Source organism: Thalassophryne amazonica, chromosome 4 (genome assembly GCF_902500255.1).
Source record: "Thalassophryne amazonica chromosome 4, fThaAma1.1, whole genome shotgun sequence".
NCBI classification, from domain to species: domain Eukaryota; kingdom Metazoa; phylum Chordata; class Actinopteri; order Batrachoidiformes; family Batrachoididae; genus Thalassophryne; species Thalassophryne amazonica.
This window is the reverse complement of record NC_047106.1, coordinates 72,613,191-73,120,692: the sequence shown is the minus strand read 5'-3', so window position 1 is coordinate 73,120,692 and position 507,502 is coordinate 72,613,191. Positions and strand designations below refer to the sequence as shown.

The window sequence follows — 507,502 nt, the reverse complement described above, 5'->3', positions numbered from 1 at the left end:
AATATGGCAAGGTAAGCTGATTTTAAGTTTTTTGGTCAACTTAATTAACTTGCGGTTTCAGATAACTCGCGGCCAAATTTTGTGGACCCTAACTCATGCGAGTTGACGGGGCTCACCTGTGTGTTCATTTCTGGCCACTATGCAAAAATACAAGAAGAGTGAATGTGCCCCTTTTGGTTTGATGTATCAATATGGTGGCCTCCACCCATGTAAATATGAAGGCCTTATTCTAAAGCTATGAAAACAGATTGATTCATTATTACAGTTAGTTTTAGAGCCTAAAGATATTATGAAAACTATATTCCGTTTCTGTTGTTAAACGCTCCTAAATCCTGCCTACGATAGTTTTAACTCCTTACCTTCTTTGCTTTAGTTTGACTTTGAAAGCAGCTTGTTCACTTTCATTCATCCATAGTTATGTTCAAACATTTTTACAGGGCATTGTACTCTCCTTTGATTGTGAAATACTTTTTGTGGAAAAAGCTGCTTTGTATGAATCCATGATAGTCAACAGGGAAGTCGTACTGGGAATTACAAATCCACAGTATGCTTAGTATGGAGCAGTGAAACAAGGCTCATGATGTACTTTCAAAAATCATCAACCTGTTACCACAGAGGTGACCAATCTCTGATTCTACAACCCCTGGCAAAAATTATGGAATCACCGGCCTCAGAGGATGTTCATTCAGTTGTTTAATTTTGTAGAAAAAAAAGCAGATCACAGACATGACACAAAACTAAAGTCATTTCAAATGGCAACTTTCTGACTTTAAGAAACACTATAAGAAATCAAGAAAAAAAGATTGTGACAGTCAGTAACGGTTACTTTTTTAGACCAAGCAGAGGAAAAAAATATGGAATCACTCAATTCTGAGGAAAAAATTATGGAATCACCCTGTAATTTTCATCCCCCAAATTAACACCTGCATCAAATCAGATCTGCTCATTGACATTGACCCTATGCCATGACATTGACCCTATGTGTCTTTTTGCAAGGAATGTTTTTGCAGTTTTTGCTCTATGGCAAGATGCATTATCATCTTGAAAAATGATTTCATCATCCCCAAACATCCTTTCAATTGTCCAAAATATCAACATAAACTTGTGCATTTATTTATGATGTAATGACAGCCATCTCCCCAGTGCCTTTACCTGACATGCAGCCCCCATATCATCAATGACTGTGGAAATTTACATGTTCTCTTCAGGCAGTCATCTTTATAAATCTCATTGGAAAGGCACCAAACAAAAGTTCCAGCATCATCACCTTGCCCAATGCAGATTCGAGATTCACACTGACTATGACTTTTCTCCAGTCCATCCACAGTCCACAATGCTTTTCCTTAGCCCATTGTAACCTTGTTTTTTTTCTGTTTAGGTGTTAATGATTGCCTTTCGTTTAGCTTTTCTGTATGTAATCCCATTTCCTTTAGGCGGTTCTTACAGTTCGGTCACAAGACTTGACTCCAGTTTCCTCCCATTCGTTCCTTCATTTGTTTTGTTGTACATTTTTTGATTTTTGAGACCTCTTGCTTCTTAAGTTTCTGTCTGATGCTTTGATGTCCTTCCTTGGTCTACCAGTATGTTTGCCTTTAATCAACCTTCCCATGTTTGTATTTGGCCCAGAGTTTAGACACAGCTGACTGGAACAACCAACATCTTTTGCAAACATTGCGTGATGATTTACTCTCTTTTTAAGAGTTGATAATCCTCTCCTTGTTTCAATTGACATCTCTCATGTTGGAGCCATGATTCATGTCAGTCCACTTGGTGCAACATCTCTCCAAGGTGTGTTCACCTCCTTTTTAGATGCAGACTAACGAGCAGATCTGATATGATGCAGGTGTTAGTTTTGGGGATGAAAATTTACAGGGGATTCCATAATTTTTTCCTCAGAACTGAGTGATTCCATATTTTTTTCCTCTGCTTGGTCTAAAAAAGTAACCGTTACTGACTGCTACAATCTTTTTTTTCTTGATTTCTTATAGTGTTTCTTAAAGCCAGAAAGTTGCCATTTGAAATGGCTTTAGTTTTGTGTCATGTCTGTGATCTGCTTTTTTTCTACAAAATTAAACAACTGAATGAACATCCTCCGAGGCCGGTGATTCCATAATTTTTGCCAGGGGTTGTATTATTTCTATGATTCATAGCACCAGTCTTAAAAAATGTTTTATTTAGTTCAACACTGTCAGGAATTAACAAGAAGCTAAGATGGGAAGATTCCGCCCACTCATCTGATAGTTAGCAGAGGCCTTGGAAGTCAGTTGTCAGTTTTGTCAAAATTCTATTATGCCATCTCAAACAATGGAATCTAATTAATAAGCAAATCGGGTCACTGTTGGTAAGATAATCATTCCACCCCACTGAGACCCTCTTTTTAGAGGGCAGAGTTAAAGAGTGGCTGGATGATCAAGCTGAGATTCACAGTCATTTTGGCTTCAGAAGGTTCCATACCTAAATTAAGTGTGCAGCCCTTCCCCCAGCCACTGGGGTCAACACTAGTCATCGTCAGTCTCCCAAAGTAATAGTTATTCCACCGCTACCCAGCGAGTAGTCAGGCAACATTTAAAATCCACAGGCATCTTTGTGAATCAACCACGTTGGGCAAGTCAAATCTGGGAGCTTTGTCACGTCCACCATATCAGAGAATAACCCCATGTCCTGATTACCAGCTACCTAAACAGACAACCATCCGTCAGATGTTTCCTGTAGTTCTTGATCACGTTTGCACACACTGCAGCAAGGGATTTTGGTCCACTCCTCCATACTCTTTGCAGGTGGGAAAACTTGCAAGATAGACAGTGGATCAAATACTAATTGCCCCACTGTAAGTAGTGCGCCTCTCTGAGTAAGTAAGCAGTCATTTGAGAGTGTTCAAGTGGTAACCAAAGACCCTCAAGTGAACCCTGCACCAGTTGTATCAGGCATTGTTTTTGGTCACTGTTATCATTAAGGACTCATCATCATAGTCTTTTTTTTTTTTTTTTGAAGGAAGCACCTGGACCCAACAACACGGAGCTTCTTCGCCTGCAAAGCTATTAGTGTACCAAAGACATATCCATGACCTCATGACTCTGTACGTTCTTCCATGGCATCTACCACTCTCAAAGCCTGAGGACCCAGAGACATGAACATCCTTAAGAAAATATCTCAACTGACAGTCTTTTAGTGCTTACAGAAGCACTGATGGGAAATCCAGAAATTCACGGCAAGCCTAAGCCTTCTTTTTGATCCAGGCCAACAGCAAATGACTCCTCATTCAGCTTTAAGCCCTACAGTCACGTCATCCATACATTGATTCCACCTCCCGGAAAGTATTTTTCTGCAGCAGGACTGACACTATAGAAGTCTGTTTCAGCCACAAAAAAGTGAGAATTTTTTGTTGTCTAATTTTTGACTTATTAACCAATCAGACAGCTTATGCTCCTCCAGGGTTTGGAAACTTGTTTTTCCACCATGTGACTCAAAGTAAAATCAAGAGCTCATCAATGGTGAAACCACACCTGAAAAAGCTCTCTATAATTACATCCATTTTTATGTAAGGTAGTCAAAAGCTTTCAGGTTATATAGGCTACTGCAGAAGAGCATAAGCTGCTTGATTGGTTAAATAAGTCAAAATTGTGTTAATGAAATGGCGGAAGCTGGCTTCCATAAGATACCTTCAACTATAAATGTTATATAATTTTTTTTTGTATGAAATGGACATCAGTTGTGTGAAACCCTTCAACATCTTTATTCTGAACATATACTGATTGTTTCAGTACAATTAAAATCCCACTTTCTTGTTTTAAATATAACAAGTGGAAAAATTTACAAATTGTCATCATTCTTAATATACATTACACAGTAAGAATGTTGTTGGAAAAACTGCATTAGCTCTGAATACAATTTACATCATTTGACAGGAACAGAAATGTTCTACGGTATCCCGTTGAAATGTTATTTCTAAATGTAGAAACAGAGGTTTGTAAGAATGCAAAGGCACGTCAGCGTAACACTGAGCAAGAAAAAGGTCTTTGTAGCTGCAAAAATACAGACTAATGATTGTGTGTCAGATTTAAGAAGTTTACAAAACTATTGTAAGAAACTAATTCAGTCAAGAAGGTACATGAATTGTTGCATCTTTTGATTGTCAGTTATTACAACCAATAAATTAAAAAACCTGACTGATTGGAATGCACGTTTTTCCAGCCCATTTTAAACATGCTGTGGTTAGGCCTCTTCTTAAAAAGCCCAACCTAGATCCCTCAGTTTTATCTAATTTTAGACCAGTGTCAAATTTGTTTATCTAAGGTTTTAGAAAAAGTTGTTTTTAATCAGTTGCAATCGTTTTTAGAACACAACTCTGTTTTAGATAAATTTCAGTCGGGTTTTAGATCTCGACATAGCACTGAGTCAGCTCTTTTAAAAGTACAAAATTACATTCTTTTATCGTTGGACTCTAAAAAACCTGTGCTGCTGGTGATGTTGGATCTAACAGCTGCGTTTGATACTGTGGACCACTCAATCCTCCTCACACATCTGTCCCAGCAGGTTGGCCTCCGGGGGACTGTCTTGGAGTGGTTTCAGTCTTATTTGACCAACAGGACTTTCAGGGTGATGGTTAACGACTTCTCCTCCTCCACAGTTCCTCTGACCACTGGTGTGCCCCACGGCAGTATCCTCGGACCGCTCTTGTTCTCTTTGTACATGCTTCCACTGAGTTCAGTCATCACCAAACACAATCTTCAGTTTCATTTTTATGCCGATGACCTCCAGATTTATATGCCAGTTGTGCCTAATAATACAAGTGCTTTGGACTCCATACATAGCTTTTTTAAGGATATTAAGGACTGGCTGGCTCAGAATTTTCTGCACCTTAATGAAGCCAAAACAGAGTGTATTCTGTTTGGAGCTAAAACTAACTCTGATCCAGATCTTGGCTCCCTGGCTCCTTATCGTAGGGCTGTGGTAAGGAACCTTGGTGTGCGGTTTGACGACTGTTTAAAATTTGAGAAACAAATTGACAGTGTGGTAAGAGTCAGTTTTTTCCAGCTGAGACTCCTGGCAAAAGTCAAACCCTTTCTAAGCCAAAAGGACCTTGAAAAGGCTATGCATGCTTTTATCAGCTCCCGGATTGACTACTGCAATGCATTTTATGTTGGTATCACTCAAGGCTCTCTAAACCGACTCCAACTGGTCCAGAATGCTGCTGCTCGTCTGTTGACCAATACCAGGAAGCACAGCCACATCACTCCTGTACTTTACTCCCTGCATTGGCTTCCAGTCCGTTTTAGAGTTGATTTTAAACTGTTAATGTTTGTTTTTAAAGCTGTAAATGGCATTGCACCTTCTTATTTATGTGACGTGTTAAAAACACACAACCCTGTCAGAGCACTTCGGTCTGCTGACCAAAACTTTCTTGAGGTTCCCAGGTCCAGGTCCAAACAATGGGGTGACCGTTCTTTTGCAGTAGCAGGTCCTAAGTTGTGGAATGCATTACCTCCTGAACTGAGGTCCATTAATAGCTTACCTCTGTTTAAAGCTAAGTTAAAAACATACTTGTTCAGGGCAGCTTTTTGCACATAATTGCTTTGACACGTTTTGTCTATTTTATTCTATTTTGGATGCTCTTATTGTGTTTTGTGTTTTTCGTACTTTTCTTTTTATTTTATCTCTAGCTGGTGCTATTGGAAAGCACTTTGGTTCAGTGAAAACTGTTGTAAAGTGCTATAGAAATAAAACTTGATTGATTAAGTGAAATATTGACCACTACAACAAATAAAAATGCTTGCATAAAATGTATATAAAAGTCTGAAAATTAGAACAATTTATATTGCCTTCTTTACATGACAGAACATGATAAAAGTACATTCGTTTACTTGTCTGCTGCCAGACAAATAACCAGGCATATACACAATTAGACAAGATTAGCAATCAACGATAAACAAAAATAGTATAAATCCTGAATCCCCAGCGTCAGCCAAGGAGGTCCAAACCCACCGTGGTGGAACAACATACAAAAGCAAGGCATTTAACACACACACACACACTTAGCTGACAAGCAGAAGACAACTGTTCTCACTCCTTTGGTAAACAAGACAGAAATCCCGAAAGGCTCCACGAGCAGCCGAAAAGGCACTATAACCAAACGTTGTCTTCACTCTTACATCTCTGCTCTCTGATTAGTTCCTTTGCCCTTGAATTCTTTGTCTTTGACTTCCTCCTCTTCATAATTTTCTTCCTCATTATGCTCCTCTTCTTTTTGGTGATCATTTTTCTTCTGTCCTTCCTGTTTCTTTCCATCATCCTGCAGCACAGCACAAGCACACAGCAACCACACTTAACCATTTTACACACTTACATGAACGTCCGTCCACCTGCTCAAGGGAAAAACAATGTGTGTGCTTGGATTAAAGCAAAAAGAAATCTGACCGAATGTTTTTTCATGGCTAAATCATAAGCTGTTCACCATCTACTTTTTTGTAGAAACCCTTTTGTGATTGTGCCCTAGGTTTTAAGGTAAAACAAGGTGGAAACAGCTAAGAAAACAGTAAATTATTCTGCTGAAAAAGACTATTTTACTCACTAACCACTGCTGCTCTTTTTTAATGCAGCATCATATTATAGAAAGACTTTAACCTACACATTATTGAAATACTTCAGGATAAACATTTTAAAGGAACACCTTTTGTACAGCTTTTACTTCATTTAACACTAATTAAAATGTCAGGCTTGCAGCCAGAATCTGAAGTGTGTGTGTGTGTGTGTGTGTGTGTGTCTTTTTGGTGAAAGTGGGCCACTGTCAGCAGGGGGTCTGTGGCCGCTTAAGGCCTGATGCTCCCCAAAACACAATTTAGTTGTCCTGCTTAATGTGTGTTGCATTTGTATTTTCTTTGTCATATTTTCACCTTTTCTTTGCCTTTATCCAAAATTGATAACACAACCTACATGTTTGTTTGATAACATTAACCACAAGAGCTGTAATCATTTTCATATTTTTGGCTTCCTTCATCCTAGCTGACCCAATTTTAAAGCTAGAAGCCCAAACAGACTCAGTAATGCCAGAGCTTAGACATGACATAAAAAAATGATATTGCTTCACATCCCACTTTAGTTATGCAGAAAAGTTAAATTAACTAAACATATTTTTTATATGGCTCATCAATTAAACTTAGTCCAGAATTGTGGTAAAACTTAGACCCAGAGAAATAGTGATGTAAACATTTTAGTTGTTAAAATTTATTATCAGTATGATAAGCAGAAGTAGTATGAAAATGCCTTCAACAGTGGACCTTTAATCAAGGGTGTTATGGACGGCATTTTTCCCCACAACACACTCTTTCCACCTGGATCCACCCCTGGTTTGCAGTCTGTGAGCAGGAGCGATCAAGAATTTGTGTATTTATGTGGAAATCGTGACCTGATTGAGCAGTAAGAAGGTTTTATGAGCATATTTTACATCGTGCCATCCTCAGGAAGAAATTTTAGGTGGAATTTGGTAAAACAACAAAAACCGTTGTGGACATCAGTACTTTTCCCGGCACATTCCACCATTATAGGAGTTTTATTTTCATGGAAAAGAAGCCGAGGGACGTGCCACCGTGCCGCTCTTGACATGGCACAAAACCACCTCGGTGTTGGTCTCTCAGGATGGCCTTCAGACGGATTCCGGTTGCTTTTCTGTTGTGTGAATATCCGAGAAATTGAGCTTGAGCTGGACAAGCCCCAACATGTCCTGTGAGGCTTCATCACGGCGTTTCTTTCGCCGAGCGGCTGCACCACGACGCGCCGAACTCCTCCGCACGTCTGTCTTAATGTGCCGGAAAAAGTGCTGATGTCCACGTCTTTTCACAATTCCTGTGCTAGTCAGAGGACATACCAGATCAAGACAGCATCCAGTTTAGAATTGAACGGCACATTTCACTGTTACAGGAGTTTTTGTCATGGAAAGAGAAACAAAGGCGGATGAATTCCGCGTGTCGCGGCGGAGCTGCATGGCGAAAAGAAACGCCGTGATGAAGCCTCACAGGACATGTTCTGGCATGTTCAGCTCATGCACAATCACAATCGGATATTCACACGACTGGAAAGCAACCGGAATCCGTCTGAAATCCACCTTTAAGCCGTCCTGTGAGACCAACACCGAGGTGGTTTTGTCCCGTGTAATGAATGGCTCCGTGGCACGTCCCTCGGCTTCTTTATCCATGAAAAAAAACTCCTGTAACAGTGGAATGTGCCGGAAAAAGTGCTGATGTCCACATCTTCTGCCTTTTTGTGAAAGTCAGACGAGGTCCCGGATCAACAAAGCTTTCACGTTGGAAATGATCTGGTTGTTTGTGCGGGGTGTCAGCCTGTCCATCGCCGCTGGGAGCGCGCTGCGCTCTCAGCAGTTGTGGGCCGTCCTTGCGCACGAGGGTTCAAGCTTGGCTGACGCAATCACACGCGATTCAAATCCATATGGTTTTTGAAAAAAAAAATAAGGTCGGATACTTTTCTAACAGACCTCGTATATATTTAAAAGAGATGAAATATCACTTCTACAGGTCAACAAGAGTCATCGGGAGATGCCGCTTGTTGACCCCCCCACAAATCGGTAATACTGAGTGTCAGGGGATCACTGAAGTACACCCTTATACTAAATATGAATGAAATTGGTCAACTGGTTTTTGAGGTATCATGCTAACAAGCAGTGGTGGGCACACTTCCGATAATCCGATAACAGATAATTATCGAAGATAATGTTTTCTTTATCGGATTATCTTTTTAGATAACTTTAAAAACCATTATCGGACCAATTATCTTCCGATTAATCTTTGTCTGATAACTTTTAAACCGATAAACAAGCTGAACAGCGACAAGCGTTTTTAAAATTAGTTTAGCACTCACCTGTTAAAAGTTTTGTAACAGACGCACAGCTATAACCTTTGCAAACAGAAGAGAGCCGCTTGTATTAAAAGCATCTCAATCCTCTGCAGACAAAGAAGAAACAGCCGCAAAAGAAAAAATAACATGGCGATATCACCTAAGTCATCCAGAGGCATACATTTTTAACTTATGGTTCAAATTTTAACCAAACAAATTTTGGACAAGTTATTTAAAATTACTGTCATGTCTGAAGTTTTATTAAGTGAAAATATCAGATATACACTCAACAAAAATATAAATGCAACACTTTTGGTTTTGCTCCCATTTTGTATGAGATGAACTCAAAGATCTAAAACTTTTTCCACATACACAATATCACCATTTCCCTCAAATATTGTTCACAAACCAGTCTAAATCTGTGATAGTGAGCACTTCTCCTTTGCTGAGATAATCCATCCCACATCACAGGTGTGCCATATCAAGATGCTGATTAGACACCATGATTAGTGCATAGGTGTGCCTTAGACTGTCCACAATAAAAGGCCACTCTGAAAGGTGCAGTTTTATCACACAGCACAATGCCACAGATGTCGCAAGATTTGAGGGAGCGTGCAATTGGCATGCTGACAGCAGGAATGTCAACCAGAGCTGTTGCTCGTGTATTGAATGTTCATGTCTCTATCATAAGCCATCTCCAAAGGCGTTTCAGAGAATTTGGCAGTACATCCAACCAGCCTCACAACCGCAGACCACGTGTAACCACACCAGCCCAGGACCTCCACATCCAGCATGTTCACCTCCAAGATCGTCTGAGACCAGCCACTCGGACAGCTGCTGGAACAGTCGGTTTGCATAACCAAAGAATTTCTGCACAAACTGTCAGAAACCGTCTCAGGGAAGCTCATCTGCATGCTCGTCGTCCTCATCGGGGTCTCGACCTGACTCCAGTTCGTCGTCGTAACCGACTTGAGTGGGCAAATGCTCACATTTGCTGGCGTTTGGCACGTTGGAGAGGTGATGCGAAGGAGATGTGTTGCACTGCATGAGGCAAATGGTGGTCACACCAGATACTGACTGGTATCCCCCTCCCCAAAAAACAAACTGCACCACCTTGCCCAATGTAGATTCGAGATTCATCACTGAATATGACTTTCATCCAGTCATCCACAGTCCAAGATTGCTTTTCCTTAGCCCATTGTAACCTTGTTTTTTTCTGTTTAGGTGTTAATGATGGCTTTCGTTTAGCTTTTCTGTATGTAAATCCCATTTCCTTTATGCGGTTTCTTACAGTTCGGTCACAGATGTTGACTCCAGTTTCCTCCCATTCGTTCCTCATTGTGTTTGTTGTGCATTTTCGATTTTTGAGACATATTGCTTTAAGTTTTCTGTCTTGACGCTTTGATGTCTTCCTTGGTCTACCAGTATGTTTGCCTTTAACAACCTTCCCATGTTGTTTGTATTTGTTCCAGAGTTTAGACACAGCTGACTGTGAACAACCAACATCTTTTGCAACATTGCGTGATGATTTACCCTCTTTTAAGAGTTTGATAATCCTCTCCTTTGTTTCAATTGATATCTCTCGTGTTGGAGCCATGATTCATGTCAATCCACTTGGTGCAAAAGCTCTCCAAGGTGTGATCACTCCTTTTTAGATGCAGACTAACGAGCAGATCTGATTTGATGCAGGTGTTAGTTTTGGGGATGAAAATTTACAGGGTGATTCCATAATTTATTCCTCAGAATTGAGTGAGTCCATATTTTTTTCCCTCTGCTTGTTCTAAAAAAGTAACCGTTACTGACTGCCACAATTATTTTTCCTGATTTCTTATAGTGTTTCTTAAAGCCAGAAAGTTGCCATTTGAAATGACTTTAGTTTTGTGTCATGTCTGTGATCTGCTTTTTTTCTACAAAATTAAACAACTGAATGAACATCCTCCGAGGCCGGTGATTCCATAATTATTGCCAGGGGTTGTACAACCCCAATTCCAATGTAGTTGGGACGTTGTGTAAAATGTAAATAAAAACACAATACATTGATTTGCAAATCCTCTTCAACCTATATTCAACTGAATATGCCACAAAGGCAAGATACTTAATGTTCAAACTGATAAACTTTATTGTTTTTGTGCAAATATTTGCTCATTTTTGAAATGGATGCCTGCAACACATTTCAAAAAAGTTGGGACAGTGGTATGTTTACCACTGTGTTACCATCAATGCTAAAAGGTACATCCAGGTTTTGGAGCAACATATGCTGCCATCCAAGCAACATCTTTTTCAGGGACATCCCTGCTTATTTCAGCAAGACAATGCCAAGCCACATTCTGCACGTTACAACAGCGTGGCTTCATAGTAAAAGAGTATGAGACTGGCCTGCCTGCAGTCCAGACCTGTCGCCCATTGAAAATGTGTGGTGCATTATGAAGTACAAAATACAAAAATGGAGACCCCGGACTGTTGAACAACTGAAGTCACACATTAAGCAAGAATGGGAAAGAATTCCACCTACAAAGCTTCAACAATTACTCTCCTCAGTTCCCAAATGCTTACTGAGTGTTGTTAGAAGGAAAGGTGATGTAACACAGTGGTAAACATATCACTTGGAGTTGAGCCGGATACTCATTTCAGACGAGTATCCGGTATGGATAAAGCACTTTTGACGAGTACAAGCATGATACGAGTAAAACTCATCAATATCTGTGCTCGTGCTGAAGCAAAATTCTCATTGGCTAACTGACTGTCTTCACGCTCTGTGATTGGTCAGTCATACACAGCGCCCGCCCCTCCATACACAGACACGTCTCTCTGCAGCGAGATACAGACAGGATGTCTCTCTGTGCTTGGCTTGATTCGACCTCACATTGCTCTCTCAGTACTCCTTAGGTTTTCTTCAGCTCACCTCTTTTTCAGTTGTATGATAAAGTTAATACAGGTAAAGAGTGCAGAATAAGAGGGCTTCTTAAAGAAAAATGAACAGGTCTGTGTCAGCCAGAATTCTTGCTGGTTGGTAGGGGGTCAAATACTTATTTGCAGCAGTAACATACAAATAAATTATTTAAAAATTCATACATTGTGATTTCCGGATTTTTTTTCTTTTTTCTTCTTTTTTTTTTTGATTATATCTCTCACAGTGGACATGCACCTAAGTTGAAAATTTCAGACCCCTCCATGATTTCTAAGTGGGAGAACTTGCAAAACCACAGGGTGTTCAAATACTTATTTTCCCTCACTGTATATGTGTGTACTTGAAACATGCTATGTCTTATGTGCAAACCATGTCAGAATAGTATCTTTGTTTCTGCAAGTTTGTATTTTTAGCAGCATTGACTTGTTTACAACACCTGTTTCTTGTTTGTCACAGTCGGAATTTTCTGGGACTGCATTTGCCTGCATTTGTTGTTGTTGTTGTTGTTTTGGAGATTTTTGCAAATTCATAAAAAAAAACAAAACATAAAAAACATATGTCAATATGCCAGAAATTTTTCCATTATTACTGTGCGTGGGCATGCGCGCACGCAACTTCTCAACAGGAACCAAGTTTTGATTTTCCTCCAAATGTCAACTCTAACAGATGTGTTGCCATGTTTGGTGCTGGATCTGCAGCACGCTGCACATCTCTCACCATAGTAGCACATTTGCCTTATGAAACATTCAGTGTCCAGACTCCCCTGAGTCTGACTGACTGGATAATGACCCCTGTGCCCGATGCAGCAGGTCACAGACACACAAATGCACAACCCAGTCTCATGCCATTTCATGATGGCATCACAAAAAAATCTATGGTTCATGATACCATCAAAAAATGTGGTTTCGTGAAGGGAGCATGAAATACGAGGTGACGCGGTGGGGGGGGGGTGTCTGTGGGGGTTATGGTTCGGGGAAGGGGGAGGGTTAGAAATAGTAAAATGAAAAAAAAAAAACTTCATGAAAATGTGACTCGTGGTGATGAGAGCATGGAAAAAAGCATGAGACTGGGCTGCAAGTGCAATCAATCCTCTGCATCTTGCAAAACACTTTATATCAGCTACACATGCATGTCTGGTCCATATTTACATGTGAAAAGTAGCTTTTTCTCTGTGTTTTGGCCATTCATCCACATGAAAATACTGCTTTAGCTCACTGAAAACTGAGCTTTTGCAAAACTCCGGTCCTGGGAATTTCAGAAAAAGCCGGTTTCAGTGTTTACTTGTAGATAAGGGAGGGAAAAAAAAAAGAGTTTTTGTCTTTTTTTTCTTTTTTTTTAAAAAGGCTTTTGATTGGCTGGTATGGCTATACAGTAATGCTGCATTCAAATGCTGACTGTAGGAAAAGCCATCATGCCATTCGTCTCAGCAGAATTACCGTAGTCTACAGCAGCTTAAGGCGTGGTCATTTTTCATTGTAACCAACGCACAATGTTATTCTTCGTTGAAAGATACAAGTCTTGGTGGCATTTTGCAGAGTCTTCTATTAAAACAGATAGCAGAATAAACAGTAAATGTTTTGTGAGGTTATCCATTAATTTCTCTCTGTAATATCACACAAATTATTCATATTTACTTGACTGAAATGGGGTGAGTCTGTTTAAATAATAATCCATCCTTCACTCTTTTGCTGTCTGTCTTTTCTCCTTGTTCTGTCACTTATAGCCAGTGTGAATGCAGCATTAGATTGATTTGGCATGCTCTTGACAGCGCTTTCCAATGTATGTTCCATCTTCTATGGACAGAGATGTTTTTCAAACAAAGGGTAGAAAATCCCTGTTTAAAAAACAGTCTACTGGAGTGAGTAGTAAGTTGTTAACTCCTCCCTGTGCCATTCATCGACAGTAGCTGTTACTATATCTCATTAGTTCTCCTTTTATGCTACTCAAATGTGCAATAATAACATGATTGCAACTGCTTATATGTGCAAAAACTCTTCCACTCTCAGAATATGCAATAAATTGTTTCTATGTGCAATATTATGAATACTACTATGGGTAAATTTCACATTAAGTGCTAAAGAGATTTTTTAATGCTTATTTGGATATTTATCTTTTCATTTTCTTCTTTTTGGTTATTTTCATTATTCTCCTCCTCATTTCTCTATTTGACCAGTTGTAATATAAAGGAGTTTTCTTCAGGATTAATAAAGTTTTCTGATTGATTGATTGATTGACTGATTGTACTATCAGTTATCAAGTTGTTCACCAATGAATATGGCTTTATGAAAAATATTAACCGTCTGCAAAAAGGGTGTATTGCTATTTATTCTTTAGTGTTTTATCCAATCATATTGGCGTATCATTTATAGGTATATGATAATACTGCATGTCCTTTTGTAAACTGCTTTGATATGCATGCATGCATGTTGTCACCGTTCTTGCTGCACACTCTACCGCCCCCTCCTGTCAGTGGAGCTGGTTTAATTCATACACTGCAAGTGTGCCTTCTAAATGGTTTCAATTTCATCCTGCATCTGAAACACAAGCCCACTTTTCCATGCGATATTAGACAACAACACAGGTATGAACATCACACACACATGCTCATGCACCACAGCATAGACACACACACATCCAAACAAGATTCAAGCAGGCAATAATTCACCTACCAAGCATACGGCCAGTCACAAACTCCACCACCTTACATGCCTCATTGGAACCCATTTAAGTGTAGAATATTGTTTGTATGATTGCATGTTGTGTGTGTGTGTGTGGGGGGGGGGGGGCGGCGATAAAGTCTCCAGCTGATGAATGAGATACATTAGTGCTGCAGTGAAGTCGTGTGATAAGCTTCACTGGCTTCAATCAGCAGCCAAGGAAAGTCGAGGGCACACTTCTGTTAGCCACGATGCTATCGACAGTATGACATCTGCAAAAATATAGTGATAAAACAGGAGAAAATGTTGAGGCTGACCATCCCCCCCCCACCCCCAATTAGCTTACAAGTAACTCCTGCACCGGTCACAGACCGAATGGTCCGCCCCTAAAAATCGGTCCGCCTTTTGCATCTGCACATGCGTCATTTCAGACCACAGCAGCACATCTGAGACGGAGTCTCTTCACCCAAAGCAACCAAATGGATTAATGTGATTATTAACCATCAGATGATAAGGTAAAACCTCTTAAATCATTCAAAAGTCAATTTTAAGCAGAAACGAGGCCATTTTAAGAAACTCAACGAAATTCTGTGATGCTTTGAAATGCTCTGATCACTTCTGCTGCCTTTCATGATGAAATAATGGTGAATTTATTGGAAATGATTGTTGTACTAAAGCTTCAGATATCTGTCGCTGACATAGATGATGACTGGTGTGCAGTTTGACGCAGAAACGAGGTGTTAATCCGTGAACCGCATCATCAGGGGGGACCAATTTTTAGGGGGACCATTCGGTCGGTGACACCGGCTTTGAAGGGAAGGATTGGTAACAGCCGTCACCTATCTGCTAGTTAAAATTACTCACGGCTGCTAATTCAGCGGTGGCAGCTGTGAGGTGGAATGTGAGGGCATTATCTCGTCTGCCCGTCACTGTAAAAACTATTAGCACAGTAATGAGGCACCTGTTACTCTGCTCCAGCCTCCCACAATCCATCAGGGGAGATCAAAGCGTCAAAGCAGTGCAAAGATGATGACAGGAAGAGCTGGGGAGAAGTAGAGGGGGAAAAAATGGAGGGCAGGTGCAGGCATAACGATGAGGAGTGGATTAAAGGAGTCTTATAGAGGAGGAGGGATGATGTGATTGAGGATGTGTGGTGGGGACAAATGTTCATTAGAGGTAATAGCCTTCTGCAGAAGACCCTCTCGTGTTTGATTTTCCATTTCATCTTGATTTGTTGGTACTGGTAGCTTTGGCGCTGTCTGCAGGTGCTGTTGGAAAATGAAATCTGCTTCTCCATAAAGTTGGTCAGCAGCAGGAAGCATGAAGTGCTCTACAACTTTCTGGTAGATGGCTGCGTTGACCTTGAACCTCAGAAAACACAGTGGACCAACACCAGCAGATGACATGGCACCCCAAACCATCACTGACTGTGGAAACTTTACACTGGACCTCAAGCAACATGGATACTGTGCCTCTCCTCTCTTCCTCCAGACTCTGGGACCTTGATTTCCAAAGGAAATGCAAAATTGACTTTCATCAGAGAACATAACTTTGGACCACTCAGCAGCAGTCCAGCCCTTTTTGTCTTTAGACCAGGCAAGACGTCAAGTCAGCAGTCTTCCCATGATTGTGTAGCCAACAGAACTAGACTGGGACATCAGTTAAAGGCTGTTGCAGGTGTTTTGAGTTAATTAGCGTGCCACCAAGTGTCTTCAATATTGAACCTTTTCACAATATTCTAATTTTCTGATACTGAATTTGGGATTTTCATTAGTTGTCAGTTACAATCATCAAAATTAAAATAAACATTTGAAATATATCCGTCTGTGTGTAATGAATGGATATAATATACAAGTTTCACATTTTGAATGGAATTACTGAAATAAATCAACTTTGTCAGGATATTTTAATTATATGACCAGCACCTGTATGCTTCCTTGCCTTCTTTTGTAGTAAGCAATATGTACAAGTGAGTCCCGTTAACTCGCACATGCGTAAGTCTCAATTCAGCTTAATTCGTAGTCAAGACCCCAAAATTTTGACTTTAATCATTTTTGCAATTTGACTGTTTTTGCAAGGGATAGTCAGTGCAGATGATTCTGGACAATGATTTCTTCTTCCTCCTGCGGCTACTGCAGGTCAGTGATGAGGGCGAACGACTATGGAAGATTCCTGATGATTCAAAGTTTCTGGACGTGACTGTTTCACTCCTTACTGCCCGTTCAGATTGGGCTGGAATTTAAACATGTACCTGCCACACACATCCAAAAACTTCTGATGAAGCGCGCGCGCACACACACACACACACACACACACACACACACAGAGTGATAAAGCCCTTATCTCTCACCTGCAGCAGCCGGAGGAGGAAGAAAAAGATCCCAAACCCACACCAGATGAAGAATCATCATCACCATCCAGGAAGGAATCACGTTTGAAATGGTTAAAACTATTATAATATGGCAAGGTAAGCTGATTTTAAGTTTTTTGGTCAACTTAATTAACTTGCGGTTTCAGATAACTCGCGGCCAAATTTTGTGGACCCTAACTCATGCGAGTTGACGGGGCTCACCTGTGTGTTCATTTCTGGCCACTATGCAAAAATACAAGAAGAGTGAATGTGCCCCTTTTGGTTTGATGTATCAATATGGTGGCCTCCACCCATGTAAATATGAAGGCCTTATTCTAAAGCTATGAAAACAGATTGATTCATTATTACAGTTAGTTTTAGAGCCTAAAGATATTATGAAAACTATATTCCGTTTCTGTTGTTAAACGCTCCTAAATCCTGCCTACGATAGTTTTAACTCCTACCTTCTTTGCTTTAGTTTGACTTTGAAAGCAGCTTGTTCACTTTCATTCATCCATAGTTATGTTCAAACATTTTTACAGGGCATTGTACTCTCCTTTGATTGTGAAATACTTTTTGTGGAAAAAGCTGCTTTGTATGAATCCATGATAGTCAAAGGGAAGTCGTACTGGGAATTACAAATCCACAGTATGCTTAGTATGGAGCAGTGAAACAAGGCTCATGATGTACTTTCAAAATCATCAACCTGTACCACAGAGGTGACCAATCTCTGATTCTACAACCCCTGGCAAAAATTATGGAATCACCGGCCTCAGAGGATGTTCATTCAGTTGTTTAATTTTGTAGAAAAAAAAGCAGATCACAGACATGACACAAAACTAAAGTCATTTCAAATGGCAACTTTCTGACTTTAAGAAACACTATAAGAAATCAAGAAAAAAAGATTGTGACAGTCAGTAACGGTTACTTTTTTAGACCAAGCAGAGGAAAAAAATATGGAATCACTCAATTCTGAGGAAAAAATTATGGAATCACCCTGTAAATTTTCATCCCCCAAATTAACACCTGCATCAAATCAGATCTGCTCATTGACATTGACCCTATGCCATGACATTGACCCTATGTGTCTTTTTGCAAGGAATGTTTTTGCAGTTTTTGCTCTATGGCAAGATGCATTATCATCTTGAAAAATGATTTCATCATCCCCAAACATCCTTTCAATTGTCCAAAATATCAACATAAACTTGTGCATTTATTTATGATGTAATGACAGCCATCTCCCCAGTGCCTTTACCTGACATGCAGCCCCATATCATCAATGACTGTGGAAATTTACATGTTCTCTTCAGGCAGTCATCTTTATAAATCTCATTGGAAAGGCACCAAACAAAAGTTCCAGCATCATCACCTTGCCCAATGCAGATTCGAGATTCATCACTGAATATGACTTTCATCCAGTCATCCACAGTCCACAATTGCTTTTCCTTAGCCCATTGTAACCTTGTTTTTTTCTGTTTAGGTGTTAATGATGCCTTTCGTTTAGCTTTTCTGTATGTAAATCCCATTTCCTTTAGGCGGTTTCTTACAGTTCGGTCACAGACATTGACTCCAGTTTCCTCCCATTCGTTCCTCATTTGTTTTGTTGTACATTTTTTGATTTTTGAGACATATTGCTTTAAGTTTTCTGTCTTGATGCTTTGATGTCTTCCTTGGTCTACCAGTATGTTTGCCTTTATCAACCTTCCCATGTTTGTATTTGGCCCAGAGTTTAGACACAGCTGACTGTGAACAACCAACATCTTTTGCAACATTGCGTGATGATTTACTCTCTTTTAAGAGTTTGATAATCCTCTCCTTTGTTTCAATTGACATCTCTCATGTTGGAGCCATGATTCATGTCAGTCCACTTGGTGCAACATCTCTCCAAGGTGTGTTCACTCCTTTTTAGATGCAGACTAACGAGCAGATCTGATATGATGCAGGTGTTAGTTTTGGGGATGAAAATTTACAGGGTGATTCCATAATTTTTTCCTCAGAACTGAGTGATTCCATATTTTTTTCCTCTGCTTGGTCTAAAAAAGTAACCGTTACTGACTGCTACAATCTTTTTTTTCTTGATTTCTTATAGTGTTTCTTAAAGCCAGAAAGTTGCCATTTGAAATGGCTTTAGTTTTGTGTCATGTCTGTGATCTGCTTTTTTTCTACAAAATTAAACAACTGAATGAACATCCTCCGAGGCCGGTGATTCCATAATTTTTGCCAGGGGTTGTATTATTTCTATGATTCATAGCACCAGTCTTAAAAAAATGTTTTATTTAGTTCAACACTGTCAGAATTAACAAGAAGCTAAGAATTGGGAAGATTCCGCCACTCATCTGATAGTTAGCAGATGCCTTGGAGTCAGTTGTCAGTTTTGTCAAAATTCTATTATGCCCATCTCAAACAATGGAATCTAATTAATAAGCAAATCGGGTCACTGTTGGTAAGATAATCATTCCACCCCACTGAGACCCTCTTTTTAGAGGGCAGAGTTAAAGAGTGGCTGGATGATCAAGCTGAGATTCACAGTCATTTTGGCTTCAGAAGGTTCCATACCTAAATTAAGTGGCAGCCCTTCCCCAGCCACTGGGGTCAACACTAGTCATCTCAGTCTCCCAAAGTAATAGTTATTCCACCGCTACCCAGCGAGTAGTCAGGCAACATTTAAAATCCACAGGCATCTTTGTGAATCAACAACGTTGGGCAAGTCAAATCTGGGAGCTTTGTCACGTCCACCATATCAGAGAATAACCCCATGTCCTGATTACCAGCTACCTAAACAGACAACCATCCGTCAGATGTTTCCTGTAGTTCTTGATCACGTTTGCACACACTGCAGCAAGGATTTTGGTCCACTCCTCCATACTCTTTGCAGGTGGGAAAACTTGCAAGATAGACAGTGGATCAAATACTAATTTGCCCCACTGTAAGTAGTGCGCCTCCTCTGAGTAAGTAAGCAGTCATTTGAGAGTGTTCAAGTGGTAACCAAAGACCCTCAAGTGAAACCCTGCACCAGTTGTATCAGGCATTGTTTTTGGTCACTGGTTATCATTAAGGACTCATCATCATAGTCTTTTTTTTTTTTTTTTTTGAAGGAAGCACCTGGACCCAAACAACACGGAGCTTCATTCGCCTGCAAAGCTATTAGTGTAACCAAAGACATATCCATTGACCTCATGACTCTGTACGTTCTTCCATGGCATCTACCACTCTCAAAGCCTGAGGACCCAGAGACATGAACATCCTTAAGAAAATATCTCAACTGACAGTCTTTTAGTGCTTACAGAAGCACTGATGGGGAAATCCAGAAATTCACGGCAAGCCTAAGCCTTCTTTTTGATCCAGGCCAACAGCAAATGACTCCTCATTCAGCTTTAAGCCCTACAGTCACGTCATCCATACATTGATTCCACCTCCCGGAAAGTATTTTCTGCAGCAGGACTGACACTATAGAAGTCTGTTTCAGCCACAAAAAAGTGAGAATTTTTTGTTGTCTAATTTTTGACTTATTAACCAATCAGACAGCTTATGCTCCTCCAGGGTTTGGAAACTTGTTTTTCCACCATGTGACTCAAAGTAAAATCAAGAGCTCATCAATGGTGAAACCACACCTGAAAAAGCTCTCTATAATTACATCCATTTTATGTAAGGTAGTCAAAAGCTTTCAGGTTATATAGGCTACTGCAGAAGAGCATAAGCTGCTTGATTGGTTAAATAAGTCAAAATTGTGTTAATGAAATGGCGGAAGCTGGCTTCCATAAGATACCTTCAACTATAAATGTTATATAATTTTTTTTTGTATGAAATGGACATCAGTTGTGTGAAACCCTTCAACATCTTTATTCTGAACATATACTGATTGTTTCAGTACAATTAAAATCCCACTTTCTTGTTTTAAATATAACAAGTGGAAAAATTTACAAATTGTCATCATTTAATATACATTACACAGTAAGAATGTTGTTGGAAAAACTGCATTAGCTCTGAATACAATTTACATCATTTGACAGGAACAGAAATGTTCTACGGTATCCCGTTGAAATGTTATTTCTAAATGTAGAAACAGAGGTTTGTAAGAATGCAAAGGCACGTCAGCGTAACACTGAGCAAGAAAAAGGTCTTTGTAGCTGCAAAAATACAGACTAATGATTGTGTGTCAGATTTAAGAAGTTTAAAACTATTGTAAGAAACTAATTCAGTCAAGAAGGTACATGAATTGTTGCATCTTTTGATTGTCAGTTATTACAACCAATAAATTAAAAAACCTGACTGATTGGAATGCACGTTTTTCCAGCCCATTTTAAACATGCTGTGGTTAGGCCTCTTCTTAAAAAGCCCAACCTAGATCCCTCAGTTTTATCTAATTTTAGACCAGTGTTAAATTTATCGTTTTTATCTAAGGTTTTAGAAAAAGTTGTTTTTAATCAGTTGCAATTGTTTTTAGAACACAACTCTGTTTTAGATAAATTTCAGTCGGGTTTTAGATCTCGACATAGCACTGAGTCAGCTCTTTTAAAAGTACAAAATGACATTCTTTTATCGTTGGACTCTAAAAAACCTGTGCTGCTGGTGATGTTGGATCTAACAGCTGCGTTTGATACTGTGGACCACTCAATCCTCCTCACATCTGTCCCAGCAGGTTGGCCTCCGGGGGACTGTCTTGGAGTGGTTTCAGTCTTATTTGACCAACAGGACTTTCAGGGTGATGGTTAATGACTTCTCCTCCTCCACAGTTCCTCTGACCACTGGTGTGCCCCAGGGCAGTATCCTCGGACCGCTCTTGTTCTCTTTGTACATGCTTCCACTGAGTTCAGTCATCACCAAACACAATCTTCAGTTTCATTTTTATGCCGATGACCTCCAGATTTATATGCCAGTTGTGCCTAATAATACAAGTGCTTTGGACTCCATACATAGCTTTTTTAAGGATATTAAGGACTGGCTGGCTCAGAATTTTCTGCACCTTAATGAAGCCAAAACAGAGTGTATTCTGTTTGGAGCTAAAACTAACTCTGATCCAGATCTTGGCTCCCTGGCTCCTTATCGTAGGGCTGTGGTAAGGAACCTTGGTGTGCGGTTTGACGACTGTTTAAAATTTGAGAAACAAATTGACAGTGTGGTAAGAGCCAGTTTTTTCCAGCTGAGACTCCTGGCAAAAGTCAAACCCTTGCTATGCCAAAAGGACCTTGAAAAGGCTATGCATGCTTTTATCAGCTCCCGGATTGACTATTGCAATGCACTTTATGTTGGTATCACTCAAGGCTCTCTAAACCGACTCCAACTGGTCCAGAATGCTGCTGCGCCTGTTGACCAATACCAGGAAGCACAGCCACATCACTCCTGTACTTTACTCCCTGCACTGGCTTCCAGTCCGTTTTAGAGTTGATTTTAAACTGTTAATGTTTGTTTTTAAAGCTGTAAATGGCATTGCACCTTCTTATTTATGTGACCTGTTAAAAACACACAACCCTGTCAGAGCACTTCGGTCTGCTGACCAAAACTTTCTTGAGGTTCCCAGGTCCAGGTCCAAACAATGGGGTGACCGTTCTTTTGCAGTAGCAGGTCCTAAGTTGTGGAATGCATTACCTCCTGAACTGAGGTCCATTAATAGCTTGCCTCTGTTTAAAGCTAAGTTAAAAACATACTTGTTCAGGGCAGCTTTTTGCACATAATTGCTTTGACATTTTTTGTCTATTTTTATATTTTGGATGCTCTTATTGTGTTTTGTGTTTTCGTACTTTTCTTTTTATTTTATCTCTAGCTGGTGCTATTGGAAAGCACTTTGGTTCAGTGAAAACTGTTGTAAAGTGCTATAGAATAAAACTTGATTGATTAAGTGAAATATTGACCACTACAACAAATAAAAATGCTTGCATAAATGTATAAAAGTCTGAAAATTAGAACAATTTATATTGCCTTCTTTACATGACAGAACATGATAAAAGTACATTCGTTTACTTGTCTGCTGCCAGACAATAACCAGGCATATACACAATTAGACAAGATTAGCAATCAACGATAAACAAAAATAGTATAAATCCTGAATCCCCAGCGTCAGCCAAGGAGGTCCAACCCACCGTGGTGGAACAACATACAAAAGCAAGCATTTAACACACACACACACTTAGCTGACAAGCAGAAGACAACTGTTCTCACTCCTTTGGTAAACAAGACAGAAATCCCGAAAGGCTCCACGAGCAGCCGAAAAGGCACTATAACCAAACGTTGTCTTCACTCTTACATCTCTGCTCTCTGATTAGTTCCTTTGCCCTTGAATTCTTTGTCTTTGACTTCCTCCTCTTCATAATTTTCTTCCTCATTATGCTCCTCTTTTTTGGTGATCATTTTTCTTCTGTCCTTCCTGTTTCTTTCCATCATCCTGCAGCACAGCACAAGCACACAGCAACCACACTTAACCATTTTACACACTTACATGAACGTCCGTCCACCTGCTCAAGGGAAAAACAATGTGTGTGCTTGGATTAAAGCAAAAGAAATCTGACCGAATGTTTTTTCATGGCTAAATCATAAGCTGTTCACCATCTACTTTTTTGTAGAAACCCTTTTGTGATTGTGCCCTAGGTTTTAAGGTAAAACAAGGTGGAAACAGCTAAGAAAACAGTAAATTATTCTGCTGAAAAGACTATTTTACTCACTAACCACTGCTGCTCTTTTTAATGCAGCATATTATAGAAAGACTTTAACCTACACATTATTGAAATACTTCAGGATAAACATTTTAAAGGAACACCTTTTGTACAGCTTTTACTTCATTTAACACTAATTAAAATGTCAGGCTTGCAGCCAGAATCTGAAGTGTGTGTGTGTGTGTGTGTGTGTGTGTGTCTTTTTGGTGAAAGTGGGCCACTGTCAGCAGGGGGTCTGTGGCCGCTTAAGGCCTGATGCTCCCCAAAACACAATTTAGTTGTCCTGCTTAATGTGTGTTGCATTTGTATTTTCTTTGTCATATTTTCACCTTTTCTTTGCCTTTATCCAAAATTGATAACACAACCTACATGTTTGTTTGATAACATTAACCACAAGAGCTGTAATCATTTTCATATTTTTGGCTTCCTTCATCCTAGCTGACCCAATTTTAAAGCTAGAAGCCCAAACAGACTCAGTAATGCCAGAGCTTAGACATGACATAAAAAAATGATATTGCTTCACATCCCACTTTAGTTATGCAGAAAAGTTAAATTAACTAAACATATTTTTTATATGGCTCATCAATTAAACTTAGTCCAGAATTGTGGTAAAACTTAGACCCAGAGAAATAGTGATGTAAACATTTTAGTTGTTAAAATTATTATTATCAGTATGATAAGCAGAAGTAGTATGAAAAATGCCTTCAACAGTGGACCTTTAATCAAGGGGTGTTATGGACGGCATTTTTCCCCACAACACACTCTTTCCACCTGGATCCACCCCTGGTTTGCAGTCTGTGAGCAGGAGCGATCAAGAATTTGTGTATTTATGTGGAAATCGTGACCTGATTGAGCAGTAAGAAGGTTTTATGAGCATATTTTACATCGTGCCATCCTCAGGAAGAAATTTTAGGTGGAATTTGGTAAAACAACAAAAACCGTTGTGGACATCAGTACTTTTCCCGGCACATTCCACCATTATAGGAGTTTTATTTTCATGGAAAAAGAAGCCGAGGGACGTGCCACCGTGCCGCTCTTGACATGGCACAAAACCACCTCGGTGTTGGTCTCTCAGGATGGCCTTCAGACGGATTCCGGTTGCTTTTCTGTTGTGTGAATATCCGAGAAATTGAGCTTGAGCTGGACAAGCCCCAACATGTCCTGTGAGGCTTCATCACGGCGTTTCTTTGCGCCGAGCGGCTGCACCACGACGCGCCGAACTCCTCCGCACGTCTGTCTTAATGTGCCGGAAAAAGTGCTGATGTCCACGTCTTTTCACAATTCCTGTGCTAGTCAGAGGACATACCAGATCAAGACAGCATCCAGTTTAGAATTGAACGGCACATTTCACTGTTACAGGAGTTTTTGTCATGGAAAGAGAAACAAAGGCGGATGAATTCCGCGTGTCGCGGCGGAGCTGCATGGCGAAAAGAAACGCCGTGATGAAGCCTCACAGGACATGTTCTGGCATGTTCAGCTCATGCACAATCACAATCGGATATTCACACGACTGGAAAGCAACCGGAATCCGTCTGAAATCCACCTTTAAGCCGTCCTGTGAGACCAACACCGAGGTGGTTTTGTCCCGTGTAATGAATGGCTCCGTGGCACGTCCCTCGGCTTCTTTATCCATGAAAAAAAACTCCTGTAACAGTGGAATGTGCCGGAAAAAGTGCTGATGTCCACATCTTCTGCCTTTTTGTGAAAGTCAGACGAGGTCCCGGATCAACAAAGCTTTCACGTTGGAAATGATCTGGTTGTTTGTGCGGGGTGTCAGCCTGTCCATCGCCGCTGGGAGCGCGCTGCGCTCTCAGCAGTTGTGGGCCGTCCTTGCGCACGAGGGTTCAAGCTTGGCTGACGCAATCACACGCGATTCAAATCCATATGGTTTTTGAAAAAAAAAAATAAGGTCGGATACTTTTCTAACAGACCTCGTATATATTTAAAAGAGATGAAATATCACTTCTACAGGTCAACAAGAGTCATCGGGAGATGCCGCTTGTTGACCCCCCCACAAATCGGTAATACTGAGTGTCAGGGGATCACTGAAGTACACCCTTATACTAAATATGAATGAAATTGGTCAACTGGTTTTTGAGGTATCATGCTAACAAGCAGTGGTGGGCACACTTCCGATAATCCGATAACAGATAATTATCGAAGATAATGTTTTCTTTATCGGATTATCTTTTTAGATAACTTTAAAAACCATTATCGGACCAATTATCTTCCGATTAATCTTTGTCTGATAACTTTTAAACCGATAAACAAAGCTGAACAGCGACAAGCGTTTTTAAAATTAGTTTAGCACTCACCTGTTAAAAGTTTTGTAACAGACGCACAGCTAACCTTTGCAAACAGAAGAGAGCCGCTTGTATTAAAAGCATCTCAATCCTCTGCAGACAAAGAAGAAACAGCCGCAAAAGAAAAAATAACATGGCGATATCACCTAAGTCATCCAGAGGCATACATTTTTAACTTATGGTTCAAATTTTAACCAAACAAATTTTGGACAAGTTATTTAAAATTACTGTCATGTCTGAAGTTTTATTAAGTGAAAATATCAGATATACACTCAACAAAACATATAAATGCAAACACTTTTGGTTTTGCTCCACCATTTGTATGAGATGAACTCAAAGATCTAAAACTTTTCCACATACACAATATCACCATTTCCCTCAAAATTGTTCACAAACCAGTCTAAATCTGTGATAGTGAGCACTTCTCCTTTGCTGAGATAATCCATCCCACCTCACAGGTGTTGCCATATCAAGATGCTGATTAGACACCATGATTAGTGCATAGGTGTGCCTTAGACTGTCCACAATAAAGGCCACTCTGAAAGGTGCAGTTTTATCACACAGCACATGCCACAGATGTCGCAGATTTGAGGGAGCGTGCCAATGGCATGCTGACAGCAGGAATGTCAACCAGAGCTGTTGCTCGTGTATTGAATGTTCATGTCTCTATCATAAGCCATCTCCAAAGGCGTTTCAGAGACATTTGGCAGTACATCCAACCAGCCTCACAACCGCAAGACCACGTGTACCACACCAGCCCAGGACCTCCACATCCAGCATGTTCACCTCCAAGATCGTCTGAGACCCAGCCACTCGGACAGCTGCTGGAACAGTCGGTTTGCATAAACCAAAGAATTTCGCACAAACTGTCAGAAACCGTCTCAGGGAAGCTCATCTGCATGCTCGTTCCTCATCGGGTCTCGACCTGACTCCAGTTCGTCGTCGTAACCGACTTGAGTGGGCAAATGCTCACATTTGCTGGCGTTTGGCACGTTGGAGAGGTGATGCGAAGAGATGTGTTGCACTGCATGAGGCAAATGGTGGTCACACCAGATACTGACTGGTATCCCCTCCCCAATAAAACAAAACTGCACCTTTCAGAGGGCTTTTATTGTGGGCAGTCTAAGGCACACCTGTACACTAATCATGGTGTCTATCAGCATCTTGGTATGGCCACACCTGTGAGGTGGGATGGTTATCAGCAAAGGAGAAGTGCTCACTATCACAGATTTCAACTGGTTGTGAACAATATTTGAGGTAAATGGTGATATTGTGTATGTGGCAAAAGTTTTAGATCTTGAGTTCATCTCATACAAAATGGGAGCAAAACCAAAGTGTTGCGTTTATATTTTTGTTAAGTATATGTTTTAGTTTTAAAGTAATGTGCTAATTTTTAAGGTTTTGTGAGCACATCCTGTGACCCGCAATGCATTTTGGGTAGGATGATGTAACTCAGTACATCGACAGGACAATGCATTTCAGACACTCTGTTCAGGCTCCACGGACAACAGCATTAAACTCTGTGCCTACAAAAACTCTCTTGAAACTACTATTCTCAGCGTTTATAGATGTTGGTTTTATTTGCGTTTGTAAATTCCACGCATTTTTAAATGTAGCAAGACAGGGATTACTGTATCTGGAATTTGTTTTCAAGGCTCTAATGCCATCTACTGGTCAGTAGTGTTCTCTAAGCGTGTGGGAACCAGTAGATAGTGTTCTATTTATTTTGACCCCGGTTATGTCAGATGATTGTCAAATCAACTTTTGGCTTTGCAAATGGCTTTTTTGTTGTGGCAATGAATGTATATCATTATACAAGTTTCACTTTTTAACGGGAATTACAAACCTTATTTCTTTTTCAAATTCTCCCATTTTTGCATCCAGCCTTATTTCCTTAGAAAATTTCCTTGACCAATATAATCAGTCTATTAGGACGTCAGGTTATGTGTTACACATATATGTGTGTATATATTTTCCAACTTATTCGCATTGATGAAACTTTTCATTTTCTGCCTGAAAGCTTATTAGATGAGTGTGTTCAGGGCTCCGTTTGTTTACAAAATACACACATGTTCAGACCTTGAAATCCAACAGCAGGGATTGATATTATCCAAAGATTCATGACATACAAATTAACGCGCTTACACTTTATCATGATTTTCTCCATTGTGAGATATAAAGTGTCTTATCTATCGTTCGTATGATACGCCTTATAACGCAGCGCACGAGAGACGTACGATATTCTTCAGAACGACAACATACGCAACATGCATCCAGCAGCAGACACGTTGCTGTCAGACACTGCCTGTAAAGTTTTTGACAAGTTATAACTTTCTAAACCGCGTAATTTGTAACGAACGCCGCTTCATTTGTGCAGCTCTTTCGGCGCTATGTTTGTTTTTTCAGAGACAGCAGTAAGCTCCTCCACCCCTCCAAACGGAGGGATTTGTAGCCTTCGCCTTCCCCTCCGCCTCGCTCCAAAAGAGAGACTCAGCCGTGTTTAGCAGAGGCACTTTTACCCAGAATCCTTTGCGATCTGTTGTTACAAAAACCTCAGAATTAGTGCATTATTCAACATTAAAAGATATATGTTATATTTTAACTTTGTACAAATGACATAACTGACATTAATGGAGTTATTCTATCGGTATTAATGTATTCATAATCAAAACCCATAAGTCAGCATGACTTTATTTTTTCAAGACCTGCGCCTGACCGGAGCATTCGTAATTGACAAGTGACAAAGTTTTTTATTCGGCACACAAAATATTCAAAGAAAAAAAAATGAAACAATTCCACAAACAGACAAAACTAGTGAGTCCGAAAGGGTGTGGGCTGAAGCAAAGCTTATTAGCGCCCACCCCTGCTAGTACAAGTCAACAATTCTAATCAGTCATATTTACATAAATACAAATTCACTACTACATGTCGACACACAGACATACACATCAATATACTATTCACTTATAATTATATTATATAGTACCAGATCACAAGAAAGTCGAATCAAGGGACTTACGCCAGTAAGGACTAACCTTACCAACCCCAGAGCGAGCATAGGCAACTGTGGTGAGGAAAAACTCCCTATAAGGAAGAAACCTCAAGCAGACCAGGCTCTTGGGGGTGACCCTCTGCTTGGGCTGTGCCATATATACCTATATACATACGCATATACTTTACAAACATAATATATACATACATATACACAGTCACTTATATACATATACATATACACCTACCCATATCTATATATCTACATACGCATATACATACCCACACATTCAATATACAATAAGTCCCACTTATAAATTGAACATTCCATAAATCAAATTATATTGCTTCTTTATGATACTTAGACATGATGTTCTTTTTGAGTAGTTTCTTAAATCTTACTAAGGTAATACTCATTCTAACCTCTGTTGAACATTTGTTCCATTTCCTCACCCCAACCACAGACACACAAAAACCCTTTACATTTGTTCTTACTGGTGGTTTCATAAAAATTGCACAACCTCTTAAACTATATCTGGATTCCCTCAATCGGAACAGACTCTGGACATGTCTCGGTAAGGCTTGGTTTTCGCTCGAAAATAAAGTTTGAATTGTAATGTAATCGACCAAATCTATGAATTTTAATAAATTTAAAAGACACAAATAGAGAATGAGTTGGTTCACGATATTGTTTATGGCAGATGATTCGTATGGCTCGTTTTTGCAAAAGGAATAGTGGATTGGTATTTGATTTGTAAGTGTTTCCCCATGACTCAACACAATATGTCATATATGGTACCATCAGAGAATGATATAAAGTAAGTAACCCTCTTGTGGCAGTAGGTCTTTGGCTTTATACAAAATGGCTATAGTTTTGACAATTTGATTTCACATAATTATATGTGGTTTTCCAGCTAAGTTTATTATCAATTATAACACCTAAAAATTTATTCTCTGTTACTAACTCAATTTCCTTATTGTTTATAATTAAATTTTTACATTTGGGTGCCTGTTTATTTCCAAATATAATACATTTAGTTTTCCCAAGGTTGAGTGACAACTTATTAGCGTCAAACCAAACCTTAAATTTTTCCAGTTCTTTCTCCACTATGTCCAGAAGCTGTTCAGATTTTCACCGCTAGCAGAACACAGTTGTATCATCCGCAAAAAGGACACATCTCAGTGAACTCGACACCCAACTTATATCATTTATATAGATTATAAACAACAAAGGACCCAGCACTGAGCCCTGCGGCACCCCACATGTGACATCCCTGAGTCAGAATTTGTATTATTGAACTGAACATACTGAAATCTGCCTTGTAAATAACTAGCTATCCATTCATATGCCAGACCTCTGAGTCCATATTCTGCAGTTTAATTAATAGTATTCATGGTTAATTGTGTCAAACGCTTTCTGTAAATAAAAAAAAAACACCTATTGCGTATTGTTTATTGTCATTGCAGTTGCTATACTTTCCACAAAGTCCATCAAAGCATGTGATGTAGTTCGAGACCTTCTGAATCCATATTGTTCTTCACAAATGATGTTATGCTTCAGTAAATAATCATTTAATCTTTTAGCAATATTTTTCCAAAATTTGGAAAATTGTGGCAGGAGTGATATAGGTCTGTAATTAGAAAATGTGTGTTTGTCACCAGTTTTAAACAGAGGAATTACTTTGGCTATTTTCATTTGAGAAGGAATTTACCCGTACTTAGTGACATTGCAAATATACTTGAACGGTTTTACTATACAATCAATAACATTTTTAATAAAGCCATATCCAAATTATTAAAATCAGTCGATTTTTTATTTTGAACCATGAACCAGATCAAGTATTTCCCTTTCATGAGTACCACCAATGACATTGAAACAGATTTGTTAAACGTTGAATTATTTACCCAGAAGTTATTAGTTGATGAGTCAATTTTACTGGCAAGATTTTTACCCACATTAACGAAGTATTCATTAAAGTGTTCAGCAATAGACTCGTCGTTATCAATCGTGATGTAGTTGTTACTCTGAAAAAATGAAGGATAATCTCTAGTTACTCTATTCTTTTTTACTATTTCATTTAATATGTTCCATGTGTTTTTGATGTTATTTCTATTTTTGACAAGTAACTCATTACAATATATATTTTTTACTGAGTCTCATGATATTGATTAACTTATTCTTATATGTTTTATACTTACTTTCAGCTTCCTTAGTTTGTAGTTTTATGAAATGCTTATATAGTACGTTTTTCTTTTTACATGCCCTCTGAAGCCCCTTAGTTATCCATGGTTTGTTGCTATATTGATTTCTATATATTTTGTCAACAAGTGGACAGTGTTTATTATACAAACTGGAAAAAATGAAATGAAAGCATCATATGACCTGTCAACATCATCAACAAAAACATCTGACCAATTCTGACTTGATAAATCCTCCCTTAAATTATCAATTGTTTCAGGTGTTACTTTTCTACTCATGAATTTGATATTGCTTCGATACTTACAAACAGCCCCTCCAATGCAAAGACTGAGAAAACTGGCAAGTGATCACTGATATCACTGACCAGTAGTCCCCCACTAAGATTACCGGATATAACGTTAGTTAAACTATTGTCAATGAGAGTTGTTGTATCCATAGTTATTCTGCTAGGATGAATGATGGTTGGAAAACAGTCCTAAACAGTACAAGGTGTTTATAAATGAGGTAATTTGTGGATGATTGTGAGGGTTTAAAAAATCTATATTTGGAAATCTCCACAGACAAATAAATGCTTATTTCTGTTGATTTTGTTGTACATTCCTAAGATAATGTCTTCAAGGTGTCAATATTTGTCCCAGGAGCTCTTGTAAATGCAACTAACAACTATGTTTTTGGAGTTTATAGATGTAATTTCTATGGTAACACATTCCATGATGTTGTCCACTGTAAATGACATGTTTTTAATGAGTTTACAGTTATAATCTGACCTTACAAACAATGCAACGCCTCCGCCCCTTCTCGTCTGCCTATAACCAGGAACAATTCATAACCATCAAGATATACAGATCTTTATTATCCTCATTTAACCATGTTTCTGAAATTGCAATAACTGAAAACGTTTTTTGGATGTTATCAAACAATCATTAATAGTGGACAGATTACGAGAAAGACTTCTGCTGTTGAAATGTATAACTGAAAATCTCATCATTGATTTTATAATTTTGAATTGTTCTTCTGTAAAATATTTGCACTGTCTCACAATATTCTCACTGAAAAAGGTATCAGGATCATTTTCAGATTCGAAGGGGTGGTTAGCAGAGTTATTATAATTAAATGTATCTAGACAGAGCTCCTGGGCAGAAATAAAGGGATCATTATCCTTAGTCATTATGTCTCTCTTGTCTCCGGGTGTAGATGATGTGGATGAGTGGGTTGCTCCAGTCTGCATCATGGTGCTGTGATGTGTTTGAGTCCTCATACCTATTGTTCATATTTGTCCAGCTCCTCGATGTTCCTTATTGCCATAACCTTTGCTTGTTCTGGTGATCCGTTCAGTTTGATGAATATTTTACAGTTTGAAGTCCATGTGTGCTGGATTTTTCCCTGTTTCTTTAAGAAGCGTGCTTTCCTGGCGATGTCGGCATTCCGTTTGGTGAGATGTTCATTGATGAATACGTTTGTCCCTTTCAGTTTTCTTCCTCATGATGACGGTTCGTTTATCACCGCCATTTCTCCGGGGCAGAGAGTGGCACGCTTCAATGTTATTTAAATCCATTTCGATACCTTTAGATAGGAGGAAATCAACAACCTGTTTTTCCACAGAGCTGACCTCCTGTTCACTGGGATCCCCTCCGCTCTCATCTGTTACCGCCCGTGTGTAGGACCGTGGTTTGATGTGAAGACCTGTGATGATGACGTCGTTAATTCTGGTGTACTGCTCCAATTCAGCCACTCTATTTTCCAGCTGCACCAGATGCTGGTCTTTCTCGGCGTTTCTGGAGCCGTAATGCCTTCACCTCCCTCCACCAGATCCATGATTGATTTCTGTTGCTGCTTCACAACAGAAATCTCCTCTGATAGAAAGTCCAGAGATTTTTTTAATACCGTCACCTTCCTCCGCTGTCAGAACCTTCTTAGGCCCCATGGTCGGCTTATGGGCAGCTTGACGATCGCCGATGTTAACAGCCTGCGATGTTTGTCACCGGGATGGATCTGCACTGCGCTGGTGCTGCGCGGCCTCAGTGTTTCTGCGCTGATGGATCCGCGGTGGCTGCACAAGGCCTCGGGAAGCGGCACTCGTGACGCGCAGCTTTAATGACGCAGCGCGCGGCCTCAGTGAATTCACCACGTTAGGCGGGCCTCGGACGTTGTTGCTGTCCAGGCGCGGGGCTAAGTTGTCGGTTGAGGTGGTATTCCCACTGTCCGGGTTGGCAAACATCGGCGTGGCAGATGGCAACTACAAACACCACCTCTGAAAACTCAGGTACAAACTTTTTGCAGCTCGCTCTGACGACACGCAGCTCTCTAGTGACGATACTGATGATAGAGAGTTGGCTTTATGATGCTCTCGGGGTGCCTCTGTGCTGGGAGCGCTGTAGTTAGACAAGAGCTTCCAGCAGGTGCCAAATGTTGAAAGAAAGTGTGGACTCATTGTTGGGGTCAGTTGTTGTTTTAATATTATAACCTATTAAATTTGTTCTATTAGTAGTTGTAGATGTGTCAGAGGTAATATTGGAATTTATCTGCTATCGGTTATCTGTAACTTCCGATACATTTTTGGGTGGTTTATTGTTTTATCTTTATCGAAGATAACTTCTCAGTTATCTGATTATCTGTTATCGAAGTTAATTTTTTGGTTATCTGTGCCCACCACTGCTAACAAGGGTGGCAATGACAAAAAAAGTGTTTCGGGGGGGGGGGGGGGGGGGGGGGGGGTGGACAATAATTGTGTCTCTGTAAGAACGACAGAAGTCATGTTAAGTTCTGTAAAAGCAGGACTGAAGGTAAAAGGGAGTCTAGGACATGATCACACAGTGGACCACTGGCTGTCACACAATGTGTGCACTACTCAACTCTGAAGATAGCTTCTAAAAACACTACCAGCAAGGTTACAACAGACTTCTTTTTTTTTTGCAATACCAGTCATGCTGTGTAGGGTTTCACCTATCCAGTGACAATTTGGATGCAGAAAGATTTGGCTCTTTTTGTTACAAAATTTGAGTGACCCCCTTCATTCAAGTGGAAATTCCTTTGGGATAAATTAAATAAAAGTACGTAACCAGAAACCTCAAGAGCCTTGAAACCTGAACTCCTGCATTTCCCTGGACAACCAGCGGTCAGGTTCAATTTACAACACACACGCACACTTTGTACAATCAGTACATCAGGCTCAGTGGATATCATCATCATCATCCAAACAGAGAGAACATCAAACCATGTTTAACAGGCCACTTTCAGGCTTTTATGTGGAAGTTTGTCGACTGTTCTGTAGTCGGGTTTTTGTTGCATATCAAACATAAGATGCTTACATGTACACTGACTATAGTCAAGTGAGCAATACTCCAAAACCTCTCATCTTCTAAACACCTGCAGACACAAACTTGGTGAGGTAGTGAAAACTCTTTGGAACAGGTTTGCACTGGTTGATTCTAGATTTGTTACTGAGCAGCAGGTCTCCTCAGAGAGTCGTTTCATCTCATTTACCTCAATTTGAATTTCCTAAATGTGTCCAATGTTCAAGTCAGACATAAAGTTCATTCATAAAACTGTGGAACCACATAGGTTTTTCTACTCATGTGTTCTCATACTTTCCATTTTTGAAATTTAAATTTCAGCCAAAGCAGTTTTGTCTATCTGTGCCATGCTGGGCTTCTGCCTAAAAGGTATGGTGCTGTCATCAAACTCCTCAATGTTTCTTTAATCCTCACAGCAGTTTCTGTGGTGGCTTTTCCCAAAAGGAAACATCGCACAGATTTCAGCCGCTTTTGGAAGGTGAAAGGACTTAATTTAGTGAAGCGTCACACACCTGCACAACCACAGTGATCATTTTTACATAAGCTTTGAAAGCATCATCTCTTCACTTTGTGAAAATAAACCAAATACTGAATACTTGTATAAGATTCCTGGAAGTAACACAGACCAATGACTCTGGAGCTCTGCAGAACCATAGACCGTATACAGTATACACTGGATAAACCCTGTGTGATGTCATCCATAGGTTCTCTATGGAGACCCAGAACAGCTGGTATGAAGCCCATGTTGGTACCACTGACTTTGTCACAACAAACCCATAAATGGATAAAGAGGTGCAGCATGGGTGGCTCAGTGTGTGACAAAAGAAGCCTGCACATGCCCTCATCTTTGAGTCTGAATGAGCTAAGCTAACAAGCTAACCTCAGTTCAGGTGCATTTTTGAGGACTGTGCTGTGGTGCTCATAATGTTTTGCATTGGTGTGGGCTTTAAAAGTTATGTGTAGCTTATTTTCTCAGCAACGGTGCATTAATGGGGCTTAACGGGTGAAGATACAGATAGCTGCTAAAAGTGTTAATGCCGCTTGTATACAACATAAAAAACAAGAATTTCACTCAGCGGAAAAATTGCAGCAGGGACATCTTTGATTATCTGTTAGGTCATTTCACCACACAACAAGCCATATTACTCCAAGTATTACTCAGAAAATACTCAAAATGACAGACAGTCCTCCACAACAACAAAGTTATGGATGGTATGAGTGTCAAGATGCTGGGCTCAGCTGTCATTCAAAGTGACCACACCCCAAACTATGCACAACTCCCTTACAGTTGTCATGGAGAGGAAAACTATCTACAGAGACAAAAACAGTTTTGTTTTGTTTTTGTACCAGGTTGTAAACAATGTTAATTTCTGGGTGATTCTTTAACTACGGTCACTATTGGCCTTGTAAATGTCATTTCCACCACACCATTGCCTTACAATATAAAGCGCCTTGGGGCAACTGTTTGTTGTGATTTGGGGCTATATACATGTGCTCTGATGTCACTGTTTATCTCCATAGAAACTACCCAAACAATCTTTCATACAAACTGTTTAGGGACATTACAGTGTTGTGGTGGGAATTACGGCAATAGTGTGGGACAACTACATTTTGTTTAAAAAAAATCACAACAGTTGTATGACATTGAATACCCCAATTATGTTTTGATTATTTTACTGATATTTTATTCAGAGATATTTTAAAACATTAGAAAAAACATTTCTTTACCATTCATTTTTATCATTGAAGATCAAAAGTCTGGGTGTCGAACAAGCACAAAATGGCAATATTTGCATATAATGATGCTGGAAAAAGGTGAAAAAGTCATCACAGACTACTAGAACAAATTTCTTAACACACTTTCATTGTAAAGATAACTATAAAAGTGTGAAATTTCCCTTTTCTTCTGTTTTTCATACAATATGATCAAAGGACATAAGTGCCCGTAGTCTAAGAATCACCCTTCTGCTCTAAAGTTAGACATTTTAACATGGACTTAAATGGGAAACTGATTTTTTTTTTAGCCAGCCCCAAGCGGCCAGTCAAGGAACTACAACTTTTTTCTTGACCATCAAAGCTCACCACTTTGTGCAGAACCCACCTGTTCTATGTTGTCCTCATAAGGATCTTCCCCTTCTTCCACCTCCTCCCCACCTCTCTTCTGTCCACCGGGTATGTCCTCCTGAGCCTTCAGTGGACAGAAATCAAAGCCTGATTTTAAAAACACTAAGGAAAACATTAAAAAGGTAAAATAAGTATTGAACAGGTCACCATTTTTCACAGTAAATATATTTCTGAAGGTGCTATTGAGATGACATGTTCACCAGATGTCAGTACTAACCGAGGTAATCCACACATACAAAGAAATCACACCATAGATATCCATAAACTGTTATGCATAATAATATGAAATGACACAGGGAAAATGTATTTAACACCTGGTTAAAGGGAGGTGCGAAAAGCATGGAAAGCCAAAACACCATCTGAAATTTATCAGTAATTAGACAACAATCCTGCCCCTTGTCAGTGCAAAATAAAATATCAGCTAGTTTAGTCCTGAGTGATGGCCTATAAGAAGGTGTCTCATTACCTAAGTGTTACACAAGAATCATCTCATAACGGGTAAAAGGAAGTGCTCTTTCAAGATCTTCACAACCTTACTGTTGCAAAGCATACTGACGGCACTGGTTCCAGAAGGATTTGTAAACTTCTGAATGCTCCAGTGAGTACTGTTGAGGTCATAATACGGAAGTAAAAAAACAAAACAAAAAAACAATTTCACCATAAACCAGTTATGACCAGGTGCTCCTCACAAGATTTCTGACAGAGGAGTGAATAAATAAATAAGTACCTGGAATTAGCGGGTACAACTGTTTCAAAGAAAACAATAAGTAATGCACTCAACCGCCATGGCCTGAAAGCATGTTCACTACACAAGACTCCATTGCTGAAGAAAAAGCCTGTTGAAGCTCCTTTAAAGTTTCCTGAACAACATTTAGACAAACCTGTGAAATACTGGGAGAATATAGTCTGGTCAGATGAGACCAAAATTGAACGCTTTGGATGCTATAAAACACACCATGTTTGGAGGTCAAATGGCCTCAAAAACACCATACCAACAGTGAAGTTTGGAGGTGGGAACATCATGGTGTGTGGCTGTTTTTCAGCGTACGGCACTGGCAAACTTCATGTAACTGAAGAAAGGATGAATTAAAAAATGTACCAAGACATTCTTGATAAAAATCTACAAGGATGATGAAGATGAAACGAGGGTGGAGATTTCACAAAAACAATGAACCCAAACATACAGCCAAGGAAACGCTCAATTGGTTTCACGGAATGAAACCAATTGAGATTACCCAGCCAATCAGCTGACTTCAATTCAATAGAAAATCTATGGAAAGAACTAAAGATCAGAGTTCATAGAAGACGTCCACGGAACCTTCGAGATTTGAAGACTGCTTGTGTGGAAGAATGGGTCAAAATCACACCTGAGCAATACATGTGACTAGTTTCTCCATACAGGAGGTGTCTTGAAGCTGTTGTTACTAACAAAGGCTTTTGTACGAAGTATACATACATCTTCAACCGCTTATCAAGGATCGGGTAGAAGGGGCAACAACTCCAGAAGGGAACCCCAAACTTCCCTTTCCCAGGACACATTAATCAACTCTGACTGGGGGATCCCGAGGCATTCCCAGGCCAGTGTGGAGATATAATCTCTCCACCTAGTCCTGGATCTTTCCCGGGGTCTCATCCCAGCTGGATGTGCCTGGAACACCTCCCTAGTGGGCGACCAGGAGGCATCCTTACCAGATGCCCGAACCACGTCAGCTGGCTCCTGTCAATGCGAAAGAGCAGCAGCGCTACTCCGAGCTGCTCACTAATGGCCAAACTTCTCATATCAGCCACCCTCCAAGGAAGCCCATTTCAGCCGCTTGTACCCACGATCTAGTTCTTTCAGTCATGACCCAACCCTCATGACCATAGGTGAGAGTAGGGATGAAGACTGGACATTTTCACCTTTTGGCTCAGCTTCCTTTTCGTCACCACAGGACGGCAGAAGAAATGCAGCACCGTCCCTGCGGTGCCAATTCTCTGGCCTTTTGGTATGAAGTATTAATTTCAGCAGTTCAATACTTTTTACCCTGTGTATTACCTTTTATTACACTTAACTTCATTTTTGTACTTATTTCATGGTATGTGTGGCTGGACTTTTTCTGACAACATCATTGTCACTCGCACCTTTAGAAATATATTTATTGAGAATAATGGTGACATGTTCCATTACTTCTTAACCCAACATATCTGTCACCTGGAACTTATCTGCGTGTTTTTCTCGTCCACTTTTTGCATATAGTTCTGTGGACTGGCTCAGCTAAGGATGTAACTATGCTACACACTCATCCGGTTTCCTCCTGATACTGATCATCCACAGTGTATTCCTGTGATCAGGGTTTCCAGCCATCTGCACATACAGAAGAAACCCACAACTTACTGCGTTGCCTGCATGTCCAGCCAGACAGACAGTCATTTCCAAGCTATGCTGCATTCACAACTGGCAGAAAACCAGTCACACTTTTAATTTGTTACTTGACATTAGCTTGCAACATCTGACAATTGTGTAAGATGTTGTCATTTTTCTGTATTAACAAGACTGACAATTTGCTGGCGCTGACACATGACCACTTTCATCCTGGACTTTAATTATCTGGATACCTCTCATCATCAGATTGTTTATTTTTTCCTTCAGGTCTGTGTGCATTTACTTTTCATACTTTGTTCACACGTATTATATAACTGTCATGTTCCTTCCAAATTCTCTCCCTCCAACCCCACCCTTAGGCGAATCTCAATTCTAACCTTCGGCCCTTCCCGTTACCCCTTACCCTCAGTTTTGCGCGGGCACGAGAGAGAGAAGGGTGTCTCAATTCTCTTTTTGGAGAAAGGCGGAGGGGTAGGCAGAGGGCTACAAACCCCTCCAAATGGAGTGAATCTGGACGCACACTCCATTTGGAGGGGTAGGAGGAGCTTACCACTGGCTCCAAGGAAACAAACATGGTGACCAGAGCCGCACAAATGTAAGCAGCTTTCATTACAAATTACGCTGTTTAGAACGTTATAACTTGCCAAAAAACTTTACAGGGAGCCCTGAGCACACTTGTCTCCTAATAAGCTTCAGGCAGAAAATGAGACGTTTCATCAATGGGAGTAAGATGGAAAATATATACACACACATGTATATGTGTAACACATAACCTGATGTCCTAATAGACTGATATTATTTGTCAAGGAAATTTCTAAAGGAAATAGGGCTGGATGCAAAAAATGGGAGAATGTGAAAAAGAAATACAAGGTTAACAGAAATAGATGCAGCCCATAACATACATACAGGTGCTGGTCATATCATTAGAATATCATGAAAAAGTTTATTTATTTCAGTAATTCCATTCAAAAAGTGAAACTTGTATAATGTATACATTCATTCCACACAGACTGATATATTTCAAGTGTTACTTATTTTAATTACTAATTAATTCATTAATTAATTAATAATCATCAATTAATGGTTAATCAATTAATATTAATTACTATTATTAATGACTATCAGAATTAACACAAATTAATTACTAATTAATTATTAATAATATTAATTGTTATAAATTACAAATTAATTAAATTAATTATTAATACCACAAAATTCTCCAACATGATTGCGATGTGTCTAAGAAATCTGCAACTTCTTCTATTTCTTTGAATTTATGCAGAAAGTCGAGAAAATAAAAAGAGCGAACAGGCTACTGCAACAAGTTTCGCTTCGGGTTGCCATGCTGACAAACAGTGAAGACGGCAGTTTGAGACGGGCAGTTTTTTTTTCCCCCTAAGGCGGAGGGGTGTCTCAATTCATAGGGCTAGAGGCATACCCCTTCGCCTTACCCCTTGTTTTAAAGGGGTAGGGGTAGGGCCAAGGGGAAGGGGAACAAAAGAGAACTGAGATTGAGACTTTAAGTCTTCTTCCCTGCCTCATACTCCACACCGCTCCTCTTCACAGCAGGTTGTTCGGGCCTTTTGTGTGTGTCTGTGTGATGGGCTGGTACTACTGGCTCCTCTTCCTCCTCCACCACCACCTCCTCCTCCTCTGCAACCCTGTGTTGTGGCCGATCATCCTCCGCCTCTTCAAACTCATCCTCTCCCTGATTGTTGGGATCGTCCTCGGGGTCCAACTCACCGGTTACCTGGAGGGAGAGAAGATACTACATAATCACTGCAAGGAAGTTAGAGATGCAACAATGAAAAACAAAGTTATATTAATAAGGCAAAAAACACATCAAATCTCAACACCAGAACAAAACCTACGTATGAAAGCTTCAACAGTGGGAGAACTTGTTCATCTTTATACTCCAGGAAATGTACAGAACCAAACTGCTGTTCCTAAGTTTTAGTTCACTGTCCACAGCAGGGTGCCAAATTTTATAACCCCTAGTCAGAAAGATTTGGGTCATTATGCAAAATGAAAAACCTGTAGTGATTCATGCATTGCCTTTAACATGACAGCTTTTCCAAGGACATCCATGCATTTTTCAAAAAGACATTGCAAAACCACATTCTGCGCATGTTACAAAGAAGAAGGTACACCGCTGAAAGAAGTGGTACAGGTACTGGACTGGTCTGGCTGCAGTCCTGATCTGTCCCAGTATAGAATGTGTGTAGAATTTTGAAAAGAAAAATACAATGGTAACACACACAATATATAGACCGGGAGCTGAGATAGCCTACCATGCACCCCCCCACAACAACTGTCTTTGTGGTGTATTCAACTGAATATAGGTTGTAGAGGATTTGCAAATCACTGTATTTTGTTTTTAATTTACATTTTACACAACGTCCCAACTTCATTGGAATCGGGGTTGTATCTATATTACCATATGAATCATCATTCTAGAATTGTCTGAGTAAAACACTGCAAAACTTTATAGCTTTGGACAAATCACAGAGAAGGCAAATGCATTTTCTTAGTAAATTTCACTGCTTATGATATGTGCCGTGAACATGTTCAACACAATACTTCGCTTTCACCATAGCTTTGGTCTCAAATGAAAGCTAATGATTTGCAGTTATAATATTAGTGTTTAATCTAGGCCCTGATACTTCAGTTTTTATTACAAAAAACTATTCATAAAGGTTTTGGACATTTTTGGGTCCAGGTAAGGGTTGTGTATATGGGTGTACTGTAAGCCATATAGAGAAGTGCCATTTTATCTTACAGAAATGAGATGGGTATCATATTAAAGTAGAGAAAATGGGCTTTTTAGAAATATATAGATGGATATGGTTGATATTATATGTATAGGTATTTAAAGAAGGTGAAAAAGTGCAAAAATTCACCCCACATACAGCACTCACGAGTAGCTTTTAACCTTTAGCTGAATATTGCACCAAAAGGTACATCGGGGAATGACTTATTTTCCTGTTTCCACTCAAATCTCCACTAAGGACATTATAAAGGTTGGAAAAAAAATAAAATAAATCAAGTGGCATTTTGTTGTGTGTGTGTGTGTGTGGGGGGGGGGGGGGGGCATGGTAGGCTCTCTATCTATCTATCTATCTATCTATATATATATATATATACACACACACACACACACACACACACACACACGCACACACACACGTATGTAAAAGTTTGGGCGCCCCTGATAATTTCTATGATTTTCCTTTATAAATCATTGGTTACTTGGATCAGCAATTTCAGTTAAATATATCATATAGCAGACAAACACAGTGATATTTGAGAAGTGAAATGAAGCTTAGGGCCCTGTCCCACTGGCATTTAGGAGGATTTGCGTATGGATTGCACACAAAATTGGCCCATATTCGCCAAACATCCGCAATATCCGTGTAACATGCCTGTATGAGTCGGGCGTCATCCGAACATGCCCGTGATCATCCGTAGAGGCACGCATATCTGCAGCCAGGATTTTTGAGCTGTTCCAAAATCTGGATGTGGATAATATCCGCCTTACATACTCCATATATACTCAATTCATACACAATACATACTCACTCTATGCGCTGTATATCTGCCGTAAACCTCTGATATCCGCAACTGAGGGGGATTTGCGGTTTGATAGTGGACTGGGACAATGTGTAAAACAGATATATGTTGTGCCTATCATGTCCACATCACAAACTAAAATATGCTGTTGCGAATGCAAACAGATTGGTCACGAATAAAGCGTTTTTATTCCATCTGCTTTGCGGACAATCTGTGAATGCATAACAAACACGTCACGTAAACCCAAAGCATTATATGTGGCAGAAAACGACATACCTGCCAGTCAGTGCCGGTCTGGCTGTGTAAATCCACAAAGTAGTAATAGCTGCTGTAATCCAGGACTTTTATTTAACACCAACAAAAGGAAGAGTTGCTGTTTAGCCATAACTCATGCTGAAGTCTGTTTTCTGTGTCACTCTCAAAAAAAACAGTCTCACACCCCGAGCGGCTTCCCCCCTCCCACTCCCCAAACTCATCAACAGTTAACCCTCGCATGACAAAATGAACATCGACTCTGTGATCAACTTGTCCAAGTCCAGCAAATGCTCCAGAGGCTGTATTGTTGGTGTGAATAGTGATGCCAACGGCCCAAGTGCGCTTCTTTTATGATCGCAATGCAGATGCCGTGCACGTGATGCATTCATAATACACCCGTAATACTGCCGTGATAATCACAATGTGTCGGATCAGTTTCCTCACTACATGCGTTATATAACCGTGATTGTTCATCATATATTTGCTATATATTATTAATATATCCGTAATTCATACTGGGACATTTGTCACTTTTGGCCATTTTTGTTGCGGACGACAATGAACGCCCGCAATTTGTATACTCAATTCATGCGCAATTAATCCTCTCCCCAGTGGGACAGGGCCCTTATAGAATTTACAGAAAGTGTGCAATAATTCTTTAAACAAAATTAGGCAGGTGCATAGGTTTGGGCACCCCAACAGGAAAAAAATACTTCAATATTTAGTTCATCCTCCTTTTGCAGAAATAACAGCCTCTAAACACTTCTTATAGCTTCCAATGAGAGTCTGGATTCTGGTTGAATGTAAAACATCTCAGGTTTGTTGGTTTCTGAGCATGGACAGCCCGCTTAAAACCACACCACAGATTTTCAATAATTCCAGAATGTTGTCCTTGTTCCTCTGCATGAATGCCTTAGTAGATTTTGAGCAGTGTTTAGGGTCGTTGTCTTGTTGCTTGTTGAAAGATCCAGCCCTGGCGCAACTTCAAGTTTAAATGGACTGCATTTATATAGCACTTTTCCATCTGCATCAGACGCTCAATGCACTTTACACATCAATGCCTCGCATTCACTCCGATGTGAGGCTGCTGCCATGCAAGGTGCTCATTGCACACCGGGAGCAACTAGGGGATTAAGGACCTTGCCCAAGGGCCCTTGGTGATTTTCCGGTCAGGCTGGGATTTGAACCGAGGATCCTCTGGTCTGAAGCCCAACACTTAACCACTAGACCATCACCTCCCCTCACATACACACACATTGTATTTTCTATAGCTTCACAAGTTTTTCTGATTTGGGGTTGTAGTTAATAGTCGAGTTATTCTTTCTTCTATTTCTACCTCATTTTCTTATTTTATTGTATTGTTACAAGTATTATTATTATTATTGCTTATCCTTGTACACGCTGTTTGATGCATATTATCCTCTACTCGCACTCATCTTGTGTGTTTTTAAGAGCTGAAGTAATGTGAATTCTCCACTGTGAGATCAATAAAGTCTTATCTTATCTTGTCTTATTCAAGTTAAGGCTCCAACCCACCACTAATTGATATACCCCAGGAATAACATATTAAAAATAGAGAACAGAAGGGGTGGAAGGGCCCAAAAATGCCAATTCATGTTAATTAGGTATGAACATCAAAGGAACCAGTCAAACAACTGGAAATCTTGCATCTGTCATTAAAAGGAGGGCTGAAATGCTATACAAATTCACCTGTACTGTTGTAAGAAATACTAGAAACTGACATTTGGTGCCCTTTAAAAACCACATTTGTCTGAACCACCAGTTCTGTCATTTACAGGCTTTTACAAACCTACAAGTCACCCTTAAGAATGAAAACTGGAACAAATTGAGAATGTTAATGAGATCAAATGAAAGACAGATAAAGAAAATAAGATGTAAGGAGAGCAGAATGAGTGGATGGTGACCTGATGGTGTGGCACTCTTTGATCCACCTCCTGCCTCTCTTCATCCTCATGAAGCATGTGAGCATCTCTCTCTGTCAGCACACAAAGTAAATATAACCATCGATGTTCAGAGATATAAACTAGGATTTACCATTGACTCAAACATCATTTACATTTTGCATATTAAAGTACGAATAAAGAGCTGGAAGAACCAGCAGCAAGTAAAATGCTTTAATAGCTATTCTTCTGTCTCACCTTCATCAGCATGATGATCATCTTCACCCTGAACAATATTATTGTCCATGTTCTCATACTCTGTCCTCTTCCTAAAAAACATCAAGACAGCAGTCAGAAAGAGCGCACATTGTCTGGAAAATGTCAATAATGGTAATATGCAAACATGTTAAGAGCGTTGCACACGATTCGCTTTCCTTTGAGCAGAATGTACGAGTAACGAGACACCAATATAATGGGGCAATTTGTCCGCAGGTCCTTCTACACAGGTGGATCCATACAAGATCCACTTTAACACAGAAAATTTGGATTTGTTTAAAAAAAAAAGTAAGCATTTTCCAATACTTATATTTTTACAATAAATAAAATAAAAAATACAATATTTCTGTGTTAGCCTTTAGTAGCAAACATCAAAGCAGAAGTGATTTACCAGGTTCAAGTCAGAGAAAATGCAGTTTCCCCACAGTACATTGTGGTTTTACTGTGCAGGTTTCTGCACATATACAGTACAGCTAAAGAACAAAACATTCACAGCGGGTTTGGTGCAAGATTTCTGCAGCAGGGAGAATTTGCTATTTGTCTCAGCATCTTTTCTTGCAGTTAGTTACCATCTGAAGTCACAGAAATCTTTTAATGGGGGGGGGGGGGGGGGCATATTTTACTCCCAATCATATTTTCACGCAAATATGATATGAAATAATCTATATAATAGCCAAGTGGCCTCTGTATGTGTGTGTGCATACTGCTTTGAGCACGGAAAAAACCAGGGAAAGCTGACATTTGCGGTTTGGTATGCTGATGTATTTTCGGTCAAGGATGAATGCTGCCAAAACAGAACATTGACAGGACTAATATTTTTGGAAAAACTACAGATATTAGCCAACACTGAACAATAGCTGTTGATAATTACATTCTGGACTCATGCCATTCCAGCAGGGGGCGGTAAATCATCGATATATTAAAAGTGTGCATGCGCGCGTGTGCTTTTATTTAGTACGTTTAATGTAAGTACATAATATAATTGTAAATTCATGGATGACACAAGAAAGTGAAAACACCGATTTCCATTGTGGACCATTTAAAAATCAAAACAAAATAGAAGTAGTAGTAATATAATAATAATAATAATAATAATAATAATAATAATATGTGTATGTGATAAGAACAACCTAAACGATTTATAAATACTTTAATACAGTAAATTATCAATAAAAGTTACATAATTAACAGGAAATAAAAGGGTAAAGTTATTCTAAAAACAGCTGAGTATTATACCGTTGGGTAAACTAATTTTACCAAAGGGTATAATAATAAATTGAATCAATCTGAGGTCTAAGGTTCTAAAAACATTCTGGACTCACACGTCATTGCAACTCATTATAGAAACTGCATAATTTATTACCACCCTTGAAAAATGTCAGCTAACTACACTCAACAAAAATATAAATGCAACACTGTTGGTTTTGCTCCCATTTTGTATGAGATGAACTCAAAGATCTAAAACTTTTTCCACATACACAATATCACCATTTCCCTCAAATATTGTTCACAAACCAGTCTAAATCTGTGATAGTGAGCACTTCTTTGCTGAGATAATCCATCCCACCTCACAGGTGTGCCATATCAAGATGCTGATTAGACACCATGATTAGTGCACAGCTGTGCCTTAGACTGCCCACAATAAAAGGCCACTCTGAAAGGTGCAGTTTTATCAACCAGCACAATGCCACAGATGTCGCAAGATTTGAGGGAGCGTGCAATTGGCATGCTGACAGTAGGAATGTCAACCAGAGCTGTTGCTCGTGTATTGAATGTTCATTTCTCTACCATAAGCCGTCTCCAAAGGCGTTTCAAAGAATTTGGCAGTACATCCAACCAGCCTCACAACCGCAGACCACGTGTAACCACACCAGCCCAGGACCTCCTCATCCAGCATGTTCACCTCCAAGATCGTCTGAGACCAGCCACTCGGACAGCTGCTGAAACAATCGGTTTGCATAACCAAAGAATTTCTGCACAAACTGTCAGAAACCGTCTCAGGGAAGCTCATCTGCATGCTCGTCGTCCTCATCGGGGCCTCGACCTGACTCCAGTTCGTCGTCGTAACCGACTTGAGTGGGCAAATGCTCACATTCGCTGGCGTTTGGCATGTTGGAGAGGTGTTCTCTTCACGGATGAATCCCGGTTCACACTGTTCAGGGCAGATGGCAGACAGCGTGTGTGGCGTCGTGTGGGTGAGCGGTTTTCTGATGTCAATGTTGTGGATCGAGTGGCCCATGGTGGCGGTGGGGTTATGGTATGGGCAGGCGTCTGTTATGGACGAAGAACACAGGTGCATTTTATTGATGGCATTTTGAATGCACAGAGATACCGTGATGAGATCCTGAGGCCCATTGTTGTGCCATACATCCAACAACATCACCTCATGTTGCAGTAGGATAATGCACGGCCCCATGTTGCAAGGATCTGTACACAATTCTTGGAAGCTGAAAATGTCCCAGTTCTTGCATGGCCGGCATACTCACCGGACATGTCGCCCATTGAGCATGTTTGGGATGCTCTGGACCAGCGTATACGACAGCGTGTACCAGTTCCTGCCAATATCCAGCAACTTTGCACAGCCATTGAAGAGGAGTGGACCAACATTCCACAGGCCACAATTGACAACCTGATCAACTCTATGCAAAGGAGATGTGTTGCATTGCATGAGGCAAATGGTGGTCACACCAGATACTGACTGGTATCCCCGCCCCCAATAAAACAAAACTGCACCTTTCAGAGTGGCCTTTTTGTTGTGGACAGTCTAAGGCACACCTGTGCACTAATCATGGTGTCTAATCAGCATCTTGATATGGCACACCTGTGAGCTGGGATGGATTATCTCAGCAAAGGAGAAGTGCTCACTATCACAGATTTGGACTGGTTTGTGAACAATATTTGAGGGAAATAGTGATATTGTGTATGTGGAAAAAGTTTTAGATCTTTGAGTTCATCTCATACAAAATGGGAGCAAAACCAAAAGTGTTGCGTTTATATTTTTGTTGAGTGTATTTTATGAACACTACCCAATCTAGAGCCCGTGGATCCCCACGGGCAATATGCTAGTAATAACAATAAAAATAATAATAGAGCAAAAAGAATTAGACTTTGTATGTTCCGAGTCAAAGTATTGCAACCAGTACAAAAAAACAAAATATCAATAATAAACAAAATAATATCAATAATAAAAGTACAGATCTGTGATCAAACTCATAAAATGATAAACACACCCATTAAACAGGCCACTGCCATTCTTGTTGCATGCATAAATTGTATATAGGTGATATATTTAATGATGAAACAGCTTAATTAAACTTGTTGATCTCTGCACATCACTGACATATATGATGTATTTGTATAAAACCACAACAATATTTTCCCCTTGAAGAAGTCAGATTGGAGGACAGGGTAATTCATATATGTTTGCCCCACCTCATTATTTACAAAATTATTGCCTGTGACCTTTCCATTGACATTATGCTACAAGTCACGCAGGTGACCTTTCAGAGACAAATAATAGACTCACCCCGAATTGGTGAGACCACCACCACAGGACTTTGTCACAACACATTGGCGATTTAATGGACATTTTCTAATTAAGCCAATACCACATAAACCTTAATGTTTATTATGAACAGTGTCATGAGAAAAAAGTTTGAAACATAGATTTTATGTTAAAATGTTAGATTTTATTGTTTCATTTTGATGTCTAAAGAAAAAAAAAAACTGGCATGCAAGTTTACCCCTACAAAATTTTGTTATTCCCCATAGATACCATTAGTTCTTGACAGACTCTACATGTTGGGATTTTTTTTATTTTTATCAGAAAATGCTAGAATATAAAGGCTGAAACGTTAGCCATGCACGTTATGCCTTTTTTCTTGTTGCTAAACTAACTAATGATTCACTGACTACACAAAAAGTAATCAAATTGACCAATAAGCATAATTGTTAGTTGCAGCCATAATACAGTATCAGGGTATGTGTCTGCTTTACACAGAAGGCTATTTTTTAAACCAATTCGCATTGCTGTTTCACTCAAACAAATCCATTACGCACCTGACTTGAACTCTGATGTCCTAAAGGTTTTGTCACACTATAACAGATTGTGTAAAGTCATTAGTAAGGGCCCCTTCACATGTAACACGAGTAAAGACAACTGGAGTACAAAGGGGGAATCGCATGCCACTCGTGAAAAACTGGAGCTGCCTCGAACGTGTCATACAGCTGTTGCCACAACCATTCGCGTGCTGTTCGCCCCTGTAACCCATTCCAGTGGCGGGCAAGATGAAGTCGCATTGTCAGCTGATCGTGTTCGCAGCATTCGCGCGGCATATCGTACACAGGTTGGACATATCATGCTGAGACACGATATGCTGCACGAAATCATTGCCCATGTCGCACCATGGGTGAATGACACCATCAAGACAGCCTTCACACCAGTGGCCAAAAGACAGGCCAGAGTCCAGGTGCCACCCACGAACATCCAACACCACTTGCGGGGCACTTAGAAAAGGTGGTGCTATTCACGCAGCAGGCACAAGAGGAGAGGGCAGATAACTACAGTCGAGCTGTGCTGTGCCCCACAACTGTGCTCCCCCCAACAACACATATGTCATGCAAGTGTACCCCCTGCAACACATGGCGTGCACATGAACCAACATTGTCAGGTACTGTTGACGTGGCTGGAGTGTGAACGTTGTCCCGTGCAGCACGCATAAGGATGGCTGTAATGTGCAGCTGGAACAGCTGAGCGCTGTATACTCACAACTCAGCATATGTCATGCCATCAACAACATGAACCACACTCCGCGTATTGCGCGTGTGGGCGGGGTCTCGTGCTCTCATGACATGCTGATAATTATGTACAGAGAAGATCACATGGGGAGCGGCCAGCCACATCTGAGCGCGCACACATGGTAAGGCGCCTCTCAGCTGATCGCCAGCATCTGACTTACTGACAGCTGGAAATGACAGCTCAGTGCACACGTTACATTAAACAAACAAAGAACATAGGCAGGACAAGTATACAAATAAATACTACATTAGCTACATACATAATTACATAATAAATACATAAAATAAAAGCTCAAAGAACAAAGAAACCGAGAGTGACACTTTGTTCTGTGCGCTGATCACAAAAGTGGCCGTGTCGCTGCGAGCAGCAGCTGCTGGGATCTGTGGACCCGCAAGTCACAGCTGGAGAACATGTATCGTATAATGACGGACATGACCATACAACACTCCACCGTGAGGTGCGTGTATGTGCATTCTGTCTTCACATGGAAATACATACGTATCACTTTTGCACTGTGCAGCAGCGAACGTGCCAGCGCGCACAACATCAGGCGGCTACCCCATGTGACAAACTCCATGTGTAAACACTCAGCTGACAATTGGACTGTCATGTCCACCATGTGAGTTATGGGCCATACGACAATGTGTCCTTAGGTGCGCTGCTCGCTGGACACGCGGCGCCGGCTGATGTGTCGACGTTATAAGCGCATGGCTTCATTCATGTCACTCTATCAGCCTGTGTATGTGCATGACCATGTGGAACAGGAGGATGACCTGTATTGTCGCTCTTCATAACAGAAATGAATTATTGGGCTTCCATATATTTGTTAAATTATGTCCAGCATCAAACTACTCCTCTGTTGTGGGAGCGCAATGTGGTGCCACGTGCGCTCTCTGTTTATGCATGCGCCACAGTGTTGTGCACACCTGCCTGACCGTGTGTCCCTCCCAACAGCAGGTGGAATGTTTCGCGGTTCCCCGTTTAGATTTTTGGCTGGTTTCTGCTTCTTTTGCCCAGCTACGTGTGAAGGGGCCCTAACAGATGTAAATCATTTGGCTGGGTGCAAATTTTGCTTAATTCGTTGGTCTCCAGTGGATCTGGGGCTCTGATGAATGGATTACATGACATTTCCACTGGCAACACAAAGAATTGCATTCAACAGAATGATTTTCCCAAGTTCATACGTGTGCTGGGAGGAGCCGGATTTGAGCGGGATTCGCTGAGATCTGAATTCAAATGGGGCTAGAATCCAGCTAGCTAGGGGATCATGATGTCACACTTCCGCACCACATACTTGCACTAACACTCCACTGTGCTGGCTTTCACAGTGGCTTTAACAGTGAGGACAGCAAACAACCATCTCTCTCTATGGCGCCTTCTCAGCCAACAGAATCTGCAGGGTGCACTCTGACCTCTGGATAAAAACGCACACAGCTACACTGTCTTTTTCTTTAATTAAGTCTGGCCTTGGCTAAATGAACAACTGTGTTGCACTGGGAACTGTCCTCTCTCCCCTCATGCTGAATTCACACCCCACACCACAGAATTGGCCACTGGTGGTTGGCTCTCACTGCGGTATTGTATCACTTCCTGTTACGGAGCACAGCGGTGTTTTGCTGTATCTGTTAGCTGTTTAATCTGCGTAGTTAGATTGATCTAGATAACTAGATAACGATTTGTTTCACAGTGTAATCTTCACGTGCCTTAACTAAAGCACTCCCTCTGCTGAATTCACCTCTAAATTATTTACACATTATTCACTTTGTGTGTTTTTAGGAATCCGCTAGCTTAGCGCAGCTACTAGCTCTTAGCCGGTTTAGCATGGCAGCTTCTCCTGTCTCTCCCGCACTTCTCTGCTCTGGGTGTGAAATGTTTAGTTATTCCTCGGCCTCCGTTAGCAGTAATGGTACTTGTAATAAGTGTAACTTATTCGTAGCTTTGGAGGCCAGGCTGGGCGAATTGGAGACTCGGCTCCGCACCTTGGAAAATCCTACAGCTAGCCAGGCCCCTGCAGTCGGTGCGGAGCAAGGTAGCTTAGCCACCATTAGCTGCCCCCCAGCGGATCCCGAGCAGCCGGGAAAGCAGGCCGGCTGGGTGACTGTGAGGAGGAAGCGTAGTCCTAAACAGAAGCCCCCTGTACACCACCAACCCGTTCACATTTCTAACCATTTTTCCCACTCGGCGACACACCCGCCGAGGAACAAACTCTGGTTATTGGCTACTCTGTTTTGAGAAATGTGAAGTTAGCAACACCAGCAAACACAGTCAATTGGTGGTTGGCTCTCACTGCGGCACTGTATCACTTCCTGTTCCGGAGCACAGCGGTGTTTTGCTGTATCTGTTAGCTGTTTAATCTGCGCAGTTAGATTGATCTAGTTACCTAGATAAAGATTTGCTTCACAGTGTAATCTTCACGTGACTTAACTAAACCACTCCCTCTGCTGAATCACCTCTAAATTATTTACACATTATTCACTTTGTGTGTCTTTAGGAATCCGCTAGCTTAGCACAGCTACTAGCTCTTAGCCGGTTTAGCATGGCGGCTTCTCCTGTCTCTCCCGCACTTCTCTGCTCTGGGTGTGAAATGTTTAGTTATTCCTCTGCCTCCTTTAGCAATAATGGTACTTGTAATAAGTGTAGCTTATTCGTAGCTTCGGAGGCCAGGCTGGGCGAATTGGAGACTCGGCTCCGCACCGTGGAAAAGTCTACAGCTAGCCAGGCCCCTGTAGTCGGTGCGGACCAAGGTAGCTTAGCCGCCGTTAGTTTCCCTCTGGCAGATCCCGAGCAGCCGGGAAAGCAGGCCGACTGGGTGACTGTGAGGAGGAAGCGTAGTTCTAAACAGAAGCCCCGTGTACACCGCCAACCCGTTCACATTTCTAACCGTTTTTCCCCACTCGACGACACACCTGCCGAGGATCAAACTCTGGTTATTGGTGACTCTGTTTTGAGAAATGTGAAGTTAGAGACACGAGCAACCATAGTCAATTGTCTTCCGGGGGCCAGAGCAGGCGACACTGAAGGAAATTTGAAACTGCTGGCTAAGGCTAAGCGTAAATTTGGTAAGATTGTAATTCACGTCGGCAGTAATGACACCCGGTTACGCCAATCGGAGGTCACTAAAATCAACATTGAATCGGTGTGTAACTTTGCAAAAACAATGTCGGACTCTGTAGTTTTCTCTGGGCCCCTCCTCAATCGGACCGGGAGTGACATGTTTAGCCGCATGTTCTTCTTGAATTGCTGTCTGTCTGAGTGGTGTCCAAAAAATGAGGTGGGCTTCATAGATAATTGGCAAAGCTTCTGGGGAAAACCTGGTCTTGTTAGGAGAGACGGCATCCATCCCACTTTGGATGGAGCAGCTCTCATTTCTAGAAATCTGGCCAATTTTCTTAAATCCTCCAAACCGTGACAATCCAGGGTTGGGACTAGGAAGCAGAGTTGTAGTCTTACACACCTCTCTGCACCTTCTCTCCCCCTGCCATCCCCTCATTACCCCATCCCCATAGAGACGGTGCCTGCTCCCAGACCACCAATAACCAGCAAAAATCTATTTAAGCATAAAAAATAAAAAAAATAATAATATAGCACCTTCAACTGCACCACAGACTAAAACAGTTAAATGTGGTCTATTAAACATTAGGTCTCTCTCTTCTAAGTCCCTCTTAGTAAATGATATAATAATTGATCAACATATTGATTTATTCGGCCTTACAGAAACCTGGTTACAGCAGGATGAATATGTTAGTTTAAATGACTCAACACCCCCGAGTCACACTAACTGCCAGAATGCCCGTAGCACGGGCCGAGGCGGAGGATTAGCAGCAATCTTCCATTCCAGCTTATTAATTAATCAAAAACCCAGACAGAGCTTTAATTCATTTGAAAGCTTGACTCTTAGTCTTGTCCATCCAAATTGGATGTCTCAAAAACCAGTTTTATTTGTTATTATCTATCGTCCACCTGGTCATTACTGTGAGTTTCTCTGTGAATTTTCAGACCTTTTGTCTGACTTAGTGCTTAGCTCAGATAATTATAGTGGGCGATTTTAACATCCACACAGATGCTGAGAATGACAGCCTCAACACTGCATTTAATCTATTATTAGACTCAATTGACTTTGCTCAAAATGTAAATGAGTCCACCCACCACTTTAATCATATCTTAGATCTTGTTCTGACTTATGGTATGGAAATTGAAGACTTAACAGCATTCCCTGAAAACTCCCTTCTGTCTGATCATTTCTTAATAACATTTACATTTACTCTGATGGACTACCCAGCAGTGGGGAATAAGTTTCATTACAGTAGAAGTCTTTCAGAAAGCGCTGTAACTAGGTTTAAGGATATGATTCCTTCTTTATGTTTTCTAATGCCATATACCAACACAGTGCAGAGTAGCTACCTAAACTCTGTAAGTGAGATAGAGTATCTCATCAATAGTTTTACATCCTCATTGAAGACAACTTTGGATGCTGTAGCTCCTCTGAAAAAGAGCGCTTTAAATCAGAAGTGCCTGACTCCATGGTATAACTCACAAACTCGCAGCTTAAAGCAGATAACCCGTAAGTTGGAGAGGAAATGGTGTCTCACTAATTTAGAAGATCTTCACTTAGCCTGGAAAAAGAGTCTGTTGCTCTATAAAAAAAGCCCTCCGTAAAGCTAGGACATCTTACTACTCATCACTAATCGAAGAAAATAAGAACAACCCCAGGTTTCTTTTCAGCACTGTAGCCAGGCTGACAAAGAGTCAGAGCTCTATTGAGCCGAGTATTCCTTTAACTTTAACTAGTAATGACTTTATGACTTTCTTTGCTATTAACTATTAGAGAAAAAATTACTCATAACCATCACAAAGACATATCGTTATCTTTGGCTGCTTTCAGTGATGCTGGTATTTGGTTAGACTCTTTCTCTCAGATTGTTCTGTCTGAGTTATTTTCATTAGTTACTTCATCCAAACCATCAACATGTCTATTAGACCCCATTCCTACCAGGCTGCTCAAGGAAGCCCTACCATTATTTAATGCTTCGATCTTAAATATGATCAATCTATCTTTATTAGTTGGCTATGTACCACAGGCTTTTAAGGTGGAAGTAATTAAACCATTACTTAAAAAGCCATCACTTGACCAGCTATCTTAGCTAATTATAGGCCAATCTCCAACCTTCCTTTTCTCTCAAAAATTCTTGAAAGGGTAGTTGTAAAACAGCTAACTGATCATCTGCAGAGGAATGGTCTATTTGAAGAGTTTCAGTCAGGTTTTAGAATTCATCATAGTACAGAAACAGCATTAGTGAAGGTTACAAATGATCTTCTTATGGCCTCACACAGTGGACTCATCTCTGTGCTTGTTCTGTTAGACCTCAGTGCTGCTTTTGATACTGTTGACCATGAAATTTTATTACACAGATTAGAGCATGCCATAGGTATTAAAGGCACTGCGCTGCGGTGGTTTGAATCATATTTATCTAAGAGATTACAATTTGTTCATGTAAATGGGGAATTTTCTTCACAGACTAAGGTTAATTATGGAGTTCCACAAGGTTCTGTGCTAGGACCAATTTTATTCACTTTATACATGCTTCCCTTAGGCAGTATTATTAGACGGCATTGCTTAAATTTTCATTGTTACGCAGATGATACCCAGCTTTATCTATCCATGAAGCCAGAGAACACACACCAATTAGCTCAACTGCAGGACTGTCTTACAGACATAAAGACATGGATGACCTCTAATTTCCTGCTTTTAAACTCAGATAAAACTGAAGTTATTGTACTTGGCCCCACAAATCTTAGAAACATGGTGTCTAACCAGATCCTTACTCTGGATGGCATTACCCTGACCTCTAGTAATACTGTGAGAAATCTTGGAGTCATTTTTGATCAGGATATGTCATTCAAAACGCATATTAAACAAATATGTAGGACTGCTTTTTTGCATTTACGCAATATCTCTAAAATTAGAAAGGTCTTGTCTCAGAGTGATGCTGAAAAACTAATTCATGCATTTATTTCCTCTAGGCTGGACTATTGCAATTCATTATTATCAGGTTGTCCTAAAAGTTCCCTGAAAAGCCTTCAGTTAATTCAAAATGCTGCAGCTAGAGTACTAACGGGGACTAGAAGGAGAGAGCATATCTCACCCATATTGGCCTCTCTTCATTGGCTTCCTGTTAATTCTAGAATAGAATTTAAAATTCTTCTTCTTACTTGTAAGGTTTTGAATAATCAGGTCCCATCTTATCTTAGGGACCTCTTAGTACCATATCACCCCAATAGAGCGCTTCGCTCTCACACTGCAGGCTTACTTGTAGTTCCTAGGGTTTTTATGAGTAGAATTGGAGGCAGAGCCTTCAGCTTTCAGGCTCCTCTCCTGTGGAACCAGCTCCCAATTCAGATCAGGGAGACAGACACCCTCTCTACTTTTAAGATTAGGCTTAAAACTTTCCTTTTTGCTAAAGCTTATAGTTGGGGCTGGATCAGGTGACCCTGAACCATCCCTTAGTTATGCTACTATAGACTTAGACTGCTGGGGGGTTCCCATGATGCACTGAGTGTTTCTTTCTCGTTTTGCTCTGTATGCACCACTCTGCATTTAATCATTAGTGATTGATCTCTGCTCCCCTCCACAGCATGTCTTTTTCCTGGTTCTCTCCATCAGCCCCAACCAGTCCCAGCAGAAGACTGCCCCTCCCTGAGCCTGGTTCTACTGGAGGTTTCTTCCTGTTAAAGGAGTTTTTCCTTCCCACTGTCGCCAAGTGCTTGCTCACAGGGGGTCGTTTTGACCGTTGGGGTTTTTACGTAATTATTGTATGGCCTTGCCTTACAATATAAAGCGCCTTGGGGCAACTGTTTGTTGTGATTTGGCGCTATATAAATAAAATTGATTGATTGATTGAATTGTCTTCCGGGGGCCAGAGCAGGCGACATTGAAGGAAATTTGAAACTGCTGGCTAAGGCTAAGCGTAAATTTGGTAAGATTGTAATTCACGTCGGCAGTAATGACACCCGGTTACGCCAATTGGAGGTCACTAAAATTAACAATGAATCGGTGTGTAACTTTGCAAAAACAATGTCGGACTCAGTAGTTTTCTCTGGGCCCCTCCCCAATCGGACCGGGAGTGACATGTTTAGCCGCATGTTCTCCTTGAATTGCTGGCTGTCTGAGTGGTGTCCAAAAAATGAGGTGGGCTTCATAGATAATTGGCAAAGCTTCTGGGGAAAACCTGGTCTTGTTAGGAGAGACGGCATCCATCCCACTTTGGATGGAGCAGCTCTCATTTCTAGAAATCTGGCCAATTTTATTAAACCCTCCAAACCGTGACTATCCAGGGTTGGGACCAGGAAGCAGAGTTGTAGTCTTACACACCTCTCTGCAGCTCCCCCCCACCATCCCCCCATTACCCCATCCCCGTAGAGATATGTGCCTGCTCCTAGACTACCAATAACCAGCAAAAATCTATTTAAGCATAAAAATTCAAAAAGAAAAAATAATATAGCACCTTCAACTGCACCACAGACTAAAACAGTTAAATGTGGTCTATTAAACATTAGGTCTCTCTCTTCTAAGTCCCTGTTAGTAAATGATATAATAATTGATCAACATATTGATTTATTCTGCCTTACAGAAACCTGGTTACAGCAGGATGAATATGTTAGTTTAAATGAGTCAACACCCCCCGAGTCACACTAACTGTCAGAATGCTCGTAGCACGGGCCGAGGGGGAGGATTAGCAGCAATCTTCTACTCCAGCTTATTAATTAATCAAAAACCCAGACAGAGCTTTAATTCATTTGAAAGCTTGACTCTTAGTCTTGTCCATCCAAATTGGAAGTCCCAAAAACCAGTTTTATTTGTTATCTATCGTCCTCCTGGTCGTTACTGTGAGTTTCTCTGTGAATTTTCAGACCTTTTGTCTGACTTACTGCTTAGTTCAGATAAGATAATTATAGTGGGCGATTTTAACATCCACATAGATGCTGAGATTGACAGCCTCAACACTGCATTTAATCCATTATTAGACTCAATTGGCTTTGCTCAAAATGTAAATGAGTCCACCCACCACTTTAATCATACTTTAGATCTTGTTCTGACATATGGCATAGAAATTATAGACTTAACAGTATTCCCTGAAAACCCCCTGTTGTCTGATCATTTCTTAATAACATTTACTCTAATGGACTACCCAACAGTGGGGAATAAGTTTCATTACAGTAGAAGTCTTTCAGAAAGCGCTGTAACTAGGTTTAAGGATATGATTCCTTCTTTGTTATGTTCTCCAATGCCATTTACCAACACAGTGCAGAGTAGCTACCTAAACTCTGTGAGTGAGATAGATTATCTCGTCAATCGTTTTACATCCTCATTGAGCACAACCTTGGATGCTGTAGCTCCTCTGAAAAAGAGAGCCTTAAATCAGAAGTGCCTGACTCCGTGGTATAACTCACAAACTCATAGCTTAAAGCAGATAACCCGTAAGTTGGAGAGGAAATGGCGTCTCACTAATTTAGAAGATATTCACTTAGCCTGGAAAAAGAGTCTGTTGCTCTATAAAAAAAGCCCTCCGTAAAGCTAGGATATCTACTACTCATCACTAATTGAAGAAAATAAGAACAACCTATGCACCACTCTGCATTTAATCATTAGTGATTGATCTCTGCTGTCTTCCACAGCATGTCTTTTTCCTGATTCTCTCCCCTCAGCCCCAATCAGTCCCAGCAGAAGACTGCCCCTCCCTGAGCCTGGTTCTGCTGGAGGTTTCTTCCTTTTAAAAGGGAGTTTTTCCTTCCCACTGTCACCAAGGGCTTGCTCATAGGGGGTTGTTTTGACCGTTGGGGTTTTTCTGTGATTATTGTATGGCTTTTGCCTTGCAATATAAAGCGCCTTGGGGCAACTGTTGTTGTGATTTGGCGCTATATAAATAAAATTGATTTGATTTGATTTGGAGAACTGGCCAATGAGAAGCCCAGTCTGAAGCATCAGACAGCCACAGGATATCAATGCATGAGTATCGTAAAAGTAGCAAACAAGTACAGGACAAAACACTAAAACATGAAACCGCTGGCAAAGCTCTCTGTCGGATGTCTGCTCAAAGTTTTGAGCATGCACAAAACTTTGACGGACTCACCGTATATCAGCTGACATGGAACACATTTAAACGATGAGAAATGGACTTGCAGTGAACAAAAGTGGACATGAATGGACATCAAAATTTCGTATATGTCACTCATACATTTCCTCAATCAGTCATAAAGTGACAGACACTTAAAATCTAACCTAAGATGCTCCTCTCTCAGCAGCTGCTCCTGTCTGTCAGCCTCTCTGTGGTGTTGCTGCTCTTTCTCCAGCTCCTCTTTCAGCCTTTGCTCCCTCTCCTTTAGCTCCTTCTCTCTCTGGACACGGAGGACTTCCTGTTGTGTCCGGATCAATCTGCGCTCCTGGGCCCGCTGAGCTTCCAGGCGCTGCTGCTCCTGCTGCTGCTCATAGGGTGACTTTACATGCTCCAATTGGGCATGTGCCTCGTGCTGCAGTTGGCCCTCCTGGTGCAAGTCCATATGTGAACCCTGTCAGAAAATCAATTTAAAAAAACTTGAAAAACCACATCCTAAAACAATGTGCATAACACATAATGTAAAGCACATCATCACTGTGTATCTCACTTATAAACTGATACGTATCTAGATACATGGGCTACAATACAATTCAAGAACCATACTTTTTGTTAAAGATGTCCTGACTGAATTGATATGATTGGAATCGGGACAGATAAAGTCAGTTGTTGATTGATCGGTATCAGATAAAATAAACCAGAGTCACCAAATAAGTCGCAGACATACTTTTTTCCCTTCTGAAAAACAAGCCATAGAAATTACCTCAGGTTATATTAACACTGTGTGAACATAAGCATCTGTGTACAATAAAAGGAGTTTTCTGTCATTGTCTCAGGCGTGGAGGCTCATATAGATGCATTAAAAAACAAAAACGAAACAAAAATGTCTCTTAACTACTGTCGTACTGACGATTGTGGTAGGTGGGTTTACCCCTTAAGAAACAGCTTTGATTGAAGGCGTTTCTCTTTTTTTTTTTTTCCCTCAACACATGACAGATCTGTTAAACAGAATAGCATGTACATTAGTATGGTATCTCACTGGGCCACAACAGCGTGCAACCTGCATTTGCGAGGGGTTTCGCTTAACAGTTGCTGGGTGGTGCCATCACCTACCATGGGTCGCTGGCTGTCACTTGCGTATCGCTTGACTTTTGAAGAGTTCGAAGTTGGCGAGGCAACAAAGGTCCTCGCCAAATACTCATAGCCCACTGATTGTAGAGCTTGTGACTCAATGTGCGAGAATCGTGAGAGAACTTACTGAGGGGTTGATGATGGATGAGACTACATTTTGAGTGATCAGAGACCAAAATGAGGATATGACATTCCTCACGGGAGTCACACATGAGCTGCTTTGGCAGTATGCCGAAATAGCTGAGATGATCGGAGAGAGACCACGCTTATGGAAGCTGCCTCAGGAGTCCAGCAGCCACGGCTCAACTACTGACCCGTATGCATGCGTGTTCAGCGGGCTGAAAACACATGTCCACGGTAGCTGAAATAATCTATTTTTTTTCTTCTTCTAAATTACAGCCACAACAGGAAAAACTTTCATGCTGGCAGCCGTGTGGTGTGTGCCCGGATGGTCAGCCTGCACTCACAGAGGTGGGCTTTTGCACAGCAGTGTATGAATACTGGCCATTCCCGAGAACCAAGGAGGACATCTGTCCACAGGAGTGCTTCATGCACCATCCGTGCATGATGGTGCCACCCAGGTGCTCTTTGATGGCGTGGACTGCTGGACATTATAAGTTTAATTCTGCAGGAAATCATTCTACAAGTGGGTGAGTGCCCTGTTCAGTTTTCTTCCTGCTGTATTTTATTCTCCTCAGTGGAGGAAAAAAAAGGCTGTAAGGCTGTATTATTTATTTATTATATTTGATTATTATTTTGCTTTATTATTATTTACAGGGCTGTTACTGGATACAAACAGGGGAATATCTACACAGTCTATTCATATGAGTAATAGCTGGAAAATATCAGGTTAATGTCTGCAGTGTGTCATTTGTACCACTTCAGTGAGATACCAACTGTGAATCTGTTGAATCTCTCATTCGCGTGTTTGGTTGCAAATGTGCATCTCCAACCACTCTCCAACAGTCGGGCTCAGTGAGATACTGGCCTTAGGTTAACTTTAATGAGCGTGCATTTTGCTCTGTTCAAGTGTAACATCTTGGAAATTACAAGTACTGGACCAGGCCTCAGTTGGCCGATGCTCTATACTAAATGACTGAACAGAATAAAAAAAAAAAAAAAAAAAAAAAAAATCTGATCGGGACATCCCTACTTTTTATTATGTAATGATTCAATGTGATATGATATTAATGGTTTGACATTCATTTTCCATTATTACAATAAGCCAAAAGTGGTATTTCTGACCTTCAATTACAGATTTAATGAAAAATCAGGACTCTTTCGGGTTTTAACAGCCATTATTCACCACTAGAGGCAGCGTCACAAGCAACAGCAAAGAGTGCAGCATAGAAGAAGCCAAAAAGCCAGCTATTAGCATAGCATAATTTTCCCATTCTAATCTGGTATGACAACATTAATTTGTGAACTGAATGCAAGTTCAAATGGGTATATTTATACCATACTGATTTTGTTTTACTTCACAAAGTTACATGTTCATGTGACCAGTCTTGGAGGAGCCTTAAGCTGACCTTTGGCCAAAATTTGAAGATGCAGAAGTAGGACAGAATCAAGCTCAACTTAACAGATGTTTAAAGGACATGTTGCATGTTTAACGTCCCAGATAGCAACACAACATCGAAGTACTCATGATTGTAAGTCTCCCTGCACACATGCACTCATAATTAGTGGTTTCTGATGTTTTTTATTCCTCTCCCTAAGCAAGGTAACACATGCATTTCCGGAAAATGTCTCACTCGGCAATTCTCGATGACACACTTTACCCCAAAACTCAACTTTTTCAAAGTCTGTCGAATTTTGGAACCTAAAGTGTTGTGACGTTGCCATTTGTGTCACAGGATTCTGGTTTACTGCTGCTGTGATCATGGACATGCCTGGACAAGCAGATGTATGTCACGCATTGGAAAAACCCACCTATTTTCAGGAGAAAATGAACTATCTAATGTGCCACAATCATGACAGAATTTGAGTTGTAGGCAGAGCTGTAATCGGACATTACGCGCTCGTAGGATCAGAACCCGTGAGCAAGTGGACCTGGACTATTATTCTCTGGCCGAGTGGAACTTGAAAATGATCTCTGGCTGTGGATCCGAGTGAGGACAAGTGGACCGTTCCACTGTCCTCACTCGTGTGATGCGTGCGTGAGCACTTCTTTTTGTTGTGGACTAATTTGGAAATCTTTACACTGGGGTGAGTGGAATGTTAATTTTTTTTTCTTTTTCATCTTTTGCTTTGCGTTCTTTTCAATGGAGCTTTCAATGAAAGTAATTTTTGTTTACTCAGAAAGTCTGTGGATGTGGTGTGTGTGTGTGTGTGTGTGTGACAGCTGTTTTAACCCCCCAATTCAGATGAAGCTCTGGCTGAATTTGAACAATACATAATCAGTATTAATCTTGTAGACTCTCAAATGTCACAAAACTGTCAATCTCTATAAGGAACTTTTTAAAAGAGAATTAATGTTGAATAACCCCCTAAAAAAACAGCTGACATGCGGGTTAAAACAGCTGTTACACTGTTTTAACCTGCGTGTCAGCTGTTTATTGCTGTTTAATGGATGTGAAATGTCTCTGTGATGACAGATACATATAAATATATACATATATATACATATACACATATACATATATAAAAACGCCTCTTCAACCAGGGCGGGGCATCCCAAGAGCACTGCAGCCCACAGGGTGCAGTTCATTCAGGTGAAAGACTTCTCCATCTTTCTGCCAAGTCTCTGTAAGGAACATAAAATCCAGCCTTTCCCTGGTGAAGAGCTCATTAACAGAGAAAGTTTTATTTGTGATTGAGCGTGCGTTTAGCAAACACATTCGACATGATGTTGGTGTCGGCTCCAGCTCAGTAGAGTGCAGTGGGATTGGTTGCAGCCAGTTCCCACGATCACATGACGCCCAGCTGTTACACCAGGTCAGCTGTTGCTCTGTTGTTGGTGCCGGCGTCGGAGACCTGGAAGGATCCTGTCACCAAGTAGTAAGTCCACCCTGCCTCCAGCGCTGCTGCAGGGTTATGTTATTGGCCCTGAGGAGCGGCAGCGATGGAGTCGCGACATTATCTGCGCACCCCTGGAGCGGAACAATCCGCAGCCACCTGTGGCCTCGATGAAAGCGAGAGAAGCCGGCCAAACACGCACTACTCCTGAGCTTAACCTGGACCCCAGCCCTGCAGCCTCGTCTCTTGGCCCTCTTCCCAGGACCACCTGAAGACCTCAACAGAAACAGGTATTCTGAGGGAGTAAGCCAGCACCCGTATGGAGGGAGGAAAGTTTGTTTCTAACTTTCCCAGGTGCTGTATCGGCGCTCCGTTGACTCTTTGGTGTTAAAAAGAGCATTTCGATCATAAGCCCGGATGGCATAGGCACAATCACAGGGAACAAGGGCGAGCGAAGAGAACGGCATACAGTGTCAAGATTAACACAAGAAATTGGCAAAAAAGCAGACAAGCAGCGGCGTGGCCATACACAGGGCAATTTACAAATATTCCTTGATTTGTACACGTGTTTTGTGATCCACAAATCCAAAATTCCGATTTGTAACTAGTGTGTTGGTTTTTACATAAAAATGTGTATTGAAATATATCATTTTTTTCATTTGTTACAAAAAAGCATTTGCAAAACTGAAAATTCTGTTTGTGAAGTGTGATTCAGCATTTGTAGATCAATGATCACATGCATTTATCGTTTTGCTCACTTATGCAATATTGAGACATTCTGAACGCAAAACTGCTCAGTTTCACAAATATATGTTGCTATTCACATTTCCATCTAGTAGTTGGCAGTGTTGTTCTATGCATTTTGACAGGCGGGGGTTTGTTGCCCTGCCATGAAAAGCACCCCCTTTGCGGGAACGCACATTTGCAGCTTGTCGCCTTAAAGTCACATTTAACTGCACAGATACACAGTTTGCGCTGACAAAAATGTACACAAACGTACACAAATCAGTATGTGTTTAAATATATTTTTTTGTCTTAACTAGTTGCATATGGAAACAGCCTTTTGATGTAATTTGCAAGTTGCAATTTTAGGGGCTCTTCTAAAATAAGAAAAATAATAATAAAATAAAAAATGGTTGTTTGTGCAATATTTTGTGTGGGGTTTTGGTGGGGGGTTACACCTCGGGAGGAAATGACCACTGCTGTCCGCCTTCCCCCAATAAATCTGTTTCCATATGTAACTAGTTACACAAAAATATATTTAACACACACTTTTGAAAATACATATGCTTTCACTTTTCTTTTGTATTTGGAGATGAAGTAAGATGGAATGATAACCACTGATTTGTAAACATTTTTATCATAATAATAATACTACTAACAGTAGTCCACCGTTTAATCGGTGATCTACAAATGCTGAATCACACTTCACAAATAGAATTTTCAGTTTTGCAAATGCTTTTTTTAACAAATGAAAAAGTGATATATTTCCAAATACATGTGTTTTATTTATTTATTGTAAAAACAAACACACTATTTACACATTGGAAATGTGTGTTGGTGGATCCAAAAACGTGTACAAATCGAGGAATATTTATAAATCACCCTCTGTGAATTTGCGAGTATGACAGTGTTGCTTTGTGTGAATCGCCAGCTGTTTGTTTATGGATTAGTGCAGTTTTGCACTGAGAATGTCTCAATATTGCATAAGTGAGCAACATGATGAATGCGTGTGTTCGGTGATCCACAAATGCTGAATAACACTTCGCAAACATAATTTTCAGTTTTGCAAATGCCTTCTTTTTTTTTTTTTTTTTTTTACAAATGAAAAAAACTGTATATTTACAAATAAACATTTATTTGTAAAACCCAACACACAAGCTACAAATCAGAAATTTCTGTTTGTGGATCACAAAGCACGAGTACAATTCAAGGGATATTTGTAAATCACCCTCTGTGCATCTGCAAGTATTAATGAGACAAATTTAACTCCATACACAAAAATGTTCTCACAGCTGCTGCTTTTACAATGACTGCATCAAAATAAACAGTTATCACTTAAAAACGAGTCATCATAACAACCTCACACTTGTGTAAACTTTGGAATTAATCTGTGCCTCAGTTCTTAACGTTACTAGCTACATTCCATTAAAGCGCACGCTGGGACACTTCTAGTGACTACGTCACCTGTTGTAAACACTGGAGTACTCATGAGTACTTTGTTTTCATAAGTCTCTGTAGCTGTTTGCTGTGAATGCCGTATACTTTTTTAACCGGTCACAAAAGTGCACAAAGTAATCCCGGTGGATCATCGGATGGTCACTACCAGCCTAAATCTAAACTTATGATTTCAGTGCGACATCTCCTTAAAAGAAGAAAAAAGAGCCATCGGCTGGTTCTTAATACATTTACATCAATTCAGGGGTACGTACATTGATGTAGTTGCATCTACTACTTTAAAGTGGATTTTCAATTCATTTTGGTTAATTGCTTCCGCCTAGAAATAATCATATAAACCAGCTCTGACCTGTTGTGGAAGGCGTCTCTGTTGATCCAAGGCATTCTCATCTGGTTGTTCTGCCTCTTCTTCTTCCTCTTGATGCTCATCCTGCTGGTCATGTTCATCTTCTAGCTTCTGAGGCTGTCCTGCTTGTGCCATCTCCTCCTCTGCTAGCTCTCTTCTCCTCTCTGCTTCTCCCTCTCTATCTTCCTCTTTCTCAGATAAGGCATGGTGGGACACAGTTGAGTGATACTCAACCTTTGTATGTGTGTGCAGGTCCTCCTCTTGGTGCTCCAACTACAGAGGAAACAATAACACTGTGTTTTCTTATCTGTTACAGATTAAAGCAAAGTTATAGAATGCAACAAGAGATAATGACACGCTCCCACTTTACCCTGGACTGAGTGTCGTGTTTATCCCCCTCCGAGCTGGGCTTTTCTTTAAGAGGACTTTGCAACATTACTGCTTGCTGGGATTGATGGACCTGAGATTGTGCGACAACTACTCGTGGCTGCTGAGGGGCAGTGCTTTGCTCCATCTGCCTTAGCCCGGGCATCCTGTTCAGAGAATCCTTCAGCTGCTTGTACTCAGCAACTTGTAACTAGAAGATAAATACAAGCCACGCAAGAGGTAAGGAGATGATAAGGGGGAGAGCGGGGGGTGGGGGGTCCACAGAGGGGATTTCTAAACTAAGTCAAATGCCATTGTATTGAATTAATATACAAATCAAGCAGCCAGCAGTACTTACAAGTAATGTGAATGTTTAAGTACTGCACAAATTATTCACAATTGCCTATTTAAAACCAGGTGACTCTCCAGACTTAAACGATCTCTTGCTGTCTGTTTTTCCTCCTCATTAAAGATAAAACAACTTTCAGTTTGTCCGTGCCACTGTAAGCAGAAAAAGTTTACACTTTTGACAGTAAGTGCTGTCGCAGCACGTGGTTACTGTGGTTACAGATAGAGGTGGAATAATTTTTCCTCTCATTGAGAATAAAGGAACACCTAGTTTTCAGCCTGCCGATTACTGCTCACGAGAAAGTAGTATAAGAGCTTGGTGCATCTGTTAATTAGTGATTGCTAAAACCAAATCAGTTTCACTGCAAAATGTCACTTAAGTACAGGTATTAAAGCAAGTGACTTTAGTATGAAAAGTATTTAACAGGTATTTCACCTACATGTGTTGGTAAAACCCCCTTTACACAGGGACGGGGTCTGTCCAAGGGTCCTTGTGTGATCATGAAATCGCGTTTAACACTGCATGATGCCAAAGAGGGGTTCAGCTGCGCCCGGGACCTTACAAGGTCTGCTCGGTATCCTCTCACAAACCTCCGTCATCGCAATGGTCACCGTGAAGTATGAAGCTGCACCGGATTTCCGCAGAAGAGTCGTCAAGCCCTAAAAATGTACAAACACCTCACAGACCGCCCCATGACTGCCTGACAGGGGCGAAATACAGCGCCGTGTCAACAGCAGATTGTCCAGTGACACATGACCTGAGTGATGCGAGTTTGGACATGAACTCAAGGAAAAAAAAAAAGAGCAATATCATTTCAATATCACAGGCAATGGGCGCACAGTGATTGGGACTGTGTGCCGTGATTTTTATTAATAAACTTCCTTTTATGAAGTGCTGTTATAAAAGTCGAAATGAGTTCGTTGTCAGCTGATGTCAGGAGTTTATCACAAACTTTTGTGCGTGTCAAAAACTTTGAGGGGAAATCAGGCAGAGAGATCTGTCTTCTACATTTCCTGTCGCTGATGGTTCATTCTGAGCTTCTGAAAGCTCCGGGTGTCAATTCAGCACAAGCGGACATGCAGCTCAACTGTCACCAAAAGCACGCATCATGTCAAACACATCAGACAAGTAATCTGCACCCCGATGACTGTTATGATGACACTCTGTAGCATTTCCCAACTAAAAACCTGAAAGAAAACCTGAAGAAAAAATTAGATAAATATTAAATGCATCCTTTTTCCACATTTCTGCATGTGCAGTAGGGTGCATCATTTTCCCCCTTAGTCATAGATTTGTATGTCCCCCACCTTAAAAAATGTTCCATTCCAGAAAATAATACAGACGAACCCCGTGTCCCACGTATGCGTAACTCGCATTTCGGTTTTACCTACCACAATCCAGGAAAATTGTTGGGAAAGTAGTCGTTGCTGTACAGAGAAGGTGGATCGATCTGCAAGTAATCGGCATGAACACTGTAAATACAGATGCAGCTCACCTGTTGTCTCTACAAACCCACACCTGCTGCTGCTCTTCAGAATAAAACAAAGAGCAGCTATTTTATTATTTGAAATAGTTGTTGCATTTTATATTTTAATTTTAAGTGAATAATTAATTGAACATTCAGTCAATAAGACACTTGTGCCTGCACAGACAAAAGAAGCTACGCCCCTACTGTGTATAATTGCAAGGATTCACAAACCTTATAAATGGTCAAATCCATATTTTTGTAATTACTCTGTAGTGATAACATTAAAGGAAAAGAAAATCCACTGATAATTTATGATTGGGTTGGTAGATTATGATATTGAGAGCCCATATGAAAAGTTGTAGGCAGGTGTGATCATTTATGTTAAAGTTAAGAGCGTTTTTGTATGGCTGGTCTAAAGCCACCAGCAGGCGGCCATGCCGGCTGCTATAACAGCAATGTGTGACGTCACAAGGGTATAGAGTTTCCAACTCCACCAGTGTCGCTCTTCCGTATAGAAGGGGACAAGGCACGTAAGCGGCAATCAACATCCCAGATCGGTATCGGGTTCCGACACAGACGTAATTTGTGGATCGGAATTTACCGAACCAACCTGCGGGATTTTCCGACACTGGAGAGAAACCATGCCTGTGACATCTCTCTCGTGCTGCTTGCTCTCTGCTCTGTTTACTGCTGAACGGGAGGAGAGGAAGGGGAGTAGGATGTTTCTGCACTGAAGGGAATCTGTTTCTTCCTCGCACCGCAGCCGAGACGAGTTTTAATCCACCGGTAATGGCAAATTTCCGCCTGGCTCTCGGGTTCAAATAGTCTGTGCCGCAGAACACGGATTTTCCGAAAAAAGGAACTGAATTGTTACTCTTGTGAGCGCCAATGATGATACATTTAGAAATTTAGTTTATTTACAGTTAAAAGGCTTTGTGTTTGCTCAGCAGGAAAACAGCGAGCAAGGGAGAGAGCAAGGTAGAGAGAACGAGGTAGAGAGAGAGAGAGGACTTAGCTTTCTGTGCCCATGCCACGTTACAGCAGTGCCACAAGCGATCCGGGGGGTTTTTTCCTGCTTGGTTAAAATTGTGTCAATGGAAGCATTTATGAAATAACTGAATTCTGCTTAAATGTCAACTTTTGGAGGCAGATATTTCATTTGTAAGAGCTCCTTACTTTCACTGTTACACATCAATCTTTGGTTTATAGCACAGTCTATCTTCCCCGCTGTATTTTATCAGTTGGTTTTCTTTTCCTTTAAAAGCAATGACCGACTGAATAAGGACATATTTAAATGTTTGAATGACTAAATCAAAAAATTATTTCCTCGTGGGGTTTATGTCACATGACTTCATGTGCTGACAACCATGAAGAGTAAATGTAATGTGACTTCAGCAAATGTTTTAGCTGCCGTTGTTTGTTCACGGTCGCCACAGCGGATCCAGCACAGATCCACACTGGGATTTAGCAAAAGTTTTACACTGGGTGGTGACTGTATCAAATACACTCTGACATTTATTTTCTGTTGTGTTTTATAATAAATATTTATATACTGTGTCTTTTTATTACTGGTTGAAGTGCAGATATGAGTGAATTAATCTACCATGTTTAATAATGTACACATTACATTTCACGCTATTTTATCAGTCTAAAAATAAATGTCCAAGGTATATTATTGTTTTAATCAAAAAACAAACAAAAAAATCCTCTCTTCTGAAGCAACAACAATGGACAAGATATGATTTTAATTTACAGAGAAAAAGATGTCTAAAGTAAGAAATTTCTGCTTTTTAAATTCAAATGGTAAGTATTCATTACAAGTTTTCTAACAATTTTTTTTATTCAAAATGGAATCTAACCAAAAATGAATCTTGGTGGAAACAAAATATTTGAAAGTATTTTTTAATAGAAAACTGCTGTGTATAAAACAGGCTATAGGTGGGAAGCAGTCAGTGAAGACCACAGACTGCAGCTGGAAGGAAGTCTGCCATCACTTCCCTCCACCATCCTCTTTGCGATTTAATTTTCCAGTTTTAATTTTGATCATTCCTTTGCATGGCTGTTTGAAAACAAAAAAGCAACGTCCTTGTCGCTTTTAAGTGTGGCAACTTGTGCGCACTTGAAAATGAAAATTCAAATACAGTAGTGTTCAGAATAATAGTAGTGCTATGTGACTAAAAAGATTAATCCAGGTTTTGAGTATATTTCTTATTGTTACATGGGAAACAAGGTACCAGTAGATTCAGTAGATACTCACAAATCCAACAAGACCAAGCATTCATGATATGCACACTCTTAAGGCTATGAAATTGGGCTATTAGTAAGAGAAAAGTAGAAAAGGGGGTGTCACAATAATAGTAGCATCTGCTGTTGATGCTACAACCCCTGGCAATAATTATGGAATCACCGGCCTAATTTTGTAGAAAAAAAGCAGATCACAGACATGACACAAAACTAAAGTCATTTCAAATGGCAACTTTCTGGCTTTAAGAAACACTATAAGAAATCAGGAAAAATAATTGTGGCAGTCAGTAATGGTTACTTTTTTAGACCAAGCAGAGGGAAAAAATATGGAATCACTCAAGTCTGAGGAATAAATTATGGAATCACCCTGTAAATTTTCATCCCCAAAACTAACACCTGCATCAAATCAGATCTGCTCGTTAGTCTGCATCTAAAAAGGAGTGATCACACCTTGGAGAGCAGTTGCACCAAGTGGACTGACATGAATCATGGCTCCAACATGAGAGATGTCAATTGAAACAAAGGAGAGGATTATCAAACTCTTAAAAGAGGGTAAATCATCACGCAATGTTGCAAAAGATGTTGGTTGTTCACAGTCAGCTGTGTCTAAACTCTGGACCAAATACAAACAACATGGGAAGGTTGTTAAAGGCAAACATACTGGTAGATCAAGGAAGACATTAAAGCGTCAAGACAGAAAACGTAAGACAGAAACCGCCTAAAGGAAATGGGATTTACATATAGAAAAGCTAAACGAAAGCCATCATTAACACCTAAACAGAAAAAAACAAGGTTGCAATGGGCTAAGGAAAAGCAATCGTGGACTGTGGATGACTGGATGAAAGTCATATTCAGTGATGAATCTCGAATCTGCATTGGGCAAGGTGATGATGCTGGAACTTTTGTTTGGTGCTGTTCCAATGAGATTTATAAAGATGACTGCAGGAAGAGAACATGTAAATTTCCACAGTCATTGATGATATGGGGCTGCATGTCAGGTAAAGGCACTGGGGAGATAGCTGTCATTACATCATCAATAAATGCACAAGTTTACATTGATATTTTGGACACTTTTCTTATTCCATCAATTGAAAGGATGTTTGGGGATGATGAATCATTTTTCAAGATGATAATGCATCTTGCCATAGAGCGAAAACTGTGAAAACATTCCTTGCAAAAAGACACATAGGGTCAATGTCATGGCCTGCAAATAGTCCGGATCTTAATCCAATTGAAAATCTTTGGTGGAAGTTGAAGAAAATGGTCCATGACAAGGCTCCAACCTGCAAAGCTGATCTGGCAACAGCAATCAGAGAAAGTTGGAGCCAGATTGATGAAGAGTACTGTTTGTCACTCATTAAGTCCATGCCTCAGAGACTGCAAGCTGTTATAAAAGCCAGAGGTGGTGCAACAAAATACTAGTGATGTGTTGGAGCGTTCTTTTGTTTTTCATGACTCCATAATTTTAGTGTATATTTTTTTTCCCTCTGCTTGGTCTAAAAAAGTAACCGTTACTGACTGCCACAATTTTTTTTCCTGATTTCTTATAGTGTTTCTTAAAGCCAGAAAGTTGCCATCTGAAATAACTTTAGTTTTGTGTCATGTCTGTGATCTGCTTTTTTTCTACAAAATTAAACAACTGAAGGAACATCCTCCAAGGCCGGTGATTCCATAATTATTGCCAGGGGTTGTAATAGCCCACTTTCTTAGCCTTAAGAGTGTGCATATCATGAATGCTTGGTCTTGTTGGATTTGTGAGAATCTACTGAATCTACTGGTACCTTGTTTCTCATGTAACAATAAAAAGTATACTTAAAACCTGGATTAATCTTTTTAGTCACATAACACTATTATTCTGAACACTACTGTAGGTTGACTGAATTTTAAGTCATGTTTTTAAAATAAAAAAAATATGCTATTTTTTTTTTTTCTTTTGACTGTGCAAGAAGGAGAAGAGTGAGGAAAGCCACAAAGACACCCAGACAACCCAGAAGAAGTTACAGGCTTCTCTGGCTGTGATTGGAGAAATTGTGCACAGTGCATGCTTTGCATTTTGGATTGCATTCAGGATTTCACCAAAACTTCAAATCTAGGCTTGCTTCTCAGATGTAACTTCTGGCAAGTTGTAGCTGAACTTTCAGGTCTTCTTTTTACGAAGGTCCTCTTCTATACCACTTAATCATGACTGTCACTCAGTTTTTGAGTCTACTCCACACAGATTCACCACAGAGTGCCATACTGTTTGTATTTCTTCATAACTGATGTAAATAAAGTCCAAGGCATATTCACAATGTTCATGTATCCATCCTCTGACTTGTCTGAAGAAAACTGACAATAAAACTGATTATTTACAGGTGTTACACCAAAGCATTCCATTACTTATGCAACCCATCATCTTGACTATTATATTTTGAATTAATTTATATCATGTTGTAGAGATTTGCTTTGAGTTTGTGATTAAGAAAGATCATTTTTATAAATTTAAATTTTTTGTAATTTTTTTTTTCTATTTTTTAAATTTAATGTGACAAATTAAAATGTGTGAAATACCAAGTGTTCCAATACTTTTGGAGGGTACTGTGTATGTATGTATGAAAGAGAACCAAAATGGCTTTTATTGTTCATCTTTGATGACTGACTGCTGTGTTTTTTTTAAACACGTACAACTCTGACAGCGTAGGAATAAACCAAACTCCCTGCTGTAAAGGAAAGATGTGCATACATCAGTGTGCACAGAGGGCTTGAGCATGAAAGGATTTAACACAAATTAGCAAATGAAACTTTACATACAAAGGGAGAGAAACTGAATATTCAACCAAACAGAAAAAAAGACAAAACAGCAGCAGTGGCTTTGGTTGCCAGCAGGCCTAGACTCTGTCAATTAAAGAAGCAAAAAGTTGACTCAAAAGATTTAGCATTTTGCTCTATGTTATGCTAAAACTGGAGTTTTACTTTGATTGCTGCTTATACACTAATTTTTCCTAACACCACATCTCATTTAATTTCGCTCTGCAACATTAGAGAAATTATTCTTGTTCAATCTCTCGCTGTGTATTTCTATACTGTTAAAGGTAAAACATCCAGCTTCTTGGTGTTGTGGCAAGTGAGAAAAGAACCTTTTTTTGCTCTTGTTTTACTTTTGATACTCTGATACCTTTGACATGCTCCCCGCCAGTTGGCAGAATTTTCTGTCTCACCTGGTTTATGGTCTACCACATCCAGCCAATATGTGCAGAATTGTTTACTTCTTTGATTTAGTACATTTCTGTGCTGACACTCAACAACACATGCACCTAATCCATCACCCAAGTCAGCATACGCTAACAATTTTAGTACATCAATACTGTGCCCCACAACCCATAGTGTGATAGATAAGACTGAAGCACAAACAACAATACAGTAAGCCCATGTAGCGAATAACCCTGTTGTGTCTGATGATTTGCGGATGTTAATGCTGGATTTTACGGTCGCAAACTGAGTAAAAGGGTTAATTGCGACCGTAATATTAGCATTAACGTCCGTAAATCATCAGGCACAAGGGGGTTATTCCCATTCTAATCCAATTCCATCGTTTGCATGGTTTATTTTTCTGTAAGTAATTCGACCTGGATCCGTGTTTTCAGTGAAAAACCGCTTCACCCCTGAAGACTACATCTAAACCTGCATAATAATATAGTTCGATGAAACAGTTACGCAGACTGTAGTTTTAGAGAAATGTTGCTAGATTCCCGGTCCCGAGTCATCAAATAATCACCGCTAGCATTGTATTTATCGGTTATCACAGCAGTAACCGCAATATTTACATAGGTTGGCGAAGCCGTAGCAACAGCGTCTGCATGCCAAACCTGAAATTCTGTGAGCAGACCCACAGATTTCTCCATCTCGTCAATTGCATTGAGTAATTCTGTATCAGAATCCATATTAATACTTTTGTATGATCGATTAAATTCAGCCATTTCTGCATCGTCGTCGCTCCACCAGTTTCCTCTCTGTGTAGCAACGCGGTCAGGGCGTGGAGTAATACATCAAATGCGAAACGGTTGAATATTTTTTGCACCGTCAACACTATATTTTATGGTCAGAAATCTCACAGGATTAACCAATCAGATTTGCGGAACAAATGTAACGATTAGAATCCCAATTTCATTTATTCAAACTTTCTGTTCAGCTCCTGCTTAGCATTTAGTTAATTAGGTTGCATGTGGAGCATGATCAAAAGACATTAATGTAGGTTAGGAAGACCTGAAGAACAAGTCCAGAGACCACTGCTGTCAAAAGTGAAACGGTGCCATTGTACACACTTACGTGAGCTGCAGCTAGCGCACTCTTGTGGTCTTCCAGTGTTAGTGCAAGGTGGTCATGTGCCGCCTTCAAATCCTGATGCCGAATCTAAACAAATGGCAGGAATCAAACATTCATATTCAACTTCATCCAAGATTCAGCCATTGTACCTCAACTGTTTTCCACATTTTCTGATCCTTATTAGTAAATTAACAACATATGCTGAACACAGTTGATTATCTTTTTTTCCCCACTTTGTGTTTCAAATGTGTTCATTCTTTTTAAGCTGTGTAAGAGTTGTATATAGACATATTCTTACTTATAAGTATAAACAGAGGTCTTTTCTCACCTGTGCATCCTGTAGCTGTATGTGAATGTCATGATGGGCTTTCCTCAGTTGTTTATTTTCTTCTCTAAGGTTATAAACATTTTCTACAACATAAAAAGTATGAATATAACTAACAAAGGACACACAGATGTTAAGAATTTGCTAATCAGATCAATTTTATCTAATTATTTGTTTTTAATTCTTATATTATTAAACTGCTGTTATAATAAAGTATTATGTAACAAAAACTCGAGGGTAAGACAATTAGTGTGAGGTACAAATTTACAGCATTTTCTACACTATAATTGGAACATGTCAAACACAAAGTACACTGCAGATGTTTTACATATGCAGTACTCAACTACGACAGAAGATGGAGACAAAGTACTTAAACAAGAAGTTATTGACAATACCACTGTATGAAGTTACACGACAAGGACAAAATACAGTACAAGTCACTGAATTGTATTTGAAATGGCATATATTCCACACAAGCACATATACAGCACCACTAAACAGTTTGAAACAGAGGGAAGGACAACAAGAAACCAAGAATGCAGAAGAACAAACGACTCAAGCAAAGAGAAATTCATCCCTCTTATCATCTGTACCTTTGAGTTGAGACACTTCCACCTCTTTGGCTTGCTGAAGTTTTTCATAACGATTTCTGTGTTCATCCAAGAGTCTGTTGTGGTCATCTCCCTGCACCTGATGCTGCTCCTGCAGCTCATAATACTGCTTCTTTAAGTCATCATGCTGGTTCTAACAGAAGATTGAAACTGAAACTTTACACCACACACAAATATTGTACACCCCAGAGGAAGGGCACAGAGTACACACCACAGTAAGGTCAGGTAGAGGTTTGGTCTGTGTGTGTGTGTGTGTGTGGTGGGGGGTGACAAAAGCAAAAAAGACCACAACAACTGAAGAAAAGCTAAATCTGAGGTCATCTGTATTTTTGACATTTAAGAAAATTACAGCACAAACATACATGTGATTCAGTGTATAAGGACAAAAATACCTTCAGCATTTGATGTTGTACTTGTAGAGTATTTAACCTGCTGCTGGATTCTTGCTGTTTGAACACAGGTGTTTTACACACACACACACACACACACACACACACACACACACACACACACACACACACACACACACACACACACACACACACACACACACACACACACACACACACGATGAGGCATTAAAAACAACCAGCAAAAATTTCTTGCCCAGGTTTGCTTTGACAACAGGTAATGGAAATAAAAAAATACTAACTATAAGTGGCAGATGCATTTACACAGTTTGCACAATTATCCAAACAAAAGTCAGACACAAATCAGGAAGGAAGGTGATAAGCAATTACACAATCTACAAACAAGCTTTAAAATATGCATAAGCTGATATTTATGAAAACATACCTTCTCCTTGTTGAGTGTCTGTTGTGCTTCGAGTTTATAAACCAGATAATCTGGGAATAGTGTCCAAATAAATCCAAAACATTTCTCCAGTTAATCACACAACACCTTGACCAACATGCACTTTACAATCAACAGCCATTGGTTATTATTCTCACCTTCTTTAGCTTTTTTATGCTCCAACCGCTCCTTTTGAAGAGACTTCTCCAACCTGGAGCGATGCTCATACACAACTGAACAAATGAGACAGAGATGGAGAAGGAGGAGGAAACGATAGGACAGATGAAAGCAGAGAGAAAACACCCAGTTAGAGAACCGTCACTGAAAGAAACAGGTGGAAGGCTGGGCTGCATGATTAAGTACATTTTGAATGTTGTTGCAATAATTAGTAATTCAATAAAGTCATTGCCATGACCACAATAAATTGCAATAAAATTAATTAAAATCAAGTCATAGAAGAAGTGCACAAAACACTGAGAAGCCTCCCCGTGCTTGAGCAGGGTTTTGAATGTCAAGCAGCTGTTGAAATTGACCCCCCTCCACGGTGTGTTGACCAACTTTTACTAATAAACAAAAAACAATTATAAACTCATTTTAAAGTGAGTGCAGCAGTGATTATACTGACAAACAGGAAAAAATTTTCTAAAACGCTGCAATTCTGTCACTGATCCAATCAGACACCTGAGTCAGTATCACACCACTGAGCACAGTAATGTGGTCACTGTATGTGTTTGGAGTGGTAACATAGTGGATCATTCAAGCTGACATACTACTGCAATAAAACATTCATCTGTTCATTCAGAAGATTCAGACGGCTTTCGGTGACTTTTCAGTCGTGTTTGCTTTATAGTACAGAGGTGAGCATATCCCAGGAATAAACATCTAAGCCTGATAGTGTCATGTGATTGATTGATTAAATGTTACCAAGCAATTTGTAACTGCTTACAGAAAAGCTCTTTTCTGTGAGCAGTTCGTTCAGGATGAGTGATCTGTTTGCATTAGCTGACATGATGTCTCATAATATGCTGCAGAATGAAATCAAAGCTACCAGTAATCTGTGGAAAAGCTCAAGGAAAATTCATTCTTTAAAAGCCGAGTCCTGTGCTTTTCATTAGGATGCACGGTATTTACATATACATCTAATTCAGCTAAGACTACTCTTGGAGTATGTTTGGCAGCTGCCACAAAAACAAAAACTGATGTGCAAGGTGTCTTCAGAAGCTGAATATGGTAACAAATGTATTTATTCAAGTAAAATATTTTTTGAGTCAGCTAACAAAAGTGATTTATCCCCTCCATTAAAGTTGGGATTGAATTAATTTAAATAGAAGTTGTAGTGATGTATAATCACACTTTTATGGCATCTCAAAGAGTGCTGTCAAAGTGAGTAAAATAAATTGATTCTGCAAAGGCAGAAATGTTTGACTCGTTATGCAAGTTGTTGAGTAGCGGTAGAAGGCATGCTGTGAAGCGACTTTGCAAAAATTCAGCATGCAGGTGGGGTGCATTGAAGACCCGAGCAATCAGAAAAGGACATGCATGTGACAGATGACGGATAGGGTGGTGGGGATGAATTGGTTGTCTGCTTGGGTGGCTGCCACCCAAAACCCAGAGCAATTCTTCAGTGTGGTAGATGCAGTGAAGCATGCTCCCAGACGTGACCTATTCAAAGTGGACCACGCATAATACATTTAATACAATGCATGCACAACATAAAATTCAGAGTATGCATGTAACACAATATGAAACTATTATGCCGCGTTCACACCGGGCGCGACATGAGCGACAGGAGCAACAGGTTGCCATGTAATCCCTATGGAACGACGCGTTTTGGTGCCAAATCACAGCGCGACGCGATGGACGCGAATGAAGCGACGCGAGTGAAGTGATTTTGAGCGATTGGCGCGTTTGTGGCGCGATATTGCGTCACATCACGTTGCATTGCCCTCCTCACCAAGTTGAAAAATCTGAACTTTTTCATCTCGTCGCTCCGCAATGACCAATCAGGGACTGAACATGTAGTGACGTGAAAATGTCTGGAGTTTGACTGAAGATGTGAACATGCCCTGTATCTGGTAGCAGCCTGTGAACAGGACTTATGTCTCTTTTGTCCTTTATTTCACAATTATGACTTATGAGTTTTTGGAGCGAGCAGCAGCCCCACAGGAGTGGGAGCAGAGTTTCTTTTTCTTTTTATACTACGTGCGCGCGCGAGCGAATCATCTGTGGAGAATATTTTATTAATTAACTACACAGATGTATAATAAAGCAAATGGTGACTGGTTTCTAAACACAATTATGACAGTTTTTTGGGGGAAGAGCGAGGTGCAGCCCCGCAGCAAGCAGCGGAGTTTGTTTTTGTTTTTTTGTTTTTTAATTGTTTACATGTGCGCGCGTGAACGGGACAGGAGGTCCTCAAACTGGGTCCCACAGAGGCGGAAGGACCGCTGAAAGCGGCCGTCATCCAGACGCAGCTCCTGCAGCAAATAATGATACTCCCTGTATTGGGAGCTTTCCACAACTCGCTCCATGTGATGAAGGTCCGTCATGTTAACTTGACTGACAACCAGAGCTGGCGAGCGGAATGGAAGTTCCTCCTATTTGATGACGCACCGGGGCGAATTTTCGCAGCAAAAGCAGAGCGACACACCGGGCGAAGGAGGCGCGTCCGTCGCCACACAACCCCGGCAAATTTGTAGCGTCTGATCGCGCCCGGTGTAAACGCGGCATTATACGAGGTCTGTCAATAAAATAAGGTCTGTTACTACAGCTTTAAGGACCCCTTTAAGGACGCTCGGCTCACCGCACTCCAAGCTGCGACAACGTGGCACAAGCCACCGGACCATTTCTAAACGGGTGCGCGGAGGCTTCGCGCGTAAAGACCGATTCGCTTTGGAAGCGAGACAAAGGAACACCTCCGTTTCGGAGTGTCAGAGGACAAGTTTGGACATGTCCAGCTCTCCACAATTTCACTGATACTTACTGGACTGGTAAGCATTGAAAGCCAAGATAGACATGTCCAAACTTGTCCTCTGACACTCCAAAACGGAGATGTTCCTTTGTCTCGCTTCCAAAGCGAATCGGTCTTTACGCGCGAAGCCTCCGCGTGGCTTTCCATGACAAAATCTCTTGTTAAAAGTGAAATCTGCCGGAAAATGGCTGATGTCCAGCTCTTGTGATAACCAGAGAAAGAGCACACGACGGTCTCGTATCCACAGAGCCATCCGTTTAGAAATGGTCTGGTGGCTTGTGCCGCGTCGTCGCAGCTCGGAGCGTGGCACGCCAAGCGTGGCACGCCGAGCGTCCTTAAAGGGGTCCTTAAAGCTGTAGTAACAGTCCTTATTCTCTGTGAAGCCCGTAAAATTTTCACCGAAAGCCAGATCAATTTTTCGAATGGTTTCCAGGTGGCAGTCTAACAGCTTCTGAAAAAATTCTGATGGAAAAAAATTCCTTTTCATTCCGCCATTTCCAGACAATGAAAATCCGACGAGGGGGCGGGACCACTCCTTCCCAAGGCGTGCTCACAGGCGAATGACGTCACCGACAGGCATGGAAAAACTCACGCATGTGCACGAGGGTTCAAGCATGTCTGACGTAAAAACATATGAATGAAATCCATATAGTTTTTGAAAAAAATAAAAAGGACCGTTACTTTATTGACAGACCTCTAATTTTGAGACCATCTAGATCAATGGTGTCCAAACTATTCCAGAAAGGGCAGAGAGGGTGCAGGTTTTCTTTGCAGACACTGACTCCAGCAGGTGATTTCACTGATTAACATCACTTTGAGCAGGTGGGATCAGTTCCTCGGTGGTGAAATTGCACACGAAGCAGGAAATGCATGCAAGTTGTGTAAAATTGAAGCTGCCTCCAATGCCTTGTATATACCTGTTGCTACAACTACAACCCCTGGCAATAATTATGGAATCACCAGAAAAGCTAAACGAAAGCCATCATTAACACCTAAACAGAAAAAAAAAGGTTACAATGGGCTAAGGAAAAGCAATCGTGGACTGTGGATGACTGGATGAAAGTCATATTCAGTGATGAATCTCGAATCTGCATTGGGCAAGGTGATGATGCTGGAACTTTTGTTTGGTGCCGTTCCAATGAGATTTATAAAGATGACTGCCTGAAGAGAACATGTAAATTTCCACAGTCATTGATGATATGGGGCTGCATGTCAGGTAAAGGCACTGGGGAGATGGCTGTCATTACATCATCAATAAACGCACAAGTTTACGTTGATATTTTGGACACTTTTCTTATCCCATCAATTGAAAGGATGTTTGGGGATGATGAAATCATTTTTCAAGATGATAATGCATCTTGCCATAGAGCAAAAACTGTGAAAACATTCCTTGCAAAAAGACACATAGGGTCAATGTCATGGCCTGCAAATAGTCCGGATCTTAATCCAACTGAAAATCTTTGGTGGAAGTTGAAGAAAATGGTCCATGACAAGGCTCCAACCTGCAAAGCTGATCTGGCAACAGCAATCAGAGAAAGTTGGAGCCAGATTGATGAAGAGTACTGTTTGTCACTCATTAAGTCCATGCCTCAGAGACTGCAAGCTGTTATAAAAGCCAGAGGTGGTGCAACAAAATACTAGTGATGTGTTGGAGCGTTCTTTTGTTTTTCATGATTCCATAATTTTTTCCTCAGAATTGAGTGATTCCATATTTTTTTTCCCTCTGCTTGGTCTAAAAAAGTAACCGTTACTGACTGCCACAATTTTTTTTTCCTGATTTCTTATAGTGTTTCTTAAAGCCAGAAAGTTGCCATTTGAAATGACTTTAGTTTTGTGTCATGTCTGTGATCTGCTTTTTTTCTACAAAATTAAACAACTGAATGAACATCCTCCAAGGCCGGTAATTCCATAATTTTTGCCAGGGGTTGTATTTGCACATACCAGCGGCAGAAAGACAGAGTGTGCCCTGTGAGAGCCCATTCAATCCCTCTCGCGTCAGGTGTCGGTCAAATTCCAGGTGACACACACAAGCATCTAACACCGCTCGCTTGGCATTAAAAAAAATGTGTGGCCATTTGCGCTGTTAGCATGAAAATAGTGAGCAGACAATCACTTTCGACCTGGCTGTAAAATTTGTCTAAGTGCCCCATGAGTGTGGCGGCTCCTCCCCACCCAACACATGGCGTGCGTGTGAATCACGCGTGTGTTGCGCTCCCCCACCCCATCCGCAACACGTGGTGGATGTGTTGCGGATGGGGTAATAACTAAATAGCAGTAAAAATAACTAAAAAGAAATGATCACATAGACACAGAGTGACGGTGTGTGCGCTGAACTGATGGGGCGTGTCTGCCAACACCCGCAGCTGTTGATATCTCTGGTTCTGGACGTTCCAGTTGGAAAACACGTACCGTGTTTGGATGGACATGAACTTACAGTATCCACTGTGACACGCGTGTGTCTGCTTTAGGGCTGTCACGATTAGGAATTTCTAGAGACGATTACTTGTCAGACAAATAACTGCGACTGACGAATATATTGTCTATTTTTTTCCCCTTCTTTATATTCTACTATTGTAGTATAATTACACAACTCTGGAAGAACGTTTGGCTTCTGTGAGTGGAGAAACTGGGTATAGTGCAACATTTTTATTTTTATCTTCATTTTACTTACAATCCCAACTTTTTCTGAATTATTGTTTCTGTTGCATTTCTGAAATTGTTTCTCCTCATCAGTCACGTTTTGTGCTTAAACACTGCATTAAGCCCATATTGAACAAATAAATACCTTTGGAAAGTAACAGCTGTTAAAGTTCAGAGTTCTCACCTGCTTTTTGTGATCTGTGCATCTGAACATCACCACAGCTTCTCCATGTCAGGGTTTTTTTTTTTTTTTTGTGGCTCAGTTCATTCATATATTCTCATTTTTTAAATATGTTTTTAAAGCTATTTGACCGTTTATTTCATCTCATGATCTCATAAATTCAGCATACGACGCGCATATGGTGTGAACAGGATGCTAACGGCAGAATCACACCTTTAGAGAAAGTTCAAAGAGAAGTAGAAGCAGGTCCACGTTTTGTTTTTTTTTGTTTTTTTTAACTTGTTCACTCAGGTTAAAATCCTCTCTCTGCTCCGCGCTCGCTGCGCACTGATGGTTCTCAGACTGTAACGTGTCGCGCCTGCATTCAGGAATCTCCCTCACGCACCCCCTCCCTCGCAGTCTGCAGCCTCTTGACTCCGCGCGCGCACACACAGACACACACACCGACAGCTCCGCATTTTAGACGGCTTTTGAAGAAGACGGCCACTGTTTTAATCGGCCGTCTTATCCAAACGGCAGGACGGATCGCTCTTCAGCCTCCATGTTATTGTCCCGCCTTAAGACGAGAGCGAAGCTGCAGCACAATGACGTCAGATTCTGAGTCGTTTTATGCTTTGTGGATAAAATAAATAATTCACGGTAATCGCGAATATGAAAAATAATCGCGATTGACAATAATTGTGACAGCCCTAGTCTGCTTGTTGTCCTCACGTGGACATATATATATATAACATATATTGCTGTTGCAACAGACTGCAGCGAGCGCACGGCACGCACACTGACAAGCTGTCCCAGGTGAAATGGTCCAAAATAACATGCAGTGGGCGATCTGAATGTTACATCACCCATGTGAGCTCTGTTCCACATGACACGGTGTCTGTCCTGCAGTGCGCCGTGCACAGGACACGCACAGGCCTGCTGGACACATCAGGCCATTAGATGTGGACATGATTAAGAGCGCATTGCATCATTCATGTCATTACATGACTGTACATCTGTGACCATGGGTCAACTACAGAGGGATGGTTCATACTTGTATTGTTCGCTCGATAAGAGGGATTCAATAAAATGTGGTGTTTTTATGGAGTGTGTGGAAAAATTTCTGGCTGGTAATCAGAGCTTTTATAAATTGCAGGTTCAAATCCCATGGGTGGCATGTATTTTTGTTCACAGCAGTTGCACGATGTCGTTCCACATGCTAAAGAATGTACATTGCCTGTTGAAAAAGAAAAAAAAAGGGTAGTCGCCTACTTGTACAAACTATCACCCATTAGCAGTACCGTATTTTCCAGAGTATAAGTTGCATTTTTTGTTACTAGTTTGAGAGGTCCTGTGACTTATAGTCCAGTGCAACTTGTATACGGGGAGGAGATAAATCACGATTCACAACCATGAATTTTCTTTACATTTGAAATGAGGAACACACCATTATACTGCCTTTTCGTTTTAATAAAACAAGTGAGATGGAAACTTCCTAACAAGGCTTCATTACTTTCAGCATGTGCTTAAAACCAAGCCGGGTCACATTTAACATTCTTTAAAAAAAGGAGCGACCATGATGGCAATACTATTGAGCTACTTGTAGTAGCTCAATAGTAGCTACTACTGAGCTACTATTTGAGCTTCTCCTTGGCTGTCTGTAGCTGGGAAAATAGCGAAAAGGGAGAATCCACATACGAAGTGGTCCACCGGCCCACACCTTCAGCTGGCGGAAGAGGGGGAGGGCGACAGGGCATCTGCTCCCTGTGACACCGGCTTCTCACCCAAAGTTACGGTGTGGCAACAAATCTGTCCAGAGATGCTTTTCTTCAGGAAGAAGAAATCAAATATCAGGAGCCACCAAAATAAGATCCCGAGAGAAAGAAAGAAACCATTCTTTGTTCTGAAAAAATACCATAACATGTTCTGTGCTAGAAGATAACACTTTTGAATGAAGATGGACTCATTTTATTTATTTATTTATTTATTTTTCTAACTCAAAGAAACATTATTTGGACTTATTTGAAAGTCTACAGCTCTTTTAACTAGAAGAAGAAAATTAATGGTAAGCTTATTTTATAAATGGACTAAAGGAGTATAATTTACATTAAAATTACTTTGTACTTTCACCTCGCATATGATTATCTGTTCAGTGGTTTAAAGAAGCAGTTTGTGCTTGTAAAAAAACGTTAATTAGTTCTTAACTTCCAACGGCCAAAGCAGTGGTTGTGTTATGAACATATCAATGCTTTTCAGGTTTTCAGCTTCATTGCGTGGTATGTTCACATCACATATGATCGTCTGTTCAGTGGCTGAAAGCAGCAGTTTACTCACATTTGTGCCCTTATAGTGACATTAGTTTGTTAGCTGTGCTCTTTAACACCATGTGTGGCTTATAAATTAATAATACTTAACACCATGTGTGGCTTATAAATTAATAATACAGCGATTAAATCCATTTTGCTTCTTGCACGAAGTGATAAATGCAACTTATACTATGGTGCAACTTGTATGTTTTTTGTTCTCTTAAAGACACAATTTTGGACCAATGCAACTTATACTCCAGAAAATACAGTATATCTGTCGAAAATCCATACAACACCTTGTGAATGCTCCATCTTACTCTTCTTTTATTTTTTCCTGGTTTCCATTTTATCCATTTACACATATGAAAGTGTAATTAATCAAACATCCAGAGAAAAAAAAATCCTCAAACAGAGATTTGTGACTGATAGTGTTCCCAGTATACACAGGTGGCCAATAGACTTTGTCCACTTCTAAATAGTTAAAGGTCACCATCACACAGAGCCCTCTTGTTTAGACTTCACCAATGCACTTTACCCAAGTGGTAATGGAAATCTGTTACCAGCTTTCCAAGTGGAAACTGTGACAGTAAGACTTAATTCCCGTGCTGATTGACATTTCACTGAATTACAATAGGTATAAAATGTGTGTGCTTAACAAAAATGTTACATTACTAATTTCACAGAAGCAAAATCCATTACTTACAGGGGTGTGAGTAGCAAATCGGAGAAGAAAAAAAAAAAAAAAAGGAAGCTCAGGGGGTCCGTGGGTATGGTCCCCTAGAAAATGTTTCCAACTTAGGTCTTTTTTCCTTACATTTCAGCATACAAATTTGGGTAAAAAGAATGCATGATTTCAACAGAATAAACCGTTTAATCAAACACATTTCACAACTTATGTGTACAAAACAAAGTAAGAAAAGTAAGCTATAACAATTGATATTCAAGTAGTAAAACGTGAAACTTTGATCAAAGCGGTCAGTCAATTGTTAGACAACTGCACTATCACATCATATGACAGTACTTCACAGTACTTCATTCAATACCAATTAAAATCTCAAGCCTGTAGTTAGGATATGAAATGGGAGGGGGGAGAATGGTGAAGGTGGACTTTGCTGTCCGGGGGTCTGGGGGCCATTCAAACCCCTCCAGAAAATTTGGGTCTGGAGAGTTTTTTAATGACTATGACGCAACACGTGGTTTTGTGTAAACAGCCATACTGGACGGCAAGCTCTGTGTACACCACAGCATGGCCGATGCTGGATCATCCATGGACGGCCAAGCTAATTTGCCCGATATAGCTAAAGTGCTTGACCCTGAACATCAGAAGAGGTATTTAGAGAAAATACAGCGAATCAACATGGATCACTACAATATTTCCCTCAAGCTTCATTGTGGCTGTTTAGGTGCAAAATGTGGCCATCAGTCGGGTTACTGATGACATCTCTGTAATAAAAGCCAGAATAGTAAAGTTAGCAATGACTGTTGCAATTGTCAGACTACTTTACAAAATGTGACATTAACTTTTAGTTTGGAGTGACAGTGACATTTGCCTTCAGCCGCTTAAGGCTGAATGCAAGCATTGGCCTGCAAACCTTGCTGATCAATTGTATACAGGGCATCCAGAAAGTATTCACAGTGCTTCACTTTTTCCACATTTTGCTACAGACCTATTCCAAAATGCATGAAATTCACTTTTTTTACCCTCAGGATCCTGTTTCCACAGATTATCCTTCAGATATTTCTACAGCTTAATTGGAGTCCACCTGGGGTAAATTCAGTTGATTAGACATGATTTGGAAAGGCACACACCTGCCTACATATAAGGTCCCACAGTTGACAGTGCATGTCATACCACAAACCAAGCATGAAGTCAAAGGAATTGTCTGTAGACCTCCGAGACAGGATTGTCTCAAGGCACAAACCTGAGGAAGGGTACAGAAACATTTCTGTTGCTTTGAAGGTCCCAGTGAGCAGAGTGGCCTCCATCATCCATAAATGGAAGAAGCTCGGATCCACCAGAACTCTTCCAAGAGCTGGTTGCCCATCTAAACTGAGCAATAGGGGGAGAAGGGCCTCAGTCAGAGAAGTGACTGAGAACCCAATGGTCACACTGTCAGAGCTTCAGCATTCCTCTGTGGTAGAGGAGAACCTTCCAGAAGGATAACCACCTCTGCAGCAATCCACCAATCAGGTGAGCCGTCCTTAAAGGGGCAGTAACACCCCGTAATCTGTCTAATCCCCATAAAATCGTCCCTGAAAGCCATATTAATTTTTCGAACGGTGTCCACCTGGAGGTCTCTCACAGTTTCTGGAAAAAAATTGATGCAGCAAAGATCCAAATCGTTCAGACATTTATTCGCAATAAAAAATAGACAAGAGGGGTGGACCACACCTCACTCAAAGCCTGCTCACAGGCGAATGAAGCAACCGACAGCCATGAAAAAACTCACATGCGCACGAGGGTTCAAGCTTGGCTGATGCAATCACACGTGATTCAAATCCATATGGTTGTTGAAAAAAATAATAAGGTCGGATACTTTTCTAACAGACCTCGTATAGGGCAAAGGGTGCGAACACTTAGGTACATGTGATTTCTTAGTGTTTTATTTTTAATAAATTTGCAAAAATTTCACACAAAGTAAACTTTCCATGCTGTCATTGTGGGGTGTTGTGAGTAAAATTTTGAGGGAAAAAATTAATTTGCTCCATTTGGGTATAAGGCTGTAACAAATAAAATGTGGAAAAAAGTGAAGCACTGTGAATGCTTTCTGGATGTACTGCAGATATCAGCCCTTAAAAAAAATCCATGTCGGTCGACCCCCCCAATACAAGGTAGCCCAGGGCCTGACACCAGTTGGGTCAAGCGTGGAAATATTCACATCGAAATATCAGATCTCTGAGTGTGCACTGAGTCTTCATGCTGTCCTGTGGACTGGAATTACTGACTTGTAGTCGGAAGTCGACTAAATACAGCACCTCTGCAGGAATGCACTTACAGAAGAAAACTACTGGACATTACACAACCCCAATTCCAATGAAGTTGGGATGTTGTGTAAAATGTAAATAAAAACAGAATGATTTGCAAATCATCTTCAACCTATATTCAGTTGAATACACCACAAAGGCAAGATATTTAATGTTCAAACTGATACTTTATTGTTTTTGTGCAAATATTTGCTCATTTTGAAATGGATGCCTGCAACACGTTACAAGAAAGAAAAAAAAAAAAGCTGGGACAGTGGTATGTTTACCACTGTTACATCACCTTTCTTTCTAACAACACTCAATGAGCATTTGGGAACTGAGCACACTAATTGTTTCCCATTCTTGATGTACGACTTCAGTTGTTCAATAGTCCTGGGTCTCCGTTGTCGTGTTTTGCGCTTCATAATGCACCACACATTTTCAATGGGCGACAGGTCTGGACTGCAGGCAGGCCAGTCTAGTACCCGCACTCTTTTACTACAAAGCCACACTGTTGTAACACGTGCAGAATGTGGCTTGGCATTGTCTTGCTGAAATAAGCAGGTACGTCCCTGAAAAAGATGTTGCTTGGATGGCAACGTGTTGCTCCAAAACCTGGATGTACCTTTCAGCATTGATGATGTGAAAGTTGCCCTTGCCACGGGCACTAACACACCCCCATACCATCATAGATGCTGGTTTTTGAACTTTGCGCTGGTAATAATCTGGATGGTCTTTTTACTCTTTTGTCCGGAGGACACGACATCCATGATTTCCAAAAACTATTTGAAATGTGGACTCATGAGACCACAGCACACTTTTGCACTTTGCATCTGTCCATTTCAAATGAGCTCAGGCCCAGAGAAGGCGGCTACATTTCTGGATGTTGTTGATGTATGGCTTTTGGTTTGCATGGTGGAGTTTTAACTTGCACTTGTAGATGTAGCGATGAACTGTGTTAAGTGACAATGGTTTTCGGAAGTGTTCCTCAGCCCACGAAGTAAGATCCTTTACACAATGTCAGTTTTTAATGCAGTGCCACCGGAGGGATCGAAGGTCACGGGTATTCAATGTTGGTTTTCGGCCTTGCCGCTTACGTGTAGAAAGTCCTCCAGATTCTCTGAATCTTCTGATATATTATATATACCAGGTCTGTTAGAAAAGTATCCGACCTTTTTATTTTTTTCAAAAACCATATGGATTTGAAACACGTGTGATTGCACCAGCAAAGCTTGAACCTTCGTGCGCACGCAACTGGTGGTTGGCTCTCACTGTGGTATTGTATCACTTCCTGTTCCGGAGCACAGCGGTGTTTTTCTGTATCTGTTAGCTGTTTAATCTGCGCAGTTAGATTGATCTAGTTATCTAGATTACGATTTGTTTCCCAGTGTAATCTTTACGTGCCTTAACTAAAGCACTCCTTCTGCTGAATCACCTCTAAATTATTTACACATTATTCACTTTGCGTGTTTTTAGGAATCCGCTAGCTTAGCGTAGCTACTAGCTCTTAGCCAATTTAGCATGGTGACTTCTCCTGTCTCTCCCACACTTTTCTGCTCTGGGTGTGAAATGTTTAGTTATTCCTCGGCCTCCTTTAGCAGTATGTACACCGCCAACCCGTTCACATTTCTAACCGTTTTTCCCCACTCGGCGACACACCCGCCGAGGATCAAACTCTGGTTATTGGCGACTCTGTTTTGAGAAATGTGAAGTTAGCGACACCAGCAACCATAGTCAATTGTCTTCCGGGGGCCAGAGCAGGCGACATTGAAAGAAATTTGAAACTGCTGGCTAAGGCTAAGCGTAAATTTGGTAAGACTGTAATTCACGTCGGCAGTAATGACACCCGGTTACGCCAATCGGAGGTCACTAAAATTAACATTAAATCGGTGTGTAACTTTGCAAAAACAATGTCGGACTCTGTAGTTTTCTCTGGGCCCCTCCCCAATCAGACCGGGAGTGACATGTTTAGCCGCATGTTCTCCTTGAATTGCTGGCTGTCTGAGTGGTGTCCAAAAAATGAGGTGGGCTTCATAGATAATTGGCAAAGCTTCTGGGGAAAACCTGGTCTTGTTAGGAGAGACGGCATCCATCCCACTTTGGATGGAGCAGCTCTCATTTCTAGAAATTTGGCCAATTTTCTTAAATCCTCCAAACCGTGACTATCCAGGGTTGGGACCAGGAAGCAGAGTTGTAGTCTTACACACCTCTCTGCAGCTTCTCTCCCCCTGCCATCCCCTCATTACCCCATCCCCGTAGAGACAGTGCCTGCTCCTAGACCACCAATAACCAGCAAAAATCTATTTAAGCATAAAAATTCAAAAAGAAAAAATAATATAGCACCTTCAACTGCACCACAGACTAAAACAGTTAAATGTGGTCTATTAAACATTAGGTCTCTCTCTTCTAAGTCCCTGTTGGTAAATGATATAATAATTGATCAACATATTGATTTATTCTGCCTTACAGAAACCTGGTTACAGCAGGATGAATATGTTAGTTTAAATGAGTCAACACCCCCGAGTCACACTAACTGTCAGAATGCTCGTAGCACGGGCCGGGGCGGAGGATTAGCAGCAATCTTCCATTCCAGCTTATTAATTAATCAAAAACCCAGACAGAGCTTTAATTCATTTGAAAGCTTGACTCTTAGTCTTGTCCATCCAAATTGGAAGTCCCAAAAACCAGTTTTATTTGTTATTATCTATCTTCCACCTGGTCGTTACTGTGAGTTTCTCTGTGAATTTTCAGACCTTTTGTCTGACTTAGTGCTTAGCTCAGATAAGATAATTATAGTGGGCGATTTTAACATCCACACAGATGCTGAGAATGACAGCCTCAACACTGCATTTAATCTATTATTAGACTCTATTGGCTTTGCTCAAAAAGTAAATGAGTCCACCCACCACTTTAATCATATCTTAGATCTTGTTCTGACTTATGGTATGGAAATAGAAGACTTAACAGTATTCCCTGAAAACTCCCTTCTGTCTGATCATTTCTTAATAACATTTACATTTACTCTGATGGACTACCCAGCAGTGGGGAATAAGTTTCATTACACTAGAAGTCTTTCAGAAAGCGCTGTAACTAGGTTTAAGGATATGATTCCTTCTTTATGTTCTCTAATGCCATATACCAACACAGTGCAGAGTAGCTACCTAAACTCTGTAAGTGAGATAGAGTATCTCGTCAATAGTTTTACATCCTCATTGAAGACAACTTTGGATGCTGTAGCTCCTCTGAAAAAGAGAGCTTTAAATCAGAAGCGTCTGACTCCGTGGTATAACTCACAAACTCGTAGCTTAAAGCAGATAACCCGTAAGTTGGAGAGGAAATGGCGTCTCACTAATTTAGAAGATCTTCACTTAGCCTGGAAAAAGAGTCTGTTGCTCTATAAAAAAAGCCCTCCGTAAAGCTAGGACATCTTTCTACTCATCACTAATTGAAGAAAATAAGAACAACCCCAGGTTTCTTTTCAGCACTGTAGCCAGGCTGACAGAGTCAGAGCTCTATTGAGCTGAGTATTCCATTAACTTTAACTAGTAATGACTTCATGACTTTCTTTGCTAACAAAATTTTAACTATTAGAGAAAAAATTACTCATAACCATCCCAAAGACGTATCGTTATCTTTGGCTGCTTTCAGTGATGCCGGTATTTGGTTAGACTCTTTCTCTCCGATTGTTCTGTCTGAGTTATTTTCATTAGTTACTTCATCCAAACCATCAACATGTTTATTAGACCCCATTCCTACCAGGCTGCTCAAGGAAGCCCTACCATTATTTAATGCTTCGATCTTAAATATGATCAATTTATCTTTGTTAGTTGGCTATGTACCACAGGCTTTTAAGGTGGCAGTAATTAAACCATTACTTAAAAAGCCATCACTTGACCCAGCTATCTTAGCTAATTATAGGCCAATCTCCAACCTTCCTTTTCTCTCAAAAATTCTTGAAAGGGTAGTTGTAAAACAGCTAACTGATCATCTGCAGAGGAATGGTCTATTTGAAGAGTTTCAGTCAGGTTTTAGAATTCATCATAGTACAGAAACAGCATTAGTGAAGGTTACAAATGATCTTCTTATGGCCTCGGACAGTGGACTCATCTCTGTGCTTGTTCTGTTAGACCTCAGTGCTGCTTTTGATACTGTTGACCATAAAATTTTATTACAGAGATTAGAGCATGCCATAGGTATTAAAGGCACTGCGCTGCAGTGGTTTGAATCATATTTGTCTAATAGATTACAATTTGTTCATGTAAATGGGGAATCTTCTTCACAGACTAAAGTTAATTATGGAGTTCCACAAGGTTCTGTGCTAGGACCAATTTTATTCACTTTATACATGCTTCCCTTAGGCAGTATTATTAGAAAGCATTGCTTAAATTTTCATTGTTACGCAGATGATACCCAGCTTTATCTATCCATGAAGCCAGAGGACACACACCAATTAGCTAAACTGCAGGATTGTCTTACAGACATAAAGACATGGATGACCTCTAATTTCCTGCTTTTAAACTCAGATAAAACTGAAGTTATTGTACTTGGCCCCACAAATCTTAGAAACATGGTGTCTAACCAGATCCTTACTCTGGATGGCATTACCCTGACCTCTAGTAATACTGTGAGAAATCTTGGAGTCATTTTTGATCAGGATATGTCATTCAAAGCGCATATTAAACAAATATGTAGGACTGCTTTTTTGCATTTACGCAATATCTCTAAAATCAGAAAGGTCTTGTCTCAGAGTGATGCTGAAAAACTAATTCATGCATTTATTTCCTCTAGGCTGGACTATTGTAATTCATTATTATCAGGTTGTCCTAAAAGTTCCCTAAAAAGCCTTCAGTTAATTCAAAATGCTGCAGCTAGAGTACTGACGGGGACTAGAAGGAGAGAGCATATCTCACCCATATTAGCCTCTCTTCATTGGCTTCCTGTTAATTCTAGAATAGAATTTAAAATTCTTCTTCTTACTTATAAGGTTTTGAATAATCAGGTCCCATCTTATCTTAGGGACCTCGTAGTACCATATCACCCCAATAGAGCGCTTCGCTCTCAGACTGCAGGCTTACTTGTAGTTCCTAGGGTTTGTAAGAGTAGAATGGGAGGCAGAGCCTTCAGCTTTCAGGCTCCTCTCCTGTGGAACCAATTCAGATCAGGGAGACAGACACCCTCTCTACTTTTAAGATTAGGCTTAAAACTTTCCTTTTTGCTAAAGCTTATAGTTAGGGCTGGATCAGGTGACCCTGAACCATCCCTTAGTTATGCTGCTATAGACGTAGACTGCTGGGGGGTTCCCATGATGCACTGTTTCTCTTTTTGCTCTGTATGCACCACTCTGCATTTAATCATTAGTGATCGATCTCTGCTCCCCTCCACAGCATGTCTTTTTCCTGGTTCTCTCCCTCAGCCCCAACCAGTCCCAGCAGAAGACTGCCCCTCCCTGAGCCTGGTTCTGCTGGAGGTTTCTTCCTGTTAAAAGGGAGTTTTTCCTTCCCACTGTAGCCAAGTGCTTGCTCACAGGGGGTCGTTTTGACCGTTGGGGTTTTACATAATTATTGTATGGCCTTGCCTTACAATATAAAGCGCCTTGGGGCAACTGTTTGTTGTGATTTGGCGCTATATAAAAAAATTGATTGATTGATTGATTGATGCGTGAGTTTGTTCATGCCTGTCGGTTGTGTCATTCGCCTGTGAGCAGGCTTTGTGTGAGCAGTGGTCCACCCCTCTCGTTGGATTTTTATTGCGAATAGATGTCTGAACGATTTGGATCTTTGCTGCATCAATTTTTTCCAGAAACTGTGAGAGACCTCCAGGTGGTGCAGCAAAGCTCCAAATCGTTCAGACATTTTATTCGCAATAAAAATCCGACGAGAGGAGTGGACCACTGCTCACACAAAGCCTGCTCACAGGCGAATGACGCAATCGACAGGCGTGAAAAAACTCATGCATGCGCACGAAGGTTCAAGCTTGGCTGATGCAATCACATGTGATTCAAATCCATATGGTTTTTGAAAAAAATAAAAAGGTCGGATACTTTTCTAACAGACCTCGTATTATTGACTGTAGATGATGGAATTTCAATTTCAATTTATTTTCATTTATATAGCGCCAAATCACAACAGAGTTGCCTCAAGGCGCTTCACACAAGTAAGGTCTAACCTTATTAACTCTCAGAGCAACAGTGGTAAGGAAAAACTCCCTCTAAGGAAGAAACCTCAAGCAGACTAGACTCAAAGGGGTGACCCTCTGCTTGGGCCATGCTACAGACATAAATTACAGAACAATTCACAGAAACAATTCACAAAACGAACATACAGGAAATGCTGTTGGTGCACAGGACAGGAGGGAATCCCTAAACTCCTTGCAATTGAACATAGAGAAACATTGTTCATAAACTGTTGGACTATTTTTTCACACAGTTGTTCACAAAGTGGTGATCCTCGCCCCATCTTTGCTTGTGAATGGCTGAGCCTTTTGGGGATGCTCCTTTCATACCCAATCATGACACTCAGCTGTTTCCAATTAACCTGTTCACCTATGGAATGTTCCAAACAGGTGTTCTTTGGGCATTCATCAACTTTCCCAGTCTTTTGTTGCCCCTGTCCCAGCTTTTCTGAAATGTGCTGCAGGTATCCTTTTCAAAATGAACAAATATTTGCACAAAAACAAAAAAAAGTCTATCAGTTTGAACATTAAATATCTTGTCTTTGCGGTGTATTCAACTGAATATAGGTTGAAGAGGTTTGCAAATCATTGCATTCTGTTTTCATTTACATTTCACACAATGTCCCAATTTCTTTGGAATTGGGGTTGTATGACATGGCAAATCAGAAAAAGTACAGCGTTAAAACTTTGTAGCTGAATTATTAGCAATAATAAATTGGCCAAAATGAACATTAAGAGTCATTAGTTTTTAGATTTCACTCAGTCTTCATTGTTTAAATAAAATGCACCGATGTCAGATTTATTTGTACCCTTTGAGTGGAATAAAGCAGTTAAAAATTCTGATGTGTCACAGCAGTGATAAATAAGGTTGTTGTTCCACTAAACACGGCAGTGAAACTGTAAACCTAATAAGTGAGTTATCAGAAACCACTGATACAAGAGGCATGATGTGAATATTTGTGACAGCAATACCACGTACGAGAACCAAATCCAAGGTATTTCCACTAATGTGTGTTGAAACCTGAATGTATTGCTGTAATGCAAATGCATGCATAATTTCCATAAACGATTTGCAGAGGGGATCAGAAGACTTATTTACATGAATGTTGAAGTCACCAATAATCAGAATTTATCTGCACTAGTTGAAAGGTTAGACATAAACACACCAAAATCATCTAAGAATTCAGAGTATGGGCCAGGGGACCAATATACAGTGACAAAGTAATACAAAAAAAACAATACTATTGTATTTTTACTGACTACACAAGAAGTATCATGAAGTCGGTTGTTTCTTCCAGATAAAATAACTACACAGTATGTACTAGAAAGAAATTTAAGTAGTGTGTGGGACTGTAGTACCAGTGCTTAAGTTTTTTGGAGTTGTAGGAAAAAGCAGAACACTGAAAAAAGAGCAGAAGGCAATAAAAGTCACATTTCTGATCTGCTGATTACAGGAGGATGTATCAGGGTTTTTTCTAAACTAAACCAGGAAATAGGGACGCCGTGCCCCCTTGTTTTGGCTGCACGCCCCTTGCCAAAATGCCAATTTTTTGTAAGCATTATTCCTAGCATACAGCCTTCCCATTGGTGATCAATTCTTCTGTAAATACATAGCACTGATGCCAGGAAATAGCAAACCCATTTGTAATAAAGTGTATTTTGTTTCCTGAATACTAAATATGTGGCAAAATTACAGTAAGAATGCATAAACGTGTCCTATTTCTCTCAGCTCCCATGCTCTGTTGTTGTTCTAGTCATTCAAGAAGCCTCAGAATGCCCCATTTTGACCTCAAATTTTCAAAAGCTCTGCACTGTGGAAAGGAGGGCCACCCTTCCACACCTTTACAACACCACATATGATTCAAAGTTAATTCTTGTTACACACACACACACACACACATACAAAATCCACTCTGCTGTAAGCCGTATGGATGCATGAAGAGCTGTTCAAATGGAAAGCTGACATGATTTTTGGCTGGACTGAGGAACCACACAAAGTCTTTTTTTTTCTTTTTTTATGGAAGTCCGAAGTCAGTGCATAGCATCACAAGACTACACGTCACAATTTGGACTTTAGCAGCAGTGGAACACCAAAATGTAAGTCCCTTTTCTGGTGTTTATAAATTTCTAAAATATGAAATGACAAGGATCTATTTTAGCCGTTATATAAAACAAATAAATGTTTTTACATTCTTTCAATGGAACAAATATGTAATTAGGTGAAAGCTGGAACAAACCATTCAATGAGGCGAAGCTTTCACCTCATGAAATATTCGTATCATTGAATTCATAAACATTCATTATTTGAATAACAGTGAATCAATCAAGTTTGTGCAATGAGATTTCTGAGCTGTCCCAATATAAAGTTGATCCTTCTCATCCTCACTCCCCTTATGATAAGCCTCAAAATGTGTTACGTTCGGCTTGGAAGCGTAACAAATGCATGGCAAACAGACTGCTTTTCTGCAGCACTTTTACATCTGAAGCTCAAAACACATATATATTTATATACACATACATACATACATACATACACACACACACACATATATATTTATATACACATACATACATACATACATACACACACACACACATATATATTTATATACACATACATACATACATACATACACACACACACACATATATATTTACATACACATACATACATACATACATACACACACAAACACATATATATTTACATACACATACATACATACATACACACACAAACACATATATATTTACATACACATACATACATACATACACACACAAACACATATATTTACATACACATACATACATACATACATACACACACAAACACATATATATTTATATACACGTACATACATACATACACACACAAACACATATATATTTATATACACGTACATACATACATACGTACATACACACACACACACACATATATATTTATATACACATACATACATACATACATACATACATACACACACACACAAACATATATATTTATATACACATACATACATACATACATACATACATACACACACAAACACATATATATTTATATACACATACATATCAACATACTGTCACGCAAGGTTCTCCAAATGCACACCAGAGCAACTTGGGGGTTAAGGACCTTGACCTTAGTGATTTTCTGGTCTGATTGGGATTCAAACCAAGGAACCTCTGGTCCCACACCTACAGCTTTAACCCCTTGACCATGACCTCCTCATGAATAAATACAAGGTAGCATATTTAGGAAGCATTTATTTATAACTAAAATATAAAATAATAAAAACATTTTAGTTATCAAAGTGCTCAACCATTTTTGAGCTAAAACCTTTATTTTGTTAATTTCTTGCTAATTACAAAGAATGCAGGTATTATGACAAGTATGATCCATTGTGGTCCACTGTGGGCATACTGGTTTTGTTTGTATATGTTTCTATAGGTGGTTACTTAATTATTGTAAAGCCTTGAGAAGCCTGCTTCCTATTGTTAAAATTACTCACAGGCTGTTCCTCCACTTATTTCAAAAATTTCAGGAGAAATACGCTTGTGGTGACTGGGCCAGCGAGCCTTCACGGACCATGTTGTATCTGCCTCTAGGTCATGTCACTTTGCTCTTACATTAGGAAGATAAGAGGATCATTCCATATCAAATAAATAAATATCTCCCAACTCAGCGTCTTGGATGTGCTTCCAAAAGACTTGCTTTCAGGAAATGATACATTTGTGCCCAGTAATGAGGACAAAATTTTAGGCCTGCAGTTACACACTTTGTGAGATACTGGTAACAAAAACAAAAAAGAAACTACTTTTACAGTATGTCAGTTTCCATGGTCAGCATTTCCTGACTGAATTGAACAAGCTAGGAAACATTGCAAATCTGTTGATTTTACATGGAATGGCCTCGGACCCCTCCCGTCTAAGGATGCAACTTGGCTTGTAGTGCAGGCATTCAGTGATTCAGCTGGGGCCCGTGTCAATAATGCATTAAACATACGAAGTAAGTCATTTTTCTGGTCTCTAATGCATCCAAAAGCCACATCAACACATGAACATTTAAATCAGGCTTCAACATTTTTCCACAGTGTGAACCGCAGATTAATTGTAGATTACCTAAATGTGACTGTGTCATGGTGAATTGATTTTAAAATCTGTAAAAGTCACAGTCCTTTTGGAAGAATACGTCTCAGCTCAGTTCACACAGCCTGTTTAAAAATAATAAAGTATCATGGAGAGAGCTCCCATAGCCAGTTTAGCTGCTGTGCTCAGGCCCTCAAATGTTAATGGAGATTTTTGTGTGTGTGTGTTTTTGGATCTGAAGTGCCTCTTTGAAGAGGCTATGACAGGCTGCGTGTCCACAGAAGCTGGGGAACATTCATCGATGTCAAGGTGCCTTGACACTTGCAGGCATTTTGGCTCCACACTCTCGCTCACTTCGTCGTGACAATCCCACCCACTGTGTTCCCAGCTGGATGCCGCACTTTGTTCCGCTGGACGCTGCATAAAATAATTATTTTGTAGCGGATTAATCATTTTCTCTCAGAGTTGGGCTGATGAAAACCCCTCTAATCGCTTCCAGAATCACTGCCACTTTTTTCTCTCTCTCTTTCCTGCACTTCATGAGATGGAGAATGTATTTGGAGCCATCTGAAAGGTAATTATTTGTAATGTTTATATTCTAATGGCTTGGTAAAACAGCTGCATGTTCATTCCTTCTTATGACCAGCTGTAAAATTATGTTTATGATAGATTTATCATCTCATTATAATCATTCAAATGAGCTGACGCAATCACTCACACTCAGTGTTTTTAACTGTGTAATGTTCACATGAAGTTCACATAATTAATGCATGACGGAGATTTTGAACATTTCCAAATTTTCTTTGTGCACTTGTATGAAGCCGCGCACAGTTTACAATGGTCTGCGGCGAGTTTACTCTCCAGTGATGAGAGTGGGCCATGGGAAAAAAAAAAAAAAATTGGCAAGGACTGAAGACCTTGGCAGGGGGTCTGGGGGGTTCTCTCCCAGAAAAAAAAAATTAAAATCTCAGATGTATTCTGCTGCATTTTCAGGTCTATTTACCCATAAAATAAATAAATAAATAATATATATATATATATATATATATATATATATATATATAAATCATCATCATCATCATAATTTTTTTTTTCTTGAATCAAGTGAATTTGCCCACCCCAGTCTTTTCACACAACTTTACATTTTGGCCCAGAAAGTACACAGTAAAGCAAATCACAAATCAAAGAACTCAAAAATAATAATTCTCAGTATCAATTCAAATGGAACAACAGAAGTATTATGGCACATGAATGCATTTATGCACACAGATGCATCTCTGAGCACATTAAACAGACATGTTTGTTTTGGATCTGAACAGTTCGCATTCAAGTGTCTGGGTCAAACTGTCCCACATCATCTTTGTACAAACTCTGCACAGACATTCCACTACACATCAAAGTGTCCAGATTTTACACACCAGTTCATGACCTCAGATGTGGAAAAGCCACAAAATTTCATGAAGAAAAAAATGATAACCAGTACTTTGATTTTGTGAAATGCAAGAATTACATCTGCAGATAGCACAGTTACATTCTGTCTGGAGAACACTGAAAATGTTGAAGGTTGAAAATGTGAGAAAATGGGGCAAGTTAAATGGGAAAAAGTGTTCACTAAACTTTAAATAGTTATTAAATGTAGTGTTGGAATTAAAAGTGTATGTCTCTTTTCTAAATAAGTTGTTATTGGTTTAACCTAGTTTTTTTTGACTGCTAGGGTTCTGCCTGCGGTGGAAATGCAAACCAAGTCAGACTTAACTGTTCCAACACGTATCATACCATGCAGTTCCCCATTTCCACCGAACCACTCGGTGGAAATGGGGCTGTCAAGCATACGCTGGTTAAATCGTCAAGGTGTGACAGCTGCATAATTTATTAGACGTATGCCCGCGTATGCTAGCATTTTTACTACAATCGGCATATGCTGGCTAAATCGTCAAGGTGCAACAGAGCCCTTACCGACAACAAGCAAATATCAAGTTTGTGCAATGAGATTATGCAGATGGCATGAAGGAGTAGGAACATGTGAAAGGTTTAATTTTTAAATTAAACCCATGTGACCTAACCTACGTTTGGTTATTTCAGCACTTGGCAGAAGATTGCAATCACTAGGATTGTTGTTGGAATAGAGCACACTGTTAAAGTAACAATGGATTCTTTGCACAGAAAAAAAGAGATATGCATAATAGTAAACAATATATGAGCATTTTGGTCACGAAATGCAATACATTATGTTGCCATTTTTAGTCTCAGACATAAATTTTGAAATCTCTGCGGGGGCTTGATCAATTGTAGTATGTGTATCAATACAATAGCTGCATCTGTACCTGTTATGGAGCCTTTTTTATCCCTCTAAAATAAACTGTGAACCTAGTGTCTAACATTTTCTGGAATTCTTTCTGCATAGAGTCAATGCTTTAATGACATAAATCACAATTATGTAACTAATTACTGCCCACATACTCTAACATGTTTAATCTGGTCTATAACGTCACCACAGAAACTGTGTCATGGCATGTTGTTGCTGTATTTGTTTCCAGACAAGGGAAATTTTGACTACATTGCTGATATTTAGCTTTGGATCTTTCATGTGAATACTAAGGAATACAATCCCAGTGGGCAGGTCGAAAAAAATCCTCTTTAGGACTTATTTTTACTTTTTTTAATGAAGCAGGCCATTACTTGTATGTGACAGCACACTACAACATAAAACTGCATGTCCAGCTCTTTAACGTGGAAGAATAAACTTTGCATTGGGTTATAGCTTTTTATTTGCAGCCTATATCTGGGATATAGGCTGCAAGTGCCACACTTCACCGCATTCACGACACCACAGACCTGCCTTGGGTTCCAGTTTCATGCATAACAAGGTTTCTGCACTGCAGTAAAAGAAAATCAATTTCCATCTGTGTGGATAGATCAACATTGAATTGGTCCTTGCACCTTAATAATAATAAAAATAAATAAATAAATAAAAAAAATTCAACAGCATGTGCCATCACAGTGTGTGGTACCCATCACACAGGCAACATCAGGTACACTGTCTGCAACACATCACCTACATGTGAATGCAGCTTGAGCCTTTGCCAATCAATGCAGAAAAGTAAACAGCTCTGTTACAGCATATATATTGTTGCCAGTGATGATAAAAGCCAAGTCTAAAGGCACAAATTGAGGCCACCTTTTTTAAAAAGACAAATACCAATCACAATGTGATTCATTGTTCAGGAATATTGCCATTTGTTACAAGCTCCATAATGTATAGGGACATACATTAGATATCTTAAAAGGAATCATCCTGGTTCAAATAAACATAACTTTCTGTAGATAAACAAGTTCAGCTTTATTTACTTTACTCTAAATAGTTGTGTCGCATTTTCATCATTCCGTTGGTATGTGGTAAATTTTGCAGTTACATTTACTCTGCTGGGATAACATTTGGTCCCAGTCCAAATAGAGTTAAATATACTCAACTCTATCACAGTGTAAAATCAACTCTTATTGGAGTAGAAACACTTGATTTGACAAGATGGTAGAGCTGATTTCACTCTATAATAGAGTGTATTTTACTCTACTTAGACTGGGATCAAATGTTATCCCAACAGAGTATATTTTACTCAGCAAAATTTACTGTGTACGTAGGTAGCTCGGTCAGTAGGTGGGTGGGTAGACAGATACATACACATGTGAATGCCACTGTTGAGCAATTGTTGTGGCTTGAATCCGGCTAGCTCGGGGTCATGATGTCAAACTACATCTGTGCACCCTATGTCTTCTCCAGTGAAGCACTTGGCACCACCACACAGGAATGCACACATACACAACCACACACCCACGGTTCATTCAGATATCACCGTCAGAAAACTGTCACAGCAATATTTGTCATCTGCAGCTACAGACTGCAGGTTGATGATGTGAGCTTAAAAACTGAACTTTTTGTGTGGTTATAAATTAATTACTTTCTGAAACATAACACAAATTCACGTTTACTCATTTGAAGCAGTAGACTCTCTACAGTGAAATAATCCATCAAGCTGTTCTTTATTCCTCATTGGTAAACAAACAGCAATTCTTCCTCCTTGCACGTGTGCATGGCTTGAATTTGGGCGTGTGAGTAGGATGAGGTCGGGACCATAACGTTAATCTATGTCTGTGCACCCGGTGTCTTCTCCTGTAAAGCAGTTTCTCTGCGGCACCTCATCACCACACAGAAACACGCACCCACTCAGATGTCACTGTCAGAAAATGGTCACAGGATCCAGTCTGGAACGTCAGCCGTGCACAGAGAAGGTCTTCCCCGTGCAGCTTCCCCCACAAAAATTCACATCTATGCAAATTAGAGCTAGATAAAATAAACAAAAAAAAAAAAATCTGCATCTGTATGATTTAAATGACCTCTAAAATCTGCAGTCTATACCTGTACATTGAAAGCAGGGCTGCCACGATTAGTCAACTAGTCACGATTACGTCGACTACCAAAATAAAATCGTCAGCGACTAATTTAATAATTGACGTCATTGTTTTTTTTTTAAGCTTTGTTTTACTCTCAAAATTGCTGCTGTATCTTCCACTACCTTTCTGTCCTTGACGCACATGTGCAGTAGTGGTAATCGGGGTCAGCCGTGATGTCACTAGAAAAATTATGCCCAAACAATATTATGGTTAGCCGTCAGCAAAGCTCAAAATTTTGGGAGCATTTTAACCAAATTAAAGACAAAAATGTGCAATGCAAAATCTGCAAGGCAGAACCTGCCTGCCACGGCAGTAATACGGCAATGCAGGAGCATCTGAGAAGGAAACACGTAGGTGAGTCAGATGCTGACAAAGAGGAACAGCCATCTCGATAATCTAATTGGCTAGTTAGCTGCTAACATTAATGTCTATAGTGAGATACGTACTTATATTGATAGCTGTAAACGTTAACATTAACAATGACGATTTCATTAGCCTTACCACAAATATGTTGTGTGTTTGCTCTGACATTATAACAGTGATGTCATGTTTGAATAGGACATATGATAACGCTAATATTTAATAATGCTACATTACACTGCTAAAAAAAAAATATATGTTCCTCTTGAATAGACGATTTTGTTACCAAGTAAAAGTTGACAGAACTATTATCTTAATTGTCTTTCTGCATTTGTCAATGAATCTTCCATAGAGGGGTCTGGAGGCATGCCCCCACAAAATCTTTGAATACTTAGGTACTGTTTCCTGCATTCTGGTGCATATTTCACAATAAAATACACAGAGAAAAGATACTTCATACCTGCTTTTGATTCATTTGAACTCTTACTGTACAATACTGAATGTGACCGGGGGAGGGGGCGGGGGGCACATCCCCCGGGTCTGCCCCTGACATTCACATTTGGGTCATTTCATTAAAAGTTTTTATCTGTAAAAACAGGGACCTCTTTTCAGATAAAACCTCAAAGAAGAAAAACCAAACCCCACCACATTTGTGACATACAACACTGAAGTATTATTTTGGTAAAAATAAACAAAAATCACTTCAACTAATTTATCTGAATTTACCTTGGATTTGATGGGCACAAAGTAAAATTAATCCCCCGCCCCCCCGTAGTGTCCCGCTCTGTTACATTTAAAACCCATATTCCTAAACTGCTAATTTATTCAATAAATAAAACTGCAGTTGTGTTGTTTGAAAGCACCACTCTTGAAAGCTTTAAAACCATGGGGAGAAGGAATTTAGTTGAACAATAAAGCAACAGTCACTGATTAATTGCTTTTTGTTTGTTTTGTGTTCCAATTTGCCGAGTTACGCTTGAGTCCTAATATAGCTGCCAAAAATAGCACTCTGGGGCTTTTCTGCGAGCACCTCTAAAAATGACTTATCTCAATGGTAGATTTTATGTATTCTCCACAATCCATTTATTCGTATCTTACAGTATATATCACCTTGCTAGAAAATTTAAAAACTGACCCTCTTATCACATATTGGTGACCCCCGCCCCCCCGTCCCCCCCCCTTTATGAAGTGACCCATCTCCATTTTTCTTGCAAATGATCATGGATTCTGTCTGAATCACAGGTAGCAGACTTAGTCCATTGACATTAAACAAACAATCTTGTGATTGTATTTAATGATATACTCGGTGGATTTATTACTCAAAACGGTCACTACTTGACAAGCTATGGAAAACCAGGTAAATCTGAATTTTGAAGTCTCTGGGATAAAATTTATCAGTTTATTGTTAGGTATTCAATTCCAATTTATTTTCTGTGCAAAATAGCAGAGAGCCCAAACTTTCCAGTGTGGTGTAAGAGGTGGCTTGAGCTGGACTGCAAACCCCAATCTGAACGCAGGATGAGACAGATTTGAAAACAAGTGTGAACGCTATCTGGCTAGAAAGCAATCAGGATTGAATCTGGTTTAAACTGGATTGCAATCTCCAGACTGAATGGGGCCTTGTTGGTCATTATACAAATAATGAATGGCTCAATGCCACGAATATTTCATGACATGAAAGATGGAACGTACCATTCAACAAGGCACAGCCAAGTTGAACAGTACATTCCAGCTTTCATCGAATTAAATATTCATTCCACTGAACAGATGGAAAAAAACATTCATTATTTGTTTTATATAATGACTAAAATAGATCCTTGTCATTTGATATTTTATTAATTTATAAACAACAGAAAAGGGACTTACATTTTGGTGCTCCTCACTGGTGCTTAACAGTCCAACACAAACTTCAAATAAGTGTCCAAAATTGTTCTCAGTAGTCCATGATGCAGTCCACTTACTTTGTGTACAGACTTCCGCCTACTTTCCTCACTCCAGCAAAAAAAAAAAAAAAAAAAAAATCACATAAATTTGTCCAGTTTTTATCCTAACTTCATTCTAACAGCTCTCCATGCCTCCAAACAGATTAGGGCATGGTGGATTTGTTTTGTGTGTGTGTTAGAAGAACTATCAGCGTCAATTAGCTCCTTCAAATCGTCATCTGCCAGCATAACAAACTTTACTATGTTTAGCTAAATACCGCCCCCGGTAGTGTAAGCATGTGTGGTGGTCAGGGCGTGCAATAGCACATTTTATATAGCAGCAAAACTGCACGCTAAAAAAGAACTACTGCACAGTCAATGAAACACAATGGCAAATGGTATGAATAATCCATGTCACATGACATACATGCCACCAATGAAATGACAAGGATCCACTCAGCTGTTATATAATACATTCTATTTTGAAATGGGGAAGCAAAGTAGTATTGGATGCTGAAAACACCTCTAATCGTTTCTGGAATGACAGAACTGTTTCATCTGAACACTTTTTTTTCCCCCCTCTCTTTCCTGCTCCATGTGGAATGTATTTTGAACAACTCAAAGTAACCATTTTTAATGTTTTTTATAGCTTGATAAAACAGTTCCTAGCTGTGAAAGTATGTCTATAGTTGATTTAATGTCTTGTTAATGGATCACTTGAGCTCCGCTGTGTGTGTGCACCGCGCACTGATCCAAACGAGCATTTAGGCAGAACTCCAGCTCACAAAAGAGTGATTTTTCAGTCAATACTGGACAAACACAAAGTTAAAATTTGGATGACTGTGAGAAAGTGGATGTATGTTTAAAGCCGCGGAAGAAATAACTCCAGTGAAGCCGCTAAAAGCAGCGCCGAGCTGTGCGGCAACACAGAAGGAGAAGCTCGCAAAAGACCGATTTTGAAGACATAAAGTTAAAAGTTGTATCATGGTGACTTGTAAGCTGTGGAAGAAATAAAGAAATATATATATATTTTTTTTTTTCTCAAAGTGATCCACAGGTGTATATAATTAAAGCGGCCACCTCATTCTGTAGGCAGAAGGTACCGCACGCAAAAGAGCGATTTTGCAGAAATAAACGGAAGAACACAAAGTTAAAAGTTTTCACAGTGTAAAAATGACTGTTTAAAGCCAGGGAAAAATAAAGCCAACAAGCCACAGATGGAAAGGAAGCCAGTGAGAAGGAGCACAGAGGCGGCTCTCCAGGAATGGACAACAGCAGTACGTGCGCCAAAGAGCGATTTTGCAGAAATAAATGGAAGAACAAAGTTTATAGTGGGATCATGGTGTGTGTGTTTAAAGCTGCAGAAGAAATAAAGCCACCAAGCCGCGGAGCCAGCAAGGAGCACAGAGGCGGCTGTCCAGGAACCCGTGGTTCGATTCTAGCTGGTCTGGTACATTACAGGTGGACAGCAACCTGGCACACAGCGCACAACTGTGAGACTGTACTAGAGCATCTATTTTTGGACTGCATTTAAAAAATGTGACATCTTTAAATGCTGCTGTGAATCTGTGAATTGAAAACCCACACTTTAAAGGGACCAGGTGTGGGAGGGCTGGAGGTTTGAACCAAACTCATGCCTAAACATACGCCAACATGCCGTTATCATGGTGCTATCACGGCACTATGTGGCTTAGTGTGGCTGATGCGAGCCATTCAAGGCTCTAATGACAGGTCGGTCGTGGCTCACTAGAGGCTGCTACGTGGCACATGCGGGGTACAGAGAGGCACATAGAGGCACCTTCATAGCGGATACGTAACAGATGAAAATGTGGGTCATTCTTTGAATAATCGCTGACACACCCATGCGTGGCTCATTATTCATCTTTCATTATTCAGTGGGACCCAGCCTTAACTGTTTTAAAGGACAGAAACAACAGTCCCTGGCAGTCTGGCTGCAGAACAGCGAGATAGTGCCACTCCAGTATTTCCTGGAGGCGGAAGTAAAACACAGCACAATGTGATGTGCTCCTTGATCAAATACTGCTTCTCTAAAAATCTATCTTCATGCACTTTGAGCAAGCACACCAAACACTGTGTGGCTCTCTGCCGAGTCAAGTTATAGCCTGGCTGAAATTAATAACTTCAAAGCAAATCGACATTTTAAAAATCAAATGACACCTCTTTACAAATATAAACAAACTACAATCAACCAAAACGATTTTTTCCTCCCAAAATGAGACGTCCTGTGTACTTTATGAATTACATCCTCACGTGCAGTGGAGCCGGCTGAGCTCAGCTCAGAGTCTATGTATGGAGTTACATTTGCGCCATTAAAGTCTGAAAGGAAATACTTTTGACAAAACCTACAGATGGGTCATTCCATGCGAAATCTTCAGATTTTCCAAAATCTTCCCAGGTCACCAACTCTGATTCTGAAGATTTTTTTTTTAACAAGTACCTATGTCTGATGAACACATGCAAAATATTTTTGCTTAATTCTAAGTAGTTTTTTAGATAAAAAAAAATTTAAATCAGGGTACCCACAATCCTATTTTACACTCGCAAATGCATTTTGAGCTTTCCCCCCATTTTTAAAAGGCATTATCTCAACTAAAAATGCAGTGTGTTTGTCTGTTTTTTTTTTTTTTTTTTTAACAGTTTCATCTGCTGCTTGCTCTCCACTCTACGTGGGGAGTGGCTATTTGCGCGGCGGCCGGTGGCTGCCTCTCTCTGTCCAGTGTGAGCGGCTCAGCATTGCCCTCACAGCTCCGTCCCCGGACACACTGAGTCTCTGGAAGAAGATCCACTCTTCCTTCTCTGTTTTGCTCACACTCGAACTGAGTGTTTTGCTTTTTAATTTTCGCTTTTTTGGGCAACACACAACAAGAGCTTATGGTTTCCTGCTGTATTATAAACATTACCCACACAGCACTCCAGTGGTTTCGGTCCTACCTGACTGACAGATCTGAGTATGTGGCTCTGGGAGGAGTTAGGTCGAGGGCCCACACCGTCACCTGTGGAGTACCTCAAGGGTCAGTCCTCGGTCCCACATTATTCTCCATCTATATGCTCCCCCTGGGCCACATCATCAGCAGGCATGGAGTTGCCTTTCATTGCTATGCTGATGATACTCAGCTTTATGTCAGGTTGGACACTACATCGCCTTCACTTTCATTAACTGCTCTTACAGCCTGTTTGGAGGAGATGGGGGCATGGATGAATGACAATTTTCTTCAGCTTAACAGGAATAAAACAGATGGTGTGCTCATTGGGACCCCTCACCAACTTCAGCCCTTGCCTCTGACTGTTTTTCCATTTGCCGGCCACAACATTCCCCTAAATTCCTCGATAGAATTAAGAGATTATCGCCCCGTTTGCGCTTAAACTGCCTTGTTTCTGCTTACAATCATCTTTAGAATGATTAAGAGGTTTTACATTGTCATCTGACAGTTAATAATCACATTATTAGTGTGAAGTTCGCTGATCCACAGCAGGATTGTTTTCCACAAGCGCGGCTCCACCTGAAGCCCGAGGCGTCAGCACAGTTCCACCGGTGCGGCTCCACCTGAAGCCCGAGGCGTCAGCGCAGTTCCACCGGCGCGGCTCCACCTGAAGCCCGAGGCGTCAGCGCACATCCACCGGCGCGGCTCCACCTGAAGCCCGAGGCGTCAGCGCACATCCACCGGCGCGGCTCCACCTGAAGCCCGAGGCGTCAGCACACATCCACCGGCGCGGCTCCACCTGAGGCCCGAGGCGTCAGCGCAGTTCCACCGGCGCGGCTTTACCGAGGCCCGAGGCGCCAGCGCGGAGTTATCTGACCATGGGTCCGAAGAAGGCACTGACGGCGGAGGAGGGAGACGATATCAAGAAGTCCCTGGACTTTTTGTCTGAGGAAATCTCTGTTGTTAAAATGCAGCAGAAATCCATTATGGAGCTGGTGGAAGAAGTGAAGGCTCTCCGGATCCAGAATGCCGAGAAAGACCGGCGTCTGGTGTACCTGGAGAACCGTGTTGCGGAGTTGGAACAGTACACAAGGATGAACGACGTTATTATTACAGGAATTCATATTAAACCTCGATCCTACGCACGGGCGGTGTCAGAAGACAGCGGAGGGGAGGCCAGTGAGCAGGAGGCCAGCTCAGTGGAACAACAGGTGGCTGACTTCCTGCAATCTAAAAGTATTCAAATGGACTGTAATAACATTGAAGCGTGCCACCCCCTGCCCAGGAGAGAGGATGGAGACAAGCGAGCAGTTATAATGAGGTTTGTCAACAGAAAACATAAAATGGCATTGTTAAAACAGGGACGGAAACTTAAAGGAACAAACGTATTCATCCATGAACATCTGACCAAAAGAAACGCAGACATCGCCAGGAAAGCTCGTTTCTTAAAAAAGCAGGGAAAAATTCAACAGACATGGACATCCAACTGCAAAACATTTATCAAATTGAATGGAACACCAGGACAAGCGAAGGTTATGGTAATCAGGAACATCGAGGATCTGGACAAATACGACCAATAAGGTATGAGGACACAAACACATCACAACACCATGACACAGACCAGAGGAACCTATTCATCTACTACATCATCTACATCTGGAGACAAGAAGGATATAACTCACAGGATTGCTGATCATGGAAAAGTAGAACTGAGAACATTTAAATACACAGACCACAATGTACTGGACTTGGAGCACGATATAGACCCGGACAATAATTTCTTCTCAAATATCAATGACAGTTGTTGCTATTATACAGATGAACAGTTTAATCGGATCATTAAAACAGATAACAAATTATCAATAATCCATTTCAACAGCAGAAGTCTATGTGCAAACTTTAACAACATTAGAGAATATTTAAGTCAATTTAAAATAATATTTAACATAATTGCTATATCAGAAACATGGATCAATGAAGATAAAGGAATGGATTTTGAACTGGATGGATATGAATTTAATTGTGTAAACAGAAAGAATAAGAGTGGAGGAGGAGTGGCTGTGTATGTGGATAAGAACATGGATTATAAAATAGTAGACAATATGACAACTGTGATTGATAACTTATTAGAATGTATAACTATTGAAATATGTGAAGAAAAAAGCAAAAATGTATTAGTCAGCTGTATATATAGAGCACCAGGATCTAGTATTGAAACATTCACTGACTGTATGGGAAAAATGTTCTCAAAAACTAATCAAAAAACTGTGTTCATTTGTGGTGACTTAAATATTGATCTGCTCAATCCAAATAAGCATAAAATAACATGAATTTATCAGTATAATGTACAGTATGAGTTTATATCCAAAAATCACCAGGCCAAGCAGAATTACATCCCATAGTGCTACCTTATTTGATAATATATTCAGCAATGATATTGAGAATAACACTGTGAGTGGATTATTAATCAATGACATTAGTGATCATCTACCAGTTTTCATCGTTTATAATAGAAACCATCGGCGGAATCAGCCAGAGGAGAAAATAAAATACAGGCGAGTGCGGACAGAGGAAAACATGAACACACTAAAGAAGGATTTACAGGAGCAAAACTGGGAAAAGGTATACAGTGAAAGTGATGTTGATAGTGCATATGAAACTTTTTTACAAATATTTACATCATTATATGATAAAAATTGTCCAATTAAACAAGACTACAGAAAACAAAAAATCCAAGCTCGACCATGGATGACGAAAGGGTTACGAAATGCATGTAATAAGAAAAATACACTGTATAGAGAATTCACAAAACTAAAGACTAAAGAGTCAGAAAATAGATATAAGAAATACAAAATAGATTAACTAATATTATACGGGTATGTAGGAAGGAATATTATAGTAACATATTATATAATAACAAAAACAATATTAAAGGAATATGGGATATATTAAATAGCATTATCAAAAATGGTAATAAAAAACAGAGTTACCCTCAGTATTTCATTGATAATAATGTCAAGAAGGAAAATAAGGATGAGGTAGTCAACGGTTTTAATAATTTTTTTGTAAATATTGGACCAAGCTTGGCAGAAAAAATTCCCAATTCCCAACCTGAGGATTGGGATAATAATCTCATAGAAAGAAATCCCTGTTCAATGTTCCTCACAGCAGTGGATGGAAAAGAAATTATAGACATTGTGAATAATTGTAAATATAAAACATCTACCGATTTAAATGAAATTGATATGGTGGTGGTAAAACAGGTCATTGAATGGATTGTAGAACCATTAACATACATCTGTAACTTATTTCAAACCAGTAAATTTCCCAATCAAATGAAAACAGCTAAGGTTGTGCCACTGTATAAGACTGGGGATAGACACCACTTCACAAATTATAGACCTGTTACTTTGCTTCCACAATTTTCCAAATTATTAGAAAAGTTATTCAATAATAGATTAGACAAATTCATAAATAAACAAATTACTTACTGATAGTCAATATGGATTCAGAGCACATAGTTCAACATCACTTGCATTAATAGAATCAGTTGAGGAGATTACAAACGCCATAGACCACAAATTACATTCAGCTGGAATATTTATAGACCTTAAAAAGGCTTTTGATACAATCAATCATGACATATTAATCAATAAACTTGAACAGTATGGGATTAGGGGGTTGGTGTTGCACTGGGTGAGAAGCTACTTAAGTAACAGAAAACAGTTTGTGAAGTTGAGGGAATATACATCATCATGCTTGGACAATGCTTGTGGCGTCCCACAGGGGTCAGTATTGGGTCCAAAACTGTTTCTAATTTATATAAATGATATTGTCAATGTTTCCAAAATATTAAAATTAGTATTATTTGCAGATGACAAGCATTTTTTGTTCAGGGGGGGATTTGCAGGAGTTACTGAGGAGGATCAGTATAGAAATGGGAAAATTGAAAATATGGTTTGACAGAAACAAATTATCATTAAACTTAAGTAAAACAAAATACATGTTATTTGGCTATTGTAATACAGACATACAGGTTCAGTTACAAGTCGAGGGGGTAGATATTGAAAGGGTACATGAAAATAAGTTTCTGGGGGTGATAATAGATGATACGATAAACTGGAAGACTCATATAAAACATATACAATTAAACTGTCAAGAAGCATTTCAGTTCTAAACAAAGCGAAACATATTCTGGACCACAACTCACTCCGCATTCTTTACTGCTCACTGGTTTTACCATATTTACAGTACTGTGCAGAGGTATGGGGTAATACTTATAAAGGTACAACACAATCACTATCAGTAATGCAGAAAAGAGCTATAAGAATTATTCATAATACTGGCTATAGAGATCATACAAATCCACTATTTTTACAATCCAAATTCTTAAAATTCACAGACTTGGTTCATTTTCAAACAGTACAAATCGTGTATAAAGCAATAAACAATTTACTTCCAGCAAATATTAAAAATATGTTTTTTAACAGATCAGGGGATTGCAGTCTGAGGGGGAAGTGGGCACGAACAACATTAAAAGGTTTCTGTATTTCTGTCTGTGGGGTGAGGATGTGGAACAGATTGGGAGTGGGGCTCAAGCAATGTCCAAGCATGAACCAGTTCAAACAGCGGTACAAAAATATGTTTTTTTTCTAGGTATAGGGAGGAGGAAGGGTAATGAGGGTTAGGGTGTTTTTGTTTTTTGCTTCGGCTTGTAAATATATAGTATTTTGTATGTAAGTAGGTATGTGTAGGTGTATATTTATGTTTGTGTATATATATATATATATATATATATATATATAGATATCGGTTTAGGTGTGTAGGAACCTATGTGTATATGTGGCAAAGGGTATTACTGGTTGTGGGGAAGAAGGGGTAGGATAAATAAGCTGATGCTTCACCCTACCCCTTTTCGGACATGTTGGGTACACAGTAGGAACTTTTTTGTTGTTGTCTTTACTGATCTATCTTGTAATTGTTGTTGTATCAAATGTTCGAAATAAACAGTTTTCATTCATTCATTCATTCCTCTGTCGCTAACCTTGGGGTACAGTTTGATCCCCACCTGTCATTTGACATCCACATCCAGCACCTCTTCAAAACTGCTTTCTTTCATCTCCAGAATACTGCCAAGCTCTGTCCCTCCCTTTCCTTACCCAATGCTGAGAAACTGGTCCATGCTTTTGTCTCCTCCAGGCTGGACTATTGCAATGCACTCCTCATCGGGATACCTGGCAGGAGCCTGCAGAGACTGCAGTATATTCAGAACTGCGCTGCTAGGATCCTGATGAGGGTGTGGAGGTCCACGCACATCACACCCATTCTTAAAAACCTCCACTGGATCCCTGTTCGGTTCAGGATTGAATATAAGATCTGTCTCCTGACCTATCAGTGTGTCTATGGCAGTGCTCTAGTGTACCTTAAAAATCTGATTAGTCCTTACAATCCATCACATCATCTTCGCTCTGCTGACAGTCACCAACTCCAGCCTTCAAAGGCCAAGCTCCGCACTATGGGAGATAGGGCCTTCCAGACGGCTGCACCCCGACTATGGAATGCTCTTCCCTACCATCTAAGACTGCCACAGTCAGCTGAAACTTTTAAAAAACACTTAAAGACGTGCTTGTTCTTAAAAGCTTTTTCTTAATTTTTTTTTTTTACTGTGTTTTATTGTGCTTTTATGGTAGCGCCTTGAGATTGGCTTGCCAACTGTAAGGTGCTTTATAAATAAAATTTATTATTATTATAATTACCCCATAAGCTAATATCACACTTCCAGTTTGAATGCGGTACCTCTAGTGGAAATTTATTTTTAGCAGATTTGTTAAGAGTGATAGTTATTAATAGAAAATGCAAATTTTGAAAATAACTGTAAAAATTAGTTTTATTTAACACTTAGAATGACACCATTATACAAAAAAAAATTAAAAGAGTTCCCTTTTAATAAGCCTTCATGCAGCCCTAAGGAGTATCAGTATCAATAAAATCCTCACAATGCCATCCTGACCCACCTTGTTTTGAATGCAATACAAGATACAGCATAGTCTCTCCCATTATGACAATAGAGCAGAGTATTTTTGTACATATGTAGTCAGCTTAGAAAAGTGATACGAGTGCACATTTTCATGATCAAGCAGGGCATTCAATTACAATGTCTTGCCACCACCAGCTAATATTTCTACTTCCCTAACCTCAAAGATATTTTGTGATGTCATTTGATGTTAGAGGCCTGATAAATTGGTTGGCCAATGGCCATGCAAAATCCAGTCATTCCAAATCTACAAATGTTAAGTTGTCGCCAATTTGTACTTGGCTACGACCAGTGTGCAAATATTAAAGAATATGAATGTACATTTTCATTTTATTTATGGAAACCTGTGCGATTTGTAATTTTTCCTTTAAATTATAATTTTAAACTGCATTTTTCTCCATATTAACAATAAAAAGGACTCACTGTTTCACATCTAAACCCTGTATTTGTTGGAAACAGGAGATCAGACATGTTGATCCATGTTTGATAGCGCTTGTGCAAACAGACAGACGTGTCCTTTAAAAAAAAAAACCCTCTTTCTGCTTTGCAGCATGGTTAATTATTAACAAAGCAAGCCATCTGATAACTGAACAAATGAATTATGAACATTTATACATCTTCAATCCACAGCCATACACTGTCTCTTACAGAAAAACATGTGACAGGATGCTTTTGTGGGATTTAAACTTTGACCTCTGGCTGGCAGCTGCGTGTGTGATGAGTTCTGCAAAATGAAGTGTGAATCACTGATGAACATAAAAGAGTGTCAGCACAGACTAACAATTTTGTTTAGTCTCGGACCTACTTTAGACATGTATGCACATTATTCAGGAGAGGCTATCTCAACTGTTCTAGACTAAGGCCCCATTAAAAAAATAGTTTATCATCATCATCATCAAAAAGTGATGAGGGCAGATTTGTTTGTTGTTTTAATTTTTCTCATACAAAAAGAGAGGATTTTCTTCAAAAGAAGATGTGAAATTTCAGTTACAGTTTGCCAGAAGGCACACGGAATATAATGAGTCAACACAGAGCTACAGCTGCCTGAGGAAAAACTCACCTTGCAACCATTGTACATAGCATCCAAGCTGCCTCCGTTGTCAAACAGCACGTTCCAGGCTTGGCTCAATAACCTTCGGCCTTCTTTGGCCAAAGCATACTCGCCACCAGTGGACATGCCACCAGCTGTACCGCCATCAATGAAATTCGGCAAAAGAAAAAAAAAATTGATGCCAGCCGATTTCTGCATACGGGCAGGCATGAAAAAGTAATGTCTTTTTTTTTTTTCATTTGTTTTAAATGGGGCCTAATATGACCCCAATGAGCAACTTGTGATATACGTCAAAATCTCTATCCAGGATGAACAACCCAAAAATGACCACACCCTTTTTAGTCTCAAGTGTTACTGCAAATACAGCTGTATTTTCAAAACTGCAGCAGCTACAGATTTTCCAAGATATACAATATGTTCAAAATGAGCAGTACATGTTTAGAAGGGTCATAGAAGAGTGTAAAATTTCTAATTTTGATATTTTAAGAGAAAACATTAGGTCAAACAACCTACATACAGTTCGGAATCCCCACATATCAGTAACTTAAACTTTCTGGGCTATTGGCTGTTGGGAAATTTCCCTGATAATCTCTAGAAGATGATCTCTAGATACTGCTGTCTGCTAAAGATAAGTTCTGTTTGTATTTTTACTTTAAAACAATATTCCATTGGTAACAGTATTAGTGCAGCAGATAAGTGAATATTTACAGAGGAATCCTTCAAATGGTGATGCAAACACCAAATTTGGCACAAATACATTACTCATTTGAAAAAAAAAAAAAACGAGTGGCCACTTGACTCTTCAATGGGCAGCCAGGTAGGGGGTTAATTGAAGGGTTTCACAAGGGTCAAAATCTCAAAATACTCCAATCATGTTGAAAGGTATTCTGTATTATTTGTCTGATCATAAAGATTTCAAAAGGTATAATTTGGACTGTGACTGAATTCTATAGAGTAAAAAAAAAAAAAAAAAAAAAAAAAAAAAGCAAAATTTCAGGGGTCAAAAGTTAAAGTTGCTGTAATTTTTGGTAAAATGTGGTGCAAATTATTGGTTGAGCTAAAAGTGGTGCAAATTATATATCGAGGCTCCGCTGACAGCAGACAACAAAGGCATCACCGGGGCTCGAAATAGTACGTGCATGTGCTAGTTTGTGCATGTATTATTCGAGCGGTGCACGTAATTTTATACTGCACTTGCACTGGTGCAAGTAACTTTATCCAACTTTTATCAATTATAAGCACCAGTAAAATGAACCAATAAAGGAATAAATAAGGAAAAAAAAAATTTCCAGTGTGTTGTCTTCATCTTCCCTGCATTTTATGACTCTCACACACGGAGCGAGTTGCTGTGCTCTATTTGTTGTGTTCGCGTGCGCACATGTAAACAAAGAAAAGAAAAAAAACTGGCTGGCTGCAGTTCCTCTCTCTCCCCCTCAAACTCTGTCATCATTGTGTTATAAACCAGTCACCATTTGTTTTATTATGCATCTGTGTAGTTAATAAAATTATCTTCACGGACGATTAGTTTGCGCACACGTGAAAAAAAACTGCTGCTGCTGCTCTCTCCTCAAACTCTCCCCTGAGACGAAGAGTATGACACATCAGAGGAGGAGTTTTAAGGTTGATATAAGACTGAATTTTGGTTGTGCAAGTAACTTTTTTTTTGGTGCAAGTAATTTTTTTGTTACTAGCACCAGTGCAAGCAGGTTAAAAAAATGTATTTCGACCCCTGCTTCACTGTATTGGCTGTAGCAGACGGGACACCAGTCCCGTATCGGCCCAGCCACACCAGGCGCTACAACTCAACAACTTGATGGACAACCTCTGGCACAGAAACAATGATTTGATGGAACCAAGTGCACAAAGTGTGGGTACTGAAACCATGATCTGACAGAGCCAAGTGTGCAAAGTATCGATGTCAAAACCATGATCTGATGGAGCCTGTGACACAAAACGCCAGTGTCTAAACCATGAATGATCTGACGGAGCCAAGTGCACAAAGTGCCAGTGTCGAAACCATGATCTGATGGAGCCTGTGACACAAACCACCAGTGTCACAGCCGGACATCTCTTCAGCCACAACAAGGAATTATTTTCAGACATCATTTTCCAAGGAGGTTTTATACTTTTTCATCTGTGATGTTGACACGAACAGGTAAGACTTTATATTTGCTCCATGTGTGAATGGTCTAATATTTGAAAGTCTGTTAGCATGAGGGCACAGCTTTCAGCCAATCAGTGGATGGCATTAATGGATGTATTTCAACTTATGAGTAAATTACAAGAAACCCATGTCAGCAATCGCATAACTTACTTACTACAACTTATGTCCCACATGTGGAACATATGAGTCATATGCTGGCATGTGTTGAAAATTTTCAGCATGCCCAAAATTTTTTGAGGTGGTCAGCGTATTAGGACGTATATCAGTGTGCTCTTAACTTACGCAAAACTTACCCATACTTTGTTAGGACTTACGCCCACGTATGCCAGCATTTTTAAAACGGTCAGCATACACTGGTTAAATCAAGGTGTGACAGGACCTTTATTTTAGCCATTTTCTCTTAAAATATCAAAACAGGAATTTTACACTTTTCTATGACCCTCCCAAACTTTGGTCATTTTGAACATTTTGAATACTTTGGAAAATCCACAGCAGCGGCAGTTTAGAAAATACAGCTGTACTTGATGTCACACTCGGGACGAAAAAGGGCGTGATCATTTTCGGGCTGATGGTCCCGGATAGAGATTTTGGCACATATCCCCAAGTTGTTTATTGGGGTCACATTAGTCTAAGAACGGTGGAGTTGTCCGCTTATAAATGATGTGCATACGTGTCTCAGCTTCGTCCTCTACTACAACGGGTTGTGGTGATTTGCAGTGAAAGGGTCACCTGGATGGACCAGGAGCACAGTGACGTCATCCCCGCGGGTTTACCTTGGAGCTGCGCCGACAGGGACTCCTGATGTTGTTGGTACTTCAGAGCCATGGATTCGGTCCTCTTCAGCTGTTTGTGCATCTCGTAGGAGATCATCCCTCCGTACATCACGCCGCAGATCACCGTGACCACCAGGAGACACTGGAAGATCCTCCGCTGGCGGCGCGAGCACACTCCGTTACCCATGGTGGTGGACACGCGCCCCTCGCGGCTGTCCGCGCGAGCTGAGCCCGTCTCTGCTGCTGGAAACTTCCGACTCAACTTCAACCCCCACCCCGCCCCACCCTCCCCCCCCCGTGCCCTCACTCCCCGAACAAAACGTTTACTTCTGCGCTCAGACTGGTCGATGGAGACATTATTTGCTCAACAAGACTCTTCAAAGTAACGAAGCCGCTGAGATTTTCGTCTGACTTAACCTCAAACTGCTGCTCCGCCTTCGCCGAAAAGCGGGACGAGCCGAGGCTGCTGGACTCCCCGCTGCTCCTTAGCGTTCACGAAGCGGTCTCCTCTTTCCCCGATTAAAAAAATTTGAACTTTAAGTCCACAACAAGGCCCGCACAACACCTTTAATTTTAGTTACGTGTCAGCCAAGCAGCTGTCTCACTGCCGTACAGAATTGTGAAGGAAGTCCCGCCTCCGAACCTCATAAATTTCCCTATTCCCACCCTCAGAGGAACGCTCGTTATGTATTGGTCAGCCGTGACGTCTATCAAAAGGAGAGGCTGGACAATACGTTCATTTGCAGTGAGATTTTTCTCTCTTTTTTTGGCTTTATTTTTGAAAACACCTAAATTTAAGACTCAGCATCAATCATTTTCATGTGTTTTTAATTATTCTAATTCACATAAAGAAATGACAAAAGTGGCCATTTATTCAATCTTTCATTTTCTGCAGGTTATCTGGGTCTACGGTCATGGTGGCAGAAGACGAAGTAGCTCACCCACACTTCCCTATGCTCGACTACATCCTCTAACGCTTTGTGGGGGTTTCCAAGGTGTTCCTAAAACTGCTGGGAAATATAATACTTCCAGCATGTCCGGGGTCTTCCCAAGGGTCTCCTCCCAGTTGGACGTGCCTGGAAGACCTCCCTTGGGAGACAACCATGGGCATCCTCCCCAGATGCTCAAACCACCTGAGCTGGCTCGTTTTGATAGGAAAAAGCAGCAGCTCCACTCCGATGATATTCAAGCGTCCCATCCTGTCCCGGAGCCCATCAGATACAGGACAGCGAAACCACATTTCCACTGTTTGTATCCATGACCTTGTTCTTTTGGTCATTACCCAAGGTTCATGACCACTGGTGAGGATAGAAGCAGAAATCGAGAGTCTTGCCTTCTGGCTTCGCTGTTTCGTCACCATGGCAGTCCAATACAGCGTCCACAGAACCTCACATACAGTGGTGGTGAAGTAAATGGTGCACTTGTTTTGTGACCAGACGGCTTCTAGTTAAAAACACTTCTGTCCATTCTTCATGTCATTTGGAGTTGTGTCACGAACAGTGTTGCCACAGTTACTTTAGTTACATTCAGCAGCTGCCGACAAGAATCTAGTAATCGAATTTAGGTACTTTTGTACTTTTGTAATTAAGGCAGTGTTTCAAGGAGTAAATAGTAATCAGCTTACTTTTTCAAACTAACTGTGGCAACACTGGTCAAGAAGCACATCCAATGTAAAAATCAACATAGAGATCCACAGCAGATTTGCTGGGATACCCCAGAGCACCAAAAAAAAAAAAAAAAAAAAGCAGACAATGAAAAAAAAACTTGTTAGTTTTCTTATTTATCATCAAATATTTTTGTTCTGTATTTCTTGTTAACTGTGTTGGTCTTTTAATCCTCTGTGAAATGCTACACCAATGTAATGAAAACAGTGTTTGTTCTTGTTTTTCTTTTTTGTTTATTTATTTATTTATTTATTGCAAAACAATAAAAAGAAACCCATTTTGGTGAAAAAGACAGTTAAGACTCTAACTCTGGAACATGCAGACTTCACGCTGTGCTTTCATTGAAGACACGCACATTTACTCTTACATACGCAACAGTTTTGGACTTTCAGCGTGCCTAAAATGTTAGATGCTGTTTACTACATTTTGCACAAGCATCACCAAGGATGAGAACATATTTTCTTCACTTTTTCAAGGAGAGATTGCTATTTACAGGGTGGGCCATTAAAATGTTACCACTTTTTTAATTCGTAGGCAATTACAACAACCCACAGACCACTGAGGCCCCGAAGACCAACATCCGTCAGGAAATTCGGAGAATTCCTCTTGAGATGTGTGGCAATGTCATCACAAACTTCAGTGTGCGTGTTGGAGCTGTAATCCAAAGAAGAGGAGCGTGGATTGAACATGTCATCAACTATTGAACCGTGTGGAAAACCAGAGACAAAGTGGGAAACCTTTGGTATCAAATGTTAATTTGATGCTTCTGTTACAAGTCTGTAAATAAAATGTTCAAATAAGTTCTCATTTCAAAAACTTGTGTACGATCAAAAAGTGGTAACATTTTATTGGCCCACCCTGTAAATAATGTAACATTTAAACAAAGAGTGTGTTAGTTTGTGTGTTAGTTCTTAGAAGCCTCTGCCATGTTGCCAGCGGCGAGGATGAGCTCACTTGCTGGAAAAACAGACACTTAGAAACTGAGTATATATAAGTAATAAACAGACCAACAATAATAATGTACTTACCATGACTCTTGTGAAGTTAGCGGCACTAAATATCACTGGTTTCCATTTTTGTCCATCTTTTGTGGTTGTCCTTCAATACCAATGGTGGCTGCTGGTGTAGTCATGAATCAAGTCCAGCACCCTCGAATTTAGCTAAATGCCTGTGTTTAAGTCATTGTGCAGCCCATCAAATTAATTGTGGGTCATCCTGATGATTCATTTTGTGTATTATTTTGATTAGTAAAATCTAATTGAATTAGCCATGCTAGTGTGCAGAGAAATGTTGCCGCCTAACATATATCTTGTGTTGCTCCAAGGCAAATTTAACCAACAACATTTTGCCATGCCTACTCTGTTGCATCCTCTCGACAAATACTGGGTTTTCTCTCCATTCATCCTTACTCCTGTACGATGGCAGAACACAGGCATCCAGTGCTCATTGAAGGTGCAAATATCAGGGATAGGGGTGCCATAAAGGGGAGAATTGTTGTGTGGGCCGCCAGAAGAGGAGAAACTGCTGGCCCACCACCAGAGGGCGCCCTGCCTGAAGTGCGGGCTTCAGGCACGAGAGGGCGCCGCCTTACAGGAACAGCCGAGGTGACAGCTGTCACTCATCAACTATGACAGCTGTCACCGATCATCTGCATCTCACCCTGGATAAAGCAGGATGACACCTCCACCACGTCGCCGAGATATCGACTTCTGTGAGAGGTAACTTTCTCTGCCAGCATTAAATGATTCCAAGAGCTATTGTGTTGCAGCTGTCAACCAGAGGACCGGCGTGGGTCGCGACTGTTTCGTCCTACTTCCCGTCAGATAAGTGGTTAAACAGACGCTGCACGAGTGTGTGTTAAAGGTGGAGGTGGAATTCCCACCGTTATTGTTACGGGGTGTATACACACCCACACTTGACTGTCTTTGTTCTCCGCCAGCAGTACCAGATCCGACACGCTGAGACGGTGGCCACCTGGGGACTTCGGGACTTGGCGGCTCCAGTATCCTTCAGGTTCGGTGGCGGTGGAAATCGTGTGGTTCCGGTTCATCTCCAGACAGGCGTCTCCTATCGTCGAGCCTGCCCACACGACACCTTCATTAATTGACTTGTATTTATTCTGTAATCTGCTGTGTGTGGTTGTGACATTCACAACAGTAAAGTGTTTAATTTAACTCCCTCTATTGTCCGTTCATTTACGCCCCCTGTTGTGGGTCCGTGTCACTACACTTTCCCAACAGGATATCTCGGCCAGCGTCATGGACTCCGAGGGGCGTCACCCAGCTGTTGAACGACCAATGGGAGAGCAGGGAGCGCAGGCAGCTGCAGGAGGCGTGATTGGTGAGCTGCAGCACATCCTCACCGCCTTTACGGCTCGGTTGGATCAGATGACCGAGCAAAACATCCTCCTGAACCGCAGGGTGTAGGCTCTCTCCGCGCAGGTGGCGGCGAGCGCTCAGGGCGCTGCTGCAGCTCCTCCTCCTGCCGACCCTGTGCAGGATATGAATGTTCCAGTGGTTGTTCAACAACCCCTCCCACCATCCCCTGAAGCATACATAAGCCCTCCTGAGCCGTACGGAGGTTGTGTGGAGACGTGCGCGGACTTTCTCATGCAGTGTTCGCTCGTCTTTGCACAACGTCCCGTCATGTACGCGTCAGATGCTAGTAAAGTAGCTTATGTGATTCATCTGCTTCGAGGAGAGGCACGCGCTTGGGCTACGGCGCTTTGGGAGCAAAATTCACGGCTCCTTCACACGTACACTGGGTTTGTGAGGGAGTTCAAGACTGTGTTTGATCACCCTAACAGGGGAGAGACCGCTTCGACTGTGCTGCTGTCAATGAGACAGGGACGCCGGAGCGCAGCCGCTTATGCAGTCGACTTCCGCATCGCGGCTGCGAGGTCCGGCTGGAATAACGCTGCACTCCGCGCCGCCTTCGTAAATGGACTGTCGTCGGTCCTGAAGGAGCACCTGGTGGCCAAGGATGAACCGCGGGAATTAGACAGGCTTATCAATCTTGTTATACGGTTAGACAATCGGTTGGAAGAACGCCGTCGGGAACGAGACGAAGGGCGTGGCCGGGCACGCGCCGTCCCTCTTCCTTCCGGGTCCGAAAAAGGTCCGCCCTTCCCACGCTCCCTGGCCTCTACGCCCCGTGTGGCGACAGCTCCCCCTGCTGACGAAGCTATGGACACGAGCAGGGCCACATTCAGACCGCCGAATAGACAGAGGAGGCTTCCCCGCGGGGCGTGTTTTGTTTGCGGCTCAATTGAGCACCAATTGAGTAATTGCCCCGAATGGTTAAACACCAACGCCCGCCCTTAGAAACTGGGCTTAGGGTGGGCCAAGAAATTCACGTGGGACACACACACATTTCCACACGGCTCCCAGTTACAATCCTTAGCGGGGATTTAACCCTTCAGGCCCCAGCACTGGTAGACACCGGGTCAGAAAGGAATCTGCTAGACAGCAGCTGGGTCAGGGAGGTAGGGCTCCCTCTGGTGGCGCTTCCTTCACCATTGCAGGTGCGAGCACTAGATGGCACCCTACTCCCTTTAATCACACACAGGACGCTACCAGTAACTCTGGTGGTGTCAGGGAATCATCGGGAGGAGATAGAGTTTTTTGTGACTCCCTCTACCTCCCGTGTGATTCTGGGGTTCCCCTGGATGCTAAAACACAATCCCCGGATTGATTGGCCGTCCGGGGTGGTGGTACAGTGGAGCGAGACCTGCCATCAGGTGTGTTTGGGATCCTCGGCCCCTCCCGGTTCCCAGGCTAAGGAGCAGGTCAAAGTTCCCCCCAATCTGTCGGCGGTGCCGGTTGAGTACCACGATCTTGCTGACATTTTTAGCAAGGATCGGGCACTCACCCTTCCCCCGCACCGTCCGTACGATTGTGCCATCGATTTGATGCCAGGCGTGGAGTTCCCGTCCAGCAGGCTGTACAACCTCTCCCGACCTGAGCGCGAATCGATGGAGACCTACATCCGGGACTCCTTAGCTGTCGGGCTGATCCGTAACTCCACCTCCCCGATGGGAGCAGGTTTCTTTTTTGTGGGCAAGAAAGATGGCGGTCTTCGTCCATGCATTGATTACCGGGGGCTGAACGAGATCACGGTTCGCAACCGTTACCCGTTGCCTTTGTTGGATTCGGTGTTCACCCCCCTGCATGGAGCCAAATATTCACAAAGCTGAATCTTAGGAACGCATATCACCTAGTTCGGGTCCGGAAGGGAGACGAATGGAAGACGGCATTCAACACCCCGTTAGGTCATTTTGAGTACCTGGTCATGCCGTTTGGCCTCACTAACGCCCCCCCGCTACGTTCCAAGCTTGGTAAATGACGTCTTGCGGGAACTTCCTGCACCGATTCGTCTTCGTATATCTGGACGATATACTCATTTTTTCTCCGGACCCTGAGACCCATGTACGGCATGTACGTCAGGTCCTGCAGCGGTTGTTAGAGAACCGGCTGTTTGTGAAGGGCGAGAAGTGTGAGTTTCACCGCACCTCTTTGTCCTTCCTGGGGTTTATCATCTCCTCCAACTCCGTCGCCCCGGATCCGGCCAAGGTCGCAGCGGTGAGAGACTGGCCCCAACCTACGAGCCGTAGGAAGCTGCAACAGTTCCTCGGCTTCGCAAATTTTTACAGGAGGTTCATTAAGGGGTATAGTCAGGTAGTTCGCCCCCTGACAGCCCTGACCTCACCAAAAGTTCCCTTCACCTGGTCGGACCGGTGCGATGCCGCGTTCAGGGAGTTGAAACAGCGCTTCTCGACTGCACCCGTCTTGGTGCAGCCCGATCCTAGTCGCCAGTTTGTGGTCGAAGTGGACGCCTCTGACTCAGGGATAGGAGCCATGCTATCCCAGAGCGGAGAGACCGATAAGGTTCTTCACCCGTGTACCTATTTCTCCCGCAGGTTGACCCCAGCAGAGCGGAACTATGACGTGGGCAATCGAGAGCTCCTTGCAGTGAAAGAGGCTCTTGAGGAGTGGAGACACCTGCTGGAGGGGCTTGTCAGTGCCTGTTCACGGTTTTTTACTGACCACCGGAACTGGCGTATATCAGGACCCGCCAAATGACTGAACCCCAGGACAAGCCTGCTGGTCACTGTTTTTCGGCGTTTTGCCTTCCGGATCACCTACCGCCCCCGGGACCAAAAACCAGAGGGTCGGATGCCCTGTCCTGGGTGCACGAACATGAAGTCAAGACCGAGCTGTCAGATCCACCGGAACCCATCGTACCGGAGTCCACTATCGTGGCTACCCTTACCTGGGACGTGGAGAAGACCGTCCGGGAGGCCCTGGCACGGAGCCCGGATCCCGGAACAGGGCCGAAAAATAGACAATACGTCCCACCAGAAGCCAGGGCTGCCGTCCTGGACTTCTGTCACGGGTCCAAGCTCTTCTGCCACCCAGGGGTGCGTAGGACCGTGGCAGTGGTCCGGCAGCGCTTCTGGTGGGCGTCTCTGGAGGCTGACATCCGGGCTTATATCCAGGCCTGCACCACCTGCGCCAGGGGCAAGGCGGACCACCAGAAGGCACAGGGACTCCTTCAGCCGCTTCCTGTGCCTCATCGCCCCTGGTCCCACATCGGTCTGGATTTCGTCACGGGCCTCCCGCCGTCCCGGGGGCACACCACCATCCTCACGATAGTGGACCGGTTCTCCAAGGCGGCCCTCCCGAAGCTCCCATCGGCCCAGGAGACAGCGGATCTCCCTGTCCACCATGTTGTCCGTCTGCATGGGATACCAACAGACATCGTCTCGGATCGCGGTCCCCAGTTCTCCTCGCAGGTGTGGAGAAGTTTCTGCCGGGAACTGGGGGCCACCGCGAGCCTCTCGTCTGGGTATCACCCTCAGACTAACGGACAGGCTGAACGGGCCAATCAAGAGTTGGAGCAGGCCCTGCGTTGTACGACATCCGCACACCCGACGGCTTGGAGTGAACACCTGGCCTGGATCGAGTACGCGCATAACAGCCAAGTGTCCTCTGCCACCGGCCTCTCCCCGTTTGAGGTGTGTCTGGGGTACCAACCCCCTTTGTTTCCTGTGGTGGAGGGAGAGGTCGGTGTGCCCTCGGTCCAGGCCCACCTGCGGAGATGCCGTCGGGTGTGGCGCACCGCCCGTTCGGCCTTGTTGAGGGCCCGGATGAGGGCAAAGGTCCATGCAGACCATCAACGGTCCCCGGCCCCCGCATACCAGCCCGGGCAGGAGGTATGGCTATCCACGAAGGACATTCCTCTCCAGGTGGACTCCCCAAAACTGAAGGACAGGTACATCGGCCCCTTCAAGGTCCTCAAGGTCCTCAGTCCCACCGCAGTGAGGCTCCAACTCCCGGCCTCACTGCGGATCCATCCAGTCTTTCATGTCTCCCGGTTGAAACCACATCACACCTCACCCCTCTGTGCACCCGGTCCGGCGCCGCCTCCTGCCCGTATCATCGATGGGGAGCCAGCTTGGACAGTACGCCGGCTCTTGGATGTCCGTCGAATGGGCCGGGGCTTCCAATATTTGGTGGACTGGGAGGGGTATGGACCCGAAGAACACTCCTGGGTGAAGAGGAGCTTCATCCTGGACCCGGCCCTCCTGCTCGATTTTTACCAACTCCACCCGGACAAGCCTGGTCGGGCGCCAGGAGGCGCCCGTTGAGGGGGGGGTCCTGTTGTGTGGGCCGCCAGAAGAGGAGGTACTGCTGGCCCACCACCAGAGGGCGCCCTGCCTGAAGTGCAGGCTTTAGGCACGAGAGGGCGCTGCCGCCTTACAGGAACAGCCGAGGTGACAGCTGTCACTCATCAACTATGACAGCTGTCACCGATCATCTGCATCTCACCCTGGATAAAAGCAGGATGACACCTCCACCACGTCGCCGAGATATCGACTTCTGTGAGAGGTAACTTTCTCTGCCAGCATTAAATGATTCCAAGAGCTATTGTGTTGCAGCTGTCAACCAGAGGACCGGCGTGGGTCGCGACTGTTTCGTCCTACTTCCCGTCAGATAAGTGGTTAAACAGACGCTGCACGAGTGTGTGTTAAAGGTGGAGGTGGAATTCCCACCGTTATTGTTACGGGGTGTATACACACCCACACTTGACTGTCTTTGTTCTCTGCCAGCAGTACCAGATCCGACACGCTGAGACGGTGGCCACCTGGGGACTTCGGGACTTGGCGGCTCCAGTATCCTTCGGGTTTGGTGGCGGTGGAAATCGTGTGGTTCCAGTTCATCTCCAGACGGGCGTCTCCTATCGTCGAGCCTGCCCACACAACACCTTCATTAATTGACTTGTATTTATTCTGTAATCTGCTGTGTGTGGTTGTGACATTCACAACAGTAAAGTGTTCTAATTTAACTCCCTCTATTGTCCGTTCATTTACGCCCCCTGTTGTGGGTCCGTGTCACTACACTTTCCCAACAAGAATAAGGAGAAGGATTCTAGGGGCCCATTATTGACAGGGGCTCAGAGAGGCCCCTAATACAGTTACAGTTGTATGCAAAAGTTTGGGCACCCCTGATAATTTTCGTGATTTTCCTTTATAAATCATTGGTTGTCTGGATCAGATTTCAGTTAAATATATCATATAGCAGACAAACACACTGATATTTGAGAAATGAAATGAAGTTTCTAGTATTTACAATAAGTGTGCAATAATTATTTAAACAAAATTGGGCAGGTGCATAAATTTGGGCACATTATATATTGTCCTGTATATTCGTTTTGTGAATTGTTTCTGTGAATTGTTCTGTAATTTATGTCTGTAGCATGGCCCAAGCAGAGCGTCACCACTTTGAGTCTGGTATCCTTGAGGTTTCTTCCTCGGAGGGAGTTTTTCCTTACCACTGTTGCTCTGGGGGTTAGTAAAGTTAGATCTTACTTGTGTGAAGTGCCTTGAGGCTGATTTGGCGCTATATAAATGAAAATACATTGAAAACTGAATTCTTATTTTATTGATTTGAATACATTTAACACTAATTATTGGAACACAAAATTATTTTGGTAGGCTCATTGACCCTTGACCTCCATACACAGGTGAATCCAATCATGAGAAAGGGTATTTAAGGTGGCCATTTGCAAATGTTTCCCCTCTTTGCATCTCTTCTAATGAGTGGCAACATGGGAGCCTCGAAACAACTCTCAATGACCTGAAAACAAAGATTGTTCAACATCATGGTTTAGGGGAAGGATACAAAAAGCTATCTCAGAGATTTCAGTTGTCATTTTCCACTGTGAGGAACATAGTAAGGAAATGGAAGACCACAGGTACAGTACTAGTTAAGGACCGAAGTGGCAGGCCAAGAAAAATCTCAGATAAGCTGAAGCGAAGGATAGTGGTTAAGGTTTTGGGCTTGAGTCCAGAAGATCATGGGTCCAAATCCCCACCTGACTGGAAAATCACCAAGGACCCTTGGGCAAGGCCTTTAATCCCCTATTGCTCCCGGTGTGTAGTGAGCGCCTTGTATGGCAGCACCCTGACATCGGGGTGAATGTGAGGCATAATTGTAAAGCGTTTTGAACATCTGATGCAGATGGAAAAGCGCTATATAAATGCAGTCCATTTACCATTCATAGTCACCCCACAGACCTGCTCCAAAGACCTACAACATGATCTTCTTGCAAATAGTGTTTCTGTGCATAGTTCAACTATACAGCGCACTTTACACAAAGAGATGCTGTAATGCAGAGGAAGCCTTTTCTGCATACACGTCACAAACAGAGTCGCTTGAGGTATGCTAAAGCACATTTGGACAAGCCAGCTTCATTTTGGAATAAGGTACTGTGGACTGATGAAACTAAAATTGAGTTATTTGAACATAACAAGCGGCGGTATGCATTGCTGAAAAAGAACACAGCATTTCAAGAAAACACTTGCTACCTACAGTAAAATTTGGAGGCGGTTCCATCATGCTGTGTGGCTGTGTGGCCAGTGCAGGTACTGGGAATCTTGTTGAAGTTGAGGGTCACATGGATTCCAGTCAATATCAGCAGATTCTTGAGAACAATGTTCATGAATCAGTGACAAAGTTGAAGTTGCGCCGGGGCTAGATCTTTCAACAAGACAACGGCCCTAAACACTGCTCAAAATCTACTAAGGCATTCAAGCAGAGGAACAAGTACAATGTTCTGAATGGCCATCTCAGTCCTCAGACCTGAATATTGTTGAAAATCTGTGGTGTGATTGTAAGCGGGCTGTCCATGCTTGGAAACCAACAAACAGAGATGTTTGTAAAGAAGAATGGTCCAAAATACCTTCACCAGAATTCAGACTATCATTGGAAGCTATAGGAAGTGTTTAGAGGCTGTTTTCTGCAAAAGGAGGCTCTACTAAATATTGATGTATTTTTTCTGTGGATGTGCCAAATTTATGCACCTGCCTAATTTTGTTAACGAATTATGCACACTTTCCTGTAAATCCTATAAACTTCATTTTCCACTTTTCAATATCACTTTGTTTGTCTGCTATATGATATATTTAACTGAATTTGCTGATCCAAACAACCAATGATTTATAAAGGAAAATCCTGGAAATCATCAGGGGTGCCCAAATTTTTACAACTGTATAATACTGACAAAATGATATTGGGGATGGCCCAGTAAAATCCCTGGCTGTGCCCCTGATCAGGGGCCATGCTGAAATATAAAATGGGTGAAATGTAGCGAAATGGAGCAAAATGGGAACTGATAATTAGGAAATGGGGGTAAAATGTAACGAAATTGAGCGAAATTTTATATACATGTAAATGGGACCATTGTTGGGTCAGTGGGTGAAGTTTCATTTCTTGAACACAGATGGTACACCTGCCCATTTTGAGTAAGCTTGCACATTTCCAAAATGTCACAAAGAAAACACCAAAAAAATTTTAAAAGTTACTAATTTACTCATATTTGGAGTCTGGGCCAGTCTGGGTCATTTGGGGCCAGGGTATATCATCACACCCTATTTCACGCCATTTTGCTCCATTTCCTTACATTTTACCCCATTTCATAATTATCAGTCCCCATTTTGCTCCATTTTTTACATTTCATCCATTTAATATTTTAGTATAACCAAATATCAGCAGTCATTATATTTTAGAACACTGCTTGGGTCTGCCTTTTGCATTTTCTGAAATGTTTATGTGTGATTTTTGCTGTCAAGACATATTGTTCTGATTTCATTCCTCACTGCTCCCTGTTGCCGTGTTACAGCCAAATTTGGTCATGTTTTTAAAGGAAGATGGCAGTAAATTGTAACTACAGTACAAATGGTCCCACATTATGACAATTACTCTACTGGTGGTTGGCTCTCACTGCGGTATTGTATCACTTCCTGTTCCGGAGCACAGCGGTGTTTTTCTGTATCTGTTAGCTGTTTAATCTGCGCAGTTAGATTGATCTAGTTATCTAGATTACGATTTGTTTCCCAGTGTAATCTTTACGTGCCTTAACTAAAGCACTCCTTCTGCTGAATCACCTCTAAATTATTTACACATTATTCACTTTGCGTGTTTTTAGGAATCCGCTAGCTTAGCGTAGCTACTAGCTCTTAGCCGATTTAGCATGGCGGCTTCTCCTGTCTCTCCCGCACTTTTCTGCTCTGGGTGTGAAATGTTTAGTTATTCCTCGGCCTCCTTTAGCAGTAATGGTACTTGTAATAAGTGTAGCTTATTCGTAGCTTTGGAGGCCAGGCTGGGCGAATTGGAGACTCGGCTCCGCACCGTGGAAAATTCTACAGCTAGCAAGGCCCCTGTAGTCGGTGCGGACCAAGGTAGCTTAGCCGCCGTTAGTTCCCCCCCTGGCAGATCCCGAGCAGCCGGGAAAGCAGGCCGACTGGGTGACTGTGAGGAGGAAGCGTAGCCCTAAACAGAAGCCCCGTGTACACCGCCAACCCGTTCACATCTCTAACCGTTTTTTCCCACTCGACGACACACCCGCCGAGGATCAAACTCTGGTTATTGGCGACTCTGTTTTGAGAAATGTGAAGTTAGCAACACCAGCAACCATAGTCAATTGTCTTCCGGGGGCCAGAGCAGGCGACATTGAAGGAAATTTGAAACTGCTGGCTAAGGCTAAGCGTAAATTTGGTAAGATTGTAATTCACGTCGGCAGTAATGACACCCGGTTACGCCAATCGGAGGTCACTAAAATTAACATTAAATCGGTGTGTAACTGTGCAAAAACAATGTCGGACTCTGTAGTTTTCTCTGGGCCCCTCCCCAATCGGACCGGGAGTGACATGTTTAGCCGCATGTTCTCCTTGAATTGCTGGCTGTCTGAGTGGTGTCCAAAAAATGAGGTGGGCTTCATAGATAATTGGCAAAGCTTCTGGGGAAAACCTGGTCTTGTTAGGAGAGACGGCATCCATCCCACTTTGGATGGAGCAGCTCTCATTTCTAGAAATCTGGCCAATTTTCTTAAATCCTCCAAACCTTGACTATCCAGGGTTGGGACCAGGAAGCAGAGCTGTAGTCTTACACACCTCTCTGCAGCTTCTCTCCCCCTGCCATCCCCTCATTACCCCATCCCCGTAGAGACGGTGCCTGCTCCCAGACCACCAATAACCAGCAAAAATCTATTTAAGCATAAAAATTCAAAAAGAAAAAATAATATAGCACCTTCAACTGCACCACAGACTAAAACAGTTAAATGTGGTCTATTAAACATTAGGTCTCTCTCTTCTAAGTCCCTGTTGGTAAATGATATAATAATTGATCAACATATTGATTTATTCTGCCTAACAGAAACCTGGTTACAGCAGGATGAATATGTTAGTTTAAATGAGTCAACACCCCCGAGTCACACTAACTGTCAGAATGCTCGTAGCACGGGCCGGGGTGGAGGATTAGCAGCAATCTTCCATTCCATCTTATTAATTAATCCAAAACCCAGACAGAGCTTTAATTCATTTGAAAGCTTGTCTCTTAGTCTTGCCCATCCAAATTGGAAGTCCCAAAAACCAGTTTTATTTGTTATTATCTATCGTCCACCTGGTCGTTACTGTGAGTTTCTCTGTGAATTTTCAGACCTTTTGTCTGACTTAGTGCTTAGCTCAGATAAGATAATTATAGTGGGCGATTTTAACATCCACACAGATGCTGAGAATGACAGCCTCAACACTGCATTTAATCTATTATTAGACTCAATTGGCTTTGCTCAAAAAGTAAATGAGTCCACCCACCACTTTAATCATATCTTAGATCTTGTTCTGACTTATGGTATGGAAATAGAAGACTTAACAGTATTCCCTGAAAACTCCCTTCTGTCTGATCATTTCTTAATAACATTTACATTTACTCTGATGGACTACCCAGCAGTGGGGAATAAGTTTCATTACACTAGAAGTCTTTCAGAAAGTGCTGTAACTAGGTTTAAGGATATGATTCCTTCTTTATGTTCTCTAATGCCATATACCAACACAGTGCAGAGTAGCTACCTAAACTCTGTAAGGGAGATAGAGTATCTCGTCAATAGTTTTACATCCTCATTGAAGACAACTTTGGATGCTGTAGCTCCTCTGAAAAAGAGAGCTTTAAATCAGAAGTGTCTGACTCCGTGGTATAACTCACAAACTCGTAGCTTAAAGCAGATAACCCGTAAGTTGGAGAGGAAATGGCGTCTCACTAATTTAGAAGATCTTCACTTAGCCTGGAAAAAGAGTCTGTTGCTCTATAAAAAAGCCCTCCGTAAAGCTAGGACATCTTTCTACTCATCACTAATTGAAGAAAATAAGAACAACCCCAGGTTTCTTTTCAGCACTGTAGCCAGGCTGAGAAAGAGTCAGAGCTCTATTGAGCTGAGTATTCCATTAATTTTAACTAGTAATGACTTCATGACTTTCTTTGCTAACAAAATTTTAACTATTAGAGAAAAAATTACTCATAACCATCCCAAAGACGTATCGTTATCTTTGGCTGCTTTCAGTGATGCCGGTATTTGGTTAGACTCTTTCTCTCCGATTGTTCTGTCTGAGTTATTCTCATTAGTTACTTCATCCAAACCATCAACATGTTTATTAGACCCCATTCCTACCAGGCTGCTCAAGGAAGCCCTACCATTATTTAATGCTTCGATCTTAAATATGATCAATCTATCTTTGTTAGTTGGCTATGTACCACAGGCTTTTAAGGTGGCAGTAATTAAACCATTACTTAAAAAGCCATCACTTGACCCAGCTATCTTAGCTAATTATAGGCCAATCTCCAACCTTCCTTTTCTCTCAAAAATTCTTGAAAGGGTAGTTGTAAAACAGCTAACTGATCATCTGCAGAGGAATGGTCTATTTGAAGAGTTTCAGTCAGGTTTTAGAATTCATCATAGTACAGAAACAGCATTAGTGAAGGTTACAAATGATCTTCTTATGGCCTCGGACAGTGGACTCATCTCTGTGCTTGTTCTGTTAGACCTCAGTGCTGCTTTTGATACTGTTGACCATAAAATTTTATTACAGAGATTAGAGCATGCCATAGGTATTAAAGGCACTGCGCTGCGGTGGTTTGAATCATATTTGTCTAATAGATTACAATTTGTTCATGTAAATGGGGAATCTTCTTCACAGACTAAAGTTAATTATGGAGTTCCACAAGGTTCTGTGCTAGGACCAATTTTATTTACTTTATACATGCTTCCCTTAGGCAGTATTATTAGACGGTATTGCTTAAATTTTCATTGTTACGCAGATGATACCCAGCTTTATCTATCCATGAAGCCAGAGGACACACACCAATTAGCTAAACTGCAGGATTGTCTTACAGACATAAAGACATGGATGACCTCTAATTTCCTGCTTTTAAACTCAGATAAAACTGAAGTTATTGTACTTGGCCCCACAAATCTTAGAAACATGGTGTCTAACCAGATCCTTACTCTGGATGGCATTACCCTGACCTCTAGTAATACTGTGAGAAATCTTGGAGTCATTTTTGATCAGGATATGTCATTCAAAGCGCATATTAAACAAATATGTAGGACTGCTTTTTTGCATTTACGCAATATCTCTAAAATCAGAAAGGTCTTGTCTCAGAGTGATGCTGAAAAACTAATTCATGCATTTATTTCCTCTAGGCTGGACTATTGTAATTCATTATTATCAGGTTGTCCTAAAAGTTCCCTAAAAAGCCTTCAGTTAATTCAAAATGCTGCAGCTAGAGTACTGACGGGGACTAGAAGGAGAGAGCATATCTCACCCATATTGGCCTCTCTTCATTGGCTTCCTGTTAATTCTAGAATAGAATTTAAAATTCTTCTTCTTACTTATAAGGTTTTGAATAATCAGGTCCCATCTTATCTTAGGGACCTCGTAGTACCATATCACCCCAATAGAGCGCTTCGCTCTCAGACTGCAGGCTTACTTGTAGTTCCTAGGGTTTGTAAGAGTAGAATGGGAGGCAGAGCCTTCAGCTTTCAGGCTCCTCTCCTGTGGAACCAGCTCCCAATTCAGATCAGGGAGACAGACACCCTCTCTACTTTTAAGATTAGGCTTAAAACTTTCCTTTTTGCTAAAGCTTATAGTTAGGGCTGGATCAGGTGACCCTGAACCATCCCTTAGTTATGCTGCTATAGACGTAGACTGCTGGGGGGTTCCCATGATGCACTGTTTCTTTCTCTTTTTGCTCTGTATGCACCACTCTGCATTTAATCATTAGTGATCGATCTCTGCTCCCCTCCACAGCATGTCTTTTTCTTGGTTCTCTCCCTCAGCCCCAACCAGTCCCAGCAGAAGACTGCCCCTCCCTGAGCCTGGTTCTGCTGGAGGTTTCTTCCTGTTAAAAGGGAGTTTTTCCTTCCCACTGTAGCCAAGTGCTTGCTCACAGGGGGTCGTTTTGACCGTTGGGGTTTTACATAATTATTGTATGGCCTTGCCTTACAATATAAAGCGCCTTGGGGCAACTGTTTGTTGTGATTTGGCGCTATATAAAAAAATTGATTGATTGATTGATTACTGGCTTTTAGAAAGCTTCTGCAAAGTCTCTCAAAATTCTGACATTTAAAATGATAATGGGTGACAACAGAGAGTGCGCATAATTATTAAAACAAGGTGTCGGCTTATAAGTAAGGTCATGATGAAATGGTCTCAGCCGGTTTACATTTTGCTTCCTGTAACACAGATGGCTTCCAACTCTTGGACTTTCACAATGTGTTGCTTTTATTGTAGTAGAGCGCTTGTTCCTCCACATATTGCAGCAGACAACAGAATATTTGCAGATAGTACAAACTATATCTTTTTGGAATAGTTATGATCAGACACATAATGTGGTATAGCTTTCAATATGATTGGAACATTTTTTTAATTTTGACCCCTGTGCAATTCTTCATTTTCCCCTATTTGGCCACCAATTGAAAATTCAAATGGCTAATGTTACTTGTCTATAATATATACCAAAAGGTATACACAGTCAAATTTTGGTGCTTGTAATAACATTTGAACAATTGTTACAGTTATCTGCTCCACTAACATAATGAACTAGACAGTGATCACTGCTGCCATATTGCTGCTTCTTTGTAGAAAACAAAGTGACAAGCACTGTTTTCATATCAAAAGCATGCAAAGTATCTATTCCAGGTCAGGACTAACCTGTTCTCCAGGTTTCATGGAAACCAATTGTCTATTTGTTGTGTAATCTATCTATCTATTTATCAAGCTAATAAAACAAAAGAAGCCAGGGAAAGACAAGTAGGAGACAACATGACCTACAAATGAAAGTAAATTATCTTCTTCCTCTTAATATAAACTGAAGCCACAGTCTAACAGTGCTGATGTGCAATATATAGCCATTGTCTTCCAAAAATGACTGGAAAGGCATTACAAAGGCAATGTTGGGTCAATTTGTTCTCTGCATTCACTGTTACAGTATAAATGGAATTTGCTGTTTGTGACATAAAAACAAAGATTAGCAAGATCTGCCTTATCCTTCATATTTGTCACTGCGCATGCGTGCGTGCACGTGTGTGAGTGAGAGAGAGAGACGGAGAGAGATGTTTGGCGTGGAAGGCCAATGGAAGCTTATTAATTGCTGGAGGCACAACAGAAACCTGAGTTGTTGACTCTCAGTATCTCTCCTTTTCCTATTGCTCTGAATATAAATTGAAATGAAAACAAATTTTCTGATCCTGACCCAGGGTCGGATTGGGAACAAATTTCGGCCCTGGCATTTTTCCTCTGGACCAGCCCACTATTGGCCTGATGAATCCACACCCAAAAACGCACACCCACCCGTCCATACCGAACCCCCAATGAACAAATACTATACACCTAAACACCATGAACACACACCTAAACACACACTTTCACTGTCATTTCACCTTGATCATAGTACAAAACGCGGACCCGGCGCCACGAGGGGGGCGTCCTGATAAAATTAAAGGCAATTAGGCTACATATTTTGACGAAATTACAAGTTTAAATGACTATATATATATATATATATATATATATATATATATATATATATATATATATATATATATATATATATACGAGGTCTGTCCAAAAAGTAACGGACCTTTTTATTTTTTTCAAAAACTATATGGATTTGAATCACGTGTGATTGCATCAGCCAAACTTGAACCTTCGTGCGCATGCGTGAGTTTTTTCATGCCTGTCGGTTGCGTCATTCGCCTGTGGGCAGGCTTTGAGTGAGGACTGGTCCAGCCCCCTCGTCGGATTTTTATTGTCAGGGAACTGGCTGAGAGACTGCCGCTTTGCTCCATGAAATTTCTTTCAGAAACTGTTAGAGACAGCCATTTGGAAACCATTCGAAAGATTCAGATGGATTTCGGTGGAGATTCTGTCGGCGTCACACGGATTAAGGAGTGTTAAAACCTTTTTAAAGATGGCCCACAGCGGCGGAGGGCGTGCAGCGCACCGAGCGGCCATCGATAGGCTGGAACGACCAGATCATTTCTAAACTGAACGCTGTGTTGATCCGGGACATCATGTGACTACCACAGAAATGGCAAGAGAGCTGGACATAGCACTTTTGCGGCACATTCCACTGTTACAAGAGATTTTGTAATGAAAGACGTGCGGAGGGTTTTGCGCGTCGGCACGGAGCCGCTCATGGCGTGCAACAAAAAAAAAACACCTCCGTGTTGGAAATCATTCAGAAGATTCACATGGCTTTCGATGGCTTTTCAGTCGAGTGAGTATCCGCGAAATTATGTAACAGCTGGACATGCCACAACATGTCCTGTGAGACTTCCAACATGGAGGTGTTTTTTTTGTTGCGCGCAGTGAGCGGCTCCGTGCCGACGCGCAAAATCCTCTGCACGTCTTTCATTACAAAATCTCCTGTAACAGTGGAATGTGCCACAAAAGTGCTATGTCCAGCTCTCTTGTCATTTCTGTGGTAGTCACACGATGTCCCGGATCAACACAGCGTTCAGTTTAGAAATGATCTGGTCGTTCCAGCCTGTCGATGGCCGATGGCGCCCTCCGCCGCTGTGGGCTGTCTTTAAAAAGGTTTTAACACTCCTTAATCCGTGTGACGCCGACAGAATCTTCACTGAAATCCATCTGAATCTTTCGAATGGTTTCCAACTGGCTGTCTCTAACAGTTTCTGAAAAAAATTTCATGGAGTAAAGCGGCAGTCTCTCAGCCAGTTCCCTGACAATAAAAATCCGACGAGGGGGCTGGACCAGTGCTCACTCAAAGCCTGCCCACAGGCAAATGACGCAACCGACAGGCGTGAAAAAACTCACGCATGCGCATGAAGGTTCAAGCTTGGCTGATGCAATCACACGTGATTCAAATCCATATAGTTTTTGAAAAAAATAAAAAGGTCTGTTACTTTTTGGACGGACCTCGTATATATATATATATATATATATATATATATATATATATATATGTATACTCAACAAAATATAAACGCAACACTTTTGGTTTTGCTCCCATTTTGTATGAGATGAACTCAAAGATCTCAAACTTTTTCCACATACACAATATCACCATTTCCCTCAAATATTGTTCACAAACCAGTCGAAATCTGTGATAGTGAGCACTTCTCCTTTGCTGAGATAATCCATCCCACCTCACAGGTGTGCCATACCAAGATGCTGATTAGACACCATGATTAGTGCACAGGTGTGCCTTAGACTGCCCACAATAAAAGGCCACTCTGAAAGGTGCAGTTTTGTTTTATTGGGGGGGGATACCAGTCAGTATCTGGTGTGACCACCATTTGCCTCATGCAGTGCAACACATCTCCTTCGCATCATCTGTGAAGAGAACACCTCTCCAACGTGCCAAACGCCAGCGAATGTGAGCATTTGCCCACTCAAGTCGGTTACGACGATGAACTGGAGTCAGGTCGAGACCCCGATGAGGACGATGAGCATGCAGATGAGCTTCCCTGAGACGGTTTCTGACAGTTTGTGCAGACATTCTTTGGTTATGCAAACCGATTGTTTCAGCAGCTGTCTGAGTGGCTGGTCTCAGACGATCTTGGAGGTGAACATGCTGGATGTGGAGGTCCTGGGCTGGTGTAGTTACACGTGGTCTGCGGTTGTGAGGCTGGTTGGATGTACTGCCAAATTCTCTGAAACGACTTTGGAGATGGCTTATGGTAGAGACATGAACATTCAATACAAGAGCAACAGCTCTGGTTGACATTCCTGCTGTCAGCATGCCAACTGCATGCTCCCTCAAATCTTGCGACATCTGTGGCATTGTGCTGTGTGATAAAACTGCACCTTTCAGAGTGGCCTTTTATTGTGGGCAGTCTAAGGCACATCTGTGCACTAATCATGGTGTCTAATCAGCATCTTGATATGGCACACCTGTGAGGTGGGATGGATTATCTCAGCAAAGGAGAAGTGCTCACTATCACAGATTTAGACTGGTTTGTGAACATTATTTGAGAGAAATGGTGATATTGTGTATGTGGAAAAAGTTTTAGATCTTTGAGTTCATCTCATACAAAATGGGAGCAAAACCAAAAGTGTTGCGTTTATATTTTTGTTGAGTGTATATATATATATAAAACATCATGGGGTTTATGTCACAGAAATCCTACTTTACAATCACACTACAGTCATTGTTAAATTATTTCCTTTTGCATTTATAATAAACATTTGTATTTATTTAGTGTTTGTTTTTCTGGTTGAAATAAGATATAAATAATCTACCAGACTTCAAAAAATATACAAGTTTCCATGTTATTTTATTTGTCTAAAAATAAATGTCTGAGGTTCCTTATGTTAAACAAGAAATTATCTAATCTGAAATAACAGATGGTTTTAATACAGATGAAAGGTTTCTAAAGAACCATTTATTGATTTATTTACCTGTTTTAATTACAAGTGTTGTAAACTTTTTTAAACAGTAATCAGACATTTTGAGGTAACAACAACAAAAAAACATTTCCAATGATTTTTCTTCAGAAAACTGCTCTATAAATGAGCAGTCCTGTCACACGTTAATGTTTTGTACAGATCAGTGGTTTCTGCACCAATCGGATTGGTCCGATCCATTTTGTAGAGATCAGTGGTTTCTGCCACGAGTCTTCCGTGTTTTGGCCCGGCGCGTTGTTCCTATTGGACAATGCAAAGGTACGTCACAGCTCAGAGTGTCGAAAGTTGGCGCACCTCATCTCGACAGAATACCGGCTCTGTGTGGTATGTAAGAGATCACTTGACCGAGCGTCTATACGTTCAAATAATAATTTTAAAAAATACTGTCATCACTCTTCATTCTTAGTCTTACAATGGTGCAGCATAAATACACGAGCTTTACAGGAGCGCATGTCTCCTCCGGTGTGCACTTTTTTTGGGGGGGGCGACCCCGCCCCCTGTGATTTTTTTTTTTTTTTCTGCCGCCGGGTCTGACAAAATGGAAGCAAAAGCACACAAACGGAAAAAAGTTTTTGTGTCTCCAAAGTGTGTGTGTGAGTGAGTGAGTGAGAGAGAGAGAGAGAGAGAGAGAGAGAGAGAGAGAGAGAGAGGGGGGTAATGTGTAACCACTGCTAGGATTCACACAGCAGCAAATTAAGGAGCTGAAGTCCGTAGCTGTTGCATTTAAAGATTAACAAAAGTAAAGCACAGTTAATTAAGATAAAAGAAACGATTCCAACCTTGTATCAGTAGAAGAGCGGAGAGAAGTCCAGGCGCCGAGGACTCAGTCCATTCACAGGGGCAGGAGCGGCTGCCTGCTCTTCCTGCAATCTGATTGGCCACCCTGTATGCTTCTCCATTGTCATTGGCTGTTGGTCATGTCAATCATTGTGCTCGATGTAAGTCTCTGTTGTGTGATCAAACGGAAACAAAACTGAAACCTAGAATAAGACTGTGCCGTGTATGAAACACTACAGAACTTTTATTTTGACACAAATTCAGGAAGTGGCTCTGCAGCTGCGCCGAGTAAATGCTGTAGCTTCACCGATCACGGATTTTCCTCATGTTGACAGCAGCACGCGGTTCGAGAACACTGTATATTTCCATAATCTCTATAAATATGGGACGGCCGGCCCACGCACGTCTAAACGTGCAGCGGCCCACCAGGCAAATGCCCAAAATCACAGATTACCAGTCCGAGCCTGTCCTGACCATATCTAGGCCAGTGCAGAAGGCCTTGCTGGCCCTGACAGCCCAGCTCTGCAGTTTATGTACTGTAGTTAACATGTCAGCCGCGACAATTCTGGTGGTAAATTCATTCTGCAGACATTTGTAATTTGTGTTCCAAGAGATTCCCAGCCCATATCTTACCAAGATGACAGATTCATCACGGCTAAATGATTTACTGGATACACACAATTCAGTGCTATGGGGTTTTCATTACCATCTTATAGCCCCAGTTAGACAGCGGTGCTGGGAGCGGTCAGGCCTGAAATTTTTGGAAAGTGGGGGGGGAGGACACAAGTAGTCAGATGACAGCTAGTGTGCACAGTTCCGCCCGTCTCCTCTGCTGCAGGTGCACTGTTAAACCAAACACTCCATTTTAATACAATAATTAAGTTAACGTAACTCTGAAAAAAGTTATAGTTACTCATTTCCATTAATTAAACTAACTCAAAAATGAATTGTTGTCATAACAACTCAGTTGCTTTAAGTGCATTTAAAGTTTTGGGGCATTTAAGTGTTGGTGATGTATTTCCAGTGTATTCCATTCACTCATTTTTTAAATTGAGTTTATGTAACGGAGGCCAGCAGGTGTCGCTGTGCATATGTAGTTAGTAAACCTCACTCCCAAGAGCTCAAAACAATTCTCTGGTCACAAGGCCAGAGCCTGGGTTTTAGCCTTCTGGTTAGAGAGTCCGACTTCCATGCCGGAGATCGTGAGTTTGCATCCTGAGGGGAGTGAATGGACAGAGTCATAACAACACAACACAGAGTGAACGAGTAATGGCGATGGTTCTGGCCTTCTGGCCGGAGTGCCTGCCTCCCAGTCTGGAGATTGTGAGTTTACATTCCGAGTGGAGCGATGTAACAAAGAAACGCATACACAAGGCAGAGGTTAAATTTACACTGAGAGGTTTGAAAAAAAAATCCCACTTATGTTACTTTGTAAGAAAAAGTGCCACTATTTTTTACCTTGTAATTAAGTGGTTTTAACATAAAAATATACAAATTCATCATTACAGAACAATACTTAGAGTGCAGTCCTTTGCCAAAGCTAAGCAATTTAGAATTATTGTGCACAACATTTTATGTTCATTTTATCTTTTTGTGCACTACCATCATAAGATTTGTCCTGCGTGTTAAAAAAACTCAACATGGAGCTAACATGAAAAATAGTAACTAACCGCCATCAGCAGGGGGCACTCAGTCTTTAATTGTGTTTTGTTTGTTGTTGGTGGTGTTTTTGTTTTGGTTTTTTTTTGTTTTGTTTTTTTGCAGTGCCATGCTATGTTTAATGTCATGACCCTGTCTGACCCCTGGATTATGAAGACCAAAGAAGATCAGCATAAAAGTCAAAATGTTAGTGAGTATTCGCTCACAACTGACAGCATCATGGACAAGACAGAGTGAAACGACAAGGTTTTTATGATGGTGGCATAATATTTACATTTTTTAATAAAACTACTACTAATAGTTTTTGGCAAAAAGTGATATGTTAACTGTCTCCACTCTCAGATAATCAAGAGTGTGTTGCCAGATCGTGACAACTGTAGTTACCTGGACAAGCTATGCAGTGATCTGCGATTTGTCAAAAATAAGTTGATCATGGAAAGGCTTTAAAGCGGCACATTTGTAACTAAGAGGTTCCCCTGCTTTTCCGTTCAGGTGGATTCCATTCTTCATGATGACTTTCTGAAATCACTTTTGGATTTTTATACAGGACAGGGTAACATAATAACAGCTATTTAAAAACTGTTACTTCTAAAATTATACTGAGAAACATAACGTTCTCATGTCTCTTGATTGATAAACTTTGTGGGAGCAGCCGATGCGAGCAGCGGCACAAAGTGAGGAAACATACTAAGAGATGGAACGCCACACAGAAATCAACAAGAACAGAGACAAATTAGAGCTCATTCATCACCCCAGAAAGTATGATTGTCATATTCCATCCCACAGACAGACTCAAACCATCTGACATTCCAAATTCATGATAATTTCAAAAATTAGCAGTTAAAACTGTTAGGAAATTCGTAATTCAGTTTTTACTGATTGGTTTCATTACTACAAATCTGATGGCAGAATTTGGCATCTGGTGTCTCACCACCACAAAGTGGGCAATATGCAAAAAATACTGCTTGTTGGAATTTTTGTACCTGTATTTTTGTTTTTGTTCAATCTATGTAGTTTAATTGGTACATTATAGTATTTCAATAGCTAGTCTACACACACACACACACACACACACACACACACACACACACACACACACACACACACACACACACACACACACACACACACACACACACACACACACGGAATATGAATGGTTTAAAAATTCACTTTTGAAAAATAAATTTTAAAGAATAAAACACTATATTTGCACATTTATATTTTATAATTTAAAAATGCAAAAAAAAACAAGTTTTTAAGTTGAGGTTTTGAGATGTATTTTTAAGCTGTCTGTTTTCATGTGGAAAAGATTAAAACCAAGACAAATCAAAGTGTACTTTTTTCTCCATAAATCACGGGTTATTTAAATAGTCTGTCTGATTAGTAGCAGTATTTATTATTGGCAAAAAACAAACAAAAACAAAACAAGCATCCAGACAATGCAAAACAGGCACATTATATGTTTGATACAAATTTAACCAAACCCAATAGCTCAAAATCATTTTTCTGTGAAATAATTATTTCAGCTCTCTTCAGTACTTAACTGGATCACTGATTTATGGCTTACATGTGATAACTGGTAATCAGATTTTTGTTCATCTGACACAACTGCTACTTTCTTAAATAAAATATACTGCAATATTTGAAATTTTTAAAATGATAAATGGACTGCATTTATATAGCGCTTTTCCATCTGTATCAGACGCTCAAAGCGCTTTATAATTATGCCTCACATTCACCCCGATGTCAGGGTGCTGCCATACAAGGCGCTCACTACACACCGGGAGCAATAGGGGATTAAAGGCCTTGCCCAAGGGCCCTTAGTGATTTTCCAGACAGGCAGGGATTTGAACCCATGATCTTCTGGACTCAAGCCCAACACCTTAACCACTAGACCATCACCTCCCCCAAATGAGTATTTGTTTCAATTTCAAGTTAGCTTTTTTACTGACATCGTGAAAATAAATAGCTAATCTGAAATTAAAACAAATACCTTGAATAAGGTGGAAGAAGCTACCTGGGATGCTTGAGACTTCTGCACTGTTGTAGACGTTCACATTACTGAATTGTACAGAATGTCAAGGATCAAGATGTAACCAAGGAAACGTTAACCTTGAGTCACTAATAGATTTTCGTAATCTGTTCATTTAACTGAATTCAGTCTGTCCCCCAAAAGCGTGAAATGCTGAAATGTTGCTTGGCAACATCGCACCTAATTATGTGCTGATAACTTTTGGGCTTGTTCCAAGCAGGCAACCACCAAGTGTTTGATGGTAGTGTGAGTCACTGAGTAATGAATAATAAGAGCAATCATCAGGACTCAGCTTTTTATTAACCAAGTCTGGTTAAATAAACGAAGTATTTATCAGTACGATTGAATCATAAAAAATCTTGATGGCTTGTTGCTGAAAACAAATAAGTTGTCTGTGCATATTTGGATTCTCACAATGCAAATATGGTTTCAGTTGTTTAAAACAGCTGGGATGCACAGATTTACCAAGGTGATCCCCCGGTGCTGAGGAAGGACAACAGCAGCATTATTTTCAATGGTTGATTCTTGTTAAACACAAACAGTACTTACATACAGCCACTATTTACGACTGACTTATAAGTAATTTGCCCCTTGGACCGTCGACAACCAAAGCCCGATGAAGCTGTCCAAGATCTTGTTTCAGGACAGCGATGCACACACACAGCCCACGGTAACGGGAGTCAAACCAACAAATTGTCACTTATGTTTTTATGGAGATGTAAATGGAAGAAATGGAATGACATGAGAAAGACAGACACCTGTTAAACCAGAAATTACCACTGATTTACAGGTAGTTGTTCTCTTGACACATCAAAGACAGAAAAAAGGCACAGAGAATGGTTAATAGCATACGCACCCGCACTGACATGGCTCAAGGATGCATGGCACAGATAGTGGGAGGACACAAAATGCAGACTCAAATACAAGGTGCTAGAGGTAAACAAAATCATCTTTATCATTCAAACAGGGTGGGGTAGGGTATACAGGAAGGCAGGCAGTGAAGCAGAAATACAGGTAAATGCAAGGCAAAAACATGGTCGAAGGACAGGCTGGGTTCAAAAACACGGAGAGAAACTGTAACACGGGCTGAGGCAAAAACAATGTCCGGAAAACAGAACAAGGTCAACACACTATGAGGCAAAAAAACAGGACAATGACAAAGGCTGGGACGAGGACACAAAGATCGCTGCGAACTGGCAGGGGAGTGGAGAAAGTGAAGGGCTTAAATACACAGGTGATGTAATTAAGGGAACAAGGTACACGTATGGAAGAATGTTCTAAAAGGACGGGGTGGTCAAGTGAATACAAGAGGATGGAAGAGATGCAAGAGAGAGGGAGTGATCAAGGCAGACAGAGACAAAGCTGAAATGGGCAGGTGCAAGAGTGTGAGTGTATGATTGAAGCAGATGGAGACAAAGATGCGTCAGGCAGGGGCAAGAGAGTAAGTGAACACATGGAGAACACAGAGACAAAGAAGAGACAGACAGGTGCAAGAGTGTAAGTGAACGAAATACAAATGGTGACCACAATCAGTGACTAATAAGGTAACAATCTCACATATGGCTAAAGTCTAAAAGATAATAAACATAACAAATTAACCTATAGATAAACAGCATAACTGCAGAACTGAAAACAAAACCCAAGACAACTGTATAATGTGCAGAACAAAAAAAATGAATGAAATAACTAAAGACTACGAGGGCTGTCAATAAAGTATAGGTCCTTTTTATTTTTTTCAAAAACTATATGGATTTCATTCATATGTTTTTACATCAGACATGCTTGAACCCTCGTGCGCATGCGTGAGTTTTTCCACGCCTGTCGGTGACGTCATCCGCCTGTGAACACTCCTTGTGGGAGGAGTCGTCCAGCCCCTCGTCGGAATTCCTTTGTCTGAGTAGTTGCTGAGATACTGGCGCTTTGTTTGATCAAAATTTTTTCTAAACCTGTGAGACACATTGAAGTGGACACGGTTTGAAAAATTAAGCTGGTTTTCAGTGAAAATTTTAACGGCTGATGAGAGATTTTGAGGTGATACTGTCGCTTTAAGGACTTCCCACGGTGCGAGACGTCGCGCAGCACTCCCAGGCGCCGTCGTCAGCCTGTTTCAAGCTGAAAACCTCCACATTTCAGGCTCTGTTGATCCAGGACGTCATGAGAGAACAGAGAAGTTTCAGAAGAAGTCGGTTTCAGCATTTTATCCGGATATTCCACAGTTAAATGAGATTTTTTTTAATGAAAGACGTGCGGACGGGTCCGCGCGTCAGGACGCAGCCGGCGCGGTGCAGCGGCACACGAAAAACACCTCCGTGTTGATAACCATTTGTAAAATCCAGGCGGCTTTTCAGTGGAGTGAGTATATGAGAAATTGTTTAACAGCTGGACATGTTCCAACTTGTCCTTAAGGCTTCCAACAGAGGTGTTTTTCCTGTGGCGGAGCATCGCAGCGGCTGCTAGCCGACGCTGCAATCCGTCCGCACGTCTTTCATTAAAAAAAAATCTCCTTTAACAGTGGAATATCCGGATAAAATGCTGAAACCGACGTCTTCTGGAACTTCTGTTCTCTCACGACGTCCTGGATCAATAGAGCCTGAAATGTGGAGGTTTTCAGCTTGAAACAGGCTGACGACGGCGCCTGAGAGTGCTGCGCGACGTCTCGCACCGTGGGAAGTCCTTAAAGTGACAGTATCACCTCAAAATCTCTCATCAGCCGTTAAAATTTTCACTGAAAACCAGCTTAATTTTTCGAACCGTGTCCACTTCAATGTGTCTCACAGGTTTAGAAAAAATTTTGATCAAACAAAGTGCCAGTCTCTCAGCAACTTCTCAGACAAAGGAATTCCGACAAGGGGCTGGATGACTCCTCCCACAAGGAGTGCTCACAGGCGAATGACGTCACCGACAGGCGTGGAAAAACTCACGCATGCGCACGAGGGTTCAAGCATGTCTGACGTAAAAACATATGAATGAAATCCATATAGTTTTTGAAAAAAATAAAAAGGACCTATACTTTATTGACAGACCTCGTATATTATAAGAATCAGAAAATAAAACCAGAAACAAAAGCATAACACAATGGAAAAAACAGTAACTGGACAGAAACTACAACTGAATAAACCACATGTCTAAAGTATGATAAACAGAAAATACAAAATAAACAGAAGACAAAATCAAAAACTACAAAATACTGAACAGAAAATAAATGATGAACTAAGAACAAAAACTAATGACTACAACATCGAACTGCGGAAAGGGGAAACCAGAGAAGCAACAACACCCCAGGGCTAAAACCTGACGCACAAACAACATTATCTCCAATTAGAAGTAAAAATGAAAATGTGCAACCATTCCTTAGTTCCCTTGCTTTTTGTGCACATTCTTACTGTTTGGTTGTGAGACCTGGATGGTAGTCACCTAATAATCAGGTTCACAATGCCCAAGATACTCGCTTTCATTGGAATTTTGTGGAGATTTGCAAAACTATGCATTTTTTTGAAACTGCATACCATAGATAACCAGAAATAGGTCCTTGTCATTTGATTGGTGGTTTGTATGTCATGTGATATGGATCATTCATCCCATTTGCCATTGTGTTCCATTGACGGTGCAAATGTGGGTCCCTACATTTTGTACCTTGCATGGTGCCACCACTGCATGCGCTCACAATAGCAGCGACAGCGCTTAAAAACAAGCAAGCATGAACAAAACAAGCATGGCCGGGTTTGTTTAATTGACATGTTCATTATTGTAACACACATTAAACAAACAAATTGAGTTCCCTATAAGCTGTCTGGAGGCATTTACAGTATTCATTGGGACGTCGCTACCTGAAGTGCAAGCACTGTCTGATTAAGAGATGTCGCTATTTTTCGCTGGACTGAGGAAACCAGGGGGCTGTCTGTACACAAAGAAGTGAATGCACGGCAGCAGGTACACACTACATCATCAGGATTGTTAGGCATTATATAAAACAAATAATGAATTTATAATGCAATTTCAACATCTTGGGTTCTCCTTGCATTCTGTACCCAACCTTGACATTTCTCTTGCCCCGTACATCTTACTCTCACTTGCCTTAGATCTCTTTGATCCATGTCTGCAAAGAACAATACAGAGGTGGCACTTTTTAGGAATACAGACTGGCTGTTGACTGAAGATTAGTTTGAAGGAGTTTCACACAAGTGCATTAGTCATTTCATACTGATGCAGGCCATTTCTAACAGCTGTGAACAAATAATTTCCTTTTGTTACCAAAGTTAGACTAATGGAGTTTTGGCTTCTTGAATGACATCCATGTAAACATTTACCAAACGGTTTTTAAAAGAAAAGGTGTGAACACTATGAAAAAGTATCAACATATTTTTCAAGACATGTTGAGAAGGTGATGACAAAGATGAGGTGGATCAGTTTCTTTAAGCAGGTCAAAGCAATCAAGAAAAACTGTAAAATAATGTGCAAACTATTCCTTTAAAAAACTATTAGCCCAACAAATAATGTTTTTTTTTTTCATTTATTTTCATTTATATAGCGCCAAATCACAACATAGTTGCCTCAAGGCGCATCACACAAGTAAGGTCTAACCTTACTAACCCCCAGAGCAGCAGTGGTAAGGAAAAATTCCCTCTGAGGAAGAAACTTCAAGCAGACCAGACTCAAAGGGGTGACCCTCTGCTTGGGCCATGCTACAAAGAAATGTCCGTAGCATGTGCATCACTTTTTACCACAATTGGAGCATTAACTTTTGACCCAAGTTCAAACTGAAATTGACTTTTGGCACCATCTTTGGTGTTTTTACCTCACTGGCCATAAATAGTTCAAACTATTCAGTTTTGGAATCTTTATGATCAGTCAAATAATGTGGTATACTTTTCAATGTGAATGGAAGATTTTTAAATTTTGAACACTGTGTAACCATTGACTCTTTCTTGGTTGTGGCTACCACCTTGGGATGGTTATACATTTTTGCGTAGGCCATGGTATACCAGTGTTGGATTGTAAGTGTTGTTTAGGCACATTAAGCGGTACCGAAAACCTGCTTGGTGTCATGGACTAAATGTTTAGGAGTTGTGAAGAGATTGACAAATTCACTGAAAATCAATTTGATCAAAAAGCCCTGTGCAAGGTGGTACTGTGGAAACTCTAGACAATTGTCCTTACTCTTTTACATATGTATGCCAAAAACTGAGTGCAATACACTTGAATGAGTGAGAAGTTCAAAGGAATGAACTAGCTCTTCAGCCACGCAAACTTATTGTTTTGAAAAAGCACATTCTCATTCAAGAAATGAACCAAAGGAAATGAGAGGAAAAAATAAACCCAAATAAACTTTTTGAGTATTCACTGCAATGCAGTCACTTTGCCAGCAGATGTCCGCCGTTAGCCATTGTAATGACAGCAAAACAAACGAAGAACTTCTGGCCAACTCTGTCGATTCGTGTAACGATTGGTTGAAACACTTCCATGTGACTGCAAAGGCGCCATCTTGACTCCAAACCCTACAGGTTTGGATTTGTTAATTTGGACACACACACACACACACACACACACACACACACACACACACACACACACACACACACACACACACACACACACACACACACACACACACACACACACACACACACACACACACACACACAAAATGAGTCAATTCGGAAAAGGGACATCTGTAAACAAATCCAGTAGAAGTAGTAGGGTGCCCACCTTGTATTACTGAAAATGTGGGCACATATGTGAAAATGAGCCTTTCAGTAGCCGTACTTGGTCCTAAAACACATTTTTCTGAAAACAGGGCAGATCCTGTAGTGTTGCTGGTGGTGGTAGTAGTAGTAGTCGTCGTAGTAGTTGTTGTTGTCATTGTAAAATTATACTATTTTTTATTTACTATATAACAATACAAAAATGAATAAAGTATTTTACAAGTCGTTCAACTGAACAAATGGATAAGGTTTCATATTTGGTCTTTTAAACAGCAGCGTGGCTTCTTTTGCAAACATGCTCGCTTGTTTCTTTCGTGAACCAGGCAACATGTGAGAGCGGTGACTTTGATCTCCGTCATCGTATCTATCTGTTGCGCTGTATGCTCCTGGCGGCCGCACGGTGGCGCTGTTCGACGCTATAATGACAGGTTTTTTTCTGTGGGACAGTTTAGAGCTGTGCTGGAGGGATTTCTGTCGAAATGTGTGGCTTTCGTCGGAAATTTGGAGGAACTGTAAACTCCCTTCAGGTAACATAGCCGATATGTAGTTTTTGTTTGTTATAATTCAATTGTTTTTGGAGTATTCTTTAAAAAGAGTTTAGAAATACTCGAATTGCTGGAGGAAATTCGCTAATTGCGACCAGCTCGTTTGATGCTGGTCAAGTTCAGATTCGTTCATCAAATACTTCTGTGAAAGTGCAACAGGTGGAATGTAGAAGAGCTTTTGTTTCGCCAAATAACAGTGCAGATAATGTCTGACGTGCTTCAGTGACAAAAGAATAATTATGTTATTTAGAGTTATTTAGAGTACTTTTGTCAGAAATATAGTAGTTACTGCAAACATTACTACACATTTGTTCACTTCCACTCGGTGTATCCGCGCTGTTCTTTGGCTGTAAATTCTCAGGAATGTGTTTTTCCACAGCTTGAATGTCAAGTTCAATCACATTCCTCACATTTAATCTGCATTTTTTTTTTCTTTTCTTTTTTTTGCTGCAGCACCTGCAGGCATAAGTTGAATTTCTTCTATGAATAATGTCTTTAAAGGAGTCACGTTATGCTGAATTGATGATCAAATTATTAGTTAAATGGAGTTGGAGCTTTGCGGGGAAACGTGACAGTTTCACTTTTGTGCATGTGTAGATATTCCCAATAATAACAATGGAGATATGAAATGACTAGTTTTAAACCTCCGTAACATATGTTACAGACATCTGGTTCTGGACTCCTCCTTTTTCTGCAATACTTTACCGTTTTATGGATCCTTCAGTTTTAACTACACCTGAAGTGGTCTGAGAACTGAGCTGGCTCAGATTTAAATTTCTGTATTGAATGGAGTCAAAATATACTCAACAAAAATATAAACGCAACACTTTTGGTTTTGCTCCCATTTTGTATGAGATGAACTCAAAGATCTAAAACTTTTTCCACATACACAATATCACCATTTCCCTCAAATATTGTTCACAAACCAGTCTAAATCTGTGATAGTGAGCACTTCTCCTTTGCTGAGATAATCCATCCCACCTCACAGGTGTGCCATATCAGGATGCTGATTAGACACCATGATTAGTGCACAGGTGTGCCTTAGACTGCCCACAATAAAAGGCCACTCTGAAAGGTGCAGTTTTGTTTTAGTGGGGGGGATACCAGTCGATATCTGGTGTGACCACCATTTGCCTCATGCAGTGCAACACATCTCCTTCGCATCATCCGTGAAGAGAACACCTCTCCAACGTGCCAAACGCCAGCGAATGTGAGCATTTGCCCACTCAAGTCGGTTACGACGACGAACTGGAGTCAGGTCAAGACCCCGATGAGGACGACGAGCATGCAGATGAGCTTCCCTGAGACGGTTTCTGACAGTTTGTGCAGAAATTCTTTGGTTATGCAAACCGATTGTTCCAGCAGCTGTCCGAGTGGCTGGTCTCAGATGATCTTGGAGGTGAATATGCTGGATGTGGAGGTCCTGGGCTGGTGTGGTTACACGTGGTCTGCGGTTGTGAGGCTGGTTGGATGTACTGCCAAATTCTCTGAAACAACTTTGGAGATGGCTTATGGTTTGAGACATGAACATTCAATACACGAGCAACAGCTCTGGTTGACATTCCTGCTGTCAGCATGCCAATTGCACGCTCCCTCAAATCTTGCGACATCTGTGGCATTGTGCTGTGTGATAAAACTGCACCTTTCAGAGTGGCCTTTTATTGTGGGCAGTCTAAGGCACACCTGTGCACTAATCATGGTGTCTAATCAGCATCTTGGTATGGCACACCTGTGAGGTGGGATGGATTATCTCAGCAAATGAGAAGTGCTCACTATCACAGATTTAGACTGGTTTGTGAACAATATTTGGGGGTAAATGGTGATATTGTGTATGTGGAAAAAGTTTTAGATCTTTGAGTTCATCTCATACAAAATGGGAGCAAAACCAAAAGTGTTGCGTTTATATTTTTGTTGAGTATATGTTCAAACTCGTCATGATCACACCACCCAAGATCCTCTCTGCCCTCTGCCTGTTCTCTTGGGTTTTTTTTAAACATAGTTTTATTATTTTGTCAACAAGTTAACACCAATCAACAGCGTCATATAGGCAAAAAAAAAAAAGGAGAAAAAAAGAGGGGGGGTCAGCAGATATTGACATCAACATATATTACAGTTGTTCAGCATTTACATTATCTTCAGTAAGATCATAAGTATCAAGGAATGCGTAGAAAGCTGTCCAAATGTCCCAAAACGTATCATTTGTTTCTTGCCATGTAGGTGATTTTCTCCAAAGCCAATATTGATGTTAGTCCACTCAACCACTGTGACAATTCACACACTTTTTGGTCCTTCCAAGCTCTTGCAATGCAGCGCCTTGCCTCAAGAAACCCAATGTTTAATAACATTTTTGTCTTTCCGTGAAATTCTAGTTGATCAAGATAAACATTAAGAAGGCACAAAGTAGGATCCAGCGGTACAATTTTCCCAACAACCTGACTTAACACTTTCAATATTTTGTTCCAAAAGAAAGCAATTTTGGGGCATTCCCACACACAGTGATAGAAAGAGCCCTTCTGAACCCCACATTTAATGCATGTATCTGGATTAAAGCGATGCAATTTAGCCGGTGTAATATATTGTCTAGTTAGCCACTTATATTTCAAAAGTTTAGAATGGGTATTTATAGTTTGAGTCTGAGCTAAAGAGCACGTCCTACACCAATCGTCCTCTGACACATCCACTTTTAAGTCTCTTTTCCAAGCCTCCAATATTGACTGTGTTGTTTCATTATAACTGTCCACAAATTGTTTATATAATACAGACACCTGACCCCTTCCATTTAAATGCTTTATAATAATCCTTTCAAGAGTCGATAATAAAGGGGCTTTTAAGCTGGAGCCCTGTTTGATCATAACATAAGCTCTTATTTGAAGGTATTTGAAAAAGTGTTTCGATGGTATACCAAAAGATTCTTTTAACTGCTCAAAAGACATAAAGGTACCATCTTTGTACAGATCAGACACCTTCGTTATACCTTGATTAAACCAAAATTTAAAACCCAGATCTGCCCTACCAGGAGGGAAATTATCATTACCAAAAATTGGAGTAAAATGGGACAGTTGTTGTGAGTCTCCCAAACATGCTTGAGCCTCATACCAGACCTTTATTGTATTTTTTAGAAATGGGTTTGTAGTCTTTTTAATAAGTTTCTTCTTATCTGCCAAGTAAAAGTACAAATTTAAGGGAATGTTGACAGATGAAGACTCCAGTAAAACCCATGCAGGTGTCTGGTCTGTAACAAAGTAGAACATTGCAGCTCTGATTTGAGCAGCCCAAAAATACCAAATTAGGTTAGGTAATTTTAATCCCCCTCTATCATATGGAAGATACAATAAGGAAAGTCTGAGTCTGGGCCTTTTGTCATTCCAAATAAATTTTGAGAACAGTTTCCTTAAGGTCTGAAAAAGAGAAGTTGGTGGGGATAGAGGAATTGACTGGAAAAGGTAAAGATATTTAGGCAGGATAGACATCTTTAAAATATTAATACGACCAATCAGAGATATAGGTAGGTCCATCAATCGACTTATAAGCTGTGTTACTGTCTCTGTCATAGGGTCATAGTTAGCTTCAACAAGTCTGTCAACAGAAGGGGTAATTTTTACTCCCAAATAAACAAAGCCCGTGTCCGACACTAAAAAGGGTGTTTGAACTGGGGGATTTCGCCTTTCATTTTCATTTAAAAATAATAAAACTGATTTACCGTAATTTATTTTATAACCAGAAAATCTACTGAAAACATCTATTAAGTTCAATATAGAAGGTAACGAGGTGTCCAAAGAGGAGCAGAACATAATCACATCATCTGCGTACAGAGCAATACGATGGTCTGTATTGCCAATTTTAATGCCTGATATACCACCATGAGTGCGAACAGCCATAGCCAACAGCTCGATTGCAAGAGTAAACAGGAGGGGGGAGAGGGGGCACCCCTGACGGGTCCCCCTATGAAGGCTGATTGGTGTTGAGAGAAGGCCGTTAGTCAATATCTCAGCTTGAGGGTTGGAATAGAGCAGTTGAATCCATTTTAGGAATGTCTCCTTCACACCAAATTTCCTCAAAACTTCAAATAGATATTGCCATTCTATCCTGTGGAATGCTTTCTCTGCATCCATTGACAGTAAAGCATTACCAATATGCCCACCTTTCTTGTGAATTATGTTCAACACCCTCCGTATGTTGTGAAAACCCTGCCTACCGTTAACAAAACCATTTTGGTCAGGGTGAACCATAAGAGGTAGAAGAGGTTCTAACCTCCTTGCCAGAAGTTTACCGAGTATCTTAAAATCATAATTTAACAGTGAAATTGGTCTGTACGAACTACAGTGAGATTCTGGTTTATCTGGTTTGAGTAATAAAATAATTGTTGCAGTATTGAGTGTAGGAGGGAGAGATCCACAGCTAAACGAGTCAAGATACATATCTAAAAGGGGTTTAACTAGTTTCTCTTTGAAAATTTTGAATATTTCTATTGGGATTGAGTCAGGGCCTGGGGTTCTACCCCCTTGCATGCTCTTTATGGCTTGGGCAATTTCATCAGTAGTGATATTAAGATCAAGGTTATCTAAGGAGTCTTCGCTCAGAGTAGGAAAGTGTAATTGTTCCAAGAATGTATTTTGTTGTAATGGGGTTACACCAGAATAATCCGATTTATATAAGTTCTGATAAAAAAAAAAAAAAAAAGTGTCACTAATTTCTTTTAAGTCTGTGGTAACACAGCCATTATCTGTGGTAATTGAATTTATTGCCCTATCTGCTTGCATCTGCTTAATGCGCCAGGCTAAAAGTTTACTGGCTTTTTCACCCTGCTCATAGTATGACTGCCTTAGCCTGAGCAAGCTTTTTGTGGCTTTGTTAACTGACAAGACATTATATTTAGCTCTAAGTCTATTAAGTTCTGAAAATAGTGAGTCAGAAGGGTTCCTGTGAATTTCCTCTTCCACATCTTTAATTTTAATTTCCAGTTGCTCCATTTCTGTTTTGGATGTCCTATATCTGAAGTTAGTAAAGCTAATCATTTGCCCTCTTAAAAAGCTTTAAATGCCTCCCACCTTATCCTTGCAGATGTTTGGTCAGTGTTATATTGAAAATAGTAATCAATTTGCTTTCCTACATAGTCTAAAAATTCTGGATCCTTCAACCAAAAGAACTGAAGATGCCATCTAGGGGTGAGAGGTGGGCGGTTTGGTGAATTTAACTGGAAAGATACACTTGCATGATCTGAGATTACTATGCCATCATACCAGGAGTTAGATATCAAAGGAGTCAAGGCTGCAGAAACCAAAAAATAGTCAATTCTGGAGAACGTATAATAGGCATTAGAGTAACAGGAGAAAGCCATCTTATCTTTGTACGTTTCTCCATACATCAACCAGATTAAAATCTGCCATGCACTGCAACAATTCCTTTCTTGTATGCTGGTGTGTGGTGTCCACCCCTGATGCTCTGTCAATTTCAGGTCGAAGCGTACAATTGAAGTCACCCCCCAAAATTAGGTAACCGGGAAGTGGTGCAAGTTGTAAAAACAAATTCCTAAAAAATGAGGGGTTATCATTGTTACATCCATACATGTTAACTAAATTAAATCAAACTGACGCAATCTCACATTCAATAACAATATACCTACCAGATCGATCTATAGATGTATTATTAGGTGAAACTGAACAGAGTTATGTACAAGTATGGCTACTCCCCTAGATTGAGAGTTGTATGGAGCATGAAACACCTGGCCTGGCCATCTCCTTTTTATTTTAAAAATATCTTCCTTAGCCAAGTGTGTCTCCTGTAAAAACACACTTTCATTTGACGAATCCGGGACATAACTTGTTTCAGCTTAACTAGTCTATTCAACCCTCTTACATTCCAAGAAGTTAACTGAAGATCAGGCAAGTAGGTCATCTAAGTCAGAAGTGCATAGTGTAAAGTCTGCTTGGGAAATACAAAAGGGGAGAGGGAGAAGAGAAAGAAGAGAGAGAGAGAGAGAGAGAGAAAAAAAAACCAACCACAACACCACCAGTAACCGAGAGATAACATCAGAACAATAGAACAGTGTAAACCAAGGTGCACTCATAACTCCCATTAAAATGCACCTACCCCATCCCGAATACACACTTCCTAAAGACCCACAAGAGGGCCACGCCATGGAGCTAAGCTGGTCCACAATCATCCTACAAGGAACAGCGTACGACTAACAGTCAACAAACAGAGCCCTATATTTTATTATTAATAACTTAAACCACCAAATTAGAAAATATTAAACTCTTGTCAAAATAAGTATATGTATATATAAGTATAAATACTCACTGTACTTCACCTCCTTAGTGAAAGTAATATAAAAAAGTAAAACAAATAATAATAAAAATAAAAGTAAAAAGTAAATTTTGTAACAACCACGCACTGTAATCACCAGTCAGGTTTTAGTAGTATGTCACATGGCAATATTTATCGAGTCCTGCCGTACTCACTGGCATCCACCGTCTTTCAGTTGCTGAGCAAACCTGTTAGCCTGCAACGCGTTGTCGTTTCCCTTGATATGTTACAAGTAGTTTTGCAGGGTGGATAATACCAAAATGCAGATCCGGAATAGAGAGGGACACCAACATCTTCTTGACCGCGTCGTAAGTCTTACGTTTCTTGAGGAGTTCCGATGAGACGTCAGGAAAGAACATGATTTTCGTGTTGTTGTTGTAGAGCACGGTGCCCATCTCCCTGGCAGCCCTCATCACACGGGTCTTGTCCCCGTAGTTCAAAAACTTCATCACCACCGCTCTGGGGTGAACTGCCGCAGCCGCATTCATCCCAGGGGGCTTCCCCATTCTGTGTGCCCACTCGATTATCAGCGGTCCTGGAAAGATGCCCGTCCCAAACACCTCCGGTATCTATTTGGCCAGAAATGTGCACATATCGCCGCCCTCTGCCTTCTCAGGGAGGCCCACCAGATGCAGGTTGGAGCGCCTGCTTCGATTCTCCAAGTCGTCAACTTTACGTGTTAGTGCCTCCAGCTCACTTTTAAAAGTACTATTATCAGCCTTTAGCACCACAATGTCATCTTCATTGGTCCCTATTCTGTCCTCTGCCTGTGATACGCGGGTAGCAATTGACTGAATCTCATTCTGCACTCCCTGTATTGCGTGAAGTAGGCCATCAAATCTTGAAGGAAAGTCAACCTGCAGTGACTTAATAGCTGACATAACGTCAGGAGGAGCTAAACCTGGTTTGCCAGCTCCAGCATCTTCATCAGCCTGGTTAGCCTCATTAGCTTCACTAGCATCTTCCAGTAGCATAGCTGTAGCTCCCTCGCTAGCTGACGATTCAGACTCACACAGAAGGTCCAGCTTCTGATGTTTTTGCGTTTGCTTCGAACTTCTTGCTGGCATGATGATAAGGTCTTGTTTCGCACAGGCAGTACACTGAAAATTGGGAGGTTATATGAATTGTATCGGTGGTTTAATTCAGAGTCTCTCAGAGTGGCTCTGTTCCACGTCTGCTCAGAGGCGCACCATAACCGGAAGTCCCTGTTCTCTTGTTTTAGTTGCACGTGTAGCAGCTACTCTGTCTGTGTTGTGTTGGCTCCTCCCACTCACCCCCTTCGGGATACTAACGCGCAATTTCCAGCATGGGAGGCGGACGGTTGAACCATAAGGTTCTGGCCTGAGTGGTCAGAAAGTCCTCTTAGCTGTTGGGGAGTGAGGTTTACTGACTATACCGATTATCACATACACAGCGACTCCTGCTAGTCTCCGTCACACTCGTATGTAGTTTCCTAGATTATTGCAGTTGTCGCTAGTTAACTTTGATAGTAGTACATCGGAAACCGGATGAGAGGCAATTTTTATCCACTAGGTAGCAGCTCATGTAACGAGCAGCGTGTATTGGTTTGGACCTTGTTCAGTTACTGTGTGTCTCAGATGGTTTGTTTAATTGACTGAAGGAATTAGAGGCACGCCTTATTAGCGGTGAGCATCTCAATCCAACCTGGTCCTTTCTTTGTGCAGTTTGCATGTTCTCCCCGTGTTTACGTGGGTTCCCTCCAGGTGCTCTGACTTCCTCCCACCTCCATGTATGCAGGTTCCACATTTAGGTGACCCTAAAATTGGCCGTAGGTGTGAGTGAGAACAAACTTTTTTTGTCTATGTGTGTGCCCCCTGGTTCAGAAAACGAGTAACTAAAATACCCTTTGTAGTGCTTATGCTCAATAAGCCTTGACAGCTTGAACAACAGAATTACAAGACCATGCACTCACCACATCACAAATTGAAGAATTCAGATGCAAAACCCAGTAAGTCCTTTTTTTCAAATGGAGAAAATGCAGTTGAAAAATGGAGATTTAAAGGAAACCCTATGCGGAAATGCACAGACTTTCATCAATAACATGAAAACAGTTTGTTCAAATTCTTTCATATTTTGCACACTGATGGTCCTCTTGACAGCCAAGTACATGTTGGCGTCAACTAAAAATTTATGGTTTTGGAGATACTGGGTTTTGCATCTGAACTCTTCAATTGCAATATTTACCGCAGTAATCCTAATAGGACTGTTTCACCAAGTTTTCAGCCCTACAAGAAACCAGCAATTTATTGAATACTATGAGCCCCAGGTGTGATATATACAGTTGTATGCAAAAGTTTGGGCACCCCTGATAATTTTCAGGATTTTCCTTTATAAATCATTGGTTGTCTGGATCAGAAATTTCAGTTAAATATATCATATAGCAGACAAACACACTGATATTTGAGAAGTGAAATGAAGTTTCTAGTATTTACAGAAAGTGTGCAATAATTATTTAAACAAAATTAGGCAGGTGCATACATTTGGGGACATAACTGGGTATACAACTGTATCACTGTGTTTGTCTGCTATATGATATATTTAACTGAAATTACTGAATGCTGATACAACCAACCAATGATTTATAAAGGAAAATCATGGAAATCATCAGGGGCGCCCAAACTTTTACATACAACTGTAGTTATTGCAGCAAAGCATAAACCGCCAAATATTAGACGTCATCTACTTTAGGACTTAATTGTTCAAACATTATTGCTCATCCAAAAACTGAATGGTTTGACACAAAATGTTCTGCACTACTATACAGAAAAAACATGAATTGGCCTCATCACAAGTTCCAGTACTTTTTGGAAGAGAATTTGTTTTGTGTGAGCTTGTGAAAGTTGATGTAGTACTTCTCGATTTAGCCCAGCAAATCAAGACAATATGTACAATTCCAATAGGTAGCTGACATTTTCAAGGGTGGTAATAAATTATGCAAACTTTCTATAATGATTTGGATTGGCGTGTGAGTCCACAATGTAATTATCAATGTCCATTGTTCACTGTTGTTACGTAATAGCCGTAATTTCTCCAAAAATATTAGTGCTATTACTGTTTCCTTTTGGCGGTGTTCATCGTTGAACCAAAATACACAAGCATACCAAACGGCAAATGTCAGCTCTCCCCAGTTTCTCCGTGTTTGAAGGTACACACACATGCACGCATACACATACACATACACAGAGGCCATTTTTGCTTTTAATGTATAAATTAATATTTTTCTGTGTCAGAGCCATACGCTGAAACCAGAACTTTCTTCCATTCAGCGTTTGGCAGAATTTAGGCAGCTGAAGGCAGAGGGGAGTAATGAATAATGAATGGTTTTGAAAATGTGCATGATTGTGTGTTGGTTGAATGTGGCAGTAATGCGCTCGCCCTCAAGCAGATTGTGGAAATCCTCTCAGCAGTCGTCTGGAGTGAAAAGAAACCCTCCATACATTCAACTGGTTTCAGCACCATTTGACACAGTTACGCTCACAAAGCCTGAGACTCACATGCACACTCACACCAAGTCTGAGGTACAGCACACACAGAAAGGAACAAAATCGGCCTGCAGAGGACTTTTGTTGGAAAGGAATCTGCATTTTTTTTTTCTTGTTTTTTTTTTTTTTTAACACCCCCGCTTGGACCTGAATTCTTTTGCCCTCAAATCCAGTGCTACAATTTGCAAAACATGTTTTTCCCCTCATGTGAACACTTGTTATACATACACAAGAGATCAAGTTGTGCAAGCATTGGCACAGGTTTTTAAGCAAATAAAATAATGAAAGTGTTTCAGGAGATATTTTTGTCTTTTTTTCTTTTTTATACAAAATACTCACTGTTTAGTACTTCATGAGAATTGCACTGTTTAGTAGTCATGTCATGATAATTACAATATTACTATATGTGTGTATATATATATATATATATATATATATATATATATATATATATATATATATATATATATACACACACATACACATACAACCCCTGGCAAAAATTATGGAATCACCGGCCTCAGAGGATGTTCATTCAGTTGTTTAATTTTGTAGAAAAAAAAGCAGATCACAGACATGACATAAAACTAAAGTCATTTCAAATGGCAACTTTCTGGCTTTAAGAAACACTATAAGAAATCAGGAAAAATAATTGTGGCAGTCAGTAACGGTTACTTTTTTAGACCAAGCAGAGGGAAAAAAATATGGAATCACTCAGTTCTGAGGAAAAAATTATGGAATCATGAAAAACAAGAACGCTCCAACACATCACTAGTATTTTGTTGCACCACCTCTGGGTTTTATAACAGCTTGCAGTCTCTGAGGCATGGACTTAATGAGTGACAAACAGTACTCTTCATCAGTCTGGCTCTAACTTTCTCTGATTGCTGTTGCCAGATCAGCTTTGCAGGTTGGAGCCTTGTCATGGACAATTTTCTTGAACTTCCAAAGATTTTCAGTTGGATTAAGATCCAGACTATTTGCAGGCCATGACATTGACCCTATGTGTCTTTTTGCAAGGAATGTTTTCACAGTTTTTGCTCTATGGCAAGATGCATTATCATCTTGAAAAATGATTTCATCATCCCCAAACATCCTTTCAATTGATGGGATAAGAAAAGTGTCCAAAATATCAATGTAAACTTGTGCATTTATTGATGATGTAATGACAGCCATCTCCCCAGTGCCTTTACCTGACATGCAGCCCCATATCATCAATGACTGTGGAAATTTACATGTTCTCTTCAGGCAGTCATCTTTATAAATCTAATTGGAACAGCACCAAACAAAAGTTCCAGCATCATCACCTTGCCCAATGCAGATTCGAGATTCATCACTGAATATGACTTTCATCCAGTCATCCACAGTCCACGATTGCTTTTCCTTAGCCCATTGTAACCTTGTTTTTTTCTGTTTAGGTGTTAATGATGGCTTTTGTTTAGCTTTTCTGTATGTAAATCCCATTTCCTTTAGGCGGTTTTTTACAGTTCGGTCACAGACGTTGACTCCAGTTTCCTCCCATTCGTTCCTCATTTGTTTTGTTGTACATTTTCGATTTTTGAGACATATTGCTTTAAGTTTTCTGTCTTGATGCTTTGATGTCTTCCTTGGTCTACCAGTATGTTTGCCTTTAACAACCTTCCCATGTTGTTTGTATTTGGTCCAGACTTTAGACACAGCTGACTGTGAACAACCAACATCTTTTGCAACATTGCGTGATGATTTACCCTCCTTTAAGAGTTTGATAATCCTCTCCTTTGTTTCAATTGACATCTCTCGTGTTGGAGCCATGATTCATGTCAGTCCACTTGGTGCAACAGCTCTCCAAGGTGTGATCACTCCTTTTTAGATGCAGACTAACGAGCAGATCTGATTTGATGCATGTTTTTGGGGATGAAAATTTACAGGGTGATTCCATAATTTATTCCTCAGAATTGAGTGAGTCCATATTTTTTCCCTCTGCTTGGTCTAAAAAAAGTAACCGTTACTGACTGCCACTATTTTTTTCCTGATTTCTTATATTGTTTCTTAAAGCCAGAAAGTTGCCATTTGAAATGATTTTAGTTTTGTGTCATGTCTGTGATCTGCTTTTTTTTCTACAAAACTAAACAACTGAATGAACATCCTCCTAGGCAGGTGATTCCATAATTTTTGCCAGGGGTTGTATGTATAGTATATGTATATATATATATATATATATATATATATATATACACACACACACACACCGCATCCGGTAAGTTTTCACAGTGCTTCACTTTTTCCACATTTTATGTTACAGCCTTTAGTCCAAATATGGAGTAAATTTATTTTTCCCCTCAAAATTCTACTCACAATGCCCCATAATGACAACATTTTTGCAAGTTTATTAAAAATAAAAAAAATAGGTATTCACACCATTTGTTCAATACTTTGTTGATGTAGATGCACCTTTGGCAGCAAGTACAACCTCAAATCTTCTTGAATATGATGCCACAAGCTTGGTTTTGGTCAGTTGTGCTCATTCCTCTTTACAGCACCTGTCAAGCTCCATCAGTTTGGATGGGGAATGTTGGTGCAACACGCAGCAGGGTGACTCCTCCTACTGTGCCTGACTACTCGTGATTTTTGGCCCTGTTTGTGTTAACATTCGGCCCACATTCAGGAGACATGCGCTAACGCGTTGTTGGTACCAGTTCAGTGAGATTCCAACTGTGTTATTGTTACTAATTTGGCTGTTTTGTCATGATTTTCTGTCTTCACCTATGTAAGAGTGTTTCATGATGCATAACACAAAATGGCTGATGCACATCCAAAATGTCCTTGTAACTATCTGATCTTAACCTAACTGCTTTTCAAAATGGCTGACGCGCAAAATGTCCTTGTATTTGGTAAAACTATTTGATCTTTTTACACCTGTCTAATTGATAAAACCATCTGATTGTTTTATAGATGTTTAATTGATAAAACCTATCAGCATGATGGAACACTGTTATATCGCGTGACACTACACTACATACATAAACACACATTATAATATTTTTACATAACAACCTTGAATGCACCACGGACAGACAGCCACCTATTTTCACTTCACTTTGCAGCCATCTCACATAGACACTGATTCAAGCCAGGTTAAGGACTGCCCATATGGGGGTGGCTTAGGCTGAAGGAACAAAAGGTAGTGAAGGAGAAAATTCTAGGTTCTTTGTACCAGGTGTTTACATGTGACCTGGTGAAAAGATCCCAGCACTGAGATGATTCCTGTATCAGTGTAACAACTCTTTACAATACAACATCTAAACTTTGAAGTCTGTTTCCTGTCCACTTCTTTGAAGATCACTCACTGTGATAAAAAACCTAACGCCTATTTTCCAATAGTCACCGCTCAGTGAGATACTACCCTAAGCGACCAAGCCTTTCGTCTGTCGACCTATAGATGGTCAAAGTGTTGAACTGTTGTAATGAAAACAGGTTTTATCAACATTTGTTGTTCTCAGTTTGTACCTTACCGATTTCAAGGTTTTTGTTTTTTTTTTGTATACCACACACAGCTGACAGTGCAGTGAGATGTATGCAGGATGCAGTCAGCACTATGGATAGCTCAGGCACAAAATAATTACGTAGCATGCATTATCTCTTTATTGATGCTTGAAGAAATACATAATATGTTGAAGTTGTTCTTACAAATGTTGATGGATATCACTCTTCAGAATCTGTACATGTCTGTACAGATTTTTTTTCGTACAGAATCTGTACGTCTTCCACCATTCAGAAGATTCAGATGGCTTTTGGTGGCTTTTTAGTCGAGTGAGTATCCGAGAAATTGTGGAGAGCTGGGCATGTCAACATGTCCCGTGAGACTTCCAACACGGACTTGCTTTTGTTCTCCGCCATTGCGGCTTCGTCCCGACGCGGAAATTCCGCCACACGTCTTTCATTACAAAATCTCCTTTAACAGTAGAATGTGCCTTAAAATGGCTATGCCCACCTCTTCCGCAATTTCTCTGGGTCACACGACGTCCTGGATCAACACAGCCTTCACTTTGGAAATGATCTGGTTGGGTAAATGGGTGTCTCTGGCATTACTTATTTGTCTAGCTGCAGATGGAAAGAAGATGTTTTTGTGTCTTGAGGTTTTGGTCCTGATGGACCTCAGCTGTGTGCCAGAAGGGAGGGTAACAAAAAGTTTGTGTCCTAGGTGAGCGGGATTGGCCACAATCTTCCTTGCTTGCTTCAGGGCCCTGGAGGTGTACAGGTCCTGTAGGGATGGCAGATTGCTGACAATCACCTTATTTGCTGCATTGATGATATGCTTCAGTCTGCGTCTGTCCTTAGGAGTGGCAGCAGCGTACCAGATGGTGATAGAATTGGAGATGATGGACTCAATGATGGCACTGTAGAAGTTCACCATCATTTTTTTGGCAGGTTGAACTTCCTCAGCTGCCACAGAAAGTACATCCTGTCTTGATGAGTGATCTGATGTTCAGTTTCCACTTGAGGTCCTGAGTGATGGTTATCCCCTGGTAGTGGAAGGACTCCACAATGGCGACTGGGGAGTCACACAGGGTGATGGAGTTGGCCAGGACTGTGTTGGACTGGACTGAATACTGCAACATGAATGAATTTTTACCATTAGAGTGGACAGACACCAAACTATTCTTTTCATAAAAAACACAGTCCAGAGGAGTCTTGGTGTTGTTCCATTATGAGCCACTGGTCCAGGAACTAACCTGAGAGCTGTGATTGTAGCGTACAGTTTTGCACATTTGTCTTGACATTCCAGATTAGGGACTTCAGTTTTCCAAATGGATATCAACTGTCTCTCTCCTCCCCTGCTCTGCAGTGCCCCAAAACACATTGGGCCTCATGTATCAACGTTGCGCATGTGTAAATTTGAAGTACACCAAAGTTGCCGTGACATGTATCAAGCAGTGTGCACCTGCCCATTTCCAGCGTATGCCTGACGTGACCTTGATAAATGCGGCGGGTGAAAACAATCGTAATTATAATAGACACGCCCATAAATACTCAGACTCCGCTTCAGACACACCCTCATTTTACGACATGGAAGCCAGGAAGACGGCAAAGAAAAAGAACTCCACCAATCACGACGCGTGCCAATAGAGCATCAAAAGCGGCCGTCGTATTAATTGTTTTGTAGTATAATCAAAAAAGTGTTACAGTGGTCCCTTGTTTATCTCGTTTATTATTATAGACATTTTAAAGCTGTAAAAACCCTGTAAAACCACTTTATACACTTTTCTCAATCAGGCATTAACATTTTCTCACTTTTCTCTCGTGTGTAAACACTCTCAAAGTTCAAACCTTAGTAGAAAAATAAGACCAGACTGTTTTCAGGCCCAAACATTTGCTTGAGAAATAAAAATAGAATGTTTTCCTATAAATAATTATGATGGCTTTTAGAACTAACGAATGTAATTTTAACGATCAACGTACGAGGTTGGACACATAAGAAATTATTAATAGTGACTGACCAGTATTTCACAGTTCCTCTGATCGCGCCTCTGCATCCTGACGCCGCGCCTTTTTCCACTCACACCTCGCTGCAGGTGTCTGTTTCCGAGTGACAAACACAGTTATGAGTAATTGTTGGCGCTCTTTTTTCTTCTGGGTGAGAAGATTCTTATAAACAGACATGTAGAACACAGAACACTGTAAAAAAAAAGGCATGCATAATTGAACTAAAAACTCCGTGAAACGGCGAGGCCGCGAAAGGTGAACCGCCTTATAGCGAGGGACCGCTGTATTCTCTTTTCACATGTCAATAATTCTTGACATGTGGATATTTGCTCGCTCATTTAATAATACACTCCTAATTTTTCAGATTTCTTTATTCTTAAAATGTATTTATTTATTTATTTTATTGTGACAAACGAATGGAGAAAACAAAACCTGACTGCAGCACGGGCGAAGGGAATGACAACACTACAGTTGTAATTATCAATTTCATTGTCTAAAACGATCACACCACATAAAGTTAAGCTCAGCGCTGCTCTGGCTCCAGGCTCGAAGTCTGGAGAAAAAGGCGAGCAGCGCTTTCTTTGCGGTCAGCGCTGTGGCCACGGATCGTGCTCAGTAGACAAGCAATCCCGCAAAAGCGGGATTTGTATTGATTATTATGTAGTATAATCAGGAAAGTGTTATTTATGTAACATATGCATTGATTTGTATAATGGCACTGTTTATCATGTTGATCATCTTCATTTTTATGTGGATTCCAGTGCTGGTTCATTTTGGTGTATAATTTACGCCACCTCTCGACCTGGTGTATATTTTCAGCGCAGCGTACGCCAATGACCACATTGATAAATGCCAAGTAGCGCAGCCGTTTTTGCGTACACCCCATATACGCTCAAATATCGCCGTACGCACGTTGATACATGAGGCCCAGTAAGTGCATAAATAAGGACAAAAAGTAAGACAACAGAGAGTTAGTGAGTGTGAGTTTTTGTTAAAATGTGGGAGAATAAGAGAAGGCAAAGCTGAGAGAAATATTCAGGGGTTAGTTCATAAGTCACATTTGTATTGTGGAATGCAGCACTTATGCAGCCTCCTTCTGTCTCTCCTCTTCAGTTAGCCACTCTCTAAGGCTGAGCAGGTGCACAGGACAGGGTCGACCGAGCGGAGAGAAAGGGTGGGGGGTGTCTACAATAAACTACATACAAAAGATCCAGTGTTTTCTCTCATGCGCTGTGCTGACTGCAGACAGTGATGGCGGTAGAGACTCATGGAATTATCCTCACACAACCCCACACCCACTGCTCCATGCACAGCACAGGAGTGAAAAACTGGAACTCACAATTCAGTTACAACAGAATTGATTTGCTGCCATACTGACAAAACAACATATCAACAACTGGACAATCTCAGCTTTACTCATCTCTGTTGTTTTCTTACAGTTTATCCAGATAAAAGTCTCTAACCCGGCACCTTCAGGCAAAAATGATCAGTTATCCAGAAGCTGCTGACTGTTGTTTTTGTGTGTATTTTAAGGCTGCATTCCTGAGCTTGCTGATCCAGAGCAGAGTGATTAATGTTGACTTATGGTTTAAAGCTGAAATTCCTCTGTAGTGCAGCAGATAGAATATTTACAGAGGAATCCTTCAAATCTGGAAAGAAGCACCAAAGTTGGCACAAATACTCCTTAGACATTACTGTTTTGAAAAAACTGAGTAGCCACTTGAATTTTCAGTAGGCGGCCAGGTAGGGGTCAATTGAAGAATTACACAGGGGTCAAAATTTAAAAATGTTTCAATCATATTGAAAGCTATACCACATTATTTGTCTGATCACAATGATACCAAAAAGGTATAGTTTGGACTATCTGACTGAATGTTATGGAATTATGGGGTAAAAACAGCAAGAATGGTAACAAAGGTCAGCATTAGTTTGTACAGGGGTCAGATGTTAAAGTTGCTCTAAATGTTGTAAAATGTGATGCAAATTATTGGTTGTACTGTGTTGGTTGTAGTCAGTACTGTGAGGCATGTGAGCAAAGGAAAGGGCACAATGCATAAACACTACACCTCAACAGTGACACAGTCTGTGCATGCAGACAGTGTCTCATACTGTACAGTATATATATATATATATATGTACAGTTGAATGCAAAAGTTTTGGGCACCCATGATAATTTTCATGATTTTCCTTTATAAATCATTGGTTGTTGGATCAGAAATTTCAGTTAAATATATCATATAGCAGACAAACACACTGATATTTGAGAAGTGAAATTAAGTTTGTAGGATTTATAGAAAGTGCGCAATCATCATTTAAACAAAATTGGGCAGGTGCATAAATTTGGGCACCCTTGTCATTTTATTGATTTGAATACATTTAGCACTAATTGTTGGAACACAAAATTGGTTTGGTAAGCTCATTGACCCTTGACCTTCTTACAGAGGTGAATCCAGTCATGAGAAAGGGTATTTAAGGTAGCCATTTGCAAATGTTTCTCCTCTTTGCATCTCTTCTAATGAGTGAGGAACATAGTGAGGAAATGGAAGACCGCAGGCACAGTACTAAGGCCCGACGTGGGCAGGCCAAGAAAAATCTCAGATAAGCTGAAGCGAAGGATGGTGAGAACAGTCATAGTCAACCCACAGACCTGCTCCAAAGACCTACAACATGATCTTGCTGCAGATAGTTTCTCTGTACATAGTTCAACTATACAGCACATTTTGCACAAAGAGATACTGTATGATGCTGTAATGCAGAGGGAGCCTTTTCTGCGTACACACCACAAACAGACTCGCTTGAGGTATGCTAAAGCACATTTGAACAAGCCAGCTTCATTTTGGAATAAGGTGCTCTGGACTGATGAAACTAAAATTGAGGTATTTGGACATAACAAGGGGTGGTATGCATGGCTGAAAAAGAACACAGCATTTCAAGAAAAACACTTGCTACCTACGGTAAAATTTGGAGGTGGTTCCATCATGCTGTGTGGCTGTGTGTCCAGTGCAGGTACTGGGAATCTTGTTAAAGTTGAGGGTCACATGGATTCCAGTCAATATCAGCAGATTCTTGGAAACAGTGTTCATGAATCAGTGACAAAGTTGAAGTTGCGCTGGAGCTGGATCTTTCAACAAGACAACAACCCTAAACACTGCTCAAAATATACTAAGGCATTCATGCAGAGGACTAAGAACAACATTCTGAAATGACCATCTCAGTCCCCAAACCTGAATATGATTGAAAATCTGTGGTGTTATTTTAAGTGGACTGTCCATGCTCAGAAACCACCAAACCTGACTGAACTGGAGATGTTTTGTAAAGAAAAATGGTCCAAAATACCTTCAACCGCGTGACTCAGGGTTGCTGCGAGACCTTCACCAACTTGCCTCAATTCGGATAACAGACTTCTTCAAACTTAGTGCACATAAACAATGTCAAATGTGTATGTGCTGTCTTTAATTCTGATGTGTGCCATTATTACGGTAAACAAGTAATAATTGTGGACTAATTGCTGTCTGAGGTAACTGGAGTGTAAACATAATTTCTCCACTGTGAGATCAATAAAGTATATCTCATCTCATCCAGACTCTCACTGGAAGCTATAGGAAGCATTTAGAGGCTGTTAATTCTGCAAAAGGAGGATCTACTAAATATTGATGTATTCTTTCTGTTGGGGTGCCCAAATTTATGCATCTGGCTAATTTTGTTTAAAGAATTACTGCACACTTTCTGTAAATCCTATAAACTTCATTTCACTTCTCAAATATCACTGTTTGTCTGCTATATGATATATTTAACTGAAATTGCTGATCCAAACAACCAATGATTTATAAAGGAAAATCATGGAAATCATCAGGGGTGCCCATAGTGTGTGTGTGTGTGTGTGTGTGTGTGTGTGTGTGTGTGTGTGTGTGTGTGTGTGAGCGAGAGAAAGCGAGGCATTCAGGCAGAATTATGGAAGTTCAGTGAACAAAGTTTGCACTGGTTTTGTAAGAAATGCAAGACACTGAAATACTTAACCCCCCCCCCCCCCTTTTTTTTTTTTTGGTAATCTGTCCACTTTGTTATTCATGTGTGAGTCCAACAAGTATTCCTCATCTTTACTTGATAAAATACTTGTGTGGGCTTGTTCGAGGTAATGATCTTATCACAGGCATGATGATAAGATCATTATCTCCAAGGAGTGGGTATAGTTAAAGTTACTTTTAGCTTGAAATGAGCTTGTCAGTTTCTTTAATTTCCAAAGCCTAGTTTGAGTTTCACCAAGGCCACTGCTGCCTGTGTGTTTGTATTTGGCACATCAACACAAAGAGAGTAGTGGCCTTGATGGTTACTCAAACTAGGCTTTGGAAATGAAAGATGCATTGTTCTTATGGCTGTTGCAGTCCTTGGCTTGGACTAGTAAGGATTCCTGAGCTGGTGTCCTGGTAATGGGTGGGTTTCTTTCGCGATCGCTGACTTGGCAGAAGTGATGTGGTCTCCTGAGTGCAGTGCTTTGTGATTCTCTTTGCTCTAGTTAGTTCTTGTTTCAGTCCGACTTTCAGGGAACAGTCTGAGGACAAGATGACACCTGATTCTTGGGGAACAACGCAGACACCATCACATTTAGATATCAATGTCAATCCTATGTACTTTACTGAGTGTAGATACTAGTATCTACACACATATAGATACTCTATTATCCACATCCCACACAGATGTAAAACATCCAGACTCCTGACTGGCGAGCAGACCGTTTATGGAGAATGTGTGTTATTTACATTTTGTTCATTTGTCTGTGTGTGTGTGTGTGTGTGTGGGGGGGGGGGGGGGGTGGCAGATGCACTGGGCAATGATGGACTTTTTACCGTACTGATGAGGACTGGTGGGTCAAATTGGAAAGCATCGGAACTGAAAGAACTGATGCCTATGAAAAGATGTGGGATTAACACGTGTCTGAATTAGGCATGTGAATCTCACTGACGATTCGATACGCACCGCAATACATATAGCGATACATGACCATATGATACGGTGCAGTATGATTCACCCCTGTTCCCGATTTGATGCAATTTATTAACTATTTGATAGTGATTCAACTCCTCACAATGCGGTACAATTAATGATGGGTATTGATAAGATTTTGTCAATTTTCATGCCATTATCGATTCCGCTTATCGATCTGATTCTTTATCGATTCTCTTATCAATACCTCTTGTGAATTTTCTGTGTGCTAAAAGTAGGCTTTACAGGTTTTCTATGTCAGCAACATTTTATTGCATCTTAAAGTAAATAAATATGAAATTGGTCACTGGATCCTTGATCTCTGGACATAAATAAAAATCAATAAAATCTGTACATGGTCACTGGATCCTAGATGTACATGATGGATCCTGATCTCTGGACATAAATAGAAATAAGCAAAATCTGTAGTTTTGGACAAAAGCATTTCCTTTCAGATATTAATGACAGAAATGTAAGTCACTCTGAGCTCAGCTCTTCAGCCGGCTGCGCTGCAAATCAGGATGTAATTCATAAAAAACGGAGGATGTCTCATTTTGGGAGAAAAAAATGGTTTTGGTCGGTTGTAGATTATTGTTTGTATTATAATGCTTACATGTTAGTATTGTCAAGGCAGATGGTTACCCCGCAGAGTCTGTTCTGTGTGCGGTTCCTTTCTATATTCAAAAAACACCTGAAGGAGTTTTAGGGTGTCTTGTGCTGGGATTTGGCACTTTATAAATAAATACGAGGTCTGTTAGAAAAGTATCGGACCTTTTTATTTTTTTCAAAAACCATATGGATTTGAATCACGTGTGATTGCATCAGCCAAGCTTGAACCTTCGTGCGCATGCGTGAGTTTTTTCACGCCTGTCGGTTGCGTCATTCGCCTGTGAGCAGGCTTTGAGTGAGCACTGGTCCACCACTCTCGTCGTTAAGGAAATGGCAGAATGATTTGGAGCTTTGCTGCATCAATTTTTTCCTGACACTGTGAGAGACCTCCAGGTGGACACCATTCGGAAAATTAATATGGCTTTCAGGGACGATTTTATGGGGATTACACAGATTAAGGAGTGCTCCAGCCAGTTTAAAGACCACCCACAGCGTCTGAGAGCGCGGCGCGCTCCGAGCGCCGATCGACAGGCTGAAACCCCGCTGAAACAACCAGATCATTTCCAACGTGAAGGCTTTGTTGATCCAGGACGTCGTCTGACTTTCACAAAAAGGCAGAAGGCGTGGACATCAGCACTTTTTCGGCACATTCCACTGTTACAGGAGTTTTTTTTCATGGAAAAAGAAGCGGATGAATGCGCCACTGTGCCGCTCATGGCGCGGGACAAAACCACCTCCCTGTTGGTCTCTCAGGACGGCTTTCAGGTGGCTTTCAGACGGCTTCCGGTTGCTTTTCAGTCGTGTGAATATCTGAGAAATTGAGCATGAGCTGGACATGCCCCAACATGTCCTGTGAGGCTTCATCACGGCGTTGCTTTGTGCCATGCGGCTCTGCCGCGACTCGCGGGATTCCTCCGCTCCTCTTTCCATGACAAAAACTCCTGTAACAGTGGAATGTGCCGTTCATTTCTAAACTGAACACTGTCTTGATCCGGTATGTCGTCTGACTAGCACAGGAATTGCAGAAGACATCAGCACTTTTTCGGAACATTGAGACAGACGTGCTCTGAAATAGACCTTACCGGGGATGCTGAGGAGTGTGATCCCCCTATAGTTGGAACACACCCTCCGGTCCCCCTTCTTAAACAGAGGGACCACCACCCCGGTCTGCCAATCCAGAGGCACTGTCCCCGATCGCCACGCGATGTTGCAGAGGCGTGTCAAGACAGTCCCACAACATCCAGAGACTTAAGGTACTCAGGACGGACTTCATCCACCCCAGGAGCCTTGCCACCGAGGAGCTTTCTAACCATCTCGGTGACTTCTGCCTGGGTAATGGATGAGTCCGCCTCTGGGTCCCCAGTCTCTGCTTCCTCTTCGGAAGACGTGACGATGGGATTGAGGAGATCCTCAAGTACTCCTTCCACCGCCCAACAACATCCCCAGTCAGGGTCAACAGCTCCCCACCGGCACTGTTTACGGTGCGGGTGGGGAGCTGCTTCCGCCTCCTGAGGCGTCGGACGGTTTGCCAGAATCTCTTCAAGGCTGACCGATAGTCCTCCTCCATAGCTTCCCCGAACTCCTCCCAGACCCGGGTTTTTGCCTCTGCGACCACACGGGCTGCGGCTCGCTTGGCCTGCCGGTACCTGTCAGCTGCCTCTGGGGTCCCACCTACCAACAAAGATAAGTAGGACTCCTTCTTCAGCTTGATGGCATCCCTTACTTCCGGTGTCCACCACCGGGTTCGGGGATTGCTGCCGCAACAGGCACCAGAGACCTTGCGACCACAGTTACGAGCGGCCGCATCAACAATGGAGGTGGAGAACATGGTCCACTCGGACTCCATGTCTCCAACCTCCCCCGAGATCTGGGAGAAGCTCGTGAGCAGACCCTCACGATACGTTTGGGCCTGCCAGGTCTGACCAGCTTCCTCCCCTCCCAGCGTATCCAACTCACCACCAGGTGGTGATTGGTCGACAGCTCTGCCCCTCTCTTTACTCGAGTGTCCGAGACACGTGGCTGAAGGTCAGATGATACGACTACAAAGTCGATCATCGACCTCCGGCTCAGGGTGTCCTGGTGCCACGTGCACTTATGGACACCCTTGTGCTCGAACATGGTGTTCGTGATGGACAAACTGTGACTACCACAGAAGTCCAACAACTGAACACCACTCGGGTTCAGATCGGGGAGGCCATGCTTCCAGATCACCCCCCTCCAGGTCTCACTGTCGCCGCCCACGTGGGCGTTGAAATCCCCTAGGAGAACAATGGAGTCCCCAGTCGGAGCGCTATCTAGTACCCCTCCCAGGGACTCCAGGAAGGTCGGGTACTCTGCACAGCCGCTTGGTCCATAGGCCGAGACAACAGTGAGAGACCTGTCCCCGACCCGAAGGCGTAGGGACACGACCTTCTCGTTCACCGGCGTGAACTCCAACACATGGCGACTGAGCTGGGGAGCAATAAGCAATGCAACCCCAGCTCTCCGCCTCTCCCCGTGGGCAACGCCAGAAAAATGAAGCGTCCAGCCCCTCTCCAGGAGTTGGGTACCAGAGCCCATGCTGTGCGTGGAGGTGAGCCCGACTATCTCTAGTCGGTATCTCTCAACCTCCCACACAAGCTCAGGCTCCTTGTCCCTCAGCGAGCTGACATTCCACGTCCCAACAGCTAGGGGCTGTGAGCATGGACCGGGCCGCCGGGCCACCCGCCCTCGACCGCCACCCAATCCTCTCTGCACCCGACCCCCATGGCCCCCTCTGCAGGTGGTGAACCCACAGGAGGGCGGGCCCATGTTGCTGCTTCGGGCTGAGTCCGGCCAGGCCCCATGGGCTAAGGCCCGACCACCAGGCGCTCGCGCGCGAGCCCCAACCCCCGACCTGGCTCCAGGGTGGGACCCCGGCTCTGCCATACCGGGTGACGTCTCGGTCCTTGATCTTTCACTGGTCATGGAGGTTGATAAAATATTACAATTAAAAACCCATCATATGTACAGTATCTATTTTCAAAAGTCTGAAATCTGTTTAATCTTGTTCACTTTAGATTCAGAGCTGTTGAAATCCAGTGAAACAGATATCTGGTTTAAATTTTATTTCAAGTGTTATGTTTAAAAACTTTTTAAAAATCAATAAAAATAAAGCTAACACATTTAATGAATTTAGCAGCAGTTTACACGAGAAAACATGAGAAACAGCAGTGTGCATTCCTTTTCCTCACACTGTGACAGTTCATCGTGTTAATGTTTTAATGTTTAATTGAGGCTCACAGAAAGCGCGGTAATGACCAGTAAATGGTTAACATACACATGCATTCCTATAGTCTTAAATCTTGTACTGTCTCATGAATGAGGTTAAGCTTTTGGTTTACTTTTATGACAAAATTTAATTAAGATTTTAAGAATTTAGGTAGACAAATACATTTCTGGTGATTTGTTTAAAGAATGTCTGTCTGTTGACTGGTTTAAAAAAAATATAGTCACCCATCCCAGGAGTACATGCATGCAAATGTGCATGTGTGGGTTTTTATATGTACTGTATGATTGTTGTTCTCAGACTCAGAAACATGTCACAGAATTAAATTTTTGATGCACTGCACAATTAAATAAAAATACAGAATAAAAGCACAGAATAAAAATCCAAGGTGTATGACAGTTATAAATAGGATAAAAAAACTATTGATAACTATCTTCTGTATCTGTATATACACAACATACCATAAATAAATAAAGGACACAGGATATTGCACATGTGAAAATGTTACAAGGATGAAGTTACTACAGTGTATTCTATAGTCTGCATTTTATATTGCACCATTCTTTCTATACAATTATGGAATAACCCTAATTGTATTGAAAGAAACTAAAAGATTTTATAGAAAAGAAACGCAAATTGACCTTATGGATATTTGCGACTGTATAACTGCATGAACATCCGCAAATCATCAGGCACAAGGGGGTTATTCCCATTCTAATCCAATTCCATCATTTACACAGTTTATTTTTCTGTGGGTAATTTGGTAGGCGAGGCTTACCGTGAGGCAGCGTCGCTTCAACAGCGGTCAGTGCGTAATCCATCAAATGTGAAAATCTATCAAATGTGAAACAGTAATTCTGTATCAGAATCCACATCAATACTTTTGTATGGTAGCTTAAATTCACCCATTCGGTACGCGACTTTCTCTCGCTCTCAACTGACAGCGCTAACAGCTAGCAACGCGCGGCCAGTGTTCTGTGAAAGTCTTCCGGATGAGCCCCACTACGGTTCTGTTATCAGCATATTTGATGATATGATTTGTGCTGAACTTTGCACAACAGTTGTGGGTCATGAGGGTGAAGAGGAGGGTACTCAGTACACACCCTTGTGGAGAGCCTGTGCTTAAGATGATGGTGTTCGACCTGCTGTTACCTCCATGCACAAACTGAGGCCTTTATCCAGTTTAGCAGGGGGGTATTCAATCAGATGCTGTGGAGTTATGGTGTTAAACACAAAACCAGAATCAACCAGCAGCATCTGTACCCATGCATTTTTCCTCTCCATGTGTTCCATGGACAGGTAGAGAGCAGTGGATAAGATTTGGTCAGTATGGAAACTGTTGGGGGGTTGATTGTCGGAGGTAAAATGGAGGTGATGTGCTTTTTTATTAGTGTTTTAAAACACTTCATGATTATGGAAGTGAGGTCTACAGGGCAGTAATCATTAAGGGTGGTGATGGAGGGTCTTTTGGGGACTGGGATGATGGCTGACGTTTTGAAACACAAAGGCACAATTGCTTGACACAGGGAGATGTTAAAAATGTCTGTCAAGACCTCTGCCAGATGTTCTGCACACCCCTTGAGCACACAGCCAGGTATGTGGTCCGGAAATGCAGGAATCAGCATACAGCAGAGGCTAGCTTTAGCCCTCGCGCTGAGCCCACCGCGCACCCCCCCACTTCTGCTTCTGCATACACCACCGCCATTGCAGCCTCTCTCGGAGAGCCGCCATATGGGGAGGCATTGGTGCTGAGCTGGCCTCTCTGTGTCTGCGTAGCTGGGAATGCAATAAATCCCAGGTGTTCAGATCGATGTGTCCAATCCTTGCTGCGTGGAGTAGCAGTAGATGTTGTCAGTCATAAACCTTTCTATTCTTGCTTCTTTGACGGGGGTTGACTTTAAACTCTGTTTTTCTCTGTGTTGTTATCATGAGCTGGTGTCGCAGACCGAATGACCCACCCATAAAATCGGTCCGCCTTTTGCATCTGCGCATGCGTCATTTGGGACCACAGCAGCATGTCAGAGCTGGAGTCTCTTCACCCAAAGCAATCAAATGGATTAATGGGATTATTAACCATCAGATGATAAAGGTAAAACCTCTTAAATCATTCTAAAGTCTGTTTTAAGCAGAAACAAGGTGAAATTCCGTGACGCTTTGAAATGTCCGATGTGCAGTGAACGCATCAGCTAGCAGCTCGATTAGCCACAGCGCTCTGATCGCTTCTGCCGCCTTTGATGAGGAAATAATACTGAATTTATGTGGAAATGATTGTTGTACAAAAGCTTCAGATATCTGTCACTGAGATAGATGATGACTGGAGTGCAGTCTGAAGCAGAAATGAGGTCTTGATCCGTGAACCGGGTCATCGGGGGCCCAATTTTCCAATTTTTAGGGGAACCATTCGGTCGGCGACACCGCTGCAGCCACTGCCAACTCTGGCGCTGCCATTTATATCACATGCCATATATTACCAAGGAGCAGTACCATTTCTTCATATTTTATCTTGTTTAGCTGCATTCCCTCTGATTGCACCTGTACTTAGCAAACTACATTTTAAAATAAACAAGGTACATTCAAAAAGAATTTGACATTTTGTCATGAAAAATACAATTACTCACATGGGGTTTTGAAATCTTAACTCCCTTTTGAAGTAGTCACTTTGGGACTTCACACACTTCTCCCAGTAGTCCCTGCCACTATTGGAAGTTTTCTGGAAGGCCTCTTTTGGAATGGTGTCCAGCTGGGTCATCGTGTTCTGCATGATGTCTTCTCACAACTCAAATAGAGTCCCTTTTAGTGTTGTTTTGATCTTAGGGAACAACCAAAAGCCATGTCAGGAGACTTGGGAGCCTGACAAATCACAAGAGTGTTGTGTTTGGTCAGGAAACGCTGAATCAGCTGAGCAGAATGGGTGGGTGCATTGTCATGATGGAGCTGCCAACTTTTTATCACCAACACATCCTGTCATTTACAGCACATAGCATCACAAAGGTGATGTAGGACCTCACATTAATATTCTATTAATATTTTGGCCTTCTGGTGCATACTCATGATGCACCACCCCACAGGAGTCAAAAAACGGTAAGCATGACTTTGACATTGCTGCACACCTGCCGTGCTTTTTTGGCCTCAGCGATGTTGCATGTTTCCATTGTTGTTGTTGTCCATTCGCCTGCTCCCATTCTGTTCAGGGTCACCACAGTGGATACGAGATTTGCATCGGTATTTGCCACAAGTTTTACGCCAGATGCCCTTCCTGACGCAACTCCAGTTTTACCTGGAGAAACACACCAGCCGCTGGTGGTCCAAAGAGGTCTCCAATCCAAGTACTTACCAGATCCCACACTGCTTAGCTGCTGAGATTCAATGGGATCAGGCTGACACAGAGCAGACGGGCTGTGCATGTTTCCATTGTGATGACTGAAATTTGGTTTCCTGGTTGTACCTGTAAACCCATGTCATCAGTGTTGACAGTCTTTGGGAAGTTGGGTAGCCATTTGTGCATTCCAGCATGTCCTGCGAAACCTCCAGATGCAGTTGCTTCTGCTCCACCATGAGAAGCTTCAGCACTAATTATGCTGAGACTCTCCACATGCCCTCGTCCACAAGTCTTGGATGGTGACACAATGATAATCCATGACCAAAGTCTGTATTCTGACAATAACTTGGTCATTTTGGCTTGTGGATGGCCTACCAGAATATGCTTCGCTCACGACTGATTTGTACCCATTTTTGAAGTGGTTATGCCACTCTTTCATTTGCATTCATGGCATCATTGCCAAAAGCCTACTGAATTTTGCAAATGGTTTCCACTTGGGTATCACTAAATTTTGCCAAAATTTAGCAAATACCTTTGCTAAATTCATTCAGTCATGTTATAGCAAATGAGAATCTGATGGCTGTTCAGTACATGTGTTTACTCTAAGGCTGACTGCTAGCATCTGATGCACTCTGCAGGTGGGGAAAAAAAATGCACATATAGGCAAGAAAGTTCCCTACACAGCAGTAGAATGATTCTCCCATCACCCTGCTGGGAGAAGGTTTTTTTCAGCTACTTTTCGGAGTGACGCCGACCGAGGGAGGACTGACGACTTGGTGGGATATCGATCGAACCGCGACAGCGGGCCGACCTGCACGGAGAAGCTGGCCTTTAGGCATCATCAGTGGGCAGAGCGAGGCAGGCAGCTGGGGGGATGGAGCAAACCCACTCAGTCCAAAATCTCCCACTTTTTGGATATATGCGAAGTCCCAGTTTGCCCAACGGAGTTTAGTTCTGCAGCTTTATCGAGGTGAGGATAAAATAAAAATAAAACGTGACAGTTACTGCACTCCTGTGAAGGTTTAATGATCAGTTAATGTTAGCTTAGCCTTTTAGCACAGTTGATCTGAGCTTTTTTCAGATACCACAAAAGCTCAGTTTTAAATAACTTTTTTTCAGGTGTTTTTTTTTTTCTTCTTTTTTTTAATATATAAACTGTTTAGTGTTTCTTTATATTTAAAGGAATATTTTTATTTGTCCCAATCAGGCACATTTGCTGTGCAGACAACCAAACTTCCATTGATGAGCTGAACACCACGAAGTCCAGTCGAAAGAAAACATCTCTGCTCTTCAGCAACACCACCAGAGTTCAAAGCTGCAGAAGAGACCTTCATCTGGTCCCGAGAATCCAGCATAACATCACCTGCTTCTAAATAAAAGGCTCTTTCAACAGCCACTATTTTATTATTTTTTAAAAAGCTGTTTCATTTTATATTTTAACAATAAATGAACAGATCATTAAAAATGTCCACAAATCAAAGTCAAAAGACATTTGCACAGATAGAAGCTCTCCACGTATTGTGCTCAAATTCATATTTTAGAAATGACTCTGTCCTGATAACAACATTAAAGGCAATTACATATTTTGACGAAATTACAAGTTGAAATGACTATAAAAAATTCATCATGAGGTTTATGTCACAGAAATCCTACTTTACAATCACACTGCAGTCATTAAATTATTTCCTGTTGCATTTATAATAGACATTTGTATTTATTTACAGTATCTGTTTTTTCTGGTTGAAATGAGATATAAATAATCTACCAGACTTAAAAAATGTACAAATTTCCATGTTATTTTATTTGTCTAAAAATAAATGTTCCTTATGTTAAACAAGGAATTATCTAATCTGAAATAACAGGTAGTTTTAATTTACAGATGAAATGTTTCTAAAGAACCATTTATTGATTTATTTAGCTATTTTAATTACAAGTGTTCTAAACTATTTTTAACAGTAATCAGAAATTTTGAGGTAACAAACAACAAAAAAACATTTCCAAGGATTTTTCTTCAGAAAACTGCTCTATAAATGAGCAGTTCTGTGACACATTTCTGTTTTGTAGAGATCAGTGGTTTCTGCACCGATCTGTTTTGTACAGATCAGTGGTTTCTGCTACTAGTCTTCCGTGTTTTGGCGCGACGCGTCATTCCTATTGGACAGCGCGAAAGTTGGATTGGGTTGAAGTTCTGAACCTGTCAGAAGGTTCGCTTTAGCTCGGCTTTTGACGTGACGCTTCTGACGCATCTAAAAAGCAATGCGTCTCATTGAAAATAATGCTTTTTAGACCGATTTTTGACGCATTTGATGCTTCCGACGTGTTCAGTGAGAAAGGCCCATTACACGCTTCATTGGTTTCTGTGAATTAAATGGTGTTGGATACTTTTAAACCTGTTGTTAATCTTCATTTTCAGTAAATGTTTCTGTAATGTGTCTTGTTTTCTCTGGTTGTGTCATATTTAGGTTCTGTGTGGGTGCTTTTGTTTTTCATATCCTGATGATGAAATAGGGTAGGGCAGCATGGTGGCTAATTGGTGAGCACTGTTGCCTCACAGTGGGAAAGTCCCAGAAGGGCTTCCAATCCAGTCCATTTAATGCAGAGTTTGCTTGTTCTCCCCGTGCTTGTGTGGGTTCCCTCTGTGTGCTCCAGCCTACTCCCACTTTGAAAGACATTGAGTTCAGGTGAACAGGACAATTTAATCCTGTTTTCCATTTATAGTTTCTCAGACTTCAACAAAAGTGTCAGCGATATATTTTTTTCTTGTCAAAACTCTAACCATTTGCATGCTTCTTGGTCATAATTTAAACCTCCCTGTCTTCTGTGCTCTCTTTCAGGATACCCCTCTGCTTTTGACAGAAAATTCCTCATCTCCATGGTAACATGCCCCAACTAGACCCAAATGACATTGGCCAGAATCCATCCAATGTTATCTAAGCTATCTGACCTGGGTCACACTGATGAAAAATTCAAAACACGCCAATAATAATTTTTTTTTTTTTTTTGTATTGTTAATAATCTGTATTCCTCTGTGGAGTCAGAGTTACCAGCCGGAAAATTGATTTTTGTTGTAATTGGGCATCACTTCAGAAGGTGTTACTTCATATTTTCTTGGGATATTGTTTGTTTGTTTGTTTGTTTTTAAGCCAAGAAGCAAACAACTGTTTTGCTCTTTATTATTCATTGCTGGGTCATAACGTTGAGGCTCCACTCGTTCTTAATGAAAATATATTAAACTCTGCCGCATGAGTCCTGATCTGGTTTGAAACCCAAAACCTCGCTGGCCCAAGATGCACCAGCTGTTCAGTCAGGTTCTGGATCAGAGGGATCTGTCCAGAGCAGGGGATCTGTTTTCTCTAGAAGATGCAGAAATTGAAGACTGTCTGTCTCAGGCTTTGGACAAGATCAAGGCCATCTCCTGCTCACTGGTTAGTCGCATGTGTAAACCAAAACTCAGACAAATTCAAACCAATAGCTGGGAAGGTGCCTGGACTGTATGAGACACCAGAACAGCCTCAGTGCGTCTTTACAGAGCTTCTACAACTCTTTCAAATGTTATGTCATGTATGAATGCCATACGGTGCATCCAGAAAGTGTTCACAGCGCTTCACTTTTATCACCTTTTGTTATGTTACAGCCTTATTCTAAAATGAAATAAATAAAAATTTTAGTCAAAATTCTACACACAATATCCCATGAAAAAAGGGTGAAAAAAGTGTTTGGAGGGATTTTTGTAAATTTATAAAAAAAAAAAAACTCAAAGAAATCACATGTACATAAGTATTCACAGGCTTTGCCATGAAGCTCAGAATTAAGCTCAGGTGCATCCTGTTTCTACTGATCATCCTTGAGCTGCTTCTGCAGCTTAATTGGTGTCCACCTGGGGTAAGTTTAGTTGACTGGACATGATTTGGAAAGGCACACCCTTGTCTACATATAAGGTCCAACAGTTGACAGTGCATGTCAGAGCACAAACCAAGCATGAAGTCATAGGAATTGTCTGTAGACCTCCGAGACAGTATTGTCTCAAGGCACAAATCTGGGGAAGGGTACAGAAACATTTCTGCTGCTTTGAAGGTCCCAGTGAGCACAGTGGCCTCCATCATCTGTAAATACAAGAGGTTCGGATCCACCAGGACTCATCCTAGAGCTGCCTGCCTGTCGAAACTAAGGTGTTGGGAAAGTGTAGTGACACGGACCCACAACAGGGGGCGCAAATGAACGGACAATGGAGGAAGTCAAATAACAACACTTTACTGTTGTGAATAAGCACAACAAACACAGCAGATTACAATAATAGTCAATCAATCAATCAATCAATCAACTTTTTTCTTGTATAGCGCCAAATCACAACAAACAGTTGCCCCAAGGCGCTCCACATTGCAAGGCAAGGCCATACAATAATTATGAAACACAGTCTACGTCTAAAGCAACATAACCAAGGGATGGTCCAGGGTCACCCGATCCAGCCCTAACTATAAGCCTTAGCGAAAAGGAAAGTTTTAAGCCTAATCTTAAAAGTAGAGAGGGTATCTGTCTCCCTGATCTGAATTGGGAGCTGGTTCCACAGGAGAGGAGCCTGAAAGCTGAAGGCTCTGCCTCCCATTCTACTCTTACAAACCCTAGGAACTACAAGTAAGCCCGCAGTCTGAGAGCGAAGCGCTCTAATGGGGTAATATGGTACTACGAGGTCCCTAAGATAAGATGGGACCTGATTATTCAAAACCTTATAAGTAAGAAGAAGAATTTTAAATTCTATTCTAGCATTAACAGGAAGCCAATGAAGGGAGGCCAACACGGGTGAGATATGCTCTCTCCTGCTAGTCCCCGTCAGTACTCTAGCTGCAGCATTCTGAACCAACTGAAGGCTTTTTAGGGAACTTTTAGGACAACCTGATAATAATGAATTACAATAGTCCAGCCTAGAGGAAATAAATGCATGAATTAGTTTTTCAGCATCACTCTGAGACAAGACCTTTCTGACTTTAGAGATATTGCGTAAATGCAAAAAGGCAGTCCTACATATTTGTTTAATATGCGCTTTGAATGACATATCCTGATCAAAAATAACTCCAAGATTTCTCACAGTATTACTAGAGATCAGGGAAATGCCATCCAGAGTAACGATCTGGTTAGACACCATGCTTCTAAGATTTGTGGGGCCAAGTACAATAACTTCAGTTTTATCTGAGTTTAAAAGCAGGAAATTAGAGGTCATCCATGTCTTTATGTCTGTAAGACAATCCTGCAGTTTAGCTAATTGGTGCGTATCCTCTGGCTTCATGGATAGATAAAGCTGGGTATCATCTGCGTAACAATGAAAATTTAAGCAATACCGTCTAATAATACTGCCCAAGGGAAGCATGTATAAAGTGAATAAAATTGGTCCTAGCACAGAACCTTGTGGAACTCCATAATTAACTTTAGTCTGTGAAGAAGATTCCCCATTTACATGAACAAACTGTAATCTATTAGACAAATATGATTCAAACCACCGCAGCGCAATGCCTTTAATACCTATGACATGCTCTAATCTCTGTAATAAAATTTTATGGTCAACAGTATCAAAAGCAGCACTGAGGTCCAACAGAACAAGCACAGAGATAAGTCCACTGTCCGAAGCCATAAGAAGATCATTTGTAACCTTCACTAATGCTGTTTCTGTACTATGATGAATTCTAAAACCTGACTGAAACTCTTCAAATAGACCATTCCTCTGCAGGTGATCAGTTAGCTGTTTTACAACTACCCTCTCAAGAATCTTTGAGAGAAAAGGAAGGTTGGAGATTGGCCTATAATTAGCTAAGATAGCTGGGTCAAGTGATGGCTTTTTAAGTAATGGTTTAATTACTGCCACCTTAAAGGCCTGTGGTACATAACCAACTAACAAAGATAGATTGATCATATTTAAGATTGAAGCATTAAATAATGGTAGGACTTCCTTGAGCAGCCTGGCAGGAATGGGGTCTAATAAGCATGTTGATGGTTTGGATGAAGTAACTAATGAAAATAACTCAGACAGAACAATCGGAGAGAAAGAGTCTAACCAAATACCGGCATCACTGAAAGCAGCCAAAGATAACGATACATCTTTGGGATGGTTATGAGTAATTTTTTCTCTAATAGTCAAAATTTTGTTAGCAAAGAAAGTCATGAAGTCATTACTAGTTAAAGTTAATGGAATACTCAGCTCAATAGAGCTCTGACTCTTTGTCAGCCTGGCTACAGTGCTGAAAAGAAACCTGGGGTTGTTCTTATTTTCTTCAATTAGTGATGAGTAGAAAGATGTCCTAGCTTCACGAAGGGCTTTCTTATAGAGCAACAAACTCTTTTTCCAGGCTAAGTGAAGATCTTCTAAATTAGTGAGACGCCATTTCCTCTCCAACTTACGGGTTATCAGCTTTAAGCTACGAGTTTGTGAGTTATACCACGGAGTCAGACACTTCTGATTTAAAGCTCTCTTTTTCAGAGGAGCTACAGCATCCAAAGTTGTCTTCAATGAGGATGTAAAACTATTGACAAGATACTCTAACTCCCTTACAGAGTTTAGGTAGCTACTCTGCTCTGTGTTGGTATATGACATTAGAGAACATAAAGAAGGAATCATATCCTTAAACCTAGTTACAGCGCTTTCTGAAAGACTTCTAGTGTAATGAAACTTATTCCCCACTGCAGGGTAGTCCATCAGGGTAAATGTAAATGTTATTAAAAAATGATCAGACAAAAGGGAGTTTTCAGGGAATACTGTTAAGTCTTCTATTTCCATACCATAAGTCAGAACAAGATCTAAAATATGATTAAAGTGGTGGGTGGACTCATTTACTTTTTGAGCAAAGCCGATAGAGTCTAATAATAGATTAAATGCAGTGTTGAGGCTGTCATTCTCAGCATCTGTGTGGATGTTAAAATCGCCCACTATAATTATCTTATCTGAGCTAAGCACTAAGTCAGACAAAAGGTCTGAAAATTCACAGAGAAACTCACAGTAACGACCAGGTGGACGATAGATAATAACAAATAAAACTGGTTTTTGGGACTTCCAATTTGGATGGACAAGACTAAGAGACAAGCTTTCAAATGAATTAAAGCTCTGTCTAGGTTTTTGATTAATTAATAAGCTGGAATGGAAGATTGCTGCTAATCCTCCGCCCCGGCCCGTGCTACGAGCATTCTGACAGTTAGTGTGACTCGGGGGTGTTGACTCATTTAAACTAACATATTCATCCTGCTGTAACCAAGTTTCTGTTAGGCAGAATAAATCAATACGTTGATCAATTATTATATCATTTACCAACAGGGACTTAGAAGAAAGAGACCTAATGTTTAATAGACCACATTTAACTGTTTTAGTCTGTGGTGCAATTGAAGGTGCTATATTATTTCTTCTTTTTGAATTTTTATGCTTAAATAGATTTTTGCTAGTTATTGGTGGTCTGGGAGCAGGCACCGTCTCTACGGGGATGGGGTAATAGGGGGATGGCAGGGGGAGAGAAGCTGCAGAGAGGTGTATAAGACCACAGCTCTGCCTCCTGGTCCCAACGCTAGACAGTCACAGTTTGGAGGATCCCAAAAAATTGGCCAGATATCTAGAAATGAGAGCTGCTCCCTCTAAAGTGGGATGGATGCCGTCTCTCCTAACAAGACCAGGTTTTCCCCAGAAGCTTTGCCAATTATCAATGAAGCCCACCTCATTTTTTGGACACCACTCAGACAGCCAGCAATTCAAGGAGAACATGCGGCTAAACATGTCACTCCCGGTCCGACTGGGGAGGGGCCCAGAGAAAACAACAGAGTCCGACATTGTTTTTGCAAAGTTACACACCGATTCAATGCTAATTTTAGTGACCTCCGATTGGCGTAACCGAGTGTCATTACTGCCGACGTGAATTACAATCTTACCAAATTTACGCTTAGCCTTAGCCAGCAATTTCAAATGTCCTTCGATGTCGCCTGCTCTGGCCCCCGGAAGACAATTGACAATGGTTGCTGGTGTCGCCAACTTCACATTTCTCAAAACAGAGTCGCCAATAACCAGAGTTTGATCCTCGGCGAGTGTATCGTCGAGTGGGGAAAAACGGTTAGAGATGTGAACGGGTTGACGGTGTACACGGGGCTTCTGTTTAGGGCTACGCTTCCGCCTCACAGTCACCCAGTCAGCCTGCCTTCCCGACTGCACGGGGTCTGCCAGGGGGGAACTAACGGCGGCTAAGCTACCTTGGTCCGCACCGACCACAGGGGCCTGGCCAGCTGTAGAATTTTCCACGGTGCGGAGCCAAGCCTCCAATTCGCCCAGCCTGGCCTCCAAAGCTACGAATAAGCTGCACTTATTACAAGCACCGTTACTGCTAAAAGAGGCCGAGGAATAACTAAACATTTCACACCCAGAGCAGAAAAGTACGGGAGAGACAGGAGAAGCCGCCATGCTAAAACGGCTAAGAGCTAGTAGCTATGCTAAGCTAGCGGATTCCCAAACAGGGAATCCGACACTAAACAGGCTGTGGAGCAGCACAGGTAACGCACGACAACAGTGCTAAAATAAAATAAAAATCCACTAGACAGGCTGTGGAGCAGCACAGGTAACGCACAACAACAGTGCTAAAAAATAAAATAAAATAAAAATAAAAATCCACAGGACAGGCTGTGGAGCAGCACAGGCAACGCACGACAACAGTGCTAAAACAAAATAAAAATCCACTAGACAGGCTGTGGAGCAGCACAGGTAACGCACGACAACAGTGCTAAAAAATAAAATTCCACTGGACAGGCTGTGGAGCAGCACAGGCAATGCACGACAACAGTGCTAAAACAAAATAAAAATCCACTGGACAGGCTGTGGAGCAGCACAGGTAACGCACGACAACAGTGCTAAAACAAAATAAAAATCCACTGGACAGGCTGTGGAGCAGCACAGGTAACGCACGACAACAGTGCTAAATCAAAATCCACTGGACAGGCTGTGGAGCAGCACAGGTAACGCACGACAACAGTGCTAAAACAAAATAAAAATCCACTAGACAGGCTGTGGAGCAGCACAGGTAACGCACAACAACAGTGCTAAAAAATAAAATAAAATAAAAATAAAAATCCACTGGACAGGCTGTGGAGCAGCACAGGCAACGCACGACAACAGTGCTAAAACAAAATAAAAATCCACTAGACAGGCTGTGGAGCAGCACAGGTAACGCACGACAACAGCGCTAAATAAAAATCCACTGGACAGGCTGTGGAGCAGCACAGGTAACACACGACAACAGTGCTAAAAATAAATAAATAAATAAATAAAAATCAAAATCCACTGGACAGGCTGTGGAGCAGCACAGGTAACGCACGACAACAGTGCCAAAAAATAAAATAAAAATCCACTGGACAGGCTGTGGAGCAGCACAGGTAACGCACGACAACAGTGCCAAAAAAACAAAACAAAAATCCACTGAACAGGCTGTGGAGCAGCACAGGTAACACACGACAACAGTGGTAAAAAATAAAATAAAAATCCACTGGACAGGCTGTGGAGCAGCACAGGTAACACACGACAACAGTGGTAAAAAATAAAATAAAAATCCACTGAACAGGCTGTGGAACAGCACAGGTAACGCACGACAACAGTGGTAAAAAATAAAATAAAAATCCACTGGACAGGCTGTGGAACAGCACAGGTAACGCACGACAACAGTGGTAAAAAATAAAATAAAAATCCACTGAACAGGCTGTGGAGCAGCACAGGTAACGCACGACAACAGTGCTAAAAATAAAATAAAAATCCACTGGACAGGCTGTGGAGTAGCACAGGCAACGCACGACAACAGCGCTAAAATAAAATAAAAATCCACTGAACAGGCTGTGGAGCAGCACAGGTAACACACGACAACAGTGCTAAAAAATAAAATAAAAATCCACTGAACAGGCTGTGGAGCAGCACAGGTAACACATGACAACAGTGTTAAAAAATAAAATAAAAATCCACTGAACAGGCTGTGGAGCAGCACAGGTAACACATGACAACAGTGTTAAAAAATAAAATAAAAATCCACTGAACAGGCTGTGGAGCAGCACAGGTAACACACGACAACAGTGCTAAAAAATAAAATAAAAATCCACTGAACAGGCTGTGGAGCAGCACAGGTAACACATGACAACAGTGTTAAAAAATAAAATAAAAATCCACTGAACAGGCTGTGGAGCAGCACAGGTAACGCACGACAACAGTGCTAAAAATAAAATAAAAATCCACTGGACAGGCTGTGGAGTAGCACAGGCAACGCACGACAACAGCGCTAAAATAAAATAAAAATCCACTGAACAGGCTGTGGAGCAGCACAGGTAACACATGACAAGTGCTAAAAAATAAAATAAAAATCCACTGAACAGGCTGTGGAGCAGCACAGGTAACAATGAAGTCAATGAAGTCAATTCACAAAAATGTGTCGCGTGGGCAGGCTCGAAGATAAGAGACGTCTGTCCAAAGCAGAACCGGAACCACACGATTTCCTCCGCCACCGAACCCCGGGAATACTGGAGCCGCCAAGTCCTGAACTCCCAGGTGGCCACTGCCTCCGCTTGTCGGATCTGGTACTGCTGGCGAGGAACAAAAACAGTTAGATGTGGGTGCGTCTGCACCCAGCAACACGTATGGTGGAAAACCACCTCCACCTCTCGTTGGAAAAAAGGAAACAAAATATCTGCTATCCAACACACAAAGTAACAGGTATTCCTGTCAGGAAGACAACAAAGTCGGCTGAGTACGTTACCTCCTCGGTAGAGCGATATCTCGGCAAAGAGTTGATTGGATGATTGGTGACAGCTGTTGTAGGCGATAAGTGACAGCTGTCACCCTGGCTGCTCCTGTGAGGCGGCAGCGCCCTCTGGTGCCTGGAGCCCGCACTCCAGACAGGGCGCCCTCTGGTGGTGGTGGGCCAGCAGTACCTCCTCTTAAGCGGCCCACACAACATAAGGGATCAGTGAAGAAGGGCCTTAGTCAGAGAGGTGACCAAAAACCTGATGGTCACTCTGTCAGAGCTCCACATTCCTCTGTGGAGAGAGGAGAAGCTTCCAGAAGGACAATCATTTCTGCAGCAATCCACCAATCAGGCCTGTATGGTAGAGTGGCCAGACAGAAGCCACTCCTTAGTAAAAGGCACATGGCAGCCCGCCTGGAGTTTGCCAAAATGCACCTGAAGGCCTCTCAGACTGTAAGAACAAAATTCTCTGGTCTGATGAGACAAAGATGGTGTGAATGCCAGGCGTCATGTTTGAGGGAAAAACAGGCACCATCCCTACAGTGAAGCATGGTGGTGGCAGCATCATGCTGTGAGGATGTTTTTCAGCGGCAGGAACTCGGAGACTAGTCATGTTTGAGGGAAAAATGAATGCAGCATTGTACAGAGACATCCTGGATGAAATCCTGCTCCAGAGTGCTCTTGACCTCAGACTGGAGCGACGGTTCATCTTTCAGCAGGACATTGACCCTAAGCACACAGCCAAGATTTCAATGGAGTGGCTTCAGGACAACTCTATGAATGTCCTTGAGTGGCCTGCCAGAGCCCAGACCTGAATCAGATTGAACATCTCTGGAGAGATCTGAAAATGGCTGTGCACCAACGCTCCCCATCCAACCTGACGGAGTTTGAGAGGTGCTGCAAAGATGAATGGGCAAAAAATGGGCCCAAAGATATGTGCACGAAGCTTGTGGCATCATATTCAAGAAGGCTGTAGTTGCTGCCAAAGGTGTATCAACAAAGTATTGAAAACTGTACTATGTACTTGTGACTTTTTTGTGTTTACACCCGAAACATTTTGAGGAAAAAAAAAAAAAATCAACACTCCATTTTGGAATAAGGCTTAAAGACATGCAGGTTAAGTGAATTGAAACTTTATAATTGTCCAGTTCTCCCTTGCAAAATAGATCTTGATCTTAGTGGGACTAACCTGGTTAAATAAAGGTTAAATTAAAAAATCTAATTAAAAACATAACAAAATGTGGAAAAAGTGAAGCGCTGTGAATACTTTCCGAACGTACCGTATTTCTAAAACATTTATTGTGTAGTGTTGCTGATGGTGTTTAACAGCACTTTGTAGTAAGTACATCTACACAGTACATGCTAAACTCTGAGACCTGTATGGTCAAAATATGCAGAAAATATCTGTTTGCAATTTATTATCCATTACTTTACATGTCATCCTCAAATTAAAATGCTACCCTTCATTCTTTATGGTGCCTGGCTGACAGGAATATTTGAACAATGACAACAACCAAGCTGTGGTGGAGATCTGCATAACGCGTATCACCACAGCTATAAGGGAGACGGGCTCCATAGAGAAACACAGCAACGCACTGGTGGGACTGTGGGAGTCGTGTCTGGAACATAACCTCACACCTCAGGGGGAAAGCACAGACGACACGCCGCATGCTAAGATAGCCTCAGACATCACCAGCTGCATCCTGCAGGTACGCACACTACATGAACAAAAGTAGTCATTAAACATCCACTAGAAAGCTAACACTGCTGGTATGCTTTTCCATTTAATGGTCATTGTATGATTTTCTTTTTCAAAAAAGAACAAAAAAGAGCAGAAACAGTTCTGAGATTTTATTGTTGAATTGAATTTATTACTAATTTGCACAAAGAAAGTATGAACACCCACAGAATGTTGTTCTTTAAGCTAATATTCATTTAACTTTTGCATTTCCTAAATTTTATTTTTAAACTGGTCGATGTTTTTACTTTCCATTAAGTGATCTATTAAGCTATTCCATAATTTTTCCCCTGATATCGAAACACACATGCTTTTTAAAGTTGTTCTGACATACTGCATTGAAGAGCATGAGGAGTGGAAAGGCAGTGGGTCCAGATGACATTCCAGTGGAGGCGTGGAAATGTTTAAGAGAGATGGCAGTGGAGTTTCTAATCAGATTGTTTAATAAAATCTTGGAAAGTGCGAGGATGCCTGAGGAGTGGAGATGAAATGTGGCATTCCTATTTTTAAGAACAAGGGCAGAGCTGCAGTAACTACAGAGGCATAAAGTTGATCAGCCACAGCATGAAGTTATGGGAAAGAGTAGTAGAAGATAGGCTTAGAAAACAGGTGAAGATCTGTGAGCAACAATATGGTTTCATGCCGAGAAAGAGCACTACAGATGCAGTGTTTGCTCTGAGAATACTGATGGAGAAGTACAGAGAAGGCCAGAAGGAGTGATATTGTGTGTTTGTGGATTTAGAGAAAGCTTATGACAGGGTGCCAAGAGAAGAGTTGTGGTATTCTGTGAGGACGTCTGGAGTGGCAGAGAAGTATGTGAGGATAGTGGAGGACTAATGCGACAGTGGTGAGATGCACAGGAATAACAGACTCGTTCAGCGTGAAGGTGGGATTACACCAAGGATCAGCTCTGAGTCCTTTCTTTTTCGCAATGGTGATGGACAGGTTGATGGACGAGATCAGACAGGAGTCTCCATGGACTATGATGTTTGCAGATGACATTGTGATCTGTAGTGAGAGTAGAGAACAGGTTGAGTCTAACCTGTAAAGGTGGAGGTATGCTCTAGAGAGAACTCAGTACAGTAGGAGCAAAACTGAGTACACGTGTGTGAATGAGAGGGAGTCCAGTGGAATAGTGCAAGGAGTAGTATTGGGCAAAAACATGGACTGTCGTAAAAGCATACTGACTATCAGTGTATATGGTCACTCTCTTTCCCTTCATTAAACTACAGGCCTCGGTCAAGGCTATGAGCTCTGCAGCCTGGGCTGACACACAATTTGGTAAAAATTTAACGATGAAGACGTTGTGTCGGCCAAGACGACAGCATAGCCTGAAACGTTGGTACCTTCAGGATGGTTCTCACAAGAATCACAAAAAGTGATTGATTGAATGAGTGATAAGAATTGATTAATGTCGGTTCTTCAGTAATTTAGCTCTGAATAGATCTGTTGACTGAAACACCAATAATAAAATAGACATAAATGAAAAATTGAACAAGGCATACATCAAATGTTTAATAAACGCTTCATCGGTTCTTTACGAAAGCCTGCAGCTGCTTGTTTGATGTTCAGCGGGGGCTAATAGCATCTCATGAAAGTTCATATTGTCACAATCAAAACACAGGAGGATCACAATATTGAGTTATTACTATTTGTTGCCTCTACATTGTTGTCAGTTCACCCTCACCAATATTAATGCTTCCAACAGGAGCACTATAAACACCATTGTCAACCCTGTTTTACTGTCCACATATCATACAACCCTCTGCTCTGCTCTCTGGCTGGAGTGTTTTAACCATACTTTGTTTCCAAAACAAACCACGCTCCAAAAAATTAAATGTTGCATTTACTTGGTAAAGTTAATGTAACGTAATGCAAAACAACATTGTTGCTGGAATTGATTACGTCAAATAAACAATATCTCTCTAAATTTAACAGTAACAAACACTTTTAAAATAATAGTATCAATTACATGTAAAACCCCTGTGTTTCATGTGTTAGATAGAGCACAACAAAATTCCGCTGCAATGTTTCTCAATTTCTCAAGCAGTTGTGGGGGTGTGGAGTGGCAGGGAGAGGAGGAGGAGGGGGGAGGTGAATATTTAGCCCTTCCCTCAGCATTTGTACATATACACGCTCCTCCTCCAGCACCCTAGACCAAGAACAGAACCCCACAACTGCTACAAGCATAACAAACAAGCTAAATAAACCAACTCTTCTCAAATAAAAACCAAAAAAAAAACATCCACAGGTCCAAAATGACCTGTGTCCCATTACACTCAACATATTATACACACATGTATACACGTAGAACTCAAAGGAACCATTAATTACAGTGCCCTGATAGGAGACTTTTCCTGCAAACCTTCTACCAGGCTATTTGGGGCCTGGAGGTCAAGAACCAGGTGTTAATTCACAGTCTCACAATCAGTTTTTAATAGTCCTCAGAGAATCTACCACAAGTCCTGCTTCCATCTGTCTGTTATGTGCCATCAAAAAATAATTAGTTGACCAGTCAATTAACAATTTTTAACCTTTTAGCAGTATTTAATATGTATACTGGGGAACTGATTCATAGAAATGTTTTATAACCCAAAGTCTTTATTGCCTAGATGAGCCTGTTTCCAGACGAGTATGAATACCCGCTGGAACACATTGATCTAATTGGTCAGTTCCACAGTAGCTCATTCATGATTTCTGAGGCAAGATTGGCCAAATACTGCAATGTTCAATTGAAGCAATCAGTCTGAATTTTTTTTCCCCAGACAGAAAAGATCCAACCCACACAAATTTCAAACCAACACCACACAAAAATATCCACAACAATAAATCCAATCATTAACTAGTCTAACATTGTATAATCTTGATTAGCTTTACTTGAAATCTGTTAAGTAGGTGGAACTAACCAACTTTTACACTTTATCCAGTGTGCAAAAATCAACCATATTCTAACCACTTCATCCCACTTACTCGTTCGTATATGATCATTCGATATGCAAGTAGGAAGGCAATAGTATTTATTGTTTTTGAGTTATCATCTTAACAAGCTGAAAAAAATTTATTTCATCAACAGATCTATTTCAGAATTTTCCCTTAAATACTCTATCTTTGTCCCTGGACACTAACTCACACACATATACACATACAAAATTGATTAATGTGCATTTGTTTCTCAGTATCTTAACTCCACACTTTAAAATTGTGGAGTGCCAGCAACTGTGACCTTGACAGTATTATCTAAAACAATTCACAATAAATATACACAATCCATCTATATAGTGACAACAGAATAAAAAAGTAAGGAAAATTTGATTAAAACAAGTATAATCCTCTCCTCGTGAATGTGTGTACATTCACGCGTAAAGTGTCCATTTTTCCCACACTTCCAACATGACAATTTCCTCTTTATTTCACGCCCATGGGCTTTGCCTCTGGCCGCTCTGCGGCGCTGACCTTTGCCCTTTCCTGCAAAATACACTTCTTCCTCACACACCATTATGACTGCTCCGGCAGGTTTAAAAACAGCTGTGTCTGGAACAAAAGCATAATCTGGTGTATTTTCCACTCCACATCTCTCTGGGCCTTTTTGTAAAATCACTGGTGTTCTCGTTTATGGTATCAAATGATTTTGTTGTGGAGTTTATAATTTACCCGAGAAATTAACTGACAGTCGCCACATTTTTAAGTGTTCAGGTGATGCTGGATCTTTTGTCTCCATGTACCTAAAATCATTTGACTGTGGCTGTGTGTCATGTTTGCTGTGAGAACAACAACAGTTGCCCATTTTAGCCGTTCAGGGGGGTTATCTCATAGGGAGATCTACCGAACAGGTTGTTGTTCTTTTTTCACTGTTTGGTCGCCGATCAGCCTGAAAAGTGTCACCACTTCGACCTCTGAGAGGTGGGTGACCTTGCTTAAGGCTTCTTTCCAGACTCGTAGCATTGCAAACAGGTGTGGTGCGTATAGAGCGCTTACAACTTACTTCGCAGTCGGTGGCTTTGTTTAGGTCTGTTGGTTAGACAGATGTCAGGCCACCCGCGATTCAGTTGTTCACACTCTCAGATATACAGTAGTGTTCAGATTAATAGTAGTGCTGTGTGACTAAAAAGATTAATCCAGGTTTTGAGTATATTTCTTATTGTTATATGGGAAACAAGGTACCAGTAGATTCTCACAAATCCAACAAGACCAAGCATTCATGATATGCACACTCTTAAGGCTATGAAATAGGGCTAATAGTAAAAAAAAGTAGAAAAGGGGGTGTTCACAATAATAGTAGCATCTGCTGTTGATGCAACAAACTCAAAACTATTATGTTCAAACTGCATTTTTAGCAATCCTGTGAATCACTAAACTAGTATTTAGTTGTATAACCACAGTTTTTCATGATTTCTTCACATCTGCGAGGCATTAATTTTGTTGGTTTGGAACCAAGATTTTGCTTGTTTACTAGTGTGCTTGGGGTCATTGTCTTGTTGAAACACCCATTTCAAGGGCATGTCCTCTTCAGCATAAGGCAACATGACCTCTTCAAGTATTTTGACATATCCAAACTGATCCATAATACCTGGTATGCGATATATAGGCCCAACACCATAGTAGGAGAAACATGCCCATATCATGATGCTTGCGCCACCATGCTTCACTGTCTTCACTGTGAACTGTGGCTTGAATTCAGAGTTTGGGGGTCGTCTCACAAACTGTCTGCGGCTCTTGGACCCAAAAAGAACAATTTTACTCTCATCAGTCTACAAAATATTCCTCCATTTCTCTTTAGACCAGTTGATGTGTTCTTTGGCAAACTGTAACCTCTTCTGCACGTCTTATTTATCAGAGGGACTTTGCGGGGGATTCTTGCAAATAAATTAGCTTCACACAGGCGTCTTCTAACTGTCACAGCACTTACAGGTAACTCCAGACTGTCTTTGATCATCCTGGAGCTGATCAATGGGTGAGCCTTTGCCATTCTGGTTATTCTTCTATCCATTTTGATGGTTGTTTTCCGTTTTCTTCCACGCGTCTCTGTTTTTTTTGTCCATTTTAAAGCATTGGAGATCATTGTAGATAAACAGCCTATAATTTTTTGCACCTGCTTTTTCCCCTATCCAATCAACTTTTTAATCAAATTACGCTGTTCTTCTGAACAATGTCTTGAATGTCCCATTTTCCTCAGGCTTTCAGAGAGAAAAGCATGTTCAACAGGTGCTGGCTTCATCCTTAAATAGGGGACACCTGATTCACACCTGTTTGTTCCACAAAATTGACAAACTCACTGACTGAATGCCACACTACTATTATTGTGAACACCCCCTTTTCTACTTTTTTTTTTTTTCTAATAGCCCAATTTCATACCCTTAAGCATGTGCCTATCATGAATGCTTGGTCTTGGATTTGTGAGAATCTACTGAATCTACTGGTACCTTGTTTCCCATGTAACAATAAGAAATATACTCAAAACCTGGATTAATCTTTTTAGTCACATAGCACTACTATTATTCTGAACACTACTATACACATTCATGTAAACACATTCACACCACTGCACTTCAACTGTTACCACGTTTTATCTCTGCTGTTATCACGTTTCTGCTCCAACCGCTTTTTTAATATTTCCTGTGGATAATATTAAGGGAACAATTTATCCCAGAATTTTACGGCCCGCCCATGAAGGTTTCATCGACCCAACACTGTACAGTTTTACGTGCTTTTACCGGACCCGAAAGTGGTCTTAGTTGTCTCTTGCTTGTTTTTGTTCCCAATTGTAAATCGCTGTTGGCTCAACATGGAGCTGACAGCCTGCATCAGGTGTCTGACACAGCGGGAATGCAGCGCGAGCGCACGGCTCCGTGACAAATGGTCTGTAACCGCTGTGCCACCTGATTTTTCCCTTTCTCTCTCAGAAAGTAGAATTTAATGCTTTACAGCCTGACTTTTACCTCACACCTTGCAGTGTTTTAGGCAAGAGACGAACCAAAAGACATTATGGGGTTTTTTCTTGCGTTGACTCCCAGCCACATGCCACACACGTGCACGTAACAAAAACAGGTCTCACCCATGATCAAACTCTGCAGCTGAACTTCGAATGCCTTCATCCCAGTAAGCGCCGACCCGTCAGGGAGGAGTCCACCCCCCAGAAAAGGGTCTGCAGAATCTGGTCCTGGTCACTGCCACGGTCTGTCATGGGGTCCTCCGTCACAGGTTGACAACTTCCCGGTCTATTGGCATCCGGTTCGAAGGACCATGAAATGTCAGAGTTGAAACTGAAAAAGAGAACAACTTAGTTAAAACAGAAAATAATCATGCAGGAGACACTGAATTTCTTTTCCTGAATCAGGAGAGAGCAAACGAACGTGACCCTCGTCACCGACCATCTCGTCAGCTCTGAAGGGCCCCGCCCACTTCCCTCCTGTATTTATTAAAATAAACTTGCATACAGACATATGGAAGAGACAATATACAAAACAAAGTGGCGACTCAAAGTCTGTTCTGACATTGAAATGAAAATTGTTATGGCTTTAAGCCTCAAGTCTCATGGGTCTTCTCATAACATGAAGAAAACAGCATTCATCCCTGAGCTAGTGTGCAGGTCCCATCGCTCTCTGCTCAAGGCTGGACTGTTAATTAAAATGTACGTCTGTGCTTAGCAAAAACATGGTCTTAGCAAAAACATAGTCTACACTCTCCATGTGAGCAAAAGTTCATCTTCCTGTGTGAGCAGTTTAATGATTACTTTAACCGGTCAGTGAATAATTACTTTCACACACATACAATGATCACACACATATATATATAAGACAGAATCAAAGACATTTATAATTGATAAGTATCTTGGAAATTCCCCATCAATGGCCATTTTTGTGACCTTTGAGTGCTTCATCCTGACATCTTTGGCGCTGACGTGAATAACTGTGACTGTATCTCGTGTTATTTTCCTTTGTCTGTCTACCCTTCTGCAGCATCAGCACCCTAAGATGGGAGGCAGTGTCAGGAGCTCTGGCCTCAGGAATACATTTAACGTCAGCCAGCATCTGTAACCTGACTTTGCAGGTGTTAGAATCCCCTATCACTAAAGCCCGGCATTTCGGCCTGGAGAGAAAATGGATTCACAGTTCACAGTGGCAAGTGTGATCGGGGTACAACAACTGGGCACCAAGCCCTAAGTGACCTCCTCCGTGTAACCACAGTCCGAAAGCCAGTGTTTCTAGGCTGATGCAAATGGGCACGCTAGCCGGCCCAACACAAACCTCGTCTGGAGTGCCTGTAACATCTATCTCCACTGAGCTGAGATGCTGTTCTACCTTAAAGACACGGCTCTCTAAAAGTGTCACCTGATCTTCTAGCATCACGCAGGATTTACGTAAAGTGTAAAGTAGTGTACTTTGTGCACCAGAAAATATGCTAACCACCCCTAAGGTTCACACAGGAGTAAATTAATGAGCTAAAATTCACAGCAGTTACACTGAAAAAAGTAACAGAAGTATTAGACTGGTAGGAACAGTAATAAAAGAAACGGGGGGGGGGGGGGGACTCCTAAGAGTAAACCACTCCTACGATTTAAAACAGTACAGTAATGAGCTAAAATTCACAGCAGTTACACTGAAAAACTAACAGAAGTATTAACGAAATTGGGGGGGGCTTCGACCTAGCTAACGCAAGCTAATCGCTAGCGAAAATACTCACCACTCCTAATATTTACACATGAGTAAAATAATGACCTAAAATTCACAGTGGTTACACTGAAAAACTAACAGAAGTATTAGACTGGTAAAAACAGTAGGCTAATAACAGAAACGGCGGAGGGGGGAAGTTGACCTAGCTAACCAGTAGTGAAAGCTAACCGGTAGCGATTCACAACAGGACTGTAGTTAAATCAGATTCAGAGTAGATACACTTAAAAACCAAAAGAAGTGTTAAACAGAAATAGAAAAACGTATAGAGGATTTTCAATCACGTGACCGATTACTTACCGTCTCCATCGTGGATTACTACGCGGTGTCAGGCCAGACGGTTGCCAGGTTTCCATGGCGGCAGGACCCGCAATGCAGATTCCCAGATCAGGCTTTGGTGTAAAAGAAGTTGTTGTCTTTATTACAGGCTTAGGTTCGGTGCACAGGTTATCATTCAGCGGAGCAGAGGTACAAATTGGGCTAGGCATACACGCAGTCATGGTCAGGCAGGGTTTAGAGACATAAGCAAACACAGGCATCAGAGATGAGGCAAAAGGCTCAGTCAAAAACAGAGCAAAAATACGGTACACAGCTAGACAAAAACAGGGCTGTGAATAAAGGCTGGAGAGTGTACTAGGACAACAATCTGGTGGTGAGCTGTTCTTCTTCTTCTTCCCACCTTTGATTGGCAGGTGGCAACATCACCTTAGGTCCATACCACCACCTACTGTACCGGATGTGTCAGTGGATGTGTAGATACTTCAGGTTACATAGGCGGTGAGCTGTGAGACTGTGAGGGCTTAAATAACAGGTGCTGTGAACAATGTGCATGTGCAGACTGATTAGGTAATAAGATGCAGGTGTGGAGGGAAGATTCCAAAAAGGGGGCATGGTTAGTAGACAAAAATCAAACAATGTGCAAGAGAGTGATGTAAGGAGCAAAGATACTTGGGCCAGTGTAGGGAGTGTGAGTGAGATGAAACAGCGCAGACAGAAACAAGGTGAGAGACATGGGGCAGGTGCAATGATGTGAAGAACTACAGGGAACTATGAACTGAGGCAGAACACATAATCAAAGACCAAATAATTAACAGAAAGCAAAACCCGATAAGGAAGCATAACTGGTGACCCAATAAACAAGTGATAACCTAATGAAAACTACATGAGAATAAGTAGAGATAAATACTAAAACAGAAACTGACTTAAGAAAACAAGGTGGTAAAACAAACCATAAGAAAAGTAGTGACAAAACAATAACAGCAAACAAACATGACCTTAAAGCACAACAGATGTTATGAAAGAGAGGAACTAGATAACCGAGTGATAAATTAATTAACAGTAAATGAAAACACAACCAACTGAAGAAAACTTGAACAGAACTAAGCGAGAGGCCAAAGTAAAAAGTAACAAAGAAAAGTGACAACATAAAATAAACCAGGATAAAAAAAACAACTAATAACTCAAAGCTGGGGACAGAAGTTGAGGCAAAGAAAGGGGCAAAAATAAAGGGATCAAAGCCTGGATCAAGGCCGGGCATGACAGAACCCCCCCAAAGGCAGCCAAACCCAGGAGGCTGCCAAAACAACCCCCCATAACACTGCACACCCCAGATAATGGGCGGGATGGTGGTGGACACAGGACGGGAGGCAAAACAGAGACACAGGTAATCCAAAAAAATAAAGGGATCAAAGCCTGGATCAGGGCCGGGCATGACACGCGGCTGGCGCGTGAAAGAAAATAGAGAAAATTAAAGCTCATTACGAGGCTTTAAACCCTTGAGATAAAGCTGTTTATCGTGATCGATGTGTAGCAGTTGGTTCAGTGGTTCTGTATGTTATACTGGATAGTGAATTTAATGATGATGTAACGAAGTGGCCGGCAGTTTCACAGCGTAAATATGGCCAGAACCAAGCAGACCGCCTGTAAATTTACCAGAGGAAAAGTTCAGAGGAAGCAGATGGCTCCCAAAGCCGCCCAGAAGAGCGCTCCGGCTACCGTCGTGAAGAAGCCTCACCCTTACAGGCCCAGCGCCGTGGCACTGAGAGAGATCCGCCGCTATCAGAAATCCACCGAGCTGCTGATCCAGAAGTTGCCATCCAGGTAAAGCCTCACTGGCCTCCTGCAGAGCATCACAGTGGAGCTCCAAAAACGGAGGCCGGTCTTGAAGTCCTGAGTGATTTCTCTCACCAGGCGCTAGAAGGGCAGCTTGCAGATCAGATCTGTGAGCCAGCATCAGCAGCTCACAGATCTGACATCTTTTACTTTCACAAACATTCTACTTCTAAAACAGGAATACAACCCCTGGCAAAAATTATGGAATCACCGGCCTCGGAGGATGTTCATTCAGTTGTTTAATTTTGTAGAAAAAAAGCAGATCACAGACATGACACAAAACTAAAGTAATTTCAAATGGCAACTTTCTGGCTTTAAGAAACACTATAAGAAATCAAGAAAAAAAGATTGTGGCAGTCAGTAACGGTTACTTTTTTAGACCAAGCAGAGGAAAAAAATATGGAATCACTCAATTCTGAGGAAAAAAATTGTGGAATCACCCTGTAAATTTTCATCCCCAAAACTAACACCTGCATCATATCAGATCTGCTCGTTAGTCTGCATCTAAAAAGGAGTGATCACACCTTGGAGAGCTGTTGCACCAAGTGGACTGACATGAATCATGGCTCCAACACGAGAGATGTCAGTTGAAACAAAGGAGAGGATTATTAAACTCTTAAAAGAGAGTAAATCATCACGCAATGTTGCAAACGATGTTGTCAGCTGTGTCTAAACTCTGGACCAAATACAAACAACATGGGAAGGTTGTTAAAGGCAAACATACTGGTAGACCAAGGAAGACATCAAAGCGTCAAGACAGAAAACTTAAAGCAATAAGTCTCAAAAATCGAAAAATGCACAACAAAACAAACGAGGAACGAATGGGAGGAAACTGGAGTCATCTGTCACCGAACTGTAAGAAACCGCCTAAAGGAAATGGGATTTACATACAGAAAAGCTAAACGAAAGGCATCATTAACACCTAAACAGAAAAAAACAAGGTTACAATGGGCTAAGGAAAAGCAATTGTGGACTGTGGATGACTGGATGAAAGTCATACTCAGTGATGAATCTCGAATCTGCATTGGGCAAGGTGATGATGCTGGAACTTTTGTTTGGTGCCTTTCCAATGAGATTTATAAAGATGACTGCCTGAAGAGAACATGTAAATTTCCACAGTCATTGATGATATGGGGCTGCATGTCAGGTAAAGGCACTGTGGAGATGGCTGTCATTACATCATCAATAAATGCACAAGTTTATGTTGATATTTTGGACAATTGAAAGGATGTTTGGGGATGATGAAATCATTTTTCAAGATGATAATGCATCTTGCCATAGAGCAAAAACTGCAAAAACATTCCTTGCAAAAAAGACACATAGGGTCAATGTCATGGCATAGGGCCAATGTCAATGAGCAGATCTGATTTGATGCAGGTGTTAATTTGGGGGATGAAAATTTACAGGGTGATTCCATAATTTTTTCCTCAGAATTGAGTGATTCCATATTTTTTTCCTCTGGTTGATCTAAAAAAGTAACCCTTACTGACTGCCACAATCTTTTTTTTCTTGATTTTTTATAGTGTTTCTTAAAGCCAGAAAGTTGCCATTTGAAATGACTTTAGTTTTGTGTCATGTCTGTGATCTGCTTTTTTTCTACAAAATTAAACAACTGAATGAACATCCTCTGAGGCCGGTGATTCCATAATTTTTGCCAGGGGTTGCAGTATCGCTTCTTTGGTTTTTCCTGTGGGATACGAATGCGCTTAAAACCATCATTTCCCTCTGATGTTGTCATCATGGAGCCACTTCTCTGTCTCAAAGCTGTTTTTATGTCTCAGTCTTTTCCCTCTTTTTTTATTTTACAAATTCCCCTGCGTCAATCTTTCTACTTCCCTCTAACACTGATTTTTTTTTTTTTTTCTTGTTTCATCTCTCTTTGCCTCTTTCTTTATCTGGCTGTCATCTTGAATGCAAGGATGCTGTCTTACCCGTCCCACAGAGACACATGGACTGACTGGAGGAAAACAGGCTCTGATTCGTGCAGTCACTGGTTACCACCTAGGCACATGCAAACCTACATGAACTGTTCATGATACATAAAACTGAATGGTTTTATGTAGGCTGGTTGATGTCAGTTAAAACAGGTACTGTACATTGAGACGCTCTGTAATGAGTTGAGAAATTGAACTGTACTCAGGGCCGTGCGCTGGTGGTTCCAGTTTCTCAGATATTGGGGTTTTATTTATATGAGGATATCAGGAATTTTTCATACAAATGTAAATTGTATTTCCTTGCATTTATGACCTGTTTATTCCACAAAAGTCATTTGTAAATGGCACTTTGGGCTGACAGGTGTTGGTGTACAGGTTATTTCTATTGTGTTTTGATTAGGGCTGCAACTCACAGTAATTTTTTTTATTAATCTATTGCTTTTTTTTTTAATTAATCAGTAAATCTAAAAATGATTATTTTTCATTAGTCTATTAATTATTTTTGGAGTAGTTGATTATGCTTTGGTTAATTTATGAGCAAATCGTAATCATATCTGCAATAACTTTCAGTCTTGCATTCAAATATTTTGTCATACAATATTTTACAAATGTTTAAAAATCCCAAAATATAAAGGCCATGAAGTGGCCAAAATGGAAAGGCATTTATGGAAAAAATATGGACTAAAATCTTAAACACAGCATTGCCTCTTCCTGAGACACAAAGACAAAAATAAAATCCAAACATATTCATTGGGCTGCAACTATATATATATATATATATATATATATATATATATATATATATATATATATATATATATATATATATATATATATATATATATATATATCAATCAATCAATCAACTTTTTTCTTGTATAGCGCCAAATCACAACAAACAGTTGCCCCAAGGCGCTCCACATTGCAAGGCAAGGCCATACAATAATTATGAAACACAGTCTACGTCTAAAGCAACATAACCAAGGGATGGTCCAGGGTCACCCGATCCAGCCCTAACTATAAGCCTTAGCGAAAAGGAAAGTTTAAGCCTAATCTTAAAAGTAGAGAGGGTATCTGTCTCCCTGATCTGAATTGGGAGCTGGTTCCACAGGAGAGGAGCCTGAAAGCTGAAGGCTCTGCCTCCCATTCTACTCTTACAAACCCTAGGAACTACAAGTAAGCCCGCAGTCTGAGAGCGAAGCGCTCTAATGGGGTAATATGGTACTATGAGGTCCCTAAGATAAGATGGGACCTGATTATTCAAAACCTTATAAGTAAGAAGAAGAATTTTAAATTCTATTCTAGCATTAACAGGAAGCCAATGAAGGGAGGCCAACACGGGTGAGATATGCTCTCTCCTGCTAGTCCCCGTCAGTACTCTAGCTGCAGCATTCTGAACCAACTGAAGGCTTTTTAGGGAACTTTTAGGACAACCTGATAATAATGAATTACAATAGTCCAGCCTAGAGGAAACAAATGCATGAATTAGTTTTTCAGCATCACTCTGAGACAAGACCTTTCTGATTTTAGAGATATTGCGTAAATGCAAAAAGGCAGTCCTACATATTTGTTTAATATGCGCTTTGAATGACATATCCTGATCAAAAATAACTCCAAGATTTCTCACAGTATTACCAGAGATCAGGGAAATGCCATCCAGAGTAACGATCTGGTTAGACACCATGCTTCTAAGATTTGTGGGGCCAAGTACAATAACTTCAGTTTTATCTGAGTTTAAAAGCAGGAAATTAGAGGTCATCCATGTCTTTATGTCTGTAAGACAATCCTGCAGTTTAGCTAATTGGTGCGTATCCTCTGGCTTCATGGATAGATAAAGCTGGGTATCATCTGCGTAACAATGAAAATTTAAGCAATACCGTCTAATAATACTGCCCAAGGGAAGCATGTATAAAGTGAATAAAATTGGTCCTAGCACAGAACCTTGTGGAACTCCATAATTAACTTTAGTCTGTGAAGAAGATTCCCCATTTACATGAACAAACTGTAATCTATTAGACAAATATGATTCAAACCACCGCAGCGCAATGCCTTTAATACCTATGACATGCTCTAATCTCTGTAATAAAATTTTATGGTCAACAGTATCAAAAGCAGCACTGAGGTCCAACAGAACAAGCACAGAGATAAGTCCACTGTCCGAAGCCATAAGAAGATCATTTGTAACCTTCACTAATGCTGTTTCTGTACTATGATGAATTCTAAAACCTGACTGAAACTCTTCAAATAGACCATTCCTCTGCAGGTGATCAGTTAGCTGTTTTACAACTACCCTCTCAAGATCTTTGAGAGAAAAGGAAGGTTGGAGATTGGCCTATAATTAGCTAAGATAGCTGGGTCAAGTGATGGCTTTTTAAGTAATGGTTTAATTACTGCCACCTTAAAGGCCTGTGGTACATAACCAACTAACAAAGATAGATTGATCATATTTAAGATTGAAGCATTAAATAATGGTAGGACTTCCTTGAGCAGCCTGGCAGGAATGGGGTCTAATAAGCATGTTGATGGTTGGATGAAGTAACTAATGAAAATAACTCAGACAGAACAATCGGAGAGAAAGAGTCTAACCAAATACCGGCATCACTGAAAGCAGCCAAAGATAACGATACATCTTTGGCTGGTTATGAGTAATTTTTTCTCTAATAGTCAAAATTTTGTTAGCAAAGAAAGTCATGAAGTCATTACTAGTTAAAGTTAATGGAATACTCAGCTCAATAGAGCTCTGACTCTTTGTCAGCCTGGCTACAGTGCTGAAAAGAAACCTGGGGTTGTTCTTATTTTCTTCAATTAGTGATGAGTAGAAAGATGTCCTAGCTTCACGAAGGGCTTTCTTATAGAGCAACAAACTCTTTTTCCAGGCTAAGTGAAGATCTTCTAAATTAGTGAGACGCCATTTCCTCTCCAACTTACGGGTTATCTGCTTTAAGCTACGAGTTTGTGAGTTATACCACGGAGTCAGACACTTCTGATTTAAAGCTCTCTTTTTCAGAGGAGCTACAGCATCCAAAGTTGTCTTCAATGAGGATGTAAAACTATTGACAAGATACTCTAACTCCCTTACAGAGGTTAGGTAGCTACTCTGCTCTGTGTTGGTATATGACATTAGAGAACATAAAGAAGGAATCATATCCTTAAACCTAGTTACAGCGCTTTCTGAAAGACTTCTAGTGTAATGAAACTTATTCCCCACTGCAGGGTAGTCCATCAGGGTAAATGTAAATGTTATTAAAAAATGATCAGACAAAAGGGAGTTTTCAGGGAATACTGTTAAGTCTTCTATTTCCATACCATAAGTCAGAACAAGATCTAAAATATGATTAAAGTGGTGGGTGGACTCATTTACTTTTGAGCAAAGCCGATAGAGTCTAATAATAGATTAAATGCAGTGTTGAGGCTGTCATTCTCAGCATCTGTGTGGATGTTAAAGTCGCCCACTATAATTATCTTATCTGAGCTAAGCACTAAGTCAGACAAAAGGTCTGAAAATTCACAGAGAAACTCACAGTAACGACCAGGTGGACGATAGATAATAACAAATAAAACTGGTTTTTGGGACTTCCAATTTGGATGGACAAGACTAAGATACAAGCTTTCAAATGAATTAAAGCTCTGTCTAGGTTTTTGATTAATTATAAGCTGGAATGGAAGATTGCTGCTAATCCTCCGCACCCGGCCCGTGCTACGAGCATTCTGACAGTTAGTGTGACTCGGGGGTGTTGACTCATTTAAACTAACATATTCATCCTGCTGTAACCAAGTTTCTGTTAGGCAGAATAAATCAATACGTTGATCAATTATTATATCATTTACCAACAGGGACTTAGAAGAAAGAGACCTAATGTTTAATAGACCACATTTAACTGTTTTAGTCTGTGGTGCAATTGAAGGTGCTATATTATTTTTTCTTTTTGAATTTTTATGCTTAAATAGATTTTTGCTAGTTATTGGTGGTCTGGGAGCAGGCACCGTCTCTATGGGGATGGGGCAACGAGGGGATGGCAGGGGGAGAGAAGCTGCAGAGAGGTGTATAAGACCACAGCTCTGCCTCCTGGTCCCAACGCTAGACAGTCACAGTTTGGAGGATCCCAAAAAATTGGCCAGATTTCTAGAAATGAGAGCTGCTCCCTCTAAAGTGGGATGGATGCCGTCTCTCCTAACAAGACCAGGTTTTCCCCCAGAAGCTTTGCCAATTATCCATGAAGCCCACCTCATTTTTGGACACCACTCAGACAGCCAGCAATTCAAGGAGAACATGCGGCTAAACATGTCACTCCCGGTCTGATTGGGGAGGGGCCCAGAGAAAACAACAGAGTCCGACATTGTTTTTGCAAAGTTACACACCGATTCAATGTTAATTTTAGTGACCTCCGATTGGCGTAACCGAGTGTCATTACTGCCGACGTGAATTACAATTTTACCAAATTTACGCTTAGCCTTAGCCAGCAATTTCAAATGTCCTTCGATGTCGCCTGCTCTGGCCCCCGGAAGACAATTGACAATGGTTGCTGGTGTCGCTAACTTCACATTTCTCAAAACAGAGTCGCCAATAACCAGAGTTTGATCCTCGGCGAGTGTATCGTCGAGTGGGGAAAAACGGTTAGAGATGTGAACGGGTTGACGGTGTACACGGGGCTTCTGTTTAGGGCTACGCTTCCTCCTCACAGTCACCCAGTCAGCCTGCCTTCCCGACTGCACGGGGTCTGCCAGGGGGGAACTAACGGCGGCTAAGCTACCTTGGTCCGCACCGACTACAGGGGCCTGGCTAGCTGTAGAATTTTCCACGGTGCGGAGCCGAGCCTCCAATTCGCCCAGCCTGGCCTCCAAAGCTACGAATAAGCTGCACTTATTACAGTACCGTTACTGCTAAAAGAGGCCGAGGAATAACTAAACATTTCACACCCAGAGCAGAAAAGTGCAGGAGAGACAGGAGAAGCCGCCATGCTAAAACGGCTAAGAGCTAGTAGCTATGCTAAGCTAGCGGATTCCCAAACAGGGAATCCGACACTAGACAGGCTGTGGAGCAGCACAGGTAACGCACAACAACAGTGCTAAAAATAAAATAAAATAAAAATCCACTGGACAGGCTGTGGAGCAGCACAGGCAACGCACGACAACAGTGCTAAAATAAAATAAAAATCCACTAGACAGGCTGTGGAGCAGCACAGGTAACGCACGACAACAGTGCTAAAATAAAATAAAAATCCACTAGACAGGCTGTGGAGCAGCCTGTCTAGTGGACTATAATTATCTTATCTGAGCTAAGCACTAAGTCAGACAAAAGGTCTGAAAATTCACAGAGAAACTCACAGTAACGACCAGGTGGACGATAGATAATAACAAATAAACTGGTTTTTGGGACTTCCAATTTGGATGGACAAGACTAAGAGACAAGCTTTCAAATGAATTAAAGCTCTGTCTAGGTTTTTGATTAATTAATAAGCTGGAATGGAAGATTGCTGCTAATCCTCCGCCCCGGCCCGTGCTACGAGCATTCTGACAGTTAGTGTGACTCGGGGGTGTTGACTCATTAAACTAACATATTCATCCTGCTGTAACCAAGTTTCTGTTAGGCAGAATAAATCAATACGTTGATCAATTATTATATCATTTACCAACAGGGACTTAGAAGAAAGAGACCTAATGTTTAATAAACCACATTTAACTGTTTTAGTCTGTGGTGCAATTGAAGGTGCTATATTATTTTTTCTTTTTGAATTTTTATGCTTAAATAGATTTTTGCTAGTTATTGGTGGTCTGGGAGCAGGCACCGTCTCTACGGGGATGGGGTAATGAGGGGATGGCAGGGGGAGAGAAGCTGCAGAGAGGTGTATAATCTGATTATTATTTTGTAGATATTCAGTTTGTTAAAGAAGAGGAAATAAACCAGAAAATATTTACATTTAAGAAGCTGAAATGTGAGAATTTGGACATTCATAAGTAACTCAAAAAAAAAAAAAAAAAATCAAAATGATTAATTAACTCCCAAAATAGGTAGCGATTTAAATAAATAATTGGCTAACCCAGTTTGTTACTGCAACTACAGTTTGGATAGTTTTCAACTAAATTATTACTGAATTAAACATAGGACTAACTATTAATGAAGAATTTGAGTGTAGATGTTGCACCACCTGCAACAACCTTAAATCAACACATCACAGGTACTCAATAATCGTATTTATTTAATACGTTGCAGTTTTGTTGATTTTTTTTTTAACACAAATTCTGAATTAGTCCATATGTGAAACGTATTTTCAATCATCCATGCACGTTTCCTTATTGGAAATAATTGAGTTTTTTGAGGGAATAAAATAACTGGTGCAACTGTGTGGCAAATGCATGGTATGCACTGCCCCCAAGTGGAAGACTGGATGCATTACAATTCCAAAGACCTCAGCTCCATAATGTTAAATAGCTAATACACTTTATGGTAAAATGTTAGAGCAGATTAAATTTATCAGCAGCACAGACTAAATAAGGATCACAGATGTTACATTTGGCAAGGTGTATACATACACATGTGCATACAAACAAACACACAAGTATCTTTGTATATTAGTTAGCAGTTTTGTTGCCATACTGTATTTGGACAGTGACACAAATTTTGTAATGTTGCCTCTGTACATCTCCACAATGGAGTTGAAATGAAACAGTCAACATGTGCTTCTAGTGTATACTTTAACTTTAATTCAAAGTCAGGTCAAGTCCAGACTGGCAATATGCATTGGTGCGGCGTTTTGCCGCATCCATGACACAATGGAACCGCCTTGGGTCATGGATGGTATTCACCCAGCCAGACAACTGGTCTATTCCCAAATCTCTAAAATAACTATCTATCTGCCACAGCCAGATGAAGCGTGGGCATCCGAGTGTCCCCAACACTCAGCCACCTTTATGCTGGATCATGCACCGGCAAACACGCCACATGGCCAAAATCTCGAAGGTGGTGCTCCCTCACAATGAAAGTGATACTCCTTATCTAAATCTCTCTAGTCACTCCAGACGTACCCAAGGATCCTCCGAAGAGTCCTAGTACCAAAGACATGCAGTTATCCAAGTCTCACAACCATACAGTAAGACAGGTAGCACCAGGACCCTGTAATAAATAAGGTTTGAAAAATTATTGCACTCATCATTTACAGCTATTCTTATAAATAATCCCTCCATTTTTAAAGGCTATAAGTGGACAAACATAACTTCATCGTGGCAATCCCTTGGTGGTGAAGATGATCATCTCTTGATCAATTCCCAGACAGGATGGTGGACACAGAGATGACTGAACAGGCCCAGTCTTGACATGCAGTGTTTTTGAAGCTTCTGTTGTTCAGAAACTTGGTCTCTGTCCTTCCTCTTTCTCCTCCGTGTTGGTTCTCCACATTTTTTCAAAGATTTCAACTCCTGTGTAGATCACTGCTCACTCGGCCCCTTGCTCATTATCTGATTAGTATGTCTGTTGTAGTTTTATTGTGGCCAACAAAAGGTCATTACAAATTTGCCACATAAAATTTCTGTTTGAAGTCTGGAAAATCATAAAAGGTGCAAAATTTACAAGAAGTCATCCGATACCACGCAACATCTTCTTCTCTGAGCATGTGTTCCGCAGCTTTCATCTCAGCATCTAAATCAGCATCTGTCAGCGTGGCTGCAGCCACAACCTCTACCACGTTACTGACTTTGTATGCAGACTCTTTCTTGTGTATATCATGGATTTGTTACACAGTGGCGCCTTGCCATAATAATGACAAAGTGTCTCATATTAGCCACCAATGAGTGAGCGAGCAAATGCCATTTTTGTCTCCATATCTATACCACAAATCACTCTAAACCTTAGCCATTTCCTGACCTGTGCCCCTGACTGAATCCATAAATCATAATACATCATAGCAGTAGTAGTATATTAAACACACTGTGAAGCTGAGTGAGATTTTTTTTTGTGTGATTTTGGTGTGAATCTGACACAGGTTGGCTTATATGTCGATAATGTCAAGCGGAGTCAAAAGGCCTCATTGTCATTTACAGTACCTTGCGAAAGTATTCGCCCCCTTGGTATTTCACATATTTTAAATTAAGAGTAATTTAGCCTTCTCATTATACAAAATTGTAAAATTATCATCCTTAAACTCAAACTCAAAGCAAATCTCTACAATTTGATATAAATTAATTAAAAATATAAAAGCCAAGATGATGGGTTGCATAGGTAATGGAACGCTTTGGTATAATACCTGTAAATAATCAGTTTTATTGCCAGTTTCCTTCAGACAAGTCAGGGGATGGATACATGAACATTTCCAAGTCACTGAATATGTCTTCGACTTTATTTACATCAATTATGAATTCATACAAACAGTATGTCACTCTATGGTGAATCTGTGTGGAGTAGACAGTTCTCAAAAACTGAGTGACTCTGCAAGAAGGAGAAGAGTGAGGAAAGACACCCAGATAACCCAGAAGAAGTTATAGACTTCTCTGGTTGTGATTGGAGAAATTGTACACAGTGCTTTTTTTTGCATTTTGTATCACCAGTTATACCGCTTCATGACGAAGTGGTACAGAGGAGGATTTTCTTTCATTAAAACATCAAATCTAGGCTTGCATCTCAGATGTACCTTCTGGCAAATTGTCGCTGAATTTGCAGCAAAAATATGTTTTTTCTGCTGTGCAGTGTCACAGTTTATTTTATTTTATGAACTATATCTGGCATCAGAGTGTGAATCTCATCTGTCCACTAAAGAGGAAAAAAGCATACAATGTATAAATCACACCAGTAAGACTTATTTTTGAAACTGGCTGCTATTGCTTCATGCAGCAAGAAGCAAAATTAATTGAATCTGGCATTATTTGTCGAGCTGTCTGGTTTTAATTGTGCAGTTTTACCCAGCTCGAGCAGGATTGACTCATCTACTGGAGGTTTAGATTCTGGATTTCATCAGTAGACAGTAGTTTCTGTTTTCCTCTTTCTTTTCTTTTTTTGAATTCAGCAGCATAGTTCCATTTGCTTATGAATTGCTCGTCATAAGAGGTAGGCAATACTTGGACTGACTACTTGATGGACATTAGTCAACCTTTAGTTCACCATTAGCTTTCCATTAGGTGAAAAACTAGCTGCTTCTCCAGTCTTTGTAGATGTCATCAATTCTGCACAAGTTCTAAACAGGTAAGTTTTTGGAGCATTCAACATAGCATTTTTCCAATGTCTTCCTCAGCATGGCTCTTAATGAAACACCTGGATCCTTTAGGGTGCACCACATATGACATCACACCCAGCTGAAGCACACTAGGCCACAATTGAATGGATTAACTCTGCTTTCTGCAACTCCAGTTTGCCAGTCATCATCTCTCTTTTTCTGCATTTATTTTCTCTAAAATCCCAAACATGCCCTAAAATTCATTTTGATTTTATAGTATTTATTTATAACGCAAACACCATGTTTGTGAGCCAAAGCTAACAGGCAAATCAGTGTTTTTGTACAAAGCACAAAGAACTCAAGAATAAACTTCTTCTTGTCACCACTGAACAGATGAAAATATTTGTCCAGAGTGAAACTGTGCATCTTTACCTCAATAAATGTAATTAAACATGTACACATTGGTAAAACATTATAGTTAGCCTTACCTTAATCTAGCTGTCTTCCTTGTTGCTGTTAAGGTTATTCATTCATTTTCTAAACCCGCTGACTCAGCCTGGAGAGTATGTGAAGGTTGTTCCCTCTTTTTATTCAAGGGCGTGCTCTTTCAGTTTGAGAGTATAATTAATTAATTTCACTTGTTCTCTGTGATCCAGTATGTCATTGTTCAGATCTTCTTGTTTTATGGTGGTTGTTATCCTGCTTAATTGTGCGCTGTTGCCACCTTTCTTCTCCAGCGTGTGGATCACAGTACCCCATTCAGATGAGTATATTGGAGCAGCTTGTCACGTGTGCATTATCATCATGTGGCCATAGACGATAATGTAGTATTCTTTATATATAGGTTGCTTTTAAATACATGTCACAAGACCAGCAAACCAATAAAAACAAAAACCCAGTGATTTATAATCTTATAGTCTTTTGCAATGCTCCAAATACAGGTAAACCTAGTTAACTCAAGCAAGTTGTGTACCACAAAATCAGACCGTGAGTTATCTGAAACCACGAGTTAATGAGGCTGAACAAAAAAACCTAAAATCATCTTATTTTACCATGTTAGAATAGGTTTGACCATTTGAAGTGCAATTCCTTCCTGAATGGTGATGATTTCTTCATCTGAAGTGGGTTTGGGATCTTCTTCTACCTGAACCATCCCTTAGTTATGCTGCTATAGACGTAGACTGCTGGGGGGTTCCCATGATGCACTGTTTCTTTCTCTTTTGCTCTGTATGCACCACTCTGCATTTAATCATTAGTGATCAATCTCTGCTCCCCTTCACAGCATGTCTTTTTCCTGGTTCTCTCCCTCAGCCCCAACCAGTCCCAGCAGAAGACTGCCCCTCCCTGAGCCTGGTTCTGCTGGAGGTTTCTTCCTGTTAAAAGGGAGTTTTTCCTTCCCACTGTAGCCAAGTGCTTGCTCACAGGGGGTCGTTTTGACCGTTGGGGTTTTACATAATTATTGTATGGCCTTGCCTTACAATATAAAGCGCCTTGGGGCAACTGTTTGTTGTGATTTGGCGCTATATAAAAAAATTGATTGATTGATTGATTAAATGGGCTGCTGCACTTCAGCAATGAGGGCTTTGTCAGTGCGGACAGTTCTGGATAATTCAAAGTTTTTGGATGCGACCTTCCTCTTTAGATCCTTCCTGCTGGTTCAGATTGGGCTGGAATTTATACACACACCCGCCCCACATGCCCAAGGCACGTGCTGCCCCTTGCGCCCGAGGCACGCGCCACCCCTTATGCTTGTGGCTGGCGATGTTTTATACTCACGTCCACCCCTCCTAAAAACAGTCAAATCAAAATGGACTTTTTATACAGTAGTCTAAATTTTCTGTGTCCACAAATCAACTGAGAGTAAAGCCAAAACACGACTTACGTATACGCGAGTAAACAGGGTTTACCTGTATCCATGTTTGCCTGAAAACAAATTACAGCTTTTTTTTTCTTAAGCATACTGCCTCCTTTTATTTGCACTTCAGAACTACAGTTGTCCTTCGGTCATGGTGCTCGCCGTCCCTGTAGCTGTGCGATTCCTGCACAGAGGAAACCGGGAGCTCAGCAGAAACATGTCCAGTTACCTCTCACTGGCTGCCATCGCCAAAGCTGATCTGCTAGCTGAACACACAGAGGCCATAACTCTCAGTGTCTTAAGAGGTAGGACATGCACACACACACACACACACACACACACACACACACACACACACACACACACACACACACACACACACACACACACACACACACACACACACACACACACACACACGTTTCTGTATGCAAAGGTAAAGGTTATTCTTGCATTTTTGTATCCTCTTCTAAATATCCATGTTCTAAAGTAGACATCACCAGGTATGTTTATACGAAGACATTCTCATCCAAACCTGTGATCTTCATCTTTCAGCAGTGTACACAGGTACTGTATATCCTCACTAACATTTCTGCAAAATTATTCTGAAATCCACCAGTAAATGTTCAAATGATCACGTGAACACACTTCCTATATAACCAAATTCCAGACCTCACACTAGCAACAACATATGTGTGCCATAACAAGGTTAAGAATGGTGAACCCCCCCCAGAAATCTTTCACTACAGCCCCCTTCTTTCGATAGACAATATGTTAAAGCTCATTAGCAGAGTGAACGTCCTCCAGAGGTCAAAGTGTTTACTTTCCCATAGAGACCTCTTTACCCTTCAGGTCAATGCCCTAATAACATGAAAAGAGCTGCTGTGCAAAAGCTCACTTAAAACACACGTTTAAAGTTCATGTTCACATCATATGAACATGAACTCTGTGGGGCTCTGTGTGCAGGTGTTCATCTTTGTGAATCAGTCTATTGTTTTGCCAACACGCTGGAAGCTTCCGCTCCCCTACTGTGAGTTTGAGTAGAGAGCATGATTTATGGTGGAACGATGTGACCAACATTAGACTCAGCCAGCATTTTTTGTGTATCTTTAAATAAAGATACTGTGTCAGTAACATTTTCAGTATCGTGATGATCCTGAGAACAAAGGTCAACAAGATGCTACAGGAGTTCATGCAGTGCGTGGGATTACTGTGTCTGTTTTGTCTCTGCATTGGATCCTGTGGAAATGCCACGTACTGGTCCAGAAACGTTTTATGCATAAAAAGTGTAATTTGCAGTCGAGGCCTTTTTAAAGTCAGTAGAATGAGAGAAAAGGACCCCTGTCCATCAGCTGCTGCTGTTCTGACAGTTGGCAGCAGAGTTGGACACAGCAAAATCCTGTGTTAATTCAGCCTGCAAAGTGTTCAAATTAACACTACACCTTACTTTATGTAATTATCACTGTTCTGATTTAAAGTAATACTTGATAGTGTTTAAAATGCTAAGACTTTAAAAGCAATAGCTTTTTAACACTCAAAGTGTCACCTTCTGACACAAGAAAGTGTATTTTAACACATATACAGAGTGTTCAGAATAATAGTAGTGCGATGTGACTAAAAAGATTAATCCAGGTTTTGAGTATATTTCTTATTGTTACATGGGAAACATGGTACCAGTAGATTCAGTAGATTCTCACAAATCCAACAAGACCAAGCATTCATGATATGCACACTCTTAAATTGGGCTATTAGTAAAAAAAGTAGAAAAGGGGGTGTTCACAATAATAGTAGCATCTGCTGTTGACGCTACAAACTCAAAACTGTTATGTTCAAACTGCTTTTTTAGCAATCCCGCGAATCACTACACTAGTACTTAGTTGTACAACCACAGTTTTTCATGATTTCTTCACATCTGCGAGGCATGGAGTCAACCAACTTCTGGCACCTTTCAGCTGTTATTCCACTCCAAGATTATTTAACAACATTCCACAGTTCATTCACATTTCTTGGTTTTGCTTCAGAAACAGCTTTTTTTATGTCAACACACAAGTTCTCAATTGGATTTAGGTCTGGGGATTGGGCAGGCCACTCCAAAACATTAATTTTGTTGATTTGGAACCAAGATTTTGCTTGTTTACTAGTGTGCTTGGGGTCATTGTGTTGTTGAAACACCCATTTCAAGGGCATGTCCTCTTCAGCATAAGGCAACATGACCTCTTCAAGTATTTTGACATATCCAAACTGATCCATGATACCTGGTATGCGATATATAGGCCCAACACCATAGTAGGAGAAACATGCCCATATCATGATGCTTGCACCACCATGCTTCACTGTCTTCAGTGTGAACTGTGGCTTGAATTCAGAGTATGGGGGTCGTCTCACAAACTGTCTGCGGCCCTTGGACCCAAAAAGAACAATTTTACTCTCATCAGTCCACAAAATATTCCTCCATTTCTCTTTAGGCCAGTTGATGTGTTCTTTGGCAACTTGTAACCTCTTCTGCACGTCTTTTATTTAACAGAGGGAATTTGCGGGGGATTCTTGCAAATAAATTAGCTTCACACAGGTGTCTTCTAACTGTCACAGCACTTAAAGGTAACTCCAGACTTTGATCATCCTGGAGCTGATCAATGGGTGAGCCTTTGCCATTCTGGTTATTTTTCCATCCATTTTGATGGTTGTTTTCCATTTTCTTCCACGCATCTCTGGTTTTTTTGTCCATTTTAAAGCATTGGAGATCATTGTAGATGAACAGCCTATAATGTTTTGCACCTGCGTATAAGTTTTCCCCTCTCCAATCAACTTTGTAATCAAACTACACTGTTCTTCTGAACAATGTCTTGAACGTCCCATTTTCCTCAGGCTTTCAAAGAGAAAAGCATGTTCAACAGGTGCTGGCTTCATCCTTAAATAGGGGACACCTGATTCACACCTGTTTGTTCCACAAAATTGACAAACTCACTGACTGAATGCCACACTACTATTATTGTGAACACCCCCTTTTCTACTTTTTTTTACTGATAGCCCAATTTCATAGCCTTAGGAGTGTGCATATCATGAATGCTTGGTCTTGTTGGATTTGTGAGAATCTACTGAATCTACTGGTACCTTGTTTCCCATGTAACAATAAGAAATATACTCAAAACCTGGATTAATCTTTTTAGTCACATAGCACTACTATTATTCTGAACACTACTGTACATAATACACAAACACATACACAAACACTCGCCAAAGGTTTCATACTGAGGGCCCTATCTTGATGTATAGCCAGGCATGCACATAACTGGTACTCATGGTGCTTGTGCGTGCTAAAAATAAATGACGTGCAGCAGAAAACACAAGGGAAGTGCTTCATAAGAGAAAAGCAATGACAGACTAAAATGTTCCCCTCTGCTGTGCATCAGTGGTGTTTAGCACACACGAGCACGATGAGCACCAGCTATGTGCACCCCTGTGTATAAATGTCTGAAGCACGTTGCACAAAGACATTTAGGACCTGATTTGCTCAAGGTTTATGTGTATACAGATGTGCGTAAACGCCATTGCACTCACAAATGCGTGCATGCCGAGTTACAAACCATATGCAATGAGGATAGCATTTGACAAATGTGTACAATAGCAAGTATTGTCCATTTCGTGTATTTGCCTTCATGAATATGCAGTTTGGGGGTTTGTCCACATGAATGTGTGAAATTACGGGAGGGAACATGCAAACAGATGAGGTTTGCCCACGCAACGTGATTTATCAAGTTCAAAAGGAAATTCAACAGGTGCCGACTGCTTCTATATTTTGCAAGTTTTAAACCTTGACCTTTATTGCACTTGACAGAATGCTATTCCAGCAACACACAGACTGCTACTTCCTTGTACACAGAATTAAAATAATAAAAAAAAATCCTTAATTGTAAATGTTGGCCATATAAGATTTTAACATTTTATTTCATGTTTGTTTCTTTAATAATAAATGCCTCTGAACATACCAGAGTACATTTTCATGATAATTGCAATTATTAATGTGTCACGTTGTGTCACAGAAATAAATGCATGCACATCTCGGGATCTATGTTGGATGAACTGTGCATTTTGCTGGTACACAGACCAGGGTTTTCCCCAGAAATTAATCAGGAGATGCTCTACCATTTTGCCTTTTTCAAATACCAATGGAAGCGATTTCCGGCAACTTCAGCTTTACATCTTATGGCTAGGATTACCCAGTGCCTCAGCAGCATATGCCTGTATGGCAACGGAGCCCTCTCCCCGCCAATCTCGAAACTGGTGGAGGAGTATAAATGCACTAAAGAAAGGCTTGAAATGACCCTCACAGAATCTCGAGATTCTCTCGTCAGAGGTGCTGCTCCCACTTTAACCACAGGGAGAAAGTGGAGGCCATGTGCAGCAGTGGGACAGGCAAAGTCCACTATAAGACATTGGGATATAGTGGGCCAAGTCCAGCATGGCAGAGGGGGCCTAGGTTTGGGAGCAGCAACAACAACCACATGGCAGAAGGTTACTACAGCTGAACGTCGGCGACTGGTGGTTGATGAGGTGCACCACCAGGAGGAAGCGAACAGGTGTGCCAGAGCTGTGTTCCAAGGCAGGCAAGGTCGATGGATGAGGTGGGATGGTGTTGAGAAGACGAAGATCACTTGGAGTGAGCTGTGGAACATGGAGTCTAATATGCTGAGCTTTACCATCAGAGCCACATATGACATTCTGCCCTCTTCAACCAATCTGCACCTCTGGTTTGGAGAGGATCCGGTGTGTCTCCAGTGTCTTGCCCCAGCAACCCCGAAACACATCCTGGTGGGATGCGAGATGAGCCTTATCCAAGGCAGATACACCTGGTGTCACAACCAAGTGCTGAAGTGCCTGGCTGCTGCACTGGAGAGCAAGAGATTAACCATCAACGTCATGCCCCTAGAAGCCCAGACTCCCTTCGGCAACCAACATTTTTCATCCGTGAAGGGGAAAACCGGTCAAACAACCGGTTTCCTCCAGACGCATGTCCATTGAACGCAGATTGGGAAATGCGGGTAGACCTTAGTCAGAGGCTCACATTCCCACCCGAAATTGCAGTGACCAACCTGTGCCCAGACCTAGTCCTTTGGGCCAAATCCTGCCGACGTGTCTTCATCGTGAAACTGAGAGTCCCTTGGGAGGAAGCCATCGATGAGGCATTTGAAAGGAAAAGGTTGCGATATACAAACTTGGCAACTATAACAGAGGACCTATACTGAAATGTATACGTGCATCTAGTGGAAGTGGGTTGCAGAGGATTTGTAGCTAGCTCCACCACAAGGCTACTAAAGGAGGTTGGAATCAGAGGACAAGCACAGTGGAGGATCATCAAAGAGCTTGCAGCTACTGCCAAAAGAAGCAGTCACTGGCTGTGGCTGAAGCGGAAGGAGATGGTATGGGGTGCCAAGTGACCTCATGGAGCCTCCGGTGCGACACACACCCAGGCCTGATCAGCCTGTGGTGGGCCAGCCTCGGGTGAGAGTGTACTGTGATAAAAGCCTGAAACACTCAATGAAGCTGGGGTGCACAACTGATGATGTGTCATATTGGAGACACCAGGCGGACATCCCTCAATCCAACCCCAATTGAGAGGAAATCCCCATCAACAGCATTGTACCGATTACCAAGGGATTCTAACATCTAGTCCTAGTAACAAAACCTGGCTAAAAGGTAGTGGTAAAACTGAGAGGAAAACTCCATCAACAGCATTGTACTGATTCATCAAGGGATTTTAACATGTAGTCCAAGTAAGAATGTCTAAAATTACAGACTAAGGCCTTGTTCACATGGAAACAGATACAATCTTGATATTTGCTGTTTCCAAAAAGTGTTCGTAAACACGCTGTAGTATATATGCCAGGCCAGTATGTAGCACTGTGAAGCTTCCACAAACAACGGAGAAGAAGATGTGGAGCATGCGCATAACCAGTGGAAAGAGCGAATCAATGCAGCAGCAGAAGGTAGAAATTTACAGAGCAGCAGACTGAGAAAAATAAAGAATTTTAAGAAAAGGGGATCCACGCTGATCATCTGAAATACACTTATTGTGTGTTTAAAGCAAACCTGTGTTGATCTACTGTGTTGATCCACTGTGTTGATCCACTGGCTGCACTCCATCTCACAGACGAAGTGAAAAGACACACACATTATCACCCCATTTACACCGAGTCCATGACCAAGTTACGATCGAAGAATGGCCTCAGCTCGCCGTCACTCACACTGGCTCCCACTGGGGTTGCAGGCTGGTCACAGTAGGGTCTACTCTTCATGAAAAAAGATCCCTCCTGGTCGCCATCACTCTCGATCTCTCACCATCTGTCTCCAACAGGTTTGCGAGTGTATTGAAATGTTTAAAACACTCTCACTCTGGTTAATAGATACATGGGTCTCATATATGGTCTTGATAAACTCTCATAAGTCTTAACTCACTCAACTTGATCCTGTGGGTGGTCATAGACTCAACTGACTCTGCATGGGGTTGCATCAGTGGTCGCGGATATTAACATATTTGTCATTCGCACAATTCAGTCGCAATGCAAGTTTGTTGTAAACGCAAATAAGGCTGGTCTCATAACTGAGACCAGCCAAAACTTGTGAGAGTTGACAAAATGTCATGATCTTGTAGGTCTTCTATAGGTCTCAGTCTGGTGTAAATGGGGCGTAAGTGAATCACGTTTTAGTATTTAAAAAAAATGTATTGATTCAGCAGGTGGGTGGTGGCCCAGCTGCAGAGCCGGATGGCTAGAGCCCACTCCCAGAAGCGCTGTTCCTCTCCGATTATATAAATTGGAAAGTATATGTCAACTCTTCATAGGTTGTCCCACATGTTCCATGCCTTTTGAGACGTGGAGACTATATGGTGAGAGGTACAAATCCCATTTGAGTAGTTGGCATGGAAGTTTGGTGAATTTTTTTTGGTCTGTTCAAATATCAAGTGATGCGTGGGCACCACCTCGCAGCTCATGTGAGGGGACAGAGAACAGCTGCGAACGCCCTCCCCCCAAACTGCGTGAAGTTCCTCGCAGATGCCGTTTGCAGGCTCACAGGTTCACAGCCCAGTGAGATACAACTGTTTGTGCTGGATGATGCATGCACATCTGTACTCACTGCATGTGCGTTGTGCTGTCAGAATGCAGCATAGTTATTACGCCTGTAAGGACGTAGTAAAATCACCTGCGTTGATTTATTTGTCTGTCTGTCTGTTAGCAGGATTAAGTCAAATCTACTGCATGGATTTTGGCAAAATTTTCACCACAGATAGACTCCATTAAATTTTGGAGGTGATCTGGATCCGGATTCTGGATCAAGTTTCACTTTATGTACGCCTTGAAGGATTAAATCAAAACTACTTCATGGATTCTCACCAAATTTGCACCACAGATAGATATTAGAGTATGGAAGACTTCACTGAATTTTGGAGGTGATCCGGATCTGGATTCTAGATCAAGATTCACTTTATATAGGCTTTGAAGGATTACGCCAAAATGACTTCATGAATTCTTACCAAATTTTCACCACAAATACATATTAGGCCATTGAACACTCCATAACATTTTGGAGGTGATCCAGATCCGAATCCGGATTCTGGATCAAGATTTCATTTCACTTTATATATGCTTTGAAGGATTACATCAAAAATACTTCATGGATTCTTAGCCAATTTTGCACCACAGATAGATATTAGGGCATGGAAGACTCCACTGAATTTTGGAGGTGATCCAGATCTGGATTCTGGATCAAGATTCACTTTATATAGGCTTTGAAGGATTACGTCAAAATGAGTTCACGAATTCTTACCAAATTTTCACCACAAATACATATTAGGCCATTGAACACTCCGTAACAGTTTGGAGGTGATCCAGATCCGAATCCGGATTCTGGATCAAGATTTCACTTTATATATGCTTTGAAGGATTACATCAAAACTACTTAATGGATTCTCACCAAATTTGCACCACAGATAGATATTAGGGCATGGAAGACTCCACTGAATTTTGGAGGTGATCTGGATCTGGATTCTGGATCAAGATTCACTTTATATAGGCTTTGAAGGATTATGTCAAAACGACTTCACAAATTCTTACCAAATTTTCACCATGAATACATATTAGGCCATGGAACCATAACATTTTGGAGGTGATCCAGATCCGAATCCAGATTCTGGATCAAGATTTCACTTTATATATGCTTTGAAGGATTACATCAAAACTACTTAACAGATTTTGACAATTTTCAACACAGATACATAGTATTAGGCCATAGAACACAGCATTAAATTTTGGAGGTGATCTGGATCTGGATTCTGGATCAAGTTTCACTTTATATAGTCTTTGAAGGATTATCTCAAAACTACTTCACGGATTCTCAGCAAATTTGTGCCACAGATAGATACTAGGCCATTGGAAGACTCCTTTGAATTTTGGAGGTGATATGGATCCAGATCCGGATTCTGGATCAAGTTTCACTTTATATAGGCTTTGAAGGATTATGTCAAAACTACTTCGCAGATTCTCACCACAGATATATATTTGGCCATGGCAGACTCCATTAAATTTTGGAGGTGATCCAAATCCAGATTCGGGATCAAGATTTCACTTTATGTACGCTTTGAAAGATTACGTCAAAACTGCTTCACGGATTTTGACCAGATTTTCAACACTAATACATATTAGGCCATGGAAGACTCCATTAAATTTGGGAGGTGATCTGGATCTGGATCCGGGTTCTGGATCAAGTTTCACTTTAGATAGGCTTTGAAGGATTACTTCAAAACTACATCACAGATTCTCACCAATTTTGCACTACAGATAAATACTAGGGCATGGAAGACTCCACTAAATTTTGGAGGTGATACGGATTGGTGGATGTCAGAGATCTCTGATTGCTCTTGTTTACCAGTGTGTTTAAATACCATGGTTGCTTTTTTCTTTCTCTCTCTCTCTCTCTCTCTCTTTTTTAACTTGCCAGTATGTGAACACGATTAAGCAGCAGAGTCTGTGCATAATGAAGAGCAAGGCGCACACCAGCGATAGAATGTATTCTTGATCTACCATTATCAGAACACAACAGAACGGGTCACAGCAGGAAATTATATTAAAGGTTACCTCGAGATTTTAGGACATTCTCAGTTTCAATGAGAGTGGTGGATAAATAGAACAGAGGACATAACAGCACAGAGTGCAATCCATTTTACAAGATTAGACAAACATTGAAGAACTTAGCCTAGGCTCATGTGTCATACATCACACTGACAAAGTGAGGAACTTTGGCATAATTTTTGATCCAAGTTGTTCTTTGACCTCCACATTAGAGATATTATGAGGACTCGTCCCATCCTGTCTATGGCTGATGCTGAGACCCTGAATCATGCATTTGTCTCTTCTAGACTGGACTACTGCAATGTTCTATTTTCTGGTTTACCGCAGTCCAGCATTGGGGCTCTCCAGTTGGTTCAAAATGCTGCTGCCAGACTCTTGACAGGAAGCAGAAAGTTCGACCATGTTACACCCATTTTGGCATCTCTTCACTGGCTTCCTGTCATTGTGAGGTTAGATTTTAAGGTTCTGCTATTAACCTATAAAATTATTCACGGACTAGCACCTCCCTACTTAGCTGACCTAATTAAACCCTACGTACCGGCCCGGGCTCTGCGTTCTCAGGGCACAGGACTACTTTGTGTCCCTAGGGTGAATAAAAAGTCTGCTGGCCACAGAGCCTTCTCTCATCGTGCACCTGTTTTGTGGCATGATCTCCCTATGGAGATAAAATAGTCTGATTCTGTCAAGACGTTCAAGTCCAGGCTTAAGACACATTTATTCTGCCATTTGTGTGGTTAGCATACTGGCATATTATGGAACTATACTTCCTGTCCTTTGAAATGAATTTTATTAGTAATGGAACAGGTCTGGGCCTCAACTTTATTTAATTTCTGGGTGTGTTACTATTTTCTCTGTTTTCCTGTTGGTTAGATGTAGTTTTTCCGGGAGACTGATTCTGTTCTTTTTCTCTCTGTCCGAGGTACAGGTACCGGGATGGCTACTGAAGACAGGGTGCGGGACTGTCAGACTGCACACTGCAGCCTGTGTTTGGAAGGGACATTGCTGCAGGACCAGGCCCATTCATGGCATGAGGAGTGCTGGATGACACCTGCCTGTGGCATAACCGCCTGCATGGACTTCTCATCAAATACACATTCTTTTGTTATTATGTCATGTTGTTTTGATTTCATGTTTTCTGTTTCTTCACCTTTGTCAAGCTTTGCAAAAACCTTGTAACTGTTAGAATGGCCTAAGCAGTGGGTCACTCCTCTGAATCTGGTCTGCTTGAGGTTTCTTCCTCAGTGTCATCAGAGGGAGTTTTTCCTTACCACTGTTGCCTCTGTGCTTGCTCTAGGGGTTCGTAAGGTTAGACCTTGCTTGTGTGAAGCGCCTTGAGGCAGCTTAGTTGTGTTTTGGCGCTTTATAAATTAAATAAATTGAATTGAATTGGAGAAATGATGATTGTAAATATAATATAGATAACATTAGACAAATCAATGAAATATATTGCTGTTTGAATATGGAGTTGTCTTCTATGTATATTACATCTGGATAAAGAGATGTCACCTGCATCTGCACCTGCATCCAATAATTTAACTCAAGTGCTGATTTTATTTAATTTTGCACTCAGCTCCATTAACGTGCCAAATCTTTGTTGTACTGCTGTCTATGTTACATTACTGTCTGCTGTCAATTACAGTTTCTCTTTGTAAATTGCTTGCGAAACTGTCTCCACCCCCAACACGCAAAAGCTTTGATTGGCCACGCAATTTAGCATTTATCTGTACTTGTGACCTGTCCAGGGTGTACTCTGCATCTTGCCCAATGCATGCTGGGATATCTCTAGCCTCCCTGTGACCCTTAACTGGAATAAGTGGATTCAGGAAATGGATGGATGGATACTCGTATATTTGGGGCCCAACATGAATTACATGAATTGGAGTGTGTCCAGTTTGGTGACCTCATAATTGCATCTCTGCTTTTTTGCTGATGATGTCGTTTTGTTGGCTTCATCAAACAGTGACATCCGATGTGCACTGGGCAGGTTTAAGGCCAAGTGTGAAGTAACTGGAATGAAAATCAGCACCTCCAAATCTGAGACCTCGGCCCTTTGTCAGAAAAGAGTGGATTGTCCCCTCTGGGTCAAGGGAGAGTTTGGCCGTGTTCAGACTGCAAGTAAAAATCTGATTTATGTGACTTGAATCTAATTCGATGTTTCACGTCTGAACAGTCAAAAGTCACATGGAATCCATTTTTTCCAAATACATTTCAGGCCTCATTTGTGGGTAGTCTTTTGTGACTTTTCACAGCAAGACATCCCAGTGAACCTGTAATGAGAAATGTGCCCCGGATACTGTTTCTCTTTCGCTCTCTCTGCTCTGATCAGTTTTCATACAGCTCCAGTAAAACCCATTGCTGCTGCTTGTGCCAAAAAAGGAAAAAAACGTTTGACGTGTTTGAAAGGATGTGCTATTGATTGACAGCCATAGAAGCATTGTAGTGGGGGAGAAGGGGACAGAGAATGCATGCAGGCACCTCACACACACACACACACACACACACACACACACACACACACACACACACACACACACACACACACACACACACACACACACACACACACACACACACACACACACACTGTCATGCTTCAAACACATGGTGTGATGTGTTTCTGCTCTGGTATGGGAAAGTGGAGTGAGAGATTCAGGTGACAGCTGAAGGTCCTCTAAATATGCAGCTCTGTGCTCCATCCTGTTTGGCACTGTAACATTAGGATAGCAACCAATGTGGATCAGAGCTTGCTACAGGACACACAGATCAGATTTTGTCACTTGCTGTATGTAATGTCGACAGTCAATCAGTGAGATCAAATTTGCAATAAATCTGATTTGAACTGGCAGCCTAAACAAAGCCTAATTGCCGAAAATGACCTAAAGAACAAGGTCACAGATGTACACAGCTGAAATGAGAAACTAAACTGTTCCATAATAAAAATTAATAAAAAATAATCTGAGAGTGGTTTGGAGATCAACATGAATCTAAAATCATTTTTAACAAGCCTCATTTTTAACAAGCCTCTCAATTGCTGATGTATTTGGGAAATGCTCATTTAACAAGCTTTGTTAGAGCAATTTTACAAACATCTTAAGATATTAAAGGATTATTAAGTGAGCGTAAGGTCTATTTTGCACGCTACGCTCGGCCCATACTGTCAACACCTCGGTCTGATGTTTTCTTGTACAGACTGAGCAAGCAAGGTTAATAATTTATTATATATATATATTTGCTTAACAGATGGTCCAGTCGTTAGCTGTTTAGATTTTTATGAAATATGGTTTGGTTTGGTTTTTCTAATCATGTTTTTAGCTTTCTGGTTTGTAACGAAGTTTTCAGTGTGTTTTTGACTGTTTGGAGCTGTGTTTTCATCTTGTTGGTCTTCATATTCCTCCATATTCTTTGTTCGCTTTTTGTTTTGTTTTATTACATGCAGTGAAAATTGTAAACAAAGTCACAAATCTGATACGCAATCCAGACCGACTGTCATGGTAACGGTCTGATATAGGAAAATATCAGACTGGAAATCAGACAAACAGAACACATGTACTGTCATAACCATATAATAATTGGAAATATTACCCAGATCTGTCAGTTATGAAGAAGAATCATGCAGTAATAAACTGATGATCAAGACAAACTGCATTTTCAAGTAGGTCCAATGAACCAAAAAAAAATAAAAAATCTACAAACAGGTTGTGTTCTTGCATTTTCAGATGTATGTTTCCTTGTGCAGTTTCAAATGCAGTAATTCACCCCACCCCCACCCTCGTCCACCTCAAACCTACCGCTGTGACTGTGGTCTGAACATTACTCCCACATGATGGTGTTTTAACAAGCTTGGAACCTCCACCGCCGCCCCCCCCCCCAAAATCCTCTTATACCAGCATTGACTCATGAACGCAAACCTCCATAAGTATGCAGAAACATACACTCACACATATGTATACGTGCAGCACACAGATCGGATAACGGATGACCTCTGGTTCCCAGCAGCCCCTCTGTTCAGGAAGTGAGCTGATGTAATGGGCTTTGGGTGAGGTTGACGATGGGGGTGTCATGTGTTGGACTCTGTGCAAACAAAATACATAGATTGTGTGCATATGTGTTTGGTTGTTCATAGTTTGTTACTGAAGGTTTATCCTGCAGCATCCAGTCAGTTTTCACTCATAACTCCCCAGTTTGGTGTTTTCCTAAGAAAATACTTTTTCATTGCCTTTTTTACATGCGTGTGTATAACAGTACAGTCGATGTGAATGTGTGCATGCATTTAATAGTTGTAGAGAGCCAGCAGAACTATATGCTGTGATGGTTTTATAGCACTACACAGTAAGCTCCCTTAGAATGTTGACATGATTAGATACCACGTGAACAAACGTGTGCTCACACACGTACGCACTGCATTATGTACATATGGCTTCAATGCGATCTAGAGTTACTTCTTTGTGTAAGTAGAACAGAATCTAAAGGTAGAACTGAAGCCTGGAAATCTACATTGTCTGCCAAAATTTTGCGTTTTGCTTCTGCTGAAAATTGCATTCATTTACTGTGCAGTTTAGGCATACAGTGAGGCAAATAAGTATTTGATCCACTGTGGATTTTTCAAGTTTTCCCACCTAAAAAGAATGGAGAGGTTTGTCATTTTTCTCGTAGGTACACTTCAACTGTGAGAGACAGAATCTAAAAAGTAAATGCAATAAATCACGTGTGATTTTTAAGTAATTAGTTTGCATTTTATTGCATGAAATAAGTATTTGATCCAATCGAAAAACAGACCTTAATATTTGGTACAGAAACCTTTGTTTGCAGTTCCAGAGGTCAGATATTTCCTGTAGTTCTTGACCAAGTTTGCACACTGCAACAGGGATTTTGGTCCACTCCTCCATACAGATCTTCTCCAGATCTTTCAGGTGTGGAGTTTCAGCTCCCTCCAAAGATTTTTTATTGACTTCAGGTCTGGAGACTTGCCAGGCCACTCCAGGACCTTGAAATGCTTCTTATGGAGCCCCTCCTTAGTTGCCCTGGCTGTGAGTTTGGGGTCATTGTCATGCTGGAAGACCCAGCCACGACCCATCTTCAATGCTCTTACTGAGGGAAGGAGGTTGTTTGCCAAAATCTCACAATACATGACCCCATCCATCTTCCCTTCAATGCAGTGAAGTCGTCCTGTCCCCTTTGCAGAAAAGCACTCCCCAAAATTATGTTTCCACACCTCATGCTCCACGGTTGGGATGGTTTTCTTGGGGTTGTTGTCATCCTCCAAACGTTAAGTGGAGTTGATACCAAAAAGCTCCATTCTGGTCTTATCTGACCACATGACCTTCTCCCATGCCTCCTCTGGATCATCCAGATGGTGACTGGTGAATTTCAAACAGGCCTGGACATGTGCTGGCTTGAGCAGGGGGACCTTGTGTGCCCTGCAGGATTTTAAACCATGACGGCGTTGTGTGTTACTAATGTAATCTTTGTGACTGTGGTCTCAGCTCTCTTCAGGTCATTGACCAGGTCCTCCTGTGTAGTTCTGGGCTTTCTCAGAATCGCCCTTACCCAGCGAGGTGAGATCTTGCATGGAACCCCAGCCCGAGGAAGATTGACAGTCGTCTTGTGTTTCTTCCATTTTCTAATAATTACACCAACAGTTGTCTTCTCACCAAGCTCCTTGCCTGTTGTCCTGTAGTCCATCCCAGCCTTGTGCAGGTCTACAGTTTTGTTCCTGGTGTCCTTAGACAGCTCTTTGGTCTTGGCTATGGTGGACAGGTTGGAATGTGATTGATTGAGTGTGTGAACAGGTGTCTTTTATACAGGTAACAAGTTCAAACAGGTGCAATTAATACAGGTAAAGAGTGCAGAATAGGAGGGCTTCTTAAAGAAAAACTAACAGGTCTGTGAGAGACAGAATTCTTGCTTGTTGGTAGGGGGTCAAATACTTATTTCATGCAATAAAATGAAAATTATTTAAAAATCATGCAATGTGATTTTCAGAATTTTATTTTTAAATTCTGTCTCTCACTGTTGACGTGTACTGACGATAAAAATTACAGACCTCTCCATTCTTTGTAGGTGGGAAAACTTGAAAAATCGACAGTGGATCAAATACTTATTTGCCTCACTGTAACAGAGAAATCACATTCTATAACTCGACCTTCACAGATCGAGTTATAGAATGTCAGAGATTGAAGCTACAGAAGAAGAGAGCTGCATTTCACAAATGGTTGCAAACCAGAATGTGCCTGAGGAAGTTGTGTCATATATTGCCTTTCAGCAAGAAAATAATACGTTTAAGGCCACCTACATCTAGATTCATGTCAGGAAGAGCATCTGGCATAGAACTTCTGCCAAATCAACATGGAGATCCATGGTGCATTGTGTGGTGGCTTTGTATTTACTTCCACCTGGATGTGCAGATTATTCAAGAGCTACCCAAACTTTTCCAATCTTTTATTTCAACCTCACCATGACTCAAACTGTGAATAGACAAAATCCTTCTTCCTTTTTTTGTATTGTGTTTTAACTGCTGTATTAATTGCATTTTTGAAAAATTTTGTGGGGCACATTTTGATCTCTGGCCTTAAGAGATGCTATGTATAAATACATTTATTGACTCTCCTTGTATGTCCACTAAGGAAAATAATATTTCAGCCAAAAATAATTGCACTTGGAGGTGTTGGGGGGGGGGTTTGAAAACCCCTCTCTCTCTCAGTGGTCATTGGGTGAGAAGTGGGTTACACCCTGGACAGGACACCAGTCCATCACATGGCAGACACATGTATATAGACAAACACATTTGCATGCTCACTCACACCTACAGACAACTTAAAGTTTCCATATGGACACAAAGCACACAACAAACACCTTGAGGCTACTAATGTTGTGACATGCCCTTCTCTGAGTCACATTATATGCCATCACATACACAATGAAAGTGGAATGAAAATGGCCGCTGTTTCACCTCAGGGAGCTTTGGTGGCTGCTGCCGCTAGCAACACATTTAAACAGGTTGCCTTAATTTATTAACTCACCAGAAATCCTTTTACTTACTCCAGTTTAAAGGGAATGACAGGTGTCTCTTCGATTGGTTGAATTTTTATTCAGATTTTACAACACCCATGCGTACTGAACATTTATCTAACCCCTTTGTGCACAACATCTGTTTTTTCACTTGGTTTTTGTGCTTGGTCAATAACAAATAGACCTTGGATATGCCACAAAGGAATTTGTGGAGTCTGGATATTCCCCCTGTGTGTACGTGGACTTTCTCTGGGTACCCCCAGTCCTCCCATATACTAAATCTATGTGACTTAATGACAGGATCAGGTTTTGAGGTGCGAATGTGAGTGAATTGTTGTGCAGCTTATTTAGCAGCTTTGTGTGGGGAATCCCTCTATCAACCATAATTTTACAAAAAAAATGAGCAGAATTATTAGAATATTCAGAGCTATCAGCAACACAATGAAATGATGTACCTAGTACGTACCTAGTACCTAGTGCAATGTTAAAGTTATGAGTCGTTGTTTTCTTCAAAACTGTGGTGTGAAAAAAAAAAACTGTGGTGTGATTCACTATGTTTTGGTTTAACCACAAATATGCAGTATTCATGTCTTGCTGATGTTTTAAAAAGAAAGGGGGGGAGCCTAATTAAACAATATCAAGCAAAGCAATGGTTTATTCTCACTCTTCATTCACCCAATCATGTAATACAAAATACGTATATTTATATACAAATACATTCAATTATACCTGTTAACAAATTCAACAATGACAACAAAAACATTTTACAGTATAATACAAGACAACTTAGAGAATGAAAGATTGTGTAAACATTGCCTACAGTTTCTTTTATCATAGTCAACATAGCTACATCGATCTCAAATGACACCTGTTATTTTTAAAAACAAGATGTTTAATAAATGAGAACTGAAAAAAGCAGACCAAAATACAGTTTTGCACCTTACATATGAGTATAAAATTTAGAAATATGAGGATGTAAAATACTTCAAAAGTGTTTAAAATAACAGAAAATAAGTTAATTTATAAGATAATTAGTGTGCTAAGAATAATTTGAAGAGATTTTGAATAGTTGCCCATGTAAGAAAATATAAAAAATATGAAAGAGCAGCGGTTTTTTTAATTACATAAGAATTTCAAATATTACATGCAGTATTGCAAATATAATACCTCAGCATATAGAGAGGTCATTGGGCATTGTTTGTTTCCTTATTATTTTATCTAGTGGCTTGTAAAAGTAAAAAAAAAATTGTTACAAATTTTTCTTGGTCACATGATATGGCTTTCAAAAGAAGTTATAAAACCCTCAAAATATTACCATTTCTGCCATCAAAATGCTAAAGTGGCAGATTTTGAACTGTATAATTTGCTTAGTGCACCTTACCTTACCTGTAATAATGAATGGCATTTGCCATTTCTGTACAAATACAGATATTTAAAAAAAAAATCACAATCAACACATTAAAAAAACTTTTTTTCTTGACAACTGCAAAATTAATCTCTACCTCTGTCAGTTGTATTGCGGTAATCTTACATCCTGTGTTCTTGCACTCATATTTCAGGCAAAAATTTGCTTGACTGTATGTGCAACTCTTGTGCAGCGGCATTCAATAGGATTCAAAATTAATTTCAGTCTCTCACAGCTTTGGATTTCTCCCATTTAAAATGCAGCATATCCAGCTTCAGTGTTCATAATAATGGCAAGAATATTAAGCAAAATACACTTTTAGTAATAATAATAACACAAAAATGAAACAGTTAAAGAAGACAAAGATGATGGTGGTCAAAGCAGCTGGGTGTTGGTCCACGACTTTTGGATTTTTCATGTGAATGCATGGATGATGTTTCCAATGATTATTTGGTATGGGAAATCTGTTAGTTGATGAACTGAGCGCCTCCATGTGGCACCATCTCTGTCACACCCCATGCCACCATGTTCCCCCTCTGCTCGCAGCCATGGCCCTCCCTCGAAGCCAGCTGTGAAATCTCCTCCTGTGTTAACAATCTGTCCCACATGTTCACCCCTGTCATCTTCCCTGCAAATGCTAGTTTCGCGTCAAAGCCTCCCTCAAACCCTGGCATGCCGCTAACTGGAGACTGGGGACAGCAGCCATTCTTTTCCTGGCCTAGCTGGAGTGAACCACCTTCAGGTATGACGTGTCCTTCAGCTACTCCAGGAGTGGAAACCACCTTTTTCCCATCTACCCACAGGGATGCCAGGCCTTGGTCAGAGGTCCAAGCCCCGCACAAATGGATCCACTCGTAGGCACCTCCTGTGTTCACCACTCCCTTGATCTGCACCAGGTGGGCCTCCCCTCCGACTGTGAAGAGGGCTGATGTATGGCCAAATAGCAGCTGGATCTCGTATGGATTCCTGCGATTTCCGTAGGAGAACAGCACAGTTTTATTGGACACGGCAGCTGGCTTTGCCCACAGGCACACAGTGAAGGAGGAGAGGGAGAGGGGGTCTTCTGGTATAACGGAAGTGTAGATACGACGGGATCGCATGGGGAAGAGAAGGGCAGTCTCACAACCTGTGCAACAACAAGGTAAATTATTTGTCTTCATTGAAAAGAACAGAGCCATTCACCAAAAAGGTATTGGTTTTATTATGGTATGTCAATCAATCAATCAATCAATTTTTTTATATAGCGCCAAATCACAACAAACAGTTGCCCCAAGGCGCTTTATATTGCAAGGCAAGGCCATACAATAATTCTGTAAAACCCCAACGGTCAAAACGACCCCCTGTGAGCAAGCACTTGGCTACAGTGGGAAGGAAAAACTCCCTTTTAACAGGAAGAAACCTCCAGCAGAACCAGGCTCAGGGAGGGGCAGTCTTCTGCTGGGACTGGTTGGGGCTGAGGGAGAGAACCAGGAAAGACATGCTGTGGAGGGGAGCAGAGATCGATCACTAATGATTAAATGCAGAGTGGTGCATACAGAGCAAAAAGAGAAAGAAACAATGCATCATGGGAACCCCCCAGCAGTCTATGTCTATAGCAGCATAACTAAGGGATGGTTCAGGGTCACCTGATCCAGCCCTAACTATAAGCTTTAGCAAAAAGGAAAGTTTTAAGCCTAATCTTAAAAGTAGAGAGGGTGTCTGTCTCCCTGATCTGAATTGGGAGCTGGTTCCACAGGAGAGGAGCCTGAAAGCTGAAGGCTCTGCCTCCCATTCTACTCTTACAAACCCTAGGAACTACAAGTAAGCCTGCAGTCTGAGAGCGAAGCGCTCTATTGGGGTGATACTGTACTACGAGGTCCCTAAGATAAGATGGGACCTGATTATTCAAAACCTTATAAGTAAGAAGAAGAATTTTAAATTCTATTCTAGAATTAACAGGAAGCCAATGAAGAGAGGCCAATATGGGTGAGATATGCTCTCTCCTTCTAGTCCCCGTCAGTACTCTAGCTGCAGCATTTTGAATTAACTGAAGGCTTTTTAGGGAACTTTTAGGACAACCTGATAATAATGAATTACAATAGTCCAGCCTAGAGGAAACAAATGCATGAATCAGTTTTTCAGCATCACTCTGAGACAAGACCTTTCTGATTTTAGAGATATTGCGTAAATGCAAAAAAGCAGTCCTACATATTTGTTTAATATGCGCTTTGAATGACATGTCCTGATCAAAAATGACTCCAAGATTTCTCACAGTATTACTAGAGGTCAGGGTAATGCCATCCAGAGTAAGGATCTGGTTAGACACCATGTTTCTAAGATTTGTGGGGCCAAGTACAATAACTTCAGTTTTATCTGAGTTTAAAAGCAGGAAATTAGAGGTCATCCATGTCTTTATGTCTGTAAGACAATCCTGCAGTTTAGCTAATTGGTGTGTGTCCTCTGGCTTCATGGAGAGATAAAGCTGGGTATCATCTGCGTAACAATGAAAATTTAAGCAATACCGTCTAATAATACTGCCTAAGGGAAGCATGTATAAAGTGAATAAAATTGGTCCTAGCACAGAACCTTGTGGAACTCCATAATTAACTTTAGTCTGTGAAGAAGATTCCCCATTTACATGAACAAATTGTAATCTATTAGACAAATATGATTCAAACCACCGCAGCGCAGTGCCTTTAATACCTATGGCATGCTCTAATCTCTGTAATAAAATTTTATGGTCAACAGTATCAAAAGCAGCACTGAGGTCTAACAGAACAAGCACAGAGATAAGTCCACTGTCCGAGGCCATAAGAAGATCATTTGTAACCTTCACTAATGCTGTTTCTGTACTATGATGAATTCTAAAACCTGACTGAAACTCTTCAAATAGACCATTCCTCTGCAGATGATCAGTTAGCTGTTTTACAACTACCCTTTCAGGAATTTTTGAGAGAAAAGGAAGGTTGGAGATTGGCCTATAATTAGCTAAGATAGCTGGGTCAAGTGATGGCTTTTTAAGTAATGGTTTAATTACTGCCACCTTAAAAGCCTGTGGTACATAGCCAACTAACAAAGATAGATTGATCATATTTAAGATCGAAGCATTAAATAATGGTAGGGCTTCCTTGAGCAGCCTGGTAGGAATGGGGTCTAATAAACATGTTGATGGTTTGGATGAAGTAACTAATGAAAATAACTCAGACAGAACAATCGGAGAGAAAGAGTCTAACCAAATACCGGCATCACTGAAAGCAGCCAAAGATAACGATACGTCTTTGGGATGGTTATGAGTAATTTTTTCTCTAATAGTTAAAATTTTGTTAGCAAAGAAAGTCATGAAGTCATTACTAGTTAAAGTTAATGGAATACTCAGCTCATTAGAGCTCTGACTCTTTGTCAGCCTGGCTACAGTGCTGAAAAGAAACCTGGGGGGTATGTCTGGAGGGTATTTTGAAAAGACGTGAACACAATCCATTGAAATTTGTTGGAGGGGACATTTGATGTCAGATTCATGCTACTGAGCACTTCACCTTCACCAATATTGTCCATTCACCTGACAGGTGTTGCATATTAGTGTGCTGATTTAAAGCATGATTATTGGGCAGATAATCTGCATTGGAGCAGTCACTCTATAATGTTGGGTTGAGTTTTTTTCGCTGAAGAAGCCAGATGTCTTGGTCCTGGGCTGGCGTGATTCCATGTGATCTGCGTTTGTGAGACTGTTTGCAAACATTGTCACAGGCATGTTATGGTAGTGAAATGAACGTTCATTTGACAGGTGGATACTTCTGCAGTCAGCATGCCAATGTCACGCTCTAAAATGTGTGACATCTCTGGCGTTGGCTGGTGCAATAAAACTGCACATTTTTGAGACTGCTTTTATTGTGACCAGTCCAAGTGTGCAATAATTAAGCTGTTTAATCAGCATCTTGATATGCCACGCCTGACAGGCTAATAGATTGGCAAAGGTGAAGTGACCTCAAATTTGTGAACAGAATTCGAGAGAAATAAACCTTTTGTGTGCATAGAATAAACTTTCTATCTTTTACTTCCATGCATGAAAAATGAGAATGACAACAAAAGTGTTGCATGTATGTTTTTTCTTGAGTATATGAATGAAGTGCCCCACAGGGAGAATACTGGAGGGAAAAAACACATAAACATTGAAAGGAGAGTTGAGTCTTCTTTCAAGGTTTCAGTCTCCTTTTAATCTAAGCCATCAAGATTAATGGTTAGATTTTGTTTTCTGATCCAGATTACCTGAGTCTGCAGTGTCACTAAGAAAAAAAAAAAACAATGTCAATCTCAGAGTTAGTCTCACTCAGACTAGGTTCTTCAGTTACTGGACTGACGTGTGGCAAAAACATGATATGTTTTTTTGTTATTCTGCTTTTCTTTATAATTTCCCTCATCTTATATACCTTACACAGTGTCTTCAATAAGACAGACAGTACAAGAGTATTTTTTAGTTCCTCTCAGAGCTCCTCTTACCTTAAGGGTTCATGAGATACACTTGATTTTCCTTAATCACCAACAGTAAAGTGCCTTCCTCTGGGCAGTGCAACAGATCACTGATTTCTGTGTTTACATGACTTTATTACTTTACTGTACGAGGAAGGTGGTTTAAGTAAAGGAAACCATGTTGCTGTTTGATAAGGCTGTCTACAGAAATGTAAAAGGTGTGTGAGTAAAAGAGAAGATTTTTGGGGGTGGAGCATTAGACTGTTAAACTTGACTTGAATGATAAGGTGGTGTGTGGGGGGAGATTTTTTGGGGGAGCAGAGGCACCATCAGACTACCATGATGCAAAGACGATCTCCCCATGGGGAGATGGTCACCCCGTAATATATTATGCAAATAATGAATGTTTATGAGTTCAATGGTATGAATATTTCATGAGGTGAAAGATGGAATGTTCCATTCAACAACGCAAAGCCGAGTTGAATGGTACATTCCAGCTTTCACGGAATTAAATGTTCGTTCCATTGAAAGAATGTAAAAACATTCATTATTTGTTTTATATGACAGCTAAAATAGATTTGTTATTTGATATTATATTAACTTATACACAACAGAAAAGGGACTTGCATTGTGGTGTTCATCCCTGGTGCTTTGATATCAACAGTCCAAGAACTTTAAATAGGAGTCCACAATTGTTCTCAGTCTACTTGGAAAAACAGATTGTCCATGACTCTTCAAAAAAAAAACAAAAAAAAAACAGACTTTGTGTACTTCCTCAAGTCAGCGAAAAATCTTGTCACAAATTTGTTCAGCTTTTCATCTTAACAGCTCTTCATGCCTCCAGATGGCTTATGGCATAATGGATTTGTTTGTGTGTGTTAGAAGAATTAGCACTGTCAGTTAGCTCCTTCAAATCATCGTTCGTCAGCAAAACAGACTCCACCATGTTTAGCTAAACGCTACCCCCACTAGTGTGTGCATGGGCAGGGTTCACAGCATGCAATGGTACAAAATGTATGGAACCAAATTTGTGCGGTAATTGGAACCATATTTACACCCTAAAGGTAACGCAACACAAATGGGACTAATAATCCATGTCATACTCCGTGACATATAAAGTACCAATCAAATGACAAAGATCCACTTATATATATATATATATATATATATATATATATATAGAGAGAGAGAGAGAGAGAGAGAGAGAGAGAGAGAGAGAGAGAGAGAGAGAGAGAGATGTCATGCTTGACCCTGGCTCGGGGTTTAGGTCTGGGTTTTGAATTTATGTCTTATATGGTTTTCTGGTTTTTGTTTTCATATGTTTATACTTTCTCTTGTAAATCTCAGTTTGGTTCTGTTTATTGCTTTGCTTTGATTTCTGGGTAGTCACTGGTTCCATTCTTTATCTTATCATTTTGTTTCACATTTATTTATTCTATAGTTGGTTTTTGTATTTGTTCAGTCATGGTTCTTTAGGTTGCTTTAGTCTTAGTTTTGTTCTGTTTGTCACAATTATTGTTTATGCTTAGTCACAGGTTTTTGTATTATTTATTTTTGATGTTGCATATCAGTTTATGTTCCATTCGTCGTTTATTGTATTATTCACTTGTCACCTGTTTTGTCTTCTGTTCAATCAATAGTTTGTTTTGCCATATTTATTGTACCCGTTACATTCCAGTTTTAGTTTTAACCATTAGTTTTCTGGTTTTCCCCTTTTTGATTTGTCACAGTAATTCTTAGGTTTTCCCCTTTTGTTTTGCTCACATTCATTTTTGAACACGTCATGTTTCTCACAGTTAATTTTTCTGTCACCCACTTCTCTTGTTTTGCACCACTTTGTTTTGCCCTCTCAAATCTCTTGCCTTTCTTCTCTCTTCTTTGTTCACTTCACCACACCCCTTTCCAGAACTTTCCACACACCTGCTTCACATAAACCTGATTAGTTTGATACTCTTTAAAACCCTCACAGTTCTACAGCTCACTGCCTGATTGTTGACTTTGTTCACTTTCTCGCCTCTTGTTTTTGTTCAGTGTGCTCTTGTGTATTTTGACCTTGCTTTTGTGCTCCGACCTCTGCCTTGCTGTTTCCCTAACTCCGCCTGTATTTTGACTCTGCCTTTGTTTTTGCCTGCCTTATACCTCAACACCGTGTGAATGAACCCTGCCTGGTTTATGGACCACGTCCCAGCCTGTACCATGTCTAATACTGCTCCTATGTTTGACTACCTGTGTACCGAACCCATTGCCTGGTTTCAAGATAAAGCCTTTCCTTCATCTAAACCAACCATGCCTGTGAGTCTGCATTGGTCTCCTACTGCTTCCGGTTCCAGCCAACCATGAGCCCGGACTAGAGAGAGATTTCTTATGCATACAGAAATATATGGCAAATGTCAGTTGGCAGAAAAAGAAAATGATAATATTTGTGATAACAGAGAGATTTGAATAAAGATAACATACCTGCCGGGAGATAATGTCGCTTCAATGATCTCATCATCTCCCCAAGCTCCAGTCTTGTCTCTTGCAGAGCAGCAAGTGCCTCCTCTAAAGCCATATGTTGTGATGTTACCTCCTGGTCCTTATGTCCATTGCCTTCATTTTCTGGAAGCTGGAAGCCTGTCTTTGGGTCTTTTTGCACTCCCGGTCCCATCATGGCTCCTGGACTGCTGAAACAACTGGCCTCCACCTTTGCAAGTCTGGAAGCTTGTGTTTGTGCTGCAGAGAGGAGCTGCTGTAACAATGCTTCCAGGTGGTTGGTAATCTCACTGGGGCTCCCACCTGCGGAATCTTTACAAGCTTTGAGGTTATCCAGAGTTCCTCTGAGGTGGGTTTCCAGCTGCAAAGCCATATTTCTTCCTGCCGTTTCCACTGCTGACCCACAGGACCCACTATACTGGGCTACAAACCTAATTAAAAAAAAATGCAGAGAATTAAAAATTTACATTCCTGTAACTAAGATTCTTATCATGTCACCAAAGTATTGGGATTAGTATATCCATGTATGTATGTAGAAAAGTACACGACATTACAAAATCTTATTGACTGTAAATGTTACAAAAGAAGAAATAGTAGAGAAGCTGGAATCTTTGACTGGACTGGGTTGCTTGACGCGAGGACTTTTCGCTTCAAATCGCAGAAGCTTCCTCAGCTAAAATTCTTGCTCTGGTAGTCTGACTTCTGTCTTGACTCTTGTAGAGAAGAATAAACAGAAGCCACAAAAGCTGGAGTTTTAAACCTAACCAGACCCCTCCTACCGAGAGGCAGACTGCTATAGGCTAGTGACTAAACAATAGCTCCAATTAGCACCTATTGTGCTCTAGTTAGCACCCTCCTAATGACAGGGCAGCTGTCCCTCCTAATGATGGGACGGACGCCTCTCCTGATGGCTCCCTTGACGACTGGTTCTGCTGGAGGTTTCTTCCTGTTAAAAGGGAGTTTTTCCTTCCCACTGTAGCCAAGTGCTTGCTCACAGGGGGTCGTTTTGACCGTTGGGGTTTTACATAATTATTGTATGGCCTTGCTTTACAATATAAAGCGCCTTGGGGCAACTGTTTGTTGTGATTTGGCGCTATATAAAAAAAAAATTGAATGATTGATTCATTGACTCTCCTGACGATGTGAATGACTCATTACCATGAACAAAAGACTGAAACTGCTTTGACCTGAGTACCCCATTGTAAACAGGGGACAAAGCGTGTCTCAGACCCCCTCCCTGGTTAAGGCTGGGTTTCAACTGTTTCACATAAAATGTCTCCTTGACCCCTGTCTCAAACCATTTCTTCTCTCTGGCTAAGATTTTAACTTCCTTGTCCTCAAACGTGTGGTTAGTGTCTTTAAGGTGCAGATGAACTGCAGACTGAGGTCCACTGGCGCCCTCTCTGTGGTGCTGGTATAGCCTTTTGTGTAAAGGTTGCTTAGTCTCACTCCAGCTTTTGTGGCTTCTGTTTATTCTTCTCTACAAGAGTCAAGACAGAAGTCAGACTACCAAAGTAAGAATTTTAGCTGAGGAAGCGTCTGCAATTTGAAGCGAAACGTCCTCACGTCAAGCAACCCAGTCCAGTCAAAGATTCAAGCTTCTCTACTATGGAAACCACCTGGACAACTGAGAGCCTACACAGAAACAAAAGAAGAAATGAAACATTTCCAGATTGATTTATGCAGCTGTCAACTATCATTTCCTTCAGTCCTTTACTGTGACCTAACATTTCTTTTCCCAACTAACCTGAGCATTTCATCACGCAGTGACCCCACCTCCACCTTGATGATGTCATCTGCATACTGAAGCAGCATGTTCTCCCTCATCTGACTGTTCTCCAGCATAGAGAAGAGTTTGTCCCATTTAGTCAGATCTGGAGAATTGCAAGGGGCCGGGCTTGGTGTGGCTGCAGATTGGTAATGGGAAATAGACATGAATGGCAAGAGATATTTAACAGTAGTAGTACTTTCTTGGTGCTACAGGGACAGTAAACCTATTTTACAGAGATCAAAACATATGAAGGATGATTGGGAAGTTTTGAACCTGACTCAGAAAAAGTAGGGTGTGGTTCTCCATTTTTTGCATTCTGAGACACCAACATTTCTCAAGAATGTTGGTGTTTCTCATTCTTGACAACTGTTGGTGCAAAACCTCTCAATCACCCTTGTATTTCAGTTCTGAACAAAGTTAAATACATTCTGGACCACAACTCACTCCACATTCTCTATTGCTCACTGATCTTACCATATTTACACTATTGTGCAGAGGTCTGGGGCAATAATTATAAATGTACAACACAACCCTTATTCATACTGCAGAAAAGAGCTATAAGAATAATTCATAATACTGGTTATAGAGACCACACAAATTCACTATTCTTAAAATCAAAAATTTTAAAAATTACTGATCTTGTTCATTTTCAATCAGTACAAATCGTGTATAAAGCAATAAACAATTTACTTCCTGAAAATATTAAAAACATGTTCTTTAATAGAGTAGGGGATTATAATCTGAGGGGGGAGTTTAACTTAAAACATCAGTGGGCACGTACAACATTAAAAGGTTTTTGTATTTCTGTTTGTGGAGTGAGGATGTGGAACAGATTGAGGGTGGAGCTCAAGCAATGTCCAAGTATGAATCAGTTTAAGCAGCGGTATAGGTACATGGTTTTTTCTAGGTATAAGGAGGAGGAAGGGTGTTGAGGGTTAGGGTGTTTTGTTGATCATTGTTTAGTTGTGTGCACTTTGTTTTTCTATCTTGTAAATATGTAGTATAAAATCACACGCACTGCATATGTATGTAGGTATGTGTGTATGTAGTTATATGTATATACAATAGTGTTCAGAATAATAGTAGTGCTATGTGACTAAAAAGATTAATCCATGTTTTGAGTATATTTCTTATTGTTACATGGGAAACAAGGTACCAGTAGATTCAGTAGATTCTCACAAATCCAACAAGACCAAGCATTCATGATATGCACACTCTTAAGGCTATGAAATTGGGCTATTAGTAAAAAAAAAAAGTAGATTAAAAAGTTGATTGGAGAGGGGAAAACTTATACGCAGGTGCAAAAAATTATAGGCTGTTCATCTACAATGATCTCCAATGCTTTAAAATGGACAAAAAAACCAGAGACACGTGGAAGAAAACGGAAAACAACCATCAAAATGGATAGAAGAATAACCAGAATGGCACAGGCTCACCCATTGATCAGCTCCAGGATAATCAAAGACAGTCTGGAGTTACCTGTAAGTGCTGTGACAGTTAGAAGATGCCTGTGTGAAGCTAATTTATTTGCAAGAAGCCCCCGCAAAGTCCCTCTGTTAAATAAAAGACGTGCAGAAGAGGTTACAATTTGCCAAGGAACACATCAACCGGCCTAAAGAGAAATGGAGGAATATTTTGTGGACTGATGAGAGTAAAATTGTTCTTTTTGGGTCCAAGGGCTGCAGACAGTTTGTGAGATGACCCCCAAACTCTTGAGTTCAAGCCACAGTTCACAGTGAAGACAGTGAAGCATGGTGGTGCAAGCATCATGATATGGGCATGTTTCTCCTACTATGGTGTTGGGCCTATATATCACATACCAGGTATCATGAATAAGTTTGGATATGTCAAAATATTGAAGAGGTCATGTTGCCTTATGCTGAGGAGGACATGCCCTTGAAATGGGTGTTTCAACAAGACAATGACCCCAAGCACACTAGTAAATGAGCAAACTCTTGGTTCCAAACCAGCAAAATTAATGCCTTGCAGATGTGAAGAAATCATGAAAAACTGTGGTTATACAACTAAATACTAGTTTAGTGATTCACAGGATTGCTAAAAAAAAGCAGTTTGAACATAATAGTTTTGAGTTTGTAGCGTCAACAGCAGATGCTACTATTATTGTGAACACCCCCTTTTCTACTTTTTTTTTTACTAATAGCCCAATTTCATAGCCTTAAGAGTGTGCATATCATGAATGCTTGGTCTTGTTGGATTTGTGAGAATCTACTGAATCTACTGGTACCTTGTTTCCCATGTAACAATAAGAAATATACTCAAAACCTGGATTAATCTTTTTAGTCACATAGCACTACTATTATTCTGAACACTACTGTATGTACGTATCTACACTAGAGATGTTTATGATGACGGGACTTGAGTTTGTGTTGTGTTAAATGTGTTTGTAGCATGGCCCAAGCAGAGACCCCTTAGAGTCTGGTCTGCTTGAGGTTTCTTCCTCAATACATCGGAGGGAGTTTTTCCTTACCACTGTCGCCTGTGTGCTTGCTCTGGGGGTTGGTAATGAGTATATTTGTATGTATATAAGGGGTGGGCATTTATAAGCTTTGCTTCTGCTCACCCCCTTTTGGTCACACGTCACTGTGGAATTGTCTTGTGTATCAGTTTTTTGTTACTGTTGAGTTTGTGTGCCAAATAAATTCATTCATTCATTCATTATTTAGCAGAAGTACTTTCTTGGTGCTATAGAGACAGCAAACCTATTGTACAGAGGTCATAAAATCCTTAGATTATTGTTGCCGCTGTTAAATGGCTAAATGTTTGGATGTAGGTATGTCACCAGGGAGCAAATATAGGCTACAAGTTAAAGAAACACAAAGGAAAAAGATAAGAAAGGCAAAATATGTTAAATGGTGAAAGATACAAGGTTATGCAGCATTCTTTGGTTTTTAAGTAATTTGAATTTGACTAAAAGGAGCCATCTATCTACTGGAGCCTGCTGAAAATGACAAAGATTGATCACTTTCAGCTTTTTTGGACAGTTGAAGAGAACTGAAAACCCCAACATTTATAAATTCTCTGATTCTGACAGCTTGACACCTGTACTATCATGCAGTGACTACTCAGCTGTGTGTTGGCATTGGTAAACAGACCTAACTTTTTAATTCCATGCCAGTCAAAACCCAAAGTTCCACAAGGTGTTGGTTGTGGCAACAGCATAGGCTTGTGTTGAACTATAGTAGAACTATTTCTTTGTGGATGGACAAGAGTCATCAGTAGTAAATAATAGACCACAGTAATGCCAAAATGCATTCCAATATGCACTTCATGTGATACCAATATTTCCAACTCCAAGTCCATCAGTGAAAGCGTTATACAACACTTACATGTCCAAACTAAGCTGTGATGGACACTTTGTTCCACTTAGACTTAGGCACATAGACTGTATATATACTAGACAAACTTTGTTTGAGGTCACCCATAGGTTTTCTATAGAGACCCAGAAGCAAAAATGTTGGCAGCACTTAACTCTGCCAACTCTGCCTACGCCATGATGAACCCATAAATGCATTAAGAAGTGGAGCAAGTGTGACTCCTTGTGTGATAAAAGAAACCTAAACATGCCCCTATCTTTGATTCTGAACCAGCTAAGCTAACAGGCTAGCCTCAGTGTTTATGACATCATGGGTGTTTATGACATCATATTTTAGGGAACTGCGTGATGGTTCTCATAAAGGTTTTCTTTGGTGCATTAAAAGTTATGAGCTGCTTATTTTCTCAGTAATCGTGCATTAATGTGACCAAACAGAGCAAGCTACCGATAGCTGCGGAAAGTGCTCATACTGTTAGCATACAACATTAAATAAGACAAGAATTGCACTTTGTGCAAATATTGCAGCAGAGATGTCTGAGTCGATCTGTTAGGACACTTCACCAAACAAAAAGCCGCATTATTCCAGGTGTTTGTCATAAAATTATCAAAATCACCAACATAACCCTCTGCAACAGCTAGTGGCAATATCGCACGGCCTCTGAACTCAGCTTAACAGCTGTCACTCAAAGAAACCACGCCCCTAATCATTGCAGAACTATGTCTTAAAATGTCTTAAAGACGTTAGAAAAAAAAAGATAACACCCCCATTCAGTTGTCATGGAGGGAGAAACTATCTACAGAGACTGAAACTGTTATTTGTACCAGGCTGTAAAAATGTGTATTTCTGCTCTAAAGTTGGACATTTTAACATGAACTTGAATGGGAACCTGCTTGGTTCTGGAGCAAGGTTCAAGTGACCAGTCAAAGAACTGCAACTTTTTGTTCTTCCGGGTGAACTTCATTTGAGACATCAAAGCTTATCGCTTTCTTGGATGTATGTAAGCTGGCTCAAGTAAAAAAATAAACTTGTGGATTTGGATTAATGTTTTTACAGCAAAAACGTCAAGGCAAAAACATCAAGCCCAACATCTTAAGGTCCTTGGACAGAGGTATGTGGTGAAAAAATAGCAACAGTATTTACTTGAGTATGTATATTCTTTAATAATGGGCCAGTCTCAAGTTTACCTTTATTTTTTAAAATTGTTGGAAAAAGTTGATTCACAACAACTGGTGTGTTATTTGTCTGATAATAATCTCTTGGTGAGATAAGAAGGGCACTTTCCTTCCTATGTTACTCTACCATCATTCAGCTTTTGATTTCCTTCCTTTCAGGTGGGTGGAAAGTCCAGGAGTGAGATGATCTCAGACACACTGAATAGATTTCTCTCAAATTCTGTCCATAGTATCCTGCAGGACTGCAGGGATTATTTCGGAAGTGTCACAAGCTTCAGACTGAATTAGGCAAAAGTTTCATGCTCTCTGCTTCCCTTTGGTCGGACGCCTGTGAGAGATTTAGAATAACAAAGTATTGAGCAAAAGGTGTGAATACTTATGTACATGTGATTTTTTAGTTTTTTATTTTTGATAAATTTACAAAAATTTCACCAAAACTTTTTTCATGTTGTCATTATGGGGTGTTGTGAGTAGAATTTTGAGGAGAAAAATTAATTTACTCCATTTTGGTATAAGTCTGTAACATAACAAAATGTGGAAAAAGTGAAGCACTGTGAATACTTTCTGGATGCACTGTAAGTGGTTTACTTTTGAGTAATGTGGTAGTAAAATAGAATAAACGCTAACTTTTACAGTTTGAAGAGGAGAGTGGAGGTTATGCCTGTCCTTTTCTATTTAAAGGCAGAATAGAATGGAGGTTTCTTCCTGTTAAAAGGGAGTTTTTCCTTCCCACTGTAGCCAAGTGCTTGCTCACAGGGGGTCGTTTTGACCGTTGGGGTTTTACATAATTATTGTATGGCCTTGCCTTACAATATAAAGCGCCTTGGGGCAACTGTTTGTTGTTATTTGGCGCTATATAAAAAATTGATTGATTGATTGATTGATTGAATATCTCAAAAAGTGCTGGTTGGAGTCTGACAAAATTTTGAGGAGAGGTGATCCTTGCATCAGGCAAGCATAGGCTAAATTATTGTAGCGGTCCAGATTGTGCCACAGTTTTTAATTTTATTCTTTTCTTTAACATTGATTTATTGGCACAAGAAGTTATAAGTATGATGGTCGCCCGCTGGTGGCTGGTCGAGGTGATATTAGTGCGCTACTAAATATTGAAGCTTTGATCATGGAGTTTTTTGGTGCTTTTGAGCAGCTGTGAGTGTTTGTAAATTGAGCTTTGCTCTTATTCCAACTGAGTTCCTGTGCCACATGAACATGCTCATATTTACAGACAAGTTCTTGTATGAAATTATAGTTCTATGTATTTTTTAAATGAGCACATCTTTTGAATTAACAAAGACATAAACCAGACAATAAGTGTAGGCTGCCCCTGCCCTGCACCCCTTGCTGTCACCAATTAAGTGCTGCTGGGAAATTTTAGACCTGGCTTTACTTATCTTTTACTGTTTTTTTTAGTCTGTCATTCCGCTTAAAATAAACTGCCGTGATCCCCCTGAGGTCACCCTCACTAATTCAAATTCCATTCAGATTTGAGGTCAGAAGCAGTGATCTGTATCCTCCTGCAGCATTTCACTTTCCTTGCTTCCTCTGAAAAACACTTAGACACACGCTGCACGTACCTCACGCGAGCTAACTTTTTGTTTGCCAAGTTATTTATGGCATTTTGGGTCATTTTTTCTCCCACTATCTCATGCTCTGGCAATAAGAAACATTCTGGCATGCTCTCTGTACCCCTTTTTTCCTGGTGCTGTAACTTGCGTGTTCATATTTTACTACTCTGCTCCACCATGTGTTTACGCTGCTCTTATTTTTGCCTTCAGTCGTGTTTGATCATGTTGCACACTGTGCCAAGAGTGAAGTTTGCTACCTGTTTACTGTTGGTGCTATAATTACAGCTCCCAGAAGGATTAAAACAACAAACAAATGCAAAATGCAAGCTGTGAAAATAAAGGCTGATTGTGCACGCACACACACACTTTCATACAAACACTTCAGCGCAGTTTTTCTCTCACCCATTCCAACACACAAAATCGCTGATGCTTTTTAAACCAGCAAATGATTTAGGGCAGGAAGTGTTTTTTTTTTTTTTTAATAAAATGGAATTGTGGCAGGTCTGTGTACTGTATTATTAAACAAGACAATATTCAGGGGACCATTGGTTTGATTCCTTGTCAGACAGGCAACTCACTAAAACCCCCATCACACATACGCCAGTTGAGGCAGAATGGCGTCAGAATGACACATCTGGCCTCAATTGGGAAGTACCGCACCTCAATACTTCCCAATTGAGGCCAGATGTGTCATTCTGATGCCATTCAGCCTCAATCGGGAAGTATTGAGGTGTGGTCTGAAGACCAAAGGACGGCAGTCCTAAGTGTGTTGAACATATTCAAAACACTCTTGGCGCCATTGAGATGGGACAAATATCTGACTGTTCTATGTGCAGGTTTTGTGTCATCTGATCTCAATCTATATATTCTGACAGCATCATAACAGCATTTAAACAATCTGATTGCGCTTGATTGAGCTCTGAGATCGATTGGTCACAGCAAAGTCTGCCGGCATGTTGTGCCACGTATGTCCACCTCCACTGGACCCCGGCCAGCGAGGGCAAAAGAAATGTTCATGTGTAATAACATGTATATGGCACTCTGCGCCTGTCAGAGGCTCAGGGCAGCGCCCCGCAATGCAGCTGAATGGGATGTCACCGCTGTAATACACGTATTATTACATGTTCACTTCATAAGTCTGTAGCAGGTATGATGTGGAAATGTTTTCCCAGCCCATGACAACATAAATAAATTTGCAACTCACCTCTGGTACCCCGCGTTCTGCAGCGCAGACAGCTGATGAAGTCCCTTTCACTTGGCTGCGCTGTGTGCTGCCAACATCGATCATGTGAAAAATGCATAATCCACCTCTGGCATAAATAAATCCCATGTGAAGCGCCGTCCTGCACCGATAATCCAACTACAGTTGTGTTAAGGTTGGCGCACTGCCAGCACAGCAGTTATGGAGTCCAGCCGGATGAATAACATCTAGCAATGCAAGTATATACTGTTCAAACACCTAAAGGGATTTTTCACAGAATTATACAAAAGCAGGAGAACACTGACAGCTGACAGCGTTTTTGTGCACTTTCTGGATGCACAGCTCTTGTACTCACACGGGCGCATGTGGAGCGGCTGATACAGCCATTATGAACACACATACACGCAGCTGAGCGTACATTTCGGCCACACATTCGCACGCTGCTTTTATCACGTGTTCTACGGACGCATGCACATACATGCGCGTAACGGCTTGTTCACCCATTATGAACACAGGCACGCAACTGAGTGACCATTTCATCTGGCCAGTAACTCACACACTGTTTGTATCACACACACTCATCATGTGAAACACACACACTCCTGCCAGCGCACCCTCTTCCTGATGAGAGGTCAGTTTAGCGCTGGGAATGTGAGGATGAGCAAAGATATGATTGCATGGGTGAGTGAGTGATTGGGTGCGTGAGTAAGTGACAGCTCCAATGTCTGGGTGCGTTCTGACATGGCTGACCACGCCTCTTTCCCTCCCAGCTGCATTCGGATTATGACCATATTTGCCATGTCCGCCTGGTTCCTGCACATTCTTGCTATGTGTGACAGGGGCTTTAGATCCAATCCTCAAATTGCTTCTGGTCTGCAGTTGAGCGCCTTGCATAGCTAAACACTGACATCGGAGTGTATGTGCATGTGTGCGTGTGTTAGCATAATAACATGCGGCACCAATATAAAGTGCTTTGAGTGTTTGCATTAGATGGGAAATCATTGTTCTCTTATGTCAAATCAATCAGAAATATATTTGAATGCAGTGTTAATAGTTGCCAAACCAAACAGAAATACCTCATGTAAACACATCAGTCACACTGAAACAGCCACTCTCAATTAAAATAGTATTCAGAATGAATACATTGATAAACCATTTAATAAGAAAATTTTAACCATAGGAATATTTGATTGCATTCAGCTTTTTTTTTTAGCTTTATTTTTACAATAATCTTATTTGCTGCTGTCTCCGTACACTCTCTCACTATTTCTTTGTTTGTATTAGGCTGGTCTCACACTACCAATTTTTGGCCCTGATTCTTGAACTGATTGCAAAATTGAGTACATCTTGCCACATTGTTTATCATAAGAGCCAAAATTTGTTTGGATCCATATGCAGTTCTTCCTGTTACCGGCTATTTTATGTCAAATTACATACAATTCTAACCGTGTATGCTGAGTACACCCGAGTGCGTACAATTTCCATTACATGATTGTTTCTGCATATGTGCCACCACATGTTCATAACTCTACTACTGCATTTTTGTCACACTTTTCCAAAAAGCTAAAATGTCTGTTAAATTCTCAAAGCTGTCTTCTGTTGAGGAGCATGACATGCTTTTCATGGGTTTCATGGAATCAGAAGGAAGCTCCTGCTCAGAGAACAGTAGGCCCACTTACTGCATATTGCACTAGCTTGTCCACTTTCACCTACTTTTACACAACAGTACCGCCAATCTTCGCCAATTAAATCTGATTATTCAATTTGTATGGGTCACAATTTATTTCCATGTCACAAATTTTTTAAACATGTTTAAAAATTTCCCAGTTGGTCACAATGTTCTGCAAATCTACTGTTACCACAGATTACAGGTCCTGATTGGGTATCCATTCACCTCACCCAAATCGTTGACAGTTGAGTCAGACCGCCCTTAGACACATCTGTTTATTTTGCTCCATTAAATGTCACAATTTCATAAATAACTGGTGGGTCATACGTGAGTTTAGGTTGATTTTTCATGAGCTCATCCACATGTGCTTTTTTTTGTTTTGTTTTGTTTTTTGACTGAGAGGAAATTAATGTTGAATTCTTTCAGCTGAGTCAATATGGAGTTAATTTTTGTTCTCTGGCAAAACACGTGATTTTAAAATTGCTGTCTTTCAGAATAAATCTGGCACTACACTGCTCCTGCTGTAGTGTTTGTGTGAGCAGTCAGTCATGCTGTAATCTGGATGGTCTCAGCAGACAGCTGAAAAGCTCTGCAGCTTTTCTCACTCAGTGTGTTTCTTAGACACCACTGATGTCAAACACAAATGGTGTCTCTGCCAACATCCTCAGTATATATTTCTATATCTGGCTGGCTGTCATTTCTCAGCACATGTGACACACTGCTATCTCTTATTTAATCCATATTAATCACATAATTCATAATGCACAACAGACTGTTGGCATATTTGTTTCTTTGTTGCAACATGAGCATGGAGATCATTTAGAACATGCTCATTAGGCAGACTTGAAAGGCATCATAACATTTTATGACCTACGGTTGGTTTTGAGCAATTTACAAATTATATACTGAAAAGTAAAAGTTTATTACCCATAAAGGAGTCATTGACTTAATACCAGATGACAGAGAACCTTTTAAAACTTCTGGAAAAATGAGTTTTCTTCAAGTTTTGACATGCTCAGGTTCAACAGTGATGATAAAAATACAAAAATGTTTAAGGGCACATAAGATTTTTCTTCAAAGTTACACCTTTTACAAAATTATTGTTTCGACAACACAAGACAGCTCCTTGGATTAACTTTTGTAATGTTTCTAAAATGTAAACTCTAACTGCAGCAAGATTTGAAACAGTCAAACTAATTTGGTACAAAGATTTAGAATAATTAAACAGATAATAATATTTGGTACCATTGTTGTTACTGTTTTGGCACAAAATGAACTAAACTTTTTTTTCATTAATAAAAACATAAAAACTTTTTTTGTGTTCTATACAGCTGTGTGTCGCTGACAAAATTCAAAATACAAACTTCATTTAGTATTTTGTACCTGTTGCCATGCCTACAGAACTGATGGAACTACTGACCCACCAACCAAATTATCTTATTATCTAATGATGAATTCTGGAGAAGGACTTTAAAATTTAAAGCCTTCCATGAAGTGACATTTTTGAGTGATGAAGCTACACTTTAGCCCCAAGGCAATTTAATGGTTTTGTTGGATTTATATTGGGATTGCTGGGTCATAACTGCTATATTGCTATTTTGTTGAGAAATTGTGATTATAAAGAAAGTTACTTACAGGGATCTGTCTGTATCCCTGGATTAAGCAGCAGATACAGGTCCAAAAACCTGTTCTCACTTTGTCTCTTTGCAACTTGTAGATCCATCTATGTAATGTTTCTGGTCATCTTTCTTCTTACAGTGTGGCCCTGCAGTTCTTCCCCTGAGACAGTTTTTCTTCAAGTTCTTGTTTACTTTAGCCAGTTACCTCCACTTCTATTCTTCATCTTTGGTGACTGAATCCTTTGTATTTTCATTATATCTTCACATCACACACACACACACACACACACAAAAGTACTATACAGCACCGAAAGTGCTTCCCCTATGGTTACTGCCCAAATAACCAGGTTTGGTACTATTTAGCACCATTTTTTTTTTTTTATGTGTAACTTCTAAACACTGATCTTTATTAAATGTCAAATGTTTTGCCTTCCTGTGTATTGTCAGCCCTGTCTTTTTTCCAGTCTTCTTGCTTCCTTTCTTCTTTGTTTCTGGTGCCACAAAACACAGTGTCATCTGCAAAAAGCATGACCCACAGACACTGGTCTTTAACTTTAAAAGCACATTTTCCTTTTATTGTCATTTTTTTCTGCCCTCTGTTAGCTTATTTTAATAACCTATACACCCCAGTTTTGTAGACAGTCACACTGAGGGGACCATCAAATATCAAGCCTGTTTCCATTGTAGAGTAACGACAGAGCCTGAACATATGAGGACGATGAAACCTGGAAAAGGTCCTGGTCTTACCTACAGGGTGGGCCAATAAAATGTTACCACTTTTATAATCCAAAGAAGAGGAGCATGGATCGAACATGCCATCAATTATTGAACTGTGTGGAAAACAACAGACAAAGTGGGAAACCTTTGGTATCAAATGTTAATTTGAAGCTTCTGTTACAAGTCTGTAAATAAAATTTTTGAATAAGTTCATTTCAAAAACTTGTGTACGATCACAAAGTGGTAACATTTTATTGGCCCACCCTGTACACAATTTATACAACATTTATATACAACATAAAATGTTTTGGTTTTTATCCCACACCTGAAAAGACAGTCCAAATGCCAACAGCAGAGGTGGTTTCAGTATAGGTTTCGCTCTAGCACACATATTCACAGTTAATCACTTACGTGTTGGTGTCTCTTCCTCTGTGATTTCATTGAAGTAGTTGTCGCCATAGTTGACCTCAATTTCGTCTTCATAGGCGAGAGCCAGACACAAGCACACCTGGATGAGAAGCCACTGAAACATTCTGCTGCTGACGGAGTGTGTGTATTTGAGGATGAATGAGTTTGTCAGCTCTCCTTTCTACTTGTTTTAAGAGAAGGTCACAGTCAGGTGATTCGATGTGTTTGTTGTCTCTACGTTGTCCTCCTCCCTGTCTGTAGTTCTGTGGGTCCACAACTCTCTTTTTCAAGCCCTCTCACTCGCATATGAGCATTTGTCCCTCCCCCCTGATGACTTCCTCAAGCACTCTCTCTCTCTCTCTCTACCCCCTCTCTCTTTCTCTCCCCCACTCCTTCTAAGTGCTGAGCAACCCTTTGGCAGGCAGCCCAGAAGTGTACACATGGAAATTTTCAGCAATTATCTAATATTCTTTGGTAAAGTCCTACGTCACACTTTAAAGGGGGAATTTGAGAATATAAATTATTGATCTAATTTTTATAGTTTGGGCTTCTTCCGTCACCCTGCCTCTCATGACAAAGAACACATTGTAATTCCTACCTATCCATATGCAGTGCATCCAGAAAGTATTCACAGCGCTTCATTTTTCCCACATTTTATTGTTACAGCCTTATTGTTGTGAAAGTGTCGTGACACGGACCCACAACAGGTGGCGTTAATGAACGGACAATGGATAAGCCAAAAGTAACAATTTAATGTTGTGAATCGCACAACGACGTACAGACAATAACAATATGGTGGACTGTCAATTATACACCAGGTGACGTGTGGGCAGGCTCGACGATAGAGAAGAGCCGGATCCCACACAGCTTCCACCACCAACGGAGCTGAAGAACACCAGAGCCGCCAAGCCCTGCGCCCCAGGTGGCCGCTGTCTTCAGCAGTCAGACCCGGTACTGCTGGCAGAGAACAGAGACAGTCCTGATGAGTGTGCGTTCGCACACTCAGTAATCCCACAGTCTGTATACAGTTAGGAGGGAGAACCTCCACCTCCAATCACACACTCGTGCAGCTCCTGAGATAACCACTTATCTGGGTGGGGTGGGAGGCGAAGCCGTCGCAGTCCACACCAAACGCCAACTCTGCAGACAGGGTATCCGTCCCAGGAAAACGGCTGCAAAAAGAGATCAGACTAATACTCGAATTAAGGTTTAGCAGAGAATTACCTGAATGGTAGCTGATTTCTCGGCGGGGAGGTGGAGTTGCAGTCCGGCCTTTATGGCGGTGGTGATGAGTAGTGGATGAGTGACAGCTGGTACGGATGATGAGTGACAGCTGTCACTCCCGGTCGCTCCGACGCCCTCTCGTGCTTGAAGCCCGCACTTCAAGCAGGGCGCCATCTTGTGGTGGTGGGCCAGCAGTACCTCCTCTTCAGCGGCTCACACAACAGGACCCCCCCCTCAACGGGCGCCTCCTGGTGCCCGACCAGGCTTGTCCGGGTGACGGGTGTAGAAGTCGGCCAGGAGGGCCGGGTCCAGGATGAAGCTCCTCTTCACCCAGGAGCGCTCTTCGGGGCCATAACCCTCCCAGTCCACCAGATACTGGAACCCCCGGCCCTTTCGACGGACGTCCAGGAGCCGGCGTACCGTCCACGCGGGCTCCCCGTCGATGATCCGGGCAGGAGGCGGTGCTGGTCCCGGGGCACACAGTGGTGAGGTATGGCAGGGCTTGAGTCTTGACACATGAAACACGGGGTGTATCCGCAGTGAAGCTGGCAGCTTCAGCTTCACTGCGGCCGGACTGAGGACTTTGAGTATGGGAAATGGTCCGATGTACCTGTCCTTTAGTTTGTGGGATTCCACCTGCAGGGGGATGTCCTTAGTGGATAGCCAGACCTCCTGCCCGGGCTGGTATGCAGGGGCCGGGGAACGCCGGCGGTCTGCATGGGCCTTAGCCCTCGTCCGGGCTCTGAGCAGGGCAGAGCGGGCGGTACGCCACACCCGATGGCACTTCCTCAGATGGGCCTGGACCGAGGGCACCCCGACCTCTCCCTCCACTAGCGGAAACAATGGGGGCTGGTACCCCAAACACGCCCCAAATGGGGAGAGGCCAGTGGCAGATGAGACTTGGCTGTTATGAGCGTACTCAATCCAGGCCAGATGGTCACTCCAGGCCGCCGGGTGCGCGGAGGTCACGCAGCGGAGGGCCTGCTCCAGTTCCTGGTTCGTTCGCTCTGCCTGCCCGTTCGTCTGGGGGTGGTACCCAGACGAGAGACTGACGGTGGCCCCCAGTTCCCTGCAGAAACTCCTCCAGACCTGGGAGGAGAACTGAGGACCACGATCCCAGACAATGTCTGATGGAATCCCATGCAGACGCACGACGTGGTGGACCAGGAGGTCTGCAGTCTCCTGGGCCGTCGGGAGCTTCGGGAGGGCCACGAAGTGGGCCGCCTTGGAGAACCGGTCCACTATCGTTAAGATGGTGGTGTTGCCCTGGGATGGCGGGAGGCCCGTGACAAAGTCCAGGCCAATATGAGACCAGGGGCGACGAGGCACGGGCAGAGGCTGGAGGAGGCCTTGGGCCTTGTGGTGGTCGGCTTTGCCCCTGGCACAGGTGGTGCAGGCCTGGACATACTCCCGGACGTCGGCTTCCATAGACGCCCACCAGAAGTGCTGCCAGACCACTGCCACGGTCCTTCGCACCCCTGGGTGACAGGAGAGCTTGGAACCGTGACAGAAGTCAAGGACCGCAGCCCTGGCCTCTGGTGGGACGTACAACTTGTCCTTCAGACCTGTCCCCGGGTCCGGGCTCCGTGTCAGGGCCTCCCGGACGGTCTTCTCCACGTCCCAGGTAAGGGTGGCCACGACAGTGGACTCGGGGGTGATGGTGTCAGGGGGGTCTGACGGCTCGGTCTTGACCTCCTCTTCATGCACCCGGGACAGGGCGTCAGATCGTTGGTTTTTTGTCCCGGGGTGGTAGGTGATCCAGAAGTCAAAATGCCCGAAGAACAGCGACCAGCGGGCTTGCCTGGGGTTCAGACGCTTCGCGGTCCGGATGTACTTCAGGTTCCGATGGTCCGTGAAAACCGTAAATGGTACCGATGCTCCCTCCAACAGGTGTCTCCACTCCTCAAGAGCCTCCTTCACCGCAAGAAGTTCCCGATTGCCGACGTCATAGTTCCGTTCAGCTGGGGTCAACCTGTGGGAAAAGTAGGCACATGGATGGAGAACCTTGTCGGACTCCCCGCTCTGGGATAGCACGGCTCCTATCCCTGAGTCAGAGGCGTCCACTTCAACTACGAACTGTCGCTTGGGATCGGGCTGCACCAGAACCAGTGCAGTCGAGAACCGGCGTTTCAACTCCCTAAACGCGGCTTCGCACCGATCCGACCAGGTGAAGGGGACTTTTGTGGAGGTCAGGGCTGTCAGGGAGCTAACTACCTGACTGTAGCCCTTGATGAACCTCCGGTAGAAATTTGCAAAACCGAGGAACTGTTGTAGTTTCCTACGGTTCGTTGGTTGGGGCCAATCTCTCACCGCCGCAACCTTGGCCGGATCAGGGGCGACGGAGTTGGAGGAGATTATGAACCCCAGGAAAGACAAAGAAGTGCGGTGAAACTCACACTTCTCGCCCTTCACAAACAGCCGGTTCTCCAACAACCGCTGTAGGACCTGATGTACATGCTTGACATGGGTCTCAGGATCCGGAGAAAAGATGAGTATATCGTCTAGATATACGAAGACAAACCGATGCAGGAAGTCCCGCAAGACGTCATTAACCAATGCTTGGAACGTTGCGGGCGCATTGGTGAGGCCGAACGGCATGACCAGGTACTCAAAGTGACCTAACAGGGTGTTAAATGCCGTCTTCCACTCGTCTCCCTCCCGGATCCGAACCAGGTGATAAGCATTCCTAAGATCCAATTTCGTGAAAATTTGGGCTCCATGCAGGGGCGTGAACACTGAATCCAACAGAGGTAACGGGTATCGGTTGCGAACCGTGATCTCATTCAGCCCTCTGTAATCAATGCATGGACGGAGTCCGCCATCCTTCTTGCCCACAAAAAAGAAACCAGCACCCATCGGGGAGGTGGAGTTCCGGATCAACCCGGCACCTAACGAGTCCCGAATGTAGGTCTCCATTGATTCGCGTTCCGGACGTGAGAGGTTGTACAGCCTGCTGCGCCCGGTATCAAATCAATGGCACAATCGTACGGACGGTGCGGGGGCAGCGTGAGTGCCAGATCCTTGCTGAAGATGTCAGCAAGGTTGTGGTACTCGGCTGGCACCGCCGCCAGATTGGGGAGGACTAAAACCTCCTCCTTAGCTGTCACACCGGGTGGAACCGAGGATCCTAAACACTCCCGGTGGCAGGTTTCGCTCCACTGAACCACAACCCCAGACGGCCAATCAATCCGGGTATTGTGTTTTAACACCCATGGAAAACCCAAAATCACTCGGGAGGTAGAAGTTGTTACATAAAACACAATCTCCTCCCTGTGATTCCCAGACACCACCAATGTCACTGGCTGTGTCTGGTGTGTGATTCGTGGAAGAAGGGTGCCATCTAGTGCCCGCACCGACAATGGTGACGGTAAGGCCACTAGAGGGAGCCCAACCTCCTTTGCCCATCTGCTATCCAGCAGATTCCCCTCCGACCCCGTGTCCACCAGTGCTGGGGCGTGAAGGGTTAGATCCCCACTCAGGATCGTGACTGGGATATGTGCAGATCGTCGGGGTCTCCCCAGTCTCTAAGGACGAGTGCTGCTGTTTTGACCGTTTGGGGCATTCTCTCTGTGTGTGCTCGGTAGAGCTGCAGAGAAAACACTCTCCACGGATCAGCCTCCTTTGTCTCTGATCTGATCGCTTTTTGGCCCTGCTCGTTTCCCTAGCAACGTCAGCAGGGGGAGCTGTCGTCACGTGGAGAGCCCTGGCAGCGGAGCGTGGGGAAGTCGGCTCCCTTTCGGACCCGGGAGGAAGAGGGACGGCTTGTGCCTGACCACGCCCTTCGTCTCGCTCCCGTCGGTGTTCTGTTAATCGGTTGTCTAACCGTATAACCAGGTCGATAAGCCCATCTAAATCCCGCTCGTCCTTCGCCACCAGGTGCTCCTTAAGGACCAGAGACAGTCCGTTTACAAAGGCGGCGCGGAGCGCAACAGCATTCCAGCCAGCTCGCGCTGCCGCGATGCGGAAGTCGACTGCATACTTCGCTGTGCTCCGACACCCCTGCCGTATCGACAGCAGCACGCTTGAAGCGGTCTCGCCTCTATGAGGGTGGTCGAACACCTGTCGGAACTCCCTCACAAACTCAGTGTAAACCGTTAGGAGCCATGAATTCTGCTCCCAGAGCACTGTAGCCCAGGCGCGTGACTCTCCTGGAAGCAAATTTATAACGTAAGCCACCCGGCTAGCGTCTGACGTGTACATGACGGGACGCTGTGAAAAGACAAGCGAGCACTGCATCAAGAAGTCCGCGCACGTCTCCACACAGCCTCCGTACGGCTCCGGAGGGCTTATGTATGCTTCAGGGGAAGGTGGGGGGTTCGTTGAACGACCAGCGGAATGTCTGTCTCTGGCACACGGTCAGCAGGAGGAGGTGCTGCAGCAGCGCCCTGAGCATGCGCTTCCACCTGGGTGGTGAGAGCCTCCATCCTACGATTGAGAATAATGCTCTGCTCGGTAACTAAGTCCAACCGAGCTGTAAAGGCGGTTAAGATGTGCTGCAGCTCACCCAACACGCCTCCTGCTGGCACCTGTGCACCTCGCTCTTCCATTGGCTGTTCAAGCGATGGTTGACGCCCCTCGGGATCCATGACGCTGGCCGAGAAATCCTGTTGTGAAAGTGTCGTGACACGGACCCACAACAGGGGGCGTTAATGAACGGACAATGGATAAGCCAAAAGTAACAATTTAATGTTGTGAATCGCACAACGACTCCTCCTCTTCAGCGGCCCACACAACACTTATTCCAAAATGGAGTAAATTCATTTTTCCCCTCTAATATTCTACTCACAACACCCCATAATGACAGCATGAAGTTTTTTTTAATTTTTGCAAATTTATTTGAAATAGAAAAACTAGGAAATTGTGTACGTAAGTATTCACACCCTTTGCTCAATACTTTGTTGATGCATCTTTGGCAGCAATTACAGCCTCAAGTCTTCTTGAATATGATGCCACAATCTTGGTGCACCTATTTTTGGGCAGTTTTGCCCATTCCTCTTTGCAGCACCTCTCAAGCTCCATCAGGTTGGATGGGGAGCGTCGGTCCACAACTGTTTTCAGATCTCTCCAGAGATGTTCAATAGGATTAGGTCTAGGCTCTGGCTGGGCCACTCAAGGACATTCACAGAGTTATCCTGAAGCCACTCCAATGATATCCTGACTTGGTGCTTAGGGTCATTGTCCTGCTGAAAGATGAGCCCTCCCACAGTCTGAGGTCAAGAGTGCTCTGGAGCAGGTTTTCATTCAGGATGTCTCTGTATATTGCTGCATTCATCTTTCCCTCAATCCTGACTAGTCACCCAGTTTCTGCCACTGAAAAACATCCCCACAGCATGATGCTACCACCACCATGCGTCACTGTAGGGATGGTGACTGGTTTCCTCCAAACATGACACCTGTAAGAGCAGCTTTATATGATGCTTTCTGTGAGGATTATGCAGTGACCTTTTAAAAATTTTGTCATTGTGCTTTTAATGTGTACAAGATAACATTTGAGTTTTTTCTGTTATTTTCTTTTTGTGTATGATCATGGCACAAATACCCTGTCACAGCATTTACAAAAGTGAGTTACTGAATAATAATAATTATAACAACAAAAACTACACAAATAATATCTGTTTATGTTTACTATTAATTTAACCAAAAGCAGTGCTTACTTTTTATTGATACAAGACTTAACTCTGTGTGCTAACCTTTAATCACAGTGTTTTAAGTTTTCCTTGTCTAGTTTCATTGACTTTTCCTGTAAAAACCTAAAGCCACATGGAAACTGTTTTAGGGGAAATGAGGAAATACTGTAAAGATGCCATCGTTTTACTTTCTCAGATTTCTGTCCTTGGGAAAACATATGGTTCTCACAAGTATAGAAATATAAAAGCAACAACTATGAGTGAGGCAGTGAGTAATGCATTGTTGGAGGTAGCCTGTGTGTCGTAATCAGATAAAATTGTGGCTCCCGTGACTCACAGTGAGAGACAGAGGCGGGTGAGGTGGAGAACAAAAACCTTCCTGCTTTTTGCCCCATGCAGAGATTCTGCATGTTCCAATCAAACACATACATCATGGTTTCAAAATGGGATGGAAATAGATGGAAATGTTCTGCTGCAGGGAGATGATTTAAAGTTCATCAGGAATGAATTCAAATAAGGCTGGTTCAGGTGAAAGGACCAAAATGCTGACCTGACTTTTTGAATCATCATTTATACTTTGATCTTATTATATAATGTTTTTGACAGAATTTATTGTCAGTTAATGTTATTTAAGTTATTTCACACAAATCAAACTCTGTCTTTGGAATGAATTTACTTTAAACTGTCTCCATGCAAATGTGATAGACATGAATAAGAATCAAATTTAACCCCAAATCAGTGTTCCTGAGAACTAAATGTTGGTGAATGAATGAACTGGAGGTGCAGCTTTACTTGTATCAAATTTTATTTTTGTTTATTTTAAGACACTATCAGGTTTTAACATTAACAGTCCAATGTAAATATATGGTTTTATCAAATAATAATAACACTGTATTCTAATCCATGTAACAGACTGTGTTATAGTTTTGTTATCTTGCCAATTTGGGAAAATATGCTTTTTATTACTAAAATGAGCAAGAAAATGGGACTGAGAAATAGCTCTCATTTAGCTTATTAATTACACCAAATTACACCAAATTACATGTAATATTTCAAAATTTTCTGGGGGAGCTCCCCAGACCCCCATTCGGTGCTGCAGCCCCAACATCATGAATTTTTTTTTTTCAAGGGCCACTCACATCGCTGAGTTAGAGAAGTGTATATGTTTTGTAAAGAATTTCATGTATTCAAAATTCACATTGCAGTTCTTATTTTTTTCTGTGGAATAGATCTTCTTATGCTGTTGGTTTGTGAAAACGAGAACTTTTTTAAATTGGGAATGAAAATCATGTTTTTAATAGGGCTGGGCAAGTTAACGCATTATCGCGTTATCGTGTTAATTAATTAACGCCGACATTTTGTTTATCGCACGTTAACGCAGTGGTTTTTGTTAATCAGCAATACTTTGAGTTTTAAATATCACCTAAATGCAGCACACACAGCTGATACCAGCAAATCATTCAATGAAGCACACTATGGCGCAAGGCTTCGGCAGACTATGTTAGATGCTCCATGTGGGAAAACTATTGATAAACAAAGGCAAGAGAAGCTTGCAAATGTGACAGTGCAGTGGATTGCTACAGACTCCAGGCTGACAGACTCCAGACTCCTGCCTGTGTTGTGGAAGACGTCAGTCTGAGAGACATGCTGAGAATCGCAACAAATGACGGCACGTATGAGATTCCCTCATGACGCACTATAAAAGAGAGGACTGCAAAAGCCACACCTTAACAATGTGCACCCGCTGTTGCGCTCACTGGGGACTACTGGACATCATTGAGTAATTTTACAGTGTAATTTAGTGTATTTTGTTTTGTTTTTTTCTTCTTGGTGATGGGACAAAGGAGGTTGAGAAACTCACCCAGAGCAGACAGACACCGAGGGACTTCTTAAAAACCCCTTAAAAAACATAACAAGTAACTTCCATCATAAGGAAGTAACACATTTCCAGACGTCATCTTCCAAAAAAGGGTGTCATGTGGAGAACAGTTTTCATCTGCAATGATAAATCCTGGGAACAGGTCAGATTAAAAGACTTTATTTAATCCGTGAGCCGGCTTCTAAAGGTTTAGCTTTCGTTGTTAGGCCTCTACTGGTGGTTGGCTCTCACTGCGGTATTGTATCACTTCCTGTTCCGGAGCACAGCGGTGTTTTTCTGTATCTGTTAGCTGTTTACTCTGCGCAGTTAGATTGATCTAGTTATCTAGATTACGATTTGTTTCCCAGTGTAATCTTTACGTGCCTTAACTAAAGCACTCCTTCTGCTGAATCACCTATAAATTATTTACACATTATTCACTTTGCGTGTTTTTAGGAATCCGCTAGCTTAGCGTAGCTACTAGCTCTTAGCCGATTTAGCATGGCGGCTTCTCCTGTCTCTCCCGCACTTTTCTGCTCTGGGTGTGAAATGTTTAGTTATTCCTCGGCCTCCTTTAGCAGTAACGGTACTTGTAATAAGTGTAGCTTATTCATAGCTTTGGAGGCCAGGCTGGGCGAATTGGAGACTCGGCTCCGCACCGTGGAAAATTCTACAGTTAGCCAGGCCCCTGTAGTCGGTGCGGACCAAGGTAGCTTAGCCGCCGTTAGTTCCCCCCTGGCAGATCCCGAGCAGCCGGGAAAGCAGGCTGACTGGGTGACTGTGAGGAGGAAGCGTAGCCCTAAACAGAAGCCCCGTGTACACCGCCAACCCGTTCACATCTCTAACCGTTTTTCCCCACTCGGCGACACACCCGCCGAGGATCAAACTCTGGTTATTGGCGACTCTGTTTTGAGAAATGTGAAGTTAGCGACACCAGCAACCATAGTCAATTGTCTTCCGGGGGCCAGAGCAGGCGACATTGAAGGAAATTTGAAACTGCTGGCTAAGGCTAAGCGTAAATTTGGTAAGATTGTAATTCACGTCGGCAGTAATGACACCCGGTTACGCCAATCGGAGGTCACTAAAATTAACATTAAATCGGTGTGTAACTTTGCAAAAACAATGTCGGACTCTGTAGTTTTCTCTGGGCCCCTCCCCAATCGGACCGGGAGTGACATGTTTAGCCGCATGTTATCCTTGAATTGCTGGCTGTCTGAGTGGTGTCCAAAAAATGAGGTGGGCTTCATAGATAATTGGCAAAGCTTCTGGGGAAAACCTGGTCTTGTTAGGAGAGACGGCATCCATCCCACTTTGGATGGAGCAGCTCTCATTTCTAGAAATCTGGCCAATTTTCTTAAATCCTCCAAACCGTGACTATCCAGGGTTGGGACCAGGAAGCAGAGTTGTAGTCTTACACACCTCTCTGCAGCTTCTCTCCCCCTGCCATCCCCTCATTACCCCATCCCCGTAGAGACGGTGCTTGCTCCCAGACTACCAATAACCAGCAAAAATCTATTTAATCATAAAAATTCAAAAAGAAAAAATAATATAGCACCTTCAACTGCACCACAGACTAAAACAGTTAAATGTGGTCTATTAAACATTAGGTCTCTCTCTTCTAAGTCCCTGTTGGTAAATGATATAATAATTGATCAACATATTGATTTATTCTGCCTAACAGAAACCTGGTTACAGCAGGATGAATATGTTAGTTTAAATGAGTCAACACCCCCGAGTCACACTAACTGTCAGAATGCTCGTAGCACGGGCCGGGGCGGAGGATTAGCAGCAATCTTCCATTCCAGCTTATTAATTAATCAAAAACCCAGACAGAGCTTTAATTCATTTGAAAGCTTGTCTCTTAGTCTTGTCCATCCAAATTGGAAGTCCCAAAAACCAGTTTTATTTGTTATTATCTATCGTCCACCTGGTCGTTACTGTGAGTTTCTCTGTGAATTTTCAGACCTTTTGTCTGACTTAGTGCTTAGCTCAGATAAGATAATTATAGTGGGCGATTTTAACATCCACACAGATGCTGAGAATGACAGCCTCAACACTGCATTTAATCTATTATTAGACTCTATTGGTTTTGCTCAAAAAGTAAATGAGTCCACCCACCACTTTAATCATATCTTAGATCTTGTTCTGACTTATGGTATGGAAATAGAAGACTTAACAGTATTCCCTGAAAACTCCCTTCTGTCTGATCATTTCTTAATAACATTTACATTTACTCTGATGGACTACCCAGCAGTAGGGAATAAGTTTCATTACACTAGAAGTCTTTCAGAAAGCGCTGTAACTAGGTTTAAGGATATGATTCCTTCTTTATGTTCTCTAATGCCATATAACAACACAGTGCAGAGTAGCTACCTAAACTCTGTAAGGGAGATAGAGTATCTCGTCAATAGTTTTACATCCTCATTGAAGACAACTTTGGATGCTGTAGCTCCTCTGAAAAAGAGAGCTTTAAATCAGAAGTGTCTGACTCCGTGGTATAACTCACAAACTCGTAGCTTAAAGCAGATAACCCGTAAGTTGGAGAGGAAATGGCGTCTCACTAATTTAGAAGATCTTCACTTAGCCTGGAAAAAGAGTCTGTTGCTCTATAAAAAAGCCCTCCGTAAAGCTAGGACATCTTTCTACTCATCACTAATTGAAGAAAATAAGAACAACCCCAGGTTTCTTTTCAGCACTGTAGCCAGGCTGACAAAGAGTCAGAGCTCTATTGAGCTGAGTATTCCATTAACTTTAACTAGTAATGACTTCATGACTTTCTTTGCTAACAAAATTTTAACTATTAGAGAAAAAATTACTCATAACCATCCCAAAGACGTATCGTTATCTTTGGCTGCTTTCAGTGATGCCGGTATTTGGTTAGACTCTTTCTCTCCGATTGTTCTGTCTGAGTTATTTTCATTAGTTACTTCATCCAAACCATCAACATGTTTATTAGACCCCATTCCTACCAGGCTGCTCAAGGAAGCCCTACCATTATTTAATGCTTCGATCTTAAATATGATCAATCTATCTTTGTTAGTTGGCTATGTACCACAGGCTTTTAAGGTGGCAGTAATTAAACCATTACTTAAAAAGCCATCACTTGACCCAGCTATCTTAGCTAATTATAGGCCAATCTCCAACCTTCCTTTTCTCTCAAAAATTCTTGAAAGGGTAGTTGTAAAACAGCTAACTGATCATCTGCAGAGGAATGGTCTATTTGAAGAGTTTCAGTCAGGTTTTAGAATTCATCATAGTACAGAAACAGCATTAGTGAAGGTTACAAATGATCTTCTTATGGCCTTGGACAGTGGACTCATCTCTGTGCTTGTTCTGTTAGACCTCAGTGCTGCTTTTGATACTGTTGACCATAAAATTTTATTACAGAGATTAGAGCATGCCATAGGTATTAAAGGCACTGCGCTGCGGTGGTTTGAATCATATTTGTCTAATAGATTACAATTTGTTCATGTAAATGGGGAATCTTCTTCACAGACTAAAGTTAATTATGGAGTTCCACAAGGTTCTGTGCTAGGACCAATTTTATTCACTTTATATATGCTTCCCTTAGGCAGTATTATTAGACGGTATTGCTTAAATTTTCATTGTTACGCAGATGATACCCAGCTTTATCTATCCATGAAGCCAGAGGACACACACCAATTAGCTAAACTGCAGGATTGTCTTACAGACATAAAGACATGGATGACCTCTAATTTCCTGCTTTTAAACTCAGATAAAACTGAAGTTATTGTACTTGGCCCCACAAATCTTAGAAACATGGTGTCTAACCAGATCCTTACTCTGGATGGCATTACCCTGACCTCTAGTAATACTGTGAGAAATCTTGGAGTCATTTTTGATCAGGATATGTCATTCAAAGCGCATATTAAACAAATATGTAGGACTGCTTTTTTGCATTTACGCAATATCTCTAAAATCAGAAAGGTCTTGTCTCAGAGTGATGCTGAAAAACTAATTCATGCATTTATTTCCTCTAGGCTGGACTATTGTAATTCATTATTATCAGGTTGTCCTAAAAGTTCCCTAAAAAGCCTTCAGTTAATTCAAAATGCTGCAGCTAGAGTACTGACGGGGACTAGAAGGAGAGAGCATATCTCACCTATATTGGCCTCTCTTCATTGGCTTCCTGTTAATTCTAGAATAGAATTTAAAATTCTTCTTACTTATAAGGTTTTGAATAATCAGGTCCCATCTTATCTTAGGGACCTCGTAGTACCATATCACCCCAATAGAGCGCTTCACTCTCAGACTGCAGGCTTACTTGTAGTTCCTAGGGTTTGTAAGAGTAGAATGGGAGGCAGAGCCTTCAGCTTTCAGGCTCCTCTCCTGTGGAACCAGCTCCCAATTCAGATCAGGGAGACAGACACCCTCTCTACTTTTAAGATTAGGCTTAAAACTTTCCTTTTTGCTAAAGCTTATAGTTAGGGCTGGATCAGGTGACCCTGAACCATCCCTTAGTTATGCTGCTATAGACGTAGACTGCTGGGGGGTTCCCATGATGCACTGTTTCTTTCTCTTTTGCTCTGTATGCACCACTCTGCATTTAATCATTAGTGATCGATCTCTGCTCCCCTCCACAGCATGTCTTTTTCCTGGTTCTCTCCCTCAGCCCCAACCAGTCCCAGCAGAAGACTGCCCCTCCCTGAGCCTGGTTCTGCTGGAGGTTTCTTCCTGTTAAAAGGGAGTTTTTCCTTCCCACTGTAGCCAAGTGCTTGCTCACAGGGGGTCGTTTTGACCGTTGGGGTTTTACATAATTATTGTATGGCCTTGCCTTACAATATAAAGCGCCTTGGGGCAACTGTTTGTTGTGATTTGGCGCTATATAAAAAAAAAATTGATTGATTGATTGATCTGCAATGATAAATCCTGGGAACAGGTCAGATTAAAAGACTTTATTTAATCCGTGAGCCGGCTTCTAAAGGTTTAGCTTTCGTTGTTAGCTCCACGTCTTCTTCTTTATTTTTTGTAGAAATGTTACAGCGCTACATACAGGCCTGTCATATGTACCACAGCATTTTCATGCGGTTTCACTGGATCTGTGAGAACGGAGGCATTTCTTGAATGGAACACTTCTTTGAAAATGACAAAGAAAAAGATTATATAGGAGAAGTTCAGTTTCAGTGCAGACAAGGCCTTAAAAACATTGGATGAAATTAAATTAAAATAATAAATGAGGAATTATTTTTTGGGGGTGCTGTGGGGGTGCTATGACAAATCCAGGGGGAGCTCTAGCACCCCATGGCACCGTTCATATGGCAGAACATTTAAAATAAAATTGTGCTATACACTACTTTTGAATTCATTTTTGGATTTTGCATATAACAATGTGATTAATCATGGAAATCATGCGATTAATTGCAATTAAAATTTTTAATCGTTCCCCAGCTCTAATTATTATAGTTTTTTTAATTGCCAAAAATGTCAAAAACCTTTTTTCATGTTGTCATTATGGGGTGTAAATTTACTCCATTTTGGAATAAGACTGTAACATAACAAAATGTGGAAAAAATAAAGTGCTGTGAATACTTTCCGGATGAACTGTATTTGCTTCTGCCACATATTTGTTGTACTAACTTAGCATGATCATTCAGTTCAGTTTATTTATTTATATACTGCCAAATCACATCCTAAGATGCCCCACAAAGAAGGTCTAACCTCACTAACCACAGTGAAAAAAGAGAGGGTGCACCAGAAAGAAGCTACTGTCAGATTTTTACTTGAATGCAGACAAAAAGGCAATAGACCATATCAAGACTGAAACACAAAAACAATAAAAACAGAGGGAAGTTGAATTTAATCTTTTAATTGTTACCAAATTCAGGTCAACAGGTCAAATATCTCATAAACAAAGCTTTTATCTCAGGAATTTGGGCAACAGATTTTCCAAATAAATCTTGTGAGGTGTACAGAAAAATACTGTCATATTTCTGCAATAGTTTTACCAATGAAACCCAACACAAGCAGATGTTTACCTTGAACAGTTATGTTGAATGTTATTTGTGTCAAAAGAAAATGAAACGACTTAAGCGAGAGCTGGAAAATTGTACGTTTGCCCCCAAACCGGCTAACTTCAGTGTATGTTTTTCAGCAAAACCCACAATACACTCCATTTGTACATGTGGCTACAAGGACATCAGTCGGCCAGATGGCTCATCATAGAGAAAGGCCTCCTGTTACACAGAGACATATTTTAGGAATAAAGGCAGAACTTTAAAAAGACGCAACAAATCAGTGTGAGATGTGTGGGAGTGTAGTGTAAATGTGTCTGTGATTAATTTGATTTGGAGCACATGAGGTGGACATCAAGTCAGCGTGTAATTGCTGCATGTACTGTACGCATGCCCGTATATAGAGGGAATTCTGCTGATTTTTTTCTGCTGATTATTTTTCTGATCTGGATATCAACGTTATGTATTTTCTTTTCATTGATAATAAGCATCAAGCACTAACTGTTACACAGCTATTATCACACACCCTCAAGTTTCAATTTCCTCTGCCAGAGTAATCCCTTAAGTGATGAAAGGGGAAACTGCTAGATAAACTTTTCCCATGGGGGTTGAGAATCTTTACTCCGTGGTCCCTATCCTCCTCTGATATCAAACAGATTAGTAGGCTTGTAAATACCCATGTAGACACACAATTACACTTGTCTGGTTTGTAAAAACATGTTTGTATGTATAAGCTGAGAAAAAAAGGGAGCTTCTCCTTCCTGTTGCAAATACTGTAAAGGTGCAAATATTCGCGTGGGATTTATTATGCGAATTTCGCGAGTTAAACAAGGTCGCCAAATTAAATACCGCTATTTTAATACATAATGTACATATACGTACATATTCATAATGTAAATGCAAATATTAATACCGCTAAATACGAGGTCTGTTAGAAAACTATCTGACCTTTTTATTTTTTGCAAAAACTATATGGATTTGAATCATGTGCGTTTGCATCAGCCAAGCTTGAACCTTCGTGCGCATGTGTGAGTTTTTTCATGCCTTTATACATGCCTGTCGGTTGCGAATGACGCAACCGACAGGCATGTATAAAGTTTGCATTAATGTTATCTTGGTTCTTCCTGGGTGATTCTTATGGCAACTGATCCAGTCCCAAGCAAGGACTATTTGTATATAAAAATATATTTCCTAAAATGATACATTTTGGGTTTCAAATGAAATTTATGTAGCTTTTTACCCCTCGAAATCCTCAAAAAGCTTCTGCTTCGGGGTTTGCTGCTTTGCCCCCCTGAGCCCCCCACGAGGGCGTTGCCCCTCGACCCCACCAGGGGCCCTGCGGCCCACTGGACCCCCAACTCAAGGATTTGAACCCCCCTTTCACATTCCTATATACGGCCCTGTGTACGTCCACATTTGTTGTGCATTGCACGAGTTTACTATGATGGGTATGTCCCATTCTAAGATATTGAAAAAACCTATTCTAACATAATGAGAAAAAAATTCTCATGAAGCTATTTTTATTCCAGCTTCTTAAAACATTTTCTTTGTTAGCACAGATATTCACACAATTTCCTCTATCAACATTAGAATCAACTGTCTCATCTCTTCATTTTTCAACATAAAAATATATAATAGGTGGTTTCATACAGGGACAACTTTGGTCTGCCCCTTAGAGTCAGTGGGCCCTATCTTCCACCTGTTTGAACGCAGCACACAGCTTAGTGCAAATGTCTTTGCTTGTGTTTGACCGAAGCAGTTATTATTATTCTCAGTGCCAACATCACTTAAGTAGCAAGTGTAGTTGCCCTTATCTGCCCTTATCATGCTCAGGGGTGCACAGATAAGCATCCCTGAGGTTTTAAAGTGAGGTGTTGTCAGGCACGGTGCTTGTGCTGCATTGTCATCATCAGGCAGGAGAAAGCAAAAAATAGCTGCTCTAAATTTGAGTTTTTCAGCTCTCTATATGTTGCAGTATTCAGATATACCTTAACCTTCCTTCACAACTAGCCATACGTGCTGCTACAGGCAGTCTACAGGTGAAAAAATGGCAAAACATGAGATGAGCGTGTTGTGCATGTGTTCAGTGCTGTAGAAGTCTGCAGACTGTCTGTAGACACCTTCACTGTGTTATGTGTCGGACGCAGCGTTTGACAGGACCCAGCATAAAATAAGCAGAGCACGGTTCAAAAGATAATAGAATTTAATAATCATAGTGAGTTTAGTGATAAACAACCAAAAATGTCCGCGGCCTGGTGAGGTGAAAACACAGCGCGCTCTCAGCAGCGCAAACGGCCCGGAGCCACAGCAGTTCGGACCCAGGGACCCCGCCGACACCCCCCAGGTGGCCACGACAAACCGAGTCTGTGAAGAAAGAAAACATGAGGTGAGTCCAACACTCTCCACCCAGAGAGACACAGCTCAAAAGGGTGCACACAATCAGCAAACACTTCCTGGCTTAAATATATATCAGCTTCTCACCCTGCAGGCACGGAACAACTCAGTTCAAATCTCCACTGCAGCAGAAGCTGATTAGACAATTAGCATAACGTGACAGCTCAATAACACAAGGTGTGAGGGACACCAAATCCACTGTCATTACTTCATAAAAGTCACCAGAACCAAATTACCTCAGGAAGTGTGCTGAAGAGCGTGAGACCTCACCCAATCCTCCTTCACAGACTGTGGCGTCAAACCTGAAGCGGTCTCTGCGTCCGTAATGGTGAGATTGTTCTCCTGACGTCGATCTCACACGTCTGCTCACAAGGTCGAGTCTCTGGCAATCACACACTGTGCATTCAAGGTTTAAGTGCAGCAATCTCTGATCAAGACAGAATACACCACAGCTGTGAGCCCTGATGACCTGCACGTGAAAACAAGCCTCAGGTGTTCAGGGTGAGGTCCTAATACTCAGCCACTCAGTCCTGAATGCATACCACCTGGTGGGAGAAACAGAAAACAAAAACCAAGCCAGCCAAACACCCCAGCACATAACACACTGCTGCACATGCAAATTCTGTGGGTCTTGCGAAAGCTCAAGAATGCATGATACGGCATGTATTGTCGCCACGACGAAATATGCCCTGTCGCCGGCACATATTATCCCAAGCAACAATATATACTGACAATTAAGGCACATATTGTCTCTGGTCATTAGAGCAAAAACTAAAACTTGATGTTTAACTATGAATTTTTTTTTTTCTCTGTCTCACACGCACGCACACTCATTCGCTCTCATTATGTCCACCAAGAACGTTATAAAATCATCAACATTCATTTATTTAGCGTGTGATATCTTCTGATCTGAGGTCGTAGCCCAAATATGTTTTTTGTTTGCTTGGTTTTTTTCCCAGCTGCCAGCGGAAGGCTGCAGGCAACTCCATCACCAGAAATGTCGCACATCAACTGCTAACCCACGACACAGACTGCCAGCATACAGAGGTCTTAAAAGTAGGCTTCCCATGGATGCACACGGGGTTCAGTTCTGGCATTTTGTCACTGTAAGCACATGAAAAGTGTCACATTTATTTTCTTGGAAGCCTTCTCGACAGCACCAGGAATTTTCGCGACCAGTGCACACAGGACCAAGGAAGATAGTTTGATCCATCCTGTTTGACTGGAGATGCTTCTGTGCAACAGGCTGTAGAATGCCACATCGTGTCAGCATAAATTTTAGCACTCAGATATTGGTGAATTATTCAAAGTGCTCTGGTGATATTGGCTCAATAATAATAAAAATGCCAGCACTTCTGCTGCTGATGGCGGTGATAGAACAGGGCACGCACTAGAGACCTTGAACCCTCACACTGTGCGATGTATGCGTTGTAGAGTTCTCTTGCACTCCTCCCTTCCTCACCATGGTTTGCCAAAACACACAGTTGAACAGAAAATGAATGTCGCTTGGTGACGTGATCCCCAAAGTGACACTTAAGGACCAATGAGGTGGTGCAAATAACAAGAGAAGTTTTATTTCATGTATTATGGCCCCTTCACACATAGTGCGAAGTTTGGACGGTGTTTGGATAAAAAGGCGAAACAGCGTGAAACAGTTCGAAATTAGCGCACCACAAAATATCGCACCGATGGGCAGGCGTGCACGAACCAGGTGCGAGAGTTCATGCCAGCTGCGGCACATCGCGCTGCTTATGTGGAAAAAAAAATCATATGACCCACTGGACATGAACCCACACCGTCCAAAAGCTCTGATTGCCAGTCAGAGACTTTACCACTGAGCTACAGAGCTGTTCTTTGAAAGCTGCAGGAATCTGCCTCATATCAGGAAGGACATGGAAGTATTACAAAAAAAAATTAAATCACACACCACATAAAAACACCGCCCAGACTCCCCAAGTAACCACTTATTTGACACAAAGTCATTCCAGCAGTACCCAAATTACATCCAAAGAGACCAAGAACCAAAGACATCCAGTCATCGCCTTAGATCACTGGTTGTGATCGAAGGGACCATACAGTATGGCAGGAAGCACCAAGACTGTAAAGACTTGGTGCTTTGTTCTCCTGCAAAGATATTACCAACATAAGTCATCATGTAGCCGATGGAATTTCTTTACCTGGTTGTTCAGTTATGGTAATTACAAGAGGTTATGTAGGTGATGATGGGGGAGACGGGGTGGGGTGGGGTTGGGGGTGATTCTTGACTTTCTGAACAGTATATGGAAAAAAGTTTGTAGGTTTCTGTATACTCCACAAAATAAGTGTGTAATTTATGAGAATTGTTCATGATGAATACCAGATAAGTGCCCATCCTAACTTTGGTGGGTGATTTACAATCTGCACAATTCTCCAGTGAATGTGGTTGAAGTGAGACAAGTAGAAAAGTATTTTTTCCTTTTAATTCTCATTACAGTTCATTTTTTCAAGATCCTTCACCAGAGGACGCTACAATTTGTCAACCAGGTCCAGATGATTTATATTAAAACTTCATCACAGTTCTGTCATGGTACCACTGCTATTGTAGTGTTTCTAAAATCAGCCTTGTTTTATGTTATGATTCAGTTCTCATTCAGAGTTGAGGGAAAAATAATGTCTATGGGTGCAATCTTGATGATCTATTGCACATAGTCTAGAGCATGTAGCACAAGTTCATTTGGCTCACATCCAACTTATTTTCACAATTTACATAGCGTGTAATCTTCATGCTTAGTGGGGAGGTGATGATCTAGTGGTTAAGGCACTGGGCTTGAGGTCAGAAGATCCTCGGTTCAAATCCCAGTCTGACTGGAAAATCACTAAGGGCTCTTGGGCAAGGTCCTTAATCCCCTATTGCTCCTGGTGTGTAGTGACCGCCTTGTATGGCAGCACCCTCACATCGGGGTGAATATGAGGCATTATTGTAAAGTTCTTTGAGCGCCTGATGCAGATGGAAAAGTGTTATATAGATGCAGTCCATTTATGCTATATAGAGGGTATGCACTGATGTTATCAAAGCACACCCTGAGATGGTATATCTTCACGTTGGTGGGAAATAGCTGAAAGAAATTGGTTGTTTACAGCAGTCGAACATTCCCAAATTCTGCATCCTGGGCCTTATGTATCAACGTTGCGTACGGCGATATTTGAGCGTATATGGGGTGTACGCCAAAATGGCTGCGCTACTTGGCATTTATCAGTGTGGTTGTTGGGGTACGGTGCGCTGAAAATATACACCAGGTTGAGAGGTGGTGTAAATTATACACTAAAATGAACCAGCACTGGAATCCACATAAAAATGTAAATGATCAACATGATAAACAGTGCCATCATACAAATCAATGCATATGTTACATAAATAACACTTTCCTGATTATACTACATAATAATTAATACAAATTGTTGGTCTATCGAGCACGGTCCGTGGCCACAGCGCTGACCGCAAAGAAAGCGCTGCTCGCCTTTTTCTGCAGACTTCGAGCCTGGAGCCAGAGCAGCGCTGAGCTTAACTTTATGTGGTGTGATCGTTTTAGACTGTGAAATTGATAATTACAATTGTAGTGTTGTCATTCCCTTCGCCTGTGCTGCAATCAGGTTTTGTCTTCTCCATTCGTTTGTTACAATACAATAAAAAAAGAAATAAAATTTAAAAATAAAGAAATCTGAAAAATTAGGCGTGTCTTATTAATTGAGCTAGCAAATATCCACATGTCAAGAATTATTGACGTGAAAAGAGAATACAGTGGTCCCTCACTATAACGCGGTTCACCTTTCGCGGCCTCGCAGTTTCGCGGATTTTTTTAGTCCAATTTTGCATGCTTTTTTTTTACAGTGTATTGTGGTCTGCGTGTCTGTTTATAAGAATCTTCTCGCCCAGAAGAAAAAAGAGCGCCAACAACTACCCACAACTGTGTCCTTCACTCGGAAAAAGACACCTGCAGCGAGGTTTGACTCAGAGGAAAAAGGCGCGGCGTCAGGACAAAGAGGCGCGATCAGAGGAACTGTGAAATACTGGTCAGTCACTATTAATAATTTCTTATGTGTCCAACCTCGTACGTTGATCGTTAGAATTAAATTTGTTAGTTCTAAAAGCCATCATAATTATTTATAGGAAAACGTTCTATTTTTATTTCTCAAACACATGTTTGGGCCTGAAAACAGGTTGGTCTTATTTTTCTACTAAGGTTTGAACGTTGAGAGTGTTTAAAGCTTTAAAATGTCTATAATAATTGTAAAAATAACGCTGACTACGTAACTCCCGCAATAAACGAGGGACCACTGTAACACTTTTTTGATTATACTACAAAACAATTAATACGACGGCCGCTTTTGACGCTCTATCGGCACGCGTCGTGATTGGTGAAGTTCTTTTTCTTTGCCGTCTTCCTGGCTTCCATGTCGTAAAATGAGGGTGTGTCTGAAGCGGAGTCTGAATATTTATGGGTGTGTTTATTATAATTACGATTGTTTTCACCCGCCGCATTTATCAAGGTCACGTCGGACGTACGCTGGAAATGGACAGGTGCGCACTGCTTGATACATGTCATGGCAACTTTGGTGTACTTCAAATTTACACTGTAAATTTACGCCACAAGTGCGCCACATTGATACATGAGGCCCCCTAAGAGCAAAATCCTTTTTCGTGGCGAAGGACAGGTATATGATGAACATTGTGTGTACTGTCCTTCAGGACCTGTATTTTTTGTGGATGTTTCCCAGAGCTGCTGGCATGCGAATCTGTCCCTGATAGTCGGTACCCAGACATCTACAACTATGTCGTCAGGAATACAAATACTAGCACGGGCTAGTTTATGTTGTTCCTCCTACTTAGTGAGACATACATAAAATACATGTTAAATACTCTTCATACTAAAGTAATTTGCTTTAATGATTGTCATTTTTTTGTCATGAATGTGGAAATTTGTGCATTTACTGATGTTCATTCACAAAATGCTGGTTCGGCTATGACGGTCATTAACTGAACAGCCTCACAGAGCTCAGACAGGCTGAAAACAGTCTAAAACTGTTTGATTCATGATGTTTTTTCTCTTTGAGTCTAAAACTGTTTGATTCCTGTTGTCAGAGTGTGCAATCACTTTCTGCTTTGAGACCACAACAGCCTGACCACACCAGCATGCCCATGAGTGCACAGGTGAATGCAAGTGGAATTGCATTTTCACAAATGTGGGCACTGGGCATGCAAGCCACATCTGCATTCTCTTTGCCAGATAACTAAAGTTATATCAGGAAACGCTTTTCAATGAGTCCCTCCAGTGCACAAGATGTGACCTACTTGGCTGTGCAACTACAACTTATTGAAGTGAGTTACGCAAAGGGAGTATACCATTTCAGCCATGCTTCCAAATCGCAAATGACATTTCCTCAGCAAACTCATTTTGCAGAAACGTCCTCGCAAACCCCTTGGATTCCTGAAGTTCTCAAAAGCCCCTGCAGGTATCATGGTTTGGATTAAGGCTATTATCTGGTTGTCTAGGTTTCTGGGGAAATGTCCTTTGTTACTCTCCTGCTTCCAGATACACTCGTATTTTTTTTCTGCTCAGCACGTGCTCTAAAGAGGTGACCTGCAGTTTGCAGAAAAGAGTTTGTTAGTGTCACCACATGTGTGCACATGATTAAAAAAAACTCCCCTTTCTGCAATCTCTGGTACTTGGAGGTTTTCCAGAGGGTTTGAAAGTCATCTTTCTTTGTGGAGCTGAGAAAATAGTTTGGTTTTTTTTTTATATGAAGGATTATGTCATTCACCAAAAATGTACAGTCATAAATATATCTGCTTCCTGTGAGAGGTTTGTCCCCTGTGCCTGTTTTTAGCATGATGTATGACAGTTACATGATGGACATGAAATGGATTTTGTAAGGTGCAGAAAACATGTTGTCACAAATCCGTACACAAAAAAAAGTTATTTTTGTTGTTCTCTACATTTGTGTTCAGTACAATAACCCAACAGTTGCACAACATTTCAGTCTGAGAGTTTCCATTGACAACAAAACAGTATGTGTGGAACATGCAACAGACAAGTGACAAATGAGTGGAGAAACACAAGGAAGTGTGCGCTGAGCTACTTAGTCTGTTGCCACCACAAACAACCCAGACTCAGATAAGTGGCACAAAATGAATGAATGAATGAAACACAAGAAATACCCCTAAATGTGGCACAAGGGGTTACTGAATTGTTTCCTAAGTGGGAAAATGATGTAAACCATATGCTGTGGCATTTGCAGTCACCATAACTCAAACAATTTTATCACATGTTAGAAAGTGCTCTGTACTGCCATCATTAAGGGTAGTATCTCACTGGGCTGCGACAGCGTGCAAGCAGTAATTGTAAGGGAATTTGCTTGATTTCTTGCAAGGTTCGCCAGTTGTCTCAATTCCCTTGCTTGGGTTGCATGGTGGAGATTGCATGTCGCAAAAATTTTGAACTGTTCAAAGTTGTCAAGGTGACAAGGGTCCTCCCAGTATGCCTTCAGAGCCATCGCTGGTGTCGTGCAACCCTCTGAATGTACTCGCTGGGACTCCTAACAGTCGACATTTGTGAGAGAACAGTGGGAGGTGAGCCATGAAAATGCATTTTGACTGAATTGAGAAAAAATTGAAGCTCTGGCATTCTTGGTGCCAGACGCGTGTATAAGATGCCATGGGAGCACCCCAAAATAGTGGAGATGACTGGAGAGGAACAGTCTCTTCTGGAAGTGGTGGAGTTGCTGCCGGCCTGGCTATGCACACAGTTGCAGTGGACTTCAGGACAATTATCTGTGCTTTCTGGATTCATACGTTTAATGTTTTTTGTTTATTTGTTTTTGGCTGTCTGATGGTTCATTCTGGGCTTCTGATTGGACAAAGCTCCGGTGGCACTATGTGTTTTTGAATCTTTTCTCTCTCTCTCCCTCTCTCTCTCTCTGTCACTCCGAGCACTCCGAGGATGTGCAGGAGAGTTGTTTGTACTCGCTGTGAGGACAACGTATGAACAGTGAGGAAATATGATGTTACGCTTTCAGGCCATGGCAAACTCCACTCAGATCTAGCTCCTTCTAGTACATTTATGTCTTTAAGCCGGGAAAATCCTTCTGCTAAATGCAGCTGTCTTTGCTGCTATAGAAATGTGAGTCCATCAGAGCCAAAAGTCCACAGGAGACCGACGAACTAATCCTTTTGTTTTATCAGTCTTACAACCCCAATTCCAATTAAGTTGGAACGTTGTGTAAAATGTAAATAAAAACAGAATACAATGATTTGCAAATCCTCTTCAACCTATATTCAATTGAATACACCACAAAGACACAAAGACAAGATATTTAATGTTCAAACTCATTTTGAAATGGATGCCTGCCACACGTTTCAAAAAAGCTGGGACAGTGGTATGTTTACCACTGTGTTACATCACCTTTCCTTCTAACAACACTCAATAAGCATTTGGGAAGTGAGGACACTAATTTGTAGGTGGAATTCTTTCCCATTCTTGCTTGATGTACGACTTCAGTTGTTCAACAGTCCGGGGTCTCCGTTGTCGTATTTTGTGCTTCATAATGCGCCACATATTTTCATTGGGTGACAGGTCTGGACTGCAGGCAGGCCAGTCTAGTACCTGCACTCTTTTACTACGAAGCCATGCTGTTGTAACACGTGCAGAATGTGACTTGGCCTTGTCTTGCTGAAAGAAGCAGGGGTGTCCCTGAAAAAGATGTTGCTTGGATGGCAGCATGTGTTGCTCCAAAACCTGGTTATACCTTTCAGCATTGATGGTGCCATCACAGATGTGTAAGTTGTCCATGCCATGGGCACTAACACACCTCCATACCATCACAGATGCTGGTTTTTGAACTTTGCTCTGGTAACATTCTGGATGGCCTTTTTCCTCTTTTGTCTGGAGGACACGACGTCCATGATTTCCAAAAACAATTTGAAATGTGGACTCATCAAACCACAGCACACTTTTCCACTTTGTGTTTGTCAATTTCAAATGAGCTTGGGCCCAGAGAAGACAGCGGCATATGTATGTGGACATCTTCGCCGTGAGTCGATGTGAAATATGGAAATATGTGGACAACATGGACTGACATATCATTTGTACCACTTCAGTGAGATACCAACTGTGAATTTGTCACTGTTTCATGTGTTTGGTCACTAATTCGTGTCTCCAACATCTCTCTAATAGTCACAGCCCAGAGAGCTAGGACCCTAACATACCTACTGAGGAAAAATGTTTTGGAAGAACAATGTCCCGCCCCTCCAGTAGAAAATGTAGAATCAATGCAGAAGGTGCATTAAATATGTTCTTGTTGTATAGGCTTTAAAAAATGTACATCTTGAGTGTGTCTTCAGTCTGGCTTTAAAAGTCTCCACAGAGTGGTAAGAGCGTGGTAAGAGAAAGCTCTGTAACCCGCTTTTTCTTCACCCATGGACACACAATCGGCCTGCACCCTGTGAATGCAGAGCCCGAGCCAGCATGTAAGACTCAACCAGGCTGGCCAAGTAGGGGGGAGCCAGTTCATGAACAATTTTATAGGTCAATAATAATACTTTAAAATCAGATCTCGGAGAGACCGGAAGCCAGTGCTTTCTTCCTTTCTGTGTGGAGTTTGCTTGTCCTCCCCATGTTTGTATGGGTTCCCTCCAGATCAGGAGTGGGCAACTTGTTCCAGAAAGGGCCAAGAGGGTGTAGGTTTTCTTTGCAGCCACTGACTCCACCAGGTGATTTCACTGATTAATATCACTTTGAGCAGATGGAATCAGTTAATTAGTGAAATCACTTGGACAGTGTACATATGGTCCCACTCTGTCAGAGTGTTAGTGTTAGTTTTACCCTGGTGATTTTACTGTATATTCAGCATTACTCACATTATGTAAAACAGTTGCTTTTTCAACTGTGGTACATCAAAGTTCATGAGATGAGAAGGCCATGTCCTCCTTTTACGTTCTTCTAATCTGGTCTAGCATTTATTGTTTTTGAGTTATCATGTTAAGAATCTAAAGCATTCCTTAATTCATTCATCATTCACTCATTGAAAGTACATACCTAGGCACAAGCTGTTTATGTGGACTATGGATAATTGGGACAGTAAAAGCTTAAATAATCAACAGCTTTACCGTTTTTCAATCAAAGGTGGCTTTGTGTGTCCCACGATGAATTCTTCATTCTAAAGCACCACACCAATATTTGCCATTGGTTAGCAGATTCTTTTGCTTCTTGGAAATGTCTTGGTAGCTGCTCCAAAATGTCGCCTTTGTATGCTGACAACTAAAGGTCATCATAGGATAATTTACTAAGTCATCGTAACGGGTGGGATGTGAGCTGGAATGTCACTCTGAAGGCCAGATGTGACACAAACAATGATAAAATGATACAATTTGACAGGCTTAAACAATAAAAACCACATATCAGCTGTCTGTTTTTGCTCTAAACAAAAGGTCACACCCTACCTGTGCATAGGTTTTTGTTGTTCTTGCACCCCCCCCATTTGAAAACAGTCCTAGTTTTTGTAGTTTTATTTTGATATTGGTGGCAAAGATGAATACTGTGTGTGATATATTTAAGCTGAAATGTATCCTGTTGAAATGTTTGCCTGAATATATTACAAAATAAATTAATGAATTGATTAATTAAATTTTTGACCTTTGACCACATCAATTTCAATTTAATTTCAATTTATTAATTTATATAGCGCCAACTCACGACAAAGTCACCCCAAGGCGCTTCACACAATTCACAACAACACAAATTAATCTAAAATCAAAAATTAAAAGCAAGAAAAGCACAATAAAAAGATAAAACACAGTAGAATAAAAAGAAATTACAAAGCAAACACAAACAGATTAAATTAATGATAAGACAGTCTAAAAAAGTGGGACTTCAGTCTTGATTTAAAAGTCTCCACTGTGTCAGACTGCCTAATAACAGCAGGTAGATCGTTCCACAATCAACACAATGACTGACCTTTGCTGAAACAAATCCTTTAAAGGCAGTTCTGTGGTTGACCTTCATCCACACACTAAATTTGTGTGCGTGCGCGCGCGCGTGTGTGTGTGTGTGTTTCATGCTTTAACTTTTGTCACCATCTAATTTGTCCTCTGATGCTCTTCTTTTGTACCATAACACTCATCTATTGTTATGTCTTTCTGTCCTGCTCATGTTCCCTTTTTCCTTTAGTGTCATTGGTTCCTTATGTCCCAGAGATACTGTGACATTATGTAAAAAATACAGTACATTGCCACAATCTGTGCCACATTTTAAACCCTGCCCCATCTGTGACCTCAATGTTTCCTCAGTACAACCTACTTCCAAAACTTCACTGTGGTTTAGAATTAAATTTATTTCACATTATTGCCTTTTTAATCCTATTTGGAACACAAAAGCCTTTGTTTGAAAGCTTTAAATGTCACCAACAATGAACCTTCCATTTGAAAACAAGACGCTTTGTTCACTGAAGTTAGTCATTTGAATGTGTTTCATGCGGAGTTGTGACGTTGGGGGCTTAACTGTGGGTTTGCTTGGAAGTTTGTTGCCTTGTCTCGTCTTTGTCTTGTTTTTTTCCTGCTTCAGCATATTACTAATAAATTGATACAAGTTTCTACACCTTAAACACAGATGTATCATGATTAGACTGAACCACAGTGAATTTTCTGAAGACAAGCTGCTGTCATGAATTCCTATAGATTCAGTTTTACAGCTGTATCAGTTCTAAGCAATAACAAGCACTGGTTTTATTAGTCCTTGTCACTGGTGTTTGAACCGAGCCAAGGAGGGTTTGGTACTACCTCTGTCTGTCTTCCATTGACCCTGTAATCACGATTGCTTATTAGTTCATCAATCAATGTGTGTGTGTGTATGTGTGTGTGTGTGTGTGTGGGGGGGGGGGGGGGGGGCGACAATGTGTTATCAGGTTTTCCATGCTACCAATTTCCTCAGCCTGTGTTTTGACAAGAGGTCAGGACTTTGTTGAGTGGAGGAACTTGTCAGTGAAACCACCTGCTGACATGACCGGATTCATGGAACACCTTTACTGTCTTGGCCCTTGATAGCACACTGTTGCCCCACCCACGACCGCCACCATGATCAAGATCAAAGATAAACATTGGTACCTTGATTCTGTTTCTTTTGTTCCTAATTACAGGATGAAAGTAATGCATATGGTGACAACACTATGCCCTCCTTGGCCGAATTTTTAAAAAGTGATCAAGATAAAAGATCTTACCATTTCACCAAACAGAATCAAACGTCAGGGTCAAATATTAGTGATCAGGATGAAACCTCAGCAATCAGCATCAAAGCTCTGATCAGGATCTGATATCAGCGATCATGATCAATGGTCATCATCAAAGGTCAGGGATCAAAGACAAGTGAATTGGAACAAAAATAGGATGAGGATCACACCTCAGCACTCAGGATGAACAGTCAGGATCAAAGACAAGCAATCAGGATCAAAATGTGTGATCAGGATCTCAGAATCTAAGCTTGGGAAGACATTTGTTCAGAATCATCAAAAAGAATCAACAGATTAATCAATACTAAAACTGGTTATTTTTGCAGGCCCCTTACTGTCCTGAGATTGATTCACATTAAAATGCCATGACAGTTAAGCACATGCAAACACATACAGAAACAGTATATATGATACACGTGTGTTGTCTGTGATGGCAGGTCAAAGGTCAGGGTCGCAGTTGCCATTGCTACAGGGCACAGCACAATCCCATGAAGCATCCACAAACCAAAACTTGTAGCTTTCAGTTTTACAACATAAGAAACATTGGTCAGACAAGCATTTTTCCGAAAAAAAAAAAAAAAAAAATCGAGACAGTATGCACAGTCCCCAAACACAACACCATTGTTACTGCTGCTGACCAACACCGGAGGACGGTAAGAATTCTGTTGGACCTGGAGCTGTAAAAACCAGAGCAAGTCCATAATGTGGTCTGAGTGTAAGTGTGCCTAAATGACAACAGCTGCACTGAAAAATGTTTCTCTCTTTCTCTGTGTGTCTCCATCAGGTAACCACATGCTCTTACGAGTGTTGCCGTCCATTTACCCCAGACAACCTAATGCCATGCACCGTCACCTAGGCAACCTTACTGTGATGATGCCACAGCTGGAGTCCACAGACCAGAAACACCTGATCAGGCTCCTTCAGCTGGTTGCTGAGCAACATCCACTTGTGAGTGTTACTCATGTGTTTTAAAGTGTTGCTTGTTACATATTGTGAGTACACAAAATTTCTACATTTGCTTGTTAAATATTGTGATTACACAAAATTTCTACATTTCTGTGTATGTGTTTGAATGTTGAACCATTCAGCTTATGAGTCAAACTTAGTCACACCTTTTACTGCTCAAGTTTTTGGATCTTTTAATGAGCCCATTGAAGTGTAATGTGGGGTGGGGGGTGAGGGGAGTGCACAAAACAGTAGTTCAAGGTGAATGGCGCAGTGCATGTGGAGTAGGAATGTGCTTAATCCTTCATATTTTGGAACACTGTGCCGAGCTCCTGATGTTTAACATGATGGGAAAGTAGCACATACCGGATAGAAAAAAAAGCACGTCGTACAGTATTTACATATAAAGACGATCCTCACCTTCTCTTTCCCCAGTGTGCATGAACATCACCCCCCACGCTCTGACACACACCGCTGTCAGTGTAGGTCCACTGTTGCCTAACTGTGTGCCTCAGAATAAACACATACTACATGATGCAATATTGAGACAATTCATAATAAGAAAGAGAAATTACTCAACTAAAGTTTCCAGTGTAAAATAACCCACATTGTGTCCCCAAACACATATTGCTGATTATTCAGAGAAAGTGAGTCATGAAGTAGGAAGAGTCCAATCCTCCAGTCGTGTGGTAATTATTGGTCTTCATCTGGTGGGTTCTTCGTCATCATCATCATTTCCATTCCTTAAGGACTCATCGGGTTTGTTACAGCAGACACGTGACAGTGTAAATGTTTTTTCCGGTCCTTGTCTGTGAGTCCTTCTTCTGTCCTTTATATATTTAAAAGTGTACAATGCTATTTATACAATTAGGGCATCTCTGATTCTATTTCTGCCACATCTTTTGGCTGTTGCTGCGTGTCTGTCTGTACTCAAGGGAGGTGACGTTTCTGTTGCTGTTTAGTTCTTGTAAAAGTTTTGTTTTATTTGGCGGGGTTGGGGTGTGTGTGTGTGTGTGCACTATTTTCTTATCCAAGTTGAGTGCTTAAGGATTGAGGATGTTGTGTAAGGGGAAATGAAAGCATTGTGAGCCAAGAAACATCTCTTGACATAATAGCTTAACTGTTTACATGTGGTGATATGTAGTATTGATCAGAAACCTACCGTGCCTGATGTTGTCACACACGTGATCCCATATGACCTTGACCACAACAGAAGAGCTCTGAGTACAGAGCTTCCATTCCACTAAATGTCTGAGCCAAATCTAATTGAACGTATAGTCATGTAGTTGGGTCACAGAAAGATCTGATGTATCCAAGGACGTTTTAGAATCTGGGGAACATCACATTGCTGACTCTAGTCATTAAGGTCCTGATACTGATTTTGATTACTCATGTTATTACAATGTCTTATGAGATACTGATTTTGATTACTCATGTTATTACAATGTCTTATGAAAGTATGAAAGTATGCCATGAACAATAAAAGGAACTATTATTGAATTTTAAGGAAGTTTTTGCAGTGCAAATATTTTCCTGGTTCTTCTTCTTTTACACTTTATTAAGTGGTTGGTAAGCTAGAGTGTGTTATCGCCACCATATATACCACAGTGCAGTGCAGGAACATAGCAGTGATAATATATATAATATATAATATAATATATAATACAAAGATATAGAATACAGTAATTATTGAGTAAATTGCCATTTTAATTTTTATCTCTGAAAATGTGCAGGGCACATAGAGTTGACAAAATGATGTCTTACTTTTCGATTACTGTTATTATCATTATTATTATTATTATTATTATTATTATGATTAGCAGTAGGAGTAGTAGTATATAGTGGCATCAGTAATCCAAAACAAAGCACTTCACATCATCAAAAAATCAAAAATAAACCATTTGAAAACAGATTGTTGTGTGGGCCGCTGAAGAGGAGGTACTGCTGGCCCACCACCACCAGATGGCGCCCTGCTTGGAGTGCGGGCTTCAAGCACGAGAGGGCGTCGGAGCAACGGAGAGTGGCAGCTTTCATTCATCATCTGCACCAGCTGTCACTCATTTTCCACATCACCATAAAAGCCGGACTACAACTCCACCTCCCCGCCGAGAAATCAGCAACCAAGAGGTAACCTTCTCTGCGGTAATTTCTCTGCTAACTAAACTCTTCTTTGCAGCCGTTTGCCCTGTGGTGTACTTATCCGAGCTGGAGTAAGAGCGTGACCGCGATGACTTTGCATCGCGCTCCATAGCAGATAAGTGGTTACACAGGAGCTGCACGAGTGTGTGATTGGAGGTGGAGGTGCTCCCTCTTTACAGAACATTGACTGTGAGTGGACTACTGAGTGTGCGGATTCACACTCACCTGGATTTTCTCTGTTCTCTGCCAGCAGTACCAGGGTCGACAGCCGAAGGCAGAGGCCACCTGGGGACTCGGGACTTGGCGGCTCCGGTGTTCTTCAGGCATGTTGGTGGTGGAAGCTGTGTGAGAATCGGCTCTTCTCTCGCCAGAGGTTTTCTATCTTCGAGCCTGCCCACACGTCACCTGGTGTATAATCGGCAATCCAAATTTCTGTCTGTATTCCGTTGTGTGTTTCCACAACATTAAATTGTTACTTGTTGGCTTATCCATTGTCCGTTCCTTAGCGCCCCCTTAAACATAATAAAGCAGTGAGACAAAGTACCTAAAAATGTAAAAAACAACCACAAACCCCTCACAAAAACTCATGATTAATTCACATATTGATTAAAAAAACGTACATATTTAAAAATTAAGTTAATATAATACAGTGCCAGTTTCCTTGACTATCTTTACAAGTAACTGAGGCAATGCAACAGTCAAATAAAATAGTTTTCAGTCTGTATTTTAAACAAGTAAGTAGAATCAGAGTTTCTAAGAATCACAGGCAAATCATTGTGTTTATAACACTTTTGTGTTTTTTTTAAATCCCCTGCTGGCTGAAGGCCCAAATGGGGATTATGTTGTGGTGATATCTGTCTGTCTGTCTGTCTGTCCCAAAACGGGAATAAGTATTCTGAAATCAACTCCTCACACTTTTAGGAGGAATATTGTGAAATTGGTACAAGTCCTTGTTATTGGTAATACACATATTTTCATATCGTTCTAGTTGGACCCATTTTACCAGAGTGATGACCCTTGATTAACAAATCTAGATTATGCCAGTTTCATGAGTGGTGCCTGCATTATGAAATTAACTCTTCTCACATTTTTAGGATGAATTTCATGAAACTTAGTACAACTCCTTGTTATAGGTTGGCAATACTCATATTATCATTCCAGGTGGCCCCATTTTACTAGAGTTATGGCCACTGGTTAACAAATTTAGACTCTGTCAGTTTCAGGAGTGGGTGCCTGCATTATGAAATCAACTCCTCTCATGTTTTTAGTAAGAATTTTGGGAAACTTGTTACAGTTACTTGTTATAGGTTGGTAAAAACCACCCCCACTACCCAAGAAAGCACATGGGTGACATTGGTAAGGAAAAACAACCTCTCTGGTCATAATGAAGAAGAAACCTCAAGCACAACAGGCTCAGGGGGTGACCCACTGCTTAGGCCACACCTGGGCATTTTACGGCCCGTGGGCCGCATACAGCCCTTTGGCTGACTCGGACCTCCCTGCAAATACCTCGAAATTAGAGAATAAAATATTTACTATTCCACCAAGTTTGGGTTGCGTGTAACCTTTGTCCACCTCCCAATTTGTTTGTGGCTGAGTGTGTGTATCCTCTGAAGTATAGCAGAGCCTGGTACGGAATGATCGTCACACAGCCACACAGCCTGACACAGCGTCATTGTGTAATAGCAGAGCCTGCATGGTGTGATTGCATAATGCATGCCACATAGCCTGGCACGGTGTGTTTGTGTGATTCATGGGAACTATCCATGGGGACACCGACGGAGATGGTGAACGGGCTATGGATCCAGTGGCGGAGACAGTTTCAGTATATTAAACTCAAAATGCGTTTTGGGGCCAATGTGACTGAAAATGATCACCAATGTAATGAGTCAGAAATGTTTCACATTTTGTTCACTACTGGCTTGGAAAATTTGATTGAATAAATTACATTTTTGTAAGGTAACCTCTTTTTTTTTTCATTTCCTAATCAGGACATTGGCATGCCTGGCCCTGATCGGGGCTTTAATTCCATTTTTCCTCCTTTCTTTTCATCACCACCTACCCCAGCTTTGTTTTATTAGTTATCATGCATTTATTCTGTTCCATTTTAGTTTGTCACTTTGTTTCTTTTCATCCTTTAGCCATCGTCCAGTTCCATTCTAGTTTTGTTCTGCCAGATTGTGTTTGCATTATTGATCATTGTTTATCACTTGTTTATTTTGCTTTTCTTATTTGTGTTATCAGTTATGCTTTATGTCGGGTTTTTCTTTCTGTTTTCATGTAGTTTGTTTTTCTTATAGCTTGTTTACTACCTTGTTTTCCTAGTTTAGTTTTGCTTAAGTATTTATGTTCCGTTTTCAGTCTCATGTTCATGCCCAGTTCTTTGTTATGTTTTTCTGCCCTCAGTTTTTATTTTACTTTTGTTCATAGTTCTCAGTTTCCCTCATGCCCCTCTAAGTTAGTTCCCACTCCACAGCACTGAACCTGCTATTATCTTTGTCTCACACTTTGATTCTGTCCGCTCTGTGTTTTCTTTCACTCACGCTCTTGGCACCTGCTCACGCATCTTTGTATCCTACATCACTTCACTTTGTGCACTCTCTTCCTCCCTATCTTGCACTGTGTTGAATCTTTGTTCACTAGTCACACCCCTTTCTAGATTGTTCCTTCAGGTGCACCAAATTAACACGTGCTTCACATGACCCTAATTTGTTTGTTCCTTATTAAACCATCACAGTCTCACAGCTCACCACCAGTTTGTTGTTGCTTCTTGCACACATCCCAGCCTTTTATTCTCAGTCCTGTTTTGCCAAGCCATGTGCCAATTATTGCTCTGTTCTCCTCAACCACACCTTTTCCCTCTTCTTTGATTACTGTGTTTGCTCGTGCCTTGACCCCTGCTTGATCATGACTGCATTTTTGTCCGACCCCAATTGTACTACTGCTCTGCTGCTTGACCACCTGTGCACCGAACCTAAGCCTGGAATAAAGACCATGTTTTTTCCTTCTCCTATGCCAAATCTGGGAGTCTGTTTTGCGGGTCCAATCCCTATGGTTGCTGAACAGACGGCCAGCCTGACAGTACAGACTGGCCAAAGCATGGTCCCTGTCGGCTCCACCTCATCTATAGATGCGGCCGCCACGAATCTGGACATTGAGGTACTTAAGAGGATCTTTGATGATCTCTCTTTTTTTCATATGTTTTTGAGACTGCTATGCTCCCAGGGAAAAGATTGATTATCTTCAGCAAGCCTGGGAGTTACTGGAATTGAACACTTGGCTTTCCAACATTTTCCCAGCACTTCAGAGCCTGGATGACATTGTTTTGTGAAAAGAAGCTGCCGGAATATCAGGACTGTGCCAGTCAGCTGGAGCAAATTTTCTCGGCACTAGACCAGATTTTCCAAGCCGAGCCTGAGCTGCTAACCACTTTCCCTGAACTTATGAACATAAAAGCGCAGTTTAAGCATGGTTGGGTCCCACCTTGTATTGTGGACCCAGTGGACTTTTTAATTGAATCAGATATCACCGCCGCCGGCAGCGAAGAACCTCACATAATCACACTTTCTGACACAGCCGTCAACTCTCAGCACGCAGAAACACAGAAACTGGCCACTTATCTCCTACCTCCTGGTCCAGAAATGCAGCCACTGAGGCCAGTCTCACTCCAAACCCCTACCAAGCCTGCTCCACATAGTAATCAAGTGATTTTCACTGTCACTGATCCGGATCCAGTTGAACCACTCGTCTCGGGCGTAGGCACGTCAGCGCGCACAATCCAGGAAGCCCCAGTCCCGGCACCATAGAAACTCCAAGCGCCCATGCCTACTCCACCGATACCTGCTTCAGAGATGGCTGCGCCGATGACCACCGAAGCACTGCTTTTGCCCGACCACTCTCTGGCAGCCACATCCACCTGTCCTTCTGGGCAGTCACAGTCCACGCCATCGCCAGTAGATCCTTCAGGAACATGCTCATCACCGCCAGTGATCTCTACTGAGAAGACCTTGACGCACTCTCCTGCAGTGGTCTCCACCTCCTTGCCTGCACCCACCAGCTCCGCCTCAGTGCTCACAGCGGCAGCTAAGTTAGTGGCACTGCCCGGACCAGCATCATCAGCGTCACCTGGCTCAGCTCTGGCAGCGGCACCAGCTGATTCCATCTCGGCACACACCACGTCACCTTCATCCACTGAGTCATCTGCAGCTTGCCCGGCCTCTTTGCCACCTGAAGCCGTGTCTACTTCCGCGTGCCTCACAGCAGCTTTGCCAGTGATGTCACATGAATCAGCTGCTTCAACTACGCCAGCTGTGTTGTTACCGGCACACTCCACGTCATTATCGCCTGCTGTCGTCTCAGCCTCTGTAGGCTCAGCTGCCAATGTATCTTCGGCGGCCGCAGGAAAAGCCTCTTCGTGCCCTGCTTCTCCGCCAGCCTCGGCACCTGGGGATGCGGTCCATGCGCGCACTCAGCCGAACAGTCCTGCTGTCTCAGAGCCCCTCCAGCCGGCTCCAGTGTTCTTCTCAAAGACGACCACTGAGAACTCTCACTGTGGGACAGTTCGTGACTTTTCACTTTTCATCTGGTTAATGCTGATCTATTTTCATGCCTGTGAATCTGAAATTACTTTAAAGGCATCACGTCAAAATCTGAAATGGTTCTTTTGTGCAGCAATTGAACATATGTTAAAAATGTCACGTCTGAAACTGAGATGGTTTTCTTGCAGATTTGTTGGAAATATGCTAAAATTGCCACATTGAATTCTGAAATGTGTCTCATGCAAGGTACTGTTGAAATTAATGATTGTCATATGTTTAATGCTGGGCTGCAGACTTATGTCATTCTCTGATTCCTTCCCGGAGAATGTTTGTCATTTTGGGGAATATAACTCCACTCACGCAGGTGCTGAGTCCTTTCGTTGGTCCTTGGATTGCTTTCCCTGTTCTGATCACGTTTTGAATTTATCTGGAGGAATCAGCTGTTTTTTATATGTTTTGAAGGAATGGATTTTCAGGAGTTGCTCATTCTCAAGTGAGATTTCTTTTCGTTGGCTGTATTCCACGTCATGGAATTGAGTGCGGCACTTTTTCAGTTTTTGTATAATACCCATGTGCACCTCTTATGCTCCCTGTTGCTTCTCATCTTGACGCTCTAGTTAGATGGTTTGACATTATTCTGAGTCCATACTCTTTTGATTGGCTTGAAATCTGGAATTGGGCTTTGGACATTTTGTGCAGTTTTCCCTCTCATTGGGTTTATGGATTAGCCTAGCTTTACTTTTTTCCTGCTTCATTGTTTTACCCATTTGGGGAGTTTCCCCTTAAAGCGACTGGTTCTCTTTTTTGGTGGTTCCCAATATTTTAACCGTAAATCAGTTTTTATGGGTGCCGCTGACTCCACCCTTAAGCCTGGTGCCCCCCATAGTCGGGTCCATGACTCGGTCATGCTCTGTGATAGGCCACATGGCCGCCCTCCGGCTAGTGTGATCCGCCCTGTTTATTGCCTGTTCAGGCCCGTATCCTCGGGTTCCTACATTTTTGTGGTTGGTTGTTCCCCATGCTGTCACCTGCCTCATGGGCGGTTTTTGTGGTATTCTGCCCATTTTTCATGGCCTCCGAACCCCCACCTGTCCACCCGTTGTCGGGTGTGTGCAGGGTTGGGGGGGGGGGGTTTGGCAGCCTTTGGGAGTCGACTCACTTGGTGGGGGGTTCTGTCATGCGTGGCCCTGATCAGGGCTTTAATTCTGTTTTTCCTCCCTTTTTTTCATCACCATCTGCCCCAGCTTTGTTTTATTAGTTATTTATCTTATATTTATTCTGTTCCATTTTGCTTTGTCACTTTGTTTCTTTTCATACTTTAGCCATCGTCCAGTTCCATTCTAGTTTTGTTCTGCCAGATTGTGTTTGCATTATTGATCATTGTTTGTCACTTGTTTACGCCAAGTCTGGGAGTCTGCTTTGCGGGTCCAGTCCAGCCTGACAGACATCTAACCATTTGTCAAAACAATGCTATTTACTGCTTTTTATATAGGAATAAATTGTTATTGTGCAGACTCAAGTTTAGGCTTTTGGCCTGGCCCTCCACAATATTTTCTGTTTCTCATTTGGCCCTTTGCAAAAAATAATTGCCCACCCCTGGCTTAGGCCATTCTAACAGTTGCAATATTTTCACAGATTACACAAGTACTTCTTAACAAAAAGCACAATGTCCATTGTTTACTGATTGCTGAAATGGCTAATTTCTCAAAAACTATTTGTCCCATCAACTTTCCATTTTCGAAGCGTTCATCCTTGACCCAAAACGGCAAATGTCAGCTCTCTCTGGTGTCTGCATGATCTAAGCCATACACACGCACACACGTGCACACGCACACACACACCCACACAAACATACACATACACACACACACACACACACACACAGAGGCCATTGGCTATTATAATATAGATTTTAAAAACTAAGAAATCACATGTACTTCAGTATTCACACCCTTTGTTCAGTACTTTGTTGATGCACTTTTGGCAGCAATTAGTGCCTCAGGTCTTCTTGAATATGATGCCACAAGCTCGGCACATCTATCTTTGGGCACAGTTTTGCAGTTTTGCCTGTTCCTCTTTGCAGCACCTCTCGAGCTCCATGGGAAGCATCGATGTACAGCAATTTTCAGATCTCTCCAGAGATGTTCAATCAGATTCAGGTCTGGGCTCTGGCTGGGCCACTCAAAGACATTCACAGAGTTGTTCTGAAGACACTCCTTTAATATCTTGGCTGTGTGCTTAGGGTCATTGTCCTGCTGAAAGATGAACCGTCGCTTCATTCTGAGGTCAAGAGTGCTCTGGGGCAGGGTTTCATCCAGGATGTCTCTGTACATTGCTGCATTTATCTTTTCCTCAATCCTGACTAGTCTCCCAGTTCCTGCTGCTGAAAAACATCCCCACAGCATGATGCTGCCACCACCATGCTTCACTGTAGGGATGGTGCTTTCTTTCCTCCAAACATGACGCCTAGTAGTCACACCAAAGAGGTCAGTCTTTGTCTCATCAGACCAGAGAATTTTTATTTCATGGTCTGAGAGTCCTTGAGGTGCCTTTTGACAAACTCCAGGTGGACTGTCATGTGCCTTTTACTAAGGAGTGGCTTCTGTCTGGCCACTCTACCATACAGACCTGATTGGTGGATTGCTGCAGAGATGACTGTCCTTCTGGAAGCTTCTCCTCTCTCCACAGAGGACTGCTGGAGCTCTGACAGAGTGACCATCAGGTTCTTGGTCACATCTCTGAGTTAGGCCCTTCTCCCCTGATTGCTCAGTTTAGACATCCTGGTGGATCCGAACGTCTTCCATTTATGGATGATGGAGGCCACTGTGCTCACTGAAACCTTCAAAGCAGCAGAAATATTTCTATACCCTTCCCCAGATTTGTGCATCGAGATACACAAGTTGATCTTTCAGCAGGACAATGACCTCTAAGCACGCAGCAAAGATAGGAATAGTAGAGAAGCTTGAATCTTCGACTGGACTGGGTTGCTTGACGCGAGGACGTTTCGCTTCAAATCACAGAAGCTTCCTCAGCTAAAATTCTTGCTCTGGTGGTCTGACTTCTGTCTTGACTCTTGTAGAGAAGAATAATCAAGAAGTCACAAAAGCTGGAGTTTTAAACTTAACCAGACCCCTCCTACCGAGAGGCAGACTGCTATAGGCTAGTGACTAAACAATAGCTCTAATTAGCACCTATTGTGCTCTAGTTAGCACCCTCCTAATGACAGGGCAGCTGTCCCTCCTAATGATGGGACGGACCCTCTCCTGTTGGTATATGGCATTAGAGAACATAAAGAAGGAATCATATCCTTAAACCTAGTTACAGCGCTTTCTGAAAGACTTCTAGTGTAATGAAACTTATTCCCCACTGCTGGGTAGTCCATCAGAGTAAATGTAAATGTTATTAAGAAATGATCAGACAGAAGGGAGTTTTCAGGGAATACTGTTAAGTCTTCAATTTCCATACCATAAGTCAGAACAAGATCTAAGATATGATTAAAGTGGTGGGTGGACTCATTTACATTTTGAGCAAAGCCAATTGAGTCTAATAATAGATTAAATGCAGTGTTGAGGCTGTCATTCTCAGCATCTGTGTGGATGTTAAAATCGCCCACTATAATTATCTTATCTGAGCTAAGCACTAAGTCAGACAAAAGGTCTGAAAATTCACAGAGAAACTCACAGTAATGACCAGGTGGACGATAGATAATAACAAATAAAACTGGTTTTTGGGACTTCCAATTTGGATGGACAAGACTAAGAGTCAAGCTTTCAAATGAATTAAAGCTCTGTCTGGGTTTTGGATTAATTAATAAGCTGGAATGGAAGATTGCTGCTAGTCCTCCGCCTCGGCCCGTGCTACGAGCGTTCTGGCAGTTAGTGTGACTCGGGGGTGTTGACTCATTTAAACTAACATATTCATCCTGCTGTAACCAGGTTTCTGTAAGGCAGAACAAATCAATATGTTGATCAGTTATTATATCATTTACTAACAGGGACTTAGAAGAGAGAGACCTAATGTTTAATAGACCACATTTAACTGTTTTAGTCTGTGGTGCAGTTGAAGGTGCTATATTATTTTTTCTTTTTGAATTTTTATGCTTAAATAGATTTTTACTGGTTATTGGTGGTCTGGGAGCAGGCACTGTCTCTACAGGGATGGGGTAATGAGGGGATGGCAGGGGGAGAGAAGCTGCAGAGAGGTGTGTAAGACTACAACTCTGCTTCCTGGTCCCAACCCTGGATAGTCACGGTTTGGAGGATTTAAGAAAATTGGCCAGATTTCTAGAAATGAGAGCTGCTCCATCCAAAGTGGGATGGATGCCGTCTCTCCTAACAAGACCAGGTTTTCCCCAGAAGCTTTGCCAATTATCGATGAAGCCCACCTCATTTTTGGACACCACTCAGACAGCCAGCAATTCAAGGAGAAATGCGGCTAAACATGTCACTCCTGGTCCGATTGGGGAGGGGCCCAGAGAAAACTACAGAGTCCGACATTGTTTTTGCAAAGTTACACACCGATTCAACGTTAATTTTAGTGACCTCCGATTGGCGTAACCGGGTGTCATTACTGCCGACGTGAATTACAATCGTACCAAATTTCCGCTTAGCCTTAGCCAGCAGTTTCAAATTTCCTTCAATGTCGCCTGCTCTGGCCCCCGGAAGACAATTGACTATGGTTGCTGGTGTCGCTAACTTCACATTTCTCAAAACAGAGTCACCAATAACCAGAGTTTGATCCTCGGTGGGTGTGTCGCTGAGTGGGGAAAAACGGTTAGAAATGTGAAAGGGTTGGCGGTGTACACGGGGCTTCTGTTTAGGGCTACGCTTCCTCCTCACAGTCACCCAGTCGGCCTGCTTTCCCTGCTGGAAGGGAACTAACGGCGGCTAAGCTACCTTGGTCTGCACCAACTACAGGGGCCTGGCTAGCTGTAGAATTTTCCACGCTGCGGAGCCAAGTCTCCAATTCACCCAGCCTGGCCACCAAAGCTACAAATAAGCTACACTTATTACAAGTACCATTACTGCTAAAGGAGGCCGAGGAATAACTAAACATTTCACACCCAGAGCAGAAAAGTGCAGGAGAGACAGGAGAAGCAGCCATGCTAAATCGGCTAAGAGCTAGTAGCTGCGCTAAGCTAGCGGATTCCTAAAAACACACAAAGTGAATAATGTGCAAATAATTTAGAGGTGATTCAGCAGACGGAGTGCTTTAGTTAAGGCACGTGAAGATTACACTGTGAAATAAATCGTTATCTAGTTATCTAGATCAATCTAACTGCGCAGATTAAACAGCTAACAGATACAGCAAAACACCGCTGTGTTCCGGAACAGGAAGTGATACAATACCACAGTGAGAGCCAACCACCAGTAGAGGCAAGCAAGAGTCACCCTCTTGCAACAACACAACACTACACTGGTGACAGCAGTTGTACATTTATTGATGATGACAGCCATCTCCCCAGTGCCTTTACCTGACATGCAGCCCCATATCATCAATGACTGTGGAAATTTACATGTTCTCTTCAGGCAGTCATCTTTATAAATCTCATTGGAACGGCACCAAACAAAAGTTCCAGCATCATCACCTTGCCCAATGCAGATTCGAGATTCATCACTGAATATGACTTTCATCCAGTCATCCACAGTCCACGATTGCTTTTCCTTAGCCCATTGTAACCTTGTCTTTTTCTGTTTAGGTGTTAATGATGGCTTTCATTTAGCTTTTCTGTATGTAAATCCCATTTCCTTTAGGCGGTTTCTTACAGTTCAATCACAGACGTTGACTCCAGTTTCCTCCCATTCGTTCCTCATTTGTTTTGTTGTGCATTTTCGATTTTTGAGACATATTGCTTTAAGTTTTCTGTCTTGACACTTTGATGTCTTCCTTGGTCTACCAGTATGTTTGCCTTTAACAACCTTCCCATGTTGTTTGTATTTGGTCCAGAGTTTAGACACAGCTGACTGTGAACAACCAACATCTTTTGCAACATTGCGTGATGATTTACCCTCTTTTAAGAGTTTGATAATCCTCTCCTTTGTTTCAATTGACATCTCTCATGTTGGAGCCATGATTCATGTCAGTCCACTTGGTGCAACAGCTCTCCAAGGTGTGATCACTCCTTTTTAGATGCAGACTAACGAGCAGATCTGATTTGTTACAGGTGTTAGTTTTGGGGATGAAAATTTACAGGGTGATTCCAGAATTTATTCCTCAGAATTGAGTGAGTCCATATTTTTTCCCTCTTCTTGGTCTAAAAAAGTAACCGTTACTGACTGCCACAATTTTTTTTTCTTGATTTCTTATAGTGTTTCTTAAAGCCAGAAAGTTGCCATTTGAAATGACTTTAGTTTTGTGTCATGTCTGTGATCTGCTTTTTTTCTACAAAATTAAACAACTGAATGAACAGTGAGGCCGGTGATTCCATAATTATTGCCAGGGGTTGTAGAGTGGTAGAGTGGTGCATCAACAAAGTATTGGACAAAGGGTGTGAATACTTACGTAGGTACATGTGATTTCTTAGTTTTTTTTTATTTTTAATGAGTTTGCAAAAATTGAAAAACAAAACTTTTTTCATATTGTCATTATGGGGTGATGTGAGTAGAATTTTGAGGGAAACATTAATTTACTCCATTTTGCACTGTGAATACTTTCCAGATGCACTGTGTGTGTGTGTGTGTGTGTGTGTGTGTGTTTGTTTGTGTATATATATATATATATATATATATATATATATATATATATATATATATATATATATATATATATATATATATATATGTGCCATTTGGAATAAGCGTGTATAGAAAATGAGTGAATGAATATATGCCATTACAGTGTGGAGCACTTTCAGGATAAATGCTTTTCAGAGTGCTTTACAATCCCAAATTTACATCAAAACACCCCAGGTTAAAAAAAAAATTACACAATAAAAAATCTGTTTTAAAACAGTCTACCAATGGAACCCAAATATACACACAATGTAAAATGTTTATCCTCCTGAGAACTGAGGAAAAAAGTGTCTTTCAGTTTAACTTTTTTATCCACTACATAGGACATAATGAATGGGCAGGGTTTCAGGAGGATATATAAAACAAGTGTAATCAAAATTAATAGGGGCAGCCCACGTTGCGTGTTCTACCACCTAGTAAAATACGCGTCTCATCCAAGCAACTAGTCAACACACAAAAACCAAAACAGCTTCTGATGTACCGCTATTAAAGTTAACCATGAAACACTCACTCACTCACTCATCTTCAACTACTTACTCCAATTAAGGGTCATGGCGGGCTGGAGCCTATTCCAGCAATCATAGGGTGTGAGGCAGGGTACACCCTGGACAGGACACCAGTCTGTCACAGGTAACCATGAAACAACTATAAAAAATTCTATCTACATGCATGCAACAAAAACAGAAAACATTATTAGCCTTTGTAGAACAGTCAGAGGGCAGACATGAGAAACGTGAGGATTGTGATCATTAGGAGTCTGAACATAGATAAGCTGACACTCATCATCCACGAGTAAAGAGGTTTTTTCAGTTTGTTTGCATGAGATGCACATTCTGCAGCTTCTCAGAAGAATCACATATTGCACGTCGACCTTTTTCCCCAGAATGCATTGTGGTGTCATGCAAATTTTTATGCACTAGGCGGAAGCAGATGTAACTCGGGCAAATCAGTCCACATGGAGTAAAAACATGTCAGTGTGCAGGGGAGTAAATCGTGTTGGTCTCACTGTAATAGCTGAAAATCCTTGTGTTGCACAGATTGTGAAGCAGACATCAAAGTAATGTGACTTCTTGGTGTCCACACAGTGGCAGAATCTCCTCTTTACTTTAATCAAAACATTCTTCTTCTTTCCCTGTCTCTTTTAAAGATGCTGACTCCACAGGTACCTGCACTAGTTACATACCTAAGTGACCATTCCGTAACAGAGGCACTGCTGGGCGTGCTAGTGGACCTGTCACAGGCCTGTCCATCCTTGTTGGTGAGATTCCTGCCAGTGCTGAGGGTTGTCGGACAACAACACCTCCCTCTCCTGGGACATGTGGCCAAAATCCATGGTGCTGTGGGAATCCTCAGTGAGGTACAAAATGGATAGGCACACACAAAACACAATTATGTTTGTGGAGCTGATAGATTGAGAGGCCAGTGAATTTTACAGGTCGCCATGTAATGCAAAAAAAGATAACTAGTGCTGAAACTAACAATTATTTATGTTACAAATTAATATGTAGATTTTTTTCCCACAAGGTTACTGTACGTAGTTAGTTTGACTGTCAGCAGGATATCTCAAAAGGTGGGTTCATCGTTGTCATGTTTTTTTGTTGTTTGTTTGTTTGTTTGTCTTTTTTTTTGTTTTTTTTTCTGACATATGCAGCTGAATTTAACAACGGTCAGCTGAGAGAACCTCTCTGAGAGCATATCGAGTTGAGCATGTCATGATTTTTAAACAAAAATATTGCTATATAAATGCATATAAGTTCACCATATGAACCAACAGCTTTTCCTTTTTCAGATTACTTCAGATCATGTAGATCATAGAGGTCTGTGTGGAGCATTTGGAAAACTAGAGACCATAAAATTGAATTATTTTAACAGGAATGCAGTCATGTGATGTTCAATCACTGAAATGGTTTTAAAAAATTAGATTTCATGTATTTATAATTTTCATGCCTGTCACCTCTTCCCCAGACACAGAAACTCTAATAAAACATGTTAAATATTTCATGTTAGTTCAATGCTGATGTGATGGGGTCAGCAGGAGTCACTGTGCAGTTGAAGTCAGTAAAACCCAGATCCCCAATGCCAAAAAAGACGCTATGGCAACAGACGCTAGACCCCATGGGTTTTAGCCTTGTGATTATTGTGCATGCCTCCCATACCAGAAATCGTGAGTTTGTGCCCCGAGAGGGAAACACAACACAGAGGTTAAACTGACACACGTAAGCAAAGAAATTCATTCACACTCACACTAACAGTCAACTCAGTCACCAATTCTCCTAGTGTGTATGTCTTTGGAGGTGGGAGGAATTAAGCCAGAGCACCTGGAGAGAAACCACAAAAACATGGAGACGGCATGCAAACCCAACACAGAAAGGACCTTCTCACTGTGAGTTGACAGTGTTAACCACAAAACAACCCTGCTGTCCATGTGCACATTTGCCTCAATAAATGCAGTTAAATGTTTCAAAACCCCAATACAATTTGAAAACTTAATAGTTAGCCTTACTTTAGCTTACCCATCATCCTTGTTGTCCTCCAGCAGTGCCACAAAGTGTAAACAAGAGGATTTGTGAGTAGTATGAAGATTATGCCTTCTCTTTATTCAAGAGCAGGGTCTTTCATTTTGTGAGCATGATTTATGTTTCCCTTGTTCTCTAAGACCCAGCATGTCCTCATTCAGATCTTCTTCTTATTTTATGGTGGTTGGTCTCCAGGTTAATGGTGCATTACCAACACTTTTTGCTCAGATTTGTGGATCCAAAAGTTTCACATTCGGGTCGGTACATAGGATCCGCTTGTCAAGTGTGTAGATGGTGTTGTAGATGACAACATAGTATTTTTTGGACATGTACTCGTAAGTCACTTTGAAATATAATATTTGTCAGGACAAACTAAACAAGTTTAAAAAAGTGTGATAGCACAGAAAATAGGTGTGATGTGTCAAATGTATGTGTCTTTTTTATGTCTTATATGTCTGTGTTGCTGCAAGAAGCAACTAAAACTATCTCATTTTGATCAATAAATGTTTAAGGAATTGCGTGCTGCATCTCCTCCCATCACATTTTCTTTGAAGTACAACATGGTTAGTCATTATATTTGCTAAAACACTTCACACTGCAAAAACTGACATCTAAGAAAGTAAAAAAAGACTTGTTTAAAGAAAATTTGACTTAATTTTTGTTTAAATAGAAAAATAATCTTTTCAAGCATTTTTTACATAAGAAAAAAAAAGTCATATTTTGGGAAAATATATCCCACTTTTTCTTAATAAGTTTTTCCAGGTGATATCAAGCTGTATTTAACCAGTAACAAGGAAAGGCAATTGATTTCAAATCATCCAAGCAAAGGAACAAGATTGTTTTCCTTATTTTAAGACAGAGGCTAATCTTAAAATAAGAATACTGTCTAGTTTTAAGGCACATTTTGATTATTCAGTGCCTAGACATTTTGCTAGTTTTGAGAATTCTAACCAAGTAAATTTTTCTTACCCCATTAGCAGATTTTTTTGCTTAATACAAGACAATTTGGCTAGATTTTAGATTATTTGGCTATTTTGAGAGGTACAGTTTTTGCAGTGCACATGGTGGATGCAGGATATTTAGCATTACACGTAGAGTGCAGTGCATGCTGGCCTTGTTATACAGACTGCTGCTCAGCAGACAGCGTGATTAATGGATAATGCACATGTGTACATGCTACACGATCAGTCAGTGATTCTTATCAGTTTCTTGGCTGTGTTTCAGGAGCAAAATACAAATCCAGCCTTCATTCACTTTTCATCTAACTATCTGAATTACAGCAAAACTTTCAATTCTCTTGGTGAAATGATCTTATTTCCTGTCTGAAAGTGATTGGTCTCTTCCTGTGGCCAGGCTTAGTGAACACGCAGGTTGCCATACAAAACTACACAGTACATGCTAACACACAGACAAAGACATGACTTGCAGTAAGACCAAGAGGATGATCCGTACTCCAGCTAATAGCTACAGTGCATCTGGAAAGTATTCAGAGCACTTCACTTTTTCCACATTTTCTTATGTTACAGCCTTATTCCAAAATGGATGAAATAATTTATTTTCCTTAAACTTCTACACACAATGCCCCGTAATAACATTTTTGTTGGTGGTGTTTTTTTTTTAGATTTTTGAAAATTTATTAAAAACTAGGGCACCGTTCTCATCGAGCGCAAACCTCTGCCAGCACTAGTTTCCAATTCCACAAATTTGTAACTTGGAAAAAAATTTCAAGGTCAATGTGCTGTTAGAAGTGGCTTTTCATAAGGACCTTTCACACATAACACATTTTAAATCGACTAGTGCACGAACAAGGAATTGCATGCCAGTTGTGAAAAATTGTGTGGCCATTCATGCTGTTTGCACAATAACAGTCCGCAGACGATCAATTTCGAGCTGGATGTGAAATTTGTCTAAGTGCCCCCATGAGTGTGGCTTTGCAAAAAGCAACACACGCATGTGGCCTGCATGTGTATCGCACGTATGCGCATGTGTTGCCCCACCCCACCCCAAAACACATGTGGCGTACATGTGGCATACATGTGGTTCGCCCCTACCCCCCCGCTCCTCCCAACACATGATGTGCCGGGGGGGTGTTAGGGTAAAATGCTGATATATATGCTGCCCAGACATGATCACATGGGGGCCAGACAGGTAGGTCTGAGCGCATACAGCATGGGGAGGTGCCTGTCAGCTGCTAACCAAAGACTCACTGACAGCTCACATAACACAGATGAGAGTGACACGCTAATGTGTGTGCTGGATGGACAGGGGGTGTGGCCGCCGACAGCCACAGGTTCTGGACGTCCCAGCTAGAGAACACCTATCGTGTTTGAACGGACATGAACTGTCCACTGTGACATGCATGTGTCTGCTTGCCGTCCTCATGTGGTCATACATAAAAACATATACGAGGTCTGTGATGAAAAAAGCGGTCCTTTTTATTTTTTTCAAAAAATAAATGGATTTGATTCATATGTTTTTACGTCAGACAAGCTTGAACCCTCGTGCACATGCGTGAGTTTTTTCACGCCTGTCGGTGACGTCATTCGCCTGTGGGCAGGCCTTGAGTGAGGAGTGCTCCACCCCACCCGTCGGAATCTCTTTGTCTGAATAGCTGCTGCGGATGGCGCGCGTTGCTTTATCAACATTTTGTCTGGACCTGTGAGGGATATCCAAGTGGACACTATTTGAGAAATTAAGCTGGTTTTCGGTGAAAAGTTTAACGGCTGATGAGAGATTATGGGGTGTTTCTGCCGGTGTAAGGACTTCCCACAGAGCGGGACGTCGCGCAGCGCTTCCAGGTGCCATCCTCGGCCTGTTTCGAGCTGAAAACATTCTAATTTAAGGCTTAATTCACCAAGGACGTCGTGAAAGAACAGAGAAGATTCAGAACAGGCCGGCATGAGGACTTTATGCGGACATTCCACTGTTTAAGGACATTTTGTAATGAAAGACGTGCGCGCAAATTCGCCGAGTTGTTTCCGTGATGACTCGGCGAATCTGTGTGCGCCGCGACAGGAAAAACACCTCCGTGTTGAAAACCATTTGTAAAATTCAGGTGGCTTTTGATGGCTTTCAACAAGTGAGTAACTGAGAAATTGTTTAACAGCTTGGGCATGTTCCAACTTGCCCGTTAAGGTTTCCAACGGAGGTGTTTTTCCTGTCGCGACCCCCCGTGGTCGGGTCCGGCCCGACATGCGACTCTGCCCGCACGTTCTTTCATTACAAGATGTCTGTTAACAATGGAATGTCCGAATAAACTCCTCATGCTGACTTCTTCTGAAAGTTCTCTGTTCTCTGACGACTTACTTGGTCAACAGAGCCTGAAATGTGGAAGTTTTCAACTTGAAACGGCGAGATGCTGCCGCCTCGAAGCGCACATCGCCGTCAGGCGCCGTGGGCCATCCTTAAAGCGACACTACCAGACTAAAATCTCTCATCAGCCGTTAAAAGTTTTACCGAAAACCAGCTGAATTTATCGAATGGTGTCCACTCAGTTGTGCCTTACAGTTTTTGAAAAATTTTTTATCAAACAAAGCAGCAGTCTCTGAGCCATTCCTAAACAATGAAAAAATCACAGAGAGGGTGGGCGACTCCTCACTCAAAGACTGCCCACAGGCGAATGACGTAACCGACAGGCGTGAAAAAACTCTCGCATGCCCACGAGGGTTCAAGCATGTCTGATGTAATCACACGTGATTCAAATCCATATGGTTTTTGAAAAAAATAATAAGGTCTGTTACTTTTATCACAGACCTCGTATCTGTGTTGTGACCGGCTACAGCGAGCGAGCGCACAGCATGCACATTGACAGGCTGCCCCAGGTGATACAGACCGTCAGATGCTAACATGCAGTGGGCGATATGAATGTCACATCACCCACATGAGCTCTGCTCCACATGACGCGGTGTCTGTGCTGCAGCGCGTCATCCACAAGACACGCATGTCAGGCCGGTCAAGTGTGCAGGCTGGCTGGACACACTGGACCAGTAGATGTGGACATGATAAGCGCACACTGCTTCATTCATGTCATTTCATGACTGTACGTCTGTGACCATGGGTCATCTACAGAGAAACAGACGAATCATGTTGTGAAAGTGTAGTGACACGGACCCACAACAGGGGGCGCAAATGAACGGTCAATAGATGAGCCAAAAAGTAACAATTTAATGTTGTGAAGGAGCACAACGAACATACAGTGTTGTGAAAGTGTAGGTACACGGACCCACAACAGGGGGCGCAATGAACGGACAATGGAGAAAGGTGAATAACAAGTTTTACTGTTGTGAAAAGAGCACAACCAATACAACAATTAATAATTTGGAGTTTAAAGCCGAAATCTGCTGGTGTCGTGTGGGCAGGCTCGAAGGTAGGAGACGTCCGTCCTAGTCGAACCGGAACCACCCAGATCTCCTCTGCCACCGAACCCCAGAAGTACTGGAACCGCCAAGTCCCGAATCCCCAGGTGGCCACTGCCTCCGCTCGTCGGATCCGGTACTGCTGGTGGGAAAGAGCACAAACACACAGGTATGGATGCGACAGCACCCAGTAGACGGAGAGGGGAGAAGCCGCCTCCACCTCTTGTCACAATGAAGCAGGAAGGTGAGTACTTATCCAAGCAAGTAGCTTTCTGTAGTCAGCTGTCCTGAAAAGGTTTAGCAAGGTTTATCAGAGTCTTCAGTATATGCTTGCAGAGAAGGTTACCTTAATCTCAAGGCGATATCTCGGCACTGAGGTGGAGACGCCGTTCTGCTGATATACCTCTGTGTTGAGTGGAACAGCTGTGTCCAGTGATGGGAGACAGCTGTCACCCTGGCTGCTCCCGTAAGGCGGCAGCGCCCTCCGGTGCCCGGAGCCCGCACTCCAGGCAGGGCGCCCTCTTGTGGTGGTGGGCCAGCAGTACCTCCTCTTCAGCGGCCCACACAACAGGACCCCCCCCTCAACGGGCGCCTCCTGGCGCACGACCGGGCTTGTCCGGATGGCGACGGTAGAAGTCGGCCAGGAGGGCCGGGTCCAGGATGAAGCCCTTCTTCACCCAGGAGCGTTCCTCGGGACCGTACCCCTCCCAGTCCACCAGATACTGGAAACCCCGGCCCATTCGATGGACGTCGAGGAGCCGGCGCACAGTCCAAGCCGGTTCCCCGTCGATGATCCGGGCAGGAGGTGGTGCCGGACCCGGGGTGCAGAGGGGTGAGGTATGATGGGGCTTGATCCGTGACACGTGAAAAACTGGATGGATCCGCAGCGAGGCCGGGAGCTGGAGCCTCACTGCGGCGGGGTTGATGACTTTAAGGATTCTGAAGGGTCCGATGTATCGTTCCTGGAGTTTTGGGGAGTCCACTTGCAGAGGAATGTCCTTGGTGGACAACCATACCTCCTGCCCAGGGCGATACTTGGGGGCCGGGGCCCGCCGCCGGCCTGCATGTTTCTTCGCCCTCGTCCGGGCCTTCAATAAAGCAGAGCGGGTGGCACGCCACACCCGACGGCACTTCCGTAGGTGGGCCTGGACCGAGGGCACACCGACCTCTCCCTCAACCACCGGAAACAGGGGGGGCTGATACCCCAAGCACACCTCAAAAGGGGAGAGGCCAGTGGCTGATGACACTTGACTGTTGTGGGCGTACTCGATCCAGGCCAGGTGGGTACTCCAGGCCGTCGGGTGCGCAGCTGTCACACAGCGTAGTGTCTGCTCCAGTTCTTGGTTGGCCCGCTCTGCCTGCCCGTTGGTCTGGGGGTGATACCCGGACGAAAGGCTGACCGTGGCCCCCAGTTCCCGGCAGAAGCTCCTCCAAACGTGCGAGGTAAACTGGGGACCGCGATAGGAGACGATGTCTGATGGTATCCCATGCAGACGGACGACGTGGTGGACCAAGAGGTCAGCGGTCTCCTGGGCCGATAGTAGCTTCGGGAGGGCCACAAAGTGGGCCGCCTTGGAGAAACGGTCCACTATCGTGAAGACGACGGTGTTTCCCTGGGACGGCGGGAGACCCGTGACAAAGTCCAGGCCGATGTGGGACCAGGGGCGATGTGGGACGGGCAGCGGCTGTAGCAACCCTGAGGTCCTTCGGTGGTCGGCCTTGCCCCTGGCGCAGGTGGTGCAGGCCTGGACGTAGTCCCGGACGTCGGCCTCCAGGGACGCCCACCAGAAGCGCTGCCGGACGACTGCCACGGTCCTTTGCACCCCAGGGTGACAGGAGAGCTTAGATCCGTGACAGAAGTCCAGTACTGCAGCTCTGGCTTCCGGTGGGACGTAGAGTCTGTTCTTTGGTCCGGTGCCGGGGTCCGGGTCACGGGTCAGGGCCTCCCGGACGGTCTTCTCCACGTCCCAGGTGAGGGCGGCCACGATAGCGGACTCCGGGATGATGGGATCCGGGGGATCCGACGGTTCCGTTTTGACTTCGTCTTCGTGTACCCGGGACAATGCATCTGATCTTTGATTCTTGGTCCCGGGACGGTAGGTGATCCAGAAGTCAAAACGGCCAAAGAACAGTGACCAGCGGGCTTGCCTGGGGTTCAGCCGCTTGGCGGTCCTGATGTACTCCAGGTTCCGATGGTCAGTGAAAACCGTGAATGGCACGGCTGTTCCCTCCAACAGATGTCTCCACTCTTCGAGGGCCTCTTTCACCGCAAGGAGTTCTCGATTGCCGACGTCATAGTTCCGTTCGGCGGGGGTCAACCTGCGGGAAAAATAGGCACACGGGTGAAGGACCTTATCGGTCTTCCCGCTCTGGGAGAGCACCGCTCCTATCCCTGAGTCCGAGGCGTCCACTTCAACCACTAACTGGCGGCTAGGATCGGGCTGCACCAGAACTGGTGCAGACGAGAAGCGCCGTTTCAACTCCTTGAACGCGGCTTCGCACCGATCCGACCAGGTGAAGGGGACTTTTGGTGAGGTCAGGGCTGTCAGGGGGCTAACTACCTGACTGTAGCCCTTAATGAACCTCCTGTAGAAATTAGCAAAGCCGAGGAACTGTTGCAGCTTCCTACGGCTTGTGGGTTGGGGCCAGTCTCTCACCGCCGCAACCTTGGCCGGATCAGGGGCGACGGAGTTAGAGGAGATGATGAACCCCAAGAAGGACAAAGAAGTGCGGTGGAACTCACACTTCTCGCCCTTCACAAACAGGCGGTTCTCCAACAACCGCTGTAGGACCTGACGGACATGCCGGACATGAGTCTCAGGATCCGGGGAAAAGATGAGTATATCGTCTAGATACACGAAGACGAACCGGTGCAGGAAGTCCCGCAAGACATCGTTTACCAACGCTTGGAAAGTCGCGGGAGCATTAGTGAGACCGAACGGCATGACCAGGTACTCAAAATGACCTAACGGGGTGTTAAATGCCGTCTTCCATTCGTCTCCCTTCCGGATCCGAACCAAATGATACGCATTCCTAAGATCAAGCTTGGTGAAGATTCTGGCTCCATGCAAGGGGGTGAACACTGAATCCAACAAGGGCAACGGGTATCGGTTGCGAACCGTGATTTCGTTCAACCCCCTATAATCAATGCATGGACGAAGCCCGCCATCTTTTTTACCCACAAAAAAGAAACCAGCACCCATCGGAGAGGTGGAATTCCGGATCAACCCGGCAGCTAATGAGTCCCGGATGTAGGTCTCCATTGATTCGCGTTCCGGCCGTGAGAGGTTGTACAGCCTACTGGACGGGAACTCACTGCCTGGAACCAAATCAATGGCACAATCATATGGGCGGTGGGGAGGAAGCGTGAGAGCCAGATCCTTGCTGAACACGTCCGCGAGGTCATGGTACTCCGCCGGCACCGCCTTCAGATTGGGCGGGACTCGGACCTCCTCCTTAGCGTGGGAGCCGGGAGGAACCGAGGAACCTAGACACTCCCGATGGCAGGTTTCGCTCCACTGAACCACTACCCCGGACGGCCAATCGATCCGGGGATTGTGCTTTAGCATCCAGGGAAAACCCAGAACCACACGGGAGGTGGCCTGAGTCACAAAGAACTCGATCACCTCCCGGTGGTTACCTGACACCACCAGAGTTACTGGAGGTGTCTTATGCGTGATTGGTGGGAGTAGGGAGCCATCTAGTGCCCGAACCTGTACAGGCGAGGTAAGAGCCACCAGAGGGAGCCCTATCTCCCTGGCCCATCTGCTATCTAACAGATTCCCCTCAGAGCCCGTGTCCACCAGTGCTGGGGCCTTCAGGGTTGAATCCTCATACAGGATCGTGACTGGGAGTCGTGTGGCAATGTGGGTGTGTCCCACGTGAATGTTTCGGCCCACCCCTGGCCCAGTCTCTAGGGGCGGGCGTTGGAGTTTAACCGCTCGGGGCAGTCGCTAGCAAGATGCTCACTCGAGCCACACACAAAACAAGCTCCGTAGGCCCGCCTCCTTTGTGCTCCAGGTGCCCTAAATGTTGCCCTGCTCGTGTCCATAGCTTCGTCAGCAGGGGGAGCCGTAGGCGCACGGAGCGCAGGAACAGAGGAGCGTGGGGAGGGCGGAGCTCGGTCGGAACCGGAAGGGAGAGGGACGACGCGTGCCTGGCCGCGCCCTTCGCCTCGTTCCCAACGGCGTTCTTCTAGCCGGTTGTCGAGTCGTATGACTAGATCGATGAGCCCATCTAAGTCCCGCGGTTCGTCCTTCGCCACCAGGTGCTCTTTTAGGACCAGTGACAGTCCGTTTACAAAGGCGGCGCGGAGGGCAGTGCTATTCCAGCCGGATCTCGCCGCCACGATGCGGAAGGCGACTGCATAGGCAGCTGCGCTCCGACGCCCCTGTCTCATTGACAGTAGCGCGGTTGAAGCGGTCTCTCCTCTATTGGGATGATCGAACACCGTTCTGAGCTCCCGCACAAACCCATCGTATGTATGAAGGAGCCGTGAGTTCTGCTCCCAGAGCGCTGTAGCCCAAGCGCGTGCCTCCCCGCGAAGCAGGTTTATTACATAAGCTACTTTGCTAGCGTCAGTCGCGTACATCACGGGACGCTGTGCGAAGACGAGCGAACATTGCATCAAAAAATCCGCGCACGTCTCCACACAGCCTCCGTACGGTTCTGGAGGGCTTATGTAAGCTTCTGGGGACGGAGGAAGGGACCGTTGAACGATCAGTGGAACGTCACTCACACGCGCAGGGTCCTCGGGAGGGAGAGCCGGAGCGGCGCCCGGAGCGGCGCCCGGAGCGGCGCCCGGAGCGGCGCCCGGAGCGGCGCCCGGAGCGGCGCCCGGAGCGGCGCCCGGAGGGCGCGCTTCCACTTGTGCGGCGAGAGCCTCCACCCTGCGGTTTAGGAGAACGTGCTGCTCGGTCATTAAATCGATCCGAGTGGTGAAAGCGGTGAGGATCCGCTGCAACTCACCGATTACCCCTCCCGAAGACGCCGACGCGCCCTGTTCTTCCATTGGCCGTTCAACAGCCGGTTGACGCCCCTCGGGATCCATGACGCTGGCCGAGATATCCTGTTGTGAAAGTGTAGGTACACGGACCCACAACAGGGGGCGCAATGAACGGACAATGGAGAAAGGTGAATAACAAGTTTTACTGTTGTGAAAAGAGCACAACCAATACAACAATTAAAAATTTGGAGTTTAAAGCCGAAATCTGCTGGTGTCGTGTGGGCAGGCTCGAAGGTAGGAGACTCCGTCCTAGTCGAACCGGAACCACCCAGATCTCCTCTGCCACCGAACCCCAGAAGTACTGGAACCGCCAAGTCCCGAATCCCCAGGTGGCCACTGCCTCCGCTCGTCGGATCCGGTACTGCTGGCGGGAAAGAGCACAAACACACAGGTATGGATGCGACAGCACCCAGTAGACGGAGAGGGGAGAAGCCGCCTCCACCTCTTGTCACAATGAAGCAGGAAGGTGAGTACTTATCCAAGCAAGTAGCTTTCTGTAGTCAGCTGTCCTGAAAAGGTTTAGCAAGGTTTATCAGAGTCTTCAGTATATGCTTGCAGAGAAGGTTACCTTAATCTCAAGGCGATATCTCGGCACTGAGGTGGAGACGCCGTTCTGCTGATATACCTCTGTGTTGAGTGGAACAGCTGTGTCCAGTGATGGGAGACAGCTGTCACCCTGGCTGCTCCCGTAAGGCGGCAGCGCCCTCCGGTGCCCGGAGCCCGCACTCCAGGCAGGGCGCCCTCTTGTGGTGGTGGGCCAGCAGTACCTCCTCTTCAGCGGCCCACACAACATACAGACAATCTCAGAATAAGATTACAGTCAATCCACAAAGGTGACGTGTGGGCAGGCTCGAGGATAGAAGACGTCTGTCCTGAGAAGAGCCGGAACCACACGATTTCCGCCGCCACCGAACCTGGTGAATACTGGAGCCGCCAAGTCCCGAATTCCCAGGTGATCACTGTCCCCGACTGTCGGATCTGGTACTGCTGGCGAGAACAAAGACAGTCAAGTGTAGGTGTGTGCACACCCAGTAACAACAACGGTGGGAATGCCACCTCCACCTCTCACTCAGAAACTTGCAGAGTACCGCAGTGATTCCTCAGGGGAAAAGAGTGCCTTCCAGCGCTCTCTCAGCTTCCACCGACAGAGGTACCGGTACTCCTGCAAACACTCACAATATACAAATTATATTGTAACACAAATGGCTGAGGATATTACCTCCAATGAAGTACGATATCTCGGCGATGAGGTGGAGATGACGTCTGGGTTTTATGGAGTGCGATGATGAAGAATGAGTGACAGCTGTCAGGAATTAATGAGTGACAGCTGTCACTCCCGGCTGTGTCCGTGGCGGCAGCTTCCTCTCGTGCCTGAAGCCCGCACTTCAGGCAGGGCGCCCTTTGGTGGTGGGCCAGCAGTACCTCCTCTTCTGGTGGCCCACACAACAAATCATACTTGTATTGTTCGCTCAATAAGAGGGATTCAATATAATGCAGTGTTTTTTATGGTGTGTGGTTTTATTTTTTTTAAATACGTCCATCTCCTTGTTGATTTCATGCATTTTTCTGTACCTTTTACAGGCCAGCGATGGTAACGCAGTGGTAAAGTTTCTTGCTGGCAATCACAGCTTTTGCAGGTTCGAATCCCATGGGTGGCATGTATTTTTTATTTTTTTTTCACAGCAGCTGCACAATGTGGTCACACATGCTCCAGCTGCTCACATTGTGTTCCCGCTGCAACAGTGTCATGCATGAGCGTACATGACACTGTCATGTGCATGAAACACCGCAGCGAGAGCATTCATGCCTGCATGTCGGCTTGATATTTTGTGGTTCGCTTATACAAGCTATTCCGCTGTGATTCGCCCTGATTTGTACTTATTCGTACTATGTGGGGGAGGTGATGGTCTAGTGGTTAACATGTTGGGCTTGAGTCCAGAAGATCATGAGTTCAAATCCCTGCCTGACTGGAAAATCACTAAGTTCCCTTGGGCAAGGCCTTTAATCCCCTATTGCTCCCGGTGTGTAGTGAGCGCCTTGTATGGCAGCACCCTGACATTGGGGTGAATGTGAGGCATAATTGTAAAGCGCTTTGAGCGTCTGATGCAGATGGAAAAGTGCTATATAAATGCAGTCCATTTACCATTTATGTGTGAAGGGGCTCTAAGCGAAAATCTAATACAACATATAGATCAAAAGGGCTTTTCAGTGTTAAAAAGAATTAAATATCCACTACATCCACAATATGGGTCAGATGCGGATCACAGTTAGTCTGTTCATCGAGAGTGTCAGTTTGCCACACTTGTAGCATCATATTGAAGAAGACTTGAGGCTGTAATTGCTGTCAGAGGTGCATTAGCAGAGTAATTGAGTACTTAGGTACATGTGATTTCTTAGTTTTAATCAATTTGCAACATATATATATATATATATATATATATATATATATATATATATATTTTTTTTTTTTTTTTTTTTTTTTTTTTTTCTTCACCTTATTCAACCCCGCCCACGTTTACAACAGAGGCATTTCTGTTTTGTCTTAGGACTTCCGGTGAGTGGTGTTTTCAATACAGAACAATGGAAGTCATTCAATGGGTAGAAACCGAAACCTTTTTGAAAAGCTCAAAGGGATCGACTCTACCTCATCCACGGGTCATAACAGAGTGGGAAGATGACATGAAAAAGTGGCCCTCGATTATTTTTAACTACTTTGTGTTGTCACTCGGCGCAGGCGGTTTGGCTGTGAGGAACTACAAGCTTTGCACCACACAGTGCTGCTGAAGCTCGTATAAAAGCACAGTCAAGTTAAAATACTACTCGACAAGTAATGCCAAGATTGCGTAACGTTAATATACGTATGGTGATATTTCATGCAGTGCTTGGTTGTATCAAACACCAGAAAATGAGTAAATAAGAAAGCAGTTAATGCTACAAACACAGCTTACCCGTTTATGTCACTACCATCCGCCGTGGCTTCTTCAACGGAGCGTTATAGTCGAATGATTTCTCTGGGTAAAGATCCAGTGATGTGGGTTATTTCTTAAAAAAATGAAAAGAACAGCCATAGGGACGTTTGGGTGAATTTTTCAAATTCAGCGCCTTTAGCCAGCACCGGAGATCCTCGTCTTTCATTGGAGGAGGGAACAAGTTAAATGCTCGTCCACAGCACTCAGATCTCTGATTTCCATGTTCAAAACATCTGAAAGCAATAGTTTCCTCTTTTTCCAGTTATTGTGGCACCCATGAACTGAACAATTAATGCTGCTCATGTTCGGGCACTTGTAGCGTACGTAGATAATCATTAGAAGCAGTGACAAACCGGAAGTTGTTTGACAAAATGGAGCCGCACACCCAGATTTCCTGAATAAGGTGAAAGAAAAAAAAAAAATATATATATATATATATATATATATATATATATATATATATATATATATATATATATATATATATATATATATATATATATATGAGGTCTGTTAAAAAAGTAACGGACCTTTTTATTTTTTTCAAAAACCATATGGATTTCAATCACGTGTGATTGCATCAGCCAAGCTTGAACCTTCGTGCCCATGCGTGAGTTTTTTCACGCCTGTCGGTTGCGGCATTCACCTGTGAGCAGGCTTGGTGTGAGCAGTGGTCCACCCCTCTCGTCGGATTTTTATTGCGAATAAATGTCTGAACAATTTGGAGCTTTGCTGCATTTTTTCCAGAAACTGTGAGAGACCTCCAGGTGGTAACCATTCGGAAAATTCAAATGGCTTTGAGGGACGATTTTATGGGGATTACACAGATTAAAGTAGACCTGCATTGAAATAAATGTGGTCAGATTTCAGAAAGAAATAGCTGATATGTATTTATAAGACCCTTGTGAATGCAGTAAAGTAAATCTGTAAGCCCAAATTTGTAATTCAGCGGAGAAATCTTCATTTAAAAATGACAAATTTGCAGCTAAAATTGAGCCCTCTGTGAAAACAGTTTGTACAGCCGTATCATTTTCATGACGTCAGGGACAAGACGACGCGCTCCCGCCTTCAGTCCGATCCCGCATTGAAATTGATTTTATCTGTTAGTAATGTTACTTATACACGTCCTGGTTTCAACATCCAAAAGTAAGCTGCAATGAATGTGAGATACAGATCTGTGTGCTCAGATCAGCAATGACATTGACAGCAGGTGCCATTCTTCCTCTCCCGCTCTCTGCCTCTGCTGCGCTTATTAAGTCTGCGGGCTCGTTAACGAGCTCGTTAACCGCCGACACGGGCCACTCACACCGCCCGTGTCTGCTTTGCAGCCGGTGTTGTGCCAGATTCAGCGCACAACACCGGCATCACCTCTCTGTTTATTGAATGGAGCTGCAGCACACTTGGCACAAGTCCTGAGATTACGTTCGCTGTTTTAATGCGAAGCGGCCGGTACACCTGTTGCTGCAAGGACAGACTTCTTGCTGCAAAATCCACAGCACCGCACGTCTCGGCAATCGGAGCCCCAGAGCTCCATGGACGCTGAGAGAGGTTTATATATTTTTAATGACTAGGATTCTTTGCGGGTCTCGCCTCCATATCCCGCGATGGTACCGGAGGCGAAAGACAGTAGATTTTCATTGCGACACCACACAATCAAACGGACGTATGAAAAAGTCCCCCAAAATAATTTTCAAGCACAAATAAAAGAAATGTGTACTCACCAAACGTGCCGCAAGACAATATGAAGTTTTAAAAAAAGTAGAGAGGCCAATATGGGTGAGATATGCTCTCTCGTTCTAGTCCCCGTTAGTACTCTAGCTGCAGCATTTTGAATTAACTGCAACTCCAACCTGTTCACCATAGCCAAGACCAAAGAGCTGTCTAAGGACACCAGGGACAAAACAGTAGACCTGTACAAGGCTGGGATGGACTACAGGACAACAGGCAAGCAGCTTGGTAGAAGACAACAGCTGTTATGATTATTTATTAGAAAGTGGAAGAAACACAAGATGACTGTCAGTCTCCCTCGGTCTGGGATTCCATGCAAGATCTCACTTTGTGGGGTAAGGATGATTCTGAGAAAGCTCAGAACTACACAGGAGGACCTGGTCAGTGACCTGAAGAGAGCTGGGACCACAGTCACAAAGATTATATTAGTAACACATGATGCTGTCATGGTTTAAAATCCTGCAGGGCAGCAAGGTCTCCCTGCACAAGCCAGCACATGTCAAGGCCCGTTTGAAGTTCACCAGTGACCATCTGGATGATCCAGAGAAGGCATGGGAGAAGGTCATGTGGTCAGATGAGACCACAATAGAGCTTTTTGGAATCAACTCCACTTACCATGTTTAGAGGATGAGAACAACCCCAAGAAAACCATCTCAACCGTGAAGCATGGGGGTGGAAACATCATACTCTGGGGGTGCTCTTCTGCAAAGGGGACAGGACGACTGCACCATATTGAAGGGGGGATGGATGGGGTCATGTATTGCAAGATTTTGGCAAACAACCTCCTTCCCTCAGTAAGAGCATTGAAGATTGGTCATGGCTGGGTCTTCCAGCATGACAATGACCCCAAACACACAGCCAGGGCAACTAAGGAGGGGCTCTGTAAGAAGCATTTCAAGGTCCTGGAGTGGCCTGGCCAGTCTCCAGACCTGAACTCAATAGAAAATCTTTGGAGGGAGCTGAAACTCGAAATCTGAAAGATGTAGAGAAGATCTGTATGGAGGAGTGGACCAAAATCCCTGCTGCAGTGTGTGCAAACCTGGTGACAAACTACAGGAAACGTTTGACTTCTATAATTGCAAACAAAGGCTACTGTACCAAATATTAACATTGATTTTCACTGGGTTCAAATACTTATTTGCAGCAGTAACATACAAATAAATTATTAAAAAATCACGTATTGTGATTTCCGGATTTTTTTTTTTTTTTTTTAGATTATGTCTCTCACAGTGGACATGCACCTAAGATGAAAATTTCAGACCCCTCCATGATTTCTAAGTGGAAAAACTTGCAAAATCACAGGGTGTTCAAATACTTATTTTCCTCACTGTAAATAAGTCTTCTGATCCCCTCTGCAAATCATTTATGGAAATTGCGGATGCATTAGGATTTTGGGAATCCATTCGGACTCGACGCACTTTAGTGGAAATACCCTGGATTTGGTTCTCGCACGTGGTATTGCTGTCACAAATATTGAAATCAATTACAGTTGAACCTGAAGCTTGACTGCCTGATAGTTTAGCTTCACTTTTGGAAAATTCACAAATAGTAGACAGTCTTGTGGACAGTTTAAACTCCACGCTCAAAACTACACTCGACATGATTGTGCCACCTATATTAAAACCACGCCTCCCCAAAATATAGTCACCTTGGTTCAATGATTACTTGCGTGACCTCAAGCATAAGGCTAGAGGTCTAGAACGGAAATGGCGTAGTTCAAAATTAGAAGTATTCCACCTTGCGTGGCGTGATGCTATCTTAGACTATAAGCATGCACTACTGGCTACAACAAAAACAAGCAAAACTCAAAGTTCTTACATGCATTACTGGCTACAAAGCGGACCTATTGCTCTGATTTGATCAACACGGTGGCAGCAATTTGCTCTCCTCTTACAGCACAAGATTTCTTGGATTACTTTGAGAAGAAAATAGAAGACATTAGGTTAACCATATCCCAGCATGCATCAACCCAGCCACTACACCCTGCTATTGAGGTGGGCGCCATTACTGAGGTATTACCTAAATTTACAGAATTTGAGAGTATCTCCCGAGGCATGCTGACGAAACTCTTAACGTTACGTCAACAAAAAGCACGACCTGTTTATTTGATCCTATACCAACAAAACTGTTTAAGGACCTGTGGCCCACTCTTGGACCGACTGTGCTGGAAATGATTAATCTTTCTTTAACTTCTGGATCTGTTCCAAAATGTTTCATATCTGCAGTGATTAAACCATTACGTAAGAAACCTAATCTTGACCCTAGTGTATTGAAAAACTATCGGCCGATATCAAATCTATCATTTTGCTCTAAAATTCTGGAAAAAGTGTCACGGCAGCTTGTGGACTATCTTACTGAGAATAATCTCTTTGAGCAACTGCAGTCTGCTTTTAGAAAATATCATTCCACAAAGACGGCTCTCACTAAAGTGGTGAATGATCTTCTGATTTCATTGGATTTGGACACCACTACGGTTCTGGTGCTGTTAGATCTCAGTGCTGCATTTGATACCGTCGATCATCATTTTCTACTTGATAGGCTGGAAAATCACTTTGGGATTAATGGGAGTCCCCTTGCATGGTTGACATCATACTTGACCAGTCGTTCTCACTGTGTTTGTATAGTAACACTACCTCTAACCTTAGTGACATGAAATTTGGGGTTCCACAGGGGCCCGTCTTAGGCCCCCTGCTTTTCTCCCTTTATATAGCACCCCTTGGGCACATATTGCAGCGTTTTAGGATTATCTTTCACTGATCACTCACTTATTAAGTTTACAGTTTTGCTGCCCTGTTTAGTGGAACAACAACCTTATTTATCTTTGCGGCGACACATCAACTCCTCAATTACAACTGAACCTGAAGCAAGACTGCCTGATAGCTTAGCTTCACTTTTGGAAAATTCACAAATAGTAGACAGTCTTGTGGACAGTTTAAACTTCACGCTCAAAACTACACTCGACATGATTGCGCCACCTATATTAAAACCACGCCCACCCTAAAATACAGTCACCTTGGTTCAGTGATTACTTGCATGACCTCAAGCATAAGGCTAGAGGTCTAGAACGAAAATGGCGTAGCTCAAAATTACAAGTATTCCACCTTGCATGGCGTGATGCTACAACCCCAATTCCAATGAAGTTGGGATATTGTGTGAAATGTAAATTAAAAACAGAATGCAATGATTTGCAAATCCTCTTCAACCTATATTCATTGAATACACCACAAAGACAAGATATGTAATCTTCAAACTGATAAACTTTATTGTTTTTGTGCAAATATTTGCTTATTTTGAAATGGATGCCTGCAACACATTTCAAAAAATCTGGGGCAGTGGTAATACCACTGCCCCATCACCTTTCCTTCTAACAACACTCAATAAGCGTTTGGCAACTGAGGACACTAATTGTTGAAGCTTTGTAGGTGGAATTCTTTCACATTCTTCCTTGATGTATGACTTCAGTTGTTCAACAGTCCGGGCTCTCCATTGTTGTATTTTGTGCTTCATAATGCGCCACACATTTTCAGTGGGCAACAGGTCTGTACTGGTGATGTAACACAGTGGTAAACATACCACTGTCCTTGCTTTTTAAAAATGTGTTGCAGGCATCCATTTCAAAATGAGCAAATATTTGCACAAAAACAATAAAGTTTAAAAGTTGAACGTTAAATATCTTGTCTTTGTGGTGTATTCAATTGAATATAGGTTGAAGAGGATTGCAAATCATTCTGTTTTTATTTACATTTTACACAACGTCCCAACTTCATTGGAAATGGGGTTGTATCTTAGACTATAAGCAAGCGCTACAAAGTAGGCCTATTACTCTGATTTGATCAACAAAAACAAGCATAACTCAAAGTTCTTGTTGTACAAGAGTGACCAACTCTTGTCGTAGCAACACTTATTCATGGACAACCACCTGGAAGTTGCTCTCCTTTTACAGCACAAGATTTCTTGGATTACTTTGAGAAGAAAATAGTCAACATTAGGTTAAACATATCCCAGAATGCCTTAACCCAGCCACTACATCCTGCTATTGAGGTGGGTGTCATCACTGAGGTATTACCTAGATTTACAGAATTTGATAGTATCTCATTTGGCGTGCTGACAAAACTTGTAACGTCTACAAAACACACAACCTGCTTATTTGATCCCATACCAACAAAACTGTTAATGACCTGTGGCCCATAGACATAGACCAATGGCATGTATATTCACTTCTAATAACCCAGTCAATATTTTCAAATCGTACAGTATTTTAAGTTGCACAAAATTCAATTCAATTTATTTTGTTTATATCGCACCAAATCACAACAAAGCTGCTTCCAGGCACTTCACACAAGTCTCTCTCTCCCTCTCTCCATCTGTCTGTCTCTTGTTCACTCTCTCTTTTTCTCTCTCTCACTCTTGCTTTCTCTCCCTCCATCTCTCTCTTTTACTTCCTCTGGAAAACAGCAGTTTTTGTGCTGTACAAACTTCTAACTTTTTGGAAACACGAAGCCTTTCAACTGTTAAATAAATCAACGCTCACGCACAGAATTTTAATGGAGACTTTTTCCCTTTCAGTAGACAGAATCTCTGTTTGCTGTCCTCCTCGGCTGCACACTGAGCTGGTGTTTTACAACCTCAGTACAGTGAAGTGGCTAACTTTTTAGCACACATTTTCAGCAACAATTCAGTTAATTTTTTGGAAAATCCGTGCTCGACAAACACACGATTTGAACCCGAGAGCTGAACAGAAATTTGCCACTAACTGCAGCTAGAACACTGCGGAATAAAGCTCTATCAAACAGGCCGGGTTAAAAAACCTCCTCCCTCCTGCTAAGCAGTAAACAAACAGAGAGCAAACAGCAGCAGTTGAGAGGATTCACAGTGACTCTTTTCCGGTATCAGAAAATGCCGCGGGTTGGATCGTTGTTTTCCGATATGTGAATTACGCCAGTATCGGAACCCGATACCAATCCGGGATCGGATTGGTCCCATCCCTAATCAAGACACATACACAGACACACACAAACAGATCAGGGAGGTGGAAACCATAATAAAGTCTTCCGTTAGTAAGGACTGCCTTCCTCTTCAGTCTTCTCGTCAAAGAAACCTGCCAACCCGTTCCAGCACACACAGTGTGCAAAGAGTAGGTCAGATCTCGGTGTCCTGTCTTTCTTCACATTGGAACCATTTGAAAAATAACCCTGCTTGTTCTGGGAAATGCCTCTGCAGAGGCCTCCTGGTGATGGCAGTGGAGAGTGCCTCCTGTAGATCTGAGTTTGTGCCCCGCACATACACACTCCCCACATGTGCAAAGGCCCTGCAAATACACACTCCCCACATGTGCACATGCTCCGTACATGCACACTCCCCACATGTGCACACGCCATGCACATACACACTCCCCCACATGTGCACACGCCTTGCACATCCACACTCCCCTGCACACACACAGCACATCTCTCACTCCCTCTCTTTGGGGTCCATTTACACTTCATTTTTCCAGATTGCGCAACAGTCTCTGACTTTCTTTACCCCCTGGAGGAAATTTGTGTATATTAGGTTTCTTGACATATTGCATGTTAGCTCTGTGTGTGTGTGTATATATATATACACACACACACACACACACACACACACACATATACACTCAGATTTCTCCCCAGAAGATTGTAATGCTGTCCAGTTCAGTAATTGTTAATGAAAAATGTGCTTTTGCGGCACCAAAGCTGAAATTTTTAACTGCTGGCATTGTGTCAGAGAGGTTTTAATTCCACTCTGTGGTCATTTTAGTGGTTTTAGTCCATGTTGTTGTTGTTTCTAAATTTTTATTAGGTAGTGTATACTAAGGCACTGAATGGTTCAAGCACAGTAAATGTTAATGAGCCACCGTGTGCCGTTTTGTAATACATTATGGGCAGTGTGCCACACAAAGAAACTGACCATCCAGACAAATTGTTAGTGGATTTGAGCACTGGGCTGGAGCTACATGACGACCCTGCCCAGAGTCTCCTGATGCCGTACTGAGTTGCAGCTGTGTTCCCTGGTTATCCTGCATAGTTCTGTGGGTCTGTGAATGAGGCGAGACAGCTACTGTAGCTGTCCAAATGTTGCTGCTTGGACTCTTTAAATACAGCCAGACTGTCTCCCTCAAACTGATTCTCAGTCTGTCACACATACGTGTGGAAAACCATGAATGTCCCCGTAAAACGGCAGTTAACAAATCAGTCGATAAATATTCTCAGTCATCAATTGATCATTTGTCATATTGACAGTCACCAGCATGTTTAATTCATAATACAAGACTTATCATTTTCACAGTTTAAGCTTATTTATTATTAGCTTTAGTATTAGCTTTTTTATTGACAGGATTTATTGTTCTATAAATTTGTTGCAAACCAGTAAAAATTGTGTAATATGTCCAGTGGAATCCCCCATGATCTGGTCGTGAGCCTACACTGTAACTGCCAAGTGTGGAGTAACGTGATCTTTTGTTTGTGGACTTTCTACAGTCTTACATTTTGTGATGTTCTCCACTCAGATTGCAATAGCCAATCACAGATTAGCCTTTCTGTCCATCATTTACCTGTATTTTGGCATGCTTGGCGCCAGAAAGTTATGTTGGATCCAAAGGGATCCAAAAAGGCTAGGACCAAAAGTTATATTGCATCGGTTCCCACTGACCAATAGCGTTAGAGCTTACTGCCAACAGCTAGCCAATCAGAGAACGGCATACAGTTATTCATGAGATGACGTCACTAATGACATAGCGGAGGTCAGGAACTTGCTGACAGATGCTGGTTGAAAAAATGGCAACAAACATGTCAACAACAGCAGCATAAAATCGTCTGCCAGCGAGGTTTGCTGAGTTCACAGAGGAGGAACTGGTAGAAATATTGAACTCCAAGGTTGCCAAAAACACTAAGAAGGGAGACAAGCACGCTACTGACGTTTGAGAAGCATTCATATGCTGTTCACAACAAAATAAATTGATCTAATTTACTTGACTCTTTGTTGTTTGTTTAATTTGGAAGGGGGGTGAAGAACATAACAATTGATGGATGGCAAGTCATCCAACACAGAGAAATATTGGATTCAGAAAAGTTATATTGGACGAGGCGTAGCCGAGTCCAATATAACTTTTCTTCATCCAATATTTCTCTATGTTGGACTCCTTACCATCCATTATTTGTATAATATATTCTAAGAACCAATGTGTCCACGCGTTGTCTGAAAACTGTGACTCAGTGCACCTTTTTGGACAGGAATATGCATGTAAGACATACTTTTCGTGTATTTTCATCAGATGAACACATCTTCTAATTGTCTAATTGGTATTTGAAGCAACTCATATTATAACCATGTACAGCTGTGCTCAAACGTTTACATACCCTGGCATAATTTTAGATTTTTTTTTTGCCTATTTCTCAGAGAATATGAATGATAACACAAAAACTTTTCTTCCTCTCATGGCTAGTGGTTGTGTGAAGCCATTTATTGTCAAACAACTGTGATTACTCTTTTTAAATCATAATGACAACAAAAACTACTCAAATGACCCTGATCAAAAGTTTACATGCCCTGGTGATTTTGGCCTGATAACATGCACACAGGTTGATACAAACAGGTTTGAATGGCTACAAAGAGTAACCATCCTCACCTGTGATCTGTTTGCTTGTAATCAGTGTGTGTATAAAAGGTCAGTGACTTTCTGTGCTCCTGACAGTCCCTTGCATCTTTCATTCACTGATGCACTGACGTTTCTGGTTTCTGAGTCATGGGGAAAGCAAAAGAATTGTCAAAGAAAAGGTAACTGAACTGTATAAAACAGGAATGGGATATAAAATGATATCCAAGGGACTGAGAATGTCAATCAGCAGTGTTCAAATTCTATTTAAGAAGTGGAAAATGAGGGATTCTGTTGGAACCAAACCACGGTCAGGTAGACCAACAAAAATTTCAGCAACAACTGCCAGGAAAATTGTTCGGGATGCAAAGAAAAATCCACAAATAACTTCACCTGAAATACAGGACTCTCTGAAAAAAGTAGTGTGACTATTTCAAGATACACAATAAGGAGGTACTTGAAGAAAAATAGGCTGCATGGCCAAGATGCCAGAAGAAAGCCATTACTACACAAATGCCACAGAGTATCCTGCTTACAATACGCCAAAAAGCACAGAACCCATTTGGCGTGATGAGACCAAAATTGAACTTTTTGACCACAACTATAAATGTTACAATTGGAAAGGAGTCAATCACGCCTATGATGAAAGGTACAACATTCCTATTGTGAAGCACAGAGGTGGATCGCTGTTGTTTTGGGGGTGTGTGAGCTACAAAGGCACAGGAAACTTGGTCAAAATTGATGGCAGGATGAATGCAGCATGTTATCAGAAAATACTGTAGGAAAATTTGCACTCATCAGCCCTGAAGCTGTGCATGAGACATACTTGGACATTGGAACATGACAATGATCCAAACACAAGGCCAAGTTGACCTGTCATTGGCTACAGCAGAATAAAGTGAAAGTCCTGGAGTGGCCATCTCAGAATCCTGACACCAATATAATTGAGCCACTCTGGGGAGATCTCAGATGTGCAGTTCATGCAAGACAGCCTGGGAATTTCCAGGAACTGGAGGTTTTGCCAAGAAGAATGGGCAGCTTTACATCAGAGAAAATAAAGAGCCTTGTCCATAACTACCACAAAAGACTCCAAGCTGTCATTGATGTTAAAGGGGGCAATACACGATATTAAGAACAGGAGTTTTGATCAGGCTCATTTGGGTAGTTTCTGTGGTCATTATGATTTAAAGAGTAAACACAGTTGCATGACATCAAATGGCTTCACGCAACAACTAACCATGAGTGAAAAAAAAAAACGTTTCGTGTGATCATTCATATTCTCTGAAAAATGTCCAAGATTGTAACATTTTGCCAGGGTATGTAAACTTTTGAGCACAATTGTAAATGATTATTATTATTAATAATAATAAAGAAATTACAAATAAGCATACCTAAATCTTACTTTTGAAAAGTTTCTGAACATTTTGTAAAGGCCCCTTTACACATAACACAATTGAAGCCGACTAGCGCACGAAGGAGGAATTGCATGCCACTCGTGAAAAATCGGAGCTGCCTCAAACACCTCATATAGCTGTCACCACAACCATTCGCACCCATCAACGGCTGAAAGATAGCGAGTGCCCATTCAACCCCTCTCTCTGCAGGTGTCAGCCAAATTCCAGATGCCACACACGAACATCCAACACCTCTTGCTGGTCACTTAGAAAAAGCAGGGCTATTCACACTCCTGGCATGAGAGTAGAGAGCAGCTGGCCACATTTGAGTTGTCTGATTGGCTAAGTGCAACACGAGAGCGTTACCAAGCAACACACATGGGTGTGACTGTGCTGAACACCCCCCCCAACACGTGGCGTGCCAGTGTGCCGGCTCCCACCTCAACTCATGTGGCGTGTGTGTGTGTGTATCCCCCCCACCCGCAATAGATGTGGTGTGCAGAGGGGTGGCACCCTTGCATGACATGCTGATAATTATGGACAGACAAGATCATATGGGGACCAGACAGCCACATCTGAGTGCGCACGGCATGGCAAGGCACCTCTCAGCTGATCACCAGCCAGCCACTCACTCACAGAGCAAAGAAAAAGAGAGTGACACTTTGTTCTGTGGGTGATCGAACAGATGAGCGTGTCCGTGCGAGCCACTGCTGTTGAGAACTCTGAACCTGGAAGTCACAGCTGGAGAACATGTACCGTGTTTTCCAGGACATGACCTTACAACTGGCCACTGTGAGGTGCGTGTGTGTGCCTGCTGTCCTCATGTGGAAATACATAAAAACATACGAGGTCTGTCAATAAAGTATAGGTCTTTTTTTTTTTTCAAAAACTATATGGATTTCATTCATATGTTTTTACGTCAGACATGCTTGAACCCTCGTGCGCATGCGTGAGTTTTTCCACGCCTGTCGGTGACGTCATTCGCCTGTGAGCACTCCTTGTGGGAGGAGTCGTCCAGCCCCTAGTCAGAATTCCTTTGTCTGAGAAGTTGCTGAGAGACTGGCACTTTGTTTGATCAAAATTTTTTCTAAACCTGTGAGACACATCGAAGTGGACACGGTTCGAAAAATTCAGCTGGTTTTCCGTGAAAATTTTAACGGCTGATGAGAGACTTTGAGGTGATACTGTCGCTTTAAGGACTTCCCACGGAGCGAGACGTCGCGCAGCGGTCCCAGGCGCCCTCGTCAGCCTGTTTCAAGCTGAAAACCTCCACATTTCAGGCTCTATTGATCCAGGACGTCGTGAGAGAACAGAGAAGTTTCAGAAGAAGTCGGTTTCAGCATTTTATCCAGATATTCCACTGTTAAAGGAGATTTTTTTAATGAAAGACGTGCGGGCGGATTGCAGCGTCGGCTCGCAGCCGCCGCGACGCTCCGCCACAGGAAAAACACCTCTGTTGGAAGCCTTAAGGACAAGTTGGAACATGTCCAGCTGTTAAACAATTTCTCATATACTCACTCCACTGAAAGCCATCAAAAGCCTCCTGGATTTTACAAATGGTTATCAACACGGAAGTGTTTTTCCTGTGCCACCGCAAGTTAGCAATTAACTTTATGCTAACAATATGTTCTATCAATTGATGTAGTTACAAACTAAATTTTATCATTTCAGGTGCTAAAATGTCCTGTTAAGCACAAAAGTTATGTGAAAAATGTTATGTGTCGGACGCGGTCGGAGCACCGAACCAGCGTTTGAAAGGACCCAGCATAAAATAAGCAGAGCACGGTTCAAAGGATAACAGAATTTAATAAACATAACAGTGGGGTGATAAACAACCAAAAATGTCCGCGGTCTGGTGAGGTGAAAACACGGCGCGCTCTCAACAGCACAAACGGACCGAAGCCACAGCAGTTCGGACCCAGGGACCCCGCCGACACCCCCCAGGTGGCCGCGACAAACCGAGTCTGTGAAGAAAGAAAACATGAGGTGAGTCCAACTCCACACAGAGAGACACAACTCAAAGGTGCACGCAGTCAGCAAACACTTCCTGGCTTAAATCTATACATCAGCTTCTTACCCTGCAGGCACGGAACAACTCAGTTCAAATCGCCACTGCAGCAGAAGCTGATTAGACAATTAGCATAACGTGACAGCTCACTAACACAAGGTGTGAGGGACACCAAATCCACTGTCATTACTTCATAAAAACCGAATTACCTCAGGAAGTGTGCTGAAGAGCGTGAGACCTTACCCAATCCTCCTTCACAGACTGTGGCGTCAAACCTGGAGCGGTCTCTGCGTCCGTGATGGTGAGATTGTTCTCCTGACGTCGATCTCACACGTCTGCTCACAAGGTCGAGTCTCTGGCAATCACACACTGTGCATTCAAGGTTTAAATGCAACAATCTCTGATTAAGACAAAATACACCACAGCTGTGAGTCCTGATGACCTGCATGTGAAAACAAGCCTCAGGTGTTCAGGGTGAGGTCCTGATGCGCAGCCACTCAGTCCTGAATGCATACCACCTGGTGGGAGAAACAGAAAACAAAAACCAAGCCAGCCAAACACCCCAGCCCACAACAAAAAATTGTCAAATCTGAGAATGACCTTGACCTTTATCAATGACCTTGATCTCTAATCACCAAAATAACCATATAAATTGATTCTACATACTGGAAAGGACATCTTATTTGCTGAAATAAGCAGAAAATTGACTTATTTATGAGAAATTTCAAATTTCCCACTCACCCAGAATTGGCCCTGAAAGTGCTCACCTATAGGATTCAAAAAGTGTCAGTTACAGAAATATGAGCAAATATGCCACAAGGAACAGTGATACCCCATATGAGAAATCACACACTTTTTCCTGTCTACTTGTTGAGAATTGAGAACCGACATGTCAAATTTGGCCAGTTTTGCTATATTTTAAAGTAACACAATCTGAGGCCGTTTTGACATCAAATTTTGAACTGACCAAAATTCAAGTAAAATTTTGCCTGATGGAAAAACTATCTTTGCCATTCCTAATCAGTCAACTTGGAGGGTATATGGTGAAAATTTAATCAAAATTGGAGTCGGTCATCCAGCCACCCCCACATGATTTTCTCTGAGACAGCTCATTAATGACTTACTGCACTCAGACGTGTAGCCATATGTGGTGAAAGTGTTGAACTTGTAGAAATGTTTACTTATTCTCAGAAGTGATATTCATGTCTCTGGGTCTTTGACCCGCATGCTCCCAGATTTGACTTGACCTGACTTGAACAAATGTATCCTTGCAGGATTTTTTAAGACAAAATAGTTCATAAAAATAAAAAAGGACCTTTGTGTTCCATTTGTATAGTTTTTAAATTTTCAATTTATTTTCATTTATATAGTATGGTTTGGAGAACCGGGTTGGGTGGTTGACCCAAGTGCAGGAGCAGTAAGGAACACAGAAAGGTTTAAACAAGAGTTTATTAAAGAAGGACTGCGCAGTTGGGGAACAACAAAGGATGGACCACCAAGACTGGACGGGACTGACAGGACCACATGACAGGGACTGGAGTCAGGGAAGCGAGCCTGCGGAGCTGCTGGGACTACAGGGGAGAAATGAGAGAGCAGATGAAAATAGTGACGGTGCATTTGGGCACACATCAGGAAACAAAAATGAGTCTAAACCAAATGATTTAAAGGTTCTGTTCATTCTGGCTTTCAGTTCAGAAATAAAGTCTCAGTTCAGAAGTAAGTCTCATTTCATCCCAGATTGGATCTTAGATAAAAGGCGCAGTACATTCTGGAGTCCAGTTCAGATCAAAGTCTTTGTTCATTCCGGATTTGAGTTCTACAGGGCACACCCTAATGGTGGGCTCATGTGGCAGACAGACAGAGTCAGATAACAGCTCCAAGTTCCAGGCTTAGATGCATACAATAACTTAGCAGCTCACACTCTCTGGGGAACTGCACTCAGAAAACAACAGTTACATTAACTCAGAAACTTAGCTGCTGCGTGTAGGTCACTCCAGACTGTCAACAGATTAGATCATAATTAACTGAACTGTTCCGCCAGTGGCATAATAAGATGACTGCACGCTGATCCTGAACAGCGCAGAAGCGCACGAACCCGAACTACAGATTAATGATTGATATTCACTAAACTCCATGAAAGAATGGACTCAGAACAGAATATCTGCTGAGCATTGAGCAGTGTGGAGATGAACGTACTTTGATAATTAACAGCGTGAGTGAAGCGTTGCGGGTGATTACACACCGGACAGAATAACAGCTAATTAACAGCATGAGTGAAACGAGAAACAGAAAAGCATGTCATGGACAAACCCATATGATCCGCTGAACATAGCGGGAATAATGTATTAGCGCAGGAGCTCATACTGCAGGGAAAAACACGATTAACAAACATTCTTAGAAATGTAGAGTAACACGGCAGGAAAAACACGACGTTACACACGTGCCGGGAAGCGCCAGTGGGAAAATACACAGATGTATACTCTCGTGGACATGGGAGCCCACAGTGAGAGGGTTATGACAAGAGCGCGGAATTAACAGTCCGGAAAAACTGAGCAGGAAGAGTCATGATCTGGAAGGCTCACATCAGGAACACGACAGGTGACATTAGCTCCAAACGTGACGACAGAACGTCAAATAAAGAACACGAAGAGAAAACATAAGCTGGGGTTACCGGCTGGGTGTGATGGAAGAGCACAGCTGGGAACCTGTGGCAACCCGGTTCCAACCCAGAGGACGCGGAGGTTCTTGGGGCGGAACGCAGCAGCTGATGATTTGAGGAACAAACCACAAGTTAGACCAGACTCTAAGGGGCAACCGTCTGCTTGGGCCATGCTACTGACACAATTTACAAAACGAATATACAGGAAATTTTGCTAGTGCACAGGACGAGAGGGTTGCAGAAGTAGACACCACTCCTATCTCTGGATGGAGGTGCATGTCAAACAGAGAGAAAAAACAGAATCAGGTATCGGAAAGACAACAAATGCAGTATAATTTGTCAGCATTAAGCAACAAGAAAAACAGAAGAAATACGAAGGTAATCACCGGCCACTAGCCCTAAGCTTCACTAAAAGACCCAGAATTTAGATAAAGTTGAGACTGCGGCCCGCTCGGTTTCCTAATTAAATGAATTTAATAGAGTACAAAGCATTGTAACATACTCTGCCAGTATGCTAGCCATACGAAAGGGAAAATAAGTGCGTCTTAAGTCTGGACTTGAAAGTATCTACAGAATCTGACTGTTTTATTGATGCAGGGAGATCATTCCACAGAACAGGGGCACGATAAGAGAAAGCTCTGTGACCCACAGACTTTTCATTCACCCTAGGGACACAAAGGTAGTCCTGCACCCTGAGAACGCAGAGCCTGGGCCGGTACGTACGGTTTAATTAGGTCAGTGAAGTAGGGAGGTGCCAGTCCGTGAACAGTTTTATAGGTTAGTAGCAGAACCTTAAAATCTGATCTCACAGGGACAGGAAGCCAGTGAAGAGATGCCAAAGTGGGTGTAATGTTGTTATACTACAGTTGTCAATAAGTAATATTTATAGCTGTAAATAAGTAATGAAAAATGATTGTTAAAGTATTGGTTACACCCACTACACTAGCTTGTCACATGCATCTGTCAAGGTTGCCAGGCCAAAGGGAGTAGGGACGGGAAAAGCTAATGACGTCTCATTTCAGAACGGTTTGCTACGGCCTCCACATTTTCTTCAGGCCTGAAGAGTTTTGTGGGACACTGCCATAGAAAGAGTTTTACATGGTAGCCACAGTATCTTATGAAGACATTGCAAAAATGAATGCAGTGAAATATGTTTTTAGATGACTGCCATGGTAACCACTTGCGAAAATAATGCATAGGAACAGGCTCTTAAAAAATTGTGTCAGCTCAGAAAAACAACAGATTAGGACAAGTTACGGCTAATTTGTGAGTTTGTGAGTTTGTAATCAAGAGTTTTATTGGTTTGTGAGTATTGTGGCAAACCATGATTGGTCCATTTTAAGGATACACCTCTTCTGAACATGATATCACCATCTCAACATAACCTGTCTGCAGCCGTCTGTGGTTGATGAACAGAATCTGACATTGTAGGGGCTCAACTGTAACAATTTTGTGGCACACATAAATACATACACAAGTACATGTACAGTAGTGTTCAGAATAATAGTAGTGCTATGTGACTAAAACGATTAATCCAGGTTTTGAGTATATTTCTTCTTGTTACATGGGAAACAAGGTACCAGTAGATTCAGTAGATTCTTACAAATCCAACAAGACCAAGCATTCATGATATGCACACTCTTAAGGCTATGAAATCGGGCTATTAGTAAAAAAAAAAAAAGTAGAAAAGGGGGTGTTCACAATAATAGTAGCATGTGCTGTTGATGCTACAAATTCAAAACTATTATGTTCAAACTGCTTGAATCACTAAACTAGTATTTAGTTGTATAACCACAGTTTTTCATGATTTCTTCACATCTGCGAGGCATTAATTTTGCTGGTTTGGAACCAAGATTTTGCTTGTTTACTAGTGTGCTTGGGGTCATTGTCTTGTTGAAACACCCATTTCAAGGGCATATCCTCTTCAGCATAAGGCAACATGACCTCTTCAAGTATTTTGACATATCTAAACTCATCCATCAATCAATCAATCAATCAATTTTTTTATATAGCGCCAAATCACAACAAACAGTTGCCCCAAGGCGCTTTATATTGTAAGGCAAGGCCATACAATAATTATGTAAAACCCCAATGGTCAAAACGACCCCCTGTGAGCAAGCACTTGGCTACAGTGGGAAGGAAAAACTCCCTTTTAACAGGAAGAAACCTCCAGCAGAACCAGGCTCAGGGAGGGGCAGTCTTCTGCTGGGACTGGTTGGGGACTGGTTCTAGAATTAACAGGAAGCCAATGAAGAGAGGCCAATATGGGTGAGATATGCTCTCTCCTTCTAGTCCCCGTCAGTACTCTAGCTGCAGCATTTTGAATTAACTGAAGGCTTTTTAGGGAACTTTTAGGACAACCTGATAATAATGAATTACAATAGTCCAGCCTAGAGGAAATAAATGCATGAATTAGTTTTTCAGCATCACTCTGAGACAAGACCTTTCTGATTTTAGAGATATTGCGTAAATGCAAAAAAGCAGTCCTACATATTTGTTTAATATGCGCTTTGAATGACATATCCTGATCAAAAATGACTCCAAGATTTCTCACAGTATTACTAGAGGTCAGGGTAATGCCATCCAGAGTAAGGATCTGGTTAGACACCATGTTTCTAAGATTTGTGGGGCCAAGTACAATAACTTCAGTTTTATCTGAGTTTAAAAGCAGGAAATTAGAGGTCATCCATGTCTTTATGTCTGTAAGACAATCCTGCAGTTTAGCTAATTGGTGTGTGTCCTCTGGCTTCATGGATAGATAAAGCTGGGTATCATCTGCGTAACAATGAAAATTTAAGCAATACCGTCTAATAATACTGCCTAAGGGAAGCATGTATAAAGTGAATAAAATTGGTCCTAGCACAGAACCTTGTGGAACTCCATAATTAACTTTAGTCTGTGAAGAAGATTCCCCATTTACATGAACAAATTGTAATCTATTAGACAAATATGATTCAAACCACCGCAGCGCAGTGCCTTTAATACCTATGGCATGCTGTAATCTCTGTAATAAAATTTTATGGTCAACAGTATCAAAAGCAGCACTGAGGTCTAACAGAACAAGCACAGAGATGAGTCCACTGTCCGAGGCCATAAGAAGATCATTTGTAACCTTCACTAATGCTGTTTCTGTACTATGATGAATTCTAAAACCTGACTGAAACTCTTCAAATAGACCATTCCTCTGCAGATGATCAGTTAGCTGTTTTACAACTACCCTTTCAAGAATTTTTGAGAGAAAAGGAAGGTTGGAGATTGGCCTATAATTAGCTAAGATAGCTGGGTCAAGTGATGGCTTTTTAAGTAATGGTTTAATTACTGCCACCTTAAAAGCCTGTGGTACATAGCCAACTAACAAAGATAGATTGATCATATTTAAGATCGAAGCATTAAATAATGGTAGGGCTTCCTTGAGCAGCCTGGTAGGAATGGGGTCTAATAAACATGTTGATGGTTTGGATGAAGTAACTAATGAAAATAACTCAGACAGAACAATCGGAGAGAAAGAGTCTAACCAAATACCGGCATCACTGAAAGCAGCCAAAGATAACGATACGTCTTTGGGATGGTTATGAGTAATTTTTTCTCTAATAGTTAAAATTTTGTTAGCAAAGAAAGTCATGAAGTCATTACTAGTTAAAGTTAATGGAATACTCAGCTCAATAGAGCTCTGACTCTTTGTCAGCCTGATTTCAGCCCGGTTTCTAGATAAGCTCAGATGCATTCTGAGCATCCAGAACAGTAATTTTAATGTTTTGAGAAGACCATAAAGTGGACACCATTTGACTTATACAATTTGAAACTGTGGATATAAGTACTTTATTCTGAGAATAGCCAGCATTGGTTTTATTAACATCCTGGTGTAAATAAGGTATCACCACATGTGTAGAACTCAAAAAGAATGATAGGTTGAGTTTTCATTAAAAAAACAACTGCAATGTGGTAAAATGTATTCATAAATATGAAAGAACAGGCTCTTAATTATTAACTATCACATACTGTATTTATTTTTTCTCAAGATTTGTTTTTGCATAAGTTTGAAAAAACAACAGATCATAAGTTTAGGATAAATTACTAATCATGAATTTAATTTTCGAAGTGGCACTAATGACAACACTCATACTGATCATAATTTTGCTTGCATAGACTGATTTTGGAGATCAAGCAATAATTGCAGATGGGCTTTCTGAGGTCCCAGATAGCTTTTCTGATTTCCTTTTCTAACTTTCAGAATTTAGTAAATTAGCATATGGTCCATTGATACTTATGTGTAGACACTAGTCCCTAGAGGCAGCTATTTTTGGTTTCAAATCTGAGCAAATGCAGTCCCAGAAAATTCCGAATGTGACAAACAAGAAACAGGTGTTGTAAACAAGTCAGTGCTGCTAAAAATACAAACTTGCAGAAACAAAGATACTATTCTGACATGGTTTTGCACATAAGACTGACATGGTTCGCACATAAGACTGGCATAGCATGTTTCAAGTACACACATATATGTCAGAAGGTGGGGGGGGGCATACCATATTCTGTCCCCCCTGGTTGAAAAGGTGGGGGGGGACATGTCCCCCCTATCCTCCATCAAATTGCGCCCATGATTACAGAGTGCAATAGCTGGAAATTGGCGCAAGCACCATGAAGTAGTAGTGGGACAAACACACAAACAAATGTTTCTCAAATGAAAGTATGATTTCACTCCTTCTTAAGTTTACTGTTGCCACTGCTGTGGCTGTGATTAGAGTTAAAGCTGGGGTGTGTAACTTTGTGCCCTGAAGGTTGATTTTCACTGGTGAGCACCAATTATTTGAGGGGAGGAACCCATCAGAAAAAAAACATTGGCTGAGGTAATCTCTTGCAACAAAAGGCCAGACTTTCTCTGCTTTTCATGGCACACAGTCACCCAGTGCTGAACTTGAATCTTAGATTTAAGGGGAAATTGCAAACAATTGGGATGTGGGTATTCAAGGGCTGCTTGCAACAGAGGAGCTCTGACAAATTATTGCTACTTGATATTTTAGGAATATGATTAGGCTGAAGGGGATCGTGACATCTACAAAAAGCACAACGTGCTTATTTGATCCTATACCAACAAAGCTGTTTAAGGCCTGTTCTTGGGCCGACTGTGCTGGAAATTGCTAATCTTTCATTAACCTCTGGTTCTGTTCCTAGGTGTTTTAAATCTGCAGTGATTAAACCATTACTTAAGAAATCTAGTCTTGACCCTGGTGTATTGAATAATTATAGGCCGATATCAAATCTCTCATTCTGCTCTAAAATTCAGGAAAAAGTTGTTTCATAACTCATAGCTTGTGGACCATCTTACTGAGAATGATCTTTTTGAGCCACTGCAGTCTGCTTTTAAAAAACATCGCTCCACAGAGACAGCGCTTACTAGAGCAGTGAATGATTTTCTGTGCGTAATGGATTCGGACACCACTATGGTTTTGGTGCTTTTAGAGCTTAGTGCTGTGTTTGATGCTGTGGATCATCGTGTTTTACTTAATAGGCTGGAAAATTATTTTGGGATTACTGGAAGCGTCCTTGCCTGGTTGACGTCATACCTGTCCAGTCGTTTTCATTGTGTTGTGTATAATAACACTACCTCTGGCTTTGGTGACATGAAATTTGGGTTTCCACAGGGGTCTGTGTTAGGCGCCTTGCTTTTCTGCCTTTATATAGCGCTCCTAGGGCATATTCTGCAGCATTATGGGATTACCTTTCAATGCTATGCTGATGATACTCAATTGATGATACTCAATTGTACATGCTAATAACTGCTGGTAATCTTACCCATATAAAAGATTGCCTTGTATCAGTGACAAGTTGGTTTTCTAGTAACTTTCTACTCTTAAACTCTGATAAGACTGAAACGATGGTTCTTGGTCCAGCCAGACATTGGTGTCAATTTGACTAGCTGGCACTTAGTTTGGGTTCATGTGTTATACATCATACGGACAAAGTGAGGAATCTTTGGGTACTTTTTGATCCTACATTGTCCTTTGACCTCCACATTAGAGATATTATGAGTACTGCCTTCTTCCATCTGCGAAAGATAGCGAAGATTCGTCCCATCCTGTCTATGGCTAATGCTGAGACTCTGATACATGTATTTATCGCTTCTAGATTGGATTACTTCTATGCTTCATTTTCTGGTCTGCCGCATTCCAGCATTAGGGGTCTTCAATTAGTGCAGAATGCTGCTGCCAGACTTTTAACACAAAGTAGAAAGTTTGACCACATTACACCCATTCTGGCGCCCCTTCATTGGCTTACAGTTTCTGCCAGATCAGATTTTAAAGTCCTGTTGCTGGTCTATAAAATTGTTCATGGACTGGCTCCTTCCTACCTGGCGGACTTGGTCAAGCCCTGCGTATTGGCACAGCCCTTACATTCGCAAGGCGCAGGTCTTCTGTGTGTTCTAAGGGTGAATAAAAACTCTGTGGGGTACAGAGCCTTCTCTTACCGTGGCCCTGCTCTCTGGAATGATCTACCTGCAGCTATAAAGCCGTCTGACATGGTGGAGGCTTTTAAATCAAGACTGAAGACCCACTTTTTTTAGACTGTCTTATCGTTAATTTATTATGTTTTTATGTTTGCTTTGGCGGAAATAACACTATCAAATACCCTCCTTGGAGGAGGCAGGAGTGGAAGGCCAGGGCAGGCAGTCACTGAAGTAATCAAAAAACTCCTCAGTGGCAAGTCACTGGCAGTGGATGAGATTTGCCCTGAGATAGTCAAATCTCTGGATCTTGTCGAGTTGTCATGACTATATGTGATGCCTATATAATGTTGCATGGAAGTCTGGGACAGTACCTCTGGATTGGCAAACTGAGGTTGTGGTTACCATATTTGAGAAAGGGGTAAGGCATCCAATTTACCAATGTACATTCCCATCCTCATCTTTGTTCATGAGCTTTGTGTAGTGACCAAGAGAACAAAATTGCATATACAATATACATATGCAAAGTGTTTTATTTGTAAATTGTTTGTATTTTATCTATTTTAATGGTTATCTTGATGTTGTTAGTTTGTTTATTATGACATGTGGTGCTGCCTTTCTTGGCCAGGTCACCCTTACAAAAGAGGTTTCAATCTCAGTGGGCTTTTTATCTGGTTAAATAACGGTTAATAACAAGTGGCAGAAATGAGGTTCTTTTATTCGGGTATCTGGGCTTACACTAAGGGAAAGGGTGAGAAGCTTGACTATGCAGTGGTTCGGGTATCTGGTGAGGATGCCCCCTGAACATCTCCCTAGGTAGATCTTCTAGGCATGTACAATTGGAGGTTTTGGCGAAGACCCAGGCCCTGTTGGCTTGGGAATGCCTCGGGAAAGAGTAAGAGGACTTGGCCGAGGATAGGGAAATATGGGAGAGCTGCTCAGTCTGCTGCCACCTTGGCCAAGAACCAGATAAAGTGGCAGTTCAACCAGGGCTACATACTTCAAAGAGTGTGTCACAATGAGGCCTTAGATTCCTCACATGTACATAGAGTACTGTAACACATTGATGATTGGAGTTTCTATGCAAGTGGATTTGAACACCACCTGACATTTGGGATTCATTGTCTCCTGGTCAAGGAAATTTTGACACTGAGACAGAAATAGCCAAAGATCCAATCATCAGCCTTTTACAGTATCCCCATGAGAATGAATGTTACATTGCCAATAGGGTGTCCTACCACACCCTTTTGGCAAAGAAAAACAATATGGTTGTGATCAAATATCAGATCTGACTCATCACTGAACTCTTGCAATGCTTAGTTTTTGGTGAACTGAATCATTCAGTATTTAAATACACTTTCTGAAAAAAATTGTTGGTTGACAAACAGCTCAGATGCATGGATACAAACACATGCACAGTAGTGCCATTGCCAGAGGAGGTGGGTTCGTATTGTTCTTTGGAAGCATTATAATCGATCAATGACAATGAATTGGCCAAAATGTGTCTTGCCTCAGAGAATATGTTTATGTGTGTATCTGTTTATATGTATTTGTTCTGTGAAAAGAACTGATTTCTTTCTCCAGATGAGTATCAATGTTGTCAGATTGCCATATTGGAGGAACATGTGCTCTCTGCTGTCGACTGTTGGCGCCAACATGAAAATTCATAAATAAGCACAGCAGTTCTTAGTTTCTGTGTGTTCGATAACAAATTTCTTCCTCTGTGCATTTACAGTTTTTTATTCTAGTTATGCAGAATATAATGTAAAATTTGAGCAAATGTTTCAGGCCATCAAGGCCTAGAATGTTTGATAAATAGTGGCCGGTATTTTTGATGTGCCGTACTTGACATAATTGGGACTGTATTAGTGTTCAGATGTAAAAATGTTTTCCCCCATTTGCCTTGTACGCTTGCCTGTTTGTGTCTTGATAGACTAACTCAAAAACCAATGGACCAATATTCAAGAAATTTTGTGAAGGGATGGGTCATGGGCAAAAAAAAACCCTGCCAACCCAATAAATTTTGGTGTGTCTCCAACAATAATCTTTTTCAGATTCTTTAAATTCAAACATTCTCATCGTCACAAGGAAAGTTACACAGCTTGGGACTCCGACGAGGGCGGTTGCATCTCCTCCACTCTCCCTTACCTCTGTTCTCTGCCTTTAACCTTCAAGTCCCTACTTCACCAGACTGTGAATTCCTCAAATTATATTGGATTTTGGATCTATTGGACTATTGGATTAACCATGGAATTGATCAACTGGTCTCTGAACGCTATTGACACCATTTTTTCTACAAGAAGGTCAGGACCAGGGGATCCTACCTGCCCAGATGGAAGGTATCCTGCGGGCTATGTCCTCGACTTCTGGGGGTCTTGGCATGTTGCATGCTTGGCACCTTTCTCCGTTGAGGACGTCGAGGATTTATTCATTTTTGGTCTCATGGTAGCAGGGCTGGTACTTTTTGGCTTATGTGCTGCCCTTGGCAAGATGGCGGCATCAAGAACCACGGCCCCTCACTTGTCCATCATGATTAACGTGGTTGGCAAGGCAGTGCATTCACAGACTGCGATGACTCTTGAACTCAGATGCGAATTGGATGACATCTTGGAGCAGATGCGTGCCTTACAGTTGAAGCTGAAGATTTCAGAGGCTGGTGAATATTCTTAATTCATAATTGGGAATATTCTTAATTCATAATTGGGATTTGGTTGTGCAAGTGGAACTGTTAAAAGTGATTTCACTGCTGTAACCATAATATTACAGGCTTATCAAGCCTGAAGGTCAAATTGCCCGACTGTTTCCTCCAGAGGGATTTGTTTCAGCCTGGGGAACATTGGCTGTTTCTTATCTCATCTCACAAAGACAATAAACTGCTTTTCACAGGGCTGAAGCATGTTCCATTCCCAAATTATTTATTTTGGCAACTAATATGGTGAATGATTATAGCATCAAATATAGATGAACTGGTGACTAGCAAATATGCCAATACTTTAACACAAATCTCAGTGAACCCATCAGTCATGACATTCATGAACTATTTTCATCCTCACTTTGGGCATCAAGAATCAGTCTCAGTGCTTGTGCAGCAGCTATAAATCTTGTTATTCTAGGTCTGTTGGCCATGCTTCCCTACAAAATCAATCAATCAATCAATCAATTTTTTTTTTATATAGCGCCAAATCACAACAAGCAGTTGCCCCAAGGCGCTTTATATTGTAAGGCAAGGCCATACAATAATGATGTAAAACCCCAACGGTCAAAACGACCCCCTGTGAGCAAGCACTTGGCTACAGTGGGAAGGAAAAACTCCCTTTTAACAGGAAGAAACCTCCAGCAGAACCAGGCTCAGGGAGGGGCAGTCTTCTGCTGGGACTGGTTGGGGCTGAGGGAGAGAACCAGGAAAAAGACATGCTGTGGAGGGGAGCAGAGATCGATCACTAATGATTAAATGCAGAGTGGTGCATACAGAGCAAAAAGAGAAAGAAACAGTGCATCATGGGAACCCCCCAGCAGTCTACGTCTATAGCAGCATAACTAAGGGATGGTTCAGGGTCACCTGATCCAGCCCTAACTATAAGCTTTAGCAAAAAGGAAAGTTTTAAGCCTAATCTTAAAAGTAGAGAGGGTGTCTGTCTCCCTGATCTGAATTGGGAGCTGGTTCCACAGGAGAGGAGCCTGAAAGCTGAAGGCTCTGCCTCCCATTCTACTCTTACAAACCCTAGGAACTACAAGTAAGCCTGCAGTCTGAGAGTGAAGCGCTCTATTGGGGTGATATGGTACTACGAGGTCCCTAAGATAAGATGGGACCTGATTATTCAAAACCTTATAAGTAAGAAGAAGAATTTTAAATTCTATTCTAGAATTAACAGGAAGCCAATGAAGAGAGGCCAATATGGGTGAGATATGCTCTCTCCTTCTAGTCCCCGTCAGCACTCTAGCTGCAGCATTTTGAATTAACTGAAGGCTTTTTAGGGAACTTTTAGGACAACCTGATAATAATGAATTACAATAGTCCAGCCTAGAGGAAATAAATGCATGAATTAGTTTTTCAGCATCACTCTGAGACAAGACCTTTCTGATTTTAGAGATATTGCGTAAATGCAAAAAAGCAGTCCTACATATTTGTTTAATATGCGCTTTGAATGACATATCCTGATCAAAAATGACTCCAAGATTTCTCACAGTATTACTAGAGGTCAGGGTAATGCCATCCAGAGTAAGGATCTGGTTAGACACCATGTTTCTAAGATTTGTGGGGCCAAGTACAATAACTTCAGTTTTATCTGAGTTTAAAAGCAGGAAATTAGAGGTCATCCATGTCTTTATGTCTGTAAGACAATCCTGCAGTTTAGCTAATTGGTGTGTGTCCTCTGGCTTCATGGATAGATAAAGCTGGGTATCATCTGCGTAACAATGAAAATTTAAGCAATACCGTCTAATAATACTGCCTAAGGGAAGCATATATAAAGTGAATAAAATTGGTCCTAGCACAGAACCTTGTGGAACTCCATAATTAACTTTAGTCTGTGAAGAAGATTCCCCATTTACATGAACAAATTGTAATCTATTAGACAAATATGATTCAAACCACCGCAGCGCAGTGCCTTTAATACCTATGGCATGCTCTAATCTCTGTAATAAAATTTTATGGTCAACAGTATCAAAAGCAGCACTGAGGTCTAACAGAACAAGCACAGAGATGAGTCCACTGTCCGAGGCCATAAGAAGATCATTTGTAACCTTCACTAATGCTGTTTCTGTACTATGATGAATTCTAAAACCTGACTGAAACTCTTCAAATAGACCATTCCTCTGCAGATGATCAGTTAGCTGTTTTACAACTACCCTTTCAAGAATTTTTGAGAGAAAAGGAAGGTTGGAGATTGGCCTATAATTAGCTAAGATAGCTGGGTCAAGTGATGGCTTTTTAAGTAATGGTTTAATTACTGCCACCTTAAAAGCCTGTGGTACATAGCCAACTAACAAAGATAGATTGATCATATTTAAGATCGAAGCATTAAATAATGGTAGGGCTTCCTTGAGCAGCCTGGTAGGAATGGGGTCTAATAAACATGTTGATGGTTTGGATGAAGTAACTAATGAAAATAACTCAGACAGAACAATCGGAGAGAAAGAGTCTAACCAAATACCGGCATCACTGAAAGCAGCCAAAGAAAACGATACGTCTTTGGGATGGTTATGAGTAATTTTTTCTCTAATAGTTAAAATTTTGTTAGCAAAGAAAGTCATGAACTCATTACTAGTTAAAGATAATGGAATACTCAGCTCAATAGAGCTCTGACTCTTTGTCAGCCTGGCTACAGTGCTGAAAAGAAACCTGGGGTTGTTCTTATTTTCTTCAATTAGTGATGAGTAGAAAGATGTCCTAGCTTTACGGAGGGCTTTTTTATAGAGCAACAGACTCTTTTTCCAGGCTAAGTGAAGATCTTCTAAATTAGTGAGACGCCATTTCCTCTCCAACTTACGGGTTATCTGCTTTAAGCTACGAGTTTGAGAGTTATACCATGGAGTCAGAAACTTCTGATTTAAAGCTCTCTTTTTCAGAGGAGCTACAGCATCCAAAGTTGTCTTCAATGAGGATGTAAAACTATTGACGAGATACTCTATCTCCCTTACAGAGTTTAGGTAGCTACTCTGCACTGTGTTGTTATATGGCATTAGAGAACATAAAGAAGGAATCATATCCTTAAACCTAGTTACAGCGCTTTCTGAAAGACTTCTAGTGTAATGAAACTTATTCCCTACTGCTGGGTAGTCCATCAGAGTAAATGTAAATGTTATTAAAAAATGATCAGACAGAAGGGAGTTTTCAGGGAATACTGTTAAGTCTTCTATTTCCATACCATAAGTCAGAACAAGATCTAAGATATGATTAAAGTGGTGGGTGGACTCATTTACTTTTTGAGCAAAGCCAATAGAGTCTAATAATAGATTAAATGCAGTGTTGAGGCTGTCATTCTCAGCATCTGTGTGGATGTTAAAATTGCCCACTATAATTATCTTATCTGAGCTAAGCACTAAGTCAGACAAAAGGTCTGAAAATTCACAGAGAAACTCACAGTAACGACCAGGTGGACGATAGATAATAACAAATAAAACTGGTTTTTGGGACTTCCAATTTGGATGGACAAGACTAAGAGACAAGCTTTCAAATGAATTAAAGCTCTGTCTGGGTTTTTGATTAATTAATAAGCTGGAATGGAAGATTGCTGCTAATCCACCGCCCCGGCCCGTGCTACGAGCATTCTGACAGTTAGTGTGACTCGGGGGTGTTGACTCATTTAAACTAACATATTCATCCTGCTGTAACCAGGTTTCTGTTAGGCAGAATAAATCAATATGTTGATCAATTATTATATCATTTACCAACAGGGACTTAGAAGAGAGAGACCTAATGTTTAATAGACCACATTTAACTGTTTTAGTCTGTGGTGCAGTTGAAGGTGCTATATTATTTTTTCTTTTTGAATTTTTATGCTTAAATAGATTTTTGCTGGTTATTGGTAGTCTGGGAGCAGGCACCGTCTCTACGGGGATGGGGTAATGAGGGGATGGCAGGGGGAGAGAAGCTGCAGAGAGGTGTGTAAGACTACAACTCTGCTTCCTGGTCCCAACCCTGGATAGTCACGGTTTGGAGGATTTAAGAAAATTAGCCAGATTTCTAGAAATGAGAGCTGCTCCATCCAAAGTGGGATGGATGCCGTCTCTCCTAACAAGACCAGGTTTTCCCCAGAAGCTTTGCCAATTATCTATGAAGCCCACCTCATTTTTTGGACACCACTCAGACAGCCAGCAATTCAAGGAGAACATGCGGCTAAACATGTCACTCCCGGTCTGATTGGGGAGGGGCCCAGAGAAAACTACAGAGTCCGACATTGTTTTTGCAAAGTTACACACGATTTAATGTTAATTTTAGTGACCTCCGATTGGCGTAACCGGGTGTCATTACTGCCGACGTGAATTACAATCTTACCAAATTTACGCTTAGCCTTAACCAGCAGTTTCAAATTTCCTTCAATGTCGCCTGCTCTGGCCCCCGGAAGACAATTGACTATGGTTGCTGGTGTCGCTAACTTCACATTTCTCAAAACAGAGTCGCCAATAACCAGAGTTTGATCCTCGGCGGGTGTGTCGTCGAGTGGGGAAAAACGGTTAGAAATGTGAACGGGTTGGCGGTGTACACTGGGCTTCTGTTTAGGGCTACGCTTCCTCCTCACAGTCACCCAGTCAGCCTGCTTTCCCGGCTGCTCGGGATCTGCCAGGGGGGAACTAACGGCGGCTAAGCTACCTTGGTCCGCACCGACTACAGGGGCCTGGCTAGCTGTAGAATTTTCCACGGTGCGGAGCCGAGTATCCAATTCGCCCAGCCTGGCCTCCAAAGCTACGAATAAGCTACACTTATTACAAGTACCATTACTGCTAAAGGAGGCCGAGGAATAACTAAACATTTCACACCCAGAGCAGAAAAGTGCGGGAGAGACAGGAGAAGCCGCCATGCTAAATCGGCTAAGAGCTAGTAGCTACGCTAAGCTAGCGGATTCCTAAAAACACGCAAAGTGAATAATGTGTAAATAATTTAGAGGTGATTCAGCAGAATGAGTGCTTTAGTTAAGGCACGTAAAGATTACACTGGGAAACAAATCGTAATCTAGATAACTAGATCAATCTAACTGCGCAGATTAAACAGCTAACAGATACAGAAAAACACTGCTGTGCTCCGGAACAGGAAGTGATACAATACTGCAGTGAGAGCCAACCACCAGTAGAGGCAAGCAAGAGCCAAACAGCCAAAACAGTAAAATATAATGATTAGAGTTGGCAAATTACAATACCATCTCAAGTTATGTCGAAAATTTCATAGATCTTCCAGGGGGTCATAAGTGACCCAGCACAAGTTTGGATTATACTTGTCACATGGATCAGCCAATCCTTGCAAAATTCTATAAAGAAATGCAGGACAAATAGATTGACAGATTCGTGGTAAGAAACTTTTTTCTGATTAAAATTAGAAAAATGGCACACAAAAATATGCATGGGGTCATAAATGTCCCCACTCATTTGTTTGAGAGTGAAAGTAGGCATTTATCTTTTTCAGATGAAGTTTTAGTCCGGCCATTAAATGAGGCAGGTCCCTATTCAAGATCAGGTATTTAATCAAGGAAATATGTCAACCTAATTGGTGCTGGGGATTCCCCGTAGATTGTTCAGTGTCTCCTGACTGTAACTAATCTGTTACATACATATAATGGATTTTGTCTGTTTTATACATATAGCGGATGTCAATTACAATGGACAACATTCCCTGTTCCACAGTTTTACTGTACATATAGGATCTCCTGCGTTGACCCCAAGTGAAAAATGGAGAAGCCAAAAGAACTAAAAGAAAAAAGTAAACTTTAATACCCCTGGTTTGTGCCATATTTTTGCACTAGTTTTCTTTCTCCCAAAATGGTGCTGCCCCTGGGATGGCCCAAGTCGGTTAGGGGTCTGCCTTCACTTAATGGAGTATTTAGGAGATCAGGTGGTTGGCGCAACATGAGGAGGAAGAAGTGGTGCAGGAGGTGCATAAATACTTCACCTCAGGGAACTGTCATGCATGGATGCTGCTGCCGTTCATGCACTTTAGTATTGTGTGTATAAATCTTTCTTCACCAGAAGAACTCTCACTTCTGAGTTTGTCATCTAAATAGTCATCTATCAATTGCTGTTACACCTGTCCCTTAACTCTCAGAGGTCCATTGGCTCGCTGGAGAGTCCAAATTTTTGAAAATTTTCAAATCTTGTATGTATATTCAGGTGGTCCCGAAAAACAAACTTCAACTTTTTCAAGGTGCTTCTTCATTTTTTTTGTTCCTTTAGTGGTAAAAATAAATTTGGTGAAATTTTATGAGATTTGATTAGTTCATTAGTGGCATGAGTGGCAGATTTTGTTACATCTGCCTTATGTCACATTTTCAAGGCATTCATTGTCAACATGGACTTCCTCATCAAGGACCCCTCAGAGTGGGAGGATGACCCATCATTCCTGTCGTCACAGCAGGTCCTGGATAACATTGGTGTTGTCAATGATTTTGCTGAGCGAGGAGTTGCACTTATCCAGGATTACAATCAGATCCTCATGAAGGATGAACAGCAGCACCAATACCTGCTACAAGTGGTTGAGTGGCATCAACGGCGAAGAAAATCGGAACCAAAACGCCACTCCCCATGACAGCGACATGTAATAATTTTTTATCTCGCCTGTATGGTCAGCTAAACGAGAAAGGATTGTTTTTTCAATTTATATTTCATTTGTGAACAGGTGCATTACTATTGCTGGTTTGCACTAATATGCTCACCCATTGCAATTTCCAACACGCGTGCAGCAGTGGTTAGAATACTCACACACACACACACACACACACACACACTCATCTTCAACCGCTTAGTCCAACCAAGGGTCGCGGGGGGCTGGAGCCTATCCCAGCAGTCATAGAGCGCGAGGCGGGGTACACCCAGGATAGGACGCCAGACTGTTGCAGGGCCACAAACAGACAAACAAACACATTCACACCCACTCGCACACCTATGGACAATTTAAAGATTCCAATCCACCTAACCCGCATGTCTTTGGATGTGGGAGGAAACCGGAGCACCCGGAGGAAACCCACGCAAACACGGGGAGAACATAGAAACTCCACACAGAAAGGCCACAGGTGGGAATTGAACCCATGACCTTCTCGCTGTGAGGCAACAGTGCTAGTGGTTAAAATAGTCATATCAAAATAAAATTTTGTACAAAACATTTTCTCATGAAGATGAACACTTTTGTCAGGAAGTACCTGAAGAAAGTCACATTTTTATTTTTGGCATACTGTAGAGGACCGCCCTAATGTATATACATTTTTATCATGTGAACGTGCTGTTTGGTGTTAGAAATAGGTTTACCAAAGTCTTTAGGTCACAAAAGTAGTGTTTCATATATATACACACACACACACAATTATGCTTCCTGCTTTATACCATGCTATAGATCAGGGGTGGGCAATCATGTGCCATGAAGGGCCGAAACACTTTAGGTTTTCCTTTCTACCAATCACCTCAGCAGGTGATTTCATTAACGATCAGGTGTCTCAGCAGGTGATTTCATTGACTATCAGGTGTTTATGTTCAGAGGACAAGCTCATCAGCACCCACCTGCTGAGGTGACTGGTTGCAAGGAAAACCTGCACTGTCTCGGCCCTCGTTGCCCACCCCTGCTATAGATGATCGAAGATGGGGCTCCTAGTCTTTCTGCTTTGTGATGTCAGTAAGTTCAACCTAATTGTGACATCCCAACTACCTTGAATTAAGTGCATACAGGCTAAACGGGGAAAGAATCATAATTCTCACCAGCTTTGTCTGTTGGTTGGCAGAAGTTTGTTTGCACTGTTTGAGTTCCCCTTTTGTTTTCTTTTCCTGTTATAAAGTGTGGAAAAGTTTCAATTTGACAATAAAAGCCTGAAATTTGGTGCACAGCTGGTACACATCTTAGAAAGATTGTGTAGTTACAACCTGCACCCCAGGACAGACTCCTCTTTCATTCATGTGTTGGATGTCAGGAACTCTTAAGTACCTATTTGGCATGTTTCTACAAAATAAAATTAAGTCCTGCCTTTCTTTGAACTCTCAGCATTCACATAGAAATTTTATATCCTACAGTCATACATGTGAAACATGTTTAATGTGTGCTGTGACTCTGTTCTTTTGTCCTCATTACGCAGCACACTTTGTTCATAATTCTGTCATCCAACATCCAGCCACAGGCGTTCTGTTGATCAGACTTCCTTCCAAGTGGGTTCTTTTATTCAGTTTAGTGAGCTTTCTTTTTGCCTTAAAATATATTTTTCTGCTCTGCTCTGACTGTGATTTTCAGTCTGTGTGGATTACGTTACCGTTTAACGTTGAATGATTTTTATTAAAGTGACAGTATGTATGATTTAGGGGTGTTCATTTGCAGAAGTGGAATGCAGCACTGGTAGCCATCTGTTCATTGCAGCCCAGTCTCACGCCATTTTGTGATGGCATCACGAAACGGGAATGTAAATTCATTCTGTGACAGTATCACAAAATGAGGAGTGACGGGGCAGGGTCTGTGGGGGCTATGATTAAGATTAGGGGAAGGGAGCGGGTTAGGTTATGGATAGAGGAAGGGGTAGGATTAGAAATAGTAAAATAAAATAAAAAATGCTTCATGAAAATGTGTCATTTCTTGATGAGCGCATGGAAAAAAAACATTGCCTACAAAGTAGTAGAGAAGCTTGAATCTTCGACTGGACTGGGTTAGTTGACACGAGGACGTTTCACTTCAAATCACAGAAGCTTCCTCAGCTAAAATTCTTGCTCTGGTAGTCTGACTTCTGTCTGACCCTTGTCGAGAAGAACAAACAGAAGCCACAAAAGCTGGAGTTTTAAACCTAACCAGACGCCCCCTACCAAGAGGCAGACTGCTATTGGCTAGTGACTAAACAATTGCTTTAATTAGCACCTATTGTGCTCTTGTTAGCATCCTCCTAATGACAGGGTAGCTGTCCCTCCTAACGATGGGACTGACGCCTCTCCTGATGGCGTGAATGACTCATTACCATGAACAAAGGACTGAAACTGCTTTGATCTGAGTACCCCATTGTAAACAGGGGACAAAGCGTGTCTCAGACCCCCTCCCCGGTTAAGGCTGGGTTTCAGCTGTTTCACATAGAATGCCTCCTGGACAACTGAGAGCCTACACAGAAACATTGCCTACAAACTGATTTTTCAGAAGCTTAGAAGAAGCCCTTCATTTTATTGCTCCATCACTGATACAGCAGCCCATAAGTAACAGATTTAATACGTATTCACATTTTGCCATGCAGCGTTTAAGAAAGATAACAAAGAAATTTTTTTTGCATTCTTTTGTATTTGAAATGGCATGAACAAATTAAAATGTGTGAAATACCAAGTGTTCCAATACTTTTGGAGGGCACAGTATATCTCAACACCCAAGAAGCCTAGATGGGTGATCAAAAAACATATATAGAGCAGCTCATATTTGTGTTTGTTTGGTATAAATGACTTCATAATGACCTCAAACAGAAGTCATATGATGAATTCATACATAGTCAAGTCACCATTACAGACATACAATATGTATATTTACTTGTACATTTATATTGTTATGCATCAACCGTCTGTTCTGTTTTAAAGTTAAAGTTTTTTCCATTAGTTATTACTTGGATTTTGTTGTAAATTTGTATTTTCAGTTTCATTATCCTTTGATGTGCTATTGCACATTGCTGTGTGCAGAATGTATGTGCAGTGTGGACCATGTTTGTGAGTTTATGAAAAGCCACTTCTAATAGGATTTTGACCTTGAAATTTTTTTCCAAGGTAAAATTTTGCAAAATTGGAAACTAGTGTTGGAGGTTTGCACTCTGAGTGCGGTGCTCTAGTTCATCCTGTGGTTCTCCTTATTGTGTCTCTTATTTACTTCCCGACTAGCTTCCTGTGCTTTACAGATTATAACACCAGCTAACATCTCTCTGATGTCTCCTCAGACTCATGCTCACAGCTCTTTGGTATACCTGGTGTCTCTGTTGGGCAGCATGGAGCACAGCTTCCACCACACCGTGCTCCTGGAGGTCAGAGCTCTGGCAGATCATTACCCAAATCTGCTGGGTGGCTGCAATAAAGACATTTACAGGATGAGCAATTCCTTCACTGCTGTGGCCAGACTTCTGGGGAGACGACTGGAGGAGCGTGCCACCAGGTTAGCAGAGACAAAAATAAACAGAATGCCAGACATGCTTTGTGTTTTCAAACCTTGACAAATGCTTGGTAAATAAAAGGTAAAATTTGAAAGAATTCAACATACTCTGGTTTCAGTGGACTTGCTCTCTTTATAAGCAAACGTCTTAATGGTCACGACCAATGTTGCCACAGTAACTTTGAAAAGTTGCTTTATTAGTTACTTTATACAGTTACTTCATTAGCAGCTGTGGACACCTTGTCGTCGTCAAATCTAACTAAAATAACTAAATAACAAAATACCTAATCAGAAAAGTAACTATTAGTTACTTTTCTGATTAGCTGTTTTGCTGACTACTCAGTCTTAAGAGTAACCAAGTTAGATTACTAGTTACCTTGTTAGTTACAATCAGCAGCTGACAACAAGCTGTCCGCAGCTGCTAATGAAGTAACTGTATAAATAACTAAAAAAAGTAACTAATAAAGTAACTTTTCAAAGTAACTGTGGCAACACTGGTCACGACATGTCAAAACACTTAATTACCCCCACTACTCTTCCATTGGACTGAACAGTTAAAACGTGCTGTTTTTAATTGTTCGGAGTCAATGTAGAATGAAGAATTTTTTTATTTTAGTACCAATTACTTGAACTTGAATAATTTCAAATACACTCCTTCTATTTTGCAAACACATTTTAAGTATGTCTCTTTGTATCTATGTGAGTTAGTTGGGGTGTAATCGATCACAAAACTCACAGTTCTGAACGATGGTGGTTTTTAGTCAAGGACTGAATCATGTTTCTGATTAGCAAAAAAAAAGACACATTTCATTTTTAAAAAAGAACTTACAAAACAATGAAAACAATAAATTTTTGCCCGTAGTCCTGAATTAAAATATAGTTTCCAATGTTCAAATAACAATTTAAAATCTAATAATTGTGATATTAAAAAGCAATATGAACATTATTAGTCTATAAAAAATAGCCTTTGTCAACTTCATTAAAAGTAATCACGGTACAATATCAAAGAAATAAAGCAGAACTAAGTTGATAAGTTCAGATGTTTTTTTTCATGGCCGTGTCTATACTGTGTGATGAAAAGGTAACAACAACAACAATAACTGTATTTATATTGCACTTTCAGGATAAATATATTAGTCCTCCTAGGCAGACATGCAACTAAGAAAAGTACTTTTCTTTCCTGGAGCTCAGTGGTCTCCCAGCCTTCCAGTCAGGATGGTACAGCAAAGACTCACTGATCTGAATGATCTCAGTGAGATAAGTGCAAACATTCCACCCTGAATGTTGTGAAAGTGTAAGTACACGGACCCACAACAGGGGGCGCAAATGAACGGACAATGGAATAGGTCAAATAACACACTTTACTGTTGTGAATATGCACAACAAGTACAACAGATTACAATAATAGACAAAGTCAAATTCACACAGGTGTCGTGTGGGCAGGCTCGAAGATAGGAGACGCCTCTCCAAAGTAGAACCGGAACCACACGGTTTCCTCCGCCACCAGACCCCGGGAATACTGGAGCCGCCAAGTCCCGAACTCCCAGGTGGCCACTGCCTCCGCGTGTCGGACCTGGTACTGCTGGCGAGGAACAAAGGACAATTAAAGGAGGGCGCGGTCGCACCCAGGAATCCAAACGGCAGGTAAGTTACCTCCACCTCTCGTTGGAAAATACTCAGAGCAAAACACAAAAGTCACAAAGATCACTGTTAAACAGTCAGCTGAGCACGTTACCTTCTCAGTAGAAACGATATCTCGGCGATGAGGTGGAGATGCCGTCCTGCTGATATACCCCTGCAGATCCGATGATTGATGACAGCTGTCGCAGGTGATGGGTGACAGCTGTCACTCTGGCTGCTCCTGCAAGGCGGCAGCGCCCTCTAGTGCCTGGAGCCCGCACTCCAGGCAGTGCGCCCTCTGGTGGTGGTGGGCCAGCAGTACCTCCTCTTCATTGGCCCACACAACAGGACCCCCCCCTCAACGGGCGCCTCCTGGCGCCCGACCAGGCTTGTCCAGGTGGCGGCGGTAGAAGTCGGCCAGGAGGGCCGGGTCCAGGATGAAGCTCTTCTTCACCCAGGAGCGTTCTTCGGGGCCGTACCCCTCCCAGTCCACCAAATACTGGAAGCCCCGGCCCATCCGTCGGACATCCAAAAGCCGGCGCACAGTCCAAGCCGGCTCGCCATCGATGATCCGGGCAGGAGGTGGTGCCGGACCCGGAGTACAGAGGGGTGAGGTGTGATGTGGTTTGATCCTTGACACGTGAAACACGGGATGGATCCGCAGTGAGGCCGGAAGCTGAAGCCTCACTGCGGCGGGACTGATGACCTTGAGGATTTTAAAGGGACCTATGTACCGTTCCTGTAGTTTCGGGGAGGCTACTTGGAGTGGAATGTCCTTGGTTGACAACCACACCTCCTGCCCTGGACGATACGTAGTGGCCGGGGTCCGCTGACGGTCTGCATGGGCCTTTGCCCTCATCCGGGCCTTCAGCAAAGCAGAACGGGTGGCTCGCCACACCTGACGGCACTTCCGCAGGTGGGCCTGGACCGAGGGCACACCGAACTCTCCCTCAACCACCGGAAACAACGGGGGCTGATACCCTAGACATACCTCAAAAGGGGAGAGGCCGGTGGCTGACGACACTTGGCTGTTGTGGGCATACTCGATCCAGGCCAGATGGGTACTCCAGGCCGCCGGGTGCGCGGCTGTCACGCAACGCAGGGTCTGCTCCATCTCTTGGTTGGCCCGTTCTGCTTGCCCGTTGGTTTGGGGATGATACCCAGATGAGAGACTGACCATGGCCCCCAGTTCCCGGCAGAAGCTCCTCCAGACGTGCGAGGAGAACTGGGGACCGCGATCGGAGACGATGTCTGTTGGGATCCCATGCAGCCGGACGACGTGGTGGACCAGGAGGTCCGCTGTCTCCTGGGCCGTTGGGAGCTTCGGGAGGGCCACGAAGTGGGCCGCCTTGGAGAATCGGTCCACTATCGTGAGGATGACGGTGTTGCCCTGGGACGGCGGGAGGCCCGTGACAAAATCCAGGCCGATGTGAGACCAGGGGCGATGAGGCACGGGCAGCGGCTGTAGCAATCCCGATACCTTGCGATGGTCGGCCTTGCCCCTGGCGCAGGTGGTACAGGCCTGGATATAATCCCGGACGTCGGCCTCCAGGGACGCCCACCAGAAGCGCTGCCGGACAACTGCCACGGTTCTTCGCACCCCTGGATGACAGGAGAGCTTAGAGCCGTGACAGAAGTCCAGGACTGCAGCCCTAGCTTCTGGTGGGACGTAAAGTCTATTCTTCGGCCCGGTTCCGGGGTCCGGGCTTCGTGCCAGGGCCTCCCGGACGGTTCTCTCTACGTCCCAGGTGAGGGTGGCCACGATAGTGGACTCCGGGATGATGGGTTCCGGTGGATCCGACAACTCCGTTTTGACTTCGTCTTCATGTACCCGGGACAAGGCATCCGATCTCTGGTTTTTGGTCCCGGGACGGTAGGTGATCCGGAAGTCAAAACGGCCGAAGAACAGTGACCAGCGGGCTTGCCTGGGGTTCAGCCGCTTGGTGGTCCTGATATACTCCAGGTTCCAGTGGTCAGTGAAAACCGTGAATGGCACGGACGTTCCCTCCAACAGATGTCTCCACTCTTCAAGGGCCTCTTTCACCGCAAGGAGCTCTCGATTGCTGACGTCATAGTTCCGTTCGGCCGGGGTCAACCTGCGGGAAAAATAGGCACACGGGTGAAGGACCTTATCGGTCTTCCCGCTCTGGGAAAGCACAGCTCCTATCCCTGAGTCCGAGGCGTCCACTTCAACCACTAACTGGCGACTAGGATCGGGCTGCACCAGAACGGGTGCAGACGAGAAGCGCCGTTTCAACTCCTTGAACGCGGCATTGCAACGATCCGACCAGGTGAAGGGGACTTTTGGTGAGGTCAGGGCTGTCAGGGGGCTAACTACCTGACTGTAGCCCTTAATGAACCTCCTGTAGAAATTTGCAAAGCCGAGGAACTGTTGCAGCTTCCTACGGCTAGTGGGTTGGGGCCAGTCTCTCACCGCCGCAACCTTGGCCGGATCAGGAGCGACGGAGTTGGGGGAGATGATAAACCCCAGGAAGGACAAAGATGTGCGGTGAAACTCACACTTCTCGCCCTTCACAAACAGCCGGTTCTCCAACAACCGCTGCAGGACCTGACGTACATGCCGGACATGAGTCTCAGGATCCGGAGAAAAGATGAGTATATCGTCTAGATATACGAAGACGAATCGGTGCAGGAAATCCCGCAGGACATCATTAACTAATGCTTGGAACGTCGCGGGGGCGTTTGTGAGGCCGAACGGCATGACCAGGTACTCAAAGTGACCTAATGGGGTGTTGAATGCCGTCTTCCATTCGTCTCCCTTCCGGATCCGAACCAGGTGATATGCATTTCTAAGATCCAGCTTAGTAAAGATTTTGGCTCCATGCAGGGGGGTGAACACGGAATCTAATAATGGCAACGGGTATCGGTTGCGAACCGTAATCTCATTCAGCCCCCTGTAATCAATACATGGATGAAGTCCGCCATCTTTCTTGCCCACAAAAAAGAAACCTGCCCCCATCGGGGAGGTGGAGTTCCGGATCAGCCCGGCAGCTAATGAGTCCCGGATGTAGGTCTCCATTGATTCGCGCTCAGGTCGTGAGAGGTTGTACAGCCTGCTGGACGGGAACTCAGCGCCTGGAACCAAATCAATGGCACAATCGTACGGACGGTGCGGGGGAAGGGTGAGTGCCAGATCCTTGCTGAAGACGTCAGCAAGATCGTGGTACTCAACCGGCACTGCCGTCAGATTGGGATGGACTTTGACCTCCTCCTTAGCCTGGGAACCGGGAGGAACCGAGGATCCTAAACACACCCGATGGCAGGTTTCGCTCCACTGAACCACCACCCCAGACGGCCAATCGATCTGGGGATTGTGCTTTAACATCCATGGGATGCCCAAAATCACGCGGGAGGTAGAAGGAGTTACAAAAAACTCAATCTCCTCCCGGTGGTTTCCAGACACCACCAGAGTTACTGGTGGTGTCTTGTGTGTGAGTAAAGGGAGGATGGTGCCATCTAGTGCCCGCACCTGCAATGGCGTAGGAAGCGCCACCAGAGGGAGCCCTACCTCCTTTGCCCATCTGCTGTCTAGCAGATTCCCTTCTGACCCCGTGTCCACCAGTGCTCGGGCTTGAAGGGTTAAATCCCCACTCAGGATTGTGACTGGGAGTCGTGTGGCAATTTGTGTGTGTCTCACTTGAATGTCTTGACCCCCCCTTAGCCCAGTCTCTAAGGGCGAGTGTTGACGTTTTGGCCGTTTGGGGCAGTCTCTCTGTGTGTGCTCTGTTGAGCTGCAGAGAAAACACTCTCCACGGATCAGCCTCCCCATTTTGGCCCTGTGCGTCTCCCTAACAACGTCAACAGGGGGAGCTGTCGCCCCACAAAGCGCTGCGGCTGTGGAGCGTGGGGAGGGCGGCCCCTTTTCGAACCCGGAAGGGAGAGGGGCAGTGCGTATCTGTTCACGTCCTTCGCCTCGCTCCCGACGGCGTTCCTCTAACCGATTGTCTAATCGTATAACGAGATCGATAAGCCCGTCTAAATCCTGCAGTTCGTCCTTAGCCACCAGGAGCTCCTTCAGGACCAACGACAGTCCGTTTACGAAGGCGGCGCGGAGGGCAGTGTTATTCCAGCCGGACCTCGCAGCCGCGATGCGGAAGTCGACTGCATAAGCAGCTGCGCTCCGGCGCCCCTGTCTCATTGACAGCAGCACGGCTGAAGCGGTCTCTCCTCTATTTGGTTGATCGAACACTGTTCTGAACTCCCTCACAAACCCATCATATGTCAGAAGGAGCCATGAATTTTGCTCCCAAAGCGCTGTAGCCCAAGCGCGTGCCTTGCCGCGAAGCAGATTAATCACATAAGCTATCTTGCTAGAATCAGTCGCATACATGACAGGACGTTGTGCGAAGACGAGCGAACACTGCATAAGGAAGTCCGCGCACGTCTCCGCACAACCTCCGTATGGCTCTGGAGGGCTTATGTATGCTTCCGGGGAAGGTGGGAGGGGTCGTTGAACGACCAGTGGAACGTCACTGTTACGCACAGGGTCGACAGGAGGGAGAGCCGCAGCAGCGCCCTGAGGGCGCACCTCCACCTGCGCGGCGAGAGCCTCCACTCTGCGGTTAAGGAGGACGTTCTGCTCGGTCATTAAATCCAACCGAGCCGTGAAAACGGTGAGGATCCGCTGCAACTCACCGATCATTCCTCCTGCGGGCGCCTGTGCGCCCTGTTCTTCCATTGGCCGTTCAACAGCCGGTTGACGCCCCTCGGGATCCATGACGTTGGCCGAGATATCCTGTTGTGAAAGTGTAAGTACACGGACCCACAACAGGGGGTGCAAATGAACGGACAATGGAATAGGTCAAATAACACACTTTACTGTTGTGAATATGCACAACAAGTACAACAGATTACAATAATAGACAAAGTCAAATTCACACAGGTGTCGTGTGGGCAGGCTTGAAGATAGGAGACGCCTCTCCAAAGTAGAACCGGAACCACACGGTTTCCTCCGCCACCAGACCCCGGGAATACTGGAGCCGCCAAGTCCCGAACTCCCAGGTGGCCACTGCCTCTGCGTGTCGGACCTGATACTGCTGGCGAGGAACAAAGGACAATTAAAGGAGGGCGCGTTCGGACCCAGGAATCCGAACGGCAGGTAAGTTACCTCCACCTCTCGTTGGAAAATACTCAGAGCAAAACACAAAAGTCACAAAGATCACTGTTAAACAGTCAGCTGAGCACGTTACCTTCTCAGTAGAAATGATATCTCGGCGATGAGGTGGAGATGCCGTCCTGCTGATATACCCCTGCAGATCCGATGATTGATGACAGCTGTCGCACGTGATGGGTGACAGCTGTCACTCTGGCTGCTCCTGCAAGGCGGCAGCGCCCTCTAGTGCCTGGAGCCCGCACTCCAGGCAGTGCACCCTCTGGTGGTGGTGGGCCAGCAGTACTTCCTCTTCAGCGGCCCACACAACACTGAATGCCTGATATTTCAGAGTAATTATTTCAGTGCTTGGACTCCAATGTGTGTTGAGCCTGTATCAGGGTACCTCGAGGAGAACAGGTGACAGATGCTGTCTGGTTTAGGGCCCCTTCACACATAGTACAAATGTGGTCAAATTGCACATGAAGTGCGCATGAAGCAGGAATTATATGCAATACCTGTAAAATCGTAGCTGCCTCCAACACCTCGTACACCTGTTGCTACAACTATTTGCACACACCAGCGGCTGAAAGACAGAGTGTGTGCTGTGAGAGCCCATCAAACCCTCTCACGGCAGGTGTCAGCCATATTCCAGCAGACACACATGAACATCTAAACACCGCTTGTTTGGCACTTGCAAAATGTGTGGCCATTTGCACGGCAACAGTCAGCAGACAATCACTTTCTAGCTGGATGTGAAATTTGTCTAAGTGCCCCATGAGTGTGGCTTTGCAAACAGACACAGGGACACGTTGGTGTGTGCACTGAACTGACAGGGGGTGTGTCCACTCACAGGAGCAGCTGTGGAGATCTGTGGTTCTGGATGTCCCAGCTGGAGAACACGTACCATGTTTGGACGGACATGAACTAACAATTGTCCACTGTGACATGCGTGTCTGCTTGCTGTCCATGGACATACATAAAAACATATATCACTGTTGCAATGGGCTGCATTGCAACAGCACGCACATTGACAGGCTACCCCAGGTGAAAGGGACGGTCAGATCATAACACGCAGCGGGTGATCTGAATGTCACGTCACCCACGTGAGCTCTGTTCCACATGAGGCGGTGTCTGTCCTGCGGCGCGCCGTCCACAAGACATGTGTCAGGCAGGACATGCACGCGGAGCCTGCTGGACACGCCGCCAGCAGATGTGGTCATGATAAGAGCACTCTGTTTCTCATTCATGTCATTTCATGACTGTACGTCTGTGACCATGGGTCATCTACAGTGGAACAGATGATTCATACTTGTATTGCCCGCTTGATAAGAGGGATTCAATAAAATGTGGTATTTTTATATGGTGTGTGGTTTTATTTTTTTTAAATACGTCCATGTCCTTCTTGATATCATGCATTTTCCTGCACCTTTTACAGGACAGCGATGGTAACTCAGTGGTAGTGTTTGTGGCTGGCAATCAGAGCTTTTGTAAATTGCAGGTTCGAATCCCATGGGTGGCATGTATTTTTTTTCCACAGCAGCTGCGTGATGTGGTTACACATGCTGCAGCTGCTCACACTGTGTTCCCACATGCACAAAACCATCGCAGCGGCATCGTTCACGCCTGCCCGTCAGCTCGATGTTTTCGTGGTTCGCTCATACGAGCTGTTCCGCTGTGATTCACCCTGATTTGTACTTATTCATACTATGTGTGAAGGGGCCCTTAAACATGTTCCCTTCACACGAAGGCAAAACTGAACTGCTCTTCCCTGCTCAGAAGTGCCTTGACTTCTCTGCAACTCTGCATCAAGATTTGTGCAACTATTACATTAAAAACAAATCATCATGACAATAAATCTGTATTTCACACCATTATTTAAACTTTGCAATTAATCCATGGTTCATATGCATACTGAACTGTGGAGGCAGTCTGTATTGGCCATGGATCAACTACGATCCCTTACACCAATATAATGTTAATCAGTCTCAGAAAGTGAATAATTTTAAAGAATAAAGTTACTTTCATGTTCAGTCCAATTAGAGTGAAACTCCTTTAAAATAAATAAATCTATACATTATTGAGCCCAAATGTTCGGTAAGTGTTGTCATGGATAAGTTAAAAAAATATATGGCTTAATTATTATTTATGGACCATTAAAGGAAAAACACTTTCTTGGGTTTTGTTTCCATACAACTGCTTTAATACAAATGAAAAACAGTATACTTAATAAAATTTGAAGGTTTTCAATTATACGTCAGAGCCTGAAGATAAATGGGTATGTGTGTAGGTTTGTGCACACGTAGTGCATGTTGCACGTCAAGTGGGACTCATCTGGCTGCTGTGTGGGAAACAGACATAGCACAAATAAGAACACTATGTGCAGGATTGGAGGCTTCCAATAGCTTTGCTTGGGGTATTCTGGAGAAAAGACTGAAGGAAAGAGGGATTGAGAGAAGCAGGGTAGTTTATTAGTGAAAGTGCAGGGGGTGAAGAGAGAAGAAAAACAACAACGGGGGCAGATGGAAGTCATCTTTCAGCACACAAGTGGAATGTTTGATGAAGTTCTAAAGAGCCACTTGTGGAAGAATGAAGTCAGGAACAGGTAGGGATGGTAGGAGCATAAAGAGAGAAGCCAGGCACTGTTTTACATGGGAACACAGTCAGAGGAGGAGAAAGTTAGATTTATTTGCTAATGGAAACAAAGGACTGCACAGGGTGTGAGAGAGAGTGTGGGGTGAGAGATGCAACAAGCCAGAGAAAGAGAGAGACAGAAAATACTAAATGAATGAATAATTTGTAAAATAATATGATAAATGACATTATTTTTTGGACTACAGTAGAAGTCACTTTTTTCACTAGTTTGAGAGGTCCTGCACCTTACTGTATACTCCAAAGTGACTGATATATCAAAAATTAGGGGTGTAACAGTACATTTTCAGTGCAGTAGAAACAAGAAACACAGCACTAAAGATATAGGCTAGTGTGTGACTGAATAGTTTTTTCAGATTGCTCCAAAATTTTCGACAATTTTTTTTTTTTTTTTTTTTTATGAATTATATGTTTCAAAAATAAATGTGACTTATATATGTTTGTTTTTTTTCCTCTTCATGATGCATTTTTTGACAGATGCATTCATCCATTTTCTATACCTGCTTACTCCAACTAAGGGTCATGGGAGGGCTGAAGTCCAGAAAATATAGGAAAGCTCAGCTCATAATGTCATGTTGTCATTCATTTCCCTCAGTAACAAACCAAAACCTCTTAATTTCTTGTCTTAACCTTTTTGATTGAACTCAATTTAAGTCAAATGTCAGATTTTATAGGAGGCGCAGTCCTTTTTTCCCCTGTGATGCTTTTTACTTCATAATATCACTTTTAATGAGATGGTGTTTCAACAATTCAATGTCCCTGAGCTAATAAGAACTGTTGCCATATGATCCAGTGAGCTTATTCCCCACAACAGTAATAGCACTGCACATAGTCTGGAATCAGTGTTAGAGAAAGATATTCTTCAATTTTCTGTTTCTTGTTATTTCTCTGGATTGTAAATATATACCAGATAAACCCTCTGTGACTATTCTCTTGGGTTTTCTGAACAGTGTTTTTTCCTAGATGTTGCTATCTTAGCAGTTCTTGACTCTGCATAACATCTCAGCTTGGGTAAAGAGGTGGAATGAGAGCAACACCAGCTTGACTTGAAGCCCCAAAACTACTCCGTCTTGGAATTGCCAAGCTTGCTATGGCTAACAGACTAGGTCACTTGAGTTTGCATGATTGATTGGCACATATTTTTGTGGACTGGGGTGGTGGTTCTTTCAATAGGTGGTTTGGATGCAGGTATTAAAAACCCTCAGCTGCATAATGCTTCTATAGCCGTATCACTGTAAGTGTAGCTAACATCATCAGTCTATAAATACTGCTAATTAGTGCTAACGGTGTTAACATAAAAATTATATAATGCTGAAATTTCACTCAACAGAAATACTGGAGCACAGATGTCTCAGGCGGTCTGTTATTACAATTAAGTGACCAGCAAGCCACATAATCTCAGATATTTATAATAAAAATATGAAATGCAACATGTAGTTTCACTTGGCCAACTCATGCAGTAGTGCCAGTATACTGCCCTGGTGGGCAAACCCCGACATAAAATGTGACCTTTTGATCCTGAAAGTAGGCTAAGGTCAGCTACCTTCAATGTCCTGCAAGTTCATTATCCTGAGATTGGAATTTGAAGATTCTGGCAGAAATAGAACTGGACTTATGCTGAGCATAGACAGACAGATGGACAGACGGATGGACGTAGAGTCTTCACAATGCGGCTATATGGTAAAATGAATTACTGGCCATGTAGTACAGTGGCAGGAAGGCAAATCTTCTGAAACCCATACCCACTCTGTGTGCATATGTGTATGTGTGTGTGCGCGCATGTGCGTGTCTTACAGGGTGGAGGAGGAAGAAAGCCCACTATCTCCATACACATCTCTCCCATTAGCATTGAGAGGATCAGAGCAGCAGCTGCAGTTGAAGGTTCAGTCATTAGAGGAGAAAATATGGCAGAAGACAGGTGAGGAGGTGGAGGACAAGGACTCTCCTGTCCCAGCTGAACAGTTCAGCCTGAGTCAAACTATGAGAGAAGAACAACAGGAGATGAGATACAGCAGGTAAGTCAGCATGTGACATCTCAGAACACTTTCAAAAAAAAGGTTAAAATATAGAATTAAATGTCACTGCAGATGTTTCTGAGTTGTAAATCACATTCATTATTAACTGTTGAACATTGATCTTGTTTTTAGCCTTGATAAAACACATGTTGTGTGTGCAGACCTCACCTATTTGCATGTTCACACCCACAATTTGGGGCACTTGGGTGGACACACCCCATGCTGCATAGTCGTGAAGACACACGTAAAATGGACAATACACACTATTTTGCACAACGTAAAGACACAGTCCTCACGGTGTATGTAATTTGTAAATGAGAATGTGCATTTTTGCATGAGCTACTGTGTTTGTGCAAATCTTTACATATGAAAACATTTAGTAAATCATGCCCTTATTGTTTTTTTTACCACCACATATAGGTAACGCCCTGGCATTCACCAAGTCTACATATACAACCCCTGGCAAAAATTATGGAATCACCGGCCTCGGAGGATGTTCATTCAGTTGTTTAATTTTGTAGAAAAAAGCAGATCACAGACATGACACAAAACTAAAGTCATTTCAAATGGCAACTTTCTGGCTTTAAGAAACACTATAAGAAATCAGGAAAAAAAATTGTGGCAGTCAGTAACGGTTGCTTTTTTAGACCAAGCAGAGGGAAAAAAATATGTAATCACTCAATTCTGAGGAAAAAATTATGGAATCATGAAAAACAAAAGAACGCTCCAACACATCACTAGTATTTTGTTGCACCACCTCTGGCTTTTATAACAGCTTGCCGTCTCTGAGGCATGGACTTAATGAGTGACAAACAGTACTCTTCATCAATCTGGCTCCAACTTTCTCTGATTGCTGTTGCCAGATCAGCTTTGCAGGTTGGAGCCTTGTCATGGACCATTTTCTTCAACTTCCACCAAAGATTTTCAATTGGATTAAGATCTGGACTATTTGCAGGCCATGACATTGACCCTATGTGTCTTTTTCAAGGAATGTTTTCACAGTTTTTGCTTTATGGGAAGATGCATTATCATCTTAAAAAATTATTTCATCATCCCCAAACATCCTTTCAATTGATGGGATAAGAAAAGTGTCCAAAAATATCAACGTAAACTTGTGTATTTATTGATGATGTAATGACAGCCATCTCCCCAGTGCCTTTACCTGACATGCAGCCCCATATCATCAATGACTGTGGAAATTTACATGTTCTCTTCAGGCAGTCATCTTTATAAATCTCATTGGAACGGCACCAAACAAAAGTTCCAGCATCATCACCTGGCCCAATGCAGATTCGAGATTCATCACTGAATATGACTTTCATCCAGTCATCCACAGTTCACGATTGCTTTTCCTTAGCCCATTGTAACCTTGTTTTTTCTGTTTAGGTGTTAATGATGGCTTTCGTTTAGCTTTTCTGTATGTAAATCCCATTTCCTTTAGGCGGTTTCTTACAGTTCGGTCACAGACGTTGACTCCAGTTTCCTCCCATTCGTTCCTCATTTGTTTTGTTGTGCATTTTTGATTTTTGAGACATATTGCTTTAAGTTTTCTGTCTTGACGCTTTGATGTCTTCCTTGGTCTACCAGTATGTTTGCCTTTAACAACCTTCCCATGTTGTTTGTATTTGGTCCAGAGTTTAGACACAGCTGACTGTGAACAACCAACATCTTTTGCAACATTGCGTGATGATTTACCCTCTTTTAAGAGTTTGATAATCCTCTCCTTTGTTTCAATTGACATCTCTTGTGTTGGAGCCATGATTCATGTCAGTCCACTTGGTGCAACAGCTCTCCGAGGTGTGATCACTCCTTTTTAGATGCAGACTAACGAGCAGATCTGATTTGATGCAGGTGTTAGTTTTGGGGATGAAAATTTACACGGTGATTCCATAATTTTTTCCTCAGAATTGAGTGATTCCATATTTTTTTTCCCTCTGCTTGGTCTAAAAAAGTAACCATTACTGACTGCCACAATTATTTTTCCTGATTTCTTATAGTGTTTCTTAAAGCCAGAAAGTTGCCATTTGAAATGACTTTAGTTTTGTGTCATGTCTGTGATCTGCTTTTTTTCTACAAAATTAAACAACTGAATGAACATCCTCCGAGGCCGGTGATTCCATAATTATTGCCAGGGTTTGTAGCTTTTTTGTTTTTGTGTTCCCTTTTGTGTTGTGAAATGTTTGTCTAAAACTGTTGTCAAGTCTGCAAATACCCTTCGGGTTCTGTTGTTCTCTGCAGAAAACAGTGGAAAGTGAAACACAAGTGGCTTTGCTAATGTGCAACCCTGCTAGAAGAGATGAGGTGGTTGGAGGAGGTGTTGTGGAAATGAGGTGGTCAGATGTTTCACCTCAGGGAGCTGCAGATGACTACTGCTCTAGCAAATGATCTCCTCCCTTGCATTGACATTTTACACTCAGATCTGCTTTCTTGCCAGAAAACCTCTCTCTTCTGAGTCTGCCATCTTAATAGGAATGACATAATGACAATGTGATTGAGGTATTTCATGTTATGCCCAAAAAGCACCCATGGCTCATAGAATAAATACAACACCTTTGAGCTCTGTGCATTACTTTGTGCCCAGTGTGTGCATTGTGTAAATAGCATAATGGAGTTGAACACACCCTAAATGCTCATTAGACTGTGTGCTGTAGATCAGCAACATAGGGCCCTTAGTTTGTCCTAAAATAATTGACTGTTTAATGTTTCTCAAAGGCCAAACAGTGCGGCTGTCCACACCGTCCTCTCCTGCTCCCGGGAAGGTGGGAAGGAGGTGGAGCTGAGCCTAGACAACATATTCTCAGACAGGTTTTCCAATCAGCATTCAGAACACCCCGAAGCTCCTCCTACTGAGGCCAATCTGACGGGAGACACCTTCATGACTGTTACCGCCCCCTTGGACAGAGTGATCAAAGAGGCTGAAAAAGGTCACGACAGAGCAGACGATGGAGGGGAGGAGTGGCGAGAAGAGGCTGACAGACTCTTCATCCATCTGAGAGACAACATGGACAAGATAAGAGAGTTCTGTAAAGATATGGTGCAGCAGATCCCCATACCAGAGCAGTGTGTCATAGAAGGTAACAAGGGCATGATGACGTGTTTTGTGAGTGCATGTTTAGTCTTGGTAAAGGAAGTTACATTACAGGAGGGCGGATTGTGAACGAGGGAGAAGCGAACCACTATAGCTGGCAGAGCGTGATTACAGTCGGATGTCGTGGCTGTTGTTGGTTAATGTGTCAGCATCATGAATGTGCTTCTTTCTCTGTTTTACAAACACATTTTGATTATGTTCTCTTAAGTTCTGCTTGGGCACACATTTATATTTCCTACTGAGGTAGTGTGATCTGAAGCGACTCCAGAGTGCTTTCTGCATGCTTATAATTCTTCTCCATCACTAAATGTTGTAGTTCCAGAAAAAAAAAACTTTTGCTAATTTCTAATCTTCAGTTAATTTGATATTGAGTTCATCCTTTTAGGCATGTATTAATTTCTTAAAGTTTTCTTTATGGGGGCGTAGCATTAATATGTTAGTTCCAGTAAACTGGAGAAAAAAAACTGCCTAAAGACAGAAGACGAAGCTGGATGTATCAGAGCTGAAGATGCTACAAACCTGCCAACCTGGATGCATTTTTCATTCTAGGGGTTTCATTCTTTGGTGTACTTTGACACCATAGTACACTGGTACGATTTCTCACTCAAAAGTACACAAAAGAAACTCAAGTAAATTGCTGACCAGTTATACTGCACACAAGTGTTTGCCAACAAGGAAAAAGAACAGATCAACCAATTGCAGCACTGTATCCTATCCCTGCGAACCGTGGCCAGAGCACCAATAACAGGCCGCTAGCAGAGGATGTAGCTGTTGTGTTTCGATTGTGTCTGTCATTTCTGAGCATTTTAGTTCAAATATCTGGGGTGATGTGGTTTACTGTGTTCTTAATTGTACTGACAGACCATCCAAGATGTTGGTGCTAAAGCATTTCCATTGAGTGAAATTTGTTTTAATGTTTGCACCGTTAGCACTGTTGGCGGGTATCAGTACCTTTGTGATGTAAGTTCTACAGTTACTGAGGCAATAACCCGATCATAATTTTTAATATTTGCACCCAAGTCACCTGTCATAAAAATCACCTCCCACTCTGCAAAAATGTGTGTTAAGAAAACACTTGAACCAATGTTGTCCTATTAGCTTGAGCTTATGCAACTCCCAAGACTTCCTTCAAGGTTGGCAGGTCTGAAGCTGCAGTTTTCCTTGGGAATGATGAGGATGGACAGGAGTAGATATGAGCATATCACAGGGACAGCACATGTAGAACAGTTTGGAAACAATCAGGATCCCTAGTTACAAACAGAGCAATGTAGTGTATTCTATCAGATGTCAGGAAAACTGTAACGAACACTACATAGGTGAGACTAAGCAACCTTTACACAAAAGGCTATACCAGCACCGCAGAGAGGGCGCCAGTGGACCTCAGTCTGCAGTTCATCTCCACCTTAAAGACACTAACCACACGTTTGAGGACAAGGAAGTTAAAATATTAGCCAGAGAGAAGAAATGGTTTGAGAGAGGGGTCAAGGAGGCATTCTTTGTGAAACGTTTGAAACCCAGCCTTAACCAGGGAGGGGGTCTGAGACACGCTTTATCCCCTGTTTACAATGGGGTACTCAGGTCAAAGCAGTTTCAGTCTTTTGTTCATGGTAATGAGTCATTCACGTCATCAGCAGAGGCATCAAGGGAGCCTTCAGGAGAGGGACAGCTGCCCTGCCATTAGGAGGGTGCTAACTAGAGCACAATAGGTGCTGATTAGAGCTATTGTTTAGTCACTAGCCTATAGCAGTCTGCCTCTCGGTAGGAGGGGTCTGGTTAGGTTTAAAACTCCAGCTTTTGTGACTTCTTGATTATTCTTCTCTACAAGAGTCAAGACAGAAGTCAGACCACCAGAGCAAGAATTTTAGCTGAGGAAGCTTCTGCGATTTGAAGCGAAACGTCCTCGCATCAAGCAACCCAGTCCAGTCGAAGATTCAAGCTTCTCTACTATGGAAACCACCTGGACAACTGAGAGCCTACACAGAAACTTTGAGTACATAGAAAAAACCCAAAGTTCAAGGTCACTAATATTCATATAACAGTTCATAGAGGTACAGAACTGTCTGATAAGAAAGATTTTATTTAGATCTCATGAGGTTACATTGAGATATGCACCGAACTGACTGAGTTAATCACCATCTGCACTCTAGCACCTTCATTTTCCTTCATTAATTTTAACTGTTATTGCTGGCCTTACTAATGGAAACATATCATGCATAAAGTAGTTGTGGTATGTTGTAGTTGGTATGTTGTAGTCTAGAAATGCCTCAAATATGTGTCACTTCAACAAAAATTAACATACAGTAGTGTTCAGAATAATAGTAGTGCTATGTGACTAAAAAGATTAATCCAGGTTTTGAGTATATTTCTTATTGTTACATGGGAAACAAGGTACCAGTAGATTCAGTAGATTCTCACAAATCCAACAAGACCAAGCATTCATGATATGCACACTCTTAAGGCTATGAAATTGGGCTATTAGTAAAAAAAAAAAAAGGAGAAAAGGGGGTGTTCACAATAATAATAGTGTGGCATTCAGTCAGTGAGTTTGTCAATTTTGTGGAACAAACAGGTGTGAATCAGGTGTCCCCTATTTAAGGATGAAGCCAGCACCTGTTGAACATGCTTTTCTCTCTGAAAGCCTGAGAAAAATGGGACATTCAAGACATTGTTCAGAAGAACAGCGTAGTTTGATTAAAAAGTTGATTGGAGAGGGGAAAACTTATATGCAGGTGCAAAAAATTATAGGCTGTTCATCTACAATGATCTCCAGTGCTTTAAAATGGACAAAAAAAAACAGAGACGCGTGGAAGAAAATGGAAAACAACCATCAAAATGGATAGAAGAATAACCAGAATGGCAAAGGCTCACCCACTGATTAGCTCCAGGATGATCAACAGTCTGGAGTTACCTGTAAGTGCTGTGACAGTTAGAAGACGCCTGTGTGAAGCTAATTTATTTGCAAGAATCCCCGCAAAGTCCCTCTGATAAATAAAAGACATGTGCAGAAGAGGTTACAATTTGCCAAAGGACACATCAGCTGGTCTAAAGAGAAATGGAGGAATATTTTGTGGACTGATGAGAGTAAAATTGTTCTTTTTGGGTCCAAGGGCCGCAGACAGTTTGTGAGACGACCCCCAAACTCTGAATTCAAGCCACAGTTCACAGTGAAGACAGTGAAGCATGGTGGTGCAGCATCATGATATGGGCATGTTTCTCCTACTATGGTGTTGGGCCTATATATTGCATACCAGGTATCATGGATCAGTTTGGATATGTCAAAATACTTGAAGAGGTCATGTTGCCTTATGCTGAAGAGGACATGCCCTTGAAATGGGTGTTTCAACAAGACAATGACCCCAAGCACACTAATAAACAAGCAAAATCTTGGTTCCAAACCAGCAAAATTAATGCCTCGCAGATGTGAAGAAATCATGAAAAACTGTGGTTATACAATTAAATACTAGTTTAGTGATTCACAGGGTTGCTAAAAAAGCAGTTTGAACATAATAGTTTTGAGTTTGTAGCATCAACAGCAGATGCTACTATTATTGTGAACACCCCCTTTTCTACTTTTTTTTTTTACTAATAGCCCAGTTTCATAGCCTTAAGAGTGTGCATATCATGAATGCTTGGTCTTGTTGGATTTGTGAGAATCTACTGAATCTACTGGTACCTTGTTTCCCATGTAACAATAAGAAATATACTCAAAACCTGGATTAATCTTTTTAGTCACATCGCACTACTATTATTCTGAACACTACTGTATTGGAGTGTCCCCTATAGGTAATGCCCACCAAAATTCCTTCCAGTGTAGACTGACACCAATCAAAATGAGAGCCAAGGAAAAACAAATTGCTATAGGGGTCTTTAATTATAGGGTTTTCCATCTACTCATAGACTTTCAACAAGGGGGGATAGTTCTTATATCACCTACTGTTTCAATCTTTAAAAATCAAATCATACAAAAAGAGCCTCTTTATATCAATAGATACTCTGTATTTATGTACACAGAAATAGCAGTATCATCTGAAAATAACACATTTAGTTGCTTGTGATACCTTATTGTTGATTTATATACAATTCAAACAGTTCTGAACTGTACACTAAAACCATTGTAGGACATCAAACAAAATACAATACTTTTATTTGTCAAAAAAAATTTCAAATATGGGTTTGTTGCTTTTGTATGTTCTTCATCACTGAAAATGTAATATGTTTGGGTATTACACAGGGATAATAACCACCTTGTGTATTTTGGCTGTGGCTAAAAGTGATCGAACACTGATTTAAATGGAGGAGATGCAGAAGCAGGGTAATGTGATTGATTAATGCACGTTTCCCAGCAGTATTATTAATACCTAAATGTAGCTTTTGGAGAGCACTTTTGGAGTAATTTTAAACAAAAGTGATTAATGTTGACACATTCTGGCAGACACACACAGAGACACACAATGCAGTTTGACAGACTATAATCTCTGTACATCTCTAAATTGACATAAGTACACTAAAAAATGACTCATTGGATGAACTCAATTCATTTATGAGCAGGATCTCCATCTAATAAATATATGTAGCCCCATCTCGAATAAAGCACATCCATGCAAGATCATTTTATTTAGCTGGGACTACATATACTTATTAGATGGAAATCCAGTCTACTGAGTCACTTTTTGAGTGTAACACATCACAGAAAATGGATACGGTGGAGGAGAAATTGCATTACAATTTGGTCTTGTTAGGAGAGACGGCATCCATCCCACTTTGGATGGAGCAGCTCTCATTTCTAGAAATCTGGCCAATTTTCTTAAATCCTCCAAACCGTGACTATCCAGGGTTGGGACCAGGAAGCAGAGTTGTAGTCTTACACACCTCTCTGCAGCTTCTCTCCCCCTGCCATCCCCTCATTACCCCATCCCCGTAGAGACGGTGCCTGCTCCCAGACTACCAATAACCAGCAAAAATCTATTTAAGCATAAAAATTCAAAAAGAAAAAATAATATAGCACCTTCAACTGCCCCACAGACTAAAACAGTTAAATGTGGTCTGTTAAACATTAGGTCTCTCTCTTCTAAGTCCCTGTTAGTAAATGATATAATAATTGATCAACATATTGATTTATTCTGCCTTACAGAAACCTGGTTACAGCAGGATGAATATGTTAGTTTAAATGAGTCAACACCCCCGAGTCACACTAACTGTCAGAATGCTCGTAGCACGGGCCGGGGCGGAGGATTAGCAGCAATCTTCCATTCCAGCTTATTAATTAATCAAAAACCCAGACAGAGCTTTAATTCATTTGAAAGCTTGTCTCTTAGTCTTGTCCATCCAAATTGGAAGTCCCAAAAACCAGTTTTATTTGTTATTATCTGTCGTCCACCTGGTCGTTACTGTGAGTTTCTCTGTGAATTTTCAGACCTTTTGTCTGACTTAGTGCTTAGCTCAGATAAGATAATTATAGTGGGCGATTTTAACATCCACACAGATGCTGAGAATGACAGCCTCAACACTGCATTTAATCTATTATTAGACTCTATTGGCTTTGCTCAAAAAGTAAATGAGTCCACCCACCACTTTAATCATATCTTAGATCTTGTTCTGACTTATGGTATGGAAATAGAAGACTTAACAGTATTCCCTGAAAACTCCCTTCTGTCTGATCATTTCTTAATAACATTTACATTTACTCTGATGGACTACCCAGCAGTGGGGAATACGTTTCATTACACTAGAAGTCTTTCAGAAAGCGCTGTAACTAGGTTTAAGGATATGATTCCTTCTTTATGTTCTCTAATGCCATATACCAACACAGTGCAGAGTAGCTATCCTCATTGAAGACAACTTTGGATGCTGTAGCTCCTCTGAAAAAGAGAGCTTTAAATCAGAAGTGTCTGACTCCGTGGTATAACTCACAAACTCGTAGCTTAAAGCAGATAACCCGTAAGTTGGAGAGGAAATGGCGTCTCACTAATTTAGAAGATCTTCACTTAGCCTGGAAAAAGAGTCTGTTGCTCTATAAAAAAGCCCTCCGTAAAGCTAGGACATCTTTCTACTCATCACTAATTGAAGAAAATAAGAACAACCCCAGGTTTCTTTTCAGCACTGTAGCCAGGCTGACAAAGAGTCAGAGCTCTATTGAGCTGAGTATTCCATTAACTTTAACTAGTAATGACTTCATGACTTTCTTTGCTAACAAAATTTAACTATTAGAGAAAAAATTACTCATAACCATCCCAAAGACGTATCGTTATCTTTGGCTGCTTTCAGTGATGCCGGTATTTGGTTAGACTCTTTCTCTCCGATTGTTCTGTCTGAGTTATTTTCATTAGTTACTTCATCCAAACCATCAACATGTTTATTAGACCCCATTCCTACCAGGCTGCTCAAGGAAGCCCTACCATTATTTAATGCTTCGATCTTAAATATGATCAATCTATCTTTGTTAGTTGGCTATGTACCACAGGCTTTTAAGGTGGCAGTAATTAAACCATTACTTAAAAAGCCATCACTTGACCCAGCTATCTTAGCTAATTATAGGCCAATCTCCAACCTTCCTTTTCTCTCAAAAATTCTTGAAAGGGTAGTTGTAAAACAGCTAACTGATCATCTGCAGAGGAATGGTCTATTTGAAGAGTTTCAGTCAGGTTTTAGAATTCATCATAGTACAGAAACAGCATTAGTGAAGGTTACAAATGATCTTCTTATGGCCTCGGACAGTGGACTCATCTCTTTGCTTGTTCTGTTAGACCTCAGTGCTGCTTTTGATACTGTTGACCATAAAATTTTATTACAGAGATTAGAGCATGCCATAGGTATTAAAGGCACTGCGCTGCGGTGGTTTGAATCATATTTGTCTAATAGATTACAATTTGTTCATGTAAATGGGGAATCTTCTTCACAGACTAAAGTTAATTATGGAGTTCCACAAGGTTCTGTGCTAGGACCAATTTTATTCACTTTATACATGCTTCCCTTAGGCAGTATTATTAGACGGTATTGCTTAAATTTTCATTGTTACGCAGATGATACCCAGCTTTATCTATCCATGAAGCCAGAGGACACACACCAATTAGCTAAACTGCAGGATTGTCTTACAGACATAAAGACATGGATGACCTCTAATTTCCTGCTTTTAAACTCAGATAAAACTGAAGTTATTGTACTTGGCCCCACAAATCTTAGAAACATGGTGTCTAACCAGATCCTTACTCTGGATGGCATTACCCTGACCTCTAGTAATACTGTGAGAAATCGTGGAGTCATTTTTGATCAGGATATGTCATTCAAAGCGCATATTAAACAAATATGTAGGACTGCTTTTTTGCATTTACGCAATATCTCTAAAATCAGAAAGGTCTTGTTTCAGAGTGATGCTGAAAAACTAATTCATGCATTTATTTCCTCTAGGCTGGACTATTGTAATTCATTATTATCAGGTTGTCCTAAAAGTTCCCTAAAAAGCCTTCAGTTAATTCAAAATGCTGCAGCTAGAGTACTGACGGGGACTAGAAGGAGAGAGCATATCTCACCCATATTGGCCTCTCTTCATTGGCTTCCTGTTAATTCTAGAATAGAATTTAAAATTCTTCTTCTTACTTATAAGGGTTTGAATAATCAGGTCCCATCTTATCTTAGGGACCTCGTAGTACCATATCACCCCAATAGAGCGCTTCGCTCTCAGACTGCAGGCTTACTTGTAGTTCCTAGGGTTTGTAAGAGTAGAATGGGAGGCAGAGCCTTCAGCTTTCAGGCTCCTCTCCTGTGGAACCAGCTCCCAATTCAGATCAGGGAGACAGACACCCTCTCTACTTTTAAGATTAGGCTTAAAACTTTCCTTTTTGCTAAAGATTATAGTTAGGGCTGGATCAGGTGACCCTGAACCATCCCTTAGTTATGCTGCTATAGACGTAGACTGCTGGGGGGTTCCCATGATGCACTGTTTCTTTCTCTTTTTGCTCTGTATGCACCACTCTGCATTTAATCATTAGTGATCGATCTCTGCTCCCCTCCACAGCATGTCTTTTTCCTGGTTCTCTCCCTCAGCCCCAACCAGTCCCAGCAGAAGACTGCCCCTCCCTGAGCCTGGTTCTGCTGGAGGTTTCTTCCTGTTAAAAGGGAGTTTTTCCTTCCCACTGTAGCCAAGTGCTTGCTCACAGGGGGTCGTTTTGACCGTTGGGGTTTTACATAATTATTGTATGGCCTTGCCTTACAATATAAAGTGCCTTGGGGCAACTGTTTGTTGTGATTTGGCGCTATATAAAAAAATTGATTGATTGATTGATTGATTGATTACAGAGCCAAGATGACATTTTGAATTATTTTGCAGCAATCTGAAAATGTTAATGCTACAGTGTGTATGATTTTTATGTTGTTTATTAATGTTTATTGGTTTATCACAGCATTCATGCTGACCTCAAATCTTTACTGGACAGGTTGTAGGCTGAGTGTGAAACAACTTGTCTGAGGCTCATTCATTCATTTACTGTACTTACCGAGTTCAGTCAAGAGTCACAGGATGGCTGGAGCCTACAACAGCAGTCATAGGGCGAGATGCCATGGAGAGGATGGCAGTCTATCACAGGGCCGCCGATACACAAACTCGTTCACACTCGCACTCACACCTACGGTCAGTTTAAAGATTCAAAATTCACCTAACCTGTATGCCATTAGAAGTGGAAGGAAACCAGAAGACCCAGAGGGAACCCATAAGGAACACAGTGAGAACATGCAAACTCCACACAGAAAGGATTGGGTGGGAAGCGATCCGCAACCTTCTTGCTGTGAGGCAACTTGCTAACCACTAAACTGGCATGCTGCCCATGGATGAGGATTAGCAAATCCAAATCTGAGGGTCTTGTTCATACGTTGGGATAAGATGGAGCTGGGATGAGACCCTGGGAAGGCACAGGACATGCTGGATAGATTATATCTCCCAGGTGGCTTGGGAAGACCTTGGGATTCCCCAGGAAGACTTAGAGGACTTGGCTGAGAATAAGGAAGTGTGGGATGAGATGCTTCATCTGCTGAGTGGCAGAAAATTAATGATTGAATAACAATCTGTTCATTTGTGGATAGCTACCTGCATCAAGGAATCACTGTGTTTTCATAAACTTAGAATGAGCCCTTCATATCTACAGGGGAATGGCCACCCAGGTGGAGGCCGCCATGTTGCCATGTTGATACAGTACCTTAAAAGGGACGCACCAGCAGACTGAAGAAAAAAGAAGAGGAATCAGTGGTTGCTCCACTACACACTGTCTGCTTGTGACTAGTACACGTGTACAAGTTTGAGAACCCCCATTTTGTGACATGGAGGATCATACTTATTGGTTATCACAAGAGAAGGCAAGAGAGCATAAACCCTCTTCGCCAAAGAAGGAAAGACCTAAAGGGAAGCAAAATTGTGACAGTTAATGGCATAATGCGGTCTGTAACGGCACCACTAGATGGCGATAAATCCTGCACACTACAACTTTAAGAATTTTGATTAAATACAGTAAAGTCAGAGCACAAGGGTTTAATTCAAAATGAGATTTGACTAAATGTGTATTAAATGTAAGTAAAAGGATGTATCTATATGTGTATGATGTATGATATGTATGAGATGTATGTATATGTAATGAAATCTGAGCCAAGCTTTGTCATCGAGCTAATCTGTTCATGGAAAAATTAATCAACGCAAAGTGCCAGAGAGCTGTTTGTGGTGGGTTAGGGTCATTGTATCTTGTTACATCTACTGCACATTCAGATTTAAGTAGAACCAGATGAACATGGGGCATATATAGTATGAACACCGCACACACATGTATACGAGTGCACATTAGTGTGTAACTCACACACTTATTGTTCCAGCTGTATATGTTGCCAGAGAATAACAGTTCATGCAATAAAGCCTTAACCTCAGTATTTCTGCCTTTTTGCAACCTAATCTAATCCCATTTCTAAAACTGATTGCTTTATGATTTACCTTATATTGGGGGAAACAGTATTTTATTTTCATGCATTTCTCATGATCGCTGCCTGTTACTCATTCCACAACTTGATTTGCTTCATGGGAATTCAGCATTTGACTGTCATCACCATTTCCACATCCAATCAGATTTGGTCAACCTGCTTCAATTCCAGCCCCAAATGTGCAATATGATATAAATCATTCAGCCTATTTCTACAGGAACCATAACAAAGTGTCTTGAAATGTAGGTGAGATTATGAGCTGATACTAATGCTGTGTAATAATATAAGACAGACACTTTTAGGCATGAAATACAGATTTAATGCAGCTCCACTTGCTGTGCACCAGGAACTCTGACCTGTAATGTACACAAAGACATGCACAGACACAAATTCACCTTGATTGGCTCTCAGAGAGCGCAAACTCCCACGTGGTAACCGACAGACTAAAACACCACCCCTCCATAAAATGTTGAAGATGTCAGTTCACTACTTTTTAAGATGTGTTTTGTTTTATAACAACCAGACAGTGGTAGTGAAAAAGGAATGTAAAACCTGCTTTTGGCCTTCATGTCATGTTAATAAAGAAGCAGACAAGAGTGGTAGAACACACACACACTCATATGCACATGCTTAAAACAGGAAATAAGACAACAATGACAAACTCCTTCTCCTTTATGGCATTGGTTAAATCCGAAATCAACATATTTGTCCCTATAGCAATATATATAAAGACAGAAACATGTCATACTTCCAAGTCCCCCTTCATTAATTTACATGTGATGTTTTCACATTAAATAAACTCCATTCCACCCACAAACAAATGTGCAGCCTGATCCATTGCACCCTGAAGATTGGTTCTTTCAGATGACCAACATAGCAAGTATTACTCATTCAATATGTTGGATTTAATAAATATGCTATTTGGGGTGTGTCCACCTGAGTGCACAAAATACTAAGGGGAGACAACATGCAAATAGGTGTGTTTAGCACATGCAATGTGATTTATCCAACCCAAAAGAAATTTAACAGGCTATCTTTATCCAGTGCCACGCACGGTGGCAGAAATAACACATCAGCACCGTGGACAGCTCCACCTAAAAATTAAACATAACCAAAACTGTGTGACTTCTCATTCTATGTCACATCTGTACCTGTGCCATGAAAACCATCTCAGTCATGGGAACACAAATTTGAAACCGTTTAAGGTCACAGGGAGAATCTCCACGGCAGTGGTGCTGCATCCAGGCTTCTTCCACACACTTCACATCTGCCATAACAGACAAACCACTATCAGGGACATTCATTTTAAAATGTGTGTGTGTGTGTGTGTGTGTGTGTGTGTGTGTGTGTGTGTGTGTGTGTGTGTGTGTGTGTGTGTGTGTGTGTGTGTGTGTGTGTGTGTGTGTGTGTGTGTGTGTGTGTGTTTTATTTTGCACATACCTGCAAGTGGCTAATTAAATTTCATTTTGCAGTTTTGGTCATTAACAGATGCAAAAGCCTCATTTACATTCTGCTGTCTACATCATGTTACCACCAGCTGTCATTTGTACACATATTCTCAGTAAATCACCTGCTAAACATTCACCAACACAATGTGCATCATTTTAGAGCACCCATGCAATTTAGTACTCATTATATGGGATCTTAGGAAATCAGGTCCTGAGTCTCTTAATAAGAATCAACCCACAACTCCAGCACAGCCTGTTTTGCTTTGATCTCAGTGACAGACTCAGGAATCAGGATCAAGGGGCAAATTCGGATTTTGGATATGAGACAAAAGGGCACACTCAAAAAAATGACTCATTAGATGAGCTCAATTCAATTATGAGCAGGATCTCCATCTAATAAATATTTGTAGCCCCAGCTAAAATCAAACACATCCATGCAAGATAATTTAATTTAGTTGGGACTACATATATGAGGTCTGTTAGAAAAGTATCCGACCTTTTTATTTTTTTGCAAAAACCATATGGATTTGAATCACGTGTGATTGCATCAGCCAAGCTTGAACCTTCATGCGCATGCGTGAGTTTTTTCACGCCTGTCGGTTGCGTCATTCGCCTGTGAGCAGGCTTTGTGTGAGCAGTGGTCCACCCCTCTCGTCGGATTTTTATTGCGAATAAATGTCTGAACGATTTGAAGCTTTGCTGAATCAATTTTTTCCAGAAACTGTGAGAGACCTCCAGGTGGACACCATTCGGAAAATTCAAATGGCTTTGAGGGACGATTTTATGGGGATTACACAAATTAAGGAGTGCTCCAGCCGGTTGAAAGACCGCCCACAGCTGCTGAGAGCGCGCCGCGCTCCGAGCGCCAATCGACAGGCTGAAACCCCGCTGAAACAACCAGATCATTTCCAACGTGAAGGCTTTGTTGATCCGGGACGTCGTCTGACTTACACAAAAAAGGCAGAAGGCGTGGACATCAGCACTTTTTCAGCACATTCCACTGATACAGGAGTTTTTTTCATGGAAAAAAAAGCTGACGGATGCGCCACCGTGCTGCTCATGGCGCGGCACAAAACCACCTCCGTGTTGGTCTCACAGGACGGCTTTCAGACGGCTGTCGGTGGGTTTTCAGTCATGTGACTAACCGAGAAATTGTGGATGAGCCTGGACATGCCAGAACATGTCCTGTGAGGCTTCATCACGGTGTTGCTTTGCGCCATGCGGCAACGCCGCGACGCGCAGAATTCCTCCGCTCTTCTTTCCATGACAAAAACTCCTGTAACAGTGGAATGTGCCGAAAAAGTACTGATGTCCACGTCTCCTGCCATTTTTGTGTAAGTCAGACGACGTCCCGGATCAACAAAGCCTTCACGTTGGAAATGATCTGGTTGTTTCAGCGGGGTTTGAGCCTGTCGATCGGTGCTCGGAGCGCGGCGCGCTCTCAGCAGCTGTGGGCGGTCTTTAAACCGGCTGGAGCACTCCTTATTCTGTGTAATCCCCATAAATTCGTCCCTCAAAGCCATTTGAATTTTCCAAATGGTTACCACCTGGAGGTCTCTTACAGTTTCTGGAAACAATTGATGCAGCAAAGCTCCAAATCGTTCAGACATTTATTCGCAATAAAAATCAGACAAGAGGGGTGGACCACTGCTCACACAAAGCCTGCTCACAGGCGAATGACGCAACCGACAGGCGTGAAAAAACTCACGCATGCACACGAAGGCTCAAGCTTGGCTGATGCAATCACACGTGATTCAAATCCATATGGTTTTTGAAAAAAATAAAAAGGTCGGATACTTTTCTAACAGACCTCGTACTTATTAGATGGAAATCCAGTCCAGTGAGTCAGTTGGATCTGTTACTTGATCCTAAAATAATAAACTCCATTTTAGGGGAGGTGATGGTCTAGTGCAGGGGTAGGCAACCTGTTCCAGAAGAGCCATGAGGGTGCAGGTTTTCTTTGCAGCCACTGACTCCACCAGGTGATTTTACTGATTAATATCACTTTGAGCAGATGGAATCAGTTAATCACTTTGAGCAGATGGAATCAGTTAATCACTTTGAGCAGATGGAATCAGTTAATCAGTGAAATCACCTGGTGGAGTCAGTGGCTGCAAAGAAAACCTGCACCCTCATGGCTCTTTCTGGAACAGGTTGCCTACCCCTGGTCTAGTGGTTAACGCATTGGGCTTGAGACCAGAAGATCATTGGTTCAAATCCCGGGCTGGAAAATCACTAAGGTCCTTTGGGCAAGGTCTTTAATCCCCTAGTTGCTCCCGGTGTGTAGTGAGCACCTTGTATAGCAGCACCCTGACATCGGGGTGAATGTGAGGGATTATTGTGAAGTGCTTGAGCATCTGATGCAGATGGAAAAGCGCTATATAAATACAGTCCATTCACCATTACAGGCTCAGAAAAATCATGGCCAAAGCTCAGAGATCCAATTCTGTATCAGAATCAAGGGAATCACATTTAAAAGTCAAAGATCAAAGGCAAGATCCACCCCTTTTCAAAAAATTTCATCCACTCTTCATTGGTCCAAATTGTACCTCTCCTCCAAATTACATTGAAAGATGTTCATATACTTCTTGCAATAGCCTGTTGACAAACAGATAAACTGCAACAAAGTGTATTTCTTAAACCTTATGCATTATATTCAAGTTAAGTCTGCGCTACTTTCTTGTTAGGAAAGAATTTAGCAGAGTGAGTGAAAATGACAGTGAGATTAATACTCCGTCTCAGTCTAGGCTGGATGCATGTGTGGTTGGTGTCAGTGAAGGACATGCTGTATTCTGGTCTGGCGTATGATTCCTCTGTGGAATGCCGGAAGTTGCAAGCTATTTAGAAACTATTGGTTTTTGCTCCTTGAGATGGAAGTTCCAGTGAGGCAGCAGGTACAGAACATCTTTCTTTACGATTGTGAGAAGTGATGTCCTTTTATGATGTGAGTCACTCGTTGAATATGTTTCCAAAGTTTCAAAAGTCCATATGTGCAACTTGGGGGAAGAATAAAAAAAAGAGCGTTGAACGACTTTGGGAAAGCTGTAAATTTCAGTTCAAGCTGTGTGTGTAACTTTGCAGCATCTGCTAAGAATTAGTGACACTGCTATTTTCTCCTCTGTTTGTGTGTCTCAGAGTCAAATAGAGGGTGCGTGGCCAAGTTGTCATTCTGCTGTCCTCTGAAAGGCCAATACTGTCTGTACGCCAAGTCCTGCTTCTACCTGACCAGCCGACGCCCTCACCTGTGGATACACCTCATGCTGCTGCAGCTTCAGGTGCATGAATGTATCACCAGTAATGCTAAAAATAAAGTCATGTTCATTGTGTCTATACATTAAGTCCGTGTATTGTAAGACTGTATAGCATTTACTGAGCTTCACTGAACACAAGAATTCAATGCTGGCTGCACGTTGTGGCCGACTAAAAGGCTTCTAAAGCACTTCAAGTTTTCACTGTGCTGATATCTACCATTCATTTATTGCCAGTGTTAAAATAAAATGTTAATTAACTAATGAATTCTGTAAAATAAGCAGTTTTGCAAAAAATATCAATTTATGCATAGTAAAAATCATATAAGGCATGAAAAAAGTAAAATATCTGAGTAAAACTGTGTGACAGATTGCTTAGAATTTGGGTAAAAAAATATTTTCATTTCACTTGTTAATTGCAGTTACCTAAAAATTAACCATATAATTACACGTTATATAGCATCACTTCTACAGCTTTCAGTTGCAGTTTTGGTCAGCACAAGAAAAATTTTATATACGAGGGCTGTCAATAAAGTAAGGGTCCTTTTTATTTTTTTCAAAAACTATATGGATTTCATTCATATGTTTTTACGTCAGACATGCTTGAACCCTCGTGCGCATGCGTGAGTTTTTCCACGCCTGTTGGTGGCGTCATTCGCCTGTGAGCACTCCTTGTGGGAGGAGTCGTCCAGCCCCTCGTCGGAATTCCTTTGTCTGAGAAGTTGCTGAGAGACTGGCGCGTTGTTTGATCAAAATGTTTTCTAAACCTGTGAGACACATCGAAGTGGACACGGTTCGAAAAATTAAGCTGGTTTTCAGTGAAAATTTTAATGGCTGATGAGAGATTTTGAGGTGATTCTGTCGCTTTAAGGACTTCCCACGATGCGAGACGTCGCTCAGCGCTCTCAACCGCCGTCGTCAGCCTGTTCAAGCTGAAAACCTCCACATTTCAGGCTCTATTGATCCAGGACGTCGTGAGAGAACAGAGAAGTTTCAGAAGAAGTCGGTTTCAGCATTTTATCCGGATATTCCACTGTTAAAGGAGATTTTTTTAATGAAAGACGTGCGGACGGATCCGCGCGTCGGGACGCAGCCGACGCGGTGCGGCGGCACAGGAAAAACACCTCCGTGTTGATAACCATTTGTAAAATCCAGGCGGCGGACCCGTCCGCACGTCTTTCATTAAAAAAATCTCCTTTAACAGTGGAATATCCGGATAAAATGCTGAAACCGACTTCTTCTGAAACTTCTCTGTTCTCTCACGACGTCCTGGATCAATAGAGCCTGAAATGTGGAGGTTTTCAGCTTGAACAGGCTGACGACGGCGGCTGACAGCGCTGAGCGACGTCTCGCACCGTGGGAAGTCCTTAAAGCGACAGTATCACCTCAAAATCTCTCATCAGCCGTTAAAATTTTCACTGAAAACCAGCTTAATTTTTCGAACCGTGTCCACTTCGATGTGTCTCACAGGTTTAGAAAGAATTTTGATCAAACAACGCGCCAGTCTCTCAGCAACTTCTCAGACAAAGGAATTCCGACGAGGGGCTGGACGACTCCTCCCACAAGGAGTGCTCACAGGCGAATGACGTCACCGACAGGCGTGGGAAACCTCACGCATGCGCACGAGGGTTCAAGCATGTCTGATGTAAAAACATATGAATGAAATCCATATAGTTTTTGAAAAAAATAAAAGGACCGTTACTTTATTGACAGCCCTCGTATATATATACGAGGTCTATTAGATAATAAACCGACCCTTTTTATTTTTTTTTTAACTATATGGATTTGAATGACGTGCGATTACACCAATCATGCTTGAACCCTCGTGCGCATGCATGAGTTTTTTCACGCGTGTCGGTGACATCATTTTCCTGTGGGCAGGCCTTGAGTGAGATGTGGTCCCGCCCTCTCGGCTGAATTCCTTTGTTTCACACGCTGCTCGAGAAGGCGCGCGTTGCTTTATCAAAATTTTTTCTGGACCTGTGAGGAATATCCGAGTGGACACTATTCGAGAAATTAAGCTGGTTTTCGGTGAAACGTTTAACGGCTGATGAGAGATTATGGGGTGTTTCTGTCACTGTAAGGACTTCCCACGGAGCGGGACGTCGTGCAGCGCTTCCAGGTGCCGTCGTCGGCCTGTTTCAACCTGAAAACATCCTAATTTAAGGCTTAATTCACCCAGGACGTCGTGAGAGAACAGAGAAGATTCAGAAGAGGCAGGCATGAGGACTTTATGCGGACATTCCACTGTTTAAGGACATTTTTTAATGAAAGACGTGCGCACAAATTCGCTGAGTCGTTTCCGTGACGACTCGGCAAATCTGTGTGCGCCGCGACAGGAAAAACACCTCCGTGTTGAAAACCATTTGTAAAATTCAGGCGGCTTTTGATGGCTTTCAACAAGTGAGTAACTGAGAAATTGTTTAACAGCTTGGGCTTGTTCCAACTTGCCCGTTAAGGTTTCCAACGGAGGTGTTTTTCCTGTCGCGACCCCCCGCGGTCGGGTCCGGCCCGACATGCGACTCTGCCCGCACGTTCTTTCATTACAAAATGTCCGTTAACAATGGAATGTCCGAATAAACTCCTCATGCCGACTTCTTCTGAAAGTTCTCTGTTCTCTGACGACTTACTGGGTCAACAGAGCCTGAAATGTGGAAGTTTTCAACTTGAAACGGCGAGACGCTGCCGCCTCACACGTGATTAAAATCCATATGGTTTTTGAAAAAAATAATAAGGTTGGATACTTTTCTAATAGACCTTGTATGTATGTGTATATATATATATATACTAGTTGAGTTACCCATTCTACGCACGGGCAATAGAGAAGAACTTTAGCCATGTCATTGTATATTTAATGTCACTTTAGTTAAGGTGTAGTAAGTTACATTGCATTGTGTGTATGTTGTCGTGATTAATTTTGTGACATTCAAAAGACTCAAGTGATTGAATAAAAGGGGAGAACATGTCTTATCACTGCAATGCTCTGGCATGCCGTACACAGCAGGTACATTTTAATTGAAAAAATGCGCACTTTAACTAGACTTCAAGTTGCGCTGATGGATGGTTATTTTTACAGAAGGGAGGAGGGCTGTCTGCTGATGCATATTTGCATTGTGACAGACTCTCTGCTTTGTTGTGACTTTTTTCACTATGTTTTATTTCTGTCTCTCAATCAGAGCAGGTCAAGTGTTCCACTGCACTCCAGGAGCGAGTGCGTCCACAAGCTGGCATGTCTTTGGGAGAGGACACAGCTGAAAGGAACTCATAGCTTCATCATGGCTATGACGCAACACACTACCCCACACAGGAAGGTACTGCACCACACGGTGTGTGTTTTTGGAGTGTGCATCTACCTGCAGTCTGCATCCTCCAAAATGCTCTCTACCTGCAGTTAGGCTCACCCAAATAGATGGGAAATTATCAAAGTTCAGCTTCCACTCAGTTTAAATGTGGAGTCCAGCAAATGGACAGTTTTGTACACACAGCCTCCACATATATGTAAGTGCGTGGTTTTCCCCACATGTTGTCTCTTTGTAATGTGACAAGGTGAATGGTCTCTGGGAAACAATTAGACTTGCAAAGAAAATACAGCAGTTGTTTGCATTTCTCCTCAAACATATGTTGCAGCCACAATGAGATGGGCCGGCTGTGGTTACCGCATGCAGCGTGACCGTACACAGGTCACATCATCTCAGGCACTCTCACACATACTGTTAACTTTTCCTAAAAACAAACACAAGCCCACTGACATGCTGGATAACAATCTGGATTCAAACCAAAATCCATACACATAACACAGGACATGAAGAGGACATGCTGCAGGACACAGGACCATGATCACTTGTCTTTACAGTGTCCATCTCCAGTTGAATATTATATATATATATATATATATATATATATATATATATGGCTGTTCTGCCGTGTAGCACCATCCATCCAGTCCATGCTTGTACCAAATTCTCCCTGTGTTGCTGATAGTGTAGGACTTGGATAGCAGAAATGTAGACTCGTGAGTCAGTTCATTAGTCAGTCCATCCCAGCCAGCTCGTGTAAAACAATAAATTTAATCATCTTGTAACTCGTTGAATTAAAAAAAAAAACATATAATGAGGACATACCTCAGTTGCATTTAGTGAACTTTGATGCACCAGATTGACTGAAAAAGCAACTTTGTTTTGGCTGTGTAATGTCCCACAGACATGTCTGCTACCTGCTGGATGGGAACTTGATGGAGGATAAATGGCTGTGTTTAAACTTGCATGTAGTTTGTTTACATCGTGAACACGGGGCACATCCTGAATTAGTCATGACACTGACCAAGCAACCGAATTGAACATATGTGGGGAGAAACCCGATGTACAGTATATGGGCATGTACCCCATAAAATGCAGTGAGTGGACAACTAGATAATTAGACAGACAGAAAGGCAGAGGTTCACACAAGAAAACAGATCAGCTCAAGTCTTCCATGTGCTTTCTGAGAAACTAACCCCCCCCCCAAAAAAAGTCAGTGTGTCTGTGTTTCTACAACCTATGCAACCTAGTGGATGGTCAGTGGATGCTGTATTGATGATGGATTAGGAGCAGGTGTGTTTATCAGTGACACACATATTCACAGAATTGTACTAAATCAGATTAGTAAACCATTACTTTCCAATTGTTTGACAGGTATTGCATTCTAAATGTCAGATAACAGTCATACCCTTGCACAACTCCTGCAGAAAGGGTTTTGAATACATTTAACTGTGGGAAAAGACAGCAAGGATGATGATCGAGCCAAGCGTGCTACACAGTGAATGAGTTTGCATGAGAAATAGAGCATTTCTGCACTGAAATGTAATTAAGGTCACTTGTTGATTGTTTAACAGTGGTTATAGTTTAAAACTCACATAACACAGAACATAACACATAACCCAACAGAAATAGTTTGTATGAATGTATCTGAAGCGGATACTTCTTCCTTCCCTCCATCTCTCTCAACATATGTGTGGTTTTGAAGTTGAACACAACTTGAAATGAGCTTGTTTGTTGCTTTTTAATTTAATTTCCAAAAGCCTAGACTTGGTGGCCACAAAGGTCACCACTGCTTGTTTTAGACCACAATATAAAAGATTTGATTCAGTTAACTGTCCACTACTTTGACCCATGTGTGTGGCAAAGTTTTCAGTTATAATCTTGCATCTTGATTGCATTATTCTGTTCTAAAAACTGGTGTTGGGAGGGGGAGAGCAGTGTGAAAGGGTTACACAAGGATAAAGCGATTAATTTCAGACTCTCGTCATCTTAACATTTTTTTGTTCCATCTCTTTATTGAATCCACTTTGCTCTTGTTGATGAATAAACAATTGGTTTGCGTTTGTCTTCACCAGTGTTGGAAAGATGTCATTTGTTTACTCTAAACATTCATTTTTCCCCAAATGCTCCAGTCATGCATGTTTATTCTCTGCATGCATGCAAGCCGGGTCTTCCACTTTAGTAAACTTGACAACACATTAGGTTTGATGGTGTTTTATATATTGTTTCTTAATCACTGATTAACAGTCTGTCTTTCTCATTTTCTCTCTCTCCTTTTGATAAGACTATTGTGGACAGTATTAACAATATGAACCCTGCTATAATTATTTTGTGTTATTTGGGCATGGGCTGTAAATCTGATGAGAGCTCTTTTTATTGCCAAGGCCTGGGAGACAAAACAAAACCCCCAAAATTATTGTGTAAGAAACAGTCAGGAATGATTCATATTAGTCAGCCTCAAGCGGCAAAACTGGATGATTTTTCTAGGAAGTTTGACTGCACAAGTTTTAATCTATTATTTTGAATGAATATCCTGGAGGAGAGGTGAGCATTCCTTTCCAGGAATGTGTGCTGGGATTCTGAGATCAATACACATCATAGTGTGGCGCTGAGCTCTTTTTTTCCGCCTAAAATGATCACCTATTGTTCGCATTTATTTCTCTCCATCCCGTTTGCTGTCTCTTTTAGCAAACGTACAATCTCTGTATTCATCAGTTGTTGCAGGTGGACTTTCTTCATATGGTAATATGTGTTTCCTGAAGAGTAAAGTACCACAATCTGCTGAATAAAATCAGAACATTACAGTTCAGACAAACACACAGAGAGATCCCGTAGCTACAAGTGCTGCTGTTTTATCGGGATTTTGGGTCGTGGTGATGAAGTGGTTGCTTAAAGATGGAAAATGTCACATTTCTACCTCATACCCACAGCCCTTCATCAGTTCCTTAGGTGTGATTCTGAGGTTCTAGTGAGGCCTTCAGAGCAAAAGTTATTGAATTTGTTGGAGTTAATTTGGGCTTCTTTTTTCAATAATATAAAAGCCGTCCCACTGGGAGGAGGCCCCGGGGAAGACCCAGGACACGCTGGAGGGACTACATCTCTCGGCTGGCTTGGGAACGCCTTGGGGTTCCCCCGGAGGAGCTGGAGGAGGTGTGTGTGGATCGGGAGGTCTGGGCGGCTTTTTGAGCTGCTGCCCCCGCGACCCGACTCCGGATAAAGCGGAAGAAAATGGATGGATGGATAAAAGCTGTAGGGTTCCAAGTTTCTTGATTGTTTGTTTTTTCTATAATAGACTGTATAATTGCTTGTGATGATGCTAATGATGCTGTCTAAGGGCTAATTTAATGTCCGTTTGCATATGTATGTATTTCTATGCATTTCAGATAGGGTAAGGGTTAGGGTTTAGCGTCACTGCTCACAAATGTCCATACATCTTTTAAGCTGGAATGAATGTTTAGCAAAACATCCACTAGAGGGCACAGCAGATCCTCTTGGAAGTTTCTGACAACATCAAACATAGCGATGAGCAAACTAGTCATAATAAATTTTCTACCAGAAAAGAGGCAAAGGTGTAGGTAGCTGTAGTGTGTACAGCAGAGGTGGTCTGTGAGTCACTCGATCTTTGGCTACATTACCTCAAAGACCTCCTGTGATACTGCTCCATTTTGTCCATATAAGCTCTCAGAAAATATACACAGATACAGATGAAATGAAAGTGCAGACAGAGGGTTGTGTCCACATCTGTCTGTATTTATCACTGAGCCTAATAGCTAGAGTTGGTAGTCCTGGAGAGCTAGCAAGAGAGCTAGGAAGACAAACTCTCACAATCGCCACTTTCTTATCTTATGGCAAACTAAAAGTGGACACTCTCGTTTAGTATGCACCCGCGGCCGACGTGCTTGATGAATTCCTGTGCAAAAAGCAGTTCCCAGATAATTGTGATATATTCCTGTGAGATAATGAGTATATCTCATCTAAATCAATTCTAAAATTTACAAGTAATAAAAATAAAAAGATAACTGAAGTTTTAAGAGTGGCCGCAATAAATATTTAAGAAACTTAAAGTTTATGAGCACCTTCACCTGTTATCGCTCAAGCACATTGTAAACATTGACATGATGGAGTTTGATGCAGAAGAGTTCAGAAAGATACAATTTACAGTTGATGATGAAAGATTTGGGTGTTAACTTCATGTTAAAGTCAGAACAAGAAGCTGCACTGAAAGTGATCTATCTGGCAAGAGACACATTCTGTGTGTTGTTGCTCCGAGAGCGGCACGCTGAGCAGGGTGGCGAAAGTAGTCCGGCGAGCTCAACCTGTGGGTGCGAGCTATCCCACAAGTCCAAAATAGCAGAGATGTCGGTCCAATGAGAGCAGCACTCTGAGCAGGCTGCTTGGAAGATTTGAAAGTAGCACCTCCTCTAGGTTCCACCCCCTCCCCCTCCCCCATCAGTGCTCTGTCCAAAGCCACGCCTCCACAAACTTGAACGCACATCTGACTGTGGGACTCAGCGGGGCAGAGGAGAGCTGACTAAAGGCCCTCTGTCACGCAGTAGCACGCACGTCGTCATGATGATCCCACCTGCTGTGTTCCCTGCTGGACGCCGTTCTTTGTTCTACCGGCTGCCACGTGCTCTGCGCTGGACGCTGTGTATAGAAAATAATTATTTAGTGTCGGATTAATCATTTTCTCTACAAATTGGCCGTTGAAAACGGCTGTAATCACTTCCTGAATCACACAGGACCGTTCCAGCTTCAGTCGTTTGTACGCGCCTAACAAGCTGCAGAAAGCATTTTGAACCGCCTGAAAAGGTAATTATTTGTCAATTTTACATTGTTATGGCTTGGTAAAATAATTGTGTGCTCTTTCCTTCTTGTGTGCAGCTGTTAAAGTATGTTTATAACAGATTTAACTCCTTGTTATAATGTTCAGATGAGTTGTGCTCTGATGCGATCCACTGATGTCACCATTCGCTCTGTTGAATTCTTCTTTACTCCACTTGATGAGCTGCACATTGTGTTGGCGATTAGATCGGGCCACGTAGCATGACATTTATGCGTGAAAGATTTTTTGAACATTTCAGCTCGTCGAGTGGAGTAAAGAAGAATTGAACAGAGCGAATGGTGACGTCAGCAGATTGCATCAGAGCACAACTCGTCTGAAGGATTATAACAAGAAGTTAAATCTGTTATAAACATACTTTAACAGCTGCACACAAGAAGGAAAGAACACACAACTGTTTGATCAAGCCATGACAATATAAACAAGACAAATAATTACCTTTTTAGACAGTTCAAAGGAAGTGATTACAGCCGTTTTCAATGGCCAACGGCCATAAGCAGACTACGCAGCCTGTGTGGGGCACCAACCATGTTGCATTAGTTTGCAGGGCCTCCAATTGACTGAAAAATGTGTTGAAATTATTACATTATTACCAGTGATGCCAGTGATACTTTTTTTGGTAACGAGTAATCTAATGCGTTAATCTTTCCAAATGAGTAATCAGATTAAAGTTACTTCTCCAAGTCACTGTGCGTTACTATTATTTTTCATTGTGGGTCGACAGCAGCATTAAACTTGGTCCGTGGGCAGGAGGTCGGGGTTCGACTGAAGCTGTGAGCTTTTCATCAGCTACGACTCGTCCTCACCTCTTAAAGCGCGGTGAAAACAGCACACCTGCACTGAGCTTTACAAAGACATTTTTATGCTTTATTTTTCTCCTTTATTTAGAATTCTGAGCTGAGCTGCTCCGTATCTGGTCGTTAAAAACAGCTGATCCTCCGCGACGTGTCAACAACTAACACTATTTTCCACTCAAATGCACCTAAACTCTCTTTCTGAGGACCACATGATGTGAAAACACAATAAAACTTTCTTACCTGTAAATCTGGTCATGTTTTCTGCATGAATAAATGTTATCCATTCTTTGTGCTCAAACGCCAAAGCAGGGGCGAATCCAGATAGAATGGGGGCGTGGGGCAGGGATGTGCCTCACGCCCCCACAACACCCCTAGATTAAAGGTACACCTTTGAAGCCGTTTTTTTTTACTACAACTACTAATACTACTTAAAATAATAATAATTTTGACAAGTAAAATGTTTATAGAGAATTTAAATGTTAGAGAAATGTTAGAATTTAATAGTTACATTTATAAACAATGTAGGTTAGAAATTGCAAGTTTTACTGTTACAGTGCTGTCAACAGTTAAATATGAGGTCAAGAAAGATTATTTTACTTTTCATAAAACAAGTATTTATTTTCATTGAAGTCAAGAAAGGATGACTATAAAGTGAGTTTTGGCAAAACAGGTATCATTGTCATGTTGAGGTGGCAGAGGGTTGTTGTCGGCAGCTGGGGAAAGTAACTAAAAAAGTAACTAGTAATCTAACTTAGTTACTTTTACAATTGAGTAATCAGTAAAGTAACTAAGTTACTTTTTCAAGGAGTAATCAGTAATCAGTAATTGGATTACTTTATCAAAGTAACTGTGGCAACACTGATTATTACATTTCAAAATCAATATTAATTATTTATGAATAGGCCCATCGTTTTTGTCTTTAAACATTGTGTAGGCCCCTACCCCATTACTTAATTGGGGCAAATTAACAGTTTTTTTTGCCTAATATAAAGCCCCCATCCACCCCCGCCCCGATTCCCTGAAATGGTACAGCCCTGTTTGCGTCTTTCTCTGTTTGCTGTGTCACCTAACCAGGGTTGCCAGATGTGATGATTTCCAGTCCAATAAATGCTCAAAAATGCATGGAGGCACTAAATCCTGTGCAATTTGAACTGATTTTTAAAACGTGTGTGGCAATTCTATACAAAAAACTCGTCCGGTGCCATATTTTTAGCCTAAACAAACCAATTGGATGGGAAAACACCCAATCTGGCAACCCTGCGCCTAACTGAAGTAGCACTGCTAGCCCACATTCGATTCTGACACAAGACGACAAGTTGCCACTATGCCACAATTAAACAATGAAGTGACAGCAGGAGTCTGGAGCTGAAAAACGGAGGAAAAAGAAACAAAAAGATGATGCCTGTGCATCCCTTGCTGGTAAGTACGTGTTAAAGGTTTAAATTGTTTTGATTACTTAATGTTCAGTGGTGCTGCTTAAGCTAGGTTGCGTTGGCTTTGCTGATTTGATGTAGCTTTAAACGCTAAACAAACGCTTTAATAAATAGTAATGGTTTGAGTAGAACTTTTGTGTGTGTGTGGGGGGGGGGGGGGTTGTATGGGGGTGGGGGGCCTCCCTGACCAGTTATGCTTAGGGCCTCCAAAACCTTAGCAGCGCCCCTGCGTGCGCAAATGGCTGAAGCTGGAGTGTTCCTGTGTGATTCAGGAAGTGATTACAGCCGTTTTCAACGACCCATTTGCAGAGAAAATTATTAATGCAACATGGCACAATCCGGTGGAAGTGGTAGTTTTGGCTGTATTCCCTCTGCCATTGTACCAAAGTGAACTTCTTCGGTGAAACGAGATGAGTGTGAGTTTTTCCAACTTCGCCTTTTGGCTAAAATAAAGCACTTTCTCAGTAGACATGATCTTGAGACAGCCATTCATGCTTTCATCAGCTCCAGACTTGATTATTGTAATGCACTTTATTCTGGCATTAATCAGTCGTCTCTTGCACGTCTCCAGTTGGTGCAGAATGCTGCTGCTCGTCTTTTAACAAACACTTTTAGACATGAGCATATTACGCCCGTCCTGTACTCACTCCACTGGCTTCCAGTTCGTTTTAGAATTGATTTTAAAATTTTAATGTTTGTTTTTAAAGCTGTTTATGGTCTTGCACCTCCCTACTTGTCTGAAATTTTAACTTTGCGCACCTACAGTAGGACATTAAGGGCATCTGGCCAGCTTTACTTAGATGTTCCAAGGTCAAGATATAAACGCTGGGGTGATCATGCTTTCGCGGCCCCAGACTGTGGAATGAGCTACCTCTTGAGTTACGTACTATTCCTGACCTAGCACTTTTTAAATCTAAGTTAAAGACTTATTTATTTAAACTGGCTTTTAACACTTAGTGGGGAGGTGACATGTTCTGTTATTTTTATGTTCTTTTTTGTGTTGTTTTAAAATTTTACTCTATATGTGTTTTATTTTTGTGAATTTGTGTTTTTAATGTTAAGCACTTTGGACACCAGTCGGTGCTGTAAAGCCCTTTATAAATAAATGTTGATTGATTGATTGATTGATTGATTGCGTGTGCACGTGCGGAGGAGGGAGGGACAGAGGGGGCATTGAGCCTGGTCATGCAAGCAGGAAGAATGAGACATGAAGGCATCTGATTGGAGTTTTATCGATCCTACAGCTGCTACAGAAGTCTGATTTTTTTTTCATTCCTTTCTCTGAATACAAAATGTATTGGCAACAGAGTTATCTACTCTAGCTTTAAATGAGCTCAGTCAGGTGTATTCATCCAATCCAGAACTGGCATAAGATTTAGCTAGTTGTTTGTGGATCAAGTACAAATAGATGGAAAATGTGCCGAGCAGGACTCTCTGAGGACCAGGATTAAGAACCAATGATCTACACAGTTAATTTTGCAGTGTACATAGTAAACTGAACCATACTGGTAAATCAACTATTTCCTAGTGTACTTTAAATATATTGATGCTGGTCCATTTGATTTATCACTCACAGACTTGAGTTAAAGTTAATTTAATATTATTTTCAAGAGGACAGTGTGCCCTCACTAGTACAGTGTGAACGTACCACTGCAAGATTTCTTTTGGCTAGTATGACAAGCCAACATGGCACACCACTTAATAAACATTTGATTTTTTTTGCATTAACTCGAATAGTTCATTAACTTGTTCAGGTCTTATTTGAGATTAGGTGGCATTATGGTTAGTCCAGGACAGTGAAGTAGTCCTGCTACAGAGTTGGAGTTGTGCAAATCTGACAGGTTTAAATTTGCCCCAGTCAGCCAGGCCACAAGTCATTCAGGCATGTTTGATTTTATCATCCTAAATTGGAATCTGTAGTCACTATGTGTGACTGGGGTAAAGACACAACAGATGTGTATGAGACAATGAAAAGTGAGGCCTAGCAAATATAGAAGAGACAGTCATGAAGGAAACTTAACTGCAGGCTAACCAATGTGAAGATTAAATGTTTTCACCTCCAATTACGGTTCATCTGTAAAGTATTCACAGCACTTGACTTTTTCCAAATTTTGTTATACGAGGGCTGTCAATAAAGTAACGGTCCTTTTTATTTTTTTCAAGAACTATATGGATTTCATTCATATGTTTTTACGTCAGACATGCTTGAACCCTCGTGCGCATGCGTGAGTTTTTCCACGCCTGTCGGTGACGTCATTCGCCTGTGAGCACTCCTTGTGGGAGGAGTCGTCCAGCCCCTTGTCGGAATTCCTTTGTCTGAGAAGTTGCTGAGAGACTGGCGCTTTGTTTGATCAAAATTTTTCTAAACCTGTGAGACACATCGAAGTGGACACGGTTCGAAAAATTAAGCTGGTTTTCAGTGAAAATTTTAACGGCTGATGAGAGATTTTGAGGTGATTCTGTCGCTTTAAGGACTTCCCACGGTGCGAGACGTCGCTCAGCGCTCTCAGGCGCCGTCGTCAGCCTGTTCAAGCTGAAAACCTCCACATTTCAGGCTCTATTGATCCAGGACGTCGTGAGAGAACAGAGAAGTTTCAGAAGAAGTCGGTTTCAGCATTTTATCCGGATATTCCACTGTTAAAGGAGATTTTTTTAATGAAAGACGTGCGGACGGGTCCGCGCGTCGGGACGCAGCCGCCGCGACGCTCCGCCACAGGAAAAACACCTCTGTTGAAAGCCTTAAGGACAAGTTGGAACATGTCCTGCCTGTTAAACAATTTCTCATATACTCATTCCACTGAAAGCCATCAAAAGCCGCCTGGATTTTACAAATGGTTATCAACACGGAGGTGTTTTTCCTGTGCTGCCGCACCGCGTCGGCTGCGTCCCGACGCGCGGATCCGTCCGCACGTCTTTCATTAAAAAAATCTCCTTTAACAGTGGAATATCCGGATAAAATGCTGAAACCGACTTCTTCTGAAACTTCTCTGTTCTCTCACGACGTCCTGGATCAATAGAGCCTGAAATGTGGAGGTTTTCAGCTTGAACAGGCTGACGACGGCGCCTGAGAGCGCTGAGCGCCGTCTCGCACCGTGGGAAGTCCTTAAAGCGACAGAATCACCTCAAAATCTCTCATCAGCCGTTAAAATTTTCACTGAAAACCAGCTTAATTTTTCGAACCGTGTCCACTTCGATGTGTCTCACAGGTTTAGAAAAAAACTTTGATCAAACAACGCACCAGTCTCTCAGCAACTTCTCAGACAAAGGAATTCCGACGAGGGGCTGGACGACTCCTCCCACAAGGAGTGCTCACAGGCGAATGACGTCATCGACAGGCGTGGAAAAACTCACGCATGCGCACGAGGGTTCAAGCATGTCTGACGTAAAAACATATGAATGAAATCCATATAGTTTTTGAAAAAAATAAAAAGGACCATTACTTTATTGACAGCGAACGTATTACAGCCTTATTATAAAATGGTCAAAATTATTTTTTTCTTCAAAATTCTACTCACAACATCCCATAATAACAACATGAAAAAAGTTTTTTTTTTTCAAATTTATTAAAAATAAAATAAACTAAGAAATAACGTGTACAATAAGTATTCACAGCCTTTGCTCAATACTTTGTTGATGCACCTTTGGCAGCAATTACAGCCTCAAGTCTTCTTGAATATGATGCCACAAGCTTGGTGCACCTATCTTTGGGCAGTTTTGTCCATTCCTCTTTGCAGCACGTCTTGAACTCCATCAGGTTGGATGGGGAGCGTCGGTGCACAGCCATTTTCAAACCTCCCCGGAGATGTTCAGTCAGATTCAGGCCTGGGATCTGGCAGGGCCACTCAAGGACATTCACAAAGTTTTCCTGAAGCAACGGTTAGCCAGAGATGATTCAGCTCTAAACATTTGCCTTCTGTCCTGGCCAAGTCCTGGCTGAGAGGCAGCAAAAGTTACACAACAAATTAGAATTAAATTCACAAAATGAAAATAAAATATGATTAAGTAAAACAGTTATAATTTAAAGAAGACATCTCAAGTGCTCTCATTCTGGACTTAAACGTGCACAGTGAAATAAGTTCAGTTAATTTCCAGTCTTTTTGAAACATGTTCTATGTCGACCAGGAGTGGGCAACTTGTTCCAGAAAGGGCCAAGAGGGTGCAGGTTTTCTTTGCAGCCACTAACTCCACCAGGTGATTTCACTGATTAACTGATTCCATCTGCTCAAAGTGATATTAATCAGTGAAATCACCTGGTGGAGTCAGCAGCAGCAAAGAAAACCTACGCCCTTTCTGTACAGGTTGCCCACCCCTGTAAGACGGAGCTAAGTAAACAAAAGCCCTTTTTCCCCATTTCTGTGCAAATGGAACAGAGAGCAACAAATGATCATTTGAAGGCAAAGTCAAGGCTTTACTGTTAGTAACAAACCTCAGCAAAGCATGATAAACAGCATCAATCTTTTAAAGACATCGAGCTGAGGCGTTCATATACAACAAATCTCCATAGTCTAAAACACATAAAAATGTTGCTGTGACAAGCCGCTTTTTCACCTCAAAAGAAAAACAAAATTTCTTTTGAAAGAAAAAGTCCAATTTGAGTTTGTGTTTCTTCACAAGATTGTTTATATCTGGTTTGAAGGTGAGGGAGTCATCACACAAGACACCAAGGTATTTGTACGTGTGAACCCTACACCGTAGGGGTAGCTTGAGGCACCTTCTTAGTGTTTGCAAACATTTGTCTCACTTGTTGAAACTTTATGTATGCAGGTAAATATATTATTAATAATAATACTATTACTAATTGGTACTGCTGCTACTATGACTACTAATACTACTACTGCTTAAGTTAAGTAGTTTCTGGGCATCATTCTCTGTATCTTTAAACAAGAAAGCAATGAAAAAAAAATCAAACTTCATTTTAAGAAGAATTGACAGATTTTTTTTTCTTTTAGTTTCATGAAAATAGTACATTTACAGACTGAACACACACAAGCAAAATTACTTTACAAAAATAAGATTTCTTATAGTGGGGTTCAGGATGATGAAGCAGGCAGTTCTTCTGCGTTGGTAGTCCTTAAATTAATTCCAGTGAGGCTGACCATTAAGAATATCAACAGCACAGTAGTGTGTGTGTGTGTGTGTGTGTGTGTGTGTGTGTGTGTGTGTGTGTGTGTGTGTGTGTGTGTGTGTGTGTGTGTGTGTGTGTGTGTGTGTGTGTGTGTGTGTGTGTGTGTGAATACAGCGGCTGATTCTTTGTCATGAATACTGATGACAGTAATCTTGACAAATTATTCAGGGGCTAATTTATCTTCTTTCTTTAAATCAGCCAGAGATAAACATGCAGCATTAGGAGTTTAAGTGTCAATGGAAGTTGAAATATAACTCTTGCCATGTGGAGGGAGTCCTCAGGGATTCATAATGGGCTCTCTGTTTTCATTAGTTTGGATTCTGACACACAGATGCTGTGTGCGCAGAAGATTTGTAGCCTTGCTTCACAGGAGTCCACAACTGGAGTTAAGTAGCTCTTAAAGTTACCTTGATTTGTATTTTGCATGTGCATGTCTTTGTGTGCATCAGTGTACCTGAGAGTATTTGTAAGGACTTTAAGAGCTCCCCTGGCAAAATACCAAATTTAGAATTTAGTCTGTTACAGGATTTACATATATTCTGTGCATCTGGAAAGTGTACAGCGACTCACTTTTTCCACATTTTATGTTACAGCCTTATTCCAAAATGGATGAAATTCATTTTTTTTCCTCAAAATGCTACACACGATCCCCCATAATGACAATGTGAAAAAAATTTGAGGTTTTTGCAAATGTGTACAACACAATTACTCATACTTTAAGTCACATTTTTCTTAAAATAGTTTTTGAGGTCCTGCGACTTATAAAGATTTATCAGGTTTTCATAATTTTAATGCTTTTATGATGCATTAAATGTGCCTAAAGCATCTGCATAGTACTGTATAATGTTTCATGTCGCCAACATTGAGCGAAGCTCCTCACCATCTCACCATGTCATTTAGGTATTTCAGACTTTTCAGTATAATAGTGTTGTAAACTTAAATGCTAAAATAAAATTGCTGAAGAAGCGAGAAGGTCATATAGGTCCATCAGACTTTTTCAAGTATAAATTAGACTTACAAAATGAAATTGGAGAAGAAGCACTTAATTGTCAAGGGTCATGTGGTTTCTTCAAACTTATTTCTGTATAATAATGAAAACAAATTCTTGCAGAAGCACGTCACCAGCAAGGGTCATAAAGCTCCTTGTGATGTCCATCATCTGTTACTGAAACCAGGGTTCCTGATTTTGCCTTCCATCCCAAGGCAGTTGTACAAAAAAAAGATGCAAGATATCTAATTGTGTTTTTGTGTTGTGATTGGAGGAGTGATGTAATGCTGTGTGGATGATGACTGTCTTTCTTCAATAGACAATGCAAGAGTTACCAATTTTGATTATTCAGGGTAGAGAAATTTACTTATTTTCAAAAATCCAAATATTTTTACATGTAATTTACACACTAGATAGTCACTGAATGACCTCAAAGGCTGTCAAGGTGCGTGCTGCCTCTCAGGTTAGCATTTCCAGTTTCATTGTCGACTGTCCACTGAATTTGTGCGAGATCTCCTCTATTAGCTTGAGATCTCCTATATTATCACTCCAGGAAGATTTCAACATTTTGCATTTCCGGTTTCAGTGTTGACTGTCCACTGAACTTGCGCAATATTTTCTCTATTGAGTTCAACATTTGGCATTTCCCATTGTGTCTTTGCTTCTGGCTTCAGGAGCTGGACATTCTTCAGACCCAGCTGGAAGAAGTACGTTTCTTTGACCTGTTTGGCTACAGTGAGGAAGCGGGTGGTTGGCTCTGCTTCATGTGTAACAATCCTGAGAAGGCCACAGGTACAAACATACACATTCATTCAGTAGTTTAATCTGACGTAGTTTAGGATGCATACAGCACTGGACAAACTTTTTGGCACCCTTGAATTTCAAATGCATCATTTCCAATATCTTCAGAAAAAGTCAAGTGGTCAGTGCTGTTATGGATCAGAACCTCTGAGGCTTGAGGAGTGGACCCCAAGATGCAGGCAACCGGACACAAAAAGGTTACGTGCAAAACAATGGTGTTTTAATGATCCCAAGTGACGGCGATAATACAAGTGTGACAAAAATCTCCAAGTGGTAAAATCCAAAATGTTGTACTGGCAGACAGTGGGACAAAACCATTAACTAAAAGACAACTGTCAAAAAGTGACAGTGAGGTGACACTTACAGCTCACAACTAATAGCTTTCAGCACGAATCATTGGTGTGAGTGGGCGCAAGAACTGATTTGGAAATAAACGACTGGCAACTGAACTGAGACAAAGGTGTGGGTTAAAAGCAAACTAAACAAAAGAACACAAATCAAGGGAGGAGTGAACACAGCACATAAAAACTGAATAACCACAAGAGGACTGACAACTAAAACGGACATCAAAGAGTAACTGTAAAAAAACCTGATGATAACACAGGAGGTGACAAAACCCACGTAAGATCCGGATGCAATCACTTACAGAAACTAACGAGGATATGAAACTGTCCATGAACCCAAATAACAGAAATTGCTACATAGAGAAAACCAAAGCTGGATAGAAAAACAAAAATCATGTGGCAACATCAACACAGGGTAACGGAGCAAAATATACATGATCGCAGGGACTGGGACCCACACCCATGGCGGAACAGACAGACGCCTTGTACGGTCATCAGGCATAACCTTGACAACCGTACACGGCTGAGGGATGGGGAAACAAGATTGAGAGACAAAGAGGCCAGGCGGAGGTAACAGAGACACACCAGGAGACGGGGTGGCAAGTGCACAGGTATGAACGCATGCACAAATGCAGACGGGAGAACAGGTGCACAGGTACTGGCACCCACACACACATACCCATGCAGACACACAACTGACAACAGAAGGGGGCATGCCACACTCACAAAAAACAGACATGCCCAAATGTACACATGGAAATAGGACACTAATTGTTGAAGGTTTTTAGGTGGAATTCTTTCCCATTCTTGCTTGATGTACGACTTCAGTTGTTCAACAGACCGGGGTCTCCATTGTCGTATTTTGTGCTTCATAATGCGCCACACATTTTCAATGGGCGACAGGTCTGGACTGCAGGCAGGCCAGTCTAGGACCCGCACTCTTTTACTACCCATGCCATGGGCACTAACACACCCCCATACCATCACAGATGATGGCTTTTGAACTTAGCACTGGTAACAATCTGGATGGTCTTTTTCCTCTTTTATCCGGAGGACACAACATCCATGATTTCCAAAAACATTTTGAAATGTGGACTCATCAGACCACAGCAAACTTTTCCACTTTGCGTCTGTCCATTTCAAATGAGCTCGGGCCCAGAAAAGGCGGCGGCATTTCTGGATGTTGTTGATGTATGGCTTTCGCTTTGCATGGTAGAGTTTTAACTTGCACTTGTAGATGTAGCGACGAACTGTGTTAACTGACAATGGTTTTCTGAAGTGTTCCTGAGCCCACGCTGTAAGATCCTTTACACAATGATGTCGGTTTTTAATTCAGTGGCACCTGAGGGATCGAAGGTCATGGGCATTCAATGTTGGTTTTCAGCCTTGCCGCTTACGTGTTGAAAGTTCTCCAGATTCTCTGAATCTTCTGATTATATTATGGACTGTAGATGATGGAATCCCTAAATTCCTTGCCATTGAACGTTGAGAAACATTGTTCTTAAACTGTTGGACTATTTTTTCACGCAGTTGTTCACAAAGTGGTGAAACTTGTGGGGATGCTCCTTTTATACCCAGTCATGACACTCACCTGTTTCCAGACAGGTGTTCTTTGAGCATTGATCAACTTTCCCAGTCTTTTGTTGTCCCATCCCAACTTTTTTGAAATGTGTTGCAGGCATCCATTTCAAAATGAGCAAATATTTGCAAAAAAAACAATAAAGTTTATCAGTTTGAACATTAAATAGCTTGTCTTTGTGGTGTATTCAACTGAATAATGGTTGAAGAAGATTTTCAAATGAATGTGTTCTGTTTTTATTTACATTTTACACAACGTCCCAACTTCATTGGAATTGGGGTTGTACAAAAAAATTAAATTTCTAAAATGAGCTTTCTAAAACTCAAACTGAAAGTAAATCTCTACAGCTTGATATAAATTAATTAAAAATCTAAAAGCCAAGATGATGGGTTGCATAAGTAATTGAATGCTTTGGTATAATACCTGTAAATAATCAGTTTTATTGACAGTTTTCTTCAGAGAAGTCAGGGGATGGATACATAAACATTTCCAAGTAACTGAATATGTCTTGGATTGTATTTACATCAATTATGAAGAAATACAAACAGTATGGTACTCTATGGTAAATCTGTGTGGAGTAGATAGTTCTCAAAAACTGACTGACCGTATTAGAAGGAGAAGGGTGAGGAAAGCCACCAAGACACCCAGACAATCTAAAGGGGTGGGCAATGAGGGCCGAGACACTACAGGTTTTCATTGCAACCAATCACCTCAGCAGGTGGGCTGCTGATGAGCTTCTCCCCTGAACATAAACACCTGACCGTCAATGAAATCACTTGCTGGGGTGACTAGATCTGTGGTGTGATTTTAAACGGGCTGTCCATGCTCAGAAACCAACAAAGAAGAACGGTCCAGAATACCTTCAACCACAATCCAGTCTCTCACTGGAAACTATAGGAAGCATTTAGTGGCTGTTATTTCTGCAAAAGGAGGATCTACTAAATACTGATGTATTTTTTCTGTTGGGGTGCCCAAATTTATGCACCTGCCTAATTTTGTTTAAATAATGATTGCATACTTTCTGTAAATCCTATAAGCTTCATTTCACTTCTCAAATATCACTGTGTTTGTCTGCTACATGATATATTTAACTGAAATTGCTGATCCAAACAACCAACCAAAGGAAAATATATAAAGGAAAATCATGGAAAATCATCAGGTGTGCCCAAACCTTTGTGCCCTTTTGTGTATACCAAAGATAGCTTAGAAATTTTACTTCAATGCATGAAAAATGGCAATGAAAAAAGTGTTGTACTTATATGTTTGTCAAGTATATGTTAAACGTAGTCACTTCATCTCCAAAATAGTACGTTGTTACTCTGTGATGTTACTCTATTATAATGTTCAAACTTATGTCAGTAATCCATCTTTATTCCTACTTAAGTAGCTGTGGAAGAACATATCTATGTCTGAAGTAGACTGGGAGTGAGTAGAAACAAGGAGCAACCTTTCTGTGTTAGTGACTCAGACTTCTGTTCCTGTATAACGTCAGAATGGAATGTTGCAAAAGGAGTTTGGTGCAAGTGGAAAAGAGGCATAAAAGTCACACACAGCAGTAGCTCAATTTTTGGACTTCTCTTTGGGCATTACATGGGTTTGAGTCTCTACTTGATTTATGCTGATATCATTTCTCCTCTGCTGACGATCACCTTTCATTTTAACTTTCTCAGAGGACAGAAGAATACTGAAGAGAGTGATGGAACAGTAAATTTATCTCGCTTTGTTGTAAATCTGTTAGTGGGAGTTTGGCCTCAGTCGAGTGCAGTAGAGCAGATGTGACAGAGTTTGGAACCAGCTTTTAAATCTCTGTGCATCTCTCTAATGTCTGCCACACATGGAAGCAGTTATCAGTTATATAAGAGGAGTAAGAAGAAGGCAGTTTATGGCAGATGCCTTCTGATGAAGAAATACAGTGTGAGAGAATAAAAAAATGAAGGCATAAAGGCACAGACGGCTCTCTGACAAGAGGCTGCAGAGCAAGAAACCTTAAAAGCAGTGAAAACAAAGAGTCACAAAGTGTTCTCAAATCTCTGTCCTCTAAAGGAACATATCTGTGCTTGGCATCAAACGGCGAGGCAGCAGGTACTTCCCAGAAAGTGACAGTGTGAGCCTGGAAGCTGAAAGAGGCCAGTAAAGTTTAGTGTGGGTGCCTGAATTTGTATCTCTCTCTGCGTCTATCCATCTGTCAATGGCTGTTGCCACTGGGTTTTTTTTCTGAAGAAAAAGCCTTTTGTTTTTTGCTGATCTGTATGTATCACTCTAGTCTGAGACACAGCTCGCTCATACCATAATGAATATGTAAAATTTTAATATTACCACAATGATTTTAACAATCAACTTTAATTTCCTTTGGGATGAATAAAGTTGATCTTATTCTTAATTACACAATTAGTCCATGAGCCTGTCATCAATTTTGACCTAACCGGTACCACTTAAGGGAACTAAACAACACATAGAATCCAGCCTCAGTGTACCATGGCCTACCCAGAAATGTATGATAGCCATCTCAGGGGTCAATGAAGGGTTACACAAAGGTCAAAATAAAAAAAAATGCTCCAGTCATGTTGAAAAATATACCTCACTATTTGTCTGATCATAATGATTCCAAAAAGGTACAGTTTGGACTATCTATGACTGAATGTTATGGACTTATCAATCAATCAATCAATCAATTTTTTTTATATAGCGCCAAATCACAACAAACAGTTGCCCCAAGGCGCTTTATATTGTAAGGCAAGGCCATACAATAATTATGTAAAACCCCAACGGTCAAAACGACCCCCTGTGAGCAAGCACTTGGCTACAGTGGGAAGGAAAAACTCCCTTTTAACAGGAAGAAACCTCCAGCAGAACCAGGCTCAGGGAGGGGCAGTCTTCTGCTGGGACTGGTTGGGGCTGAGGGAGAGAACCAGGAAAAAGACATGCTGTGGAGGGGAGCAGAGCAAACAGCAAAATTGTGGCAAAGGTCAGTTTCAGTTTGTACAGGGGTCAAAAGTTAAAGTTGCTTCAATTTCAGTAAAAGAAATTGTGCAAATTATTGGTTGAAATCAAAGAATTAATAAATGGAATAGTTTTGACTTTGTTGAATACTTGGTCTCTAAAGTAAAGGTCAAACAAGATCAGGGTACATTGGATTCTATGACATGTGACCAGTGGTGGGCACAGCTAACCAAAAAGTTAGCTTTGATAACTGGTAATCAGCTAACTGAAAAGTTATCTTTTTTAACGCTAAACCGATAAACTGCCTAAAAACATATGGGAAGCTACAGATAACGATAACCAATAACTTTAAATTTTGCCTCCCATATGCTGTCAGCTACTAAGAAGCTGATTTTGAACCAAAGCTTCTAATAGAACCAATAGCGATCACAAACCCAAACAGCCAATGAGCCTGCGCTTGTCTTTGTACGTTCTGCTCCCTGGTGTAGGAACAGGGCATTTACCCTGACAGGATACAGCAGTCCCGCGATGAGGCAGAGATCTTGAAATGGAAAGCAGGTTTGAGTTATGGTTTTTCTTTAAAAATAAAATTATTCCGGATAGAATAACTACATTAATGTAAACTCTTAAAATGTACAAAGTGATATATAACAAATATCTGTTAATTTTAAAATAATGCACTAATTCTGAAGATTTGAACATTAACACAGAGATGCCCAAAGGGGATTATACTGTAGGTAACTAAGCCTCCACTCATACTGATTCATTCATTCTATGTACAGACCAACACAAGTGAATCAATGTAACGTGTTGGTGTTTACAAATAAATGTGCTTTTGAAAATGTCATTTTTTTCATTTGTATATTAAAAAAATAAATAAATTTTCAAGATCCCGCAGACAGCGTCTAAGCGCACGCGTGATGGCATCACAACTCTATCCGGTTAGGGAGACAAGGTTTCTTTCAATAACAAGAACTGTCAAAAAACTTTCTCGTGTGTGGTTGGAGTTGTGTGCGATAGGAATCGCCTTTTGAATGCTTGAATAACAATGTCAGTTGCACAAAGAAATCAAATAATAGTGAAAACATGTTTGGTGCACTGTCATAACGCATCAATCAGTCGCTTCGTGAGGCGTCATAACATCAAGCCTGGTTCACATGGCAAGATAATTAGGCCGATATCAACTCAACTCAACTTTTTTTTTATATAGCGCCAAATCACAACAAACAGTTGCCCCAAGGCGCTTTATATTGTAAGGCAAGGCCATACAATAATTATGAAAAACCCCAACGGTCAAAACGACCCCCTGTGAGCAAGCACTTGGCAACAGTGGGAAGGAAAAACTCCCTTTTAACAGGAAGAAACCTCCAGCAGAACCAGGCTCAGGGAGGGGCAGTCTTCTGCTGAGACTGGTTGGGGCTGAGGGAAAGAACCAGGAAAAAGACATGCTGTGGAGGGGGGCAGAGATCGATCACTAATGATTAAATGCGGAGTGATGCATACAGAGCAAAAAGAGAAAGAAACAGTGCATCATGGGAACCCCCCCACAGTCTACGTCTAAAGCAGCATAACCAAGGGATAGTCCAGGGTCACCCGATCCAGCCCTAACTATAAGCCTTAGCGAAAAGGAAAGTTTTAAGCCTAATCTTAAAAGTAGAGAGGGTATCTGTCTCCCTGATCTGAATTGGGAGCTGGTTCCACAGGAGAGGAGCCTGAAAGCTGAAGGCTCTGCCTCCCATTCTACTCTTACAAACCCTAGGAACTACAAGTAAGCCTGCAGTCTGAGAGCGAAGCGCTCTATTAGGGTGATATGGTACTACGAGGTCCCTAAGATAAGATGGGACCTGATTATTCAAAACCTTATAAGTAAGAAGAAGAATTTTAAATTCTATTCTAGAATTAACAGGAAGCCAATGAAGAGAGGCCAACACGGGTGAGATATGCTCTCTCCTGCTAGTCCCCGTCAGTACTCTAGCTGCAGCATTTTTAATTAACTGAAGGCTTTTTAGGGAACTTTTAGGACAACCTGATAATAAAGAATTACAATAGTCCAGCCTAGAGGAAATAAATGCATGAATTAGTTTTTCAGCATCACTCTGAGACAAGACCTTTCTGATTTTAGAGATATTGCGTAAATGCAAAAAGGCAGTCCTACATATTTGTTTAATATGCGCTTTGAATGACATATCCTGATCAAAAATGACTCCAAGATTTCTCACAGTATTACTAGAGGTCAGGGAAATGCCATCCAGAGTAAAGATCTGGTTAGACACCATGCTTCTAAGATTTGTGGGGCCAAGTACAATAACTTCAGTTTTATCTGAGTTTAAAAGCAGGAAATTAGAGGTCATCCATGTCTTTATGTCTGTAAGACAATCCTGCAGTTTAGCTAATTGGTGTGTGTCCTCTGGCTTCATGGATAGATAAAGCTGGGTATCATCTGCGTAACAATGAAATTTAAGCAATACCGTCTAATAATACTGCCTAAGGGAAGCATGTATAAAGTGAATAAAATTGGTCCTAGCACAGAACCTTGTGGAACTCCATAATTAACTTTAGTCTGTGAAGAAGATTCCCCATTTACATGAACAAACTGTAATCTATTAGACAAATATGATTCAAACCACCGCAGCGCAGTGCCTTTAATACCTATGACATGCTCTAATCTCTGTAATAAAATTTTATGGTCAACAGTATCAAAAGCAGCACTGAGGTCCAACAGAACAAGCACAGAGATAAGTCCACTGTCCGAAGCCATAAGAAGATCATTTGTAACCTTCACTAATGCTGTTTCTGTACTATGATGAATTCTAAAACCTGACTGAACCTCTTCAAATAGACCATTCCTCTGCAGGTGATCAGTTAGCTGTTTTATCGGACCCGATCTTCCCCTTCCGACAATCTTAAGGACGCCTGACAATCGTGATGACGCTAAATATAATCTTACCAGCTATTCCTGCCGTGTGTGGTTTGTTAAGAGTGCTCTGATCTGCTCAGAAGGACGTGAGGAGCTAAATGTGACATGCAGCCAATCAGAAAGCGAGGTGTCTGACCTGGGAATGTTCGTGTGTGAAATCTGTTTGTGTGTGTTGTTTTTACCTTGTGGCTGACACCATACACTGTTCAACTAAACCTGTCAGATCTATGTTTTTTTTTTTTTATCTCCACGTGTGGGGTCTCTCAGGTTTTGGAAACCTACAGATAATTTTAAAATCCTGCGGTCGACAACTCTGTGATATAACCGGTCGCCAGTCGAAGGCAGTGTTCTATGCATTTTGACGCCGGTTATGTCACACGGCCTGAATCACAACAGACTTTTTGGCTTTGAGGAGCAACCTGGCCTTCTTCTGGCATTTTTACATAACACAATAACAACATCTATAAACCCAGAGAATATATTCACGAGGGGTTTAGGCACAATATACAAAAAGTTTAATGCTGTTGTCTGTGTGGAGCCTGATCAGTGTCTCAAATGCATTTCTTCTGTCGTGAATACCCATAATGCACTGGGCACAGCTGCATGTCCACACTAAAACCTCCAAAATTAGTGCATTACTTTAAAACTAAAATATGTATCTGATATTTTCACTTTATAAAACTTCAGATGTGACGTTAATTTAAATAACTTGTCCAAAATTAGTTTGGTTAAAATTCTAAACATAAGTTAAAACTATATGCCTCTGGATGACTTGGGTGCTATTGCCAGCGTATTAGTATGGGGTCAAAAGAAATTTGTTTGTTTTTTTTCTTTTCTATGACCAGTTCTCCTTTGCCTGCAGAGGATAGCTGTTTCTTCTGGAAACAGCTCTTCTCTGTTTGTAGAGGATAGAACTGCACATCTACTAGACAAAGCTACGTCTGCAAAAAATGTTAGCTGTGTAAAACTTATCGGACCAAAACTTATCGGAAGATAATTGGTCCGATGATGGTTTTCAGAGTTATCTGAAAAGCTAATCCGATAATGAAAACATTATCTTCGATAATTAGCGGTTAGCGGATTAGCAGAACTGTGCCCACCACTGCATGTGACATATATTACCCTGTAACATGATAACTAAGCATAGCAAATAGTGAAAACTATTTCTTTTTAAAAATCCTATTAACTCAACCACTAATTTTCATCACTTCTCAGCAAAATTGGGGCAACTTTAACTTTTGACCCCTGTACAAACTGAAACTGACCTTTGTCATAATTTAGCTGTTTTTACCCCATAACTCTGTAGAATTCAGTCATGGGTAGTCCAAACTATACCTTTTTAGAATCATTATGATCAGACAGATAATGTGGTATATTTTTCAACATGATTGGAGCATTTTTAAGTGCCCCCTCACATATAGTACGAATGTGGTTGAATTGCGCATGAAGTGCGCATGAAGCAGGAATCGTATGCAATACGATTGCATACTGCTAATGCCTCATACACCTGTTGCTACAACTATTTGCGTGCATCTGCGGCTGAAGGACAGAGTGTGCACTGTGAGAGCCCATCGAACCCTCGCGCGGCAGGTGTTGGCGAAATTCCAGCTAACACACACGAACATCTAACACTGCTCGTTTGGCACTTAGAAAATGTGTGGCCATTCGCACTATTAGCATGACAACAGTCAGCAGACGATCACTGTCGAGCTGGATGTGAAACTTTTCTAAGTGCCCTCACAAGTGTGGCTTTACAAACAGACACAGTGACACATTGTTGTGTGCGCTGAACTGACAGGGAGTGTGGCCAACGACAGAAGCGACTGTGGAGATCTGTGGTTCTGGACATCATGGCTGGGGAGCACATACCGTGTTTGGATGGACATGAACTAACAACTGTCCACTGTGACACGCGTGTGTCTGCTTATTGTCCTGACATAAACATACATAAAAATATATATCACTGTTGCAATGGGCTGCAGCGAGCATGCGCATGCCGTGCACATTGACAGGCTACCCCAGTTGAAATAAACCGTCAGATCATAACATGCAGTGGGCGATCTGACTGTCACGCCACCCACATGAGCTCTGTTCCACAAGATGCATTTTGGACAGGACACATGCGCGGGGCCGGCTGGACACACCACCAGCAGATGTGTACATGATAAGAGCGCCCTGCCTCTCATTCATGTCATTTCATGACTGTAGATCTGTGACCATGGGTCATCTACAGAGGAACAGACGGATCATACTTGTATTGCCCGCTTGATAAGAGGGATTCATTAAAATGAGGTGTTTTTATATGGTGTGTGGTTTTATTTTTAAATACGTCAATGTCCTTCTTGATGTCAGACATTTTCCCGCATCTTTTACAGGACAGCAATGATATCTCAGTGGTAGCATTTCTGGCTGGAAATCAGAGATTTTGGAAATTGCAGGTTCGAATCCTGTGGGTGACATGTATTTTTTTATTATTATTTTCACAGCCACATTGTGTGCATGAAACCATCACAGCTGCATTGTGCACGCCTGCCCGTTGGCTCGATGTTTTCGTGCTTCGCTCATACGAGCTGTTCCGCCGTGATTCACCTCAATTTGTACTTAGTCGTACTATGTGTGAAGGGGCCATAAATTTGGACCTCTCTGTAACCCTTCATTGACCCTTTCCTGGCTATAGCTAACACCCCTGGGATGGCTATCATACATTTTTGTGTAAGCCATGGTACAGAGAGGCTGGATTGTAAGTGTCATTTATTCCCCTAAAGTGGTACCAAAAACCTGTTTGGCCCATGGACTAAAGAGCTGGGTTTTCCATTACAGAATTGTGCAACATTAAGGGATATTTTCTGAATTATGATGAAACATAATTGTGAAATAGCAATGTTTCCATTGAGTGATGGAATGCGGCTGTTTGGTTTGGTCCTGTTGTGATAACCATTATTCCAATTGTGGTGATGGATGGATAAAACTGATTAAATATGGCCTGTATGTGTGAGTGTGTGTTTTGTTTTTATTTAAACCTAACATTACCCTGTAATGTTATTTCTTATTAACAAGCTCTCCTTCTCTTATTTCATCCACTCCTTTCCTCTCTTAGTGGACAGGATAGGTGCACATAAGGGGCCAACGTTTGCACTTTCGGAACCAAGCACCAAAATTTCCATTTAACCTATTTAAAGGGTGCTGATTCCAAAAATAGATGAAGGCAAGCTGTAAAATTAATGGATCCATCTCTTTTTGGCCTTCAAATAGGCATATATGTATTTTTGATATGTATTCTCATTTTATGCTCTTTTCAGATCACAAATGTTGTTTTGTCTTCATTAAGTCATACAAACCTGCTCCTGTCACCCCCTTTTGTTTACCCATGTTATTTGAGATAGTCTGCAGCATGCAGCCCATGAAAAGCTTATGTCCAATTTTTGGGAGAGACTGGCTGGTTTGATACCATTCCATAAAAATTAATTTATTTAGGAGTTAAGGGTACATAAATCTTTTTTCCTCCTGGAATGATTTGTACTAGCAAAATCTTTCAGATAAAGGCATATATTAAACTAGACAAATAGTTTTTTTTTATTTCTTCCCCATGTTAATTTAAAGGAGATATGGCTTTTTATGCAAACCACATGCAAATCTAGGTTAAGGGTGCACGCAAACAGTGTGTGGATCAAATTTGGATGATGAGTACAATTTTGTTCCCCACATAAAAAAATACAAATATAAATCATTCAGCAGATGACAATGATAAACATACAGCTCTGAATCTCTGATTCTATTCTCACATATTGCACTGTCCAGTGCATCCACAGAGCTCAGTGCACTGGAGTGTGTCCTTATACCAGCTGCATCTTCCTGTGCAACCCTTCTTGCAGTTGCGGTTGATCAACTCTCTACAAGCAAGGCCAGCTTCAGGCAACATGGTACACATGGGATTCCAGTTTCCTGCCTCATCCTTGCACCATCCCCAGTCATCAGGGGATGGGAGTACAGGACAAGGGACCATAGCCTGTGCCCACACATGTCCAGCCTGATATACCGCCTACTTAACATGCTGGTGCAAGGCTGCAACACTAAGTGGGATGTGCTCCAGACTACGATTTCCATAAGCAAATAAATGCTTCCTTTTTTAATTTACTGCTGTGAATGTTGATGTTCATACAGTAAAGCGTTCAAGTTGGGTGAAGTCAGTGGAGCTGATCTCAGATACTAGCTTGGACAGTTTGCTGAACACATTACAATAGTTCATACAACCAACAGTTCCCAGGCTATGACTTGAATAATTTTGAAAATGGCGGAAATCCGCCATATTGGATTTATGCAATTAGACAGAGAAAGACTGGTCAGATCACTCGTCTCCATCATTATTTGGCCTCAGCATTCCAAAAAACCCCAGTACACAAAGTTTCACGCTTGTTTCCAAAAGTGCACAACTTTTTCACCTATCCCGCCCACTATCTATTATGTGTTTTAGAATGTCATGTGACTCTTTCTGTAACTGTGCACAATCCTCTCAGTCATCACTGGCAGATCTCAGGGTGTATGTGCGCCAATGTTTTTCTTGAAAGTTTAACTCCTGGCGCCAAAATGGTTGTTGATTTCTGGCCTGGTGATAATTCTCATAGGCCTGGGCAGAGCAGTCTTGTTTGAGAGTGGGCACTAAAGGGTTAAAATATGATGCGTATGACACTAATCCTACATGCGTGATCAGCCCTCGTATGTCCCCATCAGAAACATGGCACTTTCTCTGAGTTTTTGGGCAAATTACATGGTAAACAAAGTGAAAATGCCAAGAAAAAAAAAATGACACGGTAGAAAGCAGACATGTGTTGTAGTTTATGACCCGGAGCTCAAACATGTCAAGGCGGTTGTACAGGCGAGAGACCACAGCCACTTTGTCAAGGTGTGTAGGCTAAAACTTACAGACTCGTCCTCTCCCATTTGCCTTTTCTTCCCTTCTCCACTGGGAACCGGAAAAACTGCAATTTTTGGGACTGCTTCGGTGATTGCAGCCGAAAACAAAACAGTACACCATTTTTCGTGTGAAGTGATGCTGTGTTTGTGTTGCACAATAGCAGGCTGTCCCTGGAAGTTCCCGCAATATCACGCAGGGGTTCAAACGAGAATGTGCTGCCCCATTATAGGGAAAATACTGTAAATTCTTTGCCCTTAAAGGTGTACACTCCAGTGAATGTTACACTAATACATTGTAAGGATTGCAGAGCATTGTGGCCGACCGCACAGTCACCATTTTTTAGAGTGTGGACAAAGGGTCCACCCAAACCTCAGCCACCACACAGTGGATAGTACTGTCAAGTGCAATATCATTCTGGTGTTACTGTACCATGTATAGAATAGAATAGAATAGAATAGAATAGAAATACTTTATTCATCCCAAGCTGGGAAATTTCTTTGCAGTAGCAGCATTTACACTTAGACAGTGTACCCTTGTTCCCACAATTAATAGTAGAATAAAATAAGGAATAAAATAGAAATAAAATATATAAAATTAAAATTCGAAATAAAGAAAAAAATATAATATGTACAGCAAAGTGTGCAATAATAATGTACAATGTGCAGTAATAATGTACAGTAACAGTATATTAGAGCCGATATATGGATTAGCAGTATACACCAGATGTCATGGGGTGTCTCAATATACTGGTAAAGGATAGATCAGCTTTTATTATACAGTGTGATGGCATGTGGCAGGAAAGATTTCCTGTATCTATCCCTTCGACAGTGGAGCTGAAGCAGCCTGTGTGAGAAGCTGCTCCGCTGTCCGACCACTGTACGGTGGAGAGGGTGCTGTTCATTATCCATAATGGACAACAACTTCCTCAGTGTCCTCCTCTCCACCACCATCTCCAGCGACTCCAGCCCTTGACCAAGTGCAGACCCAGCTCTCTTAATGATCTTGTTCAGTCTATCTGAATCCCTGGCTCTGATGCTGCTGCCCCAACACACAGCAGCAAAGAAAATGGCACCGGCAACAACACTATTGTAGAACATCTCCAACATCTTGCTGCACACATTGAAGGATCTCAGCTTCCTCAGGAAATAGAGTCTACTCATCCCCTTCTTGCACACAGCGTCAGTATTAGATGCCCAGTCTAGTCTGTTGCCAATCACCACTCCCAAGTATTTGTAGTCCTCCACCTCCTCCACCACCTCCCCCCTAATCCTAAGTGGCTGTAAAGTCGTCTTGTATGTGACCTACAGTACTGTAACTACCTGTTTTCATTGTTTTATGTGTTCCGAATTTGAACTGTATGTACAGTGCTCTGTCTTTCTTTAGGTATTTGTAAGAAATTTCTATTTCTTTGTAAAAAAAACAAAAAAACAAAAAAACAGGGAAGTAACATTTTTGTTGCTAACTACTACGAGGTCTGTTAGAAAAGTATCGGACCTTTTTATTTTTTGCAAAAACTATATGGATTTGAATCATGTGCGTTTGCATCAGACAAGCTTGAACCTTCGTGCGCATGCGTGAGTTTTTTCATGCCTGTCGGTTGCGTCATTCGCCTGTGAGCACGCCTTGTGGGAGGAGTGGTCCAACCCCCTCGGCTGATTTTCATTCTCAGCAAACAGCTGAACTACTGCCGCTTTGTTCCATGAAATCTTTTTCAGAAACTCTGCCAGACAACCAGCTGGACACCATTTCGAAGATTCGGTTGGCTTTCGGTGAAAATTTTATGGGCTTCAGAGAGATTAAGGAGTGTTACTGCCGCTTTAAGGACGGCCCACTGCGGCTGAGAGTGCGCCGCTCCGAGCCGCGATCGACAGGCTGAAACGAGCTGATCACTTCCAAATTTAAGGCTCTGTTGATGCAGGATGTCGTGTAACTAGCAGAGAAGTTTCATAAAAGGTCGGGATCAGCACTTTATCGGCACATTCCACTGTTAAAGGAGATTTTGTAATGAAAGACGTGCGGACGGGTTCGCGCGGCGGGACAAAAAACACCTCCGCGTTGGAAACCATTCGTAAGATTCAGACGGCTTTCGATCACTTTTCAGTCGAGTGAGTATCCGAGAAATTGTTTAACAGCTGGGCATGTTCCAACTTGTCCTGTAAGACTTCCAACACAGAGGTGTTGTTTGTCGAATGCCATAATTATATAATTATATAATATAATCTTATATATTATATAAGATGTGCTTATATAAACTTCACACCTTCACATGTACTCACACACACAAAGTGCAGACACGAATCTGCTTTGCCAAAAATGATGGAAAACCTGAAGCAAGACTCTCAATCATTCCATCATCAATCAGTAGAGACACTTCTCAAAATCATTTAAATGTGTGCAATCTTCTGGCTATTGTGTGAAAGAGACAGAGACACAAAAATTATACAGTGTCATACATTACAGGGATTTGCAGGGATGATTTAAGACAACATTTATTGCCCAGGAGAAACAAATGGTGTGCATGAAAATGCCTTCCATGTGTGCTGTGAAACTGGAAATTTCACTTGTGATGACTTGATTTTGAGTCACAAATTTTGGGTGTGTACTCTGTAAACAACAGGGCACATACGCGTTACAGGCTAATCAAGTCACGTAAAATGCCTGTTTTACTTGAAATAATGATTTCACCTTCAGAAATGGGCATGTTCACTTATTTTTTTTTCATGATCTCTTGTCCACAGACCTTACTATCTACTTAAACACCTACATTATTCAGCATTGCAAACAGTGGCGGCGGGTGGTATTTATTTTTAAGAGGGAACACCCTCACTTCTTCATGAAGGCTGATTTGTTCCAGGTTTACGGTCAGTATACAGAAAGTATTCAAAGCACTTCAGTTTTTCCACATTTTTATTTTACATTACAGCCCTATTCCAAAATGGAGTAAATTAATTTTTGCTCCTCACAATTCTACTCACAACACCCCATAATGACAACATGATTTTTTTTTTTTTTTTTTTTATTCAAGCAGGGGTGGTGGCCAAGTGGTTAATGTGCTTGGTTTCAGTGCAGAAGGTTCCGGGTTCAAATCCCACCCCTGCCACATTTCTCCATGTAATGTGGAGTTGCGTCAGGAAGGGCATCCGGCATAAAACCTGTGCCAATTCAACATGCAGATCCACCTTGGGTTTGCTGTGGCGACCCCGAGTACAAAACAAGGGAGCAGCCGAAGGGACTTACTTTTACATTTTTATTTTTTATTTTATTTTTTCAAATTTATTGAAAATAAAAAACTAAGAAATGACATGTACATGCTGTAAGTATTCACACTCTTTGCTCAATACTTTGATGCACCTTTGGCAGCATACAGCCTCAGTTCTTCTTGAATATGATGCCACAAGCTTGGTGCACCTATCTTTGAGCAATTTTGCCCATTCCTCTTTGCATGCAGGTTGGATGGAGACTGTCGGTGCACAGCCATTTTCAGATCTCTCCAGAGATGTTCAATTGGATTCAGGTCTGGGATCTGGCTGGGCCAATCAAGGACATTCACAGAGTTGTCCTTAATCCACTCCTTTGATATCTTGGCTGTGTGTTTAGGGTCAATGAGCCATTGCCCCAGTCTGGTGTCAAAAGCACTCTGGAGCAGGTTTTCATCCAGGATGTCTCTGTACAATGTTGCATTCTTCTTTCCCTCAGTCCTGACTAGACTCCCAGTTCCGCCTCCGAAAAACATCTCCACAGCATGATGCTGCCACCATCATGCTTCACTGTAAAGATTGTGCCTGGTTTCCTCCAAACATGATGCCTGGCATTCACACTAAAGAGTTCAATCTTTGTCTCATCGGACCAGAAAATTTTGTTTCTAATGGCCTGAGAGTCCTTCACGTACCTTTTGGCAAACTCCAGGTGGGCCATGTACCGTCATGATATGCACACTCTTAAGGCTATGAAATTGGGCTGTTAGTAAAAAAAAAAGTAGAAAAGGGGGTGTTCACAATAATAGTAGTGTGGCATTCAGTCAGTGAGTTCGTCAATTTTGTGGAACAAACAGGTGTGAATCAGGTGTCCCCTATTTAAGGATGAAGCCAGCACCTGCTGAACATGCTTTTCTCTTTGAAAGCCTGAGGAAAATGGGACGTTCAAGACATTGTTCAGAAGAACAGCGTAGTTTGATTAAAAAGTTGATTGGAGAGGGGAAAACCTATACACAGGTGCAAAAAATTATAGGCTGTTCATCTACAATGATCTCCAGTGCTTTAAAATGGACAAAAAAAAAACCAGCGACGCGTGGAAGAAAACAGAAAACAACCATTACAATGTATAGAAGAATAACCAGAATGTCAAAGGCTCACCCACTGATCAGCTCCAGGATGATCAAAGACAGTCTGGAGTTACCTGTAAGTGCTGTGACAGTTAGAAGACACCTGTGTGAAGCTAATTTATTTGCAAGAATCCCCCGCAAAGTCCCTCTGTTAAATAAAAGACGTGCAGAAGAGGTTACAATTTGCCAAAGAACACATCAGCTGGCCTAAAGAGAAATGGAGGAATATTTTGTGGACTGATGAGAGTAAAATTGTTCTTTTTGGGTCCAAGGGCCGCAGACAGTTTGTGAGACGACCCCCAAACTCTGAATTCAAGCCACAGTTCACAGTGAAGACACTGAAGCGTGGTGGTGCAAGCATCATGATATGGGCATGTTTCTCCTACTATGGTGTTGGGCCTATAAATCGCATACCAGGTATCATGGATCAGTTTGGATATGTCAAAATACTTGAAGAGGTCATGTTGCCTTATATTGAAGAGGACATGCCCTTGAAATGGGTGTTTCAACAAGACAATGACCCCAAGCACACTAGTAAACGAGCAAAATCTTGGCTCCAAGCCAACAAAATGAATGCCTTGCAGATGTGAATAAATCATGAAAAACTGTGGTTATACAACTAAATACTAGTTTAGTGATTCACAGGATTGCTAAAAAAGCAGTCTGAACATAATAGTTTTGAGTTTGTAGCGTCAACAGCAGATGCTACTATTATTGTGAACACCCCCTTTTCTACTTTTTTTTAACTAATAGCCCAATTTCATAGCCTTAAGAGTGTGCATATCATGAATGCTTGGTCTTGTTGGATTTGTGAGAATCTACTGAATCTACTGGTACCTTGTTTACCATGTAACAATAAGAAATATACTCAAAACCTGGATTAATCTTTTTAGTCACATAGCACTACTATTATTCTGAACACTACTGTACCTTTAACTAAGGAGTGGCTTCCATCTGGCCCCTCTACCATACAGACTTGATTGGTGGATTGTTGCAGAGATGGTTGTCCTAGAAGGGTCTCCTCTCTCCACAGAGGAATGCTGGAGCACTGACAGATTGACCATTGGGTTCTTGTTCACCTTCCAGACTCTAAGGCCCTACTTCCTTGATTGCTCACTTTAGATGGGCAGCCAGCTCTAGGAAGAAATCTGGTGGATCTGAACTTCTTCCATTTATGGATGATGGAGGCCACTGTGCTCATTGGGACCTTCAAATTAGCAGAAATGTTTCTGTACCCTTCCCTAGTTTTGTGCCTCCAGACAATCCTGAAATTCATGGCAAAGGCTGTGAATACTTGTGTACATGTGATTGCTTATACCCCATCACACATAGCCAGTGTCGCAGACCAAACGGTCCCCCTAAAAATTGGTCCCCCGATGACGCGGTTCATGGATTAGCACCTCGTTTCTGCTTCAAACTGCACTCCAGTCATTATCTATCTCAGCAACAGATATCTGAAGCTTTAGTACAACAGTCATTTCCACATAAATTCAGCATTATTTCATCAGAAAAGACTCAAGAAGTGATCAGAGCACCGCGGCTAAATGAGTTGCTAGCTGATGCGTTCACTGCGTGTCGGATGTTTCAACGCATCACGGATTTTCACCTCGTTTCTGCTTAAAACAACCTCATTTCTGCTTAAAACTGACTAGAATGATTTAAGAGGTTTGACCTTTATCATCTGATGGTTAATAATCTCATTAATCCATTTGATTGCTTTGGGTGAGGAGACTCCATCTCAGATGTGCTGCTGTGGTCCGAAATGACACGTGCAGATGCAAAAGGCGGACCGATTTTTATGGGTGGACCGTTTGGTCTGCGACACCGGAATCAGAATGGCGTTGGACTTATGAATCGGCGCACATCTGAAAAGTGTTGGATTTCAGTTCCAAAATGTTCTGACAGAAGTCCACACAGTTGATCAAAATCAGCCGGCAGCTCCAAGTGTGACGCACATTTTCAAAATTCTCTGCGCGCCGATGAAATGGGACACCTATCCGACAGTGGTCTGAATGCCATCTGACCACAATTTACATATTCTGAAGGCAGCATAAACAGGATCTTAAATGATATGAGTGTGGATGAAGGAACCTCGAGATGGATCAGGCATGGCAAAGCCTGCAGTATGACCTGCACATGCCACTTATCCACTTAAGCCCAGGTTACACATAGACGGTTTTGTCGGCGAGTAGTACGTAGACCGAAGTTCGCGGTAGTTCCAGCTGTTTTCGCTGTGGAAAGGGGCGGAGCGCGCGCATGTAAAAAAAAAAAAAGAAAGAAAAAAAGAAACTCTGCTCCCTGCTGCTGTTTGCTGCGGGGCTGCTCCTCGCTCTTTCCCCCAAAAAACTCTGTCATAATTGTGTTTAGAAACCAGTCACCATTTGTTTTATTATACATCTGTGTAGTTAATTAATAAAATATTCTCTACAGACGATTCGCTCGCGCGCACGTAAAAAAAAAAGAAACAAAAAAAACTCCGTTCCCCGCTGCTGTTTGCTGCGGGGCTGCTCCTCCGCTCTTTCCCCCAAAAACTCTGTCATAATTGTGTTTAGAAGCCAGTCACCATTTGCTTTATTATACAGCTGTGTAGTTAATAAGCAAAATAAGGACGATTCGCGTGCGCACGCACGTAAAATAAAAATAAAAAGAAACTCCGCTCCACGCTGCTGTGGTGCTGCTGCTCACTGAAGTCGATGAAGTTGTCTGGCTGCATGCTGCGCAACACTGGCTTCTGGTTTTGAATTTAGCCTGTTAGGCTGGCTTCCAATCAAAGCTTTGAATACTCCAGAATGCTTTGGCTGGAATCTTTACTTTGAATTATGTGATGTCAATCTCTGTAATCAAGAGTGAGTTAGTTGTTAGGTACTAGCTAACTAAAAATGTCTGTTTGCTAGCAGAAGCAATGTTAATGATGATCAACTCATCCTGTTCATGAGAAAACTTTAACAAAGGGACTGACTTTTTCTGCCTGCAAATGCTGCTACTATTGTTATTTTTGCTTCTTTTGAAGTATTGTCAGAATTGGTCAAACGTGGATTTTATGCTACTTTCTGTTACAGTTAAAATACAACCCCTGGCAAAAATTATGGAATCACCGGCCTTGGAGGATGTTCATTCAGTTGTTTAATTTTGTAGAAAAAAAACAGATCACAGACATGACACAAAACTAAAGTCATTTCAAATGGCAACTTCCTGGCTTTAAGAAACACTATAAGAAATAAAGAAAAAAAATTGTGGCAGTTAGTAACGGTTACTTTTTTAGACCAAGCACAGGGAAAAAAATATGGACTCACTCAATTCTGAGGAAAAAAGTATGGAATCACCCTGTAAATTTTCATCCCCAAAACTAACACCTGCATCAAATCAGATCTGCTCGTTAGTCTGCATCTAAAAAGGAGTGATCACACCTTGGACAGCTGTTGCACCAAGTGGACTGACATGAATCATGGCTCCAACACGAGAGATGCCAATTGAAACAAAGGAGAGGATTATCAAACTCTTAAAAGAGGGTAAATCATCACGCAATGTTGCAAAAGATGTTGGTTGTTCACAGTCAGCTGTGTCTAAACTCTGGACCAAATACAAACAACATGGGAAGGTTGTTAAAGGCAAACATACTGGTAGACAAAGGAAGACATCAAAGCGTCAAGACAGAAAACTTAAAGCAATATGTCTCAAAAATTGAAAATGCACAACAAAACAAATGAGGAACGAATGGGAGGAAACTGGAGTCAACGTCTTTGACCGAACTGTAAGAAACAGCCTAAAGGAAATGGGATTTACATACAGAAAAGCTAAACAAAAGCCATCATTAACACCTAAACAGAAAAAACAAGGTTACAATGGGCTAAGGAAAAGCAATCGTGGACTGTGGATGACTGGATGAAAGTCATATTCAGTGATGAATCGCGAATCTGCATTGGGCAAGGTGATGATGCTGGAACTTTTGTTTGGTGCCGTTCCAGTGAGATTTATAAAGATGACTGCCTGAAGAGAACATGTAAATTTCCACAGTCATTGATGATATGGGGCTGTATGTCAGGTAAGGGGCACTGGGGAGATGGCTGTCATTACATCATCAATAAATGCACAAGTTTACGTTGATATTTTGGACACTTTTCTTATTCCATCAATTGAAAGGATGTTTGGGGATGATGAAATCATTTTTCAAGATGATAATGCATCTTGCCATAGAGCAAAAACTGTGAAAACATTCCTTGCAAAAAGACACATAGGGTCTTAATCCAATTGAGCTAGGACATCTTACTACTCATCACTAACTGAAGAAAATAAGAACAATCCCAGGTTTCTTTTCAGCACTGTAGCCATGCTGACAAAGAGTCAGAGCTCTATTGAGCCGAATATTCATTTTACTTTAACTAGTAATGACTTCATGCTTTCTTTGCTAATAAAATTTTAACTATTAGAGAAAAAATTACTCATAACCATCCCAAAGACATATCGTTCTCTTTGGCTGCTTTCAGTGATGCCGGTATTTGGTTAGGTGCTTGTTCTGTTAGACCTCAGTGCTGCTTTTGATACTGTTGACCATAAAATTTTATTACAGAGATTAGAGCATGCCATAGGTATTAAAGGCACTGCGCTGCTGTGGTTTGAATCATATTTATCTAATAGATTACAATTTGTTCATGTAAATGGGGAATCTTCTTCACAGACTAAGGTTAATTATGGAGTTCCACAAGGTTCTGTGCTAGGACCAATTTTATTCACTTTATACATGCTTCCCTTAGGCAGTATTATTAGACAGCATTGCTTAAATTTTCATTGTTACGCAGATGATACTCAGCTTTATCTATCCATGAAGCCAGAGGACACACACCAATTAGCTAAACTGCAGGATTGTCTTACAGACATAAAGACATGGATGACCTCTAATTTCCTGCTTTTAAACTCAGATAAAACTGAAGTTATTGTACTTGGCCCCACAAATCTTAGAAACATGGTGTCTAACCAGATCCTTACTCTCGATGGCATTACCCTGACCTCTAGTAATACTGTGAGAAATCTTGGAGTCATTTTTGATCAGGATATGTCATTCAATGTGCATATTAAACAAATATGTAGGACTGCTTTTTTGCATTTGCGCAATATCTCTAAAATTAGAAAGGTCTTGTCTCAGAGTGATGCTGAAAAACTAATTCATGCATTTATTTCCTCTAGGCTGGACTATTGTAATTCATTATTATCAGGTTGTCCTAAAAGTTCCCTAAAAAGCCTTCAGTTAATTCAAAATGCTGCAGCTAGAGTACTGACAGGGACTAGAAGGAGAGAGCATATCTCACCCATATTGGCCTCTTTTCATTGGCTTCCTGTTAATTCTAGAATAGAATTTAAAATTCTTCTTCTTACTTATAAGGTTTTGAATAATCAGGTCCCATCTTATCTTAGGGACCTCATAGTACCATATCACCCCAATAGAGCGCTTTGCTCTCAGACTGCAGGCTTACTTGTAGTTCCTAGGGTTTGTAAGAGTAGAATGGGAGGCAGAGCCTTCAGCTTTCAGGCTCCTCTCCTCTGGAACCAGCTCCCAATTCGGATCAGGGAGACAGACACCCTCTCTACTTTTAAGATTAGGCTTAAAACTTTACTTTTTGCTAAAGCTTATAGTTTGGGCTGGATCAGGTGACCCTGAACCATCCCTTAGTTATGCTGCTATAGACTTAGACTGCTGGGGGGTTCCCATGATGCACTGAGTGTTTCTTTCTCTTTTTGCTCTGTATGCACCACTCTGCATTTAATCATTAGTGATTGATCTTTGCTCCCCTCCACAGCATGTCTTTTTCCTGGTTCTCTCCCTCAGCCCCAACCAGTCCCAGCAGAAGACTGCCCCTCCCTGAGCCTGGTTCTGCTGGAGGTTTCTTCCTGTTAAAAGGGAGTTTTTCCTTCCCACTGTCGCCAAGTGCTTGCTCACAGGGGGTCGTTTTGACAGTTGGGGTTTTTCTGTAATTATTGTATGGCTTTGCCTTGCAATATGAAGCGCCTTGGGGCAACTGTTTGTTGTGATTTGACGCTATATAAATGAAATTGATTTGATTTGATTTGAATTGAAAATCTTTGGTGGAAGTTGAAGAAAATGGTCCATTACAAGGCTCCAACCTGCAAAGCTGATCTGGCAACAGCAATCAGAGAAAGTTGGAGCCAAATTGATGAAGAGTACTGTTTGTCACTCATTAAGTCCATGCCTCAGAGACTGCAAGCTGTTATAAAAGCCAGAGGTGGTGCAACAAAATACTAGTGATGTGTTGGAGCATTCTTTTGTTTTTCATGATTCCATAATTTTTTCCTCAGAATTGAGTGATTCCATATTTTTTTTCCCTCTGCTTGGTCTAAAAAAGTAACCGTTACTAACTGCCACAATTTTTTTCCTGATTTCTTATAGTGTTTCTTAAAGCCAGAAAGTTGCCATTTGAAATGACTTTAGTTTTGTGTCATGTCTGTGCTTTTTTTCTACAAAATTAAACAACTGAATGAACATCCTCCGAGGCCAGTGATTCCATAATTTTTGCCAGGGGTTGTAGTGTCCAAATTAAAAATGACAGCTAAGCACCACCAACACTGTTCAGCAATTCATAGCTCTTTAAGACAAGCAAGTATATCACAAATATGCTAAGAAACACATCAGATATCACAATCACACTTTACAGTACAGAAGTTTTATTTCATTTTTTTTTCTTTTTTTCTGACCTGCTTTTCTGTATGGGTGCGTGTCCTGGCATGCACCTGTGAGCGTGTTTGTGGATGTCTTGTCGCCTCCCTCCTCCTTTGTGTGGATCTGAGTGTGTGTCTGTCATTCGACCCCCTGCGTCCTGCATATGTGTGCTTGTGTGATCTCCATTTCTTTTCTCTGGGTTATGGTTGTGCGCTGCCCCCCACCCCCGCTGTGTCTTGTGTATGTTTTCGCCCCCTTGCTTGTGTATTTATTATTACGCTCTGTTCGGCCCCTGATCCTGCATCTTTGGTTTAGATTCATCACGCGGTTATCATTTATGAATGGCACTTGTTATCTCTTCCTTGGTATTCTGATTTTTGGTTTTTGTTGTTATTTTTGTACTGATTGTCATTTTTGGTTTGATCACTTTGTTATGGCTTTCTTGATTTTTTTTTTTTTAATTTTCACCATATTATTTTTTATGTAACCATATCGCACAGCTTCTCGCACTGTGTTCCTGCGTGCACAAAACCATTAGAGCAGCATTGTTCATGCCTGCCCGTCGGCTCGATGTTTACATGGTTCGCTCATACGAGCTGTTCCACCATGATTTGCCCTGAGTTGTACTTATTGGTACTACAATGGTATGTAAAAGTTTGGTCACCCGATAATTTCCCTTTATAAATCATTGATTGTTTAGATCAGCAATTTCAGTTAAATATATCATATAGGACACTATCCTATATGATATGGAGTGTCCAGGTCAGTGGAGTATCCTTGCCTTAAGTGGAAGAGTTTAAGTATCTCAGGGTTTTGTTCACAAGCGATGGACGGATGGAGCGTGAGATCGACAGATGGATCGATGCAGCGTCTTCAGTGATGCGGTCGCTGTATCGGACCGTCATGGTGAAGAGAGAGCTGAGCAGGGGGGCAAAGCTCTCGATTTACCGATCGATCTACATTCCAACCCTCACCTATGGTCATGAGATTTGGCTCATGACTGAAAGAACGAGATCACGAGTACAAGTGGCCGAGATGAGTTTCCTCCATAGGGTGGCTGGGCGCTCCCTTAGAGATAGGGTGAGGAGCTCGATCACTCGGGAGGAGCTCGGAGTCGAGCCGCTGCTCCTACACATCGAAAGGAGGCAGCTGAAGTGGCTCAGGCATCTTTTCCGGATGCCCCCTGGACGCCTCGCTGGAGAGGTGTTCCGGGCACGTCCCATTGGGAGGAGGCCCCGGGGAGGACCCAGGACATGCTGGAGGCACTACATCTCTCGGCTGGCTTGGGAACGCCTCGGGGTTCCCCCGGAGGAGCTGGGGGAGGTGTGTGTGGATCGGGAGGTCTGGGCGGCTATGCTTGAGCTGCTGCTCCCGCGACCCGACTCCGGATAAAGTGGAAGAAAATGGATGGATGGATATATCATGTAGCAGACAAACACAGTGATATTTGAGAAGTGAAATGAAGCTTATAGGATTTACAGAAAGTGTGCAATAATTCTTTAAACAAAATTAGGCAGATGCATAAATTTGGGCACCCCAACAGAAAAAAAATACATCAATATTTAGTAGATCCTCCTTTTGCAGAAATAACAGCCTCTAAACACTTCCTATAGCTTCCAATGAGAGTCTGGATTCTGGTTGAAGGTATTTTGGACCAATTCTTTACAAAACTTCTCAGGTTTGTCAGTTTCCAAGCATGAACAGACAGCTCGCTTAAAATCACACCACAGATTTTCAATTATATTCAGGTCTGGGGACTGAGATGGCCATTCCAGAACGTTGTACTTGTTCCTCTGCATGAATGCATTAGTAGATTTTGAGCAGTGTTTAGAGTTGTTGTCTTGTTGAAAGATCCAGCCCCAGCGCAACTTCAACTTTGTCATCCATGTGACCCTCAACTTTCACAAGATTCCCAGTACCTGCACTGGCCACACAGCCACACAGCATGATAGAACCACTCCCAAATTTTACTGTAAATAACAAGTGTTTTTCTTGGAATGCTGTGTCCTTTTTCAACCATGCATACCGCCCCTTGTTATGTCCAAATAACTCAATTTTAGTTTCATCAGTCCACAGCACCTTATTCCAAAAGGAAGCTGGCTTGTCCAAATGTGCTTTAGCATACCTCAAGCAACTCTGTTTGTGGCATGTATGCAGAAAAGGCTTCCTCTGCATTACTTTCTCATCCAGCATCTCCTTGTGCAATGTGTGCTGTATAGTTGAATGATACAGAGACACTATCTGCAGCAAGATCATGTTGTAGGTCTTTGAAGCAGGTCTGTGGGTTGACTATGACTGTTCTCACCATCCTTCACTTCAGCTTATCTGAGATTTTTCTTGGCCTGCCACTTTGGGCCTTAACTAGTACTGTGTCTGTGGTCTTCCATTTCCTCAGTATGTTCCTCACAGTGGAAAGTGACAGCTGAAATCTCTGAGATAGTTTTTTGTATCCTTCCACTAAACCATGATGTTGAACAATCTTTGTTTTCAGGTCATTTGAGAGTTGTTTAGAGGCTTCCATGTTACCACTCATTAGAAGAGATGCAAAGAGGAGAAATATTTGTAAATGGCCACCTTAAATACACTTTCTCATGATTGAATTCACCTGTGTAAGGAGGTCAAGGGGCACCAAACCAATTTTGTGTTCTAATAATTAGTGCTAAATGTATTCAAATCAATAAAATGACAAGGGTGCCCAAATGTATGTGCCTGCCTAATTTTGTTTTAATAATTATTGCACACTTTCTGTATATACTAGAACCGTCATTTCACTTCTCAAATATGTGTTCGTCTGCTGTATATTTAACTGAACTTTCTGATCCAGACAACCAATGATTTATAAAGGAAAATCATGAAAATTATCAGGGGTGCCCAAACGTTTGCATACAACTGTATGTGTGAAGGGGCCCTTATGTGTGGGTTTTTGTTATTTTTTCCCCACTCACCTTTGGTTGTCTGTTGTTTTGTGATCACCATTCCTGTCCATTTAGTTCTGTCACTTGTATGCCACTTAATTTCTCACGTGTTTTTGTTTTCGTTTGTCACGTAACTGTCCCATTAGTTGTCTCTGTATTTAAGCACTCTGGTTCGGTTGCTCGGTGGTAGTTCATTACTTGACATTGCTTGACATTGTGTGCACGTTATGGTGCCTTGCCTTTCTCCTGTCTGCCCCACTCCTCGTGTTGTGAGTATTTTCTTTAATTCTGGACATTCCGTATGCTGTTCTGGTTTTCGTATTTTTGCCTCCTCAGTGTTAGGTTTTCAGTTCCCAAACTGTTGTATTTTTTCCACTGGACTTTCCCTGTTAAACCACTGAATTATTACCTCATCCTTTGAAGTGATCTTGTCTGCATATTTGGGTTCCATTTACCATAAACTCATAACAGAATGAACCACCCAGTAAAGAACCTAGTAGACAGCTCTGGAGAGCTGGTGGCCCTAAAGGCTGTTTTTTCAGACTTCGATTTTTTTTTTATAGCAGTTACACCCCTAGGACAAGGTATGGGTTTTTAAATCAAGCATGAGACAATGGCTGGGTGTTCAACCTCTTCTCAAAATTACAGTTGTGCTCATACGTTTACATACCCTGGCAGAATTTTAGATTTTTTTTATTTTTTTTTGCCATTTTCACAGAATGTGAATGATAACACACACACACACACACAAAAAAAAATCACTCATGGTTAGTGGTGGGATGAAGCCATTTATTATTGTCAAACAGTTGTGTTTATTCTTTTTAAATCATAATGACAACAGAAACATACAAATGGATCAAACCTACAATGGATAAAAAATAGAACTTTTGGGGTATATTTTGCCTTCTCACCACCAAATTTCTCTTCTTAAGCCTATTTGCATTGAACACCTATAGCTAATCATTCATCCTAGCTCCCTTGAGCCAACTGCATTTTACCTTGGACCTTAGGGTCAAGGTCATGCATGAAAATGAATGGAAAACTACTCTTTCCTGTATAATTTGGCCTTTTCCCACTCATTTTTCATTGTTTCCCACCATGAAATGGGGACCCCGTTGTTCAGTGGGGACCATAGAAATGGACGCCATGCATCGGCCCATGCTTATTTGTTTAATTTGTCACCATGCCATATCAGTATAATAGGCGAGGGACCTCACTCAAGTATTGGCTTGTTTTGTTATTGTTGTTTGTGCATGACTACAACCACTAAGATATGTATCATAAGAATAAGAGATGCATGAGCAACTTGTAGTTCAGGCAAAAGAAGGCAAGAATGCATGGAAATGCTGTTTATTTGTTTTCATACACAGAAAAGAATATATTTATCAACATTAAATAGGACAATGTTCAGGTCAATCTGTCAGTTAATCTATCAAACCAATGTGTCTTGTGAAATTAGGCTGCGTTGCCTTTATAACCATTTGAAAATTAATGTATGAAGTTGGAAGCCACTGTGATTAAGGGCATTGAAGTAATGTCACTTGAAACTGATCTATATCAGCATAAAAGCATTTTAATAATGGAGCTATGGCCCTGTGAACCTTTGTATCTCAACAGATAGATTCCCGATTGAAAATCAAGTGAAGCCCGTCTTTAAAGACCTCACTGTGGTACTCAATTTTGAAACGTGTTTTTGCAAAAATAAACATCGTCGGATAAGCAGTGTTTTTCTTGTTACTGACTTGGCTTTTGCACCACTTATGACATTTGACATTAACACATGAGAGGGGCAGGGAACTTGTTTACAAACACATTTCAAAGGCGTACTGCTAACTGGGATTTGCACTCATAGTTCCCTATCAGCGTCCACAACGTGTAATCCAGCAGTTCTTCCTATTTCTTTCTGTAGCCAAAGACTACAAACACTAAACCTCCTGCAGATGCATTAGCACACAAGTATTTCTGCAATAAATAAACAGGAAAGTGATTAAAAAAGATATATTTTGCGATTTTCAGTTTTACTCTTGAGGGATAAAATTGGAATTGTTTGATGGAACATCTGTTTCTGGTATTGAATTTTATGTTTGACTCATGCCACAGTTATAAAATAGATGTGTACTATACCAGCATCTTATTATTTAAGAACATTTGTGTTTTGTTCCACTACTCTTCCGAGATGCTTGGGCCAGTTTCGCCAAAACTTGAAGTGTGCATATAGGACGACCCCAGAATTGCCCTAAAGAAGTATGTTTTTGCAAAGGTGAAGATCATTAGGGTCAGAAGTCAAAGTTTTGCTTTATCCATCTTTGTTTCTTTACTCCTCCCAAGGCCTATAGCCGATTTCCACCATATATGTGGATATCAGTCAATCACAGAATTCCCCTTCAGGGTTTATTTTTTTTGGCAAAGGTCAAGGGCCTTAAGGGTCAAAGGTCAGAACTTTTACTCCAATCTTGGCACACATATGTAGGTGGGTTCTTGAACTACCCCCAGAGACACAAAATTTACCTAAGGTGAGTCGTTATGGTCAAAGGTCAAAATTTATCATCTTATTGGCACACACATGTAAATAGGTTCTGGAATTAACCCAGGCAAGGTCAAATTTGACAAAGGTCAATCACTGGAATCAAGGTCATGTCTGCGTCTGTTGTAGTTGATGTAGTCCTTCCAAGTGTCACTGGAGGTTGACCCTGAAATTGCCATTAAAAATGTCATTTTTGCAACGGTCAAAGAATCTGATAATGACCCAGATGTTAACCAAATGTGGCACACCCTTAGTTTGATTCTACAACTGCCCTGGCAAGGTCAACAAGACGTCCGTCATTTGGATGAAGGTCAGGATCACTAAATGTCAGATTGCCTGAGTCATTACCTTTTTCACGTTGATGGGTACTTTCAGTGGTGGGCACAGATACCGTATTTTCCAGACTATAAGTCGCACCGGAGTATAAGTCACACCAGCCACTTTATCCATTATAAAGAAAAATAAACCATAAATAAGTCGCACTGGACTGTAAGTCACATGGACATACAGGTATGTTAACATGAAAAGTTCAGATGATAATATTGTGACGGCTACCGTTTTCGGATGCATATTTCACTAGTCGTAACTTGTAATCTGCAGAGTATGATTTTCTTTATGGTGGAATTTTTTTGGGCCTTCTCCGTTGTCTTGTTAATTTCAAGACAAGACAACTTCCTGTTAAAAGGGAGTTTTTCCTTCCCACTGTTGCCAAGTGCTTGCTCACAGGGGGTCGTTTTGACCGTTGGGGTTTTTCCGTAATTATTGTATGGCTTTGCCTTACAATATAAAGCGCCTTGGGGCAACTGTTTGTTGTGATTTGGCGCTATATAAATAAAACTGATTTTGATTTTTTTTTTTTTTTTTATTTATCAGTAATGTTGACATTTTTATTTTTCTATGGTAGTCAGAAGTCGCAGGAACAGTCACACAAGCCTTGAGTGCCCTCTCGTGAGTTGCATTTTACCTACGGATATGTTTGTATTTTGCGGACCACATTGCGAGCCGAACCATAACCTGCACCGTCGCTGAACGGTTCTTTTCTAACATATTACCCGCTGTGGACCATAGTACACACCAGGTGTCAGCTGCCAATGTTCGTGCAGCACCTACCTGCGCCAGCTCCTTCCAAGTGCAGACGCTAATCCTCCGCCGTCGCTCACCCAGTGCTCCCACGCAGCTCTCAGCATCAACTTAAACACTCTGCTCACACTGATATCCAAGGGTTGAAGCTGTTTTGTTAGCCCTCCTGGAATAACAGCAAGCACCGTGTTCGTCTGCTTCACACACTGTTTCACAATCATTGTCTGGATGAGGTGAGGAATACGCGTCCAGTGTTCTGTTCTCTGATTGGTTATCGTGACCAGCGTGACCTATAGGGCGGCCGCCATACTACGGTGCCCATGATGCATTGCATTTCCGTTTCCGATGGCCATTTTAAAACATAGAGCGACTCTGTCACGTAAAATTGTTTTATTACGGTAAATTAATTGAGACTCTACCGGTATATTTTTCATTTATAAGTCGCTCTGGAGTATAGGTCGCACCCCCGGCCAAAACATGTAAAAAATTGCGACTTAGTGAGAATAATATGGTAACCAAAAAATTAACTTCGATAACAGATAATCAGATAACTGAAAAGTTATCTTTGATAAAGATAAACCGATAAACCACTCAAAAAAGTATCGGAAGTTAAAGATAACCGATAAATTCCAGTATTGTCTCTGGTACATTTGCAACTATTAACAAGCTGAATTTGAGTTTTAACACCACGATCGCTTTTAGAAGCATCAAAAGCAACAACAGACCCAAACAATGAGCCTGCACTTCTATGTTTGAACATCCTGCCCCCTGCTGGAAGCTCTTGTTTACTACACAGCTTCTAGCACCGAAGCAAACTGAGAACAGCCACAAAGCCAGCTCTCTACCAATCACAACACTCCAGTCAGGCGGAGGTCTTGGAAAATAAAGTCATGCTGACTTATGGTTTGGTGTGAATACTGATAGAATAACTCCATTAATGTCAATTCTGTCATTTCTACAAAGTTAAAATATAACATATTTTTTAATGTTGAATAATGCACTAATTCTGAGGTTTTGTAACAAACACAGACAGATTGCAAAGGATTCTGGGTAAAAGTGCCTCTGCTAAACACTGATTGGTTGAGTCATTCATTATGTAAACCAACACGTTAATGTGACGTGTGTTGGTGTTTAAAATATTACAGAGCCCTGGAAGTGTCACTGTAAAATGTTTTGCATGTGGAGAGAATGTGCGCTCATTTTATTAGTTCCATGCGCATGTTTTTTGTAAAATGTGCACTCAATATTGTCTTGAGACATAAATGTTGTCTTTACACTGTGCGAGTTTTGGCCCTTTTTCAGATGATTTTTCATTCGTGTGAGAATTTTTTGGACTGAGTTTCAGGTTAATCGTGCGTCCTGCATCATGTAGTGTAACATCTCACGACCACCTCCTGATCACCAATCGTATGGTCAGATGAAAATCAAACCTGTTTGATATTATTCTGGTTGGCTGTCGTGAGGGTATCCTGCTGCTGAAGAGCAACAAGCATCCAACCGCTCGTACTGTGCATGTGCAAACACCGCAGAGCTGTCTTGTAATGTTTTTTTTTGTTGTTGTTTTGTTTTTAAACTTTGATGTCTCCCATCGAGAGTTTTTGTAAATTAAGTATGAAAAAAAAAGACGTGTGGTTTTTGAACGTACAATGTGTGTGAGAACATAAATCGGGCGCTCTGAACTTTTACACTGTGCGGTTCTGTTGTACAGTGATTAAAAAAAAACATGCACTGTCTGCTCAGCTTCAGGACGAATACTGCCATGAACACTACTGGCCAGTAGATGGCCGTAGAGGCCTTGAAAACTTGCCAAAACAAAATTCCAGATAATCCGTGTCTGCTACATTTAAGATGCATGGAATTTAACAAACGCAAATACAATAACAATGTCTATAAACCCAGAGAATATATTCATGAGAGTTTTAGACACTAGAGTTTAATGCTGTTGTCCGTGGAGCCTGAAATGTCTGAAATGCATTTGTCCTGTCGGGAACGTACTGAGATTACCCTATCCTTCACTTCAACTTCAGACATGACAGTAATTTTAAATAACTTGTCCAAAATTAGTTTGGTTAAAATTTGAAACATTAGTTAAAAATGTATGCCTCTGGATGACTTGGGTGATATTGCCAGCATATCAGTATGGTGTTAAAGGAATTTTTTTTTTTTGTGACCAGTTCTCCTTTGCCTGCAGAGGATAGAGTGGTTTCTCCTGGAAGCAGCTCTTTTCTGTTTGTAGAGGCTGGAACTATACGAGGGCTGTCAATAAAGTAACGGTCCTTTTTATTTTTTTCAAAAACTATATGGATTTCATTCATATGTTTTTACATCAGACATGCTTGAACCCTCGTGCGCATGCGTGAGTTTTTCCACGCCTGTCGGTGACGTCATTCGCCTGTGAGCACTCCTTGTGGGAGGCGTCGTCCAGCCCCTCGTCGGAATTCCTTTGTCTGAGAAGTTGCTGAGAGACTGGCGCGTTGTTTGATCAAAATTTTTTCTAAACCTGTGAGACACATCGAAGTGGACACGGTTCTAAAAATTAAGCTGGTTTTCAGTGAAAATTTTAACGGCTGATGAGAGATTTTGAGGTGATACTGTCGCTTTAAGGACTTCCCACGGTGCGAGACGTCGCTCAGCGCTCTCAGTCGCCGTCGTCAGCCTGTTCAAGCTGAAAACCTCCACATTTCAGGCTCTATTGATCCAGGACGTCGTGAGAGAACAGAGAAGTTTCAGAAGAAGTCGGTTTCAGCATTTTATCCGGATATTCCACTGTTAAAGGAGATTTTTTTAATGAAAGACGTGCGGACGGGTCCGCGCGTCGGGACGCAGCCGACGCGGTGCGGCGGCACGGAAAAACACCTCCGTGTTGATAACCATTTGTAAAATCCAGGCGGCTTTTGATGGCTTTCAGTGGAGTGAGTATATGAGAAATTGTTTAACAGGCAGACATGTTCCAACTTGTCCTAAGGCTTTCAACAGAGGTGTTTTTCCTGTGGCGGAGCGTCGCGGCGGCTGCGTCCCGACGCACGGACCCGTCCGCAGGGTTCAAGCATGTCTGACGTAAAAACATATGAATGAAATCCATATAGTTTTTGAAAAAAATAAAAAGGACCGTTACTTTATTGACAGCCCTCGTACATCTGTTAGGAAACTTTTAACAGGTAGGTGCTCAACTGATTTTAAATTTTAAAAATGTTTGCCGCTGTTCAGCTTTGTTTACTACGTTATCGGTCTAAAAAGTTATCGGACAAAAATTTATCGGAAAATAATTAGTCTGATAATGGTTTTTAAGTTATCTAAAAAGATATTCCGATAATGAAAACATTATCTTAGATAATTATCTGCTATCGGATTATTGGAACTGTGCCCACCACTGGGTACTAGGGGTCCAGAAAAATATCAGTTGTCAGAATTATGATTTTTTTATCCTGAACAATCCACATTCGATTCAGTATTGTCAATAATCAGTTGTTAAAACAACGTTATCTCCGTTTTGATTCAGTTACTGCTGTAAATGTAGAGTTGCTGTTGCGTGTCCTCAGCTTCCATATAACACTTACCGCATTACCAAGTGAGCATACCTCATTAGCATGGAGGAGCAACAAATTTAACCTGATCCGTAAATGGTAAAAGCAAGCTTTTCGGTGTGCTTTGGATTCTATAATATCCCGAGTAAAAAGCATCATACCACTAATTCAGTATGCAAGCTGTGCAAAATGAAGGTCAAGCGCTGTGCAAAATGAAGGTCAAGCATTTCAGGCACATTAGGCGGGTCATTACCCCAACTTGAAAGATGTCGAACATCCGCAGTGGCAACACCAGGAGTTGACCAGGGCCAAATGCATCACTTTAGCAAACTTCCAGCTAATTCTGAACGTGCAAAAAAAAAAAAACTATCTAGATCCATTGCCTGGTCCATTTTAAGGGCCCTGCACCCCTACAGTGCCATGGAAAACAAATACAGGTGCATCTCAGAAAATGTGAATATTGTGCAAACGTTCGATTTTTGTCAGAGAGCGAACATTTTACAGTAGTAGTAGTTTCAGTACATAGAAACTAAAATGTTTCAGTCATTGTTTTAATTTTAATAATTACAGCCTCCTGCTCCTGAGGTAAACCACAGAAGGTCATTGCTGAAAGCTCTGGCTGTTCATAGAGTTCTAGATCAAAGCATAGTCATAGAAAGTTGACTGGAGGGGAAAATTGTGGTCAGAAAAGATACACAAGCAACAGGGATGATAGCCTTGAGAAGACTGTCAAGCAAAGCCAATTCCAGAACTTGGGGGAGCATCAGAAAGAGTAGACTGGGCTGCCGTCAGTGCATCAAGAGCCAACATGTACAGATGTATCCAGGAAATGTGCTACATGTGTTGTATTCATGGTACCAAGCCAATCCTGAACCAGAGACAATGTCAGAAATGCCATGGGCTCAGGAGAAAAAGAACTGGAACGTTGCTCAGAAGTCCAAAGTCCTCTTTTCAGATGAAAGTAAATTTAGCATTTCATTTGGAAATCAGTCTGGAGAAGGTGTTGAGAGGCACTGAATCCAAGTTGATTGAAGTTCAGCATGAAGTTTCCACAGACAGTGACGATTTGGTGCCGTGTCTTAGCACTTCATGCTTCAGTCTTCTGACAAGCCTTATGGAGATGCTGATTTTCTTTTCCACAGTGCCAAAACTTCGACTACCTGGTTTTGCTGACCGTGGTGTAACTGTAGTTAATTGTCCCCATAGACAATCCCTCATAGATTCACTGTGGAGTATCATCAAGAGAAAGATTAGAGCCACCAGATCCAACAATCCAGGTAACCTGAAGGCTGCTATCAAAGCAACCTAGTCTTCTAGAACATCTCAGCAGTGCCACAGGCTGATCGCCTCCATGCAGTGCCACACTGATGAATGAATTAATTCAAAAGGAGATGCAACCAAACACTGAGCATACTTTTCAGAAGTTAGACATATCTGTGTTAAAAAAAAAAAAAACTTTAAAAAATGATCTGCTGAAATATTTAATATTTTGAGAGATGCATTTTCTCTTTTTTGGAGCTATAGGCCTTAATTATCAAATCTTAATTATCATCTCTAAAACTCCTCACAAAAAATATGGAATTTTTTCATTAGAGACCCTGCAAGGCTTATGACAAATGTGGGTGTGGAATCCATTAGCTTAGCGGGGAAATTAGTGCAGAAAATCCATGATGGTGATAGTGCAGTTTATCTGCCAGGGAGTGAAATTCAACAAGTTGAGACTTGTGAAATCATAGAGGGATATGCTTTACAAACTCAATACCCATTACTACATTGGATTATGTAGAAATTCAGGATGGCCAGTTGGCTGTTACAGCAATATCAGAGATTTCGTGTCTGTTACCTACAACTTGTGTGGAATGTCTCAAACCTAAACCTACTTCCAGGTGTAGCGGGTGCTTAGGACTCGCTAGATAATATTAATGGGTTATTAATATAAAGTTTGACAGAAAGATGAAGTTGGGCTATCAGTAGGGCTGTCACAATTAGGAACTTCTGGAGATGATTAATTGTCAGGCAAATAATTGCAATTGATGATTATATTGTCTATTTTTTTTTCTTTTTTCCCTTCTTTATATTCTACTATTGTAGTATGATTACACAACTCTGGAAGAACGTTTGGCTTTTCTGAGTGGAGAAATCGGGAATAGTGCAACATTTTTATTTTTATCTTCATTTTACATATAGTCCCAACTTTTTCTGATTTGTGGTTGTTTCTGTTGCATTTCTGAAATTACAGAACTGCTATAAAGAAAAGTGTGAACATTTTATTGTGTTTTAAAACTTTGTGGAGCAAACGCAAGCACCAAACTCTTATAAAGAAGGAAAAACAAACCTGGACATGTGCAGCCCCTACCAGACCATTGGCAAAGATGCTGCTTGGTAAGAGGTCCTAGGCTCCCAGCCGTTGTTTCTTCAGCTTGCCATCCTTCTCCAAAGAGAACCACCTGGCCTGTGTATGTAACCAGGACCAGTAAAAATTATGTATTGTCATAGCAGGCTGTTTAACCTTAGCTTCCCACAATATATTAAGTAATTCCATCTTTAGTGTACACATTCAATAAATTTCAAATTACAAAGAAAAGTAAATGAATAATCTACCAATGTAACAACATTCAATAGATAGCCTGAATGCTATAAAAACAATCTGGGTCCCTTTTGCATGTAACATTCAATAAATAATTCACAGTGCTGTTTCAACTCTGATGCATATTAACACCCTTTAACCTGTGCAAAATATACCACACAATATAAAGCCAAATTGTAGACTTCACAAGTAAAGCACAAGAGAAATGACTCGGTTGTTTGTAGCTCCCGATGCTAATGCTAGGTGCCGCTAGCTTAGCATGCTAACGTCACATTCATTCCACACTCACCAGTTCCTCTGGCAAACCACACACGATGGCAGCACGGACTCTGCAGCACATTAGACACATCTAAAACATTACAATAACCAGGTTTTAGCAGAAGGCCTAAAACAAAGCACAATAGTTAAAAGTTTGGAAAAGTCTTCATACACTCCCCTGTACAAACTGTCAAGCCAGCCTCCCCCCACACATCTGATGGGAAGCTTGCGAGGGGCAGGCTGTGCAACGCGCAATTGGTCAAGCGTGGTCATGTGACTGACGCTGCATAAGCATGTAGGGCGTTACGGAGGGTGAATTAATATGATGTTTATAATTATTTTTATAAAGAAAGAATGATTAGTATTATTATTAGTGAAGATAGAAATAATTAATTACTATTGAATATATTTATATTTTAAATTATACATAAACACTGGAAATTTTAACCAGGGTTACACAGGCATCTTATATATGCTACTCTGGAACCACCCCTAAATCCAAACAGTCCAACTGTCTACCCCACTGAGGTCCTTAGTCTGGGTCTCATTAACATAAGATCACTATCCTCAAAATCATTGTTGATTAATGATCTAATTATGGCTCATCAGTTAGATATGATTGGGTTATGTGAAACCTGGCTTAAACCTACAGCTGTCCTCCCCTTAAATGAGGCCTGCCCACCGGCATACATATTTACGTAGTCATGTCCCTCGTGATGCGAAGTAAGGCAGGGCTGTTGCTCTTATTTATGAATCTAGGTTTAACTTATTAGCTGCTCTGCCCACAATGCTACATATTGCCAAGGTCAGAAGAATAAAAATCAGCCTATTATTTTGTCACTGTATATAGGTCCCCTAGCCCATACTCTGAATTCTTAGATGAATTTGGTGCATTAATCTCTAACTTGTCAACTAGTGCAGATAACATTCTGATATAAATAAGCCTTCTAATCCCTTCTGCAAATCATTTGTGGAAATTGTGGATGCATTAGGATTTCAGCAATGCATTCAGGACTCGATGCACATTAGTGGGAATACCCTGGATTTGGTTCTCGCACGTGGTATTGCTGTCACAAATATTGACATCATGCCTCTTGCATCAGTGGTCTCTGATCACTCACTTATTAGGTTTACAGTTTCGCTGCTGTGCTTAGTGGAACTACAACTTTATTTATCACTGCGTTGATGCATCAACTGCTCAACTATAACTGAAATCAAGGCTGGGCTGCCTGATATCTTAGCTTCACGTTTGGCAAATGCCCAATCAGTTGACAGTCTTGTGAATAGCTTAAACTTAGCACTCAAAACTACACTAGACATGATTGTGCCACCTTTATTAAAACCACGGCCCCCAAAACACATTCACCTTGGTTCAGTGATAACGTGCGTGACCTCAAGCATAAGGCTAGAGGTCTAGAAGGATAATGGCGTAGTTCAAAATTCGAAGTATTCTACCTTGCATGGCATGATGCTATCTTAGACCTTAATCATGCACTACTGGCTACAACAAAAACAAGAATAACTCAAAGTTCTTGTTTGACACGGTGGCAACACTTATACATGGACAACCACCTGTAGTTCGCTCTCCTTTTACAGCACAAGATTTCCTGGATTACTTCTAGAAGAAAATAGAAGACATTTTTAAGTCAAGACTCAAAACCTATTTTTGTTCTCTTTCTTATGGATAGTTTTTATTTTTATTTGTTTTATTCTTTTACTTCTGTTTTTATTTATGTATTTGAATTTTTTATTCATTTTTAATTATTTATTAAATTTTATGTTGACTTGTTTTATGTAAGGCGCCTTGAGACGGCTTTTGCTGTGATTTGGCGCATTATAAGCCAATTAAATTAAAATTAATTAAATTACATTAGGTTATACATATCCCAGCATGCCTTAACCCAGCCACTGCACCTTGCTATTGAGGTGGGTGGCATTACTGAGGTATTACCTAGACTTACAGAATTTGATAGTATCTAACTTGGCATGCTGACAAAACTCGTAACGTCTACAAAAAGCACAACCTGCTTCTTTACCAACAAAGCTGTTTAAGGACCTGTGGCCCACTCGTGGGCTGACTATGCTGGAAATTATTAATCTCTCATTAATTTCTGGATCTGTTCCTAAATGTTTCAAATCTGCAGTGATTAAACCATTACTTAAGAAATCTAATCTCGATCCTAGTGTATTGAAAATCTATAGGCCGATATCAAATCTATCATTTTGCTCTAAAATTCTGGAAAAAGTGGTTTCACAGCAGCTCGTGGACTACCTTATTGAGAATAATCTTTTTGAGGCACTGCAGTCTTCTTTTAGAAAATATCATTCCACAGAGACAGCTCTCACTAAAGTGGTGAATGATCTTCTGCTTGCAATGGATTTGGACACCACTACAGTTCTGTTGCTGTTAGATGTCAGTGCTGCCTTTGATACCATGGATCATCATATTCTACTTGATAAGCTGGAGAATCATTTTGCGATTACTGGGAAAGCCCTTGCATGGTTGACGTCATACCTGACCAGTCGTTCTCATTGTGTTTTGTACAATAACACTACCTCTAACCTCAGTGACATGAAATTTGGGGTTCCACATGTGTCTGTCTTAGGCCCCCTGCTTTTCTCCCTTTATATAGCACCCCTTGGGCACATATTGCGGCGTTTTGGGATTACCTTTCACTGCTATGCTGATGATACTCAGTTATACATGCCGATAACTGCTGGTAATCTCATTCACATAAAATCCTTAGAAGATTGCCTTGCATCAATGAGAAGCTGGACATCTCGCAACTTCCTACTTTTAAACTCTGATAAGACTGAAATGATGGTTCTTGGTCCAGTGAGACATCGGCATCAATTTGACCAGTTAACACTTAGCCTAGGTTTGTGTGTCATACATCACACTGACAAAGTGAGGAACCTTGGGGTAATTTTTGATCTTACGTTGTCCTTTGACCTCCACTTTAGAAATATTACGAGAACTGCTTTCTTCCACCTGCAAAATATAGCGAAGCTTCATCCCATCCTGTCTATGGCTGATGCTGAGACCTTGATTCATGCATTTGTCTCTTTTAAATTGGACTACTGCAATGTTCTATTTTCTGGTTTACTGCAGTCCAGCATTAGGGCTCTCCAATTGGTTCAAAATGTTGCTGCCAGACTTTTGACACGAAACAGAAAGTTTGACCACTTTACACCCATTTTGGCATCTCTTCACTGGCTTCCTGTCCCTGTGTGATCAGATTTTAAGGTTCTGATCTCCTGCATCAATAAAACAGTCAGATTCTGTTGAGACTTTCAAGTCCAGACAGAAGATGCACTTATTTTCCCTTTCATATGGCTAGCATACTGGCATAGTATGTTACTATGCTTTTTACTCTTTTAACTTCATTTTATTAGGAATCGGAGCGTGCCGCGGCCTCAACTTTATCTAAATTCTGGGTCTTTTAGTGAAGTTTGGGGCTAGTGACCGGCAATCACCTTAGTATTTCTTTTGTTTTTCTTGTTGCTTAATGCTGACGACTTGTACTCTATTTGTTGTCTTTCTGATGCCTGATTCTGTTTTTTTTTCTTTTCTCTCTGTCTGAGGTTCGGCTTCATCCAGAGATGGATGTGGTATCTGTTCCAGAAACCCTCCTGTCGTGTGCACCGGTAACGTTTCCTGTATATTGGTTTTGTGAATTGCTTTGTAATGTAAATAAAAAAAAAACAGGAGAGGGTCACACCTTTGAGTCTGGTCTGCTTGAGGTTTCTTCCTCAGAAGGAGTTTTTCCTTATCACTGTCGCCTGTGTGCAGCACGGTGGTTTAGTGGTTAGCACTGTTGCCTCGCAGCGAGAAGGTGGTGGGTTCAATTCCCATGGCCTTTCTGTGTGGAGTTTGCATGTTCTCCCCGTGTTTGTGTGGGTTTCCTCCGGGTGCTCCGGTTTCCTCCCACATCCAGAGACATGCGGGTTAGGTGGATTGGAATCTTTAAAATTGTCCTTAGGTGTGTGTGTGGGTGTGTCTGTGTTTGTTTGTCTGTTTGTGGCCCTGCGACAGACTGGCGTCCTGTCCTGGGTGTACCCCACCTCGCACCCTATGACTGCTGGGATAGGCTCCAGCCCCCCGTGACCCTTAATTGGACTAAGCGGTAGAAGATGGATGGATGGATGGATATCGCCTGTGTGCTTGCTCTGGGGGTTGCTAAGGTTAGGCCTTACTTGTGTGAAGCTCCTTGACACAAGTTGGTTGTGATTTGGCGCTATATAAATGAAAATAAATTGAAAATTGAAATTGAAAAATTTCACAATATTGTAACTTTTTAAGATGCACCTGTACAGTTATTCATAAATTTGCTTTTGTTTACATTGCCTTTTTCAAATATAAAGCTAGGAGCAAGTTGGAGTTTAAAGACCTTGCCCAAGGGGCCTTAGTGATTTTCCTGTCAGTCAGATAGGTATGACCAAAGCATCATCTGCAAAGTAAAGAGAAGTGAACTTTTCCTCACTGACAAAAGCACCCAGGTCACTCGACTCCACAACCCTACCCAACCGTCAGTGCAAGCAGTAAACAGGGTAGAATTCACTGAGAAGTCAGACTCTGTATGCACTCTATACAGTATTCATAGTACCTGCATATAAACCAACTGTGATCTATGCAACTATGTGTGATCCTGCAAAGTTTCAGGATGTACCTCAAATTACCACAACCAAGTGAAATCCTTAGTTTAATTTTTTTAACTTAAGCTGCAAAAAAGCCCTACTGGTATTGATGCTGGAAACCAGACTGTTCGGTAACTAAGGAGCACCCAGACCAGAAGCATGAGCCCACTGAAACAAGCTTAAATTAAAGTTCTTTTTAGACACTGTGGTGACACTTATTCAAGAGCAACCACCTGATTTACTGCTCAAGAAATCTTACATTATATTAAGGAGAAAATAGAGGATATTAGGGTCAAAGTATCCCAGCATGCTTCAGTCACACTATTAGATCCTAAAACCATCTCGGCTAAGAAGCATGACTTGTCTATGTACTGTGAAATTAAAGACAACAAAAGCTGGCTGCTATGATGTTTGAGGTCACACTGACAATTTTATGACTCATAAGGCAGCGGGTTCAATTATACAAACAAATGGATTCCACATGTGGTTCACAGTTTATGTTAATTTTTATTCAGTTAAATTTATATTGAGTTTGTTTTAAGGGAAAATCATGTTGTAATCTGCTTATAATTGTATATCAATATTTACAGTAGAAATTGGTGCTTCCTACACAGTTTTCATTCCTGTACCCACAAAATGATTCACACCAAAAATTCACACCAATGAAATACCACACACACATCCAAACAACTGTGGTGAACAGCTACAGCCAAATAGGATTAGTATCATCACGTCTATGTACACATACTTGTCACTGTCACTGACCAGGCTGGAGACCCCCTCACAGTGAATGACAGTGGTGAGTCTTGTCTCATCTTCAACCGCTTATCCAGGTTTGGGTAGTGGGGGCAACAGCTCCAGCAGGGGACCCCAGACTTCCCTTCCCCGGGCCACATTGACCACCTCTGACTGGGGAATCCTGAGGTGTTCCCAGGCCAGTGTGGAGATATAATCTCTCCACCTAGTCCTGGGTCTTCTCTGGGATCTTCTCCCAGATGGACGTGCCTGGAACACCTCCCTAGGGAGGTGCACAGGGTGCATCCTTACCAGATACCCGAACCACCTCAGCTTTCAGCATGAAGGAGCAGCAGCTCTACTCCGAGCTCCCCACAAATGGCAGAGTTTCTCATCATATCTCTAAAGGAGACACCAGCCACCCTCCTAAGGAAGCCCATTTCAGTTGTTTGTACCCACGATCTAGGTCTTTCAGTCGAGGCCCAACCCCTCATGACCACAGGTGAGAGTAGGAATAAAGATTGACCAGTAGATTGAGAGCTTCACCTTTTGGCTCAGCTACTTTTTCGTCACAACAGTACGGTAGAGCGAATGCAACACCACCCTTGCTGCGCCGATTCTCCGGCCAGTCTCACACTCCATTATCCCCTCACTCGTGAACAAGACCCCGAGATACTTGAACTCCATCACTTAGGGCAAGACTTCATTTCCTACCCAGAGTAGGCAATCCATCGGTTTCCTGCTGAGAACCATGGCCTCAGATTTAGAGGCGCTGATCCTCATTCCAGCCACTTCACACTTGGCTGTGAACCGACCCAGTGAGTGTTGGAGGTCACCGGCCGATGAAGCCAACAGGATCACATCATTTTCAAAAAGCAGTGATGAGACCCTGAGCCCACCAAACTGGTGTGCCTTCTCGCAACCCATGACAGTCAGTGGATAAAGATCTGGTCTGCCAATATGAAGACCTAAGTTCTAATCGTGTTCATGCTGTCTGTCTGTCTCCTTTTGCAATCTGCATTGGGGCAGCACAGTGGATTAGTGATTAGCACTGTTGCTTCACAGCAAGAAGGTCCCCTGGGGGTTCTTCCTGAGTGCTCTGTTCTCTGCTCTGCCTTCTTAATGAGCGCAGTGGTGTTGGTGCGCCAGGTCAAGTCCTCCTCAATGTGAACGCCCAAAAAAACAGAAGTCTGGGACCCTCTAAACCAAGTCTCTGATGACAAGAGGATGACTGTCTAGCTTTTTTCTCCTGTAGTCAGTGGTGTTGGTTGGCCTCAGTCTTGGTTGCGTTAAGAAGCAAATTGATTTCTTTGCATCACACAGAGTTGTTCCACCTCGTCTCAGTATGAGCACAGTAGTGTCAACAGCAATGTATAGGATGTAGAGCAGGGGCTCAGCACATAGCCCTGTGGGGATCCAGTGCTGAGGCTGAGGGCTGAGGAGATGTTGGGGACTACTCTCACCATCTGAGAGCGACTGGACAGGAAGTTCTTGATCCAAGATCAGATAGAGTGAGATAGAGTGAAACAGTCCCGGGTCTGACAGTTTTGACACAAGGATGGTGTTGAAATCAGAGCTAAAATCTCAAAAAATAACCTTGTATAGCTCCCCTTCTGCTCCAGCTGGGTCAGAGCAGTGTGGAGAGCTGTGGCTGTGGCGTCTTCTGTTGATGTATTTGCTCTGTAGGCAAACTGTTGTGGCTCCAATCACGCTGGGACACTTGAAATAATGTGTGCATACCCCCAGCCCCCCGCCAAAAAAACAACATTGGTTAAAGTGATGTAGACATAAAGACGGGTTTTGCAACATGTTAACTACTGTTTTGTTTTGGTTTGGTTTTTGCCCAGACTCTGGGCCAGGACTTTTTAAGATGAGTTCAACAAAACGCTATTGTTGGGTTAATCTGTAAAACCATTAGTGTCCAACAAATGTTCAGTCCAAATGCATCGCTACTGTGGCATTTTATGAAATGCAGTTCAGAGGGTTTACAAGGTAATAAAAATTACAGCAGAGATTTCTCTTTATTGTAATAAAGTGAGGAAGGAAAAGGAGAATAGAACAACCTTTCAGATAAAAATAATTTTATTAGAACACTGCAGTGGTGGCTTGTAAATAAGCAGTGTTCATGTAAGTCTCACGTCAGTAGGTAAAATGTTCATTGTTTAAGTGTGCAAAAGACTGAAATGCTTTATGATGCAAAATATCTGCAGAGTAGCTTGAAAACAGGCACCTATTACACTTACTGGTTTTAATCCTCCTCAGTAAATATTGTGAAACTTAATAATTTGTACACTTGAGGTCCAGGTGGACCCCACCAGAGCTGCTTGGTTTTTTTTTTTTAACACTGTTAACATGTTTTATTATTCTTTATTATTTTTTATTCTTGCAGATATCTGTAATGTAAATATTTAGGGTCACTGTGATCCTTGGGTACTACTGAAATGACTTTGTATTAAATGAGCAGTTAGGGAGACTAAGACTGAAGAAAGCTGAAGAATCTGAAAACAGACATCAAAACTACATCTATCCAGCATCCCATTGTCCGCAGACACCAATCCTGTGCAACGCCCTCCGCAAATCGGGCAGACAGAAAAAGAGCAGAGTCACTCGGCTGGAAAAACCACACCTAAGGTATAATTCATCAGCAGTAAACTGACAGGAAAGCAGAGAAAATACTGTGGTGATCGCCGGTTGCTAGCCCTAAGCTTCACTAACAGAGGCAGAATTTAGATAAAGTTGAGGCTGAGACCTATTCTGTTACTAATAAAAAAAATTAAAATGATAGGAAGCATAGTTACATAATATGCCAGGATGCTAGCCATACAAGACGGGAGAATAAATGCGTCTTGACTCTGGTCTTGAATGTTTCTACAGAATTTGACTGTTTTATCTGCATAAGGAGTTTATTCAAGAAACAGGTGCACGATAAGAGAAAGCTCTGTGATCCACAGACTTTTTATTCACCCTAGGTCCTGCATCCTGAGAACCCAGAGCCCGGGCCGGTAGGGTTTAATTAACCTACGTACCAGCCCAGTACATAGGCCGGTATGTAGTTCTTGACAATTAATTCTTGACAAAGGTTTCCTAATTGATGTAATGTCGGCTGTTGGTGCAGTGGCATCTGGGGGATCAGAGATCACAGATGTTCACCTTATGTTTATGCTTTTGCTGTATGCACTGAAATTCCTCCAGATTCCTTGAATGATAATGATATTATGCATTGTAGAGGAAGAAATATGTAAATTCTTTCCCATCTTTTGTTGAAGAATTAAAAACTGGAGATCCTCTCTCCCTTTTGTCAGCAAAAACTCAGACTTTCTTGGATACTCTTTTATATGTAAAAACCACTAAGACACCTAGACATCCCTCAAAATGTCATAGGTTTCTGTGGCTGCGACTGGAGAAATTATGCATAGGGCAAGTTTTGAATTTTGCATCACCAATTAGACACCTTCATGATGAAGTGGTATAGAGGAGGATATTTTTAAAAAGAAAATTTGAAAGTTCAGCTGCAATTTGCCAGAAGGCACATCGGAGATGCGCCCACGGAAACCTATAACGTCTTCAGCGTTTGGGTGTCTTGGTGGCTTTCTTCACTCGTCTCCTTGCATGGTTACTGTTTTTGGGAACTGCCTCCTCCACACATATTTACCAGACAGTACCATACTGTTTGTTTTCCTTCATAACTGTTGTAAATAAAGTAATGTATCTCAAAGGTTCACATACTTTTTCTTGTCTTTGTGTGTGTGTGTGTGTGTGTTATGCATTTTGTTGTTTTGTTTGTTTGTTTATTTGGGGGGGGTTTTGGTCAAATTTTTATTTAGTTCTTTGGTTTTTTGTTTGTTTGTTTACGCAGAAAAGGTCTGCTCAGACATCTGGGCATTGTTGATATTTTTGTGTTGGCGCAAGCTCACGTTGGACACTGTTTACATCATTGTCAATCTGAAAGCTGTACATTCATGACTCATGCTGTTGATTATCTGAGTGAAGAGATTTGTTGTGTAGTTAAAGTCAAGGAGTTAATGTGCTTCACAAACTTGCATCGTGGGTGTGCTGGCTGTTTTTGCTGTGTCTGAACCACACTATGAATTGGATTGAGGATGACACTCACTGTTTATTTGTGCGAATAAACTTGTTTTCCTAATGTTCTTTTCAAACATGTACCATGGCTCTGTGTTAAACTCAACAGCAGCGCTGTCTGCCTGCTCGCTACACTTGCATTGTGCATATAAAATGAATTTTTCAGGCACCAATAAGTCAAAAAAGGCCTCGTTAGGCCAATTCTGAAAGGGACATCCCCAGATTTAATCATAATATTGGACCACTGGAACTACGATTTTGCACTTGTCTGAATGGACAAATGAATCAAAGCATTTACTTACCACCAGAGTTTCTACTTTTGTCAGACGATGGACAATAGCTAATATCCAGACACAAGTCAACATTTAATTAAAGGAAGTTCCCAACAGTAAATCAGCTAACTCTTGCCCTAGCAAACACAAAAGAGAAACCAGACCACAGGCATTCAAATTCTAGTATTACTGCATCCAGGACATTAATCCAATGACTCCATAAATAATGTGGCCAACACTCACCTTCTGGGCACTGCAGTAGCAGGCTGGAATCAACATCAAATTTACATATATGTCTTCTTTCAGTGTGCAAATCCACAGCAAACCCAGTTGCTACCACCTTTGTCAATACAAGGCATATGTGTTGCACACAGAAGGTCGATATGTGACAGATGTGTGTAGGCAAAAGAATGGGTGAACAAGAAGAAAGATTTGATGGTGGATTTACTGGAAAGCTGATGTACTAAACCAGAGTCATTGAACTCTTTATAAAGAGAGAAAAGAGGATAAACTGTCTTCAAGTAAGGAGCAGCGTTGGTAAGTTTAATAAATTTGCATGTCTTTACTTGCTATTGATTATTGCTGCTGGTGTGATGTGAATGACGTCTGCAGTGTGTCTGTGTCAGTGCCCATCTATCAGAGACACACACACACATGTACAACAGAGTGGCTTGCATTTGTTGAAGTTTGATTGTGTAATTTTTGTTTATGGCATTTTTGTATGGATGGTGGTCATATGAGTAAATGTGGCTGGCTGTTGTGAGTTTTCTCTCTTTTTTATTGACAGCAATCTGGAATAAACTGATTTATATTTGTGATGCTGCATTATGTTATAGTATGTGCTGGAGGATAATTCTGAATGGTGAGATGTAAAATACATGACCTGTCACTTTACACACGCCATCCTTTATACATGACCGTTGGCTATGACTGAATCTGTTATCTATCAGCCAGTGTTTTTATTTCTGTAATGGTATTTGAAACCTACTTCAGATGAGTAATTCATCACAGTGAATCTGGTTTCTTAACCTCTCTGTTCACGTTCTGCTTGTCTTATTTGACTTCATGTCTCTGGAGTAACTTCACAACATTGCAACATCTCCTGCTTGCAGTTAATCAAAGCAAATGGACTTTGAAATCAAACTGATTGTGCATCAGTTTTAATAAAACGTGTTCTGTCATTTTTACTGTAGTTGTGAATCAGGAGGGACAGCCTCTGATTGAGGGGAAGCTAAAGGAGAAGGTCCGCTGGAAGTTCATCAAGCGCTGGAAAACCCGCTACTTCACTCTGGCAGGAAATCAGCTCCTCTTCCGCAGGGGCAAATCAGTACGTACCAAAGAAAAACGAAGCCTCCTCACACACGCAAATGGTTACACAACACTCTTTTACTGTCATGTTCATATAGACAGCCTGTAAATGTGCTCACACACATGCACACACACGGTGCCCCAGAAACTCCTCATTAATCTTTCCTTGTTCAAAGTCATTAGAGTCGTGATGAAACCAAGCATGACACATTGGAAATCCCAACTCATGTTAAGGTCATTGGTGACTCGGGAGCATCCTGTGAATCCGAAGATGACAAATTCTGGAACAGTTTTGGAGTCTTGGGGGACTCCCAATGAGAGTGCGTGATTCTGCGGCAGTGTGACTCACAGTAACTCAAAGCAGAAATTACACACAAACAGCAGTGCTGTCTTCTACATCAAGCTACAACTCTGAATATTCTCATTTCACTGATGGCTGACAACCATGCAGTTTTCTCATCGGCTTCCCTGAGTTTCTGACTGACTTATTTTCAGGCGGAACAAAGTTTGTGGTCACTGAAGGCAGAGAGGAAACGTTTCCTCAGAAGCAAAATTAACATGATTGCCCAATTCAGTTTATCAAGATGACCAAAGAAAAATATTTTTCCTCAGCTGTTAATGAAATGTCACATTTGTTTGACAGTTTAATTACACCTGTATAGGGACATGTGTTATTCTGCACGTATGTAAGAATTTGTTTGTGCCTGTGTCAAAGTCATACCATTTATTATAATTATTTTACCAGACAAAAACAAATGGAGTCAGTCGGTATGCATGACAAATGAGTTCCTGAGAACGTTGTTGCTCCTCGGACTTCGGCTCTAATGCCACAGTGGAATATCTGGCTAAAGGGGATTAGTCCTCTGTGGTTGAAATGCAGAAATAGAATCAACGTCTCTTTGCTCCAAACAATAGTCTTTGTGCTCCCATCCAGATGGTAATAGACTCCTTGCTGTTGCAAGAGCCACAAATTGGACGAGGTTTGTGTCTTTGTTCTCAAAGCTGTGTGTGTGTGCTTGCCAGCACATCCTGGAGGTGGTTGGTATGTTGTGAAAGGCTTTCCAAAATCAGGAGTGAGATTAAGACCAAAAAAGTGTTATTTTCTCCATTTGGAAAGATTGAGCAACTTTAATGCTCCCCAGGAGTCACAAGTCTCCAAAACTGTGAGAGGCGTCTTTGCCTGATACTCCAAAGTGTTATGCTGCCTTCAGTTATACTCTAAACTCAGAAGTAAAGGAGATCCTACTTGTAAAAGTGGAATTCAAGTCAGAATTTCAAAGGAGAAACTCAGGCAAGATCCATGTAGGCAGAAGTTGCCGCTCTGACATCACAGTAACATGGCGGTGCACACAGCACAGGACATAATTCCCTTTTCAATCATTTCTTCTTGTAAGTCGTGTTTGATGACACGTTTATACAATAAACATATCTGTCAGGTACTGACTTGAATTGTGGATCTTTGTGTTGCTGTCAGTGTAATGGTGGATTACAAACTCGTCACAATCCCTCTCTCAAGATGGTAGAAGAAAATATTGCAGAAAGGAGCTTCATGTCCTTTTCTTCAGCATCGAGCATCAGAAGTACTGACTTGTAATTATCAACTTCCAATGTGCAGTCGAATGCAGCATTAGTAGTGGTGTTACAAGATCATCTCTTGTGTGATACATAGACCTGGGTTCATTTCCGGTCATACTACCTGCTTGTGTCCTTGGACGAGTCGCAGTACATCTGGAAAGTATTCGCAGTTCTTCACTTTCTCCATGTTTTGTTATGTTACAGTCTTATTTCAAAGTGGATGAAATTAATTTTTTCCCACACACGATATCCATAATGATGATGTGAAAAAAATTTGAGATTTTTGCAAATTTATTAAAAATAAAAAAACCTACTAAATCACATGTACATAAGTGTTCACAGCCTTTGGCATGAAGCTCATAATTGAGCTCAGGTGCATCCTGTTTCCACTGATCATAGCTTAATTGGAGTCCACCTGGGGTAAATTCAGTTGATTGGACATGATTTGGAAAGACACACGCCTGTCTACATATAAGGTCCCACAGTTGACAGTGCATGTCAGAGCACAAACCAAACATGAAGTCAAAGGACTTGTCTGTAGACCTCAGAGACAGGATTGTCTCGAGGCACAAATCTGGGGAAGGGTACAGAAATGTTTCTGCTGCTTTGAAGGTCTCAGTGAGCATGGTGGCCTTCATCATCCGTAAATGGAAGAAGTTTGGATCCACCAGAATTCTTACTAGAGCTGGCCAACTGTTTATACTGATGTAACTCTTGCCAAAGGTGCATCAACAAAGTATTATGCAAAGGCTGTGAATACTTATGTAAACGTGATTTCTTAGTTTTTTTAATGTTTAATAAATTTGCAAACATTTAAAAAACTTTTTCATGTTGTCATTATGGGGTGTTGTGAGTAGATTTTTGAGGGAAAAAATGAATTGACTCCATCTTTGAATAAGGCTATAACATAACAAAATGTGGAAAATGAAGCTTTGTGAATACTTTCTGGATGCACTGTGTTGCATCTGCATTGTCCCTGTCCACCCAACTTTAAATGTTTACTGGCCTTAGCTGCTGAAGTAACCTGTGACTGGTGTCCCATACAGGGGAAGTTGTAGTCTGTCATCTGTGCTCCATCCTATGGAATCCAGGGATAAACACTGAGAGGCACCAATGAGCCTTAAGGCCAGTACAGGACATAACTCCTTGTTGGCAAACTGGATAGATCGAGACAGATAAGTTTTATTCAGAATCTGAACAGCGCAAATTGGATTTAAGACAGATTATACTGTGTTTGAGCAGGATATGCCGAGGTCTGAATGCAGATGTGGCTAGAATCCAGCTGGCTCAGTGATCATGACGTCAAACTTTCTCACTACATCCGTGTGTCCACAGCGTCCTCTCCACTGTGGCGGCACTCAGTGCAGCTGCAACAGCAGAGGAAAGCAAACAACCTTTTTTTCTCTGCCACGCATTCTCACCAAGAAAATCTGCCGGGTGCACTCCGACATCCATATCTGCACACACACACATGCACACACCCCGTGCTCCAATGTTCCAGATATAAACAAACATCTGTGCTCAGATGTGCAGAGTCACACACATACATGACTTGAATTTGACTTGAGCCAGATTGAGTTTGGACACGTGTGTCAGATGAACTGGATTTGAAAAACAGGTCTGAACGCTATCCAGCTAGAAAGCAATCCAGATTGAATCCAGCTCCAGCTAAAGTGTGAAGGGGCTCTGTGTGATAGAGACAGTGTGACAGAAGGTTAATCCTTATGTCTCTGTATCTCTGTACGGTGATCAGAATTGACATAAATTGCATGAACCCAAACCTCAAATATCTGGACTATGTTTATATTAAGCAGCACACATAAATCTGAATGCAATGAATCTGCTCAGTCTGCTGTAGTTTTTAGTAGTGAGTCTTTCTGTGGCTGACTTTAGTGCATTCCATTGTATATTTTATTTTGGAGAGGGGCTGTCATTACAGTGCATGCCTCTGTCAAGGCTGAAAGAAATGAGAAAAAAATGAGTTTCTTGAATGTGCACCTTTATCCAGTGCTAAAATATTGTCTATCCTTTGAAAATCAGCTTAGGTTTTTTTTTTCGTCATCCTGCTAACAAACCATTAAATTAAAATATTGTCTCATACTAAATCAATAAATTAAATGTTTAGATAATTAACAACAAGGGATGTTGAAGCTTTGAAGAAGCTTTGCGTAAATGAGGCAGCAGCACAAAATGTGAAACATTTCATACATTTATCCTGACCACAGCCAGCCAGGAGGTAAAACTGTGAACACGTCTACTTAAGGAAAATGCTTTTTGCAGTCACTCAAATGTGCACCGCACAAAGGATGTGGGCAGTGGTCATGACTCTTGCAGATATCTGTGGCTATGATCACATGGTTAAATGTGAAAAGAGAGAAGAGACACACACACACACACACACACACACACACACACACACACACACACACACACACACACACACACACACACACACACACACAGTGTGGTTCAGTCGTCCTGGAGAGGCAGCAGGACAAATATGTTATTGTTCCTCCTGGTGTGGCACACAGTGAAAACATCACTGTGAGACAGTACTACAGTGTTGAAATCAGCAGGCTCCATCTGACAGTTTGGTCCCATAAGGTACTCATATTTCATACAAGAAAACAGATCAAATCTAGGCTCCACTCTCCGAGGTGCCTTTTGGCAAACTATAGCTGAATTTTGACCGTTTCTTTTCAAGAAAATGTGTTCCCTTCCACAAAGCAATAGATAAAAAGTTGTACTGTTCACAGTTTGTCCAGCAGAGAAGGACTTTCTTTCACCAAAACATCAAATCCAGGCTTGCATCTCAGACGTACCTTCTGGCAAGCTGTAGCTGAACTTTCAGGTCTTCTTTTAAGAAAATCCTTCTCTATACCACTTCATCATGAAGCTGTACAACTGGCGATACAAAATGCAAAACATGCACTATGCACAATTTCTACAATCACAGCTATACTGTAGAAGCTTATAACTTCTTCTGGGTTGTCTGGTTGTCTTGGTGGCTTTCCTCACTCTTCTCCTTGCACACTCACTCAGTTTTTGAGAACTGTCTACTCGGCACAGATTTACCATAGAGTGCCATACTGGTTGTATTTCTTCATCATTGATGTAAATAAAGTCCAAGACATATTCAGTGACTTGGAAATGTTCATGTATCCATCCCTTGACTTGTCTGAAGAAGCCTGGCAATAAAACCGATTATTTACAGGTATTATACCAAAGGGGCTGATTACTTATGCAACCCATCACCTTGGCTTTTATATTTTTAATTAATTTATATAAAGTTGTAGCGATTTGCTTTGAGTTTGAGTTTAAGGAAGATCATTTTAGAATTTATTTATACTGAGGAGCCTAATTTGTTTTTTTGTGTTTTAAATGGCATAAACAAATTAAAATATGTAAATGTGGGATTGGGTTTATTTGAAGATGTCAAGGGGTATTTTTTTTTTTGCAAACTTTAAGATTTTTTTTAGATATATCAGCTTGCTGTATAGTTGATAATGTGAGCCCTTAAAAGATACGGTATACAGTTGTTGTTCCATGATTGTCAGTTTTATGTTTGTGTTTGTTTTACTCTTTTTTGATTTATTGTTGCTTGTCTCCTCTGCACAGAAAGAGGAGCTGGACGATATTCCTATTGAACTGAGCAAGGTCCAGAGTGTGAAGGTACAATTTCAGTTGTGACAGTTTGTGACATCACACTAAAAATGACTCGATGGGGCAGACATGGGGCTCTGGAAACAGGTCGGGGCTTCATTGATGGTAACATCATGTTTCATTGGATCTTGTGTGACATCAAAAACAATGATTCTGTAACCAGGATGGTGGCTGAGGGGCTGAGTGTGGCATGAATTTGGAAAACTCTGTGATGTATTCCTTGCACTGCATGAACTCAATCTATAGCCCAGGTCTCACTCAGTTTACCCCTTAATTGGCCTTCTCAGTCCTCTGTGTCTCCACTGCATTGAAGAGCTATCAAGCTCACAGTGACAGCAACAATGTCATGCTACCCAAAGTTATCCAGCAAATTCTAACCTAACTTTAGATGCAACACGAAGAAAATGGTGTGCATTAGGCAGGTGGAGATTAATCAATATGAATCGGTATCTACGTGCGCGATGTGAGCGCATCAATTCATTCAATGTGCATCGATTCAACTGACAGGTTGAATCGTGTTGCATCACTCACTGCCTGCTTTTTTCTGAGGCACATTGAATGCACCACAAATGGTTCGGGACACTAGAGCAGCTGTTCTTTTTGAGGGTGTTTATTGAGAAAATGAATAAATTGAATGATTATTTCTCCACACTGATTGCAGACTGCAGCGCGTCTGCTTGAAGCTTGAAGCAACGAAGCAGCGCTTCAACCTGCTATTCGCTGGTTCTCTGCTTCGTTGGTTTTCAGAAGCAGCAAGTCCATTGTCGTGAGCACCGGTGCATAAACTGAAGTTGTCCGTTGGGTAAAGCAACTAATAATATTAATAATAATAACAACAAGAAGAACAGCAATAATAATAATAATAATATCCTCTGTTTTGTGGGACTAAGTGCACAGCTCCAAAGAGCTGCACAGATTTCGGTCAGAATTAATAACTTCAGAGACAATCGGCGTTGTAAATCACATGACACCTCTTTCCAAATGTTATATTACAAACAGTAAACTACAACTGACCAAAACCGGGGTTTTTTTTCCAAAATGAGACATCCTCCCTTTTTTATAAATTACATCCTGACGTGCAGCAGCCGGCTGAAGAGCTCAGCTCAGTCTGTGGAGTTAAATTTGTGACATATTAATATCTGAAAGGAATTGCTTTTGACGGGTGTCTTTTATACAGGTAACGAGTTCAAACAGGTGCAATTAATACAGGTAAAGAGTGCAGAATAGGAATATTTCTTAAAGAAAAATTAACAGGTCTGTGAGAGACAGAATTCTTGCTGGGTAGCAGGTGATCAAATACTTATTTCATGCAATAAAATGAAAATTAATTATTTAAAAATCATACAATGTGATTTTCTGAATTTTATTTTTAGATTCTGTCTGTCACAGTTGAAGTGTACCTATGATAAAAATTACAGACCTGTACATTCTTTGTAGGTGGGAAAACATAAAAAATCAACAGTGGATCAAATACTTATTTGCCCCACTGTATTTAAAATTGGTACACTGCTGTGCTATAATTTTAAGCACACAAACATCTTTCCAGAGTCCAAATGTGTCTCTGTTTCATTCAAGAAACAAACCTAATTTTTGAACTAAAAACAAAGTACTTTATTTTTAGATGTGCTGCCTAGTACATGACAACAGAAACACAGTTGCCCATGATCACGCAATGTTAAAATGATGAAACATGTTGACATACAACCTGAGCACCTGAAAGGTGACCTATGAGTATTTGGAAATGTGGATTGCATATTTTTCTTATTTATTAATGCGTACTTGATATGAGCAGCTTTTTGTTATGTTGAGTACATTAAACATTTCTAAAATGTTTTGTAATACTCTACACTTTTTCCTGTATAAAAAAACTCAAACTACATTAGATCTGTTTGACTGTAATAAAATAACAACAATAATAATAACTTGCAGTTATATTACCTACTTAACATGGCTACTTAGTTCAACATGGTCTCCTTCTTCACCTTGTCCTCTTGTCATGATTAGGTTGTGGCAAAGAAGCGTCGGGATCGGGGTCTGCCACGGGCCTTTGAGATCTTCACTGACAGTAAAACATATGTGTTGAAGGCGCAGGATGAGAAACACGCCAAAGAGTGGCTTCAGTGCATCAACGTGGCTGTGGCTCAGGCCAGAGAGCGGGAGAACAGAGAGGCCACCACCTACCTGTGAGAGGAGCAACAACAGAGAGTAGGCAGACCGCTCACCGTGCACATGATGTAAGCACACAGGATCACATTTTACTCAGCTGCAGGAGGTCACGTTTCATCATTTATAAATATCACCAGCAGCAGTAAGAATAAATTATCAAGTGCTGTCTGCAGCATCGATTCTGCAACCGTTTATACACCAAGTCAGTCTAAATTATGGCAAAAAAAAAAACCTCATGTGGTGGATTTCCTCCCAGAATGACACCAGCACTTTGCTGTTACACTGTTGAATTGCTCATTGTGTGATACACTGACAGCAGGATGATTTTATCTGAACAGTAAAAAAGTGTTGAATGTCAAGAAGAATCTCTCCTGTCTGCACCTCTATGAAGTGAACAGAACCAACATACTAGGCAGAAACATTTGGAGACTTTTAATGAAGCAGGAACAAGAGTGATCTGTGCTGTGACAAAACACAAACCTCAAATGTAGTGAACAGCATGTGTCTGAAATCCAGGACAGATGAAGAAGAGGCTAATGGAGAGCAGATGCATGTTTTATAGTGTGTGGAGTGGAATGATAACATGCACAGTCGTCATATGTGAAATATGATTATACACAGTCAGACCAGTGTTTCTTCATGTTTCCTCCTCTGTGTTGTATTTGCTCTTTTTCTTCTGAAGTACAGTTTTCAGCACAGACTTCTTTTGAATAGGAATGTAGCTTCAGTGATGCATCACATGGTGTGAGAGCACAACAAATACTCACTCACTCACTCATCTTCAACCATTTACTCCAATTAAGGGTCACGAGGAGCTGGAGCCTATCCCAGCAGTCATAGGGCGTGAGGCAGGGATGCCTGGACAGGATGCCAGTCTGTCACAGGGCCACATATGAACAGACAAACACATTCACACCGCACACGTGCCTATGGACAATTTTTAAAGTTTCCAATCCACCTAACCTGCATGTCTTTGGATGTGGGAGGAAGCTGGAGCACCCAGAGGAAGCCCATTCAAACACAGAGAACATGCAAACTCCACACAGAAAGGCCACAGGTGGGAATCAATATCATGAAAATTCACTAAGGTATATCTTATATATTATATTCCAATTCTAAGGTGGAACTATGCCAGTATACAAAGGTATATCTAAATATCTAAAAAGGAAGAGTAAAATAGAGTAGAAAAGAGTAGAGTAGAGCCACTTAGGTGCCTGGTCTTGAGAACCTGTGAGACAACAGCCCTAACCACTATGTCACCGTGCTGCCCACAACAAATCCTGTTTAATGTATTTTGACTATGGGCCCTTTTAAAAGAGGACAGTATCACCCAATATTGGCGCAACTGTGTAAGAGTGAAGCCAAAATTCCGTGCAGCCATCTTTATTAAGCATGCGTTAAATACACCTTAACAAGCTACCTGAAAAAATAGCACTTTACACAAATAACTGTAAGAAGTGTTACAGCTTAACAAAAGAGAAACAGCAGAGACACTAGGTCTTATCATAGAAATATATTAATATCCCACAAAACAGCTGTCATAGGCTTTCTCTAAACCCACAAACACACAATGCAACACTTCCTGGCCTTCTTTATACTTCATCAACTTTCTTAGAGGAAACATTGCATCTGTAGTGTTCTTCCTCAGCATGAAAACATGTTGCTGTTCATTGTTTCACCTCGTTTCTCAGTATTCTTTCCCATAACTTCATGCTGTGTCTTATCATCTTTATGCCTCTGTAGTTACTGCACCTCTGCACATCACTCTTATTCTTGAAGATTGGTACCAGAAGGCTTCATCTCCACTCCTCGGCCATCCTTTCACTTTACAAGATTTTAGTAAACAAACTGGTTAAAAGAGCCACTCTTATCTCTCCTGTACATTTCCATAGCTCAACTGATTTGTCATCTGGCTCTGTATCAACTCTTGATCCTCTTAATATCTGTCGTTACTTTTTCTAATCTGTTGCGCTTCTGGGTTTAAGCCCTGGTCCCACCGAATAATGAATGATGAATAATGAGCCATGTATTAAGTATTTTTTTTGGTATGAGTCCAGTTATTCAACAAATGTGGGAGAACAGTGGCTCTTAGAGGATCTTAGAGGCAGAATATTTGGCTAACGAGGCTCATCTCTGAGTGCGGCGCTAATTTCAAGAAGTTCATGTTTGTGGTGAGGACGAGGCTGTTAGAAGCCCATTATCAGAGTACCTGGCAGCTATGAGGACAGGACAGGCTATTGTGGACAGGCTAATTTGGCTCCACCCTCTCGCACACTTCGTCGTGACAATCCCACCTGCTTTGTGCGCTGGACGCTTTCTATAAAATAATTATTTTGTGGTAGATTACTCATTTTCTGTCAGAGTTTGGATGTTAAAAACACCTCTAATCCCTTCCAGTGTCATAGAGGACCATTTCCTCTCAAGCTTTTTTTCCTCTCTCCCTCCTGTGCTGCATCAAGTGGAGAATGTATTTGGAAGAGTATAAAAGGTAATTATTTGTAATGTTTATATTGTACAGATAATTACCTTTTACACTGTTCCAAATACATTCTCCACTTGATGCAGCACAGGAGGGAGAGAGGAAAAAAAAAAGTTTTGTAATGTTTATATTGTCTCCTGTGGGTTCACCACCTGCAGAGGGGGCCATGGGGGTCGTGTGCAGAGAGGATTGGGTGGCGGTCGAGGGCGGGTGGTCCGGCGGCCCGGTCCATGCTCACAGCCCCTGGCTGTTGGGACGTGGAATGTCACCTCGTTGGGGGGGAAGGAGCCTGAGCTTGTGCGGGAGGTTGAGAGATACCGACTAGAGATAGTCGGGCTCACCTCCACGCACCGCTTGGGCTCTGGTACCCAACTCCTGGAGAGGGGCTGGATGCTTCATTTTTCTGGCATTGCCCACGGGGAGAGGCGGAGAGCTGGGGTCGCATTGCTTATTGCTCCCCAGCTCAGTCGCCATGTGTTGGAGTTCACTCCGGTGAACGAGAGGGTCACGTCTCTACGCCTTCGGGTCGGGGACAGGTCTCTCACCGTTGTCTCGGCCTACGGGCCGAGCAGCAGTGCAGAGTACCCGACCTTCCTGGAGTCCCTGGGAGGGGTACTAGAGAGCGCTCCGACTGGGGACTCCATTGTTCTCCTGGGGGATTTCACCGCCCACGTGGGCGGCGACAGTGAGACCTGGAGGGGGGTGATCGGGAAGCACTGCCTCCCCAATCTGAACCCGAGTGGTGTTCAGTTGTTGGACTTCTGTGCTAGTCACAGTTTGCCCATCACAAACACCATGTTCGAGCATAAGGGTGTCCATAAGTGCACATTGCACCAGGACACCCTGAGCAGGAGGTCGATGATCAACTTTGTAGTCATATCATCTGACCTTCGGCCCCGTGTCTCGGACACTCAAGTGAAGAGAGGGGCAGAGCTGTCGACCGATCACCACCTGATGGTGGGAGGGGAGGAAGCCAGTCAGACCTGGCAGGCCCAAACGTATCGTGAGGGTCTGCTGGGAATGACTGGCAGAACCCTCTAATCAGCGAGGTCTTCAACTCCCACCTCCGGGAGAGCTTCTCCCAGATCCCAGGGGAGGTTGGAGACATGGAGTCCGAGTGCACCTTGTTCTCCACCTCCACTGTCGATGCGGCTGCTCGTAGCTGTGGTCACAAGGTCTCTGGTGCCTGTCGTGGCGGGAATCCCCGAACCCGATGGTGGACACCGGAAGTAAGGGATGCTGTCAAGCTGAAGAAGGAGTCCTACTTATCTTTGTTGGTAGGTGAGACCCCAGAGGCAGCTGACAGGTACCGGCAGGCCAAGCATGCCGCAGCCCGTGCGGTCGCAGAGGCAAAAACTCGGGTCTGGGAGGAGTTCGGGGAGGCCATGGAGGAGGACTATCGGTCGGCCTCAAAGAGATTCTGGCAAACCGTCCGACGCCTCAAGAGGCAGAAGCAGCTCTCCACCAGCACTGTTTACGGTGCGGGTGGGGAGCTGTTGACCCTGACTGGGGATGTTGTCGGGCAGTGGAAGGAGTACTTCGAGGATCTCCTCAATCCCATCGTCACGTCTTCCGAAGAGGAAGCAGAGAATGGAGACTCAGAGGCGGACTCATCCTTTACCCAGGCCGAAGTCACTGAGGTGGTTAGAAAGCTCCTCGGTGGCAAGGCTCCTGGGGTGGATGAAATCCGTCCTGAGTACCTTAAGTCTCTGGATGTTGTGGGACTGTCTTGGGTGACACGCCTCTGCAACATCGCATGGCGATTGGGGACAGTGCCTCTGTATTGGCAGACCGGGGTGGTGGTCCCTCTGTTTAAGAAGGGGGACGGAGGGTGTGTTCCAACTATAGGGGGATCATACTCCTCAACCTCCCCAGTAAGGTCTATTCCTGGTACTGGAGAGGAGAATTCAATCGATGGTCGAACCTCGGATTCAGGAGGAGCAGTGTGGTTTTCGTCCTGGTCGCGGCACACTGGACCAGCTCTACACGCTCCATCGGGTGCTCGAGGGTTCATGGGAGTTCGCCCAACCAGTCCACATGTGTTTTGTGGATCTGTAGAAGGCGTTCAACCATGTCCCTCGGGGCACCCAGTGGGGATAGTGCTCCGGGAAGTACGGGGTCCGGGGTCCTTTGCTAAGGGCTATCTGGTCCCTGTATGACCGCAGCAGGAGCTTGGTTCGCATTGCCGGTAGTAAGTCAAACCTGTTTCCAGTGCACGTTGGCCTCCGCCAGGACTGCCCTTTGTCACCGGTTCTGTTCATTATTTTTATGGACAGAATTTCTAGGCGCAGCCAGGGTGTAGAGGGGGTCTGGTTTGGGAACCACAGAATCTCCTCTCTGCTGTTTGCGGACGATGTGGTTCTGTTGGCTTTGTCAAATCAGGACCTTCAGCGTGCACTGGGGCAGTTTGCAGCCGAGTGTGAAGCGTCCGGGATGAAAATCAACACCTCCAAATCCGAGGCCATGGTTCTCGACCGGAAAAGGTGCTTTGCCCTCTTCAGGTCGGTGGAGTGTCCTTGCCTCAAGTGGAGGAGTTTAAGTATCTCGGGGTCTTTTTCACGAGTGAGGGACGGATGGAGCGTGAGATCGATAGACGGATCGGTGCAGCATCTGCAGTGATGCGGTCGCTGTACCGGACCATCGTGGTGAAGAGAGAGCTGAGTAGGGGGGCAAAGCTCTCGATTTACCAATCGATCTACGTTCCGATCCTCACTTATGGCCATGACATTTGGCTCATGACCGAAAGAACGAGATCGCGAGTACAAGCGGCCGAGATGAGTTTCCTCCGTAGGGTGGCTGGGCGCTCCCTTAGAGATAGGATGAGGAGCTCGGTCACTTGGGAGGTTCCTCCACATCGAAAGGAGTCAGTTGAGGTAGCTCGGGCATCTTTTCCGGATGCCCCCTGGACACCTCGCTGGAGAGGTGTTCCGGGCACGTCCCATTGGGAGGAGGCCCCGGGGAAGACCCAGGACACACTGGAGGGACTACATTTCTCGGCTGGCTTGGGAACACCTTGGGGTTCCCCCCGGAGGAGCTGGGGGAGGTGTGTGTAGATCAGGAGATCTGGGCGGCTTTGCTTGAGCTGCTGCCCCCGCGACCCGACTCCGGATAAAGCGGAAGAAAATCAGTGGATGGATGTTTATATTGTAATGGCTTGGTAAAACAGTTGCATGTTCATTCCTTATGAGCAGCTTTAAAAGTATGTTTATAATAGATTTAATATCTTGCTGTAATCGATCAGATGAGCTGCGCTGTATGCGCTGACACAATCACTCGCACTTACTCGCGATGTTTTTTAATTGTTTGCGCAATGTTCATATACGTGGTTCATTATTCAAATAATCACTGAAATTTCTGACAAATCCATACGTAGCTCATTATTCGTGGCTTTATTATTCGGTGGGACCAAAGCTTTACTCTCTCCACATCATCCAGTCTTCCCTCTCTGTTTTTCTTCGTTCATCAACTCCTCAAAGAAGTCCCTCCACCTTCTTAACGCACTCTCCTTGCTTGTCAGCACATTACCATCACCCTAACCTGTTGCACAATATTTCCAGTTGTGTCCCCCTGTCTGGATGATTTGTAAGTAGTGTGAATATGCCAAATCAGTTGTTTGTTAATAGAATTCTGATCTGATTCAGTGTTAACGAGTATTGCTGTGCCAATGGTCAATGGTCAGGTCAGAAACTGCTAGAGATGGGGTATGGTCTTGCCTATTTGATGTGATAGCTCATACAACAGTTATGTCCTCAGAGTTTGGATAAGAAGCAGAATCAGATCTAGAACCACATATGTAAGTGGCCCAAATCTTATATCAGACAGTCATTGAGAATCACAGAGTGAAACAACAATGGAAAGCAATGAGAGGGACACACAGCATGCAGAGCTGCAAAATATGTCACAAACTGAGGGGCACAATGAAAGCATTTTCACTGAATGTAACAAATAATTATACTGACATACAATATTATATAAATAGTGTGTGTCCGAGTGCACATGTGCACACACACCATGAGAGACAGAGACATAGAGAATATACTGTAAATGCAGAATTCATTCATGCATGTGTATCAATCTTGGTGTTGCTGGACATCATAGGCAGCCTGTGCCTAGGTACTGTAAGTACTGAGCAGAGTGGAGGTAGAATCTCTGACTTCATCCCAGCGCATACTAGCGTTTATAAAGGATGTGTTCTGGTTCCTACACTGTGCAGTGCTTGCATGGACTTGGTGTTGGGTTTGCATTTGTTGGATGAAGACAGGTCAACTAACCTTGACTTTGCAGACGATGCTGTCACCTTTGTTGAATCAATAGAGACCCTGATTGCAGCACTTCAGAAGCTCAGTGAGACATCAGAGTATCTGGGTTTGCAGTTGTCTTGCATCAAGGCTAAGATCACATTGAACATGCTGGACACCATCATTAGCAAAGGTCATTGGCTGAAACACTGAAATACTATGAAAGTTTGCATATTTAGGGATTCATTTCTAAGTACATTTTTCCAATGAAAATTTTTTTAATTTGAGATTGGTATCCATTTTTCCAAGACGATGAGTTTATTCCATCCAAAAAGTGTGGATACCAACTTCTACTAAAAATGTCTCTTCCTGAAAAATATGGTGGTAAGTGGTCTAGTCTATAAGCGTTAAAATTCTCCTTGAGAATAAAAAACTATGGCAGCGCTGTCGTGTTGATTTAAGACACTTTAGTGAATTTAGACCTCTGGGGACTGACGGTGATATGCACATTCTCATTTTCAATCAGGTGCTTTCAAAAAGGTTTCCAGGGAGTTTTTTGAGTTCTTGTTTCAAACATGAATAAAGTGGAAAAAACATCTGAAATAAAATTTCACTGCCGCCATTAGTTAAATTTAAGAAGTCACTTGTGAGTCCAGCTTTAATCAGGATCCTTGACAAAGAATTAACTGTTGAATGGATGCAGATGTGAGTTTTTGACCTGGGCCTCTGAAAATGCATACCACCCTCCAAAAGCATGTTATTGTATTATTATTGTTTTTATTATTTTTATGACACTCTGGCAGTTTCCATGCATTAAATTATACCAGAGAGACAACAAAATAATCATATTTCAATAATGCTACTGTGGATTCACACAGAAAAAGTGATGCAGCCGGAACCGCACTAAATATGTGGACTTATTGATTGTATATCATGCAAAGTACTAAATTATTGTACAAATATGATAACTATAATTCTTGCAACCCTGAGGTGTGCACACAAGCTTGTAGCATGGATGTGAAAAGTCATACGATATTTGTGACCAATAAGAAACAGCGGAGAACTCATAACTACAAAAGACAAAAGGCACTGTCAGCACGAGGTCCATACCACCTGCCAGATCCAGATCTATGCATGTAACTAATACTAAGTTGTTTTAATTAATATTTCTTAACAAAACAGTCTCAGTGGAAGCTGCATAAATATAAAACAGTTGTTCCCACTGGCCATCAAATGCTTCCTGCACTTAATTGCATGTGTGCACAGAACGGATGTGCCAGGTGGTACTGATCTAGTACTCACAGGCACTTCTGTTTGAAGGCCTTACACAAAGAGCAACTAAAAACACGAATCGCTGTCTGAGCCTGTGCCCTGCTTTCCCCCAGATGTATTGAAGTGTAGTCCTACCATACAGGACATGTACCAGAAAGTACCCCCCAAAAATTGCATGAGGACTTCTCAGGTCGTCACGGTGTCTTAGTGTTTAGCACTGCTGCATCACAGCAAGAAGGTTCTGGGATCGCTCCCCCCAGTCGTTTCTGTGTGGAGTTTGCAAGTTTCCGTGAGTTTCCTCCTACATGCAGGTTAGATGATTTAGCGACTCTAAATCGACCATAGGTGTGCACATGACTGTGTCTGTCTGTCTATATGTGGCCCTGTAATAGACTGGCATCCTGTCCATGATGGATCACGCCTCTCATCCTGTGACTGCTGGGATAGGCTCCAGCTCCCCTACGACCATTAATTGGAATAAGCGGGTATAAAAAATGAGTGAATGCGGATTTCTCACTTGATTCACACTTTTTAGTTTCCGGAGTCCTCTCATCTAAATATATATCAGGGTGATTATCAAAATTGAAAAGTACAAAGTTGGTCAGGCAGCAAAGTTACATAAGAAAATGTCAGCCAGTGAAGCTGCAGGAAAGAATTACTTTACAAAAAATTAAAGCAAGAATGAGCTTACATTTCTGTTTTAATAAGTTGACAGGATGGAAATGTGTTACACTGCTGATTTAAAAAATAACACACTTGTTGTGCATGTGAAGCTGAATGACAAAAGTATTTGTGAATGTATACAAACATGTTAAACCTGAACATTAACATATTAATCATAGACACTGTCTGTTCCTGAATGACAAATGATTTTGTTTGATTTTTTTTTATATACAGTGAATATTTATATTTCCATATGTATTGTTTTAATCGTGAAATCCCATGAAATTTTATTGTTTTCTTCTTCCCTTGCTTATACATCCATATATATTTGGAAATTGTTCAATATGAATAATATTTAATTTATATCCTCCTAGAGTGTTATGTAAAAGTTTGGGCACCCTTGATGATTTTCATGATTTTCCTTTATAAATCATTCGTTTTTTTAGATCAGCAATTTCAGTTAAATATATCATATAGCAGACAAACACACTGATATTTGAGAAGTGAAATGAAGTTTATGGGATTTACAGAAAGTGTACAATAATTCTTTAAACAACATTAGGCAGGTGCATAAATTTGGGCACCCCAACAGAAAAAATACATCAATATTTAGTAGATCCTCCTTTTGCAGAAATAACAGCCTCTAAACACTGCCTATAGCTTCCAGTGAGAGTCTGGATTCTGGTTGAAGGAATTTTGGACCATTCTTCTTTACAAAACATCTCAGGTTTGTTGGTTTCCGAGCATGGACAGCAGCGCCGCCGTTCAGCATAAGCAGACTACGCAGCCTGCGTGGGGCACCAACCATGTTGCACTAGTTTGCAGGGCCTCCAATTGACTGAAAAATGTATTGAAATTATTACATTATTACCAGTGATGCCTGTAACGCGTTACTCTAATGTAACCACTTTTTTTGTAACGAGTAATCTAACGCGTTAATCTTTCCAAATGAGTAATCAGAAAGTTAGTTCACCAAGTCACTGTGCGTAACTATTATTTTTGCATTGTGGGTCGACAGCAGCATTAAACTTGGTCCGTGGGCAGGGGGTCGGGGTTCGACTGAACTGCCCACTTTAAGCGAGCTGTGAGCTTTTCATCAGCTACGACTCGTCCTCACCTCTTAAAGCGCGGTGAAAACAGCACACCTGCACTGAGCTTTACAAAGACATTTTTATGCTTTATTTTTCTCCTTTATTTAGAATTTTGAGCTGAGCGGCTCCGTATCGTCTCGTTAAAAACAGCTGATCCTCCGCAACGTGTCAACAACTAACACTATTTTCCACTCAAATGCACCTAAACTCTCTTTCTGAGGACCACATGATGTGAAAACACAATAAAACTTTCTTACCTGTAAATCTGGTCATGTTTTCTGCATGAATAAATGTTATCCATTCTTTGTGCTCAAACGCCAAAGCAGGGGCGAATCCAGATAGAATGGGGACGTGGGGCAGGGATGTGCCCCCCTCCCCCACAACACCCCTAGATTAAAGGTCCAGTTTTGAAGCCGTTTTTTTTTTTTACTACAACTACTAATACTACTTAAAATAATAATAATTTTGACAAGTAAAATGTTTATAGAGAATTTAAATGTTAGAAAAATGTTAGAATTTAATAGTTACATTTATAAACAATGTAGGTTAGAAATTGCAAGTTTTACTGTTACAGTGCTGTCAACAGTTAAATATGAGGTCAAGAAAGATTATTTTACTTTTTATAAAACAAGTATTTATTTTCATTCAAGTCAAGAAAGGGTGACTATAAAGTGAGTTTTGGCAAAACAGGTAACATTGTCATGTTGAGGTGGCAGAGGGTTGTTGTCGGCAGCTGGGGAAAGTAACTAAAAAAGTAACTAGTAATCTAACTTAGTTACTTTTACAATTGAGTAATCAGTAAAGTAATTAAGTTACTTTTTCAAGGAGTAATCAGTAATCAGTAATTGGATTACTTTATCAAAGTAACTGTGGCAACACTGATTATTACATTTCAAAATCAATATTAATTATTTATGAATAGGCCCATCATTTTTGTCTTTAAACATTGTGTAGGCCCCTACCCCATTACTTAATTGGGGCAAATTAATTTTTTTGCCTAATATAAAGCCCCCATCCACCCCCGCCCCGATTCCCTGAAATGGTACAGCCCTGTTTGCGTCTTTCTCTGTTCGCTGTGTCGCCTAACCAGGGTTGCCAGATGTGACGATTTCCAGTCCAATAAATGCTTAAAAATGCATGGAGGCACTAAATCCTGTGCAATTTGAACTGATTTTTAAAATGTGTGTGGCAATTCTATACAAAAAAAACTCATCCAGTGCCATATTTTTACCCTAAACAAACCAGTTGGATGGGAAAACACCCAATCTGGCAACACTGCGCCTAACTGAAGTAGCACTGCTAGCCCACATTCGATTCTGACACGAGACGACAAGTTGCCACTATGCCACAATTAAACAATGAAGCAACAGCAGGAGTCTGGAGCTGAAAAACGGAGGAAAAAGAAACAAAAAGATGATGACCGTGCATCCCTTGCTGGTAAGTACGTGTTAAAGGTTTAAATTGTTTTGATTACTTAATGTTCAGTGGTGCTGCTTAAGCTAGGTTGCATTGGCTTTGCTGATTTGATGTAGCTTTAAATGATAAACTTAAACACTTTAATAAATAGTAACGGTTTGAGTAGAACTTTTGTGTGTGTGTGTGTGGGGGGGGGGGGGGTGTTCCTCTTGTATGGGGGTGGGGGGGGCCTTCCTGACCAGTTATGCTTACGGCCTCCAAAACCTTAGCAGCGGCCCTGATGGACAGCCCGCTTAAAATCACACCACAGATTTCCATAATATTCAGGTCTGGGGACTGAGATGGCTATTCCAGAACATTGTACTTGTTCCTCTGCATGAATGCCTTAGTAGATTTTGAGCAGTGTTTAGGGTCATTGTCTTGTTGAAAGATCCAGTCCAGGCGCAACTTCAACTTTGTCACTGATTTATGAACATTGTTCTCAAGAATCAGCTGAGCCCTCCGTAAAGCTAGGACATCTTTCTACTCATCACTAATTGAAGAAAATAAGAACAACCCCAGGTTTCTTTTCAGCACTGTAGCCAGGCTGACAAAGAGTCAGAGCTCTATTGAGCTGAGTATTCCATTAACTTTAACTAGTAATGACTTCATGACTTTCTTTGCTAACAAAATTTTAACTATTAGAGAAAAAATTACTCATAACCATCCCAAAGACGTATCGTTATCTTTGGCTGCTTTCAGTGATGCCGGTATTTGGTTAGACTCTTTCTCTCCGATTGTTCTGTCTGAGTTATTTTCATTAGTTACTTCATCCAAACCATCAATATGTTTATTAGACCCCATTCCTACCAGGCTGCTCAAGGAAGCCCTACCATTATTTAATGCTTCGATCTTAAATATGATCAATCTATCTTTGTTAGTTGGCTATGTACCACAGGCTTTTAAGGTGGCAGTAATTAAACCATTACTTAAAAAGCCATCACTTGACCCAGCTATCTTAGCTAATTATAGGCCAATCTCCAACCTTCCTTTTCTCTCAAAAATTCTTGAAAGGGTAGTTGTAAAACAGCTAACTGATCATCTGCAGAGGAATGGTCTATTTGAAGAGTTTCAGTCAGGTTTTAGAATTCATCATAGTACAGAAACAGCATTAGTGAAGGTTACAAATGATCTTCTTATGGCCTCGGACAGTGGACTCATCTCTGTGCTTGTTCTGTTAGACCTCAGTGCTGCTTTTGATACTGTTGACCATAAAATTTTATTACAGAGATTAGAGCATGCCATAGGTATTAAAGGCACTGCGCTGCGGTGGTTTGAATCATATTTGTCTAATAGATTACAATTTGTTCATGTAAATGGGGAATCTTCTTCACAGACTAAAGTTAATTATGGAGTTCCACAAGGTTCTGTGCTAGGACCAATTTTATTCACTTTATATATGCTTCCCTTAGGCAGTATTATTAGACGGTATTGCTTAAATTTTCATTGTTACGCAGATGATACCCAGCTTTATCTATCCATGAAGCCAGAGGACACACACCAATTAGCTAAACTGCAGGATTGTCTTACAGACATAAAGACATGGATGACCTCTAATTTCCTGCTTTTAAACTCAGATAAAACTGAAGTTATTGTACTTGGCCCCACAAATCTTAGAAACATGGTGTCTAACCAGATCCTTACTCTGGATGGCATTACCCTGACCTCTAGTAATACTGTGAGAAATCTTGGAGTCATTTTTGATCAGGATATGTCATTCAAAGCGCATATTAAACAAATATGTAGGACTGCTTTTTTGCATTTACGCAATATCTCTAAAATCAGAAAGGTCTTGTCTCAGAGTGATGCTGACAAACTAATTCATGCATTTATTTCCTCTAGGCTGGACTATTGTAATTCATTATTATCAGGTTGTCCTAAAAGTTCCCTAAAAAGCCTTCAGTTAATTCAAAATGCTGCAGCTAGAGTGCTGACGGGGACTAGAAGGAGAGAGCATATCTCACCCATATTGGCCTCTCTTCATTGGCTTCCTGTTAATTCTAGAATAGAATTTAAAATTCTTCTTCTTACTTATAAGGTTTTGAATAATCAGGTCCCATCTTATCTTAGGGACCTCGTAGTACCATATCACCCCAATAGAGCGCTTCGCTCTCAGACTGCAGGCTTACTTGTAGTTCCTAGGGTTTGTAAGAGTAGAATGGGAGGCAGAGCCTTCAGCTTTCAGGCTCCTCTCCTGTGGAACCAGCTCCCAATTCAGATCAGGGAGACAGACACCCTCTCTACTTTTAAGATTAGGCTTAAAACTTTCCTTTTCGCTAAAGCTTATAGTTAGGGCTGGATCAGGTGACCCTGAACCATCCCTTAGTTATGCTGCTATAGACGTAGACTGCTGGGGGGTTCCCATGATGCACTGTTTCTTTCTCTTTTTGCTCTGTATGCACCACTCTGCATTTAATCATTAGTGATCGATCTCTGCTCCCCTCCACAGCATGTCTTTTTCCTGGTTCTCTCCCTCAGCCCCAACCAGTCCCAGCAGAAGACTGCCCCTCCCTGAGCCTGGTTCTGCTGGAGGTTTCTTCCTGTTAAAAGGGAGTTTTTCCTTCCCACTGTAGCCAAGTGCTTGCTCACAGGGGGTCGTTTTGACCGTTGGGGTTTTACATCATTATTGTATGGCCTTACCTTACAATATAAAGTGCCTTGGGGCAACTGTTTGTTGTGATTTGGCGCTATATAAAAAAAAAATTGATTGATTGATTGATACTGACTGGAATCCATGTGACCCTCAACTTTAACAAGATTCCCAGTACCTGCACTGGCCACACAGCCACACAGCATGATGGAATCACCTCCAAATTTTAATATAGGTAGTAAGTGTTTTTCCTTTTAATGCTGTGTTCTTTTTTCAGCCATGCATACCTCCTCTTGTTAAAATTGTAGCTGGCTTGTCCAAATGTACTTTAACATACCTCAAGTGACTCTGTGACATCTACACAGAAAAGGCTTCCTCTGCATTACGGCATCATACAGCACCTCCTTGTGCAAAGTGCACTGTATAGTTGAACGATGCACAGAGACACTATCTGCAGCGAGATCATGTTGTAGGTCTTTGGAGCAGGTCTGTGGGCTGACTATGACTGTTCTCACCATCCTTGGCTTCAGCTTATCTGAGATTTTTCTTGGCCTGCCACTTCGGGACTTAACTAGTACTGTGCCTGCGGGCTTCCATTTCCTCACTATGTTCCTCACAATGGAAACTGACAGCTGAAATCTGTGAGATAGCTTTTTGTATCCTTCCCCTAAACTATGATGCTGAACAATCTTTGTTTTCAGGTCATTTGAGAGTTGATTAGAGGCTCCCATGTTGCCACTCATTAGAAGAGATGCAAAGAGGAGAAACATTTGTAAATGGCCACCTTAAATACCCTTTCTCATGATTGGATTCACCTGTGTAAGGAGGTCAAGGGTCAATGAACTTACCAAACCAATTTTGTGTTCCAATAATTAGTGCGAAATGTGTTCAATAAAATGACAAGGGTGCCCAAATTTATGCACCTGCCTAATTTTGTTTAAATAATTATTGCACACTTTCTGTAAATACTAGAAACTTAATTTCACTTCTCAAATATCAGTGCATTCGTCTGCTATATGATATATTTAACTGAAATTTCTGATCCAGACAACCAATGATTTATAAAGGAAAATCATGAAAATTATCAGGGGTGCCCAAATTTTGCATACAACTGTGATTCATCATGATGCTATCTATACTACATAATGTCAAATTTGCTAATCAATATACAGTATGTTTTGGAAAAAGTGGACAATTGGCAATTACTATCCCACGTGCCACCACAGCTGTGTGTGTGTGTGTGTGTGTGTGTGTGTGTGTGTGTGTGTGTGTGTGTGTGTGTGTGTGTGTGTGTGTGTGTGTGTGTGTGTGTGTGTGTGTGTGTGTGTGTGTGTGTGTGTGTGTGTGAAATCAAAAACTGCTGGATGAATTTTCGCCAACGTTGGTGGGTATATTACTTGGGTAAGTGTCTCCAGGTCATTAACTTTTGGAGTCAGATTAGAGACTTTCAAGTCCAGACTTAAGATGCATTTATTCTCCCTTTCATATGGCTAGCATACTGGCATAGTATGGGACTATGCTTCTTATCCTTTTAAATTTATTTTATTAGTAATGGAACGGGTCTCAGCATCAACTTTATCTAAATTCTGGGTCTGTTAGTGAAGCTTAGGGCTAGCAGCCGGCGATCACTTTAGTATTTTTTTCTGCTTTCCTATTGATTTAATGCTGATGATTTATACCTTAAGGGTAGTTTTTCCGGCCGATTGTCTGTCCGAGGTGGCGTAGCATGCAGAATTGATGGCTACAGACCGCAGGGTGCCAGAATGACCGCAAGATGCCATGGCTGAAGGTGATGCAGCACCCTGCAGTCTGAATTTGGAATGGGCTCTACCACTGATGGCACTGCCAAGAGCTTCAATAGATGCTGGCCTGGTGCCCCAGGGCACCGGACTGACCTCAGGATGCCCTGCCTGTTGCTCCAATGACTGGAGGTCCTGCCTGTGTTGGAAGCCCCGCATGTTGTGGAATTGGATGTATTAAGATTAAAGACCAAAAATGGACTGCTTTTTCATTTCAATAAAGGACGGTTTCTGTTGATCTCCTGTTTTTCTGTTTCCCATTTTTTTCTGTTTGTTAACAAATTCTTGTAAAATTTGTAAAAACCTTGTAATTGTTTCCTGTCAATTTATTGCTGATGAATTATTATACCTTACGTGTGTTTTTTCCAGCTGACTGATTTTGCTCTTTTTCTCTCTGCCCGAGTAATGGAGGACGTCGCACAGGATTGGTGTCTGTGGACAACGGGATGCTGAACTGACCGCAAGATGCCATGCCTGAAGCTGATGCAGCAGATGTTGTTTTCATTTCCTGTTTTTAGTTTCTTTAGCCTTGTAAAAATTGTAAAAACCTTGTAACTGTTAGAATGGCCTAAGGCCCTAAGCAATAGGTCACCCCTCTGTGTCTCGTCTGCTTGAGGTTTCTTCCTCATTGTCATCAGAGGGAGTTTTTCCTTACCACTGTCACCTGTATGCTTGATCAGGGGGGTTGGTAAGGTTAAACCTTACTTTTGTGATGTGCCTTAAGGCAGCATTGTTGTGATTTAACGCTACACAAACAAAATTCTCTCTCTCTCTCTCACACTCTCACTCTGTCCCTGTTGTGTATCTACCTGGAAAATATGTTTCAGATTATATTTTTTACAACCTTGACCTCGACCCTGGTTGGATCTGCTCCAGCAGTTAATCATCGGGAGATACTCTGCCAAGGAATGTTCCTACCAAGTTTGGTGAAAATTTGCACACCTGTTTCTGAGTCAATTTGCACATAGCCACACACATGAGCAATTGCAATAACCCTCACTGCCACTGGTGTGCAGGTTACATATGAATTTGGAGACTTTAAAATGTGTTGTAATTTCTAAAATTGACACTCGTGGATGTAATTACTCAAAAATTAAATGTGCTGGTGTGTACTGCGAGCACACACTTAAGTCCATATACGAGGTCTGTCCATAAAGTTTAGGTCCTTTTTATTTTTTTCAAAAACTATATGGATTTCATTCATATGTTTTTATGTCAGACATGCTTGAACCCTCGTGCGCATGCGTGAGTTTTTCCACGCCTGTCAGTGACGTCATTCGCCTGTGAGCACTCCTTGTGGGAGGAGTCGTCCAGCCCCTCGTCGGAATTCCTTTGTCTGAGAAGTTGCTGAGAGACTGGCGCGTTGTTTGATCAAAATTTTTTCTAAACCTGTGAGACACATCGAAGTGGACATGGTTCTAAAAATTAAGCTGGTTTTCAGTGAAAATTTTAACGGCTGATGAGAGATTTTGAGGTGATACTGTCGCTTTAAGGACTTCCCACGGTGCGAGACGTCGCGCAGCGCTCTCAGGCGGCGTCATCAGCCTGTTTCAAGCTGAAATCCTCCACATTTCAGGCTCTATTGATCCAGGACGTCGTGAGAGAACAGAGAAGTTTCAGAAGAAGTCGGTTTCAGCATTTTATCCGGATATTCCACTGTTAAAGGAGATTTTTTTTTAATGAAAGACGTGCGGACGGGTCCGCGCGTCGGCTCGCAGCCGCCGCGACGCTCCGCCACAGGAAAAACACGTCTGTTGGAAGCCTTAAGGACAAGTTGGAACAGGTCCAGCTGTTAAACAATTTCTCATATACTCACTCCACTGAAAGCCATCAAAAGCCGCCTGGATTTTACAAATGGTTATCAACACGGAGGTGTTTTTCCTGTGCCGCCGTACCGCGCCGGCTGCGTCCCGACGCACGGACCCGTCCGCACGTCTTTCATTAAAAAAATCTCCTTTAACAGTGGAATATCCGGATAAAATGCTGAAACCGACTTCTTCTGAAACTTCTCTGTTCTCTCACGACGTCCTGGATCAATAGAGCCTGAAATGTGGAGGATTTCAGCTTGAAACAGGCTGATGACGCCGCCTGAGAGCGCTGCGCGATGTCTCGCACCGTGGGAAGTCCTTAAAGCGACAGTATCACCTCAAAATCTCTCATCAGCCGTTAAAATTTTCACTGAAAACCAGCTTAATTTTTCGAACCGTGTCCACTTCGATGTGTCTCACAGGTTTAGAAAAAATTTTGATCAAACAAAGCGCCAGTCTCTCAGCAACTTCTCAGACAAAGGAATTCCAACGAGGGGCTGGACGACTCCTCCCACAAGGAGTGCTCACAGGCGAATGACGTCACCGACAGGCGTGGAAAAACTCACGCATGCGCACGAGGGTTCATGCTGACGTAAAAACATATGAATGAAATCCATATAGTTTTTGAAAAAAATAAAAAGGACCTATACTTTATGGACAGCCCTCGTATACAGTATAGACCTGTGTGCATACTACTAATGACTACAAATGAATACTGCATTTTACTGATTATAAATTGACCATATACTGCTTTTGCATATGTTTTTTGAATGTTATCTGCATTAAATCTTTACATTTGAACCAAATGTCAGCCTCTGTCTCCACGGCTTGCTTTGATTTTGGTAACTTTATGTACATTTTTAAAAAAATGATACAACAATACTTAAGGAAATTGAATAATGGTTTCCTGAATCTTCACTGGAAGAAAAAGAGAAATAGATTTGAACAAAGTAGCAATTGTTTGTGTGTATTTCCAGCTTGAACTCATTTCTCTGCTTGATTTCAGTTCCCTGCACTTTGTGCTACTACCAGCAGATCCACACACATATAGGATCTGTGAGCCGTGGGAGACCATTACTCTGCATTCCACAACAGTTTGAGATCAGACCCACACACACTACACACAACATGCAAACAAACACTCAGTCATTGACAGAAAAAGGACTATAAAATTATTCCAGATGCCCACTGAGTAAACAAACATTCCTTCCCCCGTGCGTGTTTCTGAGTCCTCCAGCAATCCAGCGATAAATTCTTACTGCTATTTTTTTTTTCTGGACTCACAAATAAATCATTTGCATCTTTTCCATCGATGATCGTCCAGCAAAACTTTCACACATCATTCTGAGCTCATCGCTGAGCATTCCCAAAGTGCCATTATGTTCCCCTTTGAAGGGTTTGAAAGAACTTAAAGAAACACAAATGAAATCCAAGGGCTTCCAGTTTGATGACTCAGTGCATGTTATGGATCTTTTGGCATCATGATGGGGTTTATCTGGCAGATTTACTTTAATTTTGCATGTAGTGAATCAGTGTTGACACAGTTTTGGTCAATAAGTCCAAAATTCCATTACTGCCACCACCAGAGAACACAAAGCCCTTTTTAAAGAGCTATTAAGCAGTTCACAGTTTAAGTTTCAGTCATTTAATCAGTATGTCGTATATCCAATGAAAACATGAATCGTGAAAAACAAAAACAAAAACAAAAAAAATACAGTGAGAATCAAATTTAAACATTTTAGCACTTCATCTGTTGTGCCAAAAAGTCATTGGGCCCTATGATGATAGTCTACAGCACATACAGCATGTGTGTTTGAGGGATAAGAAGTCGTCTTTATTTAACATGTGGAACCAACGAAAGCACTAAGCTTGTTTCCAGAAGAGCCCACGGCACATGTCTCTTCGCCTCCCCAGCAGCCCTGTTCAAAGTACCAGTTGGGAACTTGGCTAATGTCCAGAAATGAACCTGGATGGCTGGCGTCACAGTCCAATGTGCAAAACATTACGCCACCATCTCTCAGGGAGTATAGCTCAATATTATTATTTCCAGTGTACATAATCTGGGAGCAAGGCAATGGTGTGTTTTCGGTCCAACATGAAATAAACCAGTCATTAATGGTGTACTCGAGTCCAATCTTGATTCTGAGTCCACCTTTTTACTTATTCGATCTTGACTTGAACTATAACACATGTACACATTAATTATTAGAATATGAACATTCATGAACACACTCTAATGTGAGCTGTCAAAAGAACTCAGTATCTTCCTGACAGAAGTTTCATTTTTGAATATTTAACATCTGTTAAATATTCAGATATTCAACAGACGAGATTTAACAAATATTAAAGTTTGTTTTATTGTTGTTTGTTTTTTTTTTTGTTTTTTGTCTCTGACTCGACTCCATCTTGCCTCCTTCAAAGGCCCTGTCTTGACTTGATTTGGACCCATTCAAAATCCCAAAGCCTTGGTCTTGACTCATGCTCAACCCTGTAGGGTCTTGCTCTTGACTCAGACTCTATATAAGTGATCTTGCCCCTATTCCTACCAATCAAACTATCACCTCTTACTCCCTTTAAGACACATGTACGTCCACCTCTAGTGTGTTGCTGTTCAGAAGTGCGAACTCACAGCTGAGAGGTTTTCTGACAAACAAAGGTGCCAAGCAGAAGTAGCAGAACACAAAATCTTAGACACGTGGACAACACAAAAACTCCTGTCAAAGTACCAATAAGCTGGAAACCATGCTGCGAGTCATGGCTGCTGTGCAACTTGGACCAGATGGTGCACTCACTACAAACTCTGGAAATTCATTCTCAGTATTACATTGTGTCTTCACTGACCACCAATGGTCCATACAGCATAGACATGAGGAAAGGCAAAAATGGTGTGCGAACAAAAGAAATCAGACTTAGCCCTCCTGTCATTTCACCCCCCCACCCACCTCTAATTTAGTGTTTCTGGTCAAATTTGACCGGTCTGTTTGAACTGCTCTTAAATGAACACAAACACCATGAATCACCACCAGTTTTGTTTTATTTAACTCTTTTTAACTGTGGACAGTGTCTGAGTGAGAGTAGAAGTTAACATGAATAACTGCAGTGAAAATGCAAATAGGCACAGAAAATGTATTCCAAAATGAACATGTAAAAAAAGGAAAACCAGAGACCAGACTCCTCAACATGAAGTTGCGTGTAGGTGTGTGTGCTTGTGTGCATGTCAATTCATGCACAAGTAGCATTTGACACTCGTCTGACTCATTGTTTGAGCGATATACCCCTGCTAACAGACCCATGTAGGCTTGGAGGTCTACCAGGTCTAATTGTCTCCAGGTGTCCCCAAACACATGCCTCCCCTCCAGGTTTGTCATCTCCAGTACAATTCCCTCAATGGACTCTGGTAAAAAGAGTTGGAAGCTGGACTTGATGTCATCCACATGATATGTTGCATACTGTGTTGGCCATGGCGTCATCTTCATGATGTTTCCACTCTTGCTCTGCCTCCTCTGTCCTGGGGGGATGAAGACCAGAGCAGGACTCCACTCTTGAACTGGCATGTCTCCTTAGGTGCCTGTTCTTCAGGTGCCTTTTCCTCTCAATCTGTTGACTTCTCAGTCTCCTCAAAGTCTGGATCTTTAATCAGTGCAATGATACAAAATGTATAGAACAAAATTGCACTCTACATGCAATGCAACACAAATGGGTTGAATAATCCATGTCATGTGACATACAAAGCACCAATCAAATGACAAGGATCCACTCAGCTGTTTTTTATATATATATATATATATATATATATATATATATATATATATATATATATATATATATATATATATATGCAACCTGTGCCAATTCAACATGCAGATCCACCATGGATTTGCTGTGGTAAACCTGAGTGCAAACGAGGGAGCAGCCAAAGGGACTTGGATTTGTGCAATGAATTTGTTTTGTGTGTGCGTGCGTGCGCGTTGTGTATGTGTGCGTGTGTGTGTGCATGCACGTGTGCATGTGTTCGCGTGTGTGCATGTGTAGATGTGTGTGTGCAGAGTGCAATGGTACAAAACGTATGGAACCAAATTGCACTCTACATGCAATGCAACACAAATGGGTTGAATAATCCATGTCATGTGACATACAAAGCACCAATCAAATGACAAGGATCCACTCAGCTGTTTTATATATATATATATATATATATATATATATATATATATATATATATATATATATATATATATATATATATATATATATATATATATACGAGGGCTGTCAATAAAGTAACGGTCCTTTTTATTTTTTTCAAAAACTATATGGATTTCATTCATATGTTTTTACGTCAGACATGCTTGAACCCTCGTGCGCATGCGTGAGTTTTTCCACGCCTGTCGGTGACGTCATTCGCCTGTGAGCACTCCTTGTGGGAGGAGTCGTCCAGCCCCTCGTCGGAATTCCTTTGTCTGAGAAGTTGCTGAGAGACTGGCGCGTTGTTTGATCAAAATTTTTTCTAAACCTGTGAGACACATCGAAGTGGACATGGTTCGAAAAATTAAGCTGGTTTTCAGTGAAAATTTTAACAGCTGATGAGAGATTTTGAGGTGATTCTGTCGCTTTAAGGACTTTTCAGGGTGCGAGACGTCGTGCAGCGCTCTCAGGCGGCGTCATCAGCCTGTTCAAGCTGAAAACCTCCACATTTCAGGCTCTATTGATCCAGGACGTCGTGAGAGAACAGAGAAGTTTCAGAAGAAGTCGGTTTCAGCATTTTATCCGGATATTCCACTGTTAAAGGAGATTTTTTTAATGAAAGACGTGCGGACGGATCCGCGCGTCGGGACGCAGCCGACGCGGTGCGGCGGCACAGGAAAAACACCTCCGTGTTGATAACCATTTGTAAAATCCAGGCGGCTTTTGATGGCTTTCAGTGGAGTGAGTATATGAGAAATTGTTTAACAGGCAGGACATGTTCCAACTTGTCCTTAAGGCTTTCAACAGAGGTGTTTTCCTGTGGCGGAGCGTCGCGGCGGCTGCGTCCCGACGCGCGGACCCGTCCGCACGTCTTTCATTAAAAAAATCTCCTTTAACAGTGGAATATCCGGATAAAATGCTGAAACCGACTTCTTCTGAAACTTCTCTGTTCTCTCACGACGTCCTGGATCAATAGAGCCTGAAATGTGGAGGTTCTCAGCTTGAACAGGCTGATGACGCCGCCTGAGAGCGCTGCGCGACGTCTCGCACCGTGAAAAGTCCTTAAAGCGACAGAATCACCTCAAAATCTCTCATCAGCCGTTAAAATTTTCACTGAAAACCAGCTTAATTTTTCGAACCGTGTCCACTTCGATGTGTCTCACAGGTTTAGAAAAAATTTTGATCAAACAAAGCGCCAGTCTCTCAGCAACTTCTCAGACAAAGGAATTCCGACGAGGGGCTGGACGACTCCTCCCACAAGGAGTGCTCACAGGCGAATGACGTCACCGACAGGCGTGGAAAAACTCACGCATGCGCACGAGGGTTCAAGCATGTCTGACGTAAAAACATATGAATGAAATCCATATAGTTTTTGAAAAAAATAAAAAGGACCGTAACTTTATTGACAGCCCTCGTATGTGTGTGTGTGTGTGTGTGTCTTGCTTGTGTCATCTTGCGCGTATGCGTGCATGCTCACACAACCAGCTCGGGGCTTGTGCATGCATGTACTACCAAAAAAAAGACTGTGTATATCCTCAGTGCAGCGAAAAAAATCACATCAGGAATTAGTCCAGCTTTTCCTTCTAACTTCCTGCTAACAGCCTCCAGACAGTGCAATGGATTTGTTTTGTGTGTGCGTGCCTGTTATCAATCAATCAATCAACTTTTTTTTTTTATATAGCGCCAAATCACAACAAACAGTTGCCCCAAGGCGCTTTATATTGTAAGGCAAGGCCATACAATAATTATGAAAAACCCCAACGGTCAAAACGACCCCCTGTGAGCAAGCACTTGGCAACAGTGGGAAGGAAAAACTCCCTCTTAACAGGAAGAAACCTCCAGCAGAACCAGGCTCAGGGAGGGGCAGTCTTCTGCTGAGACTGGTTGGGGCTGAGGGAAAGAACCAGGAAAAAGACATGCTGTGGAGGGGGGCAGAGATCGATCACTAATGATTAAATGCGGAGTGATGCAGACAGAGCAAAAAGAGAAAGAAACAGTGCATCATGGGAACCCCCCCACAGTCTACGTCTAAAGCAGCATAACCAAGGGATAGTCCAGGGTCACCCGATCCAGCCCTAACTATAAGCCTTAGCGAAAAGGAAAGTTTTAAGCCTAATCTTAAAAGTAGAGAGGGTATCTGTCTCCCTGATCTGAATTGGGAGCTGGTTCCACAGGAGAGGAGCCTGAAAGCTGAAGGCTCTGCCTCCCATTCTACTCTTACAAACCCTAGGAACCACAAGTAAGCCTGCAGTCTGAGAGCGAAGCGCTCTATTAGGGTGATATGGTACTACGAGGTCCCTAAGATAAGATGGGACCTGATTATTCAAAACCTTATAAGTAAGAAGAAGAATTTTAAATTCTATTCTAGAATTAACAGGAAGCCAATGAAGAGAGGCCAACACGGGTGAGATATGCTCTCTCCTGCTAGTCCCCGTCAGTACTCTAGCTGCAGCATTTTGAATTAACTGAAGGCTTTTTAGGGAACTTTTAGGACAACCTGATAATAAAGAATTACAATAGTCCAGCCTAGAGGAAATAAATGCATGAATTAGTTTTTCAGCATCACTCTGAGACAAGACCTTTCTGATTTTAGAGATATTGCGTAAATGCAAAAAGGCAGTCCTACATATTTGTTTAATATGCGCTTTGAATGACATATCCTGATCAAAAATGACTCCAAGATTTCTCACAGTATTACTAGAGGTCAGGGAAATGCCATCCAGAGTAAAGATCTGGTTAGACACCATGCTTCTAAGATTTGTGGGGCCAAGTACAATAACTTCAGTTTTATCTGAGTTTAAAAGCAGGAAATTAGAGGTCATCCATGTCTTTATGTCTGTAAGACAATCCTGCAGTTTAGCTAATTGGTGTGTGTCCTCTGGCTTCATGGATAGATAAAGCTGGGTATCATCTGCGTAACAATGAAAATTTAAGCAATACCGTCTAATAATACTGCCTAAGGGAAGCATGTATAAAGTGAATAAAATTGGTCCTAGCACAGAACCTTGTGGAACTCCATAATTAACTTTAGTCTGTGAAGAAGATTCCCCATTTACATGAACAAACTGTAATCTATTAGACAAATATGATTCAAACCACCGCAGCGCAATGCCTTTAATACCTATGACATGCTCTAATCTCTGTAATAAAATTTTATGGTCAACAGTATCAAAAGCAGCACTGAGGTCCAACAGAACAAGCACAGAGATGAGTCCACTGTCCGAAGCCATAAGAAGATCATTTGTAACCTTCACTAATGCTGTTTCTGTACTATGATGAATTCTAAAACCTGACTGAACCTCTTCAAATAGACCATTCCTCTGCAGGTGATCAGTTAGCTGTTTTACAACTACCCTCTCAAGAATCTTTGAGAGAAAAGGAAGGTTGGAGATTGGCCTATAATTAGCTAAAATAGCTGGGTCAAGTGATGGCTTTTTAAGTAATGGTTTAATTACTGCCACCTTAAAAGCCTGTGGTACATAGCCAACTAACAAAGATAAGTTGATCATATTTAAGATTGAAGCATTAAATAATGGTAGGACTTCCTTGAGCAGCCTGGCAGGAATGGGGTCTAATAAACATGTTGATGGTTTGGATGAAGTAACTAATGAAAATAACTCAGACAGAACAATCGTAGAGAAAGAGTCTAACCAAATACCGGCATCACTGAAAGCAGCCAAAGATAACGATACATCTTTGGGATGGTTATGAGTAATTTTTTCTCTAATAGTCAAAATTTTGTTAGCAAAGAAAGTCATGAAGTCATTACTAGTTAAAGTTAATGGAATACTCAGCTCAATAGAGCTCTGACTCTTTGTCAGCCTGGCTACAGTGCTGAAAAGAAACCTGGGGTTGTTCTTATTTTCTTCAATTAGTGATGAGTAGAAACATGTCCTAGCTTTACGGAGGGCTTTTTTATAGAGCAACAAACTCTTTTTCCAGGCTAAGTGAAGATCTTCTAAATTAGTGAGACGCCATTTCCTCTCCAACTTACGGGTTATCTGCTTTAAGCTACGAGTTTGTGAGTTATACCACGGAGTCAGACACTTCTGATTTAAAGCTCTCTTTTTCAGAGGAGCTACAGCATCCAAAGTTGTCTTCAATGAGGATGTAAAACTATTGACGAGATACTCTAACTCCCTTACAGAGTTTAGGTAGCTACTCTGCTCTGTGTTGGTATATGACAATAGAGAACATAAAGAAGGAATCATATCCTTAAACCTAGTTACAGCGCTTTCTGAAAGACTTCTAGTGTAATGAAACTTATTCCCCACTGCAGGGTAGTCCATCAGGGTAAATGTAAATGTTATTAAAAAATGATCAGACAGAAGGGAGTTTTCAGGGAATACTGTTAAGTCTTCTATTTCCATACCATAAGTCAAAACAAGATCTAAGATATGATTAAAGTGGTGGGTGGACTCATTTACTTTTTGAGCAAAGCCAATAGAGTCTAATAATAGATTAAATGCAGTGTTGAGGCTGTCATTCTCAGCATCTGTGTGGATGTTAAAATCGCCCACTATAAGTATCTTATCTGAGCTAAGCACTAAGTCAGACAAAAGGTCTGAAAATTCACAGAGAAACTCACAGTAACGACCAGGTGGACGATAGATAATAACAAATAAAACTGTTTTTTGGGACTTCCAATTTGGATGGAAAAGACTAAGAGACAAGCTTTCAAATGAATTAAAGCTCTGTCTAGGTTTTTGATTAATTAATAAGCTGGAATGGAAGATTGCTGCTAATCCTCCGCCCCGGCCCGTACTACGAGCATTCTGACAGTTAGTGTGACTCGGGGGTGTTGACTCATTTAAACTAACATATTCATCCTGCTGTAACCAGGTTTCTGTTAGGCAGAATAAATCAATACGTTGATCAATTATTATATCATTTACCAACAGGGACTTAGAAGAGAGAGACCTAATGTTTAATAGACCACATTTAACTGTTTTAGTCTGTGGTACAGTTGAAGGTGCTATATTATTTTTTCTTTTTGAATTTTTTTGCTTAAATAGATTTTTGCTGGTTATTGGTAGTCTGGGAGCAGGTACGGGGATGGGGTAATGAGGGGATGGCAGGGGGAGAGAAGCTGCAGAGAGATGTATAAGACCACAGCTCTGCCTCCTGGTCCCAACGCTAGACAGTCACAGTTTGGAGGATCCAAGAAAATTGGCCAGATTTCTAGAAATGAGAGCTGCTCCATCTAAAGTGGGATGGATGCCGTCTCTCCTAACAAGACCAGGTTTTCCCCAGAAGCTTTGCCAATTATCAATGAAGCCCACCTCATTTTTTGGACACCACTCAGACAGCCAGCAATTCAAGGAGAACATGCGGCTAAACATGTCACTCCTGGTCTGATTGGGGAGGGGCCCAGAGAAAACAACAGAGTCCGACATTGTTTTTGCAAAGTTACACACCGATTTAATGTTAATTTTAGTGACCTCCGATTGGCGTAACCGAGTGTCATTACTGCCGACGTGAATTACAGTCTTACCAAATTTACGCTTAGCCTTAGCCAGCAATTTCAAATTTCCTTCAATGTCGCCTGCTCTGGCCCCCGGAAGACAATTGACAATGGTTGCTGGTGTCGCTAACTTCACATTTCTCAAAACAGAGTCGCCAATAACCAGAGTTTGATCCTCGGCGAGTGTATCGTCGAGTGGGGAAAAACGGTTAGAGATGTGCACGGGTTGACGGTGTACACGGGGCTTCTGTTTAGGGCTACGCTTCCTCCTCACAGTCACCCAGTCAGCCTGCTTTCCCGACTGCCCGGGATCCGCCAGGGGGGAACTAACGGTGGCTAAGCCACCTTGGTCCGCACCGACTACAGGGGCCTGGTTAGCTGTAGAATTTTCCACGGTGCGGAGCCGAGTCTCCAATTCGCCCAGCCTGGCCTCCAAAGCTACGAATAAGCTGCACTTATTACAAGTACCGTTACTGCTAAAGGAGGCCGAGGAACAACTAAACATTTCACAACCAGAGCAGAAAAGTGCGGGAGAGACAGGAGAAGCCGCCATGCTAAATCGGCTAAAAGCTAGTAGCTACGCAACACGCAAAGTGAATAATGTGTAAATAATTTAGAGGTGATTCAGCAGAAGGAGTGCTTTAGTTAAGGCACCAGACAGGCCATGAAGCAGCACAAGTAACGCACGGCAACAGCGAACGCACGACAACGGTGCAAAAATAAAATAAAAATCCACTAGACAGGCTGTGGAGCAGCACAGGTTACGCACGACAACAGTGGTAGAAAATAAAATAAAAATCCACTAGACAGGCTGCGGAGCAGCACAGGTAACGCACGACAACGGTGGTAAAAAAAATAAAATAAAAATCCACTAGACAGGCCGTGGAACAGCACAGGTAACGCACGACATGCGTTATGTGCGCGTTGTGTATGTGTGCGTGTGCACACGCACGTGTGCATGTGTTCGCGTGTGTGCATGTGTAGGTGTGTGTATGCAGAGTCCAATGGTACAAAACGTATGGAACCAAATTGCACTCTACATGCAATGCAACACAAGTGGGTCGAATATTCCATGTCATGGATAATCCACTCAAGTGTTTTATATATATATATATATATATATATATATATATATATATATATATATATACATACATGTCATGTGTGTGTGTTGTTTGTGTGTGTGTGTGTGTGTATATACACTGAGGCAAACAGCTACTTGATCCATTGTTGATTTTGCAAGTTTTCCCACCTACAAAGAACAGATGATGGGTCGTGACTGGGTCTTCCAGCATGACAATGATCCGAAACACACAACCAGGGCAACTAAGGAGGGGCTCCGTAAGAAGCATTTCAAGGTCCTGAAGTGGCCTAGCCAGTTTCCAGACCTGAACTCAATAGAAAATCTTGGAGGGAGCATAAACTCAAAACTTGAAAGATCTCTAGAAGATATGTGTGAAGAAGTGGACCAAAATCCCTGCTGTAGTGTGCAAACTAGGTCAAGAACTACAGGAAACATCTGACCTCTGTAATTGCAAAGATTTCTGTACCAAATATTAAGGTCTGCTTTTGTATTGTATCAAATACTTATTTCATGCAATAAAATGCAAATTAATTATTTAAAAATCACACAATGTGATTTTCTGTGGGTGGTGACCAAGTGTTTAGTGCACTTTGTTTCAGTGCTTGGTTTCAAGTTCCTGGTTCAAATCCCATCCCTGCCAAATTTCTCCATGTAATGTGGAATTGTGTCAGGAAGGGCACCTGGTGTAAAACCTGTTGCCAGTTCAACATGCAGATCCACCGTGGATTTGCTGTGGTAACCCTGAGTGCAATTGAGGGAGCAGCCAAAGGGACTTACTTTTTTTACAATGTGATTTTATGAAATTTTTTTAGATTCTGTCTCTCACAGCCGTTACTACATAGTAAGTAAAGTGTGATGCTTGCTACCTGACCTGAGTACCACGTGAACTGTGAAAATAAGGGCTCCCGTGAGCAGGTCGTGATCTAATATACAAGGCTGACCGCGTGTGTACACTTTCAACCGAAGGGCCCCAGTGACCTCACCACTGGTGCCCCAGTCACCTTACCCAGTTTGGTGTCGATTGCTTAATTGCTGTGGCTGTGCATAGTGAACACACGCACGCATGGTCAGCTTTATAGATAATACGAGGTCTGTGAGAAAACTATCCGACCTTTTTATTTTTTTCAAAAACTATATGGATTTGAATCATGTGCGCTTGCATCAGACAAGCTTGAACCTTCGTGCACATGCGTGAGTTTTTTCACGCCTGTCGGTTGCGTCATTCGCCTGTGGGCAGGCTTTGAGTGAGCACTGTTCAACCCCCCTCGTCGGATTTTTATTGTCAGGGAAATGGCTGAGAGGCTGCCGCTTTGCTACATGAAAATTTATTCAGAAACTGTTAGAGACAGCCAGTTGGAAACCATTCGAAAGATTCAGATGGATTTCGGTGAAGATTCTGTTGGCGTCACACAGATTAAGGAGTGTTAAAACCTTTTTAAAGACGGCCCACAGCGGCGGAGGGCGCGCGGCGCACCGAGCGGCCATTGACAGGCTGGAACGACCAGATCATTTCTAAACTGAACGCTGTGTTGAGCCGGGACATCGTGTGACTACCACAGAAATGGCAAGCGAGCTGGACATAGCACTTTTGCGGCACAATCCACTGTTACAGGAGATTTTGTAATGAAAGACGTGTGGAGGATTTCGCGCGTCGACACGGAGCCGACGTGCTCAACAACAAAAAAATGCTCAACAAAAAAACCTCCGTGTTGGAAACCATTCGTAAGATTCAGACGGCTTTCGGTGGCTTTTCAGTCGAGTGAGTATCCAAGAAATTGTTTAACAGCTGGGCATGTTCCAACTTGTCCTGTGAGACTTCCAACACGGAGGTGTTGTTTGTCCAGCGGCATGAGCAGCTGCGTCCCGACGTGCGAATCCGTCCGCACGTCTTTCATTACAAAATCTCCTTTAACAGTGGAATGTGCCGATAAAGTGCTGATCCCGACCTCTTTTGAAACTTCTCTGCTAGTCACACGACGTCCTGCATCAACAGAGCCTTAAATTTGGAAGTGATCTGCTCGTTCCAGCCTGTTGATGGCCACTCGGGGCGCAGTGCGCCCTCCGCCGCCGTGGGCCGTTTTTAATCCAGTTTTAATGGTTCTTAATCCGTGTGATACCGATAGAACCTTCACCGAAATCCATCTGAATCTTCCAAATGGTTTCCATCTGGCTGTCTGGCAGAGTTTCTGAAAAAATTTTCATGGAACAAAGCGGCAGTCGCTCCACCATTCCTAAACAATAAAAATCTTACGAGGGGGCTGGACCGGTGCTCACTCAAAGCCTGCCCACAGGCGAATCACGCAACCGACAAGCGTGAAAAAACTTGTGTCTGATGCAAGCGCACATGATTCAAATCCATATAGTTTTTGAAAAAAATAAAAAGGTCGGATACTTTTCTAACAGACCTCGTATATATATATATATATATATATATAAAATTTCAAAGTAGTAGAATCTGGTTATTATGTGCAAAAACTGTCTTTAAGATGTCTTCGAAAGTGGACCTTTAAGGGGTTGGGGGGAGCTTTTGGGGGGTGTATTACTTATTTAAAGAGAAGCAGTAGGTTCATATATTTTTTTTAAAACACGCTGCTGTGTGTAGATATCACCAGTAGACACTGGCTGCTTCTGCTCCACCACACAGACAAAAGCGAGACGATGTGCAATTGTTTTTAGTGAATCAAATTTAAGAAAAAGCCTTCATTGGGCTGATTCTTATCTGATTCAATCAGAGTTTTGATCAACAGAGCAGACGGAGGATTTATCAATGTGGCTTGAGGAAATCAGTGCAGAAAAACTGCCCTTCACAGCCCCACACAAGGCTGTTTGGGTTAAAAGTGTGCTGTAAAAAGCGTAACTGTATGAGTACTGATATAGAGGAGGGTTTTCTTTCACCAAAACAAATCTAGGCTTGCATCTCAGATGTACCTTCCGGCAAATTGTAGCTGAACTTTCAGGTCTTCTTTTTAGTAAACCCTCCTCTATACCACATTAGCATGAAGCTGTATAATTGGGGGCACAAAAAGCAAAACATACACTGTACACAATTTCTCCAATCACAGCCACAGAAGCCTGTAACTTCTTTTGGGTTGTCTTGGTGGCTTTCCTCACTCTTCTTGCAGTCACTCAGTTTTTGAGAACTGTCTACTCCACACAGATTTACCATAGAGTGACATCCTGTTTGCACTTTTTCATAATTGACGTAAAGATCAAGACATATTCAGTGACTTGGAAATGTTCACGTGTCCATCCCCTGACTTGTCTGAAGAAAACTGGCAATTAAACTGATTATTTACAGCTATTTTACCAAAGGGGCTGATTACTTACGTAACCAATCATCTTGGATTTTCTATTTTTATTTATATCAAGTAAGTTGTAAGATTTACTTTCAGTTTGAGTTTAAGGAAGATAATTTAAAAAATTTTTATGTTGAGAAGCCTGATTTACTTGGTTTTTGAAATGCCATAAATTAAAATGCGTAAAATACCAAGGGGCTGAATACTTTTACAAGCCACTGTATATAAGCCAGTTCAGAGAGCACTGGTTTGTGAGGTACTACAATGGATAGAAATCTGAGAGGAGTTCGTGTGAGAGGTGGTTGAAATGGTCAGCGAAGACAAAGAACAGTAATAGCTGATGTTAAAGCTACTGTGTTCGACCATGTTCTTGTCCACGGTGTGAGCATGAGGGAGGCCGGACAAATGGTCCAACCAAACATCAGTAGATTCACTGTGTCCACCAGAATCCCAAGATTTAGAGAACAGGGGACTACCTTTTCTGGCATTATCTAAATGTTGACAGGAATTACAGTATGACTGTACCTCAGTATACTGTAAGTAAATACCGTATTTTCTGGATTATAGAGCGCACCTCAGTATAAGCCGCACCCACAAAGTTTAAAAAAAAAAAAATGGAAATGTACATATATAAGCCTTACCGGGCTAAAAGCCGCTGATATCTACTGAACTGATTACGTAGTTTAACTGAACATAACTGAACTGATTACTGTCCAAACGGTGATTTTAGCATAAAAGTGCTGATCAAACAGAACAGAAAAATTACTGATTGGTTTATTCATCGTCCTCCTCCACACTGAAACCACTGAAGTCATCTTCTTCAGTGTCGGAGTTGAACAGCCTCAGAAGAGCTTCGTCACATACCTTTTCTGTGTCGATATCAGTGTTGCTCTCCGTGTCACTGTCATCCCAGGGTGAAGCTGGCTCTGAAGCTGTGGTGCCGTCTTCACGCAGCAGTCCAGCCTTTCGGAACCCATTGGTGATGGTAGATTCCTTCACGCTGCTCCACACTGTTAGGATCCACTGACAGACATCAGAAAATGATGCCCTTCGCATGCGGCCAGTTTTTGTGAAGGATTTATCGCCGCAAGTCATCCAAGCCTCCCATTCACCACGGAGTGCTGCTTTAAACGCTCGATTCACACTGATGTCCAGGGGTTGTAAAAACTTTGTTGTACCTCCAGGAATCACAGCAGGAATCGAGTTGGTTCTCTTGATGACTGCTTTCACTGAATCTGTGATATGGGCCCTCATACTGTCCAAAACAAGCAGCGCTTTTTTCCGGTGAAAAAATCCTCCTGGGCTCTTTCCGTAGCACTCCGTTAACCAGTCCTTCATTAGACTTTCTAGCATCCATCCTTTCTGGTTGACTTTAACCACAATGTCCTTCGGGAGTTGGTCTTTCGGCAGAGTTTTGCACTTAAAAATTACCATCGGGGGAAGCTTCTTTCCAGATGCGGTGCAGCCCAGGACACAGGTGAAATGTGTCCTCTCGTGTCCAGTGGTTTTCACCATAATGGATGATGCATCTGTCTTGTTTACAGTCCTGGTCAGAGGCAGATCAAATGTCAATGGCACTTCATCCATATTTATAATGTTGTCTGGTCCTATGGCGTTCTCCGCGATCTTTGCTTCAACAAACTGTCGGAAATTTGCAACTTTTTCCTGGTAGTCCGGGGGGAGTTGCTGACAGAGAGTTGTCCGCGCCCTGATGGACAGGCTCTTTCTTCTCATGAATCTGAAACACCAGGACGGTCCTCCGTTAAAATCGTCAATATTCATTTCGCGGGCGATTGATTTGGCTTTCAGCCGGATTTGCACACTGGATACACCTCGGCCACCTGCTCTCTGAGTGTTAACCCAGTCCTCAAGAACATTTTCAAGTTCAGGCCACCTGCTTTTATGTCCTCTGAAAGCCTTTCTAGTCTTTTGGCATTGAATGAGTTCTTCCCGCTGCCGTCTCCAGCGCCGAACCATAGATTCATTCACGCCAAGCTTATGTGCAGCAGCTCTATTTCCTTCCTTTACTGCCAGATCGATGGCCTTCAACTTAAATGTGGCATCATATGAACTACTTCGTGTGGTTTCCATGATGAGGGAGTGTGGGTTTGAAAAAAAAAACCTTCGTCGTGCCTGCTGCTTGCATGTGCTAAATGAAAATTAGCGCTTTCTTCTTTGATTTCCAACTTTGACTTCCCACCTCTCGTTTTTTTTTTTTTTTACTTTCTGCTAAAGCGCCCCCTGGCGGGTGAAGAAAAAACCACAGAAAAGCCGCACCTCAATATAAGCCGCATGTTTCAAAGTGTGGGAAAAAAGTAGCGGTTTATAGTCCGGAAAATACGGTACATTTCAGTACATCACTGTACCAATGTACTGTAGTATTGTAATGGAGGGTTAGTCTGTTTTTGGCCTAGTATTCCATGCATATGTTTGTACTTTATTTTTACGTAGGCCTACTGTATACAAGTGCTAAATACATAGGTTTTTGTTTTGCAACATGCATTTAACCTACAGTGCGCAATAAACATTTATTTCTACAGCTTCATGTCCTCAACATTGTATTTTCTATTTTTCTGTGTAGTTTAGAGACTGCTCAGTAGTCTCAGGCACAATTTGACAAGTTGTTTTGAGCACAGATTGAACTGTTTTGTGGTGAAAGTTTCATTTTGCAAGAAGAGTCTGGGGTTTGTGAGTGTAACTTGAAAATTGGGTACATACTCCTCACAGTTTAGAGAAAAGGAGAGCAGCTTTTGAGAAATGTGTCTTAGCAATTGAGGAAAAACTAAGACCAGCACTTTCTGTTGAACCTTTCCTGATTGGCTTCAAACTGAATTAACATTTATGGATCAACACAAAGGTTAGATGGGGCAGCAGAGACAAGAATTAAGCATTTAAAATATAACATTCCCCACTGCTGCACTTTTGAAACTAACTGACTGAAACTTCAACATACAACCCCTGGCAAAAATTACGGAATCACCGGCCTCGGAGGATGTTCATTCAGTTAATTTTGTAGGAAAAAAAAAAAAAGATCACAGACATGACACAAAACTAAAGTCATTTCAAATGGCAACTTTCTGGCTTTAAGAAACACTATAAGAAATCAGGGAAAAAAATAATTGTGGCAGTTAGTAATGGTTACTTTTTTAGACCAAGCAGAGGGAAAAAAAATATGGACTCACTCAATTCTGAGGAATAAATTGTGGAATCACCCTGTAAATTTTCATCCCCAAAACTAACACATGCATCAAATCAGATCTGTTTGTTAGTCTGCATCTAAAAAGGAGTGATCACACCTTGGAGAGCTGTTGCACCAAGTGGACTGACATGAATCATGGCTCCAACACGAGAGATGTCAATTGAAACAAAGGAGAGGATTATCAAACTCTTAAAAGAGGGTAAATCTTCACACAATGTTGCAAAAGATGTTGGTTGTTCACAGTCAGCTGTGTCTAAACTCTGGACCACAAACATGGGAAGGTTGTTAAAGGCAAACATACTGGTAGACCAAGGAAGACATCAAAGCGTCAAGACAGAAAACTTAAAGCAATATGTCTCAAAAATGCACAACAAATGAGGAATGAATGGGAGGAAACTGGAGTCAGCGTCTGTGACCGAACTGTAAGAAATCGCCTAAAGGAAGTGGGATTTACATACAGAAAAGCTAAACAAAAGCCATCATTAATACCTAAACAGAAAAAAACAAGGTTACAATGGGCTAAGGAAAAGCAGTCGTGGACTGTGGATGACTGGATGAAAGTCATATTCAGTGATGAATCTCGAATCTGCATTGGGCAAGGTGATGATGCTGGAACTTTTGTTTGGTGCCGTTCCAATGAGATTTATAAAGATGACTGCCTGAAGAGAACATGTAAATTTCCACAATCATTGATGATATGGGGCTGCATGTCAGGTAAAGGCACTGGGGAGATGGCTGTCATTACATCAATAAATGCACAAATTTACGTTGATATTTTGGACACTTTTATCCCGTTAATTGAAAGGATGTTTGGGGATGATGGAATCATTTTTCAAGATGATAATGCATCTTGCCATAGAGCCAAAACTGTGAAAACATTCCTTGCAAAGACACATAGGGTCAATGTCATGGCCTGCAAATAGTCCGGATCTTAATCCAATTGAAAATCTTTGGTGGAAGTTGAAGAAAATGGTCCATGACAAGGCTCCAACCTGCAAAGCTGATCTGGCAACAGCATTCAGAGAAAGTTGGAGCCAGATTGATGAAGAGTACTGTTTGTCACTCATTTAAGTCCATGCCTGAGACTGCAAGCTGTTATAAAAGCCAGAGGTGGTGCAACAAAATACTAGTGATGTGTTGGAGCGTTCTTTTGTTTTTCATGATTCCATTTTTTCCTCAGAATTGAGTGATTCTATTTTTTTCCTCTCTGCTTGGTCTAAAAAAGTAACCGTTACTGACTGCCACAATTATTTTTCCTGATTTCTTATAGGCAGAAAGTTGCCATTTGAAATGACTTTAGTTTTGTGTCATGTCTGATCTGCTTTTTTTCTACAAAATTAAACAACTGAATGAACATCCTCCGAGGCCGGTGATTCCGTAATTTTTGCCAGGGGTCATAAACCAACACTTGAGGAAATTGTAACAATTGCAATATAGTAGTTTGGCGCCCTCCTGTGGCACAGGGCTTTGTGACCAAGTTTTCAGCCTCCTCGATACTCCTAGTATGTTCTAACTCTGAGCTTCATTATTTTGATGAATCCCTTCAACTGAAAGAAGCACCAGTTCAGAAACACACTTCAGTGACATAACTGTTTTATTACAGAATACAAATGAAACACATGCAGACTAAAAACCAGTGTAACAAATAGACAACCTTAAAATATTTTGGAATTAAGTCTGCATCCCCTTCTGTACCAAAAACAAAAACAAAAAAAGTCCATAACCAGGTTGTTTTGTTTTAAACTGTACAAAACACAGCTTTAATTGGGATATTTTTCCAAAACAAAATACACTCACCTGTCAGTCACTTCATGTGCAAACATCACATTTCCTGAAGTTCTTTCAACACATCCACTGAGCAGTTTGCTTTTATAAATCAAAGCATTCATAATGTCAGTGGCTCTAAACCAGTCTTCACACAGTAAGTTAGGTTCTCCAACTGCACATGTAAAACCAAAACCAAAGGTCAGGCTGCACCAGAGGCTTTTCTGTAGAGGGGGAAAAAAGAAAGGAGGGAACAGTTGTATACGTCAGCGTCGGTGACGACTATGTCCTGAGTGCCCGCTACTGCTGTGGTGTTTGCTCTTGTGGCTCCGCTCCCGCTCCCTATCATAGGAGCGAGACCTCTCCCTGTCTCTCCTGTCTCCTCGGTGATGAGCACCGCGCTCATGTTTGTGTTTCTTTGAGGCAAGGTCAGCGCTACGGTCTCTGTCTCTTTCCCGCTCTCTGTCCCTTTCAGCTTTGAAAGGACTATGAGAACGTGACCGCTTCCTTTTATGTCCAGAGCCGCTGTTGCTGTGGCGTCCACTGGTCTTAGAGTCACTGTTACTGTGGTGGCTGGTCTTTGACTTGAGGTGGGGCAGAAGAGGCGACGGTGGATGTCGCCGAGGTGACGGGCTGCGACTGTGGGAGCGTGAACGTGAGCGAGAACTGTAGGTCCCCGAGCGACTGCGCCTACTGTTGTAACTACACAAACACAAAGAAATATCAAGTGATTCTAAGTAAATTCAGCTCATCCTGTCAGTTTTAAGATTTGCATTTAAGTAAGACAAACATGAGATTAAGTGAAACAAATCTTACTGTCTGCGAGGGGAACGGGACCTAGATCGAGAATGTGTTCTAGAACGAGAGCCACTGCCACTTCTACTGTTCCTACCAGTCTTAACTTCCTTCCTCATCCTGATGGAGGGCAAACACGCAAACACACACACACAAAATTAGAGAGGAAACTTAGCAGGACCCTCCAATTAACAGAAAGTTGATGCTTAAAATGGATACAGCAGATTTTACACACAGTTCCAAAAAAGTGCCACAAAATCATTTGACTAATTCTGGAACAGCTAATCTGAATTCTTTTTTGTCCCTCTCAGACATCAAGATATATGTGAGGAATTTCTACTGAAGTCGGATACTGATCCAATGAGAATGCCGCTTACAATGGAGCAAAAAGGGGAACTGGTGGAATTCTACTTTGAGACCAAATCGATCGTGCAAACCCACTAACATCATCAATGTCATTCTGCAGTTAGGAAAGCTCCAGAGAGAAAGACAATATGGAGGACTGTAAAGAAGTTTCAAAATGATAGAACTGTTCACAATGTGAAGGGAGAGCTGGCCAAACCAGAGGAGTGATACACATATTGAGCACATCATGTGAATGCCAAAACTTACAAACTGAGGCGAAATTAGGAGTGAACACCAGAGATAAAATTAACCGATATATATATATATATATATATATATATATATATATATATATATATATATATATATATATATATATATATATATATATATATATATATATATATATATATATATATATATATGCAGAATCCGTTCAGATTGAGGGAATCCGGTTACAGTTCACGAGGTTGTGAAATTTGTAAGAAACCACCAGTAAGAACAAATGCAATGGGTTTTTGTGTGTCTGTGATTGGGGTGAAGAAATGGAATGAATGTCTGACAGAGATTAGAATGTGTGGTACTTTAGTTTTTTTCACGATATTATTTAAAAAGATTATAAAGTATTACAGTGAAGAAAATATGATTTGAATTATAGGTATTGTTTAATTATGGACAAATATATATGCATGTGTGTGGACATGTATGTATGTATCATGCGTTTGTGTGAGTATGAATACGGGAGTGTCTGCGTAGTGATATGTGTTTACGAGTCTGAGGGAATATAATTGTTAGATTTGTGGTATAAGGGGTGGGTGTGATAAGCTCTGCTTCAACCCACTCCCTTTCGGACACATGGGGTTTGTTTTTTTGGTTAATATTATTGTTATATTGGTTGGTTTGTTTTTGTTAAGTTGTTATATTGTTAACACGCTTGCCGAATAAATAAACTCATTCATTTTTCATTGCCGGATTTACAATGATCTCATAAATGGCCCAGAAAAAAAAAAACTCTGAAATCCGTGGATCCGCAGAAAATTCTCATCTATGATGAATACATATTTTTGATTACAGAAGATGCAAAAGGCATCATTATCATTAGCTGTCTGGTAAATCAGCAGTTTTAGTTCACAGTGAGCTTCAAACAACACAGTAAGACCATCACTGGGACATCCTTAAATTCTCATGTGTGCTGCTCACCCGTTGTGTGGACTCTTGGTGACTGGGGCCCGGTTGTCTGGCTCCTTCTTAACTGGTTTTAAGGTCTGGGGGTTTGGGGACTTCTCCTCCACTTTCACCACGCTTGGTGAGGAGGGTTTAGAAGCAGGGCTGAAGCCACCCAGTCCAGACATGGCAGGCGTTCCATCAGGGTTCAACCCTTTAGCCTTCAGCTTCGCTTCTGCCAGATACACCTTCCTCCTCTCCACCTCTTTCTCCAGCTGTTCATAGTTTGGCTGGAAAATAAATTGAACAGGCGGGATTATCACATCATGTTGCCACTAGCCTTGTTCCCACATTTCTATATTTCAATGGTCTGTAGGAGCCACAGGAGCAGGAGTGAGCATGAAGGGTCAAGACAGTTCAACTTTCTATTGATCATCTCAGCAGGTAATATCCAAGATGAGGACTAAATTGAAGAGAGCTCATCAGTTAAGAAAAGAAAACCACACATGCTAAAGCCACTGGATGATTAACCTCTTGCCTGCCACTTTAATACCAGGAGACCCATGAGATTTAACATAAAATAACCTCTACAACTGTTAACCTTAGTAATTCCACTAGTCATGGTACATATGTGTACTAGCAACAAAGTACAAATCTCAAAATTCCTACTAACAATAATATTCACCCTGATCCAGCTTGCTGCTGACAAATTTTTTTTTTTCAAATACTTTTTTTGTACTGTACCTAATCTTACCTTTTTGCGGGTGTACAGCCTCAGCGTGGTGATACAGATGTCTTTGATCTCATCTTCAGTGGCTTCAAACAGCAGGTACCAATGAGGTTTGTTTGGCAACAGGATCTGAGAGCGAGCGAGAGAGAAAACACCTCTTAAAATCCTTGAGATGATTGTGATGTGATATTAACAACCCTTAACAGCACAAGTAGCAAAACCAGGCTGGTTTGAGTCATTCTCACCTGCAGAGCTCGGGCAGCAAGGTATATACAGGCGCAGGCGATGGTCTCAGGCTTGAACCGCACAAAAACATTTGTTCTCAAGCAGTCGTTCATGTAGTTCCTATGAGGGCAAGGGTTGGGGCAGAAAAAAAAAAAGGGGAAAAACAAAAACATAGCATTTTCTCTACACAAAGAAATCACATTTTAAAAAACATCCACCTAGCAAAGACAAAGTGCAGGTAAATCTCTCCAAACAGTATCAACTCAATGTTAGGGATACATGACCAGGTCTAATGTTAAATTATCTGATCATGACTACAATTGGAGGACTGGTTTAATTTTCTCCTTGTGATTGAGCTAAAGACTATCTAGCAGTACTTAAAACTTTTGTTCAAACAGATTTTTAAACAATACAAAAATGTGATCAGTTTGCTCTGACAAGTTTAACTTTGTCCATTTCTCTCTGGGGCGTCCACAGAAGTGTTGAATGTCACAGGGACTTATGAAAACTCCAGAATGTGCGAATCCCCTGGAGCTCTGCCAAAAACATACCATACTATGACCTCCAAGACTTGATTTGAATGATCAAGGCAGTGTCTCATGCTTTGTGACAGGGACAGCATGCAGATGCACAACATGGACCTGAAGATCAGGTGCCACTTTTCAAAACGTTAGATATGCAGAAACGGGGACTCACAGCATGTATGTTTGTTAGCATGAGAGAGGCAGCATCGTACCAAACAAAGCCAATGATGTCCACAATCCATAGTTGACTTTAACATCTATGTTTAGTGTTAGACACCTTAACTTTCTTATTGATGGGAGATAACTGAACCATGCTTTATAGCACACCTCCACAAAGTCATGATTTGCTAGTATGGCTTATAATGATGAGGCAGTACTACATTAGTACCTGCACAATTTGACACGTGTTACAATGTTGTCCATGACAGTGTTTCATGGGGTAAAGAACGAATTCAGGCATGACAATATGTACATTGCTTGCACCGACATCAGATGAACAAGTACACTGGCCGAGATGAGTTCGAACAATGTAGAAATTTATTTGGGGGACGGGGGAATTGCCCCATATGTTATCTCAGTCAGGTGTACTCAGCCAATCAGCAGCTGGAAAACACCCCACTTACTGGGAATAAGGTGCGAGTGTGACAGGAAGAGCTGAAAACATGCAGAGGAGGTGCCCACGAGGAGCAAATTTGGGTCCTAATCTACAGAGTAAATAGTACAGGTTAAGTATGCAACCATGGATTTCAAGAAGTTTAAACCTAAATGGTATATGGCCACCAATTGAGTGGATTTTCGGATATAGTTCAATATCTGATTTCCTTTACTACATTTTGCAGCATGGAGACAACACAGCAAGCTGGTTTGCACAAACATTATGTAATATTTTCAAAATGCAAACCAAAAAAAAAAAAAAAGACCATTGTGAAATAGTATTTCATTCGGTGATTGACTGCCCCTGCTGTGTTGTCATATTGCAATAACCCATTGTAATAAAGAGCTCGTGAGAATTGTAATTACGTACGTTAGTTTTTTTTTTATCTAATACTGCTGTAACCTCATTTTATGTTTAACAAGCCAGCTCTAGCTCAATCCGTGTACTGTGCCATGTACATTAGTATTTGGTAATGATTTCTGACAACTGAAAGTCTGCGCACATCATTTAGTGTTATAAATAATACTCAGGCACATAATTTTAAGTTTCTTTTTTTTTTATTAAGTTCTTTATCATCATTACCCCAGATAAAAGATGGCTTCTTTCTGTTTATTATTTTTAATTGAACAATCCAAGGCAGCCAAAGTAGCAAAGGTTGTTCTGGTTAACTTACATAATGACCATTCGCTGTGTGGAAAAACCTCCATCAGTGGTCTACCCATGCTTTTAACATGCATGGATCTTACATACATGCATTTTTTTAAAGACATGCTTCTGCTACAGACTAGCTGTATTTCAAAAAATAAATAAATAAAAAATCGAAAGTAAACTGTGCAAAACCCATGCAAAAAGCCACTGGGTGTCAAAGGGATGTGGCCTTAGGACACGTGCAGCACACAGATAAACACATGACAGACATGATGATATAGCCCCCAAAATCCATTAAATAATCACAACTCCCACCCATAATTATTATTAGCTACAACTTGGAAAATAAATCCAAGGCTGGTTAACTTCCTACGCTGGCCAAAATTCTACCACTTAAGTCGCCCATCAATTATCCTCGTCCAAAGAGGGATAGTGAAACAGGTGCCATTCAAGTCTTCAGCTGCACCAATCAAGTAGGACTTGCTACAACAGATGTACTAATCTTGAATGAGTTCCACAGGTTTTTCCAGGTTAGACGACAGCTCCGACCGACCACTTACTGAAATGTACCTCACACTTTGATCTTAAATTCCACATAATTGAGAATCTACAAATTGCTCCCTTTTAATCATTCCAAACATCTAACATTTGGGCACAGGTAATTATTGAAAACCTGTTCCACACGTGGACTACGCCTGGTCGAGACTTCCCCACCACCTGCTGTACAATGTGACAGTTTACTGTGAATGGGCCCTGTCAGGTTAATACACAATGCATGAACACTGGGTTCTGACTGCTTTGTGGATGAGACAGGTCCTTGGAGGTAAAACCTGAGAACTGGATCAGCCTGTAAGACAGACATGTCTGGACACCACATCAGTTGGGGACAAGACACAGTATACTATAGTATATTTTTTTAAACAGCTAACTAGTTAAAATATTACTCTGGTCTGGCTAAAATTACTTTAAACTACAGGCAAGGAAATTAGAAAAAAAAAACAAAAAAAAAACTTTAGAACACATTTGTACCTACTTGTAGAATCAAGTATTACAACTTAAACTTTGGTAGCAAGACCAAAACAATACAAATCCTTTTTGGACACCCAAGAGAAAACAAGATGAGGTTGGCTGTTGAGAAAGGTTCACCCTCCCCCTTCAGTGAATCTCAGCATTGGGATTGGCTGTCTGGAGAAGGGCAGCCAGCCAATGGGGGGAGCTTCCTGAGGTCATGTGGTTGAAGAAGGCAGAGTTCAGAGGTTCTGTATGTGACTTACCAGCACGGACTACCCTTTAATCAAAGAGTAGAGAAAAAGGACAAAGTTAAACAAGTCCTCTGAGCACCAAAAACCAAACAAACTTCACAAAAAAGCCATGTAAGGGCAGACAAGAGAGTGAGACACAAAAACGGTTGGCAAATTAAAACAAAACAAAAAAAGTCCTTTAGGGAGATAAGTGGAAGTGGATAGGATGGGGTGAAGTGGTAATGTTGCAGTCAGACTTGGGTAAAGTGGCCACTGAATGTCTTTCAAACTGCTGAAAACACATGAGAGGCACTTGAATGCCACTTATCCAAGTCTAAGCAGATACATCAAGTGCTCTTCAGGCAAGTCAACCTTTTGAAATTTTTCAGTGTCATCTTTAGCCCAGGTCTGGTGGCACTTCTTGCAGACATGACACAGGTTGCTGCTGTTCAGTGTTCAGTAGAAAAAGAAAAAGAAACTTACCAGGCAGTCTGGACCAATGTTACATTCTTGTCACACTCCAGGACTTGAATATATATAACAATAATCTGAAATGACAAAATGGTTGTGTGTTAGACAACATGGAAAAATGGCCTTGAGCACTTGAATTTCCAAGTTCAGGAGTTCTGAGAAGTGAAAATGTTAATTCAAAGCTGCTTCCTGTGTTGTCGCAGCTGTGTGGTGAGACAAATGAGAAGAGAAAACTCACCTTGTGCGGATGCTTGACATGCACACAGAATCCCAGCTCCTTCAGGACCCGCCGCTCAGCTTTGATGACTTGGTTTTTGGTATTTATGTAATTCTGATCAAGTATCAATGAACTTGGAGTCCTAGTTTATAAGGAAAAAATAAAAAATAATGTCCCCCCCTCCTTTTCTAAATGAAAAGATATATATAAAATTGAAATAAATGAAAGTGCTCTTCTTTTCTCCTGTACTACTGCTTCAACTTTCCATTTCAACCAACTCAAACCAAGAGGTTTAATTGCATGTTTGACAGTTTGCTGGGCTTTGTGGACTCCTGTGGTTACAGCGGAAGATCACCCAAATGGCTTCACAATGGCCAACCTTCAACTCAAATCAAAAAGGTAATTCAGCAGCAGCATCCAAAAAATCATTAACTTTCAATTGTGATGACTGCTATACTTTGAAGAATGGAGCAACTCAACCAGACACAGAAGACAAAATAACTGTTCTGTATGACAAACATTATCCCTGTAACTCCCAAATGTCCAAGCTTTAAAAACAAAAAATCTTCAATATAATTAAGTTATAGCAATCAGGACATTCTTAGCAATTAGCAAGACAAGCATAGAATTAATGACTCAGTCACTGCGCAAATGAGTGGGACTGAAAAGTTTCCTTAACTTTAAAAACAACTGCATATTCAACTGTGAAATTTTGTATCTGGTTGATAAAGACGTGGACCAGCGAGCCTATTTTGGGACACGTTGGCATCTTACATGCACAATGACTATAACAGACAGGCTTATGAAGGTTCTTGTGAAACCTTGTTGCTTAATCATAGGGTGCTGGTGGTCACTAAAATAGCTGCTGCTTTTGAGGGAGTACTACAGCAAAAATGCCAGATAGCCATACAGGGCCTGAGGTCATAGTTCATTAGACGCATATAAACAAAAAGAAACTTGTGAAAACAGTCCTACTTAAAATATTTAAAAAAAAAAACAAAAAAAAAAAAAACTGCAACATGGTCCAAAACAGGTAGAGTTCCTGGTCCTCACCTGTATGCATCAGAATCCAAAATGCCAGAGCTGAATATGCAGCAGGTTTTAATTCTGTTGACCCACTAACTGAATCTATTATGCTGATGCTTGCCCTGGTCATGTGTCTATACTTTCTGACCCATCATTTTCAGACTACAAACTCACCAACAGCCAGTTTCCAACACAACAAATTACAACTCAAAGTGGCATTTACTATTGTAGAACCAACAATGAACTCAAAAAAATTCTCAAAAATTTTACAAACTATAAAATATTATGCTACAAACCATAGACTAAAAACACCTGACTGTCAATTTCCAATCAAAGAGCAGAAATCCTTTGTTGCTATAAACACGTTGCAATAATTTATGCATTCACTTTGCTGCCTTGATTCAAACAAGCAACCATACATCCAGTGTTTACAGGTGCTGCCCCATCACCGCCAACTAATTAAGACAGCAGACAAGCTATCAGTCATTAGAACTTTAACAAAGTGATATTTCTACAGAATCTATGCATACACATGGTGAATGAAGTTCCGCTCTCAAAAGCACGTGCACACACAAAAAAGTCATAGCAGTCAAATGAAAAAACTATATTACCCAACAGTCCACAGATTGACAGATACCTAAAGTTTAAGACTGAACCACAGGAGTCCTCAAGGTGCCCTGTGGGCCAAGGACCTTTGGCCAACCTGTCATCCCCGATTCCAGTGACCCGCAGTGATCAGACCACGGGCGTCTCCCACAGGAAGGGGGTGGGTGGGTCTGAGGGAGGAGAGACCCCCTCGCACCATGGTTGTCATGCCGACTGCTTCATCTTACGTACCATTCCACATCACCCAGGCTTTGGTAAATGTAGCTGGTCGCTGTTAGTTGGTTGCAAGGGAAAAAAGAAGCCAAGTTAATGCCAAGGTCTACAGTACAGAAATCAGCAGATTTCTATGAAGACAAAGGCACATACTAATTAAGCAGCTGTGCCTGCTCTGACAATGCTTACAATGTTCTACCATTTTAGATGCATGTCTGTTCTCACGTCAATTTCAGTAAATTCTCAAACTCAGATGTAGAAAGTTACACTTTTGAAACTACCAGTGAAGCAGAAACTGAAAAGTTTTAAATGGTTTAGAGTACAAGGATAAAAAGAGCAGTTTCACATCAAAAACAGAGCATGAAAATCAAAATCATTGTATCATAGCATTTCTTAGAAACACAAAACAGATTAAGCACAAACACTTACTTTTTGCCTCTGAGCTGCCGGAGATGGTGGAAAACATTGATGACATCTCTAATTCGCCGGGGCGCTTCTTCAATTTTGGAGGCCAACGTAACACAAGCCATAGCAACAATCTGAAAAACAAAATCAAACAAAACATTGGCAGGAACCCTTCAAAGACAGACACACACAGAATGACACCAAGTCATCCCGGCCTTGCACTTATATTATCAGAGCGGTAAACTATCAAAGTCGATCTGTAAAAGAAAGCAGAAATCCCCAATAAACTAAGTTTTCAATAATAAAAGGGAATGAGTGCGCCATAGAAATTTGATGGTGGTTGTATTTGTTGGTGACAACAAATACAGCTGCGCCAGATTTGTGCTAGGGATGCACCGATCCACATTTTTTCACTTCCAATCCCTGAATTTCCCTGATTGAATCTGCTGATACAGATACTATTCAGATACCAGAGCTCTATTTGTTTTATTATTATTATTATTGTTGATTTTATGAGGATATTTTGCGTCCCCGCTTATACAGCTTCATGATGAAGTGGTAAATGGGGGATTTTCTTTATTTAAAAAAAAAAAAAAAAAAAAAAAAAAAAAAAAATCAGCTACAATTTGCCAGAAAGTGCATCCAAGATGCATGCCTTGATTTGATGTTTTGGTGAAAGAATTAAGTACTTGCACTTATTGTTGGGTTGGCTGAAGTTTCATCTCTTGAACATCAGATGCCACACCCACCCCAAGAACATGTACAGTTTTAAAGACAGAGCACATTTCCAAAATGCAACAAGGAACCACCAATAACGAAAAAGTACTTAATTTACTCATATTTGGAGTCAGTCTGGGTAAAATGTCGTACCCTTCCGGTCAGCTGTCTTTCTGTCCCCCGGCAAAAATAAATAAAACCTCGTGTTTCTTAATGTGGTGCTTTCATTAAGTTAACTGTATGTCATGACAGAGCTGCAGGTTCTATCAGAAATTTCTGATCTGTGAATTATGTTGGTATCAGGCTGACTTGTGAGCTGTTTTTTTTTTTTTTTTTTTTTTTTTTTTAAATCAGCTGCTAGTTATTCCTTCCCCAATCAGTGTCTAAAACACTATACACAGAGAAGCAACCCCACCCCAAATATAATTATGTAATGAATTATAGTCAAAATATAGAACTTCAGAGTTATACACATAAACCAACTGTGTAAGGTTTGTAGCTAGCTGTATAGAGTTTGTTTGTAGGCATACAGCTCGGCCATAACCTTAAAACTGGAATTCAGTCTGTTTTCAAAACAGGACATTAGGGCTCAATTAAAAATTCTGAGACTAAAATAAGCCCCCCCCAATGGGAATAAAACATTCAAAGAAAACTTAAACATGCTTATTTGTTACTGGGAAGTTCCATTGTTTTTCCTATATAGCAGCCTGTTATCAAGAAACTGACTTGGCTACTGCCAAATGGATTTCTGTCAAGGTTGTAGCTAATATTATTTTGACTACCTGTACATTCCAATATACTGAATCTACACTGACATAACTAAGAAACTTTTCACTTTTAATTTTTTTTTTTTGTTTTAAAATGTATTCAACATTACACAATTAACAGTTTGTTGTCCATTTTAAATCAGCTGTTGATTGTTTAATTTGATCAAGTTCCCACACTGAAGAAAAGAGACACTATGTTGGGCAGCTGAAAACATTGGTTCTTTATATGGACAATATGGCAGCCCCGACCATCATGCTATTTTTATGCTAACACCACCAGTCAAGCAACAATCTTGACAAGTCTATTGACTTACCTCAAAACTATGTTTGACGAAAGATTTGGAGTAAAAGAACCGGTGAAAGAGCACCTGCCCTGTTGCCATCGCCACCTGTGAAGAAAAAGTGTTACTTTTAAACTAGGCATTTTCCAATATGCATTCCTGACTGTACTTCTGTCATATCATGCACTTATTGCAAGGCAGCTGCATGTTTTCATTTCTGCAGCTATGTTAACAGAAGACACCTCACAGCACCTGCATGAGTGAAGGACCCCCAGACACGTCTTACACTACAGCTACGCTACCCCTCTAGAGAACAGAGCTGCTGTCGCAGACCGACCCCCCCAAGTCAGTCCGCCTGTCTCCACTGAGCATGCGTCATTTGGGACCACGACTGCTTGTCTGAGTCTGACTCTCTTCACCCAAAGTGATCAAAGGGAATAACGTGATCCTCTCCCTCCCAACTCTTCTGTACTTTGCTATATGGTGGAACTGATAATACCGATGTTCAAGTTGTGCACATATCATTCATTACAGAACCTACTGTGGACAAACTGTATCTGGATGAATTACTGACCAATTCCCATTTAAGTCAAAATGGGAGCCTTGCTACTGTCAAGACATGAAGTTGACTGGAGTGCAGTTTTAAGCTGAAACGAGGTGATAATCCATGAACCGCGGCTAACGGCGCATGCACAGTGACAACAGGGCGGACCGATTTTTAGGGGGGGACCACTCGGTCGACAACACCGGTCCCGCACCTATTTTTACGCCACACATTTTGACACCATACCAACAACACTGGGGTTTCGATAACTGGGGAAGTGTTGCAGATATAAAACATATTTAAAATCATCTTGGTGACTGAAGAAGGATAAGGATCAAGCTTTGATAACGTCTTATTTCTTTTGTGGTGTACAGTAACTCCACGGGAGCACCTCCAATTTTGTTGTAACTTCCCACGCCCCTGTACAATGAGAAAGACTATCCCATTCTTTGCAGGACTATGGTAGGATTACCTCAATAATGAACAGGACAACCCAAACAGTCTGGATTTTTGTGAATTACCAGGCCTTAAATAAAAACTAGACCAGTGTTTTCAACCTCTGCCTAGACATTTTCCATCCATCTGTGCTCTGCCAGAAGCTGCATTAGTTCATTCATGTGTGCAGCAAATAAAGTACAAACACCTGAATGAGCGACTGCAACTTGTGGCACAGCAGCAAGACAGGAAATGTGCAAGTTGGGTGGTGGCTGAGAACCAGGTTTGAGAACCACTGCTATGGACAGATAATTAGCCTCAGCATTCTCTGCAAGAGTACATGCCTGGCAGCAAAAAAACAGGTTCTAATATGGCATTGGTTCCTCTACTACTTACTCTGGTAAACGTAAAAGTGTTACTGAAATGCTTAGTATTACTTTTAAATGATGTATTTATGCCTGATGTCCTTCAAGTAACAACAAAATCTTTTTAATTGTCATAATTTGTAACAAAACATTATAAAGCAATACAAAATATTAATAGCATTTGAAGTAATCCCCCCCCCCCGAAAACCCTCAGAGACTGTAGCCTATAGACTGTACTTAACAAGCACATATTTTTGATTTGTACCAAACAGCTGCCCTAAGGTCCTCATCAATACTTGGATGAGTGACCACTTAGGAACACCTGGGTGTGTTTCTCCACTTAAGACTGGAGTTGCGTTAGGATGGGCATCTTGCATGAAGTTTGTGCTAAATTCCAATGCAGATGTATTCTGGCTTCGCTGTGGTGACCCTAAACAGAAAACGGAGGCAGGCAAAAGGTATTTTTGGTTCGTACCAAGTATCCTTTGATTGTATCTCTACGTCACAATGTTATTTACACCTTAAACGTTAAAACAAGTAGTCAAATTACTGTTTGCATGCAGTTTTTCCTTTAACACAATGTTTATTACAAGACTTTTTGTACAATTTGTCGCTAAGTTTTTTTTCTTATGCGAAATTGTGCAAATTTTGTGACTTATTATCTACATATGCAAAGACAGCTTCTCTGATTTCATATTTTTAGATGTTAATACTTTCTGCTGTATTTTACTCGTGTTTTTACTTCTATCTGGTAGGAAACCGGACAGAGTGGTTCAGTGAAGTTAGCCCAATGAGAACTCGCCCCAGGTGAAGTCATCCCATTGTAGTAATGTAGTATTTCAAGTCTGACGTATTCATGTAATAAATTATTTATACACACTAGTGGTATAATACACTGTTCTTACTCAAGTTTTGTTAAGTAAGATGTTTTAAGGAAGAGGAATGTACCAATTGTCCACTGATGTCAGAAACAGGGAGCACTCTGCAGTTCTATACATCACACTGGCAGGTCCCTAACTTTAAATGAGTCATTCTAATTATTTAAAAAAGTATGCAGGGCTGTGAAATGAAAATTGTGAAATCCGAGGAAAATTTGCAGGGGGTCTGGGGGGGGGGGGGGGGGGGGGGGTGGGTGCACAGCATCCAGGAGCTGGGGTCTAGGGCCCTGTGGGGCCCCAGAATAAAATTTTTATCTAATGATACTTTTTCAGCAACTCCTGGAAGAACAAATCTCAAAATTAGTGCATATTTAAATGATCTTACATTCAACCTTTTATTTGACCTGTCAATGATGATGTTGAAATAACAGAATATGACGTGGAAGTAGGACCTGGAATGATTTTCCTTTTAAATGTAAACCAAATTATGCATTACCTCAGAACAATTAAACTGCATGAAATTTATGAAGACTGAAAAGACTGTTAGAGCATTTCAAAAACCACAGCTAAAGCTTTATGAATATTTGGAAAATCATGGTAAAATATCAATAACATATCTTATAGTAAAAAGTCACTTATATTCTTGTGTAAATTCATGTAGCCTAAATCCATTCAAAGCCACAATGCCTTTTTTTTTTTTTACAATGAAAGAAAGTCTAGATTAGTGAAAAAAAGTCACATAATCTTGTCTAAAATCCTGTTTGAACAGCAGAATGTTTATTTCCCAAGGAGAGGAAAATTCTTACCATGTTTCCTGAGAGGGCACAGTTCACTTTTCCCATTTCTTTTTATCTTTCAGGTGTGTTGATGAAGCCAGCGACGATTCCACGGATTCTTGTCCTTATAAGACTTTTTCCAAACCATCTTTCTCACCATCTTCTTTCTGTGCGACGTCGGTCCGTGACACAGACATGCTGCATAAATCTTCTTTTAAAAACCTGAAAGCTCTAAAAGTTTGGGATGTCCACATGCTAAGCTTAGCTTATGCGCCGTACAGGAGCCACACAGCATGGCCGCAGCAACCAACCAGTCCTGCTTTACAACAACTGTCGTAATAGCTACACTTTGAGTGGCATTTTTCCTCCGCGAAACTCCGCAGATCCGAGGAAACTGATTTGTATCTGTAACACACAGATCCGTGTCCATAGACTTATAAAACTTACACGATGTCGTAAAAAAAAGAGACCACTTTGCGATAAGCATTTTAAAAACTCAGTGATGTTCATGATTAAAGAGTACATCAATAAGCACCCCACCCCCCTCCCCATGGTGAAATCCGCAGAATCCCGCGGATCCACTGAGTTTTCACAGCCCTGAGTATGCATGATACCTGGAGTGGGGTGACTTCACCTACAGCAAGTTCACAGTGGGGTAACTTCACTCGCTACCGATAGAGTTGTGGAGAAAATAAGACACCCGTAGGCACCATCTTGAGCTCTGGAAAACACTGACCAACATTTTTCAGTTTCCCGATTTTTTTTTAAATCACTCAATTATTTTCACGATTGTTTGTGAAAATAGTTTTTACAGCCCTAACTGACAAAACACTAAAGCATTAGAAATATATCCACCATTTGATTCCAAGTCCCACATCTGACAACTGAATATGCTGAAGTAATGATTGTGAACTCCAAGTAGAGTAACACACTTGTGCAAAAACTAAATTGAAAATACAATTTATTTTAATTGTTATCACAGATTTAGGCTTGAAAATGCTACATCACAAAACTCAAAAAAGGCCTGTGATCCATTCATTTCTGTGGCTTGATTGAGCACCACACTTTACTTTTCATTTCCAGGAGGAATTTCTCGACGCCACGTTCATTTTGTCAGTACAATATGACGTCACCGCGAGTGCGGAAAACGACATGACGTCAACAATGCGATTACGTAACGTAATCCAATTTTAACAAACTTACAAGTTCTATAGGTTCCCGTAAATACAAATGATTACATACGACTTGAGTTCAACCGATTTAGTAACTCGTGTGATATAAAACATAAAACTCATATGAAAGCTGAGTTGGTGACGTCAAACAGAATACTGCCGTTTTAAGCTCAAGTAATCGCGTGCGCTGCCGAATATACAACTATTTTAACATTTAGAATGTTAAAAGAACACGGGCTGGAGTTGTGCAGACTGGCCATTAAGAAAGGCCTCGACTCTTATAAAGCCCGAGTTAATCTTTCACAATACATCGACGCCATTTTAACTTCACCACGCCGACATTTGAGAGCTAACAGCTAACAACTAGGCCGCGGAGCCGTCAAAGCGCAAGAAAAGCGCAAAATTAAAAACCCAGTGGGCTTTTCACACATATAAACAGTTCAGTATTAGCTTGAGTCTTTCTAATACTGCTAAATGCTAACCTGTGGTAGACGTAGTAGAATGCCGGCAGACTGGATTAGCTCACAGCCGAGAATGCGAAGGTCGGTTTCCGTGTTAAGGTCGAGGCCGTCGAGCATCGATGGCGTTGGAGAAAGCCTTTCTTCTGGTATAAGGGAGTTATCGATGGTCAGGTACACCTCCGAATAAACCTTATCGCCGATGAGAATGCCATCATTATTTGTGGATGTGTTGGAAGATACGGAACGAGGGGCGGCTGCCATTTTCTCCCGTCAAACAACCTCGACGAAACACAAACGAAGGCGGAAAAAGCGTCGCCGACAAAGCGCGTGACGTCACCAAAGCGCCACAACGCCCAACCTAGTGCACATCCGCGGCCACAAAAAGTAGATCCGCAAACTCAAATGACACATTTGACTTACTGGTGTCAGTACTTCCGCCAAGGAGGTTATGTTTTCCGTCGTGTTTGTTTGTTTGTCTGTCTGTCTGTCTGTCAGCAGGATAACTCAAAAAGTTTTGAACGGATTTTGATGAAATTTTGTGGAGTGGTTGGAAATGACAAGAGGAACAAGTGATTCAATTTTAGTGGTGATCCGGATCCCGATGCTAACGCGTTAGCATGTCTATGGCATTTTCAGTGTTAAAAGTTAGCATTAAGCAGTTGCAGCTGTCATCACGTTCGGGTGCATTTGTTTTCAAATTGTAATATTTTTTAAATTTATTTTTATTTATATATTAATAATCTGATTATTATATACAATTTTAGAGAAAGAGACAAAAAGAAATAGATCACTGTGCCAAGGAGGGAATCTCTTTAGAGTCAGTGACCCTATGGCCTTGTTTAGAGAAGTGTTTCATAAATGTTAAAAAATTCATATATTTGCAGTTTAGTTGAATAATACATTGAATTTTGTCTCTTTGTTTTTGTCTATAAGCACATGCAATATCAATATCAGTGCTCAGATGACAGTAGCTTCTGGGAAAGGTGCAAGTTGCAATAAACTGTGATGCCAAGCGCTAAGGATACATGCTATCCAGTCACAGCAGATGAAACTTTTTTTAGTACTGAGCAAATATTGTTAGATTTTTTTTTAGGTTCAATGATTCCACAGCCTGTAGATGTTATGGCGTCAGTGACCCCATGGCCTTGGCGGAGGTTTGCACTCTGAGTGCTTCTAGTTTCAGTTTTATTTTGAAGTAAACTGGGCATTACTGAATGGTACATATAAGCTCTAAGCATGTTCCCTGCTATTAGCAGGACAAGTACGGGGTCAATGGAAGTGTGTGTGTGTGTGTGTGTGTGTGTGGGGGGGGGGTCCATTAGTCACTCCGCAAAAACGACAAAATATTCAGCTCTGAAATTTGGAATTCTGGTAGATACTGATGAGGAAAGTTTATAGGACAAATATTTTTGGGAGAAATTTGTCATTTTAGCTAACCAGTAAGCAATGGTCGTTGTGTTGCAACGCACCATGGGAGTTCGGGTTTTGGGAGTTTAAAATGCTGTTATTGTGATTCATGTTAGTTTAACAGCGTTGTTAGTGTTATTAACACTAATAACTAGAGACAGAGCCCACCGTGACGTATGGGGAAAGTTCGGAAATGGCTCATATAGGAACGTATCCATCCGCCGGCACGACTCATCAGAGCAGTTTGGCAGTTTTTAGGTGAAGAAACCGAGATGAAAGAGTAAAAAGTATGAGTAAAACAGTATGTTTTTTGTTTTTGTTTTGTTTTTTTACATAAAAACATAGCATTCGTGTTTACTTACAACTTTTTTCCCTTAACCAAATAAACGTAGTTAATATTTTGTTGACTTACACTTAAATTTGCCTTAGGAGTGGTGGAGGGCGCTTGCTGATGTTATAAAATTAATTTTAAGACGTTTAGTCTTAATGAGCAGGACAGAATTTTGTTCACAGTGTCAGAGAGCAGTACAACCAGACAGCAGGGGGAGCCAGAGAGCCACCAGCGGACTGCAGGAAGTGAAACAGATTTGTTGTGAAGCGGGTGTAAAAATATCTGTTCAAATAAGAAATGCATTTATGCTGTTGGAGTACTAATTTTAAAAACATGACAAGTTTGTAGTGTATGCTAAGAATGCATACTAGCTTCTTGCATTGCTTATTTTAATTCATTTTTGTAAAAAAAAAAAAAGTTTATTTCTAGTACTGGGAAAATCTGTCTGTGAAGGCTCTCAGCTGTCCAGGTGGTTTTCATAGTAGAGAAGCTTGAATCTTCAACTGCACTGGGTTGCTTGATGTGAAATGTCCTTGCATCAAGCAACCCAGTCCAGTCGAAGATTCAAGCTTCTCTGCTACTGGGAAACTTATTTATTCACTCCAAAATTTTGGGAAGAAACTATATCTCTGTGGTAAAGCTCACAAATTGGTACTCCCACCCCCCAACACATAAAAGAAGTTCATCCAAGTTTCCCTCTTTTAAGCTAAAAACAAGTGAGTACAAGTTCAGTTTTCTTGTTATGTACTTATCAGAGCTATAGTTAATAGATTATTCTTTCAAATATGCTTATCTTACACTGGCAAGTACAAAAAAAAATCTAAGTATACTTGACGTATACTGACAAATATACAGAAAGGTCTGTTTGGTGTATAGTGGAAAGCCGAAGATTCCTCAACTTATATACTCCAGGGTCCCGACAGAGCCTCTATGCACATTTTTATATGTTGTGCTTCCATTCTGTAAAGTTTCATTGTTATCCACCAACTGTTTTAGGAGTTGGGCTGATGAGATTCATGGACGGACAAATTTGTGAGGTGTACAGCAATACAGTTGTATGTAAAAGTTTGGGCACCCCTGATAATTTTCATGATTTTCCTTTATAAATCATTGGTTGTCTGGATCAGAAATTTCAGTTAAATACATCATATAGCAGATGAACACACTGATATTTGAGAAGTGAAATAGTGTTCTCACCGTCCTTCGCTTCAGATTATGTGAGATTTTTCTTGGCCTTCGGGCCTTAACTAGTACTGTGCCTGTAGTCTTCCATTTCCTCACTATGTTCCTCATAGTGGAAACTGACAGCTGAAATCTCTGAGATGGCTTTTTGTATCCTTCTCCTAAACAATCTTTGTTTTCAGGTCATTTGAGAGTTGTTTAGAGGCTCCCATGTTGCCACTCATTAGAAGAGATGCAAAGAGGAGAAACATTTGTAAATGGCCACCTTAAATACCCTTTCTCATGAATGGATTCACCCGTGTAAGGAGGTCAAGGGTCATTGAGCTTACCAAACCAATTTTGTGTTCCAATAATTAGTGCTAAATGTAAAATCAATAAAATGGCAAGGGTGCCCAAATTTATGCGCCTGCCTAATTTTGTTTAAATAATTATTGCACAATTTTGGTAAATCTTAGAAACTTCTGTGGAGGCAAAGATGATTTTAAGTCAAAGTGTCTGAGACTGTGGAAATAAAGTCACGGAATTGGCAGATTAACATAACAGGCTTTTATTTCGAGGCCTCAAAGACGCACGCAAAGTCAAAAGTCTGAACAGCAGGATTTTGAATATGTGTGTGTGCCCAGCAATTCTGAGAGAGCTGTTTTGTACATTCAGAGAAAGGCGGGGTTGCTGCAAACGGTCACATACACATTTTCCAGTAAGTGAAACTTTTGAGTTTCCCATGAAAACTCTCACTGAATAGTGAATGTTATCACAGTTTGTTTCTGCTGTACAGGAGATAGGAGGGAAGGTCAGGCAGAAACACTGTGGTTATAAATGCAGCTGCTTAGCTCATTAGGGTACATGGGGCCTTCAGTACAGAGTTCAATGCAAAAGTTTTAGGCAGGCTATGTGTAAGACATTGAATGAATAATTTTGACGCTACACTTCATTTCACTTCTCAGATATCAGTGTGTTTGTCTGCTATATGATATATTTAACTGAAATTTCTGATCCAGATGACCAATGATTTATAAAGGAAAATCATAACAATTATCAGGGGTGCCCAAACTTTTGCATACAACTGTATTTAACTGAAATTGCTGATCCAAACAACCAATGATTTATAAAGGAAAATCATGGAAATCATCAGGGGTGCCCAAACGTTTACATACCACTGTATGTTCAGATCCATCCAACTGCCCATTGTTGAACTTTAGTAAGTGGGAGTAAAATATTGCATAGATTCTCTTCTTGTATAAATTTCCAAGTACACAGATATGATACAGCCTAGTTTTTGTTGTCTTGAATATCATTCAGTTGAACATCTGTTTTATAGTTTTCTGGAAGGAGTTGACTTAATTTTTAAGTGTACAAACTGGCTTGGGAATGCCTTGGGGTTCCCCGGAGGAGCTGGGGGAGGTGTGTGTGGATCGGGAGGTCTGGGCGGCTTTGCTTGAGCTGCTGCCCCCGTGACCCGACTCCGGATAAAGCGGAAGAAAATGGATGAATGAATGGTTTTTAATGTCTTATTATATGATTGTAATCCAATAATACACAAGAAGCATACATGCTAATGTAACTCATTCAACCATCCAGCAGATGCCAGTGTTCAGCAGGTGGCAGCAAAGCATGCAGTGAGTTCCTTTTCATGCAGATTCTGGACCAATATTTGAAACAATAGTGTTTCAGTGGTTTTTCAGACAAGTGTTTCAAACTTGCTGTGAGTATAATGGCTAGTTTAGACCAAAAAAAAAAAAAAAAAAAATGCTCCAGCCATCGTTTAATATGAGTTTGACCTTCCTGCTCTGTTGTATATTTCATCCCATAATGGATAACATAGTGGCATCATGTTTCTCCTTACACTTACTATCTTAAGTAGTCAAGTGTTTTTAGCTCCACAATAGGCCAAAATAGGAATAAATTTCAAGAAAAGGCTTCTTGGTATTTTTGGAATCTGCAAAAAAAAAAAAAAAAAAAGTCTCAAGCAATAAAAAGTAAGATTTGTGAGGGCACCCTACATCACACATCTCTTCCACAAAATCACATTTTCAATTGCATTTTCATATGATACTTTAATCTTTACAAATGTCACAGTGCTGCTATGTGACATTTTGTGAGGAACTTATCATTCCAAGGAAATTTGAATTTATCCAAATAATAAGCCTTGGGTCTCTAAAGCAGTAAAAACTGCCATTAACAAGAGGAATATTTGTTTTTACCAGGGGGACATGTCACAGTACAATGAGCTAAAGAAGGAGGTCAAAAGGGAACTTAAAGTGTCCAAAACTAGATACAAAGACAAGATTGAAAATTTATTGAGTTCAGGAAACTCCTGCCCAGCCTGGCAAGGTGTCAAGTCTGTGACGGGGATGCAAACCTCCCGTGCCCCCATTACTTGTGATAACAAGTCTGATTTGGTGTTGGCAAATGAAAATGTTTTTTATAATCGTTTTGATGTTTTGGATTTTCAAAGGAACGTACCTAGGCCCATTAATAGTAAGCTCCAAATTATTAATGTTGAGGCTTGTAAACTAACTGGCATTTTCAGGAGAGTGAAGGAGAGAAAAAGCGCTGGTCCAGATGGTATAAGTGGACGCATCCTAAAAAAATTGTGCCGAACAATTATCTGAGATCTTCTCCTTTATTTTTCTCTCTCTATTTTTATCTCTTTACCGTCAGTGTGTGCCAAAAATTTGGAAGGAGTCAATTATTGTTCCTGTACCAAAGAACAAACTGGCAAAGTCGAATAACGACTACAGGCCTGTAGCTCTGACATCTATAGTTATGAAAAGCTTTGAAAAAATTGTCCAGTCTGAACTTTTGAGCCAGGTGGTGGATAGGCTAGACTGTCTACAATTTGCTTATAGGTCTGGCAGAGGGGTTGCCGATGCCTTGGGAACGTTGCTTCATTTTATTTCCTCTCATCTGGAGAGCCCTAACTCTTTTGCTGGAATGGTCTTTGTTGATTTTTCATCTGCATTTAACTGTATTCAGCCACACATTTTGGCGCAGAGACTGTCCAGCTATAATATAGGACACAACCTTGTCTGCTGGCTGACAGACTTTCTCACAGACAGACCACAGCGTGTTAGGATCAACAATGTTCTGTCAGATGTCCTCTTGTCCTCCACAGGATCACCTCAAGGGTGTGTCCTTTTGCCTCTTCTCTTTGTCCTGTACACTGATGAGTGCAGAAGTCAGCACGACGGCTGATATATCTTGAAATTTGCGGATGACACTGTGATTGTCTCTCTTTTGAAGGGCCCGGACACTGAGCATGGTCCTGTGGTGTCTGATTTTATTGAGTGGTGTGAGGCCTCCTTTTTAAGGATAAACTCCTCAAAAACAAAGGAGATGCATATTGACTTTAGGAGATCTCCTCCTCCCCTCTGTCCTGTGCTCTTTGGCTCAGAGCCGGTGGAAGTGGTGCACCAGTACAAATATTTGGTAACAATTATTGATGACAAACTGACTTTCAAGGCTCAAGTTGATGCCCTCTGTTCCAAGGCCCATCAGTGCATGCACTTTTATTGGAAACTGCGGAATTTTAATGTTGAGAAGACTTTTATGAGGATGTTTTATTCATGTTTTATTGAGTCTTGTTATATGGCTGGGGGGGCCTGGCTGCCTTTTTGTTTCTGTCCTTTGTTTCTCCTTCCAGGTGGCTTGCATGTGGGACTGAGTGGCTGTGTTGCTGAGGTTATCAGGACCTCACCCTGATCACCTGCGGCTCGTCAGGACTCACAGCTGAGGTGCATCTATATGGATTGGAACATGGTGGCATTTAAGACTGGAGTATGCAGTGTGTATTTGCCAGAGACTCGACCTTGTGACCAGACGGGTGAGATCGTCGTCTCGGGAGCCATCTCATCATCAGTGGATGCAGAGAACGTCCAGGTTTGATGCACGGTCTGTGAAAGAGGAGGGGGTGAGGTCTCACGCTCGTCAGCACACTTCCTGAGGTACGTTAGATTTTGTGACTAACATTTATACAGTCAGTAAATGTGGTGTCCCTCACACCTTTTTATATTGAGCTGTATGTTAGTCATGTATCGGCTTCCACTGCAGTGGAGTTTTGTGAACTGGATGTTCCATGCCTGCAGGTTGGGAAGTTGATTAGTAATCAAGCCAGGAAGTGTTTGCTGTTTGTACACCTTTAAGTGTTCTCTCTGTGTGTAGAGTGTGGACTCACATAATGGTTCCTTCTTTCACAGACTCGGTTTGTTGCGGCCACCTGGGGGGTGTCGGCGGGGTCCTTGGGTCCGAACAGCTTCTGGCTCCGGACCGTTAGCGCTGCTGGGAGCGCACCACGCCAGACCGCACTTTGTTCTTTATGTATCACTGTTATGTATTAAATTCAGTTAGCCTTTGTACCGTGCTCTGCTTATTTCATACTGGGTCTTTCAAACGCTGGTCGGTTCTCCGAGCTGCGTCCGACACATAACAGAGTCTATTCTAACATTTTCTTTGGTTTGGTGCTCTTTCTATGAAGAATAAAAAGCACCTGCAAAGCATCGTGCACACCTGTGGCAAAATTGCAGGATGCACTTTTAATGACCTGCAGGATGTGTACAGGACACATCTTTTGAAAAGGGTGAGACAGATCTCCTCAGACCCCAGCCATCCTCTGTGGGCTGAGTTCACACTGCTGCCATCCGGCCGCAGGTTCACTGTACCCAAGTGTAGAAACAACAGATTTAAAAATTATTTTATTACAGTTGCAGTTGGTGTTTTAAACCAGTCTTGTAACTGTAATTGTTGTTCATGTTTTTAATTGTCTATTTTTTGTGTTATTGTTTTACTGGATGTGTGAATTGGTGTGTATTTTTGCTGCTGCTGCAAACCAAATTGCCCCCTTGGGGATAATAAGGACACCTTGAACCTTGAACCTTGAACCTCTCTACTTTTGGCATTTATTATTCATAATAAAACATCAACAAGCAGATATGCTGATAGATAAAATAGTAAGACAAAATAAAACTGTAGTTCAAATGAGACAATCATCTTTAACACTCAGCATGAATCTCCATCATCATCATTCTCAAATCGCACTAACAGATTTAGACAGATTTGTGAACAGTATTGGAGAGAAATAGGTCTTTTGTGTATATACAAAATGTTTTAGATCTTTGAGTTCAGCTTATGAAAAATGGGAGCAAAAACAAGTGTTTTATATATTTGTTCACTGTAAATAAAATTAATTGTATATTTATTGTTAAAGATCCTATTGTTTTATGTACAGTTTGTACATGCTCAATCAAGCCCCTGTGTTTTGTCACGTGATAATTTCACAAGGACCACAATGGAAATAAGTGTTTATGCTTTATTGTGTTATCAGTGTGTCATTGATACATTTACTTCTGTATGTTTATATTGATGTTGCAGAATAAACTCAATTAATCAATTAATCAATCAATCAATCATAAACAATATTTTGTTTACATTTTAATGCCATTTGCAGGAGGGCATGCGTGTGCGCATACATGAGCTTTTGAAAAGGGCAGAAGTTAGCTTTGACTGTGTCTGATGCACTTGCACGCTGACATCCGCAAGACGTCTTGTAAATCACTCCAAGGGGGGTTATCAGGTTACAAAAACAGTGTTTTCAATTCTACAAGTGCTTATTTGTCACTAGCTTTTACATAATATATGAGAAAGAAGTTATATTTACACAAAAATGAAGTTAGCAGCTAGATAGATAGATAGATAGTCTTTATTGTCATTGTTACTTTTTACAGTCACAACGAAATTGAAAGTGCTTCGGCTTGTGAGTTAAGAGTAATAAATAGTTTAAAAACATAAAAACATATTGCACTGACTATGAACAGGAGTAAAACATCTAAAAAGAAAAAATATAAAACAAATTGCACTGTTTATGGACTGGAATGGTACGGTCACAGGTTGCACTGGGTGAAAAAGACTGCCACCAGATGTACTGCATACTGAACATACTATTTCACCTTGAAGAGTTAAGTGCCATGATTGCCTTTGGATAAAATTTTTTTAGACGGTTTGTTCTGGTTTGTAATATTCTGTATCTCCTGCCTGATGGCATGAGCTGAAACTGACAATGTCCAGGGTGTGAGACGTCCTATGAAATATCTACTGCCTTCTAGCTAGCTAGGCCAGCCAGTGATGTCACCTGGCTAACATGTACAAGATGTCTTGTAAATCACTCCAGAAGTGTTATCAGGTTTCAAAAATAGCCTTTTGTGGAAATTGTGATGGATGAAAGAAGGAATAACAATTTTCCGTTTTGGCAATGCAACGACATGTCATTTATTTCTCTTTTGGTTCACACAACACACAGACTTTATAGAACTGCTCGGCCCCGCCCATTAACCACACAGGGGTCCTGACGGGAAAACATCAACAAGGCCGATACACTTGGGTATGTGCGTAACATGTCAGCAATTTGTAACATGCATAATAGGAACAAACACTGACCATTATGCACGCAGGGGTCCTGACGGGAAACAGGAACAAACATTGCTCATTACCCATGCAGGGGCCCTAATGGGAAAACATCAAAGGGGCAGATACTTTTTGTTATGTGCTTCACACATCTTGGCATGTTATCACATGCAAAATAGACAACACGCTGTAACCACAGGTGACGACACTTGGTATGGTGAATTATGTCCACAATGTCTATTATGTGTTGAATGGCCGCCGAAGTTTTCAGTTTTAGAATTGTTTATTTCTCACTAGCTTTTACATAATACAACCCCAATTCCAATGAAGTTGGGATGTTGTGTAAAATATAAATAAAAACAGAATACGATTTGCAAATCCTCTTCAACCTATATTCAAATGAATACACCACAAAGACAAGATATTTAATTTTCAAACTGATAAACTTTATTGTTTTTGTGCAAATATTTGCTCATTTTGAAATGGATGTCTGCAACACGTTTCAAAAAAGCTGGGACAGTGGTATGTTTACCACTGTGTTACAAACATGATATTTTGCCAGAAACAAAGCGGTTTTGGGGCTCCACAGAGACCAGCCAGTGATGTCACAGTGCAGCTCTACTCTGATTGGCTGTCACCCCCCCCCCCCCCCCCGAGAAAAAAACAGATTTGCATTATTCATAGCATAAAAATAAGAAATAGAATGACATTCATTCATCTTCTACCGCTTAGTCCAATTAAGGGTCGCGGGGGGGCTGGAGCCAATCCCAGCAGTCAACCTCTTAAAATACCTCTTAAAATAGGTCAAGGTTAGCCATCTTTGAACTTATTCAAGGTCTGTGTCCCAAGAAGGTTCCCTGTGAATTTGAAGACCCTGGCAGCAATAGGACTGGACTTATGCTGAGCAGAGACAAATGGATGGACAGGCAGACTGACAGGTGGACAGACGCAAAGCCTTCGTAGTACCTGATGGCCATATTTTGATGGCCTTGGGTAATAAGTATTCACTGCATCATTCCCATCCTTCCATATTGGAAAATCCATGCCCATCTGCTCTTCCACATTATCTTTGATACTGTATCTACCATCACTTCTCTTCCCATGTTAAGTTGTTTCTCGTTTGCACTTATTTTCTGTTTAAATAAACATTTGAAAACAACAACACAAAGCTGAGAAATTAACATTGACTCAAGATGTATTTACTTTTTTTTTTTTTTTTTTTTTTATTCTATTCTTATTACCTGAGCAGCTTGCTGAGTGGATAAGGAGCTGGCTGGCCAGTATGTAGACACTGGTTTGAATCTTGCCTCTTCTACCTGTGTACTTGGACAAGATACTTAATCATCACTGCCCCAGTCCACCCAGGTGTAAACGGTATCAGCCTTGGCTGGAGAAGTGATGGACTGGTGTCCCATAAAGGGGGAGTCATAGACGCTCATCCGCTTGACGCTATGGAATCCAGAAATAAGGACCAATGGACCTCAAGGCCTATGTAGGACTTATTATTTTCTGCAGTCCCCTGGTGATTAAAATGTGTAAATAAAGTTCTTTAATAAATGTAGGAGTTGATGGTCTATAGCAAAGGTCTCAAACTCATTCCAGAAAGGGCTGAGAGGGTGCAGACTTTCTTTGTAACCGATTAACTGATTCCACCTGCTCAAAGTGATGCTAGTCAGTGAAATCACCTGGTGGAGTGGGTGGTTGCAAAGAAAGTCTGCACCCTCTCAGCCCTTTCTGGAATGAGTTTGAGACCTCTGGTCTAGAGGCTGTCACCATGCCCCACCCACAATATTGCACTGGCTTGAGCACCTCACAGTGAAGAAGAAGAAGAAGAAACTTTATTGTCATCTTACAAGAAATACCACAAAATTCCATTTGGCAGCATCTCTTTTTAGCAGCTACAATGTCACAGGGATAGAAAGTCACTGAAACATTATGTTATGCCGGGGGGGGGTGGGGGTGCAGTACTTTGTTACGGAGCCTTACGGGGGAGGTGGGGTATGGCCAGATGTTACATAAAAAAACAAAAATAAAACTTGTATTTTACACCAACAAAACTTTTACTGTGCAAGGCATCAGACAGGAATTAAATTACAATATTTACCAACAAATTACAAGGTCACTGACACAGTGTCACTTACTATGTACAGACTCTTTGAACAGTCTCCAGTGGGTACAGGGAAAAAATTAGGTGGGGGGTGGGGTGGGGTGGTAAGATCAGGTGGTATGTAACAGGGAGGCGGGGTATGTGCCTGTGTTACAAGGTGTTACGGGGGGAGGGAGGGGGTGTCAAAAATGCCCTTTTTTTGCGTTACTTAATTTTTGAATGGCCCCTAGCCAAGAAAATCATAATTTAAAAGGTAACATAAATAATAAATATTTAGTGTAGAATATGTTACTGTATGTATAAATAGTCTGTATTACTAGTTCAGAAACATGTATAATAATAGACCATTCATTGGACTGGGAGGTAGTAGTATATGTGTGTGTGTGTGTGTGTGTGTGTGTGTGTGTGTGTGTGTGTGTGTGTGTGTGTGTGTGTGTGTGTGTGTGTGTGTGTGTGTGTGTGTGTGTGTTGGGGGGGGTCATAGTTCCTGCAGCAGTTTCCTCACAGCCATGGGAAAGAAACTGCGTTTGAGTCTGTTGTGCGGGCACACATGTACGCTTTCAACCTAAGGGCCCCAGTGACCTCCCCCTTGGTGACCCCAGTCACCATAACAAGTTTGGTATACCTTAACTAAAGTGACATGACATATACAATGACATGAAGAAAATTCTTCTCTATTACCCATGCGTAGAACAGGTAATTCAGCTAGTAATAATAATAATATCATCTGTGTTGTTGTGGGACTTGAATGATTACAGGCATCATGGTGACGGGATGGGGAGGTGATGGTCTAGTGGTTAAGCATTGGGCTTGAGACCAGAGGATCCTCAGTTCAAACCCCAGCCTGACTGGAAAATCACTAAGGGCCCTTGGGCAACAGTTGCTCCTAGTTGCTCCCGGTGTTTCGTGGGTGCCTTGCATGGCAGCACCCAGACAGTGGTGTATGAATGTGAGACATCATTGTGAAGTGCACTGTTAAACCGAACAGCCCATTTTAATACAATAATTAAGTTAATGTAACTCAAACTTTGAAAAAGTTATAGTCACTCATTTTCATTAATTAAACTAACTCAAAAATGAATTGTTGCCATAACTCAGTTCCTTTAAGTGCATTTAAAGTTTTGGGGCATTTAAGTGTTGGTGATGTATTTCCAGTGTATTCCATTCACTCATTTTAATTGAGTTTATGTAACGGAGGCCAGCAGGTGTTGCTGTGCATATGTAGTTCGTAAACCTCACTCCCAACAGCTCAAAAGAATTCTCTGGTCACAAAGCCAGAGCCCTGGTTTTTAGCCTTCTGGTTAGAGAGTCCGACTTCCATGCCGGAGACTGTGAGTTTGCGTCCCATGTATGTCACTTTTTTATTGAAAAACATAAACTAGATTTACATATGTTTAATTAACTATAAATTAAGTTACTACAACTTTAACAATTACATTTTTGAAAATTATTTTATTTAAGTTGGCAAACTCAAATGGTTTAAGGCAATCGGTTTCCTCAAATGGTTTGAGTTCAACTAGGTCATTGAATTTTACAGTGTACTTTGAACTTTTGTTTCAGATAGAAAAGTGCTACATAAATGCAGTCCATTTAGTGTTCCTCCAAATGCTGTTACCAGCTCGCCAGCAAGCT

The 507,502-nt window shown here is 41.6% G+C and overlaps 4 protein-coding genes and 2 long non-coding RNA genes across 15 annotated transcripts; 2 read left to right on the top strand and 4 right to left on the bottom strand.

The window, feature by feature from the left end:
- Nucleotides 1–5,609: 5,609 nt before the first annotated feature.
- On the bottom strand, nt 5,610–117,292 carry golim4a (golgi integral membrane protein 4a). Of its 5 annotated transcripts, none has more exons than XR_004560068.1 (16): nt 116,662–117,292; nt 75,818–75,892; nt 75,663–75,712; nt 75,260–75,313; nt 74,850–75,000; nt 74,260–74,342; nt 73,935–74,018; nt 65,573–65,779; nt 65,206–65,475; nt 58,757–59,043; nt 44,664–44,734; nt 44,430–44,500; nt 40,224–40,429; nt 38,597–38,661; nt 36,295–36,382; nt 22,684–23,138 (listed from the first exon to the last, which is right to left on the bottom strand). XR_004560068.1 is itself a non-coding variant. In XM_034168114.1 (15 exons), exons 1-15 carry the CDS (start codon nt 116,846–116,848, stop codon nt 6,146–6,148), a joined length of 1,890 nt encoding a protein of 629 aa, XP_034024005.1. In that variant the 5' UTR covers nt 116,849–117,291; the 3' UTR covers nt 5,610–6,145. The 5 variants fall into 5 exon arrangements, 3 of the variants coding, with proteins under 3 accessions (XP_034024005.1, XP_034024006.1, XP_034024007.1); XR_004560069.1 differs by having other exon boundaries at nt 38,597–38,666; nt 40,232–40,429; XM_034168114.1 differs by lacking the exons at nt 22,684–23,138; nt 38,597–38,661 and adding an exon at nt 5,610–6,289 and having other exon boundaries at nt 36,295–36,339; nt 40,319–40,429; nt 116,662–117,291.
- Nucleotides 117,293–148,203: 30,911 nt separating this feature from the next.
- Nucleotides 148,204–443,055, top strand: veph1 (ventricular zone expressed PH domain-containing 1). 3 transcript variants are annotated; one of them, XM_034168109.1, is made up of 15 exons: nt 148,204–148,289; nt 178,569–179,159; nt 187,958–188,176; nt 211,044–211,218; nt 277,936–278,099; nt 292,652–292,861; nt 340,768–340,979; nt 352,155–352,373; nt 355,086–355,447; nt 369,996–370,135; nt 373,285–373,419; nt 387,265–387,382; nt 434,881–435,014; nt 440,189–440,242; nt 442,238–443,055. In XM_034168109.1, exons 2-15 carry the CDS (start codon nt 179,022–179,024, stop codon nt 442,418–442,420), a joined length of 2,463 nt encoding a protein of 820 aa, XP_034024000.1. In that variant the 5' UTR covers nt 148,204–148,289; nt 178,569–179,021; the 3' UTR covers nt 442,421–443,055. The 3 variants fall into 3 exon arrangements, with proteins under 3 accessions (XP_034024000.1, XP_034024001.1, XP_034024002.1); XM_034168110.1 differs by lacking the exon at nt 148,204–148,289 and having other exon boundaries at nt 178,466–179,159; nt 442,238–442,467; nt 442,738–443,055; XM_034168111.1 differs by lacking the exon at nt 148,204–148,289 and having other exon boundaries at nt 178,467–179,159; nt 442,238–442,467; nt 442,760–443,054.
- Nucleotides 189,141–206,902, bottom strand: LOC117508365. Its single transcript, XR_004560067.1, has 3 exons — nt 206,892–206,902; nt 204,565–204,568; nt 189,141–189,278 (listed from the first exon to the last, which is right to left on the bottom strand). It is a non-coding gene; the product is annotated as an uncharacterized LOC117508365 (long non-coding RNA).
- On the bottom strand, nt 227,598–249,128 carry ptx3a (pentraxin 3, long a). Its single transcript, XM_034168112.1, has 4 exons — nt 248,824–249,128; nt 237,111–237,270; nt 235,349–235,794; nt 227,598–229,574 (listed from the first exon to the last, which is right to left on the bottom strand). Exons 1-4 carry the CDS (start codon nt 248,942–248,944, stop codon nt 228,916–228,918), a joined length of 1,386 nt encoding a protein of 461 aa, XP_034024003.1. The 5' UTR covers nt 248,945–249,128; the 3' UTR covers nt 227,598–228,915.
- Nucleotides 443,056–462,740: 19,685 nt separating the features above from the next.
- LOC117508361 lies at nt 462,741–480,997 on the top strand. The gene is made up of 3 exons (XR_004560066.1): nt 462,741–462,755; nt 478,153–478,156; nt 480,700–480,997. It is a non-coding gene; the product is annotated as an uncharacterized LOC117508361 (long non-coding RNA).
- On the bottom strand, nt 478,599–494,799 carry ccnl1a (cyclin L1a). 4 transcript variants are annotated; one of them, XM_034168106.1, is made up of 10 exons: nt 494,469–494,782; nt 489,850–489,924; nt 488,076–488,185; nt 485,823–485,943; nt 485,597–485,661; nt 482,066–482,165; nt 481,845–481,949; nt 481,127–481,380; nt 479,603–479,701; nt 478,599–479,488 (listed from the first exon to the last, which is right to left on the bottom strand). In XM_034168106.1, exons 1-10 carry the CDS (start codon nt 494,706–494,708, stop codon nt 479,053–479,055), a joined length of 1,605 nt encoding a protein of 534 aa, XP_034023997.1. In that variant the 5' UTR covers nt 494,709–494,782; the 3' UTR covers nt 478,599–479,052. The 4 variants fall into 4 exon arrangements, 3 of the variants coding, with proteins under 3 accessions (XP_034023997.1, XP_034023998.1, XP_034023999.1); XM_034168107.1 differs by lacking the exon at nt 494,469–494,782 and adding an exon at nt 487,665–487,704 and having other exon boundaries at nt 489,850–489,923; XR_004560065.1 differs by lacking the exons at nt 478,599–479,488; nt 479,603–479,701; nt 481,127–481,380 and adding an exon at nt 485,147–485,160 and having other exon boundaries at nt 481,932–481,949; nt 494,469–494,799.
- Between the last annotated feature and the right edge of the window lie 12,703 nt (nt 494,800–507,502).

Excerpts from the sequence above, each read along its gene's own strand:
- golim4a (XM_034168114.1), bottom strand. The coding sequence starts at position 116,848 with ATGGGTAACGGAGTGTGCTCGCGCCGCCAGCGGAGGATCTTCCAGTGT. Across the intron at positions 75,001-75,259 it reads TACAACATCAAATGCTGAAG|AACCAGCATGATGACTTAAA; the intron begins GTATTTTTGTCC and ends ATCTTCTGTTAG. Across the intron at positions 65,476-65,572 it reads AACACGACACTCAGTCCAGG|TTGGAGCACCAAGAGGAGGA; the intron begins GTAAAGTGGGAG and ends TTTCCTCTGTAG.
- veph1 (XM_034168109.1), top strand. The coding sequence starts at position 179,022 with ATGCACCAGCTGTTCAGTCAGGTTCTGGATCAGAGGGATCTGTCCAGA. Across the intron at positions 355,448-369,995 it reads AGAGCAGTGTGTCATAGAAG|AGTCAAATAGAGGGTGCGTG; the intron begins GTAACAAGGGCA and ends TGTGTGTCTCAG. Across the intron at positions 370,136-373,284 it reads TCATGCTGCTGCAGCTTCAG|AGCAGGTCAAGTGTTCCACT; the intron begins GTGCATGAATGT and ends TCTCTCAATCAG.
- ptx3a (XM_034168112.1), bottom strand. The coding sequence starts at position 248,944 with ATGTTTCAGTGGCTTCTCATCCAGGTGTGCTTGTGTCTGGCTCTCGCC. Across the intron at positions 237,271-248,823 it reads AGAGGAAGAGACACCAACAC|CCACACCAAGCCCGGCCCCT; the intron begins GTAAGTGATTAA and ends ACCAATCTGCAG. Across the intron at positions 235,795-237,110 it reads CTGCGTGATGAAATGCTCAG|GTTTGTAGCCCAGTATAGTG; the intron begins GTTAGTTGGGAA and ends TTTTTTAATTAG.
- ccnl1a (XM_034168106.1), bottom strand. The coding sequence starts at position 494,708 with ATGGCAGCCGCCCCTCGTTCCGTATCTTCCAACACATCCACAAATAAT. Across the intron at positions 485,662-485,822 it reads ATGTCAAGCATCCGCACAAG|ATTATTGTTATATATATTCA; the intron begins GTGAGTTTTCTC and ends TTGTCATTTCAG. Across the intron at positions 481,381-481,844 it reads GGCTGTACACCCGCAAAAAG|CCAAACTATGAACAGCTGGA; the intron begins GTAAGATTAGGT and ends TTTATTTTCCAG.